Source organism: Rattus norvegicus, chromosome 6 (genome assembly GCF_036323735.1).
Source record: "Rattus norvegicus strain BN/NHsdMcwi chromosome 6, GRCr8, whole genome shotgun sequence".
Taxonomy (NCBI): Eukaryota; Metazoa; Chordata; class Mammalia; order Rodentia; family Muridae; genus Rattus; species Rattus norvegicus.
Genome location: NC_086024.1, coordinates 67,001,926 through 67,564,498, shown reverse-complemented (window position 1 = coordinate 67,564,498; position 562,573 = coordinate 67,001,926). Strand labels below are relative to the sequence as shown.

The 562,573-nt window shown below is 39.8% G+C and overlaps 4 protein-coding genes, 1 long non-coding RNA gene, 1 other non-coding gene and 1 pseudogene across 71 annotated transcripts in view; 2 read left to right on the top strand and 5 right to left on the bottom strand.

Annotated features, from left to right (window-relative positions):
- Positions 1-33,587: 33,587 nt before the first annotated feature.
- Positions 33,588-34,831, bottom strand: Gpatch4-ps1 (G patch domain-containing protein 4, pseudogene 1; annotated as a pseudogene).
- A 43,037-nt stretch (positions 34,832-77,868) lies between these two features.
- On the top strand, positions 77,869-77,975 carry LOC120093276 (U6 spliceosomal RNA). The gene has a single exon (XR_005486385.1). It is a non-coding gene; the product is annotated as a U6 spliceosomal RNA (small nuclear RNA).
- A 61,013-nt stretch (positions 77,976-138,988) lies between these two features.
- Nrcam (neuronal cell adhesion molecule) lies at positions 138,989-434,776 on the bottom strand. 50 transcript variants are annotated; one of them, XM_017594272.3, is made up of 34 exons: positions 434,511-434,747; positions 373,759-373,902; positions 292,399-292,455; positions 217,015-217,216; positions 214,919-214,936; positions 212,668-212,773; positions 210,440-210,636; positions 209,281-209,403; positions 198,876-199,046; positions 198,345-198,401; positions 196,479-196,590; positions 194,132-194,316; positions 192,790-192,921; positions 185,592-185,735; positions 182,998-183,109; positions 181,470-181,636; positions 181,226-181,373; positions 179,456-179,580; positions 179,003-179,032; positions 177,192-177,293; positions 175,121-175,318; positions 174,953-175,023; positions 173,614-173,839; positions 173,025-173,140; positions 171,306-171,510; positions 169,365-169,487; positions 168,600-168,776; positions 167,250-167,285; positions 160,747-160,872; positions 159,545-159,697; positions 154,410-154,541; positions 152,841-152,919; positions 146,196-146,207; positions 138,989-145,640 (listed from the first exon to the last, which is right to left on the bottom strand). In XM_017594272.3, exons 4-34 carry the CDS (start codon positions 217,118-217,120, stop codon positions 145,403-145,405), a joined length of 3,927 nt encoding a protein of 1,308 aa, XP_017449761.1. In that variant the 5' UTR covers positions 217,121-217,216; positions 292,399-292,455; positions 373,759-373,902; positions 434,511-434,747; the 3' UTR covers positions 138,989-145,402. The 50 variants fall into 50 exon arrangements, 49 of the variants coding, with proteins under 49 accessions (XP_017449761.1, XP_038968603.1, XP_017449762.1 ...); XR_001838198.3 differs by lacking the exon at positions 146,196-146,207 and adding an exon at positions 149,728-149,789 and having other exon boundaries at positions 145,600-145,640; positions 168,591-168,776; positions 214,919-214,948; XM_039112675.2 differs by lacking the exon at positions 146,196-146,207 and having other exon boundaries at positions 168,591-168,776; positions 214,919-214,948.
- An 11,008-nt stretch (positions 434,777-445,784) lies between these two features.
- On the bottom strand, positions 445,785-507,716 carry Pnpla8 (patatin-like phospholipase domain containing 8). 4 transcript variants are annotated; one of them, XM_063261902.1, is made up of 10 exons: positions 507,565-507,716; positions 479,422-479,588; positions 479,185-479,334; positions 475,598-475,749; positions 469,566-469,660; positions 467,254-467,425; positions 464,315-464,372; positions 458,057-458,251; positions 450,952-451,147; positions 445,785-448,076 (listed from the first exon to the last, which is right to left on the bottom strand). In XM_063261902.1, the coding sequence occupies exons 6-10, from the start codon at positions 467,406-467,408 to the stop codon at positions 447,802-447,804; spliced, it is 879 nt and encodes a 292-aa protein (XP_063117972.1). In that variant the 5' UTR covers positions 467,409-467,425; positions 469,566-469,660; positions 475,598-475,749; positions 479,185-479,334; positions 479,422-479,588; positions 507,565-507,716; the 3' UTR covers positions 445,785-447,801. The 4 variants fall into 4 exon arrangements, with proteins under 4 accessions (XP_063117972.1, NP_001101490.2, XP_063117971.1 ...); NM_001108020.2 differs by having other exon boundaries at positions 479,422-480,547; positions 507,565-507,709; XM_063261901.1 differs by lacking the exon at positions 507,565-507,716 and adding an exon at positions 503,942-507,484 and having other exon boundaries at positions 479,422-480,547.
- A 30,810-nt stretch (positions 507,717-538,526) lies between these two features.
- On the bottom strand, positions 538,527-539,802 carry Dnajb6-ps4 (DnaJ heat shock protein family (Hsp40) member B6, pseudogene 4). Its single transcript, XM_063262630.1, has one exon. The coding sequence runs from the start codon at positions 539,495-539,497 to the stop codon at positions 539,108-539,110; it is 390 nt and encodes a 129-aa protein (XP_063118700.1). The 5' UTR covers positions 539,498-539,802; the 3' UTR covers positions 538,527-539,107.
- A 16,660-nt stretch (positions 539,803-556,462) lies between these two features.
- The window catches only part of LOC120103526 (uncharacterized), a 7,245-nt gene continuing 1,134 nt past the window's right edge, over positions 556,463-562,573 (bottom strand). Inside the window, exons 1-3 of one of the 13 annotated variants that reach the window (XR_005505896.2) lie at positions 561,864-562,573; positions 560,642-560,760; positions 556,463-557,134 (exon numbers count right to left, since the gene is read on the bottom strand). The exon at positions 561,864-562,573 is cut by the window's right edge and continues 1,134 nt beyond it. This is a non-coding gene — a long non-coding RNA (uncharacterized LOC120103526). Of the gene's footprint in view, positions 560,761-561,863 lie in introns of all 13 variants that reach the window. The other 12 variants (XR_005505898.2, XR_005505897.2, XR_010052227.1 and 9 more) reach the window with 12 other exon arrangements.
- The window catches only part of Dnajb9 (DnaJ heat shock protein family (Hsp40) member B9), a 9,530-nt gene continuing 4,084 nt past the window's right edge, over positions 557,128-562,573 (top strand). Inside the window, exon 1 of one of the 2 annotated variants that reach the window (XM_039111791.2) lies at positions 557,128-560,746. In XM_039111791.2, coding sequence (XP_038967719.1) covers positions 560,721-560,746 — 26 coding nt within the window. In that variant the 5' untranslated portion in view covers positions 557,128-560,720. Of the gene's footprint in view, positions 560,747-562,447 lie in introns of those variants that run through there. The other variant, NM_012699.3, reaches the window with a different exon arrangement.

The following is a 562,573-nucleotide window of genomic DNA, read 5'->3' as shown; positions in this document are numbered from 1 at the left end:
TAATTTCTACTTGTATATAAGAATGTTTATTTATTTGATTTGACTTGATTTGATTTGATTTATATGTATCTTTGCCTGTATGTATGTATGTATACCATGTGTGTGCCTGTTTCCCATGGAGACATAAAGATGGCATTGGTACCCTGGTACTAAAGTCATAGACTCTTTTCCTAAGAGCCAAACCTGGGTCCTTGGCAAGAGCAGCCAGCACTCTTACCTGCTAAGCTATTTCTCCTCTTCCCTACTTGTACATTTTACCATATATTTTGTGTATTATACTTTGAATCACCCAGTAAAAGATTGTTTAAATTATCTTTTTATATATGATGTTGTGGTGCAGCCATTAGAAAAAATAAGTTGCTTCTAATATTTGTTGGAGCAAGTGACTTTTTCCTACGACCTGGAATCTTATGAAACTTTGTTTGTTGTCTCTACTAACATCTTATGGCTCCCTTAGTGTCTTCCTTATATGTAATGCTATGATAAAACTTAACTGCCTGAAAAGACAAACAATCCTAAAGGACTACAATAAACACACAGCTCAACAATATAAAGTAAATGATAGGATCTGAACAGAAATTATTTGATACTGAACAAAACTGAGACATATACAACGGAAAAAACAGAGACTCAGAAATAATAGAGGTGATTGAATGATCCGACAAGCACTTTAAAATAGCCAGTATATAGCCTCAGAGTTTTAAGGAAAGCCAGAACATTATGAGGGAAACATGGAAGGTGCAAAAGAGAACTAAACAAGACCTTCTAGAGATGAAAAATGGGATATTGTTCATTTAAAAACAACCTCAGTGTAATAGAGCCTCAAGACCTTAGTAGGCCCAACTGTCATTCAGGCTATAAAATTCAACACACACTGCAAAAACTAAAACAAAGGTCTAATCTATCAAAGTCCACACAGTTCTGAAGAAGTTTCAAAATGAAGTAACCTTGCTTTTTGGCTTCTGCACTTCTGTTTCTGGCTAGCTGTTCTTGATAACTGAAGTATGTCAACCCAGAACATGGTTTTTATGCATAAAAGGCTCATCCGAAGAAAGGCTCAGTACAGGGTTGGGGATTTAGCTCAGTGGTAGAGCGCTTGCCTAGGAAGCGCAAGGCCCTGGGTTCGGTCCCCAGCTCCGGAAAAAAAAAAAGAACGAAAAAAAAAAAAAAAAGAAAGGCTCAGTACTACACTTGGATTGTGAACACCCAGTGTAGTCACCTTTCAGTCAATAAAGACTTTGTATTAGATTAAACCTATTTCTGAGCAGTCTTTTCTGGTGAATATCCAATAATACCCAGCAAGGTGAATTCCTTTTTCTTAAATTTTTGTCGTTGCTGTTGTTGTCCATAACTTTAATATTTTCAAACCTTATTTTTAATGATGGTTCTTAAATGCTTTTTAACCTTCCTTGTAACCCACCACCAATCAGAGGTAGTAGAAAAGAAAGGATATGGGTGACGTAGACCTGTTTAGAAAGGTTCTTTGGAGCAACTCCCATCTGTGTTGTCTGGAAAATAGCAGTTCAGTTCACAGGCTAGCAGACAGTAACAGCTCCATCCACTTGCAAACACATCGTGGATACACAGCAGTCCAGTTTGGTAGAGCTGGGTTAGCAACTCTAGAGTTGGTGACAGGACCTAGCAGAGACAGCCAGGCCTCAGCCTAGGCTTGAGTCAGCAGGAGAGACACAGAGGGACACCAGGAGAAGTTCTCTCAGAGAAGCAAAGATCAGCAAAGACACAAGACTCACAAGCATTGTACAGCTAGTTGTACCAGTAAGCCAAGCACCGTCTCACTCTGGAAATCCTACTTATACCCTCCAAATATCACATGTCATCAGCATGGATCTTGCCTCAGCACATGCATCCAATCAGCCTGAGTCTACGGAAGTGGCAACAGACTCCAGTACACCACCAGAAATGTTTTGCTATGTTTCTAGGGAGTCCCAACAAATGCAGCTCAACTAAGTAATGTAAGGCAAATCAATACATGTGTGTTGTTAGCAAAGAATCCTTCATCACGAATCTTTTCACATGCTTACTTTAGCAAAAATCCTTTCTCCTATGTCTGCTTTAGGGAAACATTCCTTCAGGAGTCTGCCTTAGCCTTTCACACCTATACCCACTTTAACCAAATATTCCTTCACATGTTTGCCCCCAGCAAAACACCATCCAACTGAGTTTCCAAAGAACCATTAAGTTTCCACTTCATATACCCTTTCTGTTTATGAATTGTCCTTTTCTCTAACAATAACAATTTATACATAATAGAAATAATTACCATAATCAATATGCAATAATACCAAAATAATTACCATATCAATATGCAATGAACAAAACAATCCTAAATATCTATCAATACACAGAAATTTAAAAAAACTTAAAATTTCTATTAATATACAACATTTAAACAAAAAGCCTTAATTTTTTATCAATTAAACAATAATTAAGCAAAACAACCTAAAACCCTAGAAGATATATCATTCAAGTTTTGGGAATAACATAAGAAAGGTATCTGTAGCCAGATCCAAAGCTGCACTTTTTTCTGTAGAATGTATAAGATCAGAAATACCTTGATTTTCTTTCTGTTCGGTACCTCCTGACTGACCAAAGGAACATGGCTCATATTGTTTGCTGCAGGGCCTCAAGCTGTCAGGCCCCTATGTTCATTTTCCAATGGCCAGAGGTTACCTCTTGTGTCTCTCTTGTCTGTTGACAAATTCTCTGTTGGCAAAGGTTTGCTACTTCCACAGAAGGCTACAATACCCTGGAAGCCTTTGTGGCTCATAGTGACAAGAGCCTGCATGTTCCCTCCTACAATTACCATATCCTCTAATGTTAATATACTTATTATCTTGAGTTCTGAATCCCTTAGACTTACAATTCTTTGGAAATGACCGAATTCATCACAATTAAAACATCAAGCATTTTGATTCCTGATATTTTTACCTATGATTTGCCCTATGATATTGGCATTATACTCCTGGGAACCAATATCAGTTGTTTTCCTTATCCATTCATCTATAGGAGCTCCATATGCTTTCAATGGTCTGATTGCTTTCTTACATTCGATATGTGCATTTTCAATTGCCAACATTTGTATCAACAACTGTCAGGTTTCAGGGTCTGTTATGGCTCTATTCACAGCTGAACTCAACCTCTGTAAGTATTTTTGTGAAGTCTCCAGAACCCTGTGTTATTTTAGTAAATGAGATAGATTTTCCCACCAGGTTCTTCAACCAAATCCCAAGCTCTTAAAGCTACCATATGACATTGTTCAATTACATCATCGTCAAATGGGATTTGTTCTTGTAAGTCAGTAAAACAACCTTCACCAAGCAGCTGGTCTTTAGTAACATTAATTCCCCTTGCTAAATTATGTTGTGTTAGTTTTGTGGCTTCATGCCTCCACCATGACAACCATTGCAATTGTTGACCAGCTTCTAGAACATCAATACCTTCCAATCTTTGGGGTTAACCCTATGCTGTATAGCCCTGTTATTCAGCATTCCTTTGACAAAGGAATAATGTAAGCCATGCATTATTATTATCTCTTTAAAATGCTTTAAATCTCACATTTGTATTGATCTCCAGGTCAATTAATTATAAGTTTGTCCACCATTGTTAGCAGGCAGATGCTACACAATGACTGGGAAGGCTGAAGGTACCTGTGTAGGCCCAAGCAAATTCTCTGGTGCTGCACTTGGCTGTACCTTAACATGCTGTACTTGTGTCATAGACTGCTCTTTCGGGCCCCTACATGCAGGGCAAGGCAGCAGTTTACCTGCCAGCCTAGTTTGCTTCCCACTATCATCATGTGGTACATTCCCATTCTCATTCACCAAGTCTGAACTTTTTCCTCCTTCCAGCAACCCTTTTTGTTTCCCCAGCACTTCTACCTCTATCTGCAATCTCTCTAAATGCATATCCAACTCTGTAGTCTTCTGTAACAGAAGGGAATTGTCTGGTTTCCCTTTAAACTTTTTCAAAATAGTACATACAAAAACTACAAAGCAAAAGCAAAAACCCTGTCTGGAAGCAAGGCAAGATACCTCCCAGCAGTGGTAGATGCCATTTTGTCAATCTCCTTAGGCAACATTGCTAAACCCTCATAATCTGCAGTTTCCTCTACATTAGAAGTACAGTGAGGTAACCCAGTCACAAAGGAACACACATGGTATGCACTTACTGATAAGTGGACATTAGCCCAAAAGCTTGGATTACCAAAGATAAAATTTACAGACCACATGAAGCTCAAGAAGAAGGAAGACCAAAGTGTGGATGCTTTAGTACTGCTTAGAAAGGGGAACAAAATACAGGAGGAAATATGGAGACAAAATGTGGAGCAGAGACGGAAGGAAAGGCCATCCAGAGACTGCCCCACCTGGGGATCCATCCCATATACAGACACCGAACCCAGACAATATTAGGGATGCCAAGAAGTGCTTGCTGACAGGAGCCTGATATAGCTGTCTCCTGAGAGGCTCTGCCAGAGCCTGACAAATACAGAGGCGGATGATCACAGCCAACCACTGAACTGAGCAGGGGTTTCCAATGGAGGAGTTAGAGAAAGGATTGAAGGAGCTGAAGGGAATTGCAGCCCCATAGAAAGAACAACAATATCAACCAACCAGGCACCCCAGAGCTCCCAGAGACTAAACCACCAACCAAAGAGTACACATGGAGGGACCCATGGCTCCTGCCACATATGTGGCAGAGGATGGCCTTGTTGGGCATCACAGGAGAGGCCCTTGGTCCTGTAAAGTCTTGATGCCCCAGTGTAAGGGAATGTAGGGTGGGGAGGCAGGAGGGATTTGGTGGGTAGGTGAGAGAGCACCCTCATAGAAGCAGGAGAGGGATGATGGGATCGGGGTTTCTGGAGGGAAAACTGGGAAAGGAGATAACATTTGAAATGTAAATAAAGAAAATATCCAATAAAAGAAAAGGGAAAAAAAGCAGAGTTACCCCCTATACCTAAGCCACGATGGGCATTACCTGTAACTTTAATTTTTTCAAACCCTATTTTAAATGATAGTTCTTAAACACTTTAGCCTTCCTTGTAACCCACCACCTACCAGTGGTAGTGGAAAAGAAAGGAAAAGGTGGAAGTGGACCTGTTTAGAAAGGCTCTTTGGAGCAACTCCTCTCTGTGTTGTCTGGAAATCCGCAGTTCGGTTCACAGGTTAGAAGACAGTGGCAGCTCAATCCACTTGCAAACACATCACAGATAGACCAGCAGTCCAGTTTGGTAGAGTCAGGTTAACAACAGCAGTGATATGACCTAGCAGAGACAGCTAGGCCTCAGCCATAGCTTGAGTCCGCAGGAGAGACCAACAGGAACGCCAGGAGAAGTTCTCAGCTGTGCCTCTCTCAGAAGCAAAGATGAGAGACCCACAAGCATTTCACAGCTAGCTGTATCAGCAAGCCAAGCTCTATCTCCTTCACTCTGTGCTGTCCTATTTATACCCTCCAAACATCACCTGTCCTCCTGTGCCTTGCCTCAGCATGGCTCTTGGCTTAGCACGTGTATCCAATCAGCCCCAGTCCTTGAAACTTTGGCAATGAACTCCAGCACAGCACCAGAAATTTTTTCATGTGGTTTTCTCTATCAGGTCCTGACAAATGCAGCTCAACTACACAATGTAAGGGGGACCAATACATGTGTGTGTCCTTAGCAAAGAATCCTTCATCACGTGTCCTTTCACGTGCTTGCTTTAGCAGAACATCCTCTCTCCTGTGTCTGCTTCAGCGAAACATTCCTTCACAAGTCTGCCTTAGTCGTTCACCTGTATCCACTTTAATGAAATGCTCTTTCACGTGTTTGCCCCAACAAAACAGAATCTAACCAACTTTCCAAAGAACCCTTCAGTTTCCACTTCAGTTGTCTGTCTTCTTTCTTCTTGTTTCTCTTCTTTCTAAAATCCAGCAGGCAAAGGCCAGTGATGGCTCCCCTTCCTCAAATCTTACTATCTGTGATGTCCTAGGAGTGTTTCTCAGCCTGGAGCACTTAGCGCTTTTTCGTACTTTACACGCAGGAACAGCTGAATATTTGTGTAACTTGCTTTGATTTAAGCCTTTTTCTTCTTGACACTTAATACCAATTTTGAAGTCATCATTAAGCCCCCAGTTTGTAGTCCTGTCATCTCTCTCCTCAAATATATATAGTAGACACAAAGATGTGACCTTTGGAAGAACTTTTGGTCTTTAATTGAGGGGTGCTAAAATCCTTTTCCTCAACAATTTTCAGTTTTTGAGACAAGGTCTCTTGGACCATAGGGAATTCTACTGTTAGAAGACAAAGCCTTGTTGGAGGAAGTGTGTCATTGTAGGGCTCGACTTTGGAAATATCCTTTTATGCTCTGGTTCTATCCATTGTTGAAGAGAGCTTTCTCCTATCTGCCTGAGGATGCCAGTCTTCTACTGGTTGCGGTTGGAAAAAGATCCAGAGCTGTCAGCTCTTTCTCCAGTGTCATGCCTACCTAGATGCTACCCAGGCTTCACACCTTAATCATAACAGGCTACATTTCTAAGCCTGTAAGCCAGCCCCAATTAAGTGTCCTTCCTAAGAGTTGGCTTGGTCATGGTATCTTCTCACAGCAATGGAAACCCTAACATATGTGTATCTGTATTTCTTCAATTATTCACTCAGATGTTTGCAGTCATGTTATTGGAGTGATATGTATGTCCTTAACTTGTTTACATTTCTTGAATTCCTTGATAAAATGTATGATTATTCTTTTAAATCCTGGGATTCATCTCAGTAATTCTCAATAGATAATGCTTTTACTGGACTAGTGGGCTGGTAGGAGACATGATGTCTTGACAGTTCATATTGACTTTTTTAATTTGACCTGGACATGTAGATTTCTTTCGTTGGTTATTGCTCAGATATGAGAACATGGCCTGCCTCCGATTAGATGAGTGCAAAACCATCACGACTGGAGCATGGCCAGTTATAGCTGGTAGATGACTATAAATGTCAGTTACCTCCTCAGATGAAGGGATGAGATGAGAGCCATACATAAGCTTTTCGAGTACTACACTTGGGCTGAGCCCAGAGCATTTTTTCCTCTGTTCTAACTATCCATATTCCTAGTCCTGGAAGCTTCTAGCATCCATAAAATCTAGTCTCCCAAGCTGATTAATTCAATCTGGCTTCACTAGGCTTCTGACTGAATTGTTCCGCTTGGCCTCATACTAACTTTAGTAATATGCTCTAATCTTCTGTGCCCTTCTCATTCTCTGTTCTGACTTGTATCTAGCTTGTTCTCTATAAATCTCTCTCTCTCTCTCTCTCTCTCTCTCTCTCTCTCTCTCTCTCTCTCTCTCTCTCTCTCTCTCTCCTGCTCTTAAGTAGCCTCTCCTTCCTATTGGTTCTCATGTAAAATGGGTGTATCCTATGACTCATTCTGTCAAATCTTTTTCTGAGTTGGCACTTTGTCTGCCCCTCAATTTTCACTTTCAAACATGGCTACTTCCTTCTACAAGCTAATCTTAGCTTCATTGTTAGGGTTTAAAGGTGTGTACTATGGGTGTGTCTGTGTTTCAGCCAGATCATACTGTAACCCAGGGAATGTCTGCATTCAGCTACAGCATATAGACCTGGAAAATCCTTGAATTTAATCCCTTGATGGAACAGCAATGTAGCTGGATTATAATTCCTCTACATCTTCCTGCTTTCTGCTTAAGCAAAAAAATGTATACAGTTTAATTATCACAACTGAAACAATTATCAATCCCACAAATTTAACAGTCTGACTGTCCTTATGAAGATTTGTTGATGTGTTGATCCTTCATACTGCAGTCCTGATCATTTGTACTTCAGCAAATGCCCCAAACTATGGATCTGGTGTTGGCCTGTATAAAAGGGCAATGGAGGAGAAAAAGATAGGTTATGAAAGGAACACCTCACCAGTTATTAGTAGTTTATAAACAACACATCTTCACAGGTGTGGGCCTGGAACTAAGCCTGAGAGTTTGGAGATAAAAACAAGTGAGGTAAAAGATGGGAAAGGGAATGAGCAATTTACCAGGCAAAGGCAGCTCATGAAAACTTGTGGGTTTTGGACTGTGTATATAAATCTAGGCCCGTGGGAGATGGCAACAGGTGGTGGCTTTAGGGCTATGGGAAATGGGAAACTTTACTTACCCAGCAAAAGTAGCTCTTATATAAGAATGTTCATAGGCTATGTATCTGGAACTAGGTCTATAGGTGTGTAGAATTCTGGTTGGAGGACAATATTCACTTTTTATTTTATGTGAATGGGTATTTTGCATGCATGTGTATTTGTGCACCATGTGCATGCAGTTCCCAGAGAGTTCAGAAGCGGTGGTTATCAGATCCCCTGCAACTGGAGTTACAGGAGCAGTAAGCTTCCATGTGGATACGGGGAATTATACCAAGGTCTTCTGAAAGAATTTTAATGTTGTTAAGTGCTATGTAATCTCTCTATCTATTATAGTTTTGCTTTGTTTTTAAAAAATCAGGTCTCTAAGTGTTTCTCAGGTTGGCCTCGGAATCCTAGGTTCAAGTAACCGTATTGCTCAGACATGAAAGGCAAGCCATGAAATCTTTGCTGAACCCTGCAAATATCCCACTTGTGGTTAGGTACATTATCATTAGCTGCCCATCATCAGAGGATTGTTAGTACATATGTATGTTTTTGTCTTTACAATATGAAATCATGTAGTGTGATAATAAAAAACCTCTCTATTTATGCTATGACATCCATCTTTGTATCCACTTCCTATTTGTCTCTGACTCCAGTCTCTGGGAGGTAAGTTCCTAATAACCCTGGTTCAGTGACCTCCCTGTCTCCCAAAATGTGCAGTCACAATCATCTACTTGCTATGATATAACTAACAGCTTCTTAACTTCTGTAACCTGCTTCCACAAATAGTCAACTATTTTGAGGTCTCCCTGACTACCTAATCATGGTAGAGTAAACCAGCCTCGGTTTGCTTGCTCACATGGTCAGTCTTTTTGTGATTTTTCACCTTTAAATATCCTTCCCTCATTCCCCCTTTCCACAGCAATCTTAAGTTTGACTCAAAGATTGTTGAACTGATAACAGTAATCAATAAATTCTTTAATTGCAGCTAAATTGAGTCTGTGGTCTGGTGATTTTTAAACCCATAAAAGTAGAGCTAAGAGAGGCTATTTGAATGGATGTGGGTAGCATGGTAGAATCAGCACCAAGAATCCTGTCCTTCCCTGAACCTCTACACTATAGTCTAGATTGATCTCTCAGCTAGTTTCTACTGCTTTGCCTATACTTTAGACTCAGATGCCATCCTTGAATTATGATCTGGCTTTTTGTCCCTGTTTTGCACACAGGTGGTTGTTGACTTTTGGGTCTTTCTGTCTGTAGACTAAAATCCTTATAATTGACCCATTATCAATCCACACTCACTTCTATATCAAACTAAAAATATTGAGGATATTAGAATCCAGCAATCATTTATCTGGGAGAAATATATAGACACATCTTTATTATTTGGAGATTCTCACAAAAAAAAAAAACATGGCAGATAATAAAAGGAAAGAAAAGAATCATGAAAGAGGAAGTCTTACCAAATTCCTTGGGGATGCTCATCCCTTGGATAAAAGAAATTAGCTAGTGGCCTTGAAAAATTACATAGAGGGAAAAATTAAATGGAGAGATGAATGAACTTCAAGATTTGTTGAACTATTGGGGAAATCAACGAACATATTTCTATTAAACATCATACTTGGCTAGAAATTCTGCCCCTGTGTTAGAAAGCACCTTTCCTATGTCACTGAAAAATTTCAAGCTGGAAGAAAAGGACTTAGCTGTTAGATATTCTGTAGAGGAGATTGTAGGTTAGAGTCAAAGATCTTGCTCACTCCAGAGTTCTCTTATGTGGTCTCAGAATATGAGGATTACCATTCCAGGCATTTAAGTGCTTAGTAAAATAGAAGAATAGAATCTTAACTCAAAATTTTCAAAAAGATTGTAATAGTTTTTTTCTGTTGCTGTGATTAACAACATGACAAATACCAACTTAGTGAGGAAAGGGTTTATTTGTCTTATACTTCACATCACAGTCTATCACTATGGACATTGGGTCAGAAAATCAAGGCAGGAAATTGAAAGCTGGAACAGAAGCAGTGACCATAGGAATTTAGCTTGCTGGTTTGTGCTCCTTGGCTTGCTCAACCTGCTTTTTTTTTTTACACCACCACCTACTCAGAAGTTGTACTGCCCACTATCAGACAGGCCCACCCACATCAATTATTAATCAAGAAAATGCCTCCACAGATTTGCCTACAGGCCAATGTGACAGAAGCATTTCCTCCAGTGAGATATTTTCTTACCAGATGTTTAGACTTGTGTCAAGTTAACAAAAAACATCCAGCACATACATAAAATGGGTTTTGAATTAATGTATCCAGCTTGAGTAAACAAATTTGAAAACTATAAGAACATTTGAGTTGTGAAGAAATGATGAGTACAAGGATTCTTAAAATTAAGAAGGTTAAGTGCACAGTGAAACTCAATGTGAATCTGCAGAATGGTAATCAGTCAAATGTGGAGCTATAAAAGGCAATGAGACAAAATGACCCATGTTCATATTCTCAGGAAAGACATAATCAGGCTTTATGGAAAAACTCAAATGATGGGGGCCAAAGTACCCTGCTTATATTTTCCCCCTGAGGCAGAGCTCTCCCAAGAATAGCAGTGCAAGCTTCCCTTTTCTTATACCCGTTAGGCAAGAAGGGTAGATTTTAAACTCCTGACTCTAGCCCTTCCATTCCTATTTATTAACGCCTGAATTAAATCCTTGTGAGTCATTCTCAGAGAAACAGCAAGGACATGACAAGGAAGATCCAAGCCCCAAAATGCCAAGCCACCATCATTTCTCCAACATATTGGTATCTGTTTTATTTGACGGAAAGGACACATAAGGAGGTCAGCGGCAAACTTACCCACTAAATAAATTCACACTAAGATTGGAAGATGTCTGAAAAACTGGGGCAATAAAGAAAAGGACTTGTGTGAGTTTTTCAGGGAAATGGACATGACTAGAGACAATCACAGTATTGGGAGCAAGCAAAAGAAACGTATTCTAAGTATTACCATTTTGTTTTCAGACTCCATTTAATCTTAGGATGAAACTAAATTCAAGGTTCAGGCCCTAGTTAATCTGAGGACTTCCCTACAGGTGAACAGATTCTGTTTTAAGTAGATGGTGGTCTGAGTCCAGACATCTCAGGGACAACTTATCCATCTTGTTGGCAGAGTTAAACAAGTTCATCTTCCCAGACCTAGGAATGACCCACTCCTTTGTCCCCTATCACACTGAGCTCTGGACCTTATGTCTAGGAGAATGGATTGGGGACACTGAAGCCAGGAGCCCTAGATACAGACTATCTCCAACAGATACTCACTTGTTCAACCCACAATGTCAAAATACAGCTGAATAGTACACACCTCGGTTCATATTCCATCTTATAAAAATTTTGTAAATCTCCTTTCAGACCCCCCTCCTCTGAGAAAATAAATCTTTCAGTTTAAGCTTCCAACACTAAAGTGCATGTTCTCAACTTCCATACCAAACCCAACAATAGTAACCATTATTGTATAGCTAGAACACACATCGAGATTTTTTTCTCCAGATTGAGCAGCATATTATCTGGATAAATAATTCAAATTATTTTAATTAGTGGAAGACAAATAATGTTGCAAAGTGATACAAGAGGCACAATGTATGCTTGTAATTCAGGTTTTAAAAGCATCATAGGGTTTCTAGCTGGCATCTGAACCTTGTTGATCCCAGCCTGCAGCTCCCTGCTCCCAAACCTGTGAGAGAGAGAGTTCATTGCCCAGGCAGGTGGTCACTCCTGAGACTGCAGGGCAGGAGAGACTGCCAGTACTGTCCACTCTTGCCCACATCCCTGGCCCAAGATAAAACTGAATAGGGCTTCTGGGAACAGAAAGATAGGGGCACTCAAGCTGCAAAACGTAGTCCACTATATAAACAAACTGAAAGATAAAAACCACATGATCATTTCATTGGATACTGAGGAAGCATTTGATTAAATTCAACACCCTTTCATGATAAAAGTCCTGGAAAGAACAGGAATTCATGGCCCATACCTAAACATAGTAAAAGCCATATACAGCAAACCAGTAGCTAATATTTAAAAAAAATGGAGAGAAACTTGAAGCAATACCACTAAAATCAGGGACTAGACAAGACTGCCCACTCTCTCCCTACTTATTCAATATAGTTCTTGAAGTTCTAGCCAGAGAAATCAGACAACAAAAGGAGGTCAAGGGGATACAGATTGGAAAGGAAGGAGTCAAAATATCACTATTTGCAGATGAGATAATAGTATATTTAAGTGATCCCAAAAGTTCCACCAGAGAACTACTAAAGCTGATAAACAACTTCAGCAAAGTGGCTGGGTATAAAATTAACTCAAATAAATCAGTAGCCTTCCTCTACACAAAAGAGAAACAAGCAGAGAAAGAAATTAGGGAAACGACACCCTTCATAAGAGTCCCAAATAAAACAAAGTACCTCGGTGTGACTTTCACCAAGCAAATGAAAGATCTGGATGATAAGAACTTCAAGCCTCTGAAGAAAGAAATTGAAGAAGATCTCAGAAGATGGAAAGGTCTCCCATGCTCATGGATTGGCAGGATTAACGTAGTAAAAATGGCCATTTTACCAAAATTGCTCTACAGATTCAATGCAATCCCCATCAAAATACCAATCCAATTCTTCATAGAGTTAGACAGAACAATTTGCAAATTCATCTGGAATAACAAAAAACCCAGGACAGCTAAAACTATACTCAACAATAAAAGGACTTCTGGGGGAATCACTAGCCCTGAACTCAAGCAGTATTATAGAGCAATAGTGATAAAAACTGCATGGTATTGGTACAGAGACAGACAGATAGACCAATGGAACAGAATTGAAGACCCAGAAATGAACCCACACACCTATGGGCACTTGATTTTTGACAAAGGAGCCGAAACCATCCAAAGGAAAAAAGATAGCATTTTCAGCAAATGGTGCTGGTTCAACTGGAGGTCAACATGTAGAAGAATGCAGATCGATCCATGCTTATCACCCTGTACAAAGCTTAAGTCCAAGTGCATCAAGGACCTCCACATCAAACAAGATACACTCAAACTGATAGAAGAAAAAATGGGGAAGAATCACAAGCACATGGGCACTGGAAAAAATTTCCTGAACAAAACACCAATGGCTTATGCTCTAAGATCAAGATTTGACAAATGGGATCTCATAAAACTACAAAGTTTCTGTAAGGCAAAGGACACTGTGGTTAGGACAAAACGGCAACCAACAGATTGGGAAAAGATCTTTACAATCCTACATCTGATACAGGGCTCATATCCAAATATACAAAGAACTCATGAACTTAGACTGCAGGAAGACAAATAACCCTATTAAAAAATAGGGTTCAGAGCTAAACAAAGAATTCACAGCTCAGGAATGCCAAATGGCTGAGAAGCACCTAAAGAAATGTTCAACATCTTTAGTCCGAAGGGAAATGCAACCCTGAGATTCCACCTCACAACAGTGAGAATGGCTAAGATAAAAAACTCTGGCGACAGCAAATGCTGGCGAGGGTTTGGAGAAAGAGGAATCCTCCTCCACTGTTGGTGGGATTGCAAACCGGTACAACCATTCTGGAAATCAGTCTGGAGATTCCTCAGAAAATTGGACATTGCACTACCTGAGGACCCAGCTATATCTCTCTTGGGCATATACCCAAAATATGCTCTAACATACAACAAAGACACATACTCCTCTATGTTCATAGCAACCTTATTTATAATAGCCAGAAGCTGGAAAGAACCCAGATGCCCTTCAACAGAGGAATGAATACAGAAAATGTGGTACATCTACACAATGGAATACTACTAAGCTATCAAAAACAATGACTTTATGAAACTCATATGCAAATGGATGGAACTGGAAAATATCATCCTGAGTGAGGTAACCCAATCACAGAAAAACACACATGGTATGCACTCATTAATAAGTGAAAATTAGCCCAAATTCTCGAATTACCCTAGATGCACAGAACACACGAAACTCAAGAAGGATGACCAAAATGCAGATGCTTCACTCGTTCTTTAAAAAGGGAACAAGAATACCCTTGGCAGGGAATAGAGAGGCAAAGATTAAAACAGACACGAAGGAACACCCATTCAGAGCCTGCCCCACATGTGGCCCATACATATACCACCACCAACCTAGATAAGATGGATGAAGCAAAGAAGTGCAGGCTGACAGGAACCGGATGTAGATCTCTCCTGAGAGACACAGCCAGAATATGGGAAATACATAGGTGAATGCCAGCAGCAAACCACTGAACTAAGAATGGGACCCCCCCCATTGAAGGAATCAGAGAAAGGACTGAAAGAGCTGAAGGGGCTTGAGACCCCATATGAACAACAATGCCAACCAACAAGAGCTTCCAGAGACTAAGCCATTACCCAAAGACTATACATGGACTGACCCTGGGCTCCAACTGCATAGATAGCAATGAATAGCCTAGTAAGGGCACCAGTGGAAGGGGAAGTCCTTGGTCCTGCCAAGGCTGGACCCCCAGTGAACGGGATTGTTAGGGGGAGGGCGGTAATGGGGGAAGGATGGGGAGGGGAATAACCATGTAGAAGGGGAGGGGGAGAGGCTAGGGAGATGTTGGCTTGGAAACTAGGAAATGGAATAACATTTGAAATGTAAATAAGAAATACCCAATTTAATAAAGGTGGAAAAAAACAGAGGGAGCTCCTTGGAAATTTGCAATGGCTGCATAGGATTCCGTGGCAATGTTGTACAGTAAACCCTGATTTTAGAAATGTGAAAAAAAGTTTTAAAAATTAAAAAAAAGCATAATAAACAAACTGTAAGTTGACAATGACTCAACGTTCTTTTAGGAAAAGTAGTGGGCAGGCCCAGAGTGGTCACTCTGCAGTCTTCAGGGACTTTATTCTTTCTTTTTCTCCATTAATTTGTTTGTATATTCACTTCACAGCCTAATCGAAGCCCCCCATCATGATCTCATCCTTATACCCTGTCCTCCGGTGCCCTGCTCCTGAGAGAAGTGGAGTACTAGTCTCCATGGGTACCCACCCACCCTGGTACATCAAGTCACAGCAGAGCTAAGCACAATATCTCCATCTGAAGCCATACAAAGCAGCTCAGTTATGAGAAAGCCATCCAAGGGCCCATAACAGAGACAGAGCTCACTCCAATTGCTAGAGAACCCATAAGAAGAACAACCTTCACACATTATGCTACATATGTGTAAAAGGCCTAGGGCCAGTCCATGCATACTCTTTGGTGGTTCAGTCTCTGTGACTCCCACCCCTCATGGGCCCAGGTTTGTTTACTGTGGATGTTTTGTGGTATCCTTGGACACTGTCTCTCATTCCCTCCCCACACCATTCTGAAAGACTCCCAAGCTCCTCTTATTGTTTGGCTATGGGTCTTTGCATCTATTTTCATCAGCTGATGGATGAAGGCTTTCAGAACACAGTTATGCTAGGCTCCCATCTGCAAGCATAGAAGATCATTAATAGCATCAGGGTTTGGCTTTCTCCTATAGGATGGGTCTCAAGTTGGGCCAGTCATTGGTTGGCCAGTCCTTCAAACTCTGCTCCATCTTTAGTCCTGCAGTTCTTGGAGGTAAGACAAATTTTAAGTTGAAAGTTTTATGCATGGGTTGGTATCCCCTTGCCTCCATTGGAAATCTCACCATGGTACTGGTATAACTGGATATCTGCAGGTAGAAGAATGAAAATAGATCCATATTTATCATGCTGCAAAGGGACTTTTTTCTGATAACCTTTATTTCTGTCTTGTGCCCTTGAAACAATGACTAATGCAGGAATACTTTCACTCCAGCGCCCTCTGCTGTTTCTGCAGCTGAAACAGCAGTGTGTACATGACAAACTTTTATTCTCATTAACCCAAGGACTTCAGAATTTGAAATCTGATTTTCAAGAAAGCTCCAGATATTAGTTATTAAACTATATATTCACATTATTAAAGTCATAGAAAATTGCCAGTTCAAAACTTGAAATAACCAAGTCTACTAGGAAAAATCTGATACACTTCTCATTTACTTTTTGCCTAGCCTGCACAACCTTAATGTATGTACCGGAGATATTTCTGCCAGGAGTTTTTCATCATAGGATGAAAACAACTTAAAAGACTCAGTTTCTGGTCAACTCAGTTCTCTGAATCAACAATTTTCTATTTATGAAACCATTCTAGATTACCCAGTCAAAAGTAAGGATGTTTCAGAGGAGGCACATTGGTAAATATTCTAATTCTAAAGTCAAATCAGAAACTGGAGCAAGGTGAGAACTAGAAATGTCAAGGAAATATTAAGGAGCTCTTTGAAGGCAGGCCCCTTGCCCCAAACCTCACCTCACATGGATCAGACTCTCAGTATTTGGCGAATTATTTTCAATATCTCATTTTTTCTTATAAAGTGAAAATTTGCTATCATATGATGTCCTAGAAAAAAAATTACATTGAAATGAGCACAGTGACTCAGTCTCCGGGAGCCCCCAAGGGACCAGGTTAGTTGACTCTGTCTTGTTGTGGAGTCCCTATTCCTTCAATCATTCCCCCAACTCTTCCACAAGACTTCTGAGTTATGTCTAATGTTTGGCTGTGCATCTCTGTATCTATTTCAGTCAGCTTCTGGGTAGATCCTTTCCAAGGACAAACTTACAGTTTGTTCTTTCTCATAGCTGCATCTTACTTCTCAGGATAGCATACCTTTTACCAGATTACCTGTTGATTTCAGCTCTCTGTTTTTCTAAATGATGTAGAGATGAGTGAAAGACCTCTGGAGCAGGGAGACCCTCACTTAAGTCTCGGGATGACAAGACCCCCCAAGAACTCACTAGAGACCGATCTTGAGGCAATCAACAAAAGGTTTATTGATAGGGATGACAAAAACCAGTGCACTGGTGTTGAGACTCGTATCCCACGCAAGGGTAGAGGACTTCAACCTCGAATGTTTGGGAGAAGGGGTATTTAAAGGAAAAACCATACTGAACCTCCTGTTTCTCACGATTGTTCTTTAAGATTTTAATCTAACTTTATGGATAACCAGTTCCTGCTACCATGGTCAGCTGCTATTATGGTCAGCTTCTATTATGGTTAGCTAGTTTCTGGAACAAAGTGGCTGAACCAGCTGGTGCATTCACTCTTTCTGTGATCAGCTAGTTTCTGGAAGAGGCAGTTCCAGGGCTTGACTATTTTTCTTTCTTTTGGCTTCAACTTTTGTCTAGGGGCAATTTTAAACTTTTTCCTTTCAATGAAAATTGGTGTCTTCTTCTTTTGCGTGTATACATGCCATCCCTTAGGTGCCCACCAAATAGCACAATAGTTTCACACAATAGTTATGCTTGTTTTGTTTATTCCCTTTTGTATAATAGTTGATGCCAGATATGTTTACAGATGATAAGCAGAGAGAGTTCTCCAGGCTTATAAATCTGGAGCCCAGAAAGACAAAAGGGTCCTCAAATGACAGGATTTATCGCTCCTTAGTTTGTCACTGGAGTAATTAACCTGACATCTTGATTTTTTTTTGTTTGAGGTAGTAAAGGAGAATGAAATATATAAGGAAGAGTAGACAACATGAAGAGGACATGATGGGATGCAAACCCCAAATCCCAATCACTGCCAGCAATACCTTCATGACAAATTAAACTGGCTGATATTTAAATCAGTTTGTCCAAAATATCCAGTGATGGACATTCACCTCAGATGCTACAAGAGGGTATATTTAATCTATAAGTTATCTGCAGAAAGTTTAATTTGCAAATAACCAAGATAGAGTGGAAATGCCAAACACTCTCAAACAGAAGAATCAGATTTTTCCCTCACTTAAATGCATCTATGCCTCTTCCTGTTCAATAAAAGTCTTTCCTCTCAATGTCTCTGCAGATTCATTTGCAAGGAGAATTAAACCTTCTAGTGAGATATTGTTATCAAAGTGAAGAGAAATGCCATGTTGTATTTATAAAAAGAATTTGATTGCAAGTTGTGAAACCCTAAGAAATTTACATGCATTTCCTAGTTATCTCTTGACAATTGAGAAATGAGCCCCAAGGGAACTATGGCCTCCTCTCAGCTGAGGTCCTCTCTGACACATTGCTATGAACAAGAACCTGTGTACATGAACCTTTCCTATCTGCCTTTTCTCAAATCTTTTTCCAATTCAGAGTCATTTCTCTCTACAAGAGGGACCTGTTGCAGATACAGCCACATGAGAGAAAGGAAGAAGCTGTCTACCCTTACACACATCGACCTGGATTTATACTTGCACTCATTTCCTTGGGGCCATTTTCATAAATTAAACTTGGCACAGCCCTGCCTATTTGCTTTTGATCTAACATTCTGAATGAGCTCAGTTTATTTTCTGTCTAACCAGAATCCATAACCAAGAGCACTGCTCAGTAGAAAGCTTAAGGAAGTTGCCACTTGCAGTGGTCAACAAGCACACTTGAAAATTCATGAGCAATTTGTTAATAGGCAGGAATTCTTCCCGTTGCTGTTTGAACTGGCCCACGACTAAGCTGCTGGCTGAAGTGCCTACCAAAAAGGGGGAAATTAACTCAGGCCATGAAGTTAGTAGTGGATCCAATGCCTCCAAAAGAATCTAGAAACTTCTCATCATCCTCTGAATAATACTTATAGTAATAGTACTGTTAATAATGGACATCATCACCTATGTCAGTTACCCAGCCTAACTGACATGCAGGACACTTTCTTACAGAGCCCTAGCTATCAAGATTCACCTTAGGAGTCTCTAAAGGCACAACTGGACATTCATAAATCACCTGCCACCTAGTCTCCTAGAAACTTCTCATTACTCACCATAAGTCAGGAAGTATAGAGATGGTGTTCTGGATGAACACCATCAGTGAACATTTACAGAAATTGTACATCTCTGTAATTTAAGGAAGTTTCTTCTATCTTCTGTGAAATTCTAGATGTACCGCCATCCCACATTTCCTACTTCTTTTCAACTTTCAGCTTTCACTATTCGATTAATTCTAAGTAATTTCATTTCTTTCTAATTTGCATGGTTGTGCACATATGTGTATGTGTATAGCAGTGGGGACCTGAGCACACATGAGTGTGCATGTATGTGGAAGCTGAAGAACCTCAGATACAATACTCCAGAACTCCACGCATCTCATGAGAGACAGGGTCTGTCATTGACGTGGAACTCGCCAAGTAGGACAAACCAGATGGACACCAAGAATCAAACACCTTCCTGTCTCCACCTCATGCTTTTTAAAAAGAGTAATGTTTTTCTTTTTCTTTGAAAAGTATATATAAAATGTTTTAATCATATGCATCTTACCTAACTCCCTCCAGATCTTCCTCACTCCCCTACCAAACTTCATGTTTTCTCTCTCCCCTTTCCCTCTGCCCCTCCCCTTCTTGTGTCCCTCTCTCCTCTCCTTCTTTCTCTTCATCTCTCCTCAAAAACACACTGCTCCTGAAGGGACCGATCAGATAAACAGTTCTCTGCACCCAAATCCCGTGGGAGGGAAAGCTAAACCTTCAGAGAGGCAGACACGCCTGGGAAACCAGAAGAGACTGCACTCTGCACACATTACTGATTCCAGAGGAAAACACCAAACGTCACCTGGAACACTGGTGCACGGAAGCTCCCGGAAAGGGCGGCACAGATCTTCCTGGTGGCTGCTGCCACGGAGAGCTCATAAGCAACACCCCACGAGCAAACTTGAGCCTCGGGACCACAGGTAAGACCAAATTTTCTGCTGCAAGAAAGCTGCCTGGTGAACTCAAGACACAGGCCCACAGGAACAGCTGAAGACCTGTAGAGAGGAAAAACTACACGCCCAAAAGCAGAACACTCTGTCCTCATAACTGGCTGAAAGAAAACAGGAAAACAGTTCTACAGCACTCCTGACACACAGGCTTATAGGACAGTCTAGCCACTGTCACAAATAGCAGAAGAAAGTAACACTAGAGATAATCTGATGGCAAGAGGCAAGCACAGGAACCCAAGCAACAGAAACCAAGATTACATGACATCATCGGAGCCCAATTCTCCCACCAAAGCAAACACGGAATATCCAAACACACCAGAAAAGCAAGATCTAGTTTCAAAATCATATTTGATCATGATGCTGGAGGACTTGAAGAAAGACGTGAAGAACTCCCTTCGAGTACAAGTAGAAGTCTACAGAGAGGAATCACAAAGATCCCTGAAAGAATTCCAGGAAAACATAAATAAACAAGTAGAAACCCATAGAGAGGAGTCACAAAAATCCCTGAAAGAATTCCAGGAAAACACAATCAAACAGTTGAAGGAATTGAAAATGGAAATAGAAGCAATCAAGAGAGAACACATGGAAACAACCCTGGATATAGAAAACCAAAAGAAGAGACAAGGAGCTGTAGATAGGAGCTTCACCAACAGAATACAAGAGATGGAAGAGAGAATCTCAGGAGCAGAAGATTCCATAGAAATCATCGACTCAACTGTCAAAGATAATGTAAAGCAGAAAAAGCTACTGGTCCAAAACATACAGGAAATCCAGGACCCAATGAGAAGATCAAACCTAAGGATAATAGGTATAGAAGAGAGTGAAGACTCCCAGCTCAAAGGACCAGTAAATATCTTCAACAAAATCATAGAAGAAAACTTCCCTAACCTAAAGAAAGAGATACCCATAAGCATACAAGAAGCCTACAGAACTCCAAATAGATTGGACCAGAAAAGAAACTCCTCCTGTCCCATAATAGTCAAAACACAAAACGCACAAAATAAAGAAAGAATATTAAAAGCAGTAAGGGAAAAAGGTCAAATAACATAAAAAGGCAGACCTATCAGAATCACATCAGACTTTTCGCCAGAAACTATGAAAGGCAGAAGATACTGGACAGATGTCATATAGACCCTAAGAGAACACAAATGCCAGCCCAGGTTACTGTATCCTGCAAAACTCTCAATTAACATAGATGGAGAAACCAAGATATCCCATGACAAAACCAAATTTACACAATATCTTTCTACAAATCCAGCACTACAAAGGATAATAAATGGTAAAGCCCAACATAAGGAGGCAAGCTATACCCTAGAAGAAGCAAGAAACTAATCGTCTTGGCAACAAAACAAAGAGAAGAAAAGCACAAAAACATAACCTCATATCCAAGTATGAATATAAGAGGAAGCAATAATCACTATTCCTTAATATCTCTCAACATCAATGGCCTCAACTCCCCAATAAAAAGACATAGATTAACAAACTGGATACGCAACGAGGACCCTGCATTCTGCTGCCTATAGGAAACACACCTCAGAGACAAAGAGAGACACTACCTCAGAGTGAAAGGCTGGAAAACAACTTTCCAAGCAAATGGTCAGAAGAAGCAAGCTGGAGTAGCCATTCTAATATCAAATAAAATCAATTTTCAAGTAAAAGTCATCAAAAAAGATAAGGAAGGACACTTGATATTTTCAAAGGAAAAATCCACCAAGATGAACTATCCATCCTAAATATCTATGCCCCAAATACAAGGGCACCTACATACGTAAAAGAAACCTTACTAAAGCTCAAAACACACATTGCACCTCACACAATAATAGTGGGATATTTCAACACCCCACTCTCATGAATGGACAGATCATGGAAACAGAAATTACACAGAGACGTAGACAGACTAAGAGAAGTCATGAGCCAAATGGACTTAACAGATATTTATACAACATTCTATCCTAAAGCAAAAGGATATATCTTCTTCTCAGCTCCTCAAGGTACTTTCTCCAAAATTGACCATATAATTGGTCAAAAAACGGGCCTCAACAGGTACAGGAAGATAGAAATAATCCCATGCGTACTATCAGACCACCGCGGCCTAAAGCTGGTCTTCAATAACAATAAGGGAAGATTGCCCACATATACGTGGAAATTGAACAATGCTCTACTCAATGATAACCTGGTCAAGGAAGAAATAAAGAAAGAAATTAAAGACTTTTTAGAATTTAATGAAAATGAAGGTACAACATACCCAAACTTATGGAACACAATGAAAGCTGTGGTAAGAGGAAAACTCATAGCTCTGAGTGCCTGCAGAAAGAAACAGGAAAGAGCATATGTCACCTGCTTGACAACACACCTAAAAGCTCTAGAACGAAAAGAAGCAAATACACTCAGGAGGAGTAGAAGGCCGGAAATAATCAAACTCAGAGCTGAAATCAACCGAGTAGAAACAAAAAGGACCATAGAAAGAATCAACAGAACCAAAAGTTGGTTCTTTGAGAAAATCAACAAGATAGAGAAACCCTTAGCCAGACTCACGAGAGGACACAGAGAGTGTGTCCAAATTAACAAGATCAGAAATGAAAAGGGAGACATAACTACAGACTCAGAGGAAATTCAAAAAATCATCAGATCTTACTATAAAAGATACTTATTCAACAAAACTTGAAAATCTGGAGGAAATGGACAATTTCCTAGACAGATACCAGGTACCGAAGTTAAATCAGGAACAGATAAACCAGTTAAACAACCCCATAACTTCTAAGGAAATAGAAGCAGTCATTAAAGGTCTCCCAACCAAAAAGAGCCCAGGTCCAGATGGGTTTAGTGCAGAATTCTATCAAACCTTCATAGAAGACCTCGTACCAATATTATCCAAAATATTCCACAAAATTGAAACAGTTGGATCACTCCCGAATTCCTTCTATGAAGCCACAATTACTCTTATACCTAAACCACAAAAAGACCCAACAAAGAAAGAGAACTTCAGACCAATTTCCTTTATGAATATCGACGCAAAAATACTCAATAAAATTCTGGCAAACCGAATCCAAGAGCACATCAAAACAATCATCCACCATGACCACATAGGCTTCATCCCAGACATGCAGGGATGGTTTAATATACGGAAAACCATCAACGTGATCCATTATATAAACAAACTGAAAGAACAAAACCACATGATAATTTCATTAGATGCTGAGAAAGCATTTGACAAAATTCAACACCCCTTCACGATAAAAGTCTTGGAAAGAATAGGAATTCAAGGCCCATACCTAAACATAGTAAAAGCCATATACAGCAAACCAGTTGCTAACATTAAACTAAATGGAGAGAAACTTGAAGCAATCCCACTAAAATCAGGGACTAGACAAGACTGCCCACTCTCTCCCTACTTATTCAATATAGTTCTTGAAGTTCTAACCAGAGCAATCAGACAACAAAAGGAGATCAAGGGGATACAGATCGGAAAAGAAGAAGTCAAAATATCACTATTTGCAGATGACATGATAGTATATTTAAGTGATCCCAAAAGTTCCACCAGAGAACTACTAAAGCTGATAAACAACTTCAGCAAAGTGGCTGGGTATAAAATTAACTCAAATAAATCAGTAGCCTTCCTCCACTAAACAAACCGAGAAAGAAATTAGGGATATGACACCCTTCATTATAGATCCAAATAATATAAAGTACCTCGGTGTGACTTTAACCAAGCAAGTAAAAGATCTGTACAATAAAAACTTCAAGACTCTGAAGAAAGAAATTGAAGAAGACCTCAGAATATGGAAAGATCTCCCATGCTCATGGATTGGCAGGATTAATATAGTAAAAATGGCCATTTTACCAAAAGTGATCTACAGATTCAATGCAATCCCCATCAAAATACCAATCTAATTCTTCATAGAGTTAGACAGAACAATTTGCAAATTCATCTGGAATAACAAAAAACCCAAGATAGCTAAAACTATCCTCAACAATAAAAGGAATTCAGGGGGAATCACTATCCCTGAACTCAAGCAGTATTACAGAGCAATAGTGATAAAAACTGCATGGTATTGGTACAGAGACAGACAGATAGACCAATGGAACAGAATTGAAGACCCAGAAATGAACCCACACACCTATGGGCACTTGATTTTTGACAAAGGAGCCGAAACCATCAAATGGAAAAAAGATAGAATTTTTAGCAAATGGTGCTGGATCAACTGGAGGTCAACAGGTAGAAGAATGCTGATCGTTCTATTCTTATCACCCTGTACAAAGCCTAAGTCCAAGTGGATCAAGGACCTCCACATCAAACCAGATACACTCAAACTAATAGAAGAAAAACTAGGGCAGCATCTCGAACACATGGGCACTGGAAATAATTTCCTGAACAAAACACCAATGGCTTATGCTCTAAGATCAAGAATCGACAAATGGGATCTCATAAAACTGCAAAGCTTCTGTAAGGCAAAGGACACTGTGGTTAGGACAAAACGGCAACCAACAGATTGGGAAAAGATCTTTACCAATCCTACAACAGATAGAGGCCTTATATCCAAAATATACAAAGAACTCAAGAAGTTAGACCGCAGGGAGACAAATAACCCTATTAAAAATGGGGTTCAGAGCTAAACAAAGAATTCACAGCTGAGGAATGCCGAATGGCTGAGAAACACCTAAAGAAATGTTCAACATCTTTAGTCATAAGGGAAATGCAAATCAAAACAACCCTGAGATTTCACCTCACACCAGTGAGAATGGCTAAGATCAAAAACTCAGGTGACAGCAAATGCTGGCAAGGATGTGGAGAAATAGGAACACTCCTCCATTGTTGGTGGGATTGCAGACTGGTACAACCATTCTGGAAATCAGTCTGGACGTTCCTCAGAAAATTGGACATTGAACTGCCTGAGGATCTAGGTATACCTCTCTTGGGCATATACCCAAAAGATGCCCCAACATATAGAAAAGACACGTGCTCCACTATGTTCATCTCAGCCTTGTTCATAATAGCCAGAAGCTGGAAAGAACCCAGATGCCCTTCCACAGAGAAATGGATACAGAAAATGTGGTACATCTACACAATGGAATATTACTCAGCTATCAAAAACAATGACTTTATGAAATTCGTAGGCAAATGGTTGGAACTGGAAAATATCATCCTGAGTGAGGTAACCCAATCACAGAAAAACACACATGGTATGCACTCATTAATAAGTGAATATTAGCCCAAATTCTCGAATTACCCTAAATGCACAGAACACATAAAACTCAAGAAGGATGACCAAAATGCAGATGCTTCACTCGTTCTTTAAAAAGGGAACAAGAATACCCTTGACATGGAATAGAGAGGCAAAGATTAAAACAGACACAGAAGGAACACCCATTCAGAGCCTGCCCCACATGTGGCCCATACACATACAGCCATCCAATTAGACAAGATGAATGAAGCAAATTAGTGCAGGCGGACAGGAGCCGGATGTAGATCTCTCCTGAGAGACACAGCCAGAATACAGCAAATACAGAGGCAAATGCCAGCAGCAACCACTGAACTGAGAAAGGGACCCCCGTTGAAGAAATCAGATAAAGAACTCGAAGAGCTTGAAAGAGCTCAAGACCCCTTATGAACAACAATGCCAAGCAACCAGAGCTTCCAGGGACTAAGCCACTACTTAAGGACTATACATGGACTGACCCTGGACTCTGACCTCATAGGTAGCAATGAATGTTCTAGTAAGATCACCAGTGGAGGGGGAAGCCCTTGGTCCTGCTAAGACTCATCCCCCAGAGAACGTGATTGTTGGGGGAAGGGCAGCAATGGGGGAAGGATGGGGAGGGGAACACCCATAAAGAAAAGGAGGGGGAGGGATTAGGGGGATGTTTGCCTGGAAACCGGGAAAGGGAATAACACTCAAAATGTAAATAAGAAACACTCAAGTTAATAAAAAAAAAAACCAAAAAAAAAAAAAACCAAAAACCAAAAAACAAAAAACCAAAAAACAAAAAAACAAAACACACTGCTCAGAATTCATTTGATATTGTCCAAGTACGTCTGGGTATGGGGACTGTATTGGAGTTTGGTAAATATACCAGTATCACTCCATTAAAGGAAGAAATATTCCACACACCAGCAGCAACTAAATGTCAATATCTCTTTAGATAGGGAGGGAATTTTATGCCTACCTGCCTTCCTCCATGCTGGAATTTTGTCAGTTTTAAGTTTGTGCACATCTTGTGTATGTCATCAGCTCTGTGAACTCATATGTGTGTCTTCCCTATTGTGTTCCTAAAACATTGTTTCCTTACATTCACCTAACTCCTCTGGCTCTTGCAGGATCTCTGCCTGTTCCATGGGATATGGAACTAAACAGAGAGTTCTCAAAATATAAAACACAAATAGCTGAGAAATACTTTTTAAAATGTTCAACATCTTTACCCTTCAGAGAAGTGCATAATGAGATTTCATCTTGCCCCAGTCAGAATAGCCAAGATCAACAAAACAAATGACAACAAATCATGACAAGTATTTGTGGGAAGGGAAACACTTTTTCACTGCTCATGGGAGTGCAAACCGGAACTGGCACATCAGCAGGGAGGTGACTCAAAAAGTAGAATATGAATCCACCTCAAATTCTACCTACACCACTCTTAGATATTTTACTGTAGAGAGACCCACTCATCCATGCTCAATGCTTCTTGTTTCACAATAGCCAGAAAATGGAAACAGTCTACATATTTCTCAGTTAATGAATGGATGATGGAAATGTGCTAAACTTACATAATAGAGTGTTATTCAGGTGTTAAGAAAAATGAAACTTATAGATAACTTAATATTCATATTTTATATTTTATGATTTGTTTGTTTCTGTGCCCCATATGTAAATTAGCAACATGGGGCATAGAGATAGTAAAAGCCAGAGGTGGTAGATGGCTGTAATTGAACAATATTTCACATGCAGTGACCTCCAAAGATAAACACTGCATGTTTTCTTTCACATATAAAATATTAACTTTAAAGATCTTTATTAGAGCTTTGTTGTTTCATTTAGAATACTCACAAAGGTGAGGGATCTGGCGAGGGATGACAGTAAAAGAGGGGATCTTTCAAGAAGTAGGAAATAAACTGTAGTGTTACAAGATTAAAGGGCAAATAAAACCAAAGAACTAAAAGAAATGGGGAGCCAGAGGACAGAATTGAGGAAGGGATCTGAGGAGGGATGATAACACTGAAGGCTTTTTGAGCAGCTATGTGGAAACTTATTAATGTACAAGTTTCCAAAATACACACATATGAAAAGGAGGTTAAATTATATCCCTGTATAATTGGGGAACACAACCAAATAAAAACCCAGTACCAGCAATGCGTTACTTCCTTTTGAGTTGTTCACCACTCGAGTTCCATAGACCCCCCCAATAAGTATATTTCACACACACACACACACACACACACACACACACACACGAACTCATGCACACACTCGCAAAAGTGTATGTGTGTGCAATGTTACTGGTTACTTTCAGAGCTTGATAGAAGACCCTATTGCGGCAGTCACGTCTAACAAAGTGATCAAACATGAAGAAACCAAACCATTGCTCAACTGGAAACTTTATCTCTAATGGGTAAATGTCATACTGTTAGAAGATGATGGGTAGGGTACTAGAGAAGAATCAGTCTCACCCAGCAATGAGTCCTGCGGCCTACAATAATGACCCAACTGGCTTCATATTTCCTCTTGTACAATGGTGATATGAATATTGTGGGTGTGTGGTAATTTAAAAAAGAATGGTCCAATATGCTTATATATTTGAATGTTTAGTCATTAGGAAGTGGCACTATTTGAGAAGGATTTAAAGGTGTGGCCTTTTAGAGTAGGCCTGACCTTGTTGGAGGAAGTAGGCTTCGTGGTTTCAAGAGCTCAAGCCAGAACCAATTATCTCTTTCTCCCTGCTGCATGTGGATCAGGACACAGAACTTTCAGCTACTTCTCCAGCACCGTGTATACCTGTGTACTGACATGCTAACTGCCATACTGATAATAGACTAAGCTTCTGGAACTAAAAACAAGCCCCTAATTAAATGTTTTCTTTTAAAAGAGTTGCTTTGGTCTCTTCACAACAATAGCACAGTGACTAAGACAGGTAATAACCAATCAGTTTTTAAATTGGGTTGCAGTCCAACTCTATGAGATGGAATCTATACCTGGCACTGTCAATAAGTCCAAGAACATGAGGCTAGACAGGTCATGATGCTTGGACAAAAACCTACTAGTATTATTCTGCTAAGTGAGCATAATAATAAAAGGACTCCTAATGTATAATGCTACACCCATAGATTAGTCTATTACCCATCCTTCATGAGGGATGATGCTTCTTGCAATAAACAGTGATCAATAAGATACTTTGAAAAGCTCAGCCCAAATGAGATGTTTGTATCATGCCCCACAAGGCTCAGAGATCTACACACAGATTTCTTTTACATGGGGGATCAAAATCAGGTGTCCATGCTAACAAGGCAAGCACTTTATGAACTGTACCATCTTCCCAATGACTATATTTCTTAAAGCAACACACACACACACACACACACACACACACACACACACACACTTTAACTCCATCTTGTCTTATTCTGTCATCTGTTTATCTATCTATCTATCTATCTATCTATCTATCTATCTATCTACCTATCTATCTAGCTATACATATATCTATCTTTTTTAACTCTGGCCAATTTACTTTTGAAAATATTTCTTCTTTAAAAAGTACTTTACTTAGAAGAAAGATAGATAAATAATAACTAATAATTCAGTAGAACATAAATAAAATAAGAAACTATCCTGAAAATGTCCTTTCTGTCAACATCTAGAATACTTGAAACTCCATAGAAAGCTTGTTCAAAATGATTTCTCTATAAGCATAACTTCTAATCATCCCAAATAAACAACAGCTACGTACTCGTTCTCTCTTCTGCTTGGCTGAATTCCTTGTGCCATCAGAACAACATGAGCACTTATTACAAATATATGCTTCATTCTGAATGTGTGGTCAGATTGTGGGTCATAAATGTCCTGAATGATTCAATAAAGCATGGTCTTTATCCGGAAGAGGGATTTCATGCATTTTAAATGCCAAAAACCTGACAAGAAATGAAATTTTAGAGCTTAGTTTGATGTAATCTGTTCATAAGCCAAGGACTACATAGAGCTCTGATCTCATTTTCCTTTCCTGTGCTTTTATTGATGGATCTTACTATGGCATTCAGCACTTTAATTTAATCCATATTAAAGGTAGATTCAGGCTGAGCTGAGTTGTGCAGGATCTTGGTGGGCATTTACACTTGTTTATTTCTGTTTCCTATTTCTACAGGTCAATAGTTATCTAATTCTGATTAAATTGCTGTTTAAAGAAAAAAGTTAAGAAACCAATCTTCTAGGGAGACAGTCATATTCAGTGAGTCACAAAAGCCTGTCCTTAACTGCCATTATATTTTATCTTCTTCCCTGTGGCTGTGGCTGAGCACTTTTCTGAACTCCAATTAATCTTAGGAAGTGGCATAGTTTTCTTGGGATAATGAAAATATAGTGTGTATTGACATACAGCTAATTCAATCTTAAAGACCCAGGGGCTATTAAAAAAAAACAAGAAATTGCACGATTAATCACAAAATGATACCATAAGGGAAAATACATGTGTGTAATCATAAAAGTTCAAAATCAGTTTGAAAAAGTTTTCTAGATGTTTGTCTCTCTGGAATTCTGGAAGGGTCTTTCATTTTAGGTCTCCTTTAAGTTTAAATGTCACTTAATTATCTCTGATTGTGAACGGATAATGGCAAATTTAATAAATTTATTTATTTTCTCTGTATATGTGTGTGTGTTGCATAAAAATCCAGAGTTTGACCAGAGCCCTTACTTTTGAAAGTACTTGTGGATGAATAGACAATATAAGCTGATGTAATGTGCATTTTCCCTCTTCCTCTTCCAAGTTCACAGCCCACTAAAGAGAAAGGCCAGAAACACAGAAATCAACTACTAATGGCAGTGCTTATCAGAAAACCAGCCTGAATGTGAGAAATAAGCAGACTCAGTACTTGTGATGGCTTTTCTTGGTTGTCAACTTGACAACAATTAAAAATAATTAAATCCAAAAATGTAGGGCACACCTATGTGTGCTTTTTGATTAATTTGAAATAGGTATATAGATCCACTTCTAATTCAGCCCTTTGAAGTGGGAAGACAGACACCTTTTTTTCACTCTTCACTTTTCTTTTTATTATTCCAAAGTTAAGTATTACTTTTAAATCATCCATCATCATTTTTGATTTAATGTACCATCATTTCTCCAAGATATGAAATTTCTGAATCTCTTTGGAGTACTAATTCCATGTTTCTAGATTTAACAAAGCTGTTGAAGTTCTAAATTCCATTTTATTTCCCTGAAATTTCAAGACAGCTGCTGATGCAAATTTTAATATAAAATATTTAGTCACAAAATAGCATTGCTTTTATATGCACATAGTTATAATATTACTTTGCTTGTGTCAACAAAAAGTATACTATCTTTCATAAAACTCTACACAAATTCGGGACTGTTATATAAAACACAAATTACAAATGTAAAGCAGGTGCCAGCATGTTAGACTATATTACATCAAAAAGTTTTAATGGTCCCAAATATATATGTTCAACAACTAATCATATACTCAGGGGGAAAGAAAAAACAAAACTGAAACAAAAAGAAAAAATTATGACATAAATGATCACATCTACAATTCCAGTCAATTTAATCAAGTAGGGATAAATCCCCACCTTAAAGGATACTTTATTTTGCCCTCCTCCCTCAACCTGTTTTAGCTTGATTAAATGTTCAATTTTAAAGGCAGGTCTCTTTATAGAAAGAAACTGCTAGCACTCTTTACTAGTGAGGAACTATGGCAGAAAGACCCATTCTTCTAAGTCTCAAATGTGGTCCAAGAAAGCAGGTTCTGATTATAGCAACTTGTCAGTCAATCCAGAGTTCCACTGACAAAACCACTGCCCTATTGGCTTTTTATTTCTATTTCCTTCCCCAAAAAAAGGGCAATGTGTGGGAGCTGAAGAGCTCACAGGCCTATGTCTTCCCTCTAACCTCACAGCATCCCGCTCCTCATGCTCCGTTGAATTGACACTTGATGAGCAGAGGACCAGTGTGGATGAGCAGAAGACCAGTGTGGTGCTGATCTGTCATTCACTGCACTCTGGTGTGGATTTTGTAGGGGGAGGGGTAAAGAACCAGTTTTGTCAGCAGGTACTGATCACAGGCAGTTGCTATTATTAGGACTCAAATTTTGCTTTTGACATTGGTAATGTGTCTTCCTTGTTTTCATCCTCATCCTCATCTTCATCAGGATAATCTACCAAACCCACGAGTCCTTCCTTTGTGGTAATAGCTGCTGATGGAGGTGTACTCTTAGGGACAGATCCAGGACAGGCTGGAGATCCTGAGGACCCTTTAATCCAGATTTTGAGGCAGAAAGGCACACCTTTACTCTAGGACACACATTCTGCTGGAAGTCTGTACTTTTAATGTCTGCCCGCTCTTGCCTTACCAGCACATCCATTCTTTCACTGGCACTACAGTCTACTTCTTTGGGATTGCAGTGTCTACTGAAGATCAGCTGAGACATCCAGTCTCATGAACTGACCGTTTGTACCAGATTTGTGGACTTTCTGTTCACAGACAGCCAGATTTTAATTAGTTGGGCTGAAGCTTGTAAGTCTATCTTATAAATCATACACACACACACACACACACACACACACACACACACACATATATAATCTTTTCCTGATATATATATATATATATATATATATATATATCAGAAAAGATTAAAGAAAGTGTGCCCCAAAAATCTTCACCTGCTCATTTTTCTCCCCTTCTCAGAAGTGTAATCACTTGCTCCCTCCCATTTTTCCTCCAACTCATGAGTATGGTGTCGTCTGCAATGCCATTCCACTGCAGGGGCTTTCAAGCTTAAGTGTGTCTCTCAGTCCTCATTGGTCTAATAAATGCAGGTTACTGGGCCCTCGGGTTTCTGGTTCAGTATACACGAGTGAAGCCTGAGAATTCATATTTCTAGCACCTTCTTCATGTTGCTGAAACACTCGTCTAATTCAGTAGTTTTCAAGTTTAATCAGTATTAGAATCACTAGAACAGAGGAATCTCTATTTCTTACTATTCTTAGGCAATTTTTTTCCTCTTTTAATCTATGAAGCTTAACATTTGATCCTGTGGTCTAGCAGGAGATTTGGCATTGTCATCAGGGGAAACCAGCAACCTACCTAATCAAATACCTTTATTTTACCAGGCTTCCCCATCAACACTGACAAAATTCTTCATGGGACTAGGAGAGGATGGTGATGATTGTTGCTTTAGAAATGTATGAAGTTAATGGAGCATAAATTAAATGAATAGCAGTACTCAAGACCATCACATTCTATTCTGTTTTTCATCCTGTATTACAAAGAGCTAGAGATTTTGTGTTAAAATCAAATAATGATACTAAAATATTCTGAAAATTTTAATAACAAAATAGCCCAAATTGCAGATAAAGCTTCTTCCATTACAAATTTTGTAAGTTGAGACTACAATGCCAAAATCAGATTGATGAATATTAGCATCTAAAATCAAATTACTTTGCTTTTGTGTTAAAAGGAAAAAAGATTAAATACTCAAATTCCATCCTGCCCAGTTTGACATTCTACTGATTCCATTAGATGAAGACTTCTTTAAGCATCTGGAGTTGAATTTTCTTTCACCAAACTAGGTAGAACCCTCTTGGAATCTTTACAGCTCAATTGCATGCACAGACCTCATTTGGGGACAGATCAAAGAGAATATTAAAGATTATCAGCTGCAAGCTTTGCATTCACTTCTTTTAGAAGACATATCAGTCCTTGTCAGGCAAGTCAGCTTATATCTCGAACAAATTATAGTCTGAGAACCTTCTAGTAATTATCGTCAGTTATCCATGGAGAAGACTAATGAGAAAAAACAGGCAAAAACCCATGATTTCAGCTTTACTATGATGCTAGATACTTTATTGAGAGAACACAAATTTACTCTCAAAATCTGAACAGTCTCTCTTCTGAGATGCATTATAGATCATTTAACTCTTTAGGTAGAGAGACCGGAAGGTTATCTATGTTTCTATTGTCGTAGCAATTACAGAGTAGAACTTGAGACATGCCTGGTCTCTAATGATAAAAACATGTCTATTCATTTGCATTTGAGAACTGATTCTGACATGGCCATAGCTGATATAAATATGATCTCTTGTAGAGGGCCGCAATAGCATTCTCCACCACAAGATGGAGCGGGCTTCCACTGCGCCCCACGTGGAAGGCCGAGATAGTTTCTCCATTACAAGATGGCGCTGGCCTCCGCCACACCAGCCGACTTCCTTTCAGGAAGTTAACTGTGTGCGCATGTGCAAGAGTGCCTTCGTGCCAGGTCTTTGCCCACTCCGGGGCGTGCCTAATGAGATCATGGGTAAGCAACCAATCAGGTGTGGATGCAACGCGCTAGGGTGTACATAAGCCGTGCCATGCTGGCACCCTGCCGCCGCCCTCTATTATTAATAAATATAAGCATTTTGGCTACAGAAGGATTCATGTGTTCCCACGTATTCTTGCTGGCGAGAGGTCGCGCAGGACATTCTCTCTCTCTCTCTCTCTCTCTCTCTCTCTCTCTCTCTCTCTCTCTCTCTCTCTCTCTTTCCCTGGCAGCCTTCACCACTCCCTTACCTCCTGTGCTGAAGTTACTCAGACCAGGAATTTTGCCTGACAGTTGAGATTTTGATCATATCTCATATTGGTTTCCACTAGAGGGTCACTCACAGCATATGACTGTAGGGACTGCTGCCACCTTGGAACCCTGTGCTGAGACCCACTGGAAAATGAACTTCCACTGCATGTGCCTCAAAATATGAGCTCCCTCACCTTTGAAGTGGTTCAGGCTTAGAGTAGGCTTTCTTTTTCTTTCTTTCTTTTTCTTTTCAGGGACCAAGCTCTCATTTAATCATGATTAGAAACAGGCAGTCTAGGAGGGCAACCCAACCCATACATATAAATGTATGTTTTTCTTAACCTTCGGCACTGCCTCCTCCTTTTTTCTTCTTTTTCCTAGAAGATTGATCATAATACTCTGTGCTCAATTCTCCAGGCCCACTAATTCCAGCAGCCTCTTCCTCCTCACTTCCTATAACTGTTCCTTTTCTCTCTCATCTTTCTTCTTCTTTTTTTATTCTTGCTTTTCCTGAAGCTCTTGTCAGTGTGTTTCAGGAGCTCTTCACCTAGACTCTTCAGTTGTTGCAGCCTCTTCCTCCTCTTTCTGCTTCCTCTTCTTTTTCTTTTTTTGGGAGGGCTTGCTATCAGTCAGTGGTTGAGAAGTACCCACGTCCTTAGAGCCTTTGAGCTAAGCCAGGCAGAACTGCTCTTGAGCTTCCAGGCAAACAAGCTTGGCTTTCATGGTGACTCCAATCTTGGCAGCCTTGTGTGCTGTTACCTCTCACAAGCTTTGGGTAGCATCTCATCAGTCAGAATCTTTGGGGGCATGGATTCATGGTTATCAACATCACTGCAGCTCCCCAAGTCTCTGCCAGACTTCTTTTCACCTGAGGTTAGTGCGTCTGTCTTCACAAACTTCTGATACAGCAAGCTGAGCATGGAGTGATAGCACTGTGTGGTCTCCTTGGAAAGATGCCTTATCTGCACTCCATCCTTGCCTGAGTCCATTACCAAGTTGACAGTAGTCTTGTTAAGAGATCACTTTACCACTGGTTTGGAAACTCCTTGGCAAGGGCATGTCCCACCACATGGGTGTCTTGTTTCAGTGTCACCTTAAGGGCCTGGGTGATGCCATTCTCCTTCCAGCCCAGGCCTTTGCCTTGAGTCCATGAATGCTTCAGCAGCTGCTCTTCAGCAAACTTCATCCCATGACTCTTAACCTCTGGGGCAACACTCATGGCAGTGAGAGGCTCTGTCCTCAGGTTCTCAGCATGAACAATGTGGCATCATCCTCATCAGTGTACAGTCCTCTCTGTGGAAGCATGTGCCATACCCAACCTGGTGCCTCTATCATCCAGGAAGTGCCTGGAATAGGCTTTCTTTAAGCTGCTCTATTGTGCAGGAATAAAATACAATTTTAGTTATCTAGACTTATATTTTTTGTCTTTTCAGAAAAATTCAGTATATTTTGTTCACACACACACACACACACACACACACACACACACAATGGTCTTTAACAAATGTATGTAAACAGGGACAATCAAGAGACTATTTAATAGTCCCAGAGACTATTTTTTTTATTAACTTGAGTATTTCTTATATACATTTTGAGTGTTATTCCCTTTCCCGGTTTCCGGGCAAACATCCCCCTCCCCCCTCCCCTTCCTTATGGGTGGTCCCCTCCCAACCCTCCCCCAATTGCCGCCCTCCCCCCATAGACTAGTTCACTGGGGGTTCAGTCTTAGCAGGACCCAGGGCTTCCCCTTCCACTGGTGCTCTTACTAGGATATTCATTGCTACCTATGGGGTCAGAGTCCAGGGTCAGTCCATGTATAGTCTTTAGGTAGTGGCTTAGTCCCTGGAAGCTCTGGTTGCTTGGCATTGTTGTACTTTTGGGGTCTCGAGCCCCTTCAAGCTCTTCCAGTTCTTTCTCTGATTCCTTCAATAGGGGACCTATTCTCAGTTCAGTGGTTTGCTGCTGGCATTCACCTCTGTATTTGCTGTATTCTGGCTGTGTCTCTCAGGAGCGATCTACATCCGGCTCCTGTCGCTCTGCACTTCTTTGCTTCATCCATCTTGTCTAATTGGGTGGCTGTATATGTATGGGCCACATGTGGGGCAGGCTCTGAATGGGTGTTCCTTCAGTCTCTGTTTTAATCTTTGCCTTTCCCTTCCCTGCCAAGGGTATTCTTTTTCCTCATTTAAAGAAGGAGTGAAGCATTCACATTTTGATCATCCGTCTTGAGTTTCGTTTGTTCTAGGGATCTAGGGTAATTCAAGCATTTGGGCTAATAGCCACTTATCAATGAGTGCATACCATGTATGTCTTTCTGTGATTGGGTTAGCTCACTCAGGATGATATTTTCCAGTTCCAACCATTTGCCTACGAATTTCATAAACTCGTTGTTTTTGATAGCTGAGTAATATTCCATTGTGTAGATGTACCACATTTTCTGTATCCATTCCTCTGTTGAAGGGCATCTGGGTTCTTTCCATTTTCTGGCTATTATAAATAAGGCTGCGATGAACATAGTGGAGCACGTGTCTCTTTTATATGTTGAGGCATCTTTTGGGTATATGCCCAAGAGAGGTATAGCTGGATCCTCAGGCAGTTCAATGTCCAATTTTCTGAGGAACCTCCAGACTGATTTCCAGAATGGTTTTACCAGTCTGCAATCCCACCAACAATGGAGGAGTGTTCCTCTTTCTCCACATCCTCGCCAGCATCTGCTGTCACCTGAGTTTTTGATCTTAGCCAATCGCACTGGTGTGAGGTGAAATCTCAGGGTTGTTTTGATTTGCATTTCCCTTATGACTAAAGATGTTGAACATTTCTTTAGGTGTTTCTCAGCCATTCGGCATTCCTCAGCTGTGAATTCTTTGTTTAGCTCTGAACCCCATTTTTAATAGGGTTATTTGTTTCCCTGCGGTCTAACTTCTTGAGTTCTTTGTATATTTTGGATATAAGGCCTCTATCTGTTGTAGGATTGGTAAAGATCTTTTCCCAATCTGTTGGTTGCCGTTTTGTCCTAACCACAGTGTCCTTTGCCTTACAGAAGCTTTGCAGTTTTATGAGATCCCATTTGTCGATTCTTGATCTTAGAGCATAAGCCATTGGTGTTTTGTTCAGGAAATTTTTTCCAGTGCCCATGTGTTCCAGATGCTTCCCTAGTTTTTCTTCTATTAGTTTGAGTGTGTCTGGTTTGATGTGGAGGTCCTTGATCCACTTGGACTTAAGCTTTGTACAGGGTGATAAGCATGGATCGATCTGCATTCTTCTACATGTTGCCCTCCAGTTGAACCAGCACCATTTGCTGAAAATGCTATCTTTTTTCCATTGGATGGTTTTGGCTCCTTTGTCAAAAATCAAGTGACCATAGGTGTGTGGGTTCATTTCTGGGTCTTCAATTCTATTCCATTGGTCTATCTGTCTGTCTCTGTACCAATACCATGCAGTTTTTATCACTATTGCTCTGTAATACTGCTTGAGTTCAGGGATAGTGATTCCCCCTGAAGTCCTTTTATTGTTGAGGATAGCTTTAGCTATCCTGGGTTTTTTGTTATTCCAGATGAATTTGCAAATTGTTCTGTCTAACTCTTTGAAGAATTGGATTGGTATTTTGATGGGGATTGCATTGAATCTGTAGATTGCTTTTGGTAAAATGGCCATTTTTACTATATTAATCCTGCCAATCCATGAGCATGGGAGATCTTTCCATCTTCTGAGGTCTTCTTCAATTTCTTTCCTCAGTGTCTTGAAGTTCTTATTGTACAGATCTTTTACTTGCTTGGTTAAAGTCACACCGAGGTACTTTATATTATTTGGGTCTATTATGAAGGGTGTCGTTTCCCTAATTTCTTTCTCGGCTTGTTTCTCTTTTGTATAGAGGAAGGCAACTGATTTATTTGAGTTAATTTTATACCCAGCCACTTTGCTGAAGTTGTTTATCAGCTTTAGTAGTTCTCTGGTGGAACTTTTGGGATCACTTAAATATACTATCATGTCATCTGCAAATAGTGATATTTTGACCTCTTCTTTTCCGATCTGTATCCCTTTGATCTCCTTTTGTTGTCTGATTGCTCTGGCTAGAACTTCAAGAACTATATTGAATAAGTAGGGAGAGAGTGGGCAGCCTTGTCTAGTCCCTGATTTTAGTGGGATTGCTTCAAGTTTCTCTCCATTTAGTTTAATGTTAGCAACTGGTTTGCTGTATATGGCTTTTACTATGTTTAGGTATGGGCCTTGAATTCCTATTCTTTCCAGGACTTTTATCATGAAGGGGTGTTCAATTTTGTCAAATGCTTTCTCAGCATCTAATGAAATGATCATGTGGTTCTGTTCTTTCAGTTTGTTTATATAATGGATCACGTTGATGGTTTTCCGTATATTAAACCATCCCTGCATGCCTGGGATGAAGCCTACTTGATCATGGTGGATGATTGTTTTGATGTGCTCTTGAATTCGGTTTGCCAGAATTTTATTGAGTAGTTTTGCGTCGATATTCATAAGGGAAATTGGCCTGAAGTTCTCTTTCTTTGTTGTGTCTTTGTGTGGTTTAGGTATAAGAGTAATTGTGGCTTCGTAGAAGGAATTCGGTAGGGCTCCATCTGTTTCAATTTTGTGGAATAGTTTGGATAATATTGGTATGAGGTCTTCTATGAAGGTTTGATAGAATTCTGCACTAAACCCGTCTGGACCTGGGCTCTTTTTGGTTGGGAGACCTTTAATGACTGCTTCTATTTCCTTAGGAGTTATGGGGTTGTTTAACTGGTTTATCTGTTCCTGATTTAACTTCGATACCTGGTATCTGTCTAGGAAATTGTCCATTTCCTGAAGATTTTCAAATTTTGTTGAATATAGGTTTTTATAGTAAGATCTGATGATTTTTTGAATTTCCTCCAAATCTGTAGTTATGTCTCCCTTTTCATTTCTGATTTTGTTAATTTGGACACACTCTCTGTGTCCTCTCGTTAGTCTGGCTAAGGGTTTATCTATCTTGTTGATTTTCTCAAAGAACCAACTTTTGGTTCTGTTGATTCTTTCTATGGTCCTTTTTGTTTCTACTTGGTTGATTTCAGCTCTGAGTTTGATCATTTCCTGCCTTCTACTCCTCCTGGGTGTATTTGCTTCTTTTTGTTCTAGAGCTTTTAGGTGTGCTGTCAAGCTGCTGACATATGCTCTTTCCTGTTTCTTTCTGCAGGCACTCAGCGCTATGAGTTTTCCTCTTAGCACAGCTTTCATTGTGTCCCATAAGTTTGAGTATGTTGTATCTTCATTTTCATTAAATTCTAAAAAGTTTTTAATTTCTTTCTTTATTTCTTCCTTGACCAGGTTATCATTGAGTAGAGCATTGTTCAATTTCCACGTATATGTGGGCATTCTTCCCTTATTGTTATTGAAGACCAGTTTTAGGCCGTGGTGGTCCGATATCACGCATGGGATTATTTCTATCTTTCTGTACCTGTTGAGGCCCGTTTTTTGACCAATTATATGGTCAATTTTGGAGAAAGTACCATGAGGAGCTGAGAAGAAGGTATATCCTTTTGCTTTAGGATAGAATGTTCTATAAATATCCGTTAAGTCCATTTGGCTCATGACTTCTCTTAGTCTGTCTACATCACTGTTTAATTTCTGTTTCCATGATCTGTCCATTGATGAGAGTGGGGTGTTGAAATCTCCCACTATTATTGTGTGAGGTGCAATGTGTGTTTTGAGCTTTAGTAAGGTTTCTTTTACGTATGTAGGTGCCCTTGTATTTGGGGCATAGATATTTAGGATTGAGAGTTCATCTTGGTGGATTTTTCCTTTGATGAATATGAAGTGTCCTTCCTTATCTTTTTTGATGACTTTTAGTTGGAAATTGATTTTATCTGATATTAGAATGGCTACTCCAGCTTGCTTCTTCTGACCATTTGCTTGGAAAGTTGTTTTCCAGCCTTTCACTCTGAGGTAGTGTCTGTCTTTGTCTCTGAGGTGTGTTTCCTGTAGGCAGCAGAATGCAGGGTCCTCGTTGCGTATCCAGTTTGTTAATCTATGTCTTTTTATTGGGGAGTTGAGGCCATTGATATTGAGAGATATTAAGGAATAGTGATTATTAATTCCCATTATATTCATATTTGGATGTGAGGTTATGTTTGTGTGCTTTCATTCTCTTTGTTTTGTTGCCAAGACGATTAGTTTCTTGCTTCTTCTAGGGTATAGCTTGCCTCCTTATGTTGGGCTTTACCATTTATTATCCTTTGTAGTGCTGGATTTGTAGAAAGATATTGTGTAAATTTGGTTTTGTCATGGAATATCTTGGTTTCTCCATCAATGTTAACTGAGTTTTGCTGGATACAGTAACCTGGGCTGGCATTTGTGTTCTCTTAGGGTCTGTATGACATCAGTCCAGGATCTTCTGGCCTTCATAGTTTCTGGCGAGAAGTCTGGTGTGATTCTGATAGGTCTCCCTTTATATGTTACTTGACCTTTTTCCCTTACTGCTTTTAATATTCTTTCTTTATTTTGTGCGTTTGGTGTTTTGACAATTATGTGACGGGAGGTGTTTCTTTTCTGGTCCAATCTATTTGGAGTTCTGTAGGCTTCTTGTATGTCTATGGGTATCTCTTTTTTTAGGTTAGGGAAGTTTTCTTCTATGATTTTGTTGAAGATATTTACTGGTCCTTTGAGCTGGGAGTCTTCACTCTCTTCTATACCTATTATCCTTAGGTTTGATCTTCTCATTGAGTCCTGGATTTCCTGTATGTTTTGGACCAGTAGCTTTTTCCGCTTTACATTATCTTTGACAGTTGAGTCAATGATTTCTATGGAATCTTCTGCTCCTGAGATTCTCTCTTCCATCTCTTGTATTCTGTTGGTGAAGCTTGTATCTACAGCTCCTTGTCTCTTCTTTTGGTTTTCTATATCCAGGGTTGTTTCCATGTGTTCTTTCTTGATTGCTTCTATTTCCATTTTTAATTCCTTCAACTGTTTGATTGTGTTTTCCTGGAATTCTTTCAGGGATTTTTGCGATTCCTCTCTGTAGGCTTTTACTTGTTTATTAATGTTTTCCTGTGCTTCCCTAAGTGTGTTCATGTCTTTCTTGAAGTCCTCCAGCATCATGATCAAATATGATTTTGAAACTAGATCTTGCTTTTCTGGTGTGTTTGGATATTCCATGTTTGTTTTGATGGGAGAATTGGGCTCCGATGATGGCATGTAGTCTTGGTTTCTGTTGCTTGGGTTCCTGTGCTTGCCTCTCGCCATCAGATTATCTCTAGTGTTACTTTGTTCTGCTATTTCTGACAGTGGCTAGACTGTCCTATAAGCCTGTGTGTCAGGAGTGCTGTAGACCTGTTTTCCTCTCTTTCAGTCAGTTATGGGGACAGAGTGTTCTGCTTTCGGGCGTGTAGTTTTTCCTCTCTACAGGTCTTCAGCTGTTCCTGTGGGCCTGTGTCTTGAGTTCACCAGGCAGCTTTCTTGCAGCAGAAAATTTGGTCTTACCTGTGGTCCCGAGGCTCAGGTTTGCTCGTGGGGTGCTGCCCAGGGGCTCTCTGCAGTGGCAGCAACCAGGAAGACCTGTGCCGCCCCTTCCGGGAGCTTCAGTGCACCAGGGTTCCAGATGGTCTTTGGCTTTTTCCTCTGGCGTCCGAAATGTGTGTGCAGGGAGCAGTCTCTTCTGGTTTCCTTGGCTTGTCTGCCTCTCTGAAGGTTTAGCTCTCCCTCCCACGGGATTTGGGTGCAGAGAACTGTTTATCCGGTCTGTTTCCTTCAGGGTCCGGTGGTGTCTCTGGCAGGGGTCCTGCCACTCCCCCACGGGAGCCCAGAGGCCTTATACAGTTTCCTCTTGGGCCAGGGATGTGGGCAGGGGTGAGCAGTGTTGGTGGTCTCTTCCGCTCTGCAGCCTCAGGAGTGCCCACCTGACCAGGCGGTTGGGTCTCTCTCTCACCGGGTCTGGGAGCAGAGAGCTGCTGCGGGCCGGGATCCGCGGGTGTGGGACTTCCGGTAAACACAGAACGTGCCCGGTCCTAGAGAAATTCTGCTTCCGTGTGTCCCAAGCTCACCAGGCAGCTTTCTTGCAGCAGAAAATTTGGTCTTACCTGTGGTCCCGAGGCTCAGGTTCGCTCGTGGGGTGCTGCCCAGGGGCTCTCTGCAGCGGCAGCAACCAGGAAGACCTGTGCCGCCCCTTCCGGGAGCTTCAGTGCACCAGGGTTCCAGATGGTCTTTGGCTTTTTCCTCTGGCGTCCGAGATGTGTGTGCAGGGAGCAGTCTCTTCTGGTTTCCCAGGCTTGTCCGCCTCTCTGAAGGTTTAGCTCTCCCTCCCACGGGATTTGGGTGCAGAGAACTCCTTGTCTCTTCTTTTGGTTTTCTATATCCAGGGTTGTTTCCATGTGTTCTTTCTTGATTGCTTCTATTCCCATTTTTAATTCCTTCAACTGTTTGATTGTGTTTTCCTGGAATTCTTTCAGGGATTTTTGCGATTCTTTCAGGCATTTTTGCGATTCCTCTCTGTAGGCTTCTACTTGTTCTCTAAGGGAGTTCTTCATGTCTTTCTTGAAGTCCTCCAGCATCATGATCAAATATGATTTTGAAACTAGATCTTGCTTTTCTGGTGTGTTTGGATATTCCGTGTTTGCTTTGGTGGGAGAATTGGGCTCCGATGATGCCATGTAGTCTTGGTTTCTGTTGCTTGTGTTCCTGCGCTTGCCTCTCGCCATCAGATTATCTCTAGTGTTACTTTGTTCTGCTATTTCTGACAGTGGCTAGACTGTCCTATAAGCCTGTGTGTCAGGAGTGCTGTAGACCTGTTTTCCTCTCTTTCAGTCAGTTATGGGGACAGAGTGTTCTGCTTTCGGGCATGTAGTTTTTCCTCTCTACAGGTCTTCAGCTGTTCCTGTGGGCCTGTGTCTTGAGTTCACCAGGCAGCTTTCTTGCAGCAGAAAATTTGGTCTTACCTGTGGTCCTGAGGCTCAAGTTCGCTCGTGGGGTGCTGCCCACGGGCTCTCTGCAGCGGCAGCAACCAGGAAGACCTGTGCCGCCCCTTCCGGGAGCTTCAGTGCACCAGGGTTCCAGATGGTCTTTGGCTTTTTCCTCTGGCGTCCGAGATGTGTGTGCAGGGAGCAGTCTCTTCTGGTTTCCCAGGCTTGTCTGCCTCTCTGAAGGTTTAGCTCTCCCTCCCACGGGATTTGGGTGCAGAGAACTGTTTATCAGGTCTGTTTCTTTCAGGTTTTGGCGGTGTCTCAGGCAGGGGTCCTGCCGCTCTTGGGCCCTCCCCCACGGGAGCCCAGAGGCCTTATACAGTTTCCTCTTGGGCCAGGGATGTGGGCAGGGGTGAGCAGTGTTGGTGGTCTCTTCCGCTCTGCAGCCTCAGGAGTGCCCACCTGACCAGGCGGTTGGGTCTCTCTCTCACTGGGTCTGGGAGCAGAGAGCTGCTGCGGGCCGGGATCCGCGGGTGTGGGACTTCCGGTAAACACAGAACGTGCCCGGTCCTAGAGAAATTCTGCTTCCGTGTGTCCCAAGCTCACCAGGCAGCTTTCTTGCAGCAGAAAATTTGGTCTTACCTGTGGTCCCAAGGCTCAGGTTCGCTCGTGGGGTGCTGCCCAGGGGCTCTCTGCAGCGGCAGCAACCAGGAAGACCTGTCAGTCCCAGAGACTATTAAAGATATCACAACAAATCAAAATGCAGAGTTGTGGATCCCAGTTCCAATACAGTATAGCACAATTCCTGTACTTAAGGTTCAGGGATCAAAAAAAAAAAAAAAAAAAGGGAAGAGAAAAAGTATAAGAGCCAGAGGATCAGATTGGATCTCCTAGGAAAGTCAGAAGGTATACTCATAAAGTCTCACTAACATGACTGTCTAACCATGAGATATATAAAAGTGTACAGGGGAAAGCTATGAGGCATCAATCCTAGACAAAGAATTGCAGGCAATTAATGAATGCTGAGAGCAGAAGAAATAGTCTTCCTTGGAAAAGAACACACCAGTTGATTATCCATTACCAAATTGTCAGCCCTGAGAGAAAACTTAAATAACTATCTAGGCATGTGATTGCTGGGCTATATTCTAAGCGATATTTAAAAAAAAATTAAGGAAGTGCTTAAATTTTGCTCTTATTTAAATTGATTAAACATTATCAGTTTCTCATATAAACACAATGCATTCTAATTAGTCTCACCTTATCTTCTCTTATTTTCCTTCCATCCATCTCATCCCTTTCTTTCCTCTTTATAAATCCCTGCTCCTCCATGAGGTCTTTTCATTGTTTTGGGACCCGCTGAATTTAACTATGTGACCACGTGTTTGGCAATGAATAGGTTATCCACTGAAGACAATGACTGCACACCAAATTCCCCAAAATTTATCAGTGGCCAATAGTTAGCAGGTTGAGCCCTTCCTGTGCCCATAGTTGACTGAGAACAGACACAATCTAAGTTTGTGCAAGACCAATGTAGGCAATCACAGCTGCTGTAAGATCATAATTACAATGACTATGTCATGCCCCGAAGATGTATTTTGCAGCCCTTCTTGCTGTATTATAGCTCTTACATTCTTTATGCTCTCTTCTGTGATGTTCCTTAAACCTCATATGGAGTACTATAACTGTGTAGGTCTGAAGACTCAACCATCATGATGTATTCTCAGAAACATGACCAGCCCTGAGTCTCTGAATTAGCCTCTATTCACTGAAAAGAGAGGGTTCTCTGATAAAGAGAAGTAGCATTTGTCTGTGGGAATAAACAAAAATAGTAGAAGGCATTTTGACAATATGTCTTAGGGTTTTACTGCTGTGAACAGATACCATAACCAAGGCAACTCTTATAAGGACAACATTTAATTGAGGCTGGTTTACAGGTTCAGAGGTTCAGTCCATTATCATTAAGATGGGAACATAGAAATACCCAGAAAGGCATGATGCAGGAGGAGCTGAAAGTTCTACATCTTCATCTGAAGGCTGGAAAAGATTGGCTTCCTGGCAGCTAGGATGAGGGTCTTAAAGCCCATGCCCAGAGTGACACACATATTCCAACAGGGTCACACCACCAAATAGTGCCACTCCCTGAGTTAGGCATACTCAAACCACCACTCAATATATCAATAAAACAGTATTCAATTTCCTCCTAGGTTCTGTGATCTTATGGTCCAAGCATGGATTCCCATCTGCAGGGCAAGCCTCAATTCCAATCAAAGAAGTTGGTGACTTTCATGACAGTAAAGCCACTATCTCATCGGTGGACACACCTTGCCAAGAAGTTGGCATAATAATTCATAGAGTTCACAGCCAGGCAAATTTGGAATGCCTCTCCTCCCCTACAATCCTTCATATCACCTTCTAGTATTATGAAAGCTTCCTAGCAGGATGGAAGCACTGGTTTACTCTGAACTTGATTTTTCCACATCTGGTAATTAAGGCATATGTCTTCAATGATATGGTTCTTGGTCTTGTAGGCAACCAACAAGAATGGCAAGAGCCTATATTGTTGGGAATACAAAAGGGCAATATCATGGTGCATTGCTACAAGGAGTGCCTCAGGGTTCTAGGTGTTCTATAAACTTCCCATTCCTTGGGAAAGTCTTCTAATACTTGAAAAGTATTTTGTATTTTAAGATTTTGACACTTGTTTCATAGTTGCTACCATAGTGGGTAGGTATATTATGCCATTTCATTTACATTTCCCTAATGACCTAATGGTGCTGAGCCACTTTGTCATGGCCCTATTTTATAACATCTATGTGAACTGACTTAAATAATTTACCAGAATGACAAAAACCAAGTTTTCTCCCTTTAGTATTGAATTTTAAAATGTTTTACTATATTGTGAAATCAAATTTTCACAGAATGTTTTACAACTATTGTCTACTAGGCTGTAGTTTCTCTTTATATCTTCCTAACAACACTGATTAAAACAAACTAGTTCAGGCTCCATATCCCCCTTTGTTAAGAGTCTTAGCTTAGCTAGTAACCCTTTACTCTCATATTTTCCTGGGAGTTTTCATTGCCCTTGGTTTCTAACTTGTCTCAAAGATGCTCCCCTTCCCCACCAATTCCAGCTGTTTTTCCTAGCACTCCTTCATTCCTTCCCCTATCTGATTCTTCCTGTTCCCATCTTCATCCCTCCCATTTTCAGGCCCCTCCCCTCATCCACCCACAACTCATGATGTCTATTCTATATCTTTTTTTTCCAGTGAGATTCAAGAAGTCCCCATTGAGCCCTCCTTGTTATTTAGGTTTTTACATTCTGTGGATTGTAGTATGACTATCCTTTGTTTTACAACTATTACTCACAATGTAAGTAAGTACACACATTTGTCTCTCTGGATCTGGGCTATCTCACACAGGATGACCTTTTCTAGTTCTATCCATTTCCTACACATTTCTTTTATATTTTTAAATTTTTAATTGGATATTTTTTATTTCCATTTTAAATACCCTTCCCCAGCTTCCCATCAATAAACGCCCTCCTCCATTCCCCCTCCCTCTTCTTCTATGAGGGTGTTACTCTACCCATCCACCCACCCCTTCCAACCTCCCTGTCCTGACATTTCCCTACACTGCAGCATGAAACAAGGGATTTTCCTCCCATTGGTGCCCAACAAGGCCATCCTCAGCTGGAGACATGAGTCTGTCTATGTGCACTGTTTAGGTAGTGGTTTAGTCCCTGGGAGCTCTGTTGGTTGGTATTGTTGTTCTTATGGGGTTGTAAACCCTTTCAGGCCCTTCAGAACTTTTTCTAACTTATCCAAAATGTATCCTATTCTCAGTTCAATGGTTGGCTGTGAGCATCTGCCTCAGTATTTGTCATGCTCTGGCTGAGCCTCTCAGGAAACAGCTATATCAGCCTCCTGTCAGCCTACACTTCTTGGAATCATAAATATTGTCTGGATTTGGTGGCTGCATGTATATGGACTGGATCCCTAGGTGGGGCAGTCTCTGGATGACCATTCCTTCAGTCTCTGCTCCAAACTTTGTCTCCATATCTCCTCCTATGAATATTTTTGTTCCCTCTTCTAAGAAGGACTGAAGCATCTACACTTTTATTGTGTTGTTGTCTTGAATTTCATGTGTTCTGTGGATTGTATCATGGGCAATCCAAGCTTCTGGGCTAATATCCACTTACCAGTGAGTGCATACCATGTGTCTATTTTTGTGATTGGGTTGTTACCTCACTCGGGATGATATTTTCAAGGTCCATTCATTTGCCTATGAATTTCATGAAATCATTGTTTTTAATAGCTGAGTAGTGGAGACACCGCCGGAACCTGAAGGAAACAGACTGGATAAACAGTTCTCTGCACCCAAATCCCGTGGGAGGGAGAGCTAAACCTACAGAGAGGCAGACACGCCTGGGAAACCAGAAGAGACTGCACTCTGCGCACATCCAGACGCCAGAGGAAAACACCAAACGCCATCTGGAACCCTGGTACACGGAGGCTCCCGGAAAGAGCAGCGCAGATCTTCTCGGTTGCTGCCGCCGCGGAGAGGACTTAGGCAGTACCCCACGAGCACACTTGAGCCTCGAAACCTCAGGTAGGACCAACTTTTCCCATGCAAGAAACCTGCCTGGTGAACTCAAGACACAGGCCCACAGGAACAGCTGAAGACCTGTAGAGAGGAAAAACTACACGCCCGAAAGCAGAACACTCTGTCCCCATAACTGGCTGAAAGAAAACAGGAAAACAGGTCTACAGCACTCCTGACGCACAGGCTTATAGGACAGTCTAGCCACTGTCAGAAATAGCAGAACAAAGCAACACTAGAGATAATCTGATGGCGAGAGGCAAGCGCAGGAACCCAAGCAACAGAAACCAAGACTACATGGCATCATCGGAGCCCAATTCTCCCACCAAAAAAAAAAAAAACATGGAATATCCAAACACACCAGAAAAGCAAGATCTAGTTTCAAAATCATATTTGATCATGATGCTGGAGGACTTCAAGAAAGACGTGAAGAACTCCCTTAGAGAACAAGTAGAAGCCTACAGAGAGGAATCGCAAAAATGCCTGAAAGAATTCCAGGAAAACATAAAGAAACAAGTAGAAGCCCATAGAGAGGAGACACAAAAATCCCTGAAAGAATTCCAGGAAAACACAATCAAACAGTTGAAGGAATTAAAAATGGAAATAGAAGCAATCAAGAAAGAACACATGGAAACAACCCTGGATATAGAAAATCAAAAGAAGAGACAAGGAGCTGTAGATAGAAGCTTCACCAACAGAATACAAGAGATGGAAGAGAGAATCTCAGGAGCAGAAGATTCCATAGAAATCATCGACTCAACTGTCAAAGATAATGTAAAGCAGAAAAAGCTACTGGTCCAAAACATACAGGAAATCCAGGACTCAATGAGAAGATCAAACCTAAGGACAATAGGTATAGAAGAGAGTGAAGACTCCCAGCTCAAAGACCAGTAAATATCTTCAACAAAATCATAGAAGAAAACTTCCCTAACCTAAAAAAAGAGATACCCATAGGCATACAAGAAGCCTACAGAACTCCAAATAGATTGGACCAGAAAAGAAACACCTCCCGTCACATTATTGTCAGAACACCAAACGCACAAAATAAAGAAAGAATATTAAAAGCAGTAAGGGAAAAAGGTCAAGTAACATATAAAGGCAGACCTATCAGAATCACACCAGACTTTTCGCCAGAAACTATGAAGGCCAGAAGATCCTGGACAGATGTCATACAGACCCTAAGAGAACACAAGTGCCAGCCCAGGTTACTGTATCCTGCAAAACTCTCAATTAACATAGATGGAGAAACCAAGATATTCCATGACAAAACCAAATTTACACAATATCTTTCTACAAATCCAGCACTACAAAGGATAATAAAGGGTAAAGCCCAACATAAGGAGGCAAGCTATACCCTAGAAGAAGCAAGAAACTAATCGTCTCGGCAACAAAACAAAGAGAAGAAAAGCACACAAACATAACCTCACATCCAAATATGAATATAACAGGAAGCAATAATCACTATTCCTTAATATCTCTCAACATCAATGGCCTCAACTCCCCAATAAAAAGACATAGATTAACAAACTGGATACGCAACGAGGACCCTGCATTCTGCTACCTACAGGAAACATACCTCAGAGACAAAGACAGACACTACCTCAGAATGAAAGGCTGGAAAACAACTTTCCAAGCAAATGGTCAGAAGAAGCAAGCTGGAGTAGCCATTCTAATATCAAATAAAATCAATTTTCAACTAAAAGTCATCAAAAAAGATAAGGAAGGACACTTCATATTCATCAAAGGAAAAATCCACCAAGATGAACTCTCAATCCTAAATATCTATGCCCCAAATACAAGGTCACCTACATACATAAAAGAAACCTTACTAAAGCTCAAAACACACATTGCACCTCACACAATAATAGTGGGAGATTTCAACACCCCACTCTCATCAATGGACAGATCATGGAAACAGAAATTACACAGAGACGTAGACAGACTAAGAGAAGTCATGAGCCAAATGGACTTAACAGATATTTATAGAACATTCTATCCTAAAGCAAAAGGATATACCTTCTTCTCAGCTCCTCATGGTACTTTCTCCAAAATTGACCATATAGTTGGTCAAAAAACAGGCCTCAACAGGTACAGAAAGATAGAAATAATCCCATGCGTGCTATCAGACCACCACGGGCTAAAACTGGTCTTCAATAACAATAAGGGAAGAATGCCCACATATACGTGGAAATTGAACAATGCTCTACTCAATGATAACCTAGTCAAGGAAGAAATAAAGAAAGAAATTAAAAACTTTTTAGAATTTAATGAAAATGAAGGTACAACATACCCAAACTTATGGTACACAATGAAAGCTGTGCTAAGAGGAAAACTCATAGCGCTGTGTGCCTGCAGAAAGAAACAGGAAAGAGCATATGTCAGCAGCTTGACAGCACACCTAAAAGCTCTAGAGCAAAAAGAAGCAAATACACCCAGGAGGAGTAGAAGCAGGAAACAATCAAACTCAGAGCTGAAATCAACCAAGTAGAAACAAAAAGGACCATAGAAAGAATCAACAGAACCAAAAGTTGGTTCTTTGAGAAAATCAACATGATAGATAAACCCTTAGCCAGACTAACGAGAGGACCCAGAGAGTGTGTCCAAATTAACAAAATCAGAAATGAAAAGGGAGACATAACTACAGATTCAGAGGAAATTCAAAAAATCATCAGATCTTACTATAAAAGCCTATATTCAACAAAACTTGAAAATTTACAGGAAATGGACAATTTCCTAGACAAATATCAGGTACTGAAGTTAAATCAGGAACAGATAAACCAGTTAAACAACCCCATAACTCCTAAGGAAATAGAAGCAGTCATTAAAGGTCTCCCAACCAAAAAGAGCCCAGGTCCAGATGGGTTTAGTGCAGAATTCTATCAAACCTTCATAGAAGACCTCATACCAATATTATCCAAACTATTCCACAAAATTGAAACAGATGGATCACTCCTGAATTCCTTCTATGAAGCCACAATTACTCTTATACCTAAACCACACAAAGACCCAACAAAGAAAGAGAACTTCAGACCAATTACCCTTATGAATATCGACGCAAAAATACTCCATAAAATTCTGGCAAACCGAATCCAAGAGCACATCAAAACAATCATCCACCATGATCAAGTAGGCTTCATCCCAGGCATGCAGGGATGGTTTAATATACGGAAAACCATCAACGTGATCCATTATATAAACAAACTGAAAGAACAGAACCACATGATCATTTCATTAGATGCTGAGAAAGCATTTGACAAAATTCAACACCCCTTCATGATAAAAGTCCTGGAAAGAATAGGAATTCAAGGCCCATACCTAAACATAGTAAAAGCCATATACAGCAAACCAGTTGCTAACATTAAACTAAATGGAGAGAAACTTGAAGCAATCCCACTAAAATCAGGAACTAGACAAGGCTGCCCACTCTCTCCCTACTTATTCAATATAGTTCTTGAAGTTCTAGCCAGAGCAATCAGACAACAAAAGGAGGTCAAGGGGATACAGATCGGAAAAGAAGAAGTCAAAATATCACTATTTGCAGATGATATGATAGTTTATTTAAGTGATCCCAAAAGTTCCACCAGAGAACTACTAAAGCTGATAAACAACTTCAGCAAAGTGGCTGGGTATAAAATTAACTCAAATAAATCAGTAGCCTTCCTCTACACAAAAGAGAAACAAGCCGAGAAAGAAATTAGGGAAACAAACAAAAAAAAAATAGCTGAGTAGTATACCATTGTGTAGATGTACCAAATTTTCTGTATCCATCCCTGTGTTAATGAACATGTGGGTTCATCCCAGCTTCTGGTTATTATAAATAAGGCTGCCACAAACATAGTAGAGCATGCATGCTTGTTATATATTGGAGCATCTTTTGGGTATATGCCCATGGGTGGTATAGCTGGGTCATTAGGTAGTACTATGTCCAATTTTCTAGAGGAACCTCCATATGATTTCCAGTATGGTTGTACCAGCTTGCAATCCCACCAACAGTGGAGGCGTTTTCCTTTTTCTCCATGTCCACTCCAGTATTTGCTCTCAACTGAGTTTTCGATCTTAGCCATTCTGAATGGTGTGAGATGGAATCTCAGGGTTGTTTTGATTTGCATTTCCCTGATGACTAAGGATGTTGAACATTTCTTTACATACTTCTCAGCCATTCAATATTCCTCAGTTGAGGATTCTTTGTTTATCTCTGTACCCAATTTTAATAGGGTTATTTGATACTCTGGAGTCTAACTTAATGAGTTGTTTGTATATATTGGATATTAGCCCTCTATCAGATATAGGACTGGTAAAGATCTTTCCCCAATCTGTTGGTTGCCTTTTTGTCCTAATGACAGTGTCCTTTGCCTTACAGAAGCTTTGCCATTTTATGAAGTCCCATTTGTCCATTCTTGCTCTTAGAGCAAAAGCCATTGGTATTCTATTCAATAAATTTTCCCCAGTGTCCATGTGTTCAAGGCTCTTTCCTATTTCTTCTTTTAATAGTTTAGGTGTATCTGGTTTTATGTGGAGGTCCTTGGCTGACTTGGCCTTGAACTTTTTCAGGGCAACAAGAATGAACCAATATGCATTCTTCTACATGCTGACCACCAGTTGAACCAGCACTGTGTGGTGAAATGCTATCTTTTTTGGATAGAGTGCTAACATCCAATGTATACAAAGAATTCAAGAAGTTAGACTCCAGAGAGCCAAATAACCCTATTAAAATGGGGTATAGAGCTAGACAAAGAATTCTCAGCTCTCAGGATTGTCTGAACTTCTGAGAGTCCAGTTCTCACTCCCGTGGGGATTTGGGTACAGAGAGCTGTGGGACTGGTTCAGCTCAATGAGCAGGCATAAACTGAAAGTATTCTGTCCCAGACTGCTGCTGTGTTTGTGTGTCCTGAGGCCACCAGTCAGGTCGCTTGGAGTAGAAGAGTTGGTCTTACCTCTGCTCTCAGGTGTGTCAGAACATCTGGAGACTGGCTTTCAGCTCTGGGCTCAGGCAGAAACTGGAAGGTCCCTGCCCCTGACTGCTCCCAGGTTCCTGTGCCCGGTGGGCATAGAAGGCACTAGGAAGGTTGGTCTTGGGCCAGGAATGTGAACAGAAGTGGTGATCTCCCCTGGGCTCTCAGGATTTTCTGCACTTCTGAAAGTCCAACTCTGTCCCCATGGGATTTGAGTACAGAGAGTTATGGGACCAGGTTAGCTCCAGGCACAGCCTGAATGATACTTTTTAACAAAATTTCAACCATTCAAACTTATCAATGAAGATTTGGGAGGTAGGTCCTGGGATCAAAGCCTGCTAGCTCAAAGAAGCAGAGAAAGCACTCTGCTGACCTTCATCCATACCTATAGTCCATAAAGAAGGTCTCCTTCCCCAAGTTGTGTTAAGAGCGACCCAAACTGAATTCCCCTCCCATCTGTGTGTCTCTCTATCAATTGTCCTGACTTCCTGTTACTCTCAATGCTTTTTCCCTATGTTCACTTACTGTAAAATAATTGGTTGAGTGCTATGCTTCTGACCTATGTTTGACTTTATTTAATGTTGTTTATAATAAATGCAAAGCTCTTGGATTATGGTATATGCTAGGTCTGAGCCACACAGCAATTTGAAATTGGTTTTTCCAGTAAATATTGTCTGATCAAACATCCTGCTTCATCATGGCATAAATAAAGAAATTAAAGTTTTCCTAGTATTCAGTGAAAATTAATTCACAACATACCCAAACTTATGGGATACAATGAAACCAGTGTTAAAAGAATAGTTCATAACACTAAGTGCTGTCATTAAAAAAATTAATAAGATCTCATACTAGTGATTTAACAGCACATCTACAGGCTCTAGAACAAAAAGAAGCAAACACATATAAAAAGAGTAGATGGCAGGAAATAATCAACCCAGGACTGACATCAATAAAGCCGAAACCAGGAAAAGAATACAAAGAATCAATGAAAAAGAGTTGGTTCTTTGAGAAAATTAACAAGATAGATAAACTCTTATCCAAGATAACAAAAGACAGATAGAATATGTCTAAATTCACATAATCATAAACAAAAATGGACACAACAAGAGATACCAATGAAATCCAAAGAATCATTAGGTCATATTTCAAAAACATGTACTTTATAAAATTGGAAACATCTTTAAAAAAGAAGAAAAAAGAAAGACAATTTTATTGATAAATACCATTTACCAAAATCACTTATGAAAATTAAATCACCATCAGATAAACAATTTAAATTTACATAGACATATAAACCCTAAGGAAATAGAAGCAATTATTAAAAATCTCCCAACAACAGGAAGGAAGGAAGGAAGGAAGGAAGGAAGGAAGGAAGAAAGAAAGAAAGAAAGAAAGAAAGAAAGAAAGAAAGAGAGAAAGAAAGACAGGGCCAGATGGTTTTAGTGCAGAATTCTAATGCCAGATACTCTTTAAATTTGTCCACAAAATAGAAACAGAAGGCCTTATTTTATGATACCCAAACCACACAAGTATTTAACAAATAAATAGAATTACAGACCAATTTCCCTCATGGACTTTGATTAAAATATTCAATTAAATACTCACATATGGAAACCAAGAACATATCAAAAAGATCATCCACCATGAGTGAGGTAATAGCTTAATATTAAATTAAATGGAGAGAATCTCAAACCAATTCCTAAAATCAAAGACAAGACAAGGCTGCTCACTTTCTTTCTCCGTGTGTGTGTGTGTGTGTGTGTGTGTGTGTGTGTGTGTGTGTGTGTGTGTATTTATAGTATTCGAAATTTCAGCTAGAGTAATAAGACAACTAAAGGAGATAAAGATAATAAAAATAAGAAAGGAAGAAGTCAAAGTATCACTATTTGCAGATGATATGATAGTATACATAAGCAAACCCAAAACATTCTACCTAAGAATCCTACAGCTGGCTAACATCTTCAGTAAATTGGCCAGATATAAAATTGACTTTAAAAAAAATCAGTAGTCCTTCTACCTACATACATGACTAACAAGATGTGGAATCAATGAAACACACTCTTCATGATAGCCACAAAGAATATGAAATATCTTGGTGTGCCTGTAATTAAGCAAGTGAAAGACCTGTATAACAATAACTTGAATTCTTTAAAGAATTAAATTGGAGAAGGTATTAGGAATATCAGAAGATAGATCTCCCATGCTCATGGGTTGGTGAGATTAATAGCGACCTACCCCACAAATTAAAGAACACACAAACAAGCAAAAACAAACCATACAAAACATCGAGGAAGCTGTGCTATGTCACTGTGTGTCCCTCACTATATCCTTTATCCACACATCTTCACTTGTAAATGTTAAGTGGAATGTGTCAATGGTCTGGTTTGAGATCTCTGGCTTCTGTGAGAAGGAACACAGAGCTTTTTCATTTTAGATACAGCCATCTCCTAACATGTTTCTCTCAGGAAGGACCCATTTTTAATAACTGCAATCTCCTTCTGTTTAACTGAAGTCTTATTCACAGCCTGTGGCCTCTCTTATTTTCAGATGTAAGAAGGTAGTCTGGAGAAAATTGAACCCTCAGAGAGATTAAATAACTATTTTTTTCATTTTTTACTGCTTCCATTTTATGAATGTACCTACATATGTATTTCCATGTGTGTATGTGTGTGTGCAAGCATATATAAACATGCATGTGGACGTGTGCACCTGCAGACACGCAAGAGACTTACATGACATCGTGCAAGTGTGGAGGTCAAAGGAAAGCTTGTGGGAATCAGGTTATTCCTTCTACCACGGGGTTCCCAGGACTCAGGCTTGGCAGCAAGAATGTTTGCTCACTGAGTCTCTTCAAACTTGCTGTGTGACCTTGAGTATGCTTGTCCAGATGTTTACTCATGAAACCAAAGGATTGTACCACGAAGTCTCTGCCTGTTGTGGAACTCCCATCTTCTTCCTCTGATGAAGAGATCTGGATACCACTTATCTCAGACAGTGTTTTACTGCTATGAAAAGACACCATGATGAGGCAACTCTTATAACGGACATTTCATTGGGCTGGCTTCCAGGTTCAGAGGTTCGGTCTATTATCATCATGGCAGGAAACATGGCAGTGTCCAGGCAGACATGGTGCAGGAGGAGCTGAGAGTTCTCCCTCTTGTTCCAAAGGCAGTTAGGAGAAGACTAGTTTCCAGGCAGCTAGGATGAGGGTCTGCCCATGCCCTCAATGACACACTTCCTCCAACAAGGCCACACCTCCTAATAGTGCCACTCCCTGGGCAAACCACATTCAAACCATCACACCATTCAAAAATTATTTTTACAGATGTAATTGAAAGACATAACTCCATTGGGATATATGCCACCACTGCTGATTAGCGTTTGGTATCCTGACACCATGGAACTGGACTGCTGTTATCCTGAGAAATGAAGATTGGAATTATCCAAAAGAACTACTTCTAAACAGGTCCACATCTCCTTGTCCTATGTACCGTTTTTCTCCCCTACCTTTGGACAGCGGACTAGAAGAGGGGTCGAAGCATTTGAGAAGTCTTACTAAAAATAGATTTAAAAAATTTAAGCCTACAGTCTCTCACAGCTTTTGTAATTTTTAAGAAGGCAACGGCAGATGGGGAGATAACTCAGAGTTCACCTGAGTTTGGTTCCTAGAACCCATGTTGTATAGCTCGAGTGCCTTTCCCTCCAGCTTCAGGATACTCAATGCCTTCTGGGCTCAGGAACATCCACAGATAGGTGCGCTCGCGCGCACACACACACACACACACACACACACACACACACACACACACACATAGTTTTAAAAACAATAAAAAATAGATCTTTAAAGAAGGCAACCATATCACAACTAGCAATCAATCTGCTAGTTCTAAATTTCATCATTGTATTCAATCTTTTAAAATATTTTATTTATTCTTTGAGAACTTGATACAATGTATTTTTTATTAAATTCATCTTCCCCATTCCCTGTAGCTTGTTCCCAGTCTCAACCCCATTTCTCTAACCACACCTAACTTCATGCCTCCCCTTCTTTAATAACCTACTAATTTCAATTTGTGAATTATCAATGTCATAGATAAGGGATTGCCCACTGAGCATAGTAGACCTACACACCCATAAAGAAATCACTGGTTCTTTATAAAACAATATGATGGGTTTTCTTAAGAGTAAAGGCAACCAGCATTAATGTTATTAATTGACAAGAATTTCAGAGTTGATCCAACCTTTCAGGGTCACTTAGGTCAACCTTTCCCCAAGAACACTTTTCTCAACACATATATAGTTAATAAAAATTCTCCAGCTTTGGTTAGAGTAAACTAAACTATACTGAAGGGTAGGCAGCAAATTAATGTTACTCACTAAAGAAAAAAATGTCTGAAGTTACCTTGTAATAAGATTGATCCTTTTCCTTTAACATCATTCTTTGTGCACAGTTGGTAAACATTTTTAAGTTTTGAATTTGGGCCACACAGAGTGAAGTATTTATTTTGTCCCCTTCAAAATGTCCTAAGAGAAAACATCACACCATTGCCTTTCTCATACATAACCACATTCTGTTTGACTTCTATAACATTCTACGAGGGAAAAGAGCCTGAAGTTTAAATTCATTTGCATGTTATCCCACTGCGATAAGAAATTATTTCTCCTTAGTCAGCTGTTATCATGCAGATTGCTCTGAAATCAGATTACAGCTGCTTCTTCTGATTGATTGGTTCATTCTGCCTTGAAAAATCATTTCTGCCTCTTATCTGAGAGAATAAAGCTAAGAAGATAATTATAACACTCGCTAAGTTTCTTTAAGTGTTTTAACACAAAACCAGGCAGAAATCACTCCTGTGAAAAAGTGGGGCAGCCATGAGAATGCATGAATTGAGATGTCCTCCCTATCCCTCACCCTTGGTGGCAGTCAGGAGAGCTGGCTGTGCAGCTCACCTGGGCTGCACATTAGAGCTGATTCTGATTACTTGGGCATGGGTGAGCTGACCATGAGTATAGGAGAGAGTTGTCCCTGCCCCTTTCTAATCGAGTAATGACTCAATTATGATGAGCTAGTCAGGACAGTGCTGGAGAGCTTATACTGGTGGTGTGGGTACTGGAGAGGTGGTGCTTTGACCAGCTTAGCTACCACAAAATTGGGAGATTTGGATCTGCAGAACCTTCATGACATGAGCAACAATAGGAGAGTTGAGAAGAATCCCAGTGAGGATCCAGTATTGATAGCAGGATCCTGAGGCTTCAAACAGACCAATGACTCATTGCAATGAACTTTTACAAGCAAAGAAATATGAACAAAAGGGTGAACTGTGGAACATATTGTGATACACTACACCTTCCACAAAGACATGTGGGAGATGGGCTTTTTTTGTATTGTTTTGTTTTTTGATTGATTGTTTGAGGTTTTTGTTTTGTTTTTAATTTTTTTATTTTCTTTTGTGGGGGGAGGTTACAATGGAAGAGGCAAAAACAAAGGAATGGGGAGATGAGAGGGATTGAAATGCATGATATGAAATTGACAAAGAATCAATAAAAAATTTTTTTAAAGAAACTAAAAGGGGAAGAGAACTGAACACCCAGGATTGCAGACATCCTGAGACTGCAGGAAAGACTACCACCTCTGCAAACCTCTGTCCACAACCTTGGTCCAAGGGGAAACTGCATGGTGCCTCTGTACACTGGGATATAGGAACAGACAACTACTGGTACCCAAGTTTTGGTCTACACCCAGGACCAAACTGAACCAGCCAAACAGCTCCCTGCATCTGTATCCCGTGGGGAAGAGAGCTGGACCCTCAGAAGTGTGGATACTCCTGAGAAGTCAGAGGAGAATACCCTCTGCCCACAGTCTAGACCCAAGAGGTAATCGCATAGCACCAACTGTGCCTGCTGGGTGCAAGAACCGAAGAACAATGAGGGGTAGGACCCTTTGATTCCTGCCCAGGCCTAGAGCTGGAAGACATTCTCCAGGAGTGCTGACACACCTGAAATCAGAGCACCTGTTCTCAGGAATGGCTGAAAGAAAACAGGAAAACAGTTCTACAGGAGTGCTGACACAGAGGCCTACAGCAGGGCCAAATCACTCTCAGAAACAGCAAGACAAGCAAAAACCAAAGACAACCCAATGGCTAGAGGCAAGCTCAGGAACCTAAGCAACAGAAATCAAGACTACTTGGCATCATCAGAGCCCAGTACTCCCACCAAAGAAAATACTGGATATCCAAACACACCAAAAAACAAGATGTAGATTTAAAATCACATTTTTTGATAATGATGGAGGACTTTAAGAAAGACATAAAGAACTTCCTTAAAGAAATTCATGAAAACATGAGTAAACAAATAGAAGCCCTCAGAGAGGAAATACAAAAATCCCTCAAAGAATTACGGGAAAACACAACCAAACAGGTGAAGGAATTAAAAATGGAAATAGAAACAATAAAGAAAGCACAAAGGGAGACAACCCTGGATATAGAAAACCTAAGGAAGAGACAAGGAGCTGTAGATATAAGCATCACCACAGAATAAAAGAGATGGAAGGGAGAATCTCAGGAGCAGAAGATAACATAGAAAACATTGACACAACTGTCAAAAATAATGTTAAAGGCAAAAAGCTCCTAACCCAAAACATACCGGAAATCCAGGACACAATGAGAAGACCGAAACCTAAGGATTATAGGCATAGAAGAAAGTGAAGACTCCCAATTTAAAGGACTAGTAAATATATTCAGCAAAATTATAGATGAAAATTTCCCTAACCTAAAGAAAGAGATGCCCATAAACATACAAGAAGCCTACAAAACTCCAAATAGATTGGAGCAGAAGAGAAATTCCTCCCGTCACATAATACTTAAAACACCAAATGCAGAAAACAAAGAAAGAATATAAAAAGCAGTAAGGGAAAAAGGTCAAGTAACATATAAAGGCAGACCTATAAGAATTACACCAGACTTCTCATCAGAGACTATGAAAGCCAGAAGATCCTGAACAGATGTCATACAGACCCAACGAGAACACAAATGCCAGCCCAGGTTACTGTATCCAGCAAAACTCTCAATAAACATAGATGGAGAAACCAAGATATTCCATGACAAAACCAAATTTACACAATATCTTTCTACAAATCCAGCCCTACAAAGGATAAGAGATGGAAAAATACAATCCAAGGAGAGAAACTACACAGCACCGATAGCAAGAATACAATTTCCTTGCAATGAAACCAAAAGAGAGATAAACAAACATAATTCCACCTCTAACAACAACAGAATAACAGGAATAGAATAACAGGAAGCAACAATCACTATTCCTTAATATCTCTCAACATCAACGGACTCAATTCCCAATGAAAAGACATAGACTAACAGAATGGATAAGTACAGAGGACCCAGCATTGTATCACATGCAGGAGACACACTTCAGAGACAAAGACAGATACTACCTCAGAGTAAATGGCTAGAAAACAACTTTCCAAGCAAATGACCTTAGGAAACAAGCTGTAGTTGCCATTCTAATATCAAATAAAACTGACTTTCAACCAAAAGTCAATAAAAAAGATAAGGAAGGACACTTCATATTCATCAAAGGAAGAATCCACCAAGATAAACTCTCAACCTAAATATTTATGCGCCAAATGCAAGGGCACCTTCATTTATAAAAGAAACATTACTAAAACTCAAAGCACACATTGCATCTCACACAATAACAGTAGGAGATTTCAACATCCCACTCTTATCACTGGACAGATCGCGGAAACAGAAATTAAACAGAATCATAGAGAAACTAACAGAAGTTATGAACCAAATGAATTTAAAGGATATTTATAGAACATTCCATCCTAAATCAAAAGGATATACCTTCTTCTCAGCATATCATGGAACCTTCTCCAAAACTGGTCATATAATTGGTCACAAAATAGGCCTCAACAGATACGGAAAGATAGAAATACTCCCATGCATCCTATCAGATCATGCACTAAGACTGGTCTTTATTAATAAAAATAGAGAAAGCCCACGTATACATGGAAGTTGAACAATGCTGTATTCAATGGCAACTTGGTCAAGGAAAAAATAAAGAAAGAAATTAAAGCCATCTTAGAATTTAATGAAAATGGAGATACAACATCCCCAAACTGATGAGACACAATGAAAGTGATACGAAGAGGAAAACTCATAGGTATGAGTTCCTCCAAAAAGAACAGGAGAGAGCATGTGTCAGCAGCTTGACAGCACACCTAAAAGCTCTAGAAAAAAAGAAATAAATAAACCCAAGAGGAGTAAAAGGCAGGAAATAATCAACCTCAGGGCTGAAACCAACCAAGTAAAAAGAATCAACAAAACCAGGAGCTGGTTCTTTGAGAAAACCAACAAGATAGATAAACCCTTAGCCAGACTAACCAGAGGTCACAGAGGGTGTATCCAAATTAACAAAATCAGAAATGAAAAGGGAGACATAACAGAATCTGAAGAAATTAAAAAATCATAAGATCCTACTACAAAAGCATATTCAACAAAACTGGAAATTCTGGAGGAAATGGACAATTTCCTAGAGAGATACCAAATACCATAGTTGAATCAGAACAAATAAACCGTCCAAACAACCCCATAACTCCTAAAGAAATGGAAGCAGTTATTAAAAGTCTTCCAACCAAAAAGAGCCCAGGTCCAGATTGGTTCAGTGCAGAATTCTATCAGACCTTCATAGAAGACCTCATACCAATACTATCCAAACTATTCCACAAAATTGAAACTGATGGAGCACTAATGAATTCCTTCTATGAAGCCACAGTTACTCTTATACCTAAACCACACAAAGACCCAACAAATAAAGAGAACTTCAGACCAATTTCCCTTATGAATCTTGACACAAAAATACTCAATAAAATTCTTGAAAACCGAATCTAAGAACACATCAAAACGATCATCCATCATTATCAAGCAGGCTTCATTCCATGGATGCAGGGGTGGTTTAATATATGAAAATCCATCAATATATTCCACTGTATAAACAAACTCAAAGATAAGAACCACATGATCATTTCATTAGATGCTGAAAAAGCACTTGACAAAATTCAACACCCCTTCATGATAAAAGTCCTGGAATGATCAGGATTTCAAGGCCCATATCTAAAGATAGTAAAAGCAATATACAGCAAACTAGTAGCTAACATCAAACTAAATGGAGAGAAACTTGAAGCAATTCCACTAAAATCAGGAACTAGACAAGGCTGCCCACTCTTTCCCTACTTATTCAATATAGTACTCGAGTCCTAGCCAGAGCAATCAGACAGCGGAAGGACATCAAAGGGATACAAATTGGAGGGGAAGAAATAAAAATATCACTATTTGCAGATGATATGATAGTGTACTTAGGTGACCCCAAAAGTTCCACCAGAGAACTACTTAACCTGATAAACAACTTCAGCAAAGTGTCGGGGTATAAAATTAACTCAAACAAATCAGTAGCCTTTCTCTACTCAAAGGATAAATAGGCTGAGAAAGAAATTAAGGAAATGACCCTTCACAACAGTCCCAAATAATATAAAATATCTGGGTATGACTTTAACCGAGCAACTGAAAGATCTATATGATAAGAACTTTAAGTCTCTGAAGAAAGAAATTGAGGAAGACATCAGAAGATCAAAAGATCTTCCATGTTCATGGATTGGCAGGATTAATATGGTAAAAATGGCCATTTTGCCAAAACCAATTACAGATTCAATGCAATCCCCATCAAAATTCCTATTCAATTCTTTATAGAGATAGAAAAAGCAATTTGCAAATTCATCTGGAATAACAAAAAACCCAGAATAGCAGAAACTAAATTCAACAATAAAATAACTTCTGATGGAATCACTATTCCTGACTTCAAGCAGTATTACAGAGCAATAGTCATAAAAACTGTATGGAATTTGTACAGAGACAGGTAGATAGATCAGTGGAACAGAATTGAAAACCCAGAAATGAACCCACATTCCTACAGTCACTTGATCTTTGACAAAGAAGCTAAAACCATCCAATGGAAGAAAGATAGCATTTTCAATAAATGGTGCTGGTTCAACTGGAGGTCAGCATGTAGAAGAATGCAAATCAATCCATTCTTAATATCATGTAGAAAGCTTAAGTTCAAGTGGACTAACGACCTCCACATCAAACCAAATACACTCAAACTAATAGAAGAAAAAGTGGGGAAGAGTCTCGAACATATGGGCATTGGGGAAATTTTCCTGAACAAAACACCAATGGTTTATGCTCTAAGATTAAGAATATACAAATGGGACATCATAAAACTGCAAAGCTTCTGTAATGCAAAAGACACTGTCATTAGGACAAAATGGCAACCAACAGATTGGGAAAAGATCTATACCAACCCTAATATCCAAAATATACAAAGAACTCAAGAAGTTAGACCCCAGAGAGACAAATAACCCTATTAAGAAATGGGATACAGAGCTAAACAAAACATTCTCCGCTGAGGATTATCGAATGGCCAAAAAGCACCTAAAGAAATGTTCAACATCCTTCGTCATCAGGGAAATGCAAATCAAAACAACTCTGAGATTCCACCTCACACTAGTCAGAATAGCTAAGATAAAAAACTCAGGTGAAAGCAGATGCTGGTGAGGATGTGGAGAAAGAGGCACACTCCTCCATTGTTGGAAGTGCAAACTGGTACCATCACTCTGGAAATCAGTCTGTAAGTTCCTCAGAAAATTGGATATTTCACTACCTGAGAACCCAACTATACTTCTCCTGGGCATATACCCAAAAGATGCTCCAACATACAACAAAGACACATTCTCCACTATGTTCATAGCAGCCTTATTTATAATAGACAGAAGTTGGAAAGAACCCAGATGCCCTTCAACAGAGGAATGGATTAAAAAAAACGTGGTATATCTACACAATGGAGTACTACTCAGCTATCAAAAACAATGACTTCATGACATTCATAGACAAACGGAATGAACTAGAAAATACCATCCTTAGTGAGGTAACTCAATCACAGAAAAACACACTTGGTATGCACTCATTGATAAGTGGATATTAGCCAAAAAGCTCGAATTACCCAAGATGCAATCCACAAACCATAGGAAGCTCAAGAAGGATGACCAAAGTGTGGATGCTCCCACTCCTTCTTAAAAGGGGGGAAATATCCATAGGAGGGTATATGGAAGCAAAGTTTAGAGCAGTACCTCAAGGAATGGCCATTCAGAGCCTGCCCCACATGTGGACCATATATATATAGCCACCAAAACGAGATAAGATTTATGAAGCTAAAAAATGCATGCTGAAAGGGACCGGATATAAATCTTTCCTGAGAGACCCATCCAGAACATGTCCAATACAGAGGTCAATGCTAGCAGCAAACCACCGAACTGAGAATAGGACCCCCTTGGGGGAAACTAGAGGAAGTATTGAAAGAGTTGAAGGAGCTCACAACCCCATAAGAACAACAATGCCAACCAACCAGAGCTTTCAGGGTGTAACCACTACTGAAAGACTATACATGGACTGCCCCAGGGCTCCAACTGCATATGTAGCAGAGAATAGTCTTGTTGGGGCACCAGTGGAAGGGGAACCCCTTGGTCCTGCCAAGGTTAGACCCCCAGTGCAGGGGAATATGAGAGAGGGTCAGTAAGGGTGATGTATGGGGGAATACCCGTATGGGGGAGGTGGTGGAGAGGGATGGGACAGGAAAACAGAAAGGGGACTAACATTTGAAATGTAAGTAAAGTAATATATCTAATAAAAAATTTAAAAAAGTAAAATAAAATGAAATCTAAGTGGGGTAAAAGAAACTAAAAAAAATAAGTGAGACAGAAGCATACCTTTTTTTTAACAATAAGTAACAGGATATTTCAAATAACTCTAGGAGTTACAAAATCATTAGATAGCTTTAACCTAATCTCTGCAGTGCTAAGTAAGACCAGGCCATCCCACGTACATTGAAGACTAGAGAATGGATAGAATTTCAGAGTTTCCATCATAGGACACAAAGAAGCTGACCCCAGCTTCCAGCCCATCCTCTCATTCAAAAAGTTAATGTGTCAACCCAATGTTGTGGACTACTGTCTTGAGGCGAATGCTTGGATAAAGGATGCAGACTTTATGTAGATGCCATGTATATTCCAAACTCAGATTGTAGTGTCTGGTGTCTCAACTTTACAGTTCTAGTTCTATGACCTTGAGAACATTTTTTATTAAGTATTTTTTATTGGATATTTCTTTACTTACAGTTCAAATGTTATTCCCTGTCCCTGTTTTCTGTCCATAAGCCTCCTCTCCCCTCTCACTCCTCTTCTTCTATAAGGGTGTTCCCCTCCCTATCCACCCTCCCTTATTACTCACCCCTACATTCCCTTGCACTGGGGGTCATACCTTGGCAGGACCAAGGACATCTCCTTCCATTGGTGCCCAACAAGGCCATCCTCTGCTACATATGCAGCTGAAGCCATGGGTCAGTCCATGTATAGTCTTTGGGTAGTAGTTTAGTCCCTGAAAGCTCTGGTTGGTTGGCATTGTTATTCTTATGGGGTTGCAAGCCTCTTCAGCTCTTTCAATCCTTTCTCTAATTCCTCCAACGGTTCTCACTTTGGTGGGAATTCCAGTTCTCACTTTGGTGGTTTGCTGCTAGAATTAGGATTTGCCTCTGTATTTGACATGCTCTGACTGTGTCTCTCAGGAGAGATCTATATCTGGCTCCTGTCAGCATGCATTTCTTAGCTTCATCACTTATCTAGTTTTGGTGGCTGTATATATCTGGGCCACATGTGGGGCAGGCTCTGAATGGTCATTCCTTTAGTCACTGCTCTAAACTTTCCCTCCATAACCCCTCCTATCAATATTTTGTACCCCCTTTTAAGAAGGAGTGAAGCATTAGCATTTTGTTCATCCTTTCCTGACCTTCATGTGGTCTGTGGATTGCATCTTGGGTAATTTAAGCTTTGAGGCTAATATCCACTTTCCAGTGAGTGCATACCATGTGTGTTTTTCTGTGATTGGGTTACCTCACTCAGAATGATATTTTCTAGTTAAATCCATTTGCCTATGAATTTCATGAAATCATTGTTTTTGATAGCTGAGTAGTATTCCATTGTGTAGATGTACCACATTTTTTTAATCCATTCCTCTGTTGAAGAGCATCTGGGTTCTATCCAACTGCTGACTATTATAAATAAGGCTGCTATGAATATAGTGAAGCATGTGTCTTTGTTGTATATTGGAGCATCTTTTGGGTATATGCCCAGGAGAAGTATAGCTGAGTCCTCAGATAGTGAGATGTCCACATTTCTGAGGAAACTCCAGACTGATTTCCAGAGCAGTTGTACCAGTTTGCAATTCCACCAACAATGGAGGAGTGTGCCTCTTTCTCCACATCCTCACCAGCATCTGCTTTCACCTGAGTTTTTGATCTTAGCCATTCTCACTGGTTTGAGGTGAAATCTCAGGGTTGTTTTGATTTGCATTTCCCTGATGACTAAGGATGGTGAACATTTCTTTAGGTGATTCTCAGCCATTCAATATTCCTCAGCTGAGAATTCCTTTTTTTAACTCTGTAGTCCATTAGGGGTTTTACCTCTGTAGCCCATGTAGGGTTATTTGGCTCTCTGGAGTCTAACTTCTTGAGTTCTTTGTATATTTTGGATATTAGCCCTTTATCTGATGTAGGATTGGTAAAGATCTTTTCGCAACCTGTTGGTTGCAGTTTTTTCCTAATGACAGTGTCCTTTGCCTTACGAAGCTTTGCAGTTTTATGAAGTCCCATTTGTTGATTCTTGACGTTAAGCACATTTTTAACCAGTCTATTTCCTCATTTGCAAAGTTAGCAAAGTTTTTTTTGCAAGGTTTTGGGGAAGATCAGATATCACAGAGGTAAAAAAAAATTAAAAAAAAAAGGCAGGTGAGCCTTGTGTTGACTCCAGTCAAATCTAGACTTAAGCAATCAAAACATAACTGACTCATATACTCATAATATCTCAGTAAATGATAATGGCATACTACTAAATCTGGGAGGGAGTTTTTTCAGATTGTGATTTAAAATTTTCTAATAAAAATAGACCTAAATCTATGATCTAAGTTTATGCTATAGGCAGTAGGAGATTGAAATGTGGTGGAAAGTGATATTATCTACGACAACCTATGTAATATTTAGCATAATTATGATTAAACTATTAGATTCATTAATGCAGAAATTATAAAACATGCAAAATGATATTTTTGGCTGGATGAGGGGATTTTGAAACAAAAATCTTGGGTCTGGAAAAATTTATTAACAAAAGTGGCTAAGTAGGCCCAACAATAAATTACAAAAAAGTTCCCTTAAAAAAAAGTGTCACCAGCAGTAGACCACCAGGATGGAGTTTGTTTTCCACTTAAGTGGTATTTCTCTCCAGCAGTAAATGAGTTGTCTGGACACAGAGTTTCCAGCATATCATAAGTTTATCCTATTGGAAGGTGACCTTGGAAAATCTGCACCAAAACAAGCTACTGTGAATTTTTCTGGTCCTTGGTTCTCCAGCAAAGAGTGTGATTTAAGGCATGGGGCAAAATTCCTGCAGCCGACATAAACTCGGCAAAGGCAGGTGAAAGGAGGCTAGGAAAGAAAATCCTGGATAATGCGTTTAATTTCATCTGTTCCCTGGAGTCATTAAAATGCATCCTTCCCTGGACTCTAAAATTCTTTAGTTGAAATAATCAGTCCAACAAGATTTTTTCCCCTGTAGAAATCACTGGAAGCATACTTTATGTGTCCAAAATCCCAGAGCTGTTGAAATACTGCCCCCTTGTGTTTCAGATTTGGAGAAACCTCTTTGGGAAACATTTCTAACAGGCTGAATGTACATACGGTGGACCCCAAATGACCCATCTAATGCGAAAAGTTATGACGTGGGTACCAGAGTACAATTTTTATACCTGTGATTACCACAGAGACAGATAGTTACCCACTTTCAAGGGACTCTCAAGTGAATTCTGAGGGAATTATTAACTTCTTACGCATCCCTTCTTCAAAGAAGGAAAAGAGAAAGAATGCTTAAGAGAAATGACTCGGTTTTTCTCCTTCTGTTACCATACTTTCTTTTATTTCTTTATTTTCCCTCCATTTACTGAGCAACTACCATAACGGAGCAGTTAGTTGGAATGCAGATCCTGAAATCTGGGTCTTACTGACCATCTGGTTTCAAAATCGACCACTTGTGAAAACTTGCATGACTTGTTTAATGTCTCTGTGCCTCAGCTTCTGAAGTCTGTAAGACGGTGGTAATGTGGGCCTGACTCAAGTTCCTAATCTAAGGACGCCTGTGATTCTTAGAGTTTAATACTTAGAATAGGGCCTGCCACAGTGTAAACACTGAAGACTGGGAGATCTTATTCATTATTATTGTCTACTTTCCTGACTCAGGATTTGTTCTAGTTTGGATAATTTACAGAGAGTGAGAGATTTTAGAGTACTCAGCCCTAAATGTGATGTTTTTATCAACAACCTTGACTTAAGGTTCAGGGCTCTATGCAGGAGGAGAAAAGTAGTAAAAGACAGGGCTGGGAGATAACTGGAAATTGTGTCTTCCAGGTACAACAGGGTTGATGGACATATAAATTCACAAAGGTGGGTGCAGTATATACAAAACCTGCACAAGTTCAAAGAGGACAAGATCCCAGCACAAAGTTCCACCTCTAATAAGTTCTTCGCAATTGATAGTGGCTGGAAAGAGAAATATCAGTTTTCTGCAATAGAGTGGCAATGGGTATATCTACCACATTTCTAAGGCAGGCCCCATGATCAGGAACTGTTGGCCAACCCAAAACAGACTCCAGGATTTTTGGTTTGGCTTTTGTCTTTATTGTTGTTGTTTTGTTTGGTGCCATAATTTTTATCTTTTTGAATGCCTTGTTTATTTCTTTTGATTTTGGAGAAAGACAAATGAAAAATTTGGTGGATACAGAGGTTGGAAGATTTAGGAGGGGTTTCGGAATAAGAAAGAATGTGATCGAAGTATACTGTATGAAAAAAATGTTTAAACTAATAAATAAAAATTAAAGATAAAAATTAAAATGGTTCTCAGTCTCCATCTCCTCCCAGAGCTGGGGCTGTCGCACAGTCCTCCAGACCCAAAACCTGCCAGGAGAAAGTCTCCCAGGAGTGCTCTCACTCCTAACCCACATGTGGGGCCCTACTTTCACTCCACTGACTGTCCAAAGAGAAACCCACTGGTAGCATGTAGGATACGGGAGCCACAGGGTGGCCTGGAATAGGACCCATCAAGTCTCTATCTGCACCCAAAGCTAAGGTTGTCCCACAGGCCTCCAGACCCAAAACCTACCCAGAGTGAGCTGGTGTCCCAAGAGCACTCTCACCTCTAAGATCATAGGCTAGCAAGCCCACAGGAGAGACAAGATCCAGTCAGAGACAGCAAGACAAACTAATATCAGAGACAACCAAATTTCAAAAGGCAAGCATAAGAACCTAAGCAAGAGAAACCTAGACTACTTGGTATCATCCGAACCCAGATCTCCCACCACAAGTATTGGATACCCCGACACATCAGAAAAGCAAGATTTGGATTAAAAATCATATCGCATGATGATGATAGAGGACTTTAAGAAGGACATAAATAACTCCTTTAAAAAAATATAGGAGAACACAGGTAAACAAGTCGAAGCCCTTAAAGGGGAAACACAAAAATTCCTTAAAGAATTACAGGAAAACACAACCAAACACGTGAAGGAATTGAACAAAACAATCTAAGATCTAAAAATGGAAGCAAAAACAATAAAGAAATCACAAAGAGAGACAGCCCTGGAGATAGAAAACCTAAGAAAGAGATCAGGAGTCATAGACACAAGCCTCACTAACAGAATACAAGAGATTGAAGAGAGAATCTCAGGGGTAGAAAATACTATAGAAAACATAGATATGACTATCAAAGATAGCGTAAAATGCAAAATGCTCCTAACCCAAAACATCCAGAAAATCCAAGACACAATGAGAAGATCAAACATAAAGATAATAGGAATAGAAGAGAGGGAAGATTCCCAACTTACAGGGCCAGTAAATATCTTCAACAAAATTATAGAAGGAACCTTCCCTAACCTAAAGAAAGAGATGCCATTGAACATACAAGAAGCCTACAGGACTCCAAATAGATTGGACCAGAGAAGAAATTCCTCCTGTCACATAATAGTCAAAACACAAAAATGAACAAAACAAAGAAAGAATATTAAAAGCAGTAAGGGAAAAAGGTCAAGTAGCTTATAAAGGCAGAACTATTAGAATTATATAAGACTTCTCAACAGAGAATATGGAAGCCAGAAGATCCTGGGCAAATGCCATATGGACCCTAAGAGAACACAAAAACCAGCCTAGAAAAACTCCCAATTACCATGGATGGAAAAACCAAGATATTCCATGACAAAACCAAATTTAAACAATAACATTCCACAAATCCAGCCCTACAAAAGATAATACATGGAAAACTCCAACACAAGGAGGGGAACTACCTCCTAGAAAAAGGAAGTAAGTAATTTTCTTTAAACAAACCCAAAAGAAGATAGCCACACAAACATGATTCTACCTTTAACAACAAAAATGAAAAGGAAACAACAATCAATATTCCTTAATATCTCTTAACATCAATTGACTCAATTTCCCAATAAAAAGACATAGACGAACAGACTGGGAATGTAAACAGGATGAACATTTTGTTGCATACAAGAAACGCACCTCAGTGACAAAGACAGACACTGCCTTAGAGTAAAAGGCTGAGAAAAAATTTTCCAAGCAAATGGTCCCAAGAAAAAAGCTGTAGTAGCCATTCTAATATCAAATAAAATTTTGGTTTTTTCAAACAAGAAAGATAAGGAAAGACACCTCATATTTATCAAAAGAAAAAAATTACCTGGATGAACTCTCAATTCTGAACATCTATGCTCCAAATGCAAGGGCACCCACATTCATAAAAGAAATTTTACTAAAGCTCAAAGCATACATCGCACCTCACACAATAATAGTGGGAGATTTCAACACTCTGCTGTTAGCAATGGACAGATCATGGGAACAGAAACTACATAGAGACAGAGTGAAACTAACAGAAGTTAATGAACCAAATGGATTTAACAGATATCTATAGCATATTTCATCCTAAAAAAAAAAATACCTTCTTCTCAGCACCTCATGGTTCCTTCTCCAAAGTTGACCATATAATCAGTCACAAAACAGGTCTCAACAGATACAAGAAAATTGAAATAATCCCATGCATCCAATCAGATCACCATGGATGAGGGCTGGTCTTCAATAACAACAAAAATAACAGAAAGCCCACATATACGTGGAAGCTGAACAATGCTATTCTCAATGATACCATGGACAAGGATGTAATAAACAAAGGAATGAAAAATTTTTTAGAACTTAATGAAAATGAAGACACAACATAGCAAAACTTATGGGACACAATGAAAGGAAGAGACAAGCCCATTGCTCTCAGTGCCTCCAAAAAGAAACTGGAGAGAGCATATACTAGCAGCTTGACAGCACTACTGAAAGCTCTAGAGCCAAGAGAAGCAAATACACCCAAGAGGAGTAGACAGCTGGAAATTATCAAACTCATAGGTGAAAACAACCAAGTAAAAATGAAAAGAACTATACAAAGAATCAACAAAAAGAGGAGCTGGTCCTTTGAGAAAATCAGCAAGATAGTTAAATGCTTAGTGATACTACCAGAGGTCACGGAGAGTGTATCCTAATTAACATATCAGAAATGAAAAGGGAGACATAACAACAGAAACTGAGGAAATTCAAAACAATATTAGATCCTACTACAAAAGCCTATACTCAACAAAACTGGAAAATCTGAATGAAATAGACAATTTTCTAGACAGATACCAGGTACCAAAGTTAAATCAGGATCAGATGAAGCATCTAAACAGTCCCATAACCCCTAAAGAAAGAGAAGCAGTCATTAAAAGTCTTCCAACCAAAAAGAGCCCAGGACCAGATGGGTTAAGTGCAGAATTCTATCAGACCTTCAAAGAAGACTTAATACCAAAACTCTTCAAACTATTCCACAAAATAGAAAGAGAAGGAATACTACCCAATTCCTTCTATGAAGCCACAATTACACTTATACATAAACCACACAAAGCCCGTACACAAAAAGAGAACTTCAGATCAATTTCCCTCATGAATATTGATGCCAAAATACTGAATAAAATTTTCAAAAACTGAATCCAAGAACACATCAAAGCAATCATCCATCATGACCAAGTAGGTTTCATCACAGGGATGCAGGGATGGTTCAGTATTCAGAAGTCCATCAACATAATCCACTGTATAAACAAACTCAAAGCAAGAAACAAACAAACAAACAAAAAACTACACATGATCATCCCATTAGATGCTAAGAAAGCATTTCACAAAATTCACCACCCCTTCATGCTAAGAGTCTTGGAAAGATCAGAAAGTCAAGGCCATTCCTAAACATAGTAAAAGTAATATACAGCAAACTAGTAGTCAACATCAAACTAAATGGAGAGAAACTTGAAGCAATTCCATGAAAATCGGGGACCAAACAAGGATGCCCACTCTTTCCAAATCTGTTAAGACTCAATGCTCCAGTGTAGGGAAATGTCAAAGAGGGGGGTTGGGAGAGAGTGGGTGTGTGAGGGAGCACCATCACAGAAGCAGGGGGAGGAAGAATGGAATAGCAGGTTTCTAGAGGGGAAAATGGGAAAGTGGATAACATTTAAAATGTTAATTTTAAAAAATTCAATAAAAGAAAAAAATGTAAAAAAAAAAAGAGTGTACATGTGCCTGCACCCATTTGCCACAATTATTCATTATATATTAACAACTATGTGTAATGTTGATTTGGGAAATTCTTCCCAACTTTGTAGCTAAAGCTGAAAAGGCTCTTAATAATGATAATTTTTTAAATATAAAATTTCTTATGTCAAAATAATGCTAATTTAAGAAGACACAGATAATTAAAAGAACAGAAGAAAATCATCCTCAGCACCACAAGATAGCTAATAATGAATTTTAACCTTTGAAATGTCCTTCCAGATACATAACTATGACCTGTGTAGTTTGTAGGACAGGTGGAGTTCCAGAAGTCATGAGACACACAACATTCTTTTTCTGGTTGAAATCCATAGTTCTCCTCCAGTCTCTGTTGGTTGATGATGTTCTCATAGTTCTTGCTTCTATTTCTTCTCCTACTCATTACCAGGTCTGCTCCCTCTTGAAGCAGGCACTTATATATGTGTGAATACATGTAGATATACATAATTACATACATGCACACACAAAGAGATAATTCATTAACTTTGTTTCTGTTGCAAATCAAGAACTAGGACAAAATGTTCATTGCAACAAAGCATCAAATAAAACTTTGTTCAGGTCTTTTGAACATTCTTTGCCATCTTCACTGTGAGAAGATTCTCACCACTTGTCATGCACTTGGATTCAGCTGCTGAGGCCTCCCTTTTCTTATGAAGATCAGTCTAGGCATTTTCTACTGCCCCTGTCCCTGTAGTACATTAGCATAGATACAGCTTTTTCTAACTCTAGAGCTTACTAGAATCATTACTACCCTGCCAAGCATAACTGCAGCCATATGTCCTACTACACCAACCTTTTGCCTTCATGAGAAGAATCTACAGATGCTCGTTTAGATTTACACTGCTACTGTGTAAATTCTAAACCAAAAAGTTTCTTTCATTAGTTCTGATTTTCTAGTTCTATCCCACACTGATATATAATTTGTATCCTTTTAAAAACTAAATAATATTGTAAAGTATACATAATAAATATTTAGTGTTGTATTAATATTAATATTTTATTATCACAATGAGTCTTTGAGGAAAATTTGGCTCAGGAAGATCAAGGAAATGAGAGTGGACACATGAGGAATGAGTTTACTTATTAGGAAACATGGTGTCCCTGAGCCACTAGGGAAAGGACAGCATGTAAGATGACAGTTGCAAAAATGGAGAAAACCTCTTTGACCATTCCACCATTATCTTATGCTGACTTATGCTAAAGGATGAAGCAAACATTTTCAGCACGCTAGTAATTTATAACATTCTGGATGTCACTAAAGCAAGAAAAAAGTAGAATTAGAACTCCAGTTTCTTTAAAGTGACAGCACAAAGACCAACCTTATAGCTATTACAGCAAGCCACTTCCTAGTCCACAAAAATTGTGTTCTGAATAGGTACAGCTGACATAGACTCATGTGTTTGAATGCTTGTCTATAAAGAACGACACTATTAAGAGGTGTGTCTTTGTTGGAGGAAAAGTGTTAGTGCGGAAGGGGGAGTTGAGGTTATATATGTCCAACCTATGACCACTGTGAGACACAGTCACCTGCTGTCTGCAGATAAAGATGTAGCAGTATCAGCTCCTTCTGTAATTTCAGGTCTGTCTGTATGCCGCCATGCTTCCCACCATGGTAATGATGGACTAAAAGTCTGAAACTGTAAATCAGCCATAATTAAGTGTTTTCCTTTATAATGGTTGCCTTGGTCATGGTGACTAGGTCACCATGGGTTACAGCAATAAAACCCAAACTAGACAGCAAAACTACTTATTTTTTAATTCTGATATTTAGGCAAGTCTCAGAGATAGTTCATGTCTTTGCTTGTTTTGTCAGACCAGAACATCTTGGATGGAGTTGGAAAATCTAGTAAGAAGATTTTATTTCCATGGTGTCAAGTTGGTGCTTGGATGGGGCTGTTGGAAGGAACTTAAGTTCTCCTTAACAAGTATCTCCACATGGCAAGCTTGGCCTTCTTGTATAAAGCCTTTTCCAGATAGCTAGACTTCTTACCCAGAACCTGGAGTCTACCAGAGACAGTGGAAGCTCTCAGATTTTTTGTGTTCTGGGTCTAGAAATCTCCAAATTCTTCCACCATATTTTGTTAGTAGAAGGAGACACAAAGCAGTGTAAATCTCAAGAAAGTGTATAGATTCTCCTCACAAAGGTAAAAGGCTGGTGCTGTAGGAAATGTGGCTATAGTTATGCTTCCCCATGTAGTATGTCGCATGTACCCGTTATACCCATGTCTTTCCTATGTTCTTTGTTAACTTGTAGACATCTAGCAGAGAAATGAATTATGAGCTGTCAATAGTCTGCAAGGGATTTAAGACAGGGACACTTGGCTTCATTAGGTCTCAAGGAATATGTTGACTGGTTACTTTGCTAATGAAATCGCTAGGGAATAGGGCAACTGCTTGTGCTTCTCAGGTGAGCATTCAGAGTCTATATCCTATCATATACCATCTCTTTCCCACAGTTAGAATTTTTCTTTGTAGTGAAGCACCAAATGGGTATGCTAAGGTTTTCTTATCAATTATGTTCATTCATTTTGGATATTCCATTTTGCTATGCCATGACTTATCATTTAATATCTACAGTCAAAAGGAAGCCTGCCGTCTTGTCCAGGTGAGCAACATCCAGGAGACCTCAGAATCACAGTTTTTTAAGTTGTAGTTATCCAATTATTTGGTTATGTTCCAGGACAAAACAAATGATATTTTCTCTCTGAGAAAGACTTGAATAGTATGTTCCTGAATATAGGGGAAACTGGAGTCTAAGTTCTGTCCCTGAATCTGATGGGCCTGTATTTTACCATATGTCACAGTTTACACAGTTTAGAATTAAGTCAGGCCTGGTTCTACCATTATTCTTCCTCCTCGACCAAGGCATCTTCTGTGATCACTAAATAATGTTGAGTTTGCATATGAGTTACCCTATTTCAAGATGAGTTTCAAGATGGACCAATTTACATGTCTGGCACATAGGCTGGTTTTATAGTTGCCATGTAGTTTGTCCTCCAAAAGATGGAAACTTTGTTCCCAAAGTTGTAGTACTGGGTTATGAGACAGAACCTTTCAACACTGTTGGTCTTTAGGTCACTGAGAAAGAGCTATTTATAAAAAGAAGTTAGGTTGCTCTCTTGGGATACTTATAAACTCTTGCAAAGTAAGTTATTATAGAAATAGAGCTCTGATGTCCTGTCTGGTGACATAATCTCTCAAAGGCACGGGCACTCCTACTGTGATAGCATTTGTCCTTAGGCCCTCATCAGAAGCACAATAGATGGAAAAGCCCCATATTGGGCTCTTAGACTCCAAAACTGTAAGCTAAATAATCCTCTTTTTAAAATATAGAGTAGCCTCCCTAGAACATTTCTTAAGTAATTTCTAAAGGATAAATGCACTGGTGGGAGCCTTGAAAACTAAGTGCATGTGTGACTCCCCATTCAAGAGGCTACATGTGTGTGGTTCAGAATGGCAGTCTCAGGATATCAGAATTATTACATGGCATTAAATTTCCCTCACTTTCTTTCCCAGCACCAAGCATTCTGAGAAAACAGATACTTTATTGATTTTTCTTAACTTAGCATTAGAAATCACACACAGCCTCTTTAGCCGCACTCTACAAGTTACTAGAAAGTCCTTTGCCAGTTTACAGTCAAGGGAGTAAATAAGACAACACCTCTTTCTGAGGTCATAATAAAAATGCACATGTTGGAAAGAGAGAACTAAATCTAGCAACCTGTCCTTTGACCTCTATTTGCATGCTGTCGCACATACATGCACACACATAAATAAGTGTGATTTTAAATACTTAGGTACTTTTCTACAAGTCAAGCGTATGAGACATGCACCTTTGTTGTCTTTGGAACATGCCACCTGTCACAATGGCTCTGACCTCAGCAGGAGTCAAGTTAGAGAAACTTGCCTCAGCACTGCTTCAGTTCATCTTACATCCCCCCACAATCTGTGGGAGCTTCCCCAGGCCCACAGCTCATCTCACATTCCCAACATTTGTTTCTTTATGGAACTTACCTATTTTATGTCTCATTTCGTAGTGATCCCATTAGGTGACTGGAGGCAGAACTTCACACTGGGAAAAGCATTGAACTGGAAAGTCATGTTCTAATGCCTCCTCTAACAAGCTGTGTTAACTTGAGCACTCAAAGCAACTGTGGCTTTCTAATTTATACAATGCTGGGATGGTGAGTTAGGAAGACAATCTAGAAAGAGTCCTTAGTATCAACTCTAATCATTTCTTTTTTCTTTTATTTAATGTATTTGTTTATTCCCTTTCAACCTAATATCAGCCCTTCCCCTTCTGCCTGTACCCTCTCATGAAAGTCCACCCCCGATTCCCCCATACCTTTCTCACTTGAGAAGACAAAGCCACCCTCTAGGTGTCACACTCACACACACACACACACACACACACACACACACACACACAAAACACACACACACATACACACACACACACACACACACCCTCACTCCTCACCTCCATTACCACCACTCGCATGCAGGTGACTTCAGGACTAGGCACATCCTCTCCCATGGAGGCCAGACAAAGTTATTTAGGACGACAAGATCCACAGGAAGAAAGGCAGGCAACAGGATCAGGAACGGGCCCTGCTCCAGTTGGTTGGGCAACCCACATGAAGTCCAAGCTGCTCATCTGCTACATATGTGCAGAAAGCTTAGGTCCAGTCTATGCTCACTCTTTGGTTGGTGATTCAGTCTCCCAAGGGAGATTCCCAAGGGTCCAGGTTGGTTCTGTTGGTCTTTTGTGGAATCCCTGTCCTCTTTGGGTTCCTCAATCTCTCTCCCAAATCTTTCATAATATTCTTCAAGCTCCATCTAGTGTTTGTGTGTGAGTCTCTGTGTCTTTTTCCATTGGCTGCCTCTCAGAGGATAGTTATGCTAGGTTCCTGTCTGCAAGTATAACGGAGTATCATTAATAGTGTCAGAGATTGGTTCTTGCACATGGGATGGTTCTCAATTTGGGGTAGTCATTGGTTGGCTATTCCCTCAGTCTCTGCTCTATCTTTGACCCTGCCAACCGTATGACAGGACACATTTTTGGGTAGAAGGCTTTGTGGGTAGGTTGCTGTCCTTATACTTCCACTGTAAGTCCTTCCTGACTACAGGAAGTGACCCCCTCAGGATCCATATCCCCTTCTGCTAGGAATCTCAGGTAGAGTCGCCCCCTTAGACTCTGGGACCTCTCCTCATCCCAAGTCTCTGCCACCTTCTATAGATTGCTCCCCCCACCAGTCAATCTCCCTTCTCTCTCCCCTGCTTTCCCTACATCTGATCTTGCCCCTCCCCAGTGGAATACTAATCAGCCATTAAAAACAATGACAAAATAAATTTCACAAACAAGTATATGGAACTAGACAATGTCATCCTGAGTGAGATAACCCAGACTCAAAAGAACATGCAAAAAAAGTAACTTATACTCATTTATAAGTAGATATTAACCAAAAAGTATAGGATAACCATGCTATAATCAACAGACCAAAAGAAACCAAATAATGAGAAGGACACAAGGGAGGGTGTTTGAATCTTTCTCAGAAGGAGAAACAAATTAGATATTGGAGATCAATGAAAGGAGGAACTGAGTGGAATAGGGGATGGGGAGGGAAACACTAGCCATTTTTAAGTCTAAGATGAGTAAAGAAATAAATTGAGAGTAACAACAGATCACTGTTTAACCCCATTTAAAAGATTTACTCAATATCTACCTTAACCAATAACAGAACAGAACAGAAAGGTTATTAGAAAAAAAGTGTAAAATAAATCCTAACTGCCAGTTTCAATGTTCATTGGTAATCTTAAAAAGCTGAGAAGTTTTCAGAAATATGATGCATATCACTGAATTACTGACCATGATTTATTGTGAACAAATCCTCTAGGAAATGTATTCTGAGTTCCCTCAGTAATGTGAAAGTTAGATGATCTTGAAGTAAGGCTAATTCGAACATTTAAAAAAAAATCTAGTGCTCGCTTCGGCAGCACATATACTAAAATTGGAACGATACAGAGAAGATTAGCATGGCCCCTGCGCAAGGATGACACGCAAATTCGTGAAGCATTCCATATTTTTTAGAAGCAATCAAGAAAGAACACATGGAAACAACCCTGGATATAGAAAACCAAAAGAAGAGACAAGGAGCTGTAGATACAAGCTTCACCAACAGAATACAAGAGATGGAAGAGAGAATCTCAGGAGCAGAAGATTCCATAGAAATCATTGACTCAACTGTCAAAGATAATGTAAAGCGGAAAAAGCTACTGGTCCAAAACATACAGGAAATCCAGGACTCAATGAGAAGATCAAACCTAAGGATAATAGGTATAGAAGAGAGTGAAGACTCCCAGCTAAAAGGACCAGTAAATATCTTCAACAAAATCATAGAAGAAAACTTCCCTAACCTAAAAAAAGAGATACCCATAGACATACAAGAAGCCTACAGAACTCCAAATAGATTGGACCAGAAAAGAAACACCTCCCGTCACATAATTGTCAAAACACCAAACGCACAAAATAAAGAAAGAATATTAAAAGCAGTAAGGGAAAAAGGTCAAGTAACATATAAAGGGAGACCTACCAGAATCACACCAGACTTCTCGCCAGAAACTATGAAGGCCAGAAGATCCTGGACTGATGTTATACAGACCCTAAGAGAACACAAATGCCAGCCCAGGTTACTGTATCCAGCAAAACTCTCAATTAACATTGATGGAGAAACCAAGATATTCCATGACAAAACCAAATTTACACAATATCTTTCTACAAATCCAGCACTACAAAGGATAATAAATGGTAAAGCCCAACATAAGGAGGCAAGCTATACCCTAGAAGAAGCAAGAAACTAATCGTCTTGGCAACAAAACAAAGAGAATGAAAGCACACAAACATAACCTCACAGCCAAATATGAATATAACGGGAAGCAATAATCACTATTCCTTAATATCTCTCAATATCAATGGCCTCATCTCCCCAATAAAAAGACATAGATTAACAAACTGGATACGCAACGAGGACCCTGCATTCTGCTACCTACAGGAAACACACCTCAGAGACAAAGACAGACACTACCTCAGAGTGAAAGGCTGAAAAACAACTTTCCAAGCAAATGGTCAGAAGAAAAAAGCTGGAGTAGCCATTCTAATATCAAATAAAATCAATTTTCAATTAAAAGTCATCAAAAAAGATAAGGAAGGACACTTCATATTCATCAAAGGAAAAATCAACCAAGATGAACTCTCAATCCTAAATGTCTATGCCCCAAATACAAGGGCACCTACATACGTAAAAGAAACCTTACTAAAGCTCAAAACACACATTGCACCTCACACAATAATAGTGGGAGATTTCAACACCCCACTCTCATCAATGGACAGATCATGGAAACAGAAATTAAACAGTGATGTCGACAGACTAAGAGAAGTCATGAGCCAAATGGACTTAACGGATATTTATAGAACATTCTATACTAAAGCAAAAGGATATACCTTCTTCTCAGCTCCTCATGGTACTTTCTCCAAAATTGACCATATAATTGGTCAAAAAACGGGCCTCAACAGGTACAGAAAGATAGAAATAATCCCATGCGTGCTATCGGACCACCACGGCCTAAAACTGGTCTTCAATAACAATAAGGGAAGAATGCCCACATATACGTGGAAATTGAACAATGCTCTACTCAATGATAACCTGGTCAAGGAAGAAATAAAGAAAGAAATTAAAAACTTTTTAGAATTTAATGAAAATGAAGATACAACATACTCAAACTTATGGGACACAATGAAAGCTGTGCTAAGAGGAAAACTCATAGCGCTGAGTGCCTGCAGAAAGAAACAGGAAAGAGCATATGTCAGCAGCTTGACAGCACACCTAAAAGCTCTAGAACAAAAAGAAGCAAATACACCCAGGAGGAGTAGAAGGCAGGAAATGATCAAACTCAGAGCTGAAATCAACCAAGTAGAAACAAAAAGGACCATAGAAAGAATCAACAGAACCAAAAGTTGGTTCTTTGAGAAAATCAACAAGATAGATAAACCCTTAGCCAGACTAAGGAGAGGACACAGAGAGTGCGTCCAAATTAACAAAATCAGAAATGAAAAGGGAGACATAACTACAGATTCGGAGGAAATTCAAAAAATCATCAGATCTTACTATAAAAACCTATATTCAACAAAATTTGAAAATCTTCAGGAAATGGACAATTTCCTAGACAGATACCAGGTATCGAAGTTAAATCAGGAACAGATAAACCAGTTAAACAACCCCATAATTCCTAAGGAAATAGAAGCAGTCATTAAAGGTCTCCTAACCAAAAAGAGCCCAGATCCAGACGGGTTTAGTGCAGAATTCTATCAAACCTTCATAGAAGACCTCGTACCAATATTATCCAAAATATTCCACAAAATTGAAACAGATGGAGCCCTACCGAATTCCTTCTATGAAGCCACAATTACTCTTATACCTAAACCACACAAAGACACAACAAAGAAAGAGAACTTCAGACCAATTTCCCTTATGAATATCGACGCAAAAATACTCAATAAAATTCTGGCAAACCGAATTCAAGAGCACATCAAAACAATCATCCACCATGACCATGTAGGCTTCATCCCAGGCATGCAGGGATGGTTTAATATATGGAAAACCATCAACGTGATCCATTATATAAACAAACTGAAAGAACAGAACAACATGATCATTTCATTAGATGCTGAGAAAGCATTTGACAAAATTCAACACCCCTTCACGATAAAAGTCCTGGAAAGAATAGGAATTCAAGGCCCATACCTAAACATAGTAAAAGCCATATACAGCAAACCAGTTGCTAACATTAAACTAAATGGAGAGAAACTTGAAGCAATCCCACTAAAATCAGGGACTAGACAAGGCTGCCCACTCTCTCCCTACTTATTCAATATAGGTCTTGAAGTCCTAGCCAGAGCAATCAGACAACAAAAGGAGATCAAAGGGATACAGATCGGAAAAGAAGAGGTCAAAATATCACTATTTGCAGATGACATGATAGTATATTTAAGTGATCCCAAAAGTTCCACCAGAGAACTACTAAAGCTGATAAACAACTTCAGCAAAGTGGCTGGGTATAAAATTAACTCAAATAAATCAGTTGCCTTCCTCTATACAAAAGAGAAACAAGCCGAGAAAGAAATTAGGGAAACGATACCCTTCATAATAGACCCAAATAATATAAAGTACCTCGGTGTGACTTTAACCAAGCAAGTAAAAGATCTGTACAATAAGAACTTCAAGACACTGAGGAAAGAAATTGAAGAAGACCTCAGAAGATGGAAAGATCTCCCATGCTCATGGATTGGCAGAATTAATATAGTAAAAATGGCCATTTTACCAAAAGCAATCTACAGATTCAATGCAATCCCCATCAAAATACCAATCCAATTCTTCAAAGAGTTAGACAGAACAATTTGCAAATTCATCTGGAATAACAAAAAACCCAGGATAGCTAAAGCTATCCTCAACAATAAAAGGACTTCAGGGGGAATCACTATCCCTGAACTCAAGCAGTATTACAGAGCAATAGTGATAAAAACTGCATGGTATTGGTACAAAGACAGACAGATAGACCAATGGAATAGAATTGAAGACCCAGAAATGAACCCACACACCTATGGTCACTTGATTTTTGACAAAGGAGCCAAAACCATCCAATGGAAAAAAGATAGCATTTTCAGCAAATGGTGCTGGTTCAACTGGAGGGCAACATGTAGAAGAATGCAGATCGATCCATGCTTATCACCCTGTACAAAGCTTAAGTCCAAGTGGATCAAACCAGACACACTCAAACTAATAGAAGAAAAACTAGGGAAGCATCTGGAACACATGGGCACTGGAAAAAATTTCCTGAACAAAACACCAATGGCTTATGCTCTAAGATCAAGAATCGACAAATGGGATCTCATAAAAATGCAAAGCTTCTGTAAGGCAAAGGACACTGTGGTTAGGACAAAACGGCAACCAACAGATTGGGAAAAGATCTTTAGCAATCCTACAACAGATAGAGGCCTTATATCCAAAATATACAAAGAACTCAAGAAGTTAGACCGCAGGGAAACAAATAACCCTATTAAAAAATGGGGTTCAGAGCTAAACAAAGAATTCACAGCTGAGGAATGCCGAATGACTGAGAAACACCTAAAGAAATGTTCAACATCTTTAGTCATAAGGGAAATGCAAATCAAAACAACCCTGAGATTTCACCTCACACCAGTGCGATTGACTAAGATCAAAAACTCAGGTGACAGCAGATGCTGGCGAGGATGTGGAGAAAGAGGAACACTCCTCCATTGTTGGTGGGGTTGCAGACTGGTAAAACCATTCTGGAAATCAGTCTGGAGGTTCCTCAGAAAATTGGACATTGAACTGCCTGAGGATCCAGCTATACCTCTCTTGGGCATATACCCAAAAGATGCCTCAACATATAAAAGAGACACGTGCTTCACTATGTTCATCGCAGCCTTTTTTATAATAGCCAGAAAATGGAAAGAACCCAGATGCCCTTCAACAGAGGAATGGATACAGAAAATGTGGTACATCTACACAATGGAATATTACTCAGCTATCAAAAACAACGAGTTTATGAAATTCGTAGGCAAATGGTTGGAACTGGAAAATATCATCCTGAGTGAGCTAACCCAATCACAGAAAGACGTACATGGTATGCACTCATTGATAAGTGGCTATTAGCCCAAATGCTTGAATTACCCTAGATCCCTAGAACAAACGAAACTCAAGACGGATGATCAAAATGTGAATGCTTCACTCCTTCTTTAAATGAGGAAAAAGAATACCCTTGGCAGGGAAGGGAGAAGCAAAGATTAAAACAGAGACTGAAGGAACACCCATTCAGAGCCTGCCCCACATGTGGCCCATACATATACAGCCACCCAATTAGACAAGATGGATGAAGCAAAGAAGTGCAGACCGACAGGAGCCGGATGTAGATCGCTCCTGAGAGACACAGCCAGAATACAGCAAATACAGAGGCGAATGCCAGCAGCAAACCACTGACCTGAGAATAGGTCCCCTATTGAAGGAATCAGAGAAAGAACTGGAAGAGCTTGAAGGGGCTCGAGACCCCATATGTACAACAATGCCAAGCAACCAGAGCTTCCAGAGAGTAAGCCACTACCTAAAGACTATACATGGACTGACCCTGGACTCTGACCCCATAGGTAGCAATGAATATCCTAGTAAGAGCACCAGTGGAAGGAGAAGCCCTGGGTCCTGCTAAGACTGAACCCCCAGTGAACTAGTCTATGGGGGGAGGGCGGCAATGGGGGGAGGGTTGGGAGGGGAACACCCATAAGGAAGGGGAGGGGGAGGGGGATGTTTGCCCGGAAACCGGGAAAGGGAATAACACTCGAAATGTATATAAGAAATACTCAAGTTAATAAAAAAAAAAAAAGAAAGAAAAAACAAAAAAAAATGCTTGGGACAATTGTGTAACTCGTGAAAAGAAAAAAAAATCTAAGCCAAGGTTGTCCTTTGACCCATTTATTTATGCTGTTGCACATACATGCAGAGACACAAATACATGTAATTTTAAGTATTGTTCTAAAAAGAGAGTGTGCAAGACAGTGATTTTGTTGTAGTCAACTTTAACAAAGAAACACACTCTGTGGAAATCTCAGTCGTAGTGCTGGGTCTAGTAACAGACATCTTCTGGCACAGGGAGTGTTCTCTTTCTTATTACTGTGATCAAACCATGATCAAACATGTCTGGAAGGGGAGCATTTCATATTACAGCATTCTGCCTACTGGCTTTCTTCCCCACATGCATGCTCAAGTAGCTTTCTTATATGGCCCAGACCTGCTGGCATGGAGTTGCACTCCCACGGCAACCATCAATCAAGACAATTCCTTACAGACATAGCCACTGGCCAATCTTATCTAGTCAGTCTCTCACTTGAAACTCCCTCAGATGACTTTGAGTTGTCAAGTTGACAGCTGATGCTAACAAGGACAGAGACATATAAAGTCATTCACCACGCCACATACTTCCTGCCTCAGAAATTCAGGGAAATCATCACAAAATACAGATGTCAGCAGAGAAAGAAACCTCCTAAATGTACCTTTCTTTCCTCCCACTCTGAAATGGGAGGCATATGGAAATCTACTTCATTAGCAGAGAATATATTGGTTCTGGGTCCTGACAATACATGGAGTTTAGCACACAAGGAGGTGGAGGTCTGTCTATCTGAGCCCCACCTCCACCAACCCTGCTATTCATACTGTAATTTAAACAGAAAGGCAAGTCTTTAGTTGAGGGACTAAGTGTCTCTTCTCTATTTGTTAAAGTCTGTTTGTGCTATTACAAAAAACACAGAGAATAGTTTATAATGAACAGAAACTTATTTTGGAAGGTAAGATCAACCACAGAGGCACCTTAAGATGTAATCAGCAATCACAAGCCACTGGGTGACAAGGTCAAGGAGGACTAGCATTTTATAAGGACCCCTTCCACCTGATAATAGTCTCAGTCTTAAAATAACAAACTCAATCCTGAGACAACTGTATTACTCCATCCATAAAGACAGAATCTGCCGAGCTTAACCACATCTTAAATCTCCCATCTGAATACGATTAAATGGTGATCTATTTGAGTATGAGTTTAGCAAGTAATTTACATTGAAAATAAAACTATCAGATATTTCCCCAGGAGATTTTTAACATAAATAGCTTTAAAATGGATTAGGAGAAAACCAAATATAAGTCCAGGCCAAGGGTCAAACCACTGTGCAGAAGGAATTAGTGTCACTGCCCAGAGTCAGCCTCTGGAGAAAAGTTTGCTTCTGAGGCTACTCTGATCATCTCAGGTCCCAGCCAGCTATGTATCCATGCAGAACCAACACCTGGCTGCAATGGTGGATGCCTTGGACCCAAAACAAAGCAACAGTACAAGAGAGACCTTGCATCTCTCACCAGGACTTGAGGTGGGGGCAGGAAGAAGAGTGTTTTACACACACACACACACACACACACACACACACACACACACACACACACACACACACCTTACTATCGCCTCGCTACCTACTCACTGTACTTTGGGTGCCTTTCTTTCCTTTTCTCAAGTTTTGAGTCAGGCTCTCCACTTGGTATCTGCTTTATGACTCTCAGCCATCCCTTTTGAATCCAACACTGTCACCTGTCCCTTAGATCTCAAGCCATTTGTTAAGTCAAGACTTACATTAAGATCCCTATTGTTCCACATTCATAAGAAAAAGACCAGACAAATTACTTCCTTGTCTATGGTAATCGCACTTATGTGTTATTCTGAAATTTAGGCAAGTCTCAGAGGTGGCTCATATCTTTCCTTGTGTTATCAGATCAGAGCAGCTCAGACATGCTGTCAAGTTGGTGCTAGCTGGCAGCTGGACCCCAGATGGGGCTGTTGGTAGAAAGAAATCTAAGTTCCCCTTCACAAGCTTCTCCAAATGACAAACTTGGACTTCTTGTATGAAGCCTTTTCCAGAAAGCTAGACTTCTTACCCGGGACCTGGAGTCTACCAGAGTATAAAAGTGGAAGCCCTCAGATATCTCGTGTTTTGGCTTTAGAAATCCCCCTGCCCCCGTCCTTCCATCACACTTTGTTAGTGGAGGGAGGCAAAATAACAGTGTAATCCCAAGGCTGTGTCTGTTAACTCCCTGCATGCTGGCAGAAGGTGAGTTCTGTAGGAGACATGGATGCAGCTTTCTTTGACTGTGGGCTTCTCACTTCAACAGTAGAGTTGGATAAGAAGGAAGACATTGAACCAAAAGACGCTCAGCTTTATTCACTATTTAGGAAGATCAAGTGATATTCATGTTTCCAAACATTACAATTTCAGTTTGACCTAAATGTTGAGTTTGAACAAAAAAAAATCTTTTTTAAATAAAAATCTTAAATATGATCCATTCTTTACAGACAAGCACTTTGTTGAAATCCTTTTCTTGAGAGAAAGAGAAAGAGAGAGAGAGAGAGAGAGAGAGAGAGAGAGAGAGAGAGAGAGAGATTGAGACTAAATAGCTTGATTAATGTTCACAGCAAAATGGGCTAGAGTGATGGCTCAATGGCTGAAAATACAGATCTTCCAGAGGATCAGAGTTCAATTTCCAGCACACACATGGCAGCTCACAATTTTCTGAAATCTCAGTCCCATGGGCTTTCCTTTGGCCTCTGTGAGCACTGTACACATATGGTGTACAAAAAACTATGTGGGCGAAATCCCTATTCACATAAAATAGATTGTTTTCGTAGTTCATGACATAAGGAGGAAAGAAAATTCAGATCTGTCTCTAACCACAATGCTATTTTAGATTTTATTTCTGTGATTTTCTAATGAAACTAGGCAACATTGCCAAGATATATAAAAACTGAGTTTTATAAAGTAAGTCATTAAGGACTGGTATATGATGTCTTAGTTATGGTCACTATTGCTGTGATGAAACACAATGCCTAAACCCAAGGTGGGGGTGAAAGTGTATATTCTGCTTACATTTCCACATCCTATTCCATCCTCAAAGAAACTTAGGACAGGAACTTAAACAGGGCATGAACCAGTCGACAGGAGCTGTTGCAGAGACCATAGAGAGGCTCACTCTGCATGGCTTGCTCAGCCTACTGTTTTTTATAGAACCCAGGACCATTAGTCAAGGATGACACCCACAATGGGCTGGGCCCTCCCACCTCAATTACTAATTAAGATAATGCCCTACAGGATTACCTACAGCCCGGTCTTGTGAAGGTATTTTCTCAATTGAGGTTTCCATCTCTTAATTGATTCTAGCTTGTTTCAAGTTGACATTAAATTAAGCAGTGCATAAAACATCTTATGACTTCTATCCTCCTTCCTTGATCTTACTGCTACTAAATTGTGCTGCAACATAAATAAGATGCTACCTCTTATTTCAATGACTAATTCAAGGACTTCAGTGATGAGGTGAGGTGATAAACAAGCACAGAGAGGCAACTCGTGTGGTCTTGTGTTTGTTAATGATGAATGGTGCTAAAAACTTTTACATTGACCTATCAGCCATCTGTCTCTAAAGAAATGTTTATTAAACTCTCTTCCCTAATTTTATGTGGGTCATGTATGTATGTGTGTGCACATACATGTGTATTCTTGTTTATATTTCTGAGGGGTGAAGGCTAGGGGTAAATGTCAAGTGTCTTCTTCAATCACACTTTACAGAACTTATACATATATATGTATATATACATATACTCATAATATAAAATATATACATACATGTACACACACATATAGAGGGAGTGGGGACAGAGAGAGAGAGAGAGAGAGAGAGAGAGAGAGAGAGAGAAGACACAATGATGAGAGCCTTTTGGCTAAAGGAGAAAAGTTCACTTCTAATCTGAATTAGAGTTTGAGTTAGGAACACTCATACCTACAATGCAGATCTTTGTTCTCTTACTTTCTCTCTTCAATCCTTGCTCCATTTTTCTTTTCCCATGGGTTATTTCTGCTCATTCGCTTAGTTAGTCTTCTTTCTTTATGAGACTTTTAATTGTTGTAGAACTGTGAGTAATAATGTAGGCTCCCCTTTTTTTAAAAAAAAATCTCTCTTTGACTTTGACTCAACCTTAGAGTTTCAACCATCGGCCCAAAGACTCACCAGAGTATATACCTAACACAGAATACCCTCTCAGTTATGAATTAATCATTTCTCTGTCTATCTTCCTGACCTCAGGAAGTAAACCTATCCAATTTTTAATTATTTCTACATCATACATCTTTTAGCATTTTAGTTTACTGTTACTATCCTGAAATGGTATCTTGCTATATAGTGATGTAGTCATAGCGGGTCTGAATTCATGAACGGTCCTGCCTTAGTCTCCCTGATGCTGAGATTGAAGGCCTTCACCGCCATACCCCAGTCTGGTTTAACTTTGATGTTTGTTCTAAGGAATAGGACCATCATCAAGAATTTGCCACTGACCAGGGCTTCTTTCACATTTCCTTCTTTCCCATTACATCAACTTCTGTGTCAACTTTTTCTTCTAAACTTTTACATTTTTCTCCAAATATACCTCCTTTGCATTCTCCCCACTTCTGCATTCAGTCCCCTACTTCTCATCTCATGGGACCTGCAGTGACTTTTTAGATCTCCAGACCTTTCCATCCATCAGTGTCTGAAATGCTCTTAGGGTAGAGCGATTCCTAATATTGAGTGCCAAGTCCCACCTCTGCCTCTAAGACTTCTCCATGTCACCCATGTTCTTCACTCAGCAGAGAAACAATAGTCTTCCAGGTTCTTGAAAGCCTAACTTCTTTTCCTCTTTTCCTATTTTGCCTAATGTCCTTTGTCTAGCATCCTCTTCTCACTTTCTCCCAACACCCTATCTTGCTCCAATCCCTTCTGAAGACCTCAGTTTAAGTTTTTCCTATTCCCCTGGCTCTCAAAATTCCTCCTAAATTGTTTCATGGCATCTTGTACTTTTGGTTTGTAGTGTTTATCAGATTTAACTGAATACGTATTCCTTTCTGTGTTCATTAGAGTACCTGTAAACCCCATAGAGTAGTCCAGAGTAGGGCTCTGGATTCAGACTGTACAGACTCAGATCATAATTTTACTACCCTCTGACATGTGTTTCTATATATTCACCTGCCAGAGTGTGTTGATAAAAGCATTTATTTCATAGTATATTACCTGAGACTGTAGGAAGCCCCTGCCTGACAGAGTAACTACTTTATAAATATTAACAGGAAAATCTTAGTAGTACAGAATACTTGTTTGCTGATAAGTGGGTGTTCTCGTGCAATATAATAATAGCTCAGGATGAGTTTGAGGTTGAATTCGTTACCAAATGGGAAAAGGCAGTGACTTGCTCCCAAGCTCTACCAATATTGGGAGTTGCCATTGTTATTTGCACTTCTCAGCCTTGGTCCTTATTTTGTTGATCAAAGTTTTTATTTTTTTATTTTAATTTTATTTTATTTATTTTTGTTCTCACCACAGTTTCACCTCCCTCCTCTCCTCCTAGTCTCCTTCACAAGTTCCCCCTCTCCCTACATCCACTTCTCCTTCATTTCTTTTCAGAAAAGGGCCAGCCTTAATGGATATCAACCAGTCATAGCATATCAGTAAGAGTAGACCCCCCATCTATTAATATGTGGAAAGCCACGATAGCATTCGCCGTTACAAGATGGCGCTGGCTTCCGCTGTGCCCCACAAAAAGATATCTCAATTCTAAACTTTTGTCTTCAGAGTTGTATTTTACAGAGTGTGCCTACTTGGATTCCTGGTCTCAAGGACTTTTAGCTGGGACCAGTCAGAACACATCAGCTACAGCATTAGTTTCATTTTTCCTACCCCCTACCCCCAAGGACATCTCAACGCCCATGCACAGCTTGATGGAGTTAATGTAATTGGGTTGTGAGTAGAAATATTCAGGACTGTGTTTCACTTCCATACCATTTGTGAATGTCAGTCGTGCTGCTCAGATATCTGTAATATATCTCAGTATCTTACAGGAATTTGGTTTCAACATGTTGATGGACTAGTCCAGGAATTCAGACAATCCATCGCCATATCAACTCCACTCGAGTGGATGATCACCGTGGAAGTGGTGGGAAAGGGGAAATCCTACCTCTCTGCTGACTCCTATTGGAAACTGGGTGCCTTCGGTGGGACACCATCTAGTTTTTTCCCCTCTGTCTATTGTCTGTCCTTGGTGCACCAAGCTGTCCATGTCTGTCAGTTTATGTCTGTGGTTTTTGTTTATGTTTCATGTTCAAAAGAAAAAAATGGTAAAAACTTTATCTGTCAGTCGTTCACACCTTGATTTGGTTTTAACTCGTTTCAAAAAAGGAACAAATGAATAAAAAGCAGTTTCAATCAGTCCTTGGAGCCCTGTACCTGTAGCCAGGTGTCTAGGTCAGCTGGAGAAGCTGCCTGGGGGCTGAGCATCTACATGAGCTGATCTTAAAGGCGCCAGCAGCTCCTCAGCTTCTTTGGTACAGGAGCTGATGGCTGTTTCTCTTAGAAAAATCACTGACTTATTATTAGATTTAGCAGGTGACAAGGTGTTTCTCTTAAAATCATAGCTAGAAAAGTAAAAATGGTGCTTGGTCTAAATATTAAAGATTTGTGTAGCCAATTCAATTTTGTTTCTGATTGGTTTTAAATGTATAAATATGCTCTACACGCCTTGGTTATGTACTATTGGCTTTTAAGTTATTAGATATGGTTAAAAAGGTGTAACATTGGCAACAGAAAGTTGGCTTAAAATTGTAATTTGGATAAAGTCATTCTAGACAACATGTGACATGGGCCAACCTAGGGAAATAGGTCTAAATTGAGATAATATTTTTATGGAATTCTTATTCTAAAAACCAGGCTTCTAAAAGAATTTAGGACAATGTCTCTTTGTTGAGGTATTGAAGACTGCACCATCGTGTGTTCATATGTAGGAATTGGCAGTCAAACTTTGTAGCATGAAGGACAGACTCGGCGTTTTGAAGACTGGATTTTGGAGACTAGGTTGTTGGAGGTTGAGTTTTGCTTTCCAAAGTTGTGGTTTGCCCTGAAGTTATCTGTATTTTAATGCTAATTTCACTGCCGCAAGGACAGCTGCCTAGTCACTACTCAGAACTCAGGTGACCTTGTAGTTTTGCTCTGATGTTACAAGGAGAACTTAAGGATTGTGATTAAGGATTGCCAGTGTTTCATTGACTAACTCAAACTTATTTATTATTGAGAAAAAATCAAACAGATAGAGATTGTTACAGGATTTACGAAGGATCGATGAGGTTTTAGAACTTGTGAGAGCATTACAGCCTGTTTGCTTACTCCAACTGCCATTTCAAGATAGATTTAGAGGATGTCCTGGCGATTGTGAGTTTTCATTTCGTGAGCTTGCTTATAATTTTAGAGAGCCCATAAAAGGATATCATTAGAATTTTTACAAAGGAATGGCTAATAGCCTTATATTATATAATTTTGTCGCTTCTTCAGTGTAAGAAGTTAGAACTTTAAATCTTTCAGTGTATATAGAAATTTTTACTACAAACCTTTGGTCTCAAAATGAGCTTTAATATTTGGGGAGTAGCTGTTACACTACTCCAGAAAAGAATATTTAAAACTAATTTTAAACTTCTAAGGATATGTTAGTTGGCTAAGTACCTCACCTTACCAGAGGACTTAGGTCTTTGTTATCCTCATTGGAAATAAAGTTTGTGAGGTGCTAGAGAGATGGCTTACTGGTTAAGAACACTAAATACTGTTCCTTTAGAGGCCATTTAAGAACTCAAACTGGATTGCCTAGACCCCTTAACGAGGGAGGACAATGATACTAGACAGTTTATATCTTAATAAATTAAAAGGGGGAGTTATCCCTGTATGCTAAATAATGCTCCTTTTATTTCAATTTTAAAATTTGGATGCCAAGGAACCCTTGAGTGTTTATGGCACCCTACAACTAGGCATACTTCTACCTAGGTAAAATAAAAAGATTCACATATTGACATGATCCTGTTCAGATATTTTATATGGGGAAGAGGGAATCTTTGTGTTTTTTCTACAGGATGCTACCAGAGTATGCCAGCTGCCTGAGTGGTTGGTGAGACTTGCTGATCCTGATTGCATGAAGATTCAGCTTTCATGGTTCGGGTCCCTGAAGTCATTCCTCTGCCCTGAGAGGAAGTTGGAAGATCCCCCCTCATCTTTTGTCAACCACTGCGTGTGTCCCGTCCCACTGTGGTCTATGCTCAGACCCTCTGTGCACTGCTGCTTGCTGGAGAAGACTGGACTCCATTACCCTTGCCCCCCTCATTCTCCTGGCAATTCTTGCTGCCTTAACTGGTGTTGTCATTTTGCAGTCTGTAGCTTCACAGGAATGCCATCTGCCTGAAACTGCTGTGGACTGGGGAACTCTGCCCTGGTTGTACAGATCTCAGACATGGTTCCATTGCCTGCTGGTTGTTCCAGAGAAGAATGACCGATCCTAAACTGTCCTGGGAAAGACCTTGTTACTTTTGCTGCTATTGTAGCAGCCATTACTGCTGCAGCCATTGTGTCTGCAGTGTCTAGAATTACCCTCCCCCAATCTATTGTTAGGTAAGCACAGTGGGTGAACTTTCTGGAGTAGTTGCTAACAATTGGGAATTCTAAATTTTATTATAGGAGCGGCTTGACTACGGCCCTTGGTGGTAGCAGCTGAGGAGAACCAGATGAGGTGCCCACTACTTATCGGGAGTGGCTCTGTTTGGTACAGCCCTATGCTGTGGATTAGTGTTCATGCTATGGTTGGTTTGCAAACTCAGATCTCAACAGAAACGTGACAAAGTCGTTGTCACTCAAGCACTTGTGGCCATTGAACAAGGGGCCTCCCCTGGAATTTGGTTATCTATGCTCAGGAATTAGTTGGCATCTGAGTTCTCTGCTCTTGCACCCCATGGATTTGTGGATCCATTGCACTGGGATGAGAGAGACTCAATGATTCTTTGATCAGCCCTTCTACATCGCTGAGGTTTCCTCATTGCACACGATAGGGTGATCATGATTTCCCCACTAACTCATTTTCTGGCTGGCCTCTTTTGTAGAGTTCGCCCTAGGTCGTTTAGCAGTTACTGTCACACAACACTGCGGTATCCAGAGACGGGCAACTTTCCTCATGCACAGACCAATCTAAGACATGGGGCCCGGTGGCGATAGGGTTACCCTACGACGGATAAGGCTGTGACATTAGAGGAACGACCTAAGACAGGAGCCACAACAGATGGACGTAACTACAGAGGCCTAGACCAGCCTCATTCTAGTAAAACAAAAAGGGGGAGATGTGGAAAGCCGCGATAGCATTCGCCGTTACAAGATGGCGCTGGCTTCCGCTGCGCCAGCCCGACTTCCTTTCAGGAAACTAGCTGTGTGCGCATGTGCAAGAGTGTGTTCACGCCAAGTCTTTGCTCACCCCGGGGCGTGCCAATGAGATCATGGGTAAGCAACCAATCAGGCGTGGACACACCACATTAGGGTGTATATAAGCAGCGCCATTCTGGGGCTCACTCTCTTCCTCTTTAAGATGCAATAAACGCTTTGGTGCAGAAGGATCCTGTTGTCCACGCGTCGTTCTTTTATTTCATAAAATTTTTTCATAGTCTTATTTTTTTTAAATCACCTTAAATATAAAAAGTAAACTCTGCACCACCCAAGAAACTTAATAGGAAGCACAGACTGTCCCTAGAAACATGCAGAGAAAACAAGAATAGCAAAATCTCTCTAGGCTCTCCTCATTCAGTACAAGAGCAGCCTGGGTCCTGGAGAGATGAGATGTCACTGGAGACTGGGAAAAATAAGAGTCTTTAGTAAATGAATGGAGCCTGAAGTGTTCCCTTAGGGAACAGGGATTATTTAAAGGTAATACACAGCTAAGAACTGGTGCATAGCGGGTGCATTGAATGTACATTGTGATGCATGATACGTGTTACTAATTAATCAAACTACCCTTGTCCTGCCTGTAATTTATGGTACTTCTCTAATTTTGCTCCATGCCCCCTTGGAGAATATATTTCTGGTATGACTAGAGTTATTTGATTTTATTGGAAGGCATTTTAAGGCCATTGACCCCAAAAGTTTATTCTGTGCACATTAGTCTTTTCTTCCTTCTGTGAAGATAAGCCATAGGGCCCAGAGGTCCTGTGTGGATTGTCTTAACACAGGTGGAAGAGACCCAAGTTATGCCCAGTGTGGAGATTGCTCCTGTTTGTTCTGCTCAATGGACCCTCAATCAAGGTATAAGAGCCATACATTTATAGGGAATGAATGTAGTCTATCTTTATTTATGGGAAACAGAGTGAGAATTTGTTATTACAAGTGATGTGTGGGGTGTGCATATTGAGAAATAGAAGAGAGCTAAGTGAGGGTGTTGAAGAGAAAAAACAGAAGAGCAAGGCACGAGTGAGATTATACAGGGTGCATATCAGGTGAAATACCACTCCAAAATAAAGTCCCAAAGGGAGAAATCAAGCACGATGAGAATAGTCAGAGCAAGATCCTAAAGGAGAAATGAGCTATCATCTAAAGGTCTTGTGTGGCATGCTGAATTAGGATCCAAGAGCCTTAGTTTTCAGTTCTGATCTCATGTGAGCTAGTTGGTTAGAGGATGGCTCATCACAGTTATCAGGGCTCCCTCAAAACCATAGGTAGTCAATGGGCTACCTTAGTGATTCTTTCTTAAAGTGTGTTGATTTAGAACTCTTTCTCATAGATGCCCCCATGCCTCTGGCAACACCATGTTAGCTGGAATAAGTAAATTTATCATATGTGACTACTCTAGAGGACTATCAGGAGTAACAGTCTCTAATCTGAAACGGCAAAAGATCTTCCAAGTAGATTGTCCTTTTTCAAAAATCCCCTGGATCAGTAAAGCTGTGTTCCCACACAAAATTTTACTTGATTTCGATGGAATTGTACTTCTAGAACTACAATTATCATGCCAGATGTTGCATGTGTTAAAGTCAAGACTCCCAGCTGCTTCCAGCATGAGATCAAGCATATACCAGGATACTGAAGCCCACTTAATCCTGGGAGACAATGGTCCCCTTAGATGGCCAACTATAGTTAGAGAACTCCCAACTACTATGTTAACCTGCCTCAGATTACATAGCCACCTTGACTGGCTCCACATGACTTTGTCTTTCTTTCTTCCTTCACAATGGCTATATCTGTATTGCAACCTGATGGTTCTCTCGCAGGCATATCCCAAAAAGAGGCCTTGAACAACTCAGCCCACCTCAGTACCTCCTCTGATAGCTTAGGCTATCAACCACTTCACAACTAGTTGAATGAATGGATTCGCTCATTCTTATTTAATTAGTGCCATTATCTTTTCTTAAGTTTATTAAAGAACCCAGGCACAGATTTTTATCTCAAGGTGGTTGACAACTGGCTTTCATTTCTGCATTTGTTTATTGTTTAATGTGCATTAATCCTTTAGAGATTCCTAGGACTAGAATTCAAACAGAATCAGTGACTAGAGAGCAAACATTGACCAGGAATAAGTGCAACCAACAGAATGCACTAAAGCAACTGATAGTAGCCAAAGTAGAACAGATGCATTTAAGAACCCAGTTGTGACCCAAACAATAGTGGGTTAGGGGTGTCATTTTAAACTGTCCCATCTGAGCTACTCCTTATTTTCTATCTTAGAGAATATATAATGTGATGTTTATATAAAACCATTGACCATTATGTATTGTTGGGGGAAATGAGCAATGTCACAACCACTGTGGCAAACAGTTGAGTTGTTCCTCAAAATAATAAACATAGAACTGAAATATAATCCAACAGTTCCATTGCCAGATATATACTCAGAGAAATGAAAACCAGTAACATAAATTACTATTTGACCCTCCACATGTATAGCGGCATTGTTTCTAGTAGTCTAAAGTTGAAAACAACACAAGAGCCTATTGACAAATGAATAGATAAACCAAATTATTACCAATACAATGGATGTTATTCATCCACTGAAAGGAATAAACCCAGATGCATACTACAACATGTAAATGTCTTGAAAACATGTTAATCAAAAGAAGGTAATCACAGAAGGACATATACTATATGAGGACATTTATGGAAGATACCAAGAACATGCAAATTTATAGACACTAGAATAGAATTTACCAGGGGCTGGTAATAAAGAGTTATTATTTCGTGGCTCAGAATTTCTATTTGTGTCATTGAAAAAATATAGCATCAATGTTTGTGCAACAGTGCTTAAAATAGCAAATTTTATTACAAATATTTCTGGTAATGAATTCTGGAGAAAACACAAATCGTAAAGTTTTTAGCTTTAGTTAGCTAGTATCTTTGTTATGATTTCTGCTGTTGTAATGAAACACTATAACCAAAAATCAAGTTGGGGAGGAAATTGTTTATTTAGCTTATACTTCCAGAGGAAATCAGGACAGGAAATCAAACAGGGCATGAACCTGGAGGCAGGAACTGATACAGCAGCTATGGAGGGGTGCTGGTTAATAGCTTGTTTCACATGGCTTGTTTGGTCTGCTTTCCTATAGAACCTAGCCCCACCTTACCAGGAATGGCACTACCCACACTGGGCTGGGTTCTCTCCTGTCAGTCACTAATTAAGAAAATGCCCTACAGCCTGATCTCATGAGGCATTTTCTCCTTTAAGGTAACTTCTTTTCTGATAAATCTAGCTTGTGTCAGGTCGACCTAAAACTAGCCGGCACAGCTGGATGCAGTCTCACTGTGTTGCCAAAGTTTGCCTCAGATTTACGGATTCAAACAATCCCTCTACTACAGCCTCCCTCATTAGGACTACAAGCCTAGCCTGTATACCGAGAGGGGGAAAATGCAGTCCATGAATTATATCTCAGTGATGCTACTGTCTTAATAAGAAAAAGCACTACAGCATTCCAGAAGTTTGTTGGGACACCATAGACAGTCTAGGAAAAGAGAGGCTATTTCCCTCTCTACTGACAAAGTCATGAAGTCAATATGTTTCTGAAGGTGGTTTGGAAGGACACAGAAGCACAGACAGCACGCAGAAGGCTGAGAAAATAAGCCAGATGGCACACATCCATGTATGCTGTTTTGTACATTGACTCTTCATCCCAAGAGCTCCACAAGATGGTAAATGTGGATAGAACCCAAAAAAGAAACTGAGGGACGGATGATTCAGATTTCCACTGAGTGCTCAAGCTATCTGATCTTAACTATTCATGGTAGTGTGGCTATAATTATTCCTTATGCCACGTTTACCTCTATATGGTCAGTCCAGAAACACATGATATTTAAATAAGCTGAGGAAATGAAATAATTATTTATATAGCTTAATAAAGACTATTTTTCCTCATCATCTGAATTCTTTATTTCTATGTATTTCTATGTATGGTATTTGGACTCTGGATTGTGTACCTTATTATACATTTTTGTTCTTTTACCCCCAAAAGAGGATTACTTATATTAATCATTCACAAAGAATGAAATACTTAGCTGTTTAAATCCCAGTGGGTCTCAGTTTGCTGAGAGCAATGATCTTATTTTAGTGTGTTTTGGGTTATTATAATGTCTGACTTCTCTCCAAACTATCTTCTACATCTCAGCTCATTTTTTTCTTGGAGCCGTTCAAAACAGCAAGGACAGAAGAAAATGAAAGAAACCTACATTTTTGTTTTTCTCTTTAAGGGTAAAATTCTTCATAGTTATACATGCCTTTTCCTTTTTTTTTTTTTTTTTCGGAGCTGGGGACCGAACCCAGGGCCTTGTGCTTCCTAGGCAAGCGCTCTACCACTGAGCTAAATCCCCAACCCCATACATGCCTTTTCTTATGTATCTTTAAAGATATGAGACACAAATGATAGTTCCATGTGTTGGGAAATTCTTTCTGTTTCAATCTGTCTTGGGAGTAAGAGATGTTCCAAAGGGAAGTCCTGAGCCCCAACATACAATGGAGGTGAGATGCCAGGTGTCTGCAGAGAGATAGAGCCCTCTTCTCTTTTCTCTTTTCTCTGAGAGGTCCAGCGGTTTGCCTCAGGCTCCCTGGAAGAGACTTACACTTGCTAAGAGCTAGTTCTTTTTTATTATTATAATTAATAAAATTTGACAATTTGACACATTTATAAAATATATACTTATTACTCTCATTTCCTACTTTGTTTTAACTCTCTCCTACTCTTTCTTCACCACAAATAATTTTCTCATACCCCTCTTTGTTAGTGACCACTGAGTTTAATCAGGACCATGTATGTGACTAGTTTTTGAGCTGTACTTTAGAACTTGGTCAACACAGCAGTGAATACACAACCAAAATTAATAACTCCCCCCAGCAGAATCCATTAACAGCCATCAGTACAGCAGGAAATGGTAGAGCCTCACAGGTCCTTTCCATATCCATGAGTGACTGTTGACAGAGTTGGTCCTGTACAGGTTCAATTCAAATAAATGCAGCTGCCATGAGTTCATGCTTGCAATGGTTTGTTTAGAGAAAAGAATGATTTTATTTTATTATGCTTTCTAATTATTGTAATGTCTGACTTCTCTCCAAACTACCATTCACATTTCAGCTCATTTTGTTCATAAGGGGATTCAAGACAGCAAGGACAGAAGAAAATGAGTGAAGTCTACATCTTTCTTTTTCTTTATATGTTTAAGAGTCTTCAAAATTATACATTTATTTTCATTTTCAAATACTTTTTCCAAAATGCCAGCCCCTTACATTTTCCTTTGCTCTGTTTCCCAACATTCCCTAAGTTTGCAGAGAGTGATATAAATGGTTTGCTGGAGCTTGTTCCAGCCAACCCCCCATCAACTATCAGCATCTTTCAGCATCTTGAGCAGCCATCGATGAATCTCTGCAGTCACAGCCATTTGCTGCAAAGAGAGGCATCTCATAGTAAAGCTGAGGGTAGGTTTTCTCCAATCCAGGTATAAAGTTATCATGCAGAGTAAGTAGCTGGGCATTGGGTCCCTGAATTTTCTATTTCTTGTGTAAGAGTGACAAGTAGGAAATGCAGAGAGAGCAATGTGAGAAGTAACTGGACAATAGAAAAGTGAACCTTACAAATCTAATAGTTACCAGTTTCATTTGGACCCGGAATTTCTTCCAACATTTATCACTGAAAGCATAGCTAATAGAACCTAAGATTACTGTGGTGGTTTGAATACAAATAACACCCCCAAGCTCATGTTTGATTGACTAGTTACCAGAAAGTAGCACAATTTGAAGGATTAGAAGGATTCTGAGGTATGGCTTTATTTGAACAAAATATGTCACAGGGGTGAGCTTTAAAGTTTCAAATGTCTAATCCAAAACCTGTGTCCCTATTTTTCCTTCGTGTTAGAATATAGACTCCAGTCACAGCTACAATCCCATGATCTCTACTATGATATCAGACTAAGCCTCTGAAATAGTTAATTTCTTTTTTAAAATAAAAGGTCCCTTGGTCATGGTGTTCCTTTACAGCAATAAAATAGTGACTAAGACAATTTCCAAGGTAAATGAAATTCATAAAGCTCTGTGTATTCTCAGTACTGTAGGTCAAGCTTTTTTATAACAACAAATATATGTTACAGTAATGATTATTAGACAGACTGGCAACATAACCTTGACATATTTGTCTGGTCACTTCCCTAATGCACTAGAATGAAGGTGTTTTTAGATTATAAAAAAATAAAAGTTCAACATGTGGCATAGCTAACAAACCTAAATACTGTAAACATTGTAAAGAATTGATTTTTAGGACTATTGTTATTGACAATGCATTTTGTTTTTAACTTTTAGAAACATGAAAACAGAAAAAAGTCACAACACTGCATGTTCAGTATAGGAAGGTCTGGACAAACATAAAACAACAACAACAAAAATACCTTAAAGTTTCTGTATAGAAACTTGTACTGATCCATCTTCAACTAAGTAAATGTTGCATGATAACCTTCTCCAAAGCACAGGTGGAATGTTCTGGTCTCATCACACGTTTTATAATCACATTTCTCTCATGGTATTGGTCTGTAAATAGGTCCTTTTGTATATAACTTTTGTTCTTTTGCTTTAAAAGAATCTATATTTTTCAGGAAAATTGCTCTTTATTGTTGATATTAAAACATAATTCCATCATTTCTTGCTCTTGTTTTTCCTTCCTCTAACCTTCCCCATGCATTATGCATTCCCCTTTCTTTCAAATTTATGGGAAATTTCTTTAATTATTCAAGTGTGTGTGTGTGTGTGTGTGTGTGTGTGTGTGTGGTGTGTAATGTGTGTGTGTGTGTGTGTTAGCATTTTGTCTGAGATCCACCCCACAGTTATCTGGCAATATCTAGGTATGCTTGACTCACTATGAAAGGGACTGCTTACCCTCTCCGATCTCTCTTGTCTTCTAGCTCTTCCTCTGCTCTCTCATTCCTTCTCCTCTCTCTCCATTCCCCTCCACCCCTCTCTCTCCACATGCTCATGACCAGCCTCTACTCCTCTACTCTCTCTCTCTCTGTCTCTCTCTCCTCCCTCTCTCTCTCTCTCTTTCTCTCTCTCTGTCTCTCTCTCTCTCTCTCTCTCTCTCTCTCTCTCTCTGTGTGTGTGTGTGTGTGTGTGTCCCTTTCTCTCTCTACCACCCTCTCAATTTCTCTCCACATGCCCTGAATAAACTCTATTCTATGCTATACCATCATGTGGCTAGTCCCTCAAAGGGAAAGAATGCCTCATCATGGGCCTATGGAACCCATACCTTATCACACCTCCAACAAACATATTCCTTCTCTCCTTATCTTTTTTATAAAACACAACAGTGTGTGTAGTGTGTGTGCAGGACTGGACATTTGGTATTGGATGACCAATTTTGGGATTCTTCCCTCAGAAAGACTATTTCTGCCTCTCTCAGCCTGTAGCTCATTGCCTAAGGTTGGGTTCTTGTGAGATTTCTCATTTTCATGCTATCTTCTCTGTTGATGTCATCCTTCTTCAGGTTATGTTTAGGTAGCCAGGTTGATAAAATCTCATAAGTATAGCTTCTCTGACATTTTGAGGAGACACAATTTCACAGTAGATATTGTGACCCTCTGATTCTTACAGCCTTTCTGTTCCCTCTTCCACTATAATCCTTCAGCCTTATGTAGAGGAGTTATGTTGTTGATGAATCATCTGGGGCCCAGAACCACACAGTCACATGTTCTCTGTGTTTTGATTAGTTGTGGTTTGTTTGTTTGCTTTTTGTCTCCATCTGTTGCAAAGAGAAGTTTCTTTCTTAGGAGTAAGACTGTTAGGAGACAGCTGCCCAAGTCTAGCTGTCTCAGGAACGACCTCCACCTTGCTGACAGGGTCAAAACTGAGTTCAAGTTCCCAGGCCCAGAAACTAACTCCTTTTCTGTTTCTATATGTTTCATGTTTTTCTATTAACCAGTAAAAGACATAAGGAAGTTGCTAATATCTAAACTAAGGTCCACAAGTCATAAATGTATTTCCTGTCATGACTTAATTGACTATGTACAGCCTGCCCACTCCTGTGTTCCCTTATTGTTTCTGAGTTTTGAGCCAGAAGTTCAGGAGGTAGCTTGACCACCAAAGCCATGAGTCAAGGGTCTTGAAACCCAGTGGCCTAGATAAAACCCAGTCACCAATGTTTACTTGCTCAACTCCTTGTGTCAAAATATGATTGGACAACGGTACAGGTCATCCCATTACCCCTTGCTTTGTACTCTCATCCTGTAAAAATACTGTATTATTTCCCTTCAGAATTGCACTTCTGTTTCTGAGTCTGTTCTTCAGCTCTGAGTGATCAGTAGTGGCCAGAGTACAATAAAATTTTGTCATCTGCTTAAATAATAAGATGAATGTTCAAATACACATTCAAAGTTCTCAGATCTGTGCAGATGTCCCTGAATTGTCAGTTCAGACTGCCTAATTCAAATAAAGATCTTGCTTTGATGGACTCTTGTGACAGCTTGGATTGTTTTGGTTTTTCAGACCCCAACAAGATCTATGATTCTTTATGATTATAAAGGTTAAATATGCAAGATCTAGATAGTAATTATGCTAGTTTAGTTAAATGGTGGTTATAGGACATCGTCCAATATCCATGACTTCACTATCCCTGGGTAATTGACTAGATATCTAGTACCAGACTTGATTTCCCTCTCGTTCAGTGACTATAAGTCCAATTAGAGAGCTGCTAGTTATCACTGAGATGTGATACATCTCACAATTGCACAATTGTGTCACAATTGCACCCTTGGGGATATGGAGTCCTTCTGATCATTCTTGTTGTTCATAGGCATAAAAGCTGGGTAGAACTATTGGCTTTCTTCCTCCCTTAGAGTTTGCAAAGCACCTTCTAGTACCATGAAAGCTAATCTTCAGAGAGGGTGACTTCATGTCAGATCCAGTTCATAACCTCCCCATTCAAGGTACATGCCATCTTTGACAAGAGGTATGAAAGGGTTCTATTTATCCCATTTTTGTCTCTACTCAGAAACTAGGCCATGACTCCAACATCCAGGAACAAGACAATAAAATCCCCCACTTAAGGTGCAGCCTAAAGATAGCCACATGAATGGAACATGTCTTATCTCAGGATAGGCCATCTGTGTTGGGCAGCCCATTTTAAGTCTATCTTAAGTCTAAGTCACTTTGCTTCTGTAAGATGACCTGCCTGTCTGAGTTGTTCTGAGACTAGAAGATGCAGCCTCCAGTTTGGCATTGTATAATAAAACAGCAAGTGGTGTGGTGGTTGGGGGCTAGGTAAAGTATCCTTTGTTGTATCTCTGCAGGAACTGGCTCTAAGTTGAAGTCAAAGAAAAAGGGGAGGGTGGCCTGTCTCCACTCTTTGTTCTCAGCACTTGTATGTCTTTCAGAGAGCATGATAACATGATAAAAAGTTAATCAAAAGTTTGCACATAAATTCAGGCCATAAATTGAATAAGAGGTTTACCACGGAGAATGTTTACATGGACATCCACTCAGACAGTCAGGTTAGCTACAGAAGAAAAATTACTTAGACTTAAGAAAGGTAAACATTTTATTGTTATATTGTTAGGGTTAGAAAATCTAAACCTCATTGATGGGTGTCAGGATGTCCCAGATGGTCTGCACCCCTGTGTCATGAACGAATAACCACAGAATGGGCTGCCCAGCACAGAGTAATTATCTGGGTAAACATTGATCATTTATTACTAGCTCTACAGGTTCATGGAGAATTAAAGACCATAACTAAGTTATCCTTGAGGTTTTGCATAGATAAACCCAGTCAATATTTTATCTTATGTCCTTGCACCTATAGTAAATCCTTAATTCCCTTTTTACGACCTTTGGTGAATGGTTTTACAGCCTCTTGAAATGTGCTTTAGGTTTTAGATGCCTGTTTGCTGTCTCAGAAGCAATTAACTCATGACACATGAAGACTTACAGATTTCTCATGGGAGTTTTGACATCAGAAGTGATTTAATAGCTGTCCTATTATAAAAGAGGCCCAAGTGTCTTTATCTGGGTGGCCATTTTGAAGTGGTGGTGGCCACTGCATGCTGGTTGTTTCTGCAGAATACACGCTCTTTGTTCTTGCATAATATTTAAGTGTGGGTTCTTCCTGTAGTGATTCTTGAACTCTAACAGTTCTAACCTTCAATCTCTAGGAGGAGCAAGGTTTGAAAAAAAAATCCGTTCATATGTATTGATTTGTATCAGTCAGTGATTTGTGTTCAGCATTATTCGAACAATTTACCATTACAGATTAATGACGTAAATAAAGCTGGTATTGAAGAAAAATATAGTATTACAATCAAGCATAGATAAACAGGTATACTGAGAAAAGTCTCCCCCTCAGCACTCATTCTCAGAATCAAAAGTTGCTAATAATTCCCTCTGTTCCTTTTAGTAATGCTAAAAGTTTTCTGTATTTCATGTAGATTGATGTGGCAATTCTGGTGGTCACAAGATCAGATTCTTTGCCCACAACATAAACACGTACATTTGTAGACACACATTTAAACATGGGCTAGTCAAAAATCTCTTCGTAGCTTGAGAGAAAATGACAAAATAATGAGACAAGCCCTGCCAAGAATTTACAAGTCTCAGAGTTTATAGAATCCCTAATACCCAAACATTTCAAAGATTAAATAAATGAAAGGCTTTTCTGATGGTGCTTTGTTTTGAAAAAGGAGAATTGTCTGATGGAAATAAAGTTCTCTTGTTTCTTGGACTTCACATGTTGTTGTGTTATATGTAGAAAATATTAAAAACAAATAGCTGTACTTTTTTTTCACAAGTGGATAGAATTTATTTGAGAATGTGGGTAAAATAACAGAAGCCTTTTGCTCCGAGTCAGATAAGGTGTGGACAGATCTTACCACATAGGAAATTTTTAAATAAGCAGTCTTCGTTCTGTAAATATTATTTTGATCTAGAAGTCATGTAATATTTAAAATGTCCCAACGTTTTTTAAAATTTTTTTTTATTATTAACTTGAGTATTTTTATATACATTTCGAGTGTTATTCCCTTTCCGGGTTTCCAGGCAAACATCCCCCTCCCCCTCCCCTTCTTTATGGGTATTCCCCTCCCCATCCTCCCCCTCTTGCCGCCCTCCCCCCAACAATCTAGTTCACTGGGGGTTCAGTCTTAGCAGGACCCAGGGCTTCCCCTTCCACTGGTGCTCTTACTAGGATATTCATTGCTACCTATGAGGTCAGAGTCCAGGGTCAGTCCATGTATAGCCTCTAGGTAGTGGCTTAGTCCCTGGAAGCTCTGGTTGCTTGGCATTGTTGTACATATGGGGTCTCGAGCCCCTTCAAGCTCTTCCAGTTCTTTCTCTGATTCCTTCAATGGGGGTCCTATTCTCAGTTCAGTGGTTTGCTGCTGGCATTCGCCTCTGTGTTTCCTGTATTCTGGCTGTGTCTTTCAGGAGCAATGTACATCCGGCTCCTGTCCGCCTGCACTTCTTTGCTTCATCAATCTTGTCTAATTGGATGGCTGTATATGCATGGGCCACATGTGGAGCAGGCTCTGAATGGGTGTTCCTTCTGTGTCTGTTTTAATCTTTGCCTCTCTCTTCCCTGCCAAGGGTATTCTTGTTCCCCTTTTAAAGAAGGAGTGAAGCATTCACATTTTGATCATCCATCTTGAGTTTCATTTGTTCTAGGCATCTAGGGTAATTCAAGCATTTGGGCTAATAGCCACTTATCAATGAGTGCATACCATGTGTGTTTTTCTGTGATTGGGTAACCTCACTCAGGATGATATTTCCAGTTCCGACCATTTGCCTATGAATTTCATAAAGTCATTGTTTTTGAAAGCTGAGTAATATTCCATTGTGTAGATGTACCACATTTTCTGTATCCATTCCTCTGTTGAAGGGCACCTGGGTTCTTTCCAGCTTCTGGCTATTATAACTAAGGCTGCTATGAACATAGTGGAGCACGTGTCATTTTTATATGTTGGGGCATCTTTTGGGTATATGCCCAAGAGAGGTATAGCTGGATCCTCAGACAGTTCAATGTCCAATTTTCTGAGGAACCTCCAGACTGATTTCCAGAATGCTTTTACCAGTCTGCAATCCCACCAACAATGGAGGAATGTTCCTCTTTCGCCGCATCCTCGCCAGCATTTGCTGTCACCTGAGTTTTTGATCTTAGCCATTCTCACTGGTGTGAGGTGAAATCTCAGGGTTGTTTTGATTTGCATTTCCCTTATGACTAAAGATGTTGAACATTTCTTTAGGTGTTTCTCAGCAATTTGGCATTCCTCAGCTGTGAATTGTTTGTTTAGCTCTGAACCCCATTTTTTAATAGGGTTATTTGTCTCCCTGCGGTCTAACTTCTTGAGTTCTTTGTATATTTTGGATATAAGGCCTCTATCTGTTGTAGGATTGGTAAAGATCTTTTCCCAATCTGTTGGTTGCCGTTTTGTCCTAACCACAGTGTCCTTTGCCTTACAGAAGTTTTGCAGTTCTATGAGATCCCATTTGTTGATTCTTGATCTTAGAGCATAAGCCATTGGTGTTTTGTTCAGGAAATTTTTTCCAGTGCCCATGTGTTCCAGATGCTTCCCTAGTTTTTCTTCTATTAGTTTGAGTGTATCAGGTTTGATGTGGAGGTCCTTGATCCACTTGGACTTAAGCTTTGTACAGGGTGATAAGCATGGATCGATCTGCATTCTTCTACATGTTGACCTCCAGTTGAACCAGCACCATTTGCTGAAAATGCTATCTTTTTTCCATTGGATGGTTTTGGCTCCTTTGTCAAAAATCAAGTGACCATAGGTGTGTGGGTTCATTTCTGGGTCTTCAATTCTATTCCATTGGTCTATCTGTCTGTCTCTGTACCAATACCACGCAGTTTTTATCACTATTGCTCTGTAATACTGCTTGAGTTCAGGGATAGTGATTCCCCCTGAAGTCCTTTTATTCTTGAGGATAGTTTTAGCTATCCTGGGTTTTTTGTTCTTCCAGATGAATTTGCAAATTGTTCTGTCTAACTCTTTGAAGAATTGGATTGGTATTTTGATGGGGATTGCATTGAATCTGTAGATCGCTTTTGGTAAAATGGCCATTTTTACTATATTAATCCTGCCAATCCATGAGCATGGGAGATATTTCCATCTTCTGAGATCTTCTTCAATTTCTTTCCTCAGAGTCTTGAAGTTCTTGTTGTACAAATCTTTTACTTGCTTGGTTAAAGTCACACCGAGGTACTTTATATTATTTGGGTCTATTATGAAGGGTGTCATTTCCCTAATTTCTTTCTCGGCTTGTTTCTCTTTTGTGTAGAGGAAGGCTACTGATTTATTTGAGTTAATTTTATACCCAGCCACTTTGCTGAAGTTGTTTATCAGCTTTAGTAGTTCTCTGGTGGAACTTTTGGGATCACTTAAATATACTATCATATCATCTGCAAATAGTGATATTTTGACTTCTTTTTTTTCCTGTTAGTTTTTTTTTTATTAACTTGAGTATTTCTTATATACATTTCGAGTGTTATTCCCTTTCCCGGTATCCGGGCAAACATCCCCTCCCCCTCCCCTTCCTTATGGGTGTTCCCCTCCCAACCCTCCCCCCATTGCCGCCCTCCCCCCACCAGTCTAGTTCACTGGGGGTTCAGTCTTAGCAGGACCCAGGGCTTCCCCTTCCACTGGTGCTCTTACTAGGATATTCATTGCTACCTATGAGGTCAGAGTCCAGGGTCAGTCCATGTATAGTCTTTCCGATCTGTATCCCCTTGACCTCCTTTTGTTGTCTGATTGCTCTGGCTAGAACTTCAAGAACTATATGGAATGAGTAGGGAGAGAGTGGGCAGCCTTGTCTAGTCCCTGATTTTAGTGGGATTGCTTCAAGTTTCTCTCCATTTAGTTTAATGTTAGCAACTGGTTTGCTGTATATGGCTTTTACTATGTTCAGGTATGGGCCTTGAATTCCTATTCTTTCCAGGACTTTTATCATGAAGGGGTGTTGAATTTTGTCAAATGCTTTCTCAGCATCTAATGAAATGATCATGTTGTTTTGTTCTTTCAGTTTGTTTATATAATGGATCATGTTGATGGTTTTCCGTATATTAAACCATCCCTGCATGCCTGGGATGAAGCCTACTTGGTCATGGTGGATGATTGTTTTGATGTGCTCTTGGATTCGGTTTGCCAGAATTTTATTGAGTATTTTTGCGTCGATATTCATAAGGGAAATTGGTCTGAAGTTCTCTTTCTTTGTTGGGTCTTTGTGTGGTTTAGGTATAAGAGTAATTGTGGCTTCATAGAAGGAATTCGGTAGTGCTCCATCTGTTTCAATTTTGTGGAATAGTTTGGATAATATTGATACGAGGTCTTCTATGAAGGTCTGATAGAATTCTGTACTAAACTCGTCTGGACCTGGGCTCTTTTCGGTTGGGAGACCTTTAATGACTGCTTCTATTTCCTTAGGAGTTATGGGGTTGTTTAACTGGTTTATCTGTTCCTGATTTAACTTTGGTACCTGGTATCTGTCTAGGAAATTGTCCATTTCCTGCAGATTTTCAAGTTTTGTTGAATATAGGGTTTTATAGTAAGATCTGATGATTTTTTGAATTTCCTCTGAATCTGTAGTTATGTCTCCCTTTTCATTTCTGACTTTGTTAATTTGGACGCACTCTCTGTGTCCTCTCGTTAGTCTGGCTAAGGGTTTATCTATCTTGTTGATTTTCTCAAAGAACCAACTTTTGGTTCTGTTGATTCTTTCTATGGTCCTTTTTGTTTCTACTTGGTTGATTTCAGCTCTGAGTTTGATTATTTCCTGCCTTCTACTCCTCCTGGGTGTATTTGCTTCTTTTTGTTCTAGAGATCTTAGGTGTGCTGTCAAGCTGCTGACATATGCTCTTTCATGTTTCTTTCTGTAGGCACTCAGCGCTATGAGTTTTCCTCTTAGCACAATAGCTGTACTTCTTAAGCCCTGGTTTTCCAGGTCCATTGTTTTGCAGAGGCAATTTGAGTATGTATCAATGATGACAGACAGACACCACAGTTTAGAAGATGTTAAACTGAACTTAACAGAGTTCACAAAGATTAAACAAATTAGGCAAATTAAAGTAATTTGAACTAATAAAATTTGATTCTAATATCCAAGTCAATTAAGCTCCTGGTACTTGCTTTGTCTAACAGGTAAGGGCTGCTACTTAGAGTACATGGGCTGGAAGTACTAATTGAGAAAGTTTGAGGACAGACACTCACTGTTTTGAGAGACATTTATTATATGAGTATTCCATTATGTTTGAATGAAGGAAAATCAACCAATCCACATGTGCCACCGTTGCTAAGGGCCCATCTTGTTTCTAATAGACCAAAATCCTGGGGTCCTGAGAATGTGGTCAGTGTTCTAAGCAAAAGCTGTCATATAAAAGAAGTACAAGAAGTAAAATGGCTTCCAAAGAAATGTTGCAGGTCAGATCAAGAGAACCTAGTCCCGATAGAAATAGGACTGCCTGAAATTCATGTCTCTGAGCCTTGCTATCTGCTGAACTTTGGACTTTAAAGATCCCTTGGGGACATGTATTCAAAGCTTGGTCCTCAGGGTAGTGCTATGAATAGGTGCTAGAACCAAGAGAAAGTGATACTTCTAGGAGAATGCCCTTGGGTCACTGGGGAAAGCATTTTGAAAGGACTGTTTGAACTCTGACATATTTTAGTTCTTGAGTACCCTTACTTCATCTCCCATCTGTGTCCTTTACCATCTTGGACATCCAGTTCCTTTAGTTGCCTCAAAGTTTTCCAGAAGCAGGTGGCAGTCCAAACAAATGGCCTTTGAAAATATTCAGAGCATGTTTATTTCCTGTCTCTTAATACTTATTTAGCAATCAATATATTTTGTATTTATTTGTGGACTATTAAGTAAGAATTTATATTTTAAATCTACAGCTAAAAAATCATACAAATTAGCCAAATGTGATTGTTTATGCCTTTAATCCCAGCACTCAGGAGACAGAGACATGTGTACCTCTGGGTTTGAGACCAGCCTGGTCAACAGGGTAAGGTACAGAACAGCCAAGGCAACACAGTGAAACCAGGTCTTGAGAAATCAAAATAATTTTTTAGTCATATAAGTTTACTAAAGAACAGAAACAGATGTTCTGCTTAGGATTACCTGTCAGTTTAACACTACTTAAAATCATCCTAGAAGAGTCATAGTAAGAAATTATCTAGATAAAGTTAACTTGTGAGTGATGAAAATAAGAACATGATCATTTCTAGCTATTATTGAGGAGAAGGTTTTTTTATTATATGTATGAAAAAGAGTACTGCCTAAGGTATCTGAAAAGATCTAGACTAAACAGAGCCATGAGAGAAGGGGATGGAGTGAGAGAGGAAGGAAAAAGAGAGGAAGAAAAGGAAAGAGGGCAAGTAGACCAAGAAAAGAGTCAAGGACCACAAGAGCCAACAGAGTGCATGGCCAAAATGTCAGGGTCATTATACAAAAGAGGAGGTAGAGGAAGAAGACCTTGACTGGTCTTGAACTGGAAATGTTTAAGGTAGAAAGCAAGGTGAGGAGAACTGAGAGGAGCTACAGATACTGAGTGAGCCTTGTGGGCATACTGCACTTTGGTATGATAAAAGACATTATGGTTATGGTGAGCCATTTGTCCCAAGTTTCTCTGGAACCTGACAGTAGGTTTATCTATGAGGGATTGTATTAATTGTTAATTGAACTGAGAACTCCTCAATATGAGAGGCACCATTTCATAGGCTGGGCCCTGAATTTAATAAGAATGAAGATAGCTGGTTGTGCAAAAGTCACAAGCTTTGATAGAATATGAGTCTAGACATAGAGACAAAAAGTGCAAGAACATTTTAATAACTTTTCACAAATGGAAGCAAAAACATGGAGTGAGAACTGGAAGTGGTTACTTCTTAGGAAATTCTGTCTTGCTTTGTTTCACAGTTGAGAGAGAACATAGAAACACTTATTTGCCAGGGAGAAAATTCTACAAGAGTTGATCATTTCAAGGCAAAGTGATGAACAGACACAGATGAGTGGTAAATGTTGCCACACCATTTTTTAGAAGTACTGCAGTGGAATTTTTAAATGCTGCCATCTCCCAGAACACAAAGAAAAATATTAAAATCTCATCATGTCCGGTATTCTCTTCCCTCCGAATTCTTTAAGTGTGCAGCCACAGAAATAATAAGTAAATTTTTGCTCTACATTTGGCAACTTAAGCATTCAGTGTGCCAGACTACAGTTCTGATAGTTGTCAACTAATGCAAAATATGATAAACTAAATAGTCAAATCCTAAATTTAATTAATGATACCTTATCCTCTCCAGGAAACTACACAGCAAAGGGAGTGTACTCAGGTCTAACATTCAGTAACACATCCTCACACAATGGAGAAAAGAGTGAAGGAATAGCAGCTATGTTTGCTTCTGATGTTGCAACTCTGCATCTATTAGGTCTGTGACCCTGCCAATAGTTTGATTTTGAATAACACTTATTCATAACTCTTTTTCTCAAATTTGTTTAAGTAGCATAAAAAGTTAAATAGCTTAAGAATTCCTTACGGCATTTTCATACATGCTTAGTTTTGGTGGATCCTCACCTTAACCTACTCTTTTCCCAGTCATCTTGCCCTCCAACTATTTATACTGTTTCCCCCAAATTGATACTTGCAATCGTGTGTGTGTGTGTGTGTGTGTGTGTGTATCTGTGTGTGCACTCCACTGCCTTTCTTTTTTTTTTTTAAAGATTTATTTATTTTATGTATGTGAGTACACTGTAGCTGTCTTCACACACACCAGAAGAGGGCATCGGATCCACTGCCTTTCTTAATCCACTTCCTTGATGCTGCTTTCTGCTCTCTAATGGACCACTTTCGAGTTTCCCAACCTCTATCCACAACCACTCACACATACAGATGGGCATATAAAAATTAGATGATGAGATCTCAATGTAGAAGACCATAAGCAACATTTGTCTTCCTAAGCCTGGGTTACTTCACTGAGTGTTTTCCAGTTCCATCCATCCACCTACATGTTTTATACTTTGACTTTCGTTATGGCTGAATAAAATCCCATTGTGTGTTTGTACTAAGTTTCATTATTAATTCATCTGTATGGCTAGGCTGATTCCATTTCCTTGCAGTTTTGAATAGAGCCACAATAAACACAGATATATAACTGTCACAGTGGTATTGCATGAAGTTCTTTGAGTATATGTCCAGGAATACAAAAACTTCATAGTGATTTACATAGAGGCTGTACTAGTTTGTCCTCTCACCAACCTGTGAATAAGGGTTTGACTTTTCCGGCATTCTCAGCAGCAGCAGCAGCAGCAGCAGCAGCAGCAGCAGCAGCAGCAGCAGCAGCAGCAGCAGTAGTTGTTGTTGTTGTTGTTGTTGTTGTTGTTGTTGTTGTTGTTGTTGTTGTTTTAACAAAATCTGAATCTTTCAATTTTACCAATGATACTTGGGAGACAAATTTGGAGTGAAAGCCTCAGAGAGGTACAGAAAGCACCCAGCTGACCTTCTTCCTCAGTCAACATCCTAGCACCCTCTCACACACTTTTGAAAAACCTCCTTCAAACTGAATGTCTGTCTCTTGTACTTCCTGTGCATCATCCTCTATCAATCCTCCTGACCTCTTCTTACTCTCTATGTTTTTTCTTACTAATCCTATGTTCACTTCCTGTCAACAGGTTGCTTGTTCTGCCTCTTGATCTATGATTGATTTTATTTAATCCTATTTACAATATTCAAGCAAAAAGCTCTTGGATTAAAGGTGTGTTCTAAGACTGAGCCACAACACAACTGAAAACATGTTTTCCCAGTAAATAACACAATCTAAGGATTCACGGTGTGATCAAATATTGTGCAACATTTCCCCCTTTTGGTTTAAATAAAAATGAAAGGTTTTAACTCTAACACAGTAAAACTATTTACAATAATGCAGCAATTTCTGCCAAGCTTTCCATAATGTCCAGCTTAGCTGTACTTGGTAGTCTTGTGATTAAGTATTTGTGAGTTCAAAGTTCTGAAAAATGATTATGAACTCTGCAATTTGAGTGTCCTGAGCACTTTGTAGTCAGAATCTGATTGTTGGGTGGTATTTGTGAGTTTAGTGACAATCCTGGCTAGGTAGAACACAGCAGTCATCCCAAAGATGTCCAGTGACTGTGTGTGCAGAACCTGACTGCAGAAGAGGTATGGGACAGTTTTTCCCAAGGCAAGGGTTACCACAATCAAAGTGGATCCCTCATTGCAGAATCCCTTTGTCTTCTTGCTGTTAGGAATGGTAGAAAATTTAAACATTTTAAATGTAATATTCAGCAGAACCAGTGGTTTCAGGACAATAATCTATTAAGTAAATCTAAGGTACTCAAACTTTGATCCTAGTTACCTGCTTCAGGCTCAAATCTGAAAACATGTACAGAAATCTAGATGAAGCTTATTTCTAGAATTAGCATTCTGTATGACCACTCGTATAATGACAGGATATATATATATATATATATATATATATATATATATATACTATAGATTTTGAGATTTTGAGATAATATTTATACTTTAAGAAAATTGTAAAGAGACAAATGAAAGCCAAAATAATAGTCCCTTATTTTTACTTTTCTCTTTCCCATTCCAGGTGGCTCTTCTGATATGAGACAGAGATTGTGGCTGTTCCTTTAACAAGTACACATGGATTTAGAAAAGGAGAGAGCCATGCTCCAACCCCAAAGCCAGCTTTGATTTTTAATTGAATTGGAACCACATAAAGACCATTTGCCACTTATATTTGTTGAAGGTAGCAGAGACAAGCATTTGGGAATCTGTGATGAGCAGCCAGCCTCAGGGCTGGAAGAAAGAAGGAAGTGCTCACCTGGACTATTCTGCCATTGGCCTTAATTTTGTACTTTTCTGGTAGGAAGGAGTGGCCAGATGTCTCCATCCAGCAAGATGGTGATGTGGGTGCCATTGCTAATCCAGATCTCTAAGCCAGAATTTTAGACTGGTAAGCTGGAGGTAGGCAATACCACTTGGTCAATTTACTCCTTTTCTTGCTACATTTTTTTTCTTGTGATTATCCATTTTCTTCAGATGTTTCATTTGTCCTATGGTCTCTGGCTTCCTTAGTTGGATGCTTTTATTTTCCTGGAAACATAGAAACAAGACACTGCCCCAACTCTAACTTTTTGGCAGGCTCTATTTTTTCCTAGGGCAAAATGGTTTGGGGCAACAGAGAAAGATCTTAACAATTGAAATTTAAATTTTTTTTTAGTTTTGAAATTAAATGTACCTTTGTATATGTGGATAAATGTACATAGATAGATAGATAGATAGATAGATAGATAGATAGATAGATAGATAGATAGATAGTTTAAGAGTATTCAAAGTTCAAGAGTATTTGCTTTCAGATTACAAAGGACATTCATTTTGAATTTCAATCTGCCTTTTGCAAGTGACATTTAAATGTAAATCATTGCAATTCGTATGTACCTTCCTCTGCCTCCCAAGTGTTAGGACCAAAGTTATGTGCCTCTCAAATTTTGCAATTAAAAATGTGATCCACCACCTAGCCATGGGTTCCTTATAATATTTATTCTTATAGCGTTTTCCAGGTTTAGTTTGGTTCTCCATTTCTCCTTATTTTTCAGTGTTAGTGGTAAGTTTTCATGTTTTTTGAATGTGTAATTTATCATTCTTATTGATTTATTCTGAATTTGTTTCCTGACAAATTTTAATGGTCTAGTCATAATTAACCATGATGTCAATTTGTCCACTATTTTATTATTTTCAGACTTTTTTCTGTCTTGCCAGTATTAGCTGCATAAAATTTGGCAGCTTTGTTAAGCCTAGTTGTTTGTCTTGCAGCCAATGCAATACTGCTGTGCTCATTTTGCTTCCTTCCTCCGTTTTGGCCATTCCATCCCCTTAGTCTGTAGGCTACTGATTTCCATTACTTATGGTCCCAACAGTGGTTGCTGAACCTTCAGTAAATTATGCACTGCCAAATATTGTGACCTTGCCATCAGTCCCCACAGTATAATAGGTACGGCTTTTGGGGAAGAAGTGAGCAGTTTAGGGAAGTGAGCTATTTGCTCAGTACAGGAAAGCACAAACCCCTTTGCTACCACATCAGAAAGCCATCTAGGAACGACTATAGCAAGCAAGTGATGGCTCACTGTTTTGCATAGCTGCAGTGGACAAATTCTTAGATGCAAGGTCCTCAGAGATTTCATCTGAGGCTTTCTTCTTACTGCTGATATATCTTTCCTGTCACTATTACGTAGCCTAGTGATTCCTTGCCACCAGCCCACCCTATTGGGCAAATTTTCTGCAGATCTACATGAAGATAAACTTTCATGAATTAATGCTAGATTAATTAATTATAGCCTTCCTGATTTGATTTTAAAAATTAAGAAGAAAGTTTAAGAAGATGGTCTTAATTGTTTTGCCAGAAAGATGTAATAATCAAGACTAGAAAATGCCCCCTCCTCATAGACTGGGAAGTAAAGGCTGCATAATAAGAAATACAATGAGCTTTCATAATTGCACTAGAAGAGAAAAAGGCTTGGGACAAATTTGTGATCGAGGGAAAAGATTCATTCTAGGTCAGGTCCAAGGATGAAGCCTTAAGTGTGCACTATAATAAACAAGGTCATGTGAAAGTATTTGTTTGAACTTAAAAGAAGTTGTAATATTACAGAACAACACACTGCTTTGAACTTTCAACATCCCTCTATAACTCCACTTTTGTGTAACATTTCATCTATTAGGTAACTTTATAAAGAACTTTTGTCTAAGAAGATATAAAGAGGCCAGAGAGGAGAAAGAGTATGGCTTTTGGGGATCTGCCCCATCCACCAAATGTGTGTGTGTGTGTGTGTGTGTGTGTGTGTGTGTGTGTGTGTGTATGACTAAATGAATGTACATAAATATGAGGTATATGTGTATATGTATAAGTATGCATGAACTCTTGTGGAATTGAGGAAACAGGTTCTCGGGTGTTTCCTTGACCTCTCTTTCTTCCTTTTCTTTTCTCTCTGGCTCATGAACAGTTAGCAAAGTCCAAGCTTCTCAACTGCCCAACAAGCATCCCCTATGCCCAGCCAGGGAGGAAAGAGTTCAGATAACTAAGTTTTTTTTCTTAATCCCCCGCTGATAGCATTAGGAGTTAAATTGCTAGAAGTCAACAGCTTTTTGCAACAAAATAGCAAATAATTGAATAAAGAGAAAAAATTACCAAAAGTGGGCTATGTTTGCCCCCACAATCACCAGGCCACCCTCCTGGTTTCCTCAGAGTACTAGATGCCAAGCTAGACATCAGCACTACCACATCCTGGTTACAAAGGAATTCAGATAGAAACCAGTTCCACTGTAATACATTTCCTTCCAAGGCTAAGCTTACCAAAGGACTATGCCTTCAAACAGATCCAATCCATCACTGTGAGAGGAGGGGCACCCTATGACCGTAGGGTAGATGGCAATGACTGAAAATAATGTCTCATAAAATATTTTTTTCAAAGGGAGAATACTTACTGTCTGTATATGGAAAGTGTTTGCAAAAGACACCAATAAGCAATTGCTGGCAGACTCATTTTTGCTTGATGAAGAGTCCCCAGTTGCCAATTCACCAATAATATGATATCTATAATTAGGGTATCATCTGGTTCATTATTGGTCAGGGTTTTGCATACATGGAGATGAGGTTATTGGGAGTCACAAATGTTGCTCTTTGTCCCTGTCCCCATCGGAAATTAACTGCCTTTCTATTAATACTGTGGAGAGTCTTGATAATAATCAGTAAATATGGTATGTGGTGTTTCTAGTGTGCAAGTATACCAATTAGGAATCTGAGTATCTGAGTTTTGCCCTTGGGTGGTAGGATTAAAGGCATGGGCCACCACCACCTTGCACATTCTGACTCTAGAATTTAGAAAGCAACCAATTTATAAAGATCCTTTGGGATTCAAGATGGCTACCACCACCCTGCTAAAATATTTTAGCTCTGAATTATTCTAACTTTTAAAGATTTACAAAAGAATTTGAACTGTAGTAACCCTTTATACTTATTTAAAACATTTTAAATCTCTTAATCCTGTTTTTAATACCAAATAACAACACAAATATCCTTTTTATTTAAGAAGGAAACGTAAAAGCTAATGTCCAAGATGATCTGGTCCACAGGACATTCTTCAGTTTAACATTCTAACATGAAACTAAAACATGTGGCTTTTAAAAACCCATTTTTCACTCCATGCCAATAATGCAAGTGTGCCTACACAGCTTTGTTAGTTAACCAATTTAAAGGTAAGGGGGTTGATACCTTTGAAACCCCAACGGCTCTTCTGTGCTGCTTATGAACAACCTGTGTGGTCTGGGACTGTTCTTGATAATACCTTTGTGTTGCTCTAGCTCTCAGTCCCTCTAGATGGTCCGTGGGGATAGTCAGTAAGAAGGCGCTAAATAAATGACACAGACTCCGGGAGTTGGGTGAGAAGCAGAAGCAGACTCGTTTATTGCAGAATTGGGGTGTGCCTTTATACCCTCCGCCCATGCCCCATTGGTCCATGACCTCTACCTCTTGTTGCTAGCACCATCTGATTGGCAGGACAGGCCATGCACTCTGTTGTCATTTGTCTCCATGTGTCAGGCTTTAAGGCTGTAAAATGAGGATGCAGCTATTGTGCATGCGTGCTCCATTATCGGCCTCCAGTCAGGGTGTGCACACTCATTCCTCCTACACCTTTCATTATTTCTCTCAGAAAGAAGCATTCTTTCTTTATTTAATGGTTTGTTTCTCAAATTGAAGAAATGTTAATCTGTGTTTTCCATTGCTGCAACAAGTCATTTCTCTCCATATTAGCCACATATGGCTTTAGTTTTCCTATTTGTCCTCCTGGCCCTATACACAGCCCATCTTATATTTTGTTCCACCTGAGATAAAGCTCAAATCCCTAGAAGTTGAATATTTACCTCCTGAAGAGGCAAATCTAGATGTCAAGATTTTGGTGAAATTATTGTTACATCTGCTCCTGTGTCTGTTAATCCCTCAATTTCAGTGTCATTTGTTTGTACTTTTAGCTTTGTTCTCTCAACATTTATAGTGGTTTGCCAAAATACTTCTTTTCTGTTCTCTCCTATTTTTTTACTGAAACTGTTCTGTCCTGATTACATCCAGAGCAGTATTGCTTTTAATAACAGAAATTAAATATTTCAATTGATTTGTGGATAAGTTTCTCCAATGCTGGCAGTGAATGATTGAATAGGATTTGGTAAGGGAGCCTTCAAGAAGCCACCTAGGGCCTTTCCTTATAGGAAAGGGTTACCACCTGCCCCTTGTTTATATGCATTCATTAGTCCAATGGTGACCTTTTCCACACCTTCTGCATATTCCAGAAGGCTGGGGGGTCGTCTTTTTTGATTATCTCTAGAAAAAATGTTGTCTCTAGGAATGCCTTAATTATAATCCCTTTCTAAATAACCGTGCTTACCACAATTAAAACATATGACATTTTGATTTTTCCTAAAATGATTAAAAATACTTCTATTATCAGAATAGCATAATAAACTTTAAATCTAATATCAACTGCATTTCGTTTTTCTTCTTTTTTCTTTCTTTCCTTTTTATTATTTATTCATTCACTTTACATCCCAATCACTGACCCATTTCTGTCCCTCTTACCCTTTTACTCTGAGAGAGTGGCAGACCTATGAGTATTCCCACACCCTGGCACATCAAGTCTCTGTAGAACTAGGTGCATCCTCTCCCACTAAGGCCAGGCAAAGCGGTCCAACTAGAAGAACATATCCCACTTACAGGCAACAGCCTAGGGAGAGCCCCCATTCCAGTTGTTTGGGACTCTGCTCTAAATCTGTAAACCTGCTATATATATATTGCAGAAGCTTAGGTCCAGCCCTTGCATGTTCTTTGGTTGGTGGTTCAGTTTCTGAGAGCCCCCAAAGGTCCAGGTTAGTTGACTCTGTTGTTCTTCCTGTGGACTTACTGTCCCCTTCGGGACCCACTTTCCCTCCCTAAACTCTTCCATAAGAGTCCCCAAGCTCCATCCACCATTTGGCTGTGGGTGTCTGCGTCCATCTGAATCCGCTGCTGATGGAGCCTCTCAGAGGACAGTCATGCTGGCTCTTGTCTGCAAGCATAACAGACATTAATTGTGTCGGAGATTGGTGTTAGCTCATGGAATTGGTCAAGTTGTGGAAGACTGTGTAACACAGGGACTGCTCCTGGTTGCAGGTAGAAAATGGAAGCTTGTATTATATTCTTGTGTAAAGCTTAACCATAACTCTAACACTAATGTCCTTGTGTTCAGGAAAATGTGCTTCAGGAAAAGACTCTTTTGCACTGCTTTCTTATAATCTCAACTTCGATTACAGTAGCATTGGTGAGGCAAATTGGTTTAACAAAATACTGTTTGAAAAGTCGCATTTTTCCCTGTGTCGTAACCAACCCTGTTCACTATGGAATGTGCACACTGCTTTTCTTTCATAAACAACTTCAGAGATATAATAACAAAAATGTCCACATGTTGTAATTAGGATTTAGCTTTTGTAAAACTATATTGGCTTTTGCAAATTTGCCATTATGCAATGTTCTAATCCCTTGGATGTCCATTTTCAAAAAATGATACTGTGTATGGTTAATGTTTCAGACACCCATACTCTCCTCTCCCATTCTCGTTATAACATTTACCATAACTCAATGCTACATTAGTAAACTATTGCCTGAATTCTTACATTAAGGCACCATTCCATTACTGTGTTTGCAGTGGTCCATTGGTTTAAAAGTTCTTGCTCTATTAAACTACTACACTTTGTCCTCTATGTATAGTTACTAACGTATTTATTTATCTCATATATTATTTCCCACCACAATTTTCCCTCCATTCACTTCTCCCAGTCTCTTCCCCCACCTCCCTTTTCCTCAGATCCACTTCTCTGTTTCTCCTCAGAAAAGCACAGGTCTCCCAGGTATATCAATCATACAAGGCACAACACGATATAAAAGGATGAAGTGCATACTCTCATATCAAAGCTAGAAGGGTAAACTGGTAGGAGAAAAATGGTCCCACGAACAGACGAAGAGTCAGAGACAACCCCTCATTCCCATTGATAGGACTCTCACATAAACACGTAGTTATGTAACATATACACAGAAGACCAACTTCACACCCAGATAGGCTTCCTGACTCTTCCTTCAGTTTCTGCAAGTCCCTATGAGACCTGCTTAGTTGACTCTACTATCCCTCTTCTATGGTATCCTTGACTCTTCTGGGTCCTATAAGCCTTCCCCTACTCTTCCTCAGGTTTCCACAAGGTCTATCTAATAGTTGGCTGTGTGTCTCTGCATCCATTCCCATCAGTTGCTGGATGAAACCTCTCTGATGACAACTAGGCTAATATATGTTCTATGAGTATAGCATTTCTTTAACTTGTTTTTCAAGGGCGAAGGGCAATACTGCTTAGTTCTATCCTTGTTCTCTAAGTTATATAGCCTCTGGTTTCTGGCCTTCCAGACAGTATCAGGTATGGGCTCCCTCTAGTAGCCTGGGTCTCAAGTTGGAGTGATCATTGATTTGCCCCTCCCACATGTTCTGTGCCACCACCATTATTCCAGTACATCTTGCAGGCAGGACAGATTATAGGCTGAAGGTTGTGGTTGGGTCGATACCCTAATCCCAGCACTGGAAGAAGCCTTCCCTGGTTACAGGAAATGTAGTTCAGGCTCCTCATACTCCCGCCCTCCCCCCATTACTAGGAGTCTTTGCTAGGGTCACCCTTATAGGTGCCAAGGAGCTTCCATTGCACTAAATTTCCATTTTGCCCACTAAATGTGCCTCCAATTCCAGCTGCCTCTCCCAGTATTAACTTCATCTCTGGGTGTATCTGATCTCTTCTGTTTCTATCTCCACATGACCTCAGTCAGTTTGCACATCTGTTCTATTTCTGCTTCCCAGAGAGATTCCAGTCACCTTGAGCCCTCCTTGGTATTTAGCCTCTTTGCATCTGTGGATTGCATCTTGATTATCTTTACTTAACAGCTAATATACACTTGTAAGTAAGTACAAATCATGTTTGTCTTTCTGAGTCTGGCTTACCTAATTCAGCATGATTTTTTTTTCTAGTCCCATCCATTTGCCTGCCTTTTTTTTAACAACTGAGTAATACTACATCGTGTAAGTATACCTCAATTCTTTTATCCACTTTTTTTTGGTTGAGGGGCATCTAGGTTGTCTCCAGTTTCTGGCTATTATCAATAAAGCTACTCTGAGCACAGTTAAGTAAGTGTTGTTGGGGTAGGATGAGGTGTCCTTTAGGTATATGCCTAGAAGTAGTTTAGCTGGGTTTTGAGGTAGAATTATTGTCAATTTCTGAGAACTGTCATATTTATTCCCAAAGTGGCTTTACAAGTTTACAAGTGGAGAAGTGTTTTCGTTGTTTCGTGTCCTAGGCAACATGAGCTGTCACTTGTGTTTTTTAATCTTAGCCATTTTGACAGATGGAATCTCAGAGTTGTTTTGATTTGCATTTCCCTTATGGCTGAGGATGCAGAACCTTTCTTTAAGTGTTTTCAGCTATTTGAGATTTCTTTGTTGAGATTCTCTATTAGATCTATATCTCATTTTTAATTGGATTATTTGGTTGGTTGATGTCTTATTTCTTGAGTTCTTTATATGTTTTGGATATTATCCCTGTGTCAAATGAAGAGTTGGTAAAAATCTTTTCCCATTCTGTAAGCTTCTGTTTTGTCCTGTTGAAGGTGTCCTGAGTGGTTACTTTTTCGCATGCATTTTATAAAGATGACACTTTGTGCTATTAAACTTACAGATTGGTGCATTATTTGCTCCTATTCCATTCTTGTTCTTAACCCTATCCCAAACCCTATCTCTAATGCTAACCCTAACCGTAAACCTAAACCCAACCTTTGAAGTGCTACAATAGTGACCTCATATACTCTTCTTTCTTGGAAAACAATTAGAACCTCTTTATAGTATGTTGGAATGATGTGGTGCACTGGCATAAAAAAGTTCTATCTCTTCTAAAAGTACTGCCATAATTACTGTGTTTTTGAAAAAAATATATTTACCTGGGACATATGAACAGCTGTTCTGAAGAAAGCAGCCTCCGAGTTGTATTAGTAAAACTGTCCACTTTGCTCTAAACAGGACTTAGATTTCCCTACAACAGAATTACAATGGTTTTTGCAAAAACAGCTGTACAGTGGGGTTTTCTTTTTGCATGTTGTGTGCATGTTTTCTAAAAATAGCATTTTGCGTTTCTGAATTTACAGGTTTTTATGCTCAGTTATCCCATTCTTTTCTTGTTCTTAACCCTAGTCCTAATCATCCTGTCTTTTGACCTAACCCCGATATCTTCTGCATTGCTACAGTAATGAACTCATGTGATTTACTTCCTTGAAATGCAATCACCAATCCTCTTAGTGTACTGAGCTTCAAGTACATAAGTATAACAAAGTTCTTGTTTTTGTAACATACAACCATTGTCCGTGTGTTCTTAATAAATCTGCTTTCCCTAGGAACATAGGTACTGCTGTTCTTTTGCAAGCATCATCAGAGTTGTGGGAGCAATATTGTCCATGTCCTTTTCAGGAGGATTTAAATCTCACTATAGTAAAAGTACAGTGTTTTTTGAAAACACCAATTTATTGTGTTTTAGTCACTTGTGCTAGTGTTTTCTGAAGATGCCACTGGTTGCTGCTAAAATTACAAAGGTTTATGCCATGGTATCTTTTCCTCTCTGTTCTTAACCTTGTCTCTAGCCTTAACAATAACCATAACCCTACTACCCCTAACATTTATGTTCTTCTGTAGGATTACAATGTCAAAAGTGTGTGTTCTGCTACTTTCTTTTAAAAAATCACTATTTCGCTCACATTACTTCAACATGAGGTGTAACAGTATGACTTAGTTTTTTTGTTTTATAAAAGTACTGGCATTGTCGGTGTGTTTTTAACAAAATTGTTTTCCATAGGAATGTATGCACAGCCTTTCTGATATAAGCAACTTTAGATTTGTAGAGGTAAAATAGTCCACTTTGCTATAAGTGGTATTTAGATTTCACTGCAAGAAGTAAAATGGGATTTGCGCACATACACCTGGGTGGTGTTCTTTTCATTTTTGTGTATGTTTTTAAGATGACATGGAGTGCTGCTAAACTTACAGATTTTTTTTGGCTTGGTTGCCCTTCTATTTCTTTTTTGTTCTTACCCTAACCCTAAACCTGATCCTAGACCTAACCCTAAATGCAGTGTCCTTTTGCGGTGTTACATTAATAAACTCCGGTGCTCTGCTCTCCGGCACAGCACTCAGCATTTCTGCTACAGTATTTCACTGTGAGGTGCACCAGTATAATAAGGTCCTTCCTCTTGTAAAAGCACCATTTTCACTAATTTTGTTTTGTTTTGTATTTTTACATACTTGACTTACTCAGGAGCCTCTGTACTGCTGCTCTGATGCAAGCAACTTTAGAGTCGAGGTATAAAGTGGACAAGTTTATTCTAACCAGATTTAGGTCTCACTGCAGTAGACAATCATTTTTTTTGTCATTGCACCACTGTGAGGTGTTTTAGTCATTTCTGAATGGGTTATTCAAGATGCACATTGTACCCTGGCTCAGCATCTCAGTGCAGTGATTCAATCATCTCTAGTGTTCTGGATTCTCATCAATCAGTCACACTTTCTGCTGTAGCACATCTCTTGCTGGTATAATGCAGTTCTCGCTGCTGTCTGAACACTATGTTTTCACTGTGTTTCCTACAAACCAGCATCACCTAGGTATATACTTGATATTGTTTGATGCAAGCAACTACAGTGTATGTGAATCAAACAGGGAACTTCCTTGTAAACAGGACTTAGCTTTCTCTGCTGAAGAACTGCAGTATTAAAATGCATGAATTCCTTGCTACCTGCCCCCAATGTTCTGGGCAGAACTAACTGGGGACAGAGTTCCTCAGTGTCTTAAGCTGACAAGTTTTGGGGGAGCATAATTAGTATGAGAAGACAAGCACCTACGTAGACCTACTATATGCCCTGTCTTTACACCTAGCCTTTTGTGCCCATGCTGGTTGCCTGAATCTTTTGCCAGGATTTTTTGGCCCAGCTTTTTTGCCCGCCCTTTTCACCCAGCGTGGCTACAGGGGTTCATAACCCCTCTGTTGTGTATAGCATGTTCACCTAGCTTTTAGTCTCAGAATTTGGACCCATGTTTTCTGCATGGAATTTCTTCTGGCTTTTTGACCCGATCTTTTTGTCCTGTATTTTCACCTGGCATTTTCACTAGTTTTTTTTCCAACTGTCGCTTTGCTCATATTTTCTCCAATCATATTTCCTCAGAATTTTCATCTAGATTTTTCTTTGTGGACTTTGTCCAAACTTTTCCCTCAACATTTCCACTCAGAATTTATAGTGGGATTTTCTACCAGTTTTTGTCCCATACCTTCTGCCAATATTTTCTCTCAGCTTTTGTGCACATATTTTTGGCCTGAATTTTTCTCCTGGATTTCTGGCCTGGGCTTTTGTCCAATATTTAAGCTGGCTTTTTAACTATGATTTGCCTCCCTGCCTTTCTGCCCATGTTTTGAGGAGAATTTCCTCCAAATTTTCACTCCCATACATTTTGCCCAGATTTTTTTCTTGGATTTTTAGCCCAATGTTCATGGCCAACATGTGTGCCCTGCATTTTCAGCACAATTTTTCATCAGTTCTCTGTGCCCTGACGCTTCATGGAGCCTTTGCTCTGGCTTTCGTGCCTGTATTTGTGGGCCAGATATTTTACCTAAAATTTTATTCTAATATTTTCTCCCTGACTTTTCATCTAGAATTTTTTTTTCAAACATCCTCCTCCCCCCTCCCCTTCCTTATGGGTGTTCCCCTCCCGACCCTCCCCCCATTGCCGCCCTCCCCCCACCAGTCTAGTTCACTGGGGGTTCAGTCTTAGCAGGACCCAGGGCTTCTCCTTCCACTGGTGCTCTTACTAGGATATTCATTGCTACCTATGAGGTCAGAGTCCAGGGTCAGTCCATGTATAGTCCTTAAGTAGTGGCTTAGTCCCTGGAAGCTCTGGTTGCTTGGCATTGTTGTTCATAAGGGGTCTTGAGCTCCTTCAAGCTCTTCGAGTTCTTTATCTGATTTCTTCAACGGGGGTCCCTTCTCAGTTCAGTGGTTGCTGCTGGCATTCGCCTCTGTATTTGCTGTATTCTGGCTGTGTCTCTCAGGAGCGATCTACATCCGGCTCCTGTCGGTCTGCATTTCTTTGCTTCATCCATCTTGTCTAATTGGGTGGCTGTATATGTATGGGCCACATGTGGGGCAGACTCTGAATGGGTGTTCCTTCAGTCTCTGTTTTAATCTTTGCCTCTCCCTTCCCTGCCAAGGGTATTCTTGTTCCCCTTTTAAAGAAGGAGTGAAGCATTCACATTTTGATCATCCGTCTTGAGTTTCATTTGTTCTAGGCATCTAGGGTAATTCAAGCATTTGGGCTAATAGCCACTTATCAATGAGTGCATACCATGTATGTCTTTCTGTGATTGGGTTAGCTCACTCAGGATGATGTTTTCCAGTTCCAACCATTTGCCTACGAATTTCATAAAGTCGTTGTTTTTGATAGCTGAGTAATATTCCATTGTGTTCATCTAGAATTTTTACCAACATTCTTTTAATTCAGTTTTTCTGCCAGACCTTTCTGCGAACATTTTGTTTCAAACACTTGCACCTGCAGTTTTGCCTGACTTCTCTACTGTGTTTTTATTTTGGCCTTTTCCACCCAGCATCTTATGGGCATTTTCCCTACAGCCTCTGTGCTGGTTGGTCTCTTTAACTTGACTTTGATCACAACGGTTGTGTCTACTTTCTTGGCCCAGATTTTTTTCCCTATACTCTTGTCCTGACCTTTCTGGCCAGTATATTCAACCTGCAGTTTCAACAGGATTTTTCCCCAGCCCTCTGCGCCTCACTTGGACTTTTCTCACAGCCTTTCAATTGGTTTGTGTGTATGCACTTATGGACTTAGCAGAAAAATTGAAGGTAAACATATGGACACAATAGCCAGGACCAAAGCGTGGGCAACACGTCCAACAAGAAGCCCTGGTGAAAATACTGATGGAACCACTCCTTGAAAATGGCGATTAAAAAGTCAGGTCAAAGACCCAGGAGAGAAATGCAGGCAAAAATACTGGGGAAAAAAATGTTAAAGGCGATGTGAAAAGGCCAGGTGCAAAGTAAAGCTGAAAAACCCTGGTAAAATGTCAGATGCAAAGCATGCTCACAAGGGCAGATCCAGAAAATCTAGGCAAAAGCTATCAGAAAAACAAACAAAGCAAGAAAAGGTTAGGTGAAAAAAAAATCAGATGAAAAACGACTGGTGAAAACCCTAGGCATAAAGGCCTAACCAAAATCTTGGTGTAAGAAAGATGTAGGGGGAAAAACACCCCCGGGAAAAGCTGGTAGCAAGGGCTGTGCAAAGTGACAAAACACAAAGGCCAGGTCACCAGGCAGAAGACTGCTCTAAAGGGCCGAGCCACAAATCCAGGGGAAAAATCTCGGAAACTACCTGCCACAAAAGCTGGAAGCAAACCCTTGGCAGAAAGTCTGGGAGCAAAGACCAGGTGAAGAGACTGGGCCTCAAAAGTGTGGGAGGCGGGAATCAAAGAGAAAACTTTGAGTGAAAAAATATAGGCACAAAATTAGGGATCATGGCACTGGAGAAATATCTGCACATAATAATACTCTGGAATAAACCTTCTGAAAATGCTGGGGGAAAACCCTAGGGCAAAGGCTGTGGCAAAAATCTAAGAGAAAATTAAGGTGAAATATGCACGTACAAAAGCTGTTAGCCAAGGCTACTTGAAGAATCTGGAAGGAAAGAAAAACTGGGGCAAAAATATTGGGTAAAAAATGGAGTAAAGATAAAGCCTTGTTAAAAAAAATATTGGTAAAAAGTCTGGGCAAAAAGGTCAGAAAAAAATCTAGGAGAAAAACGTAGGCAAAATATTTGAACACAAAATCTGGCAGCAAAGTCTAGGTAAAATGTCAGATACAAGCAATGAGAGCATCACACATTAGCATACCTGTAAAGTTCATTTTATTTTAATGCATAAAAAGTAAATGCTGATGAATATCCTAGTAAGAGCACCAGTGGAAGGGGAAGCCCTGGGTCCTGCTAAGACTGAACCCCCAGTGAACTAGACTGGTGGGGGGAGGGCGGCAATGGGGGGAGGGTTGGGAGGGGAACACCCATAAGGAAGGGGAGGGGGGAGGGGGATGTTTGCCCGGATACCGGGAAAGGGAATAACACTCGAAATGTATATAAGAAATACTCAATTTAATTAAAAAAAAAAGTAAATGCTGTTTACGACTAAGTGGACAGTTTTACTGCTACAATTCTGAAGTTGCTTGCATCAGAAAAACTGTATGTACATTCCTACGTAAATGAAGTGCATTAAAAACACAGAGAAATAAGCAGTATTTTTACAAGCACAAGAACTTTTTATACTAATGCACCTCACTATGATGTATGAGAAAACTCACTGTAAGAGAGATTTTCCGAGCAAGCAGAGCACCTGTTTATTATTTTAGCACTGCCTGAGAACATTAGGCTTAGTGTTGTGATTGGGGTTGGGGTTAGGAATAGCAAATAAAGGACTGAGCAAAGACATCAGTAAGTTTAGGAGCACATACTGTGTTATCTTCTGAAAAAAACACATGTGAAAAATATCAGTGTTTAGAAATGTATTGCAGAAGCTATCATTTTTCTACAGCAGTTAAATGTAAATCTTTGTTTCCAATGGAGTAGAGAGTTTTACTTTTACATCTCTGAAGTTGCTTACCTTAAAAACAGCTAAGCAGCTGGAGCCATGGGTCTGTCCATGTGTATTCTTTGCATGGTGGTTTAGTCCCTGGAGCTCTGGTTGGTTGGTATTGTTGTTCTTATGGAGTTGCAAACCCCTTCAGCTCCTTCAATCCTTTCTCTAACTCCTCCACTGGTGACCCCATTCTCAGTTCAATGGCTGACTGCAAGTGTCCGCCTCTATATTTGCCAAGCTCTGGTAGAGACTCTCAGGAGACAGCTAGATCAGGCACCTATCAGCATGCACTTCTTGGCATCAGCAGTGTTGTTTGGGTTTGGTGGCTGTATGTAAATGGGCTGGATCCCCAGGTGGGGCAGTCTCTGAATGGCCTTTCCTTCAGTCTCTGCTCCAAACTTTGTCTCTGTATTTCCTCCTATGAATATTTCTGCTCCCCCTTCTAAGAAGGACTGAAGCATCTGCATTTTGGTTGTCCTTCTTGAGCTTCATGTGGACTGTGGATTGTATCTTGGGTAATCCAAGTTTTTGGTTTAATATCCACTTATCAGTGAGTGCATACTGTGTGTGTGTATATGTGTATATATTTATGTGTGTGTGTGTGTGTGTGTGTGTTGTGATTGGGTTACCTCACTCAGGATGATATTTTCTAGTTCCATCCATTTGCTGGCTTCGGCTGCATCCAGATGGCCTTGTTGGACACCAATTGGAGGAAAAGGCCTTGATCCTGCCAAGGCTGGACACCACCCCCCCACAGTGTGGGGGAATGTCAGGGCCAGGAGGCAGGAATGGGTGGGTGGATGGGTGGGAGAACACCCTCATAGAAGAAGGGGAAGGGGAGCATGGGATAGGGGATTTATGGATGGGAAACCAGGAAAGAGGATGACATTTGAAATGTAAATAAAAAATATCCTATAAAAATATCCAATAAAAAATCTAGGAAAAAAAAAACAGCTAACCATATGTTCCTAGGTAAATCAAGTTTTAAAATGGACAGTATCTTCTTGAGTTCCTAGTAAATATTGTATGTTAGCACTCTTTCATCTGTAGGGTTGGAAAAGAGCCTTTGCCAATTTGTAGGCTGCCATTTTGTCCTATTGACACTGTCCTTTGCCTTACAGAAGCTTTTCAGTTTCATGAGGTCCCATTTATCGATTGTTGATTAACTGGGCCATTGATGCTCTCAGTTCAGAAAATTTTCCCCTGTTCCAATGAGTTCAAGGTTCTTTCCTACTTTCTCTTCTATTAAATTCAGTTTATCTGGTTTTATGTTGAGATCCTTAATACACTTGGACTTGAGTTTTGTGCAGCGTGATAAATATGGATCTATTTTTATTTTTCTACATGTAGACATCTATCTAGACCAGCACTGTTTGTTGAAGATGCTTTATTTCATTGTATGGTTTTGGCTTCTTTATTAAAAAAATCAAGTGTCCATAGGTGTATGGTTCTATTTCTATGTCTTCAGCTGGATTCCATTGATCAACATGTCTGTCTCTGTACCAATACCATGTGGTTTTTTTTTTATGACTATTGCTCTGTAGTAGAACGTTGATGTTCTGATGATTCTTCCAGAAGTACTTTTATTGCTCAAGATTGTTTTGGCTATCCTGGGTTTTCTGTTTTTCCATATGAAGTTAACAATTGCTCTTTCAAAGTCTATAAAAATTGTGTTGGAATTTTGATGGGGATTGCATTGAATCTGTAGATTACTTTTGGTAAGCATGAGAGATCTTTCCATCTTCTGATATCTTCTTCAATTTCCTGAAGTTCCTGCTATACAAATCTTTTATTTACTTGGTTAGAATTATACCAAGGTATTTTACATTATTTGTGGCAATTGTAATTCCTTTCTCGGCCCATTTATCATTTGTATAAAGGAGGGCTAGTAATTTCTTTGAATTAATTTTGTATCCAGCCACTTTGCTAAAGGTATTTAACAGCTGTAGAAGTCCTCTGTTAGAATTTTGAGGCCCTTATTAAACCATCATATCATCTGCACATAGCAATACCTTTACTTCTTCCTTTCCAGTTTGTATCCTTTGATATCCATTGGTTGTCTTACTGCTCTGCCCAGAACTTCAAGGACAATATTGAATAGGTAAGAAAAGAGTGGGCAGCTTTATTTGTCCCTAAATTTTGTACAATTGTTTTAAGTTTCTCTCCATTTAGTTTGATGTTGGCTATTGACTTGCTGAATATTACTTTTATTATGTTTAGGTATGTACCTTATATCCCTGATCTCTCTAACACTTTTAACATGAAGGGGTTTTGGATTTTGTTAATGACTTTTTCAGGATCTAATGAGATGATCATATGATTTTTTTCTTTCAGCTTGTTTATATGGTGGATTACATTAATGGATTTTCATATATTAGACACCAAGAAACCAAATAACCAAATTAAAAAAAATGAGGTACAGATCTAAACAGAGAATTTTCAACGGAGGAATGTCAAATGGCCAAGAAACACTTAAAGAAATGTTAAATGTTCTTACTTATCAGGAAAATGCGAATCAGAAAGAACTATGAGGGTCTATCTTACACCCATCAAAATGGGTGAGATAAAATCTCAAGAAATATAGCACATGCTGGTGAGGGTGTGGAGCAAGAGGGACACTCCTTCATTACAGGTGGAAGTGCCAACTTGAACAAACACTTTGCAAATCAATTTTGTGTTTTCTCAGAAAACTGGAAATAGTTCTAGCTCAAGACCCACTCATGGGCATATATCCAAAAGATGCTCTAACATCCCACAAATACACTTGTTCTACTGCGTTCATAGAAGCTTTATTCATAAGCACCAGAAACCAGAAACAAATTAGATGTTCCTCCACTAAAGAATGGATAAAGAAAATGTGGTTTGTCTATACAATGGAATACTATTCAACTATTAAAAGCAAAGACATCATACATTTTGCAGGATGGAACTTGAGAATATCATCCTGAGTGAAGTTATCCAGTCCCAAAAGGACAAGCATGGTATATACTCAGTTATAAGTGGATATTAGCCATAAAAATACAGGCTGTCCATGCTACATTCCACAGACCCAAAGAAGTACTATAAGAGATGCGATGTTGCTTTCCAAGCAAGCAAAGAATATATGTTTATTATTGTGGTGCTGAAGCTTAATGTTAGGTTGGGATTAGGGTTTCTGTCAGTCTTAGAGTTAAGCTTAGGACTGAGAACAAGAAAAGAATGGAAGAACATGGCAAGAAATATGATAGTTTAATAACACACAGTATCATATTTAGAAAACCTGTACAAATTGACTGAAGTTCCACCCAGGGGAGTGTTTGCAAAAGTTATTGTATTTCTACTGTAGTGGAAACTATGCTCCACTTATGACAACATGCGTGGTTTCACTCCTACAACTCTGAAGTTGCTTCCATTAAAACAGCTGTGCGTATGTTCCTAGGTAGAGCATGTTTCTTACAACAGTGGAAATAGCAGTGTATTTGCAAGAGCAAAAACATTTTTATACCAATGCACCTGACAGTGAAGTATTGCAAGAGAATGGTAATTGTTTTCCAAGAGCATATGAATTTTATTGTAGCACTTCACAAGGACATTGTGCCTAGGGTTAGGTGTGGGTCACATTTGAGGCTGGCACTGAGGGTGTTTTTGTAGGTATCAGGTAGGGAAGCAAACTGTGAAGAAGAATGGAAATTCGGTTCCAACAGACTTCATTAATCTTGATTGAGACTTTTAAACTCATACATACATATCATACAGTTTATTCCCAACAAATTTAAACCCAGTATAATTTGGGAATTTTTTTCCTTGTGTAATACAATCTCTGACGCACAAAGAAGGATAATTACATCGAAGCTTATCTCAGGCTGCATGTTCTTTCTTTCAACAAGATGTGTTCTAGAAATAGTCAACCGGTACTAGCTTAAGGGCCTAGAGAAGGATCTGACCTGGTCATAGTCATACAAAGAGAGGTCATTTGGGCTATTAGCCATCTCTACTCTTGTTTGTGGGAGCTTGGGGGAGCCTCTGGCTATACAGATAATATATGGGTCATTTAGACTACTAGGTATCTCTGATCCTGGTTGTAGAAGCTAGAGATGGCATGGCCCAACATATAACTCAGATCATGGACTGTCTATCACCTCCACTCCCAGCTTTCTGTAAAAAACAGGATGTATTTCCTTTCCTTTCAAAGAACAGTTCCAGGTGATTGACATTATTGGATTTCCTAGAGCTCTGTGGGTGCAAGAACCTTTCTGTTAGTAATAATACAGGAGTAGCTTATCAAGAAAATTTTGTGAAATGTGGGTAGAGTTAAGAAGGGAAACGTTTTCCAGGCTGTCACAAGTTATATATCTACAAGAGCAATGAACATGTATCAGCTATTCTTGACTGCAGTCTGTGTAACCATCAAGGTCGCCCTCATAGTCCTCAAAGGCTACAAGTCCTGGCAGCATTTCACCGTGACCCAAGCACCCATTTTCCTGTGGATACCATTTCATGTTATTATTACCTGGAGTATGAATTATGGCCCAACTTTTGTTCTTTAAACTTAACCATAATCTACCCACTAATATATTGCACTCCTTTTTATTTTTCTTAACCAAGGCATGATTCCCCACAGATCTGTAAAATTCTAACCTTGCCAATGTTTCTCTTAACTCATGCCAGTGGCAAAAAAGGAGAGGAAGCAGAATTTGAGTCTGTGTGGAACACTAGCTGCACACTGGGCATTGGAAGACATACCTGAGATTGAGAGTCATTTAAACAAGTTCATTCTCCTCAAGGAGCAAAGGAGGGAAATAATGAAGGGACTGTTCTCAGTTCTGGCAAGAAAAGATGATCTGTGGGGTTCCTTGCCCCCAATTTCTGATTAACACATGGCTTGCTCTCATACTTTGTATACAAGAGAAAATACATCTGGGTTTTTCACAGCAAAGGGTCTTATTTTCACTAAAACCAGAAGGAAGAATGTTCTCACTAATTACTGGGGGAAATGGAAGAAAACCTCTTGTCTGCCTTTTCTTTGTTCTCCTTTCTGGGATAACTTTTAAACCATTTGATATTTCATTTAGGAAGTGTGCTAAATCAGAGGACTTATTTCTGTGGAGAACTCATTCCACCCCGATCTACTTCCTGGTGCAGGTAAAATATTTTCTTTTCTTTTCTCGAGGCACTACCCAGTCAAAATTGGTTTAAGGGCATCTTAAGTACCCTGTGATCCCACACTTGTGACTAATCTGTGACCTCAGGAACCACAGGCCTAAGTGTTGTGGTTTGGAACAGATGCCCTGCAAGTAAGGCCTTTTAGATACATAGGTTTGCAATAGAAGCAGGATCTCCAGTTTTCCTCACCTCTCAGGATATGAGAACACCTGATTCCAAATAGCAAAGATGGATTTGGGAGTCTTAGAAGTCTGTGGAGTCTCTCTGGAGTCTCTTGTGGAGTCTCTGTGGAGTCTCTTTGGAGGAAGAATTGTTAATAATTCTGAACTGAGCCAAAAGAGAGGCTCATTTTACATAGCATGCTCTGTCCGGGAGTAAATCCAACATTCTCTAAACATCCGTTCCGTGGGTTTCAGTTTTACTCAACCTGTTCTGAAGTGATTTCTTGTTGATATTTGTACCCATTGACTGCTTCATTTTAAATTGATGTCATTGTTTTTGAGTATCCCCCATAGGTCGTGTTCATCTATTTACTTTTGACATCAGAAACCACATTTCTGGGAGGATGCAGAGTGTCTTTGTAATTGCACACTAGGTAGAGAGATGTTTATAGAAGGCATTTGCTGTTCAGTTAAGCTTTTTTTAAGGCTAGGGACAAGAGCAACGGCAATCTGACTGGCACTTCCTGATGTGCCTCTCTTGCTAAAGCTGGGCTGGTGATCAAGGTGATGATTAACTTCTTGTACCCATTTTGCCCTTGGCTTCCTGATATGATTTAATAAAGATTTTAATTAGTAGATATGCAAGCTGAGGATTTAAAATAAAAGTGACAAATTTTTATATAAAAGTTAAGATTTCTGATTCTTTTAAGATTTTTATAGATTAGTTTTTAAGATAAATAATAAAATAACTGATCCTTTCTTTATAACCACAATTGTAGCCTGCCAGTAAGAGAACCTGACGAGAAAATTACCTTGCTTGCGTGTGTTCTTGAGAATAATTTGGTTTTTTTCATTTGTATTATGTAAAATGTTTATTCAAGTGAGGGTACTGGGGAACACGTTTTTTCTTATGTAAATTCATTGTAATCATTCACTAGAAGAAAAATAAAATGTAATCACATTGTGATTTCTATGCTGCTTGAAAGATTTTTCTGGGATACATATATACACATATATATACATACATATGTATATATATGAACTGTATGTGTATATATTATATATGTGTATATGTAAATATGTATATATGAACTGTATATGTGTATATGTATAGATGTATATATGAACTGTATATGTATATATAAACTGTGGGATTAAACATAAAGTTGTTGCAGCTTGCTCACGAGAGCTTTGCATCATCTACCACATGCTTGTATGTGTGCAAGAAAAGTGGTGGGATCTTTGCTCTAGCCACCCAATGTGTGAACTTGAATGAGTGTGTATTTATGTATGTATGTATGTATGTATGTATGTATGTATGTATATGTATAACATTGGAGCTTATTGAAGCTTGCTTCATCCACCCAGTGTGTGTGTGTGTGTGTGTGTGTGTGTGTGTGTGTGTGTGTATTTCCCCTCTGTTCTATTCTTTTTATTATTATTGTTGTTTTTATTCACCAGCCACAAAGAATTTTTCAATGGCCCCCAAGATTTTCACTGACCCTTCCCACCCCCACCGGGAGCATTTCACTGGCCTCAGTCAATCCCAGACTCTATGCCCTGCCTCAGTTTACCTTGTGATGTCAAAGCTGGCCTTTGGCATGAAGGTCCATGCAGCCCAGGCCTGAGATTGTCCTGTGCCTACCCACCTTGGATCTGCCTCTGAGTACCAGTTATGGTGACAGAAGTAGATGCATGTAAAGGAAAGTGGGCGTTCAGGTTCACCCATTCGTTTTTATGATTCTCATAAGAAATTAAAAATGAATCTTAATATACGTACTAAAGTTTTATGTTGTCAATACATGGCAAAGCTGTGTTATTTTTTTTAAGAATCATTTTTTTAATCACTGCTTTCAGACACACCAGAAGAGGGCATCAGATGCCATTACAGATGGTTGTGAGCCACCATATTGCTGCTGGGAATTGAACTCAGGACCTCTGGACAAGCAGTCAGTGCTCCTAACTGCTAAGCCATCTCTCCAGCCCCAGATGTGCCATTTCCCCTTTTTCTTTCCTTTCCCAGTGCTCCTCTTCTCCCTCTCTTCTGTGTTACTTATTCCACATAAACACAAATTTCAAGCTGGCCTCCAACTAGCTATGATCTTGAATTTCTCCTTGATCTACCTTCCAGGTATAATCCATGTGGAATCACAGCTGTACCACTGTATCCCCAGTTCATTTGGTACTAATGTTCTAACACAGAGCCTTGTGCTTGATGGGCTCCACCTACTAAGCTACTTCCCTGGACCAAGCTGTGTGTTTTCTATACTAAAACTGTTCATACAGTTAAACAATAGAGGAATCAGCAGAGTCGATTAAGAGGGAAGCTTTAACACTTCATTCTCTCATAAGGAAAGTGAAATCTATGGAGATAAATAACACAGCTAAAGCCACACACCAGTCTACATCCACCCTTCATCTTCCCAAATCGCGTGACTCATGGTAGCTGGTCAGGTTTCTCTAATTATGTTTTCTTTGGTATAGATAGTTTTAGAACATTAAAGTTTGAATAGAAGTCGGTTTAGCAAGTAATATAATCCCTGCATAGATGCTGAGGTAGGTACTAAATTATTCTCCTTTTATTGATGAAGAAACTATGGCACAAAGAGGTTGAACAACTGGCCCATGATCAATATATATCAACATTAATTCCCCTGAGATGAGCTGATGCAGAAAGAAGGTGGAATGTTCACACATCCCTGGGAACACAGGTTTAAAGCCTTGGGAAGCTTGGTCATTGCCACTGGTGTCTCAACTAGGACAGGAACAGGCAGGTTATGCAGCTTCCAGAAATGCCCCTCACTTTGTTTTACATGGATCCACTTCTCCAATGGCTCTGGGCCCTTCTAGTTTGTCTTTTCATCTTCTCTAATTTTCAGGTTTTTCTGCTTTGTTCTTCTTGCCATAGGGAAGAACTTTGGCCTCACTTCCGTGGCATAATGTGCTGACCACTGTTTGAGCTACATTCTCTCCAGAGCACAATTCTGTTGTTTATGATGATGCTGAATGCTCACTCCCAGAAGGCACTGTTAGAAAAGCCAATGGGGCATGTTCAGTAATTAATATGGATATAGGAAATAAAAACATCAGAGAGAAGGAAAAGGGTAAGGAATGAGATTTTCAGAACTCTCTCTCTCTCTCTCTCTCTCTCTCTCTCTGTATGTGTGTGTGTGTGTATTTGTTCTTTCTTCATGTATGTGCACATGTCTGTATGTGTTTGTGCATGTGTGCATGTGCATGTTTGTGCATGTGTGTACACATGTGTGTGTAGGCCATAGGATATGTTGGGTGTCATTCCTGTATTTTTCCTTAAACATCTTTCACCTTGTTTTTTGAGACAAGGCCTTCCTCTAACTTGGGGCTTGCTGATTAGGCAAGCTGGCCAGTCGGCCAGCCCCAGGTATCCACCAGTCGTCACCTCTCCAGCACTGGAATTACAGTGTGCCACCATGTACAGCCTTGTGTAGTCTGTGGAGACTGGCCTCAGCTACTCAAGCTTGTGCAGCAAATACTTTGGTGGCCGACTCTCTCCCAAGGTCAGCTTTAAGCATATCTTCATGGTTCAAGTGTCCCCTTACTGCATGAATTAATTTCTGTACCTGTGGACTCCCTTCCTTGGTCTTCAGTCATGACTCTCTAGCATCTTCTTACTCTATGATTTGCCATCACTGAAATGATGCAACAAATGTGCTTTCAGAGCAGAAACCACATGCAACTTGACACAACCTCTACTGTAGTCCTGGTAAAGATTCCAGTCCCTCAAAAAGCAGCCACCTTCTCTCTGTGGTAGATATCTACTATATCACGGAAGCTACAGGAGAAGTCATCAGACCCAGGATTTAATTCCTACTCACCAATGTAGAATGTGTTGAGTTGTGTCCCTTGACTCTCATTCCAAGTTCAAACACTGAAAACATACATCCTTTATACCTCACAGTGGGTCCTTGTTGAGATATCTGGACAAGGACTTTGGGATGGGACATTGTTCTGACTACCATTGCCTCTTTCTGTCCTCTTCCTTTGCAAGTTCTATCTACTTATTTTACATCCCTCTCCTGGGACTCCTCTACTTAAGTGCACAAGGGCACCTGTCTTTGAACTCTCAGTCTAGGTACTGATGCAGCACTTGGGTCTTGGCTCATAAGTATTGGACACGAAGCCACCTGGTTCTCTCATTTCTCCAGACTGAAGGTACAGTAGGATCAGGGACCACTGCTCCTGCTCTTTCTGCTCCTGTGACACTGGATCAGCAATGGGCCTAGAGGTATGAAAATTGCTCTGTGGAAGTACCTCTCACGGTGTAGTCAGATGCCCAGCAGCGAACTCCAGACTCCAGATATGCTCACTGATTTCCTTTCACTGTCCCTATAGGGCAGAGGTAAAGCTGTGCTCTGTTGAGCAAGTAGAGGCTAAGATCTGAAATCTCTGTCAGCCAAGGACCATTGTCCCCAAGCAGAGCTGGTGAGGCATGATGTCCACATTCTCATGTGCCATTCCATCGAGATGGAAAGTAATAATCTAGACACAGCCCTGACAACCTCTAGCATATCTCAACAAGGACTTTATTAAACAACTGGCAGCACTGAGGGAGGGCAAGGAAGCTTTGGATCTGCTTTTGTTACATCTGCTAGCCTCATGACCACGAAAACCTGTAGGATCTTAAAAACTTGTGTTATTTGCTACACAGTAATCTAATGCAAGAAATAGGAGGCTCTGCACTCAAATAATCCTGGGCCTATACACTGATCACTACAAAACAGGGATACTCCAAGACCACTTATGCATACCTGGTCCTGTCTTGTCTTGGATAGCCTTTGGACAATGATGTCATTGGCCTTTAGACACAGCAAGCTTTCATTTTGAAGTACTATCCTTTCACAAGTAGACAGGCATGTAGGCTTACTCTCTATTCTGAACATTATACTTTTGCTTTATGTAGCTTAGATTTCATGATGAACAACTTAAATGGAGAGAGAATTTGTACTTTGAAGTCAGCCACAGCTGAGTTTATGAGATAGACCTCTTCTACAGCTGTGTGATCTTTGGGAATAAAAGTGATGGTGTCTCACAAGCTGGTAAGAGCATGAAATAGAAACAGTGTATACACTGCCTAGCATGGGGCTTGACATTTAAGAGGTACTGAAGGCAAGTTTGCTATTCTCTTTTCTCCATCTTACCGCAGCAATTTCATGCTAAATAAAAGGGATGAAATGCTGAAAATATAAAGCAGGCAAACACAGCAAAGCTATTTGCATTTGTGAACAAATGTGGAAGGTTGTAATTTGCTAAAGATTATTTCTTGGTGTTCTTGGTCTGCCATAATTAAAATACCAGCCTCCGGTCTAGATGTATTAAACCACAAACACCTATTTTGTCAGGATGCAATTTATTTTTTGAAGGCTGAAAATGTCAGATCAAGGGTGTAGCTGGTTGTTCCCAGTGAGGGCTCTCATCTTGGTTTGCAGATGGCCTCACATTTTCTCTGTGCCTTCACATGGCAAAGGGACAGGGACAGAATCAGGAAGATGAAGAGGAGATGAGGTAGAAGGGACCAGAAAGAGACTATTTAACAAACCAAAGAGAGGCACACAAAAAGAATCAGACAGAGAGAGACAAAGGAAAGTACAGTAGGGTAAGAAGGTAGAGTAGGTGGGAGAGGAAAGAACAGCAGATAAGAGAGGGAGAGTGGGAGGGGAGGGGAGGGGAGAGAAAGGAGAAAGGGAAGAGAGGAGAGGACAGGAGAGAGGAGAGGGGAAGGGAGGGGAGGGGAGAGGGGAGGGGAGGGGAGAGAAGAGGAGAGGAGAGAAGAGGGGAGGGGAGGGGAGGGGAGGGGAGGGGAGGGGAGGAGAGGAAAGGGGAGCGATGCCCTTGAAGCCCTCCATTGTTGATGTTATTATTATGATTAGAATTAAGTATGACTGGGTTCATGGAAAATCCCCAGTCAGCTGCAGAAGACTAATACAAATCTGGTGGTCAGGATGAATGATATGATAAAGCTAAAACCAACATCCTGCTGACTAATAGATATGACAAACCTGTGACATTTCTGACGACCTGTCAACATCAGCCTACTCCCTGACCACATGAATATTGTGTCCTTGGCCTTTCCCTCTCCCTCTGTTACCCATGTTATGGTATAAATTCAGCCTTGGGGAAAAATAAAGTTGTCGCCTTGATCAGACTCTTGTCTTCGCATCCTTCTTCGCATCCCTTGTCCCCCAGTCTCTTCCAGGTAACCCCCGGACCCCGTCGTTTACAGAGGAGAAGAGAGGAGAAGAAAGAGAGGAAAGGAGATGTTATTTGTAGACAGGGTAATGTGGGATACACAGTCCTTGTGTAGCCTGGATAATGAGGGGTGGACCACACAGGGGCCTAAACAAATGACCACCAGGAAGAGGGAGAAACAAATGGAGATTACTGTTGAGATGTCAATCAGTTCCCACTTAGATGGGAAACCGAAAGCTGGGAGACAGGATTCTGCTTAGAAGAGGCCAGGGTGATTTCAGGAAGGAGTGGGGCAATGGTAAAAATATCCAACTCCAGAAAGGCTCCAAAGGCGGCCTGTCAGAGTCAGGACTGAGAAGGTTCTTCCGTGTCATAGCAAGCTAGCTGCTCATACCCCTAGTGTAAAACAGAGTAATTCTTGTCAGGCATAGATGGACCTTGAAAACTAAGTTGGAAGTTGAGAACATAAATGCAACAACTGCATGAATGAAAGTCAAATATTACTTCATTTCTAAGGTAAGTTTGTAGATCTTGGATTTAATTGCCATCCATATTTAGCTTCTCAAATTTCACCTGATTTAGGTCCTTGAGGCCACCCAACCAGGAAAGTCTACTTATGTTTCTGTAGTCTTGGCCTGACCTACAACATCATACATGACGAAGCAGGTAGCGGGGAGGCCACCACCGCCTTCTCGAATTACAAATCACATGAAGACAAGGCAGAACCAGGAGTCCCCACCCCACCCCATCTTGGGGTAAGGAGATGAAAGAAGGAAAGAGAAGAAGGGGGAAAGTCACTTTTGTCCAGTTTATTTTCCTTTCAAAACCAACTTTATTGAGATACAACATATATAACAATGCACACTTACTTTAAGCATATAGATTTGGGTCCTGATGAACAAATAACCCTCTAGCTATCCTCACAATTGACACATGGACTCCTCCCATCATCTGTAGAAGTTCTCAATGCATCTCAGCCGCAAATCCCTTTGCAAACTTCACTTCCCCACAGTCCCACATCGGCTCCCTGTCCTTGTATGGTAGTTCCACCTGCCCCAATGTTTCACAGTAACAAAACCTCTGTGTCTGGCTCCTTTCACTCAGAGGCACATGACACTTGTACCCAGGGTTTGTGCTTACTGTTGACTCCTGGTCTGAAAGTGGTATTCATTTTACAATTTGTATAGCCACTAAGCTATGATGGGCATTTGAACTTTTTGAAGTTTGTTGTTGTTTTCTCTTATGAAGAGTATCTGGTTTCTTCCTTTACTATCAAAGCTATTCCAATAGTTATTTCTATTCCAATTGGAGCAGTCAAGGAATGTGATGCTACTGTTCTGTGGGAACATCTGGAGTTGATGACCTTGCAGCATCCTTGAGGAAACAGGAAATAGGTCCATGGTGTGGGGATGCACTCATCCCATCCTCATTATACATAACTCTATTCACTCTTCAGATGCATACAAGCTTTACTGAAGAATCACTTGATACCATCGTTCACTTGTTTTAACTATAAAACTTCAGAATTTTTTCATACTCCAAGAAGAGACCTCACACCAATTTGAAGTTAATCTTTGCCTCCACCTCCTTCAGCTGGAGACACCAATCTACCTCAGGCTTTCACAGGTTTGTCTTTTTTTTTTTTTGGACATTTTAAGTAAATTAGAATATCGGGCTTTGTGCTTGACTTTTACGTTTTGATATTTTTGGAGTTTCTCACACTGTTGTATGCGTCAATCCGTTACATGACCTGCCAAGCAGTATTCCATCTGACTTCACAGCTTTAGCATCTGTACACATGATATACTCATTTTGTTCAGCTGCTTGTCTGCCCACAGCCACTGGGGTTGTTTTCTAGACGCTATGGTTGACACATTCTGAACATGTATGTGCAAGCCTGTGGCTAGATGTAGGTTTTCATTTCTCTCTCTTGAGTCTAGACTTATGAGTTGAACTGTGATCACATAGTAAATTTATATTCAATGTTTTTAAAAAATTGCTAAACTCTTCTCCAAAGTGGCCGAACCATTTTATATTCCCATCAGCAATGTATGAGGGGGGTCTGTTCTCTCTAGATTCATTTTATGTGGGGAATAGAAGTGAATTTGAAGTCCACCCTTGGGCTCTGTTGAGGAACCTATTTAAAATACTGCTCCCTGACTGTTTGCACAGTAGCACGGGATAATCTTGTCAATACCAATTTCCACTTTGGCTACACACTAGAATCATCTGTGATTTTTTTCCCTAATGATGGTCAAGCCACAGATCAGATAATGAAAAGAATGACTTTGTGGGCGGGGGTGAACAAGAATTGAGTTTTTAATACTGGTAGGTGATTTCAATGAGCAGCTGATAACGTCTGTTGGATTCTGTTTTGTTGTTGAGTCACCTGCTGCAACAATGCGCCCCACACTTAGAGCTGAAGGAAGACACGGTCTACAGAACACACTGAGCGAGACTGGGGAATTTTACAGCCATAGAAGGAACAAAGGATGCACTATCCAGTCAGTGGTGGCTTTTCCAATTATCCTCATATATTTCTCCTGCTATTAGTGCAAACCATTTTAACCATGAAACTTTGAGGGTGGCTGATAACCGAAGCACTGGAGACTCGTGCAAGAGCCTGTTTGTCTCTGAGACACCTGAGCTTTTGAAATCAGTAGATAGCAGGGAAAGACGAGATAGGGGTGACTAATGGGTGGCATCTGTCAGGGGGAGGTATCCAAACCAAGGCAGAAACCCCTACTTTTGTTTGTGCAATGATCTTTCCCTCACTTCTACCTCAACACAGCCTCCTGCTTTCCAGTGACAACCAGGTCCTGGTAACTGGTCTCCTAGAGACGGCTCTTCTCCTTCTCCTGGGCACTACACTGAGAGTTTCTGGCTCATCTGTCATCCTCCGCCATCTAGCTCATGTTCTCTTCTTGGCAATTTCCTCTGGACCCCACGGCTTAATCTTGTGCTCTTAATCGTAGAAGTTCCTTGACCCTTTGCTCACTCCTCCATTTTCATTGCTTCTTGACTAAATGCAGATGCTTGTCACATGATCCTCAAACACGGCATAGCCTGGTCTCTGCCTCTAGGCAAGCATGCTGGCCTTGCTTGCTAGCTTTGGCCCCTTGATTTTCTATGGCTTCTTCTTGACTTTCTCCTTTCAGAGTACCTTTCCTTCCTCGGAGCTGCTTCCCTGACCACCATACCTAGCAGGAGGACACTACCACTACCGTTTCTTTATGCTTTCTTTCCCTTCTGAGCTCTTACCTAAGTGAGGACTTGCATCCACGCAGGAAGTCATCTGATTACACCTGTCTTCAAACACTAGGTTCCAGGCTCCATGGGAGCAGGACTCACACCTGGTTTTGCTTGGGCTTTTTCCTGGCTTTAACAAGTACTCAGATTGCTTTGTTTCATTACTAGGATGCACCAGCTTAAACTAGAAAGGCATATTAGGCACTAGCTGCCCCATCATGGTCTGACTGAGGAAACAGATGTGGAGTGAATAGCAAGAGGAGGTGTCTCTGCGGGCCACACTGCTGGTGGGATTGGACAATGAATCCTTACTTCTCCGTGGGACTGATTGCTCCATCCCACTAAGCCACTATTCAGTACAAATACTACAGTGATATTCTCTGCTTTTCTCTCCTGTCTCCTCAATGCATCATACGAGCTGAGGGCAGTGTTTAAACTATTTTTGTGTGTTTTATTTAATAATAAAATATCAAACCATTGGTGGCAGACAAAAATAGTATCATTTTTGTCTATGTGAAAGGATGTGAAGCCATTTTAAGGACTCACTTTCCTTATTGTCACACCACACACACACACACACACACACACACACACACACCCCTACACATGACAAACATGGCCAGTGGACTGGGGGCAACTCTTCCCCTGACTCACCTTGACCCAGTCAAGAGAAAAAACTATGCAAAAGGCTCACACACTCATGACTCCACTCTGGAGCTATGAACTCACTAGGGAGAGCTGCAATCTCATTTCCCTAGTTGGAGCAGGCGATCATTTTCTGCACCATCAGGTCATCATTTAATTATCCAAACCGATTCAGCCAGTGTCCTTAGCCCACTTTCTCTAGCATGTTTCTTCTGCCCAGAATAAAGCACAGGCTCCCTCTGGTGGTTAGCCGTTGAAACATCTCAAGTGGGAGTGTTCATTCTGTGGGTGAAAATCTCTTGAGTTCCTAGACTCCCCTCACCTCGAAAGCCATTAAAACTCTGTGAAGAAGATGGTTGATGCAGGCCTATAACTACAAAATCTTTCTTGAGATCATGCTTGTAGTTTCAAAGACCCTGTTGCCACAGAGCCAGGCCATGATGTAGAGCGAGGCTAAGGTTTGCTAATCTGGCCCACAATGAAGACAGAGAACAGAGGGTCTGAGAGGGTCCAAGAGAGCAGCCAACATGTCCTCTCTGGGAAGAACACTGAGCCATATATGACAGCTCTGATTCACTTTCATAGCATGATACCTAGATAACTCTGAGAGTGCAAAGCAGGTAAGTTTCCTGGATGCACTGCTGGGACAAGGGGCCTGTGACTAAGGGGCAGGTGATGGAATGTGGATAACTGCTAGGCTTGGATGTTTGCACAGCTATACAGCTTGGAGACAGAAGAAATGAAGGTGGACTAAAGGATGTAGATGACATATTTGTAATAAGTATGAGTGTAAGAGATACAAATTGACCTTGGCTGAGGAGGACTGCACTGGCTGTATGGGCAGGGCACAAGCAATCAGGCTTTTTTGAGACACAACATAGAACCAGATTTGTTCACCTGTTTGCAAAAGATTGGTGCTATCTCTTCCTGCTTAACTAGCCCTAACCTTATTTTTACTTTTGTGATAAAGTCCTAAGTCTTTTAAAAATGAAACAAAAAAGTCAGAAGTTCTTAAAAACCAGTTGGAAGTACAGGTTTGAAGAAGCAAGAACTCACAAGAGCTGGGCTGTTTACCTGTTGCTTTTCAAATGGGAGTCCAGTCGCATTGTCCTACTCTGCTACCCCTGCTACACATCCACACTCCACCAGGAACATGATTAAGTACAAAAGAGGAAGAGCTTTAAAAACACACTTAATTTTTCATTTTTAATAGAAAATCTGTAGTTATCTACAGGCGTGACTTCTTCATGCACAGAGAAATTTAGCATCCATAGTTATGGAAGAGCAGAAACTTCATATTTATTTTTCTCTGAAGACACTAACAAATTGAAGTAACTTTTGTCTTTGTGCTTTCTGATGTTGAGTCAAGCCTGTTTTGTTATTTTGTATTTTCAATAGATAAGCTGGTTTGTGGGGAGTAAATATGAAGACATGAGAGTATTTAGGGCCACTTCATTTGGGGATCACTTTAAAACAAGCTTTCTCTGTACACATCAAAGATGTCAAGCGACAAATCCTAATGTACTCCATAGGCAAAACACTGAGGATTTCAGCCAGCTATGGGCTGAAGAAGTGGGTAGAAAAAGTTCACTATTTCAGTTTCACAGCCAAAAGCAGAGTGGAAGAAAAGAAAAAAGAACCTAAAAACCAAAATGCCATGAAAGGTATTTGCATGTTTCCTGGACCCACACTCTGCATTCATCAATGAGCTTACGTCTCACACGGCAGAACATCAACATCGCTTGTGTATTTATTTGCACGTAACACCTATAAGCATATAGCTTCTACATTTTAAGTATATTTACAAATTCAACAGAATACCTACATATAAAAGGCTTTACTTAAAATTAAACTTGATGCAAGTTATGAGAAACCAATTTATTGGCAAATGAAATTGAGCATTCCTTCAACCATAGGTTGTCATAGACTTTTGTATTGGAGGTAAGCCATTTCATACAAATTGTTTATGGCTATGATAGGATATATGCATTTGTTCTTTAGACTGTAGGTGTAATTCCCTTGACTGTTGGCCTAATTAAGCGCTTGTCAGATGTCTCAGATTCTGGAGTGTGCCTGTCCTAATTTGCATACACAATTTGAATGCTGCAGAATTTGAAAGTTTGTCTAGGTAGAGTGAATAATGTAGTACTTTTGGCATGCTGTTGTACAATTTTACTTCTGCAACCGTTAGGTTTTCTATCCATTTCTAAACATACCATTTTTCTTTTTCAACCTGACTTGTTTGGCTAGAAACCACAAAAGACCACGAAACCCTCATGTGCTCCTGTCAATGACAGAGTTTTGGGGTTGATATTTGTGGGGAAAAGCCCCTTCACATAAACTTGTTCTTCCTTTCACAGTTTCCAGCATTTCAGTTCTCATTGTCTCTGCCTCTGAAAAGTTCCTTTCCAACAACAACAGTAGCATGGGATGGAGTTGCCCACACTGGCCGATACAGAACACAGGAGTCGGGGAATGCTTATTGTCTGAAGGCACTGCGTGTGTCTTGCCCTGCATTTTCTGGACTAAAATTTAAAATTTCACTTGAGAGCTTTGATTTCAATTCTTTGAGTATGGCACAAAGGCCAGAAGGTGTCACAATATGCAATGCTTATGCCCCCCCCCCAGGACTGGACAGAGACTGTGTAGGATGTGGAACACTGTTGCTGTAACCCCTGGAAGGTTAAGAAGCCTAGGAAGTATGGAGCAAAGATCAGGTGACAACGTCGCGGTGAGCATTAGCGGATGCAACTGTCATAAGTAACTCATGTAGCAAGTATATACTGTACATACTGTTCCTAACAGTCTCTCAAAAAGACTAACAACAGCTAGACATAGTCACGAGTTTCACAACAATGTCCACAGAGACATTGAAGCCCTAGAGAACACTACAGTAACACTCTCCACAATGACAACGGAATTCATATTTAGGGTTCAGCTGAGGATAGTGTCAACGAAGTACCCAACCACGTCGCAATCACATACACAGCTATGTCCTCTGTGCAGCATGTTTCATGCATCTTATTGAACTGTATCCTGCACAGGGAATAATGTAAGCTATTGACGATGTTGTAGTTCTTTTTAATCAGTTCCGAGGAAATTGAGAAAACCCACTCTGAACAAAAAGTATGCCTTTTCACCCCAGTTCATATTAACATATCATCTGACTGAGTTATGTTCTTGCTCTGTTCTTATAATACTCATATACCGCAGGAAACATTCTTTCTACCCATATGTCCATAGTATGAGAGGGATGACAAGTGTTCAGGAAAACCATTCCAGAGAGATGGGACATTGGCACAGAGCTTAAAGACTTAAACAAAGGAGTTCATTGCGTTGACAGGAGAAGGGGCCTCTGAGCTTTCATTTCCCTCTGCTGGTTCTTTCTCTTTCTTACCACTGTATTGTCCGATAAAGGAGCCATCCTCATTGAATTGGCCATTCACCCCCTCGCCATAGTCAACCAGGCTGTCATCACTATCTTCTTTTTTCACAGTCCTGTCTGAAGGTGTTCGACTTCCCTTTTTCAAAGGCTTGTGATCTTCTGCATCACTGGGGGGAAAATAAAAATTTTAGTAAGACCGGCATTTAGATAAAGTGCCTTGTTTTTTTTTTTTCAGATCATGCATGCAAATTATGAAAAAGCATATGGAGTCCCGAGCTCCTGCAGCCAAATTTAACTGCCAGGTGGATTCCAGTGAGTAGGGTGGCTCTGGAATGGAAGTCAGGTGCAGAAGTGTTTGGATCATGTCTGCGGCAGAGCAGGTGACTTTCTGATTGTGCATGCTAATTTAAATGAAAGAGTCTGATGCCCGATTGGAAACAATCTGGGAAAAATGGCAAGCATTATTGGGCCATGGCAGGGGATTAAGGATAGCTCAGATCATCACTATTTCAATTTGAAGGAGCAGTGCAGAGCTCAGGAAAGTTGGGAGTTAGTGTGTTAAACTTTGGAACGTCTCTGATTCCTTGGATATGAATGGAGCATGATTTTGGTTACATGTGATATATGGATCGTTTTCCTTGAGGCAGTAGGAGAAGCAAAAACTTGCAGTTGGAATAATTTTGTTACTGAATGCAGGCCAGATTTGTGAACTTCTGCCTTACCTTTCAAAAGACCTAGAAATCCATTAAAAGGAGGCAGAGGAAAGGAATGAGAACAGCCTAAGAAGAAAAGCACAGTCCTTACACTGAGAGGTCACACGATCATAATTGTTTTTTCCTGAAGAATTTTTGGTCAATGGGTAAAAATTTATTAGTTTGGAAAGGGAAAGACTTCAACTCCAAAGCACTATATTTGAACCCTAAATGGCATGCCCGCAAACCCTAAAGGGTGTGAGTGCTTCCAAGCTCCCAAAAGTAAATATTTCCTGGTTCTCGCCTCTCCCCTGTGCTATATGTATGCTGAGGAGATCCAGGGCATGTACTTCAGCAGAGCACTATAGGGGTCTATTATTACTTTGTTTATTTCTCTGTTGAACCCATAAGCACAACTCATGGAAGCCAAAGAGGATCCATTGTAGGTAAGAATGTCCTCTAACATGGTCAGACGTGCCATTGAATTTAATATCATCTACTAGTATGGGTACACTGGCTGACCCCTTATCAGGTAACACTGGGGTGTGGGGGGATAGTGAAAAATATTTAGCAGTAACAGTCCCAGAGATAAGAATGATATACAGTACTGAACACAAAACATTGGTGTAATTCATGTGACAAAGAGGTCACCCTGAGTGCAAATGTTTTAACAGCAGTTGATACTAAGATTGCTAAGATATTGGTGTTTTGGTTTTTTTTTCTAGTCAAGCTACAAAGATTTAAAGAAAAATAAGTCTGTCTCTTTTGGTGATACTTTCTACTAGAAGTCTCTTAATTTTCGAAGAAGAATGTCAAATTGCATGTGTAATCAAAATGAACTGTTCCAATAGTGTATAAGTACATGCTACAGTCTGAGAAATCTATAAACTTGGTGAAATCACAGGTTATTGGGGTGGCCTATTTGGGGTGGGGACATTTCAGAGGATATAACACCCACAAAACTCAGCTTATTATCAAAACAGCTTACACAACATCTTTGAGACTTATCGGTAAACTTCTATACTTTCCTTCAGTACCTCTGCATGTGTTCCCGAAGAGGTCAATGACAAGTAGAATTTTGCCACCTCATCCATCATAGGATGGATCCATCATGTCATTTCTTTGATTCAGACATCTACCCAGTCTTCCCCTCATCTAATGTTTAGTGAGTGCCTGCTCTAAGGTTGAAGTCATCCTACGTGCTGGAGACATAACAAGTAACACAGACTAAAATGTCAACCTCACATCCAGTGGGGTAAAATGCAATTTACAATCAGTGTAGTAAAGAAAACTAGTTATGTGAGGTAATCAGTACTTGAGTAAAGAGAACAGAGGGATCTGGAAAAGAGGATGGAGGGAAGGACTTATTTAAAAGTAGCATCTGATCAAGGATTTAAAGCGAAGTAGGCATGAAGATGACTAGTAACATGAGCAATTATGGCAAAATCAACAAGTAGTACAAATGCTCTGAGACAGGGGCAGGCCTGGAATGTTCAAGAAACAGCAAGGTGCTTGCAGTGGCTGGAATTAAAGGACCAAGTAAGAAAGAGAGTGATTGGAGTGGCAATGCTAGGCCAGGGCTCCACGGCCACGGAAGAGCCTTTGTTGACGAGACAGAAGCTCTGTTATCATAGTGAACACTGTGACCTGACACTACCCTAAAAGCACAACTCTGCTAGCAAGCACTGATGCAGCCTGCCCTCGAGAGGAGGGATTGGTAAACCCTGGCAAGCTTGAGCCACACCTATTTATGATTTATTTCTTGCCTATGGCTCCACTGCTGCTGCATCAGCAGAATTGCAGAGATCTGGTTAAGACTATGTGAGCTGAGCAGTCTAAAACATTTACCAAGGGCTCTTTACAAGTACAATGCTCTACACTAAAGTTAGAAAATTACTTCCAGCATCCAGGAGAGAGATGGCTGTGGTTTGGACCAGGGTGGACTGTTGAAGGAGTTTATACAAAAATGCTCAGATTATACTCATCTTTTTAAAAGTAGAGCAAAAGGGACTTCCTGTTGAGTTGGTTAGGGAAAAACATGGAAGATGATGGAATCAGGATGTCTGGTATAAATAAAATGCCTGTCATTACTCTTTTTCACCAGGCAGAAGAGCATGCTCTGATGAAGATCTGAGGGTTGGTTTGGGCATGTTAAAGTTTGTACATGTCATAAGCACCACTTATGCAATAATGTTATAAAACTTTTATGACAATTACATGAAAAAAAAAAGGCCACGGGAAGATAAAGCTATAGGCTGAGACAACTCATGACCATAGGCCAGGAGACTGTACCCATAGCAAGCCAAATGCAGTTAGCTACTAAAGACATAATATTGTATACCCAAGTTGGGTCAAGTCAAAGAAGGCAAGTTTGATTTAGTATGAAAATACAATTCATAAGGTAACCGTTTGTACATTTGTAGAAAGAAAAGAACCTATGATCATCATAGTAGACTTAGAAAAAAGGATGCCTACATGAACACTACAGTGACCAGAATCTTTGCTGGTCACTGTAGTGACTAATGTAAAACAGAAAGAATGGTACATGTTGTCTCTTCTCCCTCTTCTCCCTCTTCCTTTTGCTCATCCTTTACCTCCTCTTCTGTGCTTTTGTAGAAAGTTTTGTATAGCATTGGCTTGCCTAATTCAAAACTTGCTATGTAGCTGAGGATGACCTTGAGTTTCTCATCTTCCTGCCTTTACTTCTCAAGTGATAGGAGTATAGACATGAGCTACCATACTTGGCTTGTTCAACACTACTAATGTAAACTGCCCAGGAATATTGAGCAATGTGATGAGAAAAAGAAATGATACTTTTCACAAATTCATCAAGTTGTTATTTTTCTGTATTCTTCACTAGACCATAAACTCCCAATGGGGGACTAAATTCTATTGTATTTAATACTCCTAAAGTCTGGAATACAGTAGGCACTCAATAAACATCTGTTGCATAAATCCCAAAAATAGTTCAGAAATGCTTTAAAAACCTTAACATTACAACTTTTCATTTTTCTTAATTTTATAATGGCAGACAAAGCCTTGGCTTGTATTTTTCTTTCTTTTGTATTGAGAATACATTTTAAGGAGTTCCTTCATTTCCTTCTCAGCAGTGCTTGGTCCACAACCATGAAATGGTTACTAAAATAAAAATTAGCAACAGCACATAAATGCAATAATTACATCTGATTTTTTTCTGCAGCAACCATCCAACTTGGATCAAACCACACAATAGTGTTATTGACATCCATGCACCCAGACCCTAGGCCGGCGTGCTGTAAAAGGTCATCATTATTTACTTTGCTTACAACCAGTTCATATTTGCGAGTACAATAAGCCTGAAGCATGTAACAAATGCAACACAACATTGTACCAGCCAACCTTTGGAAAAAGAATAGCAAGCTGGCAACAGGGCTGTGGCCACATGAAGGACAAGATTCCCATTGAACAATCTCCCATGAGAGCAGCAGTAAATCATAGTCCACATCGCACAGTCGTATGGTTCACAACCTAGGCTCATTCTTGTTTTAAAGAGAATGCATCTAAAGAATAAGGAAATACTTACATAGTTGGCTGCACTGTTTCTTTGATTTTTCTATATGCTAGTAAGGAGGCAGATCCTACTGTCTGTATAATTAAAGAGACAAACAAAGAAAGCTGCAGGCTTCTGAGAGAGGGTGGCTGCTTAGGGTTGGGTGTTGGAGTTGAGGGTATAGGGATATAGCATATGAAAAAAAATCAAATTTGGCTATTATGGAAGTTCCATCCCTCTTTGCACTATGACATTTTATCTGGCGTGGAGCCAACAAGGTAGAATTGTTCCATCCCAGGCTGGTGAATGTGCAAATCGCAAATGGAATGAATTTACATTTCCACAATAGTCCTAATTGTGTGTCAGTGTGAGATCAGCATTATAGTTCATTTTCAGAATGCAGGAGACTAAGCATCATTAAGTAATACAGAGGCTAAAGCTTCTAGAAGGTGCAAAGTAGAGAAAGGACCCCAGTGATTTAGGGAAAAGAATAACACTCAAATGTACCATTAAAATAACAACAACAAAAATCTCCATAAACAGTTGGAACCGTTTTCATATAATTATGACTCTCAGATTAGAAAGTCCTAAAGGGAAAGAACGAAAGGGAATAATCCTGAGGAAGTGTCTGCGAGCGTAAGAACAAGGTCATATCAACAACAATCACGGTAACAAGAATTTAGGAGATGTGATCTCACATGAAGGACCATTCTCACAAACTTTAAATTTCACCCAAAATCACACCACTGGGGTGTGCTGTGAGTTGAAGACACCCATCAGAACTTTATTTCCTTTGGCCCCTCCAGGATCAATGTCATTACATGTGTGACAAGTATTTTTGTCTTTGTGCCAATTGGGCTTATATGCAATAGACCCAAACAGAAAGTCTCTCTATCCTGAGAAACTCTGGCAAAAGCCAAAGACAAGCCATCTGAAAACGCTTCACGGGCACAGCAAACGCATGAATGAAACGCCGAGACAAAGAAACGTGAGCCGGGTGATGGAAAGCAAATAGTGGGTATGAAGAGAGGAGCCAGGCACTTGCTATGTACTGCTCTGGAAACAGAGTCATACTGGAAGCTGTTGGGTCACGCAGAGAGCACAGAACTAGGAAAGAGACCTCCAAAGATGTTCTGATGCTTGAAAAACTATCTTGATGATGAAAATTGAGACCTCTAGAAATTAAGCATCATAAAGGAATCAGAGCTAATGGCTGACTTGAAAAAGATGAATAGCCTCTTGATTCCAAGCAAGTTCATAAAACACAACCTTAAATTGAATCAAGGTTTAGTGTTATTAGAATAGTTACCCAAAGTCAACATTATCCTGGGTCTCAGCTTCACCTTGATATAATAGTAAACTGACATTTTGAGGGCCTTCAGGCGAGCAGTACATTGCCATATTTGTTTAAGCATGATAAGAATATGAATCCATCACAATGTGGAGAATGTATGAAGTGCAATGACTTATTTCTAATTCATGCAAATCTATATTTTCCAGGCTACATTGAAGATGTAACTTCGTATCAATAAACAAGGGAGTGGTGTATATCCTGTATGAGGTCATAGCCACAAGAACTTTACAAGGATGTCCTTTAATTAGTATCAGCTCACCTGTGTATGGGAGAAACAGGTAGAAAAGTGAGTTATACCAGCGAAGGTTTCTATTCTGCCAGGATGAGATGCAGCTGCCCAGCACTGCCCTCATGCACTATGGGAAACTCATAGTGGGTGGATGCTGCCTAAGGTTGTCAAATACTTTCAGGTCCGGAATCAATGTCTTGCATCAAGATAACCCTCACAAGACATTGTTGTGGTATCACGAGAGCTTTTTTGAAAGCACATCTTTTTCTGTTGAAGCGGGGAGCTTAGGTGCTGAGACACTGGAGGCCAGACCTGCTCACATCTGCATGGATGCTGCTATGAAAACTCGTACTGAAACATATGGTTTTTCTAAATCCGTTTTCTATTTTCTATATTGGCATTAGTTGTCCCCTTATGAAACTGACATGAAAATACCAAAAATGATCTAGAGGCAGGCAGTAGCTGGTGCAAATATCTGTCTACAAAGGGACCTGAAAATCATAGTAGTGAGTCTTTTATTTCACCCAAAGGTATTTTCTTCTAGCAAAAATAAAGCACCAACATGAGTTTCATGCATGTTTTGAAGATTACTAAGGTATAAAAGAAATTTTACAAATAGAGTTATCACAGGGCACTAAATACATGACTAAACTTACTGTTTTTAATGATATTAAAGTGATAATTCCTCTCTTTGAAAGATCTATAGTATCCAGATCATAATAGTTTCTTTAAAGGAACTTTAAAAAAATACATAGATTATCTAAATGTTTTTCTTAAAATGTAGTTAAATGAATATTGCATTAATATGCTACATGAGTGGTTGTGGTGGTTCTTAATAATTAATAGATTCTAAAACAATGTACTCCTAATTTTTGACTAAAACTCAGGGGAACAGGTATTAAAATAGCATTTTATAATTGGTGATTAAAAAGTCTTGGGGCTAAGCATGTAGTTCAGTACTAGAGTGCCTACCTAGTTAATACAAAGCACTCTCTCTCTCTCTCTCTCTCTCTCTCTCTCTCTCTCTCTCTCTCTCTCTCTCTCTCGCCATGGTGGCTCACGACTATGAAGTAGATTATGAATTTGGAGTCAGCCACACCTATATTGTGAATCCCAGGCCAGCCTGAACTACATAATGAGATTCAATCTCAAAAATAAAATAAAAACAGAGAGCAGTCTTCCTAACACTGGTTTTATAAATGCACATTTCCCTCGCTCTGTAGGCTATGCAGGGCCCTTGTAATTCTCACTGCAACACAATGAAACTGCTAGGCTGAATATCACACTTTGTGTGTCTGGAAAAGAAAACAGAATGAAAGATATTCTAACTCTAAATCTATGACTACAATGGATTTTTTGATGAGGTTTCTTATTTTTTAATGGAATATTTTTACTGAGAACGTTTTAATCAACGGGGATGGATACATTTTGACATGAGTGTGTTTCTAAAGTAATAACTGCCAGGCAGGGCCCACTGCTCATTGGGTCTATCCTCATAATCTAGTGAGTATCTGAGGGTTCAGTGGGGCAGGGAGGGCATGGCTAGAAGGAACAAGGGCTCACCTATATTCTCCAAACGTTCCGTCATCCTCCTTCATGGGCTGGATTTCAGGGTCTGCGTGAGCATCCTCCTTTTCTTTAACTGAAAAGTCGGAAGGGACATTATTATCCATCCATCCTAGACTTCCTTGTTAAATGTTTGCATGGCTGGGCTGAGACATGGCAGAGCAAAGATAATCTTTCCACGAGCAGATGCTGTGTAAGCAAGAATCTAATGTGGCCATGAATATGCTTTGGTATCTATGAGATCAATGCTTAATAATACATCGAGCTACTTCAGTATCTTCCCTGATGAATAAACGATTTGTAAGTGTCTCAATTCTTTTTCTGTTTTTCAGTCTACGGATTAGTGCATTGATAATAAATCATTCTTGTAAATACATTCTCTTGCAGTGTCATTAAAAAAGACTTTCCATGTTTTTAATCAGAGGATAAATTGTCAGGTAAAGAAGATACAAATTCATAAATTATACAGGGATACAAATTCATCAACCATACAGGGACCGTAATGTAATGTCACACAGGCTCTTATATTCTCTCTGGAAAATTGTACACGATGCCCTTTGCTTCTCCTGTAAACTGGTTTTAGGTGCTATTACTGTTGGTATTCTGTCTAAGCTCCACCCCCACAGCTACCTGGGAATAGCCAGGTATGCTCCACCCCACAGTTGCCTAGCAACAGCCAGCTGTGCCTGATTATATAAGGGGCTGCTTGCCCCTCCTCGCCCTCTTAACCCCTCTTCTTCGCTGCTCTTGCCCCCTTCCCCATCACTCTTCTCTCATTAAATCTCTCCACGTAGAACCACGGTGTTTGAGTGTGTTCTTTCCGGGCACCAGCCGAGATTTAAAACCTAATATTGCAGCTGAAACCCAGGATCGAACCAGAGACCCTAACATTGGTGCTGTAACACGGACAACGCCCCAAGACAGCAGAAAGCAGCCTAAGAGACACGGAGTCCTATCCCCCTTTCATCATCAGTTTCCCCCTCCCTTTTTCCCCTTCTTTTATGATGAGAAAAAGGGAAGTATGCTGGTATTAGGAATTGCCTTCAGCAGCAACCGGTTGGTCACTGCTGCCATGGCAACGGTCATACATTCCCAGAAGACCTTTTGGCTCAATTCGCAACTCCACCTGGGAATAGTTATGTCACATTCCAAATAAAAGGCAGACTTCCCCTGTCCTTGTCTCTTTTCTCTTCTTTTTCTCGCCCCTTCCCCTTGTCTCGCTCCCTTTAAATCTCAACACATGGAACTGTGTTGCCTTTGTGTGCTCTATCCGGATGGGCGTGGGCGATATTTAATAACAATGAGATTTTAATAACAACAATTTCAGTACATATAACCTTTGGAGTCTAAGGGGGCAGGCTTTCTTGGAGAACTGAGAGGTATATTTCTCCACATACCCTATGATCCATGACAGTCTGTATGATATAAAGAGGAGTCAAAATGGTTTTATCTGGAAATTTAAAAGTATGCCTTTAAGAAGATACCGTTCCTACTCCTATGCCCACTGTTCCTTTTACTTTTAGCAGCTAATTTTGCAGCACTAGAAAGCACTAGAATTCTTCTTACCTGGATATTTACCACCCTTGTTTCTTCTGATGAAGCAAACGATTAGCAAAATTAAGATGAGGAGGGCAACAGCACACATTAGACCTATGAACCAGCCTTGGGTCGCAATATCCACTTGCCGACTTGCCATTGCTACAAAATAAATCAATGGATTCAGTAGGAGTAGGTTAAAATCAAGGTGAGGCAGTGTTGGTCTCTTCATTAAAAAAACAATTGCCACAATGTATAAGCCTTTAGGTACTTTTTCACAGGACTCCAAATTGGAATCTGCCAATCACCAATGAGAAATCACCTACTCCACTTTATAAACTTTCGGTATGTAAAATATTCAAATAGAGAAATCTTGATGTAAATAAAATAAGTGCTACCACACCCTGATAAACACTAAGACCATATTTACTTCAACCACACATTCTCAATAGAAGTACATTCCCAAACCAAGTAAAAAAATCTATTATTTTGGGGATAAAATGGATACAAATAAGATAAAAATATAAAACTGAATTTTAAACACAACAGAATGTATACATCTAATGGAGTATTTTCCCTTCAAAAGAAACTACTATTGTTTTCAATGTTTCGGAAATCTGTTAAGAAAAGAAAATGGCCCATGCAAGAAAGCTAGCCACGGATGCACACCATTGCTATTTTATACAGCAGCTGTATTCTGAATGGAAATTCTGAGAATACCGAGTCTACTGTCAGGGACCAGCATTTGTTATTGTCTGGGCCCTATTATTCAAAGAACTGTAAAGTATAGTTTGATCAATAGAACCATTATTTGGACTAAATGAGCAGTTTGAAGAGAAAATACTCATTTACATGAATATAGTTCTTTATGTCTCTCTCTATTCTGTTTGAGTAAATGATGGGAAACTCTTTATTGGGCTACTCATAATATACAAAGCTCCTATGAAAAGTTCAGGTCTTATGAAGAAGTGTCAATCACACTGGACAAAGTGCAGCATCAGTGGCTGTTTAGACATGCCCACAGGGCTTGATTAAATAAGTTTGTGTGAATCCTGTATCATAGGTCTATGCCTTTCTTTTTTAACCAAAAGCAACATAAAAGGTTTTCTTTTTCTTGCTTTCATACACATGGCTATATTGTGCTTTATTCTAGTTTTCTTGGAAAGCATTACATTGTAGGGTTAGATGTGCATGATTCCTGAATTCAAAAGTAAGCATGGCTATGTGCATCCCAGATTTCCTACATGCAGGGAAATAACATTTTATTGTGTCCTTTTCACCACAGAAAATCCAGAGAAAAGATGAAATGGTTAAAAATCAAGTTGAAGCAGAATGTAAATAATGCCCAAACTATTTAAAAAGTAAAATTGGAAGTACAAATATCTTGTTTTGGAATATAAAACGGAGTCTACTGGCCTTTCCAAACAGTCCCCTGTGACTCATTAGTTAGAGGGTCTTGGAGCTGTTTTGTAACCAGGCGCCATGGAGAACATGTGTCCAAACTGCTCTGTCTTTCATACTCAAGTCATAGTGCTGGTGCCAATGATGGGGATGATACTGAGGGTGGTACTAATGATAGTGATGGTGTTGATAGTGATGATGTTGATGATGATATTATGGCCACTAACAATTTATTCCTCTTTGATAGGAACTGTACTGAAGACAGGATCTCATTTAACCCTCACAACACTTTTCTGAGGTAGGCATTATCATAATTCCAAGGCCAGAGATGGTGAGAACAAGAGCTTCACCAAGGATTGGAAGGGACCTCTGTCTGTCTGTCTGTCTGCCTGTCTGCCTGTCTGCCTGTCTGCCTGTCTGTCCTCTCTGGGTTTGGTTACAAGGTACTAAGCTACTTATCTGCCCTCATATAATGTACTGCTGAAAAATATGTCCAAACACCAATCTACAAATGTCTGAACATATAATAAACTTCCTTGGGGAGTTTCCAGAACAGGTAAAGGATTTGAAAAATTGACTACATTCTCCTTAGCAACAGAGTCTTGCCAAGTTGTACACAGTCTTTGCATGCTTTTTTTTTTTTCAAAACTGAGCCCCAAACAATGTGGCAAAAATTATTCTAATGATGGGAATCCTTCATTTGGGTTCGTTAATGAACTTTGGCATGATTGTAAATGTTAGCATTTATTTTCACAAAATCAAATGAGACTGATGACCTAGAATGTAAGATGCTCAAATGTTCGTGCTGATACTGTCTTCTGTACCTGGAGACTTTCAGAACTGAATTGCTTCCCAGCAATTGGGTTATTGTGCAAAACTGGCTGCTCCCTGAATAGCTGACCAAAGATGTTCATGTTAACATTGAGATTTTGCTTTTATATCAAAGAAAATAGTATTTGGTATTTCTCCATCCCACTATTTAAAACTAGCTCATTACAACCAGTGAGTCAGTATACACATACATACACGCACTCATGCATACACACACATACATAGACAGAGACAGACAGACAGACAGACAGACAGACAGACAGACATGGATGAAACTTATGGGATTTTTCCTTCTTGAATCTGAGCTTCAGAGAGTTTGACTGTAGTGTGGACCCCATAGGCTTATGTATTTGAACACATGATCCCCAGCTGGTCTTGCTCTTTTGAGAGGTTGCTGTAATCTTGGTAGCTAAAACCTTGCCGAAGGAAGGTGTTCAGTAGAGATGGGTCTTAGAGTTTCATTGCCTGGTCCCCCCATTCCTGTATACCTGCTTTCTGGTCTGTCAAGATGTAAAACAAACAACCTTAGGCTCCTGTTACAATAGTCCCTTGCCACTTCCACCACCATCCTGTCCCCATCATGATGAATGGGACTCTCAAACCACTGGCCAAAATAAATCCTCCCTCCCTTAAGTTATGTCTTGTCAGGTCACAGCAAAAAGAAAAAAAACAAAAAGAAAAGAAAAGAAAAGAAACATATATAGGCATTAGTTGTAGTGAAAGTGGATTGAAGTGGATTATCTTCTCATCTGGAACTTCTGCATGTGTTGCTTGAGCTATCCGCTAAGGTGATAAATTAACACATATATGGAGTATATGAAAACAACATAAAGCAGAGCAGTGAGAACTGTCTCGATGCCTATAAGGTTCAGAACAGTCTGCTGTTCTCATTTTGCTTGCAGTGACATGGATTACCTGTGCTGCAGAGTAGGGGATCTCTAAAGACACTGTTCTTTTTGAAGAACTCACAAAGCATGAAAATGTCCTGCCCAGTTAAAACAATTAGCTATGGTTAGAAACGGAAAGAATGAACTTGAAGAAAGCCTAGAGAGTCAACAGAAAAGCTTTGACCCAAGAGCAGATTGAGGTTCATGAAAGTAGAAAAGCACAGAGAGGGGCGGCACGTGGACACAGAACTAAATATTAGCCTCCCCATTGAGTATTGATGTCCCAGACCTCAAAACTTTGTGCTGGGAGGGAGCCAGAGCCATAGATGAAGGGTTTATGTCAAGTGCATCCTACAGTCAAGTCGGGTCTTGCAACATCTTCTCTCCATCGCTGGCACACAGCAGCGCCCCACTCTTTCCATGACTCCTCTTGACTAAGACTAACACGTGCCACCTGGATGATAAGCATCTTCCCCTGAGGAAAAGATGCTTATCTTTTCTGTTAGTTTTTGTTTAAAGGAAACATCTTTGATCTTGCAAAAGGACAAACATGCTGCAAGCTGATCTTGTGAGTGAATCTAATCCATCTGCAATCTGAGGAAACATGAAGTCCTTAGAGACCCAGAAATGCACCATAAAAGTATGAATGCTAATCACATCCATTACTTCTAAGACAACCTGTTTCCCTTGGGACCTCTGTGACTTTGTGACAGCTCCTCTCTTTGGGAGTTGGAAGGTCAGACCCCTAGGCCTAGCTCTACCACATTGCAGTTGTGACTGGGGCAAATTCTTCAACTCTGAATACTTGACATGTGGTGGAAGAGTACAGTAACAGTGCCCACTTTAGAGGGCTATTGTCAGTAAGAAATGAGGAAACCACTTGCCTGTGTACAGTGAACTAATTGCTGCATTATTACTACTGTTCTAATTGTATATTTACATGAACTTTGAGTATTTTGAAATTGACAGTTATCAGTAACAAGCAAATGTCCTATAGGCCTGAGTTGTTTAGTATTCCCCTTTTATATCTAACACCTTTTCTAGATTATGTACGTGTAAATGGATTGAAGCACAACAGAATAATAGGATTGGTTTTTTACCTAAAACATGCTAATTTTAGCAGGCGTATATTTAGAAAGCCTTACTCAGTAAGTTATTCATTATTAATTTTGATTCCTTTCTCTTTTAAAACAATTCCTAGGTGAGTATGTTTAAATGATAAGAAGTGGCTTTCAAATCATGTTTTGTTAATGAAACTACACATTCCATCTTGCCTTTAGTTTCCACAGGAGTGCGTAATACTTCCTCAAGAATGCATGATATGACTGAGCAGAAGATGAATGCATGAGTCCTAGAATGCACACACACCCCAAAGACCCTTCTTCCAGTCTGAGAAAGTAGGTACTATTCCCTTAGCAACCAATATTTGTTAGTATTCTTATTTGCACTTTAATTTGTATTTTATATGTACATTTCCTTCAAAACTTTGCTTTTACACTAGTGAACTCTGAATAACATTCAAAAAACTAAAACATAATACTCAGGCAATTTTTTTTGAAATAAAGTGCAATACAAGGCTTACAGAATTTCTTTTTAATAAACGTAATAACACTGTATCAATTGTCCAACTAAATTGCAGGGTTCTGCTGGGTTGTAGCTGATTTCGATATAAAGAATTTTGACTCTCCTAAATATAATTCCAACCTAAAAAGAATTTCAGACACTAACTTCAATTTAATTAAGAGAAATTTTAAATATGGGAATTTTATCAAAAATTGAATTATCTAAAGGTAAGTTAAAATTAAATTTAGGTTTTTAAAAATGGTTTGGGACAATAATGAAGTTGAAAGAGAATTTGTCCAATTTTGTAACTTAGATAATACAAGCAGCCAAACATAATTAAAATGCAAACTTCCAACCCAACAGGGCCCGCCCGAGAGTTCGACATCCACAGCCCTGCAAGCTCCACCTGCCCCAGCCTCTAACTGAGTGTCTGGTGGTTTCTACTTCTGAGCACAACGAGAACTGGTATAGTGTGTGCCTCACCTGGTCCTGTCTCAAACACATCCTCTGAACTCACAAAACCAGAGTCCCCCTCAGCACCAACTCGGACTTTGTATGCTGTTCCTGGCATTAGACCCTTTAACCCAAAGAAGCTCCGAGAACCATTTACAATTTCTTTCCTCCATTCTTCTTTGCCTATGGAAATTTTTCAAAAACAAACAAACAAACAAAACAAAACACAAAAGAACAAAATTTTTTTCAGTATTTCAAGGGACCAGAATTTACTTAACACTTCAATAAAGGAAAATTTTTTGAAGTAAAACTAAAAAAAGTCTAGGGTGATTGAATATAGCACTTTAGATTATTACAGATCAAAGAATGTCAAATAAGTCAGTTAAAATGAGGAGCTCATAAGAATGTTCACAAAGAGAAACCTATTGGACAATTTATGTGTACATTAATGTATATATCCCATTGTGGACATTATTCTTTTTAATCCAAACATAACCTTATATGCTCCCTGTTTCATGAAATGACTGAGTTCTTCTAAGATGGTTACATTAAGAACTTATTATACATTAAATTGCTTTAATGAACTACAAGAAGATTGTTTATAAAGATTCATTAGATGAATCCTTTGGTAAATTTAAATGTCTTTAAATGTATCCAACTCATAAATTTAATATTTTTCAAATGTTAGGTTTTCTAAAGGGATAATAGTAATAGTATGTATTTGATTCATAAAGACTTAAATAGGAAGTCAGATGGTACTTGAAATTTGCACAGACATTCACTGGTCATCAGCCTATGATATGTAGGGCACATTGCATTGAGGAAGGGAGGGGTTTTCAGGAGTCCCTGAAAATTCAAGCTGCCTGCACCTTCCAGGAGATATAGCTATGATGTGAGCAGAGAGCCGACTTGGGAATACATAATACACCAAGACAAAAATCAATGATCCCACAGTTTTAATTTTCTTCACTTGCTTATAAGATTTTGCTGGGTTAGTTGGGCAAAATTAATTCTTTCATATCATTACTACTAGAAATTCCAAACTGGAAAACGAAAGTTGCCTTGTTTGTAATTAAAAGTGGTTCACTGTGATTTTTTTTTGAAATGACTCTGATTCTCTTGGTAGGATCAAGTTACTTTTCAACACAGTCCATAGTAAATCCTAAACATTATTCTTAGGCTCTTAAAATGTGTCCCCCAAATTGAAAGCAGGGTAATAAATCATGTCTTACTGCCTGCTACACCATATTCAACATAAAACTTCACATGCTCTGGTCCCTCATATTCCCAACTGATATTGGCATACGTCTCAGCAGCTGCAGCAGTGACATTGCCGATCCTGGGACTTACTGCACGGACTAAATACACGACAGAGAAACAAAACAGAACAGAACAAACACACAATCATATTGCGGCACCATACACACTGATGGAAAGATAAAATTATTTGAAATTGTGCAAATAAGATGTTAGAATTGATTATAAAAATTTAGAGTCCATGTATTTTCACTTTTGTTTTTGGAAAATGCCCCTAGTTACTAAAATATAATAATCAGAAGTATATGATTCTAAAGTTACAAGTTCTATTACATGCGTTCTAAGTAACATAAATTGTTTCCCATGAGATCCAGTCCCAGTAAACATCACCATCTTCATTTACTGATGGACAATGGGGATAATTAACTGTCCTGAGAACAAAGGCTGTTAGAGTGTATCAGAGACTTCCAGGTAATTTAGGTACTTTTCCATTTCCTTTAGCTTCTCACTGCGGGTATTCAGAGAATTTATACTGGGAGGAGAAAGATTATTCTCTACATTAGTGACTTCTGACTTGTTTTTAGTCTCAAACTGAGAATCTGAAGAGCTGAGAAACTCTTGCTTTAGGATGTTGAACAGTTAGGGTATCCTGGGGAAACAGGTACACATGCTGTGGTCAAATATGCTCTACCAAAGGTAAGAAGAAATGAAAGGAGCAGGAACTAGCTGACCCATTAAATCTCAGAAAGTGAGTCCCGCCTGGCATTGGTTGTACAGCATTTCCTAACAGTATGTGACAACCTAACTAGCCTTTAAAAATACAAGTTATGGAGTCTACATGATGCCTTCCATATGCTTACAGTTGATGAAAATACATCTAGATTATTTAGAAGTATTATTTGAATACCGTGGGCTATTTCTTTCAGCCCCTCCCCTATAGCATCAACTAAACATGAGAACTAGGTAAGCTAACATGGTAAGATCCTTTTGCCACCCCAGAGAAATTATATGGGATATTAGATTTGAAAGCACTGAGAAGTTACCTCAGACTCTGAAATTCATTCTAAAATGTTATATAATTTAAAATTATATAATCTTAAATTATTATATATAATTATTATAGAATATAACAGAGTTATATAATTTAGAATTGAATGCCATGTAATGAAGCACTTCTGAGGTGCATCAAGAGATCTGTGCAGAGAGATTGGAAAGGGGCAGTAGGGAGGTGGATATCACACAGATGTATGATATCATATACAAAGAAACGTAATAAAGATAAATAAAACTTTAAAGGCATATTGAAGGAGTTAAAAGGTACACTTGACCTGTGAGATAGAAGTGTACAACATGCATATTCTGTGCTGTTTTCTGGTGTGTAAAAGGAATAGCAGAGAGCAGAGTGATTACTGAATTAGTTTTCCCAGATTTTCTTCTCCAGTGGCAAGAATATAATCAACGCAAAGGGTTACATGGGTACGTGTGTGAACTATCTCCAGCTAGAACCTAGAACATACCAATAAATTTCTCTTACAAATTCTGGAATCTAGTTTTGGGACTTAGTTGGTAAGAGTGCTTGTATGATACACATGAAGGCTCGGTTTGATCCCAGCATTGTATAAAGCCAGGTTTGGTGGAACCCCTCCTGCAAGCCCAGAACTCAGAGGTAGAAGCAGGAGTGTGGGAAGTTCAAGATCTTCCTCGGTTACATAGCACGTTCTAGGTCATGTTAGGATACAAGGGTGGCTTAGAATACATTAGATCATGTCTTTAAAAATTATTGTAACATCATAAAACTGGAGAATGTAATCTTGTAATGACTATAGAAGTTCCCAGAAAACAGGACCATAGCAAAATAATTTTAACCAAGTAGCATCTAGCTTTTTAAGGGTTAAAATTTTTAACAATTTATTTATGTTTTTGTTTCTTCTTTCCCTCCCCTACCTCTCTCTCCCTCCCTCTCTCCCCCCACCATGTATGTGTGTGTTATGCACAATATGACATATATGTGAAGGTCAGAAAACAAGTTGTGACAATTGTTTGTCTCTTTCTACCATTCAGGCTTTAGGAGTTGAACTCAGGTCATCAGCTTAGTAGCAAGCACATTTACCTGACAAGTCTTCTAGCCAGTCCTAAAACAGTGTGTCTCAGAATATTATTTTCTGTTACTTCCTAGTGGTTCTTCTTTAGATTGTTTTGACACTTCCATTTTTATTTCCAGCTGTACTGAAATTATATTCGTGTCCTCAAGATATGCCAGTCCTCAGTGAATGAGGCCATCTATCTTTGTGAATCAAGACAGGGAAACTAAGGAAGTATCCACTGACAGATTAGCAGATAGTGATGGTGGCTGGCATATATGTGAAGAAATACTGCTCAGCCTTACAAAAGAAGACAGCCCCAATTAGACAAGATGGATGAAGCAAAGAAGTGCAGACCGACAGGAGCCGGATCTAGATCGCTCCTGAGAGACACAGCCAGAATACAGCAAATATAGAGGCGAATGCCAGCAGCAAACCACTGAACTGAGAATAGGTCCCCTATTGAAGGAATCAGAGAAAGAACTGGAAGAGCTTGAAGGGGCTCGAGACCCCATATGTACAACAATGCCAAGCAACCAGAGCTTCCAGGGACTAAGCCACTACCTAAAGACTATACATGGACTGACCCTGGACTCTGACCCCATAGGTAGCAATGAATATCCTAGTAAGAGCACCAGTGGAAGGGGAAGCCCTGAGTCCTGCTAAGACTGAACCCCCAGTGAACTAGTCTATGGGGGGAGGGCGGCAATGGGGGGAGGGTTGGGAGGGGAACACCCATAAGGAAGGGGAGGGGGGAGGGGGATGTTTGCCCGGAAACCGGGAAAGGGAATAACACTCGAAATGTATATAAGAAATACTCAAGTTAATAAAAAAAAAAAAAAAAAAAAGAAGACAGCCCTATTTACAACACAGCAAATCCAGAAGTCATTATGCTATGTGAAATAAGCCAGACACAGAGAGAAAAGTCTAATTATATGTGGAATATAAGCAGTCAAACAAAAATACAGGGCAGAAAGTTCACTGTTGGAAGCTAGAGTGGGGTGAGCAACCTGGAACTTGTTGGTCAAAGAGTACAAAGTTCTAATTTTAAGACAGATATATTCTAGATAGCTAATGTCTTGCCGACTGTATTTAAAGTGTCTGTACTGAAAACAGGAAATCAGTAAGGAACTGAGTCCTTCAGGTTTCCACCATACTTGTATTTAGCGTTCTCTCCTATGTACCCATTTAAGATGGAGGTTTCCTCAGGTTGTATTGTTGGCCAGTTTGACAATGGGAAATTCTAACCTTTCTGTTAGCTGCCCCTTGTTCCACATTCTCACTCACTGAGTGAGTACCTGGCGTCCCAGCTAGTCAACAAGGGTTTCTCAGTGCTGTCTCTGATCTTGGCTTCCCCAAGGGTCTCCCTGCCGATTCCTCAACCTCTCTCTGTAAACATTCACCAATGTCAACAGTAACCCACATGTTACATTCCTAAACTGCAAGACGTCCCTGTTCAAACTCAAGGACTCACCTCTGACTACAGGCTTTTGTGGCTGCTAAGAGCTATTCACCTTTGACCTCCAAGTGGCTCTAGGCGCAACTCAAGGCATTTTTTCTCCACATAGTACATGGCAAGTTATAACATGACACCTTGTGTGCTTTCCAATCCTGGCCTTTGCTTGTGCTTTTTGACCAAGAATTCAACCTTGACTCAATCTGCCAGAGAAAACTGGTTTTCAAGAACCAGTTCTTTAAGAGGCCTTTCCTGAGTCTTTCCTGACACCGCTGGGCCAAATAAATGTCCTTCTTTTTGTTTTTTTTTTTTTGTTGTTGTTGTTGTTGTTGTTGTTGTTGGGTTTTTTTGTTTGTTTGTTTGTTTTTTCAATCTCCTCCTTCTTTATGCTCATGTAACATTTCATTTCCATGACTGACTTGGCATCTTGCTGTCACAGTTGAGCCATGTGAAAGGCAAAGTCTTGCTTTACTTTTGTGATGTACAGTGTCATGTAAAAAGTTGTCATGCGGTCTGTGCCAAGGAGACACCTGCTACACCGAGTGTTCAAATGCATTTGTGTAGTTTTGATTGTTGTTATTGTTCCGGTCAAATAAAGGCATGAACATTAAACTTGAGTCTTCAACTTTTTGGATCTGGTAAAATCATCTTGTGAGAGTCGGATCTCAGACAGAACCCAGGCCTGGCTATTGCCCAGTGGGGCTTCTCTGCTCAGTCCTGGAATGACCATGGTGGCTGCAAATTAAGCCTTGTGTAAACTTGTCAATTACTAATTTCTCCACATTACTGTATCAACTAAGTAGGATGTAAGTCTGTTCTGGTGGCTGGTGTCAAGAGCATCATCATTAAAGTTTTAGGATACAGGAATAGAGATCTACCAGCAGTGGGGTTGGGGGGCAAAACCCACATCTACTTTGCTCAGGTCTAGTTTCATTTCATAGATAAACCTTCATAGGGCTAGCTCCCAGAGCACTAGACCCTGAGGTCCAGTAAAGCGTCATAGAAATGGAACAAGAGCTGCCAAGCAAGGTGATTCTTCCATAAATATTGATGGCTTGAATCAGAATGGACCACAATAAACTCCTGAAGATCCTAAAGATCTGTGCTCAACTCAGTTGTACTGAGGAAAATGGCAGGAAAACACTAAGAATGTGCAAGCCTTGCGTTCACTATGCAGTAGGACTTAAGAAGGGTTCAGATGGCCACTTTAATTCATCATTGTTAGATTAAAGAAAATAAAAGAATACCTTGGAAGAAAAATTCAGGATTACAAACTATACTTGAATTTAAATATCACTATGATAAAATAGCATCATTTCATGTAAACAGCATTTAATTATTATACTATTAAAATATAAAAATGAGGTCAGATTCACCATTTTCTTATTTAAATATTACTTCCTTTATTATTTGAAACCTGTTATATTTTATATTAAGGACTTAATCTAATTTTAGACATTCTACCTTTATCTTTTATATTCTTTAACTGCCCACAGCTGAATTTAGTAACATCAAATGAGAAACAAAAAAGAATCTTTCAATAAAAATTTATTTTAGTTTGAGTTTATTTAAAGCAGAATTTATTGTCTTGTAATATGATGAGCCAATGGGGAGCTCAGACTTGCTTCACTGTCAGCCCCAGGGAGGCATAGGTTCTTAGCAGTCACCGGTCATAGCTACAGGGACATGCTGGTCACATCAGGGAGGCAACCAGACTTTCCGTGGAATTCCTGAGTTAAACTTATTCTAAAAATACCCATCATTTTAGTGATAATTATACCAGAAAACAGATATCCATATACAATAGAGTGAGTCTACATAAGGTAGAAGCTTTGAACTTCTACAGCTTTGTTCTCTGAAGTCTAAAACCATAAATATAATTTTGGATAACTAAAAATAACAACAATTTTGGTTCATTTACTCTAAGATTAATGTTATATGCATTTTGTAATTCATCAAGTTTCTGGATATAGGCAGAGCTTCTAAGAAAAATGAAACTATGTATCAAGTCTAAGCTCACAAGAGCAGACACACTCAAGACAAGACGCCCAGCTCTCTTGTTCTTTTCGCTCACTCCTGCTCATACTCACCTGGTCTCTTGCAACACAGGACAAGCCCTGACTCTGGTCCTTTCACTATATTAGAGGCAGGCACATACCTGCTCTCTAAAAGCAGACTCTGGTGGATCAATAACCAGAGGTCAGAGAGGGGAAGGGAGGTTCTTTGGTATTGCCACAGGTGGAAGAAATATTACAAGTTACCTTCTTCCAGAAAGCATATAGGACACAGAGGACTAAAGTAAACTTTAGTCAGAACTAAAGAACAGATGCTGTCCACTAAGGACCGTTGGCTAGAGCTCAGCATGAGGAGACTTGAGCAGTGAGTGCTAAAGGCAAGTGGAGTGAGACGTCTGAGCAGAATATGCAGGCTGACTGGAACACTCACTTGTAGAGACTCAGGTAAGGGGTTTGGTATTACTAAACCAAAGGTCAAAAGGATGGGGTGTTGTAATGCTATTGAGTACAAACATACTGTGTCACCCAGGACTGTGGCTAAGACAGATGGCTATAGGAAACTCAGCGGATCTATTTCTGGTAGGCTGTTCTCATCTAGGATTTGAACATATGCCTCATATGTGGCATGGACATATGGAAGATCTGTGACAAATCCCCAGTTTTGGTCCCATCTGATCTAACAAAAATCACATTCTTACAATCTACAATTAGGATTTGCACCGGGGAAAATTTGGGAGGAATTAAACAAGTGACTTTCTGCTTATAAAATATGTAAAAGTTAATTTGAAAGTCATGATCAGCCCAGATCTTCTCCTTTCGGTAGTTCTGGGCATATTTTTGTTCCTCAGTTTACCCATGCTGCACTTCCCCACATTTAACATTGCAAAGTTCACACAGTATAAAGTCATGCAGATGAATTATTTTACCTTTGCCTGCACCTACATCAGGTGGAAGAATACCAGCTTAATGAAGGGAAACAGAAACAGGACACTGTATAGTTAGATGTAACACACCCATGAGCATGTACACTTACTTAAAAAGCACTTATTAAAATTCTAAGGCATGCAGGAAGAATAAAGCCCATTTCAGGGACAATGTAGTGCTGTCCCAAAACTTACCAAATATAAACATTACTTAAGGTCCATTATTCTAAGAAGGATTAGGATGTTTTGACCCATTTTTTTGATTGAAATTTCAATTTCATATGATATAGAAGCTACTGAAGATAACTAATAACCAGACGTATAGTCCTTAAGCAATTTTACAATTTAGAGACATGCAAAACCAGAAAATTTTTTACAATACTTAAAATACTTTTAGTATTTATTTTATATACGTGAATGTTTTGCCTACATGTGTGTATGTATGTGTACTGTATGAATGCTGAGGTCAGAAAAGGGCAGCAGATATCCTGGAACTGGATGTATGGATGGTTGTGAATTAGCATGTGGGAACTGAATCAGGTCCTCTATAACACAAAACATGTTCTGAACCACTGAGCTATCTATTCGGCCTTATTTTACACAATTTTTGATCCTTTTCTTTGAATCAAAAAATTTCTGAATGTCTTTTCAAAGTGTTCAGTTTAATGGAACATTTTTGCTTTCTCTGCAGATGACATACCGAAATACAATGTTTATGTCTAAGCATAAATAAGTGCAGTATTTAATAATTAATTTTTATTTCTTTCCAGGAAGTATAAATCAATATGTAGATAAAGGAATTCTTTACAGTGACTCAGGACTAGAACTAGAACTATACAGAGACATATATATGTGTATGTGTGTACAGGCAAAAGAGTTACATCAAACTCTGAACTCCTGTGATAAATATGGTTATTTCTTATTCCCACTCCAATATAGAAGATTTATTTGTTTCTATGTGTGTCTGTTTGCATGGGTTTATGTATACCCAAGTGCCTGTGGAGGTCAGAAGAGTGCATCAGATCCTCTGGAACAGAGCAGTTGTGAGTCACCATACGGGTACTAAGAACTGAACCTGAGGCCTTTGCAAGAGCAAAGCTCTTCAGCCCTGGGCCATGTTGTTAGCCATCTACTCCAATATTTCAAGTTTAGAAGTTTCATACAGGCTTGAAAAATAGATACCCAAACAGCTGAACAAAATAACTGATTTTTACATACATTTGGGATGAGAAATTACAAATAAGCATGTTACTGGGTAAGATGGCTATTCCATAAGAGAAGGAATACATTTTCAATTCTTTTTAAATTCTCTGATCTTTGTAATGATATGGATTTTATACATACCCTTCTTACCTTCGTCCACAGTTGTTATTGCTTCCTCTGTGATCTGACTGCCCGATCCCACTGATGTTTGTGCATAGAAGTAGAACTTGTACCGAGTGCTGAAATTTAAATTTTTCAAAGTCCAGCGTGTCTTGTTGGCAGGAATTTTTAAATCTACCAGAGGGCCTAGTTCGTGTGTGCTATTAACTGTGGATGAGAAATGACAAACAAGAACAATGCCCATTAGTTAGTTGTCATAACAATACTATTGTAAATCATTGCTTCAACCAAAAATGTCATTCCCGGTATATAAGCCTTTTACAATCCTTCTCATGCGTTGGCTAAAGTACCATTTAAATAGTAAACTGTAACCTATAGTATAAAATAAACAAGTGGAATTTTTCCCTGTTGGAATACACACTAGGGAAATTTTACGGTTGGATCATAATAGCAGTTTTCTCTCTATCTTTGCTGAGGAGTTTGATACTGTTAATAACTCCAAACACTTCTCTTGGCATCCTGTGGCCAAGAAACTTCCTCTTTACTTCTTGTTACTAGATAATAGTCTCTAACCTAATGATAGGACACCACCCCTTTCATGACTACACTTAACAACCTGTAATATCCTAAATAAACCATAACTTTAATAACATACATTAGTTTTTTATAACAGGTATGCTCTGAAGCTCTTTCTGGAATACTATTTGAAGGTATAAATAAATATTATGAAACAAGCTTGCATTTGACAACAGGAGTTTGCTCAAAACCTAACTTTTCCCTATCATGGTGACTTACTTGGCTGATATTTTAAGATGTATTCAGTCAGGATACCATTTGGGTGGCTTGGAGGGTCCCATTCCAAAGTGAGAGAGTCCAGTGTAGGATTAACAATTTTCAAAGATGAGGGAGCACTAGGGACTTTTAAGAAGAACAAACAGTCAACACACTTTAAAAAGAAAAAACGTTTCAAAGTAAACACATTTCTCCTATTTACACAATTGATCTAAAGTTTGGTTTTCAGCTTGGTTTTTGCTTCAGCTGTTTCATTAACACAAATCTGTAGCAGAAACATTCCTTTCCCTCTCTCATCTTTTTTTCTAAAACCACTTCCATTTAAATTCACTGAAATCATCTTCTCAAAATACATAGACTGCCTTTATAGGGACTCAAACTATCTATTTTAAAGCAGGCAGCACTTGACTTAATTTGTGAAAGCAAACGGGTTGCTAAGGGAGACCATCCTAAGCAGACCTCTCAGAGGAAGCAGCTGTGCTCTGGGCCCTTAAATGCTGTTTCCCCAACAAACCAGGTGTTTCCACAAAGTCCCAGATGGGCTCTGGGCCCAGGTCAGGTTGCCCAAGGGCTGAGCTGTGCTTCTCCCAAGTGCTCACAGCTTCCCAGGATCAGAAAGTAAAAGACGAGAGCCCGCATGTTGGTTCACCCTACCCCAGGATGGAGGAGGAGGCTCAAGGGCTTCAGGTCTCCTGGACAGAGGCTGGCAAATTATCAGAGGAAATAGGCCTAGTCTGCCATCCATCTTTAAGAGGCTTGGGGCTGAACTGCATCAGGATGCTGCCTTTCTGCCATATCCCCTAGAAACTGACTAAGGACACCACGGTCGCCTCTTCACTCTAGCCAGAAACCAGACAGTCAACTTGGAGTTCTTGTTTTCCTACCTCCTGGGATACTAAATCTTGGCAACAAACCCTTTTCTCAACCATATACTTTTCTTCATCCTCTCTGCTTCTTGTCTTCCTCCTGTCCTTTGTCCAGGCCTGCAATCATGTCTGCCACCAGCTTCTAAACTTTAACCTAATCAGTTCTTAATTTCTAGAGGCCATAGGTCTTTTCTCTTTAGAAAACTATGTTGATGTGTTGCATGAGTGTGCCATTGCAGAAGGTTCATGACATTCCTTAAATATTTCAGCAGATCCTGAAGGAACCACCACAGCCTGCAGACTAAGAGCTCCTGCCCCACAAGTTAGTATCCATGGCACCCAAGATAATGCATGATGTGGGCTCTCTCCCATTGCCATGACCCTTTTCTCATCCTGGCCATACAACATATATTTAGTAGAAGGATGCTTTTAATAGCTTCGGACAAACTATTCTTTCCCACTTCCTTTTCAGTCTTTAATCCCAGTTTTCTCTTCTATGACCCCTGGAGCTATCCAAAGGATATGTCACTGGTGAGAGATGACAGTGGCGAGAACCCTTGTGACTCAGCATCCTAAGTGCTGGGGTGGAGGCTCCATCACACCTAATGTAAGACCTGTAGCCTTCTAATTCAGTACAACTTTGTAAGATACAAGAAGTTATGAGGGCACAAGCGTCAACTCCAACCCACTGAAATATCTTCCCTAGGGGGTATTTTCTTACTTCTTCCTCCCATCGCTCACACTTCCCAGAGGGAGCTTCTGACACTTAGAGAGGATACAGAAGGTGACTCAGCTCAGAAAGCTGATGACTCCCACACTACATTGGCAATGTTTCAGATAGCTTAAATGAAGAGGACAAGTTAAAGGGGAGAAGGCATCTGGACACAGCATTCTGCATTCTGAAGTTTTGTGTGGCTACCAGTCATAAGTGAGTGATGTTTTTCCAGTTTTGTGATTTTTTTTTCTAATCATGCATTTTGCTTCCAGAGTATTCTCTCAGTGGAGGTCCTTCCATAGTACAAAACCTTTCAGGATGTACCGCATACTCCTTGGTCCCAGAGACACACCCATTCCATACCTCCCTCTGGAGTATGGAAGCCTCTGTCGGCGCTGGCTGGGCCCTCCCCTTTCCCATTGACCACTCGGACATTGAGAACATAGTGACTGTAAGGTTGCAGCCCTGGCAGCATGCCGTGAGTCTTGCTGCCCTGGAAGGTGAGGATCTTCTTCTCAATGTGGCGTCTGTTTCTTTTAGATGAGCTCTGAGCCTTCCAGTAGTAAATCTGAAGTGGCAAGAACCCAAGTCAGGGACACACAGGAAGTCAATATAATCATGCTTACACAACCAAAGCAAGGGGACCTAGCTGGCAATGGCCCTTCCTGTGAAAGCCTGTCAACCCAGTGAGATCTCTGGAACATAAAAGTAGGAAGAGATAAACAAATCTACAGAGTTGTCTTCTGACCTCCACACATCCACTGTGATGCCTGAGCGTCTCCCTTTTCAGTCCTCCTATGGACTTGTAGGAATGCACAGGGACGGGAACACACATGCACACCATTCTTTCATATTTTTTAAGCTGAACTGCTGGTTTCCAGAAAAATATCTTGGTTCATTTTACATGAATATTAGTAGAACTAATGGATACTGGTTCTTAGACAAGCAAAACAGAAGCCCATAGATAATGACAAAAGTTGTGCCTACACAATAAAACTGTGCTTTACTGTTTTGCTGGAGGACTATAAATGAAATGAATATGATTCACTCTGTTCTTTCCAGAATGATAAAAATGACCACAATAAATATACAAGTATTTTATTTGTATGAATTTTGCTACCCATTGTTTACATGCTCTTGTGGAGTTATACACAAACAGCACATTACTTAATTTAATCCTCACCCTAGGGAGGCTTCTATTATTATTGTTTTTTTGGTACCTCTCATGGGCTAGTGAGGGATTCTTCCAAAGCTGCAATGGCCCTGTACTGCAAGTCTCAGATTAGTTTATTAAGATACTCTACCATCTAATTACAAGTACTTTTATATTTTAGGCACCGTTTTGAAAAGATCAAAAGGTGTTGCCTAACTTTGGTCAAAAGGCGAGAACTTTTGTACATTACATCTTCTTGAAGGTATCTTAGGAATTTAAAGGCTTTTTTTTTTTTAAATCTTTTAAGATAAATTAGCATATACAAAATCTGGCCACTGGGGTGGGGGAAAAAAAAGAGGATACAGTGCAGTACAAAAAGAATCCTCTAGGGGTCAGTGTCAAATCAAAGTAGTGATATAAGTATACATGGGTTCTTTGGATATATGAATAAAAATACCTCTAGTGATTACTGTTTCTGTGGGTTTTTTTAATAAAGATAATTAATGATCATAAGAATGACTTAGTTATATACTACAGAGTCTTAAAATATGATTTGATTTATTAGTGTTCTCCACATTATTGTTAAACTAGGTGAATTTGTTACATTTTTACAGTTCTTAAAAAAAAAAAAAATCAGTCTGCCTTATTTCACATATACTGTCCAGTCTGTTGGAAGGGCCTAAAAAAGGTGGGAAACCTGTGAAATACAGAGAAAACATAATTTTATCACCCTCGATAAGTGAGATTTTAAGTCAAGTGTAGCTGGATTCTTTAGGCGTGGCTGGAAGCAGTGAGCAAATACACTTGTGGATTTAAGTCCACTAACAGATGAACCACATAATCTCAACCTAAAATAGCATATGTGACCAGTGGCCTTCGCCATGGTCCTGCTCCTAAGTAAAGAGCACTAAGTGTTTCCCTTCACCTACCCGGTAGCCTTGTAAGTGTCCTCGGACACTCTTGGGAGGTACAGGGTCCCAGTGTGCCTCTGCCAAGGTGCTGTTCACCACACTGACACGCACATTTCCAGGAGCCACCATTGGAACTAAGAAGAAGACAAGAAAGGATGGCGGTGATGCAAAGAGCTGGGTTTTTTTTTTTTTATTTCACACAAAAAAAGGTCACAATATTTAATAACTTTGGCTTGAAGCATACTCTGCACTACGTTAGAGAGTCCTGCCCTACACATTGTTGACTGTTAAAAGGTGACATTTCATTATTTGTTCATCTGAGTCTATGAAAGCAAATTTAATACTTAAACTCCCCGGTCCCCTAAGCTCTGGATTTGGAATCCAAAGCCTTACCCATGTTAGGAAAATGCTCTATGACCAAGCTATTTCCTTGGCACTGAATCGCTATTTATCATGTAGTAGGCTGTACAAATGTAGGGAAATAAGCAAAATGATTGTTACCTCTTGCTTGCTAACCAAAGGTACCTCTGGAAATAACCCAGGTTTGTACCTTGGGAGCTCTGTCCATCTAGGCAAGAGTAGAATGAGATAGACAGGGGACACTTACGGTCTTCTCCGGAATGTCCCATGACTGCAGCTGGCTCTGGAGCAAAGCCCACATCATTCAGGGCTTGAACTTTTATCAGGTATGGGACAAAAGTTGGTGTGCCAGAAACAATGTATTTGGATACATTGGCCACAACCACAGACGTCCATTCATCGTCACCATCTTTCTGACGCCAGCTCACTTTGTACTGGAGGCCGGGCCCATTCGATTGAAAACCATTCAGGGGCTATGAGAAAAGCCAAACAGAATGACTGCACAGCCTTTTACAGGAATAGAAAGTCCAGTTCCTAGACATAAGTAAGTGAATGCTGAAACACTAAAATGCATGCTCTTAAATGCCCATGTCTCCAGGGACCTTTTCCCTTCTCTCAATTGTGATGAGATCCAGGGTCTGTTTCTGGGTCAAAGTTGTAAATCGTAATTCTAATGTGGTAAATAACACATAAACCTTCAAAGACTGGCTCCATAGTAAGTGTGGGTGACTCTTAAAATGTAATTATCTACATCTATTTTATGTATTCCTGTCAGTGTCATAGCTCACCATTGTTGCCTAGAGATGGAAACTTACCAACTATTTTTCTATTAAAATTTTGGGTCTGTCTATTCTATCATATGTGCACATAAATATGCATATATGTGTGTGTATGCATAGATCTAAGGTTTTAACATTATATAAACAAATATTTAGGTTTTAGTTATTAACTTTTCAGATCTAGAACCCACAGATACTGTAAGAATGATTGTAATAGGGCTGGAGAGATGGCTCAGTGGTTAAGAGCATTGACTGCTCTTCCAGAGGTCCTGAGTTCAATTCCCAGCAAACACATGGTGGCTCACAACCATCCATAATGGGATCCAATGTCCCCTTCAGGTGTGTCTAAAGACAGCAACAGTATACTTATATACATGGAATAAATAAAATAAATCTTAAAAAAAAAGAATGATTGATGATTGTAATAACAATTTGACTACTGAGAATAGCTTGGTGCATGGTGATAACAATGTCTGGCTAGCATTTTTTTCAGCATATATTCCTGTGAGGCCCAATGCTAAGCATTTCTCACACATTAGTTCCTTCGGTCTCATGCAGCTGTGCTATTATTCCCATCACACAGATGATTGACACACACTTGGCCACGGGCAAGCAGTGATTCTCACCTGTCCATTTTGGTCCCAGAGATAGAACTGTTTAATTACTGTACAAAGTTGCCTTCTATATACAGGTAAGATTTTTTTCTACAATGGTCAAAAGGAATATGAACTCAGATATTATTCTAAAACGACCGATTCTGTTCAGTATAAAAAAAGGTGGAAGCAAACGGAAGGCCTCCTGGCTCACCTTCCATGTGATCACCAAGTTGTCCGGCTCTGTCCCTAGTCCTTCCACAGCCGTGGGATTCTGGTCTGGTTCTAGAAATGAAGCAGCCCCACATAAGCAAGCTTCAGCTCTGGGGAAGGCATGGAGAACCCTCCCGTCTTCTGCCGGCCTCCTGTGTTCCAGCCTTACCCGCGGCCTTTGTAAGATACTGCTCCGATGCCTCGCTTGGCACACTCCTCCCGATGCTGTTCTCCGCCATGACTCGGAAGGAGTAGTTCACATAGGGAGACAGCTTCAGCTGGGCTGTGGTCTGCGTTCCAGAAACTTCCGCCTGGTGGCGCCACAGCCCTGCCTCATGCATTGCATCTTCATACTCGATGATGAATTCTGGCCACACCACCACAGATAACACAAACCCAACACAGTGATTCAGTCAACTTATGAACAGACTGCCAGAAATACCTTGTGGCAAGTAAGAGTACCCAGACACAAGTGATTTTGCAAGAAAAAAATTCCTGTGAGGATATTTTGAGTTCAATACTTAAGCACGTGCAATATTTGGCACTTTCTCCTATGATGCTGAGCTCAACTTAGATAAAACTGTTTAGGCCTAATCTGCATATTCTAATGGGAAGTCTTACTTTTTGTTTTTTGGGTTTTTTTGTTTTGTTTTGTTTTGTTTTTTTAGTATAGAATAGAGTTCATTCAGGGCATGGTGAGGGGACTTAAGAGGGTAGTAGGGATAGAGAAAGGCAGAGAGACATGGCGGAGGGGAGGGGAGGGGAGGGGAGGGGAAGGGAGGGGAGGGGAGGGGAGGGGAGGGGAGGGGAGGGGAGGGGAGGGGAGGGGAGGGGAGGGAAGAAGAGAAGAGGAGAGGAGAGGAGTAGAGGATTAAAGGAATAGAGGTCTGTCATGAGCACGTGGAGAGAGTGGAAAAGGAAGGGGGAGAGAAGTGACAAAGGGGGAAGAAGGTCAGAGCAAGAGAGGGCAAAAGAGCATGAGGAGGAAGTCTAAATATATGAAACAATGTTCAAATATTATCATAAATGAATTAACTACAGTGACTACAGCTAAGAAGCAGTTTTTCGCCAGGAAGATTGACAGCAATCAAATATTTAACCTCCTTTGTTGGATGTGACATTCTCAGACCTCCTGGAAAGTGTAAATTGATACACTTTTATACAGGACAATTGAGAATATCTAACAATTTTTAACATATACAGTCTTTGAGGGGTTGTACTTCTAGCAATTGACTTTGGGCAAATGTGCTTACCCACGTGGTGCAAAAGAATCCACACTGCTTCATGGTTTCCAATGGAGGCAACCTAGTTACAAACAAGCGAACTGCCCACCAGCGAGGCATATGTAGCTAACTATGATCCACACACTGGGATACTCTGCATCAGGCTTTGAAGCCTATCATAGTCTGACTTAATAAATGTTTTTGTATCCAAATGCTTTGGTCTCTCATCTGATTTGATTCCCTCCATTGATGTCATCAAAGTCAGGAGCTGACACTTTTGAATGTGTCATTTTGTAGCAAGGGGCAATGGGAAGAAAAGCAGGATGTTAAGATAGGGACCTATTGTACATAAGCAGCTCTATTACATGCTGTGGGTCTGAAAAGATCGATTTCCAAATGTTTAGACTGGACACTAGCACCATTTAATGCAGCGGGATAAATACTCATTTCAAGATGCACCTCCTGTGTCTGTGCTAGGTAGTTTTATGTGAACTTGGCACAGTTAGAGTCATCAGAGAGGAAGGAGCCTCAACTGAGAAAAGGCCTCCATGAGGCCCAGCTGTAGGCAAGCCTGTAGGGAGTTTTCTTAATTAAGGTGCAAGCAGCAGCCCTCCGCAGCCTCGGCATCAGCCTGTGCCTCCAAGTTCTTATGCTGCTTGAGTTTCTGTCCTGCCTTCCTTCTGTGATAAACAGTGATGTGGAACTGTAGGTCAAAAAACCCTCCCCTCCCCATGTTGCTCTCACAACCCTAACTAGGACAGTGGAGACATATAAGGTGATTCTTAGAGTTCTTAAACACAAATGATAGTGTGCTTGCTTAATTAACATTTTCAGGATTGTGCCAGAAGCTGTAACCAGGAGTGGCTCCATCTCTGAAAAGCATCATACTTTGGTTCTAAGAGCAGTGATGAAGAGAATGGCATTAAATGCATTTGCAAGAAATCACAGCAGTGTATTAGAGCATTGTTAGAGATAATGCTTCAGGAGTGACCACTGGGTTTACCAGCTACCACATACTTGTAATGGGACTATTGTTGTCATCGCCTGGGGTCCATGTCAGCTGAACACTTTTGTCAAGTTGATTGGTCAATTCTAAATCAAAGGGAGGATTCGGGACATCTGTGGAGCAAACGCACACACAAATGGTTAGATGTCTTTTCGAAAGTTGGTGGTTTTATTGTATCTGTGATACTGTACACAGAGGGACACCTTAGAGACATCACTTTTACCGGTCACTGAGCATGCAGTGGACATGAAACGGACACCACTGAGGTTGCTGACAACACTGCACACACAAGCCAACCCATCAGAGTTCTGCTTGCTTGCTTGCTTTTCTAGAGACACCAAATTAGGGGTTGCCAAATCCACTGAAGCAGAGCGTGTCTTCAGCACGCTCAGTGTGTGTCCTCTCATCAGCAGAAATGAGCACAGACAGAAAGAACACCAAAGCTTCATTGCCAACTAGACAAGGGGGACTCAACAGTCAGGTCTGAGAGACAAATGCAGGAAGGTGGCATGCACTGTTCGGAGGATTTTTCAGTGTGCTGAGACACAGACAAGCTCGATCTGGAGGTGCCTGGGACTGCTTTTTAAGGATAGGGAGGTCTCTGCATGCATAGGCGTCCTTACTTTCAGACAACTCAGTGACTCAGAGGTCACTGAGAAGCAGGGCTGCCTCCTGCAATGAGCTTTTGAAGTTAACTCTCTTCTCTGAGACTTAAAAGAAAAAAAACTTTGCTTCTAGAAGGGTCTCTGAGTTCTGGAGGACTAGAGGACATATAAATATATGGGATCTTTTTTCTCTTCGGTAAGGCAGTGTTATATGTCCACAGAGAGCAGGTTTATTTAGAGAATGGTTAGTGATTCTATGTACAATCTAGCTGATATTATGCTACAAAATTATGTCTGATGTTTGTGTACTGAATTAGGATGCATTTTCTAAATAAAAGTGTTTCCGGATATAATTTCTGACTATTTTCCAGACTCAGAAAATCAACAGAACATTGTTAGGCCCCTTCTTTTGCTAATTCCCTAGTGACTTTTCTTTTAACACAAAATGAGTAAGTTTCTCAGATATAAAACATCAGTGTTTTCCCCTAGATGCACACTGCTTGGAAATGGACTCTCAGAACAAAATAATATTTCTTTAATGTTTATTATTATTGTTATCGGTGTATTACATTTGTTTCTGTGTGCATATGCAGTGTTGAAATTGACACACTCATGTGAAAGAACACAGCACTCATGTGCTGATGTCTGCTAGGTGGCTGGCTATGGAGTTTCTAGGATCTGTCTGCCTCTATCCCCAAAATTGGAGTTACAGGCATGTACTGCCATGATCTGTTTATGTATGGGTAGAGGAGATTTGAACTCATGTCCTCTTGTTTTCACAGCACGCACTCTTATCCACTGAGTCACCTCCCCAGTTCCTAAGCATATCTTAAGAAACCAGTAAAATCCAGCTTTCAGAATGATTCTAAGAAACAGCTTTTCTGTTCCATAAAATATGGATGATAGATTGTGATAAATGATTTATGCTACCATACCATACAAGGAATCTGTCAAAGGAAGATTTTTATAAGATGCAATGATTTTATAATAACAAATAAATTACTTAGAAACAACTGGAAATACAATAAGCACAATTGTCTAACTTTACAGTATACTATTAGGTTATAAGGAAACATTGACCATGGCAAATGAAGCCCATGATAGCTGGCAGCCATTTTCTTTAAAGAAATGCAATGGTGTGACAGAGAAGAGAAGGTGATGTCTGCAAATGGGGAATCACTTGACAGGATACAGAAAAAGAAGGCTCATTAGTTTACCGTAAATGGGGGCTGGAGTTGGAGTAGGAGCTAGAAAGGACATTAATATAAAGGATTTTAATCATAATTAGTCATGGAAACATAGAAGAAGACAAAAGCAACACAATATTAATTTTTTTTAAATTAAGCTCTCTCCTTAGCTATGAGATGTGACATTGACAAATGGATAGTGACAATTTAGGAATACAAAACCCCTCTGAGTATAAATTAGAGGTTACTTTTCTTAGTTTTTTTTTTAAGTCAGTAAATATGCACACCCACCACTTTGTCACAGTCTATATATCTACACACAGCATATTTATATAGAAATTGTCTCCTCAAAGTCCTCTCTGGAAGAAAATCACTCGCTCTTGTAGCCATAAAAATTTACCAAACAAATATTCAATATATTTAATTTTCTTTCCCATCTAACATAAAGAGTCTGGCCAACACTATATCTGTTCTTGCCCTTACCGACCACCCTGAGCACGGCGCTGGCTGAAACACTGTCCAGCGTTGTGTTGGCTGCACATGTGTAGGTCCCACCATCTTCATCCTTTACGTCAGAGACCACCAGATGGTCCTTGTCGACAGAGAACCTGTAAACAGAACACATGAAGAGCTGCCGAAACGACAACTAGACACAGCTGACAACTGCCTTGCCCGCAGGCCATGATCTCTGTGAACTTGATAAAAGAGAAAGACGACAAACACTTCAGCAACTAGAGTGAACCACTATATAGCACTTTAGTAATTAATAAACCTGAAAAACATTCGGGGTAGGAGGGATAGTAACTCTAATGGTTTTCAGTTGGGCTTATGGGATCTTAGGAGATTCTGCAGTAGCCCTCTAGGAATGGGGCCAAAAGTCACATGGTATCCTGTGAATATGTACAATTATGGCATACCAATTCCAATTTTTTTTAAGATTTATATATATAAATCTTCAAGATTCATATATTTATATGAATACACCATTGCCATCTTCAGACAAACCAGAAGAGGGCATCAGATCCCGTTACAGAGGAAAAACACTCAGTGTTCCTAACTGCCATCTCTCCTTTTCTTTAACTGGTAAAAGTTACTCTGCTATTCTGAGGAGAGAGGAAGGGCTCCATATTTATTTCCACTAGACTGCTTCACTAAGGGTTGTGTGGTTATTTTTAAAAGAAAGAATTTTTAAACAAGGTACTATTAGCTGCAGAAAATTTGTGTTGGTTTTTTTTTTTCTCTCTCACATGTATAAATCCCCACAGCAGAAACTATGAAAAATATTGGCATCTTTCTCATCCCTAGATCATCATTGTTCATTAAGAGTTTTCTAGAAGTTACTTGCATAATGCATGCACGATTCATGCATGGTCCCAGTGAGGCTGCAGACATTGTAAACTGTCTTCTAAGTAATTTCAAGTCACACCTCAGCTGATCTAACCTGATGGTCATTTCTTTATGTTCTCTTCTCTTTACAACCTCAGGTCTCATATGTTAAATTGCTGGGAGGAAGCCTTACCTGAAAGGGAGCTTTGAGCACACAGAGAGAAAGGCCAGAAAATTATTGTGGGGTCATTAACAAGCAATAAGATACCACTTAGTCATCCCAGGCTCAGATCAGCAGCAAGAAAACCACAGAAACCACAGAAACCACAGCCCTAGCACTGGCTATCACTTGTAGCCACTGTAATGGGAAAATCACACATGAAGCTGTCTTTACTAGGTTAACCTGAGGGCCTCAGACAGAAATGCCACGATCTTTGCCTTATCCCAAGCTACAGAGTTGAATGTGCCCCTTTAAATGCTTTACTTGGTTTTGATTTCTTTTCCTTCTGCAGCTCTTAGGTTTAAATTTTAAAAAGAAATTAAGTTTCCCAAACTAGTACTTTTTAAAGTACTGGCACAGAGTTGGGTGAATTCCTGACGATGGGGATGGAATTTCTGCTCATTTGTAGAGTGCAGATTAAAACATGTGTTGAGACTTGACCAGTAAAGGTAAACAACCATGGATGTTGTCCAAAATGTAGAGGAAATTTTGCATCCCAAATCTCACAGGAGATCAGCACTCAAAGCCCAACATTCTCTGGCTCTCATTTCAAATCCTTTTAGTTCTAAGTATCTTATAGAAGGAAGGAAATACGTGTCTCATAATTTTGTGGACAGCTGACTTCAAACACTGAAAGCATGATGTTGGTAAGCCTTTGACCAAGAGCAGTGTATAGAGAGAAGAGGAAAGAAAGACCCTTGAAATACCTTTCATCATTGGGCAGCTCTCCATTGTCCTTCAGCCACAGAATGGTGGGGATTAAGGTGTGGTCGTGTTTCACTTTGCATTCAAAGGAAACCTTGCTCCCCCTCTGAACGACTGCATATTCAGGTTGTTTAATGAACCTGGTTGGATCTAAAATTCAAAATTACCATTATCCATTTTGGCAAAGCTGGAGAATTTGTTCCAGGTCATATAGTACTTTAAAAAGTCTCATTAACAATGCCTTACCTTTGATTTCCAAGTGAACTTCATTCTTTGCCATCCCTAATTTATTCCTTGCGACACAAGTATATGTCCCTGTACTATCCTTTTGGGCCACAGGAATTTCTAGCGTTCCGTTATCATGTAAAACATAAATGTCTTCGTGAAGAGCGCTTCCTTTAGTTCCTTTAAACCTTCATTACAAAAGTTACCAGAGTGAGAATAAAACACACAGAATGTGGCCAGCAGCAAGTGTCAAGGTCAAAGACATTTTGAATGACTACAGAGGTTAGATTTCTGCTCATTTATAAAGGGGACATGAAACCATCTGTTGAGATTTCACTTTTCAAGTTATAAAATTAAAAGTATTGTCCAAAATCTGAAGGGTTTTCCACAAGCAATTCTTCTGACAAATCAGAGGAAAGTACATGAAATAGGAGCATATGAAAATAAATGGAGTTTGCAGAATTAGAACGACTGAATATAATGGGTTGCAATTTTTATGAGATACCCAATTAAATAAAGGCATTACTATTTTATCCTTGAATAGATGACAAAATAGACAAACATAAGGGTATGTAAGTGCACTTTCTCCCATTTGTAAAATGACATTTTGAAGACATTTTAATTTCAAGGCTCAGGATTATACTCTAAAAGTAGGACCAGCAAATGTTCAGACAATGGAAAGAAAATGTGTGTGTGAGGTGTGAGAAGTGGAGACAGATGAACAGGGATAGCCAAAGTTGATCTGAGTTCAATGTTAATGTCTCCACCTTCACTAGGGTCTCTCTGTGTTCATATTTCTTTTTTCTGTGGTTATGGTTGGGCCTGGAGAGACTTGCCTTTACCCCTAAGCCTGCTGTCACTCTCCTCTCAGTAGCTAAAGATCAATACCTATCTGTTCCAACTGTTCCTCACACATTCTCAGTAGCTGTCCCTCCTCCCTTTGGTCTGTCTAGCTCTTCTAAAACAAATAAACTAGCAACAACTGAAGGACCCGTCCCAGGAATGGTATCTGAAAGTGGATGGTCAGAGGGGAGGTAAGAAGGCACAGCCTCTTCTCCAGCTCCAAGCTGTTTTATTTTAGATTTATTTTGTTGTTTTATGTAAATAAGCAGTTACTGAGAGTTGAGAGCCACCACTTGGGTAGTGGGAATCAATCCTAGGTCCTTTGCAAAAGCAACAAGTGTTCTTAACCCCTGAGTCAACGCTTCATCCTCAATCCCAAGGTAATTTATTATCAAGAACACGTTTCCTAACGAGTCTTCAAACACTATTTACAGACTTCTAGGCAATGTCCGTGGCACTGTGAAATATGGCAGCCCTCAATCTTAAAAATAGTTTCCATACAGTTAATAGAACATTCTGGTAATATAAATGTTACACATGTGAAAGTATTTATTATGCCCACAAAGTAGGTAGTCAATAACATTTGAAAAAGATTAGATAGACTATAATCCGATGGTCTCTGTGTTGTATTTTTTGTTTGTTTTTGGACTAAAACCAGACATAGTCAGAATTAGGTATCAAAAAAACAAATAGAGCCATTACTTACCACTCAATGGTAGGCATAGGAGACCCAAAGAAGGCACAGTCCAGCAAAGCAGGCCGGTTTGCAATGACCTGGTACAGTGTGTTTGCTGAGGTAAGAATCCGAGGTGGTTCAGCTACAACATTTTTAAAAGGTATAGTGAACACTGGATACATTTTAGGTTTACAGTGAGTTTATCACATGTTGTTTTAGGATTATTAAAGTTTATCAATTATGACCAACATGATATTTCCCATGAGTTCTGCATCTGTGGCATCAATATAGTCACTCAACATAGACAAAACACCTCCTTATGTATGGTCAACATGTTGCTTTAGAGTCATAAATTACTGATGGCTTATCTGTATTTTCTATGCTGTTTAGTTATTGATTCGGTTATGTGTATCTCTTATGACCGTGAGTATCTTGTAGTGAAAGAATGCAGCTGTTTAATCATTTTAGGAACAGCACAGTGTCTGGCAGGAAAGCATGCCATTGCTTAATGACTGACCCATCTCGGCTCAGGACCTAACACTGGGAATGTTGGAGACACATAGAGAAAGTAGGAAAAAAATGCAGAATGGGAAGTGTGGTTTCTAAAAACAAAGAGGACAAAAAAAAAGCAAAACAAAACAAACAAACAAACAAAAAACCTCTTACAACTAAAGAAGCAACAGCATGAAGAGCATAAAGAGAAAAACCATAGATAGGAAAAGATATTTGCTCATCATATGCATGATATGACTATTACACAAAATATGTAAGAAACTCAAAGAACTCAATACGGATTTGTTTAAATGGGCAAAGGACCCAAATCGACATTTCTCAAGAGGAGACACACAAATGGCCAACAGAGATGATTATCACCGATTATAAAGAGAAAATTGGGGCTGGAAATGGCCCAGTGGTTAAGAGCACCGACTGCTTTTCCAAAGGTCCTGAGTTTAATTCCCAGAAACCACACAGTGGCTCAAACCATTTTTGGTTTGTCTGAAGATAGCAACAGTGTACTCATAACATATAAGAATAAAGAAATTTAAAAAAAATTGAAAATCAACCACAGTCATGTATCTCTTGATACCTGTTAGAATGTCTGTTAGAAAACAGACATATGTAAGTGCTGTCTTTCAGCCTTAAAGAAGAAGTGGGGCTTGAGATAGCTCAGCACTAAGAACACTTGCTGCTCTTCCAGGAGACATAAGTTCAGTTCCCAGCACCCACATCTGGGGGTTCACAGCTGCCTCAAACTCCACATCTAGAGGATCAGGTGCCTTCTTCTATCCTCTGTAGACTCCTCCACACACAGGGCAGGTACTCATGTAGACCCACAGGCATAAAGATAAATAACTATTCTAAAAGAAGAGGATCCTGTATGTGTGATACCAATAAATCTGAAAGACATTGTGTGAGGACTCAGAGTAACATATGCATTGATCTTACTCACATATGAGATGTCGATTCAATAGAAGTGAAGTATGAAAAGAAACCCAGAAACCAAATCTGTTTCCTCCATTTTCACCTCAACTGCTGAGCTTCTGGGCAGTTATGAAGGAAAATGGTGAATCTCATTTGGCTTCCTTATGTTAGTTTTATTTGGAAAACAATACACTATTTGAAAGGATTAAAGTATAATTTCTGCTTGCCACAAGAATAATTCTTACATAAATTTAAAAATATAGCTTTTTGTAATTTTACCCAATAGGAGAGATATAGTGACCACATTAACCAACCACTTTATAATATGCTTGAGTCCATCATAGTTTTCTACAGGTTTTTTGGCCATATTTTTACACATGAAACAATATATATCTGTGACTTGGTTAGAAGACAAGCTTTATGGGCAATCATTTAGTTCTTTATGTGGGAATCATGAAGTTGTTTTTAAACTTGTCAATTTCTGTAGTGCAAAATGAGAATGCTTCCGTAGTCTTACACTTTTGAATGCTTTTGCAGTTGGTAGAACTGTTTGGGAAGGAGTAGGAGGTGTGGCCTTGTTGGAGGAGGTATGTCACTGAAATTGGGCTTCGAGGTTCCCAAAGCCCACACCATGCCAGTTGACTCCCCACCTCCCTTGCCTTGCAATTGTTGTCTCATCACATAAGCTCTCAGCTACTGCTCCAGCACCTGCCTGCCTACACGCTGCCATGCTTCCGCCATGATGGTCATGAAGGTCATGGACTTTACTCCTCTCTAGAACGATGAGCCCCAAACTGAATGGTTTCTTTTGTAAGTTGCCTTGATCATGGTCCTTTGCTGCAGCAAAGGAATAGTAACTAACTGTCTAAAGATAAAAGAGCTGCCATATACATTGCTAATGTGAACAAACACCATTTTCCCTTTGAAGGATTTAACAATCAAATTACCTGTGAACAGAACAGCCTGTTTGATTATTTCTGCAGCAAAGATTTTGCCATATAAAAACTGTATGAAAGAATTTCAAGAACAGACAAAAATCACTCTTAAGGCAAGATTTGTATCGTATCTACCCTTGTATATATTCTTTGTAGCTTAAAACACTGTGTATTGCAGGTACCAAAGATATAATGCATTTTTGCTGAATAAGCAGAAAATAACAGCGGTCATTAACTTTCCATGTTTTTGATAAAGGAAGAGCTTACCGAGCACATTTACAAATGCATTTGCTAGTAAATATCCATATTTGTTAGAGGCATTGCACTGATAAACCGCACTTGAGCTTTCTTGAACATTTGAAAACATAATGGTATCACCATCGATTTTTCGGCTGGGGTCATCGAGAGCAACTGTTTGAATAGAAAAATAGAAAATACACGTTTCTTACTGCTTAAAAGATATATGTCAAATGGGCAAATTTTGATATATATATATACATATATATGTATATATATATACATACTTAAATAAATGGGATGCAAATACAGGCTGATCTACGTATATGCCTCAATAAAAGGAAAAGCATCCAGGCAGAGTTTAGTTATCACACACAAGAACGAAAATATGCACGATGCTTGTTTAGCACTATGTGGATAAATTGCTCTTTAACACTGAGGACTGCTAAAAAAAGCAAGCTCAAGTTGGGCAAGAATATCAAATTCAGAAAAACATTGCCACGTTTGTAAAGAATCCAGTTATTCAAAAGGAGGCAAGTTAGTTATCCAAAGGAAGGAATAATACTTGTCATCAGATGGAAAAATATGTTAGCTAGTTCAAGCCTGCCCCCCGCCATTGAGGATCTAGTTCTTAAAACAAATAAAAGTATGCATAAGGAACGTGAGAGTCGCGAACAGGAGGATATCCACTTTCCTGCTGGTCACACATCTGGGGCTGAAGGAGCAATCAGTTGTATAAAATTTCTCTTAAAGACTCTTTTCAGCTAAATCCCTTAAGTACTTAAGACATGTTATAACCAGGATTGAGCCATGCTGAAGTTGGATGAAAGCGGCTGGGTAACACAGGATGTCAGCATTTAGTGCTAAGCAAGGCAAACACCATGGAAGCTCTGTGCTGGGCTGTGTTGTACTGAGATGCACAAATTTCTTTTTCTGGATGCTAAATGCGGGGTTGGGGAGACCATCACCCCACATTATTTTAAGAGTAAATTGCCTTAGCACACTGATCAACATCAAAGTAAATAATACTACCCTTCTCTCTGCAACAGCATATGGCAACCATGAGAGGACTGCCTTTCATTCTAAACACATTTCTATTTCTATGGTGACGAGAAAAGGTTTTATATCAAAGACATATCTTTCACTGTACTGAGACCTCATTATCACTTTGAAATAAAAGTATCTGACTCACCTCTGACTCATTAAGTCGCTTTAATAAAAATAAATCCAGCTATAGTTACTCACCTCTGTTTTACACACCCGTGAATTGTGCCCATTCATCCTGCGATAGTTTCTTACTGCTAGAGTTTATCACGAATCTACTATCTGCAAACTACACAAAATTCACTACCTCTTGGCTCTCCAAGATGGAAGCCAGACAAAGTCTCGGAAAACCATGTTCCTTCTCATTGTGCAGAGGAATCTACTTCTTTGTTCCTTCTGCTTTCTGGAAGATTCTTAATTTCTTAGTCCATATTTTCTTTTTTCTCCACCATCATCAAAGCTATCAGTATTGTTTTTTTTTGTTTCCTGTTCATTCTTCCATTATCATGTTTCTCCCTGAACACAGCCAATAGTGGCATAGCACCTTTGAAGGTTCTTGTGATGAAATTGGGACCTCTGGCCTCTCTGCTCTGTGAGTTACTTTCAACACATGGTCTTAGAACATGGACGCTCAGTGTTAGGGCTGTCCTGGAGGTTTTTGGTGTCCACCATATGCCCACTGTGACTGCCCCTTTGAAGGTATGCCGGACACTGAAGAACAGTGTGTGTGTGTGACGAGCAGGCAGAGCATCTAACAGACTATGGGACAAAAGCTCCCCTATCCCTGAGCTTACAGATTCTTAAAACCACACAACCATATTCCAGTTTAAGTTTTATGAGATTAAAACCTCCTGGAGGATTATTGCATAACAATGTGAATGTATTCAATATTGTCCTACTGTGTATTCAAAGGTTAAGTTAGCAAAAGTGGACCCAGGGACTTTAAATATAGTAGGCAAACACTCAGCCACTAAGCTCTATTCCTAACCCTTTAAAATGTCACTTCTCTTGAATAACTGCACAAGGAAAACATAATGCAGACTTTCATGGCGAGAATGCTCATTACTCTTTACCTATAATAAGGGATAGAACATTTTACAGTTATACTACCATGACCCTTGAGCTGAATTGGTAAGGCTAGAAGGACAATTTCCACAAGTGTATATGCGTCAACCATAAACAGAGCAACGGGCAGCTACAGGTTCCACTTTGCTTCAGTATCGAAGGCATCTGACTCTCTCTACCTCACTTGTGCTTAGTAGAGCGGTTTTCAGATACTTATTTCTGACGTAATGTTTACAAATAACAAACTTGGACTCAAGGTATAGGTAAAGAGCAACTAGCATTCTCTCCGTGAACGGCTGCGTTCTGTTTTCCTTGTGCAGTTATTCAAGAGAAGCAAATACTCCTAGGAACTTCAGTGACATATGGCGGCTCAGTTGGTGGCTGGGCACAGAATGGAGTCACGGCTGCAGAGCCATTGGGAACTTTTGGATGCTGTGTACTGTATACCGTGTGGGAACAGCTTGCCAACTCGCAAACTCAAATCATTGAAAGGAATAATTAATTCTAGGAACAACCAACTTCATTTGCTGTAAATGAACACGGAAGAAAGAAATGTCAGAGTGCAGCATCCCCATCTATAGCTTTAAGCCCCAAAGGTGAGGACCAAAAGTAGGGCCTTCAGAAAAGTTCAAAAAAAATAAATGTTACGTGTGTGTGTGTGTGTGTGTGTGTGTGTGTGTGTGTGTGTATTACATGGTGGCTAAAACTGTAATGTCTCCAATATTTTGAATATGAAATTAATGATAATAAGTAAAAATGCTGTCTTATAAGCACTTAGTACTGTCAATTTCTAAGATGTATTCATGTCAATTATATAATTTTGCTTAAAGAGAACCTTATTAAGTAGTTTAACCAGATAATATTAAGTACATTTTTAAATATGAAAATTATAGACCAGAGCACTTAACATTTTATTTAAATAAAATTAATGTTGCAGATTTCTGTTTTAGTTGGGTTTCGAAATACTTCCTGGACTATGAAGAGCAATTGGAGAGGACTTGAATCCAAGCTTCAGAGAAGAGCTGAATTCCCATGTCCTGTCTATTCCTCCCTAACAGAACCTGCTGACAGAACCCTTGCCTCTGAGAGGAAGGGGAAGGAGGAGGCTTTGGTGAGATCTTGAGAATATTCTGAATTAAGTCTCCATCCCTCTGGCTGTTTTCATGAGTTACACAAACAAAATTTGTGATTGTGTAAGGAGGAGATGCGGTCCTCCTTATAAATTTGGTCCTTTCCCCTCCTTAGATCTGAGCCGAGTGGGCCTTTTAACAAAGGTGAGATTTTATGTTATGTGTTAGACTCCCTCACTGCCTCCCTGGACAGAAACAGGGATTAAGGAGAAGGCAAAGGACATGGAAGAACTCGATCTCTAGGAGAGTGGGGAAATCTCCTGCTGCAGGCTTGAAGTGGTTTCTCTTGACTTCACACTCTCTCAAGCACTCCAGACCACATTTGAGGTCTCCTGCAGGTCACTTATAACTGCGTAATCTCTAACCACTGTGGACTGTTTAAGATATTCTCGGTGTTTCACCGGTAAATTCTGTATTTAATACTCTTGTTTGATAAGACATAGCTTCAGAAGCCAGTGAGATAAGCACCCAGGTGCTTTGGCCTTACGGCTACCTCTCCATGATAATCCTAATTTGTAGCAGAGTCCTTGGATGATTACCCACAATTCATGAGAGGGAGGCTATGAGTCTGGTTGTATGGGTCCCTGACTGTGTCTGTTGATTGCCACGGGAAACAGATCTGAGGCAATCGGTATGGATACAGAAGCACAGCTGATCTACATTTCTGTAGTCTCTTGGGTAGGAAGTCAGGCTAACAAGCCAGCTAGGGCCTCAGGCCAACTTCTGGATCCTCTATTAGGCTTGCTAAACATAAGTAATCCTCACGGTTCAGCCAGTGCCAATACACTGCAGTTTTCTGTTTTTCTACCATTGTATCTCTGTTACCTTCCATGGCCTGGCACTGCTGATGCACAACTCAACAAACTACAGATGAGAGGCAACCAATGGCCTGTTTCCAGAACAGTCTTCAAGTCTCCAAGGCAGGCTTGTTTAGGTCCTTGGCCAACGTGTGGAAAGGATAAAGGCATTTGCCTCTTCAAGCCTCTAAGGGCTTTTTTTGCTTTATTTCCTCACCTAACTCTTTATTTTGGATTAGTAGAAGCCAATATACATCAGGGTATATCTCTTCGCTATTAGCTGCTTATGACCTAGTTCCCATTCAAAGAACGCACTCATCAGAAGTTTTCCAGAGACCAGCAGCCGATGTGTGGGGCACAGCTAAAGAACCGTGCAGGGTCCCTTGCCAGTTCATCACCCTCAATTATGAAATGTCCATGCACTTCCGACTTGGCCATGCTCAAAAATACACCACATCTCTGTGACAAAGGAGCAGGAAGCTGCTTGCAGCTCCCCAGAGCAGCCTGATGGGCAAGGCCACTTGCTGTGCTCTCCTACTGTTCACAGTTCCCCTTACTGAACACCCACCAGAGAGGCTGTCCCAAACTGCGCACACCTGAGGTGGGGCACACTAGATCTAAAAGAGCTGTGGAATTCCTGTCAGATCTGCTTGGCTTCCTTCCTTCTTTTCCAAGGCAATATACTTTGGGGATATAAATAAATAAATAAATAACCTAATTTAAAGTTTTATGTGACAGATTTCATCTGAATTATTTCTGTTTGGGACCTAATTGAATGATTTGGGGTTACAGTAGAAAAGTCTAACTGGTCTCCCAGAGACACTTGCCCTCGCTTAACACCCTCTCCTCTGAATTTCACCATAAAAAGTATGGGTGAAGACATATTCAAAGCTCACAGTCTGACTATTAATGGAGTCCAAGGTTCCCCCAGGTGCTGCTATGCTAGTGCTGTCCTCCAAAGGTCTATAAGCTTCACACATTCATGTGTTGAACCCCAAGCTCCAAGGTTGTCTTAGCCCAAAGGCTCAGGTTTTTATCAGGTGACTAGATCATAGGGCTCTCCTCCCACAAATAGAGTTAGTGCCCCTTGACAAAAGACTCGAGAGAAACTGTCACTGTATGTACACAGAGGAAGAGGCAGTCCCAGAAGCCAGTGTTCAACTTGGATTTTACAGCTTCCAGTACAGGGAGCAGAGTATCAATTTTCTGTTGTCTGTAAGTTACCTAGTCCAAGGTACTTTGTTATGGCAGCCAGAGCAGAGCAGCAGGGCCAATTTGGAAGAGTGATAGCAGATCAGGTGGAAAGAGCAAGCTCATCACTTAATTTCTCACACATGATTCCGTTTCCCCTGCTTAGCTCTGTGTCCTGACTGCCAAGCCTGGGAGTTTATGGCTTCAATGGCCTCTGGCTCTCCCGGTTTTCCTGCTGAGTGGCTAGATGGATGTTCCCTCCCACTTGTCTGCTTTCGCTGAGTCTAAATCTCAGGAGCACATTTAATCTTTCATAAACTGTAGAGTACCTCTCAGCTGGAAAAAAAACCCTTTGGTGCAAAGTGCTGAGTATTCAATATTGCTTTTATTATTACGGACACGTTTCTATTCAAACCATACTTGTACCGGAGAACATCGTTCACTTCTGGGTTCCCTTCCACTCTTTCTCTTCAGTTGTCACTCACAATCCCTTCAGAGTGTCAGTATCTCTTTGATGTGTGATGGGAGCTAAGATTTGTGGCGTTTCCTGCTCTGATCGGAATTAAAATTGGAGCATAAGTATCAGTATCAATTACTGGCCTCATTAGGTTCAGTTTTCTTCCAAGGACATATTTCCTTTTGCAGTAAACACAAGCTGTTTCTGCCCAAGTATCTGATAACTGTTGTGCTGTGTGACACAAGCAAACTCCCAGTAAATACTCAGGGCACAGGCTGCAATTACTCAGACTAAAACTACATCGCCCATGCCTGCTTATTAGGAACACTGTGTCTCTCAACAGTGAATCTCCTGGCCGTCTTCACCTCTGGGATGAATCTTCCACCCTAAAGGAAGACGAAGATGGGCCAAAGTCAGTTCAAAGGGCCTTTCCTTGTTCGGAGGTAAAAGTGACATTTGGTTTTCAGTGGGAGACTACCAGGAGCCAAATTGCCTCTGATCAGGGTAATGACTATGAGGTGAGCCGGACAGGGTTGGCTTGAAGCAGAAATCAACTTTGTTCACATCCCCCACGCTCCACCTAAGAGGACATCTGAATTCTAAGAGGTGGGAAATGTTCAAAGGCTGTGAGGAGGCAAAGTGAGGAGGAAGGCAGGGGCTGCTCTCAGTAAGACGTGGTTTAGAAGTTCAGAAGCAGTGAGGGGCAATTTAATCCCCCCTTTGTTATATACCCCTTCTACTATCTCCAATCCTCTAAGAATGTTTTATAAAAATGAGCCTTTACTCTGTGGCTTGGAGGATTCATGAAAACTCCCCAGCCACACACTTTCACGGGCCACTGTGGGCAGCACGGCGGTAGCCTGGGAAGATGGCTAGCAAAAATGACCTAGGGGTAGACCTGCAGACCAGGAGTGGACAGTTACAAACACAGCCAATGTCTTAATGTCTTCCTTAACAATCTCCGGAAAATGCCCTCATGAGACTCAAGGAGGAAAAAGAGGCAGAAGGCAGCCATGGCATCCTACATCAGGACCAGGTCCTTCAGATATGCAGTGGGACAATTGACCTATGAAGACTGGAGAATATGGGGGGACACTGGGGCTTTCCCCAGAACTGAAAACTATAGAGTCAGACAGATGTTTCTTTCTTTTGTCATCTACTGACTCAGCCCTAGATATCCTGTCAGGCTCTGTGGACTCTGTGATATTTCCTAAGAAAGTTAATCTAAACTGTGGGTGAGGTTTATGTCTCACCCTATCATTCTCCCCATGGTCTGGGATAAAAAAAAAGGAGAAATATTAAGTTCTGATTAATACACAGAATTATCTTTTTTATTACAAGTTCTTTTTCAACTTATTTTAAGAAGTCTATATAAGTATCCAAAGGCAATAAAAAAATTTTAAGGTGCTTCGGTGCCTCTGATAACTTTACAATCAGCTTCCATATAGAAGGTAAATTATTTCATCACTGCACACTTGTTTGTTGCTGAGATCCAGGCGCACTTTGAAAATACCCTGCAACCAGAGACAAGGAAAGTCACTTACTTTCTACTGGGACTCCATTTGTTAACCAGCTAATTCTGGGTTTTGGGTTGCCGTTAGCTCTGCAGATGAGGGTCCCATTCTCCCCTGGGGAAAGCACGAGGTTGTGAGGTGCAACAATCCAGTAGGGAGCCGCTTTATTGAAAGAAGAAAAATAAATTTAGGAAAACATCTGACTCGAAAAGTATTGTAGCCAATGCTACATCAGACTCCTATAGTACTCTGACTACATCAGACTGTCGGACTGGATTACATGGTTTTGTTAAAGAGCTGTTAGCATCACTTTTTAGAATGAAGGAGAAAAATGTAAGAATTGATTCAAATAATTCTCTAGACTTTATAAAGAGTAAGGAGAATCACATGGATTTGAGTTACACAATTATAAAATAGAGAAACAATTCTAAAACTTTTTAATTTTGAAAAAGTTGCAAAGATAGACTACAGTGTCCTAAACCCCTTTGTTCTGGTTCCCCTAACATCAAATGTTTTTACAGCAGGATTGTGGCTACACACAGGACAGAAAATGACCATTGCCCTGTTCTGGACACTACACCACCTCCACTGGCTGAGTTTGTTAGCCAGGGAGTTTCTTGGTCTCTCCTTTTCCTTCATGATTTTGACACATTTGAAGAGTGTTAGACCCATTTGATAGAGTGCCTTCGGTGAGTCTGGCTGATGCTTTCTAATGATTCACTCCAGGTTCCGGGTTGTAAGGATATCACAGTGGTGATGCCTCTTTTCTTCTCTCACCACTCCAAGGAAGACATGAGACCACCGTGACTTATTAGCGACACTCAGCTTCGTCACTTGGTTAAGGTAGTATCTGCCAGTGCTCCCACTGTAAAATTAAACTGTTCTGTAATCTGCGTTCTATTCCTTGGCATCCGCTCACTAGTACAGCCAATTCTCCATGAGGACCATTTCCTCCAGGAAGGGTGGTAATTAGTGGGCATACATTTAAAAATGTCGCAGCCGATAGCAAGAACAGTTTGATGCTATGTAAATATCCTGCTTCTCCTTAAAGTTGCTTTCACCCACCGATTTCAGAATTCCTCCCTGGATCTCGCCTGTAGTAGTTATCTCTGTGGGACTATCATGGTGCTTTTCTGTTTCTACCATCCCTTCTGCTTTTACTAATTGTAGTTGTGTGAGGAAGATTTGAATGAGTGGCTTTTTAATCTGGCCTGGATGCAATTACAGTGGGAATGAGAAAAGATTCATGACACCACGAAGAGGACATCAATTTAAACTTCTCATTACTGAAGAACACAATCAAAAGCACATTAAACCGAAGTTTCAGAGCCCCCACAAAAGCCAGGGGAATGCATCTGAGATCAAAGTATACCTTTAACTGTGACAGAAATGGTATGATGGACGGCTCCCAATGCGTTTTTTGCTATGCACTGATAATTTCCAGAGTCTGCTTCAGAGACATGAATGATCTGCAAGGTTTTCTTAAAGTTCCGATAAAACGTCCGGTTGACAGGAAGCGTTCCATCTTCCTTGATCCAGTAAATAACTGGAGTAGGTCTGAGAGAATAAATAAGCAATGATGTTACACAGGAAAAGGAGCTCCCCTGTGACGGCTCTGCCGAGTGAGTTTTCACGGGCATTTATAATCTTATAATCAATTCTTTACGTAAAGATAATGACAAGCATACAGACCTTTTAATTAACATCGCATTTTTATAAGTATTGCTCAGACCCTGCACTTGAAATGATTCCATTTTCAAATAATTAGAACTATACTAAGTTTTTACCTCAGTGATGATGCGCCCTAAGCATGGATCGCTTTACTCAAGGGACCTAATCTTTTCCTCAACATTCTGATCAGTGAGGATACTCTACAGACTTTTACTATGCCAATCAAGAGAATTACTATTAATAATATTGATTGATTTAATCAGCTAGAGTTAAAGATACGTGAACATCAGTTCCTTGTGCCTTTGCATCTCTGGTTGTCTTAATGAGAATAGCTGGCTTGGATAACATCTTCAGAATTTACGTGACATGAAAATTTTAAATTGTTCAACATAAACATGTGTGCGCACACACATGCCTGTGTCCTCAGCCATGTGTGGTGGGAAGACGGCAAGGAAGAAGGACTGGTCCAGACTCCAGGACATCACTGCTTTTGTTATCATAAATGCAAGAGGGATTTAATGACAGCTCATAACATGGGCTTTGCTATGTTTGGATGAACAAAATGACAGCATAGAACTTTAATGAAGAGGCCTCTAAAATTAGCACACACTATAAACAGGCAAAGCTGCAGAAGATGTGAGATCAGTTTCGAAGTATTAGTCAGTCACAGTGGAATCTGACAACATATGATGTCTCCTTACAGTTTGACTCAGGTTTCAGATGAGGTGTGAGCGGGGTGGGGATAGACACACAGTGTTATGGTTTACACTGAGCAAAGCCATCAGTTGTTATGCAAGGCTCCTATTCTACAAACAATCTCAGAGATTGATGAATGGCTTAATGTGGTTTGATGCTGAGCCTAACGGTTCCTGGCTTGAAAAAAAAAAGTACAGTTCCAACCATGGATTCGTGAGATTTCTTTGTATGAAAAGTTCTTTCTTTTCTATTTCCAAGTTACAACGATAGTTTGCAAATAAATAAATAAATAAATAAAAATAAAACATAAAAAAATCAATGTTCCTAATCTGAAAACGTGAAAATATGAAACTTATTAAATATCATGTTTGCTCTTGACTATAAAAATGATAAAAATTAGAAATTAAAAAATCTGCTAGGAAAGATTGTCATATTTTAAGAGTTTTGTTAAGTATTTAAGCTGAAGGACTGACATGGCAAATGTGTAAATTCCTGATTTGGTCAGCAGAGGGCGCCATGTGCATTCAGAAGTATTTATTCCTTCATCAAGGAACGACATTATCATTAGATATTCAGTTCACAGACAACACAAATCACAAAACGTGAAAGAAGTGTGTTCCTGAGATCCCAGTGAGGGCTTCAGTAACTGTGGTCACTTAAAGACACTCGTTGTACGCCTGGCATCACAGCAAGACAATCTAGAAACTTGCCTGACATGTGGGCCCAAGTTCACAGTTGCTCTTGTATCTACCCAAAGCCTTACTGGAGTGCCTGCCAAAGGCACATGGGCTCTGAAGTATGCGCAGATGAGCACCTTGGCTTTACACTCTGCCCACAGGAAGGAACAGAAGGGACAGTGCCTCCGTTTTGAGGCCCCGAGATGCGCTGTGAGCTTTTGATGACAGACAGTAAGAGAGGGCAAGATTGCCAACATATCAGGTGCTCAGGTGGCAGACCTTGAGAGTAACAAACTCGCAGCTATTCTGCTTTCAAAGGACTCCTCCCAAGATCATTCAACAAATGATCAGGGTAAGTAGGTGATTCTTTTTTAAAGCCAGCAAAAGCTGAGGTTGTTCATTGGAAAGCAGCAGAATTCTATGGTGATCACAGTGATCAGTGATCATAAGATGATTACAGGTACAGAAAACATACTGCAAGATGAACACTCTTACATCAGAATGTTTTAGCAACAACACACAATTCAAAGTTGACTCGGGTAATGTTTGTATATTTTTAAAATTTTGGTCAAATTAGAAGCATGAAACAATGGCTTTTCCTGGGAAATGTAAATGTCTGTCAACCATTTATATATTGATAAGAAGTAAGCATCCGGACAGAATGTGTTAACTCACAGGCCTTCTGCAATGCACTCCAGGGAAAGCACGTTTCCTCTTAATTCCTCCTTGTGACTTTCATTGCCCTCTGGAGTTAGAAATGTTGGTGGCCTCTCTTTACTAGATTTAGCTGCAAACAAGAAAACCAGTATGCATTAAAATTATGAAAGTGTGTTTCTTAGAACACAGCTGCTGTCAAAAAGCTGCCTAAAATTCTACTCTCATTTCAAATCCATTGGATGCTTATTTTGAAATTTGTTAAGTTATACATACACACTCTCTTCTTACACTTACTCAGTGTGCCAGGAAAAGAAACAATTTTGATTGCATGGGCAAAGCAATGTCAAGGACTCTTTTTTGTACATGTCTTTAATTGGGTTAGGGTTTTATCAATTTTCTGTGGGCTGGTAAATCTCCAAAATTTATGTGATGATGTCAGTTTGTCACATTCCTTAAGACTAGAGCTCAGGTCAAGGCAAAAACTGTGTCTTTTGAAGGATGTTAATTGTTGGGTTTTTGGTTTTTGTTTTTTTTTTTAAGCAACAAATCATTATGGACAAAGTTTTTTGATTTATTCTGGACAGCATTATAGCCCATGCCACTGATATATATCTTAAGGGTCCTACACTGCCAAGTCTGTGAAAAATAAAACAGAACTAGAGAATTTCTAAAGAGTTCTGAAAAATCATACGCTGTGAATAAAGATCTGCAGTAGAGGATCTCAAGGTGTGGCTTCATGGCAGTGTTTATTTAGTATAGGTAAGGCCCCCAGATTTATCCCTAGTTTTGGGGAAAAAAAAGAAAAGGAATACTGGCAGAGCTAAAATGGAAATCATTTTATTTGAAGTCAAAATAAAGAAGCTCTAAGACAGAGAGCTTAGAAATAATCCCTCTGTTTTATGGACTTAAAAACTGTGACCTTCTCGACTGAAGGCCTTGAGGAATTTTCAAGTGGAAATGTCATAAGACACTATTTCAGCCACAAATGATGGATGCACTTGGTACTTCTAAAACCAAATGAAGGGGCAATATATAAATTTCTCATTTCTCAAAAGAAAACATTCTAAGTACCCCAAATGGTATTGCTGGAGAAAAATTTGTTTCCTTAAGGATTTTAGAGGTGGTTAGGGGAACTTACTCCTTATTGAGTAGAGTCTTGAGGCCTGTATTTGAGAGAACCATATTAAATAAATAAAGGTGACTTATATCTGCCATACTCTGCAATGTTCATATCTCAAAGGTAAAAACTAATGTAGCAGAAACTCCATCTATGAGGAATTAAGAAGCCCTTACATCCAGAGCCAGTATTGTTTAGTAACAGATTTTATGCTTGACAGCCACGTTTTCCTTGAGGAAATCCAATTTGTTTCAATTTAATGCAAAGAATTGAATGGTCTATTTTTAAAGGTTTCCTCCCACAGAAAACAGTGACTGATTTCTAACAAAGCTAAAAACACAGAAGGTTAGATGATTACTATGTCATGTACTCTATGTTAGTTACTGAAGGTTCTTATGAGTCAATATTCTAGGAGTTAATACGACCAATCAGTTTATATTGTAGGTCATGCAAAAAGTTTATAGACAGCACAGAGTATGAAAAATACAATTCTAAACACATATGACAGGTTTTTTCTAAAGCATATGAAATGGTTTACATGAAACTTTATAACAAGTTTAATTGTACATACATCATGGAAAATGTTTGAGTGGCATGCTTAAGAGTTTACAGCTAAGTTTCTTAAGAAACACACATTGATATGGTGATATTAAACATGTAACTAGAGGTTTCCTAAAGAAACAAGGTTAAGCGGCCATGGAGGTGACGTTAGTGAACTAAAGTCTACAATGAAGGAGAGAATATCAGTTACAACCACTGTAACTCACCACCATAAAACTCAGTGTCACTCAAATTAGCAGCTATAGTGTCATTCAATTCATCCACTGAAATAAACAGAATATCATGAAGAGGGCACAAAAGTAGGCGAGAAGGATAAAAATCCATTGGGCAACAGAAACAAAGGCATACAGTAGGCTAAGTGTCATTCCTGCCAGGAAAGTATAGTGCTTGATATCATACTGACTAACTCAGAATTCACTCTACCACCCCCAACTGCGACTGGATCTACAGGATCAATGCCAACAAAAGGCATTGTGGGGTATAAGGCACACAGCAATGCTCAGAACACTATAGAGTCAGGAGGTTTCCAGGGGAATAGAAATGGCAGTGAAAAATGTAAAAGATAATATTTATGCATGCTTCTTCTAGCATTAAGTTAATGCTTTAGTGAGCGTTTGCAGGAATTTTCTTGGTCAATGAACTGTTTTACCTCAGAGTCAGACTGTACTTAACTGTTAATAATTTGATTCACATAATGTTTACACCATTAAAAGAAACCCAGGAGGCTGAGTTCTTACCTGAAATCACCTTCAGAGAAATAGGTTGTTTCTGTTGAATTGTTTGAGTGTGATTAAATCTGGCATAGCAGATGTAGTCCTCACGGGTGTCCTCTGGGAGGACATTGGAGAAGTAAAGGTCTCCATTCAGTCCTTGGGAAACCCGCTCACTCTGTGGCAGTCTTTGAAAGGCTTGGGGAAAGACAGAGATACTAAGATCATTCCATCATACAGGTACCAATCTCCATATCAGCAGAACAGCCATCTATTAACACACCTGTGAACTTCACCTGAAAAAATGCATACATACAGACATACACATACACACACACACACACACGTATATATATACATGCATATATACACATAATGCATACATATATGTGTGTGTATATGTGTGTTTATATATTATATGTATGTATGTATGTATGTATGTATGTATGTATGTATTGACAGCCCTTTTGGTAAAAGACAACAACTGGGGTGTTTTGTTGTTTTGTTTTGACTGTTTTTTAAGATGTGAGACACACTAATACACTACTGAACATATCCAATCCTAATTTCTTGGAACCTGGAAGAGAAACAGGACCAGAGGCATAAACTGAAATGTTTCATTAAGAAAGTAGAAACAGCTTACAGAGAGCTGAAACTAAGGCCTGAGGATTGACTTCAGGCCCGAGACCAGAGGTAAAACCAACTTTTCTGCTCCAAGTGACCTGCCTGGTAGACTCAGGACACACAAAGGCAAAATTCCTCTGGGACTGGACACTTCTGGTTTCTAGCTGGCACCCAAACCTCGCTGATCTCAGACCATAGCTCCCTGCTCCCAAACCCCGTGGGAGAGAGAGCTCATCGTCTAGAGGTTTGGACAATTCTGAGACTACAGGGCAGGAGAGATCGCCATTTCTGCCCACCATTGCCCACATTGCTGGCCAAAGAGGAAAGTGTATAGGGCCTCTGGGCACAGGAAGATAGGGGCAGTCAAGCTGCAGGAGCCCTGCAGCCCAGAATATGCCCAGATCTGAAGGAGCCTGGTCAAACAGCTCCCTGCACCCAAATCCCGGGGGAGGGAGAGCTAGACCTTCAGACAGGCAGACACGCCTGGGAAACGAGAGGAGAGTACTTTCTGCCCACATTTCTGACTCTAGAGGAAAACAGCTAGCGCCATCTGGGCCCCCTGTGTGCAGGGACCCAGAAGTAGGGGCAAGCCCTTCTGGTTGCTGCCCTCACAGAGAGCTGAAACCCAGCCCCAAGAAGTGGCTTCAGGCCTGAGACCAGAGGTAAGACCAGATTTTCTGGTCCAAGTGACCTGCCTGGTGGACTCAGGACACACGCCCACAGGAATAGCTGAAAGCCAGTGGACAGGAAGGACTACACGCCTAAAAGCAGAACACTCTGTTCCCATAACTGGCTGGAAGAAAACAGGAAAATGGGTTTACAGCACTCCTGACACACAGGCCAATAGGACAGTCAAGCCACTGTCAGAAAGAACAGAACAAGGTAACACCAGAGACAACCTGATGGCAAGAGGCAAGCACAGGAACCCAAGCAACAGAAACCAAGACTACATGGCATCATCAGAGCCCAATTCTCCCACCAAAGCAAACACTGAATATTCAAACACACCAGAAAAGCAAGATACAGATTTAAAATCATATTTGATCATGATGATGGAGGAGTTTAACAAAGACATAAAGAACTCCCTTAGAGAAATGCAGGAAAACACAAGTAAACAAGCAGAAGCCCTTAGAGAGGAAATACAAAAATCCCTAGAAGAATTACAGGAAAACACAATCAAACAGATAAAGAATTGAAAATGGAAATAGAAAGAATAAAGAAAGCACAAAAGGAGACAACCCTTGGTAGAGAAAACGGAAGGAAAAGAAAAGGAGCCTTAGATACAAGCATCACCAACAGAGTACAAGAAATAGAAGAGAGAATCTCAGGAGCAGAAGATTCCATAGAAATCATCAACACAACTGTCAAAGATAATGTAAAAAGGAAAAACCTACTGGCCCAAAACATACAGGAAACCCAGGACACAATGAGAAGATCAAACCTAAGGATAATAGGTATAGAAGAAAGTGACAACTCCCAACTAAAAGGACCAGTAAATATCTTCAACAAAATCATAGAAGAAAACTTCCCTAACCTAAAGAAAGAGATGCCCATAAACATACAAGAAGCCTACAGAACTCCAAATAGATTGGACCAGAAAAGAAACTCCTCCCGTCACATAATAGTCAAAACATCAAATGCACAAAACAAAGAAAGAATACTAAAAGCAGTAAGGGAAAAAGGTCAAGTAACATATAAAGGCAGACCTATCAGAATTACCCAGACTTCTTACCAGGGACTAGGAAAGCCAGAGGATCCTGGACAGATGTTATACAGACCCTAAAAGAACACAAATGCCATCCCAGGTTACTGTATCCAGCAAAGCTCTCAATTAACATAGATGGAGAAAACAAGATATTCCATGACAAAACCAAATTTACACAATATCTTTCTACAAATCCAGCCCTACAAAGAATAATAAATGGTAAAGTCCAACACAAGGAGGCAAGCTACACCCAGGAAAAAACAAGGAACTAATCGTTTTGCAACAAAACAAAGAGAAGACAAGCACACGAACATAATCTCACCTCTAAATATGAAGAAAACAGGAATCAACAATCACTATTCCTTAATATCTCTCAATATCAATGGACTCAATTCCCCAATGAAAAGACACAGATTAACAAACTGGATATGCAACGAGGACCCAGCATTTTGCTGCCTACAGGAAACACACCTCAGAGACAAAGACAGATAATACCTCAGAGTGAACGGCTGGAAAACAATTTTCCAAGCAAATGGTAAGAAGAAGCAAGCTGGAGTAGCCATTCTAATACCGAATAAAATCAATTTTCAACCAAAAGTCATCAAAAAAGATAAGAAAGGACACTTCATATTCATCAAAGGAAAAATCCACCAAGATGAACTCTCAATCCTAAATATCTATGCTCCAAGTACAAGGGCACCTACATACATAAAAGAAACCTTCCTAAGGCTGAAAGCACACAATGCACCTCACACAATAATAGTAGGAGATTTTAACACCCCACTCTCATCAATGGACAGATCATGAAAACAAATTAAATGGAGACATAGACAGACTAACAAAAGTCAGGAACCAAATGGACTTAGTAGATATTTATAGAACATTCTATCCTAAAACAAAAGGATATAACTTCTCACCACCTCATGGTACTTTCTCCAAAATTGACCATATAATTGGTCATAAAACAGGCCTCAACAGGTACAGAAAGATAGAAATAATCCCATGTGTCCTATCAGACCACCATGCACTAAAGCTGGTCTTTAATAACAATAAGGAAAGAATGCCCACATATACATGGAAGTTGAACAATGCTCTACTCAATGATAACCTGGTCAAGGAAGAAATAAAGAAAGAAATTAAAGAATTCTTAGAATTTAATGAAAGTGAAGGTATAACATACCCAAACTTATGGGACACAATGAAAGCTGTGCTAAGAGGAAAACTCATAGCTCTGAGTGCCTGCAGAAAGAAACAGGAGAGAGCATATGTCACCAGCTAGACAGCACACCTAAAAGCTCTAGAACAAAAAGAAGCAAATACATCCAGGAGGAGTAGGAGGCAGGAAATAAACAAACTCAGAGCTGAAATCAACCAAGTAGAAACAAAAAGGACTATCCAAACAATCAACAGAACCAAAAGCTGGTTCTTTGAGAAAATCAACAAGATAGATAAACCCTTAGCCAGATGAAACAGAGGACACAGAGAGTGTGTCCAAATTAACAAAATCAGAAATGAAAAGGGAGACATAACAACAGAATCAGAGGACATTTAAAAAAATCATTAGATCCTACTACAAAAGCCTATATTCAACAAAACTTGAACATCTGGAGGAAATAGACAGTTTCCTAGACAGATACCAGGTACTGAAGTTAAATCAGGAACAGATAAACCATTCAAACAACCCCATAACTCCTAAGGAAATAGAAGCAGTCATTAAAAGTCTCCCAACCAAAAAGAGCCCTGGTCCAGATGGGTTCAGTGCAGAACTCAATCAGACCTTCATAGAAGACCTGATACCAATACTATCCAAACTATTCCACAAAATTGAAACAGATCGAGCACTACCGAATTCCTTCTATGAAGCCAAAATTACTCTTATACCTAAACCATACAAAGACCCAACAAAGAAAGAGAACTTCAGACCAATTTTCCTTATGAATATCAACACGAAAATATTCAATAAAATTCTTACAAACTGAACCCAAGAACACATCAAAACAATCATCCATCATGATCAAATAGGCTTCATCCCAGGGATGCAGGGATGGTTTAATATACGGAAAACCATCAACATAATCCATTATATAAACAAACTGAAAGATAAGGACCACATGATCATTTCATTAGATGCTGAGAAAGCATTTGGCAAAATTCAACACCCCTTTATGATAAAAGTCCAGAAAAGAAAAGGCATTCAAGGCCCATACCTAAACATAGTAAAAGCCATATACAGCAACCAGTAACTAACATTAAACTAAACGGACAGAAAACTTGAAACAATCCCACTAAAATCAGGGACTAGAGAAGGCTGCCCGCTCTCTCCCTACTTATTCAATGTAGTTCTTGAAGTTCTACCCAGAGCAATCAGACAACAAAAGGAGATCAAATGGAAACAGATTGAAAAGGAAGAAGTCAAAATATCACTATTTGCAGATGATATGATAGTATATTTACATGATCCCAAAAATTCCACCAGAGAACCACTAAACCCTATGAACACCTTCAGCAAAGTAGCTGGGTATAAAATTAACCCAAATAAATCATAGTCTTCCTCTACACAAATAGAAACAAGCTGAGAAAGAAGTAGGGAAACGACACCCTTTATAATAGTTCCAAATAACAGAAAATACCTCAGTGTGACTTTAACCAAGCAAGGGAAAGATCCATATGTTAAGAACTTCATGCCTCTGAAGAAAGAAATTGAAGAAGATCTCAGAAAGATCTCCCATGCTCATGGATTAGCAGGATTAATCTAGTAAAAATGGCCATTTTACCAAAAGCGATCTACAGATTCAATGCAATCAAAATTCCAATCTAATTCTTCAGAGAGTTAGACAGAACAATTTGCAAATACGTCTGGAATAACAAAAAAATCCAGGATAGTTAAAACTATCCTCAACAGTAAAAGGACTTCTGGGGGAATCACTATCCCTGAACTCAAGCAGTATTACAGAGCAATTGTGATAAAAACTATATGGTATTGGTACAGAGACAGTCAGATAGACTAGTGGAATAGAATTGAATACCCAGAAATGAACCCACATACCTATGGTCACTTGATTTTTGACAAAAGAGCCAAAACCATCCAATGGAAAAAAGATAGCATTTTTAGCAAATGGTCCTGGTTCAACTGGAGGTCAACATGTAGAAGAATGCAGATCGATCCATGCTTATCACCCTGTACAAAGCTTAAGTCCAAGTGGATCAAGGACCTCCACATCAAACCAGATACACACAAACTAATAGAAGAAAAAATAGGAAAGAATCTCAAACACATGGGCACTGGAGAAAATTGCCTGAACAAAACACCAATGGCTTATGCTCTAATATCAAGAAGTGACAAATGGGATCTCACAAAACTACAAAGCTTCTGTAAGGCAAGGGACACTGTTGTTAAGACAAAACAGCAACCAACAGATTGGGAAAAGATCTTTACCAATACTACAATGGATAGAGGGCTTATATCCAATATATACAAAGAACTCACGAAGTTAGACTACAGGGAGACAAATAACCCTATTAAAAAATGGGGTTCAGCTAAGCAAAGAATTCACAGCTGAGGAATGCCGAAGAGCTGAGAAGCACCTAAAGAAATGTTCAACATCTTTAGTCATAAGGGAAATGCAAATCAAAACAACCCTGAGATTTCACCTCACACCAGTCAGAATGGCTAAGATCAAAAAGTCTGGCGACAGCAAATGCTGGCGAGGATGTGGAGAAAGAGGAACACTCCTCCATTGTTGGTGGGATTGCAGATTGGTACAACCATTCTGGAAATCAGTCTGGAGGTTCTTCAGAAAATTGGACATTGCACTACCTGAGGACCCAGCTATACGTCTTTTGGGCATATGCCCAAAAGATGTTCCAACATATAACAAAGACATATGCTCCACTATTTTCATAGCAGCTTTATTTATAATAGCCAGAAGCTGGAAAGAACCTAGATGCCCTTCAACAGAGGAATGGATACAGAAAGTGTGGTACATCTACACAATGGAATACTACTCCACTATCAAAAAGAATGACTTTATGAAATTCATAGGCAAATGGATGGAACTTGAAAATATCATGCTGAGTGAGGTAACCCAATCACAGAAAAACACACATGGTTTGCACTCATTGATAAGTGCATATTACCCCAAATGCTCGAATTACTCTAGATACATATAACACATGAAACTCAAGAAGGATGACCAAAATGGGGATGCTTCACTCCTTTTTTAAAAGGGGAACAAGAATACTCTTGGGAGGGAATAGGGAGGCAAAGTTTAGAACAGAGGCAGAAGGAACACCCATTCAGAGCCTGCCCCACATGTGGCCCATACATATACAGCCACCCAATTAGATAAGATCAATGAAGCAAAGTGCAGGCTGACAGGAACTGGATGTAGATCTCTCCTTAGAGACCCAGCCATAATAAGGCAAATACACAGGTGAATACCGTCAGCAAACCACTGAACTGAGAATGGGACCCTCATTGAAGGAATCAGAGAAAAGACTGAAAGAGCTGAAAGGGCTTGAGACCCCATATGAACAACAATGCCAACCAATCAGAGCTTCCAGGGACTAAGCCACTACCCAAAGAACATACATGGACTGACCCTGGGCTCCAATTGCATAAGTAGCAATGAATAGCCTAGTAAGGGCACCAGTGGAAGGGGAAGCCCTTGGTCCTGCCAAGACTGAAGCCCCAGTGAATGGGATTCTTGGGAGGAGGGCAGCAATGGGGACAGGATGGGGAGGGGACACCCATATAGAAGGGGAGAGGGAGGAGTTAGGGGATGTTGGCCTGGAAACCGGGAAAGGTAATAAAATTTGAAATGTAAATAAGAAATATCCCATTTAATAAAGATGGAAAAACTTTATCCAAAAAAAAAAAAAAAAGAAAGTAGAAACAGACAAAGTGCTCTGTAACAGGTTTGCATATTTCCTAGTATCTAAATTGATCTCTGATTGCATACATCTTTGAAAACACATCAGAAAGTTTGTAAGGTTATTAACATGAGTTATACAGTATCAAAATTAGGCTCTGAGCAAGGACACAAGTCCACAGATCCCCACCCTTACAGGAATCGATGTAATTAACAAACCAAGTAACAAACGCCCAATTAGCCAGAATAAGCAGTGGTGCCACTGTTTTATGCTATGATCTGGTATAGGGGAGTCAGGCCTGGTGTCCCTCACCTCATATACAGCTCATCTTATGACAGAGTCCATCGTTTACTTATGTATGCATAGTGGCCATTCCATTGTACTGGCATTGAAACTCCAGGCGGGAGGAAAAACTTTTTTTGTCTGTCTACATTGAAAGCATAGACAAGTGCCTAGCCTTTGGCTGGGGTTCCTTAAACACTCAGAAAGGCTCAATATTCATCAGCACACATAACTGTCCACTTTCAGGACCAGGGAAAGAGCTAGCCTTATGCCTAGAGAGAGGATTTCCTACAAGACTTGAGGCATAGAGAGAGGTGGAAGGCACTGACCTTTATATGATGTTACAAATGACCACCAAAAAAATACTCTAAAGCGCTTGACTCAGTTCCAGAGCCTGAGCTGAGATTTCTTCACCTTCCAAGTGAGAGGGAGTTGGAAAAGCTGTACACACTAAACTGTCAGGCTAGGTGTTGCATCTACTAATGGGATTTCCTCAGCCTGGCTCAAGGAATGTGTTCTTCCTGCAGCAGATACCCAACCTAATGTTTCACAAAATGCAAAAATTATAGTTCGAATCCCTACGGTCAGAGCTGAAAGTACACCACCCACTGGTTAATTACGTTACTCAAGTTTCACTCAAGGTGGAGGCTTATAAAGCTGTGGTCTTAAAATTTTAATCCTCTCGGATAGGAATAGTTTTACAATGCTGAGGAAAAGATCAGAGACAGAGCCAGGCAAGGTGGTGCATGTCTGAAATCCAAGCTATGTGGAAGGCTGAGGGAAAATGACCACAGTTTGAGGCAACTCTGTACTATATATCAACTTCAACATCATTCTGGGCTACACAGTGAGACCCTGTGTCAGAAAAAAATACATTTATTTAATAAATCCAGGGCTCCAAAGTCGTATATTTATTGTCTTTTGCTTCTCCTCTTGAATTGCATGACAAATGGATGCTGGTAGCTCGAATGTAAGACAACAGGATGTCAACAGGATGTCAACAGGAGAGTGAGTTTGTCCTGGGAGTCTCTTTGTATAATACTTAGAGAAAAGATAGACATACAGAAATATTTTTATGATGCAGAAACCAAGAGTGCTGCAGGATTCCGCTTTTTTCTCATATTTCAGGTGCAAGGCCTGGCTCACTTTCATTTTAAAATCCATGGAATCACACATACTGCCACCCGCGTCATGCAGGAAGCAATTAGTTACATATTCAGATTCTTCAGAGAGTTTACGTGTGATACATTTCTTTACTAAGCAGATGAGAAATCATTTCTGAACTGGGAAGATTCGTGAATGTAATTTTGATGGCGATATCTGGAGAACATTATTCACGAAGCTATAAATCACTCTTTTATTGGATTTGTTGCGTATCCCCACAAAGTCCATAAGAGCTGTCTATGCAGGAAGTACACATTTGCGCATAGACTTGTTTCTCACTTCATGCAATGCTTCCTTTGAGAGGTTTCATGAGTCAACAATGAGCATTCAGTGTCCAATTTTCTCTTCAGTGAGGTTTGCAGTCTGCGGTGGCAGAGGAAGTCGGGTCTCTGAGAATTGGGTATTTCGTGTAAATCTTTTGCATGCATTCCCCACACACCATCTACAGGCAGGTCTCTTTCAGAGACACAGTGGTACTCTTGCTATCAGACCAAGCAGTCATTCCCAGGCCTCATATTATCTATTAGCTGCACTCAACAGTCATTACTGCTGACCTACCCTGTGTTCTTGCTGGTCCATGGAGCACCATTCTACCTCTCTTGATCTCCTCTCACCTCAGTGATTACTCCTCATTCGCATGCCGGTGTGTTTTCCTAAGGTCTTGGAAGGCTCTCGGTCTCTGCCCCCAGACACTGCTATCTTCCTCCAGCACCAGATCTCTAAATTATCTCATTCAGCCCACTAAGGGCTCATACCCTGCTGACTGCAGCCCAGGCTTAGCCTCTGGCTCATACCTCTGACATGTGGATGCCTTGTGCCTCTCACATCTCGAATCCTGGTTCCTTAGTTTGTAAGCCCGTCGGTGTGCCATCTCTAAGATAACATGCTCACATAATAGCTCTGGCTGGGGGTGGGGAGTTAGAGGGTGTAGTAGCAAAACAAAGTTTCATCAAGGGCAAGGTCAACTGAAAATCTCCAGTAACTTGTTTCATTTCTCCTTGCCACAGTGTCATTGCTAGAGAGATAGAGAGGCTTATTAGAGCATATGCCTCATGTGCTCTTGAGAAATTTGACAGTCAATGTGATATTCTTAGTAAAGGAACTGACACTCAGTAAAGGCTGGTTAAATGTTAAATGTTGCTGGAGATTTAAAGGAAGAAGATAAGCTATAATCAAAGCAAACTGACTTCCTCTTACTAGCTTTTGAAATTTCTTAAAGGATACTCCTATTTTTAAATCAGTTTTCAGTCTCGAAACTATGTATTCATCCTTGATTTCTCTCCTCAGGTTCCTGTATTTCTGGTTGTGGAGACTCTACCTGTAGAATATATCCAGAGTCTTATCAACTATACGATGGCTTCCCAAGTTCGAGTCACCATTAACCATGGCCGGGATTACAACAACGCCTACCTAATTGAACTCTGCCCCTCTCTCTTTTTCAAGTGCTGGGGATTGAACCTACTAGGGTCTTATAGATTCTAGACAAATGGTCTACCAGTAGGCTACACACTGAGCCCCCTTGCACCCCTTGCACTTCCCTTTTGCCCTACTTGCTCTTCCCACGTGAAGGCAAGCCCAGTGACGCATTTTCTGTTGCTGATGATCTACAGCAGTATGGCATGGTTAATGAATGAAGTTGCATGGTGCTTATTTCAGTAAGCATCTATTTTTCTGAGCATCTGTACATCATTTTGCAAGTACCTTATGATTTATAAGAGAAGGTAAATTGTTAAAACAACAAATAACTACAAGATGGCTGAAAAAATTCTTAGCATTAGGACTTACAGTTATCCATCCAAAATATTATGGCCGGTGGTAATCCAATTGGAGGCCTACATGGTAGTACTAGTGACTGACCACTTCGGAGGATTATTGGTTCAAGTCTTTCCTTGGTCCACAAGGGTGACCCTATTAAGCAAAAAACAAAAACCTTCTGAGGTATTTCTTCTTGCAAAAATAAAAAGAAGAGAACAGTACAAAGAAAAGCACTCAAAGATTTTTTTGGGAAATTATAACTTAGAATTTATATACACTAAATAATGAGAGAATTACTTTTAAATAAGGTGTTAGAGTTTTTATTCTAAAAAACTATTATAGAAGAAAAGAGGAAAAAATCTATATTACAGTTGCTACTAGGGTTCAAGCGACTTATCCATTGCTTCATAATTGACAGTAATACATCAATAAGACTGATGTTTACATCGGTTTGATACAGGCATGTTCTCCACAAAGAATGGGAAAAACTTAAATGTCAGCAGATTTGTTAAAAACAACTATATATCCCTTTGTATTTCATACACTATTATACATTATACTTATAGGATTGCTAAGAGAATGTATATGATATGTTAATGTCAAAAAGGTTGTAAATAGCATGTCAAAATAAACTAGTTTTATATCCATACATATTAAGAAAGAAAAACACTGACTAGAAGTTATTGCTATGATTGGAAAGACTCAAGATCAACTTAAATATATAATTTTAAATATTTTGAAAATAACCACAACTACAAATGGTCATTGCTCTTTAAATACAATTAAGGCTGTTGTGAGGATTTTAGTACTGACCACTGCCAAAAGGCCCATCAATTTCCAGTAAAAAATTGAAACAACTGTTAAAAAGAAATCACATAGTTTCCCATATTATAGGAATTTATTTTCATCTTATAATAAACTATACTAGAAATAAATACCTAGACCAATTTGGGGAATAAACACCCCTTTTAGCCTTGGCCTCTCATTTGGACACATTGGATTGGCAACCACTAGACAGAGGAACTTACTGGATCATTTGTAGAAAAGAGAACGGAGATGATAACATCATGGAAGCCAAAGTGGGACATTGGCAGCAACGTCTTTGTGGTCACACTTGGATACTGTGACATGTGATGAGGTTGGGAACATGTCTTTAAAGGGTCATGTTTGGTTGACAAATCATACTTACTAGAGGGGCGGACAACAATGTTATTGGAGACAGCAGCTCCGCGCTCATTCCTTGCAGTGCACTGGTAAACCCCTTCATAGGTCTCCGCCTTTCCTTCACTCATGATGTTGATGACAAGGGTTCCTGAGCCAGGCTTCATAGTGACCAGAGGGTCTTTGTCTATGTCAAAATGTGTTCCGTTACGAGTCCAGGAAAAGCTGCCCAACACATCAAGGATTAAGCTCGTTAATGGTCTAGAAAAACAGGATTATGGATCTTTCTAAAAGCCTTAGGCTTTATAGAGTTCTAGGAATCATTGTTAGATTTCAATATTTAGTCAAAGGTCTCACGCTTAAAAGGTCATGCCAAATCATGACTCAAAAAAAGAGTGCTGTTTTTTATATTTTGACAAATATACTTCTTTTATTTCTGCTCAAATTTAACACAAGTTGCCTGCCATGTTTTCTAAGAAAAAAAAACCAAACAAACAAGCAAACAAAAGAACATGTTTTCAAGGTACAATCTCTGACCTGTATTTAGCATTTTTATTTTAAACCCCATTGTTCATACAGGTAAGCTGTCTATAAAAGTATTCTCAAAACTGAAATGTGACAAAATAGATCTCCATAAGTATTGTATTATCTTCAGTGGGAAATCAATCAGCTCTGTTTCAAGTTACCAAAGTACAAACTGGAGGCAGGGAAGAGAGTTAAAGCTTTGAAGTGTTTTAAATGTTAGTTTTTAAATGCTAATTCTACCTAAGGTATACTTAAGGATTTTTGATTTTAGATATAAGTATATAATTTTTAGATGATATACCAACTTGTCAATCAAGATTCATTTTTCTCAGTTTTGCTATATAAAATATGCCTCCTGTAAATGTCAGGGTGCTCCTGTGATTAAATACTTCCTGATTGGTCTCACCTCCATGATGGTAAGATGATGGAGAGGCATACGTGTCAAACTTTCCTGTATTTTCAAACTTGGGTTTCTTTTCTTACTACTTATGCTTATAGTGGTGCTTAAAAAACTAGGACAGGAAATGGTAGTGGTGCAGGCTATGTGTACCATGTGGACAGAGACCAAGGCTACTAATACACATCGAACAGTACATACGACAGCTTCATTCTCACAGCAAACACTCATCACCCCTAACTATCAAGAAGTCCTGTCATACGAGTATGGAAGACATTAACAGAAAGCAGAAGGGCACATTGAGCTGTTTGAAAAATACTTTTCAGCCATAGGATGGGGTTACTATATCGGCGTAAAGCTTTAATGGAAAGGTTAATCATACACTGGTATCTAGAACCAGGTAGTTTTTTCTTAGGTGATAAAGCATATATGTGTGTGTGTGTGTGTGTGTGTGTGTGTGTGTGTGTGTGTGTGTGTGTGTGTGCATATACATATATATATAAACTTGCAGATAAATATTCATCCTTTAATTTATAAATTATTATGTCTACTTAAAATTTAACAATCATAAAATTTCATTGTTATAGTATAATAGTTATTAAAATCTTATATTTTAACAACTGTACTATATAAAATTCTCCCTATTTCTGCACTAGCTGCTATACCACTCTCTGTAAGGCCTTGGATAGATAGTCCAGCAGGATGGCCCTCTATCTCCCATCTTTACTATCTTTTGTTTAGACTGGATTATGAAGTGCTCATGCTAAGATCCACGTGGTGAATCCTGATAAGTGTGGAGAACAGTGTCAGACGACTATTCCACATACCTAAAATAAATAAATAAATCTTTAAAAAATAAAATAATTCATTTTCTTTTCACCATATGAGAAAGATAAGCCCAGATAAAAAGGGGGTTGGCTTTGTTTACATGAATAAAAACTATTGTTGCCAGAACCAAGATTAGAGTGTCTTTCCCTACCTCCTCACAAATTGTGAACATTTTACAGGAAAGCATGAATGGGAAAATGCAAAACTCTAGACTTCAACAAATGAGCTGTTATTAATCTGAGAGATGAGACCATAAGGCTCATTATTATAGATGAATCTATCACTGATACTTTAGAGATACTTTAAAGACCTCTGAAGAGCTGAAATGAGCCAGAGAATTGGTTAGATAAACAAAAGCATATGCTGCTACTCATATGGAGAGCCAACTAACTAGAAGAGAATGTATTCCCATGACCTCCCCTATTCTGTCAGGATTCCAAACCTTTCTCTATTCAGAGAGACTGCCTACAATTTTAAATGCTATCCGAAGGAGGAGACATGCTTACCTTGGAGGAGGTTTCCCTTTGGCCTCACATTGGATTACAATATTCTCCCGTGGGTCAATGATGTAGTCTTTTGGTGACTGTTGAGTGATAGTTGGAGGCTGTACCACTTAATTGTAAAAAAGAGAACAGCATTAAGAATCGCAAGATTTACTGCCGTCATAGCAGCCATCTTTTCTACACTAAAATCGCTTGCCTTAGATTAAATATGTCACAATTATTCCTAGTTATTTGTTGTAGCAGTAAATCCTCATTATGTTTTCAGCTAAAACTCAGCTAAAGTTGGGAAGTCAAGATACAGCTTCCCTTTGGTAACATCACCCACACTTACAAAGTCCATTTTCCCAGACCAAAATCTGGGAAAAGAATTACTAATACAAATCTAATATTCAAACACCACACTGTTTTTCTGATGTAACAATGAGAAATCGATGCTTCTTTCATTTCAAGCAATGCCTGTCAATATAATTTATAAGGTAGATTTAAATCTTCCTTAGGATAGAGTCACTGGCATAGAGCTCATTAGTATTCAAATGGTGTAAATTATATCTCGGGGAAACATACTTTTGACAAACTCATGTTTAAAAGATTGTTAAATTGGAGCCTTGACATCCCTTATCAGAGCCAGGAAGTAGAGAAATTGGAAGTGAAGAGAAAACACTCTTACTTGGGTTAGTAGTGAAGTTAAAATTCTCCTTTCTAGGGGACCTTGTTTTTAGGTGCTCTTCAAAGTGTTACCTGGTCCTTTACTGTGAAATCATAGAACTAATTGTTTTTGACCCAGAGTAATTCAATCTGAGGAAAGCCCATCTAGAGACCTTGAGCAGGCTCTAAATTGCTCTGAGACTGCCACAGCCCCTTTCTTTCACGAGATCAGAATTGTTCCTCATTCCTCTGGTGTAGAATTGTTACCTGTAGTAGGTAGAAGCCAAACATGTGTCTACGTATCTCAGGATGTCTAGGACAGTTTCCTATGACTAAGGCTTACCTGGCTCCCAATGCAAACATGCTAGGGCATGTTCAGGACTGTGCAATGAAGTAGTCCAGCTTTCATTCGCCTGCACTTTAAACCCTCCTGCCTTTATCTTGTTGATTTTCAAAGCTAGTCAATAGTTTTGTTTGAAGGTTAATGGCTGTCTGTTTTTCATTAGTTGGAAGTTTTGAGCCTCAACTCCTGTAATCTCTGGAGGAAAAGGAGGTTCAAGAGTTGACTTGGCCTGCAACTGGGGCTGGGAGGATTAGTAACGCACTTTGTGCAAAAATATTTAGTGGATGACAACACTGGGATTGTTAGCAGAGTTTCAAGCATTCTGATTGGGCCAGCTTCTTTTGTATTGATCAACCTTCAGATTCTGGGAGTACAGCATTTGGGATAATGGAAGGAATTCTTGAGGTTCTATTCTGTCAAAATCGTGAACAAAGACATTGGTAGAATGGATTCTTAGGAGTGATTCTACCTATGGGGGGGGGGAGGTAGGGGAATGGATGAGGTGCCAGACATGCAAATTTTGTGGTTTATAATGCAGGGCTTCCCCACCTGTGCCTGCAGCTGTACCAGAAGTTTGCCATCTGGAGGTATCTTTTTCAATAGTGTTTAGGTCATATGGCAATTAAGAAATGCTTTGTAGTAATAAGTGACTTACCAAGATTTGTCTGTTTAACTCAACATCAAAGGAAGATGTCTGAAAATGGACCATCTTTTCACTGGATGATAAATGCTACCCAGCTTGCAGAAGCAGCAAACATTTTGCTTACAGGAAGCTTCCCAGGAACCATGTTATTTCAAGATATTCTTCTAATTTTCAGGACTTTTCTACTTAGAACATTGTTCTACCCAGTCCTGAAGGCTAAAGCCATCAAAGCAGACTTGAATGAAGCTTCTGCATATTCTCAACTTCCAAACGTCTACAAAAGATGTGTGTCTGTTCCAGTTGATGGCATTTAAAAACAAAATAATCATTCTTCCTAAACATTTTTGAATTTTCTCATTGAGTTACATCAGATTGAGTTAAGCTTGGATGTTAGTAGAATGGCAGCATGTTGGCAAAAGTAATATCAGAGTCCACAATTCATGCAGGTTATATATTACATTTGTGCCTTAGCATTCAAACAAGGTGCCACGCTAGAGTAAGCAACATGCTTAGAAAACCACTAAGCATCACACACAATGCTGTTTGATTCGCAGCATTAATTCAAGAAACAAGGACATGGTCACATTTCCACACCGCCTAGTAATTTGTAGAAAGCCACTTACAGTCATCAAGGAGCTTTGCTTTTTCCCCATCAGTATCAGCAGATGAATGGACAAAGAAGATTAGAGAAAACCAGATGTTAGTAGCGAGAATGTTAGCACCTTAAAGATAAAAAAGGGGCATTTTTTTTCTACTTAGTTTGACCTTAAGAAAAAACAAACCATATTGTGAGAGTTAAAATGGTGACATTACAAGAGAAAGAAAGTCGTACTCATGGTGGTCTGCCCCTGCAGCAGCTTCTCATCTCAGCATATGGAAGAACAAAGGTTGTGCTGTAGGGGAAAAAAGGCTCTTCCAGGGTAGGAATGGTGATGCATTGATAATTACGCTCAATTTGAAAAATAGAGGAAATCTACAATTAATTTGAATTGTCACGTTCTGTGTGGTGTCTGATCTTATTATCACAGACACCAGGATGTACATGATAACGATACCTCACAATGGGATATTGCTACAGTTCTCCATCCAACTCAAATCTGACACCCACTCTGCACATCTCTAGGGTTTCTCTCCAAGATGGTCTTATCCAATTAGCATACTTCTGCTTTGGAATTCTCAGTCAGCCAGATTACCAGGTGCCATATATGGGATCATTGTGCGCGATGAAGAAAGGGTATGTGGGACGAAGACATGTTTGCATGCAATTCCAATCATTCCGTGGGGCTGCCTGTCATTACTGCTTGCAAAGCAAAGGTTAATGCAGGAGAGCCTAGGCTACCAGTGACTTTATTTTCATCATAGTTGTGCCTCGATTCCATTAGCTACCATAATTGAGTTAGCCCTAGGTGCCCGTTTCCCCTGATAGTTAGATGGAGCAGTCAGATTAAGGAGGAATATATTTAACACAAGAGAGAACAAAAGCATGGCCCTCACTGATTTCTGTCTCTCCAGTGCATCTATCAGAGCAAGTGCTTACTTAAATATTCCTGCTCTAATGGGCTCGAGCAAATGCATATTTCAATTAAATATATATCTACATATTTTTAGATTAAAGTGCTTGGATGATTAACTTTTAAAATGAAAATGCTGCAATCTGTTGCACTTTAGTGTCGAGAAGCAGGGCCCAGGAAGTGAGCAGAGTGTGTAGGGAACCCACTGATAGACGCAACTTCCACAGCAGAAAAGGACACATCAGCAGTTGGATGATTCCTTCCTTGCACCTTAGAAAGCTTGCCAAACAGATGCTCTACTCGGGAAGCTAATGGCTTTAACGAGGTCATGCAGATTGGGGGATAAAGGGTAAATCAATTGTGAGGTACAGAAATTGTTCGGTTTTGAAATTCTGCTTTCTGCTGCAAGGGCAATAATCAGCTGGAAGCCCGTACTGCCTTTATTGTCTACAAACAGACCACTCGGGCCAGGGAGACTACAGTGCACATTTTACTTTGTGGGAAATGAGGGAGAGAAATGCAGTAGCCCTGTTTGCTTCTTCATTTGAGTCATTTAGCAGGTCTGTCTTAGTGTCAACATTTTGCACCTTAACCTTTGGTCACATAGTTCAAGCCAAGACTATTCACTAGGCTTGTGCATGACATACTTGTCTGACAGACTTCCATTTAAGATGCAAAAGTAGGAATGGAAATGAATGTGTCTATCTGAATCAGGATAAATAAAGTCTGAAGTCTGGGTGATCTGTGGATACAAAGGGTTGGAGGGATGGCAAGAGCATCCTCTAGTTATTTTAATTTATTTTTCAGAGATGCCTCAGCAATGAACGAAGAAAGTAAACATGATAAGGACAATAAGTGGGAGTCTGTGTCATCCTTTGAAAGTGGTTCACAGGGTCCGTCCACAAAGGGTTCCCCACCGGGGAAGTCAGGGCGGTCGCACCAGTTCCTTCTCAGAGCACTCCCACCACTGCGCACAAAAAACATCTGAGGCAAAGAAAGATAATGAAGAGGAAGGGACCGCATGTCCGGATATTTCCATGGCCTTTTCTACAGTGTCTTCCTTAACACCAGGTGCTGAAGGTAAATGCCAAATTAATTTTCATTAGCTTTTCAGTGTCTGGCAGACACTTCCCTCATCCACACAGCCCAGGGTAAGTACTGGGAGGTTTTGCCTCCTGGCCTAAGAGATTCAAACTGTTAATACTCACGATCAAGAGGAACATCCAGAGCGCTGATCATCTGGCACAGGAAGAGAAACAGGGGCGCTCTGCCTGCAGACAAGGGCTTCTTCTTCGGCATGGTTTTAAGCTGCATCAGCGGTACTCCTGCTGAGACCCACGCACGGAATTTCCTTTTCTTCTTCCTCAGAAGATTTGTGTGCAGTGTTTAAATAATTTTTCATGCAGGGGACTGAAAAGGGATGGGATAAGAAGAATAATTATAGTGTATTAAACGACGGAAATGAAGAGCGAAAATGTGCAGCTCAGAATAATCAGCCCTCTATTATACATGAATTCCAAAAGGGAGCTGAGTTTTAAATATTTAACCCAGAGACTGGAATAATCATTTATTCATAAGTCTAAAATCAGTTCGGAAATATTTGTGGTGATGTCAAGCAAAATCTGCCTGGTTCCCATTATTATGATTTTTTTTTCCATTTTAAATATTTGTGTTCAAGCTCTCTGAAGGCAACCATGTAGGTCAGGAAACCATGGCATTGAAGCCAGTTGGAAAGTAAGCACCCTGAGACTTCAGAGGGGAGGCCTAATGGCCTCTTCAGATGCTACCTGGGAGAGTTCCTTCCCAGATGCAGGTTTCCTTCAACTCCTAAACACTCACAGAGCAGATGTGCACTGGCAATTCAGAGTCTCACCAATACTACAGTTTCAGAGCTAGCTGAGCTCTGGGTTCCAGGCCGTCTATCCTCTTCAGTCACTCTCCTCAAAGGGGCTGATTAATTATTTTCTCCAAGGTCTTCTATGGTGAAATACTGAGAGACCCTGTATTAGTTCATTCTATCCTTTAATAGGTATTTAAAACCCTCAGTGATCTGGACTGATTTATTCCAGCAGCTTCTGTCCACTTCCTTGTAACTATTTTCTGGATGATTTCTTTGTATTTTTCTTCTGTTGGCCCTTCAATATGCCTCGAAAGCTCCCATCTTCATGTCTTATTTTATCCCCTCCTTTTACTTGGAAAGCCTTACCCACCCAATCTGCTTATCAAGGTTCTGTTTGCTTTTCATAAATCACATTCTTTTCAAGAAACATCAGCTGATCACTCAGACTAGAAAGCATTCCTGGATTTCTGAAATTTCTCATTTTATACGTACTGCTTATATATTATGGATGCGTAGCTGTATGCATGTTTGTATGTAACATGATCTCAGCACCTGGGAGGCTGACTTAGGGAGATTTGGGGAATTCAAGGCCATACTGATCCAATAGTAAGTCCAAGTTCATGTTGTTGGTCTACAAACGAGACTGTGTCTCAAAACAAACAAATAAAACATAAACAAATAAATAAAGGGGCTGCATGGGCTGTGTCCCCCCCCCAATCCCCCTGTCCTGTCGCTTTGCATAGAGAAGCACCACACTAAAACCTGAGCCCAGTCATAGAGACAGATGTCTGTACCACCTGAAAAGAGAGGTTTACTGTGTCTTGTCAGGAAGGAATGGCACCCGGGAGCAACAGCTCTCTTCTATGGGTGAATTAATTAAGGCTTAATTATATGTGCAACTTTTATTATTTAAGTAGTCATGTATTTTCATGAAATTCATCTTTCTCACTAAATTGCTTCTGCAGGCTGAATCTCTCCTAATCCTCATAGAATCTCAGTAGCCTACCTAGAACATAGAAGGAAGTAAAATAAATATCTGTACTAACAAAAGTAATGAATGAAAGAAAAAAGAACAAAAGGGAGCCTTAACATCCTTGAAATGATTGTATTTAGATAGCCTGGCCATAGTATAACAAAAGGTATATTTATATTATAACATTCAGTTTTCAGACCAGATCTAGTCATCATAAACAAATCAGTCCTAATATCAGCTCAGCGCATGGGATAAACCATGAACATATGAAAAAAGAAAAAGAAAGAAAGAAACAATGTGGATAACGTACGTGTATCTTGCTAACAACAGAATTTTCATTTCAGTTTGGTTTTGATAGACTTCTTACAAAGCAGATACAAAGAAAAACTAGCTAACCTTAGGCATTCTGCTTAAATAAAGATTTTTTTGTGACTCAAACATTCACACTACATGGTTTAAGATCCAGAAAATTTGTCTTTTATTTCATTATAAACATTTATCTTTAAGAAGCATTGAGAGGCAGGTAGAGAAGCTTGTTAAAGCATTTCTGTCCCACCTTTCTGTATGCACATAACACATTTCCACCACACAATCACATTTTCTCAGGTTGCCTCAGATCTGTCTGTTTGATTGCTAATTCTAATCAACAAAAACTTCAGGGAAAATAAACATAAATGGCACTAAAGCAAGAAGATCTTATATACGACATATGCTGAGGTAAAACAGAAAAGTGAAACTCTGGAACACATGCTACATGGTGCCTAATTAATGAGTTAGCTATTAATTAGTTAAGTTGATAAGATTTAAGTACTCAGTTCTCTAAACAGGTACTAGAAAACTGAAATAGTTCCCCAGACCTATACTATACATCATAGTGCCTTAAGATCTTAAACAGCTAATACAATTTCAAAGTTCTTCACTTGGTACATGTGATGTCTTAAGTGTTCATTCTATCCAAACAGAAAAAAATGAAATAAGAAGCTTCATATAAAATAAACTATTGTTCAACTATCTTTATCCTTTCAAAGTATACATGAAATTAATGAATTGCATATAAAAATCAGTGAACACTATAAAGAAGAAAAAATCCGCTCTGCTCCCAAACCCCGTGGGAGAGAGACCTCACCGCCTGATCAAGTGGGCACTCCTGAGGCTGCAGAGCGGAGGAGACCACCAACACTGCCCACCCCTGCCCACATCCCTGGCCCAGGAGGCAACTGTATAAGGCCTCTGCGTTCCCGTAGGGGAGGGCCCGGGAGCGGCAGGACCCCTGCGCCTGAGACACTGCCGGAACCTGAAGGAAACAGACCGGATAAACAGTTCTCTGCACCCAAATCCCGTGGGAGGGAGAGCTGAACCTTCAGAGAGGCAGACACGCCTGGGAAACCAGAAGAGACTGCACTCTGTGCACATCCAGGCGCCAGAGGAAAACACCAAACGCCATCTGGAACCCTGGTGCACGGAGGCTCCCGGAAAGAGCGGCACAGATTTTCCCGGTCGCTGCCACAGCGGAGAGGACTTAGGCAGTACCCCACGAGCAAATTTGAGCCTTGGAACTGCGGGTGGGACCAGCTTTTCCCCTGCAAGAAACCTGCCTGGTGAACTCAGGACACACAGAGGCAAAATTCCTCTAAGGCTGGGCACTTCCTGTGTTTACCGGAAGTCCCACACCGGCGGATCCCGGACCGCAACAGCTCTCTGCTCCCAAACCCCGTGGGAGAGAGACCTCACCGCCTGATCAGGTGGGCACTCCTGAGGCTGCAGAGCGGAGGAGACCGCCAACACTGCCCACCCCTGCCCACATCCCTGGCCCAGGAGGCAACTGTATAAGGCCTCTGCGTTCCCGTAGGGGAGGGCCCAGGAGCGGCAGGACCCCTGCGCCTGAGACACTGCCAGAACCTGAAGGAAACAGACCGGATAAACAGTTCTCTGCACCCAAATCCCGTGGGAGGGAGAGCTGAACCTTCAGAGAGGCGGACACACCTGGGAAACCAGAAGAGACTGCACTCTGTGCACATCCAGGCGCCAGAGGAAAACACCAAACGCCATCTGGAACCCTAGTGCACGGAGGCTCCTGGAAAGAGCGGCGCAGATCTTCCCGGTTGCTGCCACAGCGGAGAGGACTTGGGCAGTACCTCACGAGCAAACTTGAGCCTTGGAACTGCAGGTAGGACCAACTTTTCCCCTGCAAGAAACCTGCCTGGTGAACTCAGGACACACAGAGGCAAAATTCCTCTAAGGCCGGGCACTTCCTGTGTTTACCGGAAGTCCCACACCGGCGGATCCCGGACCGCAGCAGCTCTCTGCTCCCAAACCCCGTGGGAGAGAGAACTCACCGCCTGATCAAGTGGGCACTCCTGAGGCTGCAGAGCGGAGGAGACCACCAACACTGCCCACACCTGCCCACATCCCTGGCCCAAGAGGCAACTGTATAAGGCCTCTGGGTTCCCATAGGGGAGGGCCCGGAAGCGGCAGGACCCCTGCGTCTGAGACACTGCCGGAACCTGAAGGAAACAGACCGGATAAACAGTTCTCTGCACCCAAATCCCGTGGGAGGGAGAGCTGAACCTTCAGACAGGCGGACACGCCTGGGAAACCAGAAGAGACTGCACTCTGTGCACATCGAGGCGCCAGAGGAAAACACCAAACGTCATCTGAAACCCTGGTGCACGGAGGCTCCCGGAAGGAGCGGCACAGATTTTCCCGGTTGCTGCCACAGCGGAGAAAACTTAGGCAGTACCCCACGAGCAAACTTGAGCCTTGGAACCACAGGTAGGACCAACTTTTCCCCTGCAAGAAACCTGCCTGGTGAACTCAAGACACAGGCCCACAGGAACAGCTGAAGACCTGTAGAGAGGAAAAACTACACGCCCGAAAGCAGAACACTCTGTCCCCATAACTGGCTGAAAGAAAACAGGAAAACAGGTCTACAGCACTCCTGACACACAGGTTATAGGACAGTCTAGCCACTGTCAGAAATAGCAGAACAAAGTAACACTAGAGATAATCTGATGGCGAGAGGCAAGCGCAGGAACCCAAGCAACAGAAACCAAGACTACATGGCATCATCGGAGCCCAATTCTCCCACCAAAGCAAACACGGAATATCCAAACACACCAGAAAAGCAAGACCTAGTTTCAAAATCATATTTGATCATGATGCTGGAGGACTTCAAGAAAGACATAAAGAACTCCCTTAGAGAACAAGTAGAAGCCTACAGAGAGGAATCGCAAAAATCCCTGAAAGAATTCCAGGAAAACACAATCAAACAGTTGAAGGAATTAAAAATGGAAATAGAAGCAATCAAGAAAGAACACATGGAAACAACCCTGGACATAGAAAATCAAAAGAAAAGACAAGGAGCTGTAGATACAAGCTTCACCAACAGAATTCAAGAGATGGAAGAGAGAATCTCAGGAGCAGAAGATTCCATAGAAATCATTGACTCAACTGTCAAAGATAATGTAAAGCGGAAAAAGCTACTGGTCCAAAACATACAGGAAATCCAGGACTCAATGAGAAGATCAAACCTAAGGATAATAGGTATAGAAGAGAGTGAAGACTCCCAGCTCAAAGGACCAGTAAATATCTTCAACAAAATCATAGAAGAAAACTTCCCTAACCTAAAAAAAGAGATACCCATAGGCATACAAGAAGCCTACAGAACTCCAAATAGATTGGACCAGAAAAGAAACACCTCCCGTCACATAATTGTCAAAACACCAAACGCACAAAATAAAGAAAGAATATTAAAAGCAGTAAGGGAAAAAGGTCAAGTAACATATAAAGGCAGACCTATCAGAATCACACCAGACTTTTCGCCAGAAACTATGAAGGCCAGAAGATCCTGGACAGATGTCATGCAGACCCTAAGAGAACACGAATGCCAGCCCAGGTTACTGTATCCTGCAAAACTCTCAATTAACATAGATGGAGAAACCAAGATATTCCATGACAAAACCAAATTTACACAATATCTTTCTACAAGTCCAGCACTACAAAGGATAATAAAGGGTAAAGCCCAACATAAGGAGGCAAGCTATACCCTAGAAGCAAGAAACTGATCATCTTGGCAACAAAACAAAGAGAATGAAGCACACAAACATAACCTCACTTCCAAATATGAATATAACGGGAAGCAATAATCACTATTCCTTAATATCTCTCAATATCAATGGCCTCAACTCCCCAATAAAAAGACATAGATTAACAAACTGGATACGCAACGAGGACCCTGCATTCTGCTGCCTACAGGAAACACACCTCAGAGACAAAGACAGACATTACCTCAGAGTGAAAGGCTGGAAAACAATTTTCCAAGCAAATGGTCAGAAGAAGCAAGCTGGAGTAGCCATTCTAATATCAAATAAAATCAATTTTCAACTAAAAGTCATCAAAAAAGATAAGGAAGGACACTTCATATTCATCAAAGGAAAAATCCACCAAGATGAACTCTCAATCCTAAATATCTATGCCCCAAATAAAAGGGCACCTACATATGTAAAAGAAACCTTACTAAAGCTCAAAACACACATTGCACCTCACACAATAATAGTGGGAGATTTCAACACCCCACTCTCATCAATGGACAGATCATGGAAACAGAAATTAAACAGAGATGTAGACAGACTAAGAGGAGTCATGAGCCAAATGGACTTAACGGATATTTATAGAACATTCTATCCTAAAGCAAAAGGATATACCTTCTTCTCAGCTCCTCATGGTACTTTCTCCAAAATTGACCATATAATTGGTCAAAAAACGGGCCTCAACAGGTACAGAAAGATAGAAATAATCCCATGCGTGCTATCGGACCACCACGGCCTAAAACTGGTCTTCAATAACAATAAGGGAAGAATGCCCACATATACGTGGAAATTGAACAATGCTCTACTCAATGATAACCTGGTCAAGGAAGAAATATTGAAAGAAATTAAAAACTTTTTAGAATTTAATGAAAATGAAGGTACAACATACCCAAACTTATGGGACACAATGAAAGCTGTGCTAAGAGGAAAACTCATAGCGCTGAGTGCCTGCAGAAAGAAACAGGAAAGAGCATATGTCAGCAGCTTGACAGCACACCTAAAAGTCTAGAACAAAAAGAAGCAAATACACCCAGGAGGAGTAGAAGGCAGGAAATAATCAAACTCAGAGCTGAAATCAACCAAGTAGAAACAAAAAGGACCATAGAAAGAATCAACAGAACCAAAAGTTGGTTCTTTGAGAAAATCAACAAGATAGATAAACCCTTAGCCAGACTAACAAGAGGACACAGAGAGTGCGTCCAAATTAACAAAATCAGAAATGAAAAGGGAGACATAACTACAGATTCAGAGGAAATTCAAAAAATCATCAGATCTTACTATAAAAACCTATATTCAACAAAACTTGAAAATCTTCAGGAAATGGACAATTTCCTAGACAGATACCAGGTATCGAAGTTAAATCAGGAACAGATAAACCAGTTAAACAACCCCATAACGCCTAAGGAAATAGAAGCAGTCATTAAAGGTCTCCCAACCAAAAAGAGCCCAGGTCCAGACGGGTTTAGTGCAGAATTCTATCAAACCTTCATAGAAGACCTTATACCAATATTATCCAAACTATTCCACAAAATTGAAACAGATGGAGCCCTACCGAATTCCTTCTATGAAGCCACAATTACTCTTATACCTAAACCACACAAAGACCCAACAAAGAAAGAGAACTTCAGACCAATTTCCCTTATGAATATCGACGCAAAAATATTCAATAAAATTCTGGCAAACCGAATTCAAGAGCACATCAAAACAATCATCCACCATGATCAAGTAGGCTTCATCCCAGGCATGCAGGGATGGTTTAATATAAGGAAAACCATCAACGTGATCCATCATATAAACAAACTGAAAGAACAGAACCACATGATCATTTCATTAGATGCTGAGAAAGCATTTGACAAAATTCAACACCCCTTCATGATAAAAGTCCTGGAAAGAATAGGGATTCAAGGCCCATACCTAAACATAGTAAAAGCCATATACAGCAAACCAGTTGCTAACATTAAACTAAATGGAGAGAAACTTGAAGCAATCCCACTAAAATCAGGGACTAGACAAGGCTGCCCACTCTCTCCCTACTTATTCAATATAGTTCTTGAAGTTCTAGCCAGAGCAATCAGACAACAAAAGGAGATCAAGGGGATACAGATCGGAAAAGAAGAGGTCAAAATATCACTATTTGCAGACGACATGATAGTATATTTAAGTGATCCCAAAAGTTCCACCAGAGAACTACTAAAGCTGATAAACAACTTCAGCAAAGTGGCTGGGTATAAAATTAACTCAAATAAATCAGTTGCCTTCCTCTATACAAAAGAGAAACAAGCCGAGAAAGAAATTAGGGAAACGACACCCTTCATAATAGACCCAAATAATATAAAGTACCTCGGTGTGACTTTAACCAAGCAAGTAAAAGATCTGTACAATAAGAACTTCAAGACACTGAGGAAAGAAATTGAAGAAGACCTCAGAAGATGGAAAGATCTCCCATGCTCATGGATTGGCAGGATTAATATAGTAAAAATGGCCATTTTACCAAAAGCAATCTACAGATTCAATGCAATCCCCATCAAAATACCAATCCAATTCTTCAAAGAGTTAGAACAATTTGCAAATTCATCTGGAATAACAAAAAACCCAGGATAGCTAAAGCTATCCTCAACAATAAGAGGACTTCAGGGGGAATCACTATCCCTGAACTCAAGCAGTATTACAGAGCAATAGTGATAAAAACTGCATGGTATTGGTACAGAGACAGACAGATAGACCAATGGAATAGAATTGAAGACCCAGAAATGAACCCACACACCTATGTTCACTTGATTTTTGACAAAGGAGCCAAAAACATCCAATGGAAAAAAGATAGCATTTTCAGCAAATGGTGCTGGTTCAACTGGAGGGCAACATGTAGAAGAATGCAGATCGATCCATGCTTATCACCCTGTACAAAGCTTAAGTCCAAGTGGATCAAGGACCTCCACATCAAACCAGACACACTCAAACTAATAGAAGAAAAACTAGGGAAGCATCTGGAACACATGGGCACTGGAAAAAATTTCCTGAACAAAACACCAATGGCTTATGCTCTAAGATCAAGAATCGACAAATGGGATCTCATAAAACTGCAAAGCTTCTGTAAGGCAAAGGACACTGTGGTTAGGACAAAACGACAACCAACAGATTGGGAAAAGATCTTTACCAATCCTATAACAGATAGAGGCCTTATATCCAAAATATACAAAGAACTCAAGAAGTTAGACCGCAGGGAAACAAATAACCCTATTAAAAAATGGGGTTCAGAGCTGAACAAAGAATTCACAGCTGAGGAATGCCGAATGGCTGAGAAACACCTAAAGAAATGTTCAACATCTTTAGTCATAAGGGAAATGCAAATCAAAACAACCCTGAGATTTCACCTCACACCAGTGAGAATGGCTAAGATCAAAAACTCAGGTGACAGCAGATGCTGGCGAGGATGTGGAGAAAGAGGAACACTCCTCCATTGTTGGTGGGATTGCAGACTGGTAAAACCATTCTGGAAATCAGTCTGGAGGTTCCTCAGAAAATTGGACATTGAACTGCCTGAGGATCCAGCCATACCTCTCTTGGGCATATACCCAAAAGATGCCTCAACATATAAAAGAGACACGTGCTCCACTATGTTCATCGCAGCCTTATTTATAATAGCCAGAAAATGGAAAGAACCCAGATGCCCTTCAACAGAGGAATGGATACAGAAAATGTGGTACATCTACACAATGGAATATTACTCAGCTATCAAAAACAACGAGTTTATGAAATTCGTAGGCAAATGGTTGGAACTGGAAAATATCATCCTGAGTGAGCTAACCCACTCACAGAAAGACATACATGGTATGCACTCATTGATAAGTGGCTATTAGCCCAAATGCTTGAATTACCCTAGATCCCTAGAACAAAGGAAACTCAAGACGGATGATCAAAATGTGAATGCTTCACTCCTTCTTTAAATGAGGAAAAAGAATACCCTTGGCAGGGAAGGGAGAGGCAAAGATTAAAACAGAGACTGAAGGAACACCCATTCAGAGCCTGCCCCACAGGTGGCCCATACATATACAGCCACCCAATTAGACAAGATGGATGAAGCAAAGAAGTGCAGACCGACAGGAGCCGGATGTAGATCGCTCCTGAGAGACACAGCCAGAATACAGCAAATACAGAGGCGAATGCCAGCAGCAAACCACTGAACTGAGAATAGGTCCCCCATTGAAGGAATCAGAGAAAGAACTGGAAGAGCTTGAAGGTGCTCGCGACCCCAAAAGTACAACAATGTCAAGCAACCAGAGCTTCCAGGGACTAAGCCACTACCTAAAGACTATACATGGACTGACCCTGGACTCTGTCCCCATAGGTAGCAATGAATATCCTAGTAAGAGCACCAGTGGAAGGGGAAGCCCTGGGTCCTGCTAAGACTGAACCCCCAGTGAACTAGACTATGCGGGGAGGGTGGCAATGGGGGGAGGTTTGGGAGGGGAACACCCACAAGGAAGGGGAGGGGGGAGGTTGATGTCTGTCCGGAAACCGGGAAAGGGAATAACACTTGAAATGTATATAAGAAATACTCAAGATAATAAAAAAAAAAAATAAATAAATAAATAAAAACAATATGAGGCAAAAACATCTCCAAAACTAAAAAAAAAAAAAAAAGAATTATATTTTAAATTTATCATAATTTTATGGAAAAAATGTCCACTTTCTACCTAAATCTTTAACGGTTTACATCTGTGATGACATACATTTTATTGCACTTATGTGCCATGATCTTAAATCAATACATAAAATCTTGGGAATCATAAAAAAAAAAAAAAAAAAAAGAAGAAAAAATCCCAAGTATTAGAAAAAAAACAAAAAACAAGAAAGTACTTACTTAAAGAAGCATGAATAAATAAAATCTTCACACTATTGGGAGATTTTGAACTATAGTACTGGACACCATGATCTTCCTTCAAAGGCCGAAAGTTAATTGCACTATTAGCCACAAGCTCATCTCCAGTTCATACTCTCTTAGGGCAGGACAAAGAAAGGTCCAGCCCATTCCTGAGTCCTACTAGAGAAAATCACGCACTCCTTCTACATACGTGCTTAAAGGTGACATGCCAAGCACTCAAGGACAGCATTATGTCTCCAGCACTCAATCAAATTGAAAACTCAAATACAGCTACAGAAAACGGAACCTTCCCTCAGTGAAAGGAATGCATTCTGAATCTTACACAAGGAAAAACTGCTTTGTATCCTCATTAGTCCTGTCAATACCCTCTCCACCAGGAGCCACCTGCCTGGTGCTTCACCTTGGAAGATTACAGTCGTTCAACAGTAAGAATCACAGACCAAAACAAAAGTCTTCGTGTAGTGTAATTAGATCAAAAGAAATAAAATCCCAGTGCAAAGTAACACAACAGTTGAACACACGTCAGCTTGAAATTTTCAAAACGTATTTACTATTAGACACTGCAAAGCATGCTTGTAAAAGATCATTGTATTCTCTGACAAGTCTTTTTGATATTTAAAAATCCATCACCTATGCTGTTAAAATGATCGACTATGTATTTTTATAGTTGATAAAGAAAAATCTAAAGTTTTGACAAAAAGACTCACACAAAACCCAACAAAAGTAGTTATCCTGTGGCTTACTTAAGAAGTCTCAGTTTGGGGGCTGGGGAGATGGCTCAGCGGTTAAGAGCACTGTCTGCTCTTTCAGAGGTCCTGAGTTCAAATCCCAGCAACCACATGGTGGTTCACAACCATTTGTAATGAGATCCGATGCCCTATTCTGGTGTGTTGAAGACAGCTACAGTATACTTATATATAATAAATAAATAAATTTTTAAAAAATTAAAAAAAGAAGTTTCAGTTTATAAAAGGAAAATAAAACCTTGATTTCCTCTCAAATGAGAACTGAAGTTATTTTCATTGTTAAGGCAGCTCTACATCAGGACAGGAAGGCCATTTTCTTCTGTGCAGTTGGAATTTTTCTGTATCCAGAGTGGGGAGGTCAATGCTGAGTACACACCTGATCTACATTCTCCAAGCCAGTGAACAAAACAGGGATATGCCTGAATCCCCATGACACACTAGTTACCCATCAGCCCCTGGCCTTTTTGGCTACACAACCACTGAATGTGGAGTTATCCTGACTATTTTCCAGAGTCCAACTCAGGGAGTCATTTGTTACCTTGTAAATTTTTTTTTCTGTAAGCTACCCCTACCCACTCCTGGGCTTTTCCGTCACAGATTTGTATCTGAGGCCCTGAAGAGATTAGAGATAAATCCTCCTCAAAGTCACACTTATGTCGGTACAACCTCAGGTCACATTGAGCTAAGTAAAGCCTATGTGAGGTTGGACCACAGAGACCTTAAAGACAGCAAGGTAAGCTGTGTGAGGCTTTAAAGTGGATATTTATAGTTTCCCTCATATCAAAGGAATCTCACATCAGGGCTCTGAAAAAGGATCAGTAACTAAGATTAAACAGTATCTAAGGAAAGATAAACAATAGCAGATGTCTATTGTTTCTGTGGCTGAAGAAACACCGTAACCAAAGAGCAAGTTAGGGAGGAAAAGGTTTATTTGCTGTTCAGCATTGAAGGAAGTCACAGGAGCTCAAACAGGACAGGAACTTTGGAGGCAGGAGGTGATACAGAGGCCACTGAGCAGTGCTGCTTCCTGGCTGGCTTCCCATGGCTTGCTCACCCTGCTTTCTAATAGAATCCAGGACTACCACCAACCCCGGGTTAGCACCACCCACAAGGGGCCCTCCCCCATTAATAATTAACTAAGAAAATATCTTACAGCTGGATCTTTTGGGGGTATTTTTCTCAATTAGGATCCTTCCCATTCAGGAAACTCTAGTTTGTGTGTCAAACCGACATAAGACTAGCCAGGACAACAGGTGATAGTGTATCCTCATAAAAGCTCAAAATCCTTATTTCTTTAAGTATTGTAACTGACCATCTCATTTTGACACTACTTAAAACAATAGAAAATGGAAAATCAATATAAATATACCAATTTAACCGATGAAGGGAGAAAAATCCAAATCACAATGGCTACTGGTCTAATTTGCTGTCTGTTGCTGTGATAAAACACTCTGTCCGACTCACCTTGGGAAAGGAAAGGATTTATTTGGCTTAAACTTCCAAATCGCAATCAGTCACCAAGGGAAGTCAGGGCAGTAACTCCATGAAGGAACCTGAAGGCAGAAACCATGGATGAAAGGAGCTTGCTACCGTGCTCTCCCCAACACTCTCTGGCTCAGCTAGCTTCCTCATACAGTCCAGGCTCAGCTGCCTAGGGATGATACCGCCCACTGTGAGCTAAGCCCTCCCATACTAAACAGCAGTCAAGAGAGTCCCTTACCAACATGGCAACAGACCTAGCACATATGGACATTTTTGAATTTGAGACTGCCTAACATGACTCTGTCAAATTGACACCTGAGGCCGTCTAGGAGAGCTATATTGTTAAGTGCTTCCCTATGTAGGAACCCCATGTAGGCTCCTTAATACAGCAAGTTGTCCTGTTTTCCCAACAATCCCTCCTAGAAAGTGCTCGAGCTGATGATGACTTAGTGGGTAAAAGTGCTTGCTGCAGAGCCTGACAACCAGACCCACATGGTAGAAGGAAATAATAGACTCCCACAAGTTGTTGTCTTAACCTTTACACATGCGCCACCTCATGCACAGCTTCTTCCCTATCACAATAAATGCAATGAATTTTTACAAATTCTAGCATCCTACTCACTGATAAGGACTTCACTATGCCCGCTGGTAAGCAGCTGCTGAGGACACACACACACACACACACACACACACACACACACACACTACTATATGAAGTGTCAGACCTACGTAGTTGGTTCTTATAAAAAGGTCTATTCATTGTACTCAGTCATATCGTGTATGAATCAAGCCTCTTTCTTCCTTCCACATATGATTACTCTGCAACTAGTCTGTAAGTAAGCTTGATGGATGGAGTCTTACTATGTACAAAGGGTTTTCACATGGCTATTCACAGTACTCTATCAGGGGTGCCTCTACACTGTTTTCTACATAACCAGGGATTCCCCAAATTATACCACACGACAGCCCTGGCCTATTAAAAGAATAACAAGTTAAGATAATAGAGAAGAGAGAGTCTTTAAAAGGTTAATTTGGGGGCTGGAGAGATGGCTCAGTGGTCAAGAGCACTGACTGCTCTTCCAGAGGTCCTGAGTTCAAATCCCAGCAACCACATGGTGGCTCACGACCATCTGTAATGAGATCTAATGCCTTCTCCTAGTGTGTCTGGGCAGGTGTACTTAAAGGAAGAAAGAAAAAAAGAAAGAAAGAAAGGCTAATTTTATATATGGGTAGGTAAAGGCAGGGGGTCGAGAGTTCGAGACCAGCATGGACTACAAAGCAAGATCTTGATTTCAAAACTGCAACAATAACAATAACAGAGGTCATTCTGTAACAGGTAGTAAAAATCAACTAGGGCAAAATAAAGAGCCAACAGCCAAGCTTCCCCATCAGGAAGTAGTGACAATTGCCTAGTTTCACAAATACTCTAAAAGATATTTCATATCTCAATAGAAAAAATCCATTGCCTTATAGTGCTTTAGATTTAGAAAGTTAATCAAGCTTTTGAGTCAGGATGTTAGAGCATCAGAACTACCGAAGTCTTTTGGTAAAATCTGGTTATTTGTAATACATAATATCATATGGACATCAACTATTTTCTCAGCACAGTCATGGCAGGAAAAGAAAGAACATATATGAGCCCACGATATGAAGGAGAGATGGATGTAGGGAAACGCATAAGACACAGTTAATACAAAGTTCACATGCACAAGGCCAGTGGCAACTGAGGCAAGGAGCGCACCTGTTCCATGATTGTCTAACCAGGCATTTACCAGACGCTGTTCAGACTTCTTCTGGGTGACAGAGCTGACAGTAAGAGTAAGGTGGATGGCGTAGAAGAGAAAAAGGGGTTCTTTGAAAAGGAAGAGGCACACCCTTCTTGACCCACAGGAGACTACTCCATTTGCAACGTCTGCCGATTTGTCTCCTATAACTACTCCACTCCCACCATGTGCCCAAGCCTGACCAAGGCTAAAGGAATCAGAGTGGGTGTCTGCACAAAGGTCAGTGATGTATAAAGGCTATGAGATGACTTGGTGACTTGAAAGGGAATTAAGAGTGACCAACTAAATACCAACACATTCCTTTCCGGGGGAAGGGTGACTAGGAGACAGAAAGAAAGAGTGAGGCAGCAGTTTGGAGCAAGAACAAAGGTCTTACAGACAGCTATGTGAGCAGCCATGAGTAAGCGGATGAGAGATGAGGTATTAAACGCAGAATGAACACGGGGTCAGCCAAGAGCTGTGGGAGCAGAAACAGGTTCTTGTGACCATGGTGCTGACAGGACATTTGACAGATGATAAGCACCTGTCACCCTTGTATGGCTGTGCTAACCAGGATAGAGCCCAAACACTGCTCTAGAACTCTATGAGGTTTGGCAGAATTGGACTTTGATTAAGATGTCTTCTCCTCTCTTTTCCACCCTGACCTTTACAACAAACATGGAAAGAAGGTAGAATGTCACATCGATAGCCTCTGGGGAAGCACTGTTCCCTGCCATCCCTACTACTACACAATTCCCTTTTACAGTAACTCTGGGCTTGGCTATATGATATGCTTTGACATCAAAATTCTGGCAGGTATCATAGGAGCAGGGGTGTGATGAGCAGTGCCCTCTGGGAAATAGGAACTAAACTAATGATGATTGAAGGGCCGTGGAAAGAGACCTTGGGAGGAGAAAAACCATCATTTGAGGCTTTCTGGCCTCAGCTGAAAGCAAGAGAGTTAACGATTTGTCAAACCACATACAACAGCCTCCCTGCCGAGACCGCAGAATGACAGGAAGCGGTAAACTGCCTTTTATCATAGGATTTTGATGTGGTTTGTTATACACCCACAGATATCTTCAGCGATGGATGAAGACAAGTTAGGGTATTTTTCCAACCAGAAAAGCCCCAACACAGAGTAGGAAAACTGACAGGCCAAAACCACTGGCACCTTTCCAAGATCACAGCTGTAAACACAGGAACTCAAGCTGACCAAATTGTCTTGTAACAGATTTTTCCCCCCTGAAACTGACATAGCTTTTTCGATTTTTAGAAGCGATTGTTCTTTGTATATATTAGTGCACCCTAAAGCCATACTCGGGCTGTGCTTCTCACAGGCATCTGTAGTCAGCAGCAATACGCAAACAACAATTAACAATGGCATTGGTTTACCGTAAGTTTCTTACTAAAGTGATTGTATATTGTGCCCAATTTGCTGTCTTAGGCATTACATCAATTTATTCCTAATGTAGAAAAGCAAAAATGAAGCTAGAAACAGGTCGAGGGGCTTCAGTACTGTTGACTTCTCCCCCTTTCCTGTCTCCAGGAACCACAGCAGTGTTACTGATGGAGCTCAGCCTGGCCCTAGCTTTCTCGAACTCTAAGCAAACAGTAGCCAGAAAGGGGGGTGGTGAGAAAGAAAAATAGACAAGCCATAGAAACAGGCTTTTGCCTTCATCACTGGGTCAATCTGCCAAATACAAATGTCAAAGTTCCTTTTTTTAAAAAAAAAATGGAAATTGGAAAACTGCTCTAATAGTGAAGTCTAAAAAACATGTCAATTTACTTCTGATTACTAGCATTGACCGTGAGGCATTTAGAAAGCTTTCTAGTGACTAAAACAAGCTGAGACCCTGCTTACCTTCCTGTCAACTGGAATTTCTTTGAATAGCATTGATAAGGTGTAAGGGTCAGATGTAGGTTATTAAAACCTTAGCAAGAATGCTGACATTAGTATTATTGGTGAATGATGCCTTATCTTTTAGTCAAGCAAACAACACGTGTCAAAATAGCAGACATTTAATAATACAAAAAGTATGTTTGGAGTGCTTTCAAGGTTGTTCTTTGGAAAAAGAGAAAAAAGATGTCAGGTTTCTAAGATAAGCCCTGTTACTGTTGCTGGAATAAAACTTTTAAGGCAAGGATGTGTCACTCGGGACAGTATCTCAGTATGTGCATATTTCCTAACAGTACCAAGCAGGAAGGACAGGAGGTGAGGTAACCTATGCTGCCATGAAGAATTAACCTAGCATCTCAGCGCTTAACACAATATAATTTATGTCTCTCCTGTACTAATGTCCAGAGAACGTGTGGGGTCTTTTCCTCCAGCCCCACTGAAGAGCCCACTTTTTGATGCTGCCATCTCAACAAACAGCCTCCAGAGTCTCTATGTCTTACCTTCCTCTACTCAGAAGCAACTCACTTTTTTGGTTGCCATTGATTGACTAGACATAGTCAGTGATCCCAGTTTTCGAGAGTCAGAAAAGCATCAGGGTACATGAGGAGTATTTAGTGGGCACTAATGTTCCTATCGCTGAGAGCAGACTCTATTTCCTGTCATCCAGAATTGCTTTAAGAAAGAATCTTAGAATTACTATTCATCAGGATTGGCATTGTGTTGCTCTATCTCTGTGATAAGTCATGGAGACAAAGGTTGGGTGAGCCTGACTGACGATGGTGTGGGTGATGGTAGGCTCAAGTCACCGCCTTTATCTCCTTCCAAACTACATTTCTGAATTCATTCTCCTATAATTTGACCTTCCTTTAAACATGGGGCTAGAGATGGAGGCAAAGCCCCAGATTTACCAAAACCCAACAGACATCATTTTTACCCCTGCACAGCCTTTTGTAATTCTCACAGCAACATTTCAAAATAAATCGCACTAAGGTCCCCAAGCCATGTATAATCGCAACAGAGCCATGAAAGTGAAGGACAGAGGCTGACAAGACATGAAGAATTGCATTTTCCACTTGTTATCAGTGTCGAGAAAGTTGTATTAACATAAACCCCAGAGCTGGAAATTGTTCTTTGCAACCAGAAGCTATTTCATATTAAGTACAAATCTCAGTTTCTAGCTGATACACAGTAAATATCATACAGGATTCATCAGTAGATCCGGGAAGGAATACATGACATATTTCACTCCTCATACATTTCATTTTCTTCAAACAGACCACATAAAAATCAGAATATATTTTAAAAGAGAAAAAGCAAACCAACGATCATTCATTTGTTTGAAAGGAAAATGTATCAAATCTATGCCAAAGAGAAAGTGTACCCCAAAGGTTTTAATGCAGTTCAGTTTCCAGGAAGCTCCACATAGAAGGCCATGCTCTCTACAGAACATAAGCATATAAAATCATGCATGTTGGAAATTACATTTTCTGTAATATGAGAGTTAACTAATCTTTAAACACTTTGACTAAGCTTTGGAATATTCTTCTGTCTGTACTGAAAGACTAATGTGCCAGGAATCCCTTTTCCTGAAACCATCTACACAGACTCCACAGAAATGTATTATATTGCAAAGTGTGAGACAGCATCCAGGAAGCAGGTAGCAAAAGCATCAGGAAGAACACATTCCTTTCCCACTCTCCTGTGCAAGAATCAGGGTGAAAGAGATTTTGGGTTAGACTGAAGTTGATGGATGGCATTAAGCCAAGGATTACTGTGTCCTTGGTTTTCCCCAGCTTGAATTTTTATATAATTTTTTTTGTGGGCAAAATGAGCATTTGTATTCTAAAACTAAATATACTTATTCTTTTGAACATGGGAAGAAGGGAGAATGAGAAGAAAGGATTGGGGAGAAAAATAGGGCAAAACTAATATTTTAGATGGAATAGGTTATATTATGATTTTTACTCTTTTCCCTTATACACACACACACACACACACACACACACACACACACACACACACACAAAACTGAGTTGAAAATCCAAATTATAGAAAAATATATTCTTTAAGCATATTCAAGGTGGTGTCAGAAACATTTCAGTGACAACATGGAGTTGGAAGACCCTTTTCCCTTTGTTCTGAAGCCAAGGAAACCTGCTCCCAGCGTGACTACCTACTGAGATACCATAGCTGATGGAGAAAATCAAATCAAAACAAACAACAAACCACAAGACCAGAAACTGAGCAAAAGGAGCCAAGCATCACACTGCTTTAGGTCACTGCTTATCGCATGTGGGCACAGAAGTGAAGGAGAAATGGGTGTCAGGTGTGTATTCGTACCCACAAAGGAAGAGATGCTGACACTAGGGTACATCAGCTCCTGCCAAGTTCTGAAGGAGACAGGTGGATCTAGGGCTCTCAAAAGGCACTCGTTTCTCAGTCTACACATAGGTCATTGGATTTGTGTTCAGTGGGTGACAGTTGCAGAGGCCACCACACCTGGGAGCAAAAGCAACTCCAACACCCGGAAAAGCATTCACCTGAATTTGAAACTGTGAAGTCTGGATAAAAACAAAGTTCTGATACACAGCAAGACCAAGAATGACATTTCAAACCAAGAAACCTGGAAGAGAGAAGACAGCCACATCCCTAAAACTGAAGGGAACTTAGTGCAGTTTGCCAGCTGGTACAGTAGCTTCTCCAGAATGGCAGAGGAACTGGCCTACAATCCAGCCTTTGCCTGTGAGTGGGCTCAGGATGAAGAGTAAGGACCCCTGGATACACCTCTCTAGAATGAAGTAGGTTCTAATACATCTAATTAGTCCAGCTAAGGGAGGCTTTATAAGTTAGGTTTCTGTCTCCATTGAGAACTTTAAAAAATAGCATTCTCAGTGTTAGATTTAGGCAATAATTACTGATCTCTAATTCTCTCTGTAAGCCTTCAGAGAAGCATTTTTTTCTTGGCCTATTAGAAAGCCTAATACGCTCCAGGAAATGTCTCAGCAGAGTTATTAATACTACATAGTACATCAGTGGTAATTTCTGATTATTATCAAAGTTGATTGTAAGAACAGACTATATAGCGGTTGGGGATTTAGCTCAGTGGTAGAGCGCTTGCCTAGCATGCACCAGGCCCTGGGTTCGGTCCCCAGCTCCGAAAAAAGAAAAAAAAAAGAACAGACTATATAAATTCCTAGTTTATATCTTAAAATATTGAACTAATTCATGAGACCATAGTTTTTATATAGAGAATTTCCAAATTGGACTTAGGACAAACAAGAAACAAAACAACGATGTTTGAAAGATAAAGTTTTGTATTAAATTAAGAGAAAAAGTTTGGATGGGAACAAGCTACTCTCCACACATTTTTTTGACTTGTGTTCAATAGGGCATCATAAGTAGTACAAACCTCTACAGTGGTTGCTGAAATTTTTAGATGGACGGCAAGGTTCTAAAATGGAGGGAAATGTGCCAGGTCCATACAGAGGCAGAGGAGCAGGGATGACTGAGGAACTGTGGCATTGCTAAGATGACTGTGCATAGAGGGAATTCTTAGCATTACTTAGAAGCTTGAACATGGCATCCTTAGAACAACATCCAAGTGTACTCAGAGTTCTTCGTGAGATGTTGTATTAGAAACATGCATTACAATGCCCACAAAGTTTTAAATGGCAGGATTCCAGTGTTCGTTTGCCATAATCCATACCTCCAAAATACCCCGTTCTAGGCTTGCCAGGGTGAATGGAGCTTTTTGAGAAGGTGGCATATATGAAATGGTGTGTTGAATGTCCCCCAGGCCCCTGCAGAAGGAGCTCAGCATTACAGAATATGAAGCAGGTGTCCAGTTCTGCTAAAGAAAGAGAGGACTTAGAGAGCACGGAACAGTAATAAGAATATCCTGGCAGGGAAGTAGGTCGCTATTGAATAGCCAAGGTTTCTACAGAAGCCTAAGATCTGTCTCTGACAAGTATCCAGACACAAATGACACACGAAGGTGGAGAAATAGGGCAGAGCTGCTGAAGGCTGCCCTGCTGAGAGGAAATTGAAATGCTGTATTAATGAGTTTTAATTTAATTATGGCATTAGATGAATTTCAAAGTCCAAGACTGGGCATGGTGAGGTAAAGGCTGTCCTTTCAAAAGGAGCGTGCGGGGTGGGCTAGGCAGGGATTTTTAGAGGGCTCAATGAAATTCAGCTCACTCGTCTAGCAATCAGCTCTGCACAGCTCAATGACTGCCCTAGGGGTGGATGAGCGGGGAGAGGACTGCGCAAATGGGGAGGAGGGAATGACTTTTAGGTGCTCAGCAGCACTGCTGACATAAGACTGCTGGGGCCCCTATCACAATAATTTAAAATGGCAAGACTACACCCAGCCTCCCAGCACCTTTCTTTACCGTAGCCATGTATGCATGAGCTAACATAGACTGCCAAGTTCCCTGTTGTGGCATTACCTTAGAGAATAAAGCACAACCAACAATATTCAGGGTTGGTAAAAATACTGAAAAAGTGGAATTCTCACACATTCTTATAGTTATATATAAAAAGATAGCTACTTTGGGGAAAGCCTGATATTTTCTAAAAAGTTAAAGATTTATTTTCCAAATTATCTGGCAGTTCCATTCTCCAGAATATAGCCAAGAGTTGTGAAATCAGGAGCTGGAGAGATGGGTCAGCAGTTAAGAGCCCTGGTTACTTTTGCAGAGGACCTAGGTTCAGTTCCCTGCACCTACATGAAGGCTCATAAGCCTTTATAATTTTAGTTCCAGGGAATCTGACACCCTCTTCTGGCCTCCACAGATACCTGGTATGTATGTGGTGCACAAACATATATGGAGGCAAAACATTCATACATAAAATACAAATTAGTAAATCTCTTTTAAGTCATGAAAACATATAGCTACAGAAAATCTTGTAGGCTCATGCATATCGACTTAGTTGTAATAATCAAAAGTTAGAAAAGAATTCAAGTATCAAAGGGAAAACAAAATAAAGTATATTTTTTATAATGGAATGCTACTCAACATAAGAAGAATGACCCACTGAAACATGCACGGCCCATGTCATGGGTAAAGACCACAAAGCTACCCTAAAAGAAGTTCAATAGATAGGACCCATGACTCTCTTACGTGAGGCTTTGAGGATAAGACGTACACAAAGTGAAACAGTGGAATGGCTGCCGTGATCAGGCAGGAGGAAACTTGTCAGCCAACGGCTGCATTTTGTATCTAAATGGTGCTGATACATGCAGAGCGGTATGAAAACCCACTGAACTATACTGATACGAAAAAAATGTGGGTGTGTAAACTATATCTCAGGAAAGCTGTAACATTTAAAAAGAACAACCTCAACACCCCTAATGTTTCAATCAAGACACTCCCCAGAGGACACTGCTCTATGTCCCATAGCGAATGTTTTCATGCCACACACTCAGCTGTGTGCCAGGAGAAGTTAACACATATTTTCTCAAAGAAAACCAGGCCCCCCGAAGGACATAACAGGTGATATGTTAGCACGTAACTCTGAATAGTTCACTGGCAGAGATGCTAAGAGAGGAACCTTTTCAGAAGAAAATAAATAACTCCAAAAAGAAATTACATTTGTTATGTGTATTAAACGGCCTCTTTTGCAATTTAAAAATAGTCTCCTTCAAATAACCCTATTAAAAAATGGGGTTCAGAGCTAAACAAAGAATTCACAGCTGAAGAATGCTGAATGGCTGAGAAACACCTAAAGAAATGTTCAACATCTTTAGTCATAAGGGAAATGCAAGTCAAAACAACCCTGAGATTTCACCTCACACCAGTGAGAATGGTTAAGATCAAAAACTCAGGTGACAGCAAATGCTGGCGAGGATGTGGAGAAAGAGAAACACTCCTCCATTGTTGGTGGGATTGCAGACTGGTACAACCATTCTGGAAATCAGTCTGGAGGTTCCTCAGAAAATTGGACATTGAACTGCCTGAGGATCCAGCTATACCTCTCTTGGGCATATACCCACAAGATGCCCCAACATATAACAAAGACACATGCTCCACTATGTTCATAGCAGCCTTATTTATAATAGCCAGAAGCTGGAAAGAACCCAGATGCCCTTCAACAAAGGAATGGATACAGAAAATGTGGTACATCTACACAATGGAATACTACTCGGCTATCAAAAACAATGCCTTTATGAATTTCACAGGCAAATGGTTGGATCTGGAAAATATCATCCTGAGTGAGGTAACCCAATCACAGGAAAACACACATGGTATGCACTTATTGATAAGTGGCTATTAGCCCAAATGCTTGAATTACCCTAGATGCCTAGAACACATGAAACTCAAGAAGGATGATCAAAATGTGAATGCTTCACTACTTCTTTAAAAGGGAAACAAGAATACCCTTGGCAGGGAATAGAGAGGCAAAGATTAAAACAGAGACTGAAGGAACACCCATTCAGAGCCTGCCCCACATGTGGTCCATACATATACAGCCACCCAATTAGACAAGATGGATGAAGCAAAGAAGTGCAGGCAGACAGGAACTGGATGTAGATCGCTCCTGAGAGACACAGCCAGAATACAGCAAATACAGAGGCGAATGCCAGCAGCAAACCACTGAACTGAGAACAGGACCCCCATTGAAGGAATCAGAGAAAGAACTGGAAGAGCTTGAAGGGGCTCGAGACCCCATATGTACAACAATGCCAAGCAACCAGAGCTTCCAGGGACTAAGCCACTACCTAATGACTATACATGGACTGACCCTGGACTCTGACCTCATAGGTAGTATTGAATATCCTAGTAAGATCACCAGTGTAAGGGTAAGCCCTGAGTCCTGCTAAGACTGAACCCCCAGTGAACGTGATTGTTGGGGGGAGGGCGGCAATGGGGGGAGGATGGGGAGGGGAACACCCATAAAGAAGGGGAGAGGGAGGGGTTAGGGGGATGTTGGCCCGGAAACCGGAAAGGGAATGACACTCGAAATGTAAATAAGAAATACTCAAGTTAATAATAAAAAAAAAATAGTCTCCTTAATAAGAATTCATGACCAATTCAACTTTTCTCAAAGTGATTTTTATGATAGATCAGGCTTCACCTCTATATGTCATTATTTGGTTTTGTTTCACATTCGCTTGCAGTTCATCAGAGACTCGTACATAGTAAGCAGAGAGGACCTATTTCATCAGTGCCTCAGATGAGAGCATTTATCCCTTCGCTTCATCACATGCCATGACTTCTCCTTGTCTTCGGATCTTCTCATAGGCTGAGGATTATAAATACTTTCAAAATCAAGCCCCGTTTACTTCTATCTTATTAAAGAAAAAGCAAGACATCAAAAGTAGAGATTAGAAAAACAAAGTATAAAATTGGCATGCAGTTTCTGAGAAACCCATTTTCTACTGAGAGGAGAAGGTTTCCAGATTACTTCCTTGGTGAGCACCATCAACTCTAGACTGCAAAATGCTCAGAGCAGTACAAAACGGGATGGCAATAAGCAATACCCTCACCTTCTGTACTTTCTCCAAATTATCCCCTTTACTCCTGCTCTAGGAGCCATGCCTATCTCCCCTCTGCAACCCTGCCCTTTTCTGAAACCTCCGGGTACTCTCTTATCTCCTTCTCTTTCTAGGTCCTGTGAAATATCCTTTATTATTTTTTATTATTTCTTTCAGGGAATTCACTTTGTTTTGACATTACATTCTCCTCTGAGATAATCCTCATTAAAAGTAGTCTTACCTTTATTAGCATAAGCTCCAATATTTTTTTAAACTCATAATGACAACATTTAATTGGGGCTGGCTTACAGGTTCAGAGATTCCGTTCATTATCATCAAGGTGGGAATGTGGCAACATACAGGCAGGCATGATGCAGGAGAAGCTGAGAGCTCTACGTCTTCATCTGAAGGCCTCTAGGAAAAGAGTGGCTTCCTTGTGGTTAGGAGGAGAGTCTTAAGGCCCACTCCCACAGTGACTTCCTCCAACAAGGCCACACTTCCTAACAGTGCCACTCCCTAGGCCAAGAATTTTCAAACCACCACATTCCACTCCCTGGCCTCCCATAGGCTTGTTCAAACACATAAGTCTATGGGGTCATATCTAGCCATAGCATAATAAAAAATACATTTAATCCAACTTCCAAAGTCTCCAGTCTATAGCAGTATCAACAATGTTAAAAGTCCGAGGTTCAAAGTTCTTCTGAGATCCGTCCAATCACTTAACTGTAATCCCTAAAGTAAAACAAGAAACCAGCTGGGCGAACTCCAAACTCTGCATCTCCGTGTCTGACGTCAAAGCAGCCTTCAGATCTCTGATTCTTTCATTTTTGTTGACTGCAACAAACTTCTTTCTCCTGGGCTGGTTCCACTCCCTGTTAGCAGCTCTTCTCAGCAGAAAACTCATGTCTCTGGCATCTTTAATATCTTGGGGTCTCCAAGTGAACTTCAACTTCACAACTTCTTGTTCCAATGTCTGGGATCTTCTGGGATCCTCCATAGGACTGCTGTGATGTCTCCAGCTCTGCCCTCTGTAACACTCTAGGCTCTGGTTGAGTCCACTCTATTGTTGCTGCTGTTCTTGGTGATCATCCGATGGTACTGGCATCTCCAATAAACTGGTCTTCTGCTAAAACTAGGCTTCACTAATAGCCTCTCCTAGGCTCTCTTCATGATACCAAATCTCAACTTCTTTGCATGACCCCTTCAGTCCTGGGCTGTCAACTGCAACTGAGGCTGCACCTTCGCCAATAGCCTTCCCTGGCCTCTCACACTGCCAAGCCTCAGATGCTCTTCATGACCCTTTCATACCTTCAAAACCAGTACCACCTGGGTGATTCTTATACATTACCAAGTCCAGCTGAAGCACAATATACAATCTTGGCTATCTCAGGAACACAGCTTCTTTGTGATCTGAGAAAACACTTCCCATATTTCACCTCAGTGATGCTGGTTTCTTTTAATCACCTCTAATTTTTCTCCAGCTAACCAGCATCAATTGTCCCAGTAATCCTTTCAATTCTTGACTCTAAAGCCAGAACCACACGACCTAAACTGTTCAGTTCTGCTGCTTGCTGGAGCTGGAACATGGCTCCCCTTATTCTATTACCAGATGTCTATTTTCTAACTGTCTCACTGCCTAAGCTTGGCTGTCCTGAAACTTGCTCTGTAGACTGACCTTGAACTCAGAGATCTGTATGGCTCTGTGTCCTTCACCCAGAATTTGCTCTATCCCAAGGCTGGCTTTGAACTCAGAGATCTGCTTGGCTTTCTCTTCTGAGATTATATGTGTGTACCACAAGGCCTGGACCTAACCTTTTCATGGCCATTGTTCCTTAAGATCCAGATAAAAAGCCTGTGTCTTCCAGCTTCAAGGTCTGGATTACAAGTTTTCCCTCCATTTCTGAATTGTCATTCATTGAAGATTAAAAGTCCAAACTATTCCTCATTCAAAGTTTCAGATATTCAGTCCATTATCAAGGCAGGAGCGTAGCAGCATCCAGGTTTCACAGTGGAGGAGGAGTTGGGAGTTCTACATCTTCATCTGAAGGCCAGTAAGAGAAGACTGGCTCTCACATGGTTAGGAAGAGAGTCTCCAAGGTCCAAATTTTATACATGGCTCCTCCTGGTCACATGTTCACTCCATTGCCACTCTGGGTTGTGCATTTCTTGCTACCAATGGTTTCTTTGGAAGTGACAATACAAAGACTTTTCTGGGTAGGAGATGCAAGTTGTACATGTATAAGGTTTCATGGAGCTCACTCAACACTGACCAAGGTACAGAAAAGCCAAGATAGTGAAGTGGTACATAAAAAAAGGCATGACTCAAGACTGTCAGAACACAGTCCAGGAATGGAACTATGTGACGAGAATTCTGAGTATTTGTGAGAACCCTTCAAGAAAATGAGACATGAATTTTGTGACCCCAGTCTCTTCAGAAACACAGATTATTCTTGGAATGTGTTTTTGTGCTCCTTCCAGGTTTAGGGAACATGAGTGAGTTTATTTCATATTACACATTGCCTGCTGATGTTATTAAATTAAATGTTTAAACTTGTCCTTTATATGCTTCTATGGAAAAACTTGTCTTTGCCACTGTGGCTTATTCTCATAAGAAGGTCATTTGTGTGATTTCTCCAAACCTACAGAGTATAAATTGATGCTCTGAATAAAGTTCTCTATTGCATGAGACTTTTGTTTGCCTCCTTTATCACCTCCACTCTTCCAGGTTCCACTGCCTCTAGAGCAGTGACACAGGAGAAATAAAATAACTTTGCAAATTGTCTAGCAGGACTTGGATACCTGAGAGAGCGGTATTTATAATGTTCTCATGATTAAATTCTAGCAAGATTCTAGGAACACAGTAAGCATTATTAAAACCAACTGGTTGATAGCTCAGAGACATATGACCTACCCAATAAGGTGCTAGGTTCCCAAAGAGTGTCTACGATAAAGAAGTGAGCGTGAAGATGGTAAGGAGAACTTCTGCATAGAGAAGAATTTGATTCGATCTGCTATATAATTTTGATTCCCTACATGCTATCTTTTGAGTCTTTATACGTTTCAACGCACCACTTCAAAACTTTCTTACTACTTATTTTAACGATAGCAGCAAGGTACTGCCTCACAAGTTTGAATATCTTTGCATAGATGTACCTAGACAACAACTTCACCTTGTCACTCATAATATATAGACTCCTTGCATTCAGCACCACAGTTCTGGAATCCATTCCGGCTAGTATCTTTTTACTCTGGTATTGACTATTGAACCTAAGGCCTTGCATTTGCCTATGCATATGTCTGAACTATGACATCAGTACTTAGAATACATTTAGCACCTAAACATGCATAACCTGCTAATGTAGATGGGTTTAGAGCTTTGAATGTCCCTGGAGATGGTGGATAACTAAATCTCTATTTCGTTCCATGACAGACTGTTTTGAGAGCATTGTGAATCACTCATGTGTCCTTATGTTCATAAGAGCCAAGGTAATAATGCATCCTATTGTTGGCTTTCCCTTACTCTGTTTCTCTTCTCTGCTCCCCATTACTGCTCCTGAACTCATATTTCCAAACTACTGGTAAATGAAGCTTGGTTTCTGGCTCATCCCTTAGGGTACTCTGTGCTAAGACAAATGGGTGGTAGTATTAGATTAAATTAGCAAAAGTTCATTCTGTAACTATGTTCTAAGGGGACAGCACCTATTACTGAGCTTGTCTCCCCTATTCAAAGACTCCTCAACTAAAGAATTCATCTTTTCTTTTCCAGCTAACAGGAGTAAGAAAGGAACAGAAGACACGCCACTCCCCACCCTCCACCCCCCACCCCCCAGCATGTCTTATATCCCTAGGCTTACTTCAGTTTTCTAAAACAAGACTATTAAGGGGGTGTGCAAGAAGTAGTTTCTTCAGAGAGGCCAGAGAGATCCAGAGAGGTCAAAGCCAGGACAAGTTTGAGAATGCCAATTCAAAGAGATCAAATAATGTATCTAGGTCACAAAGCAAAAATTAAACTAGATATGAACCCAGTTGTGTGAGTTCAAAGTCCTTAATCTTTTGTGAAGAGTCAACAACTCCTGATTACTAGAGCTTTGCACATCCTCTCTCCCCTAGCATGTGGACAAGAATAACACAAACTGCAAAGGTTAGAATGAAAGAAATTATTTGCCTACCAATGGCACAAATTGGCCTCTTCACTAACAGATGCAAAGTGACAGAAGAGCCCATTGCCACAGACTGCCCCACTCGGAGCTTCTTCATCAGGCAGTGCTGAAATGGGCCCCATCTACTTCCTGCCAACACCATCTGGCAAGTGTTGACTTTTCCAAGTCATGAACATAATTGCATCAAATCATGGGGTGCTTCTCTGCAGCTCTTACTCCTGCCACAAGCTCAACTGTCACACAGAAGCCACTTAGGAAACTAGAAGGCATCTATCTGACCCACTCCACAGAGCTTGGCTCACAGGCTTAACAAATGACTAAATCAGCAAAGCTCATTTGCAGGTTGGGTGGATGCCACAAGTTAGAGACACAAATCTAACAGCTGAAGGTGACCTGGGCCAAGCCCTATGCTACCCCAATAGTCGGAAGAGCTCCTAAGCTTTATTTATCTTAGGACATATCAGCTCTTTCCACATTTACTTAGCCTTTCAATTTTGTACTATTTACAATTTTAAAAGCATACCCTCATATTGCTACTACATAAATTGCAATGCCTATGAAAAGACATGACTTCCACCCTTCTTTTCTGCTTCTTATATAATGCTACATTTTTTTCATTGCTAATCACAGATTTTTTTTTGCAAGCTAAGTTTCATTTTTTCTTGGTTTAGTAAAAAGTACAATTGGGGCTCATAGGAAACTCACAAATTCCATAATGATATTGGGTCTAATCAACAATCAAGGTTATTAGATATTTACCTGAAAGGATTATTCTAATAAAAGCACAACCATTTTAATTTTGTAAGCTTTAGCACATTAGGGATAAGTCCAGTGTCACCACTATTCATTGATATCACATTAAGCATTTCCCTTGGAGTAGTTTACCCAAGAGGGAGTCCGAAATTGAATACTCTCAATGCATCTTCCTCCTCTGTGTAGCTCTGTTTTCTGGTCTGTTACATGTCTATTGTATGAGTCTGAATATGTGTCCCTATGTATGACTGATGTCCAGATGTCTTGCTATGTCTTTTCCTGTTTCCATGTCACAAAAAAAGCACCACGTGGGGAAAAGAATAAACGTACTTTATTGAGTTTTTCAAGGGATTGTCACTGATTCTAACTGACCCCAACTGATAACAAAAACTACTGTGAACACCACTGCAAACATATTGACAAACATATCCACATTGCTTCCAACATTTATAGTGAACATCTTATTTATTTATTTATTTATTTATTTATGAGGTCACTTTTGACATGTTTGCTTTCTTAGCAAATGATTATCATAGCATACATACATACAAACATACATACATACATACATACATACATACATACATACATACATACATTGCTCTCTGAGTCAGAGGTATGCAAGAGTACATAATTTCAAATTAAAGGTATGTGTTGAAAGATAGCATTTTCAACAAATGGTGCTGGTTCAGCTGGGGGTCAGCATGTAGAAGAATGCAAATCGAACCATTCTTATCACTATGTGCAAAGCTTAGGTCCAAGTGGATCAAGGACTTCCACATCAAATTAGATACACTCAAACTAATAGAAGAAAAAGTGGGGAAGAATCTCGAACACATGGGCACTAGGGAAAACTTCCTGAACAAAATACCAATGGCTTATGCTCTAAGATCGAGAATCGACAAATGGGAACTCATAAAACTGCAAAGCTTCTGTAAGACAAAGGACACTGTGGTTAGGACAAAACCACAACCAACAGATTGGGAAAGGATCTTTACCAATCCTACATCTGATAGAGGGTTAATATCCAAAATATACAAAGAACTCAAGAAGTTAGACTCCAAAGAGCCAAATAACCCTATTAAAAATGGGGTACAGAGCTAAACAAAACATTCTCAGCTGAGGATCATCGAATGGCCAAAAAGCACCTAAAGAAATGTTCAACGTCCTTAGTAATCAGGGAAATGCAAATCAAAACAACTCTGAGATTCCACCTCACACCAGACAGAATAGCTAAGATAAAAAACTCAGGTGACAGCAGATGCTGGCAAGGATGCAGAGAAAGAGGAACACTCCTCCATTGTTGGTGGGATTGCAAACTGGTACAACCACTCTGGAAATTAGTCTGGAGGTTCCTCAGAAAATTGGACATTGCACTACCTGAGGACCCAGCTATACCTCTCCTGGGCATATACCCAAAAGATGCTCCAACATACAACAAAGGTACAAGCTCCACTATGTTTATAGCAGCATTATTTATAATAGCCAGAAGCCGGAAAAAACCCAGATGCCCTTCAACAGAGGAATGGATACAGAAAATGTGGTACATCTACACAATGTAATATTACTCAGCTATCAAAAACAATGACTTTATGAAATTCGTGGGCAAATGGAATGAAGAAGAAAATATCATCCTGAGTGAAGTAACTCAATCACAGAAAAATACACTTGGCATGCACTCAATGATACGTGGGTAGTAGCCAAAAAGCTCGAATTACCCAAGATGCAATCCACAGACCATAGGAAGCTCAAGAAGAAGGATGATCAAAATGCGGATGCTCCCACTCCTTCTTAAAAGGGTGGGGGGAGTATCCATAGGAGGGAATATGGAAGCAAAGTGTAGAGCAGCAACGCAAGGAATGGCCATTCAGAGCCTGACACACATGTGGTCCATATATATACAGCCACCAAAACTAGGTAAGATTGATGAAGCTAAAAAATGCATGATGAAAGGGACCAGATACAGATCTCTCCTGAGAGACACATCCAGAGCATGTCCAATACAAAGGTCAATGCTAGCAGCAAACCACCAAACTGAGAATGGGACCCCCTTGGGGGGAATTAGAGGAAGTACTGAAAGAGGTGAAGGAGCTTGCAACCCCATAAGAACAACAATGCCAACCAACCAGAGCTTCCAGGGACTAAACCACTACCAAAAGACTATACATGGACTGACCCAGGGCTCCAACTGCATATGTAGCAGAGAATAGCCTTGTTGGGACACCAGGGGAAGGGGAAGCACTTGGTCTTGCCAAGGTTGGACCCCCAGTGCAGGGAAATATGGGGGGGGGCAATAAGGGGGATGTATAGGGGGAATACCTGTACAGGGGAGGGGGAGGGGAGGGAATGGGGGCTTATGGACAGGAAATCAGGAAGGGGAACAAGGTTTGAAATGTAAGTAAAGAAATAGATCTAATAAAAAATTTTTTAAAAAAGGTGTGTGCTGATTAGGTTGTATAATCGATTATGGGAAATCCAAGGTAAGTAAAGCAGATTGCTACATTGTTCTCTTAAAGGCAGGTTAAACAAACACTACAAAGCAGGATAGCAGTCTTGAGTCATCTCACGATGTTTATTAACTTTAGTTGTTCAGGTTCAGCAAAAGTTTCAGTCTCCTAGAATATAAGAGATATTTTCCTAATATTGCATCACCGTGGCAACAAATTGGCTCTCGGGAACATAGTCATTTTCATATTGACTGATAAGATCTTTAACTAAAGCAAACACTGAGTATTTATGCAAATCATTTGCTGAGAATAACAAACCTATCAAAAGGGAACCCCCCCAACCAATGATCTCTTCCTTTATCATTTGCAGAATCTGGGTGATTTACATAATTCTCCAGATACTTCAGTAAACTTGGGAGCTTTAGGGACATTCACAAGCTAATGAATTTCCTGCCCCTAGCAGGAGTGCTTGCCCTTGATTTCATAGTGATCAATGGTAGACAATTTGTACGTGGGCCCTGATGTTCTTTTATGAGGCAGGTGATTCACTGCACAACTTTACTGAAGCCCATCAAATCAGATCAGGTAGGTATCTATCTTCCTCTGTCATCTCCTGGAAAACAGTTTCAGCTCTAACCTTCATGTTACAATTCCAGGATCACACAGAGGAACACGGCATCCTTCTGAAATTTTCAGTGTCCACAACACAAAGCTTTTGAAAACCGTTCCATCCTGGTAGTAGTCTGAGCTCACTGACCACTGAGCTACAAGTCAGGCTTCATATACGCTAAGGAACCTATAAATATTACCTATTTTCTCAGCATTTCTCTGAGGTAGGTGCTGTAATTGACTTACTAATGTAAAGTTTCTCAGGCACTTAGCACAGACCCGCAACAAATGACAGGTTATTGTTGGCTCTGTCTGCAAGATATGTAAGAAAACTGTGGAGAATTTTCTGCCACAGTTTCTTAATTTTGGGGTTTCTGATGGCTATGATAAGGCATACTGTGGCTATGCAACCTGACAATATTCTTCAACTGGTAATTCCATACCCTCGTTGGTGGCTCTTACCCCCCATGGTCCCTATATAAGACTTCTACTTTTTAAAGTAAATTCTCTAAATTTAACCAAATTTTACTAAGATGACTAGAAAAACACATTTTAAAAGAAAAAATGTTTTTATTTCATATGCTTTTTTTGCATTGGACTACATTTAATCTGGTATATTTGAGCTTTGTACAAGAAACAGAAATAAAGCTATATTTACATATGCTCTCAGATGAAATATTTTAAAAAGAAAGCTCATCAAAGGAAAATGCTAATTCCAGTCAAGTGGCCTTTCTACAAACTGTTAATTCAAAGCTTGAGGCTAAAGTAGGGAAAATTATTATTCATTCTGCGATAAGGCTCGTTTCTTCCATGGTATAACACTGTGTTCCCTGGGGCAGTTATTATAATCATATGCAGAATGTATTTCATTGAAAATATTAGCTGATTATTCAGAAATCTATACAGATAATTAAATTCCTGCTAACTCACACAGCTGCCTCCAGTCTTACAGAATAAATTAGTGTACATCAGGGCATTTGAAACTTGCTTTTAGCTATTTTCAGATTAATATTTTGAATAAGTAAAATTCATTTACAGTGTACTTATTTACAGTGTATTTTTTCAATGTAGTTTAATAGGAGAAAGACAGAGAGAAGGGGAGGAGAGAGAGAGAGAGAGAGAGAGAGAGAGAGAGAGAGAGAGAGAGAGAGAATAGCATGTTCAAGTTTCTATGCTAACTGGTCAGCATGTGTGCATGTACACACACACACACACACACACACACACACACACACACACACACACCAGATTTTGTAGTTTCACCATGAAGAGGTTACTATCAGAGGAGAACTAATTGCTAACAAGAAATGGAGGCGTCTTCTTAGATAAGACAGAACCAGTGGCTTTTAGAAGTGAGGATCCTGACTAAAGATGGGGCTCCCTATTGTTCACTGAAGGCTGCTTTAGGAATTCATTGGTAAGTGACAGTAAGAACTTAAATGCCATGTATGCCTTGGCACCATATAAATGTGCAGAGATACCTGACACAGTTGTCATCAAGGAGAAACATGAAGTTTCTAAGCATGTGCAAGATACACAGGTGTCTGTGGGTGACCATGGACCATGACCCGTGCCACACAAAAGTGGGCAGAGGGGGAAGTGAGGACAATAAGACCCAACGACAAATCTTTCATATATCAATGTGTAGCCAGACCGGCTCGAGAGTGGTCCTTAAATACAATACAGCACATGAAGTATGACGGAGGACAGCGAGGTGGCAATCTGTTAAATTCCCTTGTATAGAATGGAGAACTTGGAATTGTCCGGAGAAATCCCCCTTCACCATTCTTCTCAAGTGCAGAGGTGATACTTGATGCTGAGAGCTGCCCTACTGCTTTACAACGCATTTTAGTTGGAACAACTTTATAAAGCACAGTTACTTTCCCCATCTCACAGAGGAGAAAACGGGAAGGTCAGTCTGGAAGGTTGTTCACTCAGGATCGTGGTGAGAACTCCACATAGAATGCGAACTCAGGAAGTTGGGCTCTAGGCCAACACTAGTGATAAAGTTAAGGCAGGTACAAAAGCTAAGGAGGGAACCTGAAAATGAGAGAACAAGATATCTAATATCTTAATGTAGCACTCAAAATATTTAAGACAAATCATTCATTTGAACACAGTAATCAAGTTTAAATATAAAAAAAACCAATTATTACCTTTTCTTTTCTCCCTCACAGTCATTATGGCCTAGAATGTCAAGGATTTAGAATCCACGCTTTTAACTCCCGTGGTATACAATCTCCTTTCAAAATGTCTCTTCTTCATACCTCTGATTCTAGTTTGAAATTGAAACAATGTAGTAAATTAGTGAGTGTTTCTTTTCTGACTATACTGCTGTAATCTTTAGAAAAAAGAGGTCTGCCTATTTTGGGTTATCTTTATTCTGAGATAAAATGAAGAACATAATCTGGAAGAAGTGATGTGTAATGGGGAGGAGTGCATCATATCATAAAAGGTACAGGACAAAGCTCTATGCAAGTCACACTGAATTACGACAGGATGATATGTCCACCAAAAGAAAATGCTAAAGATCATGAATATGAATCTTTATGATATGATATGAATATGAGTTGTGTGTTTGAATGGTATACTTCACCATTAAGTTAGACCTACATGCCCAAACTTGAAAAAATGAGCTTAAAGAAAATCATAAATATTAATTGTGACCTAGATACTGCTCCTTCAATAGCTATAAGATGCCAGCTTCCTTATCACCGGAACAGAGCAGGGGTATTGGGGTGGAGCTAAGAAAAGGGAGAGATTTCCTTAAAGTGTAGCAGTGCTCTCAGAAGGACTTTGTTTTTCAGAGGGTTTTGTTTCTCAGTGTCACTGGTTCATCATGAGCAATCACAGCATTCCTGAGTTCCCAAGTCTTTATTATTCCTATCATTTAAAAGACTATCTGGTTGACCAAATGGGGGGAGGCAGAAAGGAAAGCAACAGTTTGAGACTAAAAAGTAACTCCATAAGAAAGGCAATCGTTTCTCTTTCAGGTGTGTCTTGGATTCTGAATCTGAACTGACCTTCAGGAACTGCCACAAGAAACTATCTTGTGGTGTCCCTGGTAGTCCTTTAACCAGAAAAGAGAACCAGCACCTGCTCCCTTTCTAGACTCCTTAGCAACCTAATTCAAAGACAGGTGACAGGTTAAATGTCAAGGTTCCATAGTTAGACTCTCAGTTGCTATCCATAATGAATTTCTCCTAAAGATTCTGTGAGCATCACAGGCAATACCTAATAACTTAAGATGTTAGAGACCCAGTGTTCATAGCAACATCATTCACCATACCCAAAGGGTAGAAATAACCCATGTCCCTTAAAGCCACATGCATCATTAATGTGATATCTATCAGGAATGTGTGCATACAGTGGAAATTTATAGACCTTATAAAGAAGGGGATTCTAAAAAATGGTTCACATATGAATGAATTAGAAACCTTATGTATAGTGAAATAAGTCATAGCAAAATAAATATTCCATTAGTCCTATTGTATGGGGTAATGGTCAAATGGTGATTGCTAAGGCTTAGAGAATGAAGAATGAATACAGTGTTTAATGGGGGTGGAATTTCACTTGAGTAAAAGTTCTGTGATGTCCCCACAACAATGGAATTGGACTTTACCTCTCTGACCTGTGTTCTTATAAATGAGTAAGATGGTAAATTTGTGTAATTTTACAGTTATAAAAAGTCAAGAGATTGACTAAACAGTTGAATTTTTTTAAAGAACATCTCTTTCTAAATGTAATATAAAATATATACCTTAAAGGGAAAGACTGAACTCCATAAAATTTAAGATTTATTTATTTATTTATTTATTTATTTATTTATTTATTTATTTATTTATGAGTACACTGTAGCTGTCTTCAGACACACTGGAAGAGGGTATCAGATCTCATTACAGATGGTTGTGAGCCACCATGTGGTTGCTGGAATTTGAACTCAGAACCTCTGGAAGAGCTGTCAGTGCTCTTAACCACTGAGCCATCTCTCCAGCCCTCATATACTTTAAATAAGAAAAATAATAGTGGAAAATAGATTTTCCTTGCAGGACAAAGGGAAGAGTTTTATGTAAAGTGTACTCCTACAGCATGCCTTCACTTTTTCTTTCACTGAAGAAAGTAGATTACAGCCCACCAAACCTAGAGGCATTACACAGACAGAGTAACTGAACTTTCTGCCCATTTACTTTTCAATTGAATGACTTGCAAATTCTAATACTTGATTAAAAACTTGTAAACTTGTGTGTCATCTGTTGCTTTCCCGGATATCCTGGTATACTGATAGAACTGAAGCAAAGTTCACAGACATGGCAGCAAAATTTAACTAAGTCATAAATCTCTGAGGACTGCTCTGGCACAAGCTGAACTCTTGAAGTGATTGATTTTTATCCCTTCAGGGAAGAATTACAGAGAAAAAGAGAAAAGCCTAAAAATATCCTCGTTCTAATTTTAACTGTAGCTAATGGAAATCTCATTTCCAGTTCTAAATCTATAATTCTGATCTTATCAATCATCTCTGAGGAAAGCAACATCTCTGATCTAAAATTTATAAACTCCTAGGAACATTTTCTTTTTTTTTTTTTATTAACTTGAGTATTTCTTATATACATTTCGAGTGTTATTCCCTTTCCCGGTTTCCGGGCAAACATCCCCCTCCCCCCTCCCCTTCCTTATGGGTGTTCCCCTCCCAACCCTCCCCCCATTGCCGCCCTCCCCCCCATAGTCTAGTTCACTAGGGGTTCAGTCTTAGCAGGACCCAGGGCTTCCCATTCCACTGGTGCTCTTACTAGGATATTCATTGCTACCTATGGGGTCAGAGTCCAGGGTCAGTCCATGTATAGTCTTTAGGTAGTGGCTTAGTCCCTAGAAGCTCTGGTTGCTTGACATTGTTGTACATATGGGGTCTCGAGCCCCTTCAAGCTCTTCCAGTTCTTTCTCTGATTCCTTCAACGGGGGACCTATTCTCAGTTCAGTGGTTTGCTGCTGGAATTCGCCTCTGTATTTGCTGTATTCTGGCTGTGTCTCTCAGGAGAGATCTACATCCCACTCCTGTCGGTCTGCACTTCTTTGCTTCATCCATCTTGTCTAATTGGGTGGCTGTATATGTATGGGCCACATGTGGGGCAGACTCTGAATGGGTGTTCCTTCAGTCTCTGTTTTAATCTTTGCCTCTCCCTTCCCTGCCAAGGGTATTCTTTTTCCTCATTTAAAGAAGGAGTGAAGCATTCACATTTTGATCATCCTTCTTGAGTTTCGTTTGTTCTAGGGATCTAGGGTAATTCAAGCATTTGGGCTAATAGCCACTTATCAGTGAGTGCATACCATGTATGTCTTTCTGTGATTGGGTTAGCTCACTCAGGATGATATTTTCCAGTTCCAACCATTTGCCTACGAATTTCATAAACTTGTTGTTTTTGATAGCTGAGTAATATTCCATTGTGTAGATGTACCACATTTTCTGTATCCATTCCTCTGTTGAAGGGCATCTGGGTTCTTTCCAGTTTCTGGCTATTATAAATAAGGCTGCGATGAACATAGTGGAGCACGTGTCTCTTTTATATGTTGAGGCATCTTTTGGGTATATGCCCAAGAGAGGTATAGCTGGATCCTCAGGCAGTTCAATGTCCAATTTTCTGAGGAATCTCCAGACTGATTTCCAGAATGGTTGTACCAGTCTGCAATCCCACCAACAAGGGAGGAGTGTTCCTCTTTCTCCACATCCTCGCCAGCATCTGCTGTCACCTGAGTTTTTGATCTTAGCCATTCTCACTGGTGTGAGGTGAAATCTCAGGGTTGTTTTGATTTGCATTTCCCTTATGACTAAAGATGTTGAACATTTCTTTAGGTGTTTCTCAGCCATTCGGCATTCCTCAGCTGTGAATTCTTTGTTTAGCTCTGAACCCCATTTTTAATAGGGTTATTTGTTTCCCTGCGGTCTAACTTCTTGAGTTCTTTGTATATTTTGGATATAAGGCCTCTCTATCTGTTGTAGGATTGGTAAAGATCTTTTCCCAATCTGTTGGTTGCCGTTTTGTCCTAACCACAGTGTCCTTTGCCTTACAGAAGCTTTGCAGTTTTATGAGATCCCATTTGTCGATTCTTGATCTTAGAGCGTAAGCCATTGGTGTTTTGTTCAGGAAATTTTTTCCAGTGCCCATGTGTCCCAGATGCTTCCCTAGTTTTTCTTCTATTAGTTTGAGTGTGTCTGGTTTGATGTGGAGGTCCTTGATCCACTTGGACTTAAGCTTTGTACAGGGTGATAAACATGGATCTATCTGCATTCTTCTACATGTTGACCTCCAGTTGAACCAGCACCATTTGCTGAAAATGCTATCTTTTCTCCACTGGATGGTTTTGGCTCCTTTGTCAAAAATCAAGTGACCATAGGTGTGTGGGTTCATTTCTGGGTCTTCAATTCTATTCCATTGGTCTATCTGTCTGTCTCTGTACCAATACCATGCAGTTTTAATCACTATTGCTCTGTAATACTGCTTGAGTTCAGGGATAGTGATTCCCCCTGAAGTCCTTTTATTGTTGAGGATAGCTTTAGCTATCCTGGGTTTTTTGTTATTCCAGATGAATTTGCAAATTGTTCTGTCTAACTCTTTGAAGAATTGGATTGGTATTTTGATGGGGATTGCATTGAATCTGTAGATTGCTTTTGGTAAAATGGCCATTTTTACTATATTAATCCTGCCAATCCATGAGCATGGGAGATCTTTCCATCTTCTGAGGTCTTCTTCAATTTCTTTCCTCAGTGTCTTGAAGTTCTTATTGTACAGATCTTTTACTTGCTTGGATAAAGTCACACCGAGGTACTTTATATTATTTGGGTCTATTATGAAGGGTGTCATTTCCCTAATTTCTTTCTCGGCTTGTTTCTCTTTTGTATAGAGGAAGGCAACTGATTTATTTGAGTTAATTTTATACCCAGCCACTTTGCTGAAGTTGTTTATCAGCATTAGTAGTTCTCTGGTGGAACTTTTGGGATCACTTAAATATACTATCATATCATCTGCAAATAGTGATATTTTGACCTCTTCTTTTCCGATCTGTATCCCCTTGATCTCCTTTTGTTGTCTGATTGCTCTGGCTAGAACTTCAAGAACTATATTGAATAAGTAGGGAGAGAGTGGGCAGCCTTGTCTAGTCCCTGATTTTAGTGGGATTGCTTCAAGTTTCTCTCCATTTAGTTTAATGTTAGCAACTGGTTTGCTGTATATGGCTTTTACTATGTTTAGGTATGGGCCTTGAATTCCTATTCTTTCCAGGACTTTTATCATGAAGGGGTGTTGAATTTTGTCAAATGCTTTCTCAGCATCTAATGAAATGATCATGTGGTTCTGTTCTTTCAGTTTGTTTATATAATGGATCACGTTGATGGTTTTCCGTATATTAAACCATCCATGCATACCTGGGATGAAGCCTACTTGATCATGGTGGATGATTGTTTTGATGTGCTCTTGAATTAGGTTTGCCAGAATTTTGTTGAGTATTTTTGCGTCGATATTCATAAGGGAAATTGGTCTGAAGTTCTCTTTCTTTGTTGTGTCTTTGTGTGGTTTAGGTATAAGAGTAATTGTGGCTTCGTAGAAGGAATTCGGTAGGGCTCCATCTGTTTCAATTTTGTGGAATAGTTTGGATAATATTGGTATGAGGTCTTCTATGAAGGTTTGATAGAATTCTGCACTAAACCCGTCTGGACCTGGGCTCTTTTTGGTTGGGAGACCTTTAATGACTGCTTCTATTTCCTTAGGAGTTATGGGGTTGTTTAACTGGTTTTTCTGTTCCTGATTTAACTTCGATACCTGGTATCTGTCTAAGAAATTGGCCATTTCCTGAAGATTTTCAAGTTTTGTTGAATATAGGTTTCTATAGTAAGATCTGATGATTTTTTGAATTTCCTCTGAATCTGTAGTTATGTCTCCCTTTTCGTTTCTGATTTTGTTAATTTGGACGCACTCTCTGTGTCCTCTCGTTAGTCTGGCTAAGGGTTTATCTATCTTCTTGATTTTCTCAAAGAACCAACTTTTGGTTCTGTTGATTCTTTCTATGGTCCTTTTTGTTTCTACTTGGTTGATTTCAGCTCTGAGTTTGATTATTTCCTGCCTTCTACTCCTCCTGGGTGTATTTGCTTCTTTTTGTTCTAGAGCTTTTAGGTGTGCTGTCAAGCTGCTGACATATGCTCTTTCCTGTTTCTTTCTGCAGGCACTCAGTGCTATGAGTTTTCCTCTTAGCACAGCTTTCATTGTGTCCCATAAGTTTGGGTATGTTGTACCTTGATTTTCATTAAATTCTAAAAAGTTTTTAATTTCTTTCTTTATTTCTTCCTTGACCAGGTTATCATTGAGTAGAGCATTGTTCAATTTCCACGTATATGTGGGCATTCTTCCCTTATTTTTATTGAAGACCAGTTTTAGGCCGTGGTGGTCTGATAGCACACATGGGATTATTTCTATCTTTCTGTACCTGTTGAGGCCTGTTTTTTGACCAATTATATGGTCAATTTTGGAGAAAGTACCATGAGGAGCTGAGAAGAAGGTATATCCTTTTGCTTTAGGATAGAATGTTCTATAAATATCCGTTAAGTCCATTTGGCTCATGACTTCTCTTAGTCTGTCGACATCACTGTTTAATTTCTGTTTCCATGATCTGTCCATTGATGAGAGTGGGTTGTTGAAATCTCCCACTATTATTGTGTGAGGTGCAATGTGTGTTTTGAGCTTTAGTAAGGTTTCTTTTATGTATGTAGGTGCCCTTGTATTTGGGGCATAGATATTTAGGATTGAGAGTTCATCTTGGTGGATTTTTCCTTTGATGAATATGAAGTGTCCTTCCTTATCTTTTTTGATGACTTTTAGTTGAAAATTGATTTTATTTGATATTAGAATGGCTACTCCAGCTTGCTTCTTCTGACCATTTGCTTGGAAAGTTGTTTTCCAGCCTTTCACTCTGAGGTAGTGTCTCTCTTTGTCTCTGAGGTGTGTTTCCTGTAGGCAGCAGAATGCAGGGTCCTCGTTGCGTATCCAGTTTGTTAATCTATTTCTTTTTATTGGGGAGTTGAGGCCATTGATGTTGAGAGATATTAAGGAACAGTGATTATTGCTTCCCGTTATATTCATATTTGGATGTGAGGTTATGTTTGTGTGCTTTCACTCTCTTTGTTTTGTTGCCAAGACGATTAGTTTCTTGCTTCTTCTAGGGTATAGCTTGCCTCCTTATGTTGGGCTTTACCATTTATTATCCTTTGTAGTGCTGGATTTGTAGAAAGATATTGTGTAAATTTGGTTTTGTCATGGAATATCTTGTTTTCTCCATCTATGTTAATTGAGAGTTTTGCAGGATACAGTAACCTGGGCTGGCATTTGTGTTCTCTTAGGGTCTGTATGACATCAGTCTAGGATCTTCTGGCCTTCACAGTTTCTGGCGAGAAGTCTGGTGTGATTCTGATAGGTCTGCCTTTATATGTTATTTGACCTTTTTCCCTTACTGCTTTTAATATTCTTTCTTTATTTTGTGCTTTGGTGTTTTGTCAATTATGTGATGGGAGGTGTTTCTTTTCTGGTCCAATCTATTTGGAGTTCTGTAGGCTTCTTGTATGTCTATGGGTATCTCTTTTTTTAGGTTAGGGAAGTTTTCTTCTCTGATTTTGTTGAAGATATTTACTGGTCCTTTGAGCTGGGAGTCTTCACTCTCTTCTATACCTATTATCCTTAGGTTTGATCTTCTCATTGAGTCCTGGATTTCCTGTATGTTTTGGACCAGTAGCTTTTTCCGCTTTACATTATCTTTGACAGTTGAGTCAATGATTTCTATGGAATCTTCTGCTCCTGAGATTCTCTCTTCCATCTCTTGTATTCTGTTGGTGAAGCTTGTATCTACAGTTCCTTGTCTCTTCTTTTGGTTTTCTATATCCAGGGTTGTTTCCATGTGTTCTTTCTTGATTGCTTCTATTTCCATTTTTAATTCCTTCAACTATTTGATTGTGTTTTCCTGGAATTCTTTCAGGGATTTCTGCGATTCTTTCAGGGATTTTTGTGATTCCTCTCTGTAGGCTTCTACTTGTTTATTAATGTTTTCCTGTGTTTCCCTAAGGGAGTTCTTCACGTCTTTCTTGAAGTCCTCCAGCATCATGATCAAATATGATTTTGAAACTAGATCTTGCTTTTCTGGTGTGTTTGGATATTCCATGTTTGTTTTGGTGGGAGAATTGGGCTCCGATGATGCCATGTAGTCTTGGCTTCTGTTGCTTGTGTTCCTGCGCTTGCCTCTCGCCATCAGAAAATCTCTAGTGTTACTTTGTTCTGCTATTTCTGACAGTGGCTAGACTGTCCCTATAAGCCTGTGTGTCAGGAGTGCTGTAGACCTGTTTTCCTCTCTTTCAGTCAGTTATGGGGACAGAGTGTTCTGCCTTCAGGCGTGTAGTTTTTCCTCTCTACAGGTCTTCAGCTGTTCCTGTGGGCCTGTGTCTTGAGTTCACCAGGCAGCTTTCTTGCAGCAGAAAAGTTGGTCTTACCTGTGGTCCCGAGGCTCAAGTTCGCTCGCGGGGTGCTGCCCACGGGCTCTTTGTGGTGGTAGCAACCAGGAAGACCTGTGCTGCCCCTTCCGGGAGCTTATGCAGCCTCAGGAGTGCCCACCTGACCAGGCGGTGAGGTCTCTTTCCCACGGGGTCTGGGAGCAGAGAGCTGCTGCGGGCCGGGATCCGCGGGTGTGGGACTTCCGGTAAACACAGGACGTGCCCGGTCCTAGAGGAGTTCTGCCTCTGTGTGTCCCGATTTCACCAGGCAGCCTTCTTGCAACAGACAATTTGGTCTTACCTGTGGTCCCGAGGCTCAAGTTTGCTCACGGGGTGCTGCCCACGGGCTCTCTGCGGTGGCAGCAACCAGGAAGACCTGTGCCGCCCCTTCCGGGAGCTTCTGTGCACCAGGGTTCCAGATGGCCTTTGGTGTTTTCCTCTGGCATCCGAGATGTATGTACAGAGAGCAGTCTCTTCTGGTTTCCCAGGCTTGTCTGCCTTTCTGAAGGTTTAGCTCTCCCTCCCACGGGATTTGGGTGCAGAGAACTGTTTATCTGGTCTGTTTCCTTCAGGTTCCGGAGGTGTCTCAGGCAGGGGTCCTGCCGCTCCTGGGCCCTCCCCCACGGGAGCCCAGAGGCCTTATACAGTTTCCTCTTGGGCCAGGGATGTGGGCAGGGGTGGGCAGTGTTGGTGGTCTCTTCCGCTCTGCAGCCTCAGGAGTGCCCACCTGACCAGGCGGTGAGGCCTCTTTCCCACGGTGTCTGGGAGCAGAGAGCTGCTGCTGGAACATTTTCTTGAAAAGTGAACTTTACTGTCTATTTTCTTGCCCAGCGAGCCTTGTAAGATTCGATGGGAGCCAGAGGCATCTATTGGTAATGTCTTTACTCACAATCCAAGCTGCATAGATGAAATCTACATTATCTATCACTTATGTAAGGGATAACTCCCATTGGTCAAGTAATTAGTTGCCAAACTCGGTCTCCCCGAGTAGGTCTCAATAGACGTACATGAATACTTCTGAAAAGCACAACTTTTGCCAACAAATTTAACTTGGATAGCCTTTAGTGAACCTTTGTGCAAAACAAAAATTAATATATATTTTATTGAAAATTTCCAAATTTAATAAGATATTTTTCTAGACCCTGCAGGGGCTGTTGCGTAACATTTATACACATACCCAATGACTTTTAAAAAAATCAAAATTCTAAAACCAAACCAGACTTAGAAACCACATCAAGGTCTCAGACAAGGAGTCTCACTCCCATTTTACAAAGGCTCAGAGAAGCAGGGTGGCTTGTCCAAGTCATACAGCAAGTGAGAGAGGTCAGCCAGCCACTGAGTGAGGGCGATCTGGTCAGAACAACTGTAGTCTTTCCACTCTATCAGGCAGTGGAGAGACATACATCTATGTAAGCGCCGTCCTACAAGGCAGAAGGGCAGATAGTGCTAATCGGGATAAACTTCCTAGTTTAAGCACAGGATGACTAAAATCATTAGGAAGACAGTGACTATTTTGATGTGATATTGGCAGGGCTGTCTTTGCAATTATTCAAGTTTATCAGTTTTGTTTTGTTTCTTAGCCTGAAAAAATGAGAACTACATAAAAATAAAATAAAGTTATAGGTTATGTTTTACAACTATAGATTGTTTCTTAGGCATTTGAACATAACGTGTGTGCGTGTAAGTATAGATATATGAAAACAACATATATTTTTATGTCTATAATTTAGAAGAGGAGACTTTGACCCACGAGGAGAATTACCTGCTATTGTGCCTGCATTTCCTAAAGGACACAAGTGCTATTTGCAACTATGGGAAGAAAGGTGTCTCACAGCAAAGCAGTCAAAGCTTGGTCTGAGCATGGAACATTGGTTTCTTGCACCTTCAACTGCATATTGAGCTATAGGCACAACACCAGCAACATTGACTACCAGCAGCCATAGCCATGTCTCTTAGGCCAGTCTTTGTACCAAACAGTGCAATGGTGAGAGTAATAAAAGGAAAACAGTGTAACTCTCTGGGTTAAGAGCTGGCTACCTCTCAAAGTAGCACAAAATAAAATTAAAATTATTTTCCTCGTCTCATTAATGGCCCTTAAGATTCCAAAACTTTTGGCTTTTTTTTTTCTCACTGAAATGGAAGGCAGTCTGGGGACTGCAGAGGTGCCTCAGTGATTAAGAGCATAGGTCTTCTTGATGACCCAATTTCAATTTCTAGCACCCACATGGTAGTTCACATCCATCTGTAATTCCAATATCGGATGAACTGATACCATCTGGCTATCACCAGCACAGGTACTCATGTGGTACTAATACATGCAGGTGAAACACACACACACACACACACACACACACACACACGCGCGCGCGTACACACACTGAAGTCACAGGGTCTGGTGGTATAACTGTAATCCACTGTTTGGGGAGAACGATCAAGAGTTCAAGGGCCTGAACTCCATGAGACCGGATCTCACAAAAAGCAAAACACGCAAACAAACAAAACAAAAACCAAAACAGAACAAAGAAATGACCAACCAAAATGAACTACCAAAATCACAGAATTTTAGGAGTTGAAATTGAAGACCCCTAGGAGCAATAACAAGCAAACACAACCCTAATTCTATCTCAGCTTCCTTACTTTTTACTTCATTATGTTTCCAAAGTCATGATGAAGTTGACCTGGATCTCCTACGCTCAGTTTCTCTGGTGGTGTTGGAAATTGCTTGACCCTCTGTCTGTTTTTACTGGATGGAGGACACTAGCAATGTCATGCATTTTACATAATGAGGTAAAGGATCCGTTGGTACAGCCGACAGCTGTTATAAAAAGGATGCAACTGCCTTCTTAATTCGATCCCGTAAATATTTAATAAGCTGGATTTTAGTCTGTGTGTCTGTGTCATGGCAATTAGGTTAAAAAGGTAAAACTACATGAATTATTTTCTGCAGGCAGAAATGCAGGCAGAAGAAATAGACCCATTGTGATAAAAAGGTGAAAGTGAAGGCAAGACATATATTTAAATCTGAAAAATCTGTCCTCTAATGTCCAAATTGTCATTAGGTATTGGTGCTGGGGTAAAGAAATAAGCAATTTGTTACCTGCTATTTGGTTTGACACATTATATTTGACAAATATTACACAGAGAAGTTTTGATTATTCAGCTAAATTGTTTTAAATTATTGTATTTGCTTCCATTTTGCAATGTCTTCACAAATATAAAAGCAGAAACCTATTGGCTCCCCTTAATCTAATGAAATGAACAAAATTAAAGGTTCAATTAATTCGTATCTTCATTTATGTACTGATTTATACTTTTGTTCTTGCTTAAATTTTGTGATAATAATTTAAATACACATTACATAAGGCCCTTCTTTAAAGCATGTGTTTTATTGGCATGTGAGCACTACACATATGAATACATGCCACCTGTGTGCAGGTGTCCCTTGAGGCCATCAGATGCCCTGGAACAAGAGTTATGTATAGGTCATGAGCTGCCTAACATGGAGTGAGGACCACATTCAGGTCACCTGAAAGAACAGGAGGCACTGTTAATTGATGAGGTATCTCTCCAGCTCCAAGGCCTTTATTTTTACTTTAATATATTGCAATTCATCTCAGCCACTGTAGACAATAACTAGACTGGGTGATGAGAGCTTGAAAGGACCTGTGAGTATAAGAGAGGGGATAAGGTGGGCGCTGCACTGTCAGTGACTGTACAGCAAATAAAGGGATATGGGGAAGACATGCTGCCCTCTGAGAATGTGTGCGTAGGAATGGCATGGTGGGCCATGAGAATTCAGAGAAGGAGAAGTCATTAGGGATTACAAATCAAAAAGTGTTCATGCAGAGGTATCTGAGTTGGATATTGGCAAAGATTTGAAAGGATGCTAATGGTGTTCACCTGACTGCCTAGGGCTGAGAGATGTGTCACACTCTTCTCACCAGGTTACGGAGCCTCTGTGACAGTTGATGGCTGGAGTACAAAGTCTCCAGGGAATGTGGGAGATGTCAGCACACATGACTGTGCGCACGCTGCTCTGGCCACTTAGGCTTCATCTGAGAGAAGCAGTGCTTGCCTTTGAATAGAGCTAGCTGTCTTGATGAGTACACTAAACTGTGTATAACAATTTACAGAGAGTTTTAGACGAATTCGAGTGTCTACATAACCTTTAATTAAACATGACTAAGCAAGACAAGTGCCTGAGATTTCTGGGGACCTGAATGGGCCCCACAGAGCAGGAGGGCAAGGCTACTGTGGAAGAATGAGAGTTGCTATGTTATTACACTGTATGAGTTCTGCTCCTCTAACGTCAGAGTGGAATAAGTAGAAAAATACTTTAAATAGCATGTACCATCCTGATAATGGTTTATTTAGGATTTTAAAATATACCCAGTTTTTAGTACACATATGTGCATACTTACTAGTTTAACAAATTATAGCATGAAGAATAAAAGATCGTTACTATGTAATACCACATGATTTCTAAGGAACAGAAACCCTACACTTTTGTTAGAGAAGACAAAAAGAAAAACATCACTAGGTTTATCCTGGATGTAGCCAGAGAACTCTTATAAATCTGAGCAGAACTAAAGGTTGTCTCAATACTATTTCTCCCTTTTCATTTCTTAAGGAAAGAAACTTTTATACACTTTTGAAGGCATGATTATCAGAAATGCGTAACACTTGGGCAAAAACATTCCTCCACCTTGGAAAGAGAGTTTCACTCAGCGGGAGCTTAGCAAGAACAAAGTTCACACAGAGCCTCAGGACCTGGAACAACGCGAATATTCTTCACATTTTTAGCATAAAATCAAATGCATTTTCTGTCAAGTTAGACATGGAAATTTGTATACATTAAAGGTTTTGTCATTGCCTGGAAGCTAGCCAAAGCAAGGCATTTATAAAGGAAATTGGAATATTCTTCCTGGCTGAGATGAGAGCTCTGTCAGTCATCCTTTGAGGACATTTCTCTCCTGGATTTGGAGCACAGTGGGAGATAACGATAATACATTTCTGTTTAGGACAAGCTTCCTGTTTTATAGCTACACCAACATTTCCATACAGAAACAGGAAGTCATCACTAGATGAGATGTCATAGTCAATTGCAAATGAGTTTGTAAAACAGTTTCTCAATCTCTACTGCACATTAAAGCCATCTGAGAAGGGGGCCAACTCCTGAAACCTAAGCAGCACCCCATCAATGAAATCCAAAACTCTGGGGTTGGGACTCAGCAATCCCAACTTCCCCTGAGGGTTTCAATGTTCGCCTTTGAACACCTGTGTTTTTTCATAAATGAATATTCCAATTTCTTTTATAAATGTGTTGTTTTTCCTAGCTTTCAGCAAATGCCAAAAAACTTTAATATGTACAAGTTTTCAAGTCTAACTTGATAAAAGATGAATTTGATTTTATCCTGAAAGTTTGAGGTGCAGTTACCTTGTCCAAAGTTCTAAGGATGTCTGTGACCTTTTCAGTCCCGTCTTTGCATTCTAGCTTTTCTTAAAGTCCAAATTTAAAATTAAACAGAGTGAAAAATGCAAACTGTAAGAACATTGTGAGAACACTGCTGATTTCACATTCAGTAAGGTTTTATGATGGGATTGGTTCTAAGCACTTAAGTCATCAATGAAAGACAATTATGTCTTCGGTATGATTACAAATATTTTGCAAATATTATTCATGTGTTTCACATTTTAGAAGATAAAGTACAACTGTATAAGCAACTATTAGTCCAAAACTATTAGAGATGGAAGTGTATAGAAAAATTGGTACGGTATCCAGTGAAAGAAAAGGTTAATGCCACATTAATCTAAGTGGAAGGAGACAGCATGTGAAACATCTATACCAGTAAAGGAAAAGAAGCAGGAGAGACATATTAGGAGATGCACACACAAGGAGAATATTGTAATTCAGCAAAGCAAAGAGAAGTCATGAGGGTCAGATGAGGGAAAGGACGATGGGACCACTTCCTGAAGTCTGTGTGCATAAGCTTGTGGTTGACAGAATGGGGTGGAGATTTTCCACCAGGTCTGCAATTGACCCTTCCGCATATGTAGTACCAGTGATCCTGCCCATGTTTTGCCCACTTCTGCCCATACTTCACATCCCCCTTCCTCAGTTCTAATACCCTCTTCCCTTTCAGACTCTCTGAGAACCTTTACCGGGATCCTCTCTCTTCATACAACACACTTATTTCACCTTTTCAATATTTTGCACATTTATTAAAAGTCTAGCGATGTTTTTATTTTTCAAATATGAACATCTGTGTCATGAACCACCCTCAGGCTGGAACTCTAAGCTGGACTGCATGCCAGGTATATGCCTCTTTCCCTTTCTCCCTACCTCACGGCCTACTAAGCACCCTTCCTTTTCTTCTCTTCTCATAACTTTCACCTCCTGTAGGTGCTATGAGCCACAGTTGAATAGCCTCTCAATGCTTTTGCGAGTCCTCATCTCCAGTATCAATACCCTGTGGTCTGTTCTCTCCATAGACTCTACAACATCCTTCCTGTTCTCATTGCTTCTCCAGCTCAGGCTCCTGGAATTCCTATGTTGGTGTTCACATCTTCTACTTAGCACCTTATGATTATGACCATGGTGTACTTTTAATTTGACTCCCTCTCACCTATACCTAGAATTCTGGTCTCCTTTTCTTTCCCCTGAGTCTTAAGGCCTTCCTGAATATTACTTCTGTCTGGCTCGCTATCCTTTCCTTTTCACTCATCAGCCTCAACAGCTCCCCTGGAAGTCTTTCAAGACATTGTGGTCTCCATCGAATGTTCTTTCTCTGTCCCAGCTCATGGCTTACACAGAATGGCAGCTGTTAGTTTACAAGACAGTCTCCAGGATGCGATTTTCATTCACAAATACAGACATATTCCAGAAACCCACTTTACAAGTATACTTCTTTATAAGTCTGTCACCACTTGGAGCCTGTATGTACTTCCCTGGGGAGGGCAGGGCAACCTTCTTGTTCTGCTTTGTGCCTCACACACTTACCATGGCGCCTGGAATGTAATTAGTACTCGGGAGAATGAATGACTGACTAATCAGAGTTGTTTGGGAGAAAGGTTCATTCATCTACTCACTGAATGAAGTGGTAATGGCTACAGGGGACTGGGGGAAACTTTAAGAGAAAGGAAAGAAATTAGATACCAGCATGAAAAGTCAGGGGTGCCAGTGCAACTGGCAGACAGTGTTCTTTAATATTAAATTCCCTGACTTGTCTGAGCATTAGGTCCACATAATGGCTTCATTCCTCTGGCTTTCTCTCTGTATCAGTCACTGATACCAGTCTGCATCTGCATTGTATCTTCAATATGACTACTGGAAAACAAACACAAAACCCTCAAACTTCTACCCTTACTGATGTGTCCAGTGCCATTATTTCAGATGTGAATACCATGCCATGGTTCTCATAGGGATAGCCATGTCTATTTAATTGTAGGACAACGTGCCCTTCCTTACACATGCTTGCTGGCATTAAGAGGTACTATCAAGGAATATGGGATGAGTTTCGATGTTTCTTTTCAAAGCTTTACAATGGGTTTTTAAATGGATATTTGATCTGGTTAGTTCTTACATTCAAGAGCAACAATACAATTCCCAGCTTCCTCTAAGGAGACAATGGGTTTTTCGAAGGGAAGAGGGTGAAAGAGTTAGATATTTACTGTAATGTAGATGCAAACCTCTCATAGTGAGGGTTTCACTGGGGTTGCATTCTGTCAATCGGCCCAGACCACTGTCTTGATTGCTTCACAGATAGAACCGTCCACAGCACTGGGAAGCTACTTAAACAAAGCTCCTTTGGATACAGTTATCATTCACTAAATCCTGTCAAGAGTTAGTGGTATGATGGGAAAAGAAGATGGAGTTTCATCTCTCTGTGTGGAATAAATGTATCAGAATCCCCATCATCTCTCCCTGAGAGCTCTCTTCCACATACTCAGTTTTGGAAGCTTAGTGCTTAGTCTTACACAGCTACTGAAACTTTCTTTTGTAGTTCCATTTAGAATCAAAATGGAATGTGCCTCTTGTTCAATGCAGACAGGCTCAGTGAATGCTGTCTGCAAAAAAAAATGCATTGCATGGCAAACACTTTAGACCTTGGCAGTCACATAGGATCTGTGGAAATTCCTTAACTGTCGCAATTGTGTGTATCAATAACAGACAACACGAACATGGCTAGTATCAGGAAAACTTTACTTATCTAGTGAACTCTGAATCTCATGTAATTATCACATTATTAAATATTCTTTCATTCTTTTCAACCATTTAGAATATAAAAACCATCTTAGAACATAGTTTATTAAAGGGGAAAGGAGGAGACCAGACTTGGCCAACAGCAGTAGCTTATAGTCACCTTGGAGCCACAGTGGTCAGCTTTATCCATTTATTTGGTGTTGCCACCAAATAACCATCTCAAAAATCAAATTCATCCATATTGCTAGATATCATAGAGATTTAATGGATGATTTTTTAAATGTCCTTTTTCCAATTAATAGACAAAATGTCATATTTATTAGATATAATATGACTGTGTGTTTATATACATGTTTGTATATATTAGAATGTACACATATATGCTATAGTGCATATATGCATAAAGTCAGAGGATATCCTTGTGTGTTAGCCCTTGCCTTCCATTTCACTTGAGACATGGCTTCGTATTATCAAGTCTGTATTTGCAAGGCTCTCTGGCCTGCAAGCTTCCCATGGTCTCCCTGTCTCCACAACCTCCTCCACACACACACACACACACACACACACACACACACACACACACACTCCCGTCTCACCATAGAAGCATTGAGATTGCAGATACATGATACCAGATGGCATTCCTAGCTTTGAAATTTACAGATCATCTTTGAAATTTCTTACAATTGGTTATAAGCAGAAAATCCAAATACAAGCCACAGCCATGGAGGCATTTTACGTTCACTCACCTCCTACCACCATATCTGAAAAACTACGAAGACATGAAGAATTTGGAAGGGGCAGTTGAAAATTTTCATGGCAAAGATACCCATTATCTCATGAAAAATAGAAAGGAAGCAATCTTTGGACAAGTACTGACTTGACTTTCTCCTGTACCAAGTTGGGAGTGTGTATATACTGCAGAAACCACTGCTGCTGACAGCAGCCTAAGCCCTGCCTTTCATTACCTCATACTACTCACAGCAGTGGCTTTCCACACTATGCCCTGCTCTGAAACTCTGTTTTATAAGCAGTTTTTTACTCTATTTGGAGGATGGAGATTGACTCTGCACCCAGATGACCACATGAACAGCTCCATCTGTCCAGCATCATCCCTCAGCAAAGACTCATAAATTAGTTGTGTCTGAAAATATAAAGGTATTCTACAAATGTAGAATACAAATGGATCATGGCAAACTGAGATTTCCGGGGCCTCACGGCTGAATTAAAGCCATATTAAGGAGATTGTACCTGGGAACTTACTGGGCACATCAAGGAAGTCATGTAACACTCATCCGAACCCCAGGTGAACACCTAGGCTGTGGTGGTGGTGTGTCCACCAAACCGCTATCTGACGAGTCACTCACTGTGTGCATTGAGAAGCAATGGGCAGAGCACTATCTCTGAGGCTTCAGATAAGCTTGTTCCCCTGCTGTTGACGTGGTGTACTTGAACTGCCATCTACCCATCTACCTATTCATTCATCTGGACCTGTTTTCCATCCATGGACCTGTTAATTCATCTGGCCTAGTCCTATCCTGTTGGTTCTACAGAAGAACTCAACTCGTGGAAAGAGGGGTGGAAGGAAGAAGGACCTCTGCCATGAAGATGAGCTGTGAGGCCCCATGCAGTTCCCAGGGGCCAATCAACAAACTTCTTTGTCCTAAACAAAAATTCCTTCCCTCTTCATGCTTCTGTCAGCTGAACACTGGCTCCAAATACACAAATATTCCAAACCAGTTTCATCAAACACTTAAGGAGGAATCGTTTTAAATTTTTTCCATGTAAGACAGAGCAGGGTCAATAGTACAGAACAAAGTAAGTGTTTCTATTCATGTGAGTACAACTGTCCAAATGTTTGTGACAGATTTCATGTGCTAATGTTGTCCTGAGGGTCTGCTCACAGAACTTAAACAAAGAAGAACTAAAATCAAAACTTGAAAAAACTAATCAAAGAAAATGAACTGTAATCATTTTATTGGGAGCTGAATTGCATCAACATTTGAATATCTATTATTTCTTTCTGCATTTCAGCAGTGTGGTACCATCATTATCTATTCTTTGGGGGTTTTGAAAAGGCTTTAGAATCTGCTGATTGTCATCAAGTAGCTACTAAAGCCACAAAGCTCTGCAGGGCCGCTGGACCATAGCAAATGCAAAAAGGCTCACTAACTGCTGCAAATGGGCTTTCCATAGCCAGATGAATGGCATGACCAAGCTGGAGCCACAGTGCTCACATCTGGACACTTTTGGAGCACAAGCTGTATATGAGCATGAATGAAACCACCCGGGACTGGTCACATTTCCAATGAAACCACAATGAAACTGAGCTAAAGGAAAAAAAAGAGTCCAGTGGCTTTGCTGTTAGCAAATAAAGTAGAAGTACTCTTTGCTTCTGCCAACCTCTTCATCTATCTTCCCCAAGTCTAGTCCCTAATTATCTTATTCAAAAAGAGTCTTTTGAATATGCCATGAAAATATTTTAATATTGCCTAAATTTACTTTGGGTATCTCCTACTTAATTCCATATCCTTCAAAGTAATTAAAATTTATTATCTCAATAGGAAATAGAATTAGTTTCATCATGTAATTTATTTTTCAATTAAAAGTGCCCAGACAGCAAGCAAAATGTTCAGAAGTCATCATCTTGATTATACACAATTAGAAACCAAGAAACTATGATTGGCACAGTAACATAGAGAGTGACAAGTCAATTCCAAATGGTGACTTTTCCTACATGTCTTGATAATTAATCATGAGGAATGGCCAATAACCATATCATCACATGGCTTTTTGAAATATTTGTTCCATGTAAGTAAAGAAAATGATCAATGTTCCTTTTGACTTAACCTAAAATTAATATATCTTCATAAATTCTCTGGTGGTTGGGGCATTGAAGAAAAGACACAAATTTATTTCCCTATTAAGAGTAGTTCCAATCTGACTAGTACATTTTTAAGCTGCATCTAATGATGATAAGAGCTGAAGGAAGCATGTAATATTGCAAAGAGAAAATATGATAGGAATCAAAGTGTTTGCCCTGAGCTGGAGGATTTGTGCTTAAATGCCTTCAAGGACTAAGCAGTCAGTGCTAAAGACTGAATGTGCCAAGTGGGAAAATAGAAATGCAGGTCCTGTCTAATGGGAGGAAGGAGTTACTGCTGCTCTTCAACAGACTGTGGTCATGGGCACGCTTACCTAGTACAGATAGACCATTTCTTTAAAACTATAAATTAAAATATTTCCATGAAACACGTTATTTTTATCATGACATCAACCAACCAATTTAGGAGTGCTTCAGATTCCAGGACTCTGGGGAGAGAAGAAGTACATCAGGGCCAGATGCTGTCTAGACATTGCTCCGTAGTCATGGCTCTCTCTGGAACTGTTTCTAGAAAGTACATATCCAAATCAATGTCAGCACCTGACATCTTTCCTGGTCATTTGATATACTAAGTTTATTGGTGAAGAAACTGCATAGAGATTATAATTCTCAATAAGTTAGAGTATTAAAATATCGCTTAACCCAGAAAAGACACCCTCCAAATACTGATGTAGACTATCCAAGGGGCTGACCATGAACACAAGGGTTACTCACTGGGCTTTGTTGATGACATGCTTGGCACAAGACTGGAGATACAGCCCCAAATAATTACTTAATGTATGTAAGGCCCCTTGAATAACTATCAGTATGTGAAAAATAAACAAAGGAATAAATGAGTAAACACATTTTAATATGGTATGGAGAGTTAAGTAACTATGCTAAGGAGAGCCAGACAGAAGTTTTGATCTTGAGAGAGAGCACTTTCAAATGGTCAGGCACACTGACTGGGGTCAGACTAACTTTAGTTCAAAGCCAAGCTTCCCACTAAGCAAATTCCAACATAATGCAAATTATTTTAGGTTATTTCCTTTAATTTCCTCATTGGTACAAGTGGGGATCCCAGCATCTATTAACACGGTGTTTATGAAGGTTAACTGAGTTAACATAAAGTGCTTAAAACACTGTCTGAGGCCAAAAGTACCCACCAAAAAAATCAGCCTTTGTTACTGACTGCCACAACAGCCCAAATGCTAAATTACACCAAATCTTCTACACCAGAGGAACCAGCATTTTCCTTTTAAAATACATAAAAGAAATCAAATGCAATCTTTATGTGATGAAGACCCAATCAACGGTCTGCTCAAAACAGCTTCCCTGATAACTCACAAAGGAGAACTCAACACGCCACAATTCCTAGAAGTCTAACAAGAGGTCATCCAGGAAATGCAGGTCAATGTAGTGGAACAGGGGCCATGCGAAACCAAACAGAGAATAAACCCGCATCCACAGTTTACACCCCCTTGTGATTAATTAACAACCTTGCAGCATCCACCCACCAGCTGTACCCTTGCTCGATTCCTGACCCCCAACTGAGGACTACAACAGGCTAATGCAAACTATGCTTCTAATTGTCCAGTGGGCAACTGTGGCTTGGCTAAGAAATGCTCTTTCACTCCCCTCCTCTCTGATTAACTAGATGGCTTTATAAATCCTCTTAATAAGTTCATTTGTGTAATCCAAGGCTAGCTGCCCTTCCTTCCTGCTGCTAAGAGAGCTCAGCTGCTAATCTTTGGATGTGACCCATCAAAAGAGAATTTTAAAAAAAAATAATAATAAATCTGCTAAATTGACAGATAGTGGTAAAGTCACATTTCTAATTTAGCAATGTTGTGCTGGAGTCACAGGAGTGTAGGGCAAGTAAGTAACTGATGTAACCGCTTTATTAAAAGGTGAAATCTTAGCTTGTGCCACCAAGCTAAATAGGTGCTGGGTGATTTATGTGTCTAACATAAAAATTAAGGTATTTTAGAGGCGTTTTCCAGTTAACAAAGGAAAGTTTAATAATAAATTGTCTATGATTGGTTGAAAGGGACAGCAAAGTGCCCTACCCACCCAGCTACATCTGCTTTTGATGATCCTGCAGTCACAGGTCACATTTCTTGGTAGCAGCTGTTTTTGCTGACAGCCACCTCCCATCCTCCCTTACCTCCTCTGCCGTACTTGTACAGTAGTCTCAGGTAGCCCCCTAAGAAGCTCTACATCATGATTAAAGGAGTTTCCTTATAAGGAAAAAAAGCAGAAAAAAAAAGTAAAATCTTTATGATTGCCACATAAGTAGTGAATTGGATAATTTCCCACAGGCCAATGTGGAATAATAATTCACACAATCTTTATCTCTCTGAAATGATTTGCATATGCTTTCCTCTCATGTACTTCCAATGCCTGTGAGGCAGTACTATGGTGATTCTCCTTACAAGGGAGACAGTTATTTTGCCAAAGCACCAGGTCACTGAGAGTCACATCTGGGAACTTGACCTTAGGTTTTCTAAGTTTAAATCTAATCTTCTCTCAATGGTAACCAGTGTGCCCACTTCTTTTTTTTTTAAGATGTATTTATTTATTATCTATAAGCACACTGTAGCTATTCAGACACACCAGAAGAGGTCATCCGATCTCATTACAGATGGTTGTGAGCCACCATGTGGTTGCTGAGATTTGAACTATCTATAAGCACACTGTAGCTATTCAGACACACCAGAAGAGGTCATCCGATCTCATTACAGATGGTTGTGAGCCACCATGTGGTTGCTGAGATTTGAACTCAGGACCTCTAGAAGAGCAGTCAGTGCTCTTAACCACTGAGCCATCTCTCCAGCCCGTGTGCCCACTTCTTGTGCTCTTTTGGCTGCACACCTGCCTCTCTGTACTTTGGAGTAACCAGACAGGAAATCTGCAATCAAAATGCCCCCCCTTCCTGTTCCAGTCAGTTACCTATTCATTGGGTTCCGCCCATTCTATGTTGTTTGAGATATCTTCACATGGCTGTGAAAAATACCCCAAATTACCAACATAAAAGTTTGATTCTGGCTTATGGCTTCAGAAGTTTCTGACTATCATCACCTGGATTCACAGTTAGGGGGCCTAAGACAAGGAAGGTCATTGTGTCCACAGGGGTGGAAAGAGCTTTTTACTTCATGGCAGCCAGGATAGAAAGAAAGACAGGAGGGGCTTTACTCTAATATCTACTTCATGGGGCTAAATAATCAGTTCATGCAACTAGGCTTGCTTATCAAGAGCTCTACCACCTCCTAATAACTCCACAGGCTAGTATGCCTCTGGGCAAATTTAAGACCCAATCAGAAGCAGTAAGGGAAAATGGTAAAGCAAGACTCTTGGTTTGGCACTTAAAATGAAACGATTGGTGGTCATTGCTATATGAACTGTCAGGCGGCTGTGACTCTGGTGCATTTTCTCTTGGTGGGTCTGGAATCAAATACAAGTTTTTAGCCCACTTGTAATAACTGCTACAAGCCACCAGGCTCCACCTAAGCCTGGCGGTGTTTGCTGCTTCCCACCCAGGGATCACCTCTTCTGTTTTGTTCTGCCAACATCTCCCCCACCCCTTACTCTCTTGTAATGTATGTCCTTATGGAAATGCATAATGTGACCTCCGATTTCCCGCTACATTTTGCCTTATACACATATGTCGCCTGGTCACAATCCACTGGAAAAGGGATGAAAATATTTGTTAATCCACTTGCAGCAAGAACAAATAGAAATAATAAAGGCCTGAATATTTCTGCAGTGGGAAGTTCATCCCAAACCCTACTGGCCTGGTTTGAGGAGAGTGACTTAGACTTGAGATTTTTTTTTCCAGGAAGCCTATAGTCTTACAGAAACTGGAAGAGAAATCTGTTCTCTGCCAGTCTGGAGGCAGCGCTTGTCTCCCAAACCACTTTCCATTTCTTGGGAATGCTTGGTTCATACTTCCTGCCCCACAGTCAGTCCTGGTGACAACTTGTCTGCCTCATTCTTGTGCAGTTTCCTGTTCATTAACTCCTGGCTCGTTATACCATTTGCCTAACGTCCGCATTTGCATACCCATGCATAAAAAGCATTTTGTCTATAGCGAGGGGGGCACAATTACGACATATATAATTTGGAATAGAAGCTGCTAATTACAACAGGGATTGACAACGGGAGAAAAAGTGATTTAATAATTGCTATACTGTCAATGTATTTTTTTAGCTGTAATTATATGTATGGATTTTACCTTTTTCCTTTATTAAAACTGAAGAACTCTATATCACTCAGAACTAGTTTTGTTACATATTTCTTTTTCCTTCCTGTGTAACCCAAGCTAGCCACAAACTCACAATTCCCCACTCCCACACCCCTCCAAACTGGCATTGTAGGATTGTGTCACAATGCCCAGCTTTTTAGTCCAACAACAGCCACAGTCTCTTGACTGCTTTATGTATAATCAGTCAATCATACTTTGCATATGGTAACTTTTCTCTAACTCTCCAAAATCAAATGTTAACATTTTACACATAGGAGAAATAAGGCCCAATGTAGTTATTTCTCCACTCTCTTAATCTATTTACAGACCTGTGAGAAAGTACCACAAAATAGGTCACTCAGAAACAACACAAACTTACTTCTCACAGTTCTGAACGCTGAATTCCAAGATCAAAGTACCTGCAGTTTGATGTTTGGTTAGGATCTGGTTTGGGGTTCACAAAGTATACACAATACACCTCCTTACCATGCCCCCATGAAATGGAAAGGGCAAGAGATCTCTTTTTGTAATTGGTTATTTTATTTATTAACACCCCCTTCTCAATTTCCCCTCTGAAAACCCCTCTCCTATCCCCCCTCCCACTGCCTCTATCCTATCACCCCGCCCATCCTGCCTCACCGTCCTAATATCGAGCCCTACAGGAAAGGGCCTACCCTCCCATTGATGCCCAACAAGGATATCCTCTGTTATATATGCATCTGGAGCCATGGGTCCCTCCATGTGTTTTCTTTGGTTGGTGATTTAGTCCCTGGGAACTCTAGGGTGTCCAGTCAGTTGATATCATTCTCTCTTTCTTAAGGGCACTAGCTTCATCTAAGAGAGCCAGCCTCGTCCTCATGACCTGGTCAGCTTCCAGAGGTTCTGTCTCCCACTCTATTGCATTAGTGGTTATGTTTCAGCATAGCAGAAAGGGGGGACACAAATATCTGACTACATCTTTGGCGTCCCTTACTTGTTGAGATAGCCAGTACTCTGTCATCTGATCCGACTGTCTGCTCTAAATGTGTACACATAAACCATTACCCTACTGCCCATACTGCCCCCTCTGTCTCTGTCTCTCTCCCCCTTTGTCTCTTTGTATGCCTCTGCCTGTCTCTGCCTCTCTCTCTCTCTCTCTCTCTCTCTCTCTCTCTCTCTCTCTCTCTCTGGAGTGCAGTACTGGTGGCACCTTCTGTAGTGCTTCTGTATGTCAGTGTCTAACAGGCAGTAAGCACCACAGGCAGAGCCTTTGCAAGGTAAGGAGTGGAGGTAACATGGAGGTTCTGGAGCGACTGAGCTTCTCTGTTTTATCTTACAGGATTCTCAGTGAATACTTTCCACTACCCCAGAGCTCATAGGTAGCCTGGAAAAAAGAAGTTTACACTCCTACCCACATGCAAAAATCAGCACTTCGGGTCCCCAGCTCCGAAAAAAAGAAAAAAGAAAAAAAAAAATCAGCACTTCGGTTCCGAGGTTGTTCACAAACCTTTACACTAACAAGGTTTAGTTGCTTCTCCAGAGCCACAGGCCTTCACACATGTAGCATCCCTTTGTCCTCAAGGTAAGCAGAGCTGGGCCTCTGGACTACTGCCCAGCTAGGGCCATTTCTGTTTCTTCCCAGAAGTTAAGTGTTTTCTTTGTGGTGCTGGCCTTTCTTTCTCCCTTTACTAATAAAGCATCCTGATATCTTTGTTTAAAGAGTGACCGAGATGTTGAGTCACTATAGCAATGCATGGGGATAAGATCTCTGACATTTAATTTTGACACTGCTCTGAGCACATGGGGAAATAAAAAAGGTGGCTAAAGGTGCCAGCGCAATATGACTTTGTATGTGACTGAAGGAGTACCAGTTTATGTGGAATTGAATCTAGAAAATCAAGCTCTAGCAACACTGAAGTTTTAGCCAGTAGGACAGGCTTGTTTGTTTGTTTGTTTGTTTGATCGATTGATTGATTTGCAAGAAGGAGCTACTAACGGGTGCCCATCATCACATGTATGAAGGGAGTAGAGCAGAACTTGAAGGTCAAGAATGTTTTATTGTGGTCATAGGATGCAAATGGTATTCAATAATGTTTATACATAGAACACAGAATACATAATTTATAGAACCCTGTACTGATTCATATTGACTCTCACTTTTCTCTATCTTTTTGTTGTTTTTTTCATTTAAGAGAAGTGTGTGTGCTCTTTAACCTGCTGAGCCAGCTCAACCATCCCTGACTTTGTGCTACTAAGACTGTTAATTGGGCTGGAGAGATGGTTCAGTGGTTAAGAACACTGACTGCTCTTCCAGAAGTTCAATTCCCAGTCACCATATGGTGGCTCACAGACATCTGTAATGGGAACCAATACCCTCTTCTAGTATATCTGAAGACAGTGACAGTATACTCACTTATATAAAATAAATAAGTATTTTTTTAAAATTACTAAAATTAAAAGATTATCAAGTTAAAAAATTATTGGGGAAATTCTAGGAAAAACCAATAATTTCATTCTTCCAAAAATATGTATTTCCCTTTTCCATTAGAGAAACTATCATGACTTCAGCTAACTTCTTAATATTTTTCATACTGAATTTTGTGTTTTATAAAAAGAAAAGGAAGTCAGGGATATGTTTGGTAGAAGTGTGGTGTGGTGAGGTGGAAGGATATGCCTCTGCGGGCCCATGCTGAGGCATCCCTTCCCTCTGAGATTATTTAGAGCATGGGAAGGAGAGTTGGGAAGGGAGGAAACAGGGAGAGAGAGAGAGAGAGAGAGAGAGAGAGAGAGAGAGAGAGAGAGAGAGAGAGAGAAAGAGAGAGGAAGCTGACCAGAACACATGAAGAGAGAGAGAGATGAGTAAGGGGAATGGGGAGAGAAGGGACAGAGAGCGAAAACGGGAAGAGGGTAAGAAAATAAGATAGCAAGAGAGTAAGGGTGAGGAGAGGGTGCAGCCCCTTTATACTGAGTCAGGCATAGCTGCCTGTGGCCAGGTAACTGTGGGATGAAGCCTAGAAGGAATGTTAACACCAACCAATATCATATTTTTATTCGAGAAGAGCTTTAGGAAAAATATCACATTTCTTTGAGGACAAAGCTTTTAACTTAAAAATACATGGCTGTGGCCATTGAAAGCCTCGATGGTATCATAAGACAAGCGCCCAAGCAGCCCTTATAAACTCATGATCAGCCTTTGGCCTGACAAAGCCCATGTTTGTCACTGGGACACTTACTTCCCCAGTTACTTGGTCATGAGTCAATGACATACTTCAAAGATTTGGGAACAGTTCCTGTTCTTTTTGAAGAGCATTTGTTCTCTGAAAAACAAATGCTAGATTTGTTCATTTCCTTCAAAAATGAAAGGAACATTTCTTCAGATGGTTTTCCAACTCCACCTCTGCATTTCAACAACAGAAAGCCATGAAACCTTCCCCCTGCTAGCAAAACTGGGGAGTTAGCTAAATTCCAAACTAAATTGTTTTCAGACCTGGAAAGTGAGGGTGTGAGCATAAAACTAAGATGGATTTATGTCGCTAGCAATATTACCTGATGAAGGACTGAAACTTGCAAATCTCCTAAGTCATTGTTTATTTATTCATTCCCCATTGAGCAAACTGAGCTTGGACTACAGACCAGGCAGTATTCTTGGTGTTGTGACACACAAATGAAAAAGAAGATCCAAGTTCTTACCCGTTCAAACTTTATATTCTAGTTAAGGCAAACCAGATATGAAAATAAACATTTAATTATATCATTTGTTAGGCAGCACTGTGAAGAAAAGATTAAAACCAAAGAGGGCACTATGACTCAAGGTGTGAGTATACATGTATAGTGTACCTGATTGCCCAGGATCAGGAAAAAGCCCACCAGGAGGAAGGGGTGGCTGAGGAAAGACTGTGAGTTACAGGGACATATGCAGGAAGCATGATCCAAAGAAAGAAAACCACAGCAAAGGAATCTCAATGTGTTTAGCTGTGTGTAAGGAAGGACTTCAGGGTGGACAGTGAACCTAGAACAAAGTCAGAGAAAGGGAATCGGGGAGGGAGGGGAGTAAAAATTAAGGTCAGGGCTCGGGCCTTGGCTTGGGACAAGGAAAAGGAAAAAAGTAAGCAACATCAAAAATGAAATACCAGGGGCAGGGGGAAAAAAGATATACTAGGTAGGAGAAAAGGCTCCTTATTTGCTGTGATCATTGCCCCTATGTCATGGCTGAAAGAATTACAATTTAAGTAGGTGGGGAACTTGTGAATGGGTGGTTTTACTGTGTAAGAATATAAAGTGCTCATGGAACAGACCTTTCTCCCAACCACCACCACCCCAAACCACAAAACATTTTCATGAAATTCTATTAATGAAATAAGTCAATAAAATTTTATTTCCTGTCTATCAGCTCTCAAGGCCAGATTCATATTCTAAAGGACATTGGCTCAGGAAGGCCAGAGAGCAAGAAGAATGGTAGGAAGTCGTAGCTACAACAGACAACCATTGATTTGATGACTATTTAGAAAAACTTGACTTAAGACTGTTGCAAGAGGAGCCACCCCAATGGATTGAGTACCACCCCAAAGGCAAGAAGATGAGGTTGCACACTGGATTTGAAGTTACTGAGAAGAATCACTAAGGCCACGGTGATGTTTGCTGAAGGCGGTCTGGACTAGATACTAAATGGAGAAAAAATAGGAGCAATATCAGCTAAGAGCAGATATTAAAATTTGTTGTTGGTGGTGGTGGTAGTAGTGGTGGTGGTAAACAGAACTGAAAAACTATGTTGCCAAAGATAGGACAGGCAGGGCTGAAGCCTAGGAGGCTAACAAAAGATTGGAAAGGTCAGAATCTTCAACAATTATTTTTAGTATTTAGTTTAATTTCATGTTATTTTAAATATTCATTTTTAGCATATATTTGTGATGGATTTTTATGTATTTATTATGTATTTTGCAACATTCTTAAAATTTCTAATCCTAGGATACTCTTTGTGGCTATAGGTTTCTAGGGTTCTTTCTTAAGCTGTTGTATATTTGTTTCACAGACCAATAAGTTTTTTTTTTAAATCAAGCAGTTAACTTCTCAAGGAACAATGACTAGCAGCTGCATTTAAAATCTGGAGGGGCTAGAAAGGTGGATCAAAAGTTAAGGGCAATTGCTACTTAGTCAGGAGGACGGGAGTTTAGTTCTCAGTGCCCAACAAACTAAGAGACATTACACAGGTGTGCATTTGATCACTCACATACATACACATAAACAGATAAGAAATCTTTGAAATAAAATGAAATTTTGAGTGATAGAGCATGACTTGGATTTCAGGAAAGATGGGCAGGTGGCCTGATGAAGGAACAAGGTCAAAAAGTTTTGGCAGATTCCAAGACACACACTTGTACTCCCATTCACTGAGGATGCTGAGGCAGGAGGTTGACCCAATCCTGTCTCAACACAAAACAAAACTAGCAAGCTTTCTGTTACTATAGTAAAACAAATAAGTAAATACCCTGTGAGCAAACCATACCAACACTAAACCCCAATAATATCATTTTTGAGACAGAATTAGCTGCAAAAGATATAAGAATTCCCAATACCACTGCCAACCACCATATAAGAAGGGAACACTCCTAACCACATAGCGTTGTTTGGCTTAGAATTTATCTCTTCTTTCCGTAGTGCCTGTTTAGCCTCCATGATGCTCTTGAGCATAAGATGGATATTCAGAAACATGGGTGTAGGGAAACATTTTGACAGCCTTTGGATTTATTATGAACTGTGAAAGGGCAGGAAGGTAATAGCTTTGACTTTTAGAGGAGACATTATTTGTCATGTACCTATGACACAGTGACCAGCACTCCTGAGGCCAAATGCTGCTCTTAGGAACTAAGTAGGCATCTTAGTGGACTCATCTCTTACCCAACCACATGTGTGGTGAAGCCGATGAACTCTGGAACTTGGATTATAGCAACTGAATCTCCACTTTACTGTTTACAAACTCTGTGTACATGGCAAGGTACATGATTTTTTTCACGTGTAAAATAAATAAGTAGCAAATAAATAGTAGACCATTTTGAGGATAATAGGAAATAAAATATACAATGTACTTAGAATAGTGTAGTACACAATAAGCCTTAATAAACAGTGACTATTATTACTGCAATATCGAAGTCGATTTAAAAAAAAAATCCCTGGGAACATGTAATTCCACTCCAAACTTATCATTGCCTAGACACAAATTTAAGTCTTCCCCAAACTTCTGTTAACATAGTTTTGGGAATAGACTAAAAGTAAAAAGAAAGAAGAGTTATATTAAAAAACAAGCACTTAGGGAATAGTTTTATTATTTCTAACTGCTATTGTAATGCTATGTTAATTTTCTTTTATTAAATATTAAAGAAGGGCCATCACTACTGGGAAGAAGTGAAAATATATTATATGAGATTAAACTAATTTGTCTTTATAGAATATAGTGCTAGAGGATCCCAGATGGTGGATGGTATTTTGATAATAAACATCTATTTTCTTAAAAGGATCATTACATCATGCATATGTCAACAAGACAGAAAATAAGGGCAATGCATCCTGGGTGGATTAAGGCCTCTAAAGGAAACACTCTCCTTCTCATTAAATTCTCTAAAGAACAGAAGGGAAACTGTACAAGATTCTTTATAGTCTATGAAGAGAGGTGAAACATCCAACCACAGTGAAGTATATAAAACACAACAGAAGGCAGTGTGGTTTGGGTAAAAGGTGACATAGACTGCAGTGAGTGCACTGTGTAATCTTAGGAACTGGACAGTGGTGCCAGTGAGGTGGCTCACAGGTCACAGATAAAGCAGCCCTGACACCTGCATTTCATTCCTGGAACCCGTAAGGAAAAAACCAGCTCCAGAAAGCTGTCCTCTGACATCCACACCTGTGCTATGGTATACTGACACCCACCTACCCAAAGCACATCAGAGAGAGAGAGAGAGAGAGAGAGAGAGAGAGAGAGAGAGAGAGAGAGAACACAATAAATTAAAAAATTAAAAAAGAAGCCCTATAGACACTAACAAATACTCCCATTCTGTTTATCAAGCAACTGGCTAATGCCAAATTATAAGAGCAATTAATTACAGATGTCGAAGTGCTCCCTGTGTTAGCCAGATGCAGAACAATGCCAAAGAACGTGTGGGAAACAAAGAACAAGGTGGTTTCCTACAACAGAAAGCATTCACAGAAGCTAAAGTATTAATGCAATTCATCAGAAATTAGGTTCTTTACTAGTCAGGTCACTACAGTGACTTTTAGGACTGGATAAACCAAAGAAAATATGACACTGAGGCCATGCGAAGCAATCAAGGACAGCAAGATGTGGGTGGAATGATTTGGGTGAAGGCAGGCAGGGTGTCCTTGTGGAATAGACTGTGCACGGGATAAATAAAAGGCACCTCAAGTCAGATTGGGTGTTTATTTCACTTTATATTTTATTTTTTCTTATTCCATGTAAATAAAAACTAGAAGGGAAATCAGATAATTTTATGTTTGGGGGGAAAATATGACTATTTTTCACTTAGGTGGATAAATAAAAAAATGAATGGACAATAGCGTAAGTGTGATTATGAAATACTCGAATCCAAAATGAAAAATTGATGCATATAATATGTTATTTTGGCACTTAAATTTATAGTCAGATGCACTAGTTGTGCCCGAGTCTGACTAGAAGAGCATATGACTCCCCTCTGCCCTCAGTTCGTCGCTCTGGGGTTGTGTTTTTGAGACTTGTGATTCATCTTCATGCATGCCCTGGGGTTCAACTGCCTTTCATCTTAATAGATCTGAAAGAATTATTAAGATGGAAATGTTTCACAGAAATGCCACTTCAATAATTTGACACATGTCTGACTAAGCACTATGTCCAAACAGGGACCACAGAACCAGAGGAGAGCGAGTGCAGCTCCTTCCTCTTTGTTTGACTCCACCTTATCTGGTTCTAAAGAGATATTGTCTCATTCTTGGTTTAAGAAATGTCCCCTGTGGCAATGGGAATACTGTGCTCTAGTTCCCACTCTCCTTGATTTTGGTAAGTACAATTTTTTAGTTCATATGACTCTTCATAAAAAAAATCATTTGTTCTGAGTTACTTCCACCTAGGTCGTTTGATTAATAACAATTTTTAAAAGACATTTTCTCATTTCTACAACCATCTCTTCTCTTGGGGATGATTGATGCCCCATCTCTTCACATGGGGTCCCTGAAAAAGCGTCTTTTAAAACACATTCCAGTTTGGGGGACATGGTTTGTTGTATGAATTCCAGAAGGCAGAGATGTTTCAGCTAGCATTACCTTATCCCTACATTTACTCCTAGATGTATTCATGTATTTATTTATTTATGACTGATATTGGTGGTCGTCTGCTCTTTCTAATTTCTTTCTCTGAACTACATCTGGAAGCATCTTTCCTTACTTCAAATATAGCCCTAAAGCCTGGAACGTTTCCTGCAACCTAGATATCACCATCCTTTGAACTCTTGGAGCATTTTGGGTTCTACCATGCTACTACAATGCTATTCTATGATTACACACGTATGCGAGCGGTAGAACTGCACATATATACGTGAGAGATGCAAGTAGCCGATGGGCAAGTACCACATCTGTCTGTACTCCCAACAGCTCTCCTTGTTCCCTCTGTAGTATATAAGAAGCAATCAATAATGTCTATTAAAAAGGGTGGCCATAGGATAGGCATTAGATATAGGGTCCATATGTGAGGTTTTAATTTTTGTTGGAGAAGTGCATATAACTTCACAATGAATTTTGATTTTCTCTCAACCAAATTATGAATGGGCCGACCTAACTATGTGCAAGGTTGTTTCACTCATCCAGTGGTCATCAAACACACTATTTGAAAGAGGAAAGTCATTTGACTCTCAGCTGAGGGAATCCTCCTTTGAAAGAAGTCTGGGTTTGGTAATCTGCTCTTCCTGGTGAGGGTTTGCAAATGTCCTAAGTATTGAATTCCTTCACAGATGAAAGCCAAGGCGCTGGAGTAATTAAGACAACTGGATAGAATTAACAAGTACATTCTGATGTAGTGACTTGAAATCCTCTCTCTCACTGAACCTGGAGATTGATCCAAGGAAGGAAAATTCGAGCATCCCAAGGTTCTCAGGAAAATGAAAATGGCTATGAATTTATCACAAAGCTGTGATCAAATATCAAAAGCAAATAAGAAAATTCTGAGAGGAAATTTGAGGGAAGTTTTACACAGAAGTTTTGCGTAGAGAGCAACTGTTTGTGTGAGTTCAATTGCTATTTACAAAGCATGAACTAGGTGCTCAGAGCTCATCAAAGGGCTAGGATGCATTTATGTTTTCCCCTTTATGGCAAAATTCTCCTTATCTTCCAGAACATGTAATAGTTGAATGATTTACTATTTTACATGCCAAATCAACTTGAAGTCTGCTATGTATTGATGCTTAGCTGTATCTGTATTCTCTTACAAGGGATAAATGAACTATTACATAATAAAAAAATGTTTTACAGGACACTTGGAACTTAGTTATATTTTCCAGGTCATTGCAATCATTTAAATCTGGTAGTATTGTCTGGTTATATTTGTCAGTTTTCTTCTTCTTCTTCTTCTTCTTTTTTTTTTTTTTTTTTTTTGCCGCGGGGAACAAAGTTGTTTAGGAAAGTACATTCGCTCTTAGCTACATCATCTCTGTGCTTTATGACTAAATAAATAAATAAAAATAGAAATTACTTGAAACCTTTTCCCTGTGCTTCTTTAGGTTTGACAGTCTTGTACTTTTTATTCTTTCTTTGCCTAACATGTTCTGCAGCCTTCCCTTCCTGAAGCCAACAGCTCTATCAACAAGCTTTTTGTTCAGTACTGGACCAAAAGCAGCACAGAAAAATGGATTAATCATGTTCTCTGCCTCCCTTTGTCCAAACCCATCAATTCTTGTGGAATTCAAGCAAACCAAGAACATGCCTAATTGCTATACGAACCCCCATATATATAGTTACATTGGTGTATTCTCTTTTAAGCATTTCATCCAGTAAAGGTTTTTTGAAAACTCATGGCTGCTTTTACCAGCTGGCCTCCATGTTAACTGTATGATACAAGCATATCATTTTTGCACCTTGAGTCCCAAAGAGAGGCTTAACCAAGTGTCATGGTTAGGGTTCCATTTGCTGTCTTGAAGCAACATGGCTACAAACAAAGGGTTAATTTGGCTTACACTTTCACATCTTAGTTCATCATTGAAGAAAATCTGGACAGGCACTCATACATGTCAGGAACCTAGAATTACAAGCTAATGTAGAGGCCATGGAGGGTGAAGCTTACAGGTTTGCTCAGCCTGGTTTCTTAGAGATCCCAGGACCACCAGTCTAGGGGTGGCACCACTCAAGATTGGCTGAAACAATCACACCAATCACACATTTAGAAAACCAGCCTCTAGGCTTGATCACAGCCCCATCTTATGAAAGCATTTTTTCACTTGAGGATCTCTCCTCTCGGATGACACTAGCTGTGTCAAGTTGACGTAAAATTAGCCAGCGCAACAAAAAAAAAAAAAAAAACACCCCAGGAATTAATGAACACCTTATGTTCTTTCCCATGTCCTTCAGCATTCTGTGAGACAGAGAATGGACATAATGCAATATTTAAAGTAGTGAATTTTAAATGCATGTCATCAAATAACACAAGTTGTGTATTCTATGAACTTCCAAAGAGGACTTTTAGATGGGTTTGAGCTGTTATCTATAGCTAGAATAAAGTCTCCTCTTAACATTCAGAATACCAAACTGTCACTCTTTACCTTTAATGCCAAGAACTAAATGAGATACCTATTGACAACTGTCACTTCTCTGTAGTAGTTTCACACACTAATAATCTACACAGACTCATTCTTGTTCAGGGTGAATTTCTTTGTTTTGCTTTATGCCTTGCAAAAGCAGTCTTTCTGAGTAGCATGGATGATTTCCTCTGTTAAAATACCATCTAGTTGGAGACTACTACCCCTGGATAACTGGGCCATTTCTTCCATGTCCTGTTTTCCTTTTGCCCATTTCAAAAAGGATGCTTTGATTCTTTTAGCACTTTTGCTAAATGATGAGAAAATATTCAAAGTAGCAATAGCATTCTTATGTCCTAAAGAATAAGACATGAGAGACTAAGCGAACTAAACAAAGTCTGATTTATACTTTAACAAGCTATTAGCTGGGCAGAACCATATCCAGGTGAGTATTTTTGGAAACAGTATGAGACAATATGTGGTTTAATGAGGATTCAGTATATAGCAAAAGAATTCTCAACCCTACGGGAATAACTTAGAAATGGAATTGCGCCTAACTGGGCCCATGACTGCCTGCCCAGGGAAGAGTGAGTTTCCAATGAAGACACATGCCCGATTACACGTCTTTCTTATCATTCCACTGCAAGTTTCTTCCTATGACTATTTCCAACATTTTTCTCTCTATAAAAGGTTTGAAAAGAACAGAAATGAAACACAGAACAGGAGTATCCAGAGGGCAAGTAAATGGAGTTAGATGACTAGGAGAGCTTCTCCCTATGAACTTAAAAGTTTTTGGATTCCCAACTATTAGATCAGAGTGAAAATGTCCAAAAATGTATTTTAATATTATAAAGGTTTAAGTTATAAAGGTGCTGGTGTGATATAAACACACAGAAGACCCATGTGCAAATGAACCCGCATGATGAGGCAGCAGCCGGTGAGGAGGCACATTGGACACACCTCAGCTGCGGTGGCAGCTTACGGAGGCATCCTAGGAACACATTAATCAACACATACAAGGAATGCATTAATCAACATGGCTGCGAAGGCTGGCATGCTCTTTTGTTTAACTGTAGCATGCTAAATACCACAGAGCATCACTCTGAATGTGAATTTCCACCCTGCTGCAGAAAACAAAGCCCTTCTCAACATTGGCTCTGTGTACCATATCCTACTCCTCTCTCTGAATAGAAAGCATTCTCTCCCGTGTTTCTAGGAGTTTATAGACTTGCTTGCCACAACAGTCGACCAGAAACAAAGAATCTTTACATAACCACAATGGCTAAGTTAGACAAAAGCTGTGGAACTGTCTTCTGCAGATATGAAAACTTGAATCTGTCCAAGGGTCGTTTTTTTCTTTACCTTTCAAAATGAATGCTGTCACGAAAGGCGGAATAAAACAAAATCAGGCAAAGGAAAACATAATGAATAGGAGGGGGAAGAATCTATTTCTGTATGCAGTCAGTTGTGACGGAAACATACTGTATTACCAGCGGGGGCCTAGACCTGGTCTCCTGCTCCACACTGGGCTTCATTTTCCTCCTGGGTAGTTCCCTAGATAACCTTCTTGTCAGGATTCAACACCCTCCAAAATCAGCCAGGGATGAAATGTCCAGATGCTGGAAGGGAAGGAGCATGATAATATCCTCCAGTACCTAGGCATCTGAGCCTCCGGGCCTCTGGGCCTCAAATACACACAGACCTGAACATGGGACACTTGAAGCATCCCTGCCAGGTATCTCATACCGTCTAATTATTAAAGTTAACTCAAGGATGGTTTGTCATTCATGAATAAGGGGTACCATTTATTATTGTAATTTGAAATCAAGTTTCTTGTATGGGCTAAGTTATTTTAATAGAGCTTACATTTGCTGAGAACGAGGGCCACATCAGGCTGGCTTCCCTCAGTATGGTATACTTTTGTGGGCATTAAAATGTCTCGCAGGTCATTACAGTATACTGCAAAGAATACTGAAGTAGCCTTATCTCATCACCAGCTCTAATTCTGATGACCCTAGACAACATTTAAAAGCTGTAAGCTGGACGTGCAGCAGGAGAAACCAATCTGATCCAGTTGGTATCTGTCATGAGTTCATTGCAAAGGTCACTGAATAGCCGTGCTGTGCTCAAATACTAAGCTGCTGGACGTCTCTCATACTGAAGTGAGTCACATAATCATCTCCTTCCTATTCAAAGCAGATATTTCTCCCTACCAGACTACAGTGGGAGGAGAAAGAGGGATTCGTGCAAGTTGCAGATTGCTTACTGGATACTAACAGCGATTGTCACTATGAAGTTGCAATCCCATCTTTCTCTTCCAGTCACCATTGAATCAGCATGGGCCCAGCTAGCACCCAAGACAAATGCTGCTGTATCTTGAGACACCTTCCAAATGCACTTTCCCAGCTTTCAGAAATGGTTACAAGACTAATTAGAAAGAAGAATGGAAGAGGGATAGGGCAGGCTATCCCTGAGTCCCAGAAGAATCAAGAAGAAAAGGGATGCAATTAATAAAGGTGTCTCAATTACCGATGCCACTCCAGAGATAAGTCTCAGAAAATGTATTAGAATTCAGCCTCCCTGTGGAAGCACTGCACATGAAATTTAATATAATTTTATATAATTTCAAGACACATGGCGTTGCTTAGACTTCACACAGAAAGGAACAGAGGGATTAATGGGGCGGGAGGCTTAAGAAAAGAGAGGGATGGCAGAGTAGGGCTAGGAGGAGTTTGGGGAAAAGAATAACTAACACTGAAAAGCCACATGGAAACTACCATTTTATAAGAGTCCTAAAAATAGGGCTGGAGAGATGGCTCAGCGGTTAAGAGCACCCGACTGCTCTTCCAGAGGTCATGAGTTCAATTCCCAGCAACCACATGGTGGCTCACAACCATCTGTAAAGAGATCCGGTGCCCTCTTCTGGTGTATCTGAAGACAACTACAGTGTACTTATATATAATAAATGAATAAATCTTTAAAAAAAAAAGAGTCCTAAAAATAATCTCATAAAAAATGTTTAATTGGATGTGGCTAGGAAGATGGCTCAGTGATTGAGTGCACTTGTTCTCACAAAGGACGTGGGTCCAGTTGCAGAACTCACAACCACCATTAATACCAATTCCAGTTTCAAGGATCTGGCAAACTCTTCTAACCAACATTGTCATCAGACATATATGTGGTGTACACACACACACACACACACACACACACACACACACACACACACACACACTTATATGTGGGCTAATATGGTTTAATGAGGACTCAATATTCAGCAAAAGAATTTTCAACCCTATGAGAATAACTTAGAAATGGAATTACCCTGGCCCTTGGCTGGGCTCCTGAATCACTGCCCAGGGAAGAGTGAGTTCCCAATGGAGACATAGGCCTGATTACACATCTTTCTAATCATTCTCCCTAAGGCTATATATGGTAGCGTAAATCTTATAGGAGTGACCAGTTGTTTTCCAATGGTATGTAAGGGTTACCTCACAGGAGGAAATGCATGCCTGGAGCTGTAAGTTGGGAGACAAAAGATGATGATGATGGTGGTGGTGGTGGTGGTGGTGGTGGTGGTGGTGGTGGTGGTGGTGGTGGTGGTGGTGGTGAAGATGGAGAGTTTTTATGTCCTAGAGATGAACCTATTACTACCATCTTGCTAAATGTGCACAGTATCAAACTATCCTTTAAATTTATATCTCTCTATCTTCAGAGTAATACAGCTCTCAGACTGCATCAGGAGAAGTTTCTCAGTGTAGTGGACAGCGGTTAACTCAGAAACTCATAATTTGTCAAAGGGTGGAAAGTAAGTGTCAGTGGAGTGTCATATATAGCCTCTTTCCTGCCACGACTTAGGAGACCAGTGCAGAAGACGAGAAAAATTATAAGAGCCAGAGGTCAGGGAAGACCAGAGCAAAATTGTGTCTTCTGAACATGAGAGGACTATTGCACTTGTGAAATCAATAGGAGTTGCTGTTGCCTGCCACAGGATCAAGCCAGTCAATATTCCAGCATGCTATGGGATGAGCTCACGAGTACCATCCTAGCTGAAATGCTATCGATGGGTCATGGATTCTGAAGGAAGAAGACTCCGCTTTAAAGGTATAGCATCTGACAGGTCAACTATACTCCGGTGGATGGACAGCACAAACACGACTGTGGGTTATTCTTTTAAAAGAGGACACAGTTAGGAGGAGGTGGCAAAGAACTGTTAATCTAAGAACAGTTAAGGGGAGGAGCGAGAGGTGATTGTGATCAAAATAAATTATAAAAATTGTCAGATAAATAATCAAATAGTATATGTATATGCATATATAACATGTATTCATTTACTGAAAATGGGCAAGGAAGCTGGGCAATACACAGGTGGAAGAACAGATTATTACTCATTGCAACCATCAGGCTTCAAAAGAATGCTGCCTGCATGGAGAGTAGCTCATCTGGGAGATGCTCACTGTGACCACGATAGAGGGAGAACTCATGTGCAACGCTGTCATTTAGTTCAAATCTGGATCTGGGCACTTTGTGCTTCCTGACTTTGATTGGTATCTAATAACATGGGATAAACTTCTCAGCTTTAGAAAGATCCTTTCATTGTTGGGTAGTATTAAACTTATGTTCTTATTCAGGTTTCCCATTAAAATAGTCGTTTCCATTTACACATCAACTGAAATATAAAAGCAGATCTTCCTTTCAGTTTATTACCCATTGAGAAGGTGAGTACCCTTCTCATATGATCAACAAACAACAGAGTTTCACAAGTCCAAGCGAAGAAACAGCTTTCAAGTCACCAACAATCAGACAATTCTAAACGCCTGTTAGACTGCTAGAGTTTTCCTTTTTCACAGCCTGCCAAGTGTGAACAGTCTTTAAGATGCATGGATTCTCCTTCCCATGCAGCAATGTAGCCACATGGTGGAAACTACTTTTAAGGGCGTGATTGCAGTAATGTCCTGCTCTTTACATTGGCAGCTTGAAGAAAGTCCACCATTTGTGCCTCACTTTCAAATAAGAGAAGAATGTAGACTCTCCGTGGAGAACACTTACACATTAGGGTAAGTGATAAATCTGTTTATATTCAAGGGGACACGAAGAGACAGGAAAGATCTGGGAGGAGTGTCGACTTCCCAAACAGTCCAGAATTCTGGCATCTTATGTCTTTCAGACACCACAACACATTAACGATTGTGGGAATCTCAACTGAAAAGTAAGTTGCTGTACTGCCTGCCCTCCTCACCCCCCACAACTTTCTTAGTCTAATGTCAGAGGCACTGGCTGAATAGCCTGGGGACATTCTGAACACAAGCGTGCTTTAGAATTTTTGGGAAGTTTCAGCCTGTCTTTGTGAGGCGAGGGAGAAAAATTGGGAAGATTCTCTGTGTTCGGTTTTTGGCCAGATGAGTCCATTCACAAAGACAAAAATGAGATATTTCATCAGCTCTCGCTGCCTGCCAAACGAAAGTTCTCATTAGTCACTTAAAAGGCCAGCCAAACAGATCAGCAAGTATGTATTGAGAAAGGTGAAATCCAGCCTTCTCGCTCCCTTCTCTAGAAGACAACAGATTCTTAAAACCAACTATCTTTTTAAACAACAAGAAAGAAAAAGTATCATATCCTGCCAGGAAAATCTCCTCAGAGCTAAGCCACAATATCTTAGTAGATGGGAAAGCACTCAGGTGATCACTGCATCCTTCATGTTCAACCTCACGTGACCCTCAGGATCGCTTGACGTACCTTGCGTTCTGGTATTAATCCTCATTCATTAGGAATTACAGCCTAAAAGGAAGCACTTGCTTTCTTTCTGCGTCTCACAACCAACATGCCACAGACTATTTACAAAAGTCTGGATATTATCACAAGCAATATTAATTTCCGTGCCACTGGTTTTGGGGTCTCTGGTAGTATTTTAGAATACCACGAGAATCCATCACATGAAGTCGGTTTCCAGACAACACGATGATAACAGATTCAGTTGGAGGCATGAATCATTTCCTCTTAATTACTAAATGACATCTCAATAGATCAATCCTTCTCCAGAACAATGGGCAAAACATGCTGGAAGGATTTTGTTACCTCAAAATCTTGCATGCAATCTTCTTAATTAAACTGCATGAGAATTCATTTGTTTAACGAAACCTATGAAGTATGGAACCAGACATCTGAACAATGGGAGCCTTATAATTCTTTAAGAGAGCTCTTGTTGGTTGAAATCTAGTTCTCTGAACTATGTTCCTGATTTCCACTCAAGATATTTTTCACCAAGTAAAATACACTACAATAAATGGCCTTTCAGGAGGCCACACAGACCCAGCAGGGTCTGTTCTGGAGTTGGTAATCCTACATGACACAAATGCCGTGGGATGTGCAATGTGAACAGTGGGAAACAGGGGGTAGGAAAGGATTTGCCAGACAGAAGACAAGCTTCAAAATAACATTTAAACTCTCAGAACTGACCTCATTATTTCGAGATATAAGAAAAACAGGATGCCATATTTTCAGGTTTTTGATATATGAACACATCCAATAAAAACAATTTTCTTATTAATAGCACCCTATAATTTTTATCCTTCAGTTACTTCAGGAATTTTCTTTTATGAACAGTGCTATTTTCTGTGCTTAAAGAGAAATGTTTGAATAAAGCACAAACATTACTTCTATACAATGAATAGAGACCAAGGCTTGTTTCTTCTCTGTGTATTGATCTACCCTCTTTGACAAGTGAGATGATAAATGTCTCCGCATTTGTATTCGCCCTTCCTGCCTTTTATCATGCTCTCTGATGAAAAGTATCAAGCAGGATGCTACTCTTACACAGTCACGTTTAATGGCATAATTCCCTTTACAATCTTAAATATTGTAAAAATAAAAAATGCACATCCTACCTTTGAAGTAGGTTTCCTTACCTGATGAAGTGATATTTCTTTTTAATTCCTTAAGCGAAAGGTTGTCTTAGCATTGCTCTGTGGATAGAAAAGTGGGGAAAATGTTAATAAGACATCAGTTGCCATCAATCACAGTAGATTGCCAATAAGTTAACAGAGTCCCTGATGGGACACACAATTGCAGAGAGAGCCCTGCAAGGAAGACAAATTATGAATACATTTGCCAAAACATCTCTCTGTTGATTTCTATCAAAAGTGACACGAGAGAGGTGACGAGGGTGACTATACATCACATTAATGGATTCTAACCTGAAGAGTCAGTCTGAATCCAATTTGGAGATAGACAATTGTTTAGATAGACAGAAATACAGACAGCTGGCAGACATATAAACAGACAGGCAGACAGATGGGAGGACGGACAGACAGGGTGGGTAAATACTTCCTGGCTGTGAGCATTCTATTGGTAGTTAGGTTTTCTATTTAGGAACATAGGAATTCTTTTGCCTAAATTTGTAGGTCCTACCTCTCAGTGCGGATCATCAAGAGCTGAGAACAGCTAGAATTGGAGGAGAAAAATCACACCTATACCAATGTAAAAGTTCAGTCACAGACAGTCCCTGACTCTCTGATCCACAACTCCTCTTCTCTGCAAACCTCAGCCTTCCCTAAGCAAATATTCCAGAGAAGAGTTAGCCAGGAAAGGACACCCTGGATGAGAAACAGAGCAATCACCCTGAGCACATCACATCATAGCCTTCAGACAAGTGATTCAATGCCGCCCAAGGTCTCCTAAGGGAGCATTTGTGTCTTCTTGGACTTGGTATTTTTGAAAACAGAACTCGCACTATGGACCACTGAAACATCTTTCAGAGAAGAGAAACAAGTATCAATTCAGTCACCCTGGGCTGCAGTCAAATGTTAGGACACCATGAATCGCAAAATGACTCCAGAAATAAAGTAAAAAAGGCCTACAGTGAGTTCAGCTGCTCCAGTTTATGCATGGGTTATGAAATTTTATGTCTTAAATTTAAAAAAAATCTTCACCTCACACGTAAAGCTATCTTGATTTTCTTTTTATTTAATGCACTATTATCAGGGCAAAACCTTAGTGTTTTGAAAGTCAGTGTTTCTTGGAATTAAACTCAGTTTGAAAGTAATAAACATTTTCTTTCCTTAACATGTGATAACTACATAAAAAAAGAAAAAGAACTTCTAATGGTATGCCAGAGTCTATAAAAAACTCGAAACTACAGCTTCAGAAACAGCTCAATAGATACGTTTAAGCATATATATAAATACATATGCCTATGTAGCTATGTAAGGTAAAAGAGTAGAAATTTTAATTCACATGCTGATGGGGCCACAGCTGGAAATATTAGAAGCCTCTACAAAATATTATAGAATACTGTGAGCTTTCAGACAAAGGCATACTTCATTCTACAAGATGACTTTCCACTGGAGGACCACTGACTAGAAACTTAAAGATGAATAAGAAAAGCATTCTGCATAGACAGACCATAAGGTACAAAGTAAATAGCAAGGACAAAGTGTAGAGAATCTACCAACAGAGCGGTGAAACCTCAGGGACAACAGAGAGGATGGAGAGCTGGTACCTCAGACATCCTCGGGCTGTAGCTAAAAACTGGGGAGTTAAGCAATGAAAGACATGTTGATGAAAGTAAGGGTTTTTTGTTTTGTATTTTTGAGATGTGCTACTCAACAGCCAATGAGATGCTACTGTGGCCCAGACTCTGTCCATACAACAAGTTATACATCAATTCAGTGCAGGCCTGTAAACCTCGTATTTGGGAGGTTGAGGTAGGAGTTGACAGAGAGTGGCAAAACAAAGACAGGATTAGAGGCAGTCAAGGGCAGAGGGTAAAGCTTCAGGAAGGCTTCATATGCACCTATTCTAAGGTTGCCAGGAAGAAGGATACAGCCTTCATTGGGAGCTCTCCATGACGTTTACACATCCAGGCACTTACACTTTGAACACAGAGTTCAAAGCCACTGAGGTTCCCCATGACATCTCTGTGGATTAGGGCTGAGTCTCCATGGTTCCTATCACAATGTCTTCTGTGGCTTTCCTGACAAGTGGCCTTTGTGCAAAACACTTCACAAAAGTATGAAAATGCTGCAATATAGCTTAGGAAAAAAATGGCTTTGAATAGAGATGTTAGGTGAGATAAGGAAGGAATAAGATAGTTTTGATAGCATGTCAATTGTTGTTTAAATATAATTTATGCAAGGCTAGATGCTCTGACAAGAGTCCATATTCAATCTTGCATACGTGTGGTTCCAAGGTAGTATGGGGAAAAGATTTCATCCTACTGTTTGTGTATTAGCAACAAGCCACATCTCAAGCCTCCTATGGCAATTTCAAACTCCAAGCAAGGACCACAAAAATAGTACATATTAATTGTGCTACCGTGCCAATAATTATGCCAAACATTCCTAGGAAGTGAATTCTTGTTACATTCATCACTCTTGTGGTGACAACTGCACCCGTGACTTGCATCACTTGGAAACACATTTAGGTCAGCAAAATAGGGTAATTCATCATCGCTATGGACCGTTTTACCAATAACCAGGTAACAACTTAATTTACTTTTCCAAAATGCAATCAACTTATCGTATTAAACAAAACTAATCCTAAGTCAAAAGGTCAAGGGAAAAAAGTTGATGCATTTTAGAGGTAGCCTTCAGAGAAGATGAATGACATCCTGGCGAAAAGCAAATGCAAAGGCCATGGCATGCATAATAAACCAGTTACAGTAAAAGGGAGTCAATGGTATTTAGCAAAATTGCAATAATTTAGAAAAAGTAAATACTTGCCATAGCCACTTTGCCCTAAAGTAAACTGTTATTGATGGACGTATTTTTTTTTATTTTTACATCATTTTTTGGTTTGTTTTTAAAAATGAGAATTCACAGTATTCAATGTAACTAAAATCTATTATTGCATACACTATTAGGCAAGAATTATCTGCAAGTGTGGACACTCCTGATATTTGCTTATGCTTTGTGGTATAATTATGAAGGCATTATAGAGCGTTTAGAGGTTGACTTCTATAAGTTGGCATCCTTTCTGACGTTTGACCCGTCACACCAATTTTATTTTTCAGAGCCTTGTTCATTTTATGTGTGAGCATTGTACCTGAATGGATGTGCACCAATTATGTGGCTTGTGCCCGTGGAGGTCAGAAGAGGGGATCGGATCTCTGGGAACTACAGTTATAGATTGTTGTGAACCACAGTGCTGGTACTGGGAATCAAACCCATGCCATCTGTAAGGGTAACAAATGTTCCTAAGCACTGAGCCATCTCTCCAGATCCCATTTTGCTCTTTTATGCATACAGAATGGTAGTAACTTACAATTTTAAAAATGTCTTTGAATAAATAAAAAAAATTAAAAAATGTCTTTGGCTTTGCCAAAAGCTTATTGCATAATCTTAGGCTAATCCCTGGACATTTCTTTTAAATTTTCCTGCTTTAGACAATTCAGATTGAACTTGGGGTGGATTTGTACATACTAACTGGGGAGGAAAAGATCCCCATTAATTTGATTTTTCTCATATGCTTCTCCAGTGTATGTCTGCCATACAATAGCCAATTTTGCCATGGCACAAAGCCAAACTAATCTTGAAGCCTAATTCTCTCCATTTCAGCATCTATAAAAATCACATTTCAAACAACAGATAATATACTCTACAATAAAAGTTTTCCCAAATGTCTCCAGGAGAGGCCCTCTTTCAACTATAGCATTGCTTAGCTGGGGTTTTGGAGACACTGGGTGCTAACTTCAAGCCACAAGTTTACTACCAAATTCATTTTACTGTTGTAAATTTGGTGAAATTGTTGTGACTGAGGGCTAGCTCCATGACTTTTGAAAAGTAAGAGTGAACCAGAGTTGGTGGAGCACACTTTTAACTATGGGAACTCTGGAGGCTAAAGAAAAAGGACCATGATTTGAAGTCTATCCTGGGCAACTTAGTGGGACTCTATTTCAAAATAGAAATAAAAGGAGTCTAGGGAGGCGGCTGGGAGATAGGTCAGCAGTTAAAGTGCTTACTACACAAGCAAGGGAAACTGGAGTGAATTCCTTGACCCGATTCAAAAGCAAGAATCTACTCTGCAAAAGGCCAGACAGTTCGCTTGTAATTCTAGCTTGAGAGCAGAGAGGGAGCCCCAGGCAAGTTGAAAGTGACACTATCCAGATTAGAAAGCTCCAGGTTTGATTCAAAGATCCAGCCTCAAAAACAATAAGGTGCAGAGTCATTGAAGAAGACTCTTAACTGTATGACATTTCCCCAATCAGGAATTTGTCATAATATGCAGCTTTGGCTCCCACAAAGCCAGCACATGAGGAATACAATTAAACCTAACATTAAACTCTGTCTTCATTGATCCTATGTCTACAATTAACAGAATCTGATTTCACTAAAAAAAAATATTAAAATTAAAATTGGTGTATTCAGAACAGCAAAGCAACAAAGATTTAAGCACTCGAATGAGTGCCAATAGAAACAAAGTAGTTTTATTTTGCCTAGGGAAGAAAGTGCTTAAAGGAAACTAGTTAAATGTCAATAACTATATCCTAAATATTTTATACAGCACAGTAGTGAGGAATGATTTTTCAACTTCACTAAATACATGGTGCACATGCGGACAAGAGGCAGATTTGGGGTGGGGTGTAGAGGGAGAGGGAGAGAGAGATTGATTCATATGTCTGTGTCTGAGCAAATGGGGCTGACTCAATGTAGCCATGGAGAGAATACAGTTCAGCAGATGGAAAGGGACCTAGAATCCCACCCTTCTAATAAGCATCTTCAGATGGGTCTGGTGCAATAGACCGTGTCCACGCTGGAAAGATATCTTTAGGACAATTACTCAATAGTGTATATGGCGCTTTGTGAGTCTGCCAATTTTTCTTCCTAGAAGGAAGTAATATTCAGGAAGCTTCTCATCCAAAGAAGGAAGAATACAAGCAGCTTGGGTGTGGAAGTTAGGAAACTAGAAGCAGGCTGCTGGTGAAATTCCTGTGGAGAGATGTAAGCAACATCTATCCCTCCTTCCAAGGTCCCAAGACAAACTGAAGCACAATTCATCAAAGATCACTCTGGAGAACCACGAGATCATTAGGCTTAATTACAGAGCATAAGTAAGAGGTTACCACAGTGTGAGTGCCCCCCACCAACAAAACAAACAAAACCACACCAAGAAGGCATTAGCCAGCAGGGATGATGGTTTTTCCTGGCCCCATAGATGGAACCCTCTCCCTCTATTCTTCCTGCATTCTAGTTCTTCCCTGCGGTTATGTGTAATTAAGATGGCTTCCATACTGGTGTGCAAGTACTGGGAGAAAGTGGCTGGATATTCAGGTGAAGGTCCTTCATCAGCAGATGTTAAACTTCAACAAGTTGAACTTCCAAAGATAACAGCTGTTTGGCTCAGAGGGTGGTAGTTCTGTCTAACATAGGCCGTTGACATGATGGGGTGCACTTGATGGGAGAAGAGGAAAATAGAGGTGGTTGATAGAAAGGAGGAGCAGTACTGGAAGCAGAAGAGCCTAAGCAGGTACTGGAATGGACAGGCTAGGGAAAGGAGAGGCCCCGGGAACATCTTACCAAAATGTAGGCATGAAGAAGCTGGGAAATAACCTTGCGATCCAACTTTAAAAAAAGTAAAATAAGAGGAGATAGTAGAACATGTGTGATAGGAAATATCAGGAAGAGAATACTAAGAGCTGAAAGTTAAAGTAAGAATGGGAACAGGGTGGGAAGAAGAGGAGTATGGAGGGGCTAACCAGAACTAATGATATATGAAGAAGCCTTGTAGAGTTCCACCAGTTTGTAAGGAAATTAACAATACATTTTTTCAGCTTTACCCTTTTATTAAAATAGATTCTTTTTTCATACACTGCATCCTGATTAGTTTCCCCTCCCTCCACTCCTCCCAGTTCCTCCCCCCATTCCCCTCCCATCCAAATCCACTCCCTCTCTGCCTCTCATTAAAACAGAACCAGCTTCTAAAAGATAACGACCAAATCAAACAAAATAAAATGTATTTCAAAGGAAAGGAGTTTGAATAAAAGTAAATAATGGTGCTCCCAGAAGATATGAGTTATTAAGATTAAAATCTCAGTGCCCAGAGCAGGTCAGTGAGGCCCCGGAGGTACCCAATAGAATACAGGCTATTGTCCTTGTTTTTGGTTCCCTGCCACAGCTAGATGATAAGATTCCATTTTGGAAGGTACCATATACTTTGTTTGCATGACAGAGAAATCAATTTTAACTGACCCAGAAACTCTCTCTCTCCCTGCTGGCTGGCTTTCACTGTGCTCAGAGTTGCTTTGTAGACCTCTGAGGGAGAAAAGGCATCATTGGTCATAGCCAGCACTAGAACCTGCTGCAATTATGCTAGGATGTGCCTAGTGGTATAATAGGGGCATGAGTGATTAAGGACATAATCAACTGCTCTCTTGATTGTATTTCAGGCCTGCTCTGTGGAGGCGCAATCCTTGCCTGATATTATGAAGTCAAAACCTGTGGCTATGGAAGTCATAACTCCCAAGGGGCAGTCCTATTGATGTTTTCTAAATGTTTATATTGTCAAACTGCCTTATAAATATTAATGTTTATAACACAGAGTTCCACTGGTTTCACCCTTGGTCAGAGAAGCTTCTCTTGTTGCAGTGGGTAATGATCATTGATGAGGTTAAGTGAGGTTAGAACACCTATATCAACCTCCCCAAGGTTCAGGGAACATCGTAGAAGAGGGACAGAAAGAATGTAAGAGACAAAGGATGGGAAAGTGTGCTATGACATGACATGGGCCTGCACAAGATCAAGCCAGATAAAAATCCCAGTATGAGGGGGAGCTCATGAGACCCCATCCCTGACTGAGTTCATGACTGCTAGAGACAGGGAGTCAATTTTCTTTAGAACTGTGGCCTATGGCTCAGTGGATGAGCCATGTCCATGCACAGAAGGACAGTACTAATTGGATCAGTAGGTTAAAGGCTAATGAATTAATTTTAAAAAATTTAGATTACATGTTTCAGCTCTGGGAATTTAAATAAGATATGGTCCCAATATTTAAGTAAATAACAGTTTTGAGAATAACCATAGATGTTTATCTGCATGTGGGCATGAGTAGATGTGGAGGAGGCGGAGATGAGTGGGGACAAAGATGACCTCTGATTATGACCTGGAGATAGGACCTCCTTCATGGGTGAGCAAATGAACAGAAACCGCAATCCATCTTGGATATCTTTCAAGTAATGCAGTCTTCAGACAATTATACTATCAACCAAAGCATTAGAGCCACCAAGAGAAATGGGCACATCCAATTCTGTTCAGGTAGCAAAAACAGTTTATATATTTATATTTAAAACATACAGTCTACATGTAATGTATCTTAAAAGGGAAGGTGTGTGTGTGTGTGTGTGTGTGTGTGTGTGTGTGTGTGTGTGTATTTAGTGTGTGTGTACACCCATGTGTATAGGGTAGAGGTCAACTTCTGATATCATTCCTGTGGAGATATCCACCTTACATTTTGAGAATGGGACTCTTGTTAGGACCTGGGGCTTGATGATTGGCCAGGTTAGCTGGTCATTACTTCCCAGGGATCATCCTATTCTCTATCTCCCCACACAGATACCACAAGTGCACGTCACTGTGCCCAGCTTTTTACATGGGTTCTTTGGATTAAACTCAAAGTTTCATAGGCAAACACTTTACTAACCATGCTACCTAAAGAAAAGATTCTAAGGCAAACAAAATGTGTTTTATAAAGTCACACTTATGTGGGAAGTTATTATTTAACAGCAATTTAGATCTCAGATAATGAAAATGTTCTGCAAATGTAGTGGATGATCACATAACAGTGTGAATATACTTAATGCTTGTGACTGTACAACTCAAATGATTAAAATAAATTTTGTGGTTAGACATTAAAGAAACCACAATAAAAGAAACCACAGCTACAAATTCTCAAGCTTGCACGTTAATAAAAACAATGTAATGGCTGCAGGAAAATATTCACTTTACACCACACACTCCTCCATCAATATTTTTAATGTCCTTTAAAAAGTCAAGAAAACATTAGCTTCTCCAACACAACTCCTGGGCAACTACTGTGGCTTAAGCACTGTATGGACCGAGGATATCTGAATGAAGAGAACAGAGAAGGTTATCCCTTCGCAGATCATTTGCTAATTCACCTTCTCACACACCATCCACTATGAGATAACTACCATTTGTCCAGCTCTACATGGGGCGCCAATACAGTGGTGAATGAGCAATAAAGGCCTCTTTGAACAGACTTTTCCTGCATCAAGAAGCTTCTAACTCAGTGCAAGAAACAGACACTGGTCAACACATCCTAGCACTGGGAACGAAGAAGCAGTACTAAAAGCTACCAACTGAAGAGTGAAGCGAATTCTGGGTGGGTATGAACACAGGAGAAGCACAGGGAAGCATTCAGATGAAAGGCAGAATTTGGGATCCTGAAGAATTATCATGGTCAAGTAAGAAACTGAAACAGACTTCTAATTGTTCATTTGTTAGTGTTCATCAAAAATGTTAAGATCCCATTATATAACCTACTAAAAGCTGAATTTTATTAAGGGTGACTTACTTGGACTTGTGAACCTAGTCAGTTACGTTGCATATATTTGTGGTGGAAAAAGTACAGTGGAAGTGTTTGAACAAATAAAGTGTATTAAACTTCACAAATCCTGAATATTTAGTCATCTTTTGCTGACACAAAAGGTGACAAAGAGACATTTAATTACTAAACTAATTTGATTAGCATTTAAGGACTTGAATCAATGGGCACACATTAGTAAGATTTCAACCCTCAAAATACAGTTATCCTTAAATACTATTTAAATGAGGAAAAACACTGACTCAAAATATCATGTGCTAAGAGAAGATAGATATGGTATAAAATGAAAATTCTACTTTTTAAATTTTTAAATAGATAAATTCTAAGACACCCCCCCTGTGGATGCTTGTAACATAGGCTAGTAATACCCCCATGTACACAGGGCCTCCTTCACTATTTGAATGAGATTTGTTCCAGCTCTCTGTGCAAATGTCAAAATGCAAGGATACAAAGATCTTTTTATATTTTATATAAAAATAAAAAATAAAATTTGGACATAGTCTGCCACATCCTCCCGAACTCTTTAAATCACTTCTAGATAACTTAGAATACCCAATGCAAAGAAAAGCTATGCAAACAGTGCCTGTATTCCACTGCCTAAAAAAGACTGACAGGAGGACAGTTGTACATGCTCAATAGAGATAACTATTGAAAAAGAGCATTTCCATCCATAGTTGGTTGAATTTAAGGGTTCATAGTAGATGAATATGGAAAAGTAACTGTACTGTCTATTCTCTTAACATGTATCTTTGATAAAAAAAAATTTTAGTTTAGAAAGTTAGTACAATAAAAGATTTTCAATAATGACTAATTGTCAGGTGGGAGAGAAGCCTCGGTGGTTAAGAGCACTGGCTGCTGTCTTTTAGAGGACGTGGGTTCAATTCCCAGCATCCACATCCAACACCCTCTTCTGGTGTCTGCAAGCTCCAAGCATGCACATGGCACACAGCCATGCATTCAGGCAAAACATTCGTACACAGAAAATAATAATAGTTAATCGTAAAGCTTAGAAAGTTACAGCTATATGATGTAATAAAAATTATTACAAAAGCATGAATTGCTTATTTCTAGACATCTCCTTTCAATATTTTTCAGTCGACTTTGGAGAGATGAACCCTTGGAACATGAACCCAAAGACTGGGTGGAGCTACTGAAGTCAGGATGACCACATGAATAGTAACTTATGTAAACCTTCTGTAAGCAAGTGACAGAAGGGTCTGCGGATTTCAAACACAGAATAAAATAAAAGAAAGGACTGAAAGAGCTGAAGGAGCCTGAGACCCCATATGAACAACAATGTCAACCAACCAGAGCTTCCAGGAACTAAACCACTACCCAAAGACTATACATGGACTGACCCTGGGCTCCAACTGCATGGGTATCAATGAATAGCCTAGTAGGGGCACCAAGGAAGCCCTTGGTCCTGCCAAGGCTGGACCCCCAGTGAATGTGATTGTTGGGGGGAGGGCGGTAATCGGGGGAGGATGGGGAGGGGAACCCTATATAGAAGGGGAGAGGGAGGGCTAGGGGGATGTTGGCCGGGAAACCGGGAAAGGGGATAACATTTGAAATGTAAATAAGAAATAACCAATTTAATAAAGAATAAATAAATAAATAAATAAATAAATAAATAAATAAATAAAAGAATCAGGAATACCAAGCTTTACATGTCCTCAGATGACCAGACCTCTAAGTAGCACATCACAACTGCACACCAGCAAAGCTCAGCGGCATTTCCCAGACTTGACCTATATAATTTACATAATTCACCTTTTTATCAATTTCATTTATTCAGATCTGCCAATCTTCCTTCATTTCCTGACTAAAGTATTAAATGTGTATAGTCAGATGTCTGTTTACAGATGCTTCAGCCACATCTTATTATCAAGAACCCAAATTCCCTTGGTTTTATGCTCCCTTAGAGCTACACCCTCCTCCCTAAGAAAGTTCCACCACCATCCCTTTCTGAGATGAGTCTCATGAAGACGTAAATTTCAAAATTTAATACAATTTATTTCAAAATGTGGCAATGTGATTACTCTATCAATTTGTGTTCATAATTGGATTTCAAAACTTTCAAACTTTTCATGTGGAACACTCTTCTTTCAAAACTTTAGATGAACATTAAAATGCTAAATTAGATGATCCTTTTGCACCGCAGCTGCAGCTTGTATTCTAGTATGTTTATTTGTACTGTTGTTTGTATTGATATGACAGTAAAGACAGGTAACAGTGTAGTGAATCAGCTTTCGGAGCAGCAGACAGGTGACTGAGTGTAACCCCCCTTAAAAGAAATGGGGAGAAAAAATTCATTGAAAGAATAATTTGCCTGTGAGTTCCTGTTGTCACTAGGAGTGAACAAACCTCCTTCTATAGAAAGAATGGGAAGAAGCCGAAAAACTCTTTCCAGCATTTGGTTCAAGATAAGATGCATCTTCTTCAAAGCTGACAAATTATTTGGGGCCCACACTTATTTGAAATGCTCTACTTTTCCAGTCTCCTTTTTTATTTCAATGTGAACTTATAAGCAGGCCCTTTGGTTTTGCATCTCCTCACAGCTTCCTATTTAACGTGCTCATTGAGCTGAACTTGAAGTCTTTCATAGGCCATGCTAGAAGGAAAAAAGAAAGGCACCCAACAGAAAGGAGGGAACACGAGTTTGAATTTGAACTTCTCCCATGTTTCCATAACATTGACTAGAACCAGGGTCTGCTCACCAAGGATTTTGTTTCTATTTCTTAAACACCCATGCAATTATCTATGTATAGATTTTTAAATTTTAGTCATATGGATTTCTTTTGAAACCGAATGGGCCCAGACCCGGTGAGAGAGAGACCCAATGAAAGACCCAAAGAAAGAAATTAAAAACTTTTTAGAATTTAATGAAAATGAAGGTACAACATACCCAAACTTATGGGACACAATGAAAGCTGTGCTAAGAGGAAAACTCATAGCGCTGAGTGCCTGCAGAAAGAAACAGGAAAGAGCATATGTCAGCAGCTTGACAGCACACCTAAAAGCTCTAGAACAAAAAGAAGCAAATACACCCAGGAGGAGTAGAAGGCAGGAAATAATCAAACTCAGAGCTGAAATCAACCAAGTAGAAACAAAAAGGACCATAGAAAGAATCAACAGAACCAAAAGTTGGTTCTTTGAGAAAATCAACAAGATAGATAAACCCTTAGCCAGACTAACGAGAGGACACAGAGAGTGCGTCCAAATTAACAAAATCAGAAATGAAAAGGGAGACATAACTACAGATTCAGAGGAAATTCAAAAAATCATCAGATCTTACTATAAAAACCTATATTCAACAAAATTTGAAAATCTTCAGGAAATGGACAATTTCCTAGACAGATACCAGGTATCGAAGTTAAATCAGGAACAGATAAACCAGTTAAACAACCCCATAACTCCTAAGGAAATAGAAGCAGTCATTAAAGGTCTCCCAACCAAAAAGAGTCCAGGTTCAGACGGGTTTAGTGCAGAATTCTATCAAACCTTCATAGAAGACCTCATACCAATATTGTCCAAACTATTCCACAAAATTGAAACAGATGGAGCCCTACCGAATTCCTTCTACGAAGCCACAATTACTCTTATACCTAAACCACACAAAGACACAACAAAGAAAGAGAACTTCAGACCAATTTCCCTTATGAATATCGACGCAAAAATACTCAATAAAATTCTGGCAAACCGAATTCAAGAGCACATCAAAACAATCATCCACCATGATCAAGTAGGCTTCATCCCAGGCATGCAGGGATGGTTTAATATACGGAAAACCATCAACGTGATCCATTATATAAACAAACTGAAAGAACAGAACCACATGATCATTTCATTAGATGCTGAGAAAGCATTTGACAAAATTCAACACCCCTTCATGATAAAAGTCCTGGAAAGAATAGGAATTCAAGGCCCATACCTAAACATAGTAAAAGCCATATACAGCAAACCGTTGCTAACATTAAACTAAATGGAGAGAAACTTGAAGCAATCCCACTAAAATCAGGGACTAGACAAGGCTGCCCACTCTCTCCCTACTTATTCAATATAGTTCTTGAAGTTCTAGCCAGAGCAATCAGACAACAAAAGGAGATCAAAGGGATACAGATCGGAAAAGAAGAGGTCAAAATATCACTATTTGCAGATGACATGATAGTATATTTAAGTGATCCCAAAAGTTCCACCAGAGAACTACTAAAGCTGATAAACAACTTCAGCAAAGTGGCTGGGTATAAAATTAACTCAAATAAATCAGTTGCCTTCCTCTATACAAAAGAGAAACAAGCCGAGAAAGATATTAGGGAAACGACACCCTTCATAATAGACCCAAATAATATAAAGTACCTCGGTGTGACTTTAACAAAGCAAGTAAAAGATCTGTACAATAAGAACTTCAAGACACTGAGGAAAGAAATTGAAGAAGACCTCAGAAGATGGAAAGATCTCCCATGCTCATGGATTGGCAGGATTAATATAGTAAAAATGGCCATTTTACCAAAAGCAATCTACAGATTCAATGCAATCCCCATCAAAATACCAATCCAATTCTTCAAAGAGTTAGACAGAACAATTTGCAAATTCATCTGGAATAACAAAAAACCCAGGATAGCTAAAGCTATCCTCAACAATAAAAGGACTTCAGGGGGAATCACTATCCCTGAACTCAAGCAGTATTACAGAGCAATAGTGATAAAAACTGCGTGGTATTGGTACAGAGACAGACAGATAGACCAATGGAATAGAATTGAAGACCCAGAAATGAACCCACACACCTATGGTCACTTGATTTTTGACAAAGGAGCCAAAACCATCCAATGGAAAAAAGATAGCATTTTCAGCAAATGGTGCTGGTTCAACTGGAGGGCAACATGTAGAAGAATGCAGATCGATCCATGCTTATCACCCTGTACAAAGCTTAAGTCCAAGTGGATCAAGGACCTCCACATCAAACCAGATACACTCAAACTAATAGAAGAAAAACTAGGGAAGCATCTGGAACACATGGGCACTGGAAAAAATTTCCTGAACAAAACACCAATGGCTTATGCTCTAAGATCAAGAATCGACAAATGGGATCTCATAAAACTGCAAAGCTTCTGTAAGGCAAAGGACACTGTGGTTAGGACAAAACGGCAACCAACAGATTGGGAAAAGATCTTTACCAATCCTACAACAGATAGAGGCCTTATATCCAAAATATACAAAGAACTCAAGAAGTTAGACCGCAGGGAAACAAATAACCCTATTAAAAAATGGGGTTCAGCCCCAGTGAACTAGTCTATGGGGGGGAGGGCGGCAATGGGGGGAGGGTTGGGAGGGGAACACCCATAAGGAAGGGGAGGGGGGAGGGGGATGTTTGCCCGGAAACCGGGAAAGGGAATAACACTCGAAATGTATATAAGAAATACTCAAGTTAATAAAAAAAAAAAAAAAAATGGGGTTCAGAGCTAAACAAAGAATTCACAGCTGAGGAATGCCGAATGGCTGAGAAACACCTAAAGAAATGTTCAACATCTTTAGTCATAAGGGAAATGCAAATCAAAACAACCCTGAGATTTCACCTCACACCAGTGAGAATGGCTAAGATCAAAAACTCAGGTGACAGCAGATGCTGGCGAGGATGTGGAGAAAGAGGAACACTCCTCCATTGTTGGTGGGATTGCAGACTGGTAAAACCATTCTGGAAATCAGTCTGGAGGTTCCTCAGAAAATTGGACATTGAACTGCCTGAGGATCCAGCTATACCTCTCTTGGGCATATACCCAAAAGATGCCCCAACATATAAAAAAGACACGTGCTCCACTATGTTCATTGCAGCCTTATTTATAATAGCCAGAAGCTGGAAAGAACCCAGATGCCCTTCAACAGAGGAATGGATACAGAAAATGTGGTACATCTACACAATGGAATATTACTCAGCTATCAAAAACAACGAGTTTATGAAATTCGTAGGCAAATGGTTGGAACTGGAAAATATCATCCTGAGTGAGCTAACCCAATCACAGAAAGACATACATGGTATGCACTCATTGATAAGTGGCTATTAGCACAAATGCTTGAATTACCCTAGATCCCTAGAACAAACGAAACTCAAGAAGGATGATCAAAATGTAAATGCTTCACTCCTTCTTTAAATGAGGAAAAAGAATACCCTTGGCAGGGAACGGAGAGGCAAAGATTAAAACAGAGACTGAAGGAACACCCATTCAGAACCTGCCCCACATGTGGCCCATACATATACAGCCACCCAATTAGACAAGATGGATGAAGCAAAGAAGTGCAGACCGACAGGAGCCGGATGTAGATCGCTCCTGAGAGACACAGCCAGAATACAGCAAATACAGAGGCGAATGCCAGCAGCAAACCACTGAACTGAGAATAGGTCCCCCGTTGAAGGAATCAGAGAAAGAACTGGAAGAGCTTGAAGGGGCTCGAGACCCCATATGTACAACAATGTCAAGCAACCAGAGCTTCCAGGGACTAAGCCACTACCTAAAGACTATACATGGACTGACTCTGGACTCTGACCCCATAGGTAGCAATGAATATCCTAGTAAGAGCACCAGTGGAAGGGGAAGCCCTGGGTCCTGCTAAGACTGAACCCCCAGTGAACTAGACTGGTGGGGGGAGGGCGGCAATGGGGGGAGGGTTGGGAGGGGAACACCCATAAGGAAGGAGAGGGGGGAGGGGGATGTTTGCCCTGAAACCGGGAAAGGGAATAACACTCGAAATGTATATAAGAAATACTCAAGTTAATAAAAAAAATTAAAAAAAAAAATAAAAACCAATTTAAAACTTTAAAAAAAAAAAAAGAAACCGAATGGATTTGCCAAACATTACAAAAAAGTTTCAGCAAGATTTAAAGTGTGGCTCGGAGATAGAAAGTTATGCCCAATCATAAGTCAGCCCGCACAGCAGAATATTCTCATTCTGAACAATATCAAAATTACCTTGGGAGTCTCAAGTTATTCAGTTCTCTTGTTCAGTTTCCAAATTTAAGGTGAGAAAATCAAGCTTCAGAAAATCTAGAATATCATAAGTTCTGGGCCACTAACTCTAATTAAGTTCATATATGAAGCCATCCTTTTAAAGGAAGCTATTAGTAATGCATTGTGGTCTCTATTAGATATACTATCATTTCCTAATAAAGCAATCAAACTATGAATTTAATAGCAGACTGGGTGGCAGTTTGACTCCTCTCTGTGTACAAAATGTGTGAACAATCTGACCTATTGCTTAAGGTCTCTGGAGACAATTCACATAGGCGTTGCCTAACTGCTGCATAAATGTTAGTAGTGTCATAAGAGCTTGGCTTTATTGTCATTGGAAGGCCACCATAATAATAAAGAATTCAGAGGGTTAGTCAAGAGGTGAAGTAACAAAGTAGTGTCTACCCTAATACAAATGCCCTCTGACCTTGAACCACTGAACTTGAAAAATTGCAGAGTGGAATGTGAATGAAATTTACATTTCCAGAGACACGGAGTTTTTGTTCCTGAATTTACCATTCAATTACTCTACTTTGAAAATTATTACTGTGAAACACAGTCTCCATCTCCACCATCTCTTGGCATTCTCTACTGGCTATTCCCTAAACCATTTACTTTTAAACACCACATAGGACATACCTTTTGAATCAACCATCCAAGAAAATTCTGGCTTGAATTATGTATGCAACTGCACTGGCTGGTTTTGTGTGCCAAATTGACAGAAGCTAGAGTTATCACAAAGAAAGGAGTTCCAGTTGAGATTCAGTTGTAAGACATTTTCTCAATTCGTGATCAATGGAGGAGGACCTAGCCCATTGTGGGTGGTGCCATCCCTGGGCTGGTGGTCCTGTATTCTAGAGGAAAGCAAGCTGAGCAAGCCAGGGGAAGCAAGCCAGTAAGTAACATCCCTCCATGGCTTCTGCATCAGCTAGTGCTTCCTAACCTGCTTGAGTTCCAGTTCTGACTTTCTTTGGTAATGAGCAGCAATGTGGAAGTGTAAACTGAATAAACCCTTTACTCCCTAAAGGGTTTATTCTTGTTCATGATGTTTTGTGCAAGAATAGAAACCCTGACTAAGACAGCAATAAAGATGATTTAAAAATAATAATAGTAATAGGGCTTGAGAGATGGCTCAGTGGTTAAGAGCATTGACTGTTCTTCCAGAGGTCCTGAGTTCAACTCCTAGCAACCACATGGTGGCTCACAACCATCTGTAATGGGAATCTGATGCTCTCACTGTAGAAACCCCTAGACTCACATGGTTTACATTCACATAAAGTAAAGGCATATAGATATGCAATAACATATAATATAGTATGTTAGAAGAAAAAATAAGTATGGTGAGAAAATGGGACAAAGAGAAACTACAGTTTCAATTAAGAAACTACTCGTTCTTTGAAAAGTAATACTAGAAGCTAAGAAGATGACTCTGTTGGTAAAAATGACTACCTTGCAGCAGGAGAACCTGAGTTCAGACCCTTAACACTAATAGAAAGCCACATGTGATGGCATTTATCTATAAGCCCAAGACTCTGGTATCAGAAAGAATCCCCCCAACCAAAGCTTGCTCACCAACAAGTCTAATCAATTGGTGAACTATGGATTCGAAGGAGAGACCCTGTCTCAAAAAATACAGTGGAAAATGACAGAAGAAAACACTCAGTGTTGATCTCTGACAACACACACACACACATACACACACTCACACATACATACACACACACACACACACACACACATACACACACACACATACACACACACACACATACACACACACACACACACATATACCTTAAGCAGAGGGGCTATTGGAGAAGCACTTTGCAGGCTGAGCAAGTAGGTCTGGCACATGCAAAGACCTTAAGGTAGTTGTAGTGGTTTGAATAAAAATGTCCCCATTGTCTCACAAGGGGTAGCAAGATAGATTGGGAGGTGTGGCCTTCTTGGAATAGGTGTTGCTTTGTTGAAGAAAGTATGTCACTGGGGGCTGACTTTGACTTTTCAAATGTTCAAGTCAGGCCCAGTGTCACACTCTCTTCCTGCCGCCTACAGATCCAGAAGTAGAATTCTCTTACCATGTCTGCCTGCCTGCCTGCTGCCATGCTTCCTCCTATAATGATAATGAACTAAACCTCTGAACTGTAAACCAGCCCCAGTAAAATGCTTTCTTTTATGAGAGTTGCCATGGTCATGGTGTCTCTTCATAGCAATAGAAATCGAAGACAACAGTTTACAGCAAGAAGGCAGAAGGTGGGCAAAGAAATAGAAAGCTGCAAAGCTAGAGATGGCACCAAGTGGCACCATGTGACCTAGAGGTAGCACCTGCTTGTAAGGTCTTTGGCTTTTACTTTGAATGAAATGAGGAAACTTAAAAGGGTGCTGACACCCCTTTGGAAGGACAGAACAGTCTGTCCTGAGAACATGACAAGGAGTTGTGATGAAAAACAGCCTCCTACAGATATCAGTGCAGTGTTCCAGAGCTGACGTCACACAGGTAGAGATTCAGTATGCAATCATCAAACATGTCCTTCATCTAGCTGTGGCTGATTATTTGAATTAATACTTCAGTCTTCAACAAAATCTCTGTCCTTTAAGTCTTCTATGTTTCTCTTCCATCTAATCTGTAGGGGACCAGTACCAGACTGCGGGACTAGGAAAAGCTAGAACCCTGCCCTGAGCAGATTCCTGAGAAGGGCTTGACCTTTTCAAAGAAAGAACATGTCCCCCGAAGACTGTAGCCTCTTTGTCTAAGAAGGATATCTTGCAGTTTAATGATTCACCTTATGTCCTTGGGCACTTCCCAGTACTCCCCCTGCCCTAAGCGGCAATTCCTGCTTCAGAGCTTTAAATGCTGAGTCAAAACAGGTCAACTTTAGATATATTTAAATCAGCCCATAACCCATTCCTCCAAATACAAATGACTTGATGGGTGTCTGCGGCCATTCTCAGTAAAATCACCTGCATCCTTCCCACAGGCTCTGAATTACAGTACAGATGAGAGAAAGTCAGGCACCTTCCTTAGCCAGCCAGGCAACAAGGAGAAACTGGGGGTTCCAGAGGTCAGAGACGAGGCCAGCAGCTTCCACTGTCAGTACCTTCTATAGTCCACCTAAATCTAAGCGTGTTGACCAGTCTTCATATGCTCTATGTAGATATGAGTTAAAAACGTTGAATTTTAATTGAACTAGAAGTACTTGTTTGGTAGCCCTAGCAAACACCAGGAGCAGACAGATTTCTTTCCCTACACAAGAGGAGTGGCAGCAGAAATCTTTGCTTTCCAGGAAGTTGGTAACAATCCTTCCCAAAGGGCAGATTTTGGAAATGGTCCATATGAGAAAAGGAAGAAAAAAAAAGCCTTAGTCTTTACAGCAGTGTTTTTCAACCTCAGGGTCAATAGCTATTTGGGGGTCAACTGACCCTCTCACCAGGGTCACCCTACACTACTACCACTACATCAGAAAACACAGATGTATACATTATGATTCATAACAGTAAGAAAATTACAGTCATAAAGTAGCAACAAAATAATTGTATGGTTTGTGGTTAGCACAACACGAGGAACTTCATGTAATGGTCTCAGCATTAGGAAGACTGAGGAGCACTGCTTTTCAGCTAACCTAGAAGAAAACCCTCCAAGGTGTCCGAGAAGGAAGACTATGAAATGAGAGAATTCAGTAACATGACACCCTTTCAGATGAATGGGAGAGCACTCACTTTTTATATGCTCTCAGCTTTTGTAGAAAGATTAACTCCCACTCTAGAAATAGCCCCTATGGATGAATTATCCCTTCAATTAGTTATCTTTATTTTCTTTATCATGGATGACTTACCATAAGAAATCCTACACCTTCACATTCATTTTTTTTCCCCTGGCATTTGGGCTTCCGCCCAGTCTGTGTGATTTAGGCTCCTCCTTTTCCTCTTCCTCTCCTTCCTCTTTTTTTTTTTTTATGGTAGTTCAGGTGACTGACCCTAGAGGCTTGCACTGACTTGCTCCTGTCACCTGCAGAGATCTTTTCACAGTCCATTTTCTTTAGGAAGCTTTCTTTGGCTGTTCTGTGAAAAGATCTAAGTCTCTCTACATCTCTTTTCTGCTATTTTTCTCATTGGCATCTGTCATGTTGCATATTTTATTGACTTATCTTGTTTCTTGGAAAATACACTGTGGCATCACTTTCAAGAGAACTGGAATGTCTATTTGATTCTCGTTTTATCCCTAATGTCGAGAACTACACCTAATGCTGAACATTAACAAGTATTTATTGAACCAGTGAGTTGCCCCACAAAATGCTAACATTCTGTGTGAGCTTGAAGTGAAAAACATTAGAGGTCAGGTTTACTTAGAACTTCTGGAAGGAGACACAAAAGAATAATGATAGCCTTTATCTTCGGGGAAATAGTGACGAGATATTTACACATAATTTAATAATTTTTTTAATAAAGAATCTCCCTCTGTAGACTAGGCTGACCTGAAACTCATTATGCTATGTAGTGTAGGTTATTCTTAAATTCAAAGTAACTCTCCTGCTGAGTCTGAAATGCTGGAAGTACAGGCATGCATGCTCCAGTCTCTCTAATGAGGAGATTATAGGCAGGTACCACTACACCTACCTCTCACCCATCTTCAAATCATTAGAATTGTAAAAGTCATCACTCAGATGTCTGAGTTCCATGGGTTATAGGCCATTTTAAATAGTTTTATCAGAATTTGCTTGACCAGGTTATCCCAACACTAGAGACAACGGTGTCTGTGAACCTCTTACTAAGCAGGGCATGTTAAATAATGAATTATAGACTAAGCCAGAAAGTATTTGTACCACCAAGTCTTGCAAAGCATTTCAGTATTTCAAAACTGAACATAGCAATTAAGTATGACACAAAGTGCTATCTATACAGAAATTTCCTCAGGAAACTTGGGAAGACGCCTTAAAAACTAAAACCAAATCTTGAAAGTCAAAGGGAACAAGGCTTACAAAGCAGTACAATTAAACTCTGCGAGCAAAGTTATCTGAAGAAGAAATTCAGAAGGGGAAGAAGTCTGGTATCAGAAGTAAACAATTTTCTCCATACAATTCAAATGAGACAGGATCCTGGAACATACATTGTATCAAGGGAGAATTTATGCATGTTATCATTAATTTTCTAGAAATGAAATAGAAATATAAAGTTTCTGAAGAGTGCTCTAGATTCTCACTGATAACTGCTAGGCACAGAGATTACTCAGAAGGACCCAGAGACAGGAACGAGCTGCACTGAAGGAACAGGGACTTAGGGAAAGAGGGACGCAAGAACGTGTACCATCTTGCCCTTAAATTACACTTCTTTTCTTACACTCTGGTATTTGAGCAACTTTTCCTTGATTCCCCCTCACTCTCATACATTTCCAACTAAACAGGCTTTGGTTTTCTCTTTAATTCCCCTAACACCAGCTGTTGCCAGAGCCTTCCTATTAAAAGCTTAGTCCAGTCTGATCATTAAGGCAAACACAGAACTCATGAAATGAGCACAGAGCTGGGGACAGGCTCTGGCTGGAATGAATGCCTGAGGGAAATTCAGCTCTGTGTGTCCCTAGCAGGATAACTTAGGGCATGCGGCTAAGGCTCTTTAAGTCTTAGAGAGAGACTAAGGCCTCTTCTCCTGCAGGGCTTAGTAAGTAAGAGGATCAAACGGAATCCCACAAATGGGAAAGCTCCACAGAAAGTGGAAGTAAACTGCAGAGTGACTTTTGTGCAATTCTCTTACCATCCATAGAAACTCTGACAGGAAAAAGAAAAGGGAGGGACTAGGAAAATAACAGTGTCCGACTATATTTGCTTCATGTCCAATTGCAGTAAATGAGTATTTACATGATAATTTTAGGGTATAAAGCTTTTGTTTGTTTTTTAAAATAGCTTGGCTGTCTTTGTGTAAACCTATCTAATCCTTCATTTTATATATTAAAAATTATTTGGGCCCTCCTGAGGATCAAATCCAGCGCCTCAAATATTGTAGACAAGTGTTCTTCCATTAAGTTCTCTATCCCCAACTCCCATGTTCCTTTTCAAAATGTTCAAAGTCTGAGACATATTTGATAGGAACTGATACACAGTCTTCTAGGATATTTCCAGGCTTAAGTGAATGTGAGCCCCTGATCCAGCCCTTTCAACTTCTTGCTGAGTGAAAATCCTGGGATACTGTGCAACAGACGTAGTAAAGTTCAGAGGCACTCAGTTTAGTACAGAGGCAGTGAAGTCAGAGTCCCTTTTTCTCAATCCAGAAGCAGACTCACAGCATTTTTACCTTGTACCCCAAAATTATTACGCAAGATTATTATTTAAAATATCAAGGACACAGAAAAAAAAGTAGGGGGATAAAATCAGATTAGGAAATGGCTTCAGGGTGTTATAAACATTATCCATGAGACAATTAAAAGGAAATATCTGAGCAATGATAAAATATATTGAAAAAAAACATAGCAGGCCACTCTTCCAATGTGCTCCAGTAGCCAGCAAAAGCCTACTCACATTTTGTTTTTCTTTAAAATGTTGTCACATTATGCTGCCTCAGATATTCACATCAAGTCCACCTGTCACTGCCCTGTTGAAGCCCCCCTTCCAAGTGATGAACGAGCTAAGATAACAAGTTTGTTTTTAAAACAAAGTCTAATAGCCAGATCAACACACTAAATACAACCAAATCAATGAACAGAGAACATGAAGTCTAAATCAGGCAAGTCCTTCTGTTAGAACACAGTTCTAACTTCGGCTTTGGCTTTAAACAAATCATTACAGTGACATCTGAGAGGAGGACCAAAAATCAATCAGCCCCTCTCAGGAAGGCTGTCAACTCTTGCTTTCTGCTGTAGACAGACAAATCCAGAGAGTACCTTAAAAATGAAGATATTCTACTGCTTTCTATTCTTCCCCTTAGCAAAAAGAAAACCTTAAGCAGAGTGCCCATCCCAGCACATTTCTGCAGATAAAAGCCCTGGCAATCGTAGCCTGTGGTGGATGGGCTCTGTGCAGCAAAATGTTAAGTCCCTTCCTGTCAGCCAATCCAAAGCCGCTCAGGCCTCCCAGGGCGATCAGCCTGGCTTTGTGGCCATACAATGGGGTTAACCATTTCCTCCTTGCCATTTAGAAGCTAGAGAGATCTGCTTAGTTGCTCAAACTCATCTAGCAAAAGAAACAATGGATGATTCTCAGTAATATTGTTTCAAAAATACCTTGTATTTTTACCACAGAGGAGAAAATATGCAGAGTTTTCCCTTTTCTCAAACTTAATATAAATTCAAACTAACATTTAGAAGCCCGGAGACATTTCTTTACAGGACCTAGCAGCAGCTCAAGGCCAGCACATGCAGACTGCCTGTATCTAGATGGCTGACAACACTAATTTATGACTGCTTTCACAGAAAGAGCTAGGACCTTTCCTTAATTTAATGTGAGATCTTGGTAAAATTAAACATTAGAACTATGTTTAGTTTCTTTGCCCCACTTATTTATTCCTTGATTTCTCTTCTCTTCTGTGCTCCTTCAGTATCTAGCCACTGACAAAATTACACACCTTTCCGAGATGTAGGAATTTTTAAATGCTATGTATGATTGTTTTTCAAATCACATATTACTAAAAATAGTAAGTAATGAGCTGCTGTTTGGTGAACTGCTATCTATATTATGATTGTATTTCATGTTAAGACTCAGGAATGAGAGAATTCTGAAATGTATTGTCTAACAAGGTGGGAAGCCCATTTTTTTAAGCTGCCACAAATCTCAAAGTGACCTGCTTTTGCTTGCATTTTTAATGTCTCTTCCAAAGCATTGAGGGTCTCTGGAAAAACCTCATGAACAGTGTCTTTAGATGTCACTCTGCAGCTCTGATTGGAGCTCAAAGGATCTATTTACTGTACTTTCCACTAGTTGTTCACTTCCTAGGAACAAATCTAAAAACCTGGTCTACACTATTCAGTGACCACTGTGAACAATGGGCGAATATATTTCTTTGAAACACTTTTCAGTGTTTCTTGGGATCTTCCTAGAATAACACCCTAGTTTACAAAAGCGCAATCAACCTGTAACCCAACCTCCTTCAAAGCATATTGTCCGAGTCAACCAAGTCAGGGCCACAACCAAGTAGAGACATCAGACTCCAGGCTGCCTCCTCTCTGCACATCTGGTTCTCTACGTATCTGTCCTAATTAGCCTGTGGTTGTGCTAACAGAAACTTACAAATAGAAAAAAAAATCACTTCTCATTTTTAATTATTCTAAAAGAGAAAATGAGTAGAGGATGAAAAGTGTGAGCGTTCTTTCCCCTTGATTATATACTGCTCAGTGCGTGTGTTATTAGTTGCATCAACTGAGAGAACAGAAAATAACTAGCTGCCTGGCTGCTGCCGTAGCTCACACCGCGGACACCAAGAGAACACCGGAGACTATTGTTTATAGTCATTATCCACGTTGGTATTTTCCAGCCACCCCTACATAGTCAGTGACAAGTTTTAAGTGAACATTTCCATTGGAAAATAGAATCTGCTCGTGTTTTTCTATGAACACGTGTACAAAGCCTTTTCCTTTCCGAGCTAGCTATTCTCACAGGTAAGAATAGCCTCACATGCCAACTTGAAAGGTTGGCAAGAGTGGTGTGAGGAGTACTTAGAATGGCACTTTAAGCTGTGGCTGGGCTCTGAACAGTGAGAGCTGAATGGAGGAGAGAGGAGAGCCTCATTATGCAGCTTGACTGACCGAGCCTAATCAGAATTATTTCGGCACAGTGCTTCAGTACAGCTTCGACCCATTAAATGTGAAATGCTTTTGCCAGCCTAGTTCCCGCTCTAGCTCCCACTGTGACCAAGCCTTTGCAACTGTGTTACACAGTAGGCTGTTCTAAACAGTTTTGGTTTTGTTGTCGTTGTTTTGGGAGGGGTGTAAATAAAGGGAGCGGGTTTAATGGGCTCTTCGAAATCCATCATCTAATCTATTTTATGACAAGGATGGATAACATCCAACTAATGCAGGCCTGTTCTCCCACCGTGCACAAGGGGGGCCTTTGGATAAATTCCTCATCTTATCATTATCTTACTATTAGAAAAATTGAATTACAGTAACTATTGCCACCTCAAACCCCAATAGCTGTCCTCTATTTAAGATTGTGATTTGAGGTATCTCATTTTGAATCGTTAGGTCATTAACTCTCCTTCCACTACTCACTCCAATTTGGGGATAAGGAAAGTGTCACCTTAGGATCCAGATTACATCCTGTGCTTTCTGCCTTTCGGCTTCCTATGTTTAGTGTGTAACTGTCATTCTACACAAGATAACCAGACCCATAATGCATAATGTTAGATGTGCTCCTTCCACACACATTTCCTCTTAAACATAAAATACGCAGGAAAACATTTATCAAGAGAGAGATGATCAGAAAATTTAAATTTACCTTCTACCCAAATGTTAGAACCCCGAGACGCGTACCGGAACATTCATACTCAGCATTTCCATGGCCTCATCTGTAAAGAGCCTAATCCTGTGTTTCTTCATAAAGTCGTTCTAGGACACATAAGTGAATATTCGCAAACTACACACACATGCACCTTCATGAGTAGATACCTGCTAGTGTTTAATAGAGAAAAATAAACCTGACTCTGGGAGTGGAAGGGTGAGCGAATGTGCTTTGAGGCACTCTTGCAGAACAGAGAAGACATACCCTGAGCTCACTTACCTTCCTATCCTTTATTTTGTTATTATCCTTATTAGGTTTCCTTTGGCTTCACTTTTGAGACAGGGTGTCATTAGCCCAGGATGTCGTCAAACTCACTATAAATCCCAGGATGCCTTCGAACTCAGTATGAATCCCAGGATGCTCTTGAAAGTCTTTTTGACCCTCCCTGCGTCCACCTGGAGTCCCCCCAGCCTTGAGCTTCCACACTGCTGGACTGAGGGCCCTATGGCTGATAGGCCCTATGAACTGAGATACACTCCCAGTCCCTATTTATGAGGTTTTTAATTTGTTGTGGGTTGTATCTACTGTCTCTCTTGGCAGTGTTTTGTAGCTTCTCCTATTGCAAGAATGATGAATGCTTTTTTTCTGAATTTCTGAAAGATTACAGTAGCTGGCTGGGTGAGATGAAGTTTTGGCTTTCATGTCCATAAGCGGTCATGAAAATGAGTGGACAAAAGTTTCTCTCCTGTACCCTGGCATGCTCTCCTACCCTCAGATGCTTGTGAAATTAAAAGGTTTGCTTTTCAGAGCTGGAGACATGGTCAATGTTGTGTCCTTCGGTAGAAATGCCACTGGAACCATCTGGTTGTGTGAATCCAGGTTGAAGACCCAGGAACCTACAAATTGTTTAATGGCAGAGTGGCCAGGCCATTGCCTTTCATGAGTTACCAATAGGCAATTTACCAAAATTCTAGAAAGGTGTTCCGAAGGCAAGCTAAGGAGAGAGACTGGAAAAAAACGTGGTTTTGAGGTGAATTGGGATATATATATATATATATATATATATATATATATATATATATATATATATATATATATAGGCATTTTAAGGAACAGTGATTGGATCTGTCTGAACATCTACACCACCCAAACATGAGACTTGCAGCCAGCTGCTTGATGCAGACAGAGAAGCAAATCTTCACATTTACTGACATCACATACTTTTGTTTTGTCTCCAACCCCAGCTCCCTGTCATACCTGTCCCCATCATGTTTAGAGTACTTACAAACTTTTACTTTAAAAAAGGAACCTTGAAGACAGGAAGGCTGTGGTGGTGCCCATCTTTAATCCCATCACTTAGGAGGCAAAGAAAGGCAGATCGCAAGTCCAGCCTAGTCTACAGAACTAGTTCCAAGATAGCCAGGACTACACACAGAAACCCTGTCTTAGAAGAGAAGGTTCTGGAGAAATGGCTGAGCACTTAAGAGCACTGCCTGCTCTTCCAGTGGTCCTGAGTTCAATTCCTAACAACGCGGTGGCTCACAACCATCTATACTGGGTTTTAATGTCCTCTTCTGGTGTGCAGGTTTATATGTAGATAGAACACTCATACATTAAAATGAACTGGGTACAGTGGCACACATGCCTTTAACCCCCAACACTTAGGAGGCAGAGGCAGGCAGACCTCTCTTTGTTTGAGGCCAGCTTGTTCTACATAGTGAGTTCCAGATGAGTGAGACCCTGGCTCAGAAAATAAAATAAAATAAAAAAAGAAGGAGGAGGGAACTCTGGTATTCTTCCAATAAAGATGATTTTGTAAGGATCTCCTCTCTACCGGAAGACCAGCAGAGTCAACAAACCTGGACCCTCAAGTCCCGCAGATACTGAACCGTCAACTGAAGAGCATACATGGGCTAGATCTAGGTCCCCTCACACAAAGGTAGATGTGCAGCTCAGTTTTCATGTGGGTTCCCCAACAACTGGAACAAGGCCTGTTCCAACAGCTGCTGCATATCTGTGGATCCATTCTCCCAATTGGGCTGTCTTGTCTGGCCTTAGTAGGACAGGATGCACCTAGACCTGCAGAAACTTGATATGCCCGAATGGCGGGATATCCAAGAAAGGATATCCCCCTTTCAGAAGAGAAGGGGAGTATGGAGGGGGAGGAGCTGTATGAGGGGGAACCAACCAGAGCTTCCAGGGACTAAGCCACTACCCAAAGACTATACATGGACTGATCCTGGGCTCCAACTGCATAGGTAGCAATGAATGTCCTAGTAAGAGCACCAGTGGAAGGGGAAGCCCTTGGTCCTGCCAAGACTGAACCCCCAGTGAACGAGATTGTTGGGGGGAGGGTGGTAATGGGAGGAAGATGGGGAGGGGAACCCCCAGATAGAAGGGGAGAGGAAGGGGTTAGGGGGATGTTGGCCTGGAAACCGGGAAAGGGAATAACAATTGAAATGTAAATAAGAAATACCCAAGTTAATAAAGATGGAGAAAATAAAAGAGAATGAATGAATAAATAAATAAATAGACAGTTCCTGAAAACAAAAATAATCAAGATATACGATACCCTTAACATCAGACCAGAATTTCCTTACAATATACCCCTGATACTCTTCATAAAGAATTTTTTATGGGTTACTCATATTTGTATCAACATATTATGTGACATGCCAAAAAACAAACAAACAAACAAGCAAACAAAAACCCCTACATATATCTGCAGTGGGAGAGATGGCGCAGCAGCCAAGCGCAATGGCTACTTTTCTAGACCTCAGTTTGAGTTCCAGCACCTACAAGGCAGCTAACAATCATCTGTAACCAATTCCAAGGTATCTGATGCCTTCTGCTGTTTTCTGCGAGTCATGTACACACAGAGTATAGATATGTACATAGGCAAAATACCCATACACATAAGATAAATTAGAACATTTAAAAATTATATGCAATACAGTTCTTGAGGCAGGAAGATACATGCCTTGAAGTAGATCCACCCACTTCAATATATTAAATAACAGTTTGGTCTTACCCCTATTGAGATTACCATTATGGATATAAAAATTAACTAGGAAGCTCAAAGAGTAAAATGACTACAATGTAAATTCTATGCAAAACTTGGAAGGTTATATATGACAAGAGAGGAAACCAGAAGAAAAGAGCTGGGGTGTAGCTTAGTGGTGGTCCTGTCTGCTTAGTGTGAAGAAGGAAGGCTCTGGGTTTGACCCACAGCACCACAAAGACTAAAAGAAAATTAAAAGAGGGTGAGGACAGAAACACAGACACAGAGAAAGGGAGCTAAAGAATAAACATAAGACTTCAGGCCATATAAAGTTGCTGTTCTGTAGATTAAAGGAAAGCAGAACTTTAGCAACTTCTTATGGTTCAACCTGTTTCCCAGGACTTTCCAACAGAATACATGTTCCCAGTTCCCAGAGCAACACTGTTGCCGCTATACAGACAGTTCAGTTGCTATAACAATGACTCCCAACAGCCACGCATGAAGTATATTCGTGTGCTTGTCTTTTCCATTATACATTAAACACATCTCTCTCTCTCTCTCTCTCTCTCTCTCTCTCTCTCTCTCTCTCTCTCTCTCTCTCTCTCATACACACACACACACACACACACACACACACACACACACACACATATTCTGGACTCACATTCCCTAAGTACATTCCTGTATAATGAAATGATATGCATCATATAGCCATTTTTTTCCTTTTCTTTTTCTTCTACTTTTGGAAAAAGGGTCATGCTGAGGCAAAAGCAGCCTCAAAGGCAGTGTGCGCCTGCCTCTGCCTCTAGAGTGCTAGTATTATGTGTTCTGTTAGCTCATCTCTTAAGGTGACTTTACTTTTGGCCTCTACCAGTTCACTCCGATGATGTAAAAGCTATTTATTAATATAAACGAAATGAGTGGCAAGAAGATCCTACTGTAACGAAACCTCTGCAATCCCTGATTAGAAGAGATCTTTTCAATCAGATATGTTAAAACATGTTCCAAACCATAACCCTCTTAGAAATCTTCTAAACAAATTCTGTTCTTGTGGCTTATTTGTGGGACATACGAAACCAGGCAATTTTAGATTTCTCTAAATATCCAAGCTTTAGGAGTTCAAAACAATGTTTACAATCTGTTGAAAGATATACAACCATGTTCCAAGAGGATTTAGGAGCCCTCAGAAAGCTATCGTCATGCAACAGGCGGTTCCAGAGCCCCGACTAAGTTAGAATGATTTTATGTCTTAGGTCATCGCACTCTTCACTAATCTTTTCTTTCCTGAGACGACAACACTATAGGAAAGAACATGATTCACAATGATCAGTTTCCACTTTATCAGGTTACCTTCATTGTTTTCTGAATGTGGGTATGTGTGTGCACAAGAGTGTGTGTGCTGAAGGCCATGATCTTTCTGTTGTCTGTAGAATCAATTCCCCAGGCTTCTTCTCACACTACTAACCCTATGTATAAGCCTCAGTTGATCTGCCATGAATCTGAAACTACTCTATCTTGCTGACCCCAAACACAGCTTCCCAATTCCACCTACAGTTACAGCTTCCAGACGCGTCCCTATTTCCTCTCATTGGCTTAAACCTCTGTCTTCCATCAACATCTGGATCAAGTCTATTTGCCTCCAGGAACGGTCTCTCTGACCCGACAGCTCACTTTCTAGCTCTTACCCCAATGTACATACATTACCTCGTTTTGTCATTTCCTTGTTTGCTTGTTTGTTTGTTATGCCATTCTCAGCCAAGTCTGGCTTCACACATCTATAATCGCAACACATGGGAAGCTGAGACAAGAGACGTGATAAGTGACTCCGATTTCCTGCATATGATTCTATATAGAAACTTACATAGAATTATATACTTATTCATTAAATTCAAGTCTATCCAGCTTTCCCTTTTTAACTACTGACAGTCATGAATATTGCAGAGCTAGAATCTGTTATTTTATAATCTTAGTATTAGTGTTGGTGGGCATACTTTCAAACCACAGATATTACAACATCAGTACCACATTGCATTCAACTTCATCTTGACCATCTTGAAGATGAGCTTTACAGAGGAAGAGACCCTTCTGCCACCAACGTATTTTTCTTCAAAGCACAGATAAGAGATTTTCTACTTCTTCCCTTCATAAATTGCGTTCATCTTCAATTCATCACCTGGCTGGTTCATGTCCTGTGCATCTGTTCCGTCAGCTTCTTCCCTTAACAATTTCCCTGCAGAGGCAAGAGGCTGGCTGGCTGCCCAGGAGGGAGAGAATCTTTGAAAATGCTCCCGAGAAAGCAGCCTTGGCTATTTTGATCTCTCTACCATCCTTTGGATGAGGACAGGGTCTAGCTGCTCATCTCACAGGGAAGTCTTCAAAGCCACCGCAACTTCTTTTGTCTCTTTTGAGCCAAGTCCAGGAGTGAAGTGGAAAGTGCTTTTCACTGTTTTCAGATTTACAGCTTCCCTCCAGCTGATGCACAGACCCCGGCTGTCGCTATAAACTGACTGCACAGTGTCTTTCATTTATCTCCAATTACATTGCTGGGGGAGACCACAACTCACCCATAGGAAGATACATTACCTACATCTCACCAATAAATGCCCACAGCTGCCCTTTGTTGTCTGAACTCTTTGTTTCTCCTTTTTATTTTCCACAAGGAGCAGAAGGTTCACATCTTTCATAGGCTTTAATAACAAGAACAAGAGAACATTGTCAATGACCCATCACCATTCCAGACCTTATTTCTGAGAAGATTCTCCATCCATCTCTTATTTGAAGTGACCTTACAGACAAATGCAACCCTGGGCTTGTTGTGTGTGTGTATTGGTCTACGTGAGTTGCTAGTGTGCTATGACCTCTGCTTCATTCAAACCCTCTCTCTCTCTAGTTCAAGGTTTTTCTGACCTTATTCTTGTAGTTAATTACTCATATTTAAAAGGCTGTGGAATATCCATTAACTCATTTGCATAACTGAGGCAGGAAGATCCATGGCAGGACCTTAAGCTTTTTCCAACCGCCAAGTGGCGATTCTCGGCTGTCTAATCCAATTTGATGCTTTTTGTGACAGGGCGTCTGTTATTCAGCATGTTTGCAGCCATTTGCACACACCAGGAAGAATGGATGCAGTGTTTACAAAAATATGACAGTGGGAAATGCAAAAGTATTTTTAAAGGATGCAAGTCAGAAAGATGAGCAAATTTAAAGGTAACTGTAGGAACTGACTAGTAAAACAACTTGCCTTTGCAACAGTTATTGTGTGTGAGAGCTTTTTGGATGCTGAGTACTGATGACAAGGTTATGAAATGCTAGAAGTCTCTCCTGGTTTGGATACCCCACCCCCAGCCCACCCCTGGTGCTGAGCTCACCAATCACACTTTCGTATCCTGTCAGATTCTACAAGAACCTCCCTAACTCTAAATTAATCTCTATGAGGAAACCTAGTCTAATTCTAGGTAGATCTATAGAATCTAGTGCCTCTCAGCTCCCTCATACAGCTTTAAAATCTTCTAGACAAAAAGTAAAATTCAGAATGCAGGGTCATTTTTAGCTAAAACAAACAAAAACCAACTTTCATATTTTCTTTAAGAGTTCAAATAAGGGGGTTGGGGATTTAGCTCAGCAGTAGAGCGCTTACCTAACAAGCGCAAGGCCCTGGGTTCGGTCCCCAGCTCCGAAAAAAAAGAAAAAAAAACAAAAAGAGTTCAAATAAGTCAGTTACAACTAAGTAAAGAAAAATACATTTTGAGTTAAGAGATGATTTTTAGGGCTGGAGAGGTGGCTCAGCAGTCAGCAGTTCTTGTTGCTCTTCTGGAGGTCCCAAGTTCAGATCTCAGCACCCATACTTCCAGCTCCAGGGATTTCAATACCCTCATCAGGAACATGGGACACTCAAGCACATGCATGAGCCCACTCCCTCACCTCCCTACACCCACACTCAATCAGTAAATGTAGAACCCTCAGCCCCCCAAAAAATCTTTTAACGCTCTGCAGTCTGAACTGTCTCAGTCTCCTGATGCTGAAGTTGTACATCACTGCGCCTCGCCATATGCCTCATTCTCAAACGCTCTAACCTCATATGCAAACACACCTACACTTTAGAAATTAGGACATCATTTTTCTTGTCTATAATTCTATGAAATCAAGGAGAAGGCTGAGGGAGAAGCCAATATAGAAGTCTCGCTGACTCCTCAGACAAGAGGTTTAGATTCCGGACCAGTTCATGCTTGCTCACCTCCCCCAACTCTTCCCAAACCTATTCTGTCTTTCCCACCTACCCAGTTTTTTTGTTCTCTTTTACTCTTTAATTGTTTTGTTTATGGTTGTTTTGCTTGCACGCACGTGCCTCCTGTATTCCTGGTACCTAAGTAGGTCAGAAGAGGCTGGACGGATTCACCTTGTATTGTAGTTGCAGATCGCGGTGAGTCATGTGATTTCTGGGAACCAAGGCTGGGTCTTTTGTAAGAGTAGCAAGTGCTCTTTACTGCTGACCTATCTCTCCAGCCAACCTTGCTTTAAACAAAATCTTTTAAAACCATCCAGTACAATTTGTGCTGCTCGTTTGCCTCTTAATGTGTGGCCTTCCACTGAAAGTGACTGACCTACAGGGGTCACACTCTTAAAGAAAACTGACTCTTTGTCTTCTAGTCAATCGCCCATAGCTCCTCACTTAAGGGTGGGACTCCATGTCCTCCTCCCCACTCCCGCTGAGAGTTTGTGTAATTTGAGTTTATGCAGATCTTGCACCTGCTGCCACAACTGCTGCAACTGCCTTGGAGTATCCAGAAATATTGTTTTACTGTTGTCATCTGCAAACCTCTGGCTCTTACAACCGATCTCCTCTGCTTTTGCAACAATCCCTGAGAGGAGGGCTCTCTTATTCTCCACACTTTGACTGGTTGTAGCCTCTGTGCTAATTACATGCACATATCACACATATACTCATGTTATCTTCAGATTCTGTATGAGAGACACCAAAAAAGCAACTTCTCTGATATAAGTCGAAAACACAGTAATCTGGTTGAATTTAAGGCTTGCTCCACAAGTTGAAACCCATACCTGGCATGATTATCTGAGCCAAGAACCTGTGGCTCGAGAGGTCATAGGGCCTTGGGAAGAACCGACAACTATTATCTGCTAAGTTGATGCAGTATTAAAACTGGTTACTAATGACTTGTCACTACACCTACATCTCCCAGAACATGGGACTTCTAATGAAGCAGCTTAGCAGGACCTGATGAACAGGGGTGAAGAATGTCAATCCCTGACAGATTTAATCCCCATAAGGAAAAAATGGAGTAAAGACAGAGTTCAAGATAAGAAAACTGATCCTTTTACTGTTTATAGTATCGGTTCATTAAATATCCTTTATATAAAATGTTCAGGAAAATAAATCTCTCAAATTCTAGACTGTCTCAGATTTTAAATATGAAATATTTGGAGCTACTCTAAATATCTCCAACTCTAGGTATAAAATCATTTTTGTCTCTGATATCCCCCTCATACCGAATCTGAAAATAACATGTATATATGTGAGGTGTGTGCATGTGTGTGTGTGTGGGGGGGGGGGTCATCTGCCTATTTGCCTTGCTTGCTCACGTGGGACTCTTTATTACTTTCACTATTTTTTTTGAGACAAGTTCTTTCATTTACTTGCAGTTTTCTGTTTCAGCTACACTAGCTGGCCGTGAATCCCCTAGTATCCTCATTTCTGACTTGCCAGTACCCAGATTACAGGTGCACACCTACACACCCTGCCTTTTACCTAGGTCCTGGGTTACCAATGGCCAAACATACTAAGGTGATATTAAAAGCCAAGTGAAATACAGAAGTCAGAAAACCAGAGGCGGGAGTGTACATGATGGAACCCAGGATTTGAAAATAAAAATAAGCCGTGCCAACTACTGTGTGCTGTCAGAGCCACCATGGACATTAAATATGGATGATCTGAGTTCGATTTAGAAATGTTTCTTTGAAGCATAGAAACAGGACACATTTAAGAAGTTGCTAAGGATACTAGCAGTGACTCTCAAAGCAAGAACTTACAAAGCCTAGGAGTAAGGGGTTGGGGGATGGGGAAGAGATAATGGCTATGAGATTTATTTAAAAGGAACTTAGAAAGAAAAAGAGGAATTTAAAACTCTCAGGTCCAATCCTTTCATTTTACAGATAAGGAAACTGAAAACTTGACAAACTAACTTGCTTACTTAAGAACCTACATTTATGCTGGGCGTGGTGTCTCACGCTGATAGTCTCAGCACTCAGGAGACTAAGGAAGATCACTATGAGTTTGAGGACAGTCTGGGCTACATGGTAAGTTGAACAACAGCCTACATCATAGAGCAAGACTGTCTCAAAGAATGAATGAATGAATGAAATGGGAGGGAAGAAGGAGGGGGAGAGGGAGAAGGAGGGAGAGAGGGAAAAGGGGAAGGAACCAGCTAACAATCAAACCAAATTTATCAAATGTAGAACTAAGACAAATTATTTGAAACCACTAACCTCCAGTGCTCATGGGGGATGTGATGTGCACATGTGTGTGTGTGGTATGTGGGTGCACATGAACACATATGCACATGTATGTGGAGGTCAGAGGTCAATGTGCTGGGCCTTCCATCACTTTCCCCTGAGTTTTTGAGACAGGGTCTCTCATCAGTTCTGGGGCTTGTGGATTCAGTTTGTCTAGCTGCTCAGAAAGCCCTAAAGACTCTCCTTTCTCTGCATCCCACGTGCTGAGATTACAGGCATGCACAGTGGTACCTGCCTTTTAGAAGGATGCTAGACATTAGACTCAGGTCCTCATGCTTATGAAGCGGTACCTTACAGATTGAGCCATCTCTCTTGCCCTAAAGAAGTCTTTCACTACAATACATTATGTGAATGTATGCATTGGAAAATTCCAGAGGAGAGCTAGAAAAGTAAGAGCAAAACATGCTCATGAACTTTGTAATGTTTTTCCTGTAAAGGAGTAATATTATCTAGTGTAAGTTTTCCCTAATTATTAAGCAATAACATATAGATTATTTTACTAAAACATATTAACCCACAAATGTACTCATAAAAATGGTTAATTAGCTGTATAATTCTGCTGGGTTATTCTTTCCTCCTCCCTGCTACTGGGCTGTAAATAGAACACCAAACAGAGTGGTCTTGTCATCCTCTCATTCAGTGATGGTGTATTCCAGCCACCACACTGGATGAGGTTTGTACAGACTGACAGGATGACTAAACGGAGATCCAGGTGGACCCTTTACTGTCAAGAGCTGCCCAACCCAACAGCTTATAATAATGCTAGCAACCAAACACATTATTACATGGTCAGTCCACAAGGCAATGTATTGTATAAACATATACTGTTTGGGTTTTTAAATTTTTAATGAGGAAAAAGAAGTTATGTATTGAATTTTTTAAGATTCACCCTTGCATGATAAAATAAAAATGCTTTAAGTTTACTAGGAAAAACTGATTGTATCCACCACTGCCATCTTTGCTTTTGAAAATTATTTGACTATTAGAAATTTTAAAACTGCATACCTGGCTCAAATTATATTTCCATTGGATTGTACCACTCTAGAAAATGTACACATTTTTACAAGATAAGACTAAAAAAATACACATCACAGTCACCAGGTGGGTAGTTCAAACCTCAAGTCTCCAGTCCCCTAAAGCATGAGAAAATAAAACACTGATTTTTAATCTCAAGGTATACAGAAACATCTCCCAGTGATTTGAGCCCAAAATACTTGCTAATGCTTTATATTTTTTAACTAATCGTCTGATCTCAAGTCGTGGCAGATCATGGAATCTTCAACGTCTTCCCAGTTAGAAGATATTCAAATTTTTGCCTCCATGAGGCCTTTCTTTAAGCCAGAATCATTTGTTAGGGCATAGCAGGGAGTTCTGAGCTTTTTCAAAACATGCTGAAACATGCAGGATGCTCTCCTTGGTCCTGAGATCTCTCAGTTTGGTAGACTTGACCCAGTCCTCTAGATCCTCACTCTGCTCTCTGGAACCCCCTCCCCCATACTGTGGGCATACTCCAATAAAATCTCACCAGGATTGTGCTCCACAAGGTTGAGGGAAGTGTTTTATATTCATTTTATATATCTTTGAACACAAATCAATATGGACTTGGCACCCAGTAAGAGAATAAGAAATATGGGATAATGCCTGCCAGTGTTCCTGGTATGCATCCCTGCTGGGAACTGCCAAGAATAAACGATTTGAGAGAAAGACAGACTTGAGATATGATGCTTCATAGGCAAAGAAAGGTGTGAACGTTACTGTGTGTGCATTCGTAAGTTCGTTTGTGTGTCTGTGTGTCTCTGTGTGTGTCTGCATGTGTGTGTGTTGTGTGTGTCTGTGTGTGTGTTGTGTGTGTGTCTCTGTGTGTGTGTCTGTGTGTCTGTGTGTCTCTGTGTGTGTCTGCATGTGTGTCTGTGTGGTGTGTGTGTGTGTGTGTGTGTGTGTGTGTGTGTGTGTGTGTGTGTGTGTTGAGTACATGATTATGTGTGTAGAAAAATTCCAGAGGGAAAGAGCTAGAAGGATAACAGAAAGAAGATGACTGGAGTTAGGATCCCGAGGAACCAATGGAAAATTAGCCTTATTTGGCCATCAAGGAGATTGTGTAATGCATAGGCTGGGAACACAAACTTCATAAAGATTTAATTTAAGAGATTGATATAATAAGAGAAGTACATTAGGGAACATTGTTATCTGGCTTAAGACAATCAAAGGCAAAAATAGCACTTTAGAAGCCTTTGGGGTAATAAATGAGGGAGAAAGTCTCCTTGAGCCTGAATTTGAGAGCTCTTGCTATGTAACAGGGTATGTCCTCTCTCCCTCCATTCTTTCCTTCTTTTTTCCAACCACCCTCTTTCCTTCCTTTCCCCTTTCCTCCATTTCTCTAATTTTCCTTCTCTTCCTCTACATTTTGACAACTGTAAAATCACACCACTCTCCAGCAATAGCTGTCATGTTTTACAGATTTCCCCTTTTTACAGTGTTAGACAAAATGGGCAACTTACTGATTGAGGAGCACCCCTGCCCACCACGTGGGATATGTGCTGAATTCAGGAGCTCATCCATTTTGCTCATTCTCCAACATTTCCCTGGCATTCTGCACAGTCCCTGGCACTGAGCAAATGTGTCATATAAATACTTGGTCGTCTGTGGAACTGTGGGGATAAGTTCCATCCTCTTGCCTTCAGGAGCCACCATCTACTCTCCGAAGGAATGGGATATTTAGGTCTCTCATAGAAGATGCTAAGTCCATCACTGAAGTGTGGAGGAACAAAAGAAAACATTAGTGGACACAAAAAAGCAACAGCCATGTTGGATTGACTTGGATTGACTTGGATTGACTGGATTAGGGGCTTTCTCTGCTGAGCATGGAATTTTTAATTGACTTGGGATTGAAATAAATTAGAACCACTTTTGTGTTTCATTTCCATTTCTGACAACTTAAAAAAAGAGCTGAGAAAAAAAAAAGAAAAAGAGCTGAACCTAAAAGGGGTGTATTAGTTACCATTTTGTTATTGTTGAGACTCGAACAAAACAACTTAAGGTAGGAAATAATCATTTTCTCTCGTGGTTTCAAAGGCCCATGGTTTTGGGGTCCATGTGCTTGAACAGAACACCTAATACCTGGAACATGTGGTAGAGGAAAGCAGTTTGCTTCATTTCAGACCAGACAACAGAGAAAGAGAAATCTAGGACTTCATTGGCTTTGTCCTTCACCCCCCTTTATTCTCTGTCCCAGGATGGTGCTGTCCACATTCAAGCTGCCTGTTTCCTGAACCCTGTTAAGGTTAATAATCCTTTCTGGATAAGTCCTTACAGACATACCAAGAGGTGTGCTTCATCAACATCCTAGGTAATTCTCAACAGTCAAGGTGACAATGAAGACTGACCATCATATCAGGGCGTAAAACCTTACTGATAACTATGACAGGCTTAAATAATTAACTAAAGATTTATTGAGGTAAAACAGTAATTATGATCGTAGATTGTAGAGTAAGTCATAAGTCATATTGAATTCCTTTAACTTTTAATAAACCAGTGAGAGGAATTTAATACCAACGTGAAATATACATTGAGCAAAAGAAAATATTTGTCTCTCTGCATACACTGTAATGTAATTATGTGGACTGCTCAGACCCATTAATCATCCAGAGTGAGGTTCCCAAACCATACTTACAGAAAGCACAAACAGCTGCGTCCTCATCCTGACACTGCCCGAGGGATCCCTCAAAGCAGAGATTAAAAGACCACTCACTCCTGGCTGTGGGTTGTTAGTGCTTGGGTGTTGCTAATAACAAAGAGACCCTTAGTGTAGATTAGAGCCATTATTTTGAAGAATGTTCTGTTTTCTAGAAATTGACTTAAAACTATTTCTGCACAAGCCATCAAAGATCTACAAATCTAGTTTGACAAAAAGTCAAAGTTATAAATTTTGCTAATGTAGAAGCAAAGATGACATCTTAGTGTCAAATCTCTAGAGCCCTCCTGTCTGTTAAGATAACAAGAATTACAGTATTTCTTCTGCAATATTAAGAGCATCTTAATTACCTTAATCTCCAGTGAGTGGCACATATATAAATTTTATGCACGATCCAAGCAAAGAGTGACTGTGTGGGGCTCTATTTCAAAATCAAGAAGAATTTTCCTTCAAATGTGACAGTTGGTGGCCCAACATTAGAATTATTAAGGAAAATAAATATATGAAGTACTAGGTTTCTTAGAGTCAGAAAGGTTGCTCTATGATATATATTTTTTTATATTTACAGTGCTATGAAGAAAATGATTTAGCATATGGTTATTTCCAGTGACTGCCATTAAAAACTACTTATGGACACATTTTTATATTTTTTTACAATGTTTACCATGTTTTACAATAGTATCGCAGCAATTAATTTTTTGAAAATTAATTTTCCACCCGTTGTTGAAAAGCCTGTCCCTTCCCTAACATTATAGCCTTAGTAAATAACATGACTCAATTGTTCAACTTACAAAATCAGGAGTCATCCTGGATGATTCTTGTTTTCCCCATACCCAATTCTTTATAGCAGCTGCAAACCCCGAACTAGTAAAATTTTACACATATTACCATTCGCTCTAACATCAGTAAATGCCCTGGATATGCTTCTAGACTTTTCCTGAACTCAACTATTTCTCTCCTAACCTTCTACAGAAGCCACTATTGTCTCTCCTCTTGGGTACTGAAACAACATCCTCTGTGTCCAGGATGGCCTGCTTCCCCTCTGGCCTCCCAAAGTGTGTTCCACGTGGAGTACCAGAGGGATTTCTTTAGGATGCAAATCTCATTCTGGAAACCAGCCACTGGTTTACCATTTTCCAATGCATGATATCATCTGACCCTTGATGGTAGCTTAGGAACTTTGAGTAAAAACAAGAAGCGCTTCTCTCTTATCCTGAGTTCCTAAAACAAATATAGAGCAGGTGTGCAGTAATTATTTATTAAAAGACCAAATGAACAAATGAGTCAATGAATGGATAAATGAATGAGATTCTCACTTTGTCCAGATACCATGTAAAAAATTGCTTTTGACCTCCAGCCACCATGCATGCCATAGATTAGAGATGCTATCTCCGTTGTATAACAAAGAAATACTGGTTCACAAACTAGTAAGTGGCAGTTGCAGAGATCAGCAAGTACAAGCATTTTACCTAAGTCCATTTCTCCCTACCCACCTCAGCCTTAAGATAAAATTTTGCAATATAGTCCAGAGTGGCCTTGAACTCAGCTTCTATGTGCTGAGTGTTGGAACTGCAGACATTTGCTACTATCTTAAAGCATAATATTGTCCTGGTCATATGATATTTTTAGGTTTTGGCTTCTTCTCATGGGAAAAGGTACAATGTCCATGTACTTCCCAAAGTTATATGTTAAAGGATCCTGAAAATGAGTTACAATCATTGAGCTTAAATTACTGATATTAGCATCAAGTATAGCTATAAAAAATCTACATGTGGAAATACTACTATATGCTTTGTAAAACTTTGTAGATTTTAGTTAAATTTTTATTAAAAATATTTTTGTTGATTTTTACTGTGTATTGCTGAGTAAAATATACAATGCACAAAAATACATAAATATCAGATGAGGTTTCCAAGCAATATGTTTTACTATCAGAATTGATATTAAAGCAAATTACCACACCAAATGATTAAGTGAGGAAAACTATATGTTCATCTCACTAGGCAGAGAAAAAGTCAATAAAATTCAATATTTGCTCAAGATTATGCTTTTAGAAAACTAGAAATAGAAAACCTGTTTAATTTAAAAGAGTTTATCAGGGGTTGGGGATTTAGCTCAGTGGTAGAGCGCTTGCCTAGCAAGCATAAGGCCCTGGGTTCGGTCCTCAGATCCAAAAAAAAAAAAAAAAGAGTTTATCAAATGTCTATGGAAATGTTTCTAGTGACAATGTTTAATTATTGCATTTTAATAATCAAGACCATGTCAGGTATGGTGGTCAATACCTAAAACATCAGCCCATGAGGGCGAGACCAGACCATGTGATATTCAAGGCCAACCTCATCTATGGGGCAAGCTCAAGGCCAGGCTGGCCTCTAAGAAAACCAACCTGTCTCTAATAAGGGACAAAGGTGTCCCTAATTACCACTTCTACTTAAGAGAGTACTTGAAATTCTTGTCAGAAAAATCAAATTTAAGAAAAGGGGTTGGAAAGCAGAAGTAATAAAATCGAGAGCTCGAAGCAGCAATATTTATAAACAATAACATTTGCTACAAAGAAAAATAAAGCATCTACAGAGGAACTGATGGAAGTCACCAAGATTTCAAAAATTTTGTTGGCTTTGAGTATGTTTTTTTAAAGTGATTTGATTTCTGCACACCAATAACAATTCATTTTAAAATGTGCATTCAAATGATAGTGCAATAGAGAAAACACTTGGCTTATTTTAGAATGCATATTAAAGGACAAAGAGATAATGCAACTTTAGTGATGCAAATGTTTTGCAAAGATAAGAAAAAAATGGAAAGAAGAGATGCAAAACTAGAGCTTGCGGCCTCTGGGAAGAAACAGGGCCCCAGAGGCAATGAGCACAATGCTACTTAAATGTTGGTAATTTTTCAGAACATACTCATTACTGTATAAAGGAAAGGGTACTGAGAAATGTGTGAGTAATTTATATATCATCAGCTAGAGGTCCAATTATGAGGAGAAAAATGATGCACGTCCTCTTTGCTCACATGGTCCCCAAAAAAATATACTCGCTTATAGTCTAAAAATACATGTTTAACTGGGAGCTGCTAAAAATTAGTTTGAAATAAAGCTATAAAGGCCAAAAAGGAGCCACAGATTCTAAATTGACTTAGATTATGACATAATTCTTATGCACCACAGTTAGTTGGAGCCTTTTAGAACTAAATATTCTCTGACAGGAAATTATCTAAATGTACCCTAAAATTCTTGCCACTCACATGATGGGAACTCTATGGAATGGAAACTTTATGTCTTTCCAAGCTTATGTATTAAAACCCTAATCATCTGTGGAGAAAGAGGAACACTCCTCCATTGTTGGTGGGATTGCAGACTGGTAAAACCATTCTGGAAATCAGTCTGGAGGTTCCTCAGAAAATTGGACATTGAACTGCCTGAGGATCCAGCTATACCTCTCTTGGGCATATACCCAAAAGATGCCTCAACATATAAAAGAGACACGTGCTCCACTATGTTCATCGCAGCCTTATTTATAATAGCCAGAAACTGGAAAGAACCCAGATGCCCTTCAACAGAGGAATGGATACAGAAAATGTGGTACATCTACACAATGGAATATTACTCAGCTATCAAAAACAACGAGTTTATGAAATTCGTAGGCAAATGGTTGGAACTGGAAAATATCATCCTGAGTGAGCTAACCCAATCACAGAAAGACATACATGGTATGCACTCATTGATAAGTGGCTATTAGCACAAATGCTTGAATTACCCTAGATCCCTAGAACAAACGAAACTCAAGAAGGATGATCAAAATGTGAATGCTTCACTCCTTCTTTAAATGAGGAAAAAGAATACCCTTGGCAGGGAAGGGAGAGGCAAAGATTAAAACAGAGACTGAAGGAACACCCATTCAGAGTCTGCCCCACATGTGGCCCATACATATACAGCCACCCAATTAGACAAGATGGATGAAGCAAAGAAGTGCAGACCGACAGGAGTGGGATGTAGATCTCTCCTGAGAGACACAGCCAGAATACAGCAAATACAGAGGCGAATTCCAGCAGCAAACCACTGAACTGAGAATAGGTCCCCCGTTGAAGGAATCAGAGAAAGAACTGGAAGAGCTTGAAGGGGCTCGAGACCCCATATGTACAACAATGTCAAGCAACCAGAGCTTCTAGGGACTAAGCCACTACCTAAAGACTATACATGGACTGACCCTGGACTCTGACCCCATAGGTAGCAATGAATATCCTAGTAAGAGCACCAGTGGAATGGGAAGCCCTGGGTCCTGCTAAGACTGAACCCCTAGTGAACTAGACTATGGGGGGAGGGTGGCAATGGGGGGAGGGTTGGGAGGGGAACACCCATAAGGAAGGGGAGGAGGGAGGGGGATGTTTGCCCGGAAACCGGGAAAGGGAATAACACTTGAAATGTATATAAGAAATACTCAAGTTAATAAAAAAAAAAAAAAAAAAAAAAAACCCTAATCATCAACAGATCTTAGAGACTGGCCTTCTGGGAAGTAATCAAGTCAGGAGGGTGTGGCTCATATGATGAGATTAGGGCCTGTGTAGAAATATAGGGAAGCTGACTCTTATTGTCCCTCCACTCTCTTACTCTCTCTGCTGTGTGAGGACATATCTAGAAAGAGGCCATCTGCACACTAGGATTCCCCAGACACTTGGATTTTGGAAACAAATTACTTAGTGTATAAACTACCTGGTATGTGATATTTTGTTACAGAGCCCCCCCCCCCCGCCAAAAAAAGACTAAAGTATTATGGCATGAAAATGTGAGAAAAGGTTCTTAATTGAAAGTTTTTTGTAGTATATATTTTAAGCATAGTTTACATTTTTCAGATAGTTTGCTTTGCACTTGGTGTGTTTTCGGTTTGTTTGGGGGGAGGGAGGGGCTGTTGTTTTGTTTTGTTTGCATTTTTTCAAGGTCTTTCCTTGGAATTTTATCTTCCATAAGTCACAGAAACAGTATCATGAAAGGGCATTATTTCTGTTAAGTAAACGCTGTAGGAAGCCATTGTTTAAGATTGAGCTCTTGCAGCAGGACCCAACAGACCCAGGGGGGTACACGAAATAGAGACTTCCAGGATAAAGCTCTAAAATATAAGGCAATAGGCAAATTTTGTGAATGGTTCAGTGCTAACCGATGTTTACAATCAAGTTCCTCTTCTTCAATCCTTTCATAATACTTGATGTTGTGGGCTAACATTTTGCTATAAGTTTAAATTACAATGCTTAAGAAATCTATAAAACAAAATTGCCTTTAACTTGAAAGACCTGCTTGTCCAAGGACACATAACTTCCCAGAAGACTGAGGGCTGTTCGTGTAGTTGCCTGGTCTGTACAACTTTAATAAAACGGTTGTTTATACAAGATAATGGTCACAATGTTAACTGCTGCTTCTGCTTCTGTAAACAATGCTTGCTTGCTTAAGATAACTAGAACACCTGTAAGACATGTTTGCTAAGCATTCCTGATTGCACATAGGCAAGATATACTAGCCTGTGTGGAAATCTCCTCTGCCGAAGCTGTTAATTCATAACTCTTCAATTTAGCCTCTGGAAGATTGTTTTTATAAAGACAGAAAGTAGTCACTTTCTTTACCAAAATATCACAAGAACATTCTGTAGGCCACATACTAACATTCTTCTCTTCTGAAACCTCTTGGGCAGATAAATTAACTCTTGGGTGCAATTTGATAGTGACTACCCCCGAGGGGTACTCAAGTAGCCTCCTGATCGATGGCTCAGTGATGATTGCCCGCATTGCTCATTGGACTTTACTAATCAATCTTGGAGGAGTTACTTTCCAGTCACCTATTTCTGTGAACCCCGTGACTCTCCTATCCGATTCTGATTTGGACTGTCTACTTTTATCAATGTGCTGAGGTTCTGACTCAGGTACACAGTCCCCAACCTGACTTGAGGGACCCTCATCTGCCTGAGGCAGAGTGGACCTGGTATACAGACAGGGGAATGAAGGGATGAAGTGTCAGAATAAATTCATTTTAAGTTAACTTGCTCTTTGACAGGCATGGTCCCCCACCTTTTAATTCTGAGAAAAAAAATATGAAATGTCCCTGGCAGTTGCAAAATAGACACAGTGCGCTAAGAAAACATCAGTTGTTCCCAGATCAAGATGATTCTTTTAGATGCATGGTCCCTCCCTGTGGTTTAACCAGATGCAGTGAACCAACTAAGCTTAAAGACCAACATTCCTTTTACCCTCTTACCCAATCAAGTAACACCAAGGCTTGAAAATCCCCACTTCCAATTTTTCCCTTTATAAACCCCTTTCCTCTGGACCTCAGGGTTGTTCTCCTATCCTGCAGAGATGGGGAGGTTTGCGGTCTGACCTTGATCTTGAATAGAATCTTGAGCTTAAATAAAGACTCCCATGTGCTTGCATTGGAGTTGTGGTTCTAGGTGGTCTCTTTGGGAGTCTCAGGATCTGGGCACAGCAGTACCAACTTGTGCCTTAGTTAGGATTTCAATTGTTAAAAGGTTTTATCACTTTTTTGTAAAAAAAAAAAAATTCCTCTCTCATACAATACATCGGGAATACAGTGTCCCATCCCTCTACTCCCAGCTCCTCCCACCCTCTCTCTACCCCAGACCCACTGCTCCTTTGTTTCCTTTCAGAACAGAGCATGCCTCCCAGTGATAACCAAACACAGCATAACAAGATGCAATAAAACTAGGCACAAATCCTCATATCAAGGCTGGATGAGGCAACCCAGTAGGTGGTAATGGGTCCCTATTGTACACAAGAGTCAGAGACAACCCATCTCCCACTGTTAGGAGAACCCACAAACACCCCGAGCTAAACATTCACAACTTGTTTATGGATGACCTAGTGCAGATCCATGAATGCCTCTTCAGTCTGTGAGCCCCTATGATTCCATGGGCAACCACAGTCTTATAAGGAAACAGTTAATTGGAGCTGGATTATAGTTGAGAAGTTTACTATCATGATGGGAAGCAAGGTGCTAGATAGACATGGTGCTAGAGAAGGAGCTGAGAGTTCTACATCCAAATCATCAGGCAGCAAAAAGACGGTGAGACACTGGGTTAGCTTGAGCATCTGAGGCCTCAGAGACCCAGTGCAATGACACACTTCCTCTGACAATGGCATACTTCAACAAGGCTATGCCACTCTCTGTGAGTCTATGGGGGCCGTTGTTTTCAACCACCATAGCAGTTCTCTGACTTTTGAACAGAATATTCTAATTTCCCTGGTTTCATTCATTTCTCTACTAGACTATTTGAGGAAGGAAAAAATAATTAAGCTTTACTTCTGGGTTCTCTGGGTTCCCACCCTTGAAAGTGTGTATAAGGTGAGAAAGGTAGGGGAGTTCTGTCATCCATATGAACAGATTCTGGATTCTAAGAAACCAAAACAAAACCTTATAAATAAAACCTTATAAATAAAAGTTCAATAAATCAATGCTGAAAATCACAAACAATTCCCCTAATAGGGGTTTAAAATCTTCCTGAATAGTCTTAGCATTCCTATATAAAGGTTTTCCTTTTTTTAAAGAAGAAAGGCAATGGAGAGATGTAAATTTTCAACTGGTAAATTACACAGAGGCTTTCCAACTGGGGGTGGCATTTAATTGGCATTGTACACAGATATCATGACCTATGATGCATCTCATTCCTCCTGAAATGTTTCCTCTCTGAAGCTGAGCCAGACTTTCATGGCCCACAGCTGTGTAACTGCTGATGTTCAGATTGCCTTGGCTTCAGTTGACTCTCTGAACACTGTAAGTCTTCCCTCCTGTCAGAGAGAGCTTGTTAACTCTATTAGCAAAATAAACCTAGTACTGCCTCTGGGTAAGTCAATGAGCCAGATGTCCGGGTAGGGAATTTTTCCTGAGGATAAAGTCTGAGGCATTGCCAGATGAGGACATCATACCACCCTCACCCAGTGCTTAGAGGGCTGTAATGGGGAAAAAATGATTTAAAAGATTAAAATACAAAAAAATGCTTTGAAATTACTACAGAGTAATATGTTATTCAGATTTGTATAGATATATTTATAAGCTTGGGGTTCTGCTAAAGGTCATCAACGTTGTCTTCATTTACTGTCATAGTCTAACTCATTCCAGCATTCTAAGTAGGATGCAGATTATAGATAACATATATTAGAGGAACTAAAAATGCTGCCTCTGATACAGAACTTAAAGAAGGATCCTGATATGTGGTGACTGAGATGGGAAATGGGAAGACCTTGACTTTCTAAGAAGATGCAGGATGACAGAGGGAAGGGGAGATTCATTTTGCTGGAGCACTGGGCAAGAGGGAAACAAGAGAAATTGAATAAGATTTTATGTTTTCATAGTCTGTGGTGACAAGAAATTTGAAGTGAGGACAATAGAAACCAAAGATTTGTTTAACTTTTCACTTAAAAAATTATAATTCTATAAGACTGGAGAGTTGGCTCAGTGGTTGAAAGAATTTGTTCTTGAAAAGGACCAGAGCTTTATTCCCAGCATCCACATGGAGGCTCCACACCTCCTTGGATAATAGGCATGTTTCTGAAATCGTGTGCATGTGGTACACAAACATACGTGTATGCAAAACATTCATGCACACAAAATAATAAGATAATTTAAACAATTATAATTCTAGCCATGGAAATGAAAAGGTATTCAGTGTTTAGTGGGATAGATTGTGACAAATGCCTGCCCCCAGTTAACCCTGGTTGAGATGAGGAATATTTTCATCCTTTTAGAATGTTCCCATGTGTTCATTCAATATCCACTTCTATCCTCTAGCAGAGATAACTTCTGAATTTTGCTCTCATAGATAAGTTTTCTATTCTTGAACTTTATAAAAATGCAATTGCACAATATGTCATGTGTCTGGCTTCCTTCACTCAACATATTTTTGAGTTTCTGCCATGTTAAATTATTTGAAAAAGGGAAAATAGTATGATTCAACTGTTCTTTGAATAATTAACCTATAATATATAGAAGCATCTGAAAATTTCAGAAGCATATTTCAGGGACGTGAGATTTGTAGAGATGTGTAAAGGAATTATATTTAAATGACGACTTAGGCAAGAACACAAAGACAGGAAACAAAAGGCAGATTTCAAAGGTTAAAATATTTCTAAGGCTAAAATTCACACAAAAATGCAAAGGTCTAAGAACAGCCAAAAAATCTTGCAAAGGAAGAACAAAACTAAACATCTAGTACCAAGCTGTGGTAAACAAGACAGCAATACTCATATGAATATAGACATGTAGATCAATGAAACAAACAAACATTGAGGAATAATCATATTGTGGTTACTGATTTTCAGCAATGAAACCAAGACAACTCAATAAATAAAGTCTTTTAACAATGTTAGAATAAATGATGCTAATTGAAAAAAGAAAAATAATATCACATACAAACATTAACTCGATGCAGATCATAGGCATACATTTTTTTCTATCAGGAAAAAGTGTGCATTAGAGAGTGGTTTGTTAAATATAATACCATGAGCATAAAAGACAAAAGAAAAATACTTCAAACTGGCTCCATCACAAGCAAAAACTTTGATCTTTCAAAATACACCACTGTCTTTAGTCTACTTTCTAATGCTATCATTGAGCAAAACAGCTTTGATTATTATAAACAAAATGAGATTTACTTAACTAATGGTTCTGGAGACCAAAGAGTCTAAGACCTAGCATCTGGTAAAACCCTTATATCGTAACTGGTAGACAATGCCAGATTGAGGAGACACAACAACTGTGAAGGAAGGAAAGCCATTCCCAACCACATTAGTTACTTTCCTCATTGTCATGTGTCAACCTACAAGAGCACTTAAGGCCCATAGTTGTCAGGTACAGTCTATCAGTCAGGGAAGGCATAGTATCAGTATTATGAAGCAGCTGGCCCTATTACATCCACAGTTAAGAAGCAAAGAGTGAGAAGTTTGATGCTTAGCTTACTTTCTCCTTTTCACTCTGAAACCCCAACTGATAGAACGGTACTGCAGACATTCAGGATGGTTCATCCCTCTTCATTCAGCCTAATATAGAAGCTTCCTCACAGACATAGCTGAGCTTTTTCTCCTAAGTAATTATTCTATATCCTGTCAAGTTGACAATCAATATTAAATATCACACCATATCCACTTCAAATCAGTTAAGATACTCGAAAGGGCAGATTCTTCATATCCTTATCACTTGCCCCAGGTACCTGCCCTAAGATATAATCAACACAAAATTTTAAAGATCAAGTTTCTAATGTAAAAAATTTGGGGAGCACATTCAAATCATAGCAGACATCAGAAAGTGAAAACAGGCAAACAAGGTGTCTCAATGAGTAAAGTCATTGCTACCAAGCAAATATACTATGCAAATAAATAGTTAGACTGTCATGAATTTATCCAATTGAGTTGAAAACATGTCACCATTAAAACACAAATGTTTATAGAAGCTTTACTCATAATGATCCCAAACTGGAAGGAACCCATATATCCTTCAGCAAATATCTGTCTTAGTTAGGTTTTCTAGTGCTGTGATAAAACACCACAACCAAAGCAACTTGTCGAGGAAAAGGTTTATTTGGCTATCATATCTCAAATCACAGTTCAGAGAAGTAAGCCAAGGCAGGAATTCAAAATGGGCAAGAAGCTAAAAGCAGGGTCTGATGCAGAGGCTGAGGAGAAGTGCTGCTTACTGGATACGAGCTCATTGATTGTATATCCTGTTTTTCTTACAGCACCAGAGACCACAAACTCAAAGATGGCACCATCCACAACAGACTGGTCCTTCACCCATCCATCCCTAATTAAGAAAATTTCATACAAGCTTGCCTACAGCCTGATCTCATTGAGGCATTTTCTTATTTGAAGTTCCTTCTTCTCAGTTGACTTTAGCCTGTGTCAAATTGATATAAAGCTATCTAGCTCAATGAGGCAGCCTTCCTATGCATATCCAGTAGTCTTTTTAGTAACATATTATGGACAAACAGGTGAGGGATATTCTGGAGATCCCTTTTATAAGGACACTGATCTCATTCATCAGGGCTCTGTTTCCATGGCTTCTCAAAGGTACCACCTCCTAACACCATCACCCTGAGGTTAGCATCTGAATATATGAGACTTTTGAGGACACAAATATTCATAGAATAATACTAGGGAAATTGAACAAATCAGGGCACATTCATAATGGGATATTATTCAACTAATTTAAATACAGAACTTTCAAGCCACGAAAACATTAATATTCTCTTCCTTTTCTTTTTTATGTTGTGTTTGTTTATTTTGTTTTGCACTTTTGTCTTTTTATGACAGGGTCTCACTCAATGTCCCAGGCTAGACTTGAACTTTAAAATCCTTAGATGCAGCTACGTCCTAAATGCATAGTGCTAAATTAAAGAAACCAGATGGAAGAGGATATCTATATAATGTGACATTTTCAAAATGCAAAATTATAGAGAAAAAGCAGTCTACTTGTATTTCAGATTTTGAAGCAATCTCACAGACATGGACGAGGAAACAGGTGCTACCCTGATGCAACACCAGAATGAATGAAACTAGTACAACCAAGTCAATGGAAACAATATGTCAGCATCTCAACATACCACATACATGTAGGCTAACAGTACTATGCTGGTTACTTGTAACTTTCAGCCTGATACCCAGAATTGCCAGGGAAGAGGGTATTAATGAAGAATTATCCAGGTTGGCTTGTGGCTATGTCTGTAGGGGATTTAGAAAATTGTCAACTGAGGTATGAAGACCCAGTCTATTATAAGTGGTACCATTCCCTAGGCAAGAAATCCCGAACAGTACAACAGAAGAGAAAGCTATTTGAGAGCAAACAAGTAAGGGTGTGTGTATTCTTTCTTCCCTTTAGAGTGTAATAGGATGGGACTCGCTGCTTGAATCTCTGCCTTGCTTCAGCAAATGATGGACTTAACTAAGTAATTTAGTACTGCAAACCAATAAGCCCTATTCACTTCAAGGTTGATTTTTTTTGTCACAGAATAAGGAACAAAAGTAGGACAAGTACTGGTTCTTCCCTATCAATGTTGCAGAATTGGACAGTTAAGAAAATGGTTGTGTGGCAGTAGGAACTGGGTTTCCCACCAGTGATTAAATATTTACACATAATAATGGGAAAGAAACTGGAGTAATCCATATGCTAATGGATAAGAATTGAATACTTTAATATGAATTCATATTAAACCTAATGTAGATGCAGCTACTATGTTAGTTTGCCATTACTGAAATGAAATTCTTGAAAAATCAACTTAAAGGAAGGTGGTTTACTTTGGTTCATGAACCATCTATGATTCCCTGGCATGGTTACTTTTAGCCCCCCTAATGGGACAGTATATCATAAAAGTATAATAGAGGAATGATGTTCACCTTATGTTGGCCAAGAAGCAAAGGGAGAAAGACAAAGACAAGATCCCAGTATTTCCCTTCAAGGGGATGTCTCTAATGACCTACTTTCTGCAAGCTGATCCTATTCCCAAAATTTTCCATTAGCTTCCAATAGCACCCTCCCCTCAGGAGCAAGCTCTCAATTTGAGAACTTTCAAGGGGAGATGATTAAGGTTCAAATTATAACAGTTAAAGATAGGAATATGTATAGTTTGTATAAATCCATAGTTAATATACACTTATATTTTTAAATTACAAAAACAAAAATAGTCCAGATACCCAACAAAATGCACCCATGTTGCTTGAAGACATAATTGATTTCACGACTAGGGCAGGGAATATACAAGATGAGCCTGGACCATCTTATAGTTCCAGAAAGTGAGGATGTGCTGAACCCACAAAACATCATAAGGAAAATATGTCAAAGGTATGTAGGAGCCAAGTGAAATAACTCCCAATGACCCAAATTAGAACAACATATAAAGGGAGAATGAAGTATAATTAGAATGAAATTCCAAATATTATTCAATGTAGATTTTAAGATAATTTATATATACACCATATCCTTTAGGAAGGGGGACACAATTCCCTCCTTCTCAAATGTATGCTCTTGTCTTGATTTCCTTCTAAAGGGTGCTTTAGGTGAGGGAAGGAGAGCCTCTTTACCATGGAAGAACCTGATAAAAATTTCTTAGTCAAGTAAGTAAGATCTTTATAACAGTACAGTACGTTGGTTAGTTTGTTTTTGTCAGTTTGGCACAAGCAAGATTTATCTGGAAAAAGTCATTGTAGAGTTATATGGAAAGAAGAAATCTAGTTGAAAAACTGCCTCCATCAGATTGACTATAGGCAAGTCTACAGAGAATTTGAAGATCATGAAGAAGGGTCCGGACCACTCAGAGCCATCACTCAGCAGGTGGTCCTGGGGGTTCTAAGAAAGCAGACTGAAGAAGTCAGGAGGAGCAATCGGGTGAGCAGCATTCTCCCATTGCCTCTGCTTCTGCTTCCAGGTGGCTGTCTTGAATTCTTGCCCTGACTTCCCTCAGCTAAGAGCTATGATGTGGAAGCGTAAGATCTCTCCTAAGTTATTTTTGTTCATGGTGTTTATCACAACAGTAGAAGGTAAACTTAGAAAAGTGGCCATGGTGCCATTTATGTACATTCTTTCAAGTTAAAAAAGAAGTCCATTTTTAAGTGTGTGTGTGTGTGTGTGTGTGTGTGTGTGTGTGTGTGTACAAACACACTAGGTGAAAGTACACACTGAGGACAGTAGAGGTATTAAATCCTCTGGATCTGGAGTTCCAGCCACCTGAGTAAGTGCTGTGAATTCTGAATCCCTGGGTCATGTCTCTAGCTTCTGTCTGAATTCTTGATACATGATGAAAATAGCACTGTACTTCTAGAGTCTTCCTCTCCCAAACCCCCAACCCTAGTCTAGCCAAGAGAAAAACAACCAGCAAATCACACTAGAGAGATCCTCTACAAAATACCTAACTCTATGCCTTAGAAATGTCAAGACAATTATCACAAGCCAGAAAACTGAGAAAAGTTCAAAGACGTGAGGAGCCTAACGAGACATGACAATTTAATATACCATGATATAATCCTCCAACAGAAAGACAGAGGGCAAAAAAAACATAATAAAATCTGAATAAGGATAAAGTTTAGCTAATAGTGTCTCTATTGGTCCATCCTTTGTAATAAATGAATCTGACATATATAGGATGTTAATAAAATAGGATACTGGGTATATGTAGTGATGGTTAGATGTTTTAGCTAAAGCACCCACTTCTAAAGCAATCACTCGAGCTTTTTAATGAGTTAATTGATGTCTAGTTTAAGCACTAATTACTAAGTTCTATAACCTTATGCAACAACTCTACTTCATAAGCAATATGAAGTTGGATTTGGAGGATTTGTTGGAATTTTTCATATTTAACATTCTTTCTTATTTAACTAAAAGAAATTTGTATTCTTCGCCCACTGCAGAATCACTTAAAAGAAGGATTATGTGTTGCAAGATGAACGTGGTAGAATAGTCATCACAAGGCTTATTCACATACAAGGTGTCACATATTCACTTGTCCAAAATAGTTTGAAATGAGAGAAATGTAGGGAAGCCACATATTTCCACTGCTGAATGACAGCATGAACAGGAGAGGAGCCTTTGGCAATCAACAGCTGCTGGGAAGGAAGAGTCAGTTTTCTTTAAGGATGCAAGCCCTGATACATTGCCCAAACTCGAGAGGATGACACCTCACCAAAGAGTATTTGAATGCTTCAAACTGGCCTTGACAGGAGGAAGGGGCATGAACAGGGAGATGGAGAGGGAGACGGAGAGGGGTAGGGAGGGAGAAAACAAAAAGTTGAGTGGGTAGGGAGGAGTTATATCTGGGAAGAATTGAAGGAAGAAGTGAATAACAAAATTATATTGTATGGTATTTTCAAAGCATTGCTCAAATTTTACTTTAAAAAAAAGGAAATTACCTCACAAAACCATATAATTCTAGTCTGTCAGTGTTAAGCAATTGCACAAAATGATGTAAATACTGAACACTACATAGGGCAGAAGTTGAGGATCTTCTTGAGTCTTGAAGAACCTTACAGTGTCTTCACATTCCTATATAAGTTGAGTGTACCTTTTTATGAAATGACAGCAGTAATTCAAATTTTGGATTTGTTTTTGGACTTTTGGAACATTGCATATACATAATGAGTTATCTTGAGCAATTGAATTCAGTTCAAACTACAGAACTGTTTGCATCACCTTTCCAGCAGAGTTATATAAACACACATTTGTGCATTCCAGATAGTGCACCTACAACAGGTCAAATGATTCGACCCAAGTCTGAGTTGGTGAACCAATGATTTTACTAGGTAACACAGAGAAGCACAGAGAAGCTTATAGTCTCATGCAGACTCAAAGGCATCTGCATCCCTACACAGCTGAAACAGGACAAAACATGAAGAATGCTTTCTCTGGAGCAACCTGAACAGCTTGCAGGGAGCTCTCCTGGAGAGCCTGTACTTCCTGAGGAATTGCTCACCACACATCCTTAAACTTGGGAAATAGGATGTCTTGTGGGTTTTGAAGCCTTAAAGAGCTTCCTAAGCCTTGTAAGTTTCTGCAGCTTCCTGGGTCTTACAAGCCTCCCTCTGGGAGGGAGTGTTTCAATTTGGAGGAATCAAGTATACAATACCACTTTGCATGCTTGACCTGAAGGTAATTTTTTCTTTTTTTCTTTTCAATCATTTTGTGTAAGAATTTAAGTTTTACATTGCCGGATTTCCTTCCCACTTGTATTGTGTCTATACTCATAAAGTTTTGGATTTTTGGATCGTTTCTAGTTTCTGATTTTTGGATTATACAGTTTGACAAAAACACAGCAGTCCTTATTAGAGCCTGCCTCTTTTCCATGCAGAGGGGCTAATGGGTTGATTATTTTTATCTTGATCATCACCAGGTTTTTGACACTCCGCCTAGATCCCATGGAGGTATATTTAGCACTGGTGCTTCCTGCCAGTGCCTAGGCCATTTGGACCCACACTGTCACACACCCCTCACAACTGCTGAACATCTAACCTAAGCCTGGAAATGAAAAATTAGTTTCTAATCACAGAGGTATGGGCGAATATTTTAAAATGTAAATTAGCTTATAGAATGAAGACTTTTAAACCTTGTCAAAAAGCTATCTGACTTGCTAAGTACACACATGTTGTCTCCTCTCTCTCTCTCTCTCTCTCTCTCTCTCTCTCTCTCTCTCTCTCTCTCTCTCTCTCTCTCTGAAATGAAGTTAAAAATATTCTCCATTAAGAAAGAGAAAAGATTTTGAGGGAACAGATGAGCACTAAGTACTTTAAATGTCCCTCTCCAGATCACACGTATGTGTGTGTATGTTTGGTTTGTAACAGCAGGGACCCTGTTAATGTGACCAGATGTATATTTAACTCCAATGTTGCTATGGAATCCTTTTCTCTCTAAAAGTTAAATTTCTCCATCTGTTTTAGTGACTTTGTATTCATTGTAGTGCCAAGGGCCAGCTGATCTAACAGACATGCTACTGAACAGATTCTTCAAAACAGGAAAAAAAAAAAAACCCACAAAGGCCAAACTAGTGAGAAATAGAACAAATAGCAAGAGAAACCACAGGTTTTGTGTACTCTCAAAAAGGTACATATTTGTGGGTAAAATGGAAGGAACTTGGATCCAAGTTACACTTTCACATAACTTAACACATAATCTTCTCATGAGCTATTTAGAAATGTTGCAAAAACCAGATACTAAATTGCAATATAATCAACTAAACCCCTCAAAACAATCACTGAGTGGCAATATAATCAATCACTCATCTGGAGTAGACTAAGAACGTCAGGTGATAGAAAACGTTCTATGTATGTGCTTAAGACTCCCGCTGTATAACCTCACTGTTCCCAAAAACAATTACATGGATATGAAGGATACATTATTTTGTTGAGAGTGACTGAATAAATATAAGGATGCTATCAAAACTTTCTAGGAGAAGAAATTAGTAATACCGCGCCATCTCTTACAAGCAACAAGCACACTTCCCAATAGCCAAACGTGTCGCTCATCCGTGCATATTTTCTTCATAGTATAACAGATAAGCATCATCACGTGCTCCAAAGTAACAGCAAAAGCAGAGGATAAAAAAATCTCAACACTTGCTCTATTTCTGCAATGCATCTTCCCACATTGAATACACGAGTTACAGCTTTAAAAAAAGTGGTTAATTTTAAACTCAGCCAAGATGGCAGCACACCCCCACTTCCAGGCTTAAAATAACACATCTTTCAGAGCTCCATCTTCACACCTTACGGAATTCATATATGCATGCGATCATGCTAATGATATTCCTCCAGCCAGGTTTTGCGTACATCGTACATCTGCCACCAAAGATTTGCTTTTTTTTTTTTAATGCATGGAAATTGAAATTTCTTAGAGAAAGAAGTGAGAGAGGTCTATTGCAGATGATAGACTGGAGTGAGATAGAACAAGAAAAATGACTTTCTCTGTCCCTTAGAAACATTATGTTTTCAGATGAAAAACGAAAGGAAAATCTGAAGCAATAGTTACATCTCAGAGAATCTCAGTTGGGTGTCTCTAGCATAAATGAGAACGAGTGAACCTGGCTGGTATTGAAGCCCGGGCCTATGGGCCATAAAAGTGCTGAGTGTGGTGGAAAGAAGAAAATGGAGCAAGTCAAACTTGACCTAGAACTTCATTCCCTTGGGTATTTCATGGGATAAACACAATTTGTGGGTTTAGTTCTTCATCAGCAATCTGCTCCTTTGTTCATTCAGCAGGGGAGAGAAATGTCAAAAGGTTTTGGCCTCTCCCTCACTTTCTGTTTTATGGAGTATTAGTCCAGACTCTTAAAATTTCGGAATATAGATGGAACCATATTATTAGTGAATGAAGTAAGCTGAAACCTTTAAAAATACCAAGAATATGGGGTGCTTTCTCTCTCCTTCCTTTCTTCCTCCCTCTTACCTCCCTCTTACCTATCTCTATATGTATCTCTTATAACCTTGTAATTAGAAGGGCAGCTAAGCCAGGCCAGGGGGGAAACTGACTATGACCTGACCCTTGCACCTCCTGCTTTGAGTGACCTAAGTGAGTAACAGTATCAGGATCCTGTGGTGATAAAATCTGAAGCAAAAGGTCTATGTAGGTCCTAACACTGAGTCCTGATCCCCCTGATCCCGGCCCAGTTTACTAGAGACTTCTGCCTTGTTTTATATGCACAAGCACAGCTTTAAGGCACAGAGTAGATGTTGTTTATCACAGCCTTTCTGTTTCTGCGTCTGAGACACAAGCAGGATATCCTTTAGAGTTTCACAAGAAGAGAGATAGATGTGCTGAATTACTATCAGACATTCCTGCAGATGCTACTCTATTTCCTTATAAACAAAGGACAACAACCCTTCCTAAAAATGACATATGTAATCCACTGGCTAAAGGTCCCTTGGACAGCCAGGAAGCAGTGTAGGTGTCATAGAACTAAAGGGGCACTAACATGAACATCTTCAGGGCTATCCTGAAGGAGATGATTCGTTACAAATTCAAAAGATCTTAGTACTTTGAAAGTGCCAAGTTTGAAACTAGTGCTCAAAGCTGGCCAGACATCTCAGTTTTAAAATGCTTGCTGGGCAAGCACAAGAACCTGAGTTTGATCCCTAGAGCCTACTTTTAAAAGCCATGTATGGTGACACACACTTGGGTAAGATGGAGACAGGAGGATCCTTGTTAATCTCTTGTAAATGTTAAAGAATGGAAAAGTATCAAAATTTACAGTTGCTAAGAATTTAGTACCATACTAGCAAATCCCATGCTAAACAGGCAAAGGATCTGTTTAATATGTAACTTTTATTTTTATGCAACACAAAAAGTAGGACAAAAACAGTTTAAAGCTAAAAGTAATTAGCATGCCTCTGGATTTGAGGTGCTTGATAACCTACTAAATATTGTGTAATGGGATGTTTAAGGATGTTTTAATGGGAAATACCATGGCAGTCATACTTACTGGTCCTAAATATGGGATTTAATTTGAATAATAATGGCCTCCATAGACCCATATGCTTGAATAGATGATCACCAGTTGGTTGAACTGATTGAGAAGGATTAGGAGGTATGTCCTTATTGGAGGAGGTGTGTCACTGGGACCAGGTTTGAGTCAAAACACTTATGTCATTACCAGTATGTTCTCCTCACTCCGGATTGCATTTAAGATGCGAGCTCTCTGCTACTATGCCTTTTGCTCTACCATCATGGGCTCTAACCCTCTGGAACCATAATCCCAATGATATGTTTATTTTTTATAACTTGCCTCAATCACAATGTTCTATAACATCATTAAAAAAGTAACTAACGTATAAATTGGTATCAGGGAGTGGGATATTGCTGTGACATCCCCATCCATGTGGTTGTTTGGTTGTTTGTTTTAAAAAAATAAGGAAGACTTTAGCATTCGGGCTAGAAAAGTAGTTAAATGCTGTAAGTAGAGTTTAGTGGGCTATCCTAGAAGGATCAAGGAAGTTAGCTGGCAAAGAGCTAGGCAGGCTGTTGAGGCTTCCCTTCAGAGGTTTCAGAGCAAAACAATATTAAGAACTGGGCTAGACACCATTCTTGTGATAACTCAACAAACAATGTGGCTAACTTTGGCCCTTATCCTAAGAATGTTCCTGAGACTAAGTTTCTGGGTTCCCAAGCCAGATGAGGTAGAGTATTGCCCACACCCCAGATATCTCTCATAGAGCATTGTAGGAATGGAGGTGCTCCCCACCCAAATAAGGTTTGGGCCTACTCACCTCCATAAAGACAAAGGCCACATCATCATAAAGCCAGTTAAATTTCTGTTTCACTGCCAGGAACTGGTTTCCCAGAAATCATGTGAGAGCAGTCTGCTGATATACCTGACATGTCTAAAATGTTCCTGCCCCAACTACAGTACTTCCTCCCTTGTCCTTTTCCCTCCTCTTACCCCTGACTCAAGCTATAAAAGATAGCACCACTATTACAATAAATGACCTGTCCTCTGAAACAGTCTTCTAGGGTCTGTTCATACCTGTCACTGCTATACTGACCACCATCTAAGACACTGTTCCCCTAGCTCCTCAGCATCAAAAATGGACTAAATTCCTTGGGAGAAGAAATTTCAAGATAGCCTAGTATTGACTTTATCATATGATTAGTCATAATCATTCTTATGCTGTTCTATAATGAAAAAAAGCAAGTGGAGCTATGATGGTGTGTGTGTGCTTGGTACAGGGAGGTGTGGCCTTGTTGAAGAAGGTGTGTCATTGTGGAAATGGGCTTTAATACCTTTGTCCTAGCTGCCTGGAAGCCAGTCTTCCCCTAGTGGCCTTCACATGAAAATGCAGAACTCTCTGCTCCTCTTGTACCATATCTGCCTTGATGATAATAGACTGAACTTCTGAAGCTGTAAGCCAACGCAAATCAAATATTATCTTTATAAGAGTTGCCTTGGGGGCTGGAGAGATGGCTCAGCAGTTAAGAGCACTGACTGCTCTTTCAGAGGTCCTGAGTTCAAATCCCAGCAACCACATGGTGGCTCACAACTATCTGTAATGTGATTTGATGCCCTCTTCTGGTGTGTCTGAAGACAGCTACAGTGTATTCATATATAGTAAATAAATAAATAAATAAATAAATAAATAAATAAATAAATAAATAAATATTTTTAAAAAAAGAGTTGCCTTGGTCATGGTGTCTATTCACAGCAGTAAAATCAAAACCGAACTAAGATGGGGCCAAAAAAAAGTTCATTTTGAAGAGAAAAGGAGCACCAGAAAATTTAATTTTGGAGACCAAGCCTGTGCTGAGAGAAAGAGATTAAGGAGAGACCTCATCTGGCAAGACCACAGCCAGTTACATTTGGAACTTGCAAAAAGAAAAGACCTAAGAAATTTTCTGTTCCAAAAAAGCAACATCAAACCTGCAAACGTGATCCAAGGGAAGTGATGTCTACCCCAAGTGAGTATATACAAGTATATAGTATGTATAAAGGTACTGGCTTCAGAGTCATTAAAGATAAATCTGTAGACGTATTATGGGATGCTCCTCCATAGTAACTGAGAACTGCTAGGGCCAGGCATGTATTGAGGAGGGAGGGGTCCCAGCATGGAAACCCTGAGAGGTCATTGTGTGAAGCTGTAAAGGTGAAGCATGGGTTGCATTGGAGATGTCCAATATCTTGGAGATGCATTTTGATATAGTGAGATATCAATTCTTCTTGGCAAATACGTGTGTGAACATGTGAGATTTCTGTTGGGACTGAACTCAGGACTTCATACATGCTAGGCAACTGCTCTACCACTCCCTCAATCTAGAGACAAATGTACTTTTAACTGACTCTCTTATTAAAGAAAGGTACAAAAAGATAGTGAAAAGCAGAAGCAGAGCTAGCTAACACAATTGAGAAGCAAAACACTCAACCCAGAAAATCAGAAAACTTCCACACAGCCATTTTTAACTAAAGCGGAGCTCTCGTGCTTTACCAAGAATGTTAGTAAAAAAGGAAAATCTCCTACCAACATAAACTAATGCTTACTATCTAAATGCTATTCTAAAACAAAGGAAAACAAAACAAAACCAAAGCAGGGGTTAAAAATCCCAGTGATTAGACACTGGAGTATAAAGATGGACGAAACTCACTGTTGGAACAGGTCTATACAGGGCTGAGGACATTTCTTCAAAGAAGACATACAAATGGTCAGACAAGGTACAAAAAAAAATGCCCAGTATCACCTTCTACAGGAAATATTTTCTCGATGGCACCCCACTTACATTCAGTAAAAGTTAGCATCATATTTTTGTGGGAAGTAACCAAGAGTAATTGTAACCCAGCAAGGCATACTTTGTCTGCTATAGTTTGGTACAGGGTATCACGTCAGTGATCAGACCACTGTGTAAGAAGATCTAATACAAATTCCCTAGGTGTCTAGTGCCGTGACACCTGAAGCATGAAGCTGGCAGTACCTGAGTTTGTGATCATCTCGTCAGAGAGAACAGAAGCATCTGACTTTATTATTGAGTTCTCTCTCTTAATAAAGCTTGTATCTAGGGCTGGAGAGATGGTTCAGTGGTTAAAAGCTTTTGCTGCTCTAGCGAAGGACCCACCACATACCTGGAAGTTTACAGTCACCTGTGATTAAAGTTCGAGGGTATCCAACGCCTTCTACCTGCCTCCATGGGTTTTGAGCATCAAGGATACACTTAGTATACATAAATACACACATACACACATACATACATACATACATGCATACATACATGCATACATACATGCAAGCAAAATACTCATATACCTACAAAAATAATCCTTAACAATGATAAAGCTTGCTTCTGAATTTGCTCAGATTAGAGTAGATGTTTAAGATACGTAGGAAGACAATGAATGTAACTGTCAAGCTATGAGAGGGAAAGAACACAGATGAGTGACAGAGATGCTTTTCCCCACATTTCCAGAGTCAGCCTTGGACCGCTGGGCTCAAATAATCCTTCTGTCTCAGATCTCCAAGTGTCTGGGAATATAAGCATATACCAGTGAAAATTCCGTTCAATGAATATTTATTGGAATTTATTCTGGGTTGCCACATGCAAGGGATAAGTGGATGACACAAGTTCCTTGCTCTGAGTGCACATGGATTTAAATGCAAAACAAGCCCTTGTGCAAAGAGAGATCACGTGGTGAACCCTGCCAGGTCAGAAACATAAGGCAGTGTGGCCTAACCTTATGGACATCAGCTAGGAAGACTCTAACAGTGTCTGTGGGCTCTTAAGATGGTGCAAATGAGTGTCTGCTGAGTGCCCTCTCAAGCAGACAATGCTGTCTTGTCTCCTCCTTATCATCAAGAGTGAAAACTCTTCAGCTTTGAATATAGAATGTTTATTAAAAATCTAGGCTTAGAGTGTTATAGATGTTAGGAATTAACCATATTCATAACACAAAGATATTTTTAAAAAAAAAAAGCTGCAGGAAGCCTGAACAAATTGCTCAGACTCTCTATTTTGGTTAAGTTTAACTTATTTCCAGGATAGATCAAACCAGTTCTTGATTGTGACAAAGGAGCAACTTGTCAGTACACATCTTAGGCCACTTCCTAATGTACCACAAGGGTGGTGACTTTAATCTCCTGCACACTGAAGTACATGGCACATTGAAGAAGCCCAGTATCTGAGTGTTAGATGAAAGAATGAATAGTTGATTATGTAAAACACCCTTCTCCCCGCCCCCCACTTAAATAATTAATATCTAATTTGAATGCATTTTAAAGAAGGACTTGTTACAATGTCTTTGAATAATCAGGGAAGGCATCCTTCTAGGAGATGGATAACACTGAAGGTTTCCTGTAGTTAAATGTTAGCATATTCGATTCTCTCGGGCCACGGCTTTAAATCCTACTTTGAATACACTCATTACGTCACCACTTTCCTTTGTTCCAGCTTAAAGGCATCCCTTAAAGAAAAAGGTGCGAGAGATAAACAAAGCAGCAGCTGTCCCAGCCCTCTCTGCAGACATTTCACACTTGCTAATCACACTACAGCCTGTTTGAGGCTTTTGTGGGTCTCCTGTCTGTTGTACAGAGTACACAAATCAGCTAACCGCAGAAATGGTGGTAAACAGAGTCCCTATCCCACTGCCCACTAGACAAGCTTTTCTACTGCTTTTGATAGGCAAGTAATGCTTACAGACTATTACTTACCCAAATTTCTGTGGAGGAAATTACACGAACTTAATTGTTATGAGAAAGAGATAAAAGGAGGAAAAAATACCGTTGCAGATGCTAGGGAAGCCTGGGAATATTTAGATTGCTGATATTAAGCAAATACATAGCAGATGGCTATTCCTGTTTAATGATGAATCTCTCTTGCCCCTAACTCTCCTGCAGTCACTGTCTGAGGTGCATGTCTGTCTGTCAGTGCTAGGACATCTGAGGTCCACGTCTCACCTAGGCACAGAGTACCATTTCCATGGGAAGTTGTTTCAGCCTTGGATAGACTAGGGAAGGGCTTTTAAGTCTCTGAACCTTTCCATTCAAGAGGTAGCATGTGACACTAACTTATTCAAGTGAATATCTGACTAGAATTAAAAATCTGAGCCACTGGAGGACTGCAGTCGGGATGTAAAGTTAATAAATAAATAATAGATAATTTCTGACTGAGTAAGTTAACTAGAGACACAGAAAAGATTGGGCTCACACCTTCATCGATTGTCACCCTAACCAGGTTACAATGCAGGATAGCACTGTCTTCTCCTCCTTCCTTCTTCCCAGAGTGCATTGCTCCTACCTATATGTCCAAGTCCTGTAACCATGTCCTCGATTAACCTGTAAGCACCGTGTTCTTCTGGTGGACTTACAGTGCATTGTTGTTCTCTGAATTTAGTTAAGGCTGATTTCACTACGTGCAGGATGAGTATGGACTGGTGTCCTAGAAAAGGGAGAATAGCAGCTCCAGATGGAGAAGAGAAATGATCTAATGATCACTTTAAAACCTACCAAGTCGCACAAATAAACTATGCTAGCGATTACCTGTCCTAGTATTCTTTTACTTTTGTTTCAGGAAGGCCTTAACTAAAGATAAATATTCGGCAAGGCCAGTACTAAGAAGCCATCAAAACTCGTTTTTGTCCTTCTATTCTTCCTTCCTTCCTTCCATTTTGGAGACAAGATCACACTGTGTAGCCCAGGCTGGCCAAGATCTCATAGTCATTTTTTTAGGATTACAGGTGTGCACCCCTTAGCCCCACTTGCATTATGTCTTAAACACTAGTAAAAGTGCATAGTTATACAGAAGGTACTGTTGAGCAATTTATAAAATGACAGCTGCAGAATCCCACAAATACAAGCTTATGTGTTTTCTCACAAGCATTCTCAGTGGTGTTGAAAACAGACCTTCAACACAATAGACAGAATATATCTGCATATTGTATTCTCAAACCATAATTTAAGGTTCAGGATATTTGAAGCCGGGGGGGGGGGGGGCACTTAGCAAGCAGAATGAGTCCCAGACAGCTGTAACACTTTCACACTTGGGAACCTGGTTTACAGTCTTGTGAATAAAAAGACATATGAAAAGAATAATTAAAAGATGTCATCGCAAGTGTCAGCAAATCTCACTATGAATACTTTCAACGAGAACTCGGCATTTCCTTCGGGATATTATTAAAGGGAGGCTAGACAGTGCCAGTTAAGGGCAAGAAAGATCGAATTTAAAAGATAGAGCCAACATTTCAGAGAGTAAAGCAATCCCAGGAGTCTACAGTATTATCACAGTCTTGCCATTATTCCTAGAGACTTGTAAGTCAGAAAAGCCCTGGTAATGTAGAAAAGTAACGCCCCTCCGTTCACACACAGCAAGCCTGCTCTGCTTTCTCACTGCATGCTGAACATTGAAGCGGTGCTGTCTCCAACACTGCTGAAAATGCAGGGGATTTCACTCACCTCTTCTCTCCCCAGCAACAAAGCACATTCCACACTCTGAAGGCAGACTAAACACCTAACCATTCCCAACACAAGCGCAAGACACATGCTGATGAAGGGCCGCAGAGCTGTGCGCAGTTAAGAAGGAGATACCAGAGGGTCAGCATGCAAGGAAAATTGCCATTCAAAAAAAAAAAAAGCAAACCCAAACTTATATTTTGTTTCGTTTTGTTTCTGTTTTATTGCTAATGGAGTCTGGAGTTGGTTAATAGTGTCTGGGAAGGTGGAAGTGTGGGACAAAGTATGACAGTCCCAAGCTGGATGCCCAAAGGCTACCTCTTTGATGAAATCAAAGGCCATCCTACTAAGGGAAAGCAAAAAAAAAACTTCCTCCTGACTTTGATGTTGAAAGAAGAATGAAACGAACATCTCTCCAACAATATCTAATCAGCAGGAGTCATACTCACCCTTAGGTCTAGATTTACACTTTTCCAAGATCTCAACACACACACACACACACACACACACACACACACACACACAAGTGGGGGGGTGGAGAGGAAGAAGGACAGAGACACAGAGAGATCACTAGACATATAATACACTACGAATTGTACAATTAAGAATTCAAAAAATTAAAAAAAAAACCATTTCTGATAGCCAGACAAGTCAGTTTGATGAACAAAGAGGAAGAATGTGAGTGAGGAAGGATGCAATTGGAGAGAGGGATTGAAAATGGCAGTACTGTTAAAGATTGGAGAAGAAGGAAGTCCTGTGGGAGAGGGGGTGGGGGAGATGGCTGGACCAGCTAAGTTGACTCTGATGAGGAACAAAATGATCCTGAGTTGCGACAGGACCCCGAACTGTCATCACAGATGAAAAGACTGTTCTCAAATTGGTAGGGCCTCTCAAGCAAACTAAAATCTTCCTTGCTATAGGTCTGAGAACTCCCCTATATTAAATTCAAGCTATTAAAACCTCATAAATAGTGTTTGCAAACATCTCAGGGAACAAGCTAGCATGAAGAAAAAACCAGTAGAGATCGCTTCTCGGCCTTTTGGCTAAGATCAAGTGTAGAAAAAACCAGTAGAAACCACCAGACCTGAAAGCCCAGGGATTTGAGATGTTAATTGGCACCAGATACTTAAGTTAAACTGTCACCTCTAAATTGATTAAAATAAATATGGTAGTTAAAAAAAAATCACGGTGGAACTTACAATATTGTGTGGTTCAACAGAAAGAAGAAAATTCTAAAATATATCAAGAGTGTGCCTCAATTATACTAATTATAGCAAGCCTGGAACAAAAACACCCTGTGATTCAACTTATGTAAGGTGCCCAAAGCAAGCAGATTCATAATGACAGAGACAGAAGGTGCGGTGTTGGATGCAAGGAGAGGAGTGGCTAATGAGCACACACAGTTCAGTTTTGAAAAGTAAGGAGATCTAGAAATTGGCTGCACAGTGATCAGCTGCACTTGCCACTGAGGTGCTGTAAACTTGAGATGCTTTAGATGGCCGACATTATCTTTTCTCACAATATAAGCACTTTAAGTCACAAATAGAAATGCACTATAGTTGTGATTAAGCAGCTCCAAGGGAAAACAAAGGGAACTTATGAAAACAAAGAAAATAAAATTGTTTAACTCTATGAAACAAATGTTAAAAGTCAAGATAAGCTTCCTATTAGATACGACCTACTTTTAATAGCCAAGAACTGAAGAAGTCCCTCATGTTATAACACCAGAAAAACAATATAAAGAAAGCCATAGGAGAAAAACAAAAGAAGAAAGTTCAAATATGTCTAGTTAGAATTGCAAGAACTGAAGACAGCAAAGAACAAAAGGAGATGATGTTCAGAGGCGCGTTGGCTGAGATTTTACTAGAACTGACAAAAGAGGCAAATAGGTTTCCACTGGCATCACAGTGTACTCCAATGGGGGTATAGAATAAGAAACATGTGAATATATTTTCTAAAGAAAAGAAAAAAGAAAAACTCTACAGACTTCTAAGAAGGTCGTGTGGAAAAGACCTCTAATGGAAAGTGCCTTATTAAGGCAGCCAGAGAGTAAAGAGGCAATTAGAACAAAGTAGCAGTTAAGTTCCCAAGGACATCATCTTCACATGTCTCTGACACACTCCTGCTTTGACCACATGCGCACTGGCACAAACAGTTTGAAAATGAGCCATTTATCGGAGCGTGCTCAGAACCTGCAATTAAATTCCATTAAAAGTAAAACAGTAGGAATAAGCTTTTAGATGCCTGCAACAAGAGACACAGAGCATTTAAAGATGCATCGTCTAGAATCACACTTGATGAATAACTCGGAGGGGTACAGTTTATAGTATATACTTAAAATAGAACACTGTTATTATGGATTAAAAAATCGCCTTGAATAAATCTCATGAATATAAGGTTAAGTAAATATCCATATAATATTAATCATATTAGATTCAACGTTTTGTAAGAAGATTAAAGGGAGTTTAGAGAAAGGGAAGTGGGTCATAGAATAAAATGCAAGCAAGGCAAAATGTTACCTTGCCTATGTTGTCTGTTTTTAAAAATCCTTTTTACTTTATATGTATACTGTACATATTATTTTCAAAAATAGTAGTTAACACTTTACCACTTGATACTCGATAGTTGGCTGTCATATCTTGTTTTGCATACAGAGAACTTCAGCAAAGGCAGTAAGTAACTTCTCCAAAGTTCCAGGGCAGCAAATGGTGCACCCAAGGTCAGAGACTATGTTTCTGGATAGAAACACACTCTCCTCTTTCTTGTATATATACAATATTTCATTGTTAAAAAAAAAGAAAGAAAAAAAAGTTAAAAAGAAAAAACTCACCATTAATATTGATGGACCCACTATCATCAAACAATCTGAAAAAAGATACATACATATACATACATATACATATACATATATATACACATATACACACATACATGCACTTTGATATGAGAAATAAAGTTAATTTTTTGCATGTGTTCTTCATTTTTTTCCCAACTTGTTTGTGATGAGCAGGTACAACTTTAGCATGCGGGAAGGAAAATTAACACTATTTAAAAATACTCCTGCTCTTGAACATTTTTATAGCATACACTAGTCACTTGGTAAATTGCAGAGGAAGTCTAATTACATCTTGCCTGAAAGATCAAAGACAGTTATAAGTGTTACCAAGTTCCAAAGGAGTACTTTGTATCCAGCACCAAGCTGGGAAATACTTGGTTCTCACTGGCCTCACTTCAGGGCAATGACACCCACGCTGGAGGACAGAAAGCACCTTAGGTCCCTTTGTCCTCATAACTCAGATGAGTCAGGAGACACACACAGGGAACTCTAGCCAGCAGTCAGAAAATGGCCTAAATAAGGCTGCCTAAGTAGCACCTTTAGAAAGTGGGTCTCAGAAGGCAGTGCCTTGCTCCTTTTGAAGAGTAGAACCCCCTGAAGGGAATAGGAGAGCTGCTAATTATTCAGTGCTGAACCTGCAAGGCAATCCAGGCTGTACCTTTTCATTCCCAGAGCAGTGGAAAGGGATGCATTTCTAGAAAGCAGTGGAGAAACAGTCTATGAACTGATATGGCAAACTTAGGTAGCATCGTAAGAGTCAAACATAATGACTATGGCCACCTTAAGGAAAACACCAGGTAGCTGGGACTTTCCGTTATCAGAACCAGAGAGTTTCCAAAGAATTTAGAATAACACCCTGCTCCAGAAAATGAGCTAACCATGAAGAGGGCAGGGCCCTTTGCAGTTCCCCATCCGCATGCCAAAGATATCTCTCCATTGAAGAATGTAAGGGTCAATGTGCATCATCAAGGACCAACTTATGCCGTTGCCAAAGGCTGTCCCCCACAAATGTATAAAAGTGTGTGCTTTTGCTACTCAGGGTCGCCTCTGTCCCAGTTATAGGGCCACCTCAGTGCGCTGGATCATTAAACCTCTTGATTGATTGAATCACTTTTCATCTCTGTGTTTTCGTGAGTGGGATCTCCCGGACATAGGGCTCATCCGGTCCTACAGCATTATCCAGTCCAGAATACACCAAAGAAAGGCCAACCCACAGAGACTCTGGTCAGTGCTCAGGCTTAAGCAAATCAGGAATGGCAGGCTTAAGGGTTAGCAACATTTTTTTTAAGAACGTGATATATCAAAATGAAAAATACATCAGTTTTTCAGAGGGAATTACTTCCAAATCACCCACTATCCGTTGTTATAAGACGGTGGAAGAACAGTGTGAAATCCAGAGTCCAACATCTGGAATCACCGCACTCTCCACCACTCCCTGTCCTGTGAATTAAAACAAATCATTAAACCACTGTCTCCAAGCTTTGGCTTACAGTTTATAAAATAGACATAGTTACAGTGGCTGCACACACACACACACACACACACACACACACACACACACACACACCACCTGTGCCTTCTCAGAGTTAGGAAAATCCCCCTTTCTGACTCAGGACCTTACCTATACAGTAATGAGGAATAGACCACAATTTGAATCCTGGCCTTTAATCCAAGTGCCTTTAATCCCAGCACTAGGGATGCAGAAGCAGGCAGGAATATCTCTGACTTTTAGGTCAGCCTGGTCTACAGAGGGAGTGCCAGGACTGCCAGAGCTACATAGAAAAATGAGAAACCCTGTCACCACTCCCCCCCCAAAAAAAGAAAAGAAAAGAAAAAAAGGAGAAAGAAAGAAAGAAAGAGAGAGAGAGAAAGAGAGAGAAAGAAAGAAAGAAAGGAAGGAAGGAAGAAAGAAAGAAAGAAAGAAAGAAAGAAAGAAAGAAAGAAAGAAAGAAAGAAAGGAAGGAAGAAAGAAAGAAAGAAACCAATTACAAAACAGTAGCTGGAAAGGGAAGTAATCAATGAACATTCATGAAAACAGCTAACGCGAAGTAAAGACAAAGCCTTAAGGGGGAAAAAAGTCTTTTCTTGCTGCTTAAAGTGAAAAATGAACAAGGGAAGAGGAAACAGTGGGAGAGGTTTGAGAGGGAAAGTAAGAAGTCAGAGGTTGGCTATAAATGACTGGAGGGACCACTAGAGACAGAGGCCCCATGCTAAGGACTGGACTAGCTTTCATCTTTAGCATTCCAGGGCAGTTGTTTGGTTCCTACAGTATAGATCTAACTGTTGGTTTCCTACTCAAAGACAAATGGGGAGTTTAAACAAAAGTCAACATCAAGCGCTTTAGAATATATGCCTTTTCAATGAAGTCGAGAGCTGGGGAAGTAAATTAGAGGTAGAGCACATGATCAGCAGGTGCAAGATCTCCCTACCAAATGGAAAAACAATAATGAAGTAATGAAGTACAGAGCCTTCCCTACTCCTCCTGGAGACATGGTTTCTCTGCATGGCCCTGGCTGTCCTGAAACTCAGTCTGCAGTTCAGGCTGGCCTTGAACTCAGAGATTCGCTGTCCCCTGCCTTCCAGGCTGGGATTAAAGGTGTGTGCTTAAGTTTTAATTCTGGGTTTCACTGAAGATTAAATGCAGCAAATGAACTTCTGAAAAATGAGATGGATGGTGCATCCAGTAAAATCACTCATCATGCAAGCCTGGTGGCCTGGATTTGAATCCTGAAACCCATGTTAGAAGCAGAATGCAGTAGTACCCACATCTGTAATTCAGTACACCTACAGGAAATGGGAGGCAGAAAGGAGAAATACCCAGAAGCTCCTAGGCTAGCTAGCCTATCATATGCATCATCTCAAAAACAAGGGGCAAAAGTAGGACCGACTCTTGAAAGTTGTCTGACCTCCATACTCACGCCATGATATGCATGTACTCCACAACACATACCACATACATACATTCATACATATATATATATATGTACACACACACACACACACACACACACACACACACACACACACCCCATACACACATTCAAGGGTGAGTAAGCCTTAGGCGCCCCTGTGCCTGATGACTTGAATCTGATCCCCAGAACATACATGGCAAAAGGCTATAACCCATTCCATTGAGTCATCCCCTGACTTTCACACACATGTTGAGCATGTGCTCACAATCTTCCACATATGAATCCACACATATGTACAAACAAATAAATGCAACTTTTTTAAAAGAAAAGGCTGATTGATAGTCAAAAAAGTGTTGCAGTGCAAAAGCTGGGATGGAGGGAAGGAAGCATATCCTTGCGTGTTGGAAGATTTAAAAAATGACTTAGGGGGCTAGAGAGATGGCTCAGCGGTTAAGAGCACAAACTGTTCTTCCAGAGGTCCTGAGTTCAATTCCCAGCAACTACATGGTGGCTCGCAACCATCTGTAATGAAATCTGAGGCTGTCTTCTGGTGTGTCTAAAGACAGTGTACTCATGTATATAAAATGTATGTAAAATAAAAAAATCTTTAAAAAATGACTTAGACCAAATTTAAACTTTTAAAAGGTTGAAATTAACTACCATATCTCTGTCAAATCTCTCCAAGGTGAAAGGATTTGACGCTAAGATTTGAAGGCAGTAACAGAAGTAAAAATTACTCCTTCAACATCATAGCACAGAGGTTTCAACTGTACTAAGAGTACAGCATTTCCCCAACTTTAAAGTGTACACGAATCCCAAAATTCTTTTTAACATGCAGATTGATTCAGGAGTTTAAAGGTGGAGCTGGAAAGCTTAATTATTAAAAAGTTCCAGGTGAGATCCAGGCAGCGGGTGTGCAGACCACACTTCCAGGAAACATGTGTTGCTGTTCTGAGTGTTGTGTCTTCTAGAGAGGGCACATCCTCCAAGTTTTCTTATTCACCAGATATAAATTATCCTGATTTGGTTTTGATGACTTGTCACAAGCTAGAGTTATCTGGGAATAGGAACACCAATTTAGAAAATGCCTCCTTTAGATTGCCCATGTGGGAGGGCTCAGCCCACTATAGGCCCTGGTATCCCTGGGCAGGGGTTCCTGGAATTATACAAAAGTGAGCTAATGGTATCTTTCTTCCACTGGAAGGTTTTAGCTCCTTTGTCAAAGATCAAGTGACTATTCATAAGCAAATGGAATGAACTAGAAAGTATCATTCTGAGTGAGGTTACTCAATCACAGAAAAACACACTTGGCATGCACTCATTGATAAATGGTTATTAGCCAAAAAGCTCGAATTATCCAAGATGCAATCCACAGACTATAGGAAGCTCAAGAAGAAGGATGACCAAAATGCAGATGCTCCCACTCCTTCTTAAAAGAGGGGGGGGGGGGAGTATCCATAGGAGGGGATATGGAAACAAAGTTTAGAGCAGCAACTCAAGGAATGGCCATTCAGAGCCTGACCCACATATGGCCCATATATATATACACAGCCACCAAAACTAGATAAGATTGATGAAGCTAAAAAATGCATGCTGAAAGGGACCAGATATAGATCTCTTCTGAGAGACACATCCAGAGCATGTCCAATACAGAGGTCAATGCTAGCAGCAAACCACCGAACTGAGAATAGGACCCCCTTTGGGGGTAACTAGAGGAAGTATTGAAAGAGGTGAAGGAGCTTGCAACCCCATATGAACAATAATGTCAACCAACCAGAGCTTCCAGGGACTAAACCACTACCAAAAGACTATACATGGACTGACCCAGGGCTCCAACTACAAATGTAGCAGAGACTAGCCTTGTTAGAGCACCAGGAGAAGGGGAAGCCCTTGGTCCTGTCAAGGTTGGACCCCCAGTGTAGGGGAAAATAGGGGGGCAATAAGGGGGATGTATAGGAGGAATACTGTATGGGGGAGGGGGAGGAGAGAGAATGGGGGTTTATGGACAGGAAACCGGGAAGGGGAATAACGTTTGAAATGCAAGTAAAGAAATATATTTAATAAAAATATTTTTTAAAAAGTGAGCTAAGCAAGCCATGAGGGCAGGAGCAAGGCAGTAAGCTGGGTTCTTCCTTGGTCCCTGCTTCAGTTCCTGCCTCAAGGTTCCTGCTTGAGTTCTGCCCTGACTTCCCTCATTGATAGACTATAGTGTGGAAGCATATGCCCTTTCCTCCCAGGTTGTTTTTGGTCATGGTGTTCTATCACAATAGAAAGCAAACTACGACACTATTTTGTCCTAGGGTATCATGAGACAGAGCACAGACAATATGCCACAGTGTTTTGTGAGAGGCGAAGAGTCCTAGACACTACTTGATGTAAAGAAGGAACTGACCCTACAAAGATGTCCTGTAATCTCTGGATGTGTGTTCCCCACATCATTTATATATCTATATGCATTGTGTATGTAGATTTGTATATATGCATACATACATATCACACGATAATTTTAAAACTCTTAGGAGAATCTAAGACATTATTTTAAAAGAAGAGTATGTTTAATAGATGACTCTCATGAATGGCCCTTGGGGAGAGGTAAAAATAGGCTTAAACCTGAGCCCTGTCATTTGGCAGTGACCAGATGTGTTCATTGGTGTGTTACTGCTCAGGATATGATAGGGCAGGACAATTTTATTTTCAGTCCTGCTGCTAAATTTTGTTTCCAAAGTACTTTTATCTTCTTGTCAGGATGAATCTATCACACTGAAAGCATACGTCTGAGATTCAAGCATTTATATTACCTGAGAGGGCAGATGTTACTGTGAGGTCAAGACTTTTTTCTGATTCCCTGTACAGGAGAAGATAGATTAGTGAGATGGGTAGAAAGGCCATACCTCACGATTAGGATAACCAAAGAAGGCACTGTAGAGGAGTAACATGCTTCAGCACGTGTTCTGAAGGAAAGGGGTAGTTAGCATGAAAGTAGCTTAGGAACGGGCAAAGACAGTGCTGAACAAAATCCCAGCAAGGACATGTGGATGAAAATGTTCCTGTGAGGACATTTACATTGTAAGACCTGGGCTGCATGCCCAGATCAAGATAATGTTAAGATACTGAGGCCATGTCCTTGCTTCATGATTAGGAGGGGATCATGGGAGATGAATGATTGCACACTTTGCTCCTCTTGGGACAGAAGTCATTTAAGAATTGCAGCTTGTTAGCAACAGAAAAGAGAGAGGTATTTGTGTCGAATGTCCTGAGGAGAATAGAGTAAGGATATCTTTCAGACTTATTTTTCTAGCACTAGACCCATTTAAACAAATTCAATAATAAAGCAAAGAAACCAGTGTTTGTTTCTATGTCAAAAGAGAGAGACAAGGAAAGCATGTGTTGTGAGAAGGACGGCCTGGGTCCTTAAGTCGTTCTGGGGCAAATGAGTGCTTGGGTCTATTAGGTGTTTTGACTTTTTTAAAAAAGAGAATGACTGTATTAGTTTGTGTGCAAGTTAGGATTTAGGAACCAGAAGTACAGAGGAAACCTGTGCAGAGGTGGTTTTGTTTTATGATGTTGATGAAGAGGAGGAAGAGGAGGAGGAAGAAAAGGAGGAGGTGGAGGTAGAGGAAGAGGAGAAGAAGATGACCTGTGGCCGAAGAAACAGAACCAGGCACTGGCGTCCTGACTAGTATCCTCTCTCTCATCTAGTACACTGCCTTCTAAAACTTTCTGAGAAGACATTCCAAAGACAGCATGCAAAATCCAATAGACCGAACTATTTAGAAACTTTCCAGTGGCTTCTATTTCCTTCTGAAATTAAGATCTTCATGTGTGGGAGAGATGTTCTTGTGCCTGTCTGTCTGTGTGTGTACATGTATGTGTGTGAATGTATGTGCACACGTATTCTTGTACATGTGGACGTCCAAGATTGATGTGTGGTGCCTACCTCAATCATTTCCCCCTGATTTTCTGAGACAGTGAACCTGGAGCTCCCTGATCTGGCTGACCTGCCAATGAACTCCAGGGTTCTTCCCATCTCTGCCTCCTTAGCATTGGAATTAGAGCAGCACCTCACCACACTTAGTTTTTATGTCAGTGATAAAGATGGAATTCGGGTCCTCATGCTTGTACAGAAAGCACTTTCCTGACTGAGGCTTCGCCCCTGAACCCTGACAGCAAAATACATTAAAATTTCACGTTAAAAACCTATAATCTCACCTCCATTATTTAATGTCTAAGAAATTAATTGACTGTAAAACAATTTCTCTTCTAGAGATCTAGACTTGCTGCTGTTATTTCAAAGCCCTTCATAGTAATAATACAAGAATTTAAACATGTTCATCCCATCATATGTACCAAGAAAAAGCTTGCCTTTAGTATAAACAAATGGTTAACTTATTCTGATGTAAATGCAAAGGGATAGCACACAGTAAGGTTGAAAATAATGGTAATCGTGTCTAGTATACTTTTAAATGCACATGATTACACGTTTAATGAAAAGAGATTTGTAAGGTGATCAGGAAAGCTTATAAAGACATATGTAAGTTCGGTTATAAAGATAAATGAATGTGGACGATAGTGGTTAATATCTTTCATTTGCCAAACAAATGAGCATGATTTCTAGAATGACAAAATTCTGAGTTGATATCTAACTTAGCGACTCGGGCTTGAAAGTTTCTCTCTCTCTCTCTCTCTCTCTCTCTCTCTCTCTCTCTGTCTCTCTCTCTCTGTCTCTCTCTCTCTGTCTCTCTCTGTCTCTCTCTCTGTGTCTCTCTCTGTCTCTGTCTCTCTCTGTCTCTCTCTGTCTCTCTCTCTCTGACTCTCTTTCTCTCTCTCTCTGTCTCTCTCTCTCCCTGCAACCCCCCATGTGTGTATGTGTGTGTGTGTAAGAGAGAGAGAGAGAGAGACAGACAGACAGACAGACAGAGAGAGAGACAGAAAGAGAGACAGAGAGACAGAGAAAGTCTGACTCCTCATGTAACCCAGGTTGGCCTTGATCTTCTGCCTCAGCATCTGAAGTGCTTGTTTTATATTCTTTATTTCTTTGCCTTCTTAAGCTTTCCTTTGGAATTTTTGGAATTTGGTCTACTTTTTCCATACACTTTATTAAAGGGGACTAGCATTGTGGAAGAATTGTTTTAATGTTCAGATGATGCCTCTTTCATTAACCTCCAAATGCACAGATCATAGTGTGTTCCCTTAATCCTGGCACTCAGAGAGATGAGGCAAGAAGACTGCCAGCCTGGGTTAGACTACAAGCTCTGGGTCAGCCCGAGCTACACAGTGAGATTTAGTCTCAAAAATTAAAACCAAACAAACAAACAAAAAAATCCCATGTCCTACTAAAGTAAATGTAATAATGATGATATTACAATATGCTTTGTATGGTAAACTGAGCAGAACTACTGCATAATTTATGGGATATTTCTCCACTAGTATGTAAGAAACACTGCATATATACCAGGCACTGGATGCCCTATAAGCTCTACAATCTAAGACTATTTTTCCTTTTATTTTTAAACAGGAAGGGCCTGAACTATAATCTCATGCGTCTTAGGAGTCCAAAACTGGATGGGTAAATAACCACATTCTCATAGGAGTGGTCCAGATGTGGTGACTGCTGAAGGCCAGGCTTCCCTGGAGCCGGATGTTCAGATGCTGTTTTGCATATGGGAATTTTAATAGTGGCCACTATGGGGCTCAGCCTTATGGGGAAGTGCAGTGAAGATGGTGGTCAGAAGTAGTCACAGCAAAGGCCCCAAAAGATCCTGCAGGAATCACACAATAGATGGAATGAGAATAAAGGCTTCTTCTACAAGTTGCTCAGTGCTTGGACAAATCCTGACGGCATAGCATGGATGAGGCAGCTTTTTTCTTTTTAACCTAAAGGCTAAGGACAGTCTCTGAAAAGGAAGACCCAGCTGTGAGTCATCAGCCATCCAACACCCCCAGAGGCAGGGAAAAGACTCCTGAGAGAAAGAGTGTGTGGTACCATAGCTCTGCTACAGTGACTCAGCTTGGAATGGCTCTGGGCACCTGATTAGGGGTGTATAGGTTACAGGTCATATCATTTAGTGCTGAAAGAACCAGGCATAAACTTGGGGGAAGAAATTCATATACTGCTTTATGTATAAATAGGACAGAAATAGCCTGTCTTTTTCCAATCTTCCTCCCCTGGACTCCGTCTTTCTTTGGTTATGTTTTTCTCTCTCATATTTTTATGTAGCATGCAACACAAAACATGAGATTTAAGTGTCAAAGAGGAGGACAGGAGAGGGAGAGAACTTGAAATATGGAAAGAGAAGAATCATTGCTCCGCCCAAATCACCTTGTCAGTAATAATGGAAGAAATAAAAGGAGAAATTTTGCTGTGTTTTTCTATCTTAATAAGGACAACCAAAATGTTTCCAAGTTCAAGATAAAAGTGTACATTATTCATTGTTATGTCTTTATCCATTGGGTAGCAGCTCTTTAAAATGTAGAAAATCATCAGCCAGCAGGAGCCGTTTATTAGGGCCTGAATCCAAAATAGATGCCTAGGGGATAATGAATCCAGCTTATATGATGTACGAATGCAAAGAGCCATTAATTCATATTATGCTATGTTGCTTCTCTATCAGCTTGGGAAAACAAAGTCTCTAACTATTACTCCCATTTCAGCCTGGCCAGCAAGGCACTAGCATGGTAGCTGAGGTTCAAAAGTTAAGACCAAACCTGAATGAGAAATAATTTTGAAAGTACCCAAGCAACAAAAGGCAGTAGAGAGTAAAAATTCAAATGCTGCAGGATGTTATCTGATTAGACATCCACTGCTATTGTCCTCTATCAAAATGGTGCACGAATCGCTGATGTGAGGTTTATGACGTCTATAGTAGGATTGAGTTTGCACCAAAAGTCAGTGGCTCAGCATTTCCTTTCTTCTTTATAAAACTGCACACAACAGAGGGCACCGGATAACAACTTTACTGCTAAAAATGGTTGGAGCCTGTTGAAATACGGCCCACTCAGAAGTGTCACCCTGGCAACTCATGCATGACTTCTGTTTTCCAACTGTTTCTCTCTCAAGATCTTTGAGAACCCTATGTTGGGAGGACAATAGGAAGCTTACTTCCAACTTTAAATGACTTTAAGTGCCAACTCCAAAATTAACATAAACCCTACACATTGCTTTTGTTGCTGTGGCTTTTGTTTTTTGTGTGTTCATTTGTTTTTAACACATTGCTACTTGCAGTGCTCACCCGGAATCTAGGCAGAAAGCAGTCACCCCACCCTGGCTGCATGCTGTGTTTTTCCCATGCTTAGACACTACAAACATCAAGCCAGATAACAATGGTTAGAGCTAGCTTCCCTGTTCACAGTGCCAGGCTGTCTTGTGCTCAGTCTACAATAGTTTCCACATCGGTCTCCAAGCAAGCCTTCTGCAAAGTGATTGCCTCCCAGAGCTTGCTTTCCTTTTCCTGTTTCCACTCAGTTCTTTAGACAAAGCCCCATAAAGGATCTTGTGTTTAAGAGGGATCCAGTGAGTGTGTCTGTGAAGTAGAAAGTATGAGTGAGAAAGAAAATGAGAGAGGAGACAGAATCCAAAGTGACAGAAAAGTCAAAGAGGGTGAATGAGAGAGGAATAGCTCCATGCCTTGCATACACCAATGGAAACTCCTTGTCCTACTGACAGCTTTGGGATGATTGAAACTTGTTTCACACACACCCTAGTGTGTCGCAGGCAAGAATTCACAGTCACGAATGGTCCGCCCGTGAACCGCCACACAGAATAATTCATTGTCTTCACAACCACCTACCACTTGCATGCTTATGTCGTCATTCTGAATCATGGCCACTGACCTTGCTCACAGATTCATTTTGTATACGTAAAATCCACAGCAGACTCCAGTGTAATTGAACGAATCAGAAATATCTTCTGTCTGTATTAGTTCTGAAAACACTAGCATCCTTTTTCAAACTAGAAATTAAACATGAGTGGTTTAGGGTTTCACTGAAGTGGTAGGACCAGTATAGAAAGCCAGAAGATGATAAAAAACAAGGTCCATGTTAAAACTACAAAGAACCATAAAACAAAACTATAAAGTGTTCACCACAGCCTCACGTTTTAAAGTGAAATATATTTGGTCAATCCAGAGTAACTAACCAATGTAATTGCCTTCCGTGTAAAGCAGTTCTTGGTCCTTGATTTAAGTACATGTTTTAAAATGTCTGGATAATTCACTCTACACAATTCAACAAGGTTTGGTTAGGAAGAGAGGGAGGAAGGGAAGAGGAGAAAGAGAGGGGAAGAGGGAGAAAAAGAGAAATAAAATGAATATTATACTGGAGGAAGGCCAGAGTGTTTCAAGAAACCAAGTCACTGGTTCCAGCTCCTAGGATTAAAGCAGTTACCAAATTCTGCCTTAATTTGATTTCTGTGTTTGAAAATGAAAGTGGTAAATGAGGCGATCCTGGAAAGATGACAGTGAAGTGGACGATAAAGACTACAATGGTAAGGTTTTGTAATTCCCCAGTACATCTTAAGAAAATTAGTCATTAAGCTAATTAAGGCCATAGTAATTCAATAAAATTGACTCAAAATAGCACAATTGTAAGCATTATTTGAATTTAAAATTCTTACCCATGACATTCCCTCAAAGAAGGCTCTGAGTAATGAGTGCCTGAAGTCTAAGGGGACTCACTCTCAAACACTGAGGCCTCTGTTACGACAGACCCATCAACCATGTTCAGAGTGGATACTAGGAATACCAAGGGGTGGAATAAGTACCACCCTACTGAAGTACTCAAGAAAGGCCCTGAGTCTCCTATAACAATGCTCAAATACTTCACTAAGCAAGGAAAATGAGGCATTGACAAGAGACCCCAAGAATTAATACTAAAACAGAGTTATACTTGGGCAAATCACTAATTGAAATGGAGAATGAAACTGAATAGCAGCGCTAAAATATAGGGGTCTGTTGTTTGTAAACAGTGCTTAAAAGTTCTTTCTCTCATCAAAAACTCAGGTGACAACAAATGCTGGCAAGAATGTGGAGAAAGAGGAACACTCCTCCATTGTTGGTGGGATTGCAGACTGGTACAACCATTCTGGAAATCAGTCTGGAGGTTGCTCAGAAACCTAGACATTGAACTACCTGAGGACCCAGCTATATCTCTCTTGGGCATATACCCAAAAGATGCCCCAACATATAACAAAGACACATGCTCCACTATGTTCATAGCAGCCTTATTTATAATAGCCAGAAGCTGGAAAGAACCCAGATGCCTTTCAACAGAGGAATGGATACAGAAAATGTGGTACATCTACACAATGGAATACTACTCAGCTATCAAAAACAATGACTTTATGAAATTCGTAGGCAAATGGAGGGAACTGGAAAATATCATGCTGAGTGAGGTAACCCAATCACAGAAAAACACACAGGGTATGCACTCATTGATAAGTGGCTATTAGCCCAAATGCTTGAATTACCCTAGATGCACAGAACACATGAAACTCAAGACGGATGATCAAAATGCAAATGCTTCACTCCTTCTTTAAAAGGGGAACAAGAATACCCTTGGCAGGGAAGAGAGAGGCAAAGATTAAAACAGAGGCAGAAGAAACACTCATTCAGAGCCTGCCCCACATGTGGCCCATACATATACAGCCACCCAATTAGACAAGACGGATGAAGCAAAGAAGTGCAGGCTGACAGGAACCGGATGTAGATCTCTCCTGAGAGACACAGCCAGAATACAGCAAATACATAGGCGAATGCCAGCAGCAAACCACTGAACTGAGAATAGGACCCCTGTTGAAGGAATCAGAGAAAGGACTGGAAGAGCTTGAAGGGGCTCGAGACCCCATATGAACAACAATGCCAAGCAACCAGAGCTTCCAGGGACTAAGCCACTACCTAAAGACTATACATGGACTGACCCTGGGCTCCAACCTCATAGGTAGCAATGAATAGCCTCGTAAGAGCACCAGTGGAAGGGGAAGCCCTTGGTCCTGCCAAGACTGAACCCCCAGTGAACGTGATTGTTGTGGGGAGGGCGGTAATGGGGGGAGGATGGGGAGGGGAACACCCATTTAGAAGGGGAGGGGAGGAGTTAGGGGGATGTTGGCCGGGAAACTGGGAAAGGTAATAACAATTGAAATGTAAATAAGAAATACTCAAGTTAATAGAGAAAAAAAGAAAAAAAAAGTTATTTCTCTCAAACTAAAAGGGCTACCAATATAGGTCCTAGAAAACAGCTCAGTTTATCATGCCAGGAAAACAATACCTACAGCTACACGTATAAATGAAACAACAAACAATGTTCAAATGGAAATCGGTAAGATTTGGGGCTGTGTCTTCCATATATGAACAAATAGTTTTGAACACAAATATTAAGGTACATTTTTTTAAAAAATGTAGTTACTGCCTGCTTGGGATCTTCTTACTTCTTTTCAGTTTTCATATTTTGTGATATTAGCGGTGACCTTGGGGATCCACAGAGGCAAGGCTGGCACTCTACTACTAAGCTGGATCCCTGAAGAGAGTGGTTTGGCGGTATGTGTCTCTCGAGAGCTTAGAGCTAGCCTGTGGGCCTGGAGAGAGCTGGTGGAGCCTTTAGGAGGCAAGGTGTAATAAGGAGAAGTCAAGCCATCAAGGGCATGCCCTTGAAGATGATATTGGGGTCTTAGCCACTTCCATGCTCTCTCTGCTTTCCAGTCACCTTGAGACAAGCAGCTTTACTCTACCATCATAGGCTTCCCATCATGACCTTCTGCCTCACCACAGACCCAAAAGCAACATGGCCAGGTGACCATGGACTGCAACTTTGAGACACCAAAGTATAAGTTGGTTTCCTCAGATTTTTTTTTTTTTGTCACAGCAACAGAACACTGTCTAAGATGGCCTACAATTTCAATGTTTCTAGACCCAATTTGATCTCCACTTTATCCTTCCAGCTACCTGGCAAACAATTCCAAGGTAGATGTCCCCACCTACCTTGAAGCCCTAGTATCTTCAAAAGTATTCTACTTCCACCTTTTATTCTCTGAACGTTTCCATCATGTTCTTAGTCATCCCCGTCAGAGACTCAAAACTCTTAAGTCCTGATTTTTTCCTTCTCCCAAACACAACCACTCTTCAACTATAGCATATTCTCACTTCTTTAAACAACTCTCTTGTTCAGTTCCTTACTGCTTCTATTCAAATTCCATATCTCAAAAACATTCCCTAGACTATGCCAAAATTAGTCTTCCCTTCTTCCAGTCTTGCTAACCCCTTCTTGAATTCTCTTTACATAATAATTCTCAGAAATTGAGCACTACTACTCCATTTTGATTGCTTGATTTATTTTGATGGGGTAGAGTTTTTTTATTTTTTATTTTATTTATGTATTTATTTATTTTATTTTATTTTTATGAGTATGCTATCACTGCCACACCGGAAGAAGGCATCGGATCTCATTACAGATGGTTGTGAGCCACCATGTGGTTGCTGGGAATGGAACTCAGGACCTCTGGAAGAGTAGCCAGTGCTCTTAACCTCTGAGACATCTCTCCAGCCCAAGTCTTTTGATTTTTAGATACAAACTCACTGTGTGGTCTGGCTGGCATAGAACCATGTTGACCACACTGACATTTAACTCACAGAACTCTGACTGTCTCTGCCTTGAGTGCTAGAACAAGGGTATGTCACCACACCCAGTTATACTGTGGGTTTTTGTTGCTGTTGAGACGTGCCTAAGAATGTGCTCATATGCTCAAATGCATCTTCACAGATTTAAGTTTCACTTAAAATATTTCCAATTCATTTGCCACTAAAACTTCTTTCCCTAAAGAAAATCTCATGATCACACACAGAGAATCTAAGAAACAGTTCCCCATTCATTCTTTGAAGAAGTGGATTGTGGTAGACACACCAGTTAATTTAACTGTGGAGAACAAACACAAAGCCACCCACTCTCACCTTCAGAAGATCCTCAGGGTCCAGAACCTCCTAATGCTACCCTGATTTCAGAAGTCCACCTTTTCTCAGGGTGATGTCAACAGCTGAAAGCAGCCTTCAGCAAACAGGGGTTCTGGGTTTCACTGGAGAGTATCACAAAAACTCCTGAGAAGGAAAAAAATAACACAAAGGAATGTAAATTCTTGGAGGTCAGTTCATTCTATTAAGCTGAGATTTCCTTTTATTATCTACCTAAAATAAACAAGGGAACTCGATACATATGAAATTCTGTGATTAGTTTCAACCGAACATTATTGCATTTACAAGCATTAGTAATTCTAAGAACTTTAAACAATTTAAGGGACTGAGTAATGAAAAAAGGTAACTTAATTCTAATTACATTTCAATGCAGCAGAGAAATCTGAAATACTTCTCAAACAACTATGTGCACGAATCAAAAAAAAAGGAAAAAGAAAAAGAAAAAGAAATAAAAGCGTTGGCCCTTATTCCTCTCTGCTACTTCATTGTAATAATACATCATGGGTTACAAACATCTCAACACACAAACAACTTTTTCTGAGAAGAATCTAATTCAGGCTGAAAAGAACAAACAATGAAGAACACAGCATTTGATCAAGGTTGACAGTGTCAGAGAGTTCAGCCATGCAATTACGTTTCAGAGTGGACTTTGAGGTGATGAGGAAGGATGGCAACCAGGAATAAAGGGGTTGCTGAGCACAATGTAGTTAGAAAATTAAGAAACAAAACAAAACAAAAAAACATTAGAGAATGTGGAACTTAACAGAGTAAAACCTTAGTTAAATGGAATCCACCAAGCAGGAATGCTTTGATAGCGTATTTATCTAATACCTCTCATCTATGAGAAAGAATAAGAATCACAGACAGGGTTGTTTAGAAAGCTGATGTTACTAGAACGGCAGCTCAAAAGGAAAATAGCAGAAGCTGGAAGTTCGAGCCTCTTACCGCCAATAATATGAACTTGAGCTTGCTAAGTGTTCCTCAACCCCATCTACACTCCTTGACCCTATCTGCACTCTAGGTGGACTTAAAAAAAGGGGGGGACTGATAATGTGGGCAGGCTGGGAAGATAGCTCAGTAGGAAAGCATTGCAGGTGAGGCCCTGAGTTTGAAATGTCCAAAACCACATTAAGCTATACATATTAGTTTGTGTTTGCGATCCTAGAACTCCTACAGTGAGATCGGAAGGGGAGGTAAGAAAATCCTCACAGACTTTCAACCCAAACCTCGAAAATGTAGCCACAGACAAAAGCCCCTGTCTCAAATAAGCTGCAAGGCAAGGGTCCGCACTCAGACTGTCCTCTGACCTTGTCATCTATTTGTTCAGTGACAACTCATTCTTACACTGAAAAGCAGAAACAGAAGCATCCCCAGTAATTGTGGATTTTGACTGTATAAATAAGCAATTTCTGTTGTTTGTATGAGGGCTAATGTTTTATGGAGTGATAAGAAAGGCTGAGTATTAAATACTGGAGACTGTTTCACTCCAGGCAATTTTCAGAAGAGTCATCACCAAAATCTGCCCTACGAGACTCAGTCCATCTGATGTCTGAATTTAAATGTGGCACTGGAGTCTCTGGTATGTCCTCTGCAACAGCTTCAGACAATAGACATTCTTAGATTTATCTTCCATCATCGGAGAGAGGGACCTGTGCTGCAGTTTGCTATTACACCTCATTTATACCATGTAAATTATTCCCTTTCTTGAAGGCATTGCTATTGACTATAACAAAATCTAATTTATAAATATTTCACACATGAAATTGAATTTAGTTAAGAAGCTAATGCAAAAGCGTTACTGTTCTGACATCCTGGGCATATTTTAATCCCATTGTATCACAATTATCTCTAGGGCTCTTTATATTATTACCATAAAAGAGTGATTTTCATTAGACAGTGCTGGAAAGAAACAAAAGGATAGTAGGAAAAATAAAATAAAAAGCCAAGTGCCAGGAGGCTGCAAGGTCATGGAGCCTAACCATTTCTCTGTCTATGGTCCGTCCCTTGTTTAGGAAGCTCCACATAGAGCTGAATTTCTCACCTGAAACCTGTACCTCAGTAGGGCTAAACTCAGATTCGTGCTTGAATATGAGCATCCCAATCATATCCCACTGTCCAGAAAAAAGGAATGAGCTGTTTCTTTAGCAGAGCCAGCCAATGATGGGGCTTCTGGGCTCACATTTGAGGTAGGTGGATGACCCATTAAAAAGCCTCACAGAAAAGTCTGTGTCCTACAAAAGTGACAATAGGATTGGTCAATCAAGCTGGAGTCCTCTGGAGTTTGGAAAGGATACTGAGGATAGGGGAACCTATATGGAGGGAAGCAGAAAAGAGAAGAGAACTGGAAAGCAGACGGTGCCTGAGGTTCCTTCAACCCGATTTCCTTCTTACCTTCCAAATTTAAGAAGAAACCATGGAGTGAGTCCCTCTTCCTTAGTGTGCCCTGGATTAATATCTCTCTTATAGCTTCATAGGTTTTTTTGTTAGAATCAATTCTTAGATTTTTGTATCTATTATGCCCAAAGCATTTGACTCCCCAATTCTGGTCTTACGAAAATGTGTGTTATGCCCTTCCCCCTCCCAGCATTCACACATGAGAGGAGTAAACGGTCTAGAATGGCTTTCACACAACAGTGGCATAAAAGGAATAGATACCTTCTGGATAATGAACAAAGATAAATGTACTCTCCTGCCTTGCTTGTTACTAATGATGAATAATTACCAATGCTACAAATCATCCTACTGATATAAAATGCTACATAAACTTATAGATAAAGCTTTCAACATGTAACTGCCTAAACAGTGGAAAATCCAGAAGAATTACACCTGAGCAACAGTAGAGAAAATAAGGCTGTAGCTGAGGAAGGTGTCGGCATGAACTTCATTACGACAGTAATCACCTGTGCACTGGACCAAGAAGCCGTGTTGGAGAAACATATTGGCGAAACAGAGCCAGGTCAGTTTCAGCCTTCCCTGAGGCAATTGTGGAAATTAGACAAATCTGTCATTTTGAGTCATCTGGAATAGCCCTGCTAAAGTGAAATTGTTTCCCTAAGATATCAACTGTGTTGTCTAATTTAGGTCTCAGTAAGCCTTGTGGGATCTCTCATTACAATAAAAAGCCCCCGTGGTCATCTTATGTTCTGGTTTTCTCAGTTTTCTGTCTCCAGGTTCACTGTCTAGCTAGACAGTTCCCGGAGAAACCCTGTCCATTCTTCCCAGTTTAACTCGAAGCCTCCCGTCCTCCCCAGGCTGGTTCTCAGTGCTTTGAAAGGCCTGCTGCGCCAGACTATAAGAAAAGCATATAAGAGATAAGGATAGACCTCAGATGGGGATATGACTTGGGGTTGCTGGCCATATTTGGGGCATATTTGGAGAGTTCTTGATCTCTGTGAAAACAAATAAAAACAAACAGTAACGGTTATCGTCCAAGGGGTGGCATCTGAGGTTGTCCTCTGACCTGCACATCTACCTGCAAACACATGTACACCACCCCCCCTACATAAACATCCACACATAGAAAAGCACGTAAGAGTGTGCATGAATTTCATCAATGTTGATCAGGCAAAGGGCAATCTGGCATACCTTACTTTTTCCAATGGTGTTGAATTATTCAACTACAACTCTTCCTGTACACTCATAAGGACAAGGTCTTACTGCACACAAGCCATAGAACACGGTTGTACTGGAAACAAGACCCAGCAGCTTCTGTGAAAATCTGAAACAAATACCACTTTGTGTTTGATTGTACTTTGCGTTTCTTTTTTCTACAGTCTTTCTCATCCTTTACTGCAAACAAGTGCCTTTCTCCACTGGTTAAAAACAAACAAGCATGCCCCTCTCCCCACTGCTTCACCACAGCACTCAACCCCAGCTGGTACCCCTTGCTCTCCCAAAGCCTCTCCTGCTGGTAGGGTAGGCTGAAGGCAGATCCATGTTTTTATTCTGCTCCTCCAGATCCAGTTCCCCTAGTCTCATCCCCAGGTCTGTAGCAGAGAACTTGCCACAGTTCCCCTTTCTTCTCTGGCCCCATCTATCACCAAAGGGTCACATCAGTTTTCTTCTCCAACCTTCTCTCCTCCAACTCATCCCAGTATCCCAGATTCCAACCCCAACAGGCATTCCCTATGAACAGGCCAGCTGAGCAGGCTAGGGAAACTGGTAAGCTAACTAAAGATCTCTACTATTCCCTTCTCTCTTCCAGACTCAAACCCCGTCTCATCCCTATTCTGTGAGAGAATGCCTGCTGCATTTTTCCTTACCCTTCTACTCACATCTCCTGTGGATCCCACAGACTTCCCCACTCCAATTTCCCCTTTCCATTTGTTCTAACTACAACAGGCTTTCCCAGCTATTTCACAGATCTCTACTGCTTGGGAAGCAGCATGCTTGTGTGGCTGTGAATCACCACGTCTGTGCCTAATGCCTGAAGTGGCCAGAGGAGGACAATCAATTCCCCTAGAACTGAAGTTACAAATGGTTGTGAGCCACCTTTTTGTTCATCTAGATCCAATCCTCAAGCCTCATCTCCGTCCATTGCAAGGAGATGATGTGCGTAAGTAGACCCTGGTTAAGCCTGCTCACCTCCCTCCTGTGAACCTCCATTTCCATTCCTAAGTGTAGGCTCCCAATGCCCAGAAGCATGTTTTACCTGTAACCACCAGTGGCCACAACTATCAGATACTAAGAAAATTCCCTACCTGGCAACACACAGGCATCACACTCTTCGATAATCAAGAAAGGGGACAAAAACCAAACAAAAACCAAGTTACAAAACATCTACCCAACAAAGACAAATTCATAAATCTGCACCTAGACACATAATCATCCCAATCCAAGATACCTAGATGCCAATGTCAAAACACAATCAATATCCCAAGGCAATATGTCTCCAGAAGAAGGCAGCTATCCTACCACAGCAGTCCATGAATACTCCAAAATAACTAAAGCACAAGGAAAAGACCTTAAAACGACCTTCATGGAAGATGAGAGAGGTACTCAAGAGGAAATGAATACATTATTTAAAGAAATGCATAAAGTATAAACAAACACTGGAAGCAAATGAAAAAAAAAAGTTTAAGATCTGAAAATTTAAAAGAAACAATAAAGAAAATGCAAACTAAGAGAATTCTGGAAATAAAAAGTTTATGAATGTGAATAGGAAATACTGAGACAAGCTTCACTAACAGAATATAAGCAGTGGAAGGCAAAGCTCAGGCATTGAAGATACAATAGAAGAAATAGGTACATCAATCAAAGAAAATGTTAAATCTAAAAAACTCCTAACACAAAGCCTCCAAGAAATTTGCAAGGCTATGAAAAGTCCAAACATAAGAATAGCAGGAATAAATGAAGGAGAAAATTCCCAGATCAAAAGCCCAGAAAATATTTTTCACCAAAATCATAGAAAAAAGCTTTCCTAACCTAAAGAAGGAAATGTCTATAAAGGTACAAAAAGCATACAGCACACCAAATATAATGGATGAGAAAGAAAAATTCCCTTAGCACGTAAAAACCAAAACACTAAATAAACAGAACAAAGAACAACATATTAGAATTACACTTGACTTCCCAGGGGAGACTATAAATGCCAGAAGAGTCGGGACAGATGACCTAAAAGACTACAGATGCCAGCCCAGACTACTATACCCAAAAGTTTTCAATTACCATATATGGAGAAAATAAGCTATCCCATAGTAAAGGAAAATTTAAACAACATCTATTGCTAGAAGGAAAACTTCAACTTAAGGAAATTAAGTACACCCACAGAAACACAGAGGATAGTCTCACACCAGCAAAACCAAACTAAGGGAAGTATATACTCTACCACCACCACCGCCACCAAGAACAACAACAAACTAACAGAAATCAAGAATCATTGACCATTAGTATCTTTCAGTATCAATGGTCTCAATTCTCCAATAAGAAGACAGACTAACAGAATGGATATGGAAATATGATCCCTTATTCTCCTGCATCTAAGAAATACACTTCTCTGTGGGGATTAGCATTACCTCAGCATAAGAGTTTAACATAAGATATTCCAGGCAAATGGATCTAAGAAGCAAGTAGTATAGCCATTTTCATATCTAACAATATAATTCAAACTAAAGCTAATCAAGAGATAGGGAATAACACTACATATTCATCAAAGGAAACATTTACAAAATCTCATCTCAATCCTTAACATCTATGACCAAACATAAGCCAAGTTGTTAAAAGAAACACTACTATAGCTTAAGTCAGATATTTCCCCTTACACGCTGATATAATACGTGACTTAAATACCCCACTCTCACCAATGGACAGGTCATCCAGACAAAAACTAGACAGAAAAATATTGGAACCAAACGATGTTATAAACCGGATGAACTGAACAGATAGTTACAGAACATTTCACCCAAATATAAAAAACAAACAAACAAAAACTTTCTTCTCTCCACCTCCTGGAACTTCCTCCAGAATTGACCATATACGTGAACATAGAGCAAGTCTCAACACATGTAAGAAAATCAAAATAACTCCCTGCTTTCCTGTCAAACCACCATGGATTAAAGCTGGATATGAACACTGAAAACAAAACAAAAAAAAACAAACAAAAAACATAGAGCTTACAAAATTCACTGAAACTAAACAACTCTCAAAACAAAATGAGTCTATTTAAAAATAAGAACGAAATTAAAGATTTTCCAGAATTAAATCAAAATGAATACACAGCATACTCAGACTTTTGGACATGATTAAAAATGATATCTAAGAAGCAAGTTCCTAGCACTAAGTGATTGTATCCAAAACAAAACAAAATAAAGCAAAACTGGAGAGACTGCATATGAGTGATTTAATAGCATATCTGAAAGCTGCAGAACAAGAAGTAATCACACTCAGGAGGATAAAGAAATAATCAAACTCAGCCTAAAATATCAATAAAATAGAAACAGAGAATACAAAGAATCAATGAAAAAGGGGAAGTTCTTTGAGAAAATCAACAAGATAGACAAACCCTTATCCAAACTAACTGAAAGGTAGAGAGAAAATTTTCAAATTTAAAAAATCAGAAATGAAAAGGAAGACACAATAACAAATACCAGGAAGATACAAAGAATCATAGGACATAGTTTGAAAAGATTTACTCCACCAAATTAAAAAATGTAAAAGAAACCAATAATTTTTTCGAGAGGTACCACTTACTAAAATTAAAGCAAGATTAGCTAGCCAATTTAATCTTATAAACACTAGTGAAATAGAAGTACTCATTTAAAGTCTCCTAACCAAGAAAAAAAAAGCCTAGAAAGTTTTAGCTCAGAATTCTACTAGACTTTCAAAGAAGAATTAATACCAATATTCTTCAAGTTATTCCATAAAATAGAAACAGATGGACCATTGCCCAATTTATTTTATAAATCCAGAGTAACATTGATGCTAAAATCACATAAGAACCCACAAAGAAGAATTACAGACAAATTTCTCATATGGACACAGATGCAAAAATATTCAGTAAAATACTTGCAAACCAAATCTAAGAACACATCAGAAAGATCATCCACTGTGATCAAGTAGGCTTCATTCCAGAGATGCAGATATGATTCAATATACAAAAATCAATAAATATATTCTACCATATAAACCTACTCAAGGCAAAAAGTACCACATGATCTTCTCATTGGAGTCAGGAAAGGAAAGCCAACACCCTTTTGTGATAAGTGTCCTGGAAAAATTAAAAACAAAGGACATACCTAAATATACACTAAATATACACTATTTTAGTGCAATTGCATTAAAATTAGGGACAAGACAAAGTTGTCTGCTCTTTCAATATCTATTCAATACAGTATGGTGAGTTCTAGCAAGAGCAATATGACTACTGAAGAAGATCAAAAGAATACAATTTGGAAAGGAAGAAGTCAAAGTACAACTATTTACAAATATGGTAGTGACCTGAAATTTTACCAGGGAACTCCTGCAGGTGATAAATATTTTCAGTACTATAGTTGGATACAAAATTAACTACAAACAAAACAAAACCAAGAAAACAACAACAGCAACAACAAAAACAGAAACCTTTATATATACAAATGACAAACAGACTAAGAAAGAAATGAGGGAAACAACACTTTTGCAATAGCCTGAAATAATATAAAATACCTTAGGGTAACTCTAACCAAACAAGGGAAAGACTTGTATAATAAAAACTTCACATGTTTGAAGAACTAAATTGAAGACGATACCAGTAAACATACAAACAAACAAACAAGCAAACAAAGGTATGCTGATCAATGGAATTGAATTGAAGACTTAGGCATAAACCTGCACATGTATGAACACATGCTTTTTTTAATAAAGCAGTGAGAAATACACACTGGAGAAGGGGCAACATCTTCAACAGATGGTATTGGTCAAACTGAATGTCTGCATGAAGAAGAATAAAAATAGATACATATTTATCACCCTGCACAAAAGTCAAATGAAAATGGATCAAAGATCTCATAACAAAACCAGATACTCTGAACCCCTATTCCTAAATGGGGACTAGCCTTGAACTCATTGCCATAGGAGAAGACTTCCTGAATAGAACATCAATAGTTCAGGCACAGAGAATAAAGGGGATCTCATAAAACAAAAAGCTTCTGCTTGACAAAGGACAGTGTTATTCAGACAATCAGCAGACTATAGAATTAGGAAAAAAAACACCAACTTGACATACAATAGAGGACTAATATTCAAAATATATAAAGAACTAAAAAAATTAAAAATAATTCAATTTTAAAGTGCTACAGTTATAAACAGAGAATTCACAATAGAGGAAACTCAAATGGTTGAGAAATACTTAAGAAATGTTCAACATCTTTAGTCATCAAGGAAATGCAAATCAAAGCTACTTGGAGATTTCACCTTATACTTCTCAGAATGGCATAGATCAATAACACAAGCTCATGTTAGTGGAAATGTACAATAATGGGAATACTCCTCCATTGGTGGTGCAAATGCAAACTTGTATAGCCACTAGGGAAATCAATATGGCAGCTCCTCAGTGTTGAAAATTGATCTACCTCAAGACCCAGCTGTACCATTCTTGAGCAAATACCCAAAGGATGCTTCATCCTACCAGAAGAACACCTGTTCAATCATGTTTGTTGGTGCTTTATTCACAGTAGCCAGAAACTGGAAACAATCTAGATGTCCCTTAACCAGAGAACGGATGAAGAAAATGTGGTATATTTACACAGTAGAGTAATACTCAATTGTTAAAATGACACCACGAAATTTGTAGGCAAATGAATGGAACTACAATGGAACCTGTCCTTTTCTAATGAGAGACAGAAAGGGAGTAGATTGAGGAAGGGAGGTGAGAAGGAACTGAGAGGTATAGAAGGAGGGGAAACTGTAATCAGGATATATTGTATAAAAGAAAAGAATCTATTTTCAATAAAAAGAATAAAAATAATAACTAAAACAAACAATAATAACACCTGTTGTAGATAAGAGTGCTCCCAGCTCATCTGGAAGATGTACATAGAGAGAGAGAGAGAGAGAGAGAGAGAGAGAGAGAGAGAGAGAGAGAGAGAGAAGAGAGAGAGAGAAATGGCATTTTTTTAAATTTCCCTAGTTTCTTGGTGATTCAGACAGTGACAAAGTCAGGACCAAAGATGCCTGGTGCTTATTCTTAGTCCACATCTCTTCCACTGACCCAACGTCTATTTCCCTGTGCAAATAAAAGAAGCACATGGGTGTTTACTCCACTCTTTGCTACTGGATTCCAATGTATGTATTTGACCCTCCTACCACTTTGACACAGGCATCGTCATTGTCCCATTTGCCAGAAGAGAACACTGAGGCACAGAACCTGAACACATGAGCTAAGGTTGCATGGCTAGTTAAGTGGCAGAGAGTGAGAGACCCACAAGGGCTCTGCCACCCGGAAGATTGTGGAAGAAGCTGTTGGATCTGTTGCTAGGAAAAAGCCTAAGCGCCTTTTGGAACGTTCTCTGGCATTTCCAGAACAGTGAGACTTTTCTTCTCTTGTTAATCCTGGGAGTAGACATTGGCATTGGAGATGAGAAATGATGGTAATTCCAAGAAAAGAAGGAAATATAGTTCTTCCCTTCCCCTCTCGGCTGTGGCGAGGGACGTGTGGGTGACTTGGCAGCACAAAATGCTTGCAGCAGAAGTACCATCTGCTGCTTTAAAGCTGGCCGTGTATACTTTTGGTTATTTTAAAATCATTGGGCGGACCTCATTGGCTGGGTGAAGCACAAAGTATAGCCCGTGACATGCATGGAGTTAGGTCCATGGCTTGTGGTTTGGGAGGGGATGCCTGGGAGGCTCGTGAAGTACCAGTTTGCATTACACACACTCACTAGCTGTCTGAAGATGAAAATCCGAAGGGTCCTTCTGCCTCTGCTCCCCTGATATTGGGTTACAAGTATACACCATCATTCTCAGGTTTTTTTTTAACCCTTCAGGATTTAAGGTTTATAGTTTTTGAGAATTTCATACATGGATTCCCTATTTACATCATTTTCACTTTTCCTTCTCCTTATACTCAACACCTCCCATATTCTTCCTCCTCTTTCCTAAAATTGTTACACATATGTAAATACTTTACACACACTTCCCTACTCATCGCCCACGTGTTTAGGACTGACCAATTCAGATTGGCTGACCTAGAAGAGGACTACTGAAGACCGATTCTTCCTCTTTCAGTAACCATCCTCTTCCTGATTCATCTATAAGTTGAGCCTTACAAAACTCCTATCCTATTTAACACATAAACTGGAGTTATGTCTGTAGGTCTTATTTTGGGTGCTAGACGACAAGAATGCCTGGCTTTTTAAATGTGGTTTCTGGAACTCAAATTTGGCTCTTCATGTTTGCAATGAGAGTCAGCTCTTCATGCTTACAAAGAGAGCACTTTGCCAGCTGAGCTATCTTACCATCCCCAAAGCTATTAGCTTTAGATGTGAGTTATATGCCCGAAACACAGGATACTAGACAGAAATGTGTTTCAGCAGAAAGTCAGGAACATCTATAAATCTATCTCTCAGTATGGAGCAGTGGGAAAACATTCTACCCTTGAGTTATTTCTGCATCCTTCTCTTTATTTTGTTGTTGTTGTTGTTGTTGTTGTTGTTGTTGTTGTTGTTGTTGTTGTTGTTCCTGAGATGTGGTACATCTGAACTTGCCAAAGCTAGCCTTGAAACTCACTTTCTAGTCCAGGTCGAACTTTTTTAATCTTCCTGTCCTACCTTCCCTAGAAGCTGGGCTTTTAGTTCTTCATCATCAGATAGGGCTTAATCCTTTCCATGTTCTTTTTTTTTTTTTTCCGGAGCTGGGGACCAAACCCAGGGCCTTGCACTTTCTAGGCAAGCGCTCTACCACTGAGCTAAATCCCCAACCCCTCCTTTCCATGTTCTTGAATTAAGAAACGTCCTTGGTTATCACAAATTTAAGTCCTAGGAATTGAAAGGGAAAGGGAAGAATATGTCAGTCACAGGAAAGCCCTGCCCTAAAACTGGAAAGTGAAGCAAGAGTATGCCTGCCAGAGCCACCATGGAAGGCAGACACAGTGCTTGGGTAGTGGAGGGTGCAGAGAGAGTGCTCCTCGCCAGAATCAGGCAGCAAACACTGACAACTTCACGGAGATGTTGGCAATGGAAGAAAGAGGTGAAACAGAATGGAAACTCCAGGGAGCAGCAGAGATGAAAAGTGATTTTAGGCCACAGGAGACGTGAGCACATTTGTAGGCTAAGGAGACAGAGGCAACAAGGAAAGGCAGCAAGAAATAAAGTCCAAGTTGGCAAACAGGGATAGGACCCAGTGTAGAAGGCTGGGAAAAAGGAACCGGACAGAGAATGAGGGACTCCTCACCATACTGCCACACACACCACAAACACAGGAACCGCTTCAACATGCTACATTCTGTATGGGCTCTTTGTGAGTCTTCTCCCACGTTGGAGAGAACGCTTTTCTAAGTGAAGCTTTCTGTGATGGGCCCATGTATAGACGACAGATGATTTGCATACTGCCCAATCTTCTTTCTGAGAAACAGCTGGAGTCAGTCAAAATGAAACGAAATGCCAGCACACTTTAACAATAGTAGAAAAGGCCTTGCAACCTTGAACTTGAGTCTATTAGAATAAACAAAACAAATTTGCTTTGATGACTCTTTAAAAAAATTAAAGCAAGTGATCTAGCTCCAATTTGAGCAGGATTTGTTTGTTTTGCTTAGCTCCAGTCATTTATGCAAATGCCCAAGAAGCAATGAGTACTGGGTAATGCACAGGGCTTCTGAACCGGAATGCTAAAGCTTTGCATACCCTTCTTGTTTTGACTGCATTGATTTAGGTGGGGTTTCATTTTTACATGGGGAGACTTCTGCAACTGATTTTGAAAACCTTTCACCTGTAATTTAAAAAGCATCATCATGTCATGAAATATGAAAACTCCAGGACTTCAAAAACAAAACAGTCCTGCTACTGCACATAGTAATTTTTTTAATGTTTCAGTGTGCTTCCCAAGTCTTTTATTTTGCTTATGTGAATATGTATTTATGGATGCCCGAATTTTTTTAATTTTTTTAAACTAGATTTTGAATGTGCTTTAGATCTTTTTTTCTCTGCCACAACTGAATGAGTATCCATTCTCCTCACTAGGGGTAGCGGTATATGCTAATAGTATCCTGCACCTCAGATCCAGCGGTATAAGGACCTTGAGTTCATGGCTAGCCTGGGCTACACAGAAAAACCCTGTCTCAACAATCAAAAAATAAAAAAAATAAGTGACATCCTTTAACACATGATTTAACCTTTTCACTTAGCAATATTCAATTAACTCCCCCAACTCATTAAGCCTAGTCTACAATATAAAGAAATCATATCCACTTAATCAGTGCCTTAATATTGAGCATTAATGTGATTCCAACTGGCTGATTTTTAAATGCATTTCCTAAAGATACACTATTTTACCAGTACTGACTAAAAAACAGCCAGTAAAATTGTTATACACTTGATAATATGGAGAACTATGCAACTACAACGCTCTTTGCCTTCATTGTGATTAGTGGCCAATTGAACTAAAAGAATTTCAGACCTGGTTCCAGTATACAGCATAGTCAGTATGGCTCACAGAATAGCCCTGCCATCACCCTTTGTTCTGTATCAGTCACTGAACAAGACGTCTGCCTACACCCAAACAACTCAAGTGGTACATGTCAGCAGCTGGCGATCTTGAGACCCCTTGGGGAAATTTCTCAGTGGCTTGGACTTAGCAATGTCCCAGCAGGCTTCTGGGTGGGCTGCTCATTGTGTCTGTGGTAACAGTGCATGGGTGACCACATTAGGCTGAAAACTGCCAAATTGTCCATTTAAATGTGTAAAGTTTGTTGTGTACTAATTATGCCTCAATAAAGGTGTTGAAGACGCAGGGAAATTCTGATTCCATGGGTCCTGTGTGGACTTCCAGGTGGTTATAATGGAAAGCCGAGACCCATTGATTTACTATGTAGGATTTCCAAATTTGAACTGATAGATTGATGGAACTGATAAAAAACTGACAAAGAAATATTTTTAAATGGGTTACTTTTTATTGTGTTTAAGAACATCAATTATCCTTTTAAAAATGCTATTAAGCAAAGAAACTTAGAGGATTGATGTTGATAATTTCTAATAGTTCATCATTCCAAGTTGTAGGAGTCCCTTAGATGCAGTGTTAGATGGCGAGGCAGTACATAGATCATGAATACACCGGGCACTTCTTAAGACCCTGAAACTCTCCGACGGGGATTTAAAGTAGATTAAATATGTCATTGCTTAAATACTGATAAGCACAGGAAAAACTAAACATAGAAATTGTAAAAGTAGGCCTGCCATGACCACACTGATTCCTCTCTGATTCTCACAGAGCTCCATTTCAGTCCAAGCGCTGTTGCTCTGTTGGCCAAGTCTCTGAGTTGGGCCTAGGCTTTTAAGCAAGAATGTGGGAAACACTGTCCCAGAAAATTGGAAGCTTCCTGCCAGGGGCACCATCCCAGCCTCCTGACAGGTGAGGTTCTGTGCCAGTGTCTTCATCCGAAGATAGAAACCAGCGTCGTAGCCACAATAAAACAGCCAGGTCTTCTTATTAGAGAAAATTAATATTCAATATCAGCTTGCGTGTCTTTACTCTGCTATTAATAAGAAACCCTGGCTATAATTGGCATTGGCACAGAGTACGGTTTTGGAGCTTCACCCAGCTGGAAGAAGATCACGGAGCACAGGGCTTCCTTCCACACAGTCTCTCAAAGGGATTACAAGAAAAAAGAAAAGTAGCCAACAGGCCTCGGGGAGAATTGCTCTTCCTGAGTTCTGCAATGGGTGCGTAGGCAGCTGGAGCAGAGTTGTCACTGCCACTGGCATGGTCCTCCTCAGCTCCTGGCTGCCTCACCTCCTCAAGGAACTGCAAATCGAAATTTCATGATGTAGCACTTTGTAGTTGGGGGACAGGGGACATAGCCTGATCCAAATTGCTGCTGGCAGTGAGACAAGACGTCAAACACAGCGAGAAGGAAGATGCTGTTTTGGAGCCATGGACCACACACAAAACAAGATCTTCTCACTGAGGCTCACTGAGTTAGGGTTGATGTGTGAAGAGAATTAAGAGAAATGCCACCTGCGAAAGGCATGGTTTCCTGACTTCCCACCACCACCACCACCACTGCCTCAGCCAAAATAAGGCAGAGCTGCTGCACACCTGAGTGGAGCTGAAATTGAGATGAGAAAGAATTAAGGCCACCTACATTGTACAGTTCTCTACCGAAGCTTGTGATGTGTACGCAGGCCTCTTGACTGCTCCAGACCTCCCCATCTGCACAAATAGCTACCTACTCCCATTGGTTTCTCTTCAATTTCTTTAGATTCGTGCTCTAGATTCACTGTTGGCACCATTTCTTTGGTTTTGCCAGTTGCCAAGCACCAGGTCTGTCTGTGGATGGTCTGGCCCGTTCTCATCCCAGTACCCAGATTAAGAGCTCTGTGTGGTGCTGGGACGTTGTTTGGGAAGAGCAGGAAACATAAAAGCTTACACAGTCTCACTCGTGCACTTTGCTTTACTAGTGTGAAAAACACTTTACAAGTGACCTGTGATTTTGATAGTGAGAAATTCAACTTTTACAAAATTTCTCAGGCAAAATAAAACCCCCAAACCCTAGGGGACTTGTGAGCACCAGCCCATGTTTGCTTAAGTTACCAGATAAAATAATGTCTCTACGTAAAAGAAACCTATATTCCAGTACTATTCATGTCATAATGTCTATGTCTGTTGCTTAAACTTTAGGCAAAAATTATATCCTGCAGTTTATAACAGTTTTTGAAAGGCTGTATTTGAACAATTGATGTCCCTTTAAGTCAACCCAGGTATGTGTTTCCTTTTTGAGGTATTCCTATCCACAGTCTCTATTTTAAAAAAAAATCATTACAAAATCATAAGAAACAGACAACACAGCAACATAATGGACTCCAAAGAATCTCTGAGCCCCACAGTCCTGACTTAGAATGTTCTCAAATCAACATGCTCATAAGCTATCTGCATAGACCTGAAGGTCCTAATTAATAAATATTCAAATACAGACAGAAAGTTACAAGGAAAAAAATAGACCTTTAAGAAGTTTTGTATCCCCCCCCCACCCCCTGGAATACAATTCGGTTACTCTGACTGTATTTCTTAATAGATACATGCTGTTATAATGATGTCAGTACAAATCGATACTCATCTTTCAGAACTTTCAACCATGTGAGCGACCTGTGGAGACCTGGGGATAATTTTCTTGAGGAAGAGAAGTTGAAACAGGAAGCACTCTTTTAAGATTTAATAGGCTTCTGGGAGAGTGTGCAGGGGTTGGCAGTCCTGGCTATCCCTGAAACTCCCTGGGGCTTGAGTCCCATTCCCAATGACTTAATTGGTTTAAGTAGGGACTAGACCTTGATCCCTTTTTAAAGCTCATTCTGCTGTATTACAGTTATACTTTCCCTGAGGTAAACTTTTCTTCAACAGATACAATATCCCATGAAAGCATTATAGACAACTGCTTGCTCCTTACAAATCTTAAACATTGCAGCCTTCAAACCAAAGCTTAAAGTCTCCATCTCCAGAATGCCTTGGACTCACTCATTTTTATTCTTCCTGTTCTCTTATCCCACAATGCTGTGAATTCAGTCAGAATTGAGTTTTAAAACACCCTTGGTATCTCTCATTGGTACCAGTAATATAGAAACACATAGGACAGGCTATGAACTGGAAGTCATTAAGAACTTATTAAACACTTAGACCACCTTGGGTTTCTTACTTACTTTTGCGGTGCTGAGAATTGGACCTACAGCTAGGCACCAAGATACATCACAGAGCCCCAAGCCTCAGCCCAAACATTTATGACACCACATTAGCCAGCTCATATACATTTCTTGTGGCGCTGCATTGGCCCCAGTCTTTGTGCCTTCTTCAGCTTGTCTGTGCTTCCACACACAGTTTCCATAATTGCTTACTTAGTGTCAAGTCACTTCACCACTGACAGAGCGGCTCTCAACACTTCCAGCTGCCTCTACCACACGACTCCAGCTGCATGCTCACCATAGTAAGAGCAGTTGAAGCTCCACACCTAGTCCAACATGGCTGTTATGAGAACTGGCTCCTTGAAACATTTCTACATCCTAGAGATATACCGTCTGTGGAGTATAGAATCTGGATTCTATGGCTACTCATAGGTTTCGGAACAACAGCTTAGAAACACAACTTAAGACCTAATGGGAGGGACTAGGAAGATGACTCATTGGGTAAAGTGCTTATCACACAGCCTTAAGAACTTGAATTTTCCATTGATCTCATTTTTTTTCTGTGCTATATCTTATTGTTGCAAACTAGAAGGTGGGGAGCAGAAACATCACTAAGTGACTCCATAAAACATCCAACACAGAACCACCAGGTCTGGCCTGCTGTGCTGAACAATGGGCAAGGCAGAAAAAAGCTCTGATAAATGCTTCTTAGTTAACGTGCTTGCCCTACATCCTAATTTGTTCCCATAAAAGGTTACAGAACTCCGTGGCTTGGCTGCAGTTCCTCCTGTGTGGTTTCTTTTTATTTACCTAGATTTTTTTTTAACAGAGGCTCTCTCCAGCTACATCTCTCTGCACCAAGATTTATTTTCTTCTGAGAGATGCCACAAACTTTTCAGAAACAATTTTGTTTTCTACACCCCAGAAAAATGACTCTTCTGTAACACAATGGAGCCAGCTGCCCATCTCTTGCTGTCATCAGGACCAAAGTAATTCACCTCTATTCAGCAAGAATATCACTAAAGGGAGTTTGAACTCCATCCTTGCTTGGTAAGATTACAGAAGAAAACCAACGCATTTCATTCATGATGCCTGTTTTAATCAGTACTTAACAGATGTTTTGAGACATTCTCATACTGTCGACATGGTTGACAATGCTGGACAGAATTGCCATATGGGAAGGAAGCAAACAATAAGTCCTAGGCATGGCAAAGAACCTGCTTTACTGGAACTCTGCTCTGTCATCATTTCTGAGATGAGAGAGAAGTTTCTATGGCAACAAGCCACATCTGCTGACAGAAGGCAGAGTTTGGGGGGACTTCCCTTTTTCTTTCATTTTATGTCTAATTACATACTACTTTGAGGAAGAAATAATAACAAAATTCTTCCTTAAGCAGGCACATTAACACCCATAAGGAACATGTTGGATTTTTATACTAAGCTTCCAAGATGTGAATTTCCTTGTCCATGTCCTTGAAGGCACAGAACTCCTTTCAACAAGGCAATAAAAAGGAAAGAAAATTTCATGAAATCTCGGTGTCTACAGAATAGTTCACACATCAGTCACCATTACCATTCACAGTTAGCAGAGCTTCTCAGGTGTTTTCTGGCTTCACCTATAGGAACCACAGCAAGAAGCTGCACTTTATGACCCCATCCCCAGTAGCTCCATGCTGTTCATGCCCCCTTGAAGTTAACTGAAAACATGATAAACACACCTTTATTTCCCGCAGAGAAATTTGCGAACACAGGAATCACTTTTGAGATGTTGCTCTTGTTATTGACCATTTATTCCGAAACTTCCTATTTTTTTTCTTAAGCAGTAATTGAATAAATTTATTGTGATCGATCTGTTTTGTTTGTAGCTAACATTTGGATCCTGAAATTTCATCACTAATACTGATGCTTCTGAGAATTTCATGAGCTAACAACAAACAATAATAGCTCTATAATTCCAGTGGCAAAAAGAATCTTCCAGTAACTGAGATAAGCATTCTAGCATTCAAATGAGATCTCATATCTTAATCACCTAGAGAATATTTTGACTGGGTCAGAATTCAATCCCCAGACCTCCAGGCATTACACAGGTGTCCCTTCCTTCTTCCTCAAGTCAGAAAGGATGCTGATGTGCCTAGCCATTACAACAGCAACAGGTGACAAGACTCGCTGGCATCTTGTTGATGCTGTGGTGACCTTTAAGCTGCAGTGACTTTCCAACAAATTGGCAATACTGTCCAATTCCAAAGCACAGACTCCCAGCTTTCAGCATTAAAGGTGTCTTTAGGGACCCACAGTCATTATTTCACCTGAGGAGTGAAATCTCTGTCCTTCAGAAGCCACTCTGTTCTTAGAGCTTGCCAGAAATACACCTGTGACACTACATTTGATATATGCCTCTAAGTGTCTGGGACTGAGACCACCTAATTCCTTAAGAGTTATGGCTGCCACAAAAATACCCTTCAGCCTTTCCTCCAGTTCAACGCCAGAGCACAGACCATGCTGACATAGTTCTGAAGCAGAGATTCTCTCTCCAGACGAACAATCTCTGTACTTCTATGAGGCACACAATATCAAAGCATATCTTGAGAAGAAAGACAAACGCACTCATAGAGATACATGCAGATGAGTGTCTCCAGGGAGCCTGGTGACTGCTGAGGCCCTTGGTGAATGGCTTAAGAGATGAGACAAGGGGCTGGGGATTTAGCTCAGTGGTAGAGCGCTTACCTAGGAAGCGCAAGGCCCGGGGTTCGGTCCCCAGCTCCGAAAAAAAGAACCAAAAAAAAAAAAAAAAAAGAGAGAGATGAGACAAATGGTGGCTCTACCTTCTAAGCTGCCCAGAACACAGCTTCACCATACACCAGCTAGAAAGAAAGACTTTTAACCATTTTGTCATGTAATGTGTGTGTGTGTGTGTGTGTGTGTGTGTGTGTGTGTGTGTGTGTGTGTATGCGTGTGCATGTGTTCACTCATGTGCAACACCATGGACCACCAAAGCACTTAGAAAATATACCATCAGAGCTCAGCAGATGGCTCAACGGATAAAAGAACTTGCTATGTAAGCTTGAAGAGCTAAGCTCAAATCTCTAGCACCCACATGAAAAAACAGGGTTATGGCCATGTGTACCTGTCTGAGGGAGGGGGCAGAGATCCGACACAGGTGGATCCTGGGAATTTGCAGGGGGAAAGCCAAGTCAAAACCATCGAGAATCTGTTAAATTTCCTTATCAAGGAAATAAGGGCGACAGTAATAGAGGAAGACATCCAATATTCTCTTCTGGCCTTTATTTGAATACATAGCTGTTTGCATCCACATATAGAGGTGCACATATACACATACTATACAAATCACATATGCATACACATGTACCTACACAAAAATTATATAACTGTCCTAATATTTTAATTTCTACAAAGAGTAATATTTAATGTATCTGCTTTAAAAGTATCTACTATAGTTTCCACACAGAAATATATCCATGTAGGGCTTTTCATCTGACTTATTTTCCAGAGTGGAAATTTATTTCAACATCAGTGAAAAAGCCTTTGACTATTTAACAAGTTTGAGATCGTGGATTAAAAGTGATGTTCAATAAATTCATGGCAAGCACAGAACATGGGGGAAACTTCTACTTCAAATTTTCAAACTCGCTTTGACTGTTTTTCCCACTCTAGAACCTCAAAAGACATCTGACAGTCATTTTGGTAATGAGAGACACTAACAAGATAAATGCAGACTTAATTGGTTTGGCCCTCAACTTGGAGCTGTCTGCTCTGCTCAGTGTTTACCCAGTGGAAGCCTTCCCACCCCTTTCTGAGACCTTGCTTCATCCTTTCTTTTAAGAACTGCCCTCAACCTGTGAGTCTTCTTCAAAGGCAGTGTTAGTTATTTTGCCCCTGCAGCACCCAGGGAACCAGGGAGCCTCAGACAGTTTATCTCCAGATAATCTCCAATTAGCTTCTTCTCTTCCTTCTCCTGCCAGGCTCACTCTCACAACTTCCTCTTGCAAATCCACCTCCTCCTAACATAATTCTCACATCTCCAGGAGGATATAGGATTTAAAGGGTCCATCTTTCTGCCTTACTGTTTTCCTGTTTACCTACTGGCTAGACATAAATCTTTTTAATGCCCTGAGTCAAAATAAAATGCACTGTCTTTCTGAGCTTGGTGAGCAGTCAATTCATCATTTCGTCTTTTTCTTTTTACTGATATTTGGTTTTATTGTTTGTTTTTTATTGTTAATTTTTTAACTTTTAAAATTGATTTTTTCATTTTTAAAATTATTTTTGATTGTAATATAATTATTCCACTGCTGAGGAGGAGGACAGCCCCTTGGGAAGGCCAGCAGTCTCAACTGATCTGGACCCCCGAGATCTCTCACACTGAACCACAAACCAAGCAGCATACACCAGCTGATATGAGGCCCTGACACATATACAGCAGAGGACTGCCTGGTTTGACCTCAGTGAGAGAAGATGCACCTAATCCTCAAGAGACTTAAGGCCCCAGGGAGTGGGTAAGTCTAGTGGGGCAGGAGTGGGGGATGGGGACATCCACTTGGAGATAAGAGGGAGGTATGGGATGGAGAGTTAGGGGTGGGTGGGTGGGATGGGGAGGGAATGAAGTCTGGACTGGAAAAAAGGATTAAAGAATAAAAAATAATATTATTACTCCATTTCTCCCCCTCTCTTTCCTACCCTCAAACCCTCTATTATATCCCCTTTTGCTCCCTTTCATATTCTTGGTCATGGTCTCTTCCTTCATTAGTTATTATCACATACATACCCAATACATACATGCATATACATACATTCCTAAACACATAAACACAGTCTGCTTAGTCTATAAGATGTATGTTTGTTTTCAGTAAATAATCAGTTGGTGTTCTCTTCCCTGGGAAGGGCTATTCCTCCTGCTCGCCATAGTTCTTAACTAGCCATCCTTATTTGTGTAGAAATGAGTCTTGTGTGTATTCAGGGGTATGTGTGTCTGTGTGTGTGTGTGTGTGTGTGTGTGTGTGTGTGTGTGAGAGAGAGAGAGAGAGAGAGAGAGAGAGAGAAATAGAAATAGAAATAGAAATAGACACACAGAGAAAAGAGGAAGAAAATCTTCATTTCTATGAGGATAGCAACCCTATGACAGTAAAGTCACATTGATATAAATACAAAATGCATATCAACTAAAACTGAAACTGCAACTTTAAGAAAACAAAAGACCCAGCACTGTTCTCCATCGTACCCCAACATAGCACATAAGAAAAAGCACTCTACCATGGCCAGTTAGGGAGAATTTTTTATGTTTATGTACAAGTTTAACATTATGATAGAGGTTTGAGGAAGGAGGTAATGTATGTACAATATAGTTATAAGCAATATAAAATTATAATAACCACATGTTACATAAAATGAAATAAGCTGAAAATATGAAAAATTACTTGAGATGGGTATTTGTAAGCTCTGACTCAATTTCCAAACTTAACGTTTTTACACAAATATTGCCTATGATGTCACATGCTACTTATAAATATTTATGTCTCTTATAGTTCTATATTTAAGTATGTATTATTATTCCATGGCATAGACTGCTGCAATTTAATTTAAAATATACAAGTTGAATTTATAAGGTTGAAAATGAGGGGTTGGGGATTTAGCTCAGTGGTAGAACACTTGCCTAGCGAGCGCAAGGCCCTGGGTTCGGTCCCCAGCTCCGGAAAAAAAAAAAAAAAGAAAAGAAAAGAAAATGATTTGTTGTTAACCTTTTTGGTAGACTTTTGAATGATGTAAGCAAAACCTTTATCAACCAACAACAAAAACTGTGCAGAAAGGTTTCGGTGAGAATGTCTCTCTACATCACTGTGCTAGAAGCCAGTAAAGACACTAGAATAGGCATGCCATAATATGTCCCAGTGAAGTTTCAAATTCTACTCTGTGTTTTTTAGTGATGACATTATTAAAGAAAGTATATATTTACCATCATGAAAAATGCACCAGTTAGAAACCAGACCTTCTATAATGGAAGTATCATGGAAACCTCTAAGCATTTGGGTCTCGATCTAGAGGTGAACTCGGATCTAGAGGTGAACTCGGATCTAGAGGTGAACTCGGATCTAGAGGTGAACTCGGATCTAGAGGTGAACAACTCGGATCTAGAGGTGAACAACTCGGATCTAGAGGTGAACTCGGATCTAGAGGTGAACAACTCGGATCTAGAGGTGAACTCGGATCTAGAGGTGAACTCGGATCTAGAGGTGAACTCGGATCTAGAGGTGAACTCGGATCTAGAGGTGAACTCGGCTCTAGAGGTGAACTCGGATCTAGAGGTGAACTCGGATCTAGAGGTGAACTCGGATCTAGAGGTGAACTCGGCTCTAGAGGTGAACTCGGATCTAGAGGTGAACTCGGATCTAGAGGTGAACTCGGATCTAGAGGTGAACTCGGATCTAGAGGTGAACTCGGCTCTAGAGGTGAACTCGGCTCTAGAGGTGAACTCGGCTCTAGAGGTGAACTCGGATCTAGAGGTGAACTCGGATCTAGAGGTGAACTCGGATCTAGAGGTGAACTCGGATCTAGAGGTGAACTCGGATCTAGAGGTGAACTCGGATCTAGAGGTGAACTCGGATCTAGAGGTGAACTCGGATCTAGAGGTGAACTCGGATCTAGAGGTGAACTCGGATCTAGAGGTGAACTCGGATCTAGAGGTGAACTCGGATCTAGAGGTGAACTCGGATCTAGAGGTGAACTCGGATCTAGAGGTGAACTCGGATCTAGAGGTGAACTCGGATCTAGAGGTGAACTCGGATCTAGAGGTGAACTCGGATCTAGAGGTGAACTCGGATCTAGAGGTGAACTCGGATCTAGAGGTGAACTCGGATCTAGAGGTGAACTCGGATCTAGAGGTGAACTCGGATCTAGAGGTGAACTCGGATCTAGAGGTGAACAAGTGCATTGTTTCAGGAAGTAGGTGTTTCAATCATCAGTACTGTTGTCATTGTACTAATAAATCACCTTAGGAAACCATCAGAAGCCAGACACAGTGTGTGCTCAGTCCTGGCTTACACAGAAGGACTTATCCTCCAGGGAACTAAAGCTCTGTCTGGGACTCAAGAAAAATCAATAGAGTAGGAACCACCGACAGAAGAGTGCTTTGTTCTTCAATTATGTTGCTTTTCTGACCAATTGACACAGCTCACCTTTTTTTTTTTCTTTCTTTCTTTCTTTTTTTTTTTTTTTTTTTTTTTCTTTTTTGGTCTACTGCTGAAATCTTAGACAATTTACAAAGTCCTCTGGCCAGCTCTGAGGAGAATTATGTCATATTTCATCATATCTGATGGTCAACAGAATGGTGACAGGTCCCTCTGTAAGGATGGCAGTGAGCTTACCACATGTCAGAAAGAATGGTCCAGTAGGAAAGACCCTGAGGAATGGATCTTGCCACGTGACATTTTCTGAATCTCACTTTCTCCACCAGCCTCATTCCAATGCTGGTTCCTGGTTTCTCTGAAAGTCTCCCTGAGCTATATAATACAGGCCATGAGTCTTCAAATTCCATATTCTGCTCCCAAATAAATGTCCTTAATACATTATATCATGGTTTAGTGTGAAATACTATGTTATCAAGGTGGATTGGTTAGCTTTTCTTATCACTGCAACTAAACAACTGACAAGGAACAATTTAAGAAAGGACAGATTTATTTTATCTCATGATTTCAGAGAGCACAATCCATTGTCCTGGAGAAGACAAGCTGCCAGGAGGCTACATGGCAGCAGGAGTGTGCAATGGCCAACAAGCATGAGACAGAGATGACAGAAAGTGAGGGTAGACTATACATTTTAAACCCTGCCCTAGTGACCCTCCTTCTCAAATTCCTAAAGCTCCCAAGACCTTCCCAAACATTGTCTGGCACCTGGTGTTCAATTGCACGGCGCCTATGGGAAATATTGTAGTCAGACAGTGGTAACACACGGCTAGATAATATTTATTTAGTTCTAAATGTCTAAATTGGGAGTTAAGGTTCTTACTTTTGGACATTAGAGAAATTAATCTGAATAAGAACAGCCAAGTATCTGAGCTGAGGTACCACCGAGGTCTGTATTCTTCCATATCAAACTCCTCTGTGAGTGTGGTATCTCTCAAACACACTGTAAAGCAGAGTATAAACCATACCACCTAGTTTTGATACACAATTCTTAACTTAAAACATAAAGATCACTCCTGACATAGGAATACATTATAAAGAGAAATGAAGTTATTCAGTCCAAATGAAAAGGTAGTGGAATGTGAAGCTGTGAAGAAGGGAGTCTCTGTATTATCTCAAAGAAAGCAGTACCAAGGACAGCACTGGCTCTAAGAAGGTGCTTAGCAAAACATCAAGAAACACAACCATCTCCTATCCAGATGGCTAACAGAAACCAGAAATGATCATCTGAACAAAAACATGAACTTCAAATAAGGAGCAATTCACGCAGCCATGCTCTGTGGTAAAAGAGCTTCCCCTTCCCATCTGCCCCCAACTCCCGTTACTTTAGCTGCAGCAAGGTGGTCCTCTCATTTCTACACCCTGTGCCTCATTCCCAACCCTAGCCCCAGTGGCGAAGAAAATATCACTGTGGCAGGCTGAGCACAGGAAAAGAACATATCTTCTTTGAGCATGAAAATGCAGAAAAGTAGAGTAGGAGATGAGGGTTATCTCTGGGGAGGAGGGCTGTGATACAGTAGGGAATAAGGCTACTGTTTCTCAGGATGAGTAGAAAGGATAGTGATGTAATTGATAAAATTATTAAATACAGAACAAAGGGCAGTTAGCTAATGGGGAAAAGATTTATTGGAATACAGAGAACTACATAAGTGAATGCCTTAGGAAAGATAAGGTAAGAAAGGAAAGGTAAGAAGGAAGAGAAAATGATGAGAGAAAAATTCAGGATAGGAGTAGATGTGGAAGAAAGGAGGCTTAAGCCACTGCACGGCTCTCAGCAGAGATCTCTTAATACAGCCACAGAGTTCGTTCAGTCAGAGGAAAGATCTGCACACAAAATGAAAATTATCTGGGAGTGATGTCCTTGTGTATGACAGCATGTAGGAGGCTGAGTCAACAAGAGTACTGGTGTAAATTCAAGGCCAATCTGAGCTACCCAATGAGTTCAAGGTCCTCCTGGGCAACCTAGCAAGACCCCATCTCAAAATGTCTAGGGGCAGGATTTTGAGCGATTGATAGATCAAAAGTAAAAAATTAGCTTCAAATGTGACAGGAGGTTTGCTTTCCATGAGAGCTTTGGCATGCCAGCAAAGCAGTTTGGTTGACAGAGCTCCTAAACCAGAGCAAGTGGCCACATAAATATTCCAGGTAACTGGACACAGTGAGACCAGAACCTTTGCTACATTCTTGCTAAATCTTATTACCCACTATGGCCCACTTGGTGGCCCGCTTTTTCTCCTACTCAGGGTCCTCTCAAGGACAGAGGTGAGACACTCGAGCAAGATCTGAAAGTTCAACAATTGAAGCTCAACAGTCGAAGGCTATTCACACCACAGGGTAGCTATCGCTTCTTTGAGAGATTATCTTAACAATTTTACCTCACTGAAGATGGCGACAGACTCCACATCTAAATCTACTCTTGTCAGGACTCCATGCTTGCATGCTTCTTTCTTCCATCTCATAAGCCTACATCCTAAACCCCACATGTGCCCGGGGCAGTGGTTCTGGGTCCATCACCCAGGCGGCTTTTAGCTTAACATCCATTCACGCGCTCAAACATAAGGGGACAACCCAGCTCACCCTAATCCTCAGTCCCAGATTTAGCTGGGTGTTGACCAGGAACGGACTGTCAGAGGGTAACAGTGAGGGAGAAGGAGCTAGCCCAAAACTACCTCCCAAACCTCTCTTGGCCTCCTGTCCAAAATGATCATAATGTTAGCCATGCTGAGCACTAAGGTGAGGTACTGCGAAAACAAACAATCAAAACAAACAAACAAATAAAAACTGTGCCATGCTATAGGTTCTGAGAAGCCCTTCAAAGAAAGCAGTCAGTCAGACCTCGAGGGACATTTCAGACAGAAATTACAAAGCCAAATAATTCCCTGAATAAAGGAGTAAGTATGTCACCTGTCAGGAAAAGAACTAAGATGTGGAAGGAAAGGGAGCCATTTATACAGTAGATTTGAGCAAACCATCTTCAAACCCCATAGATTTTTCAGTTGGTCTTGTACTGTCTCTAATGATATTGAAAGCTGAATGACTGTAATGTTACCTTCTGCTAGCATATACAGTTGACCAAATTGCCTGAGTAAATGCTGATTTCAGGGCAATTGAGAAGTGACTTGTTCCTACATGAAAATATCAGAAAGAGGAAATGCTGGAAATTGATTTTTTTAATCCAATTTTTAATCCTCAAAATTATACATTATCATTGAACAAGCAATATAGTGATAAATTTAGGGTATGTATTACACGTGCATTACTTCTGTTTCATCTGCAGCCTGTCACAATTAAGGTTACACATTCCGGAGAGAAGAGAGCTACAGAGAAAGGCTGCACATGACTATTTTGTCTGTTCGCTTGAGGACAGTGTGGAGCTAGTGCCTGGATGGCACAATGACGATTGCTATAGGATGGGACAGCTTGATAGAATGGACCCTCCCAATGTCATGGAACTTTTGTTCACACATGTTCATTTGAGCAAATTTCTGGGGTGAGGTGTCATTGTTTCCATTAGCTTCTAAAAATATTCACAATCCCAAAGGCTAACAGCTATTTCAGTAGAGCATTAGAAGCATTTTAAGAAAGTAGAGTATTTATGGACTAGAGTAGGTCAGAGAAGTAAATCTGTTTGGATAGTTTGTTTTTTTAATTAAGGCTAGGCAGATAACTGAGATGGTAAAATGCTTTGGCATGGTCCCCAGCATCTATGTAGAAAGCTGGGTACCGGGGTACATGCTATGGTAATCCCAGAACTGGGAAGGCTGAGACAGGCAGATCTTGGGGTTCACTGGCCAGCCAGTGTAGCCTGATCAGTGAACTTAAGTCCCAATGAAAAACCTTGTCTCAAAAATCGGGTGGGCTACCCCTGAGGAGGAATAATACCTGGGTTGACCTACAATCATCACACTTATGCACCCATGTACCCATGATCATTTCCTTTCTACTGATATTTATTTCATTCATGTTTCTAAATGCATTGCTAATGCTTTTCCCCTTTAAACAGAGACTAAAACCTGTGTATAATTCTAAACTCCAAAACTTTCTCCTCCATTGCCCAGAATGAAAGGGGAAGGGAGGAAGATTATGAATGAAGCTGAGAATGGGAGAAGTGACCATGTGTAGTGTGTTAAGTTTGTGTACTTTATGGGCTTGAGAAAGCCTTGTGACTCAAACCTAACTATGCCTTTCCCCTGAACTCTAGTATGTTAATCAAAGTTCAGACATATACCTCTGCGAGGTGGCTGCCTAAGTCATTGTCTTTGATTTATGGTTTTTACACATAATTTAGTTATCAATGGTTCATCTAATAAATACAAATCCAATGTTATAGAGTAACATACAAACTAGGAATCATCCAGATAACAGCATTGTCCTACTGGCAAGTGGCTCAACTAATTATAATGGCAAGCTCTGTGTCATTCTCATTACCACATGGATTTAATAAACCATTACTACCGTACACTGCGCATGGCAAACATAAGTGTGTGAGGAACATCTACCACAGGGAGAGGTTCCCTGGTTCCCAAAAGCCTGGACATACTGTCCACCATGCTAGGAAAGCAGAGCTCCCTCCTCCTGCTTCCCTTTATAGCAGATGACATTTTAAAATTAGGAACCACAGAAGGATGTATCAATTATTTTAAATAGTGACTTCGAATGTCTAAGGGGATATAGCATCTCTAAAGCAGGGCTGATTACACCTGTGTGGCTAAGAAGACAGGACCATCTCTGTGATTGAGACTCCACATTAATCCTAATCTGACTACACTTCTAGATATGTGCTCGCCTTGAGCAGCAGCTATCACGCTGCTGTCCATAATAAGCTCCCATGACAGCGCACAATTTTGCTCCTAAAGTCTATCATGGAGAGTTATTATGGAGACAAGGGGATACCTGTTCAAGACACGAGATTTGAACACAGGATTTGAAACATTCATCCATGTTCTGTATAGAATAGCCGTTAGCCACATGACCTTAGAGTTCAGAAGCGTTTGGATCATGGCGTCCATCAGTTAACTCTACTCCGGCCAGATGAAGACTGTTCCACTTTTCTTGCTCTGAGCAGAAGCAGTATTGGGGTGGAGCTGAAGCTCATGCATACCAACTGGAAGGACTAAGATGAGAGAGGTAGCCAGCTTTGTTGAACAGGGGAGGTCCTGTCATTTTTCATGATACTTTCATGATAATTGCTAATCATAAGTACTATAGCCTTTCCCTTATCAGATTTACACCACCTGCCCTATAATCTAATTAAAGAGTTTACTAGTTTATTTTGTTAAGCAAGAAAAGCATGTAATTATTGTCCTGGCCCAAAATAAATGTTTTTATATTTTTTGTTGTATTCTAAATATCTCAGACCTTACTTCAAAGCCCATAAGTATTCAAGGAAGGTCAACAACGATTCAAACATGTCAAGTGTTCAAATCTCACACAGATCCTGCCTTCAGATCGAAGGTCCACACTCCCTCCTGGGTTTTCACTTTCCATCATGTGGTCAAAATCTGCTATTGCAGCTATTGCTTGCTGCTGCCCTGACCTCTGACTGAGGAAGTTCACACTCATTTGTTTTCTTTACCATCAGTCTATTTCTCTCTGTTCCTAGCACAAAAGTCCTGCAGCACTTAATGCCAGTAGTCTCCAGTGTTTCACAAATAACTCATCCTTCTGGGCTTTATACTTCCTCACTTCAAATCTCAAGGCACCTTGGAATCCCTCTCCATTTCCTCTTCTTCCAGGAAGCCCTCTCCAGCTATAGCCAATTCCAAGGGACACTCACTTCCCTGAAGACCCAACTGTGTAGCCTCTCTCTTCTTGATTCTGCATCTAATGAGTGAATTGGACATGCAGATATTACTGTTTCTGGTCCACTAGTCCTCTGTCATCTACTAAATGATCTAGAAGGCACACAGTCCCTGTGACTCCAACAGTGACTCTAATTGGCTCACTGAGAATAAATTGCCTTCCCTAAGTTTTAACTGACAAAACCGCAACAAAACACTTTAAATTCTTTAGTTCTCAAACTTGACTTTCCATCTAAATCACAGATAAGATTTGTTTCAAATAGACAGCTAAGTCCCTCCCCAAACGTCTCACTGGTAAGTGGGGGAAAGAGATAGCAGACTAGCGAGGCTAATAAGTCCCCTGGTGATACTGATGGTCACAGCTTGAGGGAACTCCTCTGTGAGAATCACAGGTATAATTCACACCCTTGAACAGAAGACCCTGACTAGCAGGAAGAATATGGCAGAAAACTGTGGGAAAAGCAGAGGATGGAAAGAAGAGAATCTGGCCTCTTGATTGTGTCTCTTAGCTATGACGCAGCCTTGGCATGGCATGAGTCTAGTTCAGTCACTCCTCTGTTAAATTGGACTAAAATTGTAAGTATTATTGGGAGGATTAAATGTAATCAAAGGTGAATAAGGAGCTAATATGAACAAAGGCAATTTACAAGTGAAGTTACAAACATACATGTCCTGTAGTAAAATTTAAATAGTTAATAAATATAATTATGAATTGTTAAGCCTAAGATGTCCAAGATTCTAAGATAATTTTTGACATATACAATGTTTATTTTCATTATGATTTCACTATTGGAAAACAAATAAATACTTTCATGAAAACTGCTAATCACAAATAGTACAAATTTACCTTTGGGGAAAAAGAAATAAATTTATTATTACCATGTTTACTTCATTCAATATATTTGAACTCATATATCTATATTTATATCTATATTCATACACACACACATTTACACACATTAAGAGGGAGGGGGACAAAATTAAGACTTCAAGATGTTTTCTTTTTTAAAAAGAAGGCACCAATTTAAAAAATAAATTTTCATTTCTGTGTGTAGGAAAAAAAATGGAGTCTGGAATGACTATGATCATTTTAAAAATGAAACTCAGAGAAACCGTACTACAGTTAATTCAATCTTACCCAAATTTATTGTTTACTATTTTCCTGCCATATGCCTCTTTATTTGAATGATTAATCATCAATCAAATTTTAAGAATCCCCTGTGGTCTCACAAGCTACAAATTAGGAAAATGAAATGTCTCCTTTACCATGGATTCAGAATCCATGACCTTCTTGGGTATGTATAATAAAAAGGGGTCATGGGTCACTGATGACGAATGGGCTTTGTGATGGATGACTAAAGCCAGAGAAAAGACAAAGTGGAGCACAAAGTGGTTAAAAAAATAGTTGATTAAATACCCTCATTATTTGTTCCTAAATATATTCATATTATATAAATGAAAGTATACAGATGCTTGCCCTTTTGTGCATTATTGTCCCATAAGGCCTGTTTTAAGGAAAATCAAGGAACCCGGGCTTTGTACATGTGACCCTTCAGCTTGTAAAAAGGCTATACGTTCTTGTGAATAAACTCACAAAGACTGCAAAGCAACGGGATCCTGAGGTCCTTGCACAAAAGAAAAAGAGAGAAGGGATAGAAGAGCCGGCAAGGAAAGTTAAAAATCAAACAGATTTGAGCACCATGGTCGCTAAGCACCAGGGCATTCCGACAGAGAAGCTTCCCCTCTGTGTGTGGGTCTGCAATGCGCAGAGACAATAGCTCCACAAACATTCTCCTTGACACCAGTGAGTAATTTCATGGAGTTCACTAGGCTTGTTTCAGACAGGATAGGGCTCCTCTGCTTTCTCCTGTGGGTATTTCTCAGACCCTCTTACTCACAGCTTCATTTACACTCAGTTTTCAGTTCCTGTGTGGATGTTGGAAGAAAGAAGAGAAGCAAAAAAAAAAAAAAAAAAAAAGAAAGAAAGAAAAAAAAAGAAAAACAAGAAGAAAAAATTGAATTTGACACATGTACTTTCTTCCTTCCTTCCTTCCTTCCACCCTTCCTTCCTTCCTTCCTTTCTTCCTCCCTTCCTTTTAGTAAAAGCTTCCAAATAATGGTCAGCAATTCAGCTGTCTAGTCTATAACGAAGAAACTCTGTGACTTCAGAGTTTTTGGGTTTTTGTTTTGTTTTGTTTTTAATCAGAGGAACCACTAAAATATACATGAAATGCTAAAGGTTCAATTAATAAAATTTAATATATTTTAGTTCAATTGCAAAATAAAACTGTGGGTCAATGTAAATAACACTTCCTCTTTACCACAGTTGATTATTTTTAAATGGATTCTCCCCACATCAAAGAAGATTCAGTCTGTTCTCCTTGTAGGAGACTTTTCATGAATTTTCCAGCCCAACTGTTTCATAGTGTTTCCTGAAATGAATAAATTCATTAATGCCAAGCCAGTACTGGTTTCATTTATTCACTCAGCAAGCATCTATCAGAAATTTAATGTGTATTAAGTACTGCTTTACAGGCTAGAGACAAAATTATCTATATCCCATGAAGTTTACATTTCTACCAAGAGGGACAAAGAGTAAATAAGAAAATTATACAGTGTTCAAAAAGTGGTAGTGAATACTATGAAAAATAGGGGGGAAAACTTATAATCAAGTAAATGAAACCAGGAGAAAGAAGTAGAGAGTTGTGATTTAAGTAAGGTAACCAGATTAAGCTACATTGAAAAATTGTCATCTGAAGAAAGAGAGGGGAGGGGATTTCATGTGAAGAAAGAAATGGGGGGAGATGACAAAACAAAAATGGGGGGAGATGCGGAAGTGGAAAGTTCGGACAGCACCTAGTCAACACTAAGTCCCTTGGGAAGAGCAAGGCCTGATGTGATCAAGGCTGAACAGCATGGAAAAGGCAAGGCCAGAGAGGGAAGTAAGCTAACATACGTCAGTGTCCCATTAGCTCTTTGTTAGCAAACATTTCACAATACTTTGAGAGGAAATTGTTGCTATGCTGCATAATTAAGAGTTGCAAGTCCCTACATGGACGTTTGAAGGATCCAGTTTGGTAGATGAGAATAGGGTGAAGTACCAAGGATAGAAGGAGGTCAGTAGGCAGCTCTGAGAGTACGTCACGGGTGAAAATGGCTTCATCTAGGACAGGGCGGATGGACAGTGCTGAGAAGTGGTCAGATTCTGTATATTCTGGAAGTAGGCAAATTAGATGTGAATTATGGAAGGAAGGCGGTGTTGAGCCTTCAGAAAGGATTCTGATCTAAGGAATGGGTTGTCATGGGCTGAACTAAAACAAATCTGGCTTGTGGAGAGGAACAGGTCCATTTATATGTTTGAGATACAAAACAACGAGCTTTTAACATATGCAATGCCTGCATGAAATGGGACGCAGGCAATTGTTCCACATAAAAATGTCAAACACTACCACAGTTCTGTGCCTTTGAGTATATTTCAGTCTGGTCAGCTCTTCTTTTCAAAGCACTGGGTCAAGTATTATGTTGGGATGGTTTTAATGACTTCCCTTGACATAGGCAGCCATAGTCATTTCTGTTCTCAAAGTATTTTATAGATGTTGAAATTATGAAATTACTCTCATTGCACTATAAAGATTTGCTCATAGAATCACCTCTCTGCATTATAAGAACCTAAGAGATTCAGGTCATGGGTCACCTCAGTGTCTCCTAGTATGCTGATGAGAATCATTAGGTCTAGATTGTACACATTTGCTCAGTGAATAAAGAAACTATTGATATTTGTTTCACTCTTTCATATTTCAATGGGCTCTGATTTATTATCTCATTTTCACTAGATAACAACCCTAAAAAGAAGGCTAAGCATTGTCTGTCAGGAAGAAGAATGAAGTCCAGAGAGTCTGACTTGCCCGGGGTCATGTTGTCTCTATGCTTGGCGACTCTTCGCCCAATGCTCTCTCCACACAATTATGCAACTTCCTCTGTCACTGGTTCTGACTAAGATGCCGGCATCAGCACCCAGTTGCTGCAGACATGCTGCATTTGGGCAATTCAGAGCTCATGTGACACTGTGGTCAAAGGCTGCAGCAACTTTTCAACAATTGAATACTGTCTTTAGTTTTGACTATGAGTCATAATTCTTCTCAAGAGTGCAGAAGACAAGAGCAGCATTAAACTCACAGAATTAAAGAAAGAAGCATCATAAGCCAAACCAGGGCAAGGCAAATTTGCCAAAAGTTAGTTTAAAGGATTCACTCAAGGTCATGTTAGCTAAACCAAGAGGTGGAGGCCAAGGTGGCTTGGCTTTTCTGAGTCATGCAGGGTTAAATGCTCAGCACTTCTTTATTTAAAATGACAAGATAAGCTGGAAGATTAGTTGTGTATCTAGGAAGGGAAGAAGAATGGTAAGAGGATGTGATGCTAAGGAAAAATTTTCAGAATAGCAGTAGACACCACTTGTGTTGTTTGCCTCTGGCCACTGTTTCCCATGGGTTGTCCTGATGGAGCAATTACCATCTCATCTACAAGCCTTTTGCGCTATGTACTATGTTTACCTACACTACGAGAACTTAAAAACAACACAGAAACGTTAATAATGTTCATCTTTCAATTTTGCTGACAAACATGCAACTAATGGCAAGCACTGGCTATGGCTCCTCAGAGATCTGGCAAGCAATACCTGTGAGCTTGTTTGGTTGTTCAGTGATGCATGATCTCTCTATACAGTCTGTGTCGGCCTGAAACTTGCACTCTCCTGCTTCAGCCTCCAAAATGCTAGAAGTGCCAATGTATACTACTATGCCTGGACTGTTCTTCATCTAAAGAATTGACACCACAAGATGACCAATTTCTACCAAACAATGAGTACTAGGTAAAACAGACCTTTAAACTAAACAGACAGAAAAAGGATTCTCACAGTTACCAAAGTCATCAGAATAAACTGTTGAAAATGCATCCACATGCTTTAAAATCACTCAGTATTCATATAAAAAAAACATAGAAGTAGTCTCATAGACAATAGTCATAACACAGATTAAAAGACCAAGAATGGAAAAGTAGGGTCTGTTTCTATTGTATTAGGTTCCAATATAAAATAACACTTCCCAAATCTTCACTGAGGTGCTCACAAACTAAATTAAGATTACCAGTGGAGGCTGCCTTGCCTTCCCGCTCTAGCTCAGCTCTATACCTTCAGGATTATTGTGCTTCTGAGTATAGAATTCGAGCTGAAAGTGGAAGCTTTCCAGTCTGTGTTCTTCACATTCCCCAGTTATGATACAACTGGATCCTGAACCCCTAACTTCCAGCTCCCTCTGTAGCATATAGATATGTACACTGGCAGCTGTCAGTCTTCTGATAGCTACATAGATCCTGCATGTAGGTACTGGGTCTTAGAGAAGCCGTAATGTTATAGTTCATGCAGTGAGGTCTAGAATCGTACAATCCAGTGTGATCTGAGGACCAGCAGCATTGCCATTGCTTAAAAGTTTATCTACTAGAAATGGAGAAGATCAGGCCACACCATAGACATATGTACTAAAGGTGAATTGTCATTTAATAAGGTGACCGAGTGATCAAAGTTCACAGTCAAGTTCATGTTTACTTGACTTTCACTCCTTGTCTTTTACGCAAGACCCAGACCCAAGAGGACGCACAGCAGAATCCCCTAACCACACGCCCATGGCTGTCTAGCCCACGGACTGTAATAGTACTCCTTGCTGCACAACAATGATTCAACCAGTGGGTGGCAGACATGACGATGGCCCATGGTGCTGACAAAAAAGAAAAAAATTCCCATTATATGGTGACGAGGTAACCATCATAACACTTTCAGCACAATGCTTTACTCATGAGATTGTGGGAATCCCTGCAAACAAAGCCACTCTACTGACGGTATGACATATACTGTTCTGGACAATATGTAATATGTATTGATGAACAATCATACCACTGGCCTATGAATCGTACAATGTCACCTTTGTTTCAGGGTATACTCTTAATTCCTAAAAGTAAAGTTTGTTGTAAAGCAGCATGATGCTACTTGGGTAACCGCTCCATGCATTTTGTTGTTGTTGTTGTTGTTCACTGTATCTACTGATGGAATCAAGAGGCCACATAGAGTGACAGATCTATATCACCAAGATTTGCATATGTTCAATCTATGATGTTTGCACAACAAAATGGCCACACAGTGCACCCTTATGGAACACAACCCATCTTTAAATTATGCATGTGTCTGCAAATCTTCCAGGACTGCTTCACATGGGTAAGATAGCAGAGGCTATTTAGGAAATGGGTGGCTGGTATGTTAGATTCCATTTATTACTTGGAGGATGTTACATAGTGGGTTTAAATTAGCACTTTATTCTTGACCCACTGCTCTAATTTACACTCAAATCTTGGGAGATTTCATAGTGCTGCTCCCAGACAGACCTCAGTTGAGCATATTTGCTGACTGCCTAGTCTGTTTATCAAGAGCTATTATAAATGTTTTCTTAATTACACTGTCGTTGGAACTAGACAGTCTATTTCCTTGTACTTTTTCTGAAATCTTTCTTCTGATATGGATTGAAAATTGTTCTTGAATTTGTTAGTCCACTTTCTTGAATAAGTAGGCACACTGTGAGAGAAATGATCTTATCGAATCTGAAAGTTGTCACTCTGCATATTTATAACCATACTTGGGTCCTCTGATGAACCCTGAGAAAATCCAAGCAGCTAGTTTGATCCTGAGGCAAATCATTCAGACATGAATGCTGTCACTTCCAAACAACCATTCTGTGTGATCTTAGACAAGTTACTTAGGCTCCTAGGATCTTAGTTGTCATTGCAAGATTGAGAATGACTGCTCTGGATCTAAGTGTTAGTGTTTCATGGGAAAACTATCTGGGGACTGAGTACAGAACTAGCAGGAGTACAGAGTAAAAGGACTGAATAGGAATACAATGCTATTCTGCATTCCTGGGCTCCTGTGAAAATCAGCATAGGTAAGAGCTATGGGGACAGTCTGTGCCTGGGGATCCATTCCCATCTCTGATGAGTCAGAGCAAAAGTCACCTTCCAGAGCTAATGCCAGGGCAACTGTCATTAAGGGAAATTGGGAAGAGCGGTATTCAGGTGGCAAAGCCATGATAAATAGCCCCTGTCACCACCATCCCTCCATTCTAGGTGGGACTAAGAATCCATTGATTTGTTATGACCTCTCTTGTCAAGACTGTTTTTTCCTTCAGAATCAATGCCCACCTCATTAGTATGTCTATCGCTCTCTACTCGGTGTCCTACAATGTCTCCCTTACCCTTCACGTCTTCTGATGATTTATTTAAGTTTTCTCCTAGTAGGTTTTGTGTTTGTTTGTTTGTTTGTTTGTTTGGTTGGTTGGTTGGTTGGTTGGTTGGTTGGTTGGTTTAGTTTTTTTGGGTCTTTTTGTTGTTTTCGTTGTTAGAAAAAAATACACTCAAGAGCCTCTTCCTCATCCTTTAAGGAAAAAAAAAAGAAGTCAGTGGCGATTACTTAATATGCCCACATAACGAAAACTGACACTTTATTGGGGACTTTGCTTATGCACTAGCCTTGCCCTACATATTTTTATTGTCCCATTTAATCCTTTTGATCCCTCTTTTACTACTGGAGAAACTGAAGCTTCTAGAACTTAAACAACTCATCTGAGGAAATACAAGTTATTGCAAGCAGTGCCAATTGGCGTGAATAGTGTTCTACCTACTATCAAAATTCCCTTCTCTCTGTACTGCATCCATCACACCTTCAAATGCAGTTTGAGAAACAAATATATCCTCAAAACAATGTATTTCATGTTTATTTGGGGGCTTACTTAGTCTGGTAAGAGAGTCTTCATGAATAAACACACACACACACACACACACACACACACACACACACACACACACACACAGGGGAGGGATAAGAGAAATACTGTGAAAAAGATTTCCAGGCAAAGGAGTGAGAAGGTTTTAGTTTTAAATTCGTTACAAGTCAACAATAAAAAAAAAAAAGCACAAACTGTAAAGGAAACCATTCTAGCTCTGCAAATTAATAAAATGCATTGAGCAACCTGAGAAGCACATCTTTATAACCACCAAACTCAGAGTCAGAAATAGTCTGTGAGATTTCCTTGACTACATCTGCTTCTATTCCCTACCCATCCTTATTTTGTCACAATAGTATCTTACTCAATTTAAAACGTACTGTCAAAACAGTTGCTTTACTGCACTGGGGGTAGGGGAACATTAATTTGGTCAGAGCACTCACAGATAACACTGATTTTTTTTTTTTTACTAGAAAGCAATCAGAAAGACGTGTTTTACATAGGCTGCTGTTGGAATTCAGTTTGGAACAACAAAATACTGGGGATGAGTCAACAATTTAACAGAGTTCTGGTAGGTGAACCAGATATAGGTAGACCAGAAAAAGTTCTTCATGTTTACTGAGTCAACACTCTACAAACACATAGCTGAGACTGTAGGATCCCAAGCGCCATCCAAACACTCAGAGCCAATGAAGTACAGATTGGGGTGTGTGTGTGTGTGTGTGTGTGTGTGTGTGTGTGTGTGTGTGTGTGTGTGCTTGTGTGTTCCAATGTATACAAATAAACAGAGAATAGAAACAAGAGCTGGAGCAAGTTTTGAAAATGTCATTGTACTCTAAGCCACACAATGAGAAACATGCTCACGGTAAGTTCAATGAATCAGCACTCACGGAATTCTATCCTCTTTTGCTTAGAGACTTGAAAAGTGGTCAGCACTTTTGAAAAACAAAAATTACCTAGATGTAAAAATAATTTCCAATTGAAGTGTTGCTCATTTCATAATAGGCTGAACACAGTTTTTGAATCTTAGGCACATTTTGCAAATAGCTCCTACAGACAGACACCAGCTCCTTCCGGTTCTTATCTACTATAGTCTAGGCCTGGGAAAACTGATGGTGGTAGAGTGTTTGCCTAGCATGTGGGAAGCTATGGCTTCTACTCCCAGCACAGCATAAGAGTGGGCATGGTGGTACACTCCTGTACTCCAAGAGTGGAGGATTACAAGTTGACCTACATAGAACGCAAGGCCAGTGTTGAACATATGAAGCCCTGTGGGGAAAGAAAAATACGATCTAAGGTGTGAGGTCTAAGCCAAAGCCCTGTCAGCCTTGCTCCTCCACTCAGCATCTGCTGAGAAGCTGCTACTACAACCACTCGAGCTACTAAAGTTTAATGTCTGTTATAAAGGAAGATCTGTAAGTTAGATGGAAGTTATCGAAAGTATGCATCTATTTTATGTGATTAATGTCACAAAATCATGGGGGCAATTCACAATGCTATTTCAATGCCATTTTGTTAGTTTTAAAAACGTCATGTTCTGTACAGTTTTTTGTTTATTTTGTTGTTATTGTTGTTGTTACTTTGATTAGATCACTGAGACTAAACTATTATTTATCCCCGTATAATATTTATTTTTTTAACCTCTGTCTCGTTCATGTCTAATAAACTGATTTTATGGAAGATATAATTTGATGTATAAAGACTACGGGGGCATTTGGTGTATAGAGAATCAAGTCAGTCAACAAACTGTCCTGCTGTTCAGCCTCAAACCAGTATTGAAAAGAGAAATGCGATCGGTGTGCTAAGCTTTAAGGTGGGAAGATTTGTGATGGTGCAAAGAGGTTGCAAGGAATTCGTTGTAGAAATCTTCAAGGAGACACGAAGAAAGGGCTTTACTCTCTCCTGAGAGTTTTCCTCCTGATAATTTACATCTTAGCAGATAGCCCAGTCATGGTTTAAAAGTCTAATTGTTGGTAAACAATTAAGGCAAGGCATAGTTGAAAATACTAATATCCGGTGTTTACCACCATGTTATTCTAGATGCAAGTAACCATGTATAATATCTTGCTTGAAGAGGTTTTTGACAAAAGAAGCAATATCTTGTTATTTGTAAATGTTCTTGTTCTAATGAAAGCAGTTATGTTCTATAGATAAAAATTATGTAAATAAGTTATTTGATACCATTAAAAAAAGAAAATGTCATCCGCTATGAATGCATTCTTTACCCACAGCAGAAAAAAATGAAAGCTTTATCAAATATTTAAACAGAACCTCTAGAAGATCCATGACTGATTGCTAGGCAATGCAAATACAGAACTGAACAAGAATGCAGAATTACAATTGTGAAAAGAAAACAAATAAACGTAAAACAAAAAGAAATGTCTTCAATTGTATTTTACAGGGAAGCATGTCACAGATTTTACACAAACTCCTTGTTAAACAAAAATAACAGCTACAAGCTCCTCTTGAAGGGAGTTGAAATAAATTTATAATAACAACTGCTTATCTAAAATACCAGTATAGAACAAAAGTAATTATTAAATAAGCAAAGGAAGATGAAGTGTGTTTTAAGTATTAAGGGTAAAAACTGTTAACGGAAAATGTCTTTGTGTGATATTAGTTGTTTAACTTTGCAAACAAAGATATCTATATTGGTGTCACAAATACATACAGAAATGAAAGAAAAATATGTATAAACAGAAAAGAAAAGCAGACTGGTAACTAAAAGCTAAGGAGGGAATTTAAATTAAGATACTAAACTTTTTAAACTAAAAAATGAAATGGGGAATTTGTCATTCTAGTGACAATTTCAAAATACTACATCGCCCATCATAGGACAACTCTTAAATTTTTATTAAAAGTTAATATCTGAAATAAAAATTTTACCAGCAGCAAACCACTGAACTGAGAACGGGACCCCCGTTGAAGGAATCAGAGAAAGAACTCGAAGAGCTTGAAGGAGCTCGAGACCCCATATGTACAACAATGTCAAGCAACCAGAGCTTCCAGGGACTAAGCCACTACCTAAAGACTATACATGGACTGACCCTGGACTCTGACCTCATAGGTAGCAATGAATATCCTAGTAAGAGCACCAGTGGAAGGGGAAGCCCTGGGTCCTGCTAAGACTGAACCCCCAGTGAACTAGACTATGGGGGGAGGGCGGCAATGGGGGGAGGATGGGGAGGGGAACACCCATAAGGAAGGGGAGGGGGAGGGATTAGGGGGATGTTTGCCCGGAAACCGGGAAAGGGAATAACACTCGAAATGTAAATAAGAAATACTCAAGTTAATAAAAAAAATGTAAATAAGAAATTCTCAAGTTAATAAAGATGAAAAAAAGATAAAAAAATAAGTAAGTAAATAAATAAATAATAGCTGTTTTATGACAAAAAAAATTACCAGAGGTACTCATTGCAAATTTTAAGAAAGGAGAATATGGAATTAGTAAACTGGAAAATAGATCAATAAAAAGTACTCAAGCTAAAAGATAGAAGAGTGAGTAAGAAAAGAATAGTCTCTAAAAACTCATGAATGTTGAATGTACTAATGAGCTGCTATCCTTTAGAGAAGAGGAAAAAAGGAAGAGGTTACAGACATAGAAATCTGAAGAAATAATAGTTTAGAACTTTCCAGACATGATAAAATATTAATTCACATTTAAGTTTAATGACCCATAGTAGAGGAAATACAGAAATCTATACCTATGGACATCGAAATCATGGGTAGCTGGATATAGTACCACAGGACTGTAGCCTGGGCTATATAATCAGCCAATCTCAAAAAGAGAAAAAGCCAAGTTCAGGATTGAAACCAAAGAAAACCTTGAAAGTAGCAAAAGGAAGATGGCATATCAACTACAGCAAAACAATGAAAATTATTTAGAACTTATAAATAATGAGATAGAATAAAGTGCCAAAAGAAAATAATTCTATCAATCGAAGATATACCCCACATTTATCATTCAAAACAGAAGTGAAAAAAATTTAAAGATGTCTGATTTTTGTGAAGAAAATCTTAGGGCAGTAAAGATTGTGCTTATATCATAAACTATATATACCTCATACATATATATATCATAATTTATATATCATAAAGTATATCTGTCATATGCATCATATTATGTATCATACACAAATACTATTTACCATATATATCATAAACATACATATATAGATAAATAGTATATTTAAGCTCTATTAATATTTATATGTATAAACTATATACATATTTTATATATTTCATATACCATAAAACTAACATTATATATAGTTTATATAATATGTAATACATTGTATAGTGTATGATGCACAATGTATAGCTTATGTATACATGGTTTATATATTAGTTTATAAATATATTATTTGAAATATAATATTAATGATCATAATATATAAACTGTATTTTTATAGAATTGAATTAGCAATATGATGAACTAGAGCTTGACACAATTAACTTATAATATATGAAATAAAAACTTCACCAGAGGTACCCATTGCAAATTTTGAGAGAGCAGAATTAATAAACAAGAACTAGTCAATCTCCCAAGCCCAAATGGCTTTACTGTAGATACCTACAGAATTAGCAGTACAAATTCTTCACAAACCTGTTTTTGAGAAATAAAAGACAGAATACCTTTGAACCAAATCAATGAGAATAGTATCACTCTAGCATCCAAAGAGAATAGTATCACTCTAGCATGCAAAGCAGACCAAGTCATTACAAGAATCTAAATCTACATATCAGCATCCTTCAGGAGCCTAGAAGCAAATATCCTTAACAAAATGTTAGTGATCTGAATTAATTAATACGTAAAATGATTGTTTAAGATGGCCACCTGGGTTATTTTGCAGAAATGCACATTTGTTTTAAGTTTTCAAAATGTAGATTAGAGTAATAGACTACATTAAAAGCATAAATGACAAAATCATACTAATAGTGTAATGCCAAGAAAATGTATTCAACTGAACAGAATAAATACATTTCATGACAAACATGTTCAATAAGCTAGAAACAGAAATAAATTCCCCAATCAAAAAAGGGTTTATGAGAAATCTATAGTTTGCATATTAAGATGAAACATGAATGTTCTTCCTTGAAAACTGAAGTCAGACTAAGGCTTCCTATTCTCCACGGTTTTAGCAAGCAGTGTATGAGAGCATCTAGCTAGAAATTCATGATAAGAATGAAAGCTGACTGAATGGATGCTATGTCATGGCGTTGAACATCCTAAGAGATCTACACCAAAAAAACCCACATCCTAGAAACAAAGTCAAATAAGTTATATAATCATGAGATTAATATACAAAAGTCCATTTCATTTCAGTAATAACTGACAATAAATAACAATATGAACAAAAAGAATTTGAGTCAACAAAAAAAAAAAAAAAAGAAAGCCCTAAAGGTTTAAAAATTTAAACATTAGAGTATGGATCAGTGCAACATGCTGAGACTGAACAAAAGTTAAATAAAAAAAAAAAAAAAACATTCACCATTAACGTTTAGACGATCTGATATCATTAAGATATCATTTTTCCAGCCAGATGTGGTGGTATCCGCCTACACCACAGCATTGAGGAGGCTGAGACAGGGGAGAGGGCCAAGAGCTCAAGCCTGCCTGGGCTACATACTGAGTCAAAGCCAGCCTGGTTGTACAAAGCAAGACTGTTTTAAACAATGAAGAGATGAGGTTTTCCCTAAATTGATCTCCTTATTTAATGCAAAACCTATCATTGTCTTTAAGTGCATCTTTTCACAAGTTAATGAGTGGCATTAACACTTAATGGGAAAATTTTTAGAAGTAAATTTCAATGACTCTGGATGAAGAAATGGATTGTTATATATAAGACAAGAATCACAAGCAACAAAAGAAAAAATATCTGAACTTCATCAAAATTAGTAATTTATGTACTTCAGAGGATGCTACCAAGAAAATGAAAGAGGACCTATAAGCCAGTCTCAAAAGATTATTTCAGGGGACCTCAAGTTCCAGGTGGAACTGGACAGCTCAGTGAGAACCCATCTCTAAATGGCAGAGCTCTAGCCTAGCATGTACAAGGCCTTATATTCAATCTTGGTAAGAGAAGTAGGGGAGAGGAAGGTGGCTGGGAAGGGAGAGAGAGAAAAAGAAAAGGAAAAGAAATTTTAAATGAAAAACAAATGTAAAACATCACCTAAAAGTAGAAAATTATTTGCATAAATTAATATCTTTATAAATAACTTGTGTCTAGAATATATTTTAAACCACTCAACAATATAAAAGTAAATTATTTTAGTTGAGCAATAGTAAAAACTATAATAGATACTTCAGCAAAGAAGACTGAACTAAGTAGTTAAAACTAGAATGAAATATTACTATGTATTCTCTAAAGTGGTCACAATAAAGAGGCCAGCAATGATATGTGTTGTCAAGAATGTTAAGAAAGTGAGATCCTCACTCGTTGCTCCTGAGAGAACCAAATGCTATAAGCCACTTTAGAAAACAATTTGGCAACATCTTGAAAAGCTAATCATAATTACACCATTACCCTATCAACTCTGCTATCAAATATCTACCCAAGAGAATTTAAACACAGGTACACACAAAAGTCTGAATGTTACATTCATAACAGCTTTACTCATCAGAATCCTGAATTTCAAACCATCCAAATGTTGATTTAATCATGAGCATATAAGCACAGTATGATATCTGTATGCAGTGGATTCATTGAGAGTCTCAAAATCCTACTAACTTGGGCCAGAGAGATGGCACAGCAGATAAAAGCACTTATTCTTGAAAGCCTGGGTGGCCTAAGTCTGATCCTCAGAACCCACATTAAGGTAGAAGTAGAGAGTCCACACTGCAAAATTACGTTCTGACTTCCACTCACACGTATGGCCTGTCGCTATAATATATACATACACATAATAACAACAACAACAACAACAACAATAATAAATAAAACAAAAATAAAGTATTTGAAGTCAAACTAAAAGACGGCAAGCACAAAGCTTATGTTTCATCATTCCACTCATAAAACATACAGAAGAAGTAAAAACAGAGAAAGAAAGCAGCGGCATTGACTGAGTACGTGTAATTGCAAATGGCCCCAGGGACATTTTGAAGAGCTGATGAAAACTTTCAAAGCTGGATTGTGATGATGGCATCTTCGTTAGTCTTCCATCACTGTCATAACATGCCAGGCCATTTTTAGAGGTTTAAAATAACGCACCATCATCATTTCATAGTTTCTCAGCCCAGAAGCTCAGACATGGGTGCAGTGGGCTCCACAAAGCTACTATCAAGATGTTGGCCAGATTCCTTTCTCCCCACCAGCTCAGGGTAATCGTCCAGTTCCTCTAGTACTCCTGCTGGTAGTAACCAGCTCCTGGCAGCAGTTTAAGAATGAAGACATTGCTTCTTTTGACAGAATTCACAACAAAAATGTTGTCTCCCTCAAAACCCAGAAGAGAGTCTCCCGTAGTGGTATTTTAATTAGGCTTATACATGATTAAGCCAGGCCTACCAAGAATGATCTCCCCTTCCATTAGCTCATAATTATCTTGGAATCTTTATTACTTCTTCGAAACCACTTCAAGCCTGCCACATACTGTAACCTAATTATGGATTAATTAACATCCCGTTCTTTTCACAGGTCTCACCAACACTGTGCAGGAAAACATGGGAGTCAAAACTCTAGGGAGTATCTAAAAACCCTGCTTCACATACCTGGAAATGTATAAACATATTTTTAGACAAACACTAATTTTATATTTGTCATGGCTGAACTTTATATCATGTAAAGCTATAAAATTTACCATGAAAAATTATTTACCATGATTATGTTATCATGCCCTTGAAGGCTACATTTGAATTTAATGTACTATACCCAGAACTATATTTTCTAGAAAATTACTCAACAGGGGGGAAAAAGACAGTCACTAAATTCATCACCCATACCCTTAATAATTTGTTAGCAATTAATTTACAGAAATCACTTCCTGGGAGCACAGCAGTCAACTTTCCCACTGGCTGGCTTTTATTCCTCTGTGAGCGTTCATGGAAATGAATAGAGGCTCACATGCGTTCAAAGACTTCAGCTCTCCAAAGAGAGTAGAGTTACCTTTGAGCAAGGGTTTCACTTTCTGCTTTCTCTATCAGGGAGTGGCTCCCTTTTCAGCTCCCCTCACTGCATGAAAAGCCCTGCTGCAACATGGAGTTCCCACTTTACCAACTGTGCACAGCCTCTAGCTTCCTTACCCCACAGTGAGGAACCTGGAGTTCTGGTGCTTTTTGCAGCATTCCAGAAACATCTTCTGAAATGTATTTGTTCATGGTACCTTGTTTTCTGAACAACTGTCTAAAACAAAGTACTTCATAATTTTGGCCCCTTCTGAGAACTTTCAGTCTTTAAAGAACTTGCTATTTAAGGCAATTTCATTTAAAAATAAAATGAAAAGTTCAGGCCATCACAATCCTGCTTCAGGTGCTGTTTTGACACTGTTGATGCTATTCCCTTGGGGAGCGCTCAGCAAGGTCAGCTGGATGGTTCCCTGTGGCAGGTCTGCTTTCTGAAGAAACTACCTGTTACCATGGAAATAAACACAAAAGGACATGTCCATCTTGGGGAGAAGGGAGCAATTTGGAATTCTTTCAAGAGTTTTATGTTAAAAGGAATAGAAACTCTCCTGCAGGATATTCTTTACTGAGAATAAACATCTTTTCAGTATACAAAGTATCCCTCTATAGAAGATATGGACCACCTACATAAAAGCACACTTTCAAATGTAAAATTTCACACATTTTTAAAAACTTTAGGTCATTTGCTCCCTGAAAGCCTATTGACTACAATAGTAACTATATTGGTTACTATACCGAATAGGATATCCTGAAATAATTATTAGTCAAGAATGCAGATGCTTTCTATAATTTATACTTACTTACATAGCATCTTGTGGATACTGGCTGATACAGTTTCTTACATATTTCCCTTGGGGTTTGGCTTATTCTCCATAACTCACAACCTGCAGAGATCCCTTGCTATAAATAAATCTTAGTAGCTTTTAGGAACTTAGGGTAAAGGCAGAACATAATAAGATTCTTTGGGTTAGGGGGTTGGGGATTTAGCTCAGCGGAAGAGCACTTGCCTAGCAAGCGCAAGGCCCTGGGTTCAGTCCCCAGCTCCGAAAAAAAGAGAAAAAAAAAGAAAAAAGAAAAAAAATATTCTTTGGGTTAAATGCATGTCTTGTAACATGGCAGCTATGCTAGTATAGCCAGTTTAAGACTCTCTGAGCCCGTTTCTTCATCTATAAAATGGGTGTAACAGCATAAAGTGAGAGTAGATAAACCATGACCCTGTCAATTTTGCAAAGACAGAAACAGTCCACGCTGGACCATTTACATACAACTTATGATTATTTCTGGAGAGATTCCATGGCTTATAAAACTTACCATATTATCTGTCCCTTCTCAGAAAACAAAAAAACAAAAAACAAACACGAACAAACAAAAACCCCAAAAAACAAGGGCCAGCTTCTGACGTATTTGTTTAGTGAAGATTAATGAGATTTCACAGAATGTGCTCCTATGGCAAATAACAGATGTGTCTGGGATTATTACTCTGTATTCATAGTAATAGTTTTCAAACCACAGGAACCCCATTTTCTAAAATTTAGAGACATTTTATATATAACACTTACGAATTAGATTGACCATGAACTAATAATACCTTGGAACTGGTAGGCTTGCCTGTGTTTCCCACCCACTTTTATATCTGGCCATAGAAGTGGCTGAAGTAGTAAGACCACAGGATGTGTGATGTGCAGCTGTCATGCAGGGCAGGAAGCCTTGTGGGCCACAGACAGCAGCTGCTCTGAGTCATCTGTTTCAAAAGTAATTGATACTGTGCCATTCCTTGATGGGAGATCTGTTGGTCACAGGTGTGTGACACATGCATATTCATGACTGGCCCTGCTGCTAACTGTATGGTGGAGACAAGAGAAGGAGAAAGATTCAATCTACTCTTAGAATATGGCCAGAGCAGACAGATGCAGCCACGATCGAGCTTATTTCCGCTCTCCTCAGCAAGAACTGGTGAATTATACGTGTTTGAAATTGAAAATAAAAAGTGGTCTATTTTATAGAACTTTAACAAATGACTGCAATATATCAGATGTGGACCAACAACCAAAGAATATAATGGAAACAAAAAACTAGCAAGAAGAAGACCCATATTTGTACATTTGCAAATAAAGTTGGATCCCTAAATCTATAAATCCTGGAAGCAATCCTCACAACATTCTTTCAAGCCAAAATACTTAAGTGGTGAAGAGTTTGCACCAAGCCCTTGGTTTTCAGACATACACTATCACCTGAGCCTGTCTACGGCCATACGTGCTCACTCAATCAATTTATACATTGCTGGATGCATATTGCAGGAAGGCTGAAACAGGTGAGAAATTAATTAGTTTTCTTTTAAAAAGCATTTTTTTCTTTAAAAAAAAGTATTTCCTGATGAGTTCTGGTGAATTCATGTTAGCATCTTAACAGAATAATGAACTCAATCTAGAGTGAGTTGTTGTGGTTGATATACTAAAATGAAATAACCAACTTTCATAGGCAAAACCATACAGTTATTAGGCATTCTTTCCTAGGATCTCCCTCCCACATATTTCATTTGTATTATTTAAAGCACTTTGGCCTGTTTTTTGATCGAGCTGCTCATTAAGCAAAGGACTATGGCCAGGTTTATTGCTCTAGAGGAGCCTCGTGTCTAAAATGTGCTGTTGTCTAGAGGGAAGGAAGAGCAGCCATTCACCCCCAACTGAGCATACATCCCAAAAGGCTGTCTGAATTGGTTCCAGAATTTTATAATCCAACCAATACTCAAGTCTATTCAAAGCACTCAGCAACCTGGCTTTCTGGAACAGTAGGTGTTGCTGCTTAATTATTGTGAGCTATGAAATTCAAAGCGGTGTTCACACTGAGGTTGTCGGAGAGCTCATCCAAGACAGGAGCTCCTCGGCATGAGTAAACATCAACAGCTTTATCAGGAGGAGCCTTCTAATTAGCAAGGAGCAGTAAGACACCTGCAGAGACTGCAACAAACCCAGGTGAACACAAGTTATACCTGGTAAAGACAGCAAAGTTGGAGCTAGGTTGATTATTACCAAGAGTCCTCAGCCAGTTAAACGACCAACTGCATTCCTTTGTCTGGCAATGGAAATAACCCTCTCCACACAAACACTACTACATATGTACCTGAAGACAAAGTATACTGATTTCTCTAAATAATAGGCTTATACCTACATTTGTAAATATCAGATCTATAGCCACATATCCATTTGGTACCCACACTCTCTAGATAAAGCTGTAGATCTAGAAAGGAGTGTAGAGAGAAGATACATTGTCCCTCCTTTTTGTTTAGAAACAACTCATTTCATTCTATGCACGCTCGCTAGGGCTGCTGTTATCAAGGCACCCCACACTGAAGGACTTAAACAATATAAACCTAAGTTTTTCATAGCGCTAGTCGGTGGGAGCTCAGGATTTGGGATTGGTGGCTAAGTTCCTCAGGAGGATTTGGAGGAGTTTGCTCCATGTGTATAGACTAGCTCTGGGTGGTTTGCTGGCAATCGTTAGTCTTCCTCAGCTTTTGGACCTCCTCTCATTTGTTTCTCCAAAATCCCCTTTTACGTGAGGCCACTTGTCATATTGGACTATAGCCAAGCCCAATTACCCTACTTAAATATAAAAAATCATATATTCAAAAAGGTTATATTCTAAGGTGCTGGAGGATAGGACTTTAAAATAAAAAGTAGGGGATTGGGAACTAAACTATATTAACAAAGGTGATAGAACATTGGCCTAGTATGAACAAGGTCCCTGAGTTCAATCCCCGACCCCACACACAGAGGGGATATGTGGGACAAGTAGAACCATGATACCAAACAAAAACTGGGAAGGTTGAGTGGATTCAAAGACTCCAGTAATTCCCATATCTGAAAATGGTAGGCACTTCATGTATTCCCGACCTGATTCCTGTCCTGAAGCATGTGACTACAACACCCCAAATGGGGATGTGACAACTAATCCCTAACATAGAGCCCATAGTTCTCCATGCTAATGAGGTATCTAGATGAGCTGGCACTGAGAGTTTAGCCAATAAGCTTCCCTTCCCAGACAGTCCTTCCTACAAAAGGTAATTAATCTCTGGTCCACCCTGAGTAAGCTGTATGTACCATTTTCATCATGAATAAACAGTTTGGATAAGCATGGACTGTCTCTCTCATCAAGAACGGCCATGGGGGGAAGGAAGCCTTCTTTATACAGAGCCACGCCAACTAAGTCTCCCACATCCTTGCTGGCCCTTGGGCCCCCTCCATTCCCAACTCCATTCTGCCACCCCTGAGTAAGTGTCAGCCTTCCAAGCGCCCAGCACCACCATGGTGGGGAGAATGGAATGTAGCCTAGCACCTCTGTGTTTCTTCTGCCCGAGAAGAGTTCACACATCCCAGCAGCAAGACAGAACTCTGACCCACAGGATACAGTTCAATCTAGCCTACATTCCCATTTCTAACACCTGGTGTCTATGTCAGGCCTCATATCACTCGGCATATCATAATGATACAAACCTACCTCCCACAGCCTCACTGTATATTTGTATCAAATTTTTAGAGTAAACTCTCAACATGGCAGCCCTGCCTTGAAGCCAATTCCTATACACACTAACTAGATGGGAAAGGAACTGCAATAGCTAAACTCATATATCAGATTATGAAGCAAACTACATGTAGGAAGGGCCAAGCAAAGTGGGGATAGAGGCCAGATTTTAAATCTACAGCAGGTTTTCTTTTGTTTTTTCTCTGGTGTGCATTGATTCCCATTTCTGCAAATTCACCTGGTAGAAATCAATCTCAGAACATGCTTAACTCGATGAGCATGGTGCTTCATATACAGCCCAGAGGGAAAAGACCTGTGACAGCTTCAGAAAGCGAGGGAAAGAAAAGTCTTACATAAAACCAGAATTATCTTGGGTGAGCAAAGATAGAAAATTATAGTGGAGGTCCTTGGGGCATAGGAGTCACAAAGACAGCATTTAAGATCAACTTACAGTGATTTAAAAAAATAGCACCATACGTCATTGAATCATTTCACCTGCCAGCTCCAGAGCCTGATTTAGAAGCACAAAGCAACTCACAGGCCGCAGAATCTACGGGTATGCAATCACAAATGTTTGATTTCCCATGGGCTAGACTTTATCTGTCTTCAAACCAGGGCTAAACACAGAATCTCACTCCATTCTCCTCCTTCAACAGTCTGACATTCTGCTATATTCATCAATTCAGTTGTTCATCACAAAATATGGGGCTCTCACATACACACCTGTATGTGAAAAGAGAAAAGCAGCGCGCAGGCTCCTACACGATAGAAAGAGGACCAAGTTTCCCCAGTCGGACACCCAGCAAATGTTAAAAAATTCTATTACTGACAACAGCTAATGCACCTAGATAAACAACTAGTTACCTTTTTCTTCTTGACATATTTAACTTGGGATCGCAGTATAACTCAATTGAGATAATTTTTCTTAATTTCCACCTGTTTCCTTCTTAATTAATGTAACCCCATTTGATGAGGTTTCCCTGGTATCTGTACACCACACCCCTTCAGTAGACTGAATGAATACATTCTCTCCTTGGGTACACCGAAAAACTGCCTTGAATTGAACTTTGGTGTATTTTAGAAGTTGAGTCACATAATTCTGTGCAAAGGAAAGCCCCTATTGAAAATGAGTAACAGTCCAAGTAGGTTAGCGAGCTTCACCATACATTTATCTACCTTCCTCAAGGTGAGACGACTACTAGTACATAGACAAAACAGTTGGAAAGAGCCAAGCTGGCCAATAGTTTAACTGATTCATACTGAGATAACCTTAGGTGTCGCTTCTTAGGGAACTCTCAATTCCTTTTAAATGCAAATATATTGTCATAATTTCATTTTACAGATTACATTGTGAATTATTTTTGTCTTATGACATCATTTCTTCAATGATCTAAAGTCAATAAAATAACAATAAAATGAAGTATATATCTAATGTCGGATGATGCGAAATAAAGGTTATTCTCTATTAGCCAGACAATCACCACAAGTTTTCATTTTTTATTACTTTATCCCTTGAGATTTTGTATTACTAGATTTGCATTGCTCTGTTCACTCTGCTCATTACTTAACAAAAGTCTCATTCCTTTTGCCACAGAACACTCCTCATAATTCTTAATGCTCAACTGAGCCTTCCCTCCAGCCAAACTCTCTACAGTCCCTCATTTCTAACCTCTGATTCTCAGATCCAGAAAATTAATCATACCATGAACTCTTTCACTGTCTGCTATTTAACAAATCCTCTCATGGCTCCAGGAGAGCAGTCAACCTTTGATGCATTCTAGCACCCAGAGGACTTTTGCATCATGGTAACTGCTACTAGAGACGTAATCTTCTAACCATAGAGTTTAAAAGCCCTATTCCAGTAGTTAAAAGGTAGTTTAGCTTAAAACGTAAGCATGCACTTTATCATATGAGCTAAAAGAAATAACCTGAAGCAAATTAGCTTTTGTCCGTATTAGAGTATATTCCCTAAATTTCCTCTTTACTAGCTGTTCAAATTATTTCCGTGTTATTCCACAGAAAGCAAATATTTCTCTGTATGATTATGTGCATGTATGCATAAACATGTGAGTGTGAGTTCAGAACCAAAGACAGGGTCATCAGGTCATTTACAGAAGCAACGCTACCAAGACAAAATCTGCTAATTTTTCAACTCTCAATTTTGCTCTTTTCAAGAACTGTGATTTTTCAGTTTCTATACTTTTATGGAAAACTAAGGAAGTTTTAAATTAGCCCAAGTAGTTTTTATTTCATTTACATTCTAGTAATCCTAGTAACTGTTTCTATTGAAACATTTAAAACTGGATGTTACCTATACAACTGAATGCAGAACCATGTGTCACATTAAGAACTTCAATAGCAAATAAAAATCATCAGCCCCCACCAACTTATTCTTCATAAATATATTATATATGAAAAAAACCATTGTATACCTGACTAGTCAATATTTGTGACAGATTCACTTTAATATACATAAAAATATTCTGCAGACAATACCAAGATATTATAATGTATTTTTACATGAGAGTTGTTTGGGCATTTTTGTTTTCACTTAACCAGATAAGAGAAGGAAAAGACACAGAACTGTCAGAAGACTATTTGTAATGCAATTAGAGGGAATGAGCACGTCTGAGTGTATGCCAGGCACAAGGGGCCTCCCCTTAATTCACACAGTCCAATGTCTTAATGCACTGTACAGCATCAAACTGCACTTCCTACAGTGTTCCAACTTTTGTCAGTTAACTAGATGTTTACTGAGTGCCTGGCTGGGGCACTCCACACTATGGGTACGCCGTGCAGGGCTACATACAGAGCTCCAACACCATCTGCCACTTAAGCTTCTAGAGGTTGAAAATTTCAATTCAAACTAATTTATACTGCGCTCAAACTAAAGCTATAATTCAAATTTCGACTCGAAGCTTGAATTCCTTTTCAGTGTTCTTCAACTTTGACCCAGCGCCCCCCTCCTTCACTGAAAGGGGCCAGGACAACAGCCCAGCAAGTGGGGCAGGCAAAACAGGCCTCCTTTGTTCACTTTTGTCCTTCCAGTTCTCTATTGAGGTGAGGGACTGAAAAGGCGCACCAGGCTTTGGAAGGCTGCTTGCTTGCAAGCCATCCTCCCTCAAAGAACCAAAAAAAAAAAAAAAAAAAAAACCAAAAAAAAACAAAACTGTCCAGGATGAAACTCTTTCACAGTCCATTCCTACCTTAAGGCACAATTAGTGGGAAATTAGCACTCTTCCTCCCTTTTTCCTGTTCCATTGATGGAATATATTCATAGTGTCTAAGCTGTAATGTTCGTCAAAAATGCATGCTCAAATCTCTCTATTCTAATGGCAAAGGCATCAAGAAGTGGCATGGAGTTAGCTTTAAAGTTGAAATTTAGAGAAAAAAATTACACTACATGCTGAACACACATACTGAATTTTTTGAATGCTCTCAACCCACTTGAGAAAGATAAACCGAATTCATTGCATAGTGCCCCGTGGAAGACCTCCTACAGGATTCCCTGAGATTGCCCTGGGAATAGACTTCTTGTTAGAGTGGGTTTTGACACCATGCATATCATAAAATGTAGAATGTATTATAAATGAACATGCATGTGTAAAATACTATCTCCGGTATTTCCTGTTATCACTTAATAAGGAAAATTGTAGGATCATTTTGATATAATAGTAACTGTCATCTTCAGTCTCCCTTAAATTAAATAATGAAAGATAATACAGAAGATAACAAGGGAACACACTATATGAGATAGGACTTGCTAGCAGTGTTTTGACCTTTGATAGTGTGCGTAATGCAGGAGTCTGTGTGGATCACCAGTGGAGAATTCTTACATTCACTAGCTTTTTAGTCATTTGAGGGAAACTGTCCATTGGGCTGCATTTTTTTTTCTAATTTGGAATTCCAATCTTGTAGGCCAATAAAATAGGTCAATTAAGTTGACACCACATCTTTTTTTATTAGCTCAGCTAAACAATTATAATTGGGTAGTGAGGGTTACTCTGCCATCTTTGAAGAGTCAGTGGTAGGGAGAAAAGACCAATGCAGAGAAGTAATTCACAAATTCCAGCACACCTGTAACTGTTCTGCATGAAGATATTCCTATCTGTACCAGACCTGGGGCACATGGGTTCTTGGTCTTGATTAAAATAATGATGTCACTTTGGGGCAATAAAATAAAGACATACTAATTCAAGCTACTTTTGTAAAATCATTTGGGAGAAGTGTATCACAGACATACATCTACTCCGATTCAATACATTAAAATATCAACAGGACAGACATCACTAGTGCTGTCTCATGATGGAGTATGGCATTCACACCACAGCATCTGTTTTAGGCTTTTCACAAGATATGGGGTCGGCCATACTTGCTGGAGCTTGTGCAACTCCTAGTTAATAAGGGTTAAACCAAAAAGTTAGGAAACCTTGTGAGTGACTTCTTGTTCATGATACACAGCATGCTGATTTATGGCTTTATTTGTGTGTATGGTACATGTGCCATATGTATGTATTTGTGCCATGTCCTGTGTGTAAAAGTGAGAAGACCATCTCTGTGCCACTCCTTGCCCTCCTTGCAGGGTCTCTCTTTTTCTCACAACCATACTGCATGCCAGGAGGCAGGACCAAGATCATCCAGCAATCGGTTTATCTCTGCTCCTATCTCTGTCGTAGGAACACTGAGATTCCAGAAACCATGCTGCGTCTTCAAGGGTTTGGAGAATTTGTGCCTCCATGGCACTTGTGTCTTACCCACTGAGATATTTCCCCGGTTCTTATTCTGTAGCTTTAAAAGTAGAAATTTTGTATATATTACGACAGCTCTCATCAAGAAAACAGAAAGGAAGAAGTGCTGTTTGAGTTGTGGAGAAATGGGAATCACTACACAATTGGTGGGATTGAGAAATAATGCAATTGTTACAGTAGAAAGCATAGTGATCCTAAAATAAATCTTAAAAGATTTTTCATGCGATCCAGCAGCCTAATTTCTGGGTGTATTCCACAAACAATTGAAAACGATGACTCAAAGAGATACTTAAACATCCATATTTATGGTAGCATCACACAAATAAACAGTAAAGTAACCCAGGTGTCCACTGACAGCTGAATGACAATTGCAAGCACAATGGAAGAAAAGTCTGACACACTATGCAAAGCAAGATCAGCCAGTGATTAAGGGCTGTACACTCTACATACATGAGATACTTACTCAAATTCATAGAGACATAGGAGAAGGGTTGTTGCCAGAGATTAGGGGAGGAGAAGATGTTATTTCTTAATAACAAGTTTCAGTTTGAGATGATGAAGAAAATGCTGGACCTGGACAGTGGTGATTGGCCTCACAAGTATGGATTCACCTACCACCACTAATTGATTTATTTTTGATGGTTTGCAATAACAGACTGTATACTTTATTACAGTAAAAAGAAGCTTACATTTTACACAGTAGATTGAATTTGTCTCTCCTATGAAACATAACTGATTATGAAATGCAAGTTGCTAACAGTGAAGGTTAAGCCAATCTGCTGCATTTCTCCTTTCTGCAGCCTTCTCCTTCTGGATTCGAGGAGGACCAACGATTATCTGTTGATATCATGCATTCTTTTTCATTCTTAGAAATGTTAGTAGCTACATGTGGTGGTCTACACTGGTAATCCCAACAGTCAGAAAGTGGATGTAAAAATATTGAGAGGTCAAAGCCAGCCTGAGTTATATTACAAGAGCCTGTATCAAAAACAGAACAGCCCTGGAGTGATGGCTCAACCGTTAGGAGCAATGGCTGCTCTTCCAGAGAACCTGGGTTCAAGTTGAAGTACATACATGCCAGATCACAATGAGCTAACCTTAGTTCCAAGGGATCCAGCACCTTCTCTAGCCTTTTTTGGAACTGCATGCATGTGCTGCAAGCATACATGGAAACAAAATACCAATACATAAAAATAAATCATTAAAGAGGGAGAGAGGAAGGGGTTTGGCAAGGAGGAGGAGCCAGGGGAAGAGGAGGAAAGTTAAGGAAAATAATGTCAGTCAAAGGCAAAATCATACAGCCGAATGGTAGCTGTGTGGATTGAAATGAGGACATGTGTGGGGAATGGAGACATCTTAGCCACAGGGTACAAAGTTTGTTAGGTTGAAACAAATTCTGATAGCTAATGAATAGGATAGTGACTAAGGTCAATAATAGTATTATTGAAGTTTGCTATGGCGGTAGATCTTAAATTTCTCACTGCAAAATGAGAGTGAAAATGTTAATATAGAATGTAATGAATATTTGATGACCACCTATTAATATATACTTACATCAAAACATCAAGTTGCATGCTTTTTAATATATAACTGTATGTGTCAATTATACCATAATTGATCTGCAGACAGGATGGCTTTTCCCTTTGATGTCAACAGAGGATTTGGGGGGGGAAGTGGGGGGAGCAAATGATCTTTTCATTAGCACGAGCAGACAATGATTTAAATAAAAATAAGCCATTGGATTCTTGCCCTTAGAACCCTGGTCTCATCTGCCAGGAAGGTTTGCTTACCTGCCAAGAAGGTTAAGGGCGGCTTCTTCAGGTGAAAAACAATATAAAATTTAAAATAGAAAGACGTCTAAGTGCTTTTTAAAAGATTTAATTTTATTATTTTTAATTATGTGTACATCTGTACGTCTGTGTGGTATGTACAGCATGTGAATGCTAGTGTCTGTGGAGGCCAAAGGTTGTGCCTTCCCTGTGCCGAAGTTACATGCAGCTGCGAGTCCCCTGATATTGGTGCTAGGAGCCATACTCAGGTCCTGAGAGGGAGCAGTGCATGCTCTAAACCATCTCTCCAACCCACATTTGGCAGATTTCAGTCATTTGCAAATCACTGAGTATCTCAAAGCTGACATAACCACTCCCAAGATACACACACACAAAGCTTCCCAGGGCAGGCAAGCACACCAGACCTGCCTTGTTTGTCCTGTTGGCTCTGGGTTCTCATCCTTCTCAGACAGAAACTGTCCTTTAGGACGAGACTCCAGTGGCAGCTGATGTCGCCTTCATGTTGGGACATAACGCTGTCACAGTGAGGGTTAATATGCAGGCATTTGGCTGGCCTGCCTTCAGGGATCTAGCAATTGCTTAGGACATGACCTGCCTTGGCAAGAGCAACAGGTGTGTTCCCAGCATCCCCTCTATCTGTTCTCTGCCCTCATGGCTCTGCTCCCTCTGTCTGTCTGTCTGTCTACATGTCCACTTGTCTGCCTCTATCCCTTTCCAAGGCCCTCACTCCTCTCCCTTCCCCCAATAAACCCCTTTCACACCAGGTCTGTTGTATGGCATAATTTCTCAGGGGTACACCTTGGCATGGATATTTTATAACAGTGAGAGCGTCGACCATGGTGGCATTTAAAGGTTATGTAAATGATAACAGGAAGAGGTCACAAGGGGACTTTTAGAGATGATGTTACACTACAGTCCATGATTTGAGTGCTGATAACACAAATGTGTCAGTTTGTGCAAGTTGATAAGCTGGACATTTATGTTATGTAAAAGTAAATCTCTGGTTATTGATGATAGAAAGATCGATAGAAAGTGACAGGATCACTCCAGTGCTGAGACCACTCACTCAGTAAGTACTTATGAATGATGAATGAATGGATGAACAAATAAACTAATCTCTTTAGAAACCTTCTGTGGAATTCCATTAAATAGTATATTTGTAGGAACATGAAATATATAGCACAGATTCTACTCTATCCATCACACAAGGAGAGTGATACTTAAATAAAAGTGTTAATTGAAGAGATCCCTATGAACGCTGTCTACACCCCTGACCTGGACATTCTCAGCACACTCTGACACACAGTTCTGAGGCAGTCATACCTGGCCATTGTCACCACACAGGCTCACAAGAAGCAATATTTCCAAAGACAACTTGCTTTTCATTCATTGTTGCTGCTGCAACAACACTGTGGTATAAGGGTGTTTGCACTCAGTCCATGGCCACATCACTACCCTGCAATCCATGACCAGGCCAGTTCTCTGACACCTGCCGCACTGCTTTGAAATTCAAACTGTCAAGTGCAAAGTTGTCCAGGGTCTATTATAGCACTATATTCCTACCAATGTGAATAGCTGCTTTCCAGAGTCAAGGTTATAAAAGCAAAGTTGATACATTTTTCAGTGGATTGGTCAGTTGAGATCATAATAGCTTTGCAAAAGACGGTAAATGTTATTTTTCTCCTAATTCTTCTTTTCTATAGTAATATGGAGCAGCTTGGTAAAAGTATCACGCATTGCCACATACTTAGGATACTGAAAGCCTTCTTAAGTCTCTCTGCTAAGACTCTACACTCAGTATAGAATGTAGGTAATGACTTCTGTAGTCCAAATAGTCTACAAAAGCTATTCAGGACGAGTTGATCCCTCGAAGTCCTGTAAAAAACTTAAGGCAGTGCCCAAATCCCAGTACTTTTGCAGTGAGATGGGGGAATGAGAATTGGTCAGCACAAAACAACGACTCAAAATATTGTGGCGAGGACTACTTCCTGAAAAAAACCATCCTCTGAGCTATGCATGTGAGACAGACTGTAAACAAACACACAATTTGACTTTTTTTTAATGTTTGTTTAAAATTACACAGAAAGCCAGTTTTGGGAGGCAGAGGCAAGCAGATTTCTGTGAATTCAAATCTACCCTAGTCTAAGTAGCAAGTTCCAAGCCAGTCAGGGATATCTGGTGAAACTCTCAAAGACAAACAACAATAACAATGACAAATGAAATGCCAGGAATATTCTTGTGTAATTGCAGGGGCCTCTGGTCGCCAAGAACGAGTTTCTGAGAGTAATGGACTGGATTGTGAGTACACACACACACACACACACACACACACACACACACACAGAGAGAGAGAGAGAGAGAGAGAGAGAGAGAGAGAGAGAGAGAGAGAGGATATAAAAGATATAAAAGCCGGTAAAAGAATTATAGGCGTTAAAAGGTTATTCCATAATACTGTCTTCTAAACTACAGCATTGCCAGTTACCAAAAAGTCTGCACCAGTCCGAATTAAAAAGCTTTATATTTGTGTTAAATGGTATAGTATTTTTGGTGTTGAATACTCAGGATTTGAGTTTTCTTTAAATCCATGAGAAGTCTCTCAAGAAGACCACACTTCCAATGTTCTGACTAGGAAAGTTGCCCCGCTCCCTGGCTATGTGGTCTTGTGAAAGTTACTTGACCTGTCTAAGCCGCCGTCTCTTAATTTTGAGATGGAGTTGTTAGGGGAATTGACATGAGGTGTGGTATGTCCATAGTTCCTGGATCTCTCCCAATATAGTGCCCACCATATCATCAATGCAAAGAATTCGCTTGTCTACCTTGTCTTAGCACTTCTGGAAGGCCTCACAGCAGCGAATGGGTGGTTAGCATAGGCTGTTTCAGAAGCAGCCTAACTCAGGCAGGTTTGTATTCAGTGGACACTGTGTTCCTCCCCAGAACAACCCCAGGGGGAGCTCCTGGTGAGTGAAGAAACAAGGCTGCCTACCCCATTATACTCCGCTCCACTGCTTCCAGCTAGAGCTTAGGCAAGGAAGGACCCTGTTCCTCAGAACCACACTCCTGAGTATTAACCACCCAAGACTAGAGAAGGAAAAGAACATTTCCCTCACTGGACTTCTTCCCTCTCCATTTACCCTAGTGCTGGAGCGGTGAGTGAGGAAAGGGGAACAAGGGGTGAGGTAGAAGAGGGACTCTTGCTCTTGGTGACCTCCCTCTGTGTTGGCAGAAGCACAGGGACCTCCAGCCAGCTTCGGGATCTGAAGAGGTAGCCCGGAGCAAAGGGAAAGAAATGACCTGTCCACCAGCCCGATGGACCCTGGGAACTCAGGCTGCACCTGCTAACCAGAGAACACTTCTCAGAGAATGACTCCCTGGCTCTGCCTACTGCGAAATCCTGTCCCCACTCTGTGCTGTGGCAGATGTGGGCCGAGAGTGGCCGAATTCACACACCACGGGAACCAGAGTGCTGCGGCGCCCACCCGCGATGCCTGGAGAGCCCGGGGCGGTGCCGGGCACAGATGGCGCTCGCAGCTAGACGATGCTCTAGCGCCGGCAGTTACTCCAGGCTCATCACAGTACCCCAGGGCGAAGCTGTAGTCAGATTCACCCTAGAGAGCCAAGCCGGAACAGGGAAGAGGCTCTTTCCAGTCTGTCCCAAACCCGGCGCGCCAGCCCTGAGAATCTCCTGTCCACAGAGGCTGTGGGTGGTGGGGAAACTGTCACGGCCCTCACCTGGAGGCCAACAAAGCAAGTGTCCCCAGCGCGCCGACCCTGGTGTCTATTCTGTTTCCCTCTGATTCCCTGAGTCCTTGCCAGGGCTGAGAAAGCTGAGGAGGGCAGTCAGCATCGCCCCCCGCTCACGGCGATTCGCTCAGGTGTGAGCACATCTGAACAAAGCCCACGCCCAGATGTGTCCGCGGGGACACGAACGCGCGCACGCCGCTGCGCGACTAGCGAGCGGGACTCAGGCGCTCTTCGCCGCCGGGCGACCCTGTCTTGTGACACTCCGCGTCCTCTGCATCCCAGCCCAGAAAGCTGTGTAATACCCATCTGTTCACAGGCAGACCTCTAGGCAGGGATTGCGGAGAGGCGTGGGGCGCCGGCACCCAGGCTGAAGTTGACCCGGGACCGGAGGAGCTGGTGGGCGCTCGCCCGCGGTACCCGAGCTGCGGGGTCGAAGCAGCGTCTTCTCAGGGCGCGCGTCTCCTTTTTTTCTAGCCGGTGCCCTGACTGTGTCAAGGGCTTGCAAGAGAAAATGAAGTCGCCGACCTGTTTCTCCCATACTGCAGACACTGCCAGACTCCCACAAGAGCCTGGGCTGAGCCCGGGCGGCAGAGTCTGAGTGACAACGCGGAAGCCTGGGGCTCCTTGTTCTGCTCCAGCCGCGTCAACCCACCAGGACTGAGTGTCACCAATGCAACCGCCAGACACACCCAGGGCTACTCACGTTTTTGTGCCGCGCCCACCGCCCTGCCGGGGCGCTACTGCCCAAGACCGCAGAGTGCAGCTGTCGTGCGTATTTCCTGAAGCTTCCAAAGCTGTCGCCTCCAGCTGCCCCAGTCTCTCTGTCCCTGCACGGTCCCTCGCGCTCGCGCGTCTGAGGCTCGGACTGCGGCGCGCGTCCGCCAGCGACCCAGGCGAAGCGCGCGTCCCCGACGCTCCCGCCCTCCGCTCCCCGCGATACCCAGCGTCGCGCTCAGGCCCCTCCCGACTCTCCTAGCGTCCCCGCGTCCCCCTCCCCCGCACTCACCGGGCGTCACCCGCCCCCTCCCCTCCGGGCTAACCCCCTCCCATTCGCAGCTGAGGCTGCATCGAATGGGCTCCAGCCTTGAGATCCTTGTGGATTGAGTGGCCCCTCACCTGAGAGGTCGCACTACTCCGGACCTCCGCCACCGCGCACTGCATGAGGTGGTGGCTGTGGGGCCAGGGACGCAGGACTGTTCGGGAGAACTGGTAACTGGGATGGGTGTTAGGAAGATGTTCCAGAAAATGTGTGTTTTAAATGCCACTCTCCTTTAGATTTCCGCGTGAGTGTGATGGATGGATCTGGATCACACATTCCCTCCCTCCTCTCACCTCCAAGCCTTCCCCCCTCTCGTCTCTTCCTTTAAAGTATTTCAAGCCTTTGAAACTCTAATTGGCATGGGTTGAGTACTGGTTTATAGTTTTACAACTGTCATTTCCAAATACATCTGAGGAAGGGTCCCTTCAGCGTGTAATATGCAGATGCTATTTTCAGTAGGGATTGGGTTTCTGGAGTAGCTGAAATTAGCTTTCCAGACTGCAAAATATTATACAAGTTTTTTTTTTCAATGTGAAGCAACTTTAAAAAATATGTGTAGAATTTGAGTAAACCTACTTCATGCTACACAATTCAGATTTTGGAGAACCCTCGCCCCTTATAGCATGATGATGTCCAAGGCACAGAGCCACTTAACTGGGCCCACTCCCTTCTGCAGGCCCAGGTATACTCAGCCCGGTATTACCCAGCTTACCATTTACTTTCAGAAGTTCTCATAAGCCTTCAGCCTCCGGAATAGGCGTTAGATTGGGACTCATGACTAAAACCAGATCCGGGCCATGCTTCAGAGTCCTGACAGCTCCTCTGCCCGTGCTGTACCTTTAATTTGAACTTAAGCTTCAACCTACATGCATTCATGTGCACAGCGTTCTTCTTTCTCCAACATACAGGATCCCCTTCATAGCCTCAAACAGTATTACGACTCAAACTTGATTCCTAAACCCATAGTATTGACCACTGTACCATGCTGTGTCAATGACAGAGTACAAAAAGTTTTTTTTCTTTCCATGGGAGTAGCACCTCCATAGAGAGCCATGGAGCCCTCCAGTGGTACCTGGAGAGAATAGGCTTTAGACTTTTTTTTTTCTTTTTCTTTTTTCTTTTCTTCCCCCAGTTCTATCTTCCCCTTACTTTCCCCTTTTTATGTCCTTTGCCTGATTTTCTCAACCAAGTTTCTTAACCCATATCTATACTTTGGGAGACTGCTCTCCAACTTGACTTCAAGTTTTCTGAAACCAAGCTTGTGCCTAGCTAAGCTAGTAATGATCAGTGTGCCCACCAGCAAGTGACCTCCCCTCTCCACCTGCTCCGAACCTGTGAAGTCAGAATTTTAGACTAGGTAAACACGGAAATTTGGTTTTAGCTGTCCTTTTTTTATTTTTTATTTTTATTTTTGTAAATTTTTTCTTCACCACCACCAGCCCCCTAGCAAAACTAAATGAAAGGTTGGAAAAGTCCAGATCAGAAAAACGATGTCCATACTTTGGTTTCTCTTCAGATCGTATAAATCTTTCGCCTTTTTTTTTTTTTCAGAAAAACGATGTCCAAGGCACATAGCGACTTTTATCTGAAAGTACTTTTTTAGAAAGTTCTTATATTAACATCACTAAGTACTGTGCTACAAGGGTGGTACTTACCTGTGTCATCATTATCTCCAGATTGATGCAGAGATACGTCAGTAACAGTAATAAAATGTTATTTGAAAGGACATTATAATCCAGTGTTGTCAAAAATGAAGTTATGGTGGGCAGATCAGCTTATAACATGATCTCTATTGACTGCCTGCTGCATTAATACCAGTGTGCTGTCCCTCCCCCTCCACTGAGTGATATGTCAATCACTATAACAAATACTAAGAACTAGACAAAACTACAGTGATGACTACAACAAGTGCTAAAGATATCAGTCGACTTGCAGTGGTTCTGCTACTCGGTTGTTGCATGAGATATAAATAAGCAACCCCCGCTAGCCGGCTCTATTCTAGTAGCACGGTTTCCCCAGCCCCAAGGTCTCCATAGTCCCCAGGCAGCGACCGCCCAACTTGCCATTCTCTTGCTGTAGATCCTGCTCACGTTCCCAGCCATCTACCCCATGGTTGGCTGTCACAAATCCCTGTAACCCAGCAAAATCAAAACTCTAGAGGCTTGTAATTTATTAGTCAGATTTATATCAGTAAATTCTCTACCCACAAAACACCCACTGAACTCAGAGCCAATTGATATTGATATAAGCTGTCCATTCAGATTGGACAAATTGTCCAGTATTAATCCATCCCTTCTATGATATTCAAAGCTACCTATGGCTATTTAAGGCCACGTGGACCTGGTTTGTCCTTCTCTTCCTCGATCTTCCTTCCTTCTCCCTCTGTGTGTCCCTATCTCCCTTCTCTGAAACACTCAGCCTGCCTTCTTTAACCACTGCCCAATCACAGGCTCTGGTCTTGTGTTGTGCTTGCCCTCACCTGCACATAGACATCAGTCCTTCAAGGGTTATAGCCCACAGCCCGTTGGTCTCATTGCTTTTGGTGTGGCAGGAGAGTGTGTTGTGGCAAACCTGCTCACCATAAAATACAACACAGGGATGGAGAAAATGGGTACGCAATTTCCTTCAAGGATACACACATAACCTCCTAAAGCCTTCCCTAGGCTCCACTCTACAAGATCCCACCACCTCCCAACAGCACCAAGCACTAAAGCTTTATCATAGGTATTTTGTAACAGTTCAGAGCAAGTGCAGACCAGTCCCAGTGATGTGCTTCTAGGGAACAGAAGTTTCCTGACTTTAAGTTACAAAAATGCCCTGATTTCTTAATTCTTTTGCTTCCTTGAGCTCAGAGACACCAGTTGCTACATAAGAAATGACCTATGAAGACAGAGGCTCTTCTTAAGGAAAGCCTCTGGCCGACAGATTGTGAAGAACTGAGATCATTGGTCCAAAAGCCAGACTGTAGCTTATTTCTGTTTCAGTAATCCCAGTGAATCCAGTTGTCCCAGTCTAACCCTGAGATGACTGGAGTGTAGGCCTAGTTTTTGGAGGTCCTGAACCAGAGGACTCAGTGAAGCAATGGTTGGTTCTGGATCCACAAATACTAGCTGAGCAGAAATGTTGTTATCACCAAGCTGCTAAATCATCACAAAGATGTTTAAAAGCATTTCAGGGTGGTCATTTTCAGTAAATGATCAGCTGCCATTGTCACTAGGTACAAAATAGTGCCTGATGAAGAAGCACTTGTCAGGCAGATGACTTGTCTGCAGATGACTTGTGGGACTTGTCTGAAGTCTGCCTCAACACTGCCCACCTTCACACCTAGTCATACTTAGCTTCCACAGACAAGACGGGCCATCGTCAATGCCCCACCCAGATACACCTTTTTCCTTTTGACTGCCAGCCACGGTCTCAGCTGGCCCAGCCCACCCAGATTTCTAGTGGGTGATTACTATGAATAGTGCAGTGTACAGTTGCATATTCATAATGGGTGACTAGTAATCAGAGGCCATGTACATCACATGACTAGTGAACAGTGTAAAGTTTCCACAGATATAATACTAGTTGCTCCTTCATATTTCTCCTGCCATCTGCTACCCAACTACAAACTTCTGTGTGCTAGCCGGATACCATTTGGGTACATGCCAGATGAAGCTAGAAATTGGAAACCCATTTCTTGCCTGCTGCTTAGCAACACAGTGCCCTGACATCTATCTGAAGGAGGTGATATGAAGGCAAGTGGAGGAAAGTGTGACCCATAGTGGATGCCATATGTGAAATTCTTCTCTAGGAGCCTGTGAGTCACCATTATCTTCATTTTGGCTCAATATTCCCCTCCCCCAGGCTCAGGGAACCAAGCTGGAAAGGAGGACATTTTCAACAGCAATAAGCATGCGTCTATAACCAATGCTTCCGTCTGTTTCCGAGCTTTCTATCTACAGGAATGTACAGCAGTTCGGGTGGATAGATTTAAGACTAGCCAAGGTCAGTGTGCAGCCATCCATTGAAGACAGGATCATCTTGAACAGGAAACTGCCTCTCAGGGAAAATACTCAGGTGCTCTTAATGTGCACCTTCACTGCTGGCTTCGGGAGCACAGGATAGGTACAGTGAAGGTCAGTTTGCCTTGGAAACAGAAAGAAAATTTCCTGTATACAACACTGAAGTTTAAAGGAGTGAGTGATTCCGTAAATTGCTCGTCTTTGACTGTTTTGCTGCCTTTTAAGAAGAAAGGGGGTCTTAGGTTAATATACATTGATATGTTTCTGTCTGTACTTTCTTGAAAGCCTTGATTTAAAGTTTAACTCAAGCTGTTTTAATATACATCATAAATCTTAGTCATTTCCAACATCCAGTGTGACAGTGTCACGTTATGTGACCATCTGTCTCCAGAATTCTTTCATCTTAGAAAGCTGCAGCTTTATAACCATCAACCCCCCCGCCCCCCACTGTCCTCTCCCTCCAGGCTTCAGTAACCACTGCTGCTCTTGCTGTGTCCACAAATCAGACTGCTGTAAATATTTCATATAAATGAAACAATACAGTATTTTTTTGTGACTAGCCTAATATACTAATATTTTATCCAGTGTGTAGCATGTGTCAGAATTCCCTTCCTTAAGGCTGAGTAATATTTTATTGTATATAGATGGACACATGGTTGCATCTACCTCTTGGTATTCATAATGCTATAAACATGGGGATATGCATAACTCTGAAATATTGTTTTAAATTATTTTAGTTTTGTACACAGAAGTGATGTTCACTAGTCATACAATATTTAAATTTTTCTGAATGATTCTTGTACTATTTTCCATAGTGGACGTAATGCTTTACACTTCTTTTGTTTCATTACATTTTCTTACATTTCTCTCAGCCGTGCCAAGGATCACACATTTCCATATCCTTAACATATCTTTACATTTTTTGAGAGTTTTATACATGTATAAAACATGGGGTGTGGGGTTGTCGGTTTAATACAACTGTACAGCATACTTTGATCAGACTCACAGCCCATTACGTTCTCATCTCCCCTATGCCTTGCTTAACCCCTTCTTTCCACCTGAACTCTCTCTGCCCCCGCATCCTTTTTTGTGACCTACCATGTTTAACAGGATTGCTTGTACAGCACAGGACAGGGGCTGCTTATTAGAGCAATCACTGAGGAAAAGGAAGGATGGGGCCTTAAAGTAGGGTGGGGTCACATTGAGCCCCTTCCCCATCTGTGATGCAATGTGGATGGACCAAATCTTGTATCAGTCTCATGCAGGTAACCACAAGTGTGAGTTGACTGCAATGGCCATATCCTGCCCAGAAGAGAGAACATCAGAGCATTTCCTTCCCATTCTCCAGCTTTTACAGTTTTTCTGCCTTCTTTTCTAGGATGTTCTCTGGCCCTTGAAGTGGTGACAGAGATGTTCTTGTTAGGATTGAGTACTCAACATTCATCCTTAGCCTTTGACCGGGTATGAATCTGCATTAACCACTGGCCACTGCAAAATGCAGCACTATTTTATGGATATAAACTTTGAGGTATTTAAAAGAAATATGAGAGCATATCAAAGTAACTGTTGTAAATTCCTCACTATGGTCTGTGACCTCCTCATCCATGGGGCTTTAATCAGGCTTATAGTGCCAAGTATGAGTTCCTTCTAAGGAACAAGACTCAATTCCAATCAGAAGGTAGTTGGTTGTTCTCAAAGCAATCAAGCTACTATTGAACTAGTATTTACTGCCTGGTATGTCCGGTATGACCACTGGTAACTTTCCTCGTCCAGTGGCTTGCATAGCGTCTCCCGTTACTATAAATGTTAGCCAGCAGAGAGACTTCCAATTCTGTTACAGTATGAATTGTGTACTGTACCCAAACTATGAAGTATCTTCATCATCGTGGGCAACCAAGCGAGATGGCCATGTCCTGTACTATTTTGAGGATCTCTGGGACCACATGACCATACTTCATTATGAAAGCATGCTTCATATTTTTGATTAGTAACTATGACACAGCATTATCCAATTTTGCAGAGTACCTCCATGCAAACTTGTTTATTTATTGATTTATTTATAAATTATATTTTTAGAGCATAGCCATCCTAGGAGATCAAGCAAAGGCAGTGCTTTTGAAGGCCCTGATCTGGCTCCTCTTTGACTTATTCTGCATCTCTTTTAGAGCATGCCTGAGTTCCTAGGATTGAAGAATTCCACCAGCATCTTCAAAATTCTTTCTACTTGCTTTTAACAATCAATGTTCTCCTGGTGTATACATATGAAGCCTAGTGCTGGAGTGTGTTAAGTCTGCCAAGGTAGGAAGGGAATTTAGGTACAGGCTAAAGTGTTTCACTTTATATACTTGAGGACTCTGATAGTTCAAGAATCAAGTCAGGGCTGGAGTAAGAGGCTAATTCTACCTCCTCAGACACAGTATTCTACCACAGAACTCCAAAGTGTTTAAGAATTCTAAACTCAAACCTTGACCTTGCGTCCAGGTCTTTAATTTTGAATACCTGGACATAAAGGTCTCCAATTGTCTTCTTTCCTCAAGCTCCCATTTGTTAGAGAAGTAAATCTCCACATGTTACAGGTTCAATCAGATTCATTGTGCAAATACTAAAATTACTTCTGGGAATAAGAAATTTTAGTTTAGTAATAATTTGTACAAAAATGTATCTAGCACTAATTGTTTTTTTTTTTCACGGCAACAGGATGGAAGGCAAGATTAATTGGAACAATAAAATTTTCTTCAAAATGACTAATGCTATCTCAATTTTTTGTTAAGAATGATGAAATTTTTTTATCCTAATACCCAAATGTCTCAAAAATTTCCACTTTTAATATTAATTTAATTAGCAGTATCTTAAAAAGCATCCTGTTGGGAACTTGAAACTAATAAAAATCAATTTTTTATAGCTGGGCTGCCTTGTCTGGCCCAATAGGAGAGGAAGCACCTAGCCTCTAAGAGATCTTAAGTGCCAGGGTGGGGATAGATACTGGGGGGTGCGGAGGGTCTACACCCACTCAGAGAAGGGAAGGAGGGAAGGAGCAAAGATTGTGAGAGGGGGTGACCAGGAAGGGGCAGGTAGTGGGATGTAAATGGAATAAGCAAAAAACAGAAAAGTTAAAAGTTTTTTGTAAATATCAACTTAAGAATAGATGAGAATATTCTATATAATCTACAAAGCATAAAATATTTGTTACTGAAGACCTACTATCTTTTTCAATTACCAAATTTCAAATATTGATGGATCATTATCTATTTTGCCAAGTAAACAACTGTGTATAAAACTAAATACAGTTAATTTCTGTTTTCTGGAATATTTCTAAAGAAAGAGTCAACAGTTGTTAATGAGGTTGCGGAGGCGGCTCAGAGAGGCTAAGCAACCTGTTTAGGGTCGTGCAGGAAGAAGTTTCAATTGAGATTTGAATCAGACATTTGCTCCTTCGCTGCATTAGTAGCTAACAAGTTTGAGTATCTATTGTATATTAGACTCTATATTGGAGACATACCAATAAGAGATAAGAGGGGCAATAGTTCCTATCTCAGGGAACTTTAAACATGGAAATGAGAATAGTATCAAACAAGCAAATACTTATCTATTGAGCCCACATTAGTTTAATGAGTGCAAAGAAGGAAAAGTGCAGCCTCGAGAAGGTTATAAAAAGGTGAAGACTATGATGAATCGAAGACTGGTGTCGAAGAGTTTCACTCAAGGATTCATGCTATATGAATGAGGTTGAGAACAGGCTGTTATGAACAAGACCAACAAAACTCAGCATTCTGTAGGGGCCAGGAGGGTTTGGGTCATTTAAGCAAGTGAAAGAATGGGAGGGCCCTAGAGTACAGTAAGGAAAGCAAGAAGAGGCAAGAGATGAGGCTGGAGAGACACACAAAGCCAGGCAGGGTAAGTGTAACAAGTTTGGAACACTGAATGACACTCTTTCTTTTGTATAACGCAATATATTCTAATAATAATAATAAAAAAAAAAGAACTGTGGGCCACTGAAGGATCCTGAGTTTTCTCCTGCTAGATAGAGAGATGTCAAGGAAAAAGATTGCATTGCGTGGGAATGGGGTAGACGCTTTAGAAAAAATAGTAGGAATGAAAAGCAAATGAATTAAGGATCTAGAACCCAACTGGTTAAATGATACTTTGGTTAGCAGATAAAGGACAGGCTTGTGCAATTCACAAAAATGGTAGGATCTTTCTAGTCCTGTAATGAATCTTTTGAGATCTTGATAGGAACTGTGTTACATCTGCAAGTTGATTTTAATACCACAGCAGTGTCACACTATTAATCTTGACATATCGTGAGCGCAGGAGGTCTCTTTTCTAGTATCTTTAATTTCTTCAGTGACTTAACATTAGAGGTTTTCTCACCAGTTAGTTTATTGTAGAAATTTTAATATTTTTAATCTATTATGAATGGGTCTTTTTTCTGACTTCTTTCTTGGCAACTTCATTATTGGAATATTGCAAAGCTCTAGAGTTTTATATGTTCATTTTCTGTCAAAATTTTTGCTACTTTTCTGAAAGTGATTAGAAAGCCGAGTCTTCTGATTAAGCCTATCATAGGGTGTTTTAGGTGTTTTGAGTTTTTATTTATTTTCCTTCTCTTGCTTTATTGCTCTAAAATTCAGAGACTGGAATGGGTATGGATGTGTATTGTTCTGGATGCATGAGGAGATTGCTTTCTATTTCCCACTTAGTGAATTCAATGGGTTTGCATATATCTTTCATTATGTTAAGATATATTTTTCCAATACCTTGTTTCTTCAGGGATTTTACCATGAAGGGATGTTGAACTTTATCAAAAGCTTTTCTCCCTTTCTATTAAGAGTTAACAAATGTGTGTTGCTAATTTATGCACTGTATTCCATTTTTTTATCCTAGGCCTTCATTTGACTATAAAACACATCACTGACCAGATACTTTAAGAGAAAATATGTATGAAGCTGAAAAACTATACACTCATAAAACCTACTTTATTCTTTGTTTTTCAAGACAAGGTTTCTCTGTGAAGACCTAGCTACTCATCCTAGCTCTGTAGAACAGGCTAGCTTCGACTCAGACATCCACCTGCCTCTGCCTCTCCAGTGCTGGGATTAAGGGCATGAATCATCACACCTGGCTCTGTGTATTTTTACAATTTATTGCGTAAAAACTCACTGCTCTCTGTATTATTTTTTTTTGTCCTCGAAGTTCGGTTCATTAAGGAAAATGTTCTTTGACATACTGAAACAACATAAAGACAAGATAATAATAGAGATGACAAGAAATATTTAGATAAAGAATTTCCATGTTACAAAGATAAAAACAGGTCCATAGAAATACAGTTTTTGGGCTGATGAGATGATTCAGTGGGTAAAGGTGCCCATTGCCAAGCTTGATATACTGAGTTCTGTCCTTCTCTAGAGTCCAAATGATGGAAGGAAAGAACCAACTCCAGCTAGCTGCTCTCACCCAAACTAAACAAATGTAATAAATGTAAAAAAGTTACAAAAAAGTGCAAATTACCACTATCATCAATACTTAGTAAATGCATCCACTCCTCACTACACCTTCCAAACAGTCATTATTATTTGAAAAACAGTGGACAGGTCGAGCTGGGAGGCCACTGATTTGGGCCTTATTTAGTTCTGTATTTTGCACAAGTTTTTGTGAAATAACTGCTGGCCTAGTGAAGGCCAAACGATAGTTAGAATAACAAGAAGCATGCTTGAAGATGTTTTAGAAGGGTTTTTAGAATGAGTAGCTATTGCTCACAATGGAATACAATTCAGTCTTCAAGTAAAAGGCCTTTGGCTCTGTGCTCAATGGGCTCTACCTGAGTGCCTGTTGAAATGCAAATGTGTGCACCAGGTGAAAGGACTCTAACAAGCCAGTAACCTTTTGACACTTTCTAGAAAAGGGATTCCAGTCATGAGTCTACCTCCCAGCATAGGAAACAAGTTTCACTTAGAGAAACAGTTTCAAAGGGTACTTTTAAAAGCATTTAAATTGGTCCAGCTTTCCATGGTAGTCCAAGGCAGATGATTTGGTTTAGCCAATGGTAAGAAAAACACAAAAGGCTAGAACACATGTAGCAGTGCTGAAGAAGCACGAGACACTTCCAAAAAGCTTGTGGCAAGCTGAACCGGAAACATGTGATGAGATAAAAATAATTGTTTTAGTTATTTACTGCTTAGTACAAATTTCACTTTTGGTTGCCCAGGCTCAGAAAGGTAAACTCCACATTCTCTCTCATTAGCAGATCCTCACTTCCAATTTTTACCTATGTGTATTTATGTGGGAAAAAGTGTATGGTACAGCCTAGGACACTAGAATGGAGTCCTTGAAAAGGGAAATAAGATTCTCGAGTAGTTGTGAGTAATAGAGACACAAAAAAGCAAATATAAGTTTAGCTTCAAGAAATCAAAATAATCAATTTTCTTGATTTGTTTTCATAATATTTCTGAGGTTTTTTTTTGGGGGGGTGGGTGTCCAAATTTTTTCCAAGCAATCTTCTAGTTGTGAAAATTAGCCAAAAGAAGGTTAGGTTGAGCTCTCTTCTTGATATCATTATGTTCATATGAAGCTGGATACAGCAATTTCCACACGCTATGATGAACACATGGACTGCTGTTCTGAAGACAAGGATGTCAAAATTTTCTGTGCTAAAAACTGGGAATGCTATTGTCAATCTATCCTATCTAAACTTCATCAGACTTGAAACACACCATTCCTCATTATATTCGAACATTCCATTGCTTTTATGGTTCTAAGCACTAAGTACTGGGCATCTTCCACATAATCAAGCACTGCAAGGGATACATAGGGCATGTTTAGATGTGTTTGGATTAACTGTATCCTGATATCAAACTGGTCATCCAAAACCACCAAAATAACAGCACCTGTGATACAGAAGAATGTGGTTTCAATGACTGAGAATAGAACAAGCAAGTTAGTTCTAAATGACACAATTTTATTAACATTATAGAAGAATCAAGCATGTTAAGCCTGATCTAAAAAACAGAGGGAGGTGTAAACTTCATTAGTTTTTACTTTTTCAACTTGAGTGACTATTAAGAATTCTTCAGAGTGGTCAAATGATCAACACAAACACAAGATGACTGTTACCCTAAAATACTTTTCTCAGGAATAATTCAATAGAACAACAGAAAAAGATAAAGCCCCTGCTTAGCAAGGTATTATAGATCAAAGTCAAAGCTATAGATCTTGACGTAGAATATTTGATCACTTTTTCATTTTTCTAAATATTTTAGTTTGTCAAGATATGGCCTTTTTTCCCCTCCCTCCTTTCTTCCGCACGTAGCTAGGACCACACCTAATAAGCATTCAATGGGATGATATACTATGCCTGTCCTTTCTTCTCAGATAACAGGATGGACTTCTGGATTATTGTCAACCACTTTTGTCTTTCACAAACATAGAAGTAGTATATGCTACAAGTGTAATTGTTGACTGTTTGGTTTTTTGATTGTTTGAAATACAGTTCCTCTACTATGTAGTTCTCTGACTGTACTGGAACTCGCTATATACACCAGAATAGCCTAGAACTGGAGAGATGTTTCCTCTGCCTCCTGAACACCGAGACAATTTGCTTTTGCAAAAAGCTCTGAGATCATAAAGACTGACCTTTCTATTTTTTCTTATACTAGTAAGTCAGTCTAGTTGCATAAAAGTTTATTTGTATTTAAAGGCTAAAAAGGAGTGTTTAAATTATCTTCTGAAATAACTGGAAGCTTATTTATCTTGTTCTTAAAAAATAAATGAGAAGTCACAAAATTTGACAATTACCTTTCCTCCTTTTTCAAATGAAAGAGCTGAACCTTATAAGCTGTCCGCTGTCTTCAAGATCATGCCCAGAGGCTGACTATTCAGCCCACTAATACCCACATTCTCAACCACTCCAGGGCTCTCACCCATCTCATTGCTCTGGTGACCCAGCACTGCAAACACTATGACAACACAGGCAGCACTGTTAGTTTTTGTGTATTAAGCAAAAGATACACACCCTGGTTTCATTTTTCATAAAAAATTTCAATTAAATGTAAAGATTTACAAGGGCAATTGTACAGTGAAGATTAATATATTTGGCCTATGGTGCCATGCTTAACTTCTGTAAATCTAACTAGGCTAACATTTCCTCATAAATGTTACAAGAAACCAGGCAATCATTATTAGCAATTAAAAAAAAAACCTTTAAAATGGCATTAGCATTGAACAAGTGGTCACTTCAATAATTTATTTTTGCTAATGATAAGAATATTTTCTCAGTAAAATCAATTAATTAATTCTATAACAGTAAATGATATGATACCATTTGATCTACAAAAGTGAACAACCTTATCTTGAAATTTCAAGAAAAAGTTCACTGGAAATCCATCAATCATTTTGAATAGAAAATTGTGTCCAGTTTTTTCATATTTCAAACATAAATGTACTTTAAACAGAGAAAATCCCATTTCCTATCTCTCTTTCCATGATTATTACAGTGAAAGGTAACACATGGATTGTGGGTGCACGTAGGGAAATGCTAACGGTGTAAATGTAAAGAGAAATCACCTTTTGACATGAAAGAAAATCAACAGTCACACAAGTTCCACATGATTGAAATGACAAAAAAGAAAGCATAAAGTGTAACATTCCCCATTGCTTGTTTGGCACATATATTAGTACATTTTGAAACAGCAAACAATTTAAGACTAATAGATACTAAAACCAAATAGCATAGTAATAAAACGTCTAAAGGTTATGAACATCTTAAATACCTAATTCCCATATAACTTTTGTTACCAATCATATCTTCTGTGAGGTTCGAGCTACTCAAAGCATTATCTGATTCAAGGATTCCCGGATTTCACTAAGTGTCCTACACAAAATTCATGTGAATCACACTGCTCCTCTATAAACTTATGGATCTTTTGATGGCCTTGAGGAACACATGTATACCCTACTCACAATTTTGAAAAAAATGGAAGGCCTTCATACATATCACTTTTTAATTTTATCCAATCACTAATCTTCTGAAGAGTTGTTTTTTCTCGACTTAATATTTTTGCAAGTTTTTTCATCTTTTCATCATTTCTTTCTAGATACTTCATCCCTTCCAGCTGAAGCTGGTCCAGCTTCTCATTGCGGCTTTCATCTAGGGGTATGTTTTCACAGATCACAGGATTAAACCTAAAATACGTGTCAGCAGGTAATAGACCATCAAGCATTATGTGGACTTCTGTTAAAACAAAAATGAAGAAAGGGTTGGTAAGAAAAGGTGTGAGGTAAGTTATTTTGAAATGATCCATTAATTTTTCTCATTTAAAATTATCTTCATTTTAGGCATATTACAAAAACATTTATTTTACTCACAATAGGCTCAACCTATATCAAAAATAAATCTACAAATTACAATTCACTTTCCAAATACTTCATATATTTTGCTCAATTAAGGATCTTGCTTGACTATTCTCCTTGATGAAATGCCTTCCTTTCTTTTGCTTTTCATTTTTTGGGGTATCATCTTCATTGGGCTATATATTTATGCATATTAAGATTCATCACTTTTAATTGTGTAATTTGACAAAATTTGGTAATGGATAAGCATTTGTTTTATTACCATAAGTCATACACATCCCCATGACTTCCAAAGGTTTCTGAGTCTCCACAGTGAACCATCCCTTATCCCGTCCTTTATAAAGGATGTCAGACAAACTTCCTTTATCATTGTTAGTTGTCTTGTCCTCCACTTAATTAGTTATAGATAAATTCACCATTTAATCAGTCACATAAACTTGCTGTTATATTTCAACAAAATTTATTATAAATCATTATATGTTTCAATGTAATTCTTATATGTTTTCAAACTGTCCGAAGCCTCTATATTTGTTTCATTAACTAAAGCATAAGTACAGTAACATTTCACATCTTCTAAAAATTCCAAAAGCACTTGCCATTGTATGAAGTATAGACTTATGCAGTATGATCCAGTTCACTAAAGACTATCTATAGTAGATGGCCTACCACAAGAAAATTGTATTCATTCATCACAAATGCAAATTAAAATCACAAACTCACAGTATAATGCTGGCTCTTATTAAAAGCTAAGAGATAGGAAGTATTGCTGAGAATGTGGAAAAGGGACCATACTGTATTACTGATAGATATGTGAACTGGTAAGACCACTATGCTAATAGAAGGGGTGCTTTATAGAACTATTTAACTACCATATGTGCCAGAAATCCCATTCTGGGTATATATTTGAAGGAAATGAAATCAGAATATTAATAAGGTATTTGTCATACCCTGTTCACTGCACTATTCAAAATAGTCCAGATATACATTTCAGTATGTATTTTACATGCATAAAGGCTTAAAGGCAGAAAAAACTTGTTATCTGCGATGTGACAGATGGATTTATAGGACATCATACTTGTTCAATGCATGAAGACAAATAATGCATGCTATTTACAGGTAGAACCTAAAGTAGTCAAGCTTAGAGAAAAGAGAGTATAGAATGCTAGCTGTTCCAGAGTTTGGCAATGGGAAAGATACTGGCCAAACGGTATAAACTTTCAATCATCACAGTTGAAATGATACTAGTGTTTAAATATACACTATGGCAACCATAGTTAATCACACCAGGAAAAGAAAAGATGCCTTAGCTCATGTATGGCAATAATTACACAGATTCTACTTTAAAGAAAAGTTGTACAGCTTTTGTCAGTTTTAACAAAGTGAAAAAGATATCTTACTAACTTAGCAAAACTAATTTGGCAAAAACTTCAGATAGCAAAAAAAAAAAAATACATTTATCATGTTTTTGTGGGTTACCTTTTAAAAGATTATGGTCCTTAAAAGAAAGCAAAGAACCTCACTAAGTTACTGATTTAACTAAAGATATGTTGATATAGAGAATGAGTTCAACATGGAGCTGTTAAATGCTACTTTAAGAAATTAAAAACCCATTTTCGAACCTAAAAATAAAGTAGTAAGATAAAGAGATCTAAACAAAGCTAAGGTTCAAAACTCACTATTCAATAGACACGCACCAAAGGCTTAATATGTGCTAAAGACTGGAATGAACAATAAATCAGATAAGGCAAGATAAGCATTTTTACATTTTAAGGTCTGAGGATGGATCTCAGGGCCTCACAAATGCCAAGCAGCAACTCTAATACTGAGCTAAACTTTTACTTTCTGCCTTATATTCTAATGGCACAGATCGGTATGAAATAAATAACTAAGTAAATAAGTAAGTAAGTAAGTAAATAAATTACAACTATAAGAAGAAAATGTGCTTTGAAAGGGAGAGAAAGCAGCTGGGTAAGTGGCTGGAATAAGCTCGTGAGGAAGTTGGAGTAGTCTGGAAAGGTCTCTGGAGAACAGACAGCCTGGATGAAGCAAGGGCCTCACATCTGTCTGAGCGAGAGTCTTATAGGAACAGTATAAAAAAATAGAAGAGGCCATGAGGCCCATGAGTTCTCAGAAAGTATGGAGAACAAACAGTAAGGACTAATTAGATACACTTGGGGGAAGAAGAGGCACATTCGGGGGTTCAGTTTTATAAGGTCTGGTAAGTGTTAGTGGAAGAAGGTTTTTGGATTTTCTTCCACAGACAGAAAGCCTAGAAAATTTTAAGAGGAAGGACAACTGATATTTTAAATATACTTTAAATGACCCACGTAGGTCTTTTCTAGACTCTACGAGAAGGGCACCAGGAGTAGTTACAAGAAAGTATTCTAATGCCAGACAACTGCCACATTTGTCAGAATCTAATTCTCTTAATCCTCCAACTGTTTCACAGTTCTTATCTGAACATTTAAACCCATCCAACCCTTGCTGCTTTTCTTTTTCTTAACTGGCAAGTCTCCCCCTAAGCTTTTGTGCCAGGTCAGCTGTACATACTTCTCTAACTGTAAGCAAGGAAGGATGGCCTAACTTCCAGGAGAGCAGTCTCCTTAGGACCACTGACAAAGGAAGGGTGAGGAGCTCCTCTGTGCTTCCTAAGCTCACAATACAGACCTAAACCACTCTTTCACAGTTGAGATTACATTTTACCTAAATCAAAATACTGTAAGTTGAAGTGTCTGAAGTAGCACAGGAAGACTAACCCTCTGTATCTGTAGCACTGCTGATGACATTGGAGAGCTTGGTCTTCAGGCTCGTGTATGTTGTGGTATTCCTCACATCACTCTCATATCGTCCTGTGCCCAGGGATACTATACACTCTAGTGGGGTATCTGGCCAGATACATTTACATTCGTGCAGGGCCAAGGCTGAAGGGTTATTCAGAAGCAAACCTCCATCCTGTAAAACACAAGCCATAAAAGTAGTCAGTTCAGTACTTACTACAGGGAAAAGCTACTAGTGTAGTGATTGTAGTGATTGACTTATGAGAAGAGGATCCTTTCAAATGAGTTTATTCAGATGCTACAATTGCAAAACCTACTGTCTAGGAGGATAAGTTTTAGTTATCTATTTTGAACAACTTTTTGGATTGCTTTCTGTATGCTGCTTAAAAATACTGAAATGAACTGAAAATCCTAAAAACGTTTTCAAGTATATTTATTTATTTATTGTGTGTGTACCTACATGAAGGTAAGAGGAAAATTACTGTGTGAGTCCCTGGGACTGAACTCAGGTCACTGGATTTGGTAGCAAAGTACCTCTAACCACTGGGCCATCTTGCTGGTCCCTGAACCAAACAACTATTAAAGACACTACATTAGTTAATAGTTAATAAGAACAAAACAATCTTTCACAAATTCAGTGTAATCAAATTAACTAAAATTTAAACAAAATAATTTTAAGGTATCACATCCACAGTATAGTTATAACCTGAAGAAAGTAGGAGAATATTTAAACTTCTAAGTCAATGGTTCTCAACATGTGGGTCATGACCTTTGCGGGTTCTAAAAACCCTTACAGAGAGGTCACCTAAGACCATTGGAAAACAGATATTTATGACTCATAACAGGAGCAAAATTATAAAGTAGTAAAAGAATAAGTTTATGGATGGGTTCATCACACATGAGAAACTGTATTAAGGGTCATAGCATTACCTCTATTCTAAGTGTTTATCAGTAGCAACATGATTTTAAAGAATTCCAAAATATAAAATATGCTGATAGAGTATGTTGTAGAAAAACTTGAATCTTACTCAGGGTTGAAAACTATAAAAGTAAGGACATATTTAAAATCATGGTCAAACTTTAACAAACCGGATCATACAATAATATTTAAATCTATTTCATTACTATATTATATATTGAGCTTAAAATCTAGGGACATACATCTGATTGAAGTTATTTTAAGTAACTACTTCCTATATGGCTTCTGCATATATTCCCTTTGTAGATGTTTGATTTGTTCCTCTGTGTCACTTAGCTTTTGAGTTTCTGAGAACACCTCTGTAAAGCCAAAGTTTCTAATTTTGATGAACTCTATTTTACGAGTGACTTTTGTAAATAGACAGTAACTTTTAAAAAAAAAAAATAACTGTTAGGAACCTACTTAACCCTAGATCACAATGAGGCTCTTATAAGTGTTTTACACTTAAAACTACAATCTACTGAATATTGTTGGTATAATCTGTGAGGTTTATGTCAAAATTACAATCCACTAAGTATTCTTGGTATCAGCTGTGAGGTTTGCAGAGAGTGTGGGAGAGGCAGAAAGAGAAAGAGGTGCGAACAACAGTAGTGATATATTTCAAAGCAATTTGTGGAGAAGAGTCTCCTTGGGGCTGTGTAGATGCTTTAGTGGATAAAGTGCCTGCTATTCAAGTAATAGAACCTGAGTTCAGATACCGAACACCTATTTGTGGTGGCACACATTGTGTTTGTAACTGGAGAGTAGAGACAGGCACAACACTGGGGTCAGTCTGTCAATTGGTAAGCTTTGGAGTCCATGAAAGACCTTGTGTCAACAAAGAAGCTGGAGAGCAAAGACAGTTAAGTTAACATCTGATATTCATAGATTGCTCACATGTGCTAAACACACATGCATAGCTTGTTCCACAAGCTAGCTATTGAACTACCCGTTGAACTTCTTTGTTTCTTTAGCTGAGATAAAGGTCATATAGATATAGGTCTATTTCTGGACTCTTTTATTTTACACCCAACTCCCCCTCTCCCACTGACCTAACTTCCTCAAAAATCAGTCTAACGTGCACTCACACTAAAAAGCAGAGATACAAAATGCCAGCGATCACTAGTAGAAAGTTTTTATTTCTGAGATTCCAGGGAAACATGAGTCCATCAGATTCTGAGAAAAGCAGTTCAGTTACATCTTTTCACTGCTTATTCCATTCTGCCTCTCAATATGGGCTTAAGTTGTCACTTTGTGATCTAATTTCTATCTCTGAATTGCTGACCACCACCATCTTTACTTCAGGGCTTTGAAGGACTGTGCTGTATGTTTCTATGCTGTGACTTTCGTGCAAGGATAATCTTTCAAATTATATCTCTTGTTGGGCATGGTGGTGCACCTGTTAGCCCAGCACTCTGGAAGCTGAGAAAGGAGGACTGCTGTGAGTTTCAATGCAAACTGAACGACATAGATAATACAGGGCCAACCAGGGTAACACAGTAAGACCCTCTATTAAAAGTAACGGGCTGGAGAGATGGCTCAGCGGTTAAGAGCACCCGACTGCTCTTCCAGAGGTCCTGAGTTCAATTCCCAGCAACCACATGGTGGCTCACAACCATCTGTAAAGAGATCCGATGCTCTCTTCTGGTGTATTTGAAGACAGCTACAGTGTACTTATATATAATAAGTGAATAAATCTTTTTTTAAAAAAGTAAGTAACAACAGGAAATATCTCTCATCATTAGATGCCAACATTTCATACCATGTCTCTTTCCAAGATGCTAGTACAGGACAAGAACAGCATAGCTGGTTCTCACTCTGGGGATGATGTTTACTTTGTTTATAGAGTTAACAGCCTGAATTTTTGGTATATTTCTTAGTGATTTAGTTTAATGCTTATCATTCCTAAAGTCAGAGTAGCATGGCAAAGAATAAATAAATAGCAAAATCCTAATTAAAGTCAAAGTACAAGTTAAAGATGTGAGAGCACTTACCTAGCATGCTTGAGGTTCTGGGTTTGAACCCTGCACGTGAGAAAGTGTTGTGTGTAGCAAAGGAGGGATTGACAACTACCAAGTACATTAATTGAGCTCATTTATCAAGAGCCTAAATAACCATCTGTATACTCCTGTGGATTAAAAGGCTTAAAGGGAAGCCTTTACCTGGTGTATTGGCTCACTATAGGTGGGAGAACTTTTCTGCTAAGCTCCCTTTCCTCAAAGAATCCTTTTGTTCTCTGCCTGTCACTATAATCTTAGTGCACCATACTTGTCCTACTGGCAGAGCTCTCTGTTCTTTCTTGCCACTGATAACAGTCCTCTTCTCTTCCTCTACATACATTAAGCTGTTTCAACATGCTCCAAGAAAAATATTCATGGTTTAATTTCACAGTGTAACCTCATCTTCTGAAAATGCTATTTCCCTCTGATATGACAAATGTGGTATGCCGCTAATAAATGAACGCCAATGCCCCACATCTCAGCTTTCTAACTTTCTTCTTCCAAAAAACCCCCAATTATTTATTTATTTATTTATTTATTTATTTATTTATTTATTTATTTATTTATTATTTATTTAGTTTGTTTGTTTGTTTGTTTGTTTTATGACTGGATCTCAGTATGCAGAACTTAGGCTCTCCTTGTACTCATGATCTTCCTACCCTACCTTCTGAGATGGCATGGCTACTTCTTTCTTAGTTTCTTTTTAATGCCTTACTTTTACTGGTTTTAATTATGTGTCTATGCGCACTCAGGTGTCCATGGAGCCAGAGGTATCAGATTTCCCGAGGACTGGAGTTACAGGGGGTTGTGAACTTTCTGATGTGGTTGCTGACAATCAAACTCCTGTCCTCTGGAAGAGCAGTACTTACTCTTAAGCACTGAGCTATCTCTCCCCGGTTAAACCCTTTCTTGAGTTTGGTTTTTTAATTTGAGGGGCCTTTTTTTTTGTAATAAATTAAATATAGGCAAAATTTAAAGGGAATAACTCATTTGAAGGTTATAATTCAACAGCATTAACTACCTTTAAACTTGAAACTTTTATTTGTAACATTTCCAAAAACATTTTTATCCACATTGTAAGCACTCCCCATTTTCTTCTACCTAATTGACTATTCATTCTATAGACAACTGAAATGAAAAGTTCTTTGTAAAGAAAAAAGCACATCTGTATTATTTAACTATCTTATTAGTGACTTTATCAACTCAGTCTATAAATATTTATGCTGTAGTCTGAATTACTAGGCCACATTTAGCTATCTATGCCTTTTATTGGGATCCATGAAAAAGAAATTAATTCTGTAAGTTCTGTTAATTGTAGAGAACTCTTACTAATACAATGATGTATTGGATTCTGTTTAGCAAAGATGGAAAGTTAACAACTTAACTTTAGAAATAGAGATGAAAAAAATGAGACAGAATGATTCTGTGTGAAAAGTATTAGTTCAAGAAAAGTACTATGCTAGTTTCTGACAACGGGGAAGTGACTGAAGCTATTGAGAAAGAATCCCAGTTTTAGTTCTGTCATTATTTTGCTATAATGACCAATATTAACATGGGGAGGAAAGGGAAATTTACCTTACCCTTTGCAGCTTGATGATTGGTGAAACATCAACCAAGAAAATGCTCTATAGACTTTCCTACAGGCCAGTCCTAGGGAGGCCCTTTCTCAATTAAGATTTTTTTCTTCCTAAATCCTGTTCCATAACTAAAATGAGATACCTGTACACATGGCAGTTAAAATATATTCTTAAAATGAGATTAAAAATAATATAAATTTAAAGAATTTAGTATGACAAGGTTATGAAAATGCTCTATTTTAATGTTATCTTTTGCTTTCAAAAGGGTGAGAAAGAGACACAACAACTTTACTTCCATTGTTAAGCAATCAAGATCATTTATATTTTAGAATAAAATATTATTTTTAAGGGGGAAAAACTATCTCATTTTTTCCTCAAGATTTACAAAAAGACACTGTAAAAAAGGTATGGACTTAAATCTAAAATTATAGACTCCATTTGAATATTCTTTTTAAGATAAATGTGTCACTGTTCCTGGAATCCACTGGTTCCATTACAGTACATCACTTATTCCATGTAGTTGTATCCTTTACATAAAATATTATCAGTAGCTCAAAATAAATTTACAGATTACAGTCATCAGTATAAAAATGGTCAAAAATGAAAAGAAATACTCCTAGTCTTTATAAAATAGAAAAGAAACCAATAAAGCACTACAGACATACTTCCCTTATATAAAACTAAAAGCCTTAGGTAAGAGGATTGTGAGATTAGGGCCAACCTGAAATAATCAGGGAGTTCTAAGTTCTGGCTACCTACGGAGATGGAGGTGATGGGCAAGAAAGAAAATGTCTGTGTGTATTTGACTTTTTACTGGAGGTCTGTAGCATGACAACATTAAAAGGTACAATTTATAAACATGGTATTTTTAAATATTAAATAATTTTTCACTTGGGACACAATTATAATAACATAAGAAAAAAATTTATTGATAAGAACAGAAACATACATAAGATAAATATTGTTATCTGCTTAATAAATTTTCAATCAATATCAGAAAAAACTGTTTCAATCTAACTATAAAGACTCTATTACTTCTAAAAACTAAAAGCAGGATAATTAACCAACATTTTACAATGCTATTTTGTCAAAATGTAAAGCAAAATTGAGAAAAATAGTTCAAATTTTCTCTCACACATGTAAACTAAAATTCTCTGTGGGTTAGTTTTCAAGTTTATATAGCTGACAAATAGCTTATACAGAAGATCTATCTATGCGTGGGCTTTGGGATAGTTTGTATATGCTTGCCCAGGGAATGGCAGGATTAGAAGGTATGGCCCTGTTGGAGTAGGTGTGGCACTGTGGGTGTAGGTTATAAGAGGCATCCTAGCTGCCTGGAAGCCAGTATTCTGCTAGCAGCCTTCAAATGAAGATGTAGAACTCTCAGCTCCTCCTGCACCATGCCTGCCTGGATGTTGCCATGTTTCCAACTTGATAACAGACTGAACTTTTGAACCTGTAAGGCTGCCCCAATTAAATGTTGCCTTTATAAGAGTTGCCTTGATCATGGTGTCTGTTCACAGCAGTAAAACACTAAAACAGGCTTTGAATGCTATCTAAAGGTTCTTGGCAATATTAAACTTGGAAATATTAGACTTTCCCCCACATAACTATTAAAGAGTACACAAATACTTCAATGATTTGAAAAGAAAGAATTCACGATTCCTTCAACTAAGAGTGATTTTAAGTGGGAAGTCACATGAAAATTCAGCATTTATGAAAATATATATTTTGGAAATATTAGCTCAAAAGCTTCAACCTACCTTATTTTTATTATTTAGTATAAGTTATGAACTCAGATTTTCATACAGTATAAAAAACTCGACAGAGAAAAAATTAAGTAAATGAATCTATACAGAAAAAAAGAATTAACAATATTCAACTTTCCATTTAATTCATATATTTGAAAGAAAATGGCTAGACACTGCATCTGCAGCTGTGACTTTCTGATCTATCCTTAATAGTTCTGAAGACTCTAATTCCTTATTTGTAAATGGAAACAGGTCTGTCTCCCAAGTAGCAACAAGGAATAAATGAACCAATGCATGTGAAGCTTGCTGAGCACACAGCTAGCTTAGTGAGTGCTTGCTATTATCTGACATCCTTGCCCCCACAGTTTTCCCTTCAAAACTGTCACACAGATGGCCTACACCTCCAGAAAATTTATCAGTTTTTATCACACTGGCATAAGGTTCAGGCACACTATCCCAATTTCCATCAATACGTACTGTATTTATCAACCACACAATATAAAACAGAAAAGGTTTTCCTAAACAAACAAATAACAAGTTTCTTAAGTTATGGAATTTTTGACTTAAGTGAAAACATGAAGAATTCCTTGTTGATCCTTGTGAAATTTAGTAACAATAAGTACATTCTAACTTAAAAAATGTCTTTGAAAAAAATCTTTGTTTTTTTTGATATTTTAATATAATTATTTCATTTCCTCCTTTCTATTCCTCAGTCCAAACCCTCCCACATAACCCTCTTTGCTTTAATGCTTATTGAAACACTTAAGAGTTTAAAGACATTCACACAGGTCAACTTACCTGATGAAGATCATTCCCCAGCGCATATTCTGCAAAGTAGCCTGGAGCAGCTGATGAGGCTCTGATGGCCTGCCACATTTTATACTGACAGCCTCCTAGATAGTGAGAGTTGGTGCCAGGAAAATGTCCATAGTTTCTGAACACAAAAGCTTTTGGTGTTTGTCCTCTGTTTACTATGGTACTTACAGCAGCTACCTACAGAGTTAAAAAGTAAACAAAAATATCACTATTAACCATAATATCTAGATTCTTTAAAAACTGAATACTATTTATTATTATTAAATTTTTTCCAATTTTTTTTTTCGGAGCTGGGGACCGAACCCAGGGCCTTGTGCTTGCTAGGCAAGCACTCTACCACTGAGCTAAATCCCCAACCCCCATTATTAAATTTTTAAATGCAAAGAAACTCATTCTGCAGTCCTACTTGGCCTAAAACTCATCACATGAGCCATACTGGCCTTGGCCTTGTGCAATTCTGCTGCCTAAATCTCCTGAGTGCGGCAGTCACAGGTGAGAACTGCCATGGCGGTAGAATACAATTTGGTTATATATTGACAAGATCAAAAAGAACTATGCATTAACCCAAAATACTAAAGGAAAACTACATGTGTATTACAGGAGGAAGAAAAGATTATAAAATGGGATAAGCTTTGACACAAGTTTGAGATATACTAGATGAGAACAATAATACAAGATGCATTTGAAACATGAATCAAGAATTGACCAATGGGACCTCATAAAACTACAAAGCTTTTGTAGGGCAAAGGACACTCGTTAGGACAAAACAGCAACCAACAGATTGGGAAAAGATCTTTACCAATCCTACATCCAATAAAGGGGTTAATAATTTGTGGTTAATAACTCACAAAGGTAGACCGCAGGGAGACAAATAACCCTATTAAAAAATGGGGTTCAGAGCTAAACAAAGAATTCACAGCTGAGGAATGCTGAATGGCTGAGAAACACCTAAAGAAATGTTCAACATCTTTAGTCATAAGGGAAATGCAAATCAAAACAACCCTGAGATTCCACCTCACACCAGTGAGAATGGCTAAGATCAAAAACTCAGGTGACAGCAGATGCTGGCGAGGATGTGGAGAAAGAGGAACACTCCTCCATTGTTGGTGGGATTGCAGACTGGTATAACCATTCTGGAAATCAGTATGGAGGTTCCTCAGAAAATTGGACATTGCACTACCTGAGGGCCCAGCTATACCTCTCTTGGGCATATACCCAAAAGATGCTCCAACATATAAAAAAGACACATGCTCCACTATGTTCATAGCAGCCTTATTTATAATAGCCAGAAGCTGGAAAGAACCAGATGTCTTTCAACAGAGGAATGGATACAGAAAATGTGGTACATCTACACAATGGAGTACTACTCAGCTATTTAAAAAAATGACTTCATGAAATTCATAGGCAAATGGATGGAACGAGAAATATCATCCTGAGTAAGGTAATCCAATCATCCCCCCAAAAAAACCCCACACATGGATGGTATGCACTGACTGATAAGTGGATATTAGCCCAAAAGCTCAGATTACCCAAGATACAATCCACAGACCACATGAAGCTCAAGAAGAAAGACAACCAAAGTATGGATGCTTCAGTCCTTCTTAGAAGGGGGAACAAAAATATTCATAGGAGGAAATACGGAGACAAAGTGTGGGGCAGAGACTGAAGGAATGGCCATTCAGAGTCTGCCCCACCTGGGGATCCAGCCCATATACATACAGCCATCAGACCCAGACAATATTGTTGATGTCAAGAGGTGCATGCTAACAGGAGCCTGATATAGCTGTCTCCTGAGAGGCTCTGCCAGAGCACGACAAATACAGAGGCAAATACTCGCAGCCAACCTTTGAACTGAGAACAGGATCCCCAGTGGAGGAGTCAGAGATAGAATTGAAGGAGCTAAAGGGGTTTGCAATCCCATAAGAACAATACCAACCAACCAGAGCTCCTAGGGACTAAACCACAATCCAAAGAGCACATATGGACACACCCATGGCTCCATCTGCATATGTAGCAGAGGCACCAAAGGGAGGAGAAGCCCTTGGTCTTGCCAAGGCTAGACACCCCTAGTGTATGGGGATGTCAGGATGGGAGGCTAGAAGGGGTGGGTGGTTGGGTGGGGGGAAAAATCCCATTAAAAAAAAAGATTCAGAAAGATGCACATTTCTAAGGCAATAACTGATGTAACTATTGGCAATTTATTCTTAAAGTTCAACAAATGCAGTATTTTGGATGTAATTTACAAAAATTTTTTTTCATCTGCTTTGAAAATATTTTATTCTGAGAGTCCATCTTACATTTGCCAGAATGGCTACTGTCAATAGCACAAGTGACACTCATGCTTGCAAAACTGTGGAATAAGGAGAAAACTCTGTTGCTGGTAGGAGGGAGTGCAGACGAGTAAGTACAGCCACTATGGAAATCAATATGGCAATTCCTCAGAAAATTGAGGCTCACTCTACCTCAAGATTCAGCTATACTACTCTTGGACATATACCCAAAGGATGTTTCATCCTACCACAAGGATACCCCATCAACCATGTTTGCTGCTGCTCTATTATAACAGCCAGAACCTGGAAACCCCCCAAGTATCCCTAAAGAGAAGAATGGATAAAGGGTATATTTACACAATGGAATGTTACTCAACTGTTCAAAAAAAGAAAAAATGAGAGCTGCAGGCAACTGAATGGAACTAGAAGAAAACATCCTGAGTGAGGTAATCCAGACGCTGAAAGATATATATGGTATGTATTCACTGTATGTAGGTATCAGTCATTAAGTAAATGATAACCAACCTATATTCTACAAGCCCTAAGAGGATATAGAGGAAAGGAATAAGAGGTAACATGGGTCTGCCTAGGAGGAGGAACTAGAACAGATTTTACAGGTGCACTGAGGGGGCTGGAGGGGGTGGAAGAAAGGAGGAGAGGAGATAGGGCTGAAGGAGGGCATGTGGAGAGAAACAGATGGAGTTGAGGGGCATTTGAGGGATGATATGGAAACGGTGCAGTGGAAACTTCCTAAAACACACAAAGCAATCCTAATGAAGTCTCCCAGTAATGGAGGATAGAGACTCCCAACTGGCAATCTCTTGTCACCAACAAGGCTTTCAGTAACAGGACTAGGTTATATTCAATTGAGCTGTTGGCCAAGAGGGTCCCATTGAAATCCCCAAGCAAGGAGTTGGGGATTTAGCTCAGTGGTAGGGCACATGCCTAGCAAGCACAAGGCCCTGGGTTCAGTCCCCAGCTCTGAAAAAAAGAAAAGAAAAAAAGAAATCCCCAAGCAAACCAAGGCTGTTGCTAAAATAATGGGTTGCTCTCCACAACCAACAGCCACTGACACTGCTGAGGACAGCATCGACACAACTCACTGACCATGGAGCAATTGAGCTGGTGCCTATATGGAGCCTTCAGCCTTACATTTTCATGTCTTTGTACAGTTATTCTACTGGCTTCCAAAAGAAACATAAACACAAAGCTAGCTACAAAGCCTCTGACGTATATTCTGTTCTCCCTGCAAGATATGCTGTGGTAATGGTGGCACAGAACTCGTGGGAGCAGCAGAGCAAATGTCTGATTTGACTTCAGGACCACTCTACAAGACAGAACCCATATCCCATACTGCTTGGGTGACCAAGAACCTGAGACTAGATAGCCCAAAAACCTAGGGTAAAAGAAAACACTTCTGGTATAAAAGAAAAAAGTATCAATAAAATAATCCTAATGGTATTTTGCTATACTCAGAGATCAATGCCTTACTCAGTCTTCAGGAGAGAGGCATCCTCCTGCAGGAGACAGAAGACCCATAGCCAGTCATTATGTAGAGAGTGAGAGGCCTAGGAACACACAGTTCTAAATGGAATGTTTCCATCAAAATCCCTTAGAGTTCAGGGAACTCCTCAAAAGAGGAGACACACTGGAACACAGTCCACAAATGAAGCTGTGTGAGAGGATTTCTGAGACCTTGTAAGTAAACTAAGTAAACAAGACAAAAGTCTTGTAATCTTTGTTCCTCCATAAGATGGGCTGTTCTTGGAATGTGTTCCTCCTGGCTGTAGTGGATATGATATAGTTTATTTCAGATTACTCCTTTCAACTGGCTATTCATTATTCGTTTATATGACTGTATGGGAAAACATGTTTTCACATGCGGCTTGTCCTTAGGATTATATATAGCTTGAACTCATGTTGGCTCTTGAGTGAGACTTTAGTCTGTCTCATTTACTGGCTCCATTTTCCCAGGTCTTATCACCAACTAGAGCAGCAAACTGGGGTGGAAAAGTACAAGATCCAGAGGGGCTGGAGCGTACTAGAAGAACAAGGCTTTTGAATCAACTGAGCAAGGCTTAGATAAACGCAGAGGCTGAAGCGACAAGCACAGGTCCTGCAGAGGTCTGCATTAGGTCTTCTGCATATGCATTATAGCTTTCAGTTTGGTTTTTTTCATGGGACTCCTTTTAAGTTCTTGAAAAAGTGAGTCTATGCCTACTCTTGGGGCACCTTTTCTTCTGTTGGGATGCTTTGTTCACCTCAATGCAATGGACTTTGCTTTGTCTTACTATATTTTATTTTGTTATGCCTGGCTGTTTTCTCTTAGAAGCCTGTTCTTTTTTAATGAGACAGAAAGGGAGTGGATCTGAAGGGAAGGGGAGATGGAAAGGAAGAGGGAACAGAGGGAAGGAAAACTGTAGTCAAGTTTTCCTGTGTTAAACCCAGCCAGGGCCCTGTTTGCTTTGTCATTTAATAAACAAAGGTCCTATCCTAGGTTTCTGGAATTCATGACTCTTGTCAGCTATGGATACCAGCTGGTCACCCACTAAAATTCAGAGGGTCTTTCTATAACTGAGATACAGAGAAAAGAAGATTAGGAATCCTATGGGTGGATTTTGTTGTAATAGCCTACTCTATTACAACAAAAAAACTTTGCAAATGGCTCGTTTTCCCATTGCCATCTTTCTTTTAACCAAAGTTACAATTTCCCATAATTTGGAAGCAAGTATTCAAACAAAAACAGAGGCCCAGTAATCCAGAAGAACAAACAAGAGGGGTAGGTCGGGCACATCCTAGAGTCCTCTCCCAAGGAATGAAGTCATCTCTTTGTTATGGCCTTCAAGAGCAGTGTGTGACCTAATCTGCCTACTGATCCAGTCTCATCCCACATGCTGCCCTCAGATCCTTGGGCCCTAGTCTTTGGGAAAGCTTACAGTTCCTGGAATTCTCTTTGAGCCCTGCATAGACCACTCTCTTTGTCCTTTTGCCAGGAAGGCTCCTACTTACTAGCCTTCACAATGAGGTCTCACAAAGTAGCCTTCCTTCCATCCCTTGAAATGTATGCTTTCAGAGAACTGCTATGATGTTCCACACCATCCATTTCAGGACTACTTCATTTGTGAGACTATTTACTTAATAATCACATCAAGTAGATAGTTCACAGCCCTGTGGCCCCATGTAAGTGTCTAGCTTACTTTACTATTACAATAATAACTAATACAGTATTATCAGAAACAAAACCACTAAAGATTAACAAATACAGTATACTTACAAAATCGTTTCTATATACTTTGAAAGCATTGTGATTCTAGTAAAGTCACAGCATTATTATGCACAAATTCAGTGCTGCCACAAAGGCATACAGCATTCACAAAAATGGAAGCATAAGAGTGATGAAGTTATACAGCCCAGCAGAGGGAGTGCTGTCTTGATTTTGCATCCTTATAGCTTGCCATTCAAGAGTAAACACAAACCCTGTGGGATTTCTAGGGACATCAATTACAATCCTTAGGCAAACAGCTATTGTTAAAAGCAAGCTAAAACAACTTCAAATTGTGTGGTTTCAAACAAATGAATGAATTACATAGAGGCATACATAAATGATTCAATTTTTAAAAATTAGGATTTATTTATACATTAATATAATCCTGTTGATTTTACATATTATATAAAACTTCTCTTTAAAAATTTAAAATAGAAAATATTTTAATTTTCCTTAAATCACTAGATTTTGTTAAAATAATTATGATTAAAATATTCTATATTTTCAGTCCCAATTCATTTTTTAAACTTTCATTACTTTTCCTACATTCAGAAACAATCTAATAATTATATCCTATATTTTAATAGAATGACCTAATAGATAAGAAATCAATAACATCTATTACAAGAAGTTCCCAAGAATGTTTCTCACAGTACATGTTTCTTTCCAGACTCTGTGACACTCTGCCTAGGAGACTTTACTCACCTTAGGACATAAGGGGTCTCTTGCTGTTTCAATCATTAGTGCAGATCCAACTTTATCCCTTTAGTAAACAAGAACATATGAGTTACAGCAAAACTACCTCATCTCTTAACAATCAAGGACTATATCCTTGCCTACAGCTTTGTGATTGGGATGTGTAAGCCAAATCAACACTTTCCAAAGATACTTTTGTTCATGCTGCTTTATCATAGCAATAAAAAGCAAACTAGGACATATCCCTCCTTTAAAAATTACATTAAAGAGAAGACAGGAATAAATAATGTTCTTTAAAAATGTATTCTGGACCCATTAGATGGCTCAATATAAGCATGCTTGCTGTCAAGTCTCAGGATATGAGTTCATTTGTAGGAACCACATGGTAGAAAGAATGGTGTTGTACAAATATCCACACACAGATATACACACACAATAATAAATGTAAAAACAACTGAATATACTTTTCAATATATGGTTAATATATTCCCAATATAATAGCACTGCCCTAATATGAAAATGAGCAAAGATCATATCCATAAAATTCACAAAAAGAATATAATAAAAATATTTAAAAGGCTGATGGTCACTAAAAATCTCTCAAACTTACATATTTTTAAAATTAAATTATTTTGTTTTGTAAAATAGAATTAAAACAGTTGGTGCTCGAAGATGAGTAAACCAGGATCCTATTTTTAAGAACAATTCAGCTATATACACATATATCTCAAGACTTACTATTTGAGAATTTCACACATGTGTTAATGTGTTTGGACCAAATCTACCTCGATTCTTTGTCCTCCAAGTCCTTCCCTCTCCCTACCACCACTTTCCCCTCCCAAATTCATGTGCTCTTTTATTCTCAAAACTTTCAAAATAGGTGTAACAATTCTGACAGAGTTTTATGTCTAGGATTTTCCTTTAAAGATATCAGCAGATTTAAGTTGACATTTGAGATGTCCATGTCCATTTCTAAACTACAAAAATAAGACTTCTTAAGTGTCCTTTTCTAATAGGAAATATATGAAACCAAAAAGAAGTTTTAAGTTTTCGGCTATAGCTAATCCTAATCAGAAAAGGGAGAAAAATATAAATTTTATGTATTCATAAATATCCTAGGTAGAAATTCTTAAGAAAATATGATACCATCCCACTCTGGAATGTAGTAAAATCTTGCGAAAGTGCTACTAGTTTTAAAAATTTTGAAAACAAGGGAAAGAATACAAATTTACAAGTATAAAATAATTTCAGCTGTATAAAATATATGAGAAAAACAGAACGTGCTAAGGAGATGTCTCGGCGTGTGAAGCATGAGGCCTGGAGTGCTCAGAAAGCTGAGCATGTGCTTGTAAACTGGGCAATGCGAGATGAGAGAGGCAGAGACAGGTAGATCCCTGGAGTTTCACGGCCACTCAGCCTAGTCTACTTGGCTAACTCTGACCTAATGACAGGATCCTGTCTCAGGCAAACGGTGGAAGGTGCCTGAGCAAGACACTGGAAGCTGCATCTGCACTTGCACACGCGTGTGCATGTACCCACACATGCACAGCCCCCATACAAACATTTATCCACAATCCACACAAACACAAATTTAATCAAGGAAAAAAAAACTAAATATATTACAGGTTACAAAGCTTCCAATAATAAATTTGGGACGATTTAAATTTCTACTTTCCACTTCTAGTTTTGATTTTATCACAATATCCTAGTATTACTTTTATTCTGAAAATAAATTTTAATATTACAGGCTATTTCAGATTAATGACTTGAGAATAGACTGTAAGACATCAAAGAAAAACAATGGTATACAAAGATAATCTAAGTACAATATGACTTATATATATTTTTTTAAAAGAAAAAAGGCAATTACCAAGAGCTAACAAGAGGACTCCACCTGTGAAATTCTTTCCCACAAGCATGAAGACCTAAATTCAGGTCCCCAGTACCCATGACACGGTGTTGGTGTGGACCTGTAATACTAGCACTGGGGAAGTGGCACAGGTGGATCCTTGGGGCTTGCTTACTGTCAGTGTAGGCAAATTGATGACCTTCAGATTTTGTGAAAGACCCTGTCTCCAAAAATAATTAGGGCTGGAAAGATGGCTCAGTGGCTAAAGGCACTCGTTTCACAAGTCTGGCACTCTGCCTTCAATCCCTAGACTACATGAAGAGGTAGAAGAGAACTGACTCCACAAAGCTGTCCTCTGGCTTCTACATATATGCCATAGTATATTCATGTGAAGGTATAAATATGCACTATTAAGAGTCATAGCCTTATTGGAAGAAGTGTGTCACTGTGGAGGTGGGGCTTTGAGGTCTCAAATATATGCTCTAGTCTGGCCAGTATAATCCAGAGCCTCCTCCAGCTGCCTGAAAGAGGCAGAGGCTGCTTTTCAGATTAAAATGTACAACTCTCAGCTCCTCCGGCACCATGTGTGCCTGCAGGCTGCCATATCTCCTGCCATGATGATACTGGACTGAACCTCTGAAACTGTAAGCCAGCCCCAATGAATGTTTTCTGATATAAGAATTACCTTGGTCACGGTAGTTCCTCACAGCAGTAAAACCCTAACCAAGACAATGTCTGCCCACACATCACACACACAATCATAGGCAAATAAATAATAAAAGGGAGAGTGATGGAGGAGGACACCTAGCATCCATCTCTGGCTTCCACTTACATGTGCATGGATCCCCACACATAGAGATGAACATATGAACATATATATCTCTAACACAAACGGAAAAAAAGGTAACTATAATATCTATATGCAAATCTTACACACACAAACTCAAGAATCTGTCACTAGAGCATAACTCACCAAAGCAGTAATAGTAGTTATTTCCAATCAGTGGGAATATTACTTTTGTATTTTCTATAGTTTTTAAACTTCAATATATATAAACAACTATATAACCAAAATATTTTAAAAGGGATTGAAACTCACTTAAGGATCTTTTCCCACGTGTGACTATCATAAAATGCATGGCTCCAACTCATTTTGACGGTCCCGACAATGACATTCTGAGTGAACACATCTGAGCCCAACTTTCGATAGAGTTCCTCACATTCATCCAGCGGCATGTGAAACAATCCCAGCATGAATGCTAATATGGCCCCTGCAAAAAACATTCTTAGTCTTTATCATTAGTGATGTGACTGCTTTTAAAATTTACACATGGCTTTGAGACCACCAACCAGCTGAAATTCTAGCTCTGATACTTTCTAACTGAACTTGGGAAAAAGCAATTCTTAAGGAGTCCCAAGTTTTCCCATCTGTGAAATAGGTATAAATTTTATACTGAATTAAGTTACAGAAGATATCATGGAAAGTAAAACCATGTTTCACTAAAAAAATACAGTGACAACTTATCAAACAAGTTCTCCTTCAGTTTGGTCCTAGAACCAATGTGATGAAAAAAATGGTCTAGGATATCCTTTTAACCAGCTGATTTCACTTAGCAGTTGTAACCGGTGGAACACAGTGCCACCTGGTGGTTCTCCTTGCCTAGCTCCTAGTGGTTCTCCTTGCCTAGCTCCTAGCTAAAGAGGAAAACGAGGTGTTAGGGGATGAGGGGTCAGCAAGACAGGAAAACCCTACTTAACCACTTAAAGAAACAAACAATAATGTAGTTTAAATGATTTTTTTAATTTTTAAAGTTTTTATCTTATGTATATGAGTCTTCTTGAATACATTTATGTCTGCATACCATGTGTACCTGGTGTGCAGAAAAGAACACTGGATCTCCTGGAACTGGAGTTACACACGGTTGTGAACTGAACCAGGTCCTGAAGAATTCAGACTTTTAATCCCCAAACCATTTCTCCAGCCCCCCAAAGTGTATTGTATTGTAACTGGTATCATTCCAGTAAAAGATTAAATAACTGATAACTTAAAAAATGCAATATTATGGATTAAACGATATAAAAATATTTTTAATTTGGAGAATAATCCCAATAAACAAATAATTTGCTAAAAAAATAAAATGTCTTTTTGGGGGGTGGGTGGTGGCAGGGAGTGGGTCTCTCTATGTAACCCCGGCTGTCTTCGAGTTTGCTGTGTACGCCAGGCTGGCATCAACCTCAAGAGATGCTCCTTGTTTCTGCCTCCCAAGTACTAGGAGAGTGCCTTTCTATTCAAAAAGAACTTCTATAAACAGATATTTTTAAAAAAGAATTAATTTTATTAAGTTAGTAAGGACACTACCCTTAAACTAAATATGTACTTGTTGACATCATTAAAATCATAAGTAAAAACCAACTTAGGAATAAACAAAATGGGAAAAAAGATAAATTACAAAGCACTTAGCAGTTAAAAAGTATCCTGGAAAGAAATGTTACAGACACAGAAATCTACATGTTATACAGTATCATGACTGGTCACTGGTTTGTGGGGCTCTACTGTAATACACTCAACAAGAAGCTACCATTAGATGTTTCAACTGACAGGACCACTCAATTTAACAGAAATGGGTAGAATAATGTTTCAAAACAAACAAGCCCATAAATAATACTATCCTTAGGAAAAGTCTCTGACAAGTATTCGGTATCAAATCACCTTTTCTTATTTTAAGAATCACAATAAATTCCATTATATTAAAAGAAATCTGTGAATCACGAGTAGGCCTAGAACTCGAGTTCGTCCCGTCTCAGTATCAAGAGTGCAGGGGTGCATGTGCCACCATGCCTAGCTGCTTGCTGCCTTTTTCTTCACAGTAATTTTGCAGCTCTCCGCCTATCTGGAGATAGATCTCATTTTTCTATTTTGTGAATCTAAACTGAACTTGGGATTGCTTTTTTGTCCTATACATACACCAACTAGCAAAATTTAAAAGTAGCTATTTAAAAATAATATAGGAAAAAACTGCTCATTGATATTCCTTACAAATAGAACTTTTTAGCACCTTTAATTTCCTATTAGCTCAAGTGCCATCTGACTGCCTACGACGTCATCCTTCTACCACTGCCCCTTCAAATGACTACGTCCAAAATCAGGAAATAGTAATTAGTCCTTGCCAATGCAACCAGTTGAAAATATAATAAAAACTTAAGTCATTTTTAATGCTTAAACTTAAAAAGTTACGTATTTATACATATAATCAATTTTAAATTTCATTATACAAACGATTAGTCATCATTAAAGTTGTAAAATTACTGTTCATTACTGTTTTAGAGAAGGTTCCTGATCTCAAGCCTGTGCTGCAGGCTCTTGGTCTGGGACCCACTGGTGGTACAAACCCATCACATGATGATAGCTACCTGTGCTTACACCGCAGATGTAATCAAAGAGCTGATGAATCGGCTTCTGAGTAAGTTCAACCAACTTTCGCAGAGTCTGAAGAGCAACCACACCTCTGTGAAACAGAAAACAATTGATAATTTCTGTCTCAAGGGAAATTCAAGGTAAAGAGTAAAACAATTCTAAAAACTGTTAGAGCTTATATACTGACATGAAAACAATTCAAACTGGCACCAATAAAAATCAGCCGACCAAATTTTAGGATCACTTCAAAATACTAACACAAAGCTTGTGTAATGACAGTGTACTTATACATTTATAATATTGTCTTTAAGTAATATAGATATGACAATATTAGATATATTTTAAAAACCAATTCTGTAAAATACTTTAAAAAACAAGTGGTTCTGAGATACTATAAACTATTTTCTTTTGTTAATATAGCTGGTCACCTATAATTCCGCGTATTTATGTTTCACTGGTCAGATTTTCATGCCACCTTCTTTAGGTTTTTTATTCATTCTTTGAAACAATGAACTTAGAGTGATCTCTATATTAAGAGTGTATGAAGGGTTGGGGATTTAGCTCAGTGGTAGAGCACTTGCCTAGCAAGTGCAAGGCCCTGGGTTTGGCCCCCAGCTCCGGAAAAAAAAAAAAGAGTGTATGAGTTACTATTACTGACACTTTGTTCATCTCTGCATCTTTACTAACGGTAGTAACTAACTTTACTCTTGAGATAATACTAAATAGCTTTACTGTTACTAAATGACAACAGGAAATGTAAAAGCAGTCCAGGCAACTTCACCTTACTTAGGATGTAGCACATATGTTGACAATTTTAAAAAATAATGACAAGTTCAATTCCCAATACATGATGAGGGGTAGGTTGTACTACAAGGCAATGAAGAGTTTCAAATTGTACCTCGATGGGGCTAACAGAGGTCATTTAAAAATATCTAGATTGTGGCAAGACACCAAGTGTTGACTTTTGCTTGCTTGCTTGCTTGCTTGCTTGCTTGCTTGCTTGCTTGCTTGCTTGCTTGCTTGCTTGCTTGCTTCCTTTTCTTTTGAGATGTAGGCTCATATATAGTCTCAGGTGACTTTGAAGTCAGAGAGATGCCCCTGCTCTGCCTCTCAAGCGCTGGAATTAAAGGTACTGCACTACCACATCCAACATGACTTGTTTTTAAAGCCGAGATAAGTAATGCGTATTTCAGGAGCTATGAGACAATGGCTTGAAAGAGAGCTGTTACATTATAATTCCAGGTAAGACATGAAGAATTAACATGGTGCTATTAAAATAGATTTAACAATATGACATTACCTTTTGCAAAGGAATTAAACATAAACACACATATCCACAAGAAAAAAAAACCTTGAAAATAAAATGTTTAAGTTTTGATTTATGGATTTGTCTATTCTCTTTCTTCCAAATTCTATCTAAGTACATATATGAAGGGGAACAAAGTAACTTTATTTAAATAGAGAAAAGAAACCAACAAAGAATACTTATAAATGAGTTCAGAATTAATAAATATAAGAGACTTGTTTTTAGGGTATACCTAGCACTGTGTAACTAGTGCTTCTTACATATATGAAATAAAAGTCATAATTCTTGGTCTAGGTGTGAAGGCACACACTTGTAATTCCAGCAACTGGGAGACTGAGTTTTAAGACCACCAGGGTTCCACAGTAAGACCCTGCTTCAAAAAAACAAAACAAATCAGACAAATACTATGTTGGCTCTTTTACAATCCCTGAGTCATACTGCTTCAATACAAACCTCCCTTCCTGGTTAGTTTCCCTTACTTTCTTAAACCCAAGTTCTTCAATTGCAGAATGAGGGACTCTGTGTGTCAGCTAACACTGCTCTGGGGCACTTTGCATGTAGGATGACAGTACTTCAGTGACAACCAGAATTATCTCCAGGCACTGCCAAAGGAGGATTTCCTATCTAACTTTCGTACAAGCACACTCCTAGATTTTCCATTATGTCTTCATTAATTTCTTCTCTGTGTGACTCACAAAATATTTAAAGATTAAGCACTTACACAAATCGATTTTATCTATTTTGTTATAATTCCATACAAGTATACAGTGCATTTTGATCACCCTCCCTTCTCCTTCCTCCAATCCCTCCTAGAACCCCCTTCTCTACACTTTCTTCCCTATTTTATTCTCTCTCTCTCTCTCCTCTCTCTCTGTCCAGTTAGTGCTGTCCTCACATGCATAAATAGAGGGCCACCCAATAGAGTATAGGAGCAACGTATGAGAAGCCATAACACCAAAGAAAACCTATACTCCTGTCTCTGGCAGCCATTAATTGCTGATAGTTCTCAGGTAGGGGTAGTTCTCACTAAGGAGCCCTTCCTTCATGGAAGTCTGACTGTGGCTTCATTTTGTGCAGTATTTTGAGCTGACAACTACAGCTACCATGAGTTCATGAGTGCAACAAACAAACCTTGTCTTGTTCAGAAGACACAACTTTCTAACAGTTCTCTCCAACCTCTGGCTCCTATAACTCTCTCTGCAAGATGTTCTCTCAGCATTAGGGAAAGAAGTGTGATATAGATGTTCCTTTAGGAGAGAGTATATAGTCAGTGTGTTCTCCCTAGCTGTGTAGCTTTACATTGACTGCAGTTCACTGCACAAAGAAGCATCTCTAGCATAGGCTGAACACTTCACTAATCTACAAATTGTTAAGTATTTAAGGCAGTTTGTTACTATCTCCATTTAGGAGAACAATAGTAGATTCTAACCTGGTGCCTATGACCTCCTTAGTCATTGACTTTTATTCAGGTTTACTGTACCAGGCATGAGTTTCCTCCTATGTAAAAAGCCTATAACCTAATCAGAAAGCTGCTAGCCAGTGCACCATGTGCGTATCTTGCCAGGTGGGTTATGTAGCTCACAGGGTTCATCTTTGTGTAAGAACATGACTGACTCTCCTCCCCAGCAGCCTGCATAGCACCTTTTGGCTCAGTGAAATCTAGCCAGCAGAGAGGAAACTCCAAACTAATTCAGACTTCATTTGTCCATGTCTTGTGATCAAAATGTATAGTGTGTCCAACACGGGTCTTAACATCAAGCTCTGGAGGATGACCAAGGGAGATGTCCCTAGACTGTATTGACTGGAGGAGGTGTCTGGAAACCTCTGACCAACAACTGGAAGGGAGGTACTCCACACATAGCACTGAACTCTTTAATAACCTATGGCTTCTGCGAAGACCATAATTCTTCTGCCCTTCCTACACGGTGATTCCAATTCAAATACCCTTAGTATTCATTATACCTATCCCCACCCTATCTTCTGTCTTACTCTCCCATCCTTCCCTATGGGGCGGGGAGCGTGGGTGAGAGGCGGGGGGCAGACTAACTCAAGGCTTTCTTAGAGGCTCTGATGAAAGGACAAGAGAACTTCAGTTCTGTGTCCTTCTCCAGAAACAGATATGGCAAGGCCACTCTTAGGCTGGAGCTGGTGCCGTGAAGGAATCAGGTTTTAGTTTTGAGGACTGGTCTCTTCCACTTGGGCTGTGGGAATCAGTCCTTAGGCAGTGGTCCTGGGGTATCCTGTGTTCTCTTGGCCAATATTATCTAGTTGAGCTCTCATTGACCTGGGCCATTCCCCTGGACACTGTATTTAATAAAGCTGCTTGGTATAAGTCATCAGCTTATGTAAGACCTCCTGGACCCCACTATTGTTGTCTTCTTTATTTCTCATCCTCGGTTCTCCCATTTAACCCCACTGTTCAGGATCTTGACTCCTTTGGGTCCACATCACCTCACCTTGCTTGCAATCTGTGTTCTAATATCCTCCCTTAAGGTCTTCCTTCTCCTTGCCCTAGTGTCTATGCTTTCTAGTTTCCTGGCTTCTATAAGCATTTCATGTTAACAACATAAATCTAAAATCCACATATGAGGGAACATGTGACACTTGTCTTTCTGGGTCTGCATTTCCTCAATCAGAACAGTTTTCCAATTTCATCCACTTATAAGCAAATTTCACAGCACTCCATTTGTACATTATGATACTTCACTGTCTATTTGTCAGTCACTGGGTATTTAGGCTGTTATAAATAATACAGCAGTGAGCATGGATGAACAAGTATCTCGTTCACAGACTTCAGAATCTTCCGAGTGTATGCCTTGAAGTGCTACAGCTGAGTTATGTGGCAGATTGGTTCCTAACTCTTTTTTTCAGGAATCTTCATGTTGATTTCCAGTCTATTCCAGTTTGCACTCCTACTGGCAGTAAATAACTAATGTCCTTTCCAAGATAGGTACTGTAGCTTTCACTTTAAACAGCAATGTTGATGACCTGTAATATTCTTTCAGATGAAATGTATTAATTTTAGACACAGTTAATCATTATAAATTTTATGCAGCCCTATCACTTTCTATGCCTGCCTTCACTTGGCTTTGCCTTCCTTGACAGCATTCACGAAGATGCAATCGCACATTCTGTTTTTACTACTCTTCTCTTTTCTCCTCTAAAATAGAAGCATTATCAAGACATGAGTTTTGTCTGTTTTGCTTCCAATACCTAAATGAGCTAATATAACTTAGAAGGTTTTCAACCAGCTAACTCGAAGAATGAAGCTACCCATCCTAACTCCCTGAACTTAATGATAAAGGGGACGCTTCCTGCTTTTTCACTTCTTAAGTCTTGGGACCAATTCATCACTATTTTATATGACACCCACATGTAATCTTAGTTCCTGGGAGGATGAGTGAAGAGGATCACCATTTGAAGATCTGATTGAGCTACCATAAAACTCTGTAACCCTAATAACAAAATATTCATCAAGATACCATATCTTTTCTCTCTTCACTTGAGTCTTTTTTTGGCAATTGAGATTCTGTTTACTATATATAAGCTTATATTCAACATGCTCAAAGCAGACCTCTTTTCTAATACCAGTCATTTCTATCACTGTAATTCTGTTCATCACTCACAGGGTTTATACGTAACATGATCTTAACTGATTTTTACTATATCCAGTCTCATTTTCTTCAAAATTTTCATATATATCTTTTCTTCCTACTTCAGAACTGTCACCGCCATTATCTACAGTTAGTAATTAATTGCCTTATACCTAGATTCTAAAATAGCTTCCTTCTCTCATGCACTGCTTCACTTTATATTCAAGTCAAAGTGTGAAGGACTTGTGACAGGAGAACTCTGAAATGGAACAAATGGAGCGCTGCTGGTACACAGCAGTGGACGAGGAGAGCAAAAGTCAGAGGTAAGGGGGAAAGACAAAGGAAACACAAGTCTAACATAGAAAATTCCAGGGGAAATGTTCAAAAGACAAGGCCAGAAGTCAGGTAAATTATGATAAGTAAACTATGAAAGAATAAACACAGATGAGGATCATAGAAAATAAGAGTTTGTTTGTTTATTTATTTATTTATGTGTGTGTGTGTGTGTGTGTGTGTGTGTGTGTGTGTGTGTGTGTGTGTGTGTATGTATTTGTTTTGGTATTGTACCAAACTGGCATGAGGGAAGACAAGGAGAAGCAACAAGTTGATAGCCTAGATTCTTCTATCCATCACTTTATTGAAAAGCTATACACCAAAAAAATTAAGTTAAAAAAACACTGTTAATTTTTTTGAGAATGTTTGGTAAGTTCCTAAAGATGAAATCTGTAATATAAAAAAGATTAAGTCAAAATAAAAAATGATCCAAATATATGTCACAGTATAACTTTTATATTCATAAAAAAGTGGCTTCATGTTCTACTTTTAAATTTTGATTATTTTTTAAATATTTCTTAAGATTTATTTATTTTATGTGTATGAGTACACTGTAGCTGTCTTCAGACACACCAGAAAAGGGCATCAGATCCCATTACAGATGGTTGTGAGCCAACATGTGGGTGCTGGGATTTGAACTCAGTACCTTTGGAAGAACAGTCAGTGCTCTTAACCACTGAGCCATCTCTCCAGGCTCCTTAAAAGTTAATTTTATGATAACTATGTTAATCATTTTCTTTAAACTCTAAATCTCAATGAAACATGTAGTCTTAAAAACCATTTTTTGTAGCCTTACCTTGTTCCTCCACCATCAATCGCGAGGATTCGGATTCCTCTGCCTTTCACTGGATCTACATAACCAATTAAGGCCAAAATTTCTCTAACTGCAGCCTGAAGAGTTTCATCTTTAATTTGTCTCAGCCGTAATAAATATGGGATAATTTTTTCCTACATTGAGAAAAAAGATATTTTGTTACTTATGTCAAACCAAGAAGGAACTAGCATGGGAACATACTTGTGGAATCCCAATATTAAGGAGATAGATGAAGGGGAACTTGGAGTTCAAAACCATCTTTGGCTAAACAGCAATATCCTGTAACAAAAATAAAAAGTATTTTTAGCTGGTATGAGAAGATTGTAAAGTCAAAGTGTGTTTATTACTTTCTCTGTAATTAAAAATTATTACTTTATGACATGCTAATATCAATAACAATTTAGCATACGTTTTTCCTAATTTGAGGGCAAAAAAATAGCCTCTGTCCAAATATTTTCTTGAAATGTACAATGTTTGTCATAATTTACAAATACATCCCTATAATCCCAGCACTCAAGGGTTTTAAGGCAGGAGGACTGTGAGTTTAAGGCCAGCCTGGGCTGCAGAATAAACTCCAGGCCAGCCTGGATTACATAGCAAAAGAAAAAAATCCAATACTCATATAGAAAATATAATCTCTTAATACAATTAGTAATAATTTTGACAAAAAGTTTGCATAAATTTAAGGGAAAATCTGAGTTGTGAAATATTCAATAAACTGAGTGATTTTTTTTCAGTGTTTTATTCACTGTTTTTCTTTCTGATCAGCCAAACTGAAATACTATTGTTCTGTTTTATAATTTATTGTTGTTCTGTTTGTTTAGCTAGCACTGAGCACCAAAGGAAATCTCAACAATATATGGAAATCTGAACAATGGTAGACATGCTGAGAGCAACTAGAAAAGCCTGAATGAACTCAAGAAGATGGCCCTTTTAACCCAGTACAGAACTGCCAAAGTAGCCCAAAAGTAGCTTTCCACCAAGACTAGGAAGGATAGTTGCTGCCTAGAAAGCTGATAAACTCACTCTGTTTCCTACAGGCACTTGCTGATTCTGGGAAGACACAAAGGATAGCAAAGCTGGACTTGGTTTAAAAGGCCACAAAGGAACAAAGAACCCAGCTCAGCTTAGCGTGTGTCCTCAAGGGACTGGGGTTTCACCACATGGCTGATTCCAACTTAACACAGCAGCGGAATTCTCAAAGTAGGAGAGAGTAGGGGAGGGGGAAATGCTAAACATAAGCTTTCTGAAGAAAAAAAATATTTTGTATTCTTACGTTTTAGGACCCAAGGCATGGTGGCAGTGTAAGAATACACCCTAAAAACAGGGAAAACTAGATGCCTTTCCCAAATTCTAACCATCCTTAACTCAGTTCTGTCCAAACTTACCGAAGGTTGTATGTCATCTGAAAAAAGAAATCTAGAACTTTTTGAAACGCACAATGCCCAGTATTCTGAAAAGTCATGGTGTATATGTCAAGTCAGTATCATAGTCAAACACCATAGTTAATTCTCCTACTAGGATTACCAAAAGATGTTTAGATCACAGGAACTTTTATAAAATTATACCCAAAAGTATCACATACTTATAAATTATCAAAATAAGCCTAATTAAAGATATATAGGCACTCATGTTGAGGAATTTTTAAATATTGAAGGAAAATAAAGGGCAAATTGATACTTAATTTGCCCTAAACTGTCTTAGTTATTCAATGCAATTCTAGTATAATTTTATTCTCCTTTTTGATTAACTTTAAAATTCATATGGGAATATGGCATGTTAAAACTAGTCAAAGTAGGGGGTGTCGAGATGGGTAAATGATTAAGAGCACTGGCTGCTCTTCCTAAGATCATGTTTCAATTGCCAGCACCATGTAAGTTTACTGCCATCTATAATTCCACAGGATACTAAACTCATGTTATCACAGACAGACATATAGCAAAATACCCATAAAGATAAAAATTTTTTTTCCTTTCCTTTTTTTTTTTTTTTTTTTTTTTTTGGAGCTGGGAACCAAACCCAGGGCCTTGTGCTTGCTAGGCAAACGCTCTACCACTGAGCTAAATCCCCAACCCCAATTTTTTTTTTTAAAAAAAGAAGAAAAATAATAGCCGAGCTAGGAGGCTACAGAGATGGCTTAGTGGATAAAAACATGTACTCCTCTTGCAAAGATTCAGAGTTTGGTTCCAGCATCCATATCTGGTGGTTCCCAACCACTTGTACCTCTAACTCTAGGTGAGCCAATGCCCTCTTCTGGCAACTTTACTTGCATGTACATACACCCACATAGACACACATACATATACATAAGTTTTAAAAATCAAAATAAATCCTGTTTTTTTTTTTAAAGAGTAGATGAACTAACATTTTAAGGAAGAACAAATTTAAGGGGCTAGATTAAGAGCACTAGCTGTTCTTCTAAAGGATCCAGGCTCAATTCCCAACACCCAGATGGCAGCTCACATCTGTCTCTGTAGTTCCAGCCAGAAGGGATCCAATACCCTTACATAAACATGCATGCAAGCAAAACAGTAATGCACGTAAAACAAACCATTAAAAATGGCCAAAAATAAAAGACTCACAAGACTAGACACTATGTTTATTATAAAGCTAAAATAATTTAGGAAGTACAATGTTGGAGCAAAAATAGCTATATTAGCAGAGTCAAATACTACATTCAGAAATAGATTATTTATAAAAATGTACACATGTATAATTGCCGCATTTATGACAAGTTTTTTCCAATAAATGGTCATTTGTTTAACTGGATGTGTATATTAAGTATCAAATCTTCTTCCTTATACAGTAAAATCAAATCTATTCTAGATGCACAATACATATGGGTGTGAAAGCCAAAAAGATAATTTTAGAAGAAACACAGAAAAATTCTTATGCAAGTAAACTTAGGGTAGACAAAGAGACTCATCTTCTGTAGTCACCTAGCTTATCTTTAGATGGTGTATTTAATGAAGTCTAAACTTTGTTCACTACTGCATACATTAAATACTGAGGCAAGGAATGCTCATTGCTTTACCAATTCAAATATTGGTTCAAATTTTTGGACTTCAAATGTAAAAACCTCAGGTGGGATTATAAAGTAAACAGCAACAATGGCTTTCCATATTATGTTTCCTGTCTTTTGTTTTTAGACAGAATCTTGCTAAATAGCCTAAGCTCGTCTCACACTTATGATCCAAATTCTGGGATTAAAGGTGTTGACCACATCTGGCTATTTCCTATCTTGAAAAGTGATTACATTGTAAAAGTAGCTGCACTGCAATTAATAATTTGACAATTATGAGGCAATGCAACTAACACACTTAAAGTTATGCTCCACTTTTACAAAGGCCCAGCTCAAAGTATAAATATTCATGATTATAGCAGAATTTATGTCACAGAACAAAAGGAACTCATTAGCCTAATGTATATCATAAAATGAGACAATTCCTGTATATTGTATGATTTAAAAGAATAAATTTTTCAAAAAAAAAAAGGCTTTGCATTCCTGACTTTAAGAAGTTTATTTGAATTTTTATTTCAAGACAAATATTAGATAAATTAGAGATTACCTTGACAGCCACTCCTTTTCCTTCAGGAAATTCTAGAAGATGAAAAGTCAGTTCTTCAACCCTAGTAATACAGAGCTTTGGGTCGGTTGTTCTTCTTAAGGCCTGAACTAAGGCTCGAGTTCTGTTATCAATACTCACTCTTGCAATAATCTATAAGGTCATATGAAACATGATTAGAAGATGAAGTGATTCTACAATGGCTAACATTTCTTAAGCCCACACTGAAAAACGACTTGCCTTTTCTCGCTGAAGTAACACACGCTTTTTCTCCTCTGCTTTTTTGTCTTTGCAGATAGGCTCATCAGTTTTAGAAGGCTCTTCTTCTTCTTCAGGTTGACTCTTGGGATCAGACTTTAATTTGGGTACAAGTCCACCAATGTAACCACCAACTAAGGCTTGTACGCCTTCAGTGGGACGAGAAAGGAAGTTAGCAATACTTTGTTTTGTAGATACTGGGAGAGCCTCAGGCAGCTGGGTAGAACTGGAAAGTTTGTCTTCAACATTTAGGGGAGGTCCCGAGTCTGGCCTGTCTGTCAAGATGTCAGGGCTAGGAGAAATGGATTTACTTTCTTCAAGGCATGGTTTGTCCTGAAGCTGTCTATCTTCCTTTATTTGAGACATTTTTTCCTTGTTTTTGAAGTATGAATTAATATGATTTGCTAAAAAGTAGAATGACTCTCCAAATCTGGTGGTAATTCTGTATGCGTAATGGTAAAGGCTGTGTTTATCTGAACCTTCTTCTTTATCTGCAAAGTAACTTTTCTGTTCTGCAAAAGAATTCTTTTCTGCTGATTTATCACTATAGTTTTTCAGAGATTCAATGGCTTGCTTAACATTTTTATGTTTTAACCATCCCCTATCTGATACTTTTCTGAATATTCGAGAACTTGGCTTAAACTGAGCTAACCGTGAAACCATTTCATTTTGACTGCCAAAAATAGCCTTTGAAACAGAATTCAAAGTACTTTTAATACGGGACATATGAATGCTCACTTTTGTAAGTCCCTTGGGAGCAGAAGTGCTAAGTTTCACAATTCCAATATGTACACCATGGTTGCTTGAAGAGTGCCAGTGTTTGCTGCAATGTGCTTCACTTCTGTTCCATTTACAGCTTTTCTTACTTGTGTGAAACTCTCTGTGTACATTGACATGGTTCATGCGCCAATACTGTTTAGAACACAAGAAATTCAACTGTTTGCTTCTCTGTTTCCCACAAAAACTTCTTGCATTATTAAGGAAGTAAATATATATATCTAGAGTTAAATTAATAGACATAACTTAAAAATCTTTATTTTCTATGTGACATTCTCTCATTCCACTTCTGAATGCTTCATTTAAGAAATTCCGTAATTCATGGTCGTACCTGATATGGTTAAAAAAAGATTAATTAGCATTCAAGTTAAAAATCAAAGTTAAGTTAATACATATGACTTTATACCACAGCAACAAAGCATCTCAAAGAAAGAAAGATAAAGCTGGAGAGATGGTTCAGCAATATAAAGAACACTTATTGCTCCTGTTATAAGACTGGGTTTAGCTCCCAGTTCACAGCTCAGCTATGAACTCCCAGTTCCAGGGCGTCAGGTACCCTTTCCAAGTTTCCAAGGGCACTGCACAAATAAGGTACACTGACATATGTGCAGGGATAACACTCAAACATATAAAAAATACATGAAAAATTTAAAAGATGGATTACTGGATCCTTCCTGTTTCTCCGTCTGTGCCCAGAGCTCACCATGTGCCACAGCTCTCGGTACCCAGATCCCACCAGGAGAGAGCTGGTCTCCCAGGAGTGCTGACACACATGAGAGCACAGGTGAGACTACCACTTCTGCTCAGAGGACCCAGCCTGGAGCCCTCAGGACACAAGATCGGCAATTAGTCTAGGACAGGATCCTTCGTGTTTCCATCTGCCCCAGGAGATAACTCAGTGCCACAGCTCTCTGGACCCAAATTCCACCTGGAGAGAGCTGGTCTGCAAAGAGGGCTGAAACACAGACATACAGGGTCAAGCCACTGTCAGAGACAGCAAGACCACCTAACACCACAGATAACCAGATGGCCAGAGGCAAGTGCAAAAACCTGAGCAAGAGAAACGTAAGCCACTTGGCATCATCAGAACCCAGTTCTTCCACCACAGCAAGTCCCAGATAAGACAACATACTGGAAAAGCAAGATTCAAATCTAAAATCACATATCATGATGATGGAAGAGGACTTTAAGGACACAAGTGTAGAGGGCCGCAATAACATTCGCCACCACTAGATGGCGCTGGCTTCCACTGCGCCCCACATGGAAGGCCAGGATACCCTCCGCCATTACAAGATGGCGCCAGCCTTCGCCGCGCTAGCCGGCCCCCTTTCAGGAAGTTAACTGTGCGCATGTGCAAGAGTGCCTTCGTGTCAGGTCTTTGCCCACTCCGGGGCGTGCCTTATGAGATCATGGGTAAACAACCAATCAGGTGTGGATGCGCTGCACGAGTGTTTTATAAGCGCGCCATGTTGGCGCGGCGGGGCTTTTTCCTCTTCTAAGATTAATAAAGTTGATCACAGTAAGGATTTCTAAATGTCCGCGTGCTTCTTGCCGGCGGAAAGTCGCGCGCGGGACATTTGGTGCCGAGAACCCGGGACACAAAAAAGCTACATCATCACCAGTGCCAAGAGGAAGCCCCGTTTCACGGAAGAAATCCAGAAACTGTGGAATGCAGGTAAAACTCTGAGAGACCATGTTTAGCCTTGATCTGTTCCAGCTCAGTCCTCTGCCGGACGCAGCAGGAGCCGCTATGGTTACTCTGGCAGCCCTCGGGTTGTTTCTATTGACCTTTGAGTTTCTAGTTACCGCCAAATGACATCAGAGGGCGCGTGGGAACTGCCCAGCTGTAACAGCAAAGCGGAGAGTGTTGGGGGAAGGGCGAGGCGACAGAGTGTCAGAAACAGAGGGTAGTGAAAAGTTGCAACGAGAAAAGGATCCTGACCGATCTCAAGCACCAGACCCTTCCAATTCGGAAGCGAAAGATTGGGGAAAGAACGCCCTGGGTGAGAAGGGAGGAGATAAAAGGAACACAACATTTTGGGAGAAAAATTTTGTCTTTGTGCCTGTTAGAAGTGTGCTTAAGCTCCAGCGCCGGCTCTGGGGACGCCGCGTCCCTGTGCTGACACAGCAGCTTTACAGAGTCATACTGATCAGATTTGATAGAGGTAGACCGCCTGAAAATTTATTCAGGAAAATCAAACAAAAGGACATCTCAGTGCCCGTGCACAGCCTGATGGAGTTAATGTAATTGGGTTGTGTGTAAAAATATTCAGGGCTGTGTTTCACTTCCATACCATTGGCGAATGTCGGTCGTACTGCTCAGATAATATATCTCAGTATCTTACAGGAATTGGGTTTCAACACGTTGGTGGACTAGTCCAGGAATTGAGACAATCCATCGCCCATATCGACTCTACTCGAGTGGATAGTCACCGTGAACACCATCTGTTTTTTTCCCTATTTGTCTATTGTTTGTCTCTGGTGCACCAGGATGTCCCATGTCTGTCAGTGTATGTCTGTGGTTTTTATTTCTCGTTGTTTAAATGTTTTATGTTTCATGTTCAAAAGAAAAAATGGTAAAAACTTTATCTGCCGGTCGTGCACACTTTGACTTGGTTTTAACTCGTTTTAAAAAGGAACAAATGAATAAAAAACAATTTCAATCAGGTCTTTAGAGCCCTGTGCCTGGAGTCAGGTATCTAGATTAGCTGGAGAAGCTGCCCAGAGGCTAAGTGTCTACACGAGCTGATCTTAAAAGCGCCAACAGCTTCTCAGCCTCTTCATACAAGAGTTGATAGCTGTTTCTCTTAGAAAACTCCCTGACTTATTACTTGACTCAACAGGTGACAAGGTGCTTCTCTTAAAATTCATAGCAAAAAGGTAAAAATGGTGTTTGGGCTAAATATTAAAGATAGGTGTAGCCACTTCAATTTTGTTTCTCATTGGTTTTAAATGTATAAATATGCTCTACTTGCCTTGGTTATGGACTATTGGCTTTCAAGTTATTAGATATGGTTAAAAAGGGTATAATATTGGTAACAGAAAGTTGACATAAAGCTGGTAATCTGGATGGAGTCATTCTAGATAGCGTGTGACATGGGCCAACCTAGGGAGACAGGTCTAAATTGAGGTAATGTTTTTATGGAATTCTTATTCTAGGAACCAGGCTTCTAAAAGAATTTAGGACATTGTCTCTTTGTTGAGGTATTGGAGACTGCACCATCCTGCGTTCATATATAAGAATTGACAGTCAAACTTTGTATCTGTATTTTAATGCTAATTCCACTGCCCCAAGAACAGTTGCCTAGCGAGTTTTGCTTTCCAAAGTTGTGGTTTACCCTAAAGCTATCAGTATTTTTATGCTAATTACCACTGCCCTAAGGACAGCTGCCTAGTCACTACTCAGAACTCAGGTGACCTTGTGGCTGTGTTCTGGTGTTACAAAGAGAACTTAAAGATTGTGATTTAGGATTGCCAGTGTTACATTGACTAACTCAAACTTATTTTTAATTAAGGAAAAATCAAACAGGTAGAGATTGTTACAAGATTTACGAAGGATTGATGAGGTTTTAGAACTTGTGAGAACATTACAGCCAGTTTACTTACTCCAACTGCCATTTCAGGATAGATTTAGAGGATTGCTATCAGCCTCATATTAGGTAATTTTGTTGCTTCTTCAGTGTAAGAAGTTAGAACTTAAATCTTTCAATGTATATGGAAATTTTTACTACAAACCTTTGCTCTCAAAATGAGCTTTAATATTTGGGGAGTGGCTGTTACACTACTCCAGATAAGAATATTTGAAGCTAATTTTAAGCTTCTAAGGATATGTTAATTGGCCAAGTACCTCACCCTACTAAAGGACTTAGGTCTTTGTTATGCACATTGGAGATAAAGCTTCAGCTGTGTTAGTACAGAGTTGTGGACTAGAGTCATAAAAATATTTTAAATAGAAACCTGGTAAAACATATCTTATTTCCAAACAACAGTTAATTGGTTATTACAAAATACTGATATTTGGCCTACTACATATACAAATTTTTCAGACGAGATTGATAATTTTACTCTTTACATGCTTTTGTACTTCCTGTATATTTGTGCATACAACCCATAGGAAATGCGCTTACTGTATTTATAGGTGGTTCATCTAATGAAAAGTCTACAGGTATGATTGGATTACTTGTTTATTCTCTTGAGTTTCTATTGCTTCAACACAGATTATTAAATTCCATAGTTTAGCCACTGTTTTAAAATCAAACTTTCTATTCACATACTGATAGCCAATGTGTGGCTTGTGGTTTACAATTGATTTCAATTACTTAATGCTTTATTAGAGACAAGTTTTCTACTTAAAATCAGTGAGTGATTTCAGTGTAAATTGTCCGACAACTTACTGTCCTTTCAGTGCTCTGGCTCAGACAACTAAACAAAACCATAAACCCAGCTCTTTGAAAATGGTAATGGAGTTGATAACACACCCTCACAAAAAGAGAAAGACTCCATTTGCTTACTTTCAACTCCCAGCCTCACCCTGCCAGCTCAGGGATTTCTAGCAAGACTGAATCTGGACAATATTTACAAGATTTGACATTTCTAATTAATGCTAATGTTTAGGTAAATAAAGTTTGTGAGGTACTAGAGAAATGGCTTAGTGGTTAAGAACACTAAATACTGTTCCTTTATAGGACATTTAAGAACTCAAACTAGATTGCCTGGACTCTTTAACAAGGGAGGACAAGATTCCAGACAGATTATAGGCCTTACATAAAAACAATTAGTGAAAAAATCTCATTCTTTATATATCCAATACAATAATGCTGGAGACAATAATTTGGTATACAAGTCAATTTATAAATACAAGTGCTCAGTGTCCTCAATTTAATCCTTGAGGACTTACCTTAATAAATAATATCTTTACTCTATCTTAATAAATAAAAAGGGGGAGTTATCCCTGTATACTAAATAATGCTCCTTTTATTTCAATTTTAAAATTTTGGATGCCAAAGTTTATGGCACCCTACAACTAGGCATACTTCTGCCTAGGTGAAATAGAGAGATCCACTTATTGACATGATCCTGTCCAGATATTTTATATGGGGAAGAGGGAATGTTTGTGTTTTTTCTACAGGATGCTACAAGAGTGTGCCAGCTGCCTGAGTGGTTGCTGAGACTTGCTGATCCTGGTTGCATAAAGATTCAGCTCTCCTGGTTCGGGTCCCTGGAGTCATTCCTCTGCCCTGAGAGGAAGATAGAAGATTCCCCTTCATCCTTTGTCATCACAGAGATTTTGCCGTTGCTGCAGTCAGTGTTACCGCTGCGTGTGTCCTGTCCCACTATGGCCTGCTCTCTGACCCTCTGTACACTGCTGCTTGCTGGGGAAGACTGGACTCCAGTCGTTGTTGCCCCCGTCATTTTCCCTGGTGACTCTTGCTGCCTTAACTGGTCATTTTACAGACTGTAGCTTTACAGGGATGCTACCTGCTTAAAGCTACAGTAGACTGGGGAACTCTGTCCTGATTATACAGATCTCAGAAATGGTTCCATTGTCTGCTGGTTGTTCCAGAGAAAAATGACTGATCCTGAACTGTCCTAGAAAAGACCTTGACACTTTCGCTGCTATTGTAGCAGCCATTACTGCTGCAGACATTGTGTCTGCAGTGTCTGGAGTTATCCTCCCCCAATCTATTGTTAGACAAGTACAGTGGGTGAACTTTCTCAAGTAGTTACTAACAATTGGGAATTCTAAATTTTATCATAGGAGCGGCTTGACTACTACGGCCCTTGGTGGTAACAGCTGAGGAGGACCAAATGAGGTGCTCACTACTTATCGGGAGTGGCTCTGTCTGGTGCAGCCCTATGCTGTGGATCAGTGTTCATACTTGGTTGGTTTACAAACTCAGATCTCAACAGAAACGTGACAAGGCCGTTATTCACTCAAGCACTTGTGGCCATTGTACTAGGGGCCTCCCCTGGAATTTGGTTATCTTGCTCGGGACTCTCTCTGTATCTGAGTTCTCTGCTCCTACACCCCATGGATCTGTGGATCCATTACACTGGGATGAGAGAGACTCAGTGATCCTTTGATCAGCCCTTGCACATCGCTGAGGTTTCCTCATTGCACGCGATAGGGTGATCATGACTGCTATAAAATTATATAAATTATAAGGGTGAGATGTAGAGGGCCGCAATAACATTCGCCACCACTAGATGGCGCTGGCTTCCACTGCGCCCCACGTGGAAGGCCAGGATACCCTCCGCCATTACAAGATGGCGCCAGCCTTCGCCGCGCTAGCTGGCCCCCTTTCAGGAAGTTAACTGTGTGCATGTGCAAGAGTGTCTTCGTGTCAGGTCTTTGCCCACTCCGGGGCGTGCCTTATGAGATCATGGGTAAACAACCAATCAGGTGTGGATGCGCCGCAGGAGGGTTTTATAAGCGCGCCATGTTGGCGCGGCGGGGCTTTTTCCTCTTCTAAGATTAATAAAGTTGATCACAGTAAGGATTTCTAAATGTCCGCGTGCTTCTTGCCAGCGGAAAGTCGTGCGCGGGACACACAAGTAACTCCCTTCAAGAATACAGGACAACACAGGTAAACAGGTAGAAGCTGTTAAAGAGGAAACACAAAAATCCCTTAAAGAATTACAGGAAAACACAACCAAATGGGTGAAGGAATTGAACAAAACCATCCAGGATCTAAAAATGGAAATAGAAACAAAGAAATCACAAAGGGAGACAACCCTGGAGATACAAAACCTAGGAAAGAGTTCAGGAGTCATAGACTCAAGCCTCACCAACAGAATACAGGATAAGAGAATCTCAGGGATGTAAGATATCATAGAAAACATTGACACAACAGTCAAAAAAATGCAAAATGCAAAAAGCTCCTAACCCAAAACATCCAGGAAATCCAGGACACAATCAGAAGATCAAGCCTAAGGATAATAGGTATAGAAGAGAATGAAGATTCCCAACTTAAAGGGCCAGTAAATATATTCTACAAAACTACAGAAGAAAACTTCCTTAACCTAAAGAAAGAAATGCCCATAAACATACAAGAGGTCTACAGAACTCCAAATAGATTGGACCAGAAAAGAAATTCCTACCATCACATAATAGTTAAAACACCAAATGCACAAAACAAAGAAAGAACATTCAAAGCAGTAAGGGAAAAAGGTCAAGCGACATATAAAGGCCTATCAGAATTACACCAGACTTCTCACCAGAGACTATGAAATCTATAAGATCCTGGGCAGAGGTCATACAGACCCTAAGAGAACACAAATGCCAGCCCAGGTTACTATATCCAGCAAAACTCTCAATTAACATAGATGAAGAAACCAAGATATTCCATGACAAAACCAAATTTACACAGTATCTTTCCACAATTCCAACCCTACAAAGGATAATAGATGGAAAATCCAACACACAGAGGGAAACTACACCCTATAAAAAGCAAGAAAGTAATCTTCTTTCAACTAACCCAAAAAAAAGACAGCCACATAAACATAATTCCACCTCTAACAATAAAAATAATAGGAAACAACAATCATTGGTCATAAATATCTCTCGATATCAACAGATCAATTCCCTAATATAAAGACATAGATTAACAGACTGGATATATGAAGAGGACCCAGCATTTTGATGCATATAGAAAACACACCTCAGTGATAAAGACAGAAACTTCCTCATAGTAAAAGAATGGAAAAAAAATTTCTAAGCAAATGGTCCCAAGAAACCAGCTGGCATAGCCATTCTAATATCAGATAAAATCAATTTTCAACCAAAAGTTATCAAAAAAATAGAGAAGGACACTTCATACTCGTCAAAGGAAAAATCCACCAGGATGAACTCTCAATTCTGAATATCTATGATCTACATGCAAGGACACCCATATTCATAAAAGAAATCTTACTAAAGCTCAAAGCACACATCACACCTCACATGACAACAGTGAGAGACTTCAATACCCCCACTCTCATAAACGGACAGATCAAGGAAACAGAAACTAAACAGAGACACAGAGAAACTAACAGAAGTTATTTAACATATGAACCAAATGAATTTAACAGATATCTACAGAACATTTCATCCTAAAACAAAAGAATATACCTTCTTCTCAGCACCTGATGATACCTTCTCCAAAATTGACCATATAATCAGTCACAAAACAGGCCTCAATAGATACAAGATAGAAATAATACTATGCACGCTATCAGATCACCATGGACTAAAGCTAGTCTTCAGTAACAACAAAAAAACAGAAAGAAATCCCACATAAACATGGAAGCTGAACAATGCTCTACTCAATGATAACCTGGTCAAGGAAGAAATAAAGAAAGAAATTAAAGACTTCTTAGAATCTAATGAAAATGAAGGCACAACATACCCAAACTTATGGGACACAGTGAAAGCTGTGCTAAGAGGAAAACTCATAGCTCTGAGAGCCTCCAAAAAAAAAAAAAAAAAAAAAAAAAAAAAAAAAAAAAAAAAAACAGGAGATAGCATACATTAGCAGCTGACAGCACATCTGAAAGCTCTAAAACAAAAAGAAACAAATACATCTAAGAGGTGTACTTGGCAGGACATAATTAAACTCAGAGCTGAAATCAACCAAATAGAAACAAAAAGAACTATACAAAGAATCAATAAAACCAAGAGCTGGTTCTTTGAGAAAATCAACAAGATAGATAAACCCTTAGCCAGTCTCACCAGAGGGCAGAGAGACAGTATCCAAATTAACAAAATCAGAAAAGAAAAAGGAGACATAACAACAGAAACTGTTGTTAAGTTAAAAAAAAAATCATCAGATCCTACTACAAAAGCCTATATTCAAAAAAACTTGAAAATCTGGATGAAACAGACAATTTTCTAGACAGATACCAGGTACTAAAGTTAAATCAGGATCAGATAAACCATCTAAACAATTCCATAACCCCTAAATAAATAGAAGCAGTCATTAAAAGTCTTCCAACCAAAAAAGCCCATGAACAGATGGAGTTAGTGCAGAATTCTATCAGATCTTCATAGACTACCCTAATACTAATACTCTCCAAACTTTTCTACGAAATAGAAACAGAAGGAACACTACCCAATTCATTCTACGAAGTCACAATTACACTTATACCTAAACCACACAAAGACCTAACAAAAAACTTCAGACCAATTTCCCTTGTGAATATCGAAGCAAAAATACTCAGTATAATTCTAGCAAATTGAATCCAAGAACTCATCAAAACAATCATCCATCATGATCAAGTAGGCTTCATCCTATGGATGCAGGATGGTTCAGTATACATCAATGTAATCCACTATATAAACAAACTCAAAGAAAAAAAACCACATGATCATCTCATTAGATGCTGGGAAAGCATTTGATAAAATTCAACACTCCTTCATGATAAAAGTCTTGGAAAGATCAAGAATTAAAGGCCCGTATCTAAACATAGTAAAAGCAATACACAGCAAACTAGTTGCCAACAGCAAACCAGTAGCCAACATCAAGCTAAATCAAGAGAAACTTGAAGCAATCCCACTAAAATCAGGGACCAAAGCTGCCCACTCTCTCCCTACCTATTCAATATAGTACTTGAAGTCATAGCCAGAGCAATTAGACAACAAAAGGAGGTCAAAGAGATACAAATTGAAAAGGAAGATGTCAAAATATCACTATTTGCAGATGATATGATAGTATACTTACATGACCCCAAAAGTTCCACCAGAGAACTCCCAAACGTGATAAACAACTTCACCAAAGTGGCTGGAAATAAAATTAACTAAAACAAATCAGTAGCCTTCCTGTACTCAAAGGATAAATAGGCTGAGAAAGAAATTAGGAGAATGACACCCTTCACAATAGTCAAAAATAATATAAAATATCTTGGGGTGACTCTAACCAAGCAAATGAAAGACCTCTATGATGACAACTTCAAGTCTCTGAAGAAAAAAATTGATCTCAGAAGATGGAAAGAAATGGCCATGTTAAGACTATCTCCCCTCATCTAGTAATAACTGCTCATTAAATAGGCTTCCTAAGTTCCCTTATCTATCAATGGCTCATTTAATCAAAGTAGATGGGTAGTATGATTGTTGTGCAAGCACTAAGACCCAAGTTATACTTGTAAGCTAACCACCTACATGGAGGTAGAGCAGAGACAGGAGAAACCCAGGAGCTTACTGACCCTAGTCTACCCAGTGGTTGGGTAAGAGAGCCTGTTTCAAAGGATATCAGTGACAAAAGAGTGACAAAAGAAGACATTAGATGTTCACTTCTAGCCTATACACACATACATACCAGCTTAGACACTATATGTGGCAGCTTCTTGCAAGTGGTTCATAACTACAGTACACAAAATCATACCTAATAGCAATAACCTCAAATAGACAAGAAATGCAAAACAGGCCATCAGTGAAAAATAAAACAGTAAATTGATGAGAAATATTTATAAGTCAAGAAAGATCAATTAAAACATATTTTGACCAGGTTTGGTGGCATATTAGTACAATCCCAACACTCAGAAGGCTTAGGCAAGAAGATCACAAATTTAAGACTAGTATGAACTTCATGGTAATAGGCAGACTGAAATACAGTGTGAGACCCACTGAACAAAAAAGCAAACAATAAAAACCCTATGCAGATATTGTATCCTTTTAACTAGTAAAACTGTGGACTACAGAAATACCTTAAAGGTACATGAGACATAGGTCACCAAGAATATGCAAGGACACAGAATCAATTTCTATTATTAGGCATAGATGGCAGTAACTGGGAACAGTTTGAGTGCTATGCACTGTTGTAATGTGTTAGGAAAATAGGATACAGAAGCTACTTGACAAAACTCTGATGAAATTTTTATTCATTCATTCTTTTTTGTTTGTTTGTTGGTTTGTTTGACTTTTGAAAAGTTTCTCTGGCTGTCTTGGAACTCACTCTAGACCAAGAGATCCACCTGCCTCTGCCTCCTTACTCCTGAGGTTAAAGGTTTTCCACAATCGCCTGGCCATTTGACTACATTTTAAGTGATAGTTAAATTTTATTTAATTTTTAAAGATGGAGAATAGTTAGACCAACAAAAGAGATGCTATTTCCTGTGAAGACTGGAATTTTGGAAGGTAAATTAGTCAATGCAAAACACAGTTTTTATCTTTAAGAGAATATGACAAGTTTGTTCTTGAGTCAAATATGAATGATTACAATCTGAAGAAGTAGATTCAGGTTGAGCCGAATAACATGCCCCACTGTAGATATGGCTATATAAGATTTTTACTAGTTATGGAGCAAAGATAGTCATAAATCAAGGTAATGGAACCTGGATGGCAATGGGGAGCCACAGGAAGATGAGACGTGTAAGGAAGGTAAAACGACGTTTCAGTTGCTCCTATCTTAGAATATTTGGACTCATCTATTGCTGTGGGAAGAACCTATAACCATGGCAACTTATCAAAGAAAGTGTTTAATTTAGAGATCACAGTTTCAGAGGGTTATTTAGCAGTCCACGCAAAGCACAACCATGGTGTCAGGAACAACTAAGAATTTTGATTTAGTTAGGGTTACTACTGCCATGATAAAACACCATTGATCAAGGCAATAGCAACTTATAAAATTAGTCATTTGATTAGGAACGTGCTTACAGTTTCAGAAAGTTAGTTCATGATCATCAAGGTGGGGAGTGTGTGTGTGTGTGTGTGTGTGTGTGTGTGTGTGTGTCATAGGGGGTGCGGGGGGAGGACAGGGACACACTGGGCCTAGTAAGGGCTTCTGAAACCTCAAAGTGGACACCCTAGTGACACCCTTTTAACAAGCCCACACCTTCTAATCCTCTCCAAACAGTTTCACTAACTGAGAACCAAACATTCAAACATATAAGCCTACAGTGGCAATTTTCCTTCAAATCACCATAAGCTTACATCATAAGTAAGTAGGAGGCAGAGAAAGCCAACTGGGAATAGGAAGGCCTTTTAAACCTCAAAGCTTCTCACAGGTGGCACACTTCCTCCAACAAAGCCACACTTCTTAATCATTCCCAAAAGGTTCCACAAACTAGGGATTAAATAGTCAAACATGTGAGCCAATGTAGTATCCCATTATCATTCAAATTAGAATATTCAACCCCCTGCCAAACCTCCAAAGGCTTATGGTCATATCATAATGTGAAACGAATTTAGTCCAACTTTAAAGGTTTCAATAATCTTTCAGTCTCAACACAATTTAAAAGTCCAAAATCACTTCTGAAAATCAAGGCAATCTCTTAATTGTAAGCCCGATAAAAGCAAAAGTAAAAAGCAAATTATATATACTTCCAACATACAGTAGTATTGAATATACATTATTATTTCAAAAGGGAAATACGGAACCAAAGCAAGACCAAAACCAGCAGGACAAACTCCAAATCTGATGGTTCTTCCCTTCCAGCTTAGTTGACTGCAACACATCTCTGTCTTGGGCTGGTCCTACTCAGTCTATTGCTCTCCTTGGCATATGCCTCATGACTCCAGCATCTCCAACATCCTGGTGTCTTTAATGCGATCTCAGTTATACTTCCACACATTTGCCTCCCAGGGCCTCTTGCCCTCCTGAGCTTGTCTTGCAGACCCTGCCCTGTCACAGGCTGCCCGGCCTTAAGCATGGAGAAAGGTTCCACAAACCCTTTACTCCTCTTTCCCCATGTGTCCTTCATGGCTCTAAAGCCCAAACTACTTGGATGACACTACAAGTTTGACTGCCTACATGGGATGAGGCCTGGTTCTCAATCACATTTGCATAAGATTCCCACTGTAGCTGCTTTTTAAAGACAGATTATACTTGTCATGTATTTCCTTTCTACAAGTTGGAAACATAGTTGGATGGCATCTTGTCTAAGAGCATCCCTTCCTTTATTCCATTTTGGAACAAGCCTTTAACTTTTCATCTCTTTCAGCACAAGGCTTGGCTATAGCATTAAACTTCCTGGTGCTCATTTTCACTTCAAAATGTGTCTTTTCTATTCCTTTTTGCCCTGCTTGCTCTTTTTCGTTACAGACTCTCGAAAGAATGATTACAAGTAATCAAGTGACAAAACTAGTATTTTAGGCAGTCGTGACATCTCTACCAAGGAAATGAATCTACTGTTTGTCAATTTTTCATCAGAAAAAAAAAATTAGGGCAAGAGTAGAAAGCAAACAATTGTTTTGTCAGAATATCACAAGAATGCTCTAAAGGTCAGTTGCTAATATTATTTTCTTTTGAAACTCCTTGAGCTGAACCTCCATAGTCTGCATTGCTCTTAACAGTAGGGTCTTGCAAATTAGGATGATCTGTTAAGTACCTGCTTACAGCCTGCAACTGTTTTCCTAATCCAAATTCCCAAATTATCCCCCATTCCCCACTAAAAAAAGTATGGTCAGGCCTGTCAGCAATATCCCACTCCCTGACATTAACGTTCGTCTTGCTTTTCTATTGCTGTGATGAGACACTATACTATGTCTAAGGAAACTTACAGAACTTCATTTAGGGTTTATAGTTTCAGAGGGTTTGAGTCCATGACCATAAAGTGAAGGGAGGGGGAGGGGAAGGAAGAGGAAGGAAAGGGATGAGACGAGGAGAGCTTCCATAAGACTGGGTTGTAAGCAAGCCTGTAGGGCATTTTCTTACTACTGATGGAAGAGGACCCAGTCCATTGTGGATGGTGCCATGCCCTGGACTGATGGTCTTGGGTTCTATAAGAAAGCAGGCTGAGCAAGCTAGTAAGCAGCACCCCTCTCTCCCTACATCAGCTCCTGCCTCCAGGTTCCTGCCCTGTTTGAGTTTTCATCCTGACTTCTTTTGATGATCAACAGTGAAATAAATGGGAGTAAGCCAAAGAAACCCTTTCCGCCCAATGGTGTCATAAAAACTCTACAACAGACCTGGATCTGCATATTCTAACTATTTACTTTCCTGAAATTCTAATCAGGTATTCATAATAAATAGGAGCCAATAGTCAAAGTCACTACATCTAACTATTAAAAGTTTCCCAGAACCTTTTAAGCAGATCCAATTGGCTGGCATCAGTATTTGTTTCCCTTCTTACCAAGAAGTTTTGTTATTAAGGCTTTACAATTCTGAATTTTAAAGAGGTGGCCTCCAAATATAGCATATTTTTTATTTTTGCTTTCTTATTTATTTGATGTGTATGTGAGTTTTCCCTTCATATATGCATATACAACATCTGAATTCCTGGTGCTCAACAAGTTTAGATTAGAAAAGGGCATTAGATCCCCTGGAATTGGAGTTACTGATGGCCATTAGCCAGCCCTTGATTTCTAGGAACTCATCCCAGGTCATCTGCAAGACCAATAAGTGCCTTTCATTGCTGAGCCATTCTTTCTTTTGGAATATCTAAAATAAGACCTTGTCAATTTAAAAAATGCTGAAACATGATAGAAAAGAGGATTCTTTAATGAAAGTAGTTTAGAATGAAACTTTAAACATGAAGGCCTGGTTTAAAGAAGTAAAATATCTGGGCAAGCAAACAGTTTTCAGAAACCATGATCACTGAGAGGACATAGCGGCAGCACCCTCATTTAGTTTTGCTATAGCCAGGAGTAGCACTACTTTTTTGTTTGTTTTTATTCAGAAAAATATACTAAGGGAATGCTAAGTATCTCAGACAAGGTCTAAAGAAGTAAATACAAAAAGTTCTTATCCACTGACCAATCTTTCCAGCCCCAAGTCTTTTGTACCCAGACCAAAAGGAATCATGTTGTACCTTTTTAAATTTACTAAACAGCCTGGTTTTAGCCCACTTTCATTTAGTTCTTTGTATTTTGGCAGCTCACTTGGAAAAACTAAACTTTTGAAATTTTAAATATATACTTAAAAGTTCCTTGTAATAATGTATACTTCTCCTCAGCAAAGATGATTCATGCAGTCTTTCTTTTCATAAGAAGAAAACTAATATTTTCCAAAAGGTATACATCTTAGACTGAAATTAGTATCTTTGGCTAGGGAAATCAAAAGCTTTAGTCAATTCTGACAATTAAAATTTCTATAGAGCCATTTGTTAGTGCAACTAATCCAAAAGACTGAATAATAAACACACTAAAATGTTGTAAAATAGGTCAAGTTTTGTAAACAGATTTAGATATTTGTTTACTAAACTGAATTTCACAATCATTATGTACTTTAACAGGAAGGCCTCAAGTAGGTAGAATTCTTCCTTACAGAATTTTTCTTCCTACTAAGGATGTGATTTCCCAGCAAGGGAAAGTTTTAATACACTGGGAAAATATACAGATTAACAGACTAGCACTAACACACCACTATAACCTTTTATCAGAGTCATTTGGATAAAATATAATTGTTCGATTTAAATATCCTGTTTAGTAAAGGGAAAAAACATGCAATTATTGTTTTCTATGACATTTTTAGTAAACTAAAGTTGTTTTTTAACTTAAAAAGTTAAAAGTTTAAAAATGTTAATTAGTTTAGTGTGTGTAAGTCAGAGGACAACCTCCAAGAGTTGGTTCTCTCCTCCCATTACAGCTTTCCTGGAGACGAAGCTCACATAACCAAGATAGGGGCAAGTGCTTTACCCACTGAGACGTATCATTAGCCTGAAAGTTGTTTTAATTTTATAATAGTGTATTTAATACTTACCTGAAGAGCTTTAAATAATATATAAATAAATATAGTGAATGTAGAATATCTTTTAAGTTTTAGCTTTTCAAACTTTTTTGGTAATATACTTTCTTCTTTTAGGTTTTTATTTACAATAAATATCTTATTTTACAACAGACAAAAATCCTCTCTTAATATTACAAATAAAAGTGACATACTTTAGGATGAAAATCTGACAATACAAAAATCCTACCTTAATGTTATGAATCAAAGCAACATACTAAACAAATTTATGAATCTGTTAAAGGAGAACTGATTCCAAACTACACTTATGACAACCTAACAAACACATGTTCACATTGTAAAGCTATAAAATTCTTACTTGGATTATTGTTTTTCTTTTTTTTAAGTTGTCTTATACATTTTCTTTCCTTGTTTTCAGAACAGTTTGAGAATTACAGAATGTTACATCCCAGTGGGAGCTAGCTAGGATAACAGGATCACATATGGGAGGCAAACATAAAGAGTCAAAATTTTTAAATGTTTAAGCATGCAACTCCAATTATGCATGCAAATATATTTGTTCCTTTGAATAACTGAGGGACCTGGCAAATTGCTACTTTCCTGGGAGGAAGAGAATAAATATAAAGTGTATAGCAGAGTTGCTATTACGACCAGTGATTGCAAGTTGGGCCCAGAACATTGGTATATTCATTAGAAATTCTGAAAACATTTTATATTAAGAGCTTCCCAGCCTTAATCAGAGCAGCTTCTCTTTGCCATAAACAGTGCAGAAAACAGTACAAAGAATAGTGCAATGAACAAGGGTGCTGAGAATGTGACAGCTTGAGTACTTACCCCTATACAAGACTTTTGTACTACTTATTCTTAGTTTCGGGGATCATCTCAGAAGAGCTAGAAAGAGTTTTGAGCCAAACAGTAGGGAGGAGGACTAGAAAATGTTGTCTTTTGTACAGAGTGCAGCCAACAGTCACGACCTCACAATAACTATGGCTGACTGACAAGATTAAATTTATCAATGGTCAATCACAGATAAGGGAGGAACTTACTCATCCCTGCTGAATCACTGGCGATTTATGGATTAGAGAGAAGCAGTCCTTATCTTCAGTTGTGTACATACTGAGGAGCCCATCTGGTTTCAAAAGATAGTTGTAAATCTATGAACTCACTGGGTTTCTCCAAGTGTGTGTATGTGAGAAAGGGCCTTATGTGTATAGACGGTATAACAAGACTGGGAGGAAGTTTAGCAAGAGAGTAGGAAGTTACAATAATCAGAGTATACTTCATACACCAATGACATTGTCAAAAATAAATACAATAAGTTATTTTTTAAAAACCCCAAATATAATATAGATTGTCTTAACTCATAGTAGTATTTGTAGTAGTAGTAGTAGTAGTAATAATAATAATAACAAAAACTAAGACACCAGGACTGAAACTCAGGTGATAAACTGCTTGCCTAACATGAATAAAGTCATAGGTTCAATCCCTAGAGCTGCAAAACCTGGGCATAACAGTGCATATCTGTAACCCCAGTCCTTGGGAGGTGAAAGCATGAGGATCAGATGTTTTAAGTCATCCTTAGCTACACAGGGAGTTCAGGAAAACCAGGACTACATAAAACCAAGTCTTCAAAACAGGTTCTCCACCTGTGGGTCATGATCACCAAAAGACCATTGCAAAACATAGATATTTACATTATAATTCACAACAGTTGCAAAATTACAGTTATGAAGTAGTAACAAAATAATTTTATGGAGACTGGAGTGAAGGCCCAGTGGTCAAGAACAGACACTGGCTGTTCTTCCAGAGGACCCGGGGTTCAATTCCCAGCACCTACATGGCAGTTTATAACTGCCTGTAACTCCAGAAGTTTTAGATGATCTGACACTTTCACACAAACATACATGCAGGCAAAACACCAAAGCACATGAAATAAAAGTAAATTGTAAAATAAATAATAATAATAATAATAATAATAATAATAATAATTTTATAGCTGGGGATCATCACATGAGGAACTATAATTTTTTTTTGGTTATTTTATTTATTTACATTTCAAATGTCCCCCTTCCCGGTTTCTCCTCTGCAGGCCTCTATCCTATCCTCCTCTCCCCTCTGCCTTTATGAGGGGCTCCTCCACCCACCCACCCTCTCCCACCTCATCCCTGTACCATCCCCCTACACTGGGGCATTGAGCCTTCCCAGGACCAAGGGCCTCCCCTCCCATTTATGCCACTTAAGGCCATCCTCAGCTACATATGCAGTTGGAGCCATGTAGACTCTTTGGTTGGTGGTTTAATCCCTGGGAGCACTGGGGGATCTGGTTAGGTGATACTGTTGTTCTTCCCATGGGGTTGCAATACCCTTCACCTCCTTCAGTCCTTCCCCTAGCTCTTCCACTGGGGTCTCTGGGCTCAGTCCAGTGCTTGGCTGTGAGTATCTACATCTGTATTGGTCAGGTGCTAGCAGAACCTCTCAGGGAACAGCCATAAAGGCTCCTATCAGCAAGTACTTCTTAGCACCAGCAATAGTGACCAGGTTTGATGTCTGCAGATGGGATGAATCCCTGGGTAGGGTGGTTTCTAGTGGTCTTCAGTCTCTGTTCCATTTTTTTTGTCTCTGCATTTCCTTTAGACAGGAACAATTCTGGGTTAAAATTTTGTAGATAGATGGGTGGCCCCACCCCTTAACTGGGGGCCGTGTTCTATCTCCCCTTTATTGAGTATTTTGGCTAATGTCATCCTTAGGACTTTCTAGTGGCTACCCCCAGTTCCCCACCCTCCACTGCTATGAACCATTAGAAAGGTTGAGAACCACTGCTCTAAAACAAAACAAAACAAGATTTTCTAACTTAAAGCAAAACAAAAGTGTTTGTTCTCTGTAAGAAATTTCTTTCAATGCTGGAGACAAAGATGGATGGAAAATAATATTCAAGCAAATGGCATTTACGCAAGCAGGTGAAGCTAGTTCTTAACTGTCAAGGAAGGCTTCATGTCAAAAAATTAGTCCAAAAATATAAAGAAGGTCACTCCATAAAAGGGGTTAATCCATTAATAACATGTAATAAGTATATGTATGTACCAACCTTGGTATACTCAACTTCATAAAAACGTATGGACACTAATGGTCATAACCTCACAGATAGGTTCTGATACGATAATGCAAATGACTTTAATATCTTTCTCAGAATACTTCAGAATTGACCTCATAATTTATAAAGAAGCTTCAAGTTAAACTTTAACATAGAGATCAAATGAGTTTAATAGCTCTGAAGAATATTCATCCACAGCTATGGAAAAAATGCATTCTTCTCAGTAACTCAAGGAATTTCCTTTAAAACAGGCCATATTTTAGACCACAAAGCAAATCCTAGCCAATTGTTAAAAATTCTTATTAGATCATAATGGAAGAAACCTAGAAATAAACAGCAAGAAAAACTAAAGGAAAAAATATGGGTATTAGAAAAAATATGGGTACTTTTCAATTATTAGTGGGTCTTCAAAGAAGGTGGGAGAATCAATTCATATAATCAAATGAAAATGAAAATGAAAACTCAACTTACCATAACATGTAGAATATAGAGTGAAGTGAATACCTATGAATGCCCACATTTACAAATCAGAGCAATAACAAATAACTCAGTAATATACCTCAAGATCTTAGAAAAGCAAGATGCCACCATCAAAATTACAGGGAACAATAATAAAGAACAGAACTGAAATCAACAAAACAGCAACAGAAAGAACAGAGAGAATCAATGAAATAAGAATTGGTCCATGGAAGAGAAAACAGAGCTGATAAGGATTCAGTCAAAGTAACCAAAAGACAAAGAATATGAGGGTTAATAAAACCAGAGGCATAAAATACTTCCCATGTAATACCCCTATTATAACAGACCCCACTAAAATCCAGAAAATCACTAAGTAATATTTTTAAAAATCATATTGCAATCAATAAGAAAATCTAAATGAAATGGATACATTTCTAGATACTAATGGCTTACAAAAACTAAATCAAGAAAATACCAGAAAAAAAAAAAAGGAGAAAAACCTAAACAGGTCAGTAAGAAACAATGAGACCAAAGCTGTATTAAAATTTTTATCAAACAAAAATAGCTGAGAACTGGACAGGTTCATGGTCAAATCTACCATACCAACACAAGCTCCATCAAAATAGCACACAAAATAGAAAAGGAAGAACCTTCCAAAATTATTCTATAAAGCCAGCAGCACTTTGATACCACAACCAAATCTAGACAGAACAAAAGGGAAAATATAGACCAGTATTCTTGGCAAAAAACTTCAGTAAAATACCCATGAACCAACTTCAGCAATGCATTAAACAGAACATATATCAGATCATATATCAGATCATATATCAGATCACATATCAGATCACATATCAGATCACATATCAGATCATGCTAGCTTCACTTCAAGGACGCAAAGATGGCTCAACACAGACAAATTAGTAAATGTAATAGAGCATAAACTCGGGAACAATTCACACAATCATTATCATCATCATCACTCTCTCTCTCTCTCTCTCTCTCTCTCTCTCTCACACACACACACACACACACACACACACACACACACACACACAAAGTCAGCCTTTGACAAAATTCAATTATCCCTTCATGAGAAAAGTCTGGAAGAAACTAAAAATGGAAAGATTAAACCTCAATATAATAAAGTTTACCCAACACAAATGCATAGCCAACATCATCCTGAATAGGGGAAAACTAAAAGCATTCCCTCTAGAATTTGTAATGAGAGAAGGATAGTCATCCTCACCTCTCTGACTTAGTATGTTATTTGAAATCTTAGCACAATGAGATAAGTTTAAGAAATAAAAAGAAAAATGAAAAGCCAAATTACCATTGTTAATACATGACATGATCTTATGCTTAGATGAACTTCAAATCATCAACCGGAAAACTCTTAGATCTGATAAGATAAATGCAACAAAGTACTGGGATACGAAATGAACTTACAAAGATCAGAAGCTTGCCTGCCTCCACTCTCCTTCACCTTACCCTCCTCTATTCTTCAGTCTTCCCTCCCCCACCTTTCTCTTAGTACTGGATATTGAATCTAGGGTTTCTTGCATGCTAAGCAAGCTCTTGACCATTGAGATTTAGGTCCGAGTTGTTTTTACTTTATTTTGATAGGGTCCCATTAAATTGTACAGGGTGACTTGGAACCAACTCTGTAGTCATGCTAGGCTTAAGCTTTTAAGTCTCTCAGCTTCCCTGGCAGATAGGTTTATAAACTTGTACCAGTAATTAGTAGCTTTTCTATGCACCGATAATAAACTTGCTAAGACAATAAAAAAAAAAAGCAAAAGAAAAGAAAAGAAAAGAAAAAAAAAGGAGATTAATTCCAATCACAACAGCCACCAACTACAAATACCTAGAAGTAAACCAAAGCATATAATAGACCCCTACTGTGAAAAAAATAAAATACTGAAGAAAAAATTTAAACACTGTTAAGGCCATAAAGTAGCAGAATCAATAACTAAAATGCCCATATTACTAAAAGCCATATACATATTCAATGTATCCCCACCAAAATATCAATAATATTCTTTATGTAAGTAGAAAAATAATCCTAAAATTCAAAATAGTAATCCTGGGCCAAGGTAATTCTGGGCAAATGGAACAATATTGGAGACATAACAGTATTTGATTCTAAGATGAGCCCTAGAGCTGTAACAAAAACATAATATTAGCATAAAACAGACTGAAGAATAGATGGAACAGGAAAAAGTATTAAGAAATGAACCCATGCATCTGATTCTCAAGAAAGGGGCCAAAAATACATGTTGAAAGTCTGGATATTAGGGCCAATGAGATGGCTCAGTGAGCAAAGGCACTTGCTACCAACCATAATAATATGAGTTCAATCCCCTGAACTCACGTGGTAGAATGGAAGAAAAAACTTCAACAAACTCTGTTGACCACTACATGTGTACCAACCCTCCCACACAACTAAGTAAGTAAATAAACAAACAAACAAATAAATAAATTCATGTATTTTAAAGGCTGGATATATATATATATATATAAATAAACTTGTGGGTTAGAGAGATGGCTCAGCAGTTAAGAGCACTGGTTGTTTTTCCAGAGGACCAGGATTCAAATCCCAGCACTTACATGGCAACTCACAGCTATCTGTAAGCCCAGTTTCAGGGGATATAGCATCTTCACACAGACGTACATTTAGACAAAACATTCATGCCCATTAAAAAAAAAAAGAGAGTTCTTAAAAAAAAAAACCTTGAAACTTGAACATAAAACTCAACTCAAAATAGAATCAAAGACCTTAACGTACTGAGAATTGGAAATCACTGAAAGAAAATATAAGTAATCTCTTCAAAATCCAGTTAGAAGCTGCCTTGCCTTTCCATGGTTTTCTATTCTGCTTTTCTTATTTACAATACCTAAGGTATGGAAAGCAGCCCAGGTATGATGTAGAATACAGACACACGATGCAGTGTTATTTATTCATAAAGCAAAACAGAGTAAGGTTGTTTGATGGAAAATACATGGAACTGGTTGATGCCATGTTAAGCAAAATAATGTAGTCTCAGAAAAGTATCACTGGTTTCTCTCATGGTAAAGTCTGGGTGGCCAGAGTACTGTGGCATAAGAGTAAAGGAGAAGAAACTATTACAAAAAAGACCGGGGATCAGGGCAAGGCGGGGGGTGGGGGGAGAGAGGATCCTAAGACAGGAGCCATGGGAGGGATGATGAAGGGTTATATAAACTCATGAGAATGTCACAATAAAAAGTCCAACTTTACACAATTAATATGGACTTTAAAAAGTGGCTCAATCCTCATATACTGGTGAAATGAATGATGATGATATAAGGAAAAAAAGGAAAAAATTAGGGTTATATTACAATACAATACAATACTCTGTTATTGTACATTACACATGTTACCACATAGTGTTATTTCAAACTGCATTTAGATTAGCTACAACTGTATACTGAAAACTCTAAGAGCAACCATAAATATTTTTTTTCCTTAAGATATGGCTGAGGGTTGGTGAGATGACTAAGTAGATAATGGCACTTGCTGCCAAACCTGATGACTTTAGTTTGATTCTCCAGAACCTATGTGGTGGGAGAGAGTTGACTCATGATGTTGTCCTCTGATTTCCATGTGCTATTGCATGCACACACACAATAAATAAATAAATGTATTCTTTTAAATCTTTGAAAAACATGCTAGGAAAGGGAACCATGGAATAATCTCAAATGCCTGGTTAAAACAGTAAAAATACTGAGCATAGTGGCGTATGCCTGTAATCATAACACACGAGACAAGGGAAGAAGAAGGTAAGTGTGAGACCAGCCTGTGCTACAGGGCAAGACCTCTTGTATCGCATACACACATGCACACATGCACATGCAATTAAAATTGCAAATTAAAAAGAAACTCACGGGGGCTGGAGAGATGGCTCAGCAGTTAAGAGCACCCGACTGCTCTTCCAGAGGTCATGAGTTCAATTCCCAGCAACCACATGGTGGCTCACAACCATCTGTAAAGAGATCCTATGCCCTCTTCTGGTGTGTCTGAAGACAGCTACAGTGTACTTATATATAATAAATAAATAAATCTTTAAAAAAAAAAAAAAAAGAAACTCACATGTAAAGATGAGGAGAGAATTCTAAATAATGTACACACACACACACACACACACACACACACACACACACCCCAAAGCATGCAACAAAGCACAAAAAGTCCAATGCAGGTTTACTCAGGATGTAGCTTATGTAAGGAGGCAGTAGAGAATTACACTGAGAAAATCAAAACAAAAGTTTTGCAAACTCTGTGCAAAGGGAGGAAAAGTCTCAACTAAAATCCTATCTATACTTAGTTGGTGCATTATTTTAATACACTCACCTATACAGAGGAAAGACAGAAGGATACAAGCCTGTCTGCCTTCCTGGCTCTTCTGAGTTTCTCAGGACTTGCAGTGAATGTGATTCTGTTTAGTTAGCATAAAACCGGCAACTTCCACCACACAGAAATACTTGATAAAGTACATGTAGATAAGAACTCATGCTGTGGGACTGGGAATGTAGTTCAATTGGCAAAATACTTACTTACCTAGCATGCAGAAAGCCTGGGGTTTCATCTACATAAACCAGCATGAACAAAAGCTGCGCTGAAGATCAGCATCTACGTCTTATTACCACATAGCACTAGTGTTCTATGCAAATGAAGACTGGTCTGAGTTAGTTAATTATGTGGAATTCCAGAAGAGACAACTAAAACTCCAAGGCAATGTCATTGTCTAATGTTGGGCAATGGGCAACCACCACTGAACATTAACTCAGAAAGATTACAAAACATGCCATGGAATGAACTATCACCTAGAGAGATCTGCACATACAGCCAATAGGAAAATGTGCAACCAGCTTTAGAAGTAGCACAAAATTAAGGCTAAATATCCAAAGATAACAGGAGAATAAAAATACTAGAGGCAAAAAGAAAAATTAATTAATAAAGAGTATAGAATTCTGAAATGTTAAAAATTAATACTCCTGGCTACATACTAGTTCTGAAACATACCTATAATGTACTGATAAGGATTGAGAGAAGTTTGGGAATGATGATATCCTAAATAGTGAAAAATAAAAATAAAAGCCTTCGATATTAGATTTAAGGGAAACACCTTTGCATGGGATAAAAAAGGGAACTTAACAGCAAGAGGATGACCTTACTCAATATCAGGCAGTCTTGTGAATCAAGAACAATATTAGCAAAAAGATATATATTAATTATTTGTACTCCTAATAGTGTCATGAATTAAAGTAGAAAAGGAAGGGTACAAAGAATACTAATTAGATGGGACAGTCAGAAGAACTGATACTTCAGCATTTTAGTGGCTCTGAGAGAACTGAGGAAATGAAGTCTTGTGAAAATCTTGATAAAATATTCTAGGCAGAAGAAAAAGTAAGCAACATTTTGGTGATAGAATAAGCTGGTTGAAAGCATAGATGATTCACTAGATCAGTCCAAGACTGAGGCAGAAGAGAAAGCAATCCAAGTCTAGACTATGCTGATACAGTCTACATTGGTTCCTTCCAAAAAGACACAATCATTTAGGGCCAGTGATCTTGCTCACCTGGTAAAAGTACTTGCCATGCAAACTAGACAATTCAATCCCAGAAACTCATAGTGGAAAGAACCAATCCCTGAGACATTATATACCTATCAATTTGGCATCAATACACAGAATATAAAGCCCCCAAAATGGAAAACATTACAGAAAAATAATTTTGCAAACAAAATGAGAGATTCTAATTATAGCTATCAGAAACCACCACCATCAAGCAACAACTACTTAACAGAGAAATGAGCAACAAGCTTTACTTCTACTAAACAAATGCCAGCATTAGAAAATGCACTGAAAATGTTTTGAGAGGAAAGTCAACCACAACAAAAGTTACGGCAAAAGTAGGAAAAAGAATGAAAAGGTGAAGAGTGCTGTAAACTGGGGAAAGAGCTAGAAGGACTAGAGGTGTGTAAGCAGAAAGGGAGACTAAGTTCTATGCTAGGGAAAGGAGTGGAATTTTAACAGACATTGAGAGACTGAGGGAAATGCTAGGTGTCGTCCCAGTTACGGACAGAATGAACATGCAGAGTATGTCATTTAAAATTGCAATAATGCAGCCAACAAGGCAATGAGGGTCTGAATACAATAACAGTGCAAGAATGCAGGAGTGGGATCTACTGAGAATTACATTTTGAAAAGAGAAGAAGAAAATTACAAGAGAAAGAGATGGGGCTGGAGATGGTTTAGTGGTTAAGAGCGTGTGCTCTTCTTCCAGGGACTGGAGCTTGGTTCCCAGAACCCGTATTACGCTGCTTACAGCAGCCAGCTCACAACTGTCTGCATGTCCCGGGAGATCCGACACCTTCTTTTGGTTTCTGCAGGCACTTGCACTCATGTCTGCATTAACTACCGACACATACACATATTAAAGATAAAAATAAATGTAAAAAAACAGGACTTGGTGACAAGCATAAATGGGATGAGAAGAAGATGTCAAGAAAACTCTTTTAAGTTTTCAAGTCAGACACAGAGGGAAAATGCCACTTGTCAGTATGAAAGAAAGACCTGGAAAGGGGACAGTTTACATAAACTGGATTTTCTTTTGCATTTACAGAATGCAGTAATGACAGGACACTGAAATAGAAATACAGAGACTGCATTTATGTATGATATAGTCAGCACAATAACAACTGAACCCTTAAGGCCAAGTGGTTACCCAAGGATGGCCTACAGTATTTGGATGCACAGGACCTAACAAAAATAGGCTCCTTTTTTTTTTTTTTTTAAATGCTCAGCTACAAATAAATACACCTTGTATTTTCCTTGACATTTCAAGATAACCATGAGCTTATTAGTATGACTTTGGTTCAAAAAGTAAAACTTGTTTTGAGAACAATGTGGATAGAGCTTTGAGTGTTACCCAAAGTTAGTAACAGTAAGAAAAGCACTCAAGCAAACCAGAAAGCATTGAAAGAAAGTATCCTTTTAAAAGCAAAGGATACTAAACAGAATAAAATACAAGAGATTGGGAGTGAGTGGGAACTGAGATGAAACAAGTCTAGCTCTGACCTTTGTACAAGCGTAGGTTCCTCAAATGAAGCAACAAATCCTGTCTTTACTGACTAAGAAAAACAACTCCAAGTACAGACTGTTCCTGTATCAATTCTGCATGTGAAAGTCTGGATGTATTAATATAAACTAGTGAAGCTGGTCTTTCATTAATCTGACATCATTAACGAAGAGGGCCATTGCTAACAAGATTTTAAAATTAGATGGAGAAATACAAAACAAGATAGAAAATAGAACTATTAGCAAAAACTATGAAGCGAGGTCTTTATACTGGAGATTCATCTGATATGCATACCGAATTTCACAAAATAGCTATATGGAATTTGGTACAACTGACTGCTTCACTAAAACATAAGCTTTATAATTCAGTCTAATATACTTTTATAAAAATCCTCACATTTTTAAAACATTCTTCACATTTCCTTCACCTTGACACCCTGAAATATATTTTTGACAATCAGGAATTCGGCCCCAGAATACAACTGTTCTTGGAAATGAAAATGGCAATTTTAAACGTATTCTAGGATAGCCGCTTATGTCCTAAAATATTGTCACTTTAAAGTTATTGCTGTACTGGGTGGGGAAACTAGTCGTATCCCCGCCCCCCCAACGTCCCCACCATCATGACAGAAATGGCACTGATAAGAGGTTCTGCAACCTGCTGACTCATACAGTTTCTTCATCTTTTAAAAGCCACGCACATCTGATTCTGTTTAAGCAACAGCGCTCTGGGATAGGATCATTTGCGGACGGGAAGGAAAAAGTCGCCGACAAGTAAAAATATTCAGCCACCAAAATACAAGACGCACACTGCCTAGTCAAGGACGAAGTAAAACGACTCCGGTGAACTGCCAGAGAACACCCCATTCAGGACCCGACGGGCCACGGCAGAGAGGGGCTGGGCGGGATCACCGGAGGGGGCGGGACGCAACCAACCAAAACACCTCGGCTGCTACGCCCGCGGTACGGGGACAGCGGGGCTCAGCGCCCGCCAGGACCCGGAGGCCTGCGCACCGGGCCTCCGAAATGCCCGCGGGACAGCCCGGCGGAGCGCCCGCACCGCGGAGGTCACCTGCCATCCCGCCGGCTTTCGGCCACTCACCTGGACGTAGGCAACAGTCACGGGCGCCGCGGCCGCCCCTTGCCTTCCGCCTGCGATGATGTCCGCATCAGCCTGCCCGGCCTTCTAGCAGCTGCGGCGCCCGGACCCCAAACACTGGCGCTACAGCCTCACCCTCCGCTACGCCCCGCCCCCAGCGGAAGTGACGCATGCTCTCTAGGTCCAGTTTTTCTGCCTTCGGCCCTCCTAGGCGTGCACAATAGGGCGTGGCTGAGGGTGAGGGGGCGGGGAGCTTGTTGGAGCTGAGTGTTTGGGAGAAGCACGACTTCGGAGTGGGCAAGCTATATATTTTATGGTCTGTTGTGACGGTTAGGCGGAGATTAATGGCTTTTAATCTCAGTGCTGTCTCACAGTAGAGTCCCTGGTTATTTGCTTGCCGATTACCATCTCTGTTTTAACAGAGCTGAGCGTGCCAGAAGGCTCTGCGCGTGATCTGTGTTGCCCAGGTTCCTGGGAACCGCTTTAATAGCAGCCTGAATATGGGTAGCCTAGCTAGACCCTGTGTTCCTGCAGTGGTGATACCTCCTCTTTCTCTGTTTCTAGCACAGCTACGGGGTCTGTCAACTTAAAAGCTTTTTTTGTTTTTTGCATATACCATCCTGTGGAAGTTAGCATGTACTACCCCTCTGATGATCCTGTAATCAACACTTTGAGATTCTAATAATTTTTGTGTACCAGGGAGGCAAACTACAACCTGCCACAGGTCTAGTGTTAACTAGTTAACTAAACCATCAGATTAAGTCCTCAGTGTTCACCTTCAATGGTAGCAGAGTGAAAATGATTGTAAACCCTAGCAGTGCATTAGCTGTTAAATAGCTACCCAGCAGTTCAAATATGTACTCCAAAAGTTAGTTCTTGATGTTGTTTAACTATTAATTTACTGATATTAAAATATCTTGACACTGTTGAAATGGTGGAAAGATTGGTCAGAACTATTACCATAGTGAGCTGTCAGCTCCAAGTTCTGACACAACAAAGAGTAGAGTTTAGAACAATAGGCAAAGGAGGTAGTCATTGGATTGAAGATTTCGAAGAGATGACATCACATTAAAAGGAACAGACATTCTTGCTAAACAGAAGCAGATCCTTGGTGAGGGAAGATGAGAATGACCAGTTACCAAGAGTGGGGATTCATTTCATACCAACTTAGAGGATTCTTCCTAATGCTGGGCTTATGTAGGCCCAAGGCAGAGATAAAAGGATGAGAGGTACCTATGAACAGTTGTAAAAGGAACCTAACTAAATCTTGGTCAAGGAGTGAGTTAGTCACCATACCTTCTCCCTTTGTTTGCCTTAATTTCTTAAGTTAGATAGTATACCCAGATTTCCTTCCTATGTTAGAAATATCTGTGCAACTCTCAATTCCTCCTCTATCTCCCTCTCCTTCCCTTGTCAGTAATTGTCCTTTAATCAGTAATAAATCTTAATGACTCTTACATTACCATCTGTTGCCGTTTCTTCTGCTCTGTGCTCTCCTTTCCTTTAGTTTAGAGCTTGCTGTATGTCAGTCTCGCATGAACTGCCTCTACAGTTTGTAACTAACCTCTAACCCAGTCTCTTCTACAGGGAAAGTTATCTTTCAGAATTGCAAATTGGATCATGCAGAGCAAAAGATTGGACTGGCAAGGCATCTTCGGTAAACCACAGAGATGTGACAAGCTTTAACTATGTGGCTTCTTGCCCCTTGCCCAGTATTTTTTTTTAACCTTCCAGAAACACCAGTATTTTACCATAAACCTTGAGCTTTTTCATAATTAGTGCCTCTGAACATGCTCTTGGTTCAGATTTTCTCCTGCCCTACCCTTCAGATTTGTACTTAAACGAAGACAATGTTGCCTTCCTGCTCCCATAGAGCAAATTATTTATTGTACTTACACTTGTTTCACTGATATCCCTGGATGCACAGGGTTATAATTTATTCATTTATATCCTGGCATTTCCCTACAGGCCAGAAGTATAATGCTGAATTTGTACTTTCTGATCTGACATATTACCTATCCAATAATTGACTCTACAATTCTATATTATAGAATTTGGGGGAAGAAAGTATTTTATCATTTAATTTCAACCAAAACAAATGGATTCAGTAGTGTACAAAGTAGATTACCTTGTGTATTACCAGCAGAGTAATGCCTTCAGAAAACAGTTAATGCTTGGAGTAAAGATAAATGTAGCAATTGTTTAACTGTACATTCTTCGCCTATGTAAAACAGACATCCACACGACTGTCATATCATGTACTTGATACTTTCATTCTAAGTTAAGGGTTTATTGGTTATTTTATCATGTTTGTGTATTTTCCTCCACTATGTACACAGTCAGACCCTTTTTCTACTAACTGTTAAAGTCTGGTTCATTATAACTTCTTCAAAAGACTTTTAGATCTTCATTGTTCAAATAAAACTTAATAATCTGACCAAAATTAATGTAGCCATATGCTTCAAGACATTTGCACAAATTATATAAGAAATATGCCAGAAAATAATTGCTGGATAGTCATTGTGGTGAGCAGGAAAATGGTATCCTGAAAAACATAGATAAGCTCTTGTGAGGTAAGCCTACCTGCCTCTTGAACACTCTTAAAGCCCACAAGAAAGTCTTTATTGCCATCCAGCAGCTGTATGGGGAACTTGCTCAAATTGTGCAGCTCCGAGTCTTAGCATTTTTAAGCCTTTTATGCACAAAAACTATATCTTGGTAGGCACATTTCAGTTAGCATGAAACAGAACTACGGAAGTGGAAAGGGTTAGTATGTTCAGGGATTTTTCACTGGGACTTTCCCAGACACATCCTAGAATGTTGACTTAACCTGTGTTCCTATTTTGGCAGATGGGCTAGGTCTTTGTTTCCTTTTTGTCAGGCATCAGGTTGCTGGATTCCAAGGCCTGAATGGTGTTTCTAACATGAGAGCAGTTGTCCTAAGGTTTGGGGCCTACTAATGGCTGAGATCCCGTTACAAGCAATCTTTGGAGCCTGTGAATATATTATGCTGCATGGCAAAGGAGCCTTGTATATGTGATTAAAGTGACAGATTTTAAGAAGGGGGGGTACCCTTAATTATACATGGGAATCCTGTAAGCAATCAGATGTGGTTTCAAGAAGAGTGCTGAGACAGATTGTTTTAAGAGTTATTAAAAGTGTAGACAGTATGATTTGGGCTCTGCAATGGAAAAGAGGGCCAAGTGGTGGAAGTTGAGGTCTCATATCATTTTGAGGTGAAGGTGGCTTTATAGCATGAGCCTACAGTCAGGCTTTCTGGTTCCCAGGAAGGAGGCAGGCTAGGAGGTGGGGAACAGGATTCATGGCCATTTATATTGCATTTGATGTGAATTTATTCCCCAGGTGTGAGATCTTGACACCTATGAGTCTCTTAACCAGAGCTTCACAGAGACTGCCCTAAGTAGTATTCCTGTGGGTATCTAAGAGGAGGAAGAGTTGCTGCAAGGTGCTGTGGCTTGAGCAATAGCTAGACTCTTAACATTAAAGACTTACAGACGGAGTCTCATCACAGAGTTTATACCAGTAGCAAAGATGTAGCAGAAGTTATAAGGAGGAGGCTGTAAGAAATTTGTTAAAGAATCATGTTTACATAAAAGCAGATCTCACACCTCAAAAGAAATAGAAAATAATATATCCTGAAGCTAAACACTAGAAAATGGATTCATTTGTCTCAAATACCACATTCCAAAGTAGTCACGGTTTCATGAAATTTGTATAATTACAGAACAAAAGAAAGACAAATCAAGGCACCTTTAAAATGTATTACTGGGAGCATCAGGCAGGCTGGTTATAGCAAATCAGGGACATCCCTGTCATAAGTTTCAAATGTTAGCTTGCAACATTCTTAACATTTGGGTTGGTAGAAGGTAATGGTCAAATACAAAAATGAGCTATGTTGGAATTGTGATGGGAATTGTATTGAATCTGTAGAATGCTTTTGGTTGGATGGCCAGTTTAACTATGCCAATCCTACTGTTCCATGTACATGGGAGATCTTTCCATCTTCTGAAGATTTCTTCAGTTTCTTTCTTGAAAGATTTGAAGTTCTTTTTTATACAGATTTTTTCACTTGCTTGGTTAGAGCAAGTTATTTGTAGTTATTGTCAAGGGTATTGTTTGCTTAATTTCTTTCTCAGCCCATTTATCATTTGTTACATATGAGGGCTACTGATTTTTTTTAGTTAATTTTGTATCCAGCCACTTTTGCTAAAGGTATTTATGAGCCATAAGAGTTCCCTGGTAGAATTTTTGGGGTCACTTTTGTATATTATCATATCATCTGCTAATCCAGTACGATAAAAGAACTTCTTGAGGTATCACCATCCCTGATTTCAGGATATACTACAGAGCAATAGTAATAAAAACTGTATGGTACTAGCATAAAAACAGATAGCTTGGTCAATGGGATGGAATCCAAGAACCAGAAGTAAAGTCACATACTATGGACACTTGATTTTTTGACAAACAAGCCAAAACCATACAGTGGGGAGTTGGGGGGGGGCATCTTCAAAAACTGGTGCTGGTTTAACTGGATGTCTGCATGTAAAAGAATGCAAATAGATCCACATCTATCACCCTGCACAAAATTCCAGTATAAGTGGATCAATGACCTCAACATAAAACCAGATACCACAAATCTCATAGAAGAGAAAGTGAGGAACAGCTTTGAATGCATTGGCACAGAAGAAATCTTTCTGGACAGAACACCAACAGATCAACAATTAATAAATAGGACCTCATGAAACAGAAAAACTTCTGTAAGGCAAAGGATACGGTCAAAAGGACCAAATGGCAGCCTACAGTATGAGAAAAGATTTTTATCAATTCCACATCTGGCAGAGGGCTGACATCCAAAATATATAAAGAACTCAACAAACCAAAAGACCCAATTTAAAAAACAGAATACAGATCTAAACAGAATTCTCAACAGAGGAATCTCTAAAGGCCAAGAAGCTCTTAAAGAAATATTTAACATCCTTAGTCATCAGAGAAATGCAAATCAAAATGATGCTGAAACATCTTACACCTGTCGGAATGACTAAGATCAAAAAGTCAAGTGACAGCTCATGATGGGATGTGGAGCAAGGGGAACACTCCTCCTTTGCTGTGGGAGTGCAAACTTGAACAACCACTTTGGAAACCAGTTTGATGGTTTTTCACAAAATTGGGAATAGATCTAAAGAACAAGCTATACCACTCCTGGGCATACACCCAGAAGAAGCTCTGCTATACCACAAGGACACTTGCTCAACTATGTTCATAGCAGCTTTATTCCGAATTGTCAGAAACTGGAAACAACCTAGATGTACTTCAACCAAAGAATGGATAAAGAAAATGTGGTACATTTATACAATGGAGTATTACTCAGCTATTAAAAATAATGACATCATGAAAATTGCCAGCAAATAGATGGAACCAGAAAAGATTATCCTGAGTGAGGTAACACAGACTCAGAAAGACAAACATAGTACTCACTTATGAGTGTAAATTAGTCATGAATTTCAGGATAATCATGCTACAAACCACAGTTCCAAAGAAGCTATGTAACAAAGAAGGCCCAAGGGGCATGGGGGAATGAATGCTTGAATTCTCTGAGAAGAGGAAAGATTAAACATCAAGGGTGTATGGAGGGAGAGCGCTAGGTGGGAGGAGGGGTAGAGATGGAAATAGGAGGGATGAGTGGGGGAGTAAAGAGGCAATGCATACTGGGAGAGACAAGTGGACGGCTGGATGGGAGCAGGGGAGCAACTCTGGGATGAGCTAGAATTCTAGGAAAATGGAATCTCCTAGGAATCTATGAGGGTACTTTGCAGCTAAGACTCCTAGCAATGGGGGATATGGAGACTGAAACAGCCAGCTCCTGTAACCAGGCAAGACTTCCAATGGAGAGATTAGGACACCAACCTAGCCATAAAACTTTAGACCTACAATTTGTCCTGCCTACAAGATGTGTAGGGTTAAAAGATGGAGCAGATTCTTAGTAAAGGGCAAACCAATCACTGGCCAAGCTTGAGACTATTAAGTGAAGCTTGGGGAATCCTGTGGAAGAGGGGAGAAGGGACTGAACAAGTCAGAGTGGTCAAAGACTCCACAAGAGTAACTACAGAATCAACTAACCTGGGCCCATAGGGGCTCATAGAGATGAACTGCCAACCAGAGAACATACATGGGACGGACCTTGTCTTCTGCACATATGTAACAGTTGTGCAGCTGGATCTTCATTTGGGACTCCTAACATGAGAGCACAGGCTAACTGACTATGGACTAAGCACTGCCTGCCTTTGGATCCCTTCTCCTGAGTAGGCTGCCTTCTCTAGCCTCAGTACAAGAAGATGCACCTAGTTTTACTGCAACTTTAACTGCCAAGTCTGGTGGATATCCGTAGGAGGCCTCCACTTTTCTGAAGAGGGGTGGTAAGGGAGGGAAGATGAGAGGGAGGGACTGGGAGGAGAAGAGGGATGGAAAGCTTTGAGAATGTAAGGTAAATAACTTTTAAAAGAAATAAGAATATTAATTAAATCCTAACTAGAAACTAAGTTTGTCATATTATCCTTTAAGAAAAAGTAAGTTATGAATGGCTATTAAAGCATCTAGAGATAGCTCAAGAAAATTTGGCTCCAGACCTGTACCATTCCAGGTCTCCACAACCAGGAGGTTCTGCTTAGTCAGCCTTGTATAATCTTTAACACAGATGCCCAGTTTTCCCTTTCTTTTTTTCTTTCTTAGAAACCTCAGTTCACACATTTAGGTGACTTTAAAGAACCAAGAGAGGTTCTTGCTGACAGTCAACAGGGAATGGAGGCCCTAAGTCTTTAGCAGCTTTAGGAATTGAGCTGAATTCTCCACCAACCCAGTAGATCTTTAAATTTTTATACTTTTTATTTCATGAATGTATATTTTTATACAAAATAATGGGTTTAATTATTATCTAGTAATTGAAACCACATTCCTCCTTTAAACGTTCATATAAAAGTCTGGGCCTGCTGATACCTTGATTTCATTCTTCTGAGACCTAGTATAGAACCATCTAGTTATTCTACCAGACTTTTTTTAAAAACAATATTATTTATTTAATGTATATGAGTACACTGTAGCTGTCTTCAGACACACCAGAAGAGGCCATCAATGAATCCCATTACAGATGGTTGCAAGCCGCCATGTGGTTGCTGGGAATTGAACTCAGGACCTCTAGAAGAGCACAGTCAGAGCTCTTAACCACTGATCCATCTCTCCAGCCTCCTACCAGACTTTTGATGTATAGAACTGTGACATATTGCATTTACCTTGTTTTAAGCCACAAACTGTGTTTTGTTTCAAATAGTGTTTTGTTTCAGCAATAATAGAAACCCACCTAATTAGCTGCATGTGATTTGGAAATATAGAAGGGAAATATTTTTACCTGTGGTGCTGGGGTGTTGTATTTTGTAGGCACTCTGTAAATTTGGTGAGTGTTTATTAAACAAGTTAGAATCTTGGAGTTACCCTTTTCTGAGTGTATTCTGTAGTCTTGTCACTAGGATTTTACTAGTTGGGAAGAATGGCATCATGATATGTATGCAAGTGACTGCTTGTTCCTTTTCTCTAGTACTGGAAATGTGTTTAAAAGGGTTGGCTTAAACTGAAGCTGAACTTGCATTTGTTACGCTAAGTGACAGATTTAAGGCAAAAAGGTAAATATAGTAAAATGTAAACTTTTACCTGGATTTCTTTTGATAGAATGGGCAAAGCTTGGAGGAAGTGATGAGCACTGTTAAACTGTTTCCCTTTTAGCCTCTTAATGCAATCATTCCTTCACCTCCCCCAAAGTTACCTTCAAGAGTTGATTATCTATATTTCAGATAAATCCTCTGGATTCTTCTACATGACTTAGGACCAGTTTATCTAACTTCCTGATGGGAAAAGAAACCAGGATATACATGGCAATTTTAAGGATTTTTTTAAAAAGTAGCTTTATTGTTAGACTGATTATATTCTAGATTTAGCAAAAGAGTTAACACAAAATTTAAAACTTACTGACACACGTTTTCTTTAACTTGCTTTTAAATCTGAATTACATGTTACCTATTAGCTTTTCACTGCCTTATTTGTTCAACTCAGGGCCCTGGATCTGGACCTGGGTGGTAGCTGAGTGGTTAACCTGCCAGCTCTCCCACATCTGCACCATCAGGGTGAGCTCTCCAGCTCTCTCCCCCCACCCCCACTAGCCCATCCAATGCTGGAAGCTGCAGGAGACAGGCCCAGCTCTTCTGCTCTCAAGCCCCTCAGGCCAGATCATCAGAATCCACTCCACCAGAGCCAGCTCTACTCCGATGCCCAGTTGATGTGCAGGGTCCACTATCCCAAGTGCTGCAGCCAGTGAGGGGCAGGGACTGCTCTCCCACGCTCATGCCCTAGGGACTGACTCACCCGCATGCAGTCCAACATGGGCAGGTCTATGGTGCATCCCAGACTAGGTGCAGGGCCTGCTCTTGCAAGTGTTGAAGCCCATGAGAGGTAGGGCCAGCAGCTGTGCACAGCTCTTGACATCCACATGGTCCCAGCAATGTCCACATGGTCTGTCATGGTAATATCATTGGTATCATATGATATCGTAGATATCAATACTGATCCCTGCTGCTGCATGGCCACAGACCCAGATATGGCCCTCAGCAGCATCATATGCCAAGACCTCAGCATAGCCTGGGTGGTGGGGAGGTCACCCACAACCGGCTCTTTCTCTCCATCCTCGTGTCTCCAGTTCCACCTCTCTTCACAATGCCCAAACTGTTCTGCTCACCTCTCTTCCATCTGTCTACCACACACTTGCATATTGCAATGGCTCCTGCTGGGTATCCTCCCCTCACCCTCACCACCACTGGCTAGCTTGTAACCCTTTTGAGTCCAACCGTTCTTAGCCAAACATAGACAGTGGCAAAAAACGATAACCATCTTACAAGGTTTTATGGTAGCTTAAATGAGATAGCCATATAAAATACATAGTATTTATAAAATTGTTGTATACACAAAAAATGTATATACATTTAATTATCAAATTATTTTATACAGATAAGAATGATCTACATACCTTACTATAAAGATGCTAATACAAAGCTGGGTGAGGTGGTACACACCCAGAACTCAGGAGGACAGGGGCAGGAGGATCACTGTGATTTTTAGGCTATCCTGATCTACTTGACATGTTTCAGGCCAGGTAGGGATATATAGTAAAACCTTGACTCAAAAGTAAATAAATAAATATTGTGGGGCGGTGGGCAGTGAAAGGTACCCTGATCCCTGGTCGAGACAGGTAGAAACCCTAGGGACCCTAAAAGGGTCAGCAGGCACATTCCCAGCTTCCCAGACCAGGGCCTCACTAGCTGCAGCCTCCCACAAACCCCTGTAGAGAGATTTGAGAGCAATGTCCCAAGCCCCTCCTCCACAGGTGAGGATGTGACTACAGGTTACATAGGCTCAAGACAGATCAGTCACAGAGGACAACACCCCAAACTCCTCCTCCACAGGTGAGGACATGACCACAGGTCATGTAGGCTCAAGATAGATCAGTCATAGAAATAGGATTGAATATGTAGATGAGGTCTTACCAAGCTTCCGGGCCAAACCAATAGGAAGTACCTGCTCTCAGACACTGACCCATTCAAAAACAAACAAACAAACAAACAAACAAACAAAAAACCAAAAAAAAAACTGTATTTAAGTGTTGTGTTCAGAATTAAAGGTGTGCAGGAATTATTCCATCATCTGAGAGCTTCTGTCATAAAAGCTGTAGCACCGCCGCTTGGAGAAGAGATCTGCTCTCCCGGAATCGCCAGAAGCCCTCCTGTACATCTCGCTGGCTAGTCTGTCTCCTGCTGGCTAAATCCGGCCTGAAACAGAGGCAGAGCAACACCCACCTGAGTTCTCTTCCTTTCTCCTGGACGCGCGAACCTAGCTGGACCAGAGATCTCGGTGGAAAGCCTCTGGCACCGAGGCCCACAAAATGTCATTTAACCTAGAAGTCCTAACAATTACCTGCGCCTTCAGCAAGTCGTAATCTTTTTGCTGATGGAAGGCCTTTCTTGGTACTGATCAAGGTGAAGGTGGCTGAAGGTTCGGATAATACAGTCCAGTGAGGTATGCCAAATTGATTCTTCTTCCATGAAGACATAGGTGTCATACAATACCATTTGTCAAATTCTATTTCCAGTAGAAATTCTTTCATAATCAGAATTGTCTCAAATTCTGCTACTCTTTGATCAGCTATATTTATATAATATTCAAAATCTTTCATTTCCATTTCTGTAGCATTCAGAGCATCCTTACCAAGAGCAGATCTCACCTGAACCACTTACCTTCCTCATCCATCAGAGCGCACCATCAATTTGATCTTGAGATAATCTCATAACTTTAGTTCCACTGATCCAGTTACTTCCTTCACTGATGTTTTGAGTCTTTCAAAGTCATCCATGACTATGACATCTAAACTCCTGTTAATATTTATATTTTGACCTTCTCCCGTGGGTCACATACGTTCCTAAAGGCATCTAGAATGGAAAATCTTTTCGAGAAGATTTCAATTTACTTTGTCAAGATTCACCAGATGAATTATTTTAGCAATTATGTAATTACAAATATGTAATTCTTATTTAATAAGACATGGAAGTTGACATTTCCTTTTGATTTGTGGGCAGTGAGGCAAATACTGTACTGGCAGGCAGAAGCGCTACTTCTCTCTCTGGGCATTTCCTTCCTAATCAGAGGAAAATGCAGGCTACAGTAGATAATAGGTAGACAGATGCAGGCATAAGACACCTCCATCCTCCCTCAGTGTGCTCCATGCCGTCTTCTAGTCTCCTTTACAAACTCCCATTTGCCCGAGGCAGCCCTTTGTCCTCCTGGACAGATACCCCTCCTCCCCCTCTTTTGTTCCCTTCCCATTATCCCTCATCCTCTATCATCTGTCTTTTGTCTCTTATTCCCTGTCTTCTGTCCCTCTAGGGCTAAACAAGCTTCTTTGTCCTCCAAGAACCTGGTTTTGGGGATCCTGAGCAGATTTTTTTGCCTTTCAGTATTTTTTTTTCAGTTAACAAAATTGTAAAAGAAGGCTAGGTGGTAGCTTCTGGTGCTATATAAATGAACTAGACATAGGAAAGTCACACATTCTAAAATTACTTTTAAAAAAATCTTTAAGGTATAGAATTAGTATCTTCTAACTTCTGCTAAAATTGGAAACACTACCCCAGACTCAAAAAAACCACTTCACACAAGGCTTTAGATTTTCTGGGTTGCCTGCCCACAGTCATGACAAGTATCCCATTGCAACTCTCTTTCTTTCTAGAAAGTGACAAAGGTCACTGTTTTGTTTTGTTTTGTTTTTTTCAGTTGCTTAAGGTTTAGTTTTATATGATCTTAAAGATAGAAAAGTCAAGATATGAATATAATGTAACAAATCAAACAATTCAAAATGAAAGTGTACAAATAACAATTCAAAGAACATGTATATGACATTATGCAGTATTTTTGAGGTTTCAAACAGAGTTTTTGGTTTTGAGATCCTGCAATTACCACCATATTGTTCAAGTAATCCATATTCCAAAAGTTAGATTTGTAAAATAACTAATTGGCATCCTGGTATCCTTGTAATAAGAGAAATATTCATACGGATACTGAATTACAATTACTTTATTTGAGAAATAAGAAAAACTTATTTATAAATCCTGTTTTTATTCTTTCTATAAATCTTATTTATAAATAAGTTTTTTTCTTGAGTCTTTTAGGGCAAAAACTGACCCAATGCTCTATTATCTGCTACTGTCTTAGTGTGAGTTTCCTCCAAACCATCACTATCATAACCATCAAATCAGGCATCGTTTGTGACTATTCTTGAATCAGGATACCTCCTGTAATTGAATCAGGATACCTCCTGTAATTGTCATGGATCTTTAGATTCTCTCTTTTAACTACAGTTCTTTAGTCTTTGTGATAAACTTGATGCAAGTTGGTTATTTTGTAGATTGTCCTTAAATTCCATCTTGCCTCAAGATTACATTCACAGTATTTTTGATGATAATGAAAGATCCCATGCAGAGAGACCCTTACTCAAGTCTTAGGAAATCGCGGATCCCAGACACAGAGAGACCATTTTGGATGTAATAAGCAAAGGCGAGGTTTATTACGGAGACCTATTACAGAGATCTCCGGCCGACACATATCCCACGCAGGAGACAGAGGTGTCGACCCCGAGAGGCTGGGAGAAAGAGTATTTAAAGGCAGAGGCTGTGAGCACCAGGAGATGGGGGGGATGTCAAAGGGGAATGCACTGCAAGTTACAGGATTGTTTTATGGCTCCAGGAGATAAGGGGACAGCCAAAAGGTTTTATGGCCCCCTGGTTCCTGGAACAGAGCTACTAAATCAGGAGAAGGGTTGGGTCTTTAGGTCCTCATTATTTTTAAAAGTTTGTCAAAATTGATGAAGCATCTGTATTTGAAACACCTCTGGTTAGGCTTGGGCTGCTGGTTTCCTGGGGTGCTCTCTGTAGGATGAAATGGCTAGAAAGCACAAGTAGGAGTTTAAATAAACATCACAGGGGCAGAACAAAGGAGCTTAAATAAACATCACAGGGGCAGAACAAAGAACAGTTAACTCACACCGGGTGATAAGCAAAGTAGTTCTTTTACATTCCTTTTCTTTATCTTTATGGCCTGTTATTCCTGGCAGCAGGGCTTACTCTTTTAATTTTATATTTTTAAACCTTAAATTCGTATAATTTTCCTTTCATTCCCTCCTTCTTCTACTAAATAATTCTAATCTTAGAATTTCGATATCAAGTCTCGTATTTGGTCTCACCAGTTGTCTTAACTGACTGGTACTGTTGTCTCAGAACTATCAACCGCACAGCACCCACTCGATTTTTAACAAAAGCAATTAACCTGTTTGTCACCCAGGGGCCAAAAACTAAAACCAAGAAAATTATTAATAATGGCCCAGCTGTAGCAGAGAGTAAGGTAGTCATCCAGGGAGATCTATTAAACCAGCTCTCGAACCATCTCTGATGTGTTTTTCTGTCTGTCTTTTGTCTAACCTTTTTCTAAGTTTATTTATGGAGTCTAATTATTCTTGAATGGTCTGTATAGAAGCAACATTTTTCTTTCAGTATAGCACACAGACTCCTTTAAGGAATATCAGGTCTAATCTTTTTCTATTTTGAAGGACTACCTCTGAGAGGGAGGTTTGGTATTCTTGCAGGTCAGCTAAAAAGTCTTTCCCTCTTTTTATATCTGAGTCAATGGCAGTTCTGAATTCTCTATAAGCCTTGTGTTGTAGGGCAACAGCAGATGTCCTTGTGTTGCCCTTGTAGCACCTAGACAGTCTTAAGTAATTTTCAACTCTTTTTTTTTATTAAGTCTTTAGCATCAGGATTTTAATCTGGACACTATCTGTACCTATATATCAAGGTCATGACTGTCTTTTAGAACTTTTAAACTTATATAGACTGTGATCCCTGAGGCCTGAGGCACAGTCCCAAGAAGTGTTAGGAGTACTAACATATGTAATGTTATATCATTTGTAATAGAAACCAAGCCTATTCCCACACCTGTCCCGATGGAACCCAGGGCAAACATGCTGAGTGTCCCTCTAGGTCTCAGCTCTCAGCCCCAACAGCTAGTATGTGGCTGGTGAGGGCTGAGAATTGACGGCTGTCAGGGTGGTCAACAGCACCAGGTACAGTCCTTCTCAGCGATGCTCGAGTGTCTGGGCTCTGTGTCGTTGTATGTAGCTGTAGTCTCCGACCTGGAACTGATCAGATGTCTCAGGGATCTCTGGGGTATAAGCTGCTGTCAGCTGTGACCAGACTTCTTTTCGTATCACCTGTAAGTCTTTTAGCCTGGTATACAAATCATTATTACTATGACATGTTGGTTCAGTAACATCATCTAATACAGTCAGGGGAGCTGAGGCCCCATATAAGATCTCAAAGGGGGTAAGGCTGAATCTGGAAGGGGTATTTCTTGCTCTGAAGAGAGCAAGAGGGAAGGAGTGTCACCCAGTCTGTGCCAGTCTCCATGGTCAATTTGTTTAGGGTCTCTTTTAGAGTTTTATTTATTTATTCTACCTGTCCTGAACTTTGAGGTTTGTAAATATAATGTAATTTTTAATCGACCTCTAAATACTTGGCCACACCCTGGCTTACCTTGGCAACGAAAGTAGGGCCGTTGTCTGACCAGATTACCTTGGGCACTCCAGACCGGGGGAAGATTTCTTCCAGTATCTTCTTGATGACTATGGAGGCCGTCTCTTGCTTGGTGAGGAAGGCTTCTATCTATTCCTGGAAAGGTATCTATAAACACTAGGAGATACTTGTGATCATATTTTTCTGGTTTTATCTCAGTGAAGTTCACTTTGACTTTTTACTAAACTCTTTAGGTCTCTTTGTCCTGTTTGTTAAGCATTCACTTACTGACATACCTTATACTTTTTACTGTCTCTCTTGGCTAAAATCTTAAAGTCTATTACATATATTTTAACTATTTGGACAAACTTCTTATCTCCTAAATGAGTCCATTTCTTAATTTGGCAAAGTGAGTCTTTTGTTTGTTCTCTGGGGGGTATAGCTTTCTCCCCAAGTGTGTCATTGTCCTTTTATCTTTTAAACAACTTGGGCCTTTTCTTCTGTTGTGTATTCTAAGTGAGGCCATCCCTTAGTCCAATCCCAGTTCCCAGTGGCTGTCTCTTGTAGGCCTGTAACCAGGATAGGCTCCTGTATAGCCACTTTATCTGTTTTGTTATTGTCCCATGTCACTGAATATCTTCCTTCTTGATGTCCTGGGCAATGAATAATACTCACAGTTGTTGGCTTCATCAGGGCATCTAAGAGATGGCAAAGACATCTGTGGCACTGATGCGCTGGGGGTTGGGGTTCAGCCATTCTAGATGACATTGTGTTGTCCACCACGGTAGCACCCACTTATCTCTGACCTTTATGAAGAGAACTGTTCCCGTCTGTAGACAAGGTAGACTCGACTTTCAGCAGGGGTCAATCAGCCAGTCGCAGAGGTCTTTCTTTCACCCATGGGCTTCTGCCAGTGTTTGACATTTGTACTATGGTGGCTCCAGGTCAGGATTGGGCAGCAAGGTGACCAGATTGTCCCCAACCGGTGGAGAATCTAGTCTATGGCAGCTGACCAGTGGTCCCATCCTTTAGGACATTTTACTCAACGGCAAAACATCAGCCACTCTGTCACAGTTTAAGTCCTGGATGGGGTGATAATTGTTAGTACCCGGCTGGCAGGAGTGATGTGTTCCAGGCAGAACAGGTACTGGTGCACTGAGACAGGTCTTAAGGTCCACATACACAGTCTGTAGATATGCATACACATGGCCTCACCCAGCCATTTCAGCCCACGCAAGCCATTTTGGAGAGCAATTTTCTCATGAGCAAGAAGCTCTCCAGTGGCCCCTCTTGTTCTTCTTGGGCAGTCAGGACACTAGAGGTCCAGCAGCGACTGGCCTAGGAGGCTCCCAGTCCTGGACTCTACCCATACTCCCAGCAATCCATTAAAATCAAGAATCAATAAGCTGTAATTTAGCAATCAGATTTATTTGCTAAATTTTCAATCCACAATCTGTCCACACAATAAACTCACAACCAATTGATAAAGATATAATCTGTCCATCTAGATAAGATAAAGTGGCCTACAGAAATCCATCCTTATGAAATATTCATAACTAATTCTGGCCATTTAAGGCCACACGGATCTGGGTCATCCTTCTCTGCCTCCATACTGGTTCTTCTTACTCTTTTCTCTCTCATTCCCAAAACTCTATGACCGCCCCACTTTCTCACTGTCCAATTACAGGCCTCGGTTTAACTTGTGCCAACCCTCAGCTGCATATAGACATCAACCTACACTTCACCCTTTCTAATTAAAAAAAAAAAACAACACTTTTCTCTCAAATGTAAGCTGAGCACAACTATTATCATTTTGTAATTTATGATGTATAAAATATACCTAACATCAGTCCATCATTTTTGTCAAGAAAATAGGACATTTTGTTATTTTTCCTAGCTTAAGAAAGGCTTAAAATCTATATGTTATGTCTTGGCTAGCTTGTATACTATTTGAAAACTATCTAATTAAATATGTATTCTCTCAATGTTAAATAGTCTGGGTGGGTTATGAGACTATAACTAATTTCAACCCAGTCAGAAATCTGAGAACGATCAATATTATCTGAAAATATAGGAAGCCTAACACAGCTTCCCAAACTGAGGCAAGTTGAAGAGATAACTGTCTACTGGTATAATCCCCCATCAGCAAGATATAAGATCATCAATCTTCAGCCTTCTGGCCCAGGAATCTGACAGACCTTAGTGAAACAGGAATTATTAAGGACTAGCTTATTTTGTCTCAGCAGAACTAAGCTGTCCTAATCTGTAAATTGTGTCCTCTCAAGAACAGTACAGATCTGTAGGAGAAATAAGCAATTTCTGCCTAGTGGCCTCCTAGCCACAATGTACCTCCCCTGGAAGTAGAGATGCTCAGTTGTTTCTTTGTGTCCACAAATTGGGAGCTGTTAGGAGTAGTTATGTCTCAACAAGTGAATGAATAGCATTAAATGTCACATTTGGTGGATCTGACTTTTTGAAACTATCTACTTGGTCTGGACTGTTGTCTGTTAACTACTCTCAGCTATTTATAATAAAAAATATTTTGAAAACACCCTAACAGTAAACTCAGAGCCATGAGTTTGCTATCTGGCCCTTAATTTCTATGTTTAATCATCTCAGATTAATTTTTAATAGCAGTAAAGGACTGGGTATAAGTTTTGTATACTTAAATGTGTTGTATAGGCACAATGCCTATATATGAAAATAACCATATTAATTTCAATTTTAAATCAATAAGAAATTTCATATCAAAGAAGATCTTAAACTTGAATCAAATAAATTCTGTACCAATGTAAAAGGTTATCAACCTACAATTTCCTATTTTTGAAGGATGTTAAAGACATCACTTTGAGCTCAAGCTCAATAACAGGAAAAAAGAGAAAGGATAGGTATTATTACATACTATAGACATTCAGTGTATAATTATGAACAACTCTATGCTAATGAATTTGAGAAGTTAATACCTTTAAAAAACTCAGTAGTAGTAGTAGTCGTAGTAGTAGTAGTAGTTGTGGTGGTAGTAGTAGTAGTAGTAGTAGTAGTAGTAGTAGTAGTAGTAGTAGGAGAGAGAGAGAGAGAGAGAGAGAGAGAGAGAGAGAGAGAGAGAGAGAGTTCATTGGTTAAAAGCTGTTCTTGTAGAAGACTAGAGTTGGAATTCAAGCATCCATACCAAATAACTCATAACATCCTTTAACTACAGCTCCAAGCATTCTGAGGCCATCTTCTAGTCTTAACAGGTGATATACATACGTAGTCTGGCACACACAAACATAAATAAAAATACTTTTTAAAAACAACGTTGGGAGTTGAGAAATGGCTCAGTGGGCAAGAGCACTTACTGGGCAATCATTAGACCCCACATAAAAAGCAGTGCCATGTCCTAAATTTGCCTGTAAGTTCACCACTGTAGAGAATAGTGCCAAGAGGATTGCTGGGCTAGTGTAGCTCCAGGTTCAGTTAGAGACGGTATTATTATACCGTCTCTACACAGTAGGTACTGTGACCCCAGGGTATAACTTTAATTTTTTCAAATCCTATTTTTAATGATTTAAGGAGGTTCTTAAACCTCCCTTGTAGTCCACCACCTACCAGAGATAGTGGAAAAAAAAGAATATGATGGGGCTTGGGGCAGTACACGTTTAGAAAGGTTCTTTGGAGCAACTCCTATCTGTGTTGTCTGAAATCAGTTCAGTTTACACGTTAGCAGTGGCAGCTCAGTCCACTTGCAAACACTTCATGGATACACCCGCAATTCAGCTTAGTTAAGTTGGGATAGCAAACAGGAATCAGCAGCAGTGGCACTACCTAACAGAGAGGCCAGGCCTTAGCCTCAGCTTGAGTCAGCAGGAGGAACCAGCAGGAACACCAAGAGAAGTTCTAGGCTGTGCCTCTCAGCAAAGCAAAGATCAACTAAGCCACAAGACCCACAAGTGTTGCACAGCTAGCTCTATAAGCAAGCCAATCTCAGCTCCTATCACTGTCCATCATATTCTATTTAAACTCAAATACCATGTGTACTTCATGGGTATTGCCTCAGCATGTGTGTCTGTCTTTTATCTCAGCTGACACCACTCTGGCAATCAGCCAGAGTCCAAGAACGTGGTGGCAAGAAACTGCAGCAGACCATTTTTTGTTTGTTTGTTTGTTTTGGGTTTTTTTGGGGGGGTGCATTTCTCTCTATGGAATCCCGACAAATGCAGCTCAACTGTTCAATGTGAGGCAGACCAGTCTATGAATGTCCTTAGCAAAGGATTCTTCTTCATGTGTCCTTTCACATGCTTGCCTTAGCACAACATTCTTTTACCTGTGTCTGCTTCTGTGAAATGTTCCTTCAAGTGTTTGCCCCAGCAAAACACCATCCAACCGACTTTCCAAAGAGCCCTTAAATTTCCACTTCACCTGGGTGGAGCCAGGTGAATGACAAGGGAGGCTTCCAGACAGCTCTAATCAAACCAATGCCCATCGCTGCTGGCATACGGGGTGGCAAACACACTAAGGATTCTAGCAAATTAGTGGAACCTCAGAATGACCCTGAAACTGGGCAGTGGCCGGTCTCCACATCTGTATGGAAGTTCTTTCAGGTGCTGGCAGCCTGGCACCGTTGGCAGCCATTGGGATAGTTGGCTACTACAGAGTTCCTGTCTATTCCCCATTGGTCCAAAGGCTGAATAAAATCACTTGCTGCTGGGCTGCACAGTATTTCTGCACCTCAGTGCTGGTCTCTGGAGTTTGTTTTCTGGGTTTGTGGCTCAGCCTCCCTAATCCCCTCCTGTTTCTCACAGACTATATTAGTTATTTAAGGAACTTAAGGCTGGATTTGGTATACACCTTTAATCCCACCACTCAGGAGGCTGACAGAGGTATCTCAGAGTTCCAGGCCGGCCTACAGAATAGAGTTATACATAGGCAAGGGGTATATAACCTTGTCTCATAAAACAAGCAACCAAACCAAACTAGAACAGAAGAGAACATTTATTTTAGCTTATCTTTTCAAAACACGAGATGTCCATAATGGTGGAAAAGGAATATGGGTAGAAGCAGGAAGCAGGGAGATCACAGCGTATGGACTGTAACAAGTAGCAGAGAGGTAGTGAAAATGGAGTGAGACTATAAATTCTATGTTTTTCTTATTAACTTGAGTATTTTTTATTACATTTCGAGTGTTATTCCCTTTCCCGGTTTCCGGGCCAACATCCCCTCACCCCACCCGCTCCCCTTCTACATGGGTGTTCCCCTCCCCATCCTCCCCCCATTGCCGCCCTCCCCCCAACAATCACGTTCACTGGGCGTTCAGTCTTAGCAGGACCCAGGGCTTCCCCTTCCACTGGTGCTCTTACTAGGATATTCATTGCTAACTATGGGGTCAGAGTCCAGGGTCAGTCCATGTATAGTCTTTAGGTAGTGGCTTAGTCCCTGGAAGCTCTGATTGCTTGGCATTGTTGTACATATGGGGTCTCGAGCCCCTTCAAGATCTTCCAGTTCTTTCTCTGATTCCTTCAACGGGGGTCCTATTCTCAGTTCAGTGGTTTGCTGCTGGCATTCGCCTCTGTATTTGCTGTATTCTAGCTGTGTCTCTCAGGAGCGATCTACATCCGGTTCCTGTCGGTCTGCACTTCTTTGCTTCATCCATCTTGTCTATTGGTGGCTGTATATGTATGGGCCACACATGGGGCAGGCTCTGAATGGCCGTTCCTTCAACCTCTGTTCTAAACTTTGCCTCCCTATCCCGTCCTAAGGGTATTCTTGTTCCCCTTTTAAAGAAGGAGTGAAACATCAGCATTTTGACCATCCTTCTTGAATTTCATGTGGTCTGTGCATCTTGGGTAATTTGAGCATTTGGGCTAATATCCACTTATCAATGAGTGCACACCATGTGTGTTTTTCTGTGATTGGGTTACCTCACTCAGGATGATATTTTCCAGTTCCCTCCATTTGCCTATGAATTTAATAAAGTCATTGTTTTAGATAGCTGAGTAATATTCCATTGTGTAGATGTACCACATTTTCTGTATCCATTCCTCTGTTGAAGGGCATCTGGGTTCTTTCCAGCTTCTGGCTATTATAAGTAAGGCTGCTATGAACATAGTGGAGCACGTGTCTTTTTCATATGTTGGGGCATCTTTTGGGTATATGCCCAAGAGAGGTAGAGCTGGATCCTCAAGCAGTTCAATGTCCAATTTTCTGAGTAACCTCCAGACTGATTTCCAGAATGGTTGTACCAGTCTGCAATCCCACCAACAATGGAGGAGTGTTCCTCTTTCTCCACATCCTCGCCAGCATCTGCTGTCACCTGAGTTTTTGATCTTAGCCATTCTCACTGGTGTGAGGTGAAATCTCAGGGTTGTTTTGATTTGCATTTCCCTTATGACTAAAGATGTTGAACATTTCTTTAGGTGTTTCTCAGCCATTTGGCATTCCTCAGCTGTGAATTCTTTGTTTAGCTCTGAACCCCATTTTTTAATAGGGTTATTTGTCTCCCTGTGGTCTAACTTCTTGAGTTCTTTGTATATTTTGGATATAAGGCCTCTATCTGTTGTAGGATTGGTAAAGATCTTTTCCCAATCTGTTGGTTGCTGTTTTGTCCTAACCACAGTGTCCTTTGCCTTACAGAAGCTTTGCAGTTTTATGAGATCCCATTTGTCGATTCTTGATCTTAGAGCATAAGCCATTGGTGTTTTGTTCAGGAAGTTTTTTCCAGTGCCCATGTGTTCCAGACGCTTCCCTAGTTTTTCTTCTATTAGTTTGAGTGTATCTGGTTTGATGTGGAGGTCCTTGATCCACTTGGACTTAAGCTTTGTACAGGGTGATAAGCATGGATCGATCTGCATTCTTCTACATGTTGACCTCCAGTTGAACCAGCACCATTTGCTGAAAATGCTACCTTTTTTCCATTGGATGGTTTTGGCTCCTTTGTCAAAAATCAAGTGCCCATAGGTGTGTGGGTTCATTTCTGGGTCTTCAATTCTGTTCCATTGGTCTATCTGTCTGTCTCTGTACCAATACCATGCAGTTTTTATCACTATTGCTCTGTAATACTGCTTGAGTTCAGGGATAGTGATTCCCCCTGAAGTCCTTTTATTGTTGAGGATAGTTTTAGCTAACCTGGGTTTTTTGTTATTCCAGATGAATTTGCAAATTGTTCTTTCTAACTCTTTGAAGAATTGGATTGGTATTTTGATGGGGATTGCATTGAATCTGTAGATCGCTTTTGGTAAAATGGCCATTTTTACTATATTAATCATGCCAATCCATGAGCATGGGAGATCTTTCCATCTTCTGAGGTCTTCTTCAAATTCTTTCTTCAGTGTCTTGAAGTTCTTATTCTACAGATCTTTTACTTGCTTGGTTAAAGTCACACCGAGGTACTTTATATTATTTGGGTCTATTATGAAGGGTGTCGTTTCCCTAATTTCTTTCTCGGCTTGTTTCTCTTTTGTGTAGAGGAAGGATACTGATTTATTTGAGTTAATTTTATACCCAGCCACTTTGCTGAAGTTGTTTATCAGCTTTAGTAGTTCTCTGGTGGAACTTTTGGGATCACTTAAATATACTATCATATCATCTGCAAATAGTGATATTTTGACTTCTTCTTTTCCGATCTGTATCCCCTTGACCTCCTTTTGTTGTCTGATTGCACTGGCTAGAACTTCAAGAACTATATTGAATAAGTAGGGAGAGAGTGGGCAGCCTTGTCTAGTCCCTGAATTTAGTGGGATTGCTTCAAGTTTCTCTCCATTTAGTTTAAAGTTAGCCACTGGTTTGCTGTATATAGCTTTTAGTATGTTTAGGTATGGGCCTTGAATTCCTATTCTTTCCAGGACTTTTATCATGAAGGGGTGTTGAATTTTGTCAAATGCTTTCTCAGCATCTAATGAAATGATCATGTGGTTTTGTTCTTTCAGTTTGTTTATATAATGGATCACGTTGATGGTTTTCCGTATATTAAACCATCCCTGCATGCCTGGGATGAAGCTTACTTGATCATGGTGGATGATTGTTTTGATGTGCTCTTGGATTCAGTTTGCCAGAATTTTATTGAGTATTTTTGCGTTGATATTTTTGCGTCGATATTCATAAGGGAAATTGGTCTGAAGTTCTCTTTCTTTGTTGGGTCTTTGTGTGGTTTAGGTATAAGAGTAATTGTGGCTTCATAGAAGGAATTCAGTAGGGCTCCACCTGTTTCAATTTTGTGGAATAGTTTGGATAGTATTGGTATGAGGTCTTCTATGAAGGTCTCATAGAATTCTGCACTAAACCCGTCTGGACCTGGGCTCTTTTTGGTTGGGAGACCTTTAATGACTGCTTCTATTTCCTTAGGAGTTATGGGGTTGTTTAAATGGTTTATCTGTTCCTGATTTAACTTCAGTACCTGGTATCTGTCTAGGAAATTTTCCATTTCCTGCAGATTTTCAAGTTTTGTTGAATAGGCTTGTGTAGTAGAATCTGATGATTTTTTTGAATTTCCTCTGATTCTGTAGTTATGTTTCCCTTTTCATTTCTGAGTTTGTTAATTTGGACACACTCTCTGTGTCCTCTCGTTAGTCTGGCTAAGGGTTTATCTATCTTGTTGATTTTCTCAAAGAACCAACTTTTGGTTCTGTTGATTCTTTCTATGATCCTTTTTGTTTCCACTTGGTTGATTTCAGCTCTGAGTTTGATTATTTCCTGTCTTCTACACCTCCTGGGTGTATTTGCTTCTTTTTGTTCTAGAGCTTTTAGGTGTGCTGTCTAGCTGCTGACATATGCTGTCTCCTGTTTCTGTCTGCAGGCACTCAGAGCTATGAGTTTTCCTCTTAGCACAGCTTTCATTGTGTCCCATAAGTTTGGGTATGTTGTACCTTCATTGTCATTAAATTCTAAGAAGTCTTCAATTTCTTTCTTTATTTCTTCCTTGACCAGGTTATCATTGAGTAGAGCATTGTTCAACTTCCATATATATGTGGGCGTTCTTCCCTTGTTATTGAAGACCAGCTTTAGCCCGTGGTGGTCTTTCTGTATCTGTTGCGGGCTGTTTTATGACCAATTATATGGTCAATTTTGGAGAAAGTACCATGAGATGGTGAGAAGAATGTATATCCTTTTGCTTTAGGATAGAATGTTCTATAAATATCTGTTAAGTCCATTTGGTTCATGACTTCTCTTAGTCTGTCTACGTCTCTGCTTAATTTTTGTTTCCATGACCTGTCCGTTGATGAGAGTGGGGTGTTGAAATCTTCTACTATTATTATGTGAGGTGCAATGTGTGTTTTGAGCTTTAGTAAGGTTTCTTTTATGTATGTAGGTGCCCTTGTATTTGGAGCATAGATATTTAGGATTGAGAGTTCATCTTGGTGGATTTTTCCTTTGATGAATATGAAGTGTCCTTCCTTATCTTTTTTGATGACTTTTAGTTGAAAATTGATTTTATTTGATATTAGAATGGCTTCGCCAGCTTGCTTCTTCACACCATTTGCTTGGAAACTTGTTTTCCAGCCTTTCACTCTGAGGTAGTGTCTGTCTTTGTCTTTGAGGTGTGTTTCCTGTAGGCAGCAGAATGCAGGGTCCTCATTGTGTATCCAGTTTGTTAATCTATGTCTTTTTATTGGGGAGTTGAGGCCATTGATGTTGAGAGATATTAAGGAATAGTGATTATTGCTTCCTGTTATATTCATATTTGTATGTGAGGTTATATTTGTGTGCTTTTCTTCTCTTTGTTTTGTTGTCAAGACGATTAGTTTCTTGCTTTTTCTAGGGTGTAGCTTGCCTCCTTATGTTGGGCTTTACCAATTATTATCCTTTGTAGCACTGGATTTGTAGAAAGATATTGTGTAAATTTGGTTTTGTCATGGAACATCTTGGTTTCTCCATCTATGGTAATTGAGAGTTTTGCAGGATAAAGTAACCTAGGCTGGCATTTGTGTTCTCTTAGGGTCTGTATGACATCTGTCCAGGATCTTCTGGCTTTCATATTCTTTGTTAAGAAGCCTGGTGTGATTCTGATAGGTCTGCCTTTTTATGTTACTTGACCTTTTTCCCTTACTGCTTTTAATATTCTTTCTTTATTTTGTGCATTTGGTGTTTTGACTATTATGTGATGGGAGGAGTTTCTTTTCTGGTCCAATCTATTTGGAGTTCTGTAGGCTTCTTGTATGTTTATGGGCATCTCTTTCTTTAAGTTAGGGAAGTTTTCTTCTATGATTTTGTTGAAGATATTTACTGGTCCTTTGAGTTGGGAGTCTTTACTCTCTTCCATACCTATTATCCTTAGGTTTGATCTTCTCATTGAGTCCTGGATTTCCTGTATGTGTTGGACCAGTAGCTTTTTCCATTTTACATTATCTTTGCCAGTTGTGTCGATGATTCCTATAGAATCTTCTGCTCCTGAGATTCTCTCTTCTATCTCTTGTATTCTGTTGGTGATGCTTGTATCTATGGCTCCTTGTCTCTTCCTTTGGTTTTCTATAACCAGCGTTGTTTCCCTGTGTTCTTTCTTCATTGCTTCTATTTCCATTTTTGATTCCTTCATCTGTTTGTGTTTTTCTGGAATTCTTTCAGGGATTTTTGTGATTCCTCTCTTTAGGCTTCTCCTTGTTTATGTTTTCCTGCGTTTCTCTACGGGAGTTCTTCATGTCTTTCTTGAAGTCCTTCAGCATCATGATCAAATATGATTTTAAATCTAGATCATGCTTTTCTGGTGTGTTTGCTTTGGTGGGAGAATTGGGCTCCAATGATGCCATGTAGTCTTGGTTTCTGTTGCTTGGGTTCCTGTGCTTGCCTCTCACCATCAGATTATCTCTGGTGTTAATTTGTTCTGCTATTTCTGACAGTGGCTAGGCTGTCCTATAGGCCTATCTGTCAGGAGTGCTGTAGACCTGTTTTCCTGTTTTCTTTCAGCCAGTTATGGGAACAGAGTGTTCTGCTTTTGGGAGTGTAGTCTTTCCTGCCTACTGGTCTTCAGCTGTTCCTGTGGGACTGTGTCCTGAGACCACCAGTCAGGTCACTTGGAGCAGAAAAGTTGGTCTTACCTGTGGTCCCGAGGCTCAAGTTTGCTAGTGGGGTGTTGCTTTTGAGCTCTCCGTGAGGGCGGCAACCAGGAGTCCCCGTGCACGCGGGTCCCAGATGGCATTAGGTGTTTTCGTCTGGAGTCAGAAATGTGGGCAGAGTGTAGTCTCTTCTGGCTTCCCAGGCGTGTCTGCCCCTCTGAAGGTTTGGCTCTCCCTCCCACAGGATTTGGGTGCAGAGAACTGTTGATCCGGTCCCTTCAGGTCCCAGCGGTGTCTGGAGCGCGGGGGACCTGCAGCTCCAGTGCCTCTATCTTCCAGTTCCCAGACGCCGTATACAGTTTCTTCTTGGGCCAGGGATGTGGGCAGGGGTGGGCAGTATTGGTGGTCTCTTCCACTCTGCAGTCTCAGGGGTGCCCACCTGTCCGGGCGGTGAGCTCTCTCTCCCATGGGGTTTGGGAGCAGTGAGCTGAGGGCGGGAATAAGCAAGGTTGGGAATCCAGCTAAAAACCGGAAGTGTCTAGTCCCAGAGGAATTTTGCTTCTGTGTGTCCTGAGACCACCAGTCAGGTCACTTGGAGCAGAAAAGTTGGTCTTACCTGTGGTCCCGCGGCTCAAGTTTGCTCGTGGGGTGTTTCTTTTGAGCTCTCCGTGAGGGTGGCAACCAGGAGGGCCTGCACCGCCTTTTCCGAGAGTATAAATTCTAAAAGCCCATCCTTAGTGCCTTCCTCTAGCAAGGCTCCCATCATAACTGTTCTTTAAACTTCTAAAACAGTTTCACAAACTGGGGATCAAATGTTTATGTACATAAGACCATGGGAATCATTTATCATTCAAACCACCACAGACAGCCTGTCTCAATGGAGTAAGGTGGAAAGTGAAGCCAGGCAAAGGGATATACTTCTTTAATCCCAGCACTGGGGAGGGAGAGGCAGCAAGAACTCTATAAATTTAAGGCCAGCTTGGCCTACAGAGTTCTAGGCCAGTGAGGGCTATATAGTGAGACCCTGCTTACAAAACAAACAAACAAAAAAGAAGTGAAGGCTGGTGTGATGGCTGTTCCAGAGATCCTGAGTTCAATTCACAGCAACTATGTGACTGGGACTGGCCTCCATTTCAAAAGAAAGGGTTTGAGAAATCAACCTGCAGCTGAACCTAAGTTGCACCGAAGTTCCAGGAAGAACCATATAACCTGTCTCTGGCCCATACCCCAGAGTTAGTTATTCTCTAGTTACTTCCTAGCAACAGTCAATCAGTATTAGCCTGAGAGTTCCAGATGTACTTTCAGACCGTTTATGATTGTTCACAGTTTTGCTTCAGAGCGCCTACCTTATAATAGTCATTCATTAGATGCTTGCCAGGTTGACAACCCTCTTGCTTGCTTGCCATCTCTTATAAAACCTTGTCCTGGTGAGAGCTCAGGGCTTCACCCTCCCATCCTGCTGCATCAGTCTAGGCATGAGCCCAAGCTCAAGCTTGAATAAAAAGACCCTAGGGTAATTGCATTGGAATCAACTCCTTGGTAATCTTTGGGCTTCTTTAACACTATATACACAAAGGAATATATCAAGGTTAATATAAATGAAAAACAAATCAATATAGTCTTGTTTCTGTTTTTAAAAAACTCAATTTGTCTTAAAAAATATTTTCACAAAGGAAACACAAGATCCTTAAGTGAAATGTAACAAAAATTTAGAGAAACGTGAGATTATTCAGGTTCTAGAGTATCAAGAACCTCTCGAGGTAGGACAGAGTCATAAGATATTTTTTTTAAAAAGGAATAAAAGTTGGGTATGAAGCAAACAGCGTATTCACCTTAAGGCCACATTTGAAATGCTGGGAAACAAGTTTAGTGATGAAAACAGGACTCTGAAAAGCAGTTGCAAATTTTATTTAGGTTCATGATTCTCCTAGCGAAACACAGATTGCTACAGTTTAGGTGGAATTTGAGGCTGCATATTGAGCTGCACAGCCAGCTATGAAGAATGAAAACTATATTGCTCTATAAAATGAGTCGATACAAGATTCACTAAGACCTGTAAGTAACACAGAGTACCACCATGCTATGAAGCAGCACTCAGAAAATCTCTATTGAGAGTATTCTAGAAGACTCTAAATTCATGAAAAACCTCTCCCAGAACAATCATAAACAGGGCATACATGTCATTTCCAGGAAGTTGGCCTCAAAGAGTACATGGTAGTAACACAAAATGTCAAGCTTCATCTGTTTCAAATAAGAATTTGTATTTCATCCAACTATGAAATGTTTAGAGCATAATTTTGTGGTGATTTTCCATCAATGACTGAATATTTACTAACACAAATAGAGGTTCTGTGGAGATACAAGGTAAATTTAGGTAAAGTTTAAATTTTGTAACATAACTTTCAAGTGAAGATAATTATTTGTGAGAACATATTTAGAAAATATCAACGGTTTGATTTTAAAACCTCACAAATTAAAAAAAAATTTTGGAACAGCCAGTGAGTCACTTTTACTATCTCTATGGTTTAAATTTTTTGAGTTTCATTTACTTCTTTTTATTCATTTTTTAAGTGAGAAAGGTAAATGAGATTTTTAATCAGCTCAAACCTCTCACCCCAACCTATTTAAATCTATTAAAAAATGTTTTTCCTTACTTGGTCCCAACTTCCTAATTTCTCCTATGATTTTGGATAAAGCTGATACTTATGTGCATATATGGATAGGCTTTCCAACTGGATATTAATTAGTTAAATTGAAAGGTCTGTGAATTACTCATTTGACTTTAATGATCACCCATCAATTAAATCTGGCCACAACCCAGCATATTTTTCTGGTGATTTTCCTAAATAGTTGAAGTCCTTCTAGGTGCCAGATATGAGTAGGTTCTGGTCTCTATTTCTTAGGGACTCTTAATCACAGAGATTGGTAAGAAAAGAGAAACTACAACAAAGCATGATTTAGTAATGTTATCAATAGTATGTGAAAACAGAGGGATGGACAAAAAAACTTAGGCTTGTATAAAGGAGTAGAGAGGTGATTTCTGAAAAAAATTTTTGCTGATTCTTTGTGAGTTTCACATTATGCAGTCCTCCAATCCCACTCAACTCCCCATCCCCTCATATTCACCCTCTGCCTCTGCAGCTTCTACCTTAAAAGAAAATAAAAGGCAAAACAAAACAAAAACCATCTTGTCATGGGGACTACAGTGTGTCACAGTCTGTTCCACAGTTTTGTCCACACATCTTCATTTGCAAATGTTCATTGCAAGGAGTCATTGGTCTGGTGTCTCAGATATCCAAATCATAAAATGTTAGAAAAGTCAATCAAATAGCTGTTTAATTAACATTACCAAGTAATAGATGTTTCAAATTGAATGATTTTATGGGAATGGTTTGAGCAACTAGAATAGTGTGATTGGCTTGTCTTCCTGTATTCTCTTGAAGACACCTCATATTTTTAAACCACACAATTGCCAAGTCTATTGACCTATTTTTCATAAGGAGTTCTGGTAGTCTCAGTGATTCCATTTTAAACTGGACTAACCAAGGTTACAAACTCAGTAAAAATAACTTCATTTCATAGTTATGAAATTCTAGCCCATGGTACATACTTAAATACAGCAAACTTTTAAAAATAGAAAGCCTGGACCATTCACTAGGCAAACAAAAGATTAGTTCTGAAATTGAGTCCTGCTTCAGTGCCTCTCATTTTGAATTATATATTAGTTAGCCAAGAAAACAAAAATGAAGCTTACACATTGTTTTTCAATGATCTAGAAAAATATTTAATTTGTGCATTACAACTTGAACATTATAATTTATTTCTCAGAAAAATCATGATTTAGTCTGTGATTCATAAGAATTATTTCTTCTTTTTTTAAATAAGAACTTATCAACCTACTTTATAGGTTGGTTCTTCTTGCCATTTTTCTACTTCTGATTAATTAAAATACCTAGCTGGCTGGCTTTTGTGTATTTGCATCTAGATAAACTTTCTCACTTCTCTATTACAGGAGTTTAGTGAATAATATAAACAAAGAGCTATATGTTTCTCTAAGGAAAGATAAAATTAAAATGTTACTGTCTCGAGCAGCATTGGTTAAATTTTGGGGACTCATTTACCTCTTTTCTAACCTAATAGAAATTAAAAGTTCTTGCTGGCACAGTGGCATGTATCTATACTCCCAGCATCTGGGAGGTAGAGCCAGTACCTCAAGGTCATCCTCAGGTACACAATTAAGTCTGAAGTCAGATGGACAACATGGGACTCTTATCTCAAAATTAATTATGAGCTCTTTCCAGAAACGTGGTTATCATACAAATTTTCATTAAATTTTAGGGGATGATCCATGATGCTTCTGAAGGCTTCTATGATCCAGACCTGAGGTCATAAGACTTTAGACTTGATGGGACTTAACTTTATTTTAACCACATATTAGTAGTAACGTCATGATTTAAGTAGCGTTATCTATATTATATTTGAGTTAATATTTTACAGTCTGTTGAATAGGGTGATAATATATGCCTGCTGTATTACTGTGGAGCTAGGATTAAATGCAGCAGATAGTTTTGAATTCTAATTTATTAGGCCTTACTATTCATTTTATAGCTATTCACGGAATTCTGACTCTGTAATAGAAACTGCTCAGCAAGGAAGCTATGTCATAAAAGCTTATACTCTCGTTTATGAAAGCTAAGTGAGCAAGTAAAGAAAGCAAGGAAAGAAAGAATGGGTAATAAAATTAATTAAAATGTGCTGAAAGACTAAAGAAGAAGATTGGGGCTGCAGAAATGACTTGGACAGTAAAGTGCTAGCTGTGCAAACAGGAAAGTCTGAGTTTGGATTCCAAGCCTCATGTAAAAATCTTGGCATAGTAGCATATCTATATGCCTAATGCTAGGGAACTGTAGTCAGGAGGATCCTGGAGCTAGATTTGTCAAACTGCTCAGCTCCAGGGATGTTCAGTGATAGGTCCTTTCTCCAAAAATAAGGTGAAGAATGATAGATGCCCATTGTACATACTTAAATACAGCATCTATCATTTACATTCATAGACATGTGCACGCAAGCACACATGCATATATCTTAGTCTGGTTTCTATTACTGTGAAAAAAACACCACAACCAAAAGCATCTTGGGAGGACAGGATTTATTTTGATTATATAACCTGATGTGACAGTCCACTGAAAGAAGCTAAGACAGGAACTCAAGTAGGGCAAGACACTGGAGGCTGGGGCTGAAGCTTGCTGTCCATAAGAAAGAAAGCTACTCAGTTTGCTTTTTTTTTTTTTCATGAAAGAATGCACCAAACACATTTGCATTTTTTAAAGCAAATGACAAAAACCCAAATTACCAGCTTTTTTTTTTAAAAACCTAAGCTTAATATTACACATTTAAACAATATCAAACTGACGAGGTTGCCAGCATCCATGCACAACTAGAAAACATCCTTAATTTACACTAAACCAGAAATGTATTACCATTGATGCAGTAATAGCTTACATCACTAAATACTGAAAATAAAGTTGAAATATTTCTGTAGATGATTCATCTGGCAAGTCACAGCAGGCTGACACTACTCACAATTCAACACAGTGGGAAGCAGATCCATGCTGGTGTTAAAGACAATCTCGTCCTAGCACTACTAAGGAGTTAGAGGGCTCACCTCAGATGACGTTTTGTTTAAAGCAGAGTGCATACAGAGATTCCAAAAAAAAAAAAAAAAAAAAAAAAAAAAAAAAAAAAAAAAAAAAAAAGGAAAGGAAAGAAAGAAAGAAAAGAGAAAAAGAAAGGTCCTATTTTGTGGTCCCAACAACAAACTCAAAAATCTGACAAATGGGGGCTCCGACGAACTGTATTATAAATACTTTAGATTAGGTACAGTTATACAGAAAGTCGAGTTCGTTTGAAATCTTCAAAAAGAAAAGTTCCTGTTATTCCTCAAATGGTGCTTGTTATGGTTTAGCATTTCTGTTACATGCGTGCGTTGAATTACTCGTTATCCAAGCGTAGCAGTTGCTCCTTACCATTTATCATCAGGGACTTTAAGGGCTGGGGATTTAGCTCAGTGGTAGAGCGCTTACCTAGGAGGTCCCCCAGCTCCGGAAAAAAAAAAAAAGAATCATCAGGGACTTTAACTGTCCGTCTTCTTCAACTTCTACTCTTTCCTGACCGTTCTCCACAATTCTCTTTGTAGTGACTTTTTTTTTGCCATTAACTATTTTAGTTGAAGTTGATATTGATTTGAAGTCGCCCATTCCACTGCCGCCAAATGACGCTGAAGAAAATGAAGTGAGACCCCCATGACCTAGTGACCCGAATGGAGTAAAGCCTGTCAAAAGCAAGAAATCCACTTCCAAAAGAAGGAAATCCACTGAAGGCAGAGAAAAAGGAGCCAGCATCTCAGCTTCTACTTCCTCAGAGACCCCTTCGGTTTCCAAAAAAGTCATCAAATGGGGCTTCAAAGAAGTCAAATGAAAATGGGTCCCTTCCACCAAAAAATTCCCTGAAGACATCATCTGGGTTCCGGAATGTGAAGCCAAACTCAAATGGACTGTCAAAATGACTTCCACCTCCTCCTCCACCACCATTTAATCCTTCTTTGCCATATTTGTCATAGATGTCCTGCTTTTTAGCATCCGGTAACACTTCATATGCCTCAGCTACTCGTTTGAATTTTCGCTCCGCTTCTTCATTTTCAGGATTTTTGTCTCGGTGCCATTTGAGTACCTGTTTTCGATACGCCTTTTTAATGTCCTCAGGTGAGGCATGTCTCTGCACGCCCAGCACTTCATAGTAATCCACCATGTTTTAACAGACCGTTGGAACAAATCCGAGGACGCGGCGGCCAGCGAGGGGGAAGTCAGGTGGCCGGTCTCCTCGCGGCTCTGGCACAGCTGTGCTGGTGGCGGTGGCAGCCTCAGTTTGCTTTCTTATACAACCAAGAACAACCTGCCCAGTGATGGTACTGCTCACAATGGGTTGGGACCTTCTACATCAATCACCAAACGAGAAAATCTCCCAGAGATTGCCCACAGGCTAATTTGATGGAGGGTTTTTCTCAATTTTACCTCTTTCCACATGACAGATGTCAAGTTGACAAAAACTAACCAGTATAATGTAACACACACACACACACACACACACACACACACACACACGCGCGCGCACACACACACACACACGGACATGCAAACACACAGAGGACTTTTATGCTAAACCCCACCTTATTAATAAGAACACATTATTTAAATGGTTATATTGTATTTACCCTACTTTGACTAGGTAAATGGAATTATGTACTCCAATATGGTTTGGCCTTCTATATTTTGTATGAACATTTGCTTATCTGTGCTTATTGCTCAGTCAATGGCAATACTTAAAAATCCTACCCACTAGATGTGAGTTTCCTTTGACGATGGTCAACATGTTTGCTATTCTGTCCATTTTTGTCTTCCTGAAGATCTGTATGTTGAACATCCCGTGGCCCTCTAGGCCTACAGAGGTACTGTTGGGCTGGGACTACCTTTACCAACTTAGAGCTCTTCTTGCATCAATTCTGAATAGATGAATTCTTCAATTCTCTTTTGATTATTTCTTTTTCTACGTCAACTAGATGACAAATTATCATCTAAAAATCATTCTGGAAAATAATTCTATGATGTTCTTATTTTTCTATCATCCATTTTACAATAGTATTTTTAGTAAGTGTGGTGGTTTGAATATGATTGGCCCAGGGAATGGCACCATTAGGGGGTGTGGCCTTGTTAGAGTAGGTGTTGCCTTGTTGGAGGAAATGTGTCACTGCAGGGGTGGGCAATAAGACCCTCCTCTTAATCACGTGGTAGCTAGTCTTCTCCTAGCAGCTTCAGATGAAGATGTAAAACTTTTAGCTCCTCCTGCACCATGCTTCCACCTTGATGATAATGATCTGAATCTCTGAACCTGTAAGCCAGCTGGAATTAAATGGTGTCCTTATAAGAGTTGCCTTGGTCATGGTGTCCATCCATAACCAGTGAAACCCTAAGTATCTAGTAGAGGCACTTTTTTGAGAGCTTAAATCAAAGAATTCTACCTCAGAAATCCTTCACACTTAGAATTTTCGGATCATTAATTTCTTGTCTGCTTGCTTACATTGTAGCCATTAAGAAGCTAAAAGTCATTGAGCTGAGAACTCACTTTGTTGCCCAGGAATGTGATTCTCTTGCTTTAGCCTCTCAACTGGAACTACAGTTGTGCATCATCACAATCCAGGTTTGGTAGTTTGAATAAATATGCCCCCCCAAGGGGTTGGGGATTTAGCTCAGTGGTAGAGCGCTTGCCTAGCAACCGCAAGGCCCTGGGTTCGGTCCCCAACTCTGAAAAAAAAATAAAAAAAAATAAAAAAAATAAAAAAAAAGCCCCCCCCCCCATAGGCTCTTAGGGAGTGGCCTTGTGGGTTAAAGTAGATGTGCTATTGTTGGAGGAAGTGTGTCACTAGGGGGCAGGCTTTGAGATTTCATCTGCTCAAGCCGGGCCAGTGGTTCATGGTCACTTCTTGCTGCCTGTAGATCTAAATGAAGACGTCTCGGCTACCTCTCCAGCACCATATCTGCCTGCCATGCTTCGTGCCTTTGAATATAATGGACTGAACAGTAAGCCACCCCCTATTAAATGTTTTCCTTTATAAGAGTGGCTGTGGTCATGGTATTACTTCACAGCAATAGAAACTCTAAGACACCAAAGGAAATGCTCTTTTTTTGATTTTCTTTTCTTTTTTTGTGTGACTATTTTGCTACATGTTTAAAATCTTATTGTGCTGTAATTATTTTGTTTTCAGTGTGCCTTGGTAAATACCTATTGCCATTCGCCATTCTAGTCACACAGTAGGCTATTCCATTGGAAATACATGTTCTTTTGTATAAAATTTTTCTTGCATTTTTTTTCTTTTACTGTTTTGATCTATTTTTCTCTTCCATTTAAACAATGCCCATTATTTGGTGTCTTAGGGTTTCTATTGCTTCAGTGAAACACCATGACCAAAAAGCAATTTGGGGAGGAAAGGGTTTATTTGGCTTACACATTCTATATTGCTACTCATTATTAAAGAAAGTCAAGACAGGGATGAAAACAGGTCAGGAACCTGAAGGCAGGAGCTGATGCAGAAGCCATGGAGGGCACTGCTTACTAGCTTGCTCTGTTTGCTGGCTTAGCCTACTTTCTTATAGAATTCAGAATCACCAGTCCATGATGGAACCACCCACAATGGGCCTGGTCTTCTCCCATTGATCACTAATTGAGAAAATGCTTTACAGCTTGACCTCACAGAGGCATTGCCTCAACTGAGGCTCCTTCCTCTCTGATGACTCTAGCTTGTTTCAAACTGACACAAAACAAGCCAGTGCATTTGGATATCGAATCTCCTGGATATAGTTTTGAGTGCTACATAATAACAGACTGCATGGAAATTTTCATGGAAAAATTTCATGGAAATTTTAACAGTAAAAGTCCTATTGTTTAGTGCTGAAGCTGTGAAAACATAAATTACATTATGCACATAGTTTTGGTGACACAGGTGTGAACAAACTCCCTACATTAGCAGTCCTGTAAGAGTATAGCACATAAGCCACTACCTAAAGACTATACATGGACTGACCCTGGACTCTGACCCCATAGGTAGCAATGAATAGCCTAGTAAGAGCACCAGTGGAAGGGGAAGCCCTGGGTCCTGCTAAGACTGAACCCCCAGTGAACTAGTCTATGGGGGGAGGGCGGCAATGGTGGGAGGGTTGGGAGGGGAACACCCATAAGGAAGGGGAGGGGGGAGGGGGATGTTTGCCCGGAAACCGGGAAAGGGAATAACACTCGAAATGTATATAAGAAATACTCAAGTTAATAAAAAAAAAAAATTATTATATATAGATAGTAGTAGATAGTATATTTATATAGTACTGGACAATGATAATGAGTATGTTGCTGGCTTATGTCCATATACAAAAATTTTAATTGTGCTTTCAAAGTGCATTTTTCTACCCAACCTATTTCACTTAAAACAGTATGCTGAGCTTTGTTGGAAGCAGCTAAAAACACTAATGTTTATTACAGTACATAAAATTTATTGAACACATAGAAACCTTATTGACTAGCTGAATAATCACTAAGTTTGTGTAATTATATTCTACCATGTTTGTACAATGATGATGGAATGGCCTAACGATGCAGTTCAGAATACATGCCATTAAGCAATGCCTAGCTACAATAGTTTTCTAGAGCTACTGTAAATAAATACCGAAGATTGGGTGGCCGAAGCAATGGGAATTTTTTTCCTCAGTGGTTTTTGAGAAGTGTTTAGGTCAGATCAAACTGCAGTAACAGAAAGACGAGGAATTCCTACAAATGATGAAGATGTTAATTTCCCTTTTCTCAGTGTTTTTTTGTTAACTAGAAGAATTTTTTTCTTATAAGATTTCCAGGGCTAAAAATTATATGATCTAAATAGGTCAAATACATAGTCTCAACATAATTAATCAGTTGGTTTATTTCTTTTAAGTTATAACTATATACTCTATTTCCTCAAAGTTGTTAGTTACAGAGTTAAACTTAATGCAGCTCATTGGAGGTAAGGCTAACTCAACTTGTGTCTTCAGAAATTTGATTAGGAATGCTGTCAAAACATGAAAACTGGTAGTGCCTTGATACATTATTTTTCCCCTATTAGTACAAGCTAGAACAGAAAGAAATGGTCATGGTAAGCAATTTCAGTACATCATCAAAGGCTTTATTTTGTGTTCCTGTGTTCATGTACATGTATGAGCCTAGGCAAGAAGTGCTTAACAATTAGGCTAGGCTGACTAGACAGAGTGTGCCTGTTTCCATCTCCTCAAAGCTGGGATTACAAGCCTGTACACCACTGCACCTAGCTTTTTATTGTGAGTCCTGGTATCAAACTCACTCTCATGCTTGCACAAAGAGCCCTTTACTAAGACATCTTTTCAGCTCATAAGACCTTTTTTTAAATTTTTTTATTTTATTGGATATTTTCTTTATCTACATTTCAAATATTATCCCCCTTCCAGGCTTCCCCTCTGAAAACTCCCTATCCCATTCCCTCATCCCCTGCCTCCACGAGGGACTTTCCCACCCATCCACCCTCTCCCTCCCATTCTCTGCCCTGGCATTCCCCTACACAGGGGCATCGAGCCTTCACAGGACCAAGGGCCTCTAAGTTTCATGTGTGCAACATCTATCTATATATTCCTCTGAAGTGTACTTCCATTTTTTCACTTGAAATTCAAAGAACTCAGATATTTTTCTCTTTATTTCAATACACAACCACCTTATTTTTGGCTACTTCCATTTATTTGCCATTTCACTAAAGACAAACAAATTTAAATAGGAACATGCTGCTTTGTTCCCACCACTCTGAATTTGGTGTGTAATCAAATCCATTTCATACTCTACACATTTTGGATTTACTTGAAGCTCTAATACCCAGTGACTATTGTTTAAAGATTTTATTATAGATTCCATTTGATATTGGTACTTATAAAATGCTGCCTTTTGCACTGTTAGAACTTTTATTCGGGTGAGTGCACATATGCTACTTAGTTATTGAAGAGTGGGCTAACTTGATTATTACTTAGGAAAAAAAATCTTATTTTGTTTACACTTTTTCTTATATTGGATATGTTTTTATTTACATTTCAAATATTATCCCCTTTCCCGGTAAACCCTCCAGAAACCTTCTACTTGTATGAGGCTGCTGTTCCCCCACCCACCTACCTCCCACCCCTGACATTCCTGTACACCAGGGCATCAAGCCTTGACAGGACCAAGGGCCTCCCTGCCCATTGATGCCCCCACACAGTCATCCTCTTCTACATATGCAGCTGGAGCAATAGGTTCATCCCTGTGTAGTCCTGGGATGGTGATTTACCCCTGGGAGCTCTATGGGGTCTGGTTAGTTGATATTGTTCTCCTTATGGGGTTGCAAACCCCTTCAGCTCCTTCAGTCCTTTCTCTAACTCCTCCATTGGGGACCCCATTCTCAGTTCAATGGTTCACCTCTGTATTTGTCAGATTCTGGAAGTGCCCCTCAGGAGACAGCTATATCAGGCTCCTGTCAGCATGCACTTCTTGGCATCAACAATATTGTCTGGGTTTAGTGGCTGTATATGGGAGGTATCCCTAGGTGGGGCAGTATCTGGATGGCCTTTCCTTTAGTTTCTGCTCCATATCTCCTCCTGTGAGTATTTTTGTTCCCCCTTCTAAGAAGGACTGAAGCATCCACACTTTGCTTCCTTCAGCTTCCTGTGGCCTGCGAATTGTATCTTGGGTAATTTCGAGCTTTTCAGCTAATATCCACTTATCAGTGAGAACATACCATGTGTGTTCTTTTGTGATTGGGTTACCTAACTCAGGATGGTATTTTCTAGTTCCATCCATTTGTCTAAGAATTTAGTGAAGTCATAGCTTTCTTTTTTTCTGTAAAGAAAGAAGATGTCTTCCATCTTTATTAAATTGGGTATTTCTTATTTACATTTCAATTGTTATTCCTTTTCCTGGTTTCCAGGCCAACACTCCCTAACCCTTCCCCCTCCCCTTCTATATGGGTGTTCCTCTCCCCATCCTGCCCCCATCACCCCCCTCCCCACAACAATCCCGTTCACTAAGGGTTCAGTCTTGGCAGGACCCAGGGCTTCCCCTTCCACTGGTGCTCTTACTAGGCTATTCATTGCTACCTATGAGGTTGGAGCCCAGGGTCAGTCCATGTATAGTCTTTAGGTAGTGGCTTAGTCCCTGGAAGCTCTGGTTGGTTGGCATTGTTGTTCATATGGGGTCTCAAGCCCCTTCAAGCTCTTTCAGTCCTTTCTAAGATTCCTTCAACGGGGGTCCCGTTCTCGGTTCAGTGGTTTAATGATGGCATTCGCCTATGTATTTGCTGTATTCTAGCTGTGTCTCTCAGGAGAGATCTACATCCGGTTCCTGTCGGCCTGCACTTCTTTGCTTCATCCATCTTATCTAGTTTGGTGGCTGTATATGTATGGGCCACATGTTGGGCAGGCTCTGAATGGGTGTTCCTTCTGCCTCTGTTCTAAATTGTGCCTCCGTATTCCCTGCCAAGGGTATTCTTGTTCCCCTTTTAAAGAAGGAGTGAAGCATTTTGGTCATCCTTGAGTTTCATGTGTTCTGTGCATCTAGGGTAATTCAAGCATTTGGGCTAATAGCCACTTATCAATGAGTGCATACCATGTGTGTTTTTCTGTGATTGGGTTACCTCATTCAGGATGATATTTTCCAGTTCCATCCATTTGCCTACGAAATTCATAAGGTCATAGTTTTTGATAGCGGAGTAGTATTCCATTGTGTAGATGTACCACATTTTCTGTATCCATTCCTCTGTTGAAGGGCATCTGGGTTCTTTCCAGCTTCTGGCTATTATAAATAAGGTTGCTATAAACATAGCAGAACATGTGTTCTTGTTATATGTTGGAGCATCTTTTGGGGATATGCCCAGGAGTGGTAGAGCTGGGTCCTCAGGTAGTACTATATCCAATTTTCTGAGGAACCCTCAGACCAGTTTCCAGAGTGGTTGTACCAGCTTGCAATCCCACCAACAATGGAGGAGTGTCCTTTTTCTCCACATCCTCGATAGCATCTGGTGTACCTGAGTTTTTGATCTTAGCCATTCTCACTGGTATGAGGTAAAATCTCAGGGTTGTTTTGATTTGTATTTCCCTGATTACCCAAGATGTTGAACATTTCTTTAGGTGCTTCTTGGCTGTTCAATAGTCTCCAGTTGAGAATTCTATGTTTAGCTCTGTAGCTCATTTTTTAAATAGTGTTATTTGGCTTTCTAGAGTCTAACTTCTTGAATTCTTTGTATATATTTGATATTAGCCCTCTATTGGATGTAGGATCGGTAAAGATCTTTTCCCAATCTGTTGGTTGCCGTTTTGTCCTAATGACAGGGTCCTTTGTCTTACAGTAACTATGCAGTTTTATGAGGTCCCATTTGTCAATTCTTGATCTTAGAGTATAAGCCACTGGTGTTCTATTCAGGAAATTTTCCCCTGTGCCCATGTGTTTGAGGCTCTTCCCCACTTTCTCGTCTTTTAGTTTCAGTGTATCTGGTTTTATGTGGAGGCCCTAGATCCACTTGGACTTGAGCTTTGTATTAGGCAATAAGAATGGATCAATTTGCATTCTTTTACATGCTGACCTCCAGTTCAACCAGCACCATTTGTTGAAAATGCTGTCTTTTTTCCATTGGATGGTTTTAGTTCTTTTGTCAAAGATCAAGTGACCATAGATGTGTGGGCTCATTTCTAGGTCTTCAATTCTATTCCACTGATATACCTGCCTGTCTCTGTACCAATACCATACAGTTTTTATGACTTTTGCTCTGTAATACTGCTTGAGGTCAGGGATGGTGATTCCCCCAGAGGTTCTTTTATTGTTGAGAATAGTTTTCACTATCCTGGGTCTTCTGTTATTACAAATGTATTTGCAAATTTCTCTTCCTAGCTCTGTGAAGAATTGAATTATAATTTTGATTGGGATTGCACTGAATTTGTAGATTGCTTTTGGCAAGATGGCCTTTTTACTATATTAATCCTGCCATTCCTTTATATCTTTCAAGGTGAAAAAATAGTATAAAATTTAATACCAACTATAAAAAATAGTATTTAAATAATTTTAAGGGAGAAATGTTCACTGTAGTATAAAATCCATATTTTCAACTCAGCCCATCTTGAAAAATTCACTTTATTGATAAAAATTTATCTATACATCTAAGGGTCACTTACATTTTCAATTACATTTCCCCTAACTTATCACCTATTTTCTTTTAAATATTAATGTAACCTATGTCAAATGCCAGAGATACAGAATGAGTTTTTAATGACATAATATCTATCTCTGGATGATTATAAAAGAATAAAAGAATTCTAGTATGCTCCTTTTAGGTAATATATTAAAAGAAATTAAGAAAAGGGAATAATGATGTACTTTGGCATTTCCCTTAACTTATTTAAGTTAAAATATAAGTGCTTAAACATATGTTAAAAACTTTTAATACATTGCATGTATTTTACCTGTCAGTTTTAGTTCCTTATGTGGACACATTGTCATTCCACTTTTATTGTATGTATGCAGACAATCCCTTGTGAATTATATATAATGATAACCAAAATAAGGTTTGGTATCACAATGCTGCAAGAGGTAACAACAACCACAACTATAAACACACACACACACACACACACACACACACACATCACTTATGTTTATTTACCCCTTGATAGAAAAACTATCTTGTTCACAAATTTAGTATCAGATGTAACATGTTTTCTGGAATACAGGGCTTCACAGAAGCCTTTGGCATGAGCATATGAGAGGTGCGGGAGGCGGGGGGAGCTATTAAGAATGGAAGCCTGAAAAAGGATCTTTGCTCTAAATGATTGATTTCAATATAAAAGTGTAAGTTAGTGTTTATTTTGTTTTGTCTAAAAGATGCTGGGTTCATGGAGAGAGTTAAGTGAATAAACGCACTATGATGCATGGGTGTGGAGTTAATCACCATTTTAACTAGACCCTGTACATTCTTTGTGAAGATGTTATAGGAACAGTATTATTTATTTAAGACAGGGTCTCACTGTGTAGCACTGGCTGGTCTGAAACTTACTGTACTGGCTGGTTTTGTGTGTCAACTTAACACAAGCTGGAATTATCATAAAGGAGCATCAGTTGAGGAAATGGCTCCATGAGACCCAGCTGGAAGGCATTTTCTCAATTAGTGATCAAGGGTGGAGAGGCACCCAGCCCATTGTGGGTGGTGCAGTTCCTATGCTGGTGGTTTTGGGTTCTATAGGAGAGCAAGCTGAGAAAGTCAGGGAAAACAAGCAAGCCAGTAAGTAACATTTCCCCATGGCCTCTGCATCAGCTCCTGCTTCCTGCCCTGTGTGAATTCCAGTCTTGACTTCCTTTGGTGATGAACAGCAATATGAATGTGTAAACTGAATAAACCCTTTCCTCCCCAACTTGCTTCTTGGTCATGATGTTTGTGCAGTAATAGAAACCCTGACTAAGACATTTACTATGTAGACCACACTAGCCTCAGGCTCACTGAGATCTATCTGCCCCTGACTCTGGAGTGCTGTAATTAAAGGTAGGTATCATCACATACCTGTTAAAATCTAAATTTATGACTTCTCGGTCTTTTGAATATGATTATGTCTAAGTCCTGGGTGCTTGGAACAGAACCATGTATGTGCCTATAACTGATTAAAGGTGGGTCTTTGTTCATAAGGTTTCTCTGAAACACAGTTGTCATGTGAGTACTTCAGATTTTCTTCTATTCCTCAGATATACTTGAGAAATGTTTGACATGGGAGTAGTTCTCACATTACAACTACTGTTTGTGAATCTATACTAGCTTTGAGTCTACTTTCAGTTTGATAGTATCAGGCCATCCTATACAGTGCTTGTTGGTTCTTTGTTCCTATCTTAGTGGGCACTTGCAAGCTCAAGCAGAAGCATGAAGCTAGAGGAGCTTGCTTCCAAAGAGGCCAGTGTAATATAAATATAAAAACTAATGAGATAGCTGGGCTGTGTCCTATACCATGTAGCCATTTCCCACTCTGTTCACTGGGTGCAATTTCAGCCTGTGAAATCTTATCCAGCAATGTCAATTCCCAAGTTTTCTCCTTTCACTGGTGTGTGTGTGTGTGTGTGTGTGTGTGTGTGTGTGTGTGTGTGTGTGTGTGTATATATATATATATATATATATATATATATATATATGCCGGATTGACTCAATCTGTCTCTTGAAATTTGGCATTATAAAATTTGAGAAAACCAACCAATAGTGGTACTCAAAGCTATGGGCTCACAATGTCAGGGTCCTGTTTGTAAAACCATAGAGTGGAACAGGTGCCATTTAGGAGGAAGTAGCTATCTAGACTCTCACTTCACAGAAGAGGAGGGAAGTTCCTGTTATAGAGACTAATGAGACTGTAGAACACTTTACCCTGTTTCCTCTTTACACCCTGAGTCCTAAGAATTCTTAACTGTCTCATGCAAATTCCCTGTATTTGCCATCTAGCAATCTACTCATGCACACTCTTTTCAGTCCTGTCTTCCTCCCTTTCATCCATCTATTCACATAATTTGTCCTATTTCCGCTCAGAATCTGAGGCACATTTACTCTAATATTTAGATGTTCACAAAGTTGTAAGGACTATGCATAAATCCTAGGAAATATTTTGATATTAGAATGCAAGTGTTTGGAGCAAATCTGTAGCTTATTTTATCTCACATGACAATAACTGAATTCCACCCACATTTTCACAGGGTTGTTGAGGTGGTACTCAAGGAATCAAAACACTAAGACTACTACTCCCCACCACATTTTGATGAAGGTAGTAATAAATTTCAAATTCTGGGTCTATTAGGCCTCAGTGAATAAATACAGGAGTATAAATATAGTGTTTGAGTTTTGGTATAAGACCATTATAAAGAGAATTCAAGTAACAATGTTAGTATGTGATATTTCTATAGCCTTTAAAGTTTTAAAATAATTTCACATTTTATTCAATGCTTGCAACCTCTGAATAAAGAATTAATTGTATTTCAATAAGAAAGCTGTCTGAGTGAATTAAGGAAAACAGGCTAAGACAAGATGTACTTTTAAGGCATCTGGGAGGATACTTAAGCTGAATAAAAGAAATCTGAATCTCAAATTAACCACTTGCATTACTTTCTTATTGCTGCTGTTAAATATAGTGGATTAAAACAATAGAAATATTTTTATAGTTCTTTAGAAGTCAGGGATAGGGTGATAGTGGAATGTATTTCATTCTAGAGGGAGAATATATCTGTTTAGATTGTGCGATGAACTGGATTCCTTTCTGTTTTAGGAATGAGGTCATCACTTTTTCTGATGCTGTAGTCTGAGAGGTGTTTCTAGTTTGTGGATGCTGCCATGTTCCTCAGTTTCTCCTTCCTGCCTTCAAAGTTAGCAAAGTGGATTGAGTCTTCATATTGTATCTCTCTGGTAAGAAGAGGTTCTCCAATTGCATTAGTTACTTTTCTCATTGATGTGAAAAAAAAAAAAACCTGACAAAGCAACTTAAGGGTTTATTTTTGTATGTCCACTTTGAAGGTACAGTTCGACATGGCTGGGAAGGCATGGTGGTATCCAGAGGTCTGCAATATCAACTACATCTGCAGAATATCTTTTGTTTGCCTTGTAAGGTGACATCTACTCATCCTGGAGATCAGAGTATGACATCTTGATGGGGATTCATTATTCTGAGTAATATAAAGCTTTATTTCATTAGGTTATTCACTTTTTATCAACCCTTTCAAATGTAATCTCTACTCCTTTATTTTTTTCCTCAACATAGAAATTTTATTAATTATTTGGTAATTTCATACAGTGTACCTAGTGCTTCCCATTCCTCCCAGGTCCACCCTCCCAACTTTTTACTCCCACAAACACCACCAAGTCCAATTTGTGTTACTCATATGCTCATTGGAAATGACTAAACTTCCAGGGCCCAGCCTCTTAAAGAAAACTGGGTCTTTCCTGACTCCCACCCCCAGCCAGAAGCTATCAACTTTGAAGAACTACACTTCAATACTTGTATCAAAGTTTTTAAGGACTCTCTTTAATAGATCTCTGTCTGGACTTTATTTTGGGCAGGGATTCTCACAGAAGCCTTCAATAGGTCTCAGTCTTAGGAGTCTGCAGATGGCAGCACAAGATATTAGCAATGAAGAATGGTAATTATGATCCATATGGTTTTCTAGCAGCAACTCAGATCACGACACCAGCATGGCCTACATGGTAATACAGACCACAGAAGTTTTTCGAGGAGACTTAATCCAGAAAATGAACCATTCTTCATCTCCAATATCTTGTTGTTCAGAGTCATGGTGATTGTACAGTGTGGCAGCATGTTAGGGGTAGGACCTGCTAGAAATCCAGGCTGTTGAACTCCAATCCTGCCCTGGGCCTGGTCATCCTGCCAGCTCTGGAGTCCCCAATCTCCCCTCCTCAGTCAGGTAAGCACTTCCGACTGCAGCAGTGGCAGAGGCTCCACTGTGTTGTCTAGTGGCAACACAGGCTTAGCAGGTAGCAATGGGGACAGGCAGGCCTACTGGTAGCCCCAGTCTCCTAGCTGCCCAAGAACTAGGCCCTATTTGTTCCTTATGTGCTCCTTCATGCATTGTATCTCACTTCTATACTTGCTGCCACGGTGTTTCTAGTTCACTTTCTTTCTAGTGAAACCACTTTTTAAAAGCATCTTCCTGTAAGACCTTCCCTTTTATTTTAGTTGTTCGGAGATATTGTCAGCTCTGCAGGCTCATCCTCTGCTGTCATATCTCCCCTTGAAGCTTCCATGGTCTCTCAGGCTCCTTGGACCTGTCCTGAGATCACACAGGTTCTGGTGGCCATGACCATCTTGAAATCTCTTTCTCTGACTTTTTTTTAATGGCATGAGATATTAACAAGCATCTTAATTGTTAATTAAGTTAATGACAAAGCACACTCATGGCTGCAAAGGGAGAAGACGAGCATCTGTCTGGTACTTCTCATGAATACACGAATCCCATGCATCAGGATCCCACATGTACTCATTTAACTTACTTCTTTAAAGCCCCTATCTCTAAATATGGACAGTTGGAGATTAGCGCTTTCAAACGGGTATTTGGGAGCCCAGTTTAGTCCATAGTTAAGCATGCTTATGATTTTCTCTGTGAAGCACATGATGACAAATGAAATCAGAAGGCTGAGGTAGGAGAGGGAAGAGTTTGAAAAAGAATTAGAGAGCAGTTAAACACTCACTAGAGAAAAAGTTAACACTACCATTTGAAGTTAACTGTAGTCATTTGTTTAGAATCAAATCTGGACATTTCTGTGATTTCTTCCAGTTAGGTAATCTGATGTTACAGGAAAAATAAAAAGAGAGGGAAAAAAACAAAAGAAAGAAAAGATATCTGAATCCAACCAGGAACTGAACTTAGACGAATAAGAATAAAAAGAAGCATAATGTTTTATAGGACAAGTGATCGTGAGTAGCAATGAAGAAGATGATATAAATAATAGTTTTAGTTGTCTAATTACACATCCAAAAATTACAACCTTAAAAGAAATACTTTGCCCACAGTTTTGTAGAGCAATGTGAGAAGTGCTCAGAGAGGTTTCTCTCTGCTGCATTGCTGTCATTTAGAGCAGCCTGTACTTTAGAATCAGTTGTCTTTACAGCCTATGAGGAATGGACTTTTCAATGTTATGGAGGTGGGGGACTATCTTACATGGCATCTGACCATCTAAGAGCTCCCAAAGGACATGGAAGATAACAGGATAATGAAAGGAAAAATCTGGAATTGTCGGTGTTGCACTTGTAACATTCTACTGATATAATCAGTCACAGAGCCTACCCAGATTCAAGGAGGTAAAACAACTCTATCTCTAGATAGAAGAACTGTAAAGTCACATTATAGAAGAACAAAGAGGAGTGTAACAACAGAAAACAACCCTAAAAGCCCACAATACAGTGAAAGAGGGAGCTATAGATATAATAATGACAATGATATAAAAAGTACACAAGTGCTGTCATGGTGTTACAAAACAAAGCCCAGGCCAGGTATATCTTTCTACTCAAAGAATTCTACAGGCAGAGGCAGGAGGATGGATGGTAAAGTTTGAGATTATCTTGGGTTACATAGTAAGATCCTGTCTCAAAACCAATATCCACAAAACCCAAAGCCCTGTATAAAATAGACAAGAAACAATTTTGACTTAAAAACAAAAATAAAATCTCATTACAGCCAAAGTGTGTGTGTGTGTGTGTGTGTGTGTGTGTGTGTGTGTGTGTGTGTGTGTGTAGTGGCTGAGGTTAGAGAATAAAATGAGTAGACACAGGGATGGTGTATTTGTCTAGTGTGTTTGGGAAGTACTAGGAAATCTAGCGTGGGTAGAACACAGGATAAACACAAGGATAGATCACAGTCATAATGGCAAGGTTGGCTTTTATTTAATAAAACTAAAAGGCAGTTAACAATATGTGCAAGAATGACGAAGTGGTTCCTGTAATAGTCAAATAAAAAATGAAGCAAGTCCGAATTTGAAAATAAAACTTATGGGGCTGGGGATTTAGCTCAGTGGTAGAGCGCTTACCTAGGAAGCGCAAGGCCCTGGGTTCGGTCCCCAGCTCCGAAAAAGAGAACCAAAAAAAAAAAAAAAAAAAACAAAAAAAAAACCTTATGGTTTTCTTGCAGTGAAGAGACACAGTGACCAAAGCAACTCTTACAAATGAAAACATTTCATTGGGGCTGGCTTACAATTTCATTGGTTTAGTTCATTATTGTCATGGTGGGAAGAATGGCAGTGTGCAGGCAGACATGGTGCTGGAGAAGCAGCTGAGAGTTTTATATCTTGATCCATAGCATTTGGGAAAGAACCAGTCTAACTGATCTGCTAGGCCTAGTTTGAGCTCAAGCCCACACCCAGTAACAGGCCTACTTCCAACAAGACCACACCTACTCCAATAAGGCCAGTCTTTCTACAATGTCACTCCATAAGAGCCTATGGGGTCATTTTCATTTAAACTACCGCAGAGATTAACTGGGTTAGATTGAGAACATCCTTGGTTTATTATAGTCAAGACAAGAAAATATCTTATTTTAGCCTATTAAGTTTCAAGGAACCCAGCTAGATTTATGCCTATTCAGGAAGAAAATGATATAACTAAAAGAAATAGGAAATTAATATGATATTAACACTTGTAAGATTATTTTTGTATTACTTAAATTGTATATCAACAGAATGTAATGTGGAAACAGTTTGCTTTTGCTTATAGTCACCAATAAAACAGTGTGTGTGTGTGTGTGTGTGTGTGTGTGTGTGTGTGTGTGTGTATAGGTGTATATACCAACTGATTTTAGTATCCTGAAGAAATGAAGTCCAGTATGGTTAAAAATAATCAACATCCCACTTACAAAACATTGTTATTTGGGAACAACTAACATTTATCGAGCACCTCCTATTTTCTAAGTTGCCTATTTTCTATAATGTAACATATTTGTTATATTATAGAATTTTCAGAACCATCAGTCAATAGTGTTTTCCATTGAACAAAAATCTAAGAATGAGACCAATACCACCTTGCTCAAGGTCTTAAGAAGTAACACATTCAGTTGTTCAGTTGTTCTCAGGAAAAAAATCAGCCCATCTTCAACCTATGCCATAACAGTCTTTAGTTTTACATTCATTTCTCTTAAGTTCAATATAGAGTGTTGTGGTGACAGTGTCTTGGAGACTCTGGCACTGCCCTCTGGCCTGGCACCTGTTTCTCAAGGACCACTGCATCTCCACCTTCAAGAACTGGCCCATCCTGAAGGGCTGCTTCTGCACTCCAGAGAGGATGGCAGAAAAGTGTTTTTTGTTTGTTTGCTTTTTTTTTTTTCTGTTTCAAGTTTAAACTGCTGGGAATCAGATGCTGACCCCACAGAGGTGAATAAAGAACAGTCATTCCTCACTATCCAGCAACATTTGAATAACTCTCAGTGAATTTGTGAAACTGGACAAAGATGAAGCCAAGAACAAAAATGCAAAGGAGACCAACAATGAGCAGAAAGAATTTGAAGAAATATCCACCATAATCTTGAGCAGCTGACTGCCTTGCAAGTGAGTCCTTGCTGGGGTGACCTGGACCTGAATGATGTATCACATCCAAACCTTGTGTCTCTTTCACCTGGGAGGTGAGGGTAGCGTGAATTAGGATCAGCAGGAGAATGGAACAAAATCATATACCAAACAAAAACCAATATGGACCAAAACAGTATTTTTACTTAATTTATCACCATCAATTCTCTCTAAAGTCTTAAATAGTTAAAATTTCTTCTTATAAGATACTAAAGTATACTTAGGAGGGAATGTATACTAAGTTATACTATTTTTGATGTAAACTTGATAGAAATGTACTTCAAAAAACATACCTATTAAGAAATAAATACAAACTATGATTTATTTGTAAGATATTATATTTAAAATTAGTGTCAATGAGCTTTTTGGTTTATAAATATAGGTTCATAAACACAGTGTGTTAAGACACTTAAATGGCTATATTATAATGGTGAATCACATATATAAAGTACTGAAATATGTATTTTCTTTCAACTTTAAAGCATCTCTCTTAACAGCTGAGGTCAACTGAAATAAAATGCAAATAGTGGTATTTTCCTTTATATTATAGGTACATAACTACAGTCGAATGGTTACACAACACACAAACTATATTGAGGATAATCTAATAGTTAGTATTAAATTCTAGCCATCATTTACTATTAGTACATATCAACGTGCAGAAACTCTGTTCTAAGCAAATTATCTTCAAAGAAACAGAATACTAATGATATAGTAAATGCTCTTAATTCACAGATTAGGGACCGTGGCTCTCCTTTTCCTCCAGTTCTGAGAGTAGACCACAAAGGCCTTGTACAAACTAGGCAAGTGCTTTATCACAGAACTATATCCCCAGCGTTCTGAGGGTTCAGATACTGGCTTGTTCAAGTCATATGAAAGTAAAATTTCCAGCACTGATGTAGTTGGGCAGTTTTTACATTTTTTTATTATTTAATAAATAAATCTTACCATTTTAACTCTAATAGGAAAATTATCAAGTAATAAAACTGTTTCTTCAGTCAAGCAGCTCTTCTAGTTTCCCCCTTTTTAACAAGCATTCTATGAACACTATGTTGTGTTGTAACATTAGAGCAATTTAATAGCTTCAAAGAACTTTATTTATAGGACAAAGTTCACTTCACATGATTAAGCTGGAAAAGCTTACGCAAAGACCACACCTTAAAAACATCTTTATATCATGCTGACGTCATACATTCTGAAATAGTTCTGCTATCTTGACATTTTCTTCAGATAGCCAGCTCTCCTGTTGTAGTTGGTTTATAATTCATCTTCCTAGATGCTGCTCTTATAGCTCAAAGAGCCTCTCAGGAGACAGCTGTGTCAGACTCCTGTCAGCAAGCACTTCTTGGCATCAGCAATAGTGTCTGGGTTTGGTGTCTGCGTATGGGATGGATCCCCAGATGAGGCAGTCTCTGGATGGGAATCAGAAAGTCCCAGATGCTGGGAAAGAAAGGGCCTCCCAGGACCCCATGGTGATGACATCAACTGAAATACCCTACAGAGGGGAGGGAGAACCTGTTGAGACTATAACTAGAGTTTAGGCATAGCTCCCCACAGTTAAGGGATGGGGTCACCTACCCATCTCCAAAATTCTAACCCAAAATTGCTGCTGTTTAAAGGAAATACAAGGATACAAATGATTCTTAAGACTTAGCTTTTAGGCATACTTCTTTCTCATCTCTCAATTTTCTCTTCTGAGACTTATTTTTATTTTTTCAGCAATATCTTCTCCCTAGAAAATATTTTAAAATCTGAAAAATATATAGACTCTTATCAGTTGGAACCATGAAGCTATAACTTTAAGTAGTATACTGGCCAAACAAATGTATTTAAGCAAGAAACTTCTACTTAGTATATTTTTAATTAATTTTTAAGAGCAGTACACTCTTCAATATATGACAAACATTTTAGGTTTTTAAATGACTGGTATGAAAGCATAACCTATTAGTTAATTTTAATACAATGTATGTATCCAAGTGCTATTTTTTGTTGTTGTTTTAAATGGCTTCATAACAATTTAAATTTTAAATATATTGCCATACTTTTAGTACTGGTACAAATTAGTGTTGTTTTTCTCTCATGCATTTCTCATTAGTAATCTTTTTTGCTTTCTCTACTCAATCACCTTGAAAATCATCCCAGTAATGGGCCACCCTACTCAACTTTACTCCCTCTCCACTCCTTCAATACTTGACAGTGTTCAGGCAAAGAAAAATATTGTTGGGATTACAGTTTGCTTTTAAAAAAATGGATACCCTATCTGATGGCAAGAGAGTCAGGAGTAAAATGGTCACTACACAGGAATTGGTACTTACTGGGAACCTGAGAATCTCACTTCATATTCTTTAACCACTTTTCAATTCTTTCTTTGTAATGTAGAGGAAAAGTGAAATTTTAAAAAAGAAAGAGAACTTTGATGTATTTTTTTAAAGTTTTGCCAAATGATTAGCTTGCATATAATATCTAAGTAATCTATTACTGAGTACTGCAAAAGCAAGAATCTCTGTAACGATCACCAGCAAGCTGAACAAGCTAGGAAGAACAAGCTAGTAAGCAGCACCCCCCATTAGCTCCTGCCCTGCTTAAGTTCGCGTCCTGATGTCCTCTAATTATGAACAGGGATGTTCACCATGCTCTTTAAGAAATCTAGATTTTTCCTGAATAATTTCTCACATTGACTTAATTTTTTTTTTGATATTTTGTTTCACTATTGTCTTAGGGTTTTTACTGCTGTGAACAGACACCTTGATCAATGCAAGTCATAAAGGACAACACTTAACTGGGGGCTGTCTTACAGGTTCAGAGTTTTAGGCCATTATCATCAAGGTGGGAGCATGGTAGCATCTAGGCAGGCATGGTGCAAGAAGAGCTGAGAGTTCTACATCTTCACCTGAAGGCTGCTAGTGACTAACTTCCAGGCAGCTAGAGTGAGAGTCTTAAGCCCATGCCCACAGTGACACACCTACTCCAACAAGGCCATGCTTTCTAATAGTGCCACTTCCTGGGCCAAGCATATACAAACTATCGTATTCCACTCCCTGGCCCCCATAGTCTTGTTTAAACATATGAGTCTATGGGGACCATACCTAAATATACCATGTGTAAAATACATTTAGTTCGACTACCAGTCTCCATAGTCTATACCAGCCTAAAAAATGTTAAAAGTCCAAAGTTCAAGGTCTCTTCTGAGATTCATCACAATCACTTAACTGTAACCCCTAAAGCAAGACAGGAAACCAGCTGGACAAAGTCCAAACTCTGCATCTCCATGTGTGATGTCAAAGTGGTCTTCAGAACTCCAGCTCCTTTTTCATCTTTGTTGACAGCAACAAACTTCTTTCACCTTAGCTGGTTCCACTCTGTTAGCAGCTTTTCTCAGTAGACAGACCATGGCTCTGGCATCTTGAACATCTTGCGGGTTCCAAGGCAACTTCAAACTTACAGCTTCTTGTTTCAATGTCTGAGAACCACACCTGATCTTCTGGGCTCCCCCAAAGAGCATATCTTCTCCAGTTTTGCCCCCTGTAGCACTCTAAGCTCAAGTTGATCCACTCTATAGCACTGCTGTTCTTGGTGTCATCCCATTGTATTGGTGTCTCCAATACACTGGGGTCTTCTGCTGCAACTAGGCTTCACCAATAGCCTCTCATAGGCTTTCCTCATGCTGCCAAGTCTTAGCTTTTTGCATGACCAACCCCTTCAGTCCTGGGCCATCAACTGCAACTGAGGCTGCACCTTCACCAATGACTTTCCATGGCCTCTCACAGTGCCAAGCCTCAGCTGTTCTTCAGGATGCCTTCATATCTTCAAAACCAGTACCACCTGGGTGAATCTTATACATTACCCAGTACAGCTGCAGAAGGAGGTACAATTTTGGCTATCTCTAGTACAGTTTCTTTGTGCTCTCAGAAAACACTTCCCAGAAAATTTCACCTCAGTAATGCTGGTCTCTTCTTTATCACCACTAGTTTCTTAGTTCCAGCTAACAAGCATCAATTGTGCAAGTAATCCCTTCTATTCTTGACTCTAAAGCCAGAGCCACTTAGTCAAAGCTGACTAGTTCTGCTGCTTGTAGGACCTGGAACATGGTCACAGTATCACTAGCTTCCTCTTTTGCAACTCCTTCACTGCCCAAGCTTGGCTGTAGATTGCACTGTATATTGACCTTGAACTCAGAGAGCTGCATGCCAGTCTCCTGGGATTAAAGGTGGTCATCACTACACCTGATTTTGATTAAAGCTTTTCTTCACCTAGAACTTGCTCTGTCCTAGGCTGGCCTTGAACTCAGAGATCTATTGCACTTTATCTCCTGGGATTAACGGTGTGTGCCACCATGCCTGGATCTAAATTTAGCAAGGTAGGATCTTGCTCCAAAGTCTCACTTTCTTAATTCAGTGATATCCTTGAATACATGATTCTGCTCCATTTCACTTACTGGTGCCCCTTTAATGCTCTAACCGTATACTTTATATTTTTCCTTTCTAAACTACGTGATTGTTCAAAATGTTCTTCATGAGACTTAACCAGAGAACAGAGTCTATGTTGGGCATCTCTTAAGACTTCCTTTGTCAATGCAATTAATATAAATATCTTTATCTTAGCTTTAGACAGACTCTTCGGACAAAGGCAAAAAGCAGCCATAGTCTTCACCAAAATACAACAAAAACAGTCTTTATACCACATACTGAAATTCTCTTCTGAAACCTCTTTGGGCCAGGGCTGCATAAGTCAAATCACTCTCAGTAGCAAAGACTTCCATATTCCTACTAGGATAACCCATTAAGCCCCATTTAAAGTAGTCTACTGCTTTCCAAATCCAAAGTTCCAGAATCCACATTCTTCCAAACAAAAGCATGGTCAGGCCTATCACAGCAATACCCATGTCCCTGGTACCAACTTATATCTTAGGTTTTTACTGCTGTAAAACCATGACCACTGCTAGTATGATAAAGGATAACATTTGAAGCTGGCTTACAAGTTCAGAGGTTCAGTCTATTATCATCAAGACGGGAGCATGGCAGTGTCCAGGAGGGCCTGGTGCAAGAAGAGCTGAGAGTTCTACACCTTCATCTTAAGGCTGCTAGGGTGAGGGTCTTAAGCCCATGCCCACAGTGACACACCCACTCCAACAAGGCCATACCTCCTAATAGAGCCACTTCCTAGGCCACAAATATACAAACCATTACAACTATCTTCTGTAATTTCTTTGAATTTTTAAGATAACTGCACTATTAACTTTCCTTTTTCTTTTTGCTTACATGATCTCTCCTATGATGTCCAATGTGGCCTTGAGCTCCCAATTGTCTTGCTTCAGCATCCAGAGTGTTGAGATTATCAATGTGCACCACCATGCCTTGTCCACGGTATGAGCTGAACACTCAATGCATACAAATGAAGTAATAGAGTTTTACTAATTGACCATAGGAAAAAATTGATTCTGAAACTATGCCCTCCATACTGACCAAAGAAACCTGGATGATCTTTTACTTCAACTCTCAGAGCTAGAGCCCTCAGTATTAGGACACTGGGCTTTCAAGTAACCACAAGTTAAAATTTTCTTTTTCCTCCCAGATATGACTGCATTTTGTGGAAGGGATTCAAGGAAACCATTCATGGAAATACCATGCAGTGGGAATTACTTGTGTTTATAATGTTTCATCATTATTGACTGAGCCATTATTGAATAACAGCATTGGGACTAAAGTAAACTGTATTCGCAGAATAAAGTTTGAAGTAGCAGAAAAGTCAGCTTAGCTCCAGGATTTTTTTTTTTTTTTTTTACAAGAGGAAAGGAAATGGATGTTTTAAATACATTGATTTTCACATAACAATATACTCCCTCTTAAGTACTTATCTGTTTACCAGTACAGAAGAGAAATCAGAGGTGCTGAAAGCTTAAGCAAAAGGTCTTTCAGTTACAATGCAAGGGAACCAGGATTTGAACTCGGCAAACCTGGCTTTGCAATCTGACAAACTTGCCTTGGCTTCTGAATAAAACTAAGTACTTACATATTTTTTTTCTGAAATATTTTGTGCTGTCATTCAGATAATATCTATCATGCTCTTTTGTAACTGAAGACATAAAGGGACAAGTTATAACTCCAGTCTGGCAGTTTTCAAGGTTGCTTATATTTTTTTGGCCTCAGTTTTCGTAGGAGAAACAGGGTTGTGGGCGTTGAGAGTTGGCTCAGTGGTTAAGAGAATTTCCAGCTCTTCCTAGAGGTTCTGAATTCAATTCCCAGCAACCAGATGGTGGCTCACAACCATCTATAAGGGGATCTGGCAGGGTGGTGTACATGGAGATAGTGCACTCACATAAAACAAATTAATAAGTATAAAAGAGAGAGAGAGAGAGAGAGAGAGAGAGAGAGAGAGAGAGAGAGAGAGAGAGAGAGAGAGAGGGTTTTATTCTACCTGTGTGATCAACCTCATAGGAACCTCACCTTCCCACATAGCGGCTCAGATGTACTTTAAACATACCTACTGTTGAAATGAGGTCAGCTGAGGCACGGAAAGGGCTGCAAAAGCCCGAGCACCCTGCAAACTTTGCTGTGTTAAACCAACACAGAACGGTCTCGCCTACAAAGCAGTGTAAGAAACAGTGGGCTCACGCCTTCTGGGGAATTGAGGACTAACAGATGACGGATAAACCGTTTAAGTGTGAGACTGAGTTTTCAGGTCACCTGGCCACTTACGAATAATAGCTCATCTTCCGGTCACGACCGCGAGAGCGATGGCCACGCAGTAGCGAAGTTTTCCGCCCGCGAGGGGCGCCAGAGAGCACTGTTCTCTAGGCGGGGCCGCAGGGCCAGGCTCACCATTTACAGCGCCTGCGCAGCGATGCGCCCCAGGGAAGGATGAGGAAATCGTCGACTCACTTCCGTTTCCTCACATTTAGCACCGCCCCCTGGAGGGTGGCAACGGAAGTGACGTAGGGATCAAACGGCAACAACAGTTTTCCACGTGCGCGTAGGGCGCCAAAGTCAGGTGGGCCGACGGGAGCCAATGGGGAAGCGTTTCGTGTAGGTCTTCTCTAGAGGCGGTTGTGCCAGCAACAGGCTCCCGCCAGTAGTGAGCGGGCCGAACAGGACGAAGGTTGCTCGGCTGTTAGAGGCGAGGTCGGAGCGTGTGCGGCGAGGGTGAGGGAGCCGGAGCCGGAGCCGGAGCCGGAGCCGGAGCCGGAGCCGGAG

Excerpts from the sequence above, each read along its gene's own strand:
- Dnajb6-ps4 (XM_063262630.1), bottom strand. The coding sequence starts at position 539,497 with ATGGTGGATTACTATGAAGTGCTGGGCGTGCAGAGACATGCCTCACCT.
- Nrcam (XM_039112675.2), bottom strand. The coding sequence starts at position 217,120 with ATGCAGCTTAAAACCATGCCGAAGAAGAAGCCCTTGTCTGCAGGCAGA. Across the intron at positions 175,319-177,191 it reads CAACAATAGTCCCATTACAA|AATTCATCATCGAGTATGAA; the intron begins GTATGTGGTAGC and ends TGGTGTGGCCAG. Across the intron at positions 173,840-174,952 it reads ACTTGGTGATCACATGGAAG|CCCCTGAATGGTTTTCAATC; the intron begins GTGAGCCAGGAG and ends CTTTTCTCATAG.
- Pnpla8 (NM_001108020.2), bottom strand. The coding sequence starts at position 480,459 with ATGTCTATTAATTTAACTCTAGATATATATATTTACTTCCTTAATAAT. Across the intron at positions 469,661-475,597 it reads ATTGATGGTGGAGGAACAAG|AGGTGTGGTTGCTCTTCAGA; the intron begins GTAAGGCTACAA and ends TCTGTTTCACAG. Across the intron at positions 458,252-464,314 it reads GAGACCCCTTATGTCCTAAG|GTAGCTGCTGTAAGTACCAT; the intron begins GTGAGTAAAGTC and ends TTAACTCTGTAG.